Genomic DNA, 520,526 nt, shown 5'->3' with positions numbered 1-520,526 from the left:
CTGAGTGTAGGTGAGTGCTTTGTATGCATTTTTGTGTGTATGTGTATGTGCTTGTGTGTAGGTGTGCACATGTATATGTGTATTATGTTCATGTGTGTACTGTGTATGTGAGCTTTCTATATATGCATTTGTGTGCATGTGTGTGTATGGTATGCATGTGTGTACTTTGGTATCTGGATATTGTGCCTGTGTATTTGTACTCCCGTGTGTGGTGTGCCTGTGTGTGTATTTGTACTCCTCTAGGTGTGTGCATGTGTGTGTATTCGTACTCCTGTGTATGTGTATTTGTGTATTTGTGTGTGTATTTCTACACCTGTGTATGTGTCCATGCGTGCGTGCACAGTGCAGAGGCCTCAGGCCCTAGGGTGAGCCCTCCTTGACCCACAGCTGCCGAGATAGACTGACTGCAGCGCCCTGAACTGGCGTGAGGGGTGGTAGTGGAGGGGAGGGGGTGACACCAGCATTTTCTCCCCAGGAACCCCCCAGCCTTCGGTGCAAACGTGCTGGGGACCTATCCCTTGGAGCAGAATGTGGAAATTCGCATCTCTGTGGGGCTAGTGGGGACCATCATCTCTGAAAGCCTGTGTGTGGCTGCGTCTCAGCAAAGTCATGAGGTCAGGCTGGAGGCAGGGGCTTCGCGGTGGGCACTGACTGACGAGCGCAGCAAGACTGGGACCCTGCGCAGGGGCGAAGGAGCCTTCCAGGCTGAGCTTTCCAGGTGTGGCGACTCAAGGTCCCTGAGAGGATGTGAGTGGACAGTCCCCTTCCCCCTGCCCCCATGCCCCATTCTTTCAGCTCTGCTTCGCTTCTGCACCTGGTTTCTTTGAAATGTATCTATTTTATTTATTTGTATTACTGTGAGACACGCAGTTACAGAGTTGCCCAGGATCGGGCATGAGCCGTAACAATGTTCCAGCACCCATCCCTTCACCAGGGTTCTCTGAAATCTGGCGCTTTTTCTCACTTAAAAAGAAAAGTTTGCAAAGCAGCCCCAGCAGGAATCGAGGTTGGTGGCAGACAGCTGTGCCTGGGGGCTGGGTGCCAGGCGCGGTGCCCCTGGCCCCTCCTGCGGGATGGGGGAGGGGATCCCCAGGAGAAGCTGTTTCTGAGAGCCTCCAGAGTACGGTGGTGGGGTGAAGCCCCGACAAACCCTTCTCCCGCTGCTCTTTCTTGGGGTGCCAGACTCAAAGCAGCCTTTCTAGAACATTCTGTACCCACCCCAAAACCCGCTTTCCACCAGCAAGTGCTGAGACAGGCTGCTTAGACCTGGTCCCCCTGACAGAGCCCGGCTGCCTGCTGCTGGTCCCGGGGGACACCCCTGCCCACCCTGGAGCCCCCCTTCTGCCTTCTCTTGAGATGAGCCCACTTCCCTGTGCAGGGGCCCTGGGGGAGAGGTCATGCAGACCGCCCCCCCAAACACACACAGGAGGTCTCAGCTGTTTCCTCCTGCCCCGTGGGCCCCATCTGTCACCCCAGGCGCAGATGGCCAGGCCAGAGCGGCGGGCGGGCGGCGGGCTCCCGTCCAGGGCAGCCTCTGCATGCGGCCACCCACGTGGCTGGCCCCGTCCCATCCGCTTGTCTGCAGGTGAGGCCCTGCGTCTGGACGTCCGCCCTGTGCAACCTGTCCTGTCCCCTGTGTCCTGTGGCAGAGGCAGGACCCTAGCTCAGACCCGGCATACACACTGTCCCTCACTGCCCTTGACCCGGTCACTTACAGGGCCAAGTGAGTTAAGGGCAGCTGCCCGCGCTCTTCCCCGGCCCTCACTCCTTGTGGCCGGCCATGCTGGGGCCCTCAAGGAACACTGGCCTTGCCGGGAGCAGAGCCGGGGTGGGGGCCAGGGCCAGGTCTGGGATAGGGTGACTGGGTCACCCTTTGGGGGAGGCTGATCCCCCCCTCCCCCGGTCAGCAGCCGCATCCTCAACTCCCCACTCACTCTGGAGGTGGCCGCCTGCCTCGGGCCTGGCCTGGCCTGGGCAGGTGTGTGGGGGATGACCCCTGAAGCCCCCACGAGGAATGGGCCCAGAGTGGGAGCACGGGCAGCCAGGATCTGAGCCGGCTCTGTGGGCTGGGCTTGTCCGGGTAGGGGAGGAGGGTGACCTTAAGTCTAGGTGGCCCTGCTCCCTGAGAAACTCCTGGGGGCGTCTCCACACCCTCCTCAGGGTCAGGCAGGGCAGGGCTGGGCCGGGGTCATGGAGGGAGGACAGACCCTCCCTCCTGGGTTGGGCTGGAGACCCCAGTGCAGGTTTGGGGCATCCAGGGTCACAACCTGTCCCACCCTCTGCTCCCTCCTGCACCCGGGTGGGTCAACAGGCCCAGAGCAGCACCCCCCCCCCAGCCTGTACCCCTCAGGGATCCCTGTGGCTCTCGCAGCTCATGGAGGGCTGAGGGTGCTGCCCCCCACCCCCACCTCCATGTCCAGTGGCAAGCGGGACGTGGGAGCTCAGCTCTGGGACCCGACAGCCGTGAGTCTGAATCCTAAACCGCCCCCTCAGCATCCCAGGAACCAGTGCAGTAGACCCCTCCCTGGTCACTGTCCACCACAAGCTCTGTTCGTGACATCCATGCTTGGGGCGCCCCTTGACCTTTCTGCCCCTGGTCCCCCGCGATCATCCCCTTCCTAAGGCGCTCAGGGTCCCAGGGACCTGAGCTTTGTGGGACTTGGGGGCCATGACACGGTGGTCCAGCTGTGACTGCCCAGGACAGGGGTGGTCCAGCCCAAAGACTGCATGGAGTCCCAAGGGGTCGGAGCCTGGTTCCAAATCGCTGTGCTGAAACAGACCAGCCAGCAGGACCTGGGAGGTGGGTCACACACTTGCCCTCCACTGCCCAGGTGCATAGGGGCGGCCAGCCTGTCCCCAGAGAGCGGAAGGGGGGACCCAGGCCCAAGGGCAGCTGTCAGGGAGAGGCTTGCCCCCATCCTGCAGGGACACCCCCCACCTGCCACCAGCCTCCTTCTGGGGGCCATGCTCACGACCTCGGGCTCCCACACCCGGGAGAGGTGCCTCCCAGCCATGGTGCCGGGCCCTGGGCTGGTGGCCTCACAGTGCTCAGAGAGTCCCACGTGCTGGGAACCATGGGGATGCCAAGAGGGGCAGATCCCAGGGTCCCCCCACCTCCCGTGCCCCTGCTGGGCGCCTGCTGTCTGCACCCAACTTTCCGGGGTCTAGGCGGGGAACTTCCGTGTTCTCACCCCCTCGTTGGCGAATGGCAATCTCCTCACAAGTACTTCTTCCAGATCCTGGGCGTCCCCCCAAGGCCGCCCAGATGGCCCCTCCCCCGTCACTCACCTGTCCTAGTTCAGCAGCAAAAGGCAGAGGCGGCCAGTCCGGCCCTCCCCCACCTCAGCTCCTCAGGGCAGGAAAAGGGCGGAGCAGGGAAGGGTGTGGACTGAGGCTTTGGGGTTGGGGGGTTGGGGCTCCCTTCCCCCACTCTGATTGCTCCACTAGCCCAGGGACTTCCTGGGAGGCAGGAGGCGGCGGCTCACAAACCGACTGAATCCAGTTCCCACCCAGAGGGAGCCCTAAGGCCTGTCAGCTGGGGGGTGGGGATGCAGGATCACCCACTGAGGAGAGGGGAGCCCCCTCTCTGCTTCGCTGGGGTGCACTGGGGGGGTGGGACACAGAATCCTGTGCTTCCAGACCCCCAGGGCTCTGTGTTTGCTGCCCCCTGCAAACCAGCCCAGGCTCCAGCCCTTTCCTACCCACTGCCGATGAGCTGACCAGGGCACCCCCCCAAGAATGCCTGCACTGAAGCTCCTGCCTCCGTGGGCTGGGCTGGGGGCGGGCCAGGCCTTACAGAGGGAGTCAAGAGGGTGTGATGGGCAGGAGGGGACCTGGGGGGGGGGGCGCGGGGGACACAGCAGAGGCCACAGTGGGCACATGGAGGAGAGCGCTCTGTCCAGAGATCAGCACCCCAACAACTCAACAACTCATGTGGCGTCCCCAGGTGTGTCCCAGCAGGGGGGCAAACACCTGTCCGTGTTCAATGCTGGTTTGTGTTGAATTTAGGGTCTCTTTGATCCAATCACCAGGAGTTACAAAGTTATTCATGACTGAGTTTCAGGGGTATACAAAGTTGCGATACCACCCGCGTCCCCCCCCTCAGCCCGCCTGGAGGGCTGCTTGCTTTCCCTTGATTGCTCTCAGGCACTGAGGTTTGCAACATTGTCACTGAGAGGGCACTCTGCCCTCAGCACCCAGTCCTGTTCCAGGACGGCCACGTCCCTGCATCCGGGCAGCTGTGGGTGTGGGTCCTTCCCTGACCCGTTCCCACGGAGGAGTACTGTTTCTGCTGCTCCTCCTTCCTCCTGCTTTGGGGCCCCGTTCTTCAGCCCTCCTGGGTTTCTTTCCATCGCCCGGTCTGACTCATTTCTCTCCGCAATGGCCTCTCCAGACCCACCCTCAGAGCATCAAAATGCCTGAGTTTTTTGTTTATTATTATTTTTTTCGGTATCCCAGTACAGAGCTGCGGGGTCCCGTCTGCTCGAGGACACCTGGGCTGTTTCCAGGCTCTGGCTCTCGTGCATAGTGTTGCAGGCGCCTTTTCCACGTTGCGTATTTGCCCCCTTGGGGTACGCTGCCTCAGGTGGGGGCTCCGTTCTTCCCACCGCCCACCTCTAGAACCTGCAGTCGTCACAGACCCGACGGCAGACCCTGTCAGCGATGCTCGCTATTCACCGCAGTGCCCTGCCCCCTCTGACCGTGTGGCCGCTGCGTGTGGGCGTATTTCAGCACACGCGTGTTTCTGCGACTCCTCCGTGTGGCAGCCGGGCTGGAATGTCACTCCCTGTCAGCTGTCCAGATGGGCCATGCTGTCCTGATACTTTATTTCACTGTGGCTCGGGGCCCACTCGTGGCTCTGTGCTCCAGGACTCCTGGTGGGCTCGGGGCAATGGGGGGGGGGGTGTGGGGGAGGGGGGTGGACTACACGGAGTGCTAAGGATTATTATACCCAGCTGGCGGCATCTGGCCCCCTATTTTTTTTTAAAAAAAAATCATTTCTAGAAATGAGAGTGAGGAGAGAGAAAGGAAGGAAACTCGTAAAGCAAGCAGTGACATGTCCCAGTTTGGAACTCCTGGGAGAAGCTGTGTGTGTGTGTGTGTGTGTGTGTGTGTGTGTGTGTGTGTGTCCATCCGTATCTGTCTGTACATCCATCCATCACTGTCTTTCCCTTCCTGAGATGTGGGGAGTCAGCCCCCTAGACCCTGCCCTGTGGCTCTGTCCCTCTTGGGGCCCCTGTTGCAGTGGCCGCTATAGCCAGGGCTCCTGCTGTCCCAGCTATTCGTGGCACTGTCCCCGCCGGACAGCCTCCCGGGGCTTCGCCTGCTTTACTGCCGTGTCTGTGTCTGAGAGCGTCCGTGTGTCTGCAGCACCCCCCATCCCTAAAGCCTCCAGAAATCCACCTTCAGCAGTGACGTGCTCAGAGAAACCAGGCCAGGTGACCTCCTGGCTCAGCCGACTGTCCCATGTGGCTCGTCCACTCCTGGTGCACTGGGAAGCCGCTGTCCCGGCAAGACGCCTGGGCTTCTCTGGGTGGCCACCAGAAGCCGCTCGGAGCCGGAGGCCTTCTGGTCAGCCAGCATGAGCCCAGCGCCTCAGCCTGGGGGCTGTGTCCAGTCCTGATGCCAGGCCCGAGGGAGCCCCTGGCCTCACCCAAGGGTGAAGGGCCGCATGTGATAAGCTCCACCTTCAGACCCGCAAGCTCATTTGAGTTCCCTGCGGTGGTCCCCCTCCACCGCCCACAGAGACGCCTTCTGTGATGGTGGGACCCCGTCCAGCCCCAACTGCCTTGTGCCTGGGCACCGAGGGTCACCCCTACCTGCTTCCGTCCAGAGAGTGTCCACAGCTGCTTTCCTGGCGAGAAACGCAGTTCTGACAGGCCCAGTCCGAGGGCAGAGGGGGACGTGCACCCCCACTGTCCCCGGGGGAGGGGGGATTCCTCCCGTGGTCTCGGGTTCACTCCCGTGGGCTGGTTTCCGCGGGTCCCATCAGTCACTTGGACAGCATGGCGCAGGTTGTGCGCATGGGGGTGCCCACGCAGGGCAGGAGGGCTGGGGGCAGTAGCCTCGGGATGGACGCAGGGAGAGGACAGGCAGGCAGGGGGGCAGCGGCCACCCCCAGGCCGTGCGGGGCTACTTCTGGGCAGCCAGAGCGGAGAGGGACTGGTTGAGCTTGACCATGGCGATGACCAACAGGCCGCCCGTGAGCAGGCAGCTGGGCCAGAGCAGCGCCTCCAGCAGGGCCTGGGGCCCGTAGCGCCGCCGGTACAGCACCCCGCGGGGGTCCCCGCTGCCGTTGGGCGCCGAGAAGCAGTAGAAGGCCTGGTGCTCCCGGAACCGCCGCTGCGCCACCTCCACCTCCTCCCGCGCTGCCCGGTAGCTGTCCCGGCTGTGGGGGATGTAGGAGCACTGGGGGGGGGGCAGGAGAGTGTCGGGGCGGCAGGGAGCACCGCCCACCCGCACCCGGGGCACCCACCCTGCTAGCCCAGAGACCCCGTCACTCACCTGCAAACAGCTAGTCTCCCCCGAGACACACACCGACACATACGCTGACACACGTGCCGACACACGTGCCGACACACGTGCCGACACACGTGCCGACACACGTGCCAACACACGTGCCAACACACGTGCCAACACACGTGCCAACACACGTGCCAACACACGTGCCAACACACAGGCGCAGACACACACACAGACACACACACAGACACACACACAGACATACACACAGACACACACAGACACACTCGCAGTACGGCACACGCAAGTACAGGCACACTCACAGAGATACCCACAGAGGCACACACAGACACACACACAGGCACAGAGACAGACACACACACACAGGCACAGAGACAGACACACACACACAGGCACAGAGACAGACACACACACACAGGCACAGAGACAGACACACACACACAGGCACAGAGACAGACACACACACAGGCACAGAGACAGACACACACACAGGCACAGAGACAGACACAAACAGACACACAGGCACACACCAAGGCAGAGGTACAGAGGCAGAGGCACACACACACAGGCACACACAGGCATAGAGACAAACGCACACATAGAGACAGACACACAGGCACACACAGAGGCACAGACACACACACACACACACACACACACACACACACACCCTATGCTATTCTAGGAGAACTGCTCCTGTCCTAGGCCCCCCGTGAGTGTCGTGCGCGCAAGGTGCAGGCTGCGGTCATGGTTCCCAGGGCCTCTAGAGGCTTCCCAGCATCCCAGGAGCAGACAGGCTGGCGGATCTGGCCCGGATGCTGCCAGGGTGTCCGGAGACAGGCGGGCCCCTCGGGCGCGTCCAGCCCCCACAGTATAGTCCACCTAGCAGCCGCCCACCAGAGGGACGCTCCGGGGGCCCCCGCGGTGACACCTGCCAGTCTGCCCAGCCCAGAGCCTCTTGGTGGGGGTCACAGGGGTCCCGCGGTCCCTGCCCTGGCCCCTTGGGTCCCGACACAGTTTGCAGAAAGGAGCGACCCCCCCCCTCATGCCCACGTGCCCCCGGCCCAAGCACGAGCTCAGGGCCCGGCCAGCCGGGGTGTCCACCTGTGCCCAGCTCCGGCCCAGGCGCTGGCTGCAGGATCCCGCCCATACCTGATCGTTCTGGTCCAGCGTATCCTCCATGTGGTACAGCATGGCCCACTCGCCTGCCACTGACACGTTCACCCACAGGCACGGGTACCGGGGCACCATCTTGCCCTGCAGCTCCTCCTGGTCGTGGATGTGGGTCTCGATCAGGTGACACGTGGATTTCAGGGTCCACACGCTGGGGGGTCACACACACACACGGACACTCAGGCCCGGGTCACCCGGGGCTCCGGTGGAATGCGGCAGAGCCCAGACCGGGCCTCAACGTCCCTTCAGCAGCCACCACCAAAGGGCATGACCAACCCCCGAGCCCCAGAACATGGAGCTGGCCTGTCCTCCACGCTGGTCACCCGAAACATAGGGTGGGGGGTGCAAGTCAGAGGACCCCCAGGACGTGTGAACCAGAATTCTTGGGGTGGGGAAGCTCAGGCTTAGCATGATTTGGTTTGATTTATTTTGAGAAATTTGGAGCCATATCCAGCGATGTTCAGGGCTGGCTTCTGGCCCTGTGCTCAGGGCTGACTCCCGGTTCTGTGCTCAGGGATGGCTCCTGGCGGTGCTCAGGGATGACTCCTGACCCTGTGCTCAGGGATCACTCCTGCTCTGTGCTCAGAGCTGACTCCTGGCAGTGCTCAGGGGACCCTAAGGGAGCTGGGGGTTGAACGGCGGTTGCCCACATGGAAAGCAAATTGCCAAGGCCCCGCAGGCAGTGGTGGCCCATGTCCTCACCCGTAGTGACCAGGGGGAGCCCAGAAGTGAGGGTCAGAGACGCAGCCGGGCACACCCGGGGGCCAGGACGGGACAGCTGAGACTTCGGGCAAGGCCTAGATGGAAGCAGCTGTGGTGGGGGAGTAGGTGTCCGTCCCCTCTCATGCTGACCCTGGACCCAAGTGCCCCAGCGCCCGGGCACTGCAGGGACGGGCCTCCTGCACCTCCCACTGAGCCACCCAGCCCGGGCCCCGGGGGTGCAGGCCGGTACCTTCGGAGATGGAGGGGCAGCAGGGTGGTGCCCAGCACGTAGTAGGTGATGGCCGCGCTCACCACCATGGCCACACCCAGGCAGAGTGCCCGCGTCTCGCCACGCTTCTGCGCTGTCACCAGTTTCTTCCCCATGTCCCCGGGGGCCTGCGGTCATGTCTGGGGGGGGGGCGGTCACAGAGGCGAAGGGCCGTGAGGGGTGGGGTGGCAGGGGGTGGCACCTGTCCCCCTGACTTGGCCCTTGGTGAGTGTCACCCTGGCGTGAGTGTCAGTGAGAGGGCACGCTGGACTGTCCACTCTCACTGACGGGGAGCAGGTGGAGGAAGGAGGGGACAGGACTTCGATTCTGGGTGGCCTCCCAGGCGGTGGCGTCCACCCCCGGCCGGCCCCACCGCTTCCCCATGCCTCTTAGCTGAGGCCTCACCAAGGAACCCCCAAAGGTGCTCAGCGGACGTGTCCAGTCCAGGGACCGAGCTGCGCTTTCCCAGTGTCCCCAGGGGCCAGCCCAGGACTTGTCAGGGGCCCAGCTGGCCAGAGCCCTGAGCCCCCGCGGGCCCCATCCCAAGGCCCAGCCAGCACCCCCAGGGGGAGCCAAGCTCCAGCCCCGGCCCCGCCCGCCCAGGCCGTCCCCTGCCCTGTCCACCCCCCCGCCCCCGCCCAGCCTCCTTGGCCCCCACTGCCCCCACCAGAGGCCTCCAGTCACGGTACTCACAGTCTCCCCGCACCCTGTGCTCCAGCCGCTGGACACTCCCTGCCCGGCCCAAGCCCACCCAAAGAGGCGGCCACAGGAAGTGGAGCGAGCCCAGTACCCGGCAGCCTCATGCCCAAACATGGGCACGTCTGTGTCCCCGGCCGGCACGGCCGCGGGGGGCGGGAGGCCCCCCCCCCACCTGCAGTGTGTGGCCAGTCACCCCAGGAAAGCTGGCGGCCACCCGAGAGGACACCCAGAGGCACCTCTCTCCCTTTCTCTCCCCTTCTCTCTTCCTCTCTCCCTCTCTCCTTCTCTCCCTCTCTCTCTCTCTCTCTTCTCTCCCTCCTCTCTCTCCTCTCTCTCTCTCCCTCTCTCCTCTCTTCTCTCCCTTTCTCTCTCCCTCTCTTTCTCCTCTCTCTCTCTCTCTCTCTCTCTCTCTCTCTCTCTCTCTCTCCCTCTCTCCTCTTTCTCTCTCTCTCAATCTCTCCCTCCCTCTCTCCACTGCCCACCCGCCCAAGCAGGGCTGGGCGGCGGCTTCCCGGGCTGACTACGGGCCAGGGGAGGAGTTGCCGGCCAGGCTGGGCCGTTTATCCGCCCCGGGCAGCTGGCCAGGCCCCGCGGCCAAGCCCGCACGCAGGGGCATTTGGGCTGCGTGACCCTCGCAGGCCCCAGGGCCTCTCTGGCGCTCGTGGGGTCCGAGGTGCTCCTCATTCCCAGCCCGGCCATACTCAGGGTGGGGGGAACCCGGGACGGCCCCCCTCCTGGCTGCTTCAGGGGGCTGGGCTCAGGGGCTCCCAGCAGACTGTCAGCGCCGCCCTCCAAGGCCAGGGGGCAGCGGGCAGCCCTCGCCCTCACCTCTCCAGGCCCTGTGTCTGAGGGTCCATCCTGCGCCGATGTGGAGGCTGCAAGCAGGGCCCGTGGGGGTCTCGAGGATGGCCGGGCCCTGGGCGCCCTTTCCTGGGCATGGGCTGTGGTCACTTGCGTTCGGCAGCTGCAGTGTGGACAGACGGTGTCCAGGCTCTGGCCACTGGCCACTTGGCACCACCTCCCTGTGGCCTCCACAGACACCCAGTAGTGATATTGGGGGTCAGGCGGGGTGGCCAGAGGCTCCCCCAGGAGGGTGGTGGACAGGGGCCCTGCCCGGGGCAGTCCCTGGGCCTCCACTTAGGGAATGTCAGAGGCCAGTTCTGGGGGGCCCGGGATCACCCAGTACCCCTCTGTGCATCCATGGCCTGTCCCTGGGCCCCAATGCCCTCCTTGGACAGACAGGGATGCCTGCTCCTCAGTGGGGTCCAAGCCGAGGGGTCAGTGTCCAGGAGCGTGCCCCAAGGCAGGGAGGGAGCACAGACCCACTTGGGACACCCATGTGGACCCACATCACCCCGTGTGCCCTGCCCACCCCCATGCACCCCTGAACCTGAACCCTGAGCAATCCCCCGAAGGCCTGTGAGCCCGGCCCCTCCCCTGTACACACGCAGCGGGCAAGACCCCCCTCACAGTGCTCCTTCCCAGGGTCAAGCACCCGTGTGTGTCCCTGAAATGAAGCGTGGCCCAGCCCCCCACCCTTCCCCACCCCACAGCTGCACTGAGCCACTTAGCACTTAGCGGCTGGCCTGGTGTGTGGAAGGCGGGAGTGGGGGTGGGGGGGTGGGGCCGGAGGCTCCCGTGGGCTCTGTGGAAGCCTGGAAGACTTTCTAGACATCCTCATGTTTCTCTGGAGGCAAAATGCAACCCCCCCACCTCACACACACACCCCTCCCCCACAGGCAGGCGGGCTTCTGTTCCCACTGGACCGATCGGATGCCGAGGAGGAAAAGAGGGAGGACGCGGGCACCCAAGTCCCACCACCATGGCCAGCAGAGATGGGCAGTCCTGGAGGGCATCCCGGGGAGAGGGGGGCGGGTGTCGGCAGCATCCAGAAGGAAAAGCCTGGCATAAGCGTGCCGAGGAATCGGGATTTCACCCAGCGTTTGCGCAGAAGGCATGAGATACAGTCGCTTTCCTCAAAAAAAAAAAAAAATCAGCAGGACCGGGAGGTGGCCGTGGTCCCCGAGCCTAGCCGTGCTGTCCACTGGGCTGGGAGAGGGGTGGGAAAGGGTTCTAGGTCACCCGCGGGAGGGAGGGGCAAGGGAGGTCAGGGGAGGGAGGCCCACAGGTCACGGGGACTCTAGGAAGTCTCTTGGGGGTGGGGGGCGGCACCCAAGTCCTCGGCTCGGGGTCCTGCAGGTGGACAGGCCACTTCGCAGGGGGCTCCTCTGACTCTGGAAGCCAGAGTGGGGCTGGGAGGGAGAGTGCCCGGAAGCAGCCACCTCCCAAGCTGTGCCAGTCCTTCCTTTGATCCACATACAGCCCTCACCCATCCCTGCCCACCCCCCTGGGAAGCTCCCAGGAGACAGCGCCGGGAGAGAAGCAGGGTGCAGCGCCCCCTAGTGGCAGGGCATGTTCCTGCATCGCCCCCTACTCCCCACCCCACCCCACCCCACCCCTTAGGCCTCTGAGCCCTGCACCTCCCCTGCTCGTCCCTCCCGGACCACCAATGCCTTTCCCTCCTCCTTCCCGTCTTGGTGACGCCCCTTCTCAGCCACACCTTCCCCGAGCACCACACCCCTCCCCATGCCCCCAGCAGGCGCCCAGTTCAGGAAGCAGGGGGTCCTATGCGTGCGGCTTGGGGGAGGGGAGAGTGAGTGTGTGAGGGCGCTGGCCGGGGTCAGCGGGGCGGGGCGGACGCTGAGAAATTACTCACGGCCCGCTTGGGCTCTCGGGGGTCATTTCCTGCCGTAATGAAGCCTTTCCAAAGATAGCCGCCCCAATTAGGATGCCTGGCGCCCAGGCGCAGCTGGAGGGCACCCCACCCCCCCAAAGCCCCTTCAAACCCCCGCCCCCACCCCCTCCGTCCCTCTCAGGGCCCACACCCCCGCCCCCCCCCACTGCAGAGCCTCAGTCTCCCTGTCTGCAGGGGGGGGCTTGCCTTGTTCCTGGGAGTGGTGGTGGGTCACAGTGCAGGACAGCAAACAGGGCCCTGGAGTCCAGTTTCTCCCTCTCCGGTGGCCCCGGCTGACCGGGCCCGTGCCTGCAGGCGGGTGAGAGGCCCCCCCCCCACCCCAGGACGCCCGCCTGGCCCGCGCAGCCTCCATGCTCTCCTTCCCCACCCTTCCTCATCTGTGCCCACGTCTCCTCTGGGTGCTGTTCTGTGGGTCCCTGTGCTCACACCCTTCCCTGTAGCCCCCAAGCTGCAAGGCCTCCTTCCCGGGGACCCCTCCCAGTCTACCCAGGGCCACATGTCCTGGTGAGACCAGGCCAGGCCAGGTTGGTGACTGCAGCCTGGGGTCCCCTGACCTCAGTGCCCCCGGGGGACAGGTCCCTGACTGAAGGGACCCCTGGCTTCACTGTCCCCTGCACGGCTGGGCTAAGGGGGGGAACTGGTGGAGAGGGGTGAGCTGCAGAGGCAGCGAGTCTCCTGCAGGGGGCGCTGGAGGTGTCCGCAAAGAGGGTGCAAGCTCAGGGCAGGGGGGCGACTGGCCGGGGGTGGGGGGGGGTAATGGGTGTCAGAATGGGGCAGGGAGAGTAAGGGATGGCCAGTGTCCCCCTCCCCATGCACACCCCAGTCCCCTGGCACCCGGGGAGGCAGGAAGACTCTGAAATGCCCAGAGATGGGGCCCTGGGCTCCATCGTGCACCACAGCGGGGTTGGGACCCTTCAGAGTGAGGTGGAGGGGCCCCACGCCTGCCCCAGGGAGTGGGGACTTAGGGGGACGAACCCTCTGGTGACGGATGGAGTCCAACCCCAGAGAACCCTTTGCCAGGGCCTCCCCGTGCCCACCCTCCCCTGCTCTGCCAGCAAAAATCAAGGACACAGGCTAAAGGGGAACAGGGGCTGCCCCCAGCTGTGTCCAGGGGACCCTCACACAGCTAGACCTTGGCCTGTGGGGGCTCCCGGCCATGGAGCCCGGCCATGGAGCCCGACCTCCCTCTGCTCGCGTTAAAGCCAGCGTATCCATCCGCGCATCATTGGAGCCGACGTTCCTGGGACATTGCACTCCCGTCTCCCCTCCCCCTGGGAAATCCATGGGCGACCCCCCTGCCCCATGTCTGCTGAGGGGTCAGGCCCTGCGACTCTGCCAGGGCCGCACATTGCCCTCTAGTGGACAGAGCCTGCCTGCAGCCTCGCTCCCCAGAAAAGGAGATTTGCAGGGGGGTGGGGTGGAGTCTGATGTCTGGGGGGCTGGTCCTGTGCCAACTCGGGCACCGGGCAGGGGTCCTGGCGGCTCTGTCCTCCAGCTCCGCTCCGTGGCCCTGCCCTGCTCACTGTGGGCCCATGAAGAGGCAGCCCCAGTGGTTCAGGGTTTTGCATTGGTGTGTGTGTGTGTGTGTGTGTGTGTGTGTGCGCGCGCGCGCGCGCTCGCAGGCAGGTGGGGTTGGCTGACTGGGATGGAGTGTTTTTGATTTTGATTTTGTTTTCTTTAAAGATTAAAAAAGACTTAAAAAAAAAGACTTATAAAAGACTAATATCCACAGCCAGGCTAAACAAGGACAAGGACGACTGGTCAGTGGTTGGAATCAACCACAAGTGTGTGTGTGTGTGTGGGGGGGGGGATAGAGAAGGGACCAGTATGGCAATAATAGCTGGGAATGATCACGTGGGGCAAGAACTGAGTGCTAAAAGTAAGTAAAGGGATATACCTGATAAACTTTCAGCATCTGGATTGCACAATAGCAGAGAGAGACAGAGAGGGAGGGAGGGAAACAGGACTCCAGTGATGGGAACTGTGCACCAGTGGAGGGGATGGGTGTTGGAGCACTGTAGGACTGAAACCCAATCACGAACAGCTTTGTAAGGGTCTAGTTCACAGTGGGCTGGAGCGATAGCACAGCGGTAGGGTGTTTGCCTTGCACGCAGGTGGCCTGGCCGAGCAGGGTTCGATTCCTCCGCCCCTCTCGGAGAGCCCGGCAAGCTACTGAGAGTATCTCTCCCGCACGGCAAAGCCTGGCAAGCTCCCTGTGAGGTATGCGATATGCCAAACACAGTAACAACAAGTCTCAATGAAGACTTGCCCGACAACGGGAGGACAGTGCTACAGTGTTACAGTTCACAGTGATTCAAAACAAAAATACTTTTGGGGGCTGGAGCGGTAGCACAGCGGGTAGGGTGTTTGCCTTGCACACGGCCGACCCAGGTTCGATTCCCAGCATCCCATATGGTCCCCTGAGCACTGCCAGGAGTGATTCCTCAGTGCATGAGCCAGGATTAACCCCTGTGCATCGTCGGGTGTGACCCAAAAAGCAAAAAAAAAAAAAATCTTTTTAAAAATAACTTTTTAAAGGAATTTAAAAGAATTTTTTTAAAGATGCAAGAAAATGTTTTTCACCTCCATGCACCCTTGGGGCTGGGGGCGTGGTGGGGGGGCATGGTATTCTGTGCAGACCGAGAGGTCACTTCCGCCCTGGAGGAGCCCAGGCCTCTGAGTTGGGTGCGTGTGCCCCTCTCCCCGAGCTAGAGAGAGCATGCGCCCTTGAGCAGGGCCCAGAGCAGGGGGAACGCTCAGCCCAGCATCTGCGACCCTGAGCCAGGAAATTACATCTCGCCTCAGTCCCGCCTCCCCTGGCCAGGATGAGTGTGACCTGGCCTCAGTCTCCCTCTTGGCTTGTGGGCTGCCGGGCAGTTGATATGTCTGGGGCAGGCAGACCCCCCTCACCCCCTCACCCTCCGGCCCAGCTCTGGGGGAGGTTTCCAGGTCTGGGCTCCGGTCAGGGAGCTGGGGGGGGGGGGAGTGGTCCAAGGGCTGACGAGGAGCTGGGCTGGTCATCCCATCTCTCCCGAATGTCCTTCCAGGTGCAGGGAGCTGACCCCAGCTGTTGGCTTCATCCCTCTTCATTTTGTTTGGGGGGGTCACCTTGGGCGGTGCTCAGGGGCTGTTCTGTGTTTGGGGGGTCACACCTGCTGGTTCCAGGGGACCCTGCACTCTCTCTCCAGCCCTTAGGCCGTCGATTTTAGAACCTACAGTTGGCATCTCAGAGAAAATCCAGAATGACAGGTTGCAAAATGACTGTACAGAATACTGGTGTCTCGCGAGGGCAATAGATTCCAAGAAAACAGCGTGTTTTGTTTGGTGTTTGGAGACTGTGCTGGGGAAGGGAGCCAGGGCCCCACCCGCGCAAGGCAAATGCTCGACTGCCGGGCTGCGCCCCCGGCCCCTTGCACGACTGGGCCGTCCCTTCTGTGTTCCACTGTTGCCGCTTCCAAGAGAACCGGGGACATTTCCCCAGCCTCGGGCACCCAGAGAGGCTTTCGTTTTCAGGGGCCCCGGCCTGAGGGCGTTGCAGGGTGCATGCTTGGAGGAACTTGCGGCGTTCCTGTTTCTGCAGTGGCCCCTGCCCGCCTTTGCAGAGACCGGGAGACCCAGAGGCGAGCCCCAGGCCCCCTGGAGCATGGAGCCGGCCCCAGGGCTGAGTCTGGGGGTTCAGACTCGCAGGTTTCTTGTTCTCCTTCCTTCCCCGTGGGTCTGGCTCACTGGCGGACAAGCAGTTATGCAGAATCAGCCAGAATAGCCGTGTGCCCCTCAGCTCAAGGGAAAAAGCAATCTCTACCTCCCCCTAGTGACCCTCCCTGCTCTTCCCGGAGGGACTCCACCCCAGCTTCGGGGTGGACCACATCTGCAGGGCTCACATCCTCCCCCTGTTTTTTTTGCTTTTTGGGTCACACCCCCAGATGCACAGGGGTTACTCCTGGCTCATGCACTCAGGAGTTACTCCTGGCGGTGCTCAGGGAACCCTATGGGATGCTGGGAATCGAACATGGGTCGGCCGTGTGCAAGGCAAACGCCCTCCCTGCTGTGCTATCACTCCAGCCCCTCACATCCCCTTTGGAGCCGCCTCTGAGCGCCCGGCTGTGGTCTGGATATGTCAGTGCTCTGGGAACGAAAGCCAAGACCGCCCCCAAGTGGGCCAGAAGCGGGGGGCTTAGGGGGACCCCTCAGGCCCTCTCGTTCTGGGCTTCTCATGTGTAACCGTGGGGTGGTATATGTGTGTGGGAGAGTGTGAGTGTGTGTGTGTGTGTGTGTGTGTGTGTGTGTGTGTGTGTGTGTGTGGTGTTGGAGGGGTTCTCCTGGCTCCATCTCCCACAGACCTAGGCGGGCCGGTTTGGCTGCGTGCCCCCCCCCCACACACACACCCCCATCTGCAGGCCAGATGGGGTTCCGAGTGCCGCGTCAATGTTTCATGGTGGCGAAGTGAAAATATTTGCGCTGGGTAGCTGGAAGCCACGGGGCGGAGGTAGGGCCGTCCGCGCGGACTGCCAGGCCTCCTCCTAATGAGAACAGAAAGAAAAGCTGATTAAATCAAATTCCCCGGCGTGTCAAACCGCTTAAATGTTTCATATTGTTTGCGTGATGCCGTTGCAGCCTGGCGGCCGCTTATGCAACCCCAACAGGAATCACCCAGGCGCTCCGACCAGGTTCCCGCACTGAGTGGGGATGGGGGGTGGGGGGCTTGCCCACCTCCGAGCCGCCCCTCCCCGCCTGGCCCCGTACCCAGGTGTGCTGACAGGCTGCTGGGGAGCCAAGGACTGTGCTGGGTGCATGGGTGGCCCACGGGCACCTCAGAGGCTGCCCACCTGCCCGCTTCCTGTCCCAGGCCAAGGGCGCAGCTAAGGCCGGAAGGCAGACAGGCACCCAGGCTGTGGCCATGACTGGACTGGGCTGGGACTCAAACTCCCTGCAGTCTCTCCACCCTGGGGGACCCTCAGGCCCCGCCCGGGGCGCCTGTCCCCTGTCCTTTCCTCAATTTGTCCTATTGTCTCTAAACATCTAAAGATGTTTCATTTTTGTTCTTTAAGACCCATAGTGGCCGCTGTCATCAAGGCTGCCGGGGCAGGGGTCACACACTCGGAACCCACACACGCCTGGCTGGACCAGAGAGCTGCAGCCTGGGGGTCCCTGTTTGTGCTCATGAATGCAGGTGCCACGGGGCTGGGACTCAGTCCCTCACAGCAGTGCCCTGGATCAACTTGGAAAGGAAGACAGGCCTCACCATCCCCCATGCAGTGGCCTTAGGGCGGTCCTCCCCTCCTCCGGGCTGTGCCGTCCCCATCCTCGGGTGCTTGTGGGGCTTTTTCCTTTGTGTCCACTCTTCTGTGAGGACTCTTCTGAAATGCGTGCTGCCGCAGGGCCTTTGCACATACAGCAGCCATCCCAGCCCCTGCAACTTCCCCTGGGGCCTCCACCCTGCACTCAAGACATGGTTCGGGCCCTGGCAGCTGCTCGCTAGATTCAGCACGGCAGAGTCTGGGCCTCGCCCATCCACCTGGGCTGGAAGGTGTGTCCAGGGCCCAGCAGCTGGTCACTCTGCAGATGCAGGACTCACAGCTCATTCCCCAGGCTGGAGTCTGTGAAGAGTGGTCGGAGCAGGGGCCTCACCTCCTCTGGGCAGTGAGGACGGGAGCCAGAGGCCCCTGAGTCTTTAATCCAGGCAAGGCTAACGAGGAAAGGGAGCTGGTGCCAGCGCCATGCTCCAGTCCTGGCCCGGCCCAGCCCAGACTGAGGGCCTGTTCTGCAGGGCTGCCCGCGGACCTGCAGCTCTGAGTCGCTCCTGCCCGGCCTAAGGTGGGCGCTGAGACCCGGTGGCTACTTCCTGTGGAGGGGCCCGTGCTCCCTGTGACAGAACAAGAGGGCATGGCCTGGGTGGGCACCCGGGACCCCTCCCCGGCCTCCCTGTGTCGCAAGTGCGGGCACTCCTCACCCCCTCCCTCCGCCCCAGAGCTCCTCCTGGGCACTCTCTTCTCACGGCAGGAGAGTGTGCCGGCTCTGATGGGGACCCAGCACACACGTGTTCACCCAGTCAGCACTCACCCCCTGCACCGGACCACTCACCTACCCACCTACCCATTCACCCATCCACTCACCCACCCGCCCATCACCCACCAATCACCCACCCACTCACCCAACCATCACCCACCAATCACCCACCCACTCACCCATCCATCCACCCACTGATCCATCCATCCACCCACCCATACTCCCTCCCTTCATGAATCCACCCACCCTTCCATCATCCATCCATCCATCCATCTACCCATCCATCCATCTACCCATCCATCCATCTACCCATCCATCCATCTACCCATCCATCCATCTATCCATCCACCCATCTACCCATCCATCCATCCATCCATCTACCATCCATCCATCTACCCATCCATCCATCTACCCATCCATCCATCCATCCATCTACCCATCCATCCATCCATCCATCCATCCACCCATCCATCCATCTACCCATCCATCCATCTACCATCCATCCATCTACCCATCCATCCATCCATCCATCCATCTACCCATCCATCCATCCATCCATCCATCTACCCATCCATCCATCTACCCATCCATCCATCTACCCATCCATCCATCCATCCATCCATCCATCCATCCACTCTCCCACCATGTACCCATTGACTCATCCATCTACCTAGCGTTTGTCTGTCCATCCCTCCACCCGTCTCCAGGCATGTGACCTCCATGATGTGGCTTCTGGTTAAGGTTGACCCACCCCCCCTGGCGCCCAGGGTGGCCCACCCCCCCCAGCTCCCGTTTTACTCAGACTCCATCCACTGTGCCTCTGCCCAGCAGCAGACCTGCCCCCCCACCCCGCCATGGATGTCAGGCCAGGGGCATCTTCCCCCTGGTTCTGTGGACTCAGGACCCTGGAACGCACTGCCTGAGCCCGACGGGAGGGGCCTGGGTCTGGGCAGCCCCCAGTGGTCCCAGGAGCAGGAGGGTGGCCATTGGCATTGTGGGGGCCACTGAGCAGGCTGGGGTGCATCTCTGCCAGCCTCTCATCCTGGCCCTGATGCCCACGCCTTCCCCCAGAGGGCTGGACTGGACGTGGCGTGGTCCTCGTGAACCCCATCGGGGAGGCCCCAGTGTCTGCAGGATAAGATCTTGTCCCCGAGCAGGGTATGGGCGGTAGGTCCCACCCCAGGCTTCCTCTGAGTCCTTCTTCATTACCCTAATAGTGCCCCCCTCACTATTAATCCCCCCTCACTCTGCGCTCATTCTCTTGGACCTCCATTCCCTTCTGCCATTGCCGGACGATACACTCCTACACATCCTTCAAAACCCTGCTGATTTGCCCCCTCCCCATCCCCACCACATCTTCTTCCTACGGAAGATTACATTCGTTACTTCTTCGGACAGCCCTGAAAGGCAGCACCTCCATAGTCTATACCCACCGCTGCATGCCTTGCATGTTTGCTGGCCCCCGCAACCCCTGTGAGGAGCCAGTGAAAGATACATCGGGGGAGCCCACAGGTGGGGTGGGACAGTGATGGGTGGTTTCTGGTCCCTCAGGTGCAGATCTGCAGAACATGTGAGGGGCAGGGGACTGGGGCTGGGGCCAGGTGGCTTCCAGAGAGTCATGGGTGCTGTGTTTTCAGCAGCAGCAAAAGGCCCTTGGGTGAGCTCGGTGGGTTGGGCTGGGCCCGGAGGCGACTGCAGTGTGGTCTGTGCTGTGGGCAGTGGTGGCCTCAGCGCCCGGCTGGGCGCAGTCCTGAGCATATCCCCAGGGCCTGCACCGTTTTCTCTGCCCCTCCTTTGAGGCCAGCAGGGACCCAAGGGTCATTTCACGACTTCGTTGTTTGCACCGGAAGCCAGGACAGCCAGGGCAAGGCGCCCACTCCAGCCCCCACCCCCCCCCCCGCGTCCCCCCAGCAACATGCTCGCCGCACATGCCTAGAAATCTGCCTTCGGGAACACGCCACCAGGAAGCCTCCCATTCTGCTGCCTCTAGCACGCTCCGGTGTGTGTGGGGGGTCCTTCTTGCCCACTTTGGGGAGGAGTTCTGTGGGTGCATATGCTAGGGGCACTCAGGGATGGAGGCAGGAGGCCCCTGAGCCAGCCCAGACACCGCCCCCGCGAAATGGGAGAGGAGGGGGCATCCCACTGTCCAGTTCATCAGTGGGGGGCACCCAGGGCTCCAGCCCTGGCACCAAGCCTGGCAGCTGCAGCCAGTACCGCCTGTGACCAGCAGAGGGCAGCACAGGCCACCGGCTCCTGGGTCCCACTCAAACACTTAAACTTCCTGATTCCCTGGGGGGGGGGGGGGGGGCAGGGAGATTGTGGGAGCACAAGCCCCCCCCTTCTGCTCCCCCCATGTCCCCTCCCAATGCCCTGGAGCCCGGGCTCTCCCCTGCTGTGGGCAGCACAGACAAACCCGCGAGGGCCTTGGAGCCAAGAACTCCAGCAGAGTCCAGCCCACAGCTCCTCTGTAAGCCCAGTTGGCCAGGGCCCCTCTCCCCTGTCCCTCCCCTGACCTCTCTCCCCTCACCCCTCCCTACTTCCTCTAACCCCTCCCCTCCCCCTCTCCTCTCCCCTCTCCTATCTCCTCCCCCAACCTCTTCCCATCTCTCTCCTCCCCTCCCCTTCCCTCCCCTCCCCCCTCCTCTCTTCTCCTCTCTCTCCCCTTCTCCATCTCCTCCCTTCCCTTCCCCTCCACCCCTGTACTTGGCCTCTGCACACAGCTGCCCAGCTGCTGGGCATTGGGCGGGGGGAGGGAGGACGGCGTGCAGCTGGGGTCCCCAACCTCTGACCGCAGCTCCTGCAGGAAGTGTCAGGGCAGCCTGCGACTGACCCCTTAGCTCTGCCCGCCCACCGCCCCCCCCCCAGGTCAGGAGGAGCCCGGGAGCCTGAGGGCACGAGCAGGGAAGTGTCCACTCTGTCTGGAGGAGGGGCCCTCCAGGCCAGCCCTCCCATCCCTCGTCAGCCCTCCCTGCCCTCTCCTTCCCTTCCTGTCCTCTGGAGCTCCCTGCCCATCACCCTGCTGTGGCCCGTGTCCACCCCAAACTCACCGCTGAGGCTGGAAGGGAGTGCCCGTCTCCCTCCGTCGGGCCATCGCCACCCCTTGGCATCAGGATGGGCCCATCTCGGCCACATCACAGCCAGAGACCAGCAGCCTGGCCAGGGCGGGGGGCCGAGTCCTACAGCTGGCTGGGCACCGGGCAGCTCACCTCCACCCCAGCCTCAGTGAGCCCAGTTCTGTCTGGGGGAGCCTGCAGTCGTCACAGGTCACGTGGTCACTCTTGGCACCCTGTCGGAGTCACCAGCAGGCCCACGGGCCACACGCTCCTCTGGGTTTGTTCCCCGGGGGGGACCCGGGGCAGAGGGGACAGGAGCTCAGGCCCAGCCCCCGGCAGCGTCTCCTGGGCTCCAGGAAGGACTCGGAAGTCCTGCAGGGTACCGTGAGAAATGCAGGGGCTGGGGCCAGGTGCAAGTGACCGTGGGGGTTGGGGGTGCCGTCGGTACCTCCAGGAGGAGCTTGGCGCAAGCCGGGACGCTGGGGCCTCTAGTTCTCTGGGAGCAGTTTGCTGAAACTTAATAGACAAGGAGAGTGTAGCCTCTGTTCTAGAACCGTCTGTAAGTGAGCATACCATGAGAGACAGTTCCGGTGGTCTTGCGTTTCATCCTGGGGTAGCTGGGTGCCTTGGACGCCTGCTGGCTGGCCATCTCCCAAAGGCTCAGATCCGTGCGTGGTTGACCTCCCCCAGAGAAGTGCTCAGGGCCAGGGCAATGGGCCAGTCCAGTGTGGACGTTGTCACTCTCCTGTTTCCGTCCCCCTGGAAACCCCCACAGGGTGTGGAGAGCGGAGGGGGCCTTGGCACACATCAACGCCGCCCCCCCCCGTGGCCCCTGACCCTCCATGGTGGTGGCCACAAAGGGCTAAGAGCTGGACTTCGAGGCCCAGGCAAGGCCTGACGGCTGGAGAGCAGCCCAGCGGGAAACTCTGGCGGGCAGGGGGCTTTGCTTTTCTCCCCATATGGGGTCCGGGGTGTTAGTGACCGCTCCAGAGAGAGCCCAGAGGCCCGGGCTGATGCCTGCAGCCAAGGACACCGCCCCTGGGCGACCTCTGACCCCAGGGTGCTGTCCAAAGTCCCTCACCTCTGACTGTGGTGCTGTCCATCCACTGGACATGGCCACCGACCGACCCCACTCCCACCCGCATGCACACGCGCACACATACACACACACACACACACACACAAACACACACACATACACACAGAGTGGGCCAGTAAGCAAGCTGTGACTCGATCAGTTATTTATCTGCGTAATTTCCTGATGGAATTGCGAATCTAATCGGATTTGCGGGGAAACCAGGACTTGCAATGAGGCCGCGGCGGGCGCCGGGAGGGGGTGGTGGCGCGGGGCGCTCGGGGGTCCCCTGCCAGCCCGGCAGTGATTATATTTTAGGCAACGAAAGGGGACAAATGTGATGTGGCAATAAAGCAAAGGAACAGCCTTCACAGGGTGGCAGGCGAGTTAGGGATGAAGGATATTTGGCACCGGGGCCCGGCCTGTGCTCCTGACGACGACTTCCGTCATCTGTCCTGGGCCGGGCGCTGCCGTGGGTCTTGGCTTCTCTGTTGTTTCAGTCTCCTAATTGCATCCCCCTCACCCTCCAGATGGACCATCTGGAAGCACCTTCAGAACAATCCTCTGTGCTCAGGGTTGACTCCCAATTCTGTGCTCAAGGTTGACTCCCAGCTCTGTGCTCAGGGATCACGCCTGGCTCTGTGCTCAGGGCTGACCACTGGCATGGCTCGGGGGTCCATAGGCAGTGTTGGGGATCAAAGAAAGGTCAGTTGCATGCAGAGCCAGAACCCTGAACCCCTCTAATCTATCTCTTGAGTCCCTTGCGTCAATTTTTAAACTGTCTCGTGAGGAATCCAGAGGGTGGCGCGTGAAGGGGGCCGGCCATCCATCGCTCACGGAGAGAGGGTCCTGTGCGGGCTGTTGGGGACAGGGGCTCCCAAGTTACCGGTCAGCGCCGGTTTGACTTCTTAGATGAACTGGCTAGAAGTCTTAAGTTTTCTCAGTCTTGTTAACATAAGAACTGGCAAAAGGCCCCAGAATATGATGGAGCCTTTGTTTGTCGGGGAAGAGGTTGTGCAGGAATGTACATAGCTCTGGGCCCCTCCTTACTGGCTCCTGGGGTGGGGGTGGGAGGGGGGACTCTCCCGCTGCCCTGCCTCACTGCAAAGGAGGCTGGGAAATGTAGTCCTGTCTGGACAATCCAGCCAGGATCGGGTGTGGAGCTCTGTGCAGGCAGAGAAGAATCAGAATCACAGAGAGAAATGCAGGAAAGAATCACACCTCGGCCCCTCGAATGTTTGAGCCTTGCAGTGTTTCGAAGCTTACGCGGCTGTAACGTTTACGAAAACGTGGCCTTTTAAGGCGTCTCTCGGATGAAATTTTCCATCTGACTGTAAACTTTGTAGCTGAGCAGTTGGCCCGGGAAGGCTTTGGTTTAAAATCTTAAGCACTGGAACCCGTAAAGGATGATCAGCCTGGCTGTATTTATAAGTTGGGTGCATTAGATAAAAAGTAGTTAAAGACTTGAGAAGGTTTGTGAGGCCCTAGAAGTACTTAAAAAGAGATTCAGATATATGAAACCGGGTACGTGCAGTTTTACAATGTTTGGAGTCATTTAATTAAACACATTTGTAAATGAGGAGAAACATTTCTCAAAGGTCCCCTTAAAACCCGATTGTTAAAATTGCGAGACTTATAAATAAGTAATGGCGTATCTGAACCAAACTTTAAAGCGTGTGAAAGAACTTGGGTCTGCGTGAATTTGTAACTTTAATCAATGGAATATTAATTTTAGAAGCCAAAGAACCCTTTGGGTAAAACTTGTGGTGCCGAGAGCTTTGCTGGGAGACAACTGATCAGTCTTTTTTTTTTTTTTGCCTCTGCCCCTCTCGGAGAGCCCGGCAAGTTACCGAGAGTATCTCACCTGCATGGCAAAGCCTGGCAAGCTCCGCGTGGTGTATTTGATATGCCAAACATAATAATAAGTCTCACGATGGAGACGTTACTGGGCTTGCTCGAGCAAATCGATGAACAATGGGAGGACAGTGCTACAGTGACTTTTTTTTTCTTTTTGGGTCACACCTGGCAATGCACAGGGGTCACTCCTGGCTCTGTGCTCAGGAATTACCCCTGGCAGTGCTCAGGGGACCATATGGGATGCTGGGAATTGAACCTGGGTTGGCCGCATGCAAGGCAAACGCCCTACCCGCTGTGCTATCGCTCCAGCCCCAGTGACTTTTTTTTTTTTTAATTTCCGTTTAAAGAAAACTGTGACAGGCCTGCAGGGGTGGCGAAGTGCCCGGGCCTCCCCCTCCGCTGACTGACCCCTCAGTCCCCCAGAAAGCCTGCCCGCACCCGGCCCCTCTGGCACCACACCCGCATTTGTTCTAAGAGCCTGTGCTGCCTTCTTTTCTGTCCCGTCTTCTTTCTGCTTAAAAGATGTTTTAGAGCAAATGCCTGAGAGCCTCCAAGAGCAGGTGACACAGGCTTGGTGGAATATATGGGGTGCGCCTGACCTGGGCCCACAGCCGCCCACACACCCCCTCACTCCCTTGGGGGCTGTGGCTTTGTTGTTGTTGTTGTTTAAATTTTTATTTTATAAGGTAGTTCACAATATTTGATTACATTTAATATTCAAACGCCCATCCCACCACCAGATTTGGGATGTTTCCATCTCAAGCCCCGATCCCTGTCCCAAAGCACAACCGAAATCGTATATTTTGTTTTGTGTGGTCTGTTATGAAAAACCGCTGAAAATGCTCCCACAACGTATCCAGAGGGGAAACAGTGTGAAGAGTGTCCTATTTTGGTAGGAGCCATTAAGACTTTTTTTTTTTTTTTTTGCTTTTTGGGTCACACCCGGCAAAGCTCAGGGGTTCCTCCTGGCTCTGCACTCAGGAATCGCTCCTGACGGTGCCCGGGGGACCATATGGGTTGCTGGGAATCAAACCCGGGTTGGCTGCGTGGAAGTCAAACGCCCTACCTGCTGTGCTATTGCTCCAGCCCTATTAAGACATTCTTTAGGCTAGCACTAGCATGTTGTTAAAGGTTGAGTGATGTGAGCTTTTGTGTATGTATCTGAAAAAAAAATATATATGTATGTATATATATATATATATATATATATATAGTGTCACAATGGAGATGTTACTGGGCCCGCTTGAGCAAATTGATGAACAATGGGAGGACAGTGACGATGACAGTGACAGTGAGATATATATATATATATGTATATATGTATCTGAAAATATGAACTGAAAATATGTTCACTCATGCATGCGGCTCGGGCCGAGTGTGTGGGGAACGGCCTTGAGCGTGGCAGTGGTTGGGTTGTGGGGGTTTTCGGCTGCCGGAGCTGGGTCCCTTGGGGCAGGGAGGGCTCCCACCCGCCCCCCCCCTGGGGTGCCCTGCTTGAAACAGCTTGGCATGGGGTCCGGTAGCATGGCTATGGAGGGCATCATGTTGCTCCCTCCCGGGAGAAAAAGTCGTGTTGGGGGGGGGCCCGTGGTTTTGAGGTGGGTTTTCGGACGACCGTGGGAGTACAGCCCAGCTCCCGTCCTCCCCTCGGCTGTGGCCAGCGTGTGTGCGTGTTGTGTGTACGTGTGTGTGTATGTGGGAGGGGGGAGGCCGCCGGGTGGTGGGACCGGGACTGGGCTGTCCATCTCCCCTGGCCAGCCACCAGGCCTGGTGGTCTCCCTGCTATACTGCAAGCCAGTGAGGGGCCCGTATGCCCGTGAGCGAGCGTGGACAGCCCAGTTCTCTCTGGCCTTGCAGCCCTCTGGCCCCTCCTCTACCCCCTAGGGGCACCGTTGGTGCCATCCCAGCGGGGGCCCGGCAGGGGCTGGGCTCTCCCTGTCCCCAGGGGAGCGGGGCAGGCAGCGGGGACCCTGCCCAAGCTGCTCCCCACTTGGTCTGAAGCCTGAACTGGCCCTTGTCTCCCGCTGCCCTGCCACTGAGCCACCAGGAAGTCACAGCTCACACAGACAGACAGACAGACACACAAACACATGGGCTGAGCCTCCAGGAAGACACCTCACACCTCACACCGCCTCTCGTCCCCCACGGGCTCAGTTTACCCTCCACCTGGCCTCAGAATCCATGTGTGTGTGAGTGTATGTGTGCATGTGTGTGTGTGTGTCTCTGTGTGTTGCTGTGTTCGTGTGTGTGCATCTGTGTGCATATGCATGTGTGTGGGTGCATTGTGAGTGTATGCGCATGTGCGTGTGTGAGCATGTGTGCATGGGTATGGGTGCATGTATGCTTGTGCACGTGTGTGCATATGTGAACATGCATGTGTGTGTGCTCAGCATGCTTTGGTTTCCTGCTTTAAAGCGGCTTATGGGGGTGGGGAACAGCCCCAGGACTGGGCGATGGGAGTCTGGTTGCTTGGACTATGGGGCTCAGCGCCCTGCGGGGCCTCTCTGAGGGTGGCCCATGAGGGAGGCTTGGGGTGTGCAACAGGGGCACTTCTCGGGCACATTCAGCACCGCCTTCTGGGGACAGAAAGAATGGCAAGTGGGAGACAGTTGAGAATATCCCCCCACAGCGCAGACATGCAGAGACAGACAGACAGACACACAGACAGACATGGAGAGATAGACACGCAGATGCAGAGACAGACAATGCAGAGACAGACATGAGAGATGCAAACAGACACAAAGGCACATAGACACACAATGCAGAGACACACATGCAGACACAGAGACAGACACGCAGAGACACAGACACGCAGAGACACAGACACGCAGAGACACAGACACGCAGAGACACAGACACGCAGAGACACAGACACGCAGAGACAGACAGACACGCAGAGACAGACAGTCACGCAAAGACAGACAGACACGCAGAGACAGACACGCAGAGACAGACACGCAGAGACAGACAGACACGCAGAGACAGACAGTCACGCAAAGACAGACAGACACGCAGAGACAGACACGCAGAGACAGACACGCAGAGACAGACACGCAGAGACAGACACGCAGAGACAGACACGCAGAGACAGACAAGCAGACAGACACACAGACACAAACATCCCCCCCACCCCGCCCAGTGTCCTTCCCAGAAGGACCTACTGTGCGGCAGGGCTCAGAACAGGCCGTCACATGGGATCAGCCAGATTTCCTCCCCCACATGGTTTGGGGTCCCTGGCCCGACTGGGCGTCATTGGTGCTGTGGGGGCTGTGCCCAGGCGACCCCAGCCCCGCCCATCAGGCGGGACAGGGAGGAACGGACAGAGGCAGCAAGGCCGGGTGCCCCCCTCGGGCCTCCCCTGCCCTGTGCTCCCGTCCAGCCCGCCCGCCCCGGAACCCACTCATTCATCACCCCTGACGAGCTCCGCCAGGCACGCCGTGTCAGGAAATTTCTCGGTGTTCGTTTTAATAAAACTTAATTATTAAGACAGCCTCACAAGTCATAATACATTTAGTGGCTCATTTTTCACTCCTCCGTTGGAGGCCTCCTGGCAGCCAGGTGGGAGAGGCAGGGGACGTGAGGGGGCGGGCGGGGGCAGGGCACGCGCTGTCCCCCCAAAGGGTCCCCGTCCCACCTCTGGGACCCCCTGCTCCCACCCAGACCCACCCTGCACTGTGCCTTGCCCGGCTAGGGATGGGGGGGATCTTCCAGCCCCCCAGAGCTGCTGGATCAGGGTCCCCCCCCACTCACCAGAGGCTCCCCAACGCTCATTGGCCCCCGGCGTCCACAGCGACTCCCCGCATGCTGGTCGTGCCCACGTGCAGGGCAGAGTCGGACTCGGCTGGGTTTGCAGTGAGAACACAGTGAGGGGTGGGGCGGGGAGGGTGGGGGGGTGAGGCCACCGTGGGCCGGCTCAGAGCCCTGGGGTCTGAACCCCATGCCACCCACACTCAGCTTCTCCCAGAGGAGGTGGCGGAGGAATCCCCGGTGTGTGGGGGTGGACGCTCACCTTGAAGGAGGGAGCAGCCACGGGGTCCCCCGAGCCGGCAGGGGTCAGCATCCCTGATCTCCCGCCTGCCGCAGGAGCGGGGCCAGGCCACCGGGCAGGTGCTGCTGACCAGGCTTGCAGGGACGCGGGGGGAGAAAGATGCCGTCCACCCCTCTCCCATTCCCTCGTCCTGTTTTTCCAGCGATGCAGGGGAGGCTGGGGCTGAGGCCTGCGGGCTGGCATGCTACACACCAGTCTCCTGCTCCGTGTGGCCTTGAGCCTCAGCCCCAGGGGAAGAAACCGAGGCACAGACTTGCCGGTGGCCGTAGGGGAGCTGCAGGACTTGCTGTGGGCTGAGGACCCTCATGGCGGGAGAACACAGGGCCACGCAGAGAAATGACCCAGCAAAGGGGATGGAGCACTTATAGGAGAGCCTCCGGGGCCTCCCAGCACCTGACTTCTCCCTCCTCCAGCTGTGGGCTGGCCCCCTCCACCATGCAGGGGGTTCTGAGATGTAGGGTCTCGGGGGGCCCAGGGAGGATGGGCAGATGGGGGGGTGGTCTACGCATATATGCACCCAAGGGTCTCGAGTCTCGCGGCCACTGGGCGCCCGACGCCTGTGCTGGGACTTGCTCCCGCCTCAAAGGGCTGCCCAGACCCCTGCCCGCTCCTCCCTCCCCACCCCCGCCTCTGCAGCAGGCCTCGGCTGCTCCTGGACGGACGGTCAGACGGACAGACAGCATCCGGGTGTTTGAATCTGGGTGTCGCCTGCCCTACCCCAGGGGAGCAGCACCCGCCATCCCTGCTGGCCGGGCTGTGCTGCCCACGCCCAGGGTGGTGGGGACAAGCCTTGGGCATGGCTTCTTCCCTGCTGGCTCTGCAGCGGGGGTCACAGGAGCTGGGCAGTGCCCGCGGGGGTCGGGCCAACACTGGGGTACCCCCGCAGCCCCCCAGCAGGGCAGGGATAGGCCAACTCCTCAGACTTCACGGTCTGACCCACCGCTACCTCCTGGTCGTGTGGTTGTGGGGGGACCGGGACCTCCCTGCGCTCTGGGCCCCTAGATCTGAATTGGGGTGGGGGGCGTTGGCGAGTCCCCCACCCCGTGTGTGTGTGGGGGGGTTATTGAAGTGATTCAGTGGTAAGTGTGCCCTGGACTCGGGACCCTACTGAGGGTGTCGTTGTTTGAGTTCTGGGGAGTGGGGTGCGTTGTGGGGATGGACCCTGCTTCCTCCCGGGTTTGTGCTGAGACGAGTGATTCCAGCAGCCTCAGTGTTAGGGGGGGCCCTCGTCTAGGCCCCCCCGACTCCCGCCTCTGGCCCCTTCCTCCCTTCCCAGGTGTCCTGGACCCAGGCAGCCCCGTTTGCTCCAAGCAGCAAGCGGCAGGGACACCCGTGCCCACGGCAGGGACGGGGCCCAGGCTGGCCTGCAGGTGGCACCCTTGCCGGGCCCTGGTTCTGGCCAACTGGATCCGCGGGGGACAGGCCAGGGAGGGGGGCGTTCTGCTGGCTCCTCTTTATTCGGGGGCCACCCCTGACAGTGCTCAGGGCGAACTCCTGGCTCTTTGCTCCGGGGGGGGGGGTGTCACTCCTGGCTGGACTCCTGTGTGGGGTCGGGGATGGAACCCAGCTCGGCCGCAGAAGGCAAGCGCCCGCCCCCCTGTCCTGTCTCTCCGTCTGCCCCCGCCAGGCTGGGCTGCAGCCTGTGACTACAGGACCCCCACACTGTTCCCGCAAGCCAGGCGAGCAAACAGGGCGGGGACCCAGGCTGGCACCCTACCCGCACACGCCCCATCCCCTCACCCCTGCCTCCAGGAGGGGCGGGGGGGGGGGGTTCCAGAATTTCAGAGCTGGTACTCATGTTGGAGGCAGGGGTGAGGGAGCTGATCCTCTAGAACCTTCTGAGGGCCCAGAGGGCAGCTGAGCTGGCCCCACCTGCAGACTCACTCCGGGGGGTCTGTGGCCTCGGGCTGGGGGGCTGCAGGCCCCGCGTCAGGGTTGGTCGGGGTGTCTGACGAGCAGCCCCTTGGCGGGGTTGGCGTGTTGTTGTCCCCACACTGCGGCCAAGGGGCCTCTCCTGTGTGTCTGTGTGCACCCGTGTGCCTCTGTGTGTGTGTGTATGTGTGTCTGATGCCTGTGTGGGTCGGTGTATGTCAGTGTGATTCTGTCTGTGTGTGTCTATATGTCTGTGTCTACATGTCTGTGTCTGTGCGTGTGTGTCTGTGTGCCTACGTGTGTGTGCCCACGTATGTCTATGTGTCTGTATGTGCCCGTGTGTGTCTATATGTCTGTATGTGTGTCTTGTGTGTGTCTGTGTGCCTACGTGTGTGTGTCTGTGTATCTGTGTGTCTATGTGTCTGTGTGTGTCCATGTGTGTCTATGTCTGTGTGTGTCTGTGTGCCCGTGTGTGTCTGTATTTGTGTGTCTGTGTGCGTACGTGTGTGTGCGCCTGTGTATCTGTGTATCTATGTGTCTGTGTGTGCCCATGTGTGTCTATGTCTTTGTGTGTCTGTGTGCCTATGTGTGTGTGCTTGTGTGTCTTTGCGTCTGTGTGTGCCTGTGTGTCTGCATGTCTGTATGTCTGTATGTCTCTGTGTGTGTGCCTAGATGTGTGTGCCCGTGTGTCTGTTTGTGTGTCTGTTTGTGTCTGTGTGCCCGTGAGTCTGTGAGTCTGTCTGTGTGTATGTGCGTCTGTGTGTCCGTGTGGGGGGCTCTGGGCTGTCTCACTGGGGTATCGGTTGGGGCTGGGCCCTCGTGTGTCCTGCGTCCCTCCCCGCTTCCCCATGGGGAAGCCCAGCCCTCACCTCCCAGAACTCTGGCAGGAGGGGCCAGAGGCCCTGGGTGGGCCTGTGTACCAACAGATAGTGTGGACGTCCCCACGCGCTGCTCTGTCAGGGGCCAGTGGCACCTTCCTCACAGCCCAGGCCGTTCCTGTGCGCTGTGGGCTGTGCCGTGCCCGGCATCTGCGTCTCAGGCCCCCCCCCCCCCCCCCAGGCTCCTGGTGCAGGGCAGGGCTGGTCACTGTCAGCAAATTCTGTCCCTTTGCTGAGCCCCCTCCCTATGTCTGGTGGCCGTTGGGCACACTTACCCAGGCACAGAGCACGGGGCCAGGCAGAGACATGAGAGGCCTTGGCGTGTGGGGGTTACTCACATGACAGACGTTGGCATGTGGCGGTTACTTCATGTGACAGATGTTGACGTGTACGAGTTACTCACGTGACAGGTATTGGCATGTGGGGGTTCCGTGACAGGCGTTGACGTGTGGAGTTACATGACAGGCGTTGGTGTGTGTGGGTTACTCAAGTGACATGTTAGTGTGTGTGGGTTACTCATGTGACATGTTCTGGCTTGTGGGGGCTACTCATGTGACGTGTTGGCGTGTGTAGGTTACTCACGTGATGGGCATTGGTGTGTGCGGGTTACTCTCCCGACAGGCGTTGGCGTGTAAATATGCTCCTTACTTGGTTCCGGGCCATCCGTGGGGGTCCTGGGTTCTGCGTCCATGTGCAGGAGGGGCCGGGCTTCTGGGAGCGTTCGCTGGGCCTTTGCAGACACAAACCCTGTTAGTTCCAGCCACCCCAGCTGAGGCGCTGGGACCAGCCCGTTCTCTGTGGCCTGAGTGGGGAGTCCCAGGGGGTCTGCAGAGAGACCCCACTGCCCCTTCATCCTGCCGTCAGACCCCCTACAGAGCCAGAGGGGAGGGGAAGAGCAGCAGAAGAGAAAGTGGGGAGCCCCCAGGGGCTGGGGGGGCTTTTCCTGACCCCCAACTTTCTTGCCCCTAGAAGTTGGCCCTGGCCGGAAGTTGAGGTTCTTTGGTTCATTTTATTTGCCTGGGTGGGGCTCCCTCTCCCCCCCCCACACACACACACCCTCCCGCGTGCACACACGCATACACACGCCTGCATTCTGGGGTCGGGAGGCACTGGAGGGTCCCGGCCCGCCCCCTGCGGGGACTGGGGGCACCCACCACCGCCGGCACCCCGCCCCTGCGGCCCCTCCCTCCCTCCCGTCCCCGCAGCGGGGCTGGCAGGGGCGCAGGCAGCCAGCCGGCAGCTCCGCTCCGCCTCGCGTTCATTCATGCTCGGCTCGGGCCCCCGAGACCCGGCGGCGGCGCAGCGGGCGGAGCGGGGCGGGCGGGCGGCGGGCGGCGGGCCTGGGGAGGCTGGCGGGAGCGGCGGGGCCCCGCGAGGTGCCTGAGCCGGGCTGCGGGCGCAGACCCCGGGCTCCCCGCGCCCCAGCCCCTCGCCGCCGCCCGCTGAAGCCCAGCCCCGCCGGCCGGGACTGCTGCCCCCCTGCAAGTGGCCATGGGGGCGGTCATGGGCACCTTCTCCTCTCTGCAGACCAAACAAAGGCGCCCCTCCAAAGGTAAGCCACCTCTGCCTTTGTTCCCCCAGCTACCTGCACGCTGCCCTGCCTGCAGTCCCTCGCCCCTGCCGCCCGCTCCCCGCACCCCTGCGCAGGAGACCTGAGAGCCCGGCCTGGGGGTGGGGGGATCGCCCAAGGGGGCCCGGGGAGACCCAGAGGGGGAGCCGGACGGGCTGCCGGCTCCTGCGGGGTGCAGGACCCCCCTGGTCTCCCGCGCCAGGACCCACCCCCTGGGCTGGGCTCCAGGAGCCAATTCACAGGTGGTGGGGGTGGGGGCTGGCAGTGGGGGGGGGGGGTCTTCTGTTCCCGAGGCTGGCGCGGGTGCAGCCCCGAGCCCCAGGGGAGAAGGTGGTGCCCCTCAGTGACCCTCTGCAAGCCAACAGGAATCACCACTGCGGGGGCAACAGGGGAGGGCACGTGTCTGCGGATCTTCTCCGTCTGCAGGGGTCTGCAGGGGTCTCCGTGGTCGTCGCAGGGGGCTGGGGGTTCTGGGTCAGGGTGGAGAGGGGAGGGGTATGGGCCAGAGGACCAGGAAACCTGAGTGTGTCCCCCCTCCCTCCCCCGAGTCCCCCTTTAGAACTGCCTCCTCCCGGCTTCTCCCCGCCACCCCTCCTGGCTCCCCCCCACCTTGGCCCTGGCCGGGGGAGCTTCTCCGGACTGCAGCCCCCTGCCCAACCCCCCCCCCCCATGCCCGCTCTCTCCTCTGCCATCTAAGAAGTTGCTCGGTGTAGTAATGAGGCCGGATGCAGTTGGGGACAGGGAATCCGCAGGGGGCGCAGGCTTGCTTTTGGGGTGTGCCCAAGAGTGCTGGGGACAGGTGGGAGGGCTTGGTGTCGCCTGTCACTCAGGCCCAGCCCAGGGCCCGCAGGGAGGTCTGGCCGCATCCCAGGTGGGGCCCCACAGGTGCTGCTATCTGCACAGTGGGGGCCCTAGCACGAAGGGCTCCTGCCCCAGGATGGGGGGGCCAGCAGGGGTTTAGGGGTGAGGCCTGGCTCCACCCCACCCAGACTGCTCACAGCCAGGCCACTGACAGTCTCACCCTCCCCCAACCCCCCCTTCCCACAGCCAGGCCTGGGGGCGTGGTTTCTTGGGGTCAGGGTTCATCCCCCCAATCCTGCAGACCTCCCCCCTCTCATGCCCTACCCCCCCACCTGGCTGACCGCCAGGCCCCCCCTGAGGTTAGGGGCCACAGCCAGGCCTGGGGGGAACAAGCATTCTGAGGTCTTTTGTCATGTTTGTTGGGGTTCCAGGGTCCTATCTGCCTGTTGGACTCTCATGAGTCTCGGGAAATAACCCCCAGAAGGAAAACACCCAGCGAGGCAGGGGATGCGTGAGGCGGACGGATGGTGCTGGCGTGACCCAGGCTCCGTGGCCAGGGCTGAGGTGTTTGAACCTCTACCCCCTCCTGACGCCCTGCAGGAAACGGGGAGGGGATTCCCTCACCTCTGCAAACCTGCATCCCGGGTGATGCCCTGCAGAGTGAGGGGTGGGGAGAGAAGGAAGGTGGGTGCGCGCGCGCGTGTGTGTGTGTGTGTGTGTGTGTGTGTGTGGAGGAGAAGGGGGTGTGCTGCAGCTGTCGGGCCCCAGCCCCTCCATTTCCTCGCCCTTCCCCTGGCCACGCCACGGGCCGGCCCACGGGGTGTCCAGAACCCTGTGCATCTCCTCAATAGGGCGCTAAGAAGGCAAAGTGGGTGGGGAGGGGGCACCCAGGGGCCCCGTCTCCTACCTGGCAGACACAGGGGTGCACTTACTCGTTTCAAACTCCCAGTGTTTGGGGGGGGGGCACAGGCCAGTGACCGCTTCCTGCGTGCCCAGCCTTGCCAAGGGGGCCTCAGGGCCCTGCCAGGCTTTTGCTGCGGAGTCAGGAATACAGAGGTGAGGCTGGGGACTGGTGGTCCTGGGGGCCAGCTCTGGGTGGATGCCATCTCCCCGGAGGTCAGACAGGCCCTGCCTCCTCCTCGCTGTGTGACTAAGCCTGTCCCCCCCCCCCCCTTGTGAGCAAAGCAGGAACAGTAGTAGTTAGTTACATCCCAAAATAGCCCCGGCGGGCCGCGTGCATGAGTGCGTGTGTGCGTGCGTGCGTGCATGTGTGTGTATGCCTTGGGCATGCAGCCCTCGCCGTGACCGGACCCTCCCCTCCTCCTGCAGCCCTGAGGGGTTCCCAGACAGCTCGGCACCCCCGTCCAGCCCTAGTTGGGGTCTGGGACACCCTGTGTGACCCATAGATGACTGGGAGCCGTCCATGCACGTGGTCACTCCCCCCCCACCCCATCGGCTGGGAGAGGCCGCGGCCAGGTGGACTTGGAAGAACCACATGCCATCAGCACGTGTGCCCTCCCCATCCGGGTCTTTGGGATTAAGAAAGTGCCCTCCCCCGCCACCCCCCTCTGGCCCCGGTACCCAGCTGGAGGGGGCGTCCACTCCGCGGTGGCCTGGGCATCTCTGAGTAAGTGATGCCGTGCCTGTCCCCCAACCCAGCTGTGCTCTCCAGAGCAGCAGAATGAAGCACCCCCGGAGCCAGCCCATGGTTTTCCCTCCAGCCACTTGGCCATGGGTCCCCCGGGCACAGCATGTCCAGCTGTTGCCCAGTGCCCGCCGGGGCTGCAGTCCTCGACCCGTGATCCTTGCTGGAGTCTGGGACGCCCTGTGTGACCCGCCGTCTGTCGTGGCATCCGGGTTCTTAAGCTGCAGTGTGGGGTGGGTGGACAGGGCGTGGCGTGACGTGGGGGGGTCTCAGAAGAGAGAGAGGGTCTGAGGGACTCCAACCACCCCCCTCCCGTGACTGTCCAGTCACCTCCTGGGTCACGTGGCTGCCGTGGACTCTCCTGGCAGGGGGTTGAGCGTGCATTCACTGGGGTGTCCTCTGCCACCTTGGGGTTTTGCCCACCTAGAAGCCCCCCAGCCTGGCCCGGCCCAGCGTTTCTCACCCCAATGCCTCCGTGGTTGAAGGGTGGAGGTCTGTCCCCCCACGTAGCCCCCTGTGGCAGGACAGAGGGAGCTCTCTAGTCGGGCAGGACGGGTGTGGTGTGGCTGTGTTTGGGGTGGGGGGAGGCTGGGGACAGGCATGGCCGGTCCTTGTGTGGGGCGCAGACGCCTGCTGAAAGGGCCGGAGCCGTGGCAGCCCCAGCTCTGTGGCATGGCACAAGGCAGGGTGCTGGGTTTGTCCCACTCAGGGTCAATTGCCACCATGTGGACACGGCCTCTTCTCTGGGGGACCCACCAGGCCGTGAGGGGAGGGGCAGGCCTGACCCATCCACCCGCCCACCTTGGGAAGACCAGTCGGTTCCCTGCTCTGCCGGGGGAGGGGTGCCATCTCGCTGGGGGCCACTGCGCCTCGGGGTGGTGCCCTGTTGGGGGAGTGCCCCCCCACACAGTGCTCCCTCCCCGGCCAAGTTCCCTGGCCCTGCTCCTTGTCATTCTACTCACACACGCCAGGCTGCTGGCACCTTCTGGAACGCTCACAAAGGCTGTACCCGGCCCCTCCCCCTGTGGCTCCATCTCGCCCAGGCACGTGCTCTGACTTAGCAGAGGCCGAAGGTGTTTGCACCACGGCAGGGTGGCTTGGGGTGGGGAGGGGGCTGCCCTGCGCTGCACCCTATCCTCCGCGTCCTCCCCCCCCCCCGGCATCCTCCACGCACATAGCAGCGAGCGGTGGGGAGGGGGTGCGCTCTCGTTCCTGGCAGGCGCTATCCATCACGGGACGCTCCGCTGCCCTCTATTATCTCCAAAAATTGCAGAGCCGGCAGGAAAATAAAGTTAGCTTCCCGCTGGAGCCGCGCTCTCTCGGCGTGGGGTGGATTCTGCGTGGGGGTCTGTTGGCTCGAGTCGGCTGGGCCGAGCCGTGCGCGCTCTGCGGGTTTCCCGAGGGGCGGGGAAGGGGCTTCATGCTCACGGCCTCTCCCGGAACCCCGCTACCCCTGCCAGCGCCTGGGGAGCACTTGGTGGGACAGGACAGGAAAGGGCACCCCCCCCACCACACACACCCCTCTTCTTCCTCTGCCTGTTGGCTCACCCAAGGGGGCTTTGCCCAGCGATGCCTCGTCATTGCCGCGGGTGTGAATGTGGCGGTCGGGGCAGCGGGCGTGAGTAAGGAGGGATCCCGGGAGCAGAAACCGGGCACTGGTGGTATAAAGCAGGGCTGCGCCCACACCCAGCCCTGATTGACAGCTCACAGAAGGGCCCCTAAGAAGGTCGGAGCTCCCTCCAGCGAGGTGAGTTGCAGTGTCCTCCAGGGACGTGGGAGGAAGCCCAGGCGTCTCACTTCGATTCCTTCCTGACGGGTATGCAGGCACTGACTGTGGGTTCCCCGGTCTGGGCAAGGCCATCCGTGGAATGAGCTTCTCCCCAGACCCGCAGTGTGGGGGTCAGACTGAGGCCAGGACCTCTCGACTTGTCCCCCGCCTGCCTTCCCTTCCTGTGGCCCCTGGCCTCTTGCTCCGGCGAACTCCTATGCATCTTTCAAGACCTGTCCTGTGTTAACCCTCACCCCCCCCCCCCCGCCCCCAGCAGGCAGAGTGCTTCCCTGCGTCCTCCTTCCTGCCCCCTGACAGTGGGTCTGCATGTTCCGCAGGGCACACATCTGAGCGTCGTCTCTTCACACGGTCCTGCTGGTGTGGGTGGGCAGTGGGCAAGCCCATCCCACCAAGTCCTGCAGAGACACGGGGCATTCATCCGAGTGCCCACTGCCTTCTTGGGCTCCCTCCCACCCAGCAACACCGGGAGAGACTGACTCCGAGTCAAGGTCGTTCCCGGCTGAGCTGGACACACCCAGCCTGGGCCCTGAATGGGTCTCTGGGCGTCCAGCGGCACGAAGCCCAGGTGACGGGAAGTTTGGGGCCAGACTGCGGCTTGGCAGCGGGGCCTTTGGTCCGGGCAGGGGTGAGCCCCAGGCGCACACACGCGTGGTCTTGGGGGTCGGGGGCCACGGGTGTTATTGCTTCTGGGGGATCTTGGCACTCGGGGTGGCCCCTCTGCCAGCCACCCCGGTCACTCAGACAGCGGCCTCTGGTCCGCCCGTCTGGAGCCAGTGTCACCAGGCCTCCTGGGACCTCCAGCAGTTGCTGAGTGACCCCGTTGGGAATGCGGCTGGTGAGAGGGAAGAAGGCAGCTCCCGGAGGTGGGGCGGGAGGGGACCCAGGGACATGGACTCCTGCTGACCCTGCAGGGGGCTGTCAGCCCCCGCCCACTCCTTCCGTCCACACCCTGGAGCCCAAGGGCCAGAACTATCTGGCACATGGCCCAGTGGGGGGCGGGGTGCACGCTAGCCCCCGCCTGACCTCCAAGCCTTGAGCGAAACGCTGTTGGCCCTCTCCTCGCCCACGCCCACCCCTGCCTGTCTCCAGCCTGACGCAGAAAGTGCTCCCCTCTTCCTGCCCCCCAAACCTGCCTCCACTTGGTCTAGCTCGGCAGAAGCCAGTGATGAAATGACGACGGGGGCAGGAGGGCAGTTAGCCGCCTCGAGCAGCCTTGAGCATCCATCGGGCTGGATGCCGTGGCCTTTGTCACGGCGTGTCCTCCTCTTCCTCCTCCTCCTCCTCCTCCTCCTCCTCCTCCTCCTCCTCGACCCTCTTCCTTCTCCTCCTCTTTCTTTTTTCCTTCAACTCCTAATTCTCCTCTTTTTTCCTCTCCTCTTCCCTCCTCCTCCTCCTCCTGCTCCCACCCTCCTCCACCTCCTCTTCCTCCTCCATCCTCTTCCTTCTCCTTTTACTTTTTTCCTTCAATTTCTAATTCTCCTTCTCTTTTTTTCCCTCCTCCTCCTCCTCCGCCTCCTCCTCCGCCTCCTCCTCCTCTTTCCTCTTCCTCTTCCTCACAGTGTCCTGAACACCCCCAGAACTGGCCCGTGGCTGCATCCTCCTCGCAGCCCAGGAGACAGAACTCACTGGTGTGTTCGTCCAAGGCTCTCGCGCTCCGTCTGTGTTCCCTAGCCACACGTGGCCAGATCCATAATACACACAATGCTGTCTCACAGGTGCACAGACACACGTGCATGGACCCTAAACGGTGCGGGCCGGCAGTGCCGAAAGCCGGATCCCGAGCACGGACAGTCGTGCAGGGCAGAGGTGGCTGTGCAGAGATGGGGCTGGGGTGGGGGTGGGTGGGGGGTCATCTGTGAGTGCGTTCTATGTCTGTGATATGCACACGCTGAGGCAGTCACGAGAGGGAGCCGTGAGCGTCCGGGTCTGGCTCCCCTGAAGACGCCGGGCTCCTGTCTGCACTGCAGGAGCCCCGAGCAGTGAGTCCCACGGGTTCCTGTCCCTCGCTCAGGCTGGGGAACATCACTGAACCCTGCTCATCTTCGACGACAAAACAACAGCAGACGCCGGGCGCATCCTTGAAATGTTCACGGAGCATGTCGGGCTGTATACTACCGACAGGTACCCTACTGCTTTACCCGGTCACGTGAGACCTGGGTCCCCGCACCCATGTCTAGTCTGTGCCATGGGCGGGCCGAGGGGATTCTGGGTCTCCGTGTCGGCTGTTCCCACCTGGAGGTGCAGGACAGAGGCCTGGGATGGGTGGGTGGGGGCATCTCTGCCACCCACCCCAGCTTTGCAGGGACTGTCCGGGTGACGGTCGGCCCTGTGGCACAGCCTTGGCAGCTGGCTTTGGGGTGAGAGTTGAAGGCCTGAAGCTCTGGGTGTCAGCGGGAGAGTGTGGCTGTCACCTGGGGGCCACCGAGTGTGGGCGGGAGAGCAGGGAGAAGCTAGCAGGTTCGCGGGGGACTCCCAGGCATGGGCTGGGTGTGGACAGATGGGGATGAGAGGTGAGTGGGAGCATTGCCCGGGCACCTGGGGGGAGGGGGAGCATTGTGCCCCCAACGGCAGACCCACAGCATCCGAATGGCAGAGCTTACAGCTTTGTGCAGATGGGGCTGGTCCTCAGCCCCTCGCCAATCCCCAGAGGGCCTCTGCTCTGCACGTCCATGTGAGTGGACGTGGCTTGTCAGACCCAGGCTGCCCACAGGCATCAGAGTGATGGCAGCGGGGGGGCGGGGGGACACGACACGTGTCACAGCAGGGAGGGCTCTGCAGACAGATGCAGCAGGGACACTCGTTGCTGGTGGCACAGAATGACCCTCCCGGGGTCCGGCTGACGGTGACAGTGCTGGTGGGGGAGCCAGTGCCGGGCTAGGTGGGGGTCCTGGCTTGGTTGGCACCAGTACTGGAGGAGATGGCAATGCCGATGGGACAATTCTGGTGGGAAAGACGGTGCAGGAGGGGGTAGGAGGGAGCGCTGTGGACTGTGGCCAGGGCACATGGATGATGCTGGTGACCCCGGGGCGCTGGTGGCTGCCATTCCCTTGCTCTGACTTGTCACCTTCCACGGCGGGTCAGTGCTCAGTGTCCTGCTGTTCTGTCCCCTCTCCCTGAGCTGTCTCTCCGCCCTGTCCCCAGCTTCCTGGCTGGCACCCGACTTCTTGCCGTGGCGTGGTGCCCTCACCGGTGCGTGCCCAGTCTGTCCATCTGCCTGTGTCTACCTGGGGAGCCCAGAGCTCACTGGGCTGTACTTGCTCTGCATGGAGCAGAGATCAGTGACCCATCTCAGCGGGCACAGGCATATGCCAGCGTGGCCCGTTCTCACCCACGGAGACACGCAGCTGGGGTCGCTGGGGCCCAGAGAGCAGCGGGGATGGCTGAGACCCCCTGACTGCGCACTGTGGAGTTGCTGTCCCGAGTCCTGGCCATCCCACGTTCGTGTCTGGGCATCGTTGTTTGGAAGTCAGCGCCGGGGAGGGAGCACCCTTGAGATGGTCAGTGGCCACGAGGCTATGTGTGCAATGACACCAGTACAGTGTTTGCCTGGTCCGTCCTTCCCCGCTGCTGGCCACAGGTCCCTGGGTCGACCGCGTGCATGTGGAGGGCCAGTGGGGTGCGGCAGGCATCTGGGCAGCACCCCTGGACACAGCCAGCAGCAGCCTCACCCTCATGCCTCTCTCCTCCGGGGGTCGTGACAGACAGACAGACAACAGGACTCTCCCCCTTCTCTCTCGACCTTCCCTGGGTCTCTTCCAGAACCCGGGGCAGCCAGAGAGCAATGAGGAGCGCAGTGGAGGAAGTGGGACACCCCACTGAGACCAGAGCAGTTTTCCTGTGACTTACCTCAGAGTTTAACCTGCCCCCGGCCCCCTGCCCGGGCTGTGGGGTCTTGAACCAGAGCCTCGGCATGTGTGAAACCCCCACCCCCCTCCCTGTCTGCCCCGAGGGGCCAGGGCCCTCCTGGCAGGGTGTCTGTTCTGTGACCACCCCCAGTGGCGTGGCCTCTGGGGTGACTGTGCCCAACAGCTCAGGGGTGGCCAGTCACAGCCAGTGTGCGTGCACACTCGGTCCATTACCTGTGACTTTTTTTTTTTTTTTTGCTTTTTAGGTCACACCTGGTGATGCTCAGGGGTTACTCCTGGCTCATGCACTCAGGAATTACTCCTGGCAGTGCTTGGGGGACAATATGAGATGCTGGGACTCGAACCTGGGTCAGCCGTATGCAAGGCAAACACCCTCCCCGCTGTGCTATCGCTCCAGCCCCTTGCCTGTGACTCCTTCCAAACGGGAATGTGACCCAGAATGTTTCTTGCCCGGTGCTCTAGCACCCAATTGCAGTTCCCAGGGGATATATATCAAGTCAAGTTGCTCTCTCCCCTCGCATCCCTGCAAACCTCACGCTGGTATCTCATCCCCCGGACTCGCTCCACCCGTCTCTGGGGGGCTGCAGTATGTGAGCGCGTGTGTGCGTGCGTGCGTGTGTGTGTGTGTCCATGTGCACTCAGAATCCCCTTGGGCCGAGATTCTTCGCAGCCACGTGTGGACTTCCGTGCCTTCTCTCCATCCACCCCGAGGCCCATGTCTGGGCCGGCGGGCGCAGGGGTGCCGAACACCCCAGGTCGTGGCTGTCCTGCCCAGGGGTGGTGGGGAGAGGGGCCGAGAGTGGAACCTGCATGGGGGGGAGGGGCGCTGGCTGCTTGGCAGATGGCCTTGGGACTCTGTGAGCCCCTGGCCTTAGTGGGCAGACATGGGCCCTCTAGCCGGGCAGACCCTGTTCTCCCGGGGAGCTGGGTGGGTGGGATGGGCCGAACCCCACTCAGAGGCAGGTCAGCTGGGGGTGCATCCCCACACGCCTGCCCCCGAGAACCGTCCTCTCACATCCCCCCTCCCCGGCCCCAGAGTGGGTGGACGGCACAGCATGTCCCTGAAAAGCTCCGGATCCTTCAGGTTTTTTTTTTGCCTGAGCTCCAACCCCTGGCCCGGGGCACCCTGGCACCTGGCAGCTCTCTGACTGCGCCCTCCCCATCCGAGTGTCTTCCCTGACAGATGGGCCTCTCGGCTGAGCCAGCGTGGCTGGGAAGCTCTGCCAGGAATTCGCCAGGTGCCCGTCACCTGGAGCGTGTCTGGGTCGCCTCCCCCGGGGCACCTTCCTGGCCCATCTGCCAGCAAGGGGCGGGAGCCCTGCACACGGTGCTGTGCTACCTGCTCCCTGGGTACCGGGAAGGAGGGGGAGGAGGGAGAGGGGGTAGGTGATTGGCTACAGTTTCCTTTCCGCTCCAGAGCCTGCCCTGGGCACCCCGTCTGGGCAGGGTCTGGAACCAAGGGGTCCTGGAGCTCTGATGGTCCTGCTCGGTGCTGCCCCAGGAGCAATTAGAAGGACACGGGAGACCTGGGGCCGCCCAGTGAACTGGTTAGCTGCTTGTTCTGACTCGATAGCTTCCCTCGCCTCGGGGTCCTGGACGGGGGTCCTGGGAGAGGAGAGCGGGAGCTGTGGGCTTCCTGGAGACCGGCCGGGCACACACGCACACACACACACATGCACACACACGCACATGCACACACACATGCACACACATACACACACACGCACACGCACACGCACATACACACACACTGGCAGAGCACCAGGGCGTCTCTGCTACCTGGCCCCCGGGACGGTGCCGTGAGCTCTCGGTGGCTGGGGAAGGAGCCAGATCACTGGAGCGCGGTCCGGAGCTGGCTGTGGGGCCCAGCCCAGGGCCGCCTCCCGGGGAGCCTGGAGCCTCTCCCAGGGTGATGATTGTGGGGATAATCGCAGGACACGAAGCCTGCTGGAGCCTGGGCCGTGCCAGAGCCGGGCGGGGAGCCGCGCAAAGAGTGTGCAGGGGAGACGGCCAGAGAGCCGCCAGGCAGGGTGTGGGAGGTCCAGACAGCCCCCAGCCCCCGCCGCTCACAGGGCCCAGAGACTGGCTGGGCAGGCGCCCTCGGGAGGCATCCAGGCAGGAGACCCAGCCTCCGTCAGTCCTGTCTCCGGGTCCTCTCGCGGGTCCCCTGCAGCTCTGAGCTGGGGGGAGTCCCCCTTGGTGTCCAGGTGTCCAGAACAGTGCCCAGGCCTGGCCCTGACTCCCACGTGCAGAAAGGGTGGCCTGGAGCTCGGCTGGCCCTTTTAAGGGGCCCTGGTCATGCCTACCCCGTCGGGGTGCCCTGAGGACAAGGCGCACCACGTGTCCACAGCCCGAGCTGGAGGCTGGTCGCGAGCCAAGGCTGTGTCTGCAGGGCCCGCCGTTCCCAAGTGTGTGTGTGTGTGCGTGTTGGAGCACAGGTGTATGTGTAGGCGTGTGTGAGTACAGGTGGGTATGTGTATGTATGTGAGCACATGTGTGTATTTATGTGAGTGCATTTATATGTGTGTGAGTGCATGAATGTATGAGTGCAGGTGTGTATGTGAGTGTGTGCGGAGCATATATGTATTGTCGGGGTGCATGTTGTATCACAGTGCGGTTCTCTATATTGTATGTAGTGCTATGTGATAATCCATGCACGTGTGCAGTATATGTATGTGTGTGGTAGTGTGGTATGTGTCTATGCATGTGTGTATTTGTAGTATGGTGTGTGAATAAGTGAATACACAAATACACATGTGTATGTTGTGTGGGAGCATGTGTGGTTTGTGTAGGTACAACGTTGCAGTGTATATGTGTGATATGTGTATGTTGTGTGGGAATTTGTGGTGGAAGTAGTTTATGGAGTGTGTGTGGATATTGTGTGGCATTGTGTAAGTGTGATATGTGGATGTTTGTGGGAGTGTGTGTGGTGTATGTTGCATGTAGTGTGTGCATGTTGTGTCTGTGTATGGTGTATGTTGTGTGTCTTAGTGTATGTTGTGTGTGGTGTGTATGTTGTATGTGGTGTGTGTATGTTCTGAGTGTATATAATGTGTGTTGTGTGTCTGCCTATATAGTATGTGTGTTGTGTGTCTGAATGTGTGTGTATGATGTGTGGGTATTGTGTGTCTGTGAGTGTATATATGACGTGTGTGTTGTGTGTTTGAGTGCATGTCTTTGGCGTGTGGATGTTGTGTGTCTGTGTGTAGATGGCATGTGTGTGTTGTGTCTGAGTGTGTATATGGCATGTGGGTGTTGTGTGTCTGGGAGTGTGTATATGGTGTGTGTTGTGTGTCTGTGTGTGTACATGGTGTGTGGATGTTGTATGTCTGTGAGTGTTTATATGGCATGTGTTGTGTGTGTGAGAATGTGTGTGGTGTGTGTGTTGTGTGTCCATGAGTGTGTCTATGGTGTGTGTATTGTGTGTCTGTGAGTATGTATATGGCATGTGGATGTTGTGTGTCTGAGTGTGTCTATGGCGTGTGGATGTTGTGTGCCTGAGTGTATACGAGGCATGTGCATGTTGTGTGTCTGTGAGTGCATGCATGAGGGGCCTGCTTCGTCCCTCGAGTCTCCTGGAGTCATTTGGGACCGTACCCTTTCCCACCTGTGCCTCTGACCCGCACCCCAGGAGCCCCTTTCACAGCTGGTAGAGGGTGGGTGGGTGGTGTTCTAGAAGCTTCTGTCGTGGTGAGGGTGCCCAGAGACTCCCCAGGCCCACCTGGTCCACGGGGAAATCTGTGCTACCCTGGTGTCCCCCGCTGGGGGTGAGTTCAGGGAGCCCCCACATAGCCCCCTCAGATGCAGCCCCCGCCCTGCCCGGCTCTGGAGGGAACCTGGGAACCGGCTGCGGGGGAAGAGGCCAAGGCCCCTCTGTGCCCCGGCCACGTCCACATGCCGGGAGGCGCCAGCGGGTGCCCAGGCCCTGCCATGCCACCTGCCTCCTGCTTGGCCAGGCGCAGCTTCTAAATTGTTCTGGTTTGGGGGCTGCACCCGGGGGTGCCCGGGCTTCTCCTCGCCTGTGCGGGCAGGGCCTTGTTCCGCCCTGCCTGCCGGGAGGCTCTGAGCTGGCAGAGCCGGGCAGGTGACTGATAGAGCTGGCGCGGGCACACTTGCTGCTGACTCCTGCCGTGTGACTGGAGGGGTTGGAGCAAGGGAATGCTTGCTCTGTGTGTGTGTGTGTGTGTGTGTGTGTGTGTCTGTGCGTGTTGGGGGGCAGAGGGGTGCCCCGGAAGAAGCAGCATGGGCCTGGTGTCAGGAATCAGGCTTCGGCTCGGAGCTCCCCGCAGACGGACCTCAGTGTGTGGGGTCCTTGTGGGAGGGGGCACCAGGCCGGGGCCGTGGTGGGTTTCCCCCAGAAGGGTCTCCCGCCGGCCTTCCACCCCTCGCAGTGCCTGCAGGAGGGACAGGTGGCCTCAGGCTCACACCTCTGGACGGGGAGACACCGCACCCTCCTCTCCCTGCCCATGGCTTCCCAAATCCTGGCTGCCACGTTCTCGACAGCGGGGACAGCTGGACACTGGTGCAGAGCCCCTGATGGGGGGTCTGCAGTGAGGGGTAGTCTCAGGGCTCAGAGCCGACAGCCGGTGTCCCACAATATCTGCAGGAGCCAGCGCCCTGGGCTGGACCCCTCATTCTGTTGGGGCCCCACAAGACTCCCCCCAGTGCTCAAAATTCCCACCTCCCAAGATTCTCACCCCTACCCCCAAAATCGAGCGAATGAAAAAGACTTTCTGGGTTCAGGCAACCCTCACGACTGACCAACTCTGGTCCCTGTCCACCTTGGCTATCCTGGCACAGCTCATCTGGGGGTTCCCATTTGCAGGTGGCTCTGCATGGGGGGGCACATGTCCCCCTTTCTTGCACCCCTGACATCACCTGTCTCCCCAAGTGAGCAGAGAGGCTCCTTGCTGGGATCCAGGGAGGAGGAAGTGTGGGGGGGTTTCTCTTTCTCCCAGCCCAGAGCATAGGCCTGCCCTCCTCCGCCCCCCCCCCCCACCGCGTCCCTGTTCCCTCGGGGTTTGGCAGCTGGCCCCGCATCTCCCCAGGAGCCTCCCAGCCTGGCGCCCCCGTCAGCACCGCGTGTGACACCTGACAGGCAGCTCAGGAGCCAGGCTCCCCGGAAAGGAAGCGACAGACAGGATTCACACCCGCTGCCGTGCAGACTCCTGGTCATGAGGCTGGAGACCCCACAAGGCGGCCGGGGGGATGCTGAAGGTGGCAGGGCGGGAAGGGAAGGCAGTGGCAATGCCGGCCGGGGTGGCAGGTCTCCCTGAACAAACACATCAGGACCAAGGGCTGCGTTCTCGGGGGTCTCGGAAGCCCTTGGCCTGGTCTCGGCTGGCACCCTGCACAGTTTCCTGCTGTGATGCTGGGGTCTCTCGACCGGCTCCCCACATCCCTCCACTGCTGTGGTGGCCCTGTGCTGGGCAGTGGCCCGTCCTCCCCGTGGCGGTGCTGGGGTCACATACAGGTGTTGTGGGTGCGTGTGTTTGGTGGCAGCACCCAGGAACAGTCTTCTCTCGTCCCCTCCCTGTGCTCCTCTGATGCTCTTCTCTGAGGTGGATGAAAGGTAGGGGCTGCCCCGCAGCTCCGGGGTGGGGTGGACTGGCCTCCCACCAAGACCATCTCATCTCATGGAGCCTCTGATCCAGCGTCCAGGCACCCACGTGCGTGGAGCCCGTGTCACCCGGTCAGCCTGCACGGGGGGTCTCACTGTGCTCTCAGACTGCCCGTGGCCCGTCTTCTCCTGGCATCCTTCCAGTGTGGGACTTTAGGGCCCCAAGCCGCACCCTGGGCCCTTGTCACCTCCCCCCGAACCCACCAGATCTGCAGCCTTTGACCTCAGCCTGAGTTTGGGGGTGCAGGAGAGGACATGCGTGTCACGGAGACCTGGAAAGGCTCATCTGTCATTATGTGCAGTGAACCCCAGAGCGGCTGATTGAGCTCCAAAGACAAGAGGGTCCCCCATCCCGTGCCTGCAGAGGTGATGTAGTCTTGGCAGATCTCAGCCCCCCACCACACATGTGCACACACACATGCACTGCACACACATACACATGTGCACACACATGGACACACATGCACAAACATGTGCACACACATGCACACACATGTATACACAAACATGCACGCACATATATGCACACATGCACACACATACATGTGCACACACATGGACACACATGCACAAACATGTGCACACATGCACGCACATGTATACACAAACATGCATGCACATACATGCACACATGCACACACGTGCACACACATACATGTGCACACACAAACACATGCACGCATTTGCACACACGTACACACAAACAGATGTGTACACACACATGCGCGCGCGGACACACACACACACACACGCACCACCCAAGCTTCCCAGGCCTCTGGTCTCTCCCTTACACCACCCCTAAATCCTAGGCTTGCCCCCACCGCACTGCGATTATTTGAGCGCTGGGAATTCTCAGCATTGGCCACCTAATACTTCAGCATCGTTAAGATGGTAAATGTTCCTTTGAAACCAAAAAATACCTCCTCATTCATCACAGACCAAATAAGGATGATTCTGAGCTCCCCTGGCGAAGAAGTTGGTCAAGAGCCGTCAAGCCTGTGATTCTGGCCTCTCAGTGTGGTCACCCTCTTAGCCTCAGTTTCCCCATCTGCGCATGGGTTCTTTCCCTGTATAGGCTGTCCGGACCCCCCATCTCCCAAAAATTGGTTTGTTGGCTTTTTTCAGTGGTGGGGGGCAACACCTGGTGATGCTCAGAGGTTCCTCCCGGCTCTGCACTCTGGAATCACCCCTGGAGTCGCTTGGGAGACCATCGAGGATGCCGGGATCAAACCTGGGCTGCCTGCGTGCAAGGTGGACGCCCTCCCGGCTGTACTACCTCTCCAGTCCCCTCTCCCTGTGTTGCCTTGTGAAGATGGAGGCGGGCAGGAGAATGACCCAGGGACTGCGGGGGTGGGAGGACACTCTGTCCGTCTCAGGCACCTTCCCCCAGGGGGTGACAGTGGGCCTCTGTCTCTCCAGGCCTAACTTGCTGTCCCCTGCTGGGGGGCCACTGATCTCCCCGCTTTGCAGCCTGTCTGCTACACGGGAGCCCACTGAACCCGAGGTCCACTGCCTGCTGGGCCCCACTGCAGGAGACCCTGGCTGGGACTGAGGCCCAGAGAGAGTGGTCGGTCCACTGAGTCATCCCCATGCACTCAGCACTGGCCAGTCCGGGCAGTCAGATGCGCCTGGGTTGGTCCATGGACACTCCCCACCTGCCCAGGTTCGTACTGGGCAGTTTCACCCGTGAAAGTTCCCAGACAGAAAGCGTTGCGGAGTGCTGCTCACGTGCATATGTCCAGCTAGCCTGTAGTCACTGCTGGATGGCATGTGGTCAGGAGGGCTGCGGGGCTGGAGATGAGGGCAGGTGGGGAGTGGCTTCTTGGTGGGGGAAGGCGACAGGAAGTGGCGGGCTTGCTTCTCCCTGGGTACCCCACAAAGTCGAGACATCTTCCTGAAGCCAGGGGCGAAAGCATCCTTCTTCCTCGCGAAGGAAAACACCAGCATCCCAGACGCTGTAACCTTGGGGATCCGAAAGCATGAAATGAGTCTTTCATCTTCCAGGAAGGTAATTAGCTTATCTCGCCCGGTGCTAAGTGGTTTTTTTTTTTCTTTTTCTTTTAATCAGAAATAGGAGTTAGGGAGCTGGAACAGGAAATGCAACAAGGAAGACACTTGCCTTTCATGTGGTCAGCTTGGTTGGGTCCCCATCAATGCATGTGGTCCCCGAGCACAGCCCAGAGTTACCCCTGCACACAGGAGTGAACCCCCTCAAGTAGGGGGTGAGGGTAGGAGAGACAAGGACCAGCAGCTACGGCGGAAATACAAGTGACCACGTGCTGTTCTGAGGGGCTTGGAAATGTTCAGATAGAATTGTGTCTTACACAATTGAAACTTCATCTAGTGTTTGCCCTTCCCGCCCAGTGCTGTAGAGGGTTCTTTTGTGCAAACATTTCAGAGGTTTATCAGACTTTGAAAGGGCATCTCCCAATCCTCGGATGATAACATTACTCTTGTGTAGCTCTGGTGCCTTGGTAGAGTTCCCCCCCCCCCTTCTTTGGTGGCTGACTGGTTTGTGCAAAGCCTCTGAACTCTCATCCCCGGCATGAGTGAGTGCAGTATCCATTCCGTGTCCCTTCTGCTCAGTAAAGGGATTCCTCGTGGCTTGTGATATTTGCATGTCTCTATCCCCTCTTCCCTCCCCCCATACACACACACACACACACACACACACACACACACACACACACAGAGTTTTCCTTGAATTTCCACTCTGATCTTGAGGCACTTGCAAGGGATGACGATTGGTGAGCGACCCTGTGTAATGGCGACCCCGGGGGATTACCGCCTGAGTGTAAACTAAATGTCGGGCAGCCACGCAGCAAACATCTTGGCATGGAGAGACCCCTTAATCCCCTCCTAGGCCGCAGCGCTGCCTCCACACGCAAGCCCATTTCTAAACAATCTGAGTCACGCAGCCTCGCATGCTGCTTCTAAGAGAGCCCCTTGAGTGCCATCCCCGTTGGTGCTTCTTGGGCCCCCTCCTGGCGAAAGGGGCGCTGGGACCACCCATACGATGGCAGGCAGGGGATGCAGAGCCTGGCGTGTGCTTGGCCTGTGCTGGCCACTCGATCCCTCTCCCTGCCCACCCTGATGCTCTAACACACACACGGAACACGTCTGACTTCAATGCCCCCTGCACTGGCCAAGTGGCCGAGGCTGCTCAGCTCAGATGACACCTGCTGTGGTTCCGACTTGAGTTCTGCCGGGTCCCTTACCCCTTCCCGACGTGGCCGGGTCCAGCTCCTCCACCTGCCCGCCTCTCTGCTGCTTCTCAGCTTCCTTGGATTTATTTGTTCTCTTTCCACTCCCAAGTCAGTGATTTTTATCCCTGACATCTTTTCAGATTTCAAATCCTAAGGTTGGGTTTGGTTTTTAGGCTCCGTGGTTGCCCTGGAAGCTGGATGTGTGTAGTCAGTTGGCTCCCTTCACCCTGCGGGGCACCTGTCCTGCCCTGTTCTGCTCCTCCGGGCCCTTGGCACAGTGGCCGGAGCCATCGGCACGCCCGGCGGCTGGCTGTCCCACGAGGGGGATCAATACTCTCATCAGCACAAGATGTTCTTCCTCTCCCCGCCAGCCCTTGGCTCCTGTCGGATTCTGTGTCCTTGGGGCGACATGTTTCTGCCCAGGACTTCCTGCGTCCACCTCCTCCTGCCTTCTGCCCTGCTCCGTCTCTGCTGACCTCTGGCCACCCCACACCCCTGCATCCTGCTCGGCCCCACCCAAGCAGGGTCTTTGCTGCAGGCTGCACCCAGCTCTGGGGGCTTCTAGGCACACTGACGGTTTCCCTGGGGCTGGGGGCACACACCACATCAGCTGGGCACTTCCGCTCTAGACTTTACCTGCCACTTCGAAGGTGCGATTCCTGTGTTCGCTCTTTCGAGGGTGTTAGACCCAGATCGGGTGGTGTTCAGGTACTGCCCTGGGCTCTGGTGCCTGAGGGTCACTCCTGGTGGTCTCAGGGGACCATGATGGCACCCTTGAGTTGAGCTGTCCCTCTTACTTGAAAACAGAGACTTTCATCCTAATCGTGGACCCGGGTGAGGTTCTGGGGGGGGGTGCGGGGGGGGGGGGGAAAGAATACCTGGTCTGATTTAAGGAGCAGACGGCATGCATGCTAATCAATTGAATTGGTTCATTGATTATCTGTCTCCTGAGTGTATGAGGAATAGAGCTAAGGAAAACTAGGCTGGCCACGGCTGGGTCACTGCATCTGTCTCCCCACTGCTTAGTGGCACTGCGGCATTTATGACATCGAGTCCCCTGGAACCTCGGACCACACACAAAGTCTTTGCATTTAATAAGCTTAAGAAATGCGGTGCGGCAGGGACTTGCCTTGGGCCGGCCCAGCAAGCATTAGAATAGGGGCTACACAGAGGAATGGATTTAAAAAGAGGAAAAAAAAAGTCTGTTTGATTCTCTCTCTCTCTCTTTTTTTTTTCCCAAATCACATTCAACCATAGAAATAAAAGGAATTTAGAACAGTGGTAATTCACTTTTCCAATAGAATTTGCTCCCGTTACGGAAATTCGTATGTCATCAGTGAGCATTTAGAAAGTGGGTTAGAAAGGTAAATACCACTTATTGAACAAACGTTTGAATTCGCACAATTGTCTACTACTGAGGGGCATCGCAGGACGTGGATGGGTGGGGGCAGGACGGGGGAGCCGTGACTGCACGGATCCCTGACTGGGCCGACTACAGCGTGGACAGGCCCGTCATCTGAGCTTTCAGCCATACTCTGGACCGCACCCTCCAGTCTAAAGACTGCAGTCCTCTCGGGCCTCGGTGTCCCCCTCGAGAGCAGACACACGCATGGAGGAATGAATTTATCTGGGAAAGGAAAGTTTGGGAAGGACGGTGACACAAAGCAGGTGGTTCTTAAGGCTTAGAGCATCTCTACATGGACCTGGGCATCCTTTCCAAAATAAACCCTGCACCGCCGGGAGGGCACTTGCCTTGTGCGCGCTGACCCGGGTTCGATCCCTGGCATCCCCTCGGGTGCCCTGAGCCCCACCAGGAGTGATTCCTGAGTGCAGACGCCAGGCAAGAGTGAACCCTGAGCACTGCGGGGCGGGTGGGGCCCAAAAGCAAACCAAAAAATCATGTGGTGGTGATGATGTCACTCTCGTGATGGCGTTGATGGTGATGAGAGCGAGGCGGTGGCAGTGCAGGGGGAGGCAGCAGGGGGGCTGCGGGGGTGGTGGTGGCCTGGCAGTGATGCCGAGAGCAGTCTGAGTGGGCCACGATGGGGTGGTAAGGATGCCGGGGGGGCTGATGAGGCTGACAGTGAGGGTGACAGTGATGAAGATGAGGGCCACAAAGGCAACACGGATGTCGAGTACCGACCCATACCTCCTATTTCCCCCTCTCTGTGATGTCCGGTCAGGAACAGTACCCCCCCTCCCTCGTCTCTCTCTGAACTTGTTTCCTTGAAGCACCGCCTAACGGATGGATTGATAGTCACAGGGACGGGCCCCCAACCCAGCCCTGGCTCGTGCAGAGGCCGCACCCAGTCACCTCCCAGGGACGCGTCTGATTCGTGGTGGCGGTGTGTGTGTGTGTGTGTGTGTGTGTGTGTGTGTGTGTGTGTGTGTGTGAGGGGGTGCGGTGCCGGGGGTGGAAGTGTCCTCACCAGGAGCCAGGCCTCCCTGAAGGCCGCTGGGTGACCTGGCAGCACTGGGCAGCACTGGCCAGCTCCCCCAAGCCCCACATGCCCGTCCATCTCAAGCCCCCGCCTACGTGGGTACCCCTTACGGCACTTCTCTGCCACACACAGTGCGTGCCTTCATTTTTTTTTTTTTTTTTGCTTTTTGGGTCACACCCGGCGAAGCACAGGGTTACTCCTGGCTCATGCACTCAGCAATTACTCCTGGCGGTGCTCGGGGGACCCAATGGGATGCTGGGAATCGAACCCGGGTCAGCCTCGTGCAAGGCAAACGCCCTCCCCGCTATGCTATCACTCTGGCCCCAGTGTGTGCCTTTTTCCTGTCTTCTCTCTCACCTCCTCCTTCAGGGCCCCTGCACCAGCCGTGGGCCGCCCTGGAGGGGACACAGCATGCCTGGGCCGTTCCCCCCCCCCCCCCCCGCTTTCTGCCTTCATCCCCTACGACAGCCCTGGGGCGTGCGGGCGCCTACGTGGTTGAGTCATGGCACCAGACCCCCGCTGTGCGGACCCCCAGATCTGTCGTGAGAGGCCTGCTGGGCCCCCCGGGGTGGTGCGCGGGCAGAGCCAGGCCCCCCAGCTGCAGGCCCCCACGTGTCGCCCGTCTTGGCAGTCCTTGGTTGGGCACGGGACAGGCTTAAATTCTAGAGATATGTCTGGGGCTAAATTCTCTTTTTCCATCACCTGCAGGGCATCACTCATTCTCACAAAGAAGGGTGTGTGTGTGTCTATGTGTTTGTGTGTCTGTATCTGTGTGCATATGTTCATATTCAGGCATGTGCAGGTGTGCAGGTGTGTGTACCTGCATGTGTGGGCAGGTGTGTGTGCATGCATGTGTGAGCGTGTGTGCGCACGCATGCGTACATGTGCATTGAAGCCCATGGGGGAACTGGGGTGGGCTGGAGGGGGAGCCAGCCCTCTGCTCCGTGTTCAAGGACACTGCATCCCCCCAGCCTTCGGGAACTGATTCTGACGAGAGCATTTGTCACAGGAGGTTTTCAGGGCATTCTCTGTCCCCACGCCAAGGGCCAGGAGACAGCCCTTGGCCTCCGCAGCGCAGGAAGTCCCGCACAAACCCTGGGGTCCGCAGATACTCACCCTGTGTCCGCGCGGCGTGTCCTTGCGCCAGGTGGGGGAGGGGCGGGGGTCTGGAGTTGGAAGGGGAGTGAAGAGAACCTCGCACTCGCTGTCCTGGGGCTTACGGTGGCCACAGCGCGAGTGTGCCAGGTGGAGGCTGACAGCCATCGGGGACTCGCGCCAGAAAGATAATGAGAGTCACTGACGGCCGCCGTAAGGCTTCACGGCGGGAATCTGCAGAGGGGCTGCCGCGGGGAGAGTGGCCTGGGCCATGGGGCATGAGTATCATCCAGAACATTGCCCCCACCCCCCAATGCTCTTCAGTCCTGTGAGAAGATAGATAAAAGTTTATAAAACACATATAAAAGTTTAAATATAGGGGCTGGAGCAAAAGCACAGCGGGGAGGGTGTTTGCCTTGTATGCGGCCGACCCGGGTTCGATTCCCAGCATCCCATAGGGTCCCCCGAGCACCGCCAGGAGTAATTTCTCAGTGCAGAGCCAGGAGGAACCCCTGAGCATCGCTGGGTATGACCCAAAAGGCAAAATAAATGTTGAAATATAAACTCGGTCCTGGGGCAGCACTGTCACTGGGGATGGGGTCTGCGGGGGGAGGGGGGAGGTCTGCTTCAGGCTACTGAGCAGGAGGATCCGGCCACAGGGTGGGGTGGCCTGGCCGTCCCTCAGGATCAAGTGTGCCCCTAGCTGGAGAGGTCTAGATGCAGCCAGAACCCGGGCACTGGGCGTGAGACTGTCTTGGCCCCAGCCACCGAGACAAGGGGGCACTGCCGGGATCCCCGTGGCGTCCCCCTGGGGTGGGCAGTGTGTCCCTGGGGCCTCTGCTACTGGAGGAGTTTCTGGGTACGCTGATGTCGGCCAGGCTGCACTGTGTCCCTGCATGTGGGGACTTGTCCCCCTTGGGCCCGGGAGTAAAGGAGAAGGGGACCCCAGCTTGGGGTGGGTACCATCTCCCCGGGGACTGCCCTGGAATTCGGGCAAAGCCTCGTTTAGTGCTGTGGCCCAGTTCCAGGACTCGAGGGGGTGCCCCAGTGCCAAACTGGGTTGGGGTGGCGGGGAGGGAGGTGAGAGCCAGAAGGCTGGGCCAGGGCTGACCGTGGACAGAGCGGACAGAGCCCAGGCAGTATTTGGAGCGCTGCCCCTCCCCGCACTTTGTTTGTGTCATTCTGATTTAGTGCCACGGCGCACCACCCTTCTCTGCGTGGATGTGATTCCCAGTAAAGCAGGAACTTGGTTTTTGTTGGTTTGTTTGTTTCTTTGATTGTTTTTTCATGGTGTGTTTCTTCTGCAGCTTAGCAGCAAAAGTGTCAGCTCAGCTGCAGGGCCAAGGGTCCCCTTCTGAGGCTGCCCCCTCCATCTGCTGCCTCTTGGGCTTCTCAGCTCCTCCAAGGAAGAGCTCCCTGGAAAGTGGCCTCTGGCACCAGGCGGGCAGTGACACCCTGGCTCACGCCCTCGCAGGGCAGAGCTGGTGTGTGTAGAGCAGAGATGGTGTGGGGCACCCAGCTGTCTGCCGGGGAGCCTGGTCCCACCCAGGGCGTGGGGCTGCCCGGGGGTGGGGGGTGGGGTGGGCAGGGGGCCACCTGCAGGGACCTGGGGCACGGTCGCCCTGCCCGCTGCTTGGTACCCTCAAGTTTATTATTACATCTTAACAAGCTGCAAATGCACACACAGAGGCCTGGGGGCATCGACCGTGACACACAAATCGAATCAGCAAAGTGCTGGTGAGTCCAGCCGGGCTTGGAGAAGCCACTGGCGGCTGCAGGTGGGCAGGATCTGCCGGGCCCGGGTGCGAGGCCTCAAACACGCCCCCCCCCCCCCAGAACTCCCTTCCCCTGTCTGTGAGCAACAGCCCGCCCCCCCCCCCCCCCCGCTTCTGCTGGGTCTCCAGAGGCCCTGGTCAGAGGCACACTCGAGGGCAGGGCACCCTGTGCCACCCCCCACCTGGCCTCTCCTGGACCCCGTTGTCTGATCTAGAGCACCCGCTTTCGTGCTCTGCCCGGGATCCCCACACACACATCACTCTCCAGAGCCACTTCCTCCCTCCTATCACTCACAGTTCCCTGACACGAGTGACAGAGGCAGTGACAAGTGCATCACTCTAAACCGTCGGCGGCTGGCGACCCGCGCTTTGTGTCATTCTGATTTAGTGCCACCACCCACCACCCTTCTTTGCGTGGATGTGATTCCCAGCAAAGCAGGAACTTGGTTTTTGTTGGTTTGTTTGTTTCTTTGATTGTTTTTTCATGGTGTGTTTCTCCTGCAGCTTAGCAGCGAAAGTGTCTCAACCCTGACCTGGCCCCTCAGGCTGTGGATCTTGGCCCCTTCTCTATCTGTGACTTGAGACAACCCCTCTTGTCCCCTTGCTCTAGAGGCGAACTCCTATGCATCCTTCAAAGCCCCGCCTGGAATCTCCATCTCTGTTGAATTAGCTTCCTCGGGGCTGAGTGAACCCTGGCTTTGGAGTGCTCTCTAATACCCAGCCTTTCTGTGAGGGGCATTTCATCCTCCGGGATCACTCACCTCTCAGCCACTGTGTAGATAGCTCCTCACAGAAGACCCCTAGGACCTTTCCCTCAAGTACCTAACACTCTAGACCCAACTCGTGCAAGCCTGGGCCCTGGGCCTCATCTGCTGACAGTGGGGAAATGATCAGATGTGCTGGTGTCTGACTAAAGCCCTCCAGAGGGGCCAGGATCCACCAGACCCCAGAGCCACCACCTTCTCAGCCCAAGTCCTGTGCAAATTCCCGGGGGCGACTCACTCCAGAGCTCCCCAGGCCCCTGTCCCTCCTCCTCCACCCCTGCTCTGGGCCCCTCCTCTGTCACTGCATTGGTGGGGGGGGGGGCGTGTCCATAGGCTGGCTCAGCTCAGCCACTGAGTTGGGTATTACATAAGCCTGCCGTGTGTGTGTGTGTGTGTGTGTGTGTGTGTGTGTGTGTGTGTGTGTGTGTGTGAGAGAGTGTGAGTGGGTGAATGTGGGTGAGTGTATGAGTGGGTGAGTGTGCGTGTGTGTGAGCATGAGTGTGAATGTAAATGGGGGTGAGTGTATTGAGTGTGTGTATGTGAGTAGTGGGTGAGTGTGAGTGTGTATGTGTGTGTTTCAACTGTGCAGTCACGGAGCCATAAAGTGCCCTGGGGCTGGACTCGGTGACTGAAACTACTGGCCAGCAGGTCCCGGACCCTACCCAGCTCCTGGGTTGTGGCCGTGAGCACCAGCAGGCTGAGTCTCCCCATGACCCCCACAGCGTGGACCTTCCAGAAGGTGCGGAGGCCTCGGGCCAGGCTTCAGCTGGGAAAGGACAGGGAGGGGCGTGTGCAGAGGCCACTCCAGCCGCCGCTGCCCGTGACCTTCATCAGCACGTGTGGCTCCTTGTTGACCCCCGGAGCCCCGTGTTCCCCTCCCCCACCAGACTCCCTGCTCCTCCCTCTGCATCCCCCAGCCTGCAGGGGTGGGGGGTGGGGCGGGACGACCCCACAGAGGGCGTGTGCGTGGCCCTCACATGGCGGCGTGTGTACGCTCCTCTCTGAGCTGCCAGGAGGCTCCCAGCATGTTTAATGCAGTGCAGTGACATTTAAATGTCAATTAAAAAGTCCCCGTCCTGCTGGGCGGGCCCCTCCCGGTGGCCCTGCCCACACCACCACTGGGCAGCCATGGGGCTGACCGAGAGCCCAGGGTGGACCGGGACAGGGAGAGGCAGAAGCGAAGGAGAATGAAGACCCGAGGGTGGATCCACTGGATGCTGGGGGGACACTAGAGATGAGACCCCCCAGGTCCTGGGGCCAGGCCCGGGGAGGGACGAACACGCCCCATGTGTGGGTCAGGAGCAGCCCATGAGGGTGTCCAGAACTCTGCTGTGGGCGGGCTTCCCAGAACCAGAACCAGGTTCCTTGCCCCCTTGCCCCCCACAGCTGTGAACCCCAAAGCACGAACTCGCAGGAAAGGGAGCACACAGGGGCCAACAGCAGGCTCTCCCCTGGGCACGGCCCCCGCGGGCATCTCTCCCCCACCCTTTCCATCTTGGTCTTGCCGGGTGCAGCTGGTGGTGGGCGGTGCCCCGCCAAGCCCCCACCCCTAGCCTTCTCACCCCGCACCCCCGTCCCTCACCCCTGTGCGTACAGCTCTTGGTCACTCTATTCTGCTCCCACCTTGCAGGGGTGCCCCAGTGAGGGTGGCCAGGCCATGGCAGGGGGCTTCCCCTCTGTGCCCACTTGCCTGCTGTCCCGTGGCTGCAGGTGTGGGCCCACTGGGACTGAGCCCTCTGCTCGTGTTTGTTTGGGGTCACACCCGGCAGTACTCAGGGCTCACTCTCACAGTGCTCCGGAGAACCTGGTGGTGCTGGCAGTGGAGTGCAGGCTGGTCACACGCGAGGCAGGCGGCCTCCCGGCTGTGCTGTGGCTCTGGCTTCCATGAGTCCTAGTTCAGGACCTGGGCCCGTGTGGTGTGGACGCCACTTGCACACCCGCTGGGGCTCATGGGGCTTGGGGCGCCATTTCACGCTGTCGTCTGGGGTCCACCCCGCCGTGTTCTCTGGGGGGCTCTGGGCCCCACTCTCCGCTCTCCTCACACCTCGCACCCCACTTGGGCCGGAGACATGGGAGGCAACGAGCCTGGTGCCACTGGCCGTAAAGGGGGCAGGAAAGCCTAGCACTGCCTCCCGGGAGGGTGTGGGGAGGGTGCGGGAAGGTTCGCACACTACACAAATCCGCTGTTCACACTGCCTACACTCACCATCCATGCACTACACACTCACTGTTGACACACTACACACTCGTCACTCATGCACTACACACTCACCGTTCACACACACACCGTTCATACACTGCACACCCACCATCCACATACTACACACTCACTGTTGACACACACTATACACTCACTGCTCATGCACTACACACTCATCATTCACACGCTACACACACTCGCTGGTCACACATTGCACACTCACTGTTCACACACTACACACTATTTACACACTACACACTCACCGTTCACGCATTACACACTCACTGTTCACACACTACACACTCACCATTCACACGCATTATACACACTTCATGTACACTATACACACACCGTTGAGACACTACGTACACTCACCATTCACAGACTTTACACACTCACTGTTCACACACTGTACGCTCTCACTGTTCACACGCTGTACACACACTGTACATAGTTTACAGACTGTACACATGACACAAACTCACTGTTCACACTTTACACACTCATTCACACACTATAAACACTGTTCACACACTACACACACTCGCTTTTCACACTCTGTCCACATTGTTCATTACACTACACACACTCACTGTTCAACTATATACTCACTGTTCACACACTACATACTCACTGTTCACACACTTTACACACACACACTTCTCCTCTCTCTCTCACACACACACGCACACACACACACTCCAAGACCCTTGTCCAGGGCCATACCCAGCCCACGGGGGACGCAGTCAGTACATGCTGAATCAGCCATCAGCTCAACGAGTAGCTCTCACGCCAGGCATCCACGATGCTCACCACAGAGGCTGAAGGAAACCACCATTCTTCTGTGAACGTTTATTTATCATTCTTAATTTCTCTAATTGCACTGTTTTATAAGACGCATGGTACATTATTAGCACACTAGCCGATGCTAATAAGGTATTTAAAACTACGTGTCTGGGGCTGTCCAAAGATGATGGCTCTGTACTTTAAAAAAAAATCATTATTATCTGATTATTATCCTTGTCTCCAATAGGCTTAAAAATGGCTCTAAGGATGTTGGAGGGTGAAGTGGGGACAAGAACACTTATTTATTTAAACAGCCTCTTTCCTAATAACCTGTAGCCTTTGTTTTTCCTGGTGGTCAAGGGGGGGGGGTGCAAGGGATGGGGGGAGGGTGATCAGGGGGTGTGTCACTGCCCATGGTCCTGAACCAGCACCCAGTGTCAAAGGTACATGTAGTAGAAAGTTGGGGGCGTGTGAAAGGAGGGATGCCGCTGTCCTTGGTGCTGAACCAGCACCCATGGTCAGTGGATGCTGCTGTCCGTGGTCCTGAGTCAGTGCTCACCGGTCAAAGGTGCGTGCGGTGCAGGGGACTGGGGATGCTGTCCATCGTCCTGTGTAACCAGGAGCATCTCATTTGGTTCCCTCCAAATATGTGGGTGCCCTGGGGCTAGGAGTGGGGCTGCTCCGGGTGCCCTGGGGAGGCGCCTGGTTCTCACCCAGCCCTGTCCAAAAGCTTCTGTGGGCTCATCGCTGGTTTGAGTTTTGCTTGAGGTCACCTCAAATGTTGCTTTGAGAGTACTCTCAACTCAGTGCTTGCGGGTCATGCCCAGAAGTACTCAGGGGACCACACAGGGGCTGGGTCCCAAACCCGGGACTCCTGCAGGCAAAGCACTGGGCACCAGCCCTCCCTCCCAGATCGCTCCCTGGCCCTAATATATAATATTTTTTATTGAGGCTCTTTTCCTATTAATGCTCTAGCAGGCACTGTATATTGCTGATGTCTCCGCACTGTGAAAAATCCATCCGGTCTCATTCATTCCATAATTTTTCTTTCTTTTCAAAACCAGCTCCACTTGTTACCGTTCCATTTTTATTTGGCGGGGACAGAAACTGGGCCTTGGGGGACCTCTCGGAGCCTGAGCTCGGGCTGGTGGCGGAGTCCAAGTCGTACCCTGCTCGCCTGACGTGGCGTTTGAGCTCGCTGTTACCCTGCAGTGCCAGCTGAGGGCCTGGCATGGGGCACGCCTTCCCCGATTACCCGCCCCAGCACAGCCCGCCGAGGGCTTTGGTGTTCTGGGCACGTCTCTCCCCCCCGGCTCCTGACGAGCACCGCTGTCTCCGCCTGCCACTTAGGCCCACGCTGGCGTCTTTATTAGCGCCTGGTGGGGACAGCATGTCCCAGGTGTGCACGCGCCTATGTCTCAGGACGGGCAGCACCCCCTCTTCCCCAGGAGTCTGCAGGGGCCCTGGGGACTGCTGTAAGCAACACTCCATCCGTGGCTGTTGGAGAATCTCTCTCCAAGCACATGCGGGAAGCCCCTGGGGTGCGGGGGGAGATGGGGGAGCTTAGAGGGGTCCCTGCTCTTTGGAAGGCTCCCTGGCTTTCTCTTCTCCACCTGCCCGCCCATCCGTGGTGAGAAAGGAGAGGCACGGACACTCACGGAGATGCGTGTGCGTGCGTGTGTGTGTGTGTGTGTGTGTGTGTGTGTGTGTGTGTGAGAGAGAGAGTCTGGTTCTTTTCTCTTGTGTGGGTGTGGGACCATGCCTGGTGATTCTTGGGGGCTTGGCTCGGGGGGTGCTGGGGCTCCTTCACAGGCAAAGCCGGCCCCCGGCGCCACGTCTCTCCAGCCCACAGATGCACGCGTTTGAAATGAGAAACTTTTTTTTTTAAGCCACATGTGTGATAAATAGGAAAATCAGAGCCGTAACTCCCTCCCCAGCCAGCCCCCCGGGAGATCTTCTGGGTGCAATTTTCTTCCTATCAAGGTCACCTTGGCTTACAAGCATCTCAAGGTTTATCTGCGGGGGCTCCAGTGTCCCCACATCCATCCTCCAAGGGCCCGTGCCCCCTGCCCCCGTCCACGGGGCCTTTGCCCTTCGCCCCTGTGGGCTTGTTTCCATCAGAACCGGGGCGCTGCTGGCTCTCGGTTCTTCACCTGTCCCATGGGGCCGCCCAGCCCCCGCAGCCGAGGCGGAGGAAGGAGGGTTCAATGGTGAGCTGCCAGCTCCGGGCCACGGCAAGGCGCGAGGGTGGGCACGGGCCGGGCCTGATGCTGGCGGCCACCATCCGTGCAACGGGCGGAGTCTGCGGGAACGCGCAGCCTGTCCTAATTTCTCAGCCCTGTCCTGCTGCGCCTCTGCCTTGATGCTTTCAGCGGGGAAAGATTTGTGCTAGGCTGAGCCGGAGACAGTCATCCCGGTGAGGGGGAGGGGAGGAGTCTGCAGCCTCCTCCCCTCACTCCCCCTTCCCCCTCCCCCTTCCAGCTCCCCTCACTTCCTCAACTCCCTCCCCCTCCCCTCCCTCCCCCTCCCTCCTGTCTCTCCTCCCTCCTCCCCTCCCTCCTCCCCACCGCCCCTCCCCTTCTTCTTTACCTCTCTCTTCCCTTCCCTCCCCTCCTCACCTCAGTTCCACCCCTCCGGTCTCCCCCTCCTCCTCTCCCTCCTCCCCCCTGCCTCCTCTCCTTCCTCCCCTCCCTTCTCCCCCTTAGCCTCCCTCCTCCCCTCCCCTTCCCTCCTGCCTCTCCCTTTCCTCTTCCTCCCCTCGCTTGCTCTCTCTCTGGGATGTCAGCCGACAGCTCGCAGCCTGGCTCTCTCTCGTCCCTCTCTCCCAAATCTTATCAAATATTAAAAGCTGTGAAAGAGGAGACAGCTTTTTAATCATTTTAATCACAGCATTCCTCAGCCTTCTCAAAAGGGCTCGGAGGAATCGATTCACAAGTGGTAATTATCAGCACGGCCCCGCGCCAGGCTCCCGGGCAGCCGGGCACGGGGACAGATGGCAGGGCGCGGGGAGAACTCCTCCCGTGGGGACCCTGGCAGCCAGGCCCGGCCCCGCCCTCCCCCGCGGCCCCAGAGGGCTCAGCCGCAGTTACCCGGGACCCCCCTTGGCCACAGCTGCTCGGCTCTGGAGTTTGGGCATCACGAGTAGGGTTCCCCAAGACCCGGCCTCAGCTCCCCGGCTGTCTGTGTGCCCTGCGGGGTTCCTCACGCTGTCAGTAAGACTCTGGGGTCTGCCGAGAGCCTTATGTCCATTGCCCTGGCAAGATTGGGAGCCCTCTGGCTGGCCCTCGGACCCCAGATGTGGTTCTGCACCCGCCCACCCCTGTCTGACCCACTGCCTCCGTCCTGGGACCTCCGAGAGCCCCAGCCCCGAGGGGGAGTATTTATTTATTTATTTACTTATTTATTTATTTTGATTTCAGTGCATCACCGTGAGATACAGTTACAGGCTTACAAACTTTTGTGATTACCTTTCAGTCAGACAGTGTTTGAGTACACATCCTGCCACCAGTGCCCATTCTCCACCACCAATGTCCCCAGTATCCCTCCTGCCACCCCCACCCCTTCCCACCCCCCGCCTCTGTGGCAGACACAGTCCCTCTTACTCTCTCTCTCCCATTTGGGTGTGTTATAGTTTGCAATACAGGCACTAAGCAGCCATCATGTTTGGTTCATAGTCTACTTCCAGCTCGCCTCTCCCATCCCGAGTGAGACCCCCACCCCCAAGCATCATTCACTTAGTGGTCTCTTCTCCCTCCCACCTGCCTTTTCGCGAGGGGGAGTATTTTTTTTTTGTTTTTTTTTCTTTTGGGGTCACACCCGGTGATGCATAGGGGTTACTCCTGGCTCTGCACTCAGGAATTACCCCTGGTGGTGCTCAGGGTACCATATGGGATGCTGGGAATCGAACCCAGGTCAGCCATGTGCAAGGCAAATGCCCTACCCACTGTGCTATCTCTCCAGCCCCGCGAAGGGGAGCATTTTTAACCCATCCGGGCGTGTGTATAGTGCTGGCACGGCTGTCACTTGGCTTCTGTCCCCTCTGGGCTGTGGGATCAAACCCTTCCAGTGCTTCATGGGCTCTGCCACGGCTGACCGGAACTGACCTTCTCACTTTGGGGATGCTAGTCCTGGCCACACGTGAGCCCCCCCTCCCCTGTTCCCAGGTTCACCATGCTCCCCCATACACACGCCTCCTTGTCCCCACGGTTTCAGGGTGCAGCTCTGGTCCTGGCTGTGGCTGGCTGAGACAGGGACGGTGGTTCTGGGGGCTGCTGACCTGTACTGTCCTTGCTGGGGGAGACTGACCACTCGGCAGCCCGGCCCCAGCCCCCGCTTCAGGCTGGATCACGCTGAACGCGCAGACCGGCGGTGCCAGGACCGGGGGGACACACATTCCCACTTCCCGGGGACTCCTGGGGCTGGACTGCAGCACCCCAACCCCTGCCCCACGCTGTGTGCCAACAAGGGCCGCTGGACAGCCCCACAGGTACTCGGGGACAGCCAGGGACAGTCTGGCCTCTCACGTCCCACCCCCGCTCACATTCCTCGCCAAGGCCTGAGAATTCTCCAGGACACTGTCGGGTTTAAAACAATCTGTTTAAGTAGTCATAACTCTGAGATCCATTCAATTTGCAGTGCCTCTGTTTTAATTAATTGGGGGAGAGGGGAGCCTCAGCCCAGCGCCCGTTAAGAGCTTTGGAGGTCATTCTGCTTGGCCCAGGCTCGGGGACCAGGCGATGCTGGGTCATTCCCAGCCGGCACCAGAGATGGGACCCCGAGCCTCCCTCCTCCAGAGCCCAGCTCTGCCCCCAGACAGCCCCCGAGCCGAGCTCGGTTCTGTGAACTTCTCTCTGTGTCTGTCTCCTGTTTTGTGACATCCCACGCAGGATTGTATTTGCTTGGGTGGGTCGCACCCAGCGGTGCTCAGGTAGGGCTGATTCCTGCCTCTGTGCTCAGGATCACTGCTGGTGGGTTCAGGGGACCGTCTGGGATGCTGGGGATGGAACCCAGGTTGGTCCCTTGCATGGCCAGCGCCTCCTTGCCACGCCTGTTCTCTCCGGCCCTGGCCCTCACTGACACCCTCCCAGGCTGCTCTCTGCTTCTGTACTCCCTCCTTGCCTTGTCTCATCTTGTCTGGCGGCTGTGGTAGTATACCGTTGTGGAGCGCCATGACGGGCACTGGAGCAGAGAAGACCCGACCTTGCCAAGTGGCTCAGAAGCGAAGCCTCGCAAGCTGGAAAGAACAGGGTGTCAGCACCGGGTGTCCGGTCTTGAACCTCACTTAGCCTCCTAGTCACATGTGCCCAAGACACAGAAACTGTCCCCTATGCTTTTTTTTATTTTATTTTATTGAATCACCGTGAGAGCAGTTACAAAACTTTCGGGTTTAAGTCTCGGTCATACAATGAAACACCCATCCCGTCACCAGTGCCCATTCTCCACCCCCAACAACCCCAATATACCCCCATTCCACACCCTCCCCCTACCTGTAGGGCAGATGATTTCCACATTACTCTCTCTCTACTTTGATTACATTCAATATTTTGATACCAGACCCACCATTATTTTTTTAAATTTTTTGGGGGGTCATACCTGGCAATGCACAGGAGTTGCTCCTGGCTCCACACTCAGGAATTACCCCTGGCGGTGCTCAGGAGACCATATGGGATGCTGGGAATAGAACCTGGGTTGGCTGTGTGCAAGGCAAACGCCCTACCCGCTGTGCTATTGCTCCAGCCCCCAAGACCCACCATTATTATTTGGAATCTTACCCCAACATTCAGATCTGCTGAAAAGGCAACAGTAGACAATTTGTTTTCTATTGCTGGTTATGAATAACATATGATGTTGCGTGGCTGCAGTAGTGGCCGCACGATTTTGAAATTCCGAAATTTTAACACTTAAATCTGGAGGGATTTCTGCCAAAACCTGCTGGGTTCCGAGATTTGTTCCTGAGTCTCTTGGATCATGGCCCTTAAGCAGCTTGATCAGGAACCAGAAAGGCTGTTCATGGGTGGCAACTCGGGGTTTTGTTGGGACAGGGAGGAAAGGGCCAGCACCACCCCCATCCCGTGAGGCCCTGCATGTCTCGTCACTGAGGGCCCAAACCTGACTGTCCGATGGCCTCTGGAGGATGGTGGCCATTGAGCCGCCTAGGATGTCCCCTATGCTTAGCAGACCATACTACCACAGCATCTAGCCTTGAATGGGATTGGACCTGGGCAAAGCTGAGTAGAAGAGCCGATAAGCCAATAATGCTGAACTTCTTGTGATTGGACCTTCTTGTAAGCTGAGACCCTCTGTAAAATATGCATGTATTTGGCAGTGGAGTGAACAGCTGTCAGCTGTTCCCAGTGGGGGTTTCTCCGCACAACTGTCATCCTTTGCCTCACATCTGCCTGGACCCGGTGCACAACGTGTCTGGGCCCATTGCGGGGGGAAAACTGTTCTCCAACATACCATGACCTCACAAAATCTGTCTGTTGTGGGACACTCGGTGTGTCCCCGGGTCCTGACTGCTGTGAGTGGCGGCAGGGCATGGGGGGGGGGGGGGCAGGGGGCGTGTCTCTGTGGTGGAAGCACAGGAGTGTAATTGTGCGGCTGTGCCTCTTTTAACCCTCAGTTCCTGGTCTTACACCCAGAAGCTGCAGACTCAGGCTGTGGGCATGAGCCGGCACTGCCCTATTGGCATCTGGGCTCAGGAGCCAGGAAGAATTTTCCACTTTGAAATCACTGGCAGAGGGTGCAGGATGCTGCATGGTACTTGGAACCGTTTGGAAAATCCGGTTTCCGTGATCCTGAGATACGAGGCGGTGAGGGGCTCCCCGTGGACACAGGGGACCAGAGCATCCTGCTGGAGGTGTGGCACGACCAGCTGGTTCTGGCGGTGACTTGACTGGCCTGAGCTAATGAAAGAAAGCAGTAGCCGGGCACCTGTGGTTCTGGGGGTGGCAGCGCCTCCACAAAGGGAGTTTTCCCACAGTTCGGGGAGTGAGTCGAACTTGAGGGGGAATGGAGGCAAGCCCACCGCCTGTCGCAGCACCCCACGCCACGCTCCCCACTCACGGAATGTGGGCAATTTCCGCCGTATTGACCCCGAAGCCGCGTCTGTGTTTGGTTTGGAAATCTGTTTCCGTTTTACAGCTCCCAGAGAACCGTGAGCCCCCAGGTTTCATGCCTAGGTTGAGGTGTGTGTTTAGTAACGTGGGGAGCAGAGGACAGAAAGTCAGTGCTTAGGATGTCCACTCGAGGGGTTGGGGGCTGTGGGGCCTCCCCCCACCCCCAACCACACACACTCTGGCACTCTGGCTCTCGGCCCTCTCTGGCCAGCGCCCCCGATGGGGAGAGACCCAGCCCAGCCCAGGAGAGACTGGGGACAGCCCGTCTCATTCTAGGGCAGAACGGCCCCTGAAGTGGGCACTCGGGCTCCCCTGAAGCCCCTTCCTGGGCCTGCTGCTCTGGCCTGCTTACCTCTCCCCGCCTCTCCTTGGAACTGAGGCTTTGCTGTTTGTCTCTTCGTGTCCAGCCCTGGCTGTCTCTAGAGAGTTCTCATAGCCACCTGCCTGCCTGCCTGCCCTCGGGCCCTGGCCGTGAGTTGGGGGACCCAGCATCCGTGGCTCTCTGCATCCATGGCTCTCCGTATTCATGGCTCTCCGCATCTGCGGCTGTCTGTGGCTATGGCTGTCAGTATCGGTCTCTCTGCATCTGTGGCCCTTCAGATTCGTGGCACTTCAGATCTTGGCTCTTCATATTCATGGCTCTCTGTATCTATGACTCCCTGCATCTGAGGCTCTTCATATCTCTAGATCTCTGTATCCATGGCTCTTCATGTCAGTGACTCTGTGTTCGTGACTCTTCATATCCGTGGCTCTCTGTATCTGTGGCTCTCTGTATCTGTGGCTCCCTGCATCCGTGGCTCTTCATATCCATAGCTCTCTGTATCCGTGGCTCTCTGTATCTGTGGCTCTCTGCATCCATGGCTCTTCATGTCCGTGACTCTTCATGTCCATGACTCTTCATATCTGCGGCTCTCTGTGTCCATGGCTCTTCCTGTCTGTGGCTGTTCATATTCGTGGCTCTCTGTGTCTCTGGCTCTCCACACCCAGGGCTCTCTGCATCTGAAGCTCTCTGTACCTGGGGCTCTCTGTATCTGTGTCTCTCTGCATTCATGTCTCACTGCATCGGGGCTCTATGCATCCAGGGCTCTTGGCCACCAGGACACCCTGAAAAAGTTTTTTTTATTAAATCACCAGGGATACAAAGTGAGCTACAATGTTGAACACCCGTCAGCCCACCCGTGCCCACTCTCCCCATCAGTGCCCCCCCACCTAGTGTTTCCCTCCCACCCCCGAAGCTGCCTCTGTGGAGACACTTTTCTTCCTTCTTGGCACTGTGTTTGCAGTACTCTCCTGGCAGTGTTCCATGCATGTCACTCTCCCTCCTCTCAGCACCCGTCCCTTGTTCCAGCGATCACTGCTCTCCACCATTGTCATCATGGTCCCTTCTCCAACCTCACCACCCTCCCCCCATGGGGCCAGTTTCCTGGCATGGGCCATCTTCCCCGCCTTCATTTCTGCTTGTCTTTGGTATTATTCTCCCAATCTGCTTCTTTACCCCCCTGTTCCCTCTTTATACTTTATACCTTTAAACTATGGGCTGGAGCGATAGCACAGCGGGTAAGGCGTTTGCCTTGCAAGCGGCCAACATGGCCGACCCGAGTTCGATTCCTCCACCCCTCTCGAAGTGCCCAGCAAGCTACCGAGAGTATCTTGCCTGCACAGCAAAGCCTGGCAAGCTACCCGTGACATATTCGATATGCCAAACACAGTAACAATTGTCACAATGGAGACGTTACTGGGCCCGCTCGATCAAATCAATGAACAACGGGAGGATGGTGACAGTGACCTTTAAACTATGTCCCTCTCCCTCTGACTCATTCATTTTGCATAACACTCTCCATGTCCATTCCAATAGTGGCAAATTTCACAAACCGCTTTTCCCCCTAACGTCTGCGTAGTATTCCCTGACGTCCACGTTCCATAGCTGCTTTCCCTGACTTGTCTGTTCTCTGGCACTTGGGTGTGTCCCAGATTTTGGGCAGGGGTGAAGAGCTGCCCTCCCCATTCTGGCCTCCACACACACTGCAGAGGGCGGGGGACTGTACTTCCCAGCCTGGCGCCCGGGGTCCCACAGGTGCGGGTTGCAGTGGCGACTCACCTTGGCCCAGGACCCCTGGCATGGCGACTTGCGTGTCTCTGCTGCGGGTGGAGTTGGCTCAAAGAACCCAGTGGCCCACCCAGCATGTGACGTGGGCAGCCACGGACAGGGGGCTTGGTGTCACAGTTCCGGAAGCAGTGCCTGAGGCCTCGGCATGGGAGGGAGCTGTAGGTACGGGTATGGAGCAAGGCACCACGCAGCTCCATCTCACCACGGATGTGCCACGTGCCATGGCTTCAGGGAAGCGGCGGTCCCCACAGGAACAAGACAGGCGACCCCCCTAGGGTTCCGGACTCAGGCGGAGGATGCCCGTGTTTGCTCTTCATGCTGTAGGCAGCAGAGGGACCCCAGGGCATCCCCTTTCAGAAAGGGGAGAGGGACCCCTCTGCCATGTGGCCTGCCATGTGGTTTTCCTGTTGTGGAAACACCCCCTCCCCAGTATATCTTTCCCGGCGCGGTATTCCCCCGCCCCCGCCTCCCCCGAGACGCCTCTGAGGGCCTTTCCGTCTGTGCCCGCGGCGGGCCTGGCACCTCCGCGGCCGGCTGAGCGGGGAGTGTAAGCACTGAGCCGCCTCCCGTGGCGCGCGGAGCCGGGCAGATTGCTCCCAGCAGACGCCGCGCGCCTCAATCTGTCCTCTCGGGTTTGAAGGGGCTGAAGAACAACATGGCAAAAGAAAGCCAACAGCACATTTATTGGTTGATGAAATGCCGCTTTAGCCTACCCTGGCATTAGGCGGTGATTGCTATGCGGGGAACATCTGTTATTAGCCCCAGACTGCTGTTGCCTGGATACCTCGGGTCAGGAGCGGGCGCTGACGAGGAATCCGTCGACGGGGCGGCGGCGGTGTGCCCCGAGCCTTTTGTCTCCCCACGCTCAGCATCCTAGGACGCCAAGGGGTGCGTGGGCTTACGTTGGAGAGAAACGGGTCAGACAGGCAGAGAGACTGCAGGCCCGCGGGCACCTTGGGTCATGGCTGGGGGCCCACACGGGGCATCTGGATAGAGCGGGTCTTTCCCCGAAGGGAAGCTTGTGTGCAGAGATCCGGCCCCTCGGGCTCCTGGGCACCTGCTGGGCCAGCAGAGCAGGGGGCAGCACCTCTAAACCCAGGCATGCCAGGTTCCAGGCTTGTTTGCTTCTGCGTCCTTCTGATTCCCTCACTCTCCTCCAGGGAGACTTGGACCCACATGCAGTTCATGTATCCCCAAAGGAACATGAATGTTTCTGCAGACGGCTCTGGACGTGACCGATTCCTCTTTGGTTGACGTTATTTTATTTTGGGGTGGTGCGTGCCACACCAGGCAGTGCTCAAGGGTTACTCCTGGCTCTGTGCTCAGGGATCACTCCTGGCGGTGCTCAGGGGACCTTATGGGATGCCGGGGATGGGAAGTGGGTTGGCCATGTGCAAGGCAAGAGCCCTGCCTGCTGAACTATCGCTCCGGCCCCTGGATTCCTCTCGAGGGCAGGTTTTTCTGGATCTGGCATGGGGATCCTCCTCTTCACTCTGCCAGGGAAACGGGCCTGGGGGACACCCAGAGATAGAAAGAGCTGGTGGAGGAGGAGGAGGAAGAGGAGGAGGAGCAGGAGCAGAAGCAGGAGACAAGGCTGGAGGGATTTTTTTTTTTTCTGCTCTTTGGGTCACACCCTGTGATGCTCAGGGGTTACTCCTGGCTCTGCAATCAGGAGTTACTCCTGGAGGTGCTCGAAGGACCATACGGGATGCCGGGAATCAAAAATGGGTCGGCTGCGTGCAAGGCAAACACCGCCCCCCCCCCCCCCCCGCTCTGCTATTGCTCTAGCTCCAGGCTGGAGGGATCTTTCTGGAGTCTTGCAGGGGTCCAAATACGTGTCACACTGCCCGGTGCTCAGGCAGCGAGAAACCCACGTGACAAACACATTTCAACACAGATGCCAGAGCCACTAGGAAGAAACGGGGTTTCTGGGGAAAGGGGGGAATCCCACTCAGATGGCTGACGTCAGCATTCTCTCCGGAGGTGGGGGACTGTCCAGGCAGGCAGAGCTCAGCCAGCACCCTCAGTGAGGGGGGAGGCACCAGGAGGCCTGGGAGTGGCTGCGGCTGCCCACAGTGGCTCAGGACGGGGACAGCCGTGCTTGGACTCCAGGGGGAGTGAGGGAAACGAATGCCCTGGGCGCTGCCTTGGGGGTCTGTCATTGCCTGGGCCTTACCCCAGACTGCAGGAGGGACTCACAAACCTGGACCAGGCCTGTCCTCCACGTGTTCGCTCTCCCAGGTAGCTGCTGGGCTGTGTCCTCCCTGCCCCAGGCCCTGCCCACGATCACTTCTCCCTCCCACGCTAGCCTGGACGCCGCCATGCCTGGGGCCACGCATGGGCTGGCCTCTGCCGCCTTTGCACAGTTTCCGTCTCAACCACCGTCAGAGTCCAGATGTCCTTCCGGACCTCAGCCCTGCTCCCCGAAGCAGCAAACAGGGCAGGGCCCCCCGAGCCCTCGGCTATTGGGCTCCCCCGGCCAGCGAATGTCCTTGTCCTACGTGGGCCTTTGTGAGGCCTTTGCTGCATCGGGGGTGTGTGGGGTGACTGCTGGGGGTGGACTATGGGGGAGCCCCCCTGGGCTGCCCGAGGAACAGCCTGGAGAATCCCAAGGCTTGGCCGGTGCCGTGCCAAGCACAGGGTCGCCGGGATCCGTTGCTCTGGTCTACACCCGGCCCCAAGCCACGTGGGCATCTCCCGGTTTCCACCTGCTGGCTGGCAGCGCTGCCAAGCTGCTTCCTGTGCCCGCAGGGGGCACGGGGGGTGGGGGAGAGGTGAGGGCGTGTGGGTGCGGGTGAGCATGGCAGGCAGACAGGCTGCTTCCCACCCCCCAACCCCCGGCCTGGTAGCGAGGGGCAGAGTCTGGCCCTGGGGGATTGTGTGGGGGCCGGGAGGGGGTAGGGCCAGGGAGGGGCGGTGGCGAGGGCCCCCTTTCCCAGTGACTCACTGGCTCTTTCCTTTCTCGCTGAATTTCAGTTTTATTTTCAGCCCCAATCAGTGGGAATAGACCAACGCAGGTGCCGCGTCCCTCCCTCCGCGCGGCTCCCCCTACATGGCCGCTCGGTCCCCAGAAGGGCGCAGCCTGGAGCACAGCCCCCACCCTGGAGCCCCCAGCAACCCCCCCTAGCAGCCCGGGGAGCGGGGAGCTTGGGGACAGAGCCCCGGAAAGGTGACCGCATGAGTGTGAGGTCAGCCCCAATGCAGGCATCCTGCTTCCAAGCCAGAGTCATTCCCCCCCACCTCCCGGGGATGGGGGGGGGAGGGGGGACTCGTCCTCTGAGCAGAAACTGGCCCGGGGCCCCAAGAGGGGACGGGCTTGGTTGGAGGCTATCAGTGAGCTGGTCAAACGGCAGAAGGGGGTCCCCGCATTCCATCACATCTGATGACACCCCACTGCTCCACAGCGCTGTCCGGACATGCACCAATGCACACGTGAACATGCGTGCACCCAGATGCATGTATACGGTCATACACAGTCACAGAGGTTCACACATGTGCATGTCCACAGACGCACACGTACATGTACACACTCAGGATGTACACGTGTACACACCCACATGTTCAGTGCACAGGTTTACACATGTGTATGCATACAGATACACATATGTATGCACACATGGAGTACACGTGTGCACACATGAGCATGTAGGCAGAGGTTTACACATGTGCATGCACACAGATGCACACATGTGTGTACACACACAGGAACACACATGCACACATGTACATACAGTCACAGAGGTGCACACACATGAAACACATACACCAAGCTGAACACACGTGCACACAGAGCCAGACGGTGTCACAGTGACGGGGCGAGCTCAGGTGGGCAGCCGGGGATGGGCCAGGGACGGAAATGGGCTCATTTGCCCATTTCACAGCATCTTCGCTGCAGCCTTTTGTTCCATCCAAAAATTGTCTTTTATTTTTTTCTTTTTGGGTCCAGAAATTGTCTTTGACGGGGACCAGAGCGATAGGACAGTGGGGAGGGTGTTGGCCTCGCACACCGCCAGTCCGGCTTCGATCCCCGGCATCCCATAGGTTCCTTCGAGCACCACCAGGAGTAATTCCTGAGTGCAGAGCCTGGAGTAAGCCCAGAGCATCTCTCGGTGTGACTCAAAAAGCCAAAAAAGAAGGGGGTGGGGAAATTGTCTCAGAACCTTTTCAAGAAACCTGCCCGTGATGGGCGCACCCGTGGGGGCGGGTTTGGACGAAACCTGCCGCCTTCCTGTGGGAGGTGCCGGTGAAGACCCCCGTGACCCGCCTCTCAGGAACATCCCTGGGGTGGTTGCAATCCACACACAGGTTTCCGGCGATAGGACGGGCCCCTCAGTAGTCATGACCGTGGGCAGGGCCACCCCTTCTGAGTCCCCAGGGCATGGGCCTCTGTGCCCGCGTGCCTCCCCTCCCCCACGGCCTGGGCACGGGAGGCCCGCCCCATGGCAGCCCTGGGCCCACGGCGAGGGCACGGCCCGCTCCACCTTCCTTCCCTCTTGCTGACAACAAACTCATGCTTCACTGTAATTAAAATGTCACTTTGATAAATAATTCCATCAGCCCCCTTCCACCTAGGGATAGCCTCCCACTCTAATTGTTCACATTCTACGAGTCACACGTACGCAAGGCAGGGTGGAAGAGGTATTTAGGCAACAAAGATAAATCGGCCGTGTTCCGCCTCCCACAGCCTGTCCCCCTCCCCCTGCCCCAGCCGCGGGCGGGCCCCTCTCCCAGGGTGCACCGCGCTCTGTGGTAGCTCTCGGGAGAGACTGCGCCTCCCTTTGCCACTGTGCTTTGGGGGCGGGAGAGGTGACCAGGCCTGCAGGGCATCCCTGGCCCCACCCGCGTGTCTGTCTTGAGCCCCTTCTCTAGAACAGCCCTGGGCCCCTGTCCTAGGTGGGCGGTTTGGCTGGCTCCCCACTGGAGGGGGCCAGGGCACCCCCTGGGGGGCTTTTCTGACCGGACAAGGCCGGTATCGTCTTTGGCAGGTTTCCAGCTCCAGGGGGGAAGCCCTTGGGGGTCCGTGGGCCTGCCTCTTCTTCGTAGAACTGGGTCCTGTGGAGCTATGTGGGTGCAGACCTGCCCCCTAGTGGTGGTGGGTGAGGAGGCCGCTCAGGGCTCCCCAAGCTGTGGAGGGATGTGGCCACCCAGCTGGAACACGGCGTGGTGCTGCCTGTCTACAGCTGGCCACGGCACGGCCCTGCCTGTCCAACGCCGGCCACGGCACGGCCCTGCCTGTCCAATGCCGGCCACAGCATGGCCCTGCCTGTCCAACATCGGCCACGGCGTGGCCCTGCCTGTCTACAGCTGGCCATGGCACCGCCCTGCCTGTCCAACGCCGGCCACGGCACCGCCCTGCCTGTCCAATGCCGGCCACAGCATGGCCCTGCCTGTCCACAGCTGCCATGGTCTCGCTCTCCCTGCCCACGGCTTCCTCCCCTGAGCCTCCCCAGCCCACAAACCCAGGAAGCTGGGTCAAGCACAGCACACATGTGTATGTGTGTCTGTGAGTCCAGCTGTGCATGTATGTATGCACACGTGTCCAGCCCGCCACAGCCCTTCCCGCCTTCTGTGTGCGCCCCGTGGGTGCCACATGCCATCCTGGCTGGGACTCACTCCCATCTAGCTGGGTTACCCCCCTGAGTCCCACAGCAGGTTGGGGGTGCCCCCGTGGGCTCTGGGGCAGCAGGAAGTGAGTGCAGCCCCGGGCCCTGGCAGATGCCGGGGTGGGCCGTTCTGTGGAAGACACATTGAGTGGGGAGCCGCCCACAGGCCCCACGCCGGCCATGAGTTCCGGTCTGTGGGGGCCTCTCCCAAGGCCCCGGTGGCGGTTCCTGGCCCAGAGTTGGTGGCTTGAGTCTGCAACCAGCTAAGCCCCTTGGGGTGATGCCCAGGCATCCCCAGTGGCTTCTCTGCCCTGCCCCCAGCTCACCCTTTCCCTGACAGAGTGGACAGTCCAGGCACGGGGCGCAGATCAATCTGCAGGGTGGAGATATGCGTGTGTCCACTGTGGGGTCGGGCCCCCGTTATCACCGTCAGCACAGTGGGGGCGTCCATGCCCCGATTTCTCCTGACAGATGGAGTGTTGGGGATAGGGGGACCCCTCAGCCCACTCCCACTGGCCACGTCGGTCCCCGAGGCCTGTGAATAAGAAATGGAGATTACACAAAGAGAGGAAACCAAATACACTCAGTCCCATGGAACAGAGGCAGGATAAACTTGCTGAGTCAGCCCCCCCCCCCCCCCCCCCCGCCGGCAGCCCTCCTGGGGAGGGGTCTTGTCCTCTGGGACTCCGGGCACTGGCTTTTAAACCCACTGCAGCTGGGCACAAATCATGGCCAGTAGTAAACACAGACCTGGTGGCCAGGCCCCCTCCGGAGGGCTGTGCCCTTGGGCGCCCCCAAGCTTGGCCTCTGCCGGGGCGGGGGGCCGGGCGCTATGCCCTTACAGTGGCCCCGGGTGCGTGGCGGGCTGGCTGGCAGCCGCCGTGCGCAGAGGGGAGAATATGGCTCTGTGAAAATAACATTTGGAAGTAATTACGGGAGCAATGGATCAGAACCGCGCTCAGCTGCCAGCTCTCCCCGGGGCCAGCGTGCGGGCACGCGGCAGATCCAGCTGGGGAGGGGCTTCCTCTGCTCAGCCCCCAGCACTCGGGAGGTGGGTGGGGGGGACGACGTGGCTGTCAGTCGGGCTCCTTGGGGCCTCGCCGGGCTTTCAGCTGCATTAAACCTCCACACGCGGAAGGAAGGAAATGGAGTGACCGCTAAGGGCATCTAGGGCGGAAGCAATAAACACAGGGAGAAGGATGGTGCTTCTGCCGCCGCTGGATGGTGCCCCCGGGACTGCCCTGTAGAGGCCGCGCGGGGGCGGGTGGTCTGGGTCTTGGCTGCGCGTGAGGAGTGTCCACGCGTGCTCCTGGGGGGAGTGTCCACGCTGCAGCCAGGCCAGCTCCCGTCCTCTCCGTGGAGAACTCATGACTCCGTCCCCTGTGCTCTCGGCCACCCCCAGCAGTGTCCGGCCTGCAGGGCTGAGGGTTTAGAGAGCGGGCCAGCGGGGCTACACCAAGGCCGTGTCACAGGGTTCAAACTCGGGGTCTGGCATATGTGAAGTGCGTGTCCTGGTCTGGCCTCCGAGACTAGCATGACTCGAGCAGGGCAGAGAAGTGTTCTTCCTTCAGTGCTCAAGTTCATCCCCAGCTCACGCCCTGTCCCCTCTCTGCCTCTCGCCCCTGGTCCAGACACCCCCTTTCACCCCGCTGAGCCTCAGTGCCGGAACGTGTCAGGAGGGGAGGACCAGATGGTGTGGGGGTTCGGGCCCCCCAGAACCAGCCTTGGAAGGACAGTGAGTGGTGGAATGGTAGAAGCCCCCCACACATGCCTGTGTGTCCACTCGGGTGGTCAGGCACTTGTGGGGCTCCCGCCGGCCACATCCTGCAGCCCAGGCGGGTGGGCAGGCAGCAGGCTTCAGCACCACGGACAGCGCCGCCCACCCCTCCTTCCAGAACTCTGCCTGCCCCAGGCCAGGCAGGACCATTTTTGGTTTTGTGGCCACACCGGGTGGCCGTCAGGGCTCACTCCTGGTGGGGACCAACAGGGGCTCTGGGGATTGAACCCTGGTAGGCCGTGTGGGACGCATCCTCCCCGCTGTGCTGTGGCCCCAGCCCTGCCGGCCAAGGGGACCATGTGATTGGTCCTGGTTGGGTCAGGACGTGGTGGGGGGAGGGGGTGTGCAGGGCTGCAGACCCCAAACTCCTGAACCCACTGGCAGAGTCTTCAAGAAAGATGTGGGTCCAGGCACTGCAATGTGACTCGCTCCTGTCAGGCACACCTCCAGCTGCACGGGGGCTGCGGACAGGGGCACCCCCCCACCCCACCCAGTCCCTCCAAGTATTCGCACAAGGCCCCTCTGATAAGCCCCAAATCCTGGAACTTGGATTACAGGTCCAAGCACAGCACATGCATGGGGGCTCCAGACCCACCAGGGGCCTGCCTGAAGAGTGTCTACTGCACGGGGGTCAGTAGGGGACCAGTGGCCACTAGTGCCTCCCTGGGTGCCCAGAGACCTGGGGCCAGGCTCGCCGCTGGTGTCCAGTCACTGGGAGACAGGTGCAGGTCGGTCTCTGAGAGTTTCCACAGGAAATGTGTGGGCACGCGGGACTCAAGCATTTGGTGGCCAAGAGCCACCTCCCCTGGCCAACCCACGGTGATGGACGGATGAAGGACAGGGGAACAGAAAAATTGGGCCCAGGCCCCAGGCTGGTCCGTCACTGTCACTGTCCTCCCGTTGTTCATCGATTTGCTTGAGCAGGCCCAGTAACATCTCCATTGTGAGACTTGTTACTGTGTTTGGCATATCGAATACATCACAGGTAGCTTTCTAGGCTTTGCTGTGCAGGCGAGATACTCTCAGTAGCTTGCCAGGCTCTCCGAGAGGGGCGGAGGAATCAAACTTGTGTCAGCCATGTTGGCTGCGTGCAAGGCAAACACCCTACCCACTGTGCTATCGCTCCAGCCCCAAGCTGGTCCGTATACAGTTTATTTCTCTCTCTTTTGCCAAGTCATCCGATCTCTCCCCTTGTGGTGCAGTCATGGTCGTAGTTTTGGTGGTAATCCCCATTGTCACAGTTCCATCATCCTAGTCTCCTCACAGACCTCAAAGTCTTCTCTTCCATTATAATCCTCTTCCTCGTCTCGTCAGAGTCTCCGAGTCCTCCACTTCCAGTCACCGTCATCTAGTCCCAAAGTCTCAGTTCTCATCCTCTCTCTTTCCCCTTACAGTAGAGTTGTATAGAAACCGTGAAGGGTCGGGTGCACATAGGTGGGGTTGATCATTATCATGACAACAACCAGAGGTAAAGCCACACTTTCAGGAGATTATTAACACAAGGACAAAAACCTCACCTGAGGGTTCAGCACTCCAGATTATTAGGAGGTCCGCTCGAGGGCGGGATTCCATCCAGGGTGCGTTGCTTTCTCCTTTCCTCTGCTAGTAATCCATTTAAACAATCACAGTGAATTTACTTCTTTTAATATGGACACAGTAAGAGAGATATTAAGCTTAAAGGTTGGCTTTTCCTGGGGACATCTCGCTGTGTGTCCCAGACCACAGTCCTCAGGCCAGGTCAGTCTTTCCTAACCCTAACAGGGTCCTTATTCGGTTACTTCTCTTTTGAGTCATGACAGAGTTTGTCTCGGGACTGTGCTCTTAACTTACTATACTTATGGCACTTAGCTTGTCCCCTTTTGATGCCAGGGTAGCTTCCAGCTTGCTCTGGGTCCATCTAGTCCCTTCGTCGGGACCCTGCTCTTGGAGTGCTGGGAACTAAGGGCAACTGAGGCTTAAGCCAAGTAAATATGGATGCCCAGGAGTGAATATGGTTCTTGGAGTCAGTTAACTCCCATGTTACAAAGCATAGCATGAACTGTCTTCCTGTGTCTATACAGAAAGGACATTGCTAAGCCATGCAAGTGATGTAAAGGAAAGAGAAAAGTAATATAGGGTTATTAGAGCTTGATGGAATTGGGCATGCCTCAGGAGCACTGTTGTGGGAGTAACTCAGTGAACCTAAACTCCCTGCGGGAGGAGCAAGGACAACCCAGTGTTATCCAAGGGAGCTCTGCTCTTCTGAGACAGGGTCGGGTCTGTGCCAGGGTCAGAGTGTCCTGAGGAGGTGCCCACGCCTGTGAGACAGGGCCCTTGCAGGGGGCAGTCAAGCAGAATGGAGGACAGCCATGGCTGACGGGAGGGGACTTGACCACTGGGTGATGGACGTGTTGGTATGTCCTGGCGGTGGGCAGTTGCGACTGACTCCCACCCTCAGGGCTTGTGTGCAGATCCCAGCTGTTGGGGGTGTCCATGCTGTGGACAACTCACATGCTGTGGACATTCATGTACCATGGACACTCAGGCTCCGTGGACACTCAGGCATTTTGGGTTCTCATGGGCCGTGGACATGCAGACACCATCTCTCTGGAATGAGTGACATGCAGCTTGTGTGGCCATTCTGAACTGGCCTCTCGGAGGTCTTGTAGGAGGTGTTTACGTGACACCTGACAGAGCAGGCTGCAGGCTTGGCCACCTGACCACCAGGTCTCAGGTCGATCTGCCAGATTTTCGGGGAGAGAAGCAAGGCTCAAAGGAATAAGTGTGCTTTGCCTCCTGATGCCTCCTCCAGGAAGCCCTCCGTCCACCTTGAAGCCAGGCAGTGTTCACGTGGCTCTTCCACTGCACTTGCTGGCTGTGCTCCTGGTGGGGGGTGGGGTGGTCTGAGCTCCTGACACAGGGTCAGAGCTTGGCCCTCACAGAGAGCCCCCTTTCCTTGGGGTGGGGGTACCTCAGCTCCACTGAGGCAGTAGTGCCTGGGAAGAGGCTGTAAATTGGCCGAGTCTGATGCGCCATTACTCCCGTAAGTCCCCGTGTGGCGGAGCTGACATGCCCATTAATAAGCTGACGGATGGTCTGTTCCAGAGGAACCCACGGCCATGGGGTTCTCTGCGGGGTCCCTGCAGGCTCGGGGGTGCCCCAGAGGGAAGCTGGCGCCAGCCAGAGGAGCTTCTGATGGGGTGGGGTGTGGAGGGGGCTCTCGGCCCCTCCACATTCACTCGGGTCTCAGCCCTGGCACCTCCGGACAGGGTCCAGGCATCACGTGCACCTGGCTGTGAGTGGGCGGAGAATGTCCCTCTGCCACAGGCCCTACGGTGGGGGTGGGGGTCAGCGCTGACCTCTCTGACTCTTCTCGGAGAGCTCACATGTGCCCAGTGTGTCGCTTTGTTCTCAGTATAGCACTGTAGCACTGTCCTCCCATTGTTCATCGGTTTGCTCAAGCGGGCACCAGTAACGTCTCCATTGTGAGACTTGTTACTGTTTTTGGCATATCGAATATGCCACGGGGATCTTGCCAGGCTTTGCCGTGCAGGCGGGATACTCTCGGTAGTTTGCCGGGCTCTCTGAGAGGGGCGGAGGAATTGAACCCAGGCTGACCCAGTGCCAGGAAAATGCCCTACCCACTGTGCTACCGCTCCAGCCAGTGTATGCACGTGCTTTGAGCAACTGCCCATGGTGGTGGGTCCCACCTGACCCTGCAGTGGGCAGCCGCCCACCCATGGTGGGCCCCAGCCTGGAGTTGCTTGTGTGTCACAAAGCAGGTGGGGGCTCGCCTCAGCCCCCCTCAGGAGCCTCTCCCTGGTGCCCCTCTGCAGGCGGGGTCCCCTCTGTGCAGGAAATGAGGGCACAGGGGGGCGTGGAGGGGGGTGTCTGCACTGAGCTGGGAGCACATGAGTCCCTCTCGGGGGGGACGTTGACCCAGGGGGGTGGGTTTGGAAATTTGCAGGACAGCAGCAGCCCCAGGGAGTGAGAGGGGTAGGGGATGGGGGGAGGGGGAGCCCGGGCTGGAGCCTGGGGGGGGCGGGGCGGAGCCTTCCTGCTCTCCCCATTTACATAAGCGTCCTTACAGTGTGTCCCAATTTGTCTCATTACAAAATACCCACATCCAGCACCGTCAGGACAGAATGGGATGTCTTGCTGCCGCAGGGCCCTGGGTGGGGTCGCGGCTCTGCCATACCTTCCTTCTGGGGGGCTGGGGGGCAGGGAGGTGGCTGTGTGTGGCCTGGAGAGAGGCCCCTCCTGCTCCAGGCCAGAACTCCAGGCAGGAGTCTGGCACAGGCCTGAGCACTGCGGCTGCAGGCACTGACACTCCTGGGAGCAGCCGGGCAGGAGCTCGCTTGTGGCCCCCTGGCCCTGGGGAGGGGCGTGGGGGTGGTCGGAACCCCAGGGTGTCTGGGTCAGACGGCTGGGGCCTGGGTCGCTCGGACCCTCTGGCACCTTTGCTCTCTTCTGAAAGAAAGCCAGTCTAAAAGCAGAGTCAAGTGAACGCCTTGAGGAAAGCAGGAGAGGCCGAGCCTCATCCTCTGCCCGCCCAAGCCCACCGGCTCCCAGGGGGCCTCACAGCTATGGTGCTGCCCCAGTTTAGACTCCCCCCACCCCCGACTGGCATGGATTGGCTCTCCCAGGAATGTGTGCGCTAACACCCCTCAGAGCCCTGCATCGGGGGCTTCCTGTGGGAACCCCCACCAGACGAGAAGCCTGGCTCCTGCGCCTGGGTCCACCCTTCCCTGGGGAAACCCCCAGAGGAGAGGGACCCCCGAGCTGGGAGGCACCAGACAGAGCCCCCAGAAGACGTGGCTCATAGGCAGGCTCTGCCTCAGTTTCCCCCTCCGTGCCTTGGGGGTGTCGGCAGTGAGTCCCGAGGCAAGGGCTTATGAGAGATAGGGCAGGGTCTGTGTGGAAACCACTTTCCCTGGTGGTCCCTCCTCCCAGGGGCGTGGGGGGCCTACTTCTGGTCCTAGAACCCTCAGCCGGCCTGGAGACACCCACACTGGTGGCGGACACAGCTCCCCTCCTCCGTCCTCGTCCATGGGGGCTGCAGGTGGGTGGGCTCTGGGCACTGCAGAGCGGGTTTGGGGGGTCGGCAAAGCTGGGCCCAGCTGCTGACCCCTACCCCACCCGGTCTTTTTATTTCTTTGTTTTTTGGGTCACACCCAGTGATACTCAGGGGTTCCTCCTGGCTCATGCACTCAGGAATTACTCCTGGTGGTGCTCAGGGGGACCATATGGGATGCCGGGGATCGAACCCGGGTCAGCCACGTGCAAGGCCTTACCCTCTGTGCTGTCACTCCAGCCCCTGCCATACCCAGTCTTGGCCATAGTTGAGGGTCCCTGGTTCTCGTCGGCTTGGGGGGCTGTGGGTGGGCATGGCATCCAGCAGGAGGATGGAGGAGATGGGAGGGGGTGCAGGCAGAGCACCCATGCCCCACGGACCAGCCCGTCGGGGCTGCACAGAGGGCCAGCAGGAGAGTCCACCAGCAGCCCCACCCGGCCTCACCTGCAGCTCAGCATGTGACCCTGCAGTGGACGGGGCTGGTCTCGGCTGCCTGGACTCCAGACTGGGGTGGGGGGTGCAGATAGCCCATGACTGGGTGCACAGAGCAGGGGCTTGGGCTGCAGGTGGGGGCAGCTGCAGGCGTCATTCAAGGCTGGAGTGGGGGGCTTCTCCCTTCTGTCCTCCTCAGGGGACCCCTGATTCCACACTTGGGGCTCTCAGGGTGGGCACCAGCGCAGGCAGCCAGCAAGGTTCTGAGAGGGGAGCGGCAGCGCCCTCTGCTGGCCAGCGCTGGGATGAGCCTGACCCCTTCGGGCCCCATAGTAGCTGGCCCTGGAGGGGGTCTCTGCCCAGTGGTCTGCATGCCCCGTGCTGGAGGCAAGGCCCAGCCCTGCACCCGGGATCCTGTGCTAGGATGAAGGGTGCAGCCAGGCCTCTGAGAAGAGCCCCTGGCAACCATGTCCTGGCCAGATCATGCTGCCCCCTGCCCTGTCCCCCGGGGCATCCCCAGGCCAGTGTCCTTCCCCCTTCCCAGACGGGGCTTGTGTGGTCTGTGGGGGACAGTAGTTCCCAGGCCTCCTGGATGACGATGCCAAGTGGGGTGGGCAAGGCCGGGCCAGGTGAGGGGGCTGGGAGCGGCCCCTTTGCACCAAAGAGCCCCCCAGTGGAGTTTGCTTGTAAGGCTGAGTGGGGGGCAGGCACCCCACCGCCCTCCCGTGCACCCCTTCTCGGCCTTGCTGAGCCCAGGAGGTGGAGCGAGCCCGCCCTCTGCTGGGCACAGGGAGCAGTGCAGCCTCACCACCGCCTCCCAAGAGGTGCTGCTAGGGACATGTGCCCGCGGGGACGTAGCCTGACCTCTCTGGTCCCCAGCACCTTCCTGCAGAAGGGCGCCTGGCCCTGTACGCATGCCCTGGCTCTACCTTTGCCGCCTCCTGTGTGTGTGTGTGGGGGGGGGGGGGGGCCGGGAAACCTCTGCTTTATGGGTTCCTGAGCTGAGCCCGACGTGGTGTGGGGCGCCCTCTGGCGTCCACAGGGGGAGACGCGGGCCAGAGGGGAATGTGCTGACTCGTGCCTTTTCGGGCGCGGTTGGTGGGGGGGATAAGCCCCTGCAGAAAGACCAACCAGGAATAGAGGCGGCTGTGGCTGCGTGCTGGGGGGACCTCCAGGACGCAAGGGCCCTGGGGAGCGGCGGGAGGGGCCACGGACAAGTGGGCGGGCCCTGGGCTCTAAGCTCTGGAAGGAGGCGGGTCCCCAGGTCCCCTCCCCCACCTGCCTCCTTCTGGGGCTTGTGAGGGGCTGGGCGGGAGGGGGAGGCCCTGTGCAGGGGGAGAGTGGAGAAGGTGCTGGACACTTGCTTTGTGACTTAGATGACGATGGAACTGGGTGAGCCTTGCAGGATCCCGGAATTCAGGGTGCCCCCCCTGCAGGTATAGTTGAAAATCCTCACGGAACCCTTGAGTCCCCCACCCCAGCTCCTCCCACCCCTAGCTGAGCCCCCATCCTCCTAGTCCTCAGTGCCTTTGTGGCCTCCCCCCACCCCCCCCCTCTGCCCAGCTCACATCTGAGGTCCATCTGCTCTGTGCGCCCTGTCTGGTGGGGCTGGGTAGGACACCTCCTCTCCATGGGGATCCAGGGTGTCTGAGCACCCTGTGGGGGTGGGTCTGGGCCTCCCCCACATGCGCGCGCGCGCGCGCACACACACACACACACACACACACACACACACACACACCCTCAGCTCAGGGTGGGGAGTGTGTGCCCCCCGGCCCAGCCAGCAGGGCGCTCGTCATCTGGGGCAGAACCCCATGACTGTGTAAGAGGCAGGTGCGCCCAGGAACTCACCCCAGGCCACAGCCAAGCGCCCTCTGCCTGCAGCCATCATCTTTGGGTGGGGGGTAGTCTGCTAGCCGCTCCCCTGGGAGAAATCGGGCAGCCCTGGAGGCCTGGGCACTTGCTAGCTGTCATGTGGAGTCAGACCCCAGTCCGGCAGTTTGCCCCATAGCAGATGGGAAGGACTTCACTGGTCTGAGCAGTGCACAGGCAAACACGTGTGCGCACTCACACACACGCGCACACACACACCTTCTCCTCTGTGCTTCCAGGACCCCAGCCCTGGTCTAAGCAGAACACACACACAGACACACACACAGACACACCCCTTCCCATCTGTACACACACACACACACACACACACACACCCTTCCCCTCCATACTTCCAGCACCCCAGCCCTGGTCTAAGCAGAACACACACAGACACACCCCTTCCCATTAGTACACACATACACACACACACACACACACACACACACACCCTTCCCCTCCATGCTTCCAGCACCCCAGCCCTGGTCTAAGCAGAACACACACAGACACACCCCTTCCCGTCTGTACACACATACACACACACACACACACACACACACACACACACACACACACCCTTCCCCTCCATGCTTCCAGGACCCAGCAGCTGCCTGCAATGCAATTCCTGCAGTGGGCAGCAGAGGGCAGCAGCGGCCTGGGGAAGGGAGGCGCAGTTGGGTTGGTTCTGCTGCCCTGAGCTCTGGGCTGTGTCGCCCACGGAGTCCCCCACTATGGGCTGGGAAGGGAGGTTCTGCAGGCGGGGGCGGTTTGCCAGTGACTCAGCATGGCCTTCTGCGTGAGCTGGGGCGCAGCACGTTGTCCCTGGGAGGGACCTCAGGAGGGGGCGGGGCTGGGGCCCCGAGGTTCTCCCTGGTGCCCCCTTCCTCTCTCTGCACCAGACAGCCCTGCCCTGCACCCTCCACAGGCCCCTGGGCTCCACAGAGCTGGGTGACAAGTCACCCTGGGGAAGGCCCAGGGTGGCCTCTGAGTGGCTGTTCCAGGAGCCGTCCGGGAGATGGGACTGTATGCTCTGGAGAGTGGCGTGAGGAAGGCAGCCCTTGGCAGGGTGGGGTCTCCCCACATGAGCCCCGGGGTGCAGGGAGGGCAGAGGGGAGAAGGGCAGTGAGAGGGTTAGAGCCCCAGGCATGAGCTTCCAGGCCAGGAGCTCATCAGAATCAGGGTGTGACGGGGTAAACCAGTGTTCTGATCCTTGTATGAGGGTTGCTCCCCTTCCACCTCCCCCTTGGAGTATTCTGCTCCCTCCTCTTCCCCTTGCAGTGCTCCTCCCTCCTCCCCTAGGAGTGCTCCCATCCCTCCTCCCCTAGGAGTGCTCCTCCCTCCTCTTCTAGGAGTGCTCCCATCCCTCCTCCCCTAGGAGTGCTCCTCCCTCCCCATGGAGTGCTCCCCTCCTCCCCCTTGGAGTGCTCCTCCCTCCTCTTCTAGGAGTGCTCTCATCCCTCCTCCCCTAGGAGTGCTCCCATCCTTCCTCCCCTTGGAGTGCTCCTCCTTCCTCCCGTCCCACAGGGTGCTCCCTCCATCCTCCTTTCCTGCAGGGTGCTCCCCTCCGTCCTCCCCACATGGTGTTCCCTCTCTCCGCCACTCCCTCATTGGGAGGAGCCTCGGGATGTCCCACTCTCAGCCCACCTGCCCTTCCGCGCCCCCCACCTCCTCCCCAGCCCACAGAATCCTGAGACTGGGCACAGGTTGGGCTAGGCAAGAAGGGCTCTGCTGGGGTGAGGGGCAGTCTTTCTGGGGATGCCCCCCCCCCAGAGCCGTGCATTCCTTTTGGCTTGCAGAGAAGCCCCCAGCCCCTGGATCCCCGTGGGCCGAGCCGGGTCCGTCCCTGTCCCAGCTTGCCCTGCGCCCCCCCCCCCCGCGGGGACAGTCACGTGGGCATCTGCCACCCCCACCCTGTTCTCTCTTGCAGGTAAGTCCACGCGGCAGCCCCCCGGGCTGTGACGCCTCTCCATGGCGCTGCGTCTGGGAGGCAAAGCAGCCACAGTAAGACACGCTCGCGGGGTGGGGGTGGGGTGGGGAGAGGGGGCGGCCAGGGGGCTGCTCTGTCCCAAGGGGGGGGCCATGCCTCAGTCCCGCTGCATGCGGCTTGCGGGACAGAGGCCTGAGGAACCGTCTCTCATGGCTCCCGGGGGTGGGAGCCACCAGGACGGGGCCGGGCCAGGGGCCATCCACAGCCATGTCACCCCATCTCCCGCCATCACTCACCTCTGGGCCCCCGATAGCCCCCGCACAACGTGGGGGCTCAGGCGGCCTCGGAAACCGCACTGACTGTCGTCCCTGGCTCCTGTCCCCGGAGTGGGGGACTGACTCCCCCTCTGGCCCTGCCCTTCCGTGGAGGGCCACAGGGACCCCACCCCGGGCCCAGCAGCCGGCGCCCAGGGCCCAGGGACACAGCTCACCTGTGCCTGGTGAGGACAGGGGGGTCACTTGGGCTCCTGGGCCTGGGCTTGGTGCGAGGGTCCAAGACCAGAGCAGGAGGGGCACGTTCAGGGGCTGACCTGGGCTTGGCCACGTCCCTGCGGGTCACCCAACTGCCATGTTCCCTCAAGCCCCAGGGACACAGAGGCCCAAGGCGGGGTAGGGGCCACGGAAACACCCGGCATCCCCCTGTGGACACCGGGTGTGGGGTGGGGGCCACAGAAAGACCCAGGGCCTCCCTGTGAGCACCAGGTGTGGGGAGGGGGCCATGGAAATGCCCAGCGTCCCCCTGTGGACACCGGGAGTCCCCACCACCTTTGCTGTTGGGCTCCCACATAGCCCAGGGGGTGATGGACATGTACCCCAGGCCTCGTGGTAACGCAAGGTGGTCGCTGCCTGGGGCTGGATGTCAGGTGGGATCCCACATGAGATGGAGTGAGACTGTCCACTTGGCCTATGTGGGCTCTCGCTGACCCATACTCGGGTTACCCCCAGGCCGGCCTGTGCCCAGCGGGTGGGGACCCATGTACTGACTGTGGCTTGGTGTGGGGTGCGCCTTCCCCTGGGCTCTTGGCAGTGTCTGATGGGGTGGCCGGGGGGCCAGTGGTCAGCAGTGGGGCCGACCCTTCCTGCCCGGCTCTCCACAGCAGCTTAGGGCAATGCAGAAGCTCCTGTCTGTGTGCCGTCTCATGGCCGCCCAGGAAGCCATCAGGAAGCTCGTGGCAGTGCTCGGCTGAGCACCCCATCTCCACAGTGCTCACCTGGCCCCAGCCTGGGGGGGCCCAAGGCTCCTTCTCCCCCTTCCACTCTCGGCCGTCCATGTGTCTGGGGTTCTGTTTCTGGCTTCTCGCATCTTGTCCCCTTGACCTGTGTGGGCTCTCGCTCTGGCCCCGCTGCCTAGTGGCGGCAGCCATGACCCTTGGGAGGGTTTCGGGTTTGGTTCCGTTTGGATTTCAGAAGGACTTCTGTGTCCTGGAAGGCCGCTGGCACCCTGCTAGGGATGGCACCGTGTCCACATGCTGCTTTGGGTGGGACGCTTACTTCATTTTATTTTATTGCATTTAAATTTTTTTTCATTTATTTTTTGCTTTTTGGGTCACACCCAGTGATGCTCAGGGGTTCCTCCTGGCTCTGCACTCAGGAATTACCCCTGGCGGTGCTCAGGGGACCATATGGGATGCTGGGGATCGAACCTGGGTTGGCCACATGCCAGGCAAACGCCCTACCCGCTGTGCTATCGCTCCAGCCCCTCACTGCATTTTTATTTTTGGCTTTTGCAGTGCTCAGGGCTGGCTCCTGGCTCTGTGCTCAGGGCTTGGCCTTGAAGTGGCCACGTGCAAGGCAAGCACCCTCGCTGCCACGCTCGCTCTCTTCCCGGCCCCAGAACGTTTGTGTCCTGTGTCTTTCCGCGGTGAGCTCATTCTCTATGTGAGTTTTCACCTCTGTTGATTCCTGGGTCCTCAGTTTCCCCACCGCCACCCCGCCCGCGAGTGTGAGATCGCTCCTCAAAATCTATCATCCTGAAAATCAGAGGAGAAAGATATTCAGGTTCATCTAGGTCCTCAGGTCAACTCAAAGGGTCCCTCTGCTTCCCAACAAAGGCACTAGCTAATACTGAGGACAGTGGACAAAACTGGGAGTTGAACTGATACTGAAAATCTGAAACTCATGTGTACGACCATGGGGTCTGATTTTCAGCTGTATCTACCCCATGACTACCAGAGAGAGGAGAGCACTATGTGTTCCTTACGGGAAATCCTATTCTGGCAATCTTTCAGATGATAATTAAAAATCTCAAGACTGGACTCACAGATGAATCTCGGAACCAAGCTCCTTGCTGCAGGAATGGCTCCGGACCCCAATTATTTAAATTTTTAGAATCCCAGGAGTGCACAGCCGCTTTTTTCTTCTTTCTTGTTGAATCCCTGTGAGACAGATAGACCCTTACAGACTTCTTATACTATTCATAACTAGCAATACAAAATAAATTATCTAGCATCTGCCTGTGGTGCAGGCTTGAGTGGTAGACTTCGAAACAATGGTGGTGGAAAGGTATGATCACCCGGTCTCCATCTTCTGTGGTGGCGACTCAGGGAGACTGGTTGGTTTCCTTAGAGCCGCCCTTGAGTCTCTGGGGGGTAAACCCCCGTGGGTTGTGAGGTGCGGTTCCCTCCAAGTACCGCTGAAACCTCTTCTCTAAGGTTTTGTTGAGGGCGTGTGCATCTTCTGTGTTCATCTAGGAGGCTAGTCTGTAAATGTTCTTGGTGGGGTTTGGGCCACAGCCGTGTGCCAGGCTTACTCCTTAATCTGTGCTCAGGGATTACTCCTTAATCAGTGCTCAGGCGCTGGGATTCGACCAGGACTGTCTGTACAAGGCGAGCACCTTAACTGACCCCTCTAATATCTCTCAGGCCGAGGAATTTTGTTGTTGTTGTGTCTCGGTCTGCTTTTGGTACCTTTATCGCGTCTTCATAGAAACTGGGAGAATTCCTATTTCTTTGGGTTTATGAGGAGTGCGATGTTAAGTTCTCTCCCAAGGCTGGTGGAGAATATTAGCACATTTGCAGCCTGGGCTTTTATTTCTGGGTTGTGGGTGTGTGGAGGGCGATTCCTCGTTACTGTTTTGTTTACTGTAATTGCCCTATCCAGACTTTCTACTTCTTGGGGCTGGAGCGATAGCACAGCGGGGAGGGCATTTGCCTTGGAAGTGGTCAACCCAGGGTTCGATCCCCGGCATCCCATAGGGTCCCCTGAGCCCCACCAGGAGTAATTCCTGAGTGCAGAGCTGGGAGTAACCCTCCCCCTCCCCCAAGTAAAACAAAGCAAAACAAAACAAAACCAAAAAACAAAAACCATCGGACTTCTATTTCTTCCCTCCTGATTCATTCTAGGGAGGCTTCCAGAGAACAGCGGTCCATCCCAGTCTCTCCTCTCGGATGTTTTGTTGGTTTTCTCACCACGCTGTTTTCTCTCCCTCCCTGCCTTCTGCCGACTGACTTGGGGTCGTCTGTCCCTTCTCTGGCCCCCGTACTGAGGCTGGGTGGCAGCGGACGGCGCTTTCCTGATTTCCTGGCAAGTCTCCTCGGCCCCTCTGCCTCAGTTTAGCTGTGCCCGTGTGTTCAGAGGACTCTTGGCATTCTCATTGGTTCCCAGAGCTCCGACTCCCCCCTGGCCCAGGAGTTACCTGATGGTCCGCTGTTCCGTTCTCAGGCGTCTGTCTCCCTGCATTTGTTTTCCGGCTGATTCCTGGCTTTGGGCTGTGGAGATGTTCAGGTTTCGTCCCTGACGTGGGCCCCCGGCATGGCCGCGTGCATGGAAGAACATGGCCGCGTGCTTGGTTTGGGGGAGCCCTGGGAGGGTCCGTCACATGCGCTCTCCTGCTCCCCCCAGCTCTGCTGTGTTGGGGACCACACCCCAGGGGTGCTCAGGGCTCTCCCAGTGGCTGTGCAGGGAGCAAGCCGGAGCCCTCGCTGAGAAAATGTGGTGAGAAGCAGTGAAGGAGGCAGCCCTGGATGTGACCGGCGTGGGACAGTGACCAGCATGAGACAGTGGCCATGAGACAGTGGCCATGAGACAGTGGCCATGAGACAGTGACCATGAGACAGTGACCATGAGACTAGTCATAAGACAGTGGCCATAAGAAAGTGGCCATGAGAGTGGCCGTGAGAGGGTGACCATGAGAGGGTGACCATGGGAGAGGGACCATGAGACAGGGGCCGTGAGACAGGGGCCAACATGAGACAGTGACTGTGAGACAGTGGCCATGAGACGGTGACGAACATGAGAGAGTGACCAGCATGAGACAGTGACCGTGAGACAGTGACCAACATAAGACAGTGACCGTGAGACAGTGGCCAACATGACAGTGACCATGAGACAGTAACCGTGAGACAGTGGCCATGAGACAGTGACCATGAGACAGTGGCCGTGAGACAATGACCAACATGAGACAGTGACCGTGAGACAGTGACTGAGAAATAGTGACCAACATGAGACAGTGGCCAAGAGACAGTGACCGTGAGACAGTAGCCAACATGACAGTGACTGTGAGACAGTGGCCGTGAGACAGTGACTGTGAGATAGTGGCCATGAGACAGTGACTGTGAGACAGTGACCAACATGAGACAGTGACCAACATGAGACAGTGGCCGTGAGACAGTGACCATGAGACAATGACCGTGAGACAGTGGCCAACATGACAGTGACTGTGAGACAGTGGCCGTGAGACAGTGGCCGTGAGACAGTGGCCATGAGACAGTGACCAACATGAGACAGTGGCCATGAGACAGTGACCGTGAGACAGTGGCCAACATGACAGTGGCTGTGAGACAGTGGCCGTGAGACAGTGACCAACATAAGACAGTGACTGTGAGACAGTGGCCAACATGACAGTGACCATAAGACAGTTATGTGAGACAGTGGCCGCGAGACAGTGACCAACATGAGACAGTGGCCGCGAGACAGTGACCAACATGAGACAGTGACCGTGAGACAGTGATTGAGAAATAGTGACCAACATGAGACAGTGGCCACAAGACAGTGGCCGTGAGACAGTGGCCGTGAGACAGTGGCCGTGAGACAGTGGCCATGAGACAGTGACCAACATGAGACAGTGGCCGTGAGACAGTGGCCAACATGACAGTGGCCGTGAGACAGTGGCCGTGAGACAGTGACCGTGAGACAGTGGCCAACATGACAGTGGCTGTGAGACAGTGACCGTGAGACAGTGGCCATGAGACAGTGACCGTGAGACAGTGGCCGTGAGACAGTGACTGTGAGACAGTGGCCATGAGACAGTGGCCGTGAGACAGTGACCAACATGAGACAGTGTGTGACAGTGACCGTGAGACAGTGGCCAGCGTGCGACTCCACCTCCAGGAGTTCCTCTCCCCCCACCCATTTTCTGCCCAGCATGGGGTGCCGGCCAGCACTCAGCGTGAGTACGTCCTCCTGGCCTTGACCCGACTGTCCCCTGGGGGTTTGCCGGCTCTCCCCATGCCTATGTCTGTCCTCTTCCGCCCGTGTGCTGCTGCGGGCCCCTGCATGTATGGGGATGTGGCCCTCAGCCTTTCTTCCCTGTCTCTGGGGACAGACTCGGAGCCTCAAGACACAAGTCCCCCCATAGCCACTGGCACTTAGGAGGTGACTGATAGGGAGAATCTTCTTTTCTGTTCTGGGGGTGGGGGTGCACCCGGCGGTGCTCAGGGTTGACTCCTGGCTCCGTGCTCGCTCCTGGCAGGATCTCGCCACACCAAGACCATTTCGGTTTATTTTTTTTCCCCTTCCGTAGGAGTTTAGAGAGCGAGGGACCTGTGGGTTCTGTTCACTGTTCGTCAGAGAGAAACTAGAAAGTTCTGCCACTGTTTCCTACCTGCGCTTGGGGCCTGCTGCCCTCCCTGGGGTCAGCCAGTGGCCAGCTGAGGGTACAGGGCGGGGCCCACTTGGACTGCGGCCTTCAAGGCCCCAAGACCCTGCACATCCCGGGTCCGGGTGTCTGTCTGTCTCCCATGGCTCAGTTCCGGCTCCCGTTCCTCCTCCGACCACCCCCTCCCCTCCCACTCTTGCCCCTCCCCCTCCCCCCAGGCCCCCACCAGGGCACGAGCCTTGGTTCAACCTCTTGGTGCCATCAAATTTCACTCTTTTCTCCACTTGGCAAATTGTTGTTTGGTTTTAGGTTTTATTTGGGGCGGGGCAGGGGCAGGGGCAGACTTGGCAAGGCTCAGGGCCGACTCCAGACTCTGCACTCAGATATCTCTCCCAGCAGTGCTCAGGGAGCCCTAGGGGATGCTGGGGATCGAATCTGGAATCTGGGGTTGCCTCCTGGGAGACAAAGACCCTCCCTGCTGTGCTGTTGCTCCGGGCCCCAGTGTCATTTTGTTGTTGTTGTTCTTTTCTGCTGGTGTCCACTGTGCCTCCTCGGTCTCTCGGGCCCCTGCTGGTCAGGGTTTTCCGCGTGGCTCTTTCTCGGCCTTTCCCTGTCCTTATTAGAGATCTAAAGCTCTCCCGTCTCTTCCCGTCCCGGCTCTGCTGCTGTCCGGTCAGTCCCCGGGCAGTCTGGGCAGTGGGTGGCTGGTCCCTCCCGGTGCTGAGTGATGGGCTGGGGCAGGGCGCCTTGCCACAGACTCTACCCAAGGACCGTGAGTGTGCTCCCGCCTGGACTATCCCCAGGACTCGTTCACTGACTGTGTCCCAGGAGTCATAGGGCACTGGACTCCAGTGGGTGGGGTTCTGTGTGGGGTGGGGGAGGTCGCTGCTATCCCCCACGGGCAGCCACGTCCCTCTGAGTCACACAGACCCCCACACATGGAGAGACACGCTCACGCGGGCCAGGAAAGTGGAGTCCCAGTGGTTCAGAGGCAGGTCTGTGCCAAGCTGGAGCAGTCCTGGAGGACAGCCTGGAGGTGGTGAGCCTGGGACTGCTCCGTGGCAGGGTCCTGAGGCCTGCTCTTGGCCCGCCTGTTCTACGGGTACCCTCTGAGCACCTGCCTTCATGCTTACTGCTTCCTACTTACTGCTCAGGGCTTTGGGGCATCTGCCAAGCAGGAATGCAACCCTGGATCCGGAACACTGCGGTGAGAGGGGCTGAGAGTGGACACGGGCCCAGTGGGGGCCCACAAGAGCCATCCAGCAGGGTTGGGGCCCTTCAGTGCCCTGCCTGGACTTGAGTCTTGGCGATCCCACCAGCCTGTGGGAAGGTAGGAAGAGGAGTTCTAGAACTTTCTGACTGTACCCCTCCCTGCAGGGCTTCCTGGTGCAGCCCCCCACCCAAGGCAGGGCCCCGGGTTCCTCGGCGGAGCTGCGTGTGCCTCAGTCTCCCTGGGGACGTTCCTTATTCTTTAAGTATTTGTCTCTGCCCCAGCCGACCTAGGAAGGCAAGCGGGGGCGGATTTATGGAGCGGCTCTGGGGATCAGTTACTCAGCACGCCCCGGGAGCCCGCCTTTACGGCCCCGTCCTGCCGAGACATAATTTCCAGGGCCCGACGCGCACGCGGGGCGCGTCCCTGCGTAATTGCGTTCATGTTTGTAAATGTGAAAAATAATCAAATGCAACTGGCGGGAGATGGCGCCGTAATTCACGGGGATATTGAAGCGCGGGGAGTTAGCAGCAAATAAATAGACGCTTGTGGCTGTCGGGGTGAGCGATGGGGCGCCCGGGGCTGGGAGTGCCCACCCCCTCCCGGGTGGGGGCCATGCCTGGGGGGCTCCCGCCCTGTGGGGTCTGTGACACCCTGGGAGTCGCCAAGGGGGGGTGCCAGTGTGGGGGTAATAAAGTTTCTGCCGGCATCGCACAGAGGACACTGCCCAGGTGAGTCCCCTCCCCGCTGGCCACTCCTCACTGCCCTGTCCCCTCTCTGCCCGCCCCTGCCCTTCCCTGTCCAGCCCCCCTCCCCTCTCCCCTGCCCAGTCCCATCTCTCCCTCTCCCCTCCCTCCCCTGCCCTCTCTCCCACTCCCCCCAGCCTCCTTTCCTCTCCCGTCCAGTCGTCCAGTCCCTGCTCTTTGGCCTCCTGGTGTCCTGGCTCTGCCCTGTCCCTTGCTCTCCTCCCTCCCTCCCTGTGTGCCCCCCCAGCTCCCCACCCCTTGCCCCCTCCTCCCTGCGGTCCTCCTGGGTCTTGGCTGGCAGGTGAGTCACCAGGTGAGTGTCCAGATTGGTGGTGCCCACTCTTGTCTGTCTCTGCCCCAGCCTCAGGGTCCCGGGACCTGGGTCCTTCCTGCCACCCTTCCTGTCTCCCCCTGCCCCTCTTCTAGCTTTCCTTCACCATCGGCCTGTGTCTCCCCCTGCTCTACCCTCAAGCTTCCTCCCCCCTCCCACCCCCCTGCCCTCCTGCTGTGGCCCCTCTGTCCAGTGCTCGCCCCTCCTGGCTTGCTCCTCTCTCGGCCTCTGTCCGGCTCTGGGGGGCCTCCCCACTGCCCCTCCCTTCTCCTCTCCCCCCCACCTCTACTCTCGCCTCTGCCTGTGTCCCCTCTCCCCTGAATTGTTCTCTCTGCAGCCCATCTAGCCCCCCAGTGCTCCCCTTCCTCCCTCCACACTCCTCCCCGGCCCCCTCCCCTTCACTTCTGCCACTTCCTGTGCTTGCTCCCACCCCTCGTCCCTAGCTCACTCCCCTTCTCCACATTGCTTTTTCCTCCTCCCTCCTGTCAGCAGACCCCTCTCCTCTCTCTCTCTCTCTCTCTCTCTCTCTCTCTCTCTCTCGCTCTCTCCTTCCTTCTCTCTGTTCTGCTGCTCTGCACACTCCCTAATTTTTGCATTCTCCCTCTCTCCCCCACCTGCCTCCCTCTCCCTCACTCTGCCCCTCCCCCTGTATCCCCTCCCCCTCTTCAGAGCTGGGCCTGCTGACTTCAGGGCCCACAGCAGGGGTGCATGAGGCCTTACCGTCTCTGCTTCTCCTCCCCTCTGCTCTCCTGGTGCTCCTCATCCTTCTCCTGGTTCCCTCCCGCTCCCTCCCTTCCCGCTCGCTCTCCCCCCTCGGGGGTCTCCCCTGGCCCACCTCCTCCCTTCTCTGCCCTCCTGCCCCTCCCCCTGCTCCTCCTCCCTCCCCTCCCACCTCTGTCCTACCTAATCGCCCTCCTTCCTCTTCTCCACTACCTCCCCGCCTTGCTCTGTCCTCTGGCTTCTCCCTCCACTCCTCCTCCCTGCTTGTTCCCCTCCTTGGGTCACTGTCTCTCCTCCCTTCCTCCCTGCTCTTCTCTTGGCCCCTTTCCCTCTTGGCTCCCCTCCCGTGTCCTCCCCGTCCTACCATCCCTCCCTCCCCACCCCTCCAAGTCTCAGCATCTCTCTCCCTCCCCCCTCCTTCCTGTCCCCAGTCCCCCGGGCCCCTTTGCTACCCCCACCAGGACTCAGAGACAGAGACAGTGTATTGAAGCGGAGTTTACTGAGGCCACCTGAGCTTGGTCATGGCTAGTTTCCACGTGGAGTTTCCCGGGGCACACCCCTTTCCCAGCCGCCCCACCCCCACCGGCAAGGTCAGCACTGTGGCCCCGGAGTCCCTCCCGACTAGGCCACTGACACCCAACACCCTCCGACCCTCTGTTTCTGCTTCTGTCCACTTCTTTCCCAAGTTCCCCCCTAATCTGCCATTTGTTTACAGCAGTAGGACCCTCCCCCTGTTCTGGCCCTCACCCCTTCCTTCTCCCCATATCTCCTCTCCTCTCCTCTCCTCTCCACCTTCTCCCTCTCTTCTCTCTCGATCCCCCTCTCCCTACTTTCCTTTCCACCCTCTCCCTCTTGTCTCTCTTCTTCTCCCTCTTCTCTTTCCCTCCCCTCCTTCTTCCTCTCATTTCTCACTCCCTCTCCTCTCTTGCTCTGCTCTCTCCCTCTCTTCCTCTCCCTTTCCCTCTTTCTGCATCCTCTCCTCCCCCTCTTCTCCCTGTCCTCTGTACCTCCTCTCTTCCCTCTCCCTTGTCTCTCTACTCCCTCTCCTCTCTTTTCACTCTCTACTTCTCCTCTCCTCTCCTCTCTCTGTCCCTCTCCTCTTCTTTCCTGTCTTTTCCCTCTAGTGCTCTCCTGCTTCTCCATCTTCTCTCCTTCCTGCCTTTCTTTCCTCCCCCTCTGCAGAGCGCGCTCCCCTCCCTCTCCCCCTGCCTGCCCGGCATCTCTCCCCCTTCCCCTCTCCTCCACCGGGTTTTCTTTCTCTCCATCCTTTCCTCTCCCTGTTCTGGCTCCTTCCCTCAAGCCGCCCCTCCTGCTGCCCCCAGACACAGCTTTCCCCTGCCTCCTCCCGCCTCTCCCCCTGCCTCTCCGCCCCACTCCCTCCCCCTGCTGTGCCCCCAGCTCCCTGGGTTCCCCCCACATCTGTCTTCCTTTCCTTCTTGCTTTTCCCTCCTCTCTGCACCCGGCCAGTCCCACCCATTCCCTTCTCCCACCTCCCTTCCCCCTCTGTCATCCCCTTCCCTCTCAGGCTCCTCCTGCTGCCACTGTCCCCCCCCCTCCCAGTCTGTCCCAGCAGCGCCCCTGAACTTCCCCTGGAGGGGACAGGAAAGGAGGCTCCTCCCAAGAGGCCACCTTCTCCCTCCCGACTAAGCTCTGCCCCCTGGCTCTCTCCACCCGTTTTGGTCTCTGAGTCTTTCACCTTTCCGTCTCTCCTGTCGCCTGGCCCTGTCCCGTCCTCGCCCTCTTTCTCAGGACCAACAGCCACCTTCTCTGTCCTGTTTCTCCAGCTCTCCCTCCCCCCTCCCTGGCCTCCCTCCCTTCTTCTGGCTGTTCCTTTCCAGCTGTTCTCCCTCCCTCACCCCTGCCTGCTCTCCCTCTCTCTTCTCTCTCCTCTCCCATCATCCTCCCTCTCCCTCCTCATCTCTCCACTCAGTCCTGTGCTCCCTTCCCTCTTTCCTTATCTTTCTGCTCCTTGTCCTCCCCCTGCACTCTTCTTCTTCTCTCTCCCTCCAATCGTCTCTCATCTCCTTCTCCCACTCTCCCCCTTTCTTCTCTCCCTGCTCTGTCTCACGCCTCTCCCTCTCGCTCTCCTCTTTTCTCTCCCTCTTTCTTATCCTCCTCTCTTTTATTCCTCTCTCCTCTCCTGTCCTTTCTCCTTTATTCTTTTTCTCTCTTCTGTCCCTTTCTCTTCTCTCTTGCTCCTTTTTCCTCTCCCTTACTCTCTTCTCTCCTGCCTCTCTCTCCCCCTATCTTTTTCTCCTATCCCTCTCTCCCTCCCTCTCTCGCTGTCCTTCCTCTCCATCCTCTCTCCCATCTATTCTCTGTCCCTCTCTCATTTCTCATCTCCTTGCACTCCTCTCTCTTCCTGCCTTCTCATCTGTGTCACTCTGCTCTTTCTCTCCCTCACCTCTTTCTTCTCTCAATTCTCTTCTCTTTCCTCTGTCTCCTCCTCCCCCTCTTTCCTCTCCGATCTGTCACTCCCCTCTCTGTCCTGTCTTTTCTCTCTCTCCTCTGCAGCTCCCTGGTCCTTCCTTATTCCTGCCGCCTTCTCCTCCCCTCCCCCTCCTCTCTTTCCTGGCTCTGAGCTTCTCTCTCACTCTCCTCGCACTCTCTCCTTTCTCTACTCTCTTCCTTCTTTCTCCAGCTCTTTCCTCACTCCTCTCTCTTCCATCTTTCACCTACTCCTCTCTCCTTGCTTTCCTGTCTTCTCTTTATCCTCCTCACCTTTTCTTTCTCCTCTCTATCTCCTCCACTCCCTCTGTCCACTCTCCTCTTTCTCCCTCTCTCCTATCTCCCTCTTCCTTCTCTCTTCTGTCTTCCTCTCTAGCTCTCTCCTACCTCTCCCTTCCCCTGTCTCTTCCCTCTCTCCATCTCTCTTCTTTCTCTCCCGCTCTCCTCTTCTCCATTTTCTCTCTATCCCTCTCTCTTCTCTCATTCTACTCTACCTTTATCTCCTCTCCCTCTCTTCTCCCTCTCCAGCTCTCTATCCCTCCTCTCCTTCTCATCTCTTCTCTCTTCCTCTGTCTTCTCCCTTGCTCTCCTCTTTCCCCCTCTCATCTGACACTCTCCCCCCTCTCCTTGTTCCCTTTCTTCTCCCTCTTACTCTGTCTCTCTCTTCTCTCCCCATCTCTCTCCTCCTTTATCTCGTCTCTCCCTTGCCTTCCTCTTCCCCTCCCATTCTTCTCTCCTATCCCTGTAACTCTCCTCTGTCTCCCCTCTCTTCTCTATCCCCTCCTTTCTTGGCTCCCTCATCTGTCGCCCTCTCTCTCTCCTCACTCTGTCTTTGCTCTCTCCCTCCTCCTCTCACCCTCTCCCTCCTCTCCTATCTCTCTCCTTCCCCCTCTCTTCTCTGCTTTCTTCTCCCTCTCCACTCCCTCCATCTCACTGCTCTCTCTCCCCCTCATCTGTCGCTGTCTTCTCTTTGCCTCTCGCTCCTTCTCTTCTTTTTTCTTACTCCTCATCTTGGCTCTCCCACCTCTTTCCTCGCTCCTGTAGCTATTCTCTCTCCTCTCATCTCTCTCCCTCTCGCTCCTCTCCTCACTCTCATCTTGGTCAGTCTCTTTCTCTCTTCTCTTTCTTCTCTTCCTCCCTATGCTACCCCTCTCTCATCTCCTTGCTCTCCCTCACTTTCCTCCGTCACTCTCTTCTCTTCCTCCCTCTCCCTCTCCTGTTTCCTCTTTGCTTGCTTCTCCCCCCCCCCCATCTCTCTCAGCCTTTCTTCTCTTTCCTCTCCCTCAATCTCCCTGTTTATTCTCTCCTCCATTCCTCTCTTGCGGTCTTCCTTGACTCCTCCCTCTGCTCTCCGCCTTCCTCTCCCCCCACCCCTTCCTGGAGGCAGCCCTGTCACCTGCTAGCCTAGCTCCTCTCTCCCGGACATCCCCCCCTCCTCCCTGGCCCTCTCTCTCCTCTCCTGGCTCTTCTGTTTCCCTCCGCTCCTCCCTTTCCTCTCTTCGCTGGCCCTCCTGTCTCCCTTCTTCCCATCTTCCTCCTCTGTCTGCTCCCCCCTTCCCTCTGCCCCTTCCTGGTTGGGGTCCTGATGCTCTCAGGCTTCTGCCTCCCCCTCTCCTACCTGGTGGTCTTCGCTCTTGGCGCTGTCTTCCTCCCTCACTGTTCTGTGTCATCTCTCCCTGTCCCCTGATGCCTCCTTCCTGCCTCTCTCTCCGCCCACCCAGTTTCCCTCTTCCAGTGACCCTCACCCCTCCACTCTCCTGCTCTTTGCCCCGATTCTTGTCTCTCCAACCCCCTTCTCAGCCTTAAGGTTCCCCCCTCACCTCTTCCTTCCTATTTGGGATGCGGGTCTGCCCACAGAGGGGCACTGAGTCTGTCTCGGGTGTCCTCTCCACTCTGGTCACTCTGCAGCCACCCTGCAGCCAGCTGCTCTCTCCCTCTCTGCTCTCCTCTCCTTTCTTCTCCCCCTTTCCTTTTCCTCCTCGTACTATTCTCCCCTCACCCTCCTCTTTCCCTACACTCCCTGTCCTGTCTGCCCAATCTTCTCCCTTGCCCCCCACCTTTGCCTCCTTCTATCTTTCTTGCTGTATACTATTCCCCTCTCTTTAACCCCGTCCTGGGCAGATTTCTTCCTTCCGCTCCTGGTTCCTCTCTCCTGTGCTCTGCCCATCTCCAACCCCCGTGGGGGGTTTTACCTACCTGGTGCTTCTCTCAGCAGGCTGGGGTGCTCCCAGGGTCCCTGGAGGCAGGCTCTGTGTGTGGGTGAGGCTGTGTGTGTTGGAGCGCACCTACCTGGCATCGGCTGTCCGAGCTTTGCCTCCCTGTCCGTGTGTGGGCAGCGGTGTGGCCACGTGACCGTCCCCCGTAAACTCTGTCCAGTGTTGAAGGAGCAGCCAAGCGATGCACCCCGGACCCCCCAGCGTCACCGGACCCCGCCCAGTAGCAAGCATGTGATGTCAGCTGGACACTGCCCTGAGGGCTTGCGGGGTGGGGGGGAACCAGCCCACCAGCTCCTTAATAAACGTGCTCTGCTCTCGCCAACACTGAGTACTGGACTCTGAGGTGGGGTGGGAAGACTCCAACCCATGGGTGACCCGCAGGTGTGTGGGAGGGTGTCTCCTCTCCCCTGCAGCCCAGAGTGGCTGTCTGGTCTGTGCACAGCCTGGGGTCCCAGTGCTCGCCGAGCAGAGGGGAAACAGAGGCAGCTCAATGCACTGTCCCCCAGGGGCGTCCTGGCTGGCACCTGTATGGGCACACTTGGGGCTCTGCCCGGCCAGGCCCTGGGCTGACCTTCATGGGCCGGGGTGGGGACCGGTGCAGTAGAGGCACAGACAGCCCCGGTGTGGAGCTCAAAGGCATGACCAGTGTCTGAGCAGTCCAGCAGTGGCCTCTTCCTGGGGGGGCACAGGAGTGTCCCTGCCCCCGGCCCAGCTCCAGGGAAGCCCCCTCCGCCTCATCCAGGGCCACACCCCGTGCTAGGCTCTTACTGTGACTTACCTTCGTGGTCAGGCCAGGCCACGAGACATCAGGGCTCCATGAGACAGATCCCGCCACAGTGCAGGGCCCAGGTCTACACTGGACACCCCCACCTTCCTGACTCACGCAGGGGGGGGTGCAGCGCCTTCAGACACCACACGGGGGCGCCAGTGAGCCACCAGGAGCCCAGCCCACCTCCACCATCCCCAGAACCCATGGGGGGTGGGGGGAGTATGAGGAGGGGGCTCCGAGATCGGAGTGACCAGGGGCTGGACCTTACCCCGGCCCAGGCCTGTCCCACCACTGCCCAATGGCCAGGCCTCCGGGCCCAGTGCCTCGTGAGCTGTGGGGTCGTTCCCTGCGGCCTCCCGGGACAGCCACCCCTACAGGTAGGGCAGCGCTGGGCCTGTGTTAGGCTGAAGCGCACCCTGGGAGCCCAGCCCACCAGGTGGGGGCACCAAGCCCCCTGGGCAGGACTGAAAGCGGAGGGAGGGGGGGTCTGGGGTGGCTAGCATCCAACAGAGCCTCACAAAGCAGGAATGGGGGGAGAGGGTCTGGGACAGCCCCAGGCAGGGCTCATCCCACCATCCCTCCCACCTAGGGAGCGGGGGGGGGGGGGCAGCAGGACAGGACAGGCCGGTGCCCACCCGGAACCCGCCAAGGGTCTCCTTCCTGCAGACCTGCCCCACTTGCCTGGTCACCCACTGTCAGGGAAACCCTGGGGCCTCTGGCCACCGCCCCCTGGCGATGCAAACAGGCTGCCTGGAGACCTGCTGACAAGGGTGTGACCTGGCCTGGCGGGGGCCTGAGCTGAGGTCATGTGTTGCCCCCCCCACCATGTCCCCTCTCCCCTACTTGTCCTCCTGTGTGGCTCCTCCCCCGGCCCGAGTCAGGGCTAAGGCCAGTGGTATCTGCGGGTCCCTGGCCTCGGGAGGGACCACTTTGCCAGGCTGGCGGGGACCCAGCCGGGCACCAGCAGAGAAGCTTCCGGCGCTCTGGGAGAAGGGGCTGTTCGGGGTGGCCCATGTGTGATGTAGCCCCTGCACAGTGCACATCTCTCTCCCCCCCCTGCTGTGTGTGTGGTGGGGGAGCTTCAGTCTGGGGGTTCAGAACGCTCCCCAGATTCCTCGAGAGCCAATTCCAGCACCCGCACACACCCCCACCCCGTGTTCCCACACGCAGGCCCCCAGTCACATGTCCTGCCCATGCCCATCCCCCCGGCCACACCTCGGCCGCCTCCCTCCGGCACTGCGTTAGGGGGTCAGAGCAAAATCCCACAGCAGGTGCTGGGGTCTCAGCCACAGGCAGAGGGGCCTCTCCTGGAGGGTGCCCAGGCGGACCCTGGCCCCTCTCTCTGGCTGTGCTGGGGGCTCAGGCATGGGGGCCCTCAGCGACCCTTTCTGGCCTCACTGGGGGTTCAGCATGGGGGAACCCCGGCTCTTCTCTCCAGCCGCAGCATGAGCTTAGGGGTCCGGCGGGTGCTGTGATGCGCCCGCCCAGCCCAGAGGCGGCCCTGGTCAGTAGCCAGGGCTCTCTGCAGAGACAGAGCCCACAGGTTAAGTGCTCTCTCTACAGCGCTTGGTGCTCATCCCCTGTGAATGGGGAAGTCAGCAGGTGCCAACCTGGGTGCCCACCCACCTGCCGGCCACACAGACTTCATCAGAGGGATCCAGATTCTCCCACAGCACCCAAGGGCCAAATGGGAGTCACTGGGCGCCTCCCAGCCTCTCATGTTGGAGAAGCACCCGTCGTGGCCCTAAGGGGCAGAGACGCTGACCTTGGGCTCCGCTGTCCTTCCCAGGGGCCGGGCACAGGCGTTCCTGCGAGCACAGAGTGGCGCCATCCAGTGGCCCCAGAACCATGACAGGATGCCCCCCCCCCAGCCCTGTCTCCTGGGACCGTCATGACAGCCACCTTTACAGGCCTCCTAGCAATCCTTTCTAGGATCACAAATCACAAATCATCCTGTTAATTGTCGATTGCCTCGAGCAGGCCCCAGTAACGTCTCCTTCATCCTAGCCCTGAGATTATATTCAAGGCTCTTTAGGAGAATGAGACCCATCATTGTTACTGGTATTTGGCATATTTGATACGCCACTGAGAGTTTGCCAGACTTTCTAGGATGTTCCGATTTAAAGTGGCACTCAGTGGTACTTAAACACATCTTTTCTTCCCTCTCACTATACTTCAGTGTAAAAATCAAGTCAACTTCTGCAGAAGGTGTCTGGGTGGATGGGCAGACGAACGGGTGGGCAGCCCCCTGCCAGCAGGGCTGGGCGGAGGGCATCCAGGGCTCAGCAGAAGTCTCTGTCCTCCTGGACTTCAGAGAGCTTCCAGTTTGGTCCAGGTCGGAAGGCTCCAGAAGGCTCCGGAAGGTGCCATGTTAAATGCCATGTTCGCTGCGTCCGTAACCAACGCTAATGATGGCACGCGCTCAGGGGTCATGAGAAACAGCAGCAACCTTCTCCCCCTTGCACCCTCAGTTCAAATAAAAGTTTTCAAGAAATGCACCTACACTCCCCGTCTTTATGGTAACGGAGCGGATCCGTGGGAATGTGATGAATACAGTATTCCACTTTTTCTTCCCTGACATACCAAAATTTGAAATAAAGAGCCAACTAAAGCAGTCGAGAAGTCAGAGCTTACCCAGGGATCCAGTTCAACAACCACAGATCCGAAAGAATGTTCTGAGACCCTGGCTGGGCCACGCCCCAGAGCAGAGACACTCACCTGGACAGACAGACAGACCCTCCTGTCTGCCGGGCGGGTGGGAGGATGCAGGGACGGCCAGACAGACCCTCCTCACTGCTCCCTGTCTCGGCAGGGTGGGTGGAGGGATGGAGGGAGGGGCGGGCAGGTAGGTGGAGAGATGGGAGGTGGATGGATGGATGCAGACAGATGAATGGATGAACAAGTGGGATAGACAGACGGATAGAAGGAGGGACAGCAGGTAAACGTAGGACAAAACAGTCCTACAGGCAGATGGACTGGGTGACACGCCAAGGCCCGGCCCCCCCAAGGTAGCCCATGAAAGCTAAGGAGAGAGCTGGGGCAGGGGTGGGGCTGGTCAGAGCGGGGGGGGGGGGGGCACTTCCCCTGGGGGGGCCTTTAATTCGATTTTATTTTACTGGGTTTGGGGCCATACCTGGAGAAACCCACGACTCCTTCCCTGCGGTGCTCGGGCTCTGGGGACCTTCTGGGGTTCCTAGCTGGGTCAGCTACTCCATGACTCCATGTGGGGCCCCCCAGAGCTGCTTCCGGGGACCCTGAGGGCTGTGTCCCCTCCCCATCCAGGCCACACCCTGTGGTGGGGGCTCAGTAGGGCTGACCTTTGCTAATTCGGTGCAGGGAGAATTCATTTCAGGGCAGGGAATTGTAAGAAGATACACACACATGAAACAATGTAACCCGGCGAAGGCTGGGAGAGGAGTGAGTGATGTGGGACCAAGCCTGTCGCGTCACTCAGCCCCCGCTGCTGAGAGCTGATGTAAAACATGTCATAACGGGCACATGCTGGCCTTTGCCTCACTGCCGGCCCTGGAGACTGCTGTGTCCCTGGGAGGAGGGGGAAGGGCTTTGCCGGCTCCTGTGGCTCCCCCAGCCCTTCATGGAGGCAGTGGCTGTGGCCGGCGGGACCCCAGGACAGACAAGTCCACGGTCTCCAATGGTCCGGGTGGCAGCTGTGCTCGGCAGGAGAGGCCATTGTGCCCACACTCCTGGCCACCCCTCGGACCCGTCGGCCGTTCCCAGTCCCGCCCCCCATGCCGGACCCCCAGTCAGGCCTTTTTTCAGCCAGCCTCATGCACACTCAGGAGCCCCCCCCTCCATACTGGAGAGTTAGTGATGAGTGTGACCAGCCACTCATGTGGCCCGCAGCCCTGCTCCCTGGGACCCCCCAGAGAAGGCCCGATGAGTGGACGGTGCTGGCACTCTCTCCTGCAAGGCCACAGTGAGTGGAATATTGGGGTTGAGCCTGGCATTCCCCTCCCTGCTGGGTCGCCCGGGCCCCGTCAGGAGTCAGCCCTGAGCACCACCATCTGTGGCCCCAAGTCAGAAAGGAAGGAGATGGCCAGTTTGGCTGAAGCTGGCAGGGGGTCTGTGACACCGCCTCCCCAGGGCCACGCCCCCTTCTCCTCCCTGTGCTCCTGTCTCCCAGAGGTGGACAGTGGTGGCGGGCAGGACCCCTGAGCGGGTCTGTGCTGGCTGGGTGGACACGGCACGTTCTGAGACGGGGAGACGGCAGGAGCGAGGGGAAGTGGGGGGCCCACGCCGCTCCCCAGTGGAGGGTCATTAGAAAACTCATTAGATGGGCCCAGCCAGTGCCCCCCCCCCCCACCGCAAAGGGGCAGAGAACACGGGAGCAGCCCCTGCCCGCCCACCCGGCCAGCGAGGGGAATCATGATTTTCCCTCCGAACCAGTCGGCCTCGCCATCATTCGCTTTCTGCAGGAATCCGGAGTGCCGGGATGGGGCCCCGAGGACTCACTTCATTTCTTTCTCACCTTTTAGAGGAAACCCTGAGTGCAATTACCGGCATTATCTCTATGCCAACTGCAGAACCTTCTGGAAGAGGAGGTGCTGGCTGGATCTGCCTGCCCGGCTGATGCTCAAGGCTGGGCGGTATCAGGAGGGCCCTTGAGGCCAGCAGCTGCCCTGCAGGTGGTGGGGGGAGCCATGGGGAGCACTGTTGGGAGAACCGGGGTGGGGGGGCTGTAGGGGCCGGCTCGCGCCACCTCCTTGCCCTGCGGGGATAGGTTTGGGACAGCAGTGTCCTGTGTCGAGAAGACTTGAGGACCCAAGGTTCAGGCACCCAGGCCATCCAGGCCCCTGCGGGCCTCCTCACCGTACCTGCCCATCCAGGACTTCCTGGGGGCTTCAGCCGTCCCTCCCACAGCCAGAGGCAGTGACAGGAATGCGGGTGGGTCCCTCTGGGAGCATGGTCTGCTTCAGGGGTGCAGCCACATGCAGGCCCCCCCCAGGCTATGCCCTGAGTCATGGTGCCACTTGTCCTTCTGGGGACACTGGGTGGGGCTGTTTGCTCACTGACTGTCTGGGGCCCAGCAGGCAGAGCTGGGCACCGGCAGGAAGGTGTGCCCTGCCCCGGACGTGGCTCCCTCCCAGGGCCCCCATGGCATGCGGTGGCATTCAGGGGTGGTGCAGCACCAGGAGCCCAGAAATCTCTCCACATGAGGACACGGCCGGGAAGGTAGCAAGCTCTGCGGGCAGAAGACACCCATCACCCAGCCCCGTGTGGTGCCCCCAGTACAGGAGGGAGAAAAAGCGCCCGGCGGCTGACACCCAGGCCTGGCCGGCACCCCAAGGCTGGCAAATGCAGGGTCCTGGCCCCGAGCCCTGGCCAGCACTCATGTGTGCAGTGTCTGTAGAGGATGTGGGGCCAGGCGGGCTCCTGTCCACCATGCAAACCCAACCCCTCACAATCTAGACGGAAGTAAGGTGATCTGCAAAACAGATTCTGTGACTCTGTGAGGGCAAATACCTCCTTGGGCAGGTGGGGTTGGAGCTTGAATCAAACTGTAGGGAAGGGAAGGGGGGGGGGAGGCGGAAGGTGGCAAGAGCCCTAGTGGGCTCTCCCAGTCTCCCAGGCTGCAAGACTTCAGTTTCCCTGATCTGCCCCGCGTCTGCCAGGCAGGATTGGCCTGCCAGAGGCCCCTGAGGAAACTCACGGGCTTACAGACCCGGGCAAGGGCAGTTTGGACGGAGAGAGGCTTCCATCCTGCCTGCCCCTCCTTCCATGCCTTCCTCCTTCCTTTTTCCCTTCCTCCCTTCTTCCTTCATCCTTCCTTCCCTCCCTCCCTGGGAGCTGGGCGGAGCCACACCTGCTCTGCAGTGGCTTAAGCAAAAGCCTTCCAGAAAGCAACAGGGTCCAGACAACTTTCTGCAGCTGCCTGGCATCTCAGGGATGCCCAATTCCTGCTGCTGGAGCTCAGGAATTTTGTATGTGCGTGGGGGGCGGGGGGAGTGTATGCTGGACAGTGGGGTGCGTGTGCTGGGCAGTGTGCTGGAAGTGTGCTGGACAGTGGGGCATGTGTGGAGAGTGGAGTGAGAGATGGACAGTTCAGTGAGTGCCGGACAGTGGGGGGTGTTGGAGTACAGTGTGTTTATGGGAACAGTGTTGAGTGTGTATGTTTGTGTGTGTGCTGTGGGCGAACGGTGTTGTGTGTGTGTGCATGCTATATGTGAGAACAGTGTTGAGTATGTGGGAATAGTGTGGAGTGTGTGTGTGGGGGGGGCAAGAACAGTGTTGAGTGTGTGTGTGCTGTGGGGGGGGAGTGTTGAGTGTGAGTGTGTTCAGGATTAGTGTTGAGTGTGAGCGTGTGTGCTGTGTGTGCAGGAATAGTGTTGAATGCGAGTGTGTGTGCTGTGTGCATGGGAATAGTGTTGAGTGTGTGTGCGCTGTGTGTAGGAAGTGTTGAGTGTGTGTATGTGCTGTGTGTGCGGGAACAATGTTGAGTATGAGTGTGTGTGAGGGAACAGTGTAGAGTGTGTGTGTATATGTGTATGTGGGAACAATGTGGATTGTGTGTGTGCGTGTGCGTGCTGCATGTGTGGAAATGGTGTGCAGTGTGTGTATGGTATGTGCTGTGTGTGCGGGAACAGTGTGGATTGTGTGTGTGCATGTGTCTGTGTGCTGTGTGTGGGACAGTATGGATTGTGTGTGTGCGTGTGCATTCTGTGTGTGCGGGAACAGTGTGGTGTGTGTGCATATGTGTGCGGGAACAGTGTGAGTGCGTGCAAGTGTGTGCTGTGTGTGTGGAAACACTGTGGAGTGTGTGTTTTGTGTGTGAGAACAGCGTAGAGTGGGTGTGCGCACAAGTGTATGTGTGTATGGGAACAGTGTGGAAGGTGTGTGCGCATGCGTGTGTGCTGTATGTGGGGGAACAGTGTATGTGTGATTGTGTGTGCGTGCATGTACTGCGTGCATGAACAGTGTAGAGTGTGTGTCTGTGTGTGCATGCAGTGTGTGCAGAACCAGTGTGGAGTGTGTGTGCATGTGTGTGCTTTATGTGCGGGAACAGTGTGGAGTATGTGTGCTGTGTGTGCAGAAACAGTGTTGAGTGTGTGTGCATGTGTGTATTGTGTGCGGGAACAGTGTGGAGTGTGTGTGCATGTGTATGTATGCAGGAACAATGTGGAGTGTGTGGGCGTGTGTGGGAACAGTGTGGAGTGTGCTGTGTGTGCAGAACAATGTGGAGTGTGTGTGCATCTGCGTGTTGTGTTTGCGGGAACATGGTGGCGTGTGCGTGGAGGGTGTAAGTAGGAAGTACCGCGCGCCCACCGGTGCGGTTCCCCAGTGCTCTGGGGACAGTCCTGTGGGACGGCGGGGGCGGGAAGGGGCAGGGGGAGGGCGGCAGCGAGAGCGAGTGTCGAGTATTGGGATGAGACCCCGCTTCCCCGGGCTGATCTGCGGATGCACAGGGCCTGACAGCCCACAGGCTGACTCCCGGTGGTGTCGGGAGCCAGATGGGAGCAAACGGGTGCCATCCCTGTGCCACATCGGCCCAGGAGGGGCAGAGCAGTGCCTGGCCAGCCCAGGCTGCTGAGGAGGGGGCTGCTCGCCCGCCGGCCTTGCAGACCAGCACCCACCTGACAGCCACCTTGTGGGCTCTGAGAAGGCCCTGCCCACACACACCCACGGCCACCGTCCTGGGGTCACCATCATGCGCGGGTCAAAGTGCCAAGCAGGGCTGCCTTGGCGCCCCCCAACCAGGCCACCCAAGTCCCCAGAGTCCTGTCTCCTGAAAACAGCACGGTGGGTGCGGGGGTCTCATGTGTGGGCTCAGGGACCAGTACCGGCTTGGATCGGGGTTGGCTGCATGCATGGCCAGCGCTGACCCCCCAGCACGCTCTCATTCCTCTCCCCGAGTTCTGCTCCCGCTACGTCTCGGTTGGTGATCCAGTTTCTGGGGCCACTGGGGGCCAGCCAGCGCGGTAGGCGGGGGGACCCTCCCTGCCAGAATGAGTCCTGCTCTGCCCCCTAGGGGAGTGGCCGTCCCCCACGCGGGCAGGGGTGGGTGTGGCCCCTAGATGGGCGCTGTTTCCACCTCTGCCGGCAGCCTGGGGAGCAGAGGAAGGCAGAAGGCAGGCGCGGTTATGATGAGCCCTCACGGACTGCCGGCCAAGGAGGAGAGCGGGGAGGGAGAGGCGGGTGGAAGGAGGCAGAGAGGGCTGGAAGTATAGGCTGCTGGGGCAGTGTCCAGCCGGGCAGGATGTGGGCCGAGGGCGAGTGGGAGGGGCTGCAGACCCTCGGGATAGTCCTGGCCGTGTGCTCCTCTCTCAAACTGCTGCACTACCTTGGGCTCATCGACTTCTCGGGGGGTAAGAATGCGTGTCCGTCCGTCCGTCTGTCCGTCTGTGCTGCTTGTCTTCGGTTGCCCGGGGAAGGTCTGGGAGAGCTCGGGAACAACAGGGTGGGCACCCCAGAGAAGGGAAAACAGGGACCCTCCTGCCTGCCGCCCGCTGTCCGCGGTGCTGAAATGTCCCTGGTGTGTGGTGGCCGCCGGCTTGGGGTGGGGGAAATCTCTCTGCTCACTGCATGAGTCTAGCCCTGTGCATCACGGTCCACATGCAGTGTTGGGTAGAAGTCAGGGAGCTTGGCCGTCCTGCGGGGTAGCTTACAGGGCTGGGGAACTCACGGTGGTGGGGACATCTCTCAGAAGCTAACCACAGTGGCCAATCCTCAGACCTCCTAAGAACGCTCTCTCGGGCCCCAAGCTGTAATAGTACGTGGGTAGGACACTTGCCTGGCATGCGGCCGGCCCGGGTTCAAGCCCTGGCACCCCCGAGGGGATCAGACGGTCCCCTGAGCCACACCAGGAGTGATCCCTGAATGCAAAGCTGGGAGTGAGCCCTGGGAACCCGCTGGGTGTGGCCAACACCCAAGCCCAAATGCTTTATCTAAGGCCTTGTCCTGACCAATTCTGACTTGATTTCTATTTCTTAATGAGAAGAGGGCAACGTTTCAGGCTAAGCATGCTTTTCTCTAACTGGAAAGTTCAGTGTTTCGTTTTCAAAGTTAAAGGACCTTAAAAAAAATAGTTTTCTCCTTTTTATGATATTGCTTCAAAGCCCAGCGTGTCTGTATTGTCTTTGCTGCATAAACTTCTGAAAGGGGACACTTTGTGGGGCCTGAAACGTCTCTTGGGAGGTGGCCATGGTCGCGCATGTGTGAAGCTCTAGGCTGGGTCCCTGAGGGTGCAGGAAAGAAAGAAAACTGCTCAAAACTATGCTGGGCCAGGGAGACAGCGCAGGGGGTGGCGCTCGCCCTCCCGGCCCATCGGGACCCTTCCAACTTAGCTCCCTTCCCGGGGCCCTGGCTGAGCAATGCTGGTCTGGATGGAATTCCCCTTCCAAGGGGCCTGGCCTGCCTCGTCTGCAGGTAACACTGCAACACAAAACCTGGGACTAAAGGCTGAGAAGGGGACTGGCTGGTTCCCAGACTTGTCTCTGAGGACACGGGTCCAGCTCTTCCCCTGAGGACACGGGTCCAGCTCTTCCCCTGAGGACACGGGTCCAGCTCTTCCCCTGAGGACACGGGTCCAGCTCTTCCCCTGAGGACACGGGTCCAGCTCTTCCCCTGAGGACACGGGTCCAGCTCTGTTCCTAGTGAGATGGGTCCAGCCCTGTCCCTGAGGACATGGTCCAGCTCTGTTCCTAGTGACATGGGTGCATCTTGATCCCTGAGGACGTGGGTCCACTCTGTCCCTAGCGACGTGACATGGGTTCAGCTCTGGTTGGCCGTGGCCAACCTTGCACTTGCTGGTCACTTTCTCCTTGTTTCATGGAGTCCGGGGTGCCCCGCCCCGAGGTTTCCTATATTCTGTGTGTGGTGGTGGTGGGGGGTCCCCAGCCAGGCTGGGCCCCCTCTGCTCCTTTGCTTCATAGGCACCATCTGCCCTAGGAGATCAGTGGGTGTTGGGGCTGGTCTCCCCAGCTGCCCCCATCTGGGGGATCGCTCCTGAGTCGCCCCTGAGCCAGTGGCTCTCCTGAAGCTGATGACTCCAGGCTGGGGCGCGGGGGGCAGCCGTGTCCTGTCCTGTGCCGCCTGCCCGGGCCAGCTCCCTGACATGCTGTCCCTTCACGCACGCTCCACAATCAGAGGGAGGAGGAGGGGCCACCACTCAGACATCCTGGGTGCCCTCAGTCCCATGAACCCTGGGTCAGAAGTGCCTTTCCCAGAGGGCATGTCACACAGGGGCCGGGTTTGGGGTCCCCATGACAGACACAGCCAGTGACCACTCGGGTCCAAAAGGACCAGAACCACCATCAAGCCAGTGAGGCCGGTGGGTTTCTGCGATGGCAGGTTTCCAGGACGGCATGTTTGAGAGACCCCCCCCCCCAACTCCCACATAGCATGGACACCACACCACCGTGCGGATGCCACATGGCATAGGTGCCACATCACGTGGGTGCCACACAGCGCAAGTGCCACACAGACTGGGTGCCACGTCACCCAGTGGCTGCCACACCGCATAGGTCTAGTGCAGGCTGGGCGTCATGTCACGTGAGAGCTACACAGCATAGGTGCCACGTCACATGGGTGCCACATAGACAGGGCATGCCGTGTGGGAGTTCCACTGCACATGCTTCATGTTTCCTAGGGTGGGGTCAGGCGAACACCAGTAGGTCGAAAGTTAGGGGCCCTGGGAAGGACAGGAAGGGGGTGGACAGACAGAGGCAGGTGCTTGCTGAGGGCGCAGGCAGGAAGCTCTGTTGGAAGCACCCCCTTTCCTTCCTGGGGAGTCCCTCGGGCACCCAGGGGAGTCCCGCACGGGCCCCGTAGGGTGACACGTACAGAGACTCAAGAGGGGGGAGCAGCCAGGGCGCTGGCAGGCGGGAGACCTCAATTTATCTTCAGGACAGTTTTAATTGGAAGCCGTGCCTTGCTGCAAACCCACTTTTTTCTGAAGTAATTAGAATGCTCATCCATAAGAAAGATGTCTATTAAAAATAAATTAATAATAGATAATACGTCCTGGCTTACAATTTTGAGTAATACGGACCTCCTGTCTTAAGGTTAAAAAAAATTCATATATTTTTAATAAGTCGGAGATATGTTTCCCAACGAGCCCACGAAGGGCTCATTTTTATCGTCCTGTGAGGAGACATTGTGGGCTAAATGTGGGTTTGGTTGGTTGGTTGGTTGGCTTAAAAGGGGCCAGGCTGCACCCCTGAGGCAAGGCTGTCGAGGCCCCTCCGAGGATAGGGTCCTGTCTCCAGGAGAGGGACGTGGGGGGCTGCCCCCACTGTACCCCCCAACCATTCCCCATCAGGGGCACCAAAGCAAAAGTAAACCCAGCCCCCCCTCCCACCTCCATCCCATTACACACCTGTCCACGGCTGTGTCTGCGGCTCTCTGGGGCCACTAGATGCCCACTTCCTGCTGGTGAGTAGTGTGTGTGTGTGTGTGTGTGTGTGTGTGTGTGTGTGTGTGTCCACAGTAAAGCTTGGCTTTACTTCTTGCACAGAGGGCAGGCTCTGTCCTGGGGGCCAGGACCCTGGAGAGTGTACCACTTCTGGGGGTCCCGGGATGGGGTGGAAGGGGCCCCCCAGGACAACCCCCGGCTGCCAGCCCCCCGCAGAGCCTGCTAGCTGCTCACGCCCCCACGCCTGTGCCCACTCGGGTTGACCCCTAGCAACCCGTGTGCAGCCTTACGCCTGTCGACGTGTACCCTATTTTTGCGAGGAGAGGGTGGGTTTTGGGCGACACCTCGCAGTGCTCAGCACTTACTCCCGACTCAGTGCTCTCTCAGGGGTCACCCTGGCAGGACTCAGGGAACCCTCTGCGGTGCGGGGGGGCTCTACCGGGGGTCCACGGCACTCCTACCAACACCTGACACAACACAACCTAAGCTCCATTTTGCTTCTCTTGGCTTTGGGTCCACACGCAGGCGTGCCCCATTCCAAGCGGGGGGACACCTCTCTCAGCGTCCCCCTCTCGGGAGTGCCCCGGGCTCATGCCTTCTAATGAGTAGGGGGATCAGGCCAGCCCCATCCCCCCCTACCCCCACCCCGGGAGCCCAGAGCCGCCCCCACGTTAGGCCCAGCCCCGAGCGCCTCTAGCAGACTCAGAACTGACCCGTTTTACAAATTATCAACATCTCCCCATTAGCTGCTGCAATATTAAACTGCGGCTGGAAATGAATGAATAATCCCACGGGCGAGTGACGGCGCCGGGGAGCGGGGCCTTAATAACGAGCCCGGCCTCGCTCCATGCGGGAGGCCCCCGATGAAATATTCAGAACCAGCCACGCGGCCACGGTGGGAAATTGCTTTTTCAGCAGCCAAGGGCTTGAGGGGCGGCGCCCTGGGGCCCTGGGTACTGTGGGAACACCGTCCCGTGACCCCCACGGTCTGCGGGTGGCAGGGCAGGAGCCTGTCCCGGAGAGAGAGCACCAGCAGGGCAAATGGGGGCTCCTCTTTGCCATGACGTGGCCGACACGGAAGCAGAGAAGGGCAGAGCGGAGAGACCTGGCCCTCCCTGTCTGTGGGAGGGTCACACCGCGTCCTCACGCTGCTCAGTGGGAAAGAGTGAGTCAGAACTGCACTGGGACTTTGCCTCACTCTGGACAGAGGGGCCAGGACCCCGGGGAGAGAACAGGAATCGGTCACTGTGTTGGGGATGGGGGTCCAGGCACGGAGGGACAGGGACAATGATTCATGGACAAACAGCATCCAGAGGCTGGACCATAGCATGCATTGCGGGTGCAGCCAGGCACGGGCTTGACTCATGGCCGGCCCCAATTCAATCCTGGACACCACCCAGGGTCATTCCCTGCCCCCTGCACTGCCAGCAGTGAGCCCTGAGCACAGAGCCTGCAGGAGTGAGCCCTGAGCAGTGCCAGATGTGTGAAGGAAGGAAAGAAGAGCAAAAGTATCCTTAAAAAAATTAATAAAGTAGGACTGCCCGCGGTCCAGCAATTCTGCACCCACTGGCGGGCACCCCCACAGAGGGCACAGCAGCACGACAGCACAGATGCGCGGGTTTGAGGCTCCCAGGACGGCCTGGGGACAGTCCAGTCCCAGCTGGTGGGTGAGGGGTTGAGAGAGTGTGAGTTCCACATACAATGGAGCATTACTCGACTTTGTGGAGGGATGAAATGAGTAAAATCGGGAGAAAGACAAACAGGTGACTGGGGCCAGTGGGAGGGCTTTGCCCTGTGCGTGGCGGGCCTAGGTTCAATCCCCAGCATCCCCCCAACATCCCACAGAGTCCTACAGTTCTGCCAAGAGTGACCCTTAGCACGAAGCCAGAAGTAAATCCTGATCATCGCCAGGAGTGATCCTGAGCATAGAGCCAGGAGTAAACCCTGCGCACTGCCAGGAGTGATCTCAAGCACAGAGCCAGGAGTAAATCCTGAGCACCACGAGGAATGATCAGAAGTGGTCCCGAGCACAGAGCCAGGAGTCAGCCCTGGCCCCCAGACCATCGCCTAGAGTTTCTGCCTTGGTCAACATAGCCCGTGACCTGACGCTCCCAGCTGAGCCCCCCAGCTGAGCGGGAGTAAGGTGCGGCCATGGACAGGGGCAGGGGCATGGACAGTGGGGACTCGAGGGTGAGGGCCCCTCAGGGCCGCGGCCTTCTCCTGGCCCTGAAACATGCTTTGGGGACTCCTCCTTCCTGTCTGCTAGGACGGCCTGAGAGGCTTGGTGTCCCTGGCACCCTCCGTTCCTGTCACAGCCCCACAATCAGCTCAGGACATCGCCTGCTGGTGACACTGGCTACTTGTATTACTCATCTGACAGTTACTGTTGGGCACTCTGGGGTCACCGGCCAATCAGCCTGGTGCTCAGGCTTAGTGACATGTGCTGGGGGCTGTCAGGGCTGGGGAGCCCCGGGGCCCCTCTCAGCAGTGCTCAGGCTGACCCTGATGGTGTTGGGGGCCCAAGGTGTGCAGGACAGAACTATACCCCTGCCGATGCACTCCTCTGACCACTGAGCCATCTCCCTGGCCCCTGACAGTTCCAGGGGGTGCCCTCCCAGCAGTGCTCAGGGGCCAGGGACTCACCCAAGCTGGGCCCAGCTGGGCTGGCCATATGGTCACGAGGGTGCTGGTGTGCTGCTCGGACCCGTGGCAAGAGAGTGGGATGATGGGCCGGGCTTTGTGCGTGTAGGTGTGTGCTTGGCCCTGACCCCCCATACACACACACACACACACACACCCTGCAGTATGCTGATATGAAGCCATGCTCCAACACACCTTTGTGTGGAGAGGCTGGCAAGGGTCCCAAAGGCCTGGCTCCCTCCGACAGAAGCAGCGCTGCTCAGAGACAGAATGGGGGTCCCTCCGGACTGAGAGAGGGGTGGACCCGAGCGCTTGAAAGGGGCTGGAGGGCTTCAGGAGGACGAGGTCCATCCCTGGAAGCGGAACATGAGCGGAGTTTTCTGCCCTGAGACAGTGGGGCTGGGGAGAGGGGCTGGACGGGGGGGGAGGGAGGGAATGTGCGGAGCGTCGGGGAAGCCTTCATCATCAGGTCAGGCTCATGGGAGTCCACGCTGGACTCGGCTCATGACTCGCTGCCCAGCCCCGCTTCTAAGAACTGGGGCCTCCCACGGAGAACTTAGGGGAGCAGACAGGTCTGCCCTCCCCGCCTCCAAGAAGAATCTTCACTCCGGAGGGATCAGAAAGGGGAGAGGGAAAAAAATGACTTCCCCTGGACTCAGGCCCCAAGTGCCCACCAACGCCCCGTCTCCCGCCCCACACCTGGCTCGTGTCCATGCCTTCCTACGTGGGCCTCGGGCAGACCCGGCCTGCCCACTGCCGGCTGGCACAGCCCCGAGCCCTCTCCCGTGTCCTGCCCCGCTGCCTGGCCCTGTCTGAGACCAGTCTCGTTTCTGGGTGGGGGAAGAGGACTGGGTGGGCAGGGGCTGCGCCAGCACTGGCTGGGATAAGGAGGAACGGGCACTTCCGCTCTAGCCACGGGTCCTGGGAGGGGTCTGCCGTTGGGGGGGGGGATGGGGGCGCTTCATCCCGGGCCATGGCACCGTGCATCCTCTTCCACGCCATCCCATCTTGGCTGCATGGCTGCATGGCTACGGGCCTGCTCGGGGCGCCCACTGCTGGGAGCCATGGGCACTGCCGGCTCTGGCCTGTTCTCACCTGGAAGGGGGAGCCTCCCCCCCGGCTGGGCTGCACTGGGCGCTCGCTGGACAGGACCCGGTCACCCCCACCCACACCCCCCACCCAGCACGCGGTCCCCACAGAGAATGAGAGTGTGCTCCTGTTTGCCTGCTGGATGGATCTGGTTCAACGTCTTCTTACTCTCTCCTAGACATCGCCTGGTGGTATTACCAGTATCAGAGAGGTAAAAGCCCCCAGGAGCGCGACGTGTCCCCAGGGCCGGCCTCCCCGAGCAGCGAGGGACGCCAGGGCGCGCAGGCGGCCGCTGTCTCCCCGGGCTGGGCTCCTCCCCTCCTGCTCCGAACCTTGGCATTTTATGGTGCTTTCCTGTGTCTCAGCCCCCAGTGCTCGGGCTGGGGCCAAATCGTGTGAGGCAGGCGGTGGGAGAGTGGACGGACGCCGGGGGCTGGGAGGGCACTGCCAACAAACACACACACGCACATGCACACACACGCATGCATACACACACAACCCTTTCCCTCTGTGCTTACACACAGAAACATGCACACGCCCACGCACGCACACACACATGCACACACACATACACCACTTTCTCTCTGCTTACACACACGCACAAGCATACACACACAGACACGCACACACACAACTTCCCCTCTGCTTATACACACACATGTGCACACACAGACACATACACACCCCCTCCCCTCTGTGCTTACACACACACACACACACACACACACACACACACACAGAGGTGCCCAGTGAGAACGAGAGAAGGCAGCGGCCCTGGCCTGCATGGGCTTCCCTGCAGTGTCGCCAGTGAAGTTTCAGGAACCTGCAGGCACGGTTCAGAGCCCACAAAGACCCGCCCTGCCCTTGAGGGGGCTTCGGAGGCCGTTGGGTATCAGGTGTTGGCCTTGGGCTGTTGGCTGTGGATGTTCTAACGGGAGACACCTCCAGCACTCAGACTCCATCTGCCCACGTCAGCTGTCCCGGGGCCCCGGGCAGCAGGGAGCCCGGCCCATGGACAATACCTGGACCGGCCTCAGACAGGGCTGTGTGGGGCATTTCCGGTGCTGGACACCCCGATGGGTGGGTGGCATGTGGCATGACTGGGGCTCTGGAGAGGATGGACACCGCCGCTCGCCCCTGGGCTGTGCTGAGTCCTCCCATCCCCCGTCCCTGACTCAGAGTGAGCAGCCACATGGAGCGTGCACCCATCAGGACTGCTCTGGTCACAGCCGCCTCCAGACCCAAAGCCTGTGAATACGAGAAGCATCTAATTCAGCCCCCTTGTACCCGGCCCCCCAAGAGCGCCCCGCCACCGCTCACCTTTGGCCTCTGACTCCCGAACGCACCCTGAAGTATCATTGATAACAAAAATAACCACAAGCAGTGTTCTGGCCGCGGGGGGGAGGGGGACCCTGCTCCCCGCATGGGTGGGTGGAAGTCGGGGTGCAGGCACGGAGAGCCCCTGCACTGGCCCCGAGCTGGGCTTGGGGGAGGTTCCTCCTCGGGGAGCCGGGCCCTCCCCCCTTTCCTGGAACCCAGGCAAGCTGCGGGGGCTGGGTGGGCACTGGAGGGGCGTGGTGCCCACTGTGGGTGTCCCCTGGCCACTGTCCCCTGACTTCCGGCTGGCACGCAGAGATGGAAGGGAGGGAAGGTTGGGAGAAAGGACGCCCCCGAGTGAGATGGACAGAGGGATGCATGCCTTTGCGGGGGGGTGGGGCTCACAGAGAAACCAGGAGAAGGATAGGGCTCGCCCACATACACAGGACAGGCCCCCTCCCCGCCCACCGGTGGCTTTGGAACCTTCCATACAGCTGCTCTCAGGCTGACTGAGCCTGGGCTCACACGACACAAGGACAGACTCGGCATCAAGACGCCCCTGGGTTCCTGCCTCCGGAAGGCTGCTCGGACCCCCTGTTCTGGGACCCTCTCCCGCGGCCATGCAGCCTGGTGGTTAGAGGGGATGAGAAAGCCCGACCTGGGGCGGCCTCACGGGCCCCCCTGCTGAGGGTCTCGGCTCCCAGTTGTGAGGGCGCCTTCCAGCCAGGGAGTGAGTGAGGCGTCCCCGATGCCCTCACTCGGCACCCCTCACCAGGGTGAGATCTGACGGGGTTCCTGCCCAGGCATCCGGGGGCCATGCACCTGGACACGGCCGGCAGAGCCAACAGGAGGAGCTTCCAGGCAAGGTCACTCTCCCTTCTCCAAGGCGTGTTTGGGGGGCCGGAGCGATAGCACAGTGGGGTGGGCATTAGCCTTGCACGTGGCTGACCCGGATTCGATTCCCAGCATCCCATCTGGGGTGGGTGTTGGGGGAGACACGACACCTCTTTTCTCCTGACCCCACATGGAGGGAACAGGGGCCCCGCCACCCTGCACTGAGGCAGTGACCTCTGGGGCTTGTCGCCAAGTGCTCCAACCTCTCTGGGGTCCTTCCCCGATGCCCATGACCTTAGGGGAGGCAGAGCACAGCCCCCCGCACCCACCAAACAGACCCTAACGGTTCCAAGTCTCTGAAGGCAGAGTGACCATGGTGGGGGGACCTGAGGACAGAGAGGGCCCTGACCAGAGCCACACCAGCCAGGAGCCCGCTCGCTCCCCCTCACAACACAGAGCCCCACCTCTGCCTACACACACGGTCCCACGGGCCACCACTGCCAGGCAGCCTGCCTGGATGCCCCTCCCCTGGGCGCCATTTCCGGTCATGCAGTCTTTAGGTTGGCCAATGCCCTGCTGCCCATCGTGTGTCCCCAGGTCGAGTCCCGGCAAACACTCTGTTGGGCCCCCAGAAGCGGCTCTTGGAAACCCCCGCGTCCCACTGAGTGGATCTGGGTGGGGCCTTACGGCTGGACTAATCTGTGTAAAATGGCAATGTCAAGGGGGGGTCAATGCCCAGGGCTTGAATGACCCCCCACGACACCCCAGCGGGAGTGGCCCCCAGGGGAACTGTGCCCTGCGTGGTCTGGCGTGATGTGTCCTCAATGATGCATCCGGCTCACGGTTCAGCTGTGCCACGTCTCCCCAGGGGCCGTTGGGGGGGGGGGGGAGCTTGTCCCTCCGCTCGGGAAATCTGGGGCTGTCCCCGGGGGCTGGGGGACCCCGAAACCCAGAGAGCCGCTGTCGAGGGGCCCCGTCTCCGCCCGCAGATAAGACGGAGGACGAACTGGAGATGGCGGTGGTCTGCCACCGGCCCGAGGGTCTGGAGCAGCTGGAGGCGCAGACCAACTTCACCAAGCGGGAGCTGCAGGTCCTCTACCGCGGCTTCAAGAATGTGAGTCCCCGCTGGCCCCTGAGAGTCCGCCCCCTGCCCCCCCCACGAGACCCCCACACCCCTTCCATCCAGGCTGCTCTCCCCCCCCCCCCCCACAGCTCTGAATGGGAAGCAACTGTTTCCAAAAAGTATCAATCCCTAGAGGTGTGGCCAGCGCCAGCCACGTGGAGGGGTTGGAGGTTCCCCTCCTGGACGGGCTGAGCCGGGACCCCCTCCCCCCTAGATGCGTCCAGCCTTGCAGGGCCCGTTCTCGGGAGGTGCCCTCCAGGACTGGGAATCTTTGGGAGCCCCCGTGGCCCCCACTGACAGCCCCTTCCCACAGGAGTGCCCCAGTGGGGCGGTGAATGAGGAGACCTTCAAGCAGATCTACGCGCAGTTCTTCCCTCACGGAGGTGAGCCGGGCGCCCGCGCTGTCCTGGGCAGGGAGGCACCTGACCTGGCACCCAGCGCTGCCTGCCCTGCCCCAAGAGGCCTCACTGCCCCCCATGTCCAGGGCAGATGCGGTGTGAGGTGCCCGTGGTCACACCTGAGGGTTACAGGCTGAGAGCCGGCCAGGCTCGGGGGTGGCCTTGGATGTGACTCCCCCGGGCAGAGTCCGGGACCCCGGGGCCAGGCAGCCTGGTGCCCCCACGGGCCAGCCCTCCCTCTAGCCCGTGGGTGAGGCACCCGGGGACCCACCTCCCTCTTTGCCTCGCAGACGCCAGCACGTACGCCCACTATCTCTTCCATGCCTTCGACACCACCCAGACGGGCTCCGTCAAGTTTGAGGTATGCCAGCGGGGCGGGGCAGGGCGGGGCAGGATGAGCAGGAGCCCCCCAGCAGTGCCCCTGGAAGCAGCCAGCCCACCTCAAGCTCAGGGACTGTTGCAGAGCTCACAGGCCCCCTGGTCACCCCGTGGCCGGCGGGCTCCATGCTCAGTGGTCGGCAGGACTCACTTCCCAGCATCCCCCCGACAGCCCTCATGGGATGGTGGGGGAGGGTCCTTGTTTCCTCAGGGCCGGACAGCGGGGGGCCAGGGGGCAGTGACCTGACCCAGGGGTGCCAGCAGGAGAGTGGGGGGGGAGACAGGGCGGAGCCTTCCCCGACTTTGTCTGTCCCTGGCAGGACTTCGTGACGGCCCTGTCCACTCTCCTGCGTGGCTCCGTGCATGAGAAGCTCAGGTGGACATTCAACCTGTACGACATCAACAAGGACGGCTACATAAACAAGGAGGTCGGCAGGCAGGGGTGGGCGGGTCAGCCCTGGGGGGGTGCAAGTGTCAGGGTGTACCGGAGCAGTCTGTTTCCGAGTTTCCTTTCACTTACTCCCAGCACAGTGCTCTGTGACCCCAGCCCTGACGCAGCCGTTTCCCATCAGGCCCTGGGACCGGGCTGGGACAGGCTGACACATGCCGGCATCACGCCCCACCCCAGTACCCCAGTGACCCACACGTCCCTGTGCCAGTAGGCCCTCACGCACTGACCATCCCATGGGCCAAGAAGCCCCGAGCTCAGACCCTAGGACAGACCTCACGGCACAGACAGGAGCCCGAGCAGGAGGCCGGGACAAGAGCAGGAAGGGGCCGGGGCCACTCATGGCCCCGCAGGGCAACGGGACACCAGCTCAGGGCTGTGAGCGCCCCGACATGGCACCTCCTGCAAATCCAAACTGACTCCATGAGGCGTCGGACTCTGGCGGTCACACACAGTGGACCCGGAGAGCCGCCAGCATGGGCCTGTTGGGCAGGGGAGGGGCCTGCCCTTTACTACACTCCCCTGCTGGTCTTCTCGGGGGGCAGTGCCGTGGGCAGGGGGCACAAGAGATGGAACCTAGAACCTCAGACAGTGAGGCCGGCCTTCTCGCCCGCAGCTGCGTCCTGGCCTCAAGTGGATTTTAAGTCCCTGCTCTTAGGAAAGGAATGGAGAGGACAGGGAAGGGCTGGGGAGAGGAGGAGAGTAGGCAGGGGGGAGGGGAGGAGAAGAGAAAGGAGAAAGGCGGGAGAGGGACAGAGAGGGTCGGGGAGAGAGGATGGAGTGGGGAGGGCAGAGGAGAGGAGAGAGGAGAGAGAGAAGAAGGGGGGAGGAGAGGAGAGAGCATGGGGGGAGAGGGCGGGGAAGGCCCCAGCCCGAGGAAGTAGAGTCCCGGGCACTGTCCTCGCTGGTCTCCGAGGGGAAGGACCTCAGGGACAGATCCTGGAACAGACTGGTGAGTACCAGGGGCTCAGGGTCAGGCGTGGCCACTGAGTCTGGATCTCGGGTGCGTCTAAAACTCTTAACTGGCCCCCAGGCGACGGGGCGGGAACAGGCAAGCCCCCCAGGCCCCGGGGTGTGTGCGGAGAGAGGGACAGCGGGAGGCTGGCCCGGGGACCCCCCCTGTAGGCACCCCCTAAGCAGGGGTCCAGAGGGAACTGTGGGGTGGGTGGGGTTGGGGGGGTCACACAGTGGGGTCGCAAGCAGAAAGGCCCCTGAGCTGCCCCTCTGGTGCAGTGGCTGGGGTTGGGGGGGGTCCTGGCGGAGCCCCGGTGGGTGGTGGCCACTCAGAGGCGTGCTGTCCCCGCGCAGGAGATGATGGACATCGTCAAGGCCATCTACGACATGATGGGCAAGTACACGTACCCTGTGCTCAGGGAGGACACGCCCCGGCAGCACGTGGACGTCTTCTTCCAGGTACAGCCCAGCCAGGCCACGGGGGCGGGGGGGGGGGCTTGTTCGGCAGACAAGGTCTGGATGAGACAGTCAGTGGGCGGCAGGGGACACTGGGGACAGACCCAGGGGGTGGCACAGAGGTGTCCTGAGGCACGTGGCTGGGAAGTGGGGTCGCTCTGACTCGTGGTCGGGGACAGTCATCTGGGCACACTGCCAGCCTGGCACGGGGAGCTCCTTCTAGGCCGGACACTCAGAGGCAGGCGGAAAAGCAGGGGCTCCTCCAGGCTGTCCCAGCCAGGTCACAAGGCACCTGAGATAGCGGGACAGCTCGCAGCTGCACGGTGCGGGGGAGGGGGGTGTCCCCACAGGGCGGGAGAGTAAAGTGTCCCCATGGGGCAGGATACGGGTGTCCACAGTGTACCCGAGATGGGTGTGTCCCTTGGGAGTTTCCGGTGCCTCACTGTGGGTACCGTACTGCCCAGTGGTCAGGGTCCAGCAGGACGGGGCTGGGACTTGGGGCCCAGACACTGGTTCTGACTCAGGTTCTGCCAGGACGAGGCCACAGGTGTTCACGGGCGGCGGAGAGTCCGGGGCATAGCTCAGGGCCAGCATACGCCTGACCGGCTACCTCCCAGCCCCTGTGCCTCTGATCCCCGACACAGCAGGGTGCGGGCCTGGCCCCCCTGGGCTCGCCTGGGCTGGTCCCCACATCCCTGCCGGGGACCCCCGAGAAAAGCTGCTCAGAGGACAGCGGTTTTTCAGACACACGTCACCAGACTGTTCAGAGCGTCTCCTGGTTTCTCTTTCAGAAAATGGACAAAAACAAAGACGGCATCGTGACGCTGGATGAGTTTCTCGAGTCCTGCCAGGAGGTAAGTTGTCCTGCAGGCAACTCGGGGTGCAGGATCTCTATTTTGGGGGTCTGAGGGAGATAGACAGGGAGGCTGGGCTGACCCTCAGTCACTGGGGATGGGGATTGTGGAATTCTCCCTGGCAGCAGAGCCGCAAAGCAGCTCCAGAAGGTCTCGGTGAAACAGGGATTCCTTACTGGGGGGGATGGGGCCACACAGGTGGTGCCCAGGGGTCTCTCCTGAAGGGCTCGGGGGCCACGGGGGGGGACTCCCCCCACGTGGCTGCTGCAGGCCTGCCCCCAGGGGCTCAGAGCACCTGCAATGAATGACTGAGAGCCTGGGGGCAGCACAGAGGGCGGGAGCCCCTGCTGGACCCTGGACTCCAAAGAGCTACCTCCGCGGCCAAGGTCCCTTCTCCCCGTGTCCTCACAGAGGCCACGCACACACTCAACACCAGGAAGGACAGACACTGGGGCGTCAGGGAGCTTCTGGGGCACCCGCAGGCAGGGCGGGTAACTGCCCAGCAGCTGGGCACCTGGGGGGGGGGGTGACCAAGGCCCATGGGCAGCGTCACAGGCTGACGGAAAGAACAAGAACAAGAACCACCCAGACGTGGCATCTGAACCCTGGGGGGGTGTGAAAAGGCAACCCACGGAGCCTCGGGTCAGTGGGAGGAGATAGAAGCAGCAAAGGAGCCATGAGACCAACATGAACAGAGCCCTCGGGGGGTTCTCTAAGGAAGCGGAAGGGGGGTCGCGGTGGGGCTGACACCCCAGAGGGCCAGGCGTGCTGGGGGCCCGCAGGGACGGCAGCAAAGCGGGTCGGAGCCAGGAGCCGAAAACCAGCCACGATAAACAAAACCTCCCCCACAGGCAAAAGCCCAGAACCTGATGGGGTCAGAGCTGGCCCCCCTTTGGAGAATGTCCCCCACCCCCACCCCCGTCCTTCCCAAGAGACAAGGGCCAGGGCTGCGGCCGGGGGTCTCGTCTGCTGGAGGTTGGGCTTAGTCCTGGCACCAGCAAGACGAGGAGGGGACCCTCCACACACTCCATGGCCAGCATTATCGTGTGGCCAGCAGGTGGACGGCTGTGGCTAGACAGTGTACAGTGAGGGGAGGCGCCAGGCTGGCAGACGGCCAATGCAGGTCCCCTCCCCTCCCCCCATATGGTCCCAGGAGCCCCGCCAGGGGTATTCCATTAGCATAGAACCAGGAGTAAGCCCTGAGCACCACCCGGTGTGGTGGCCCAAAAACACAAAATCCAGCAGCGGATGTCAGTGGTGTGAACGGATAGCCCGGTCCCCAGCGGAGACAGCTCAGGGCCTCGACAGGAGGGTGGAAATGCACATGGAATAATGCATTCCCCAAGGGCAAGTGGGGTTCATTCCCATGTTTGCAAACCAAAGGCCAGAGGCACAGTCCTGGCTCATAGCTCACCCTGCTTCAATCCTCAGCACTGCATGGCCCCCTGACAGCACCCAAGAAGGGTCCCCAGGCCTCCAGGCAATGCCTGGGAGACCCTCCAAAATGCACATACATATACATATGTTGAATCTCCTGCCCCCGCGCCAGACTGCCTTCACCAGGGCCCCTTGGAGGGGGGTGGATTGAGTTTCCCTCCCCGCCCTGAGCAGAGCCCCGGCAGCCGAAAACCTCCAGAACCCAGCCACAGCCATGCCCAAGGCCACTCTCCACACGCTCAGATAAGCCTCACACATGAAGGAACCAACAGAAGAGCGGGGCCTGTGGCTGAGATGCTCAAGCCTGCTCAGATCGGAACTGGGCCTCCTCCACCCAGGTCCCCCGTTTTCTAATTGCTTGGTACTCACACCCACAAACTGCCCCAGGTGCCATGTAATCTCATCAACGGCCAAGATCCAGAGACTATAAAATAAAGCTCCAGGAAGAGAGTGACGCAGAATCTCCTGCCTCCGTCCGTCTCGGGGAGCCCGGCAACCTGCCGAGGGTATCCTGCCCACACGGCAGAGCCTGGCAAGCTCTCCGTGACGTATATTTGATATGCCAAAAACAGTAACAATAACAGGTCTCATTCCCCTGACCCTGAAAGAGCCCCCGATAAGCTGCGGAAATCTCAGGGCTGGGATGAATGGAGACATTACTGGTGCCCGCTCAAGCAACTCAGTGAACAACGGGAGGGCAAGTGATACATGTTATTTGCTCTGTGTAAGCAAATGAATCGATGCAATATATCACATCAACAGAAGAAACTTCCTATCAATAAACAGAGAAAGCTTGATGGATTCAACACCTGATTACTTACACCTCAATTAGTAAAAGCGTAGGTGACAAATCCACAGCTCACATCGTACTAAACAGCGGAAACTAGCAAGGCTCCCTCGAACACAAGGACACCCACTTACTGCTGTTGTTCAGTCGAGCACTGAAGACCAGGGGCTGGAGTGGTAGTGCAGGGGGAAGGGCAGTTGCCTTGTAGGCGGCCAATTGGGGGTCAATCCCGGGCATCTTATATGGTACCCTGAGTACTGCCAGGAGCTCTTCCTGAATGCAGAGCCAGGAGTAACCCCTGAATACAGTCAGGTGTGTCCCCAAAACCAACAACAACAAAAAAGTTTTGAGAGTCTGAACTAGGCACAAAAATCAGGGATCCAAAGTGAAAAAGAAATAGAAGTATCACTGTTGGCATATGCTATGATGACCCCCAATAATCCACTAAGAATCAACTAGAAACAACCGATGTAGAAAAGGTGGACTGTATAACCACAAATTTGCTGCATTTCTATATGCAAGCAATGAAGTAGGAAAGAAAGAAAAAACGGATATGGTGCCGCCAGCAGGTCAACCTGTACCTGCAGGGTGAGTGCACCAGTAGCCTGATGGTGCCTTCAGACTTCCAGATACCCCAAAATTGCTGCCGTGCCTTTGATCAGAACCCAACAACTTGGAGCCAAGTTTGCCAAAAAATTAAACAGCCAAAAGTTAGGTATGTGGGAGACACACCCACAAACCACCTCTGGTTCAGCTATATAAGGTAAAGGTAAAGGTAAAGGCCCTCCCGTTGATTGTCGATTTGCTCGAGTGGGCCCAGTAACGTCTCCATTGGAGACTTTGTTGTTACTGTGTCTGGCATATCGAATACTCTCGGTAGCTTGCTGGGCTCTCCGAGAGGGGCGGAGGAATCGAACTCGGGTCGGCCATGTTGGCCACGTGTAAGGCAAACGCCCTACCCACTGTGCTATCAGCTATATAAGCTCATTTATTGGCCTTATTTCAGAGACCCATAAATCTCGAAAGAGATCAAAAGACACAGTTAGGGTCTGTAACATGGATGTAGGTGGGAACCCATGATTGAGAGCTCCAGGCCCGTTTGGATTGAAACTGGGCCTCCTCCACCCAGACCCTCAGTTTTCCAGTTGCTTGGCAGTCACACCCACAAACTGCCCTTGGCACCATGTAACCTCATCAATGGCAAATACCCAGAGACTATAAACTAAAGCTCCCAGAAGAGAGCACCACAGAATGTCCTGACCCCGAGCCAGGCTGTCTTCACCAGGGCACCTCGGAGGGGAGCGGGTTGAGTTTCCCTTCCCACCCCAAGCAGAATCCCTGCCGCCCAAAACCTCCAGAACCCAACTGCTTCCATGCCCAAGGCCACTCTCCACACACTCGGATGAGCCTTACCCAAGAGGGGACGAGCCTCAATCAAGACTTGATGAACCTCACCCAAGAGTGGACCAGCAGGAAAACCCAGCTATGTGGGAACCTGTGACTGAGATCTCCAAGCCCGCTCAGATCGGGACTGGGCCTCCTCCCCCCAGGTCCCCAATTTTCCAGAAGCTTAGCAGTCACACCCACAAACTGTCCCTGGCGCCATGTAATTTCATCAATGGCCAAGACCCAGAGACTATAAACTAAAGCTCCCGGAAGAGAATGACGCAGAATTTCCTGGACATTATATTCTATCCATAACAAGCGATACAAACAAATTTTCTAGCATTGCCTTTTCGGCAGGTTTGAGAGGTGGTGGGACTGTGGTGGTGGTGTCGAAATATCGAATGTAACCAAAGTAGAGAGAGAGTGTGGGGGAAATTGTCTGCCATGCAGGCAGGGGAGGGGTTGGCCTGGGGTGAGGTGGCGAGAATACTGGGGATATCGGTGGTGGAAAACGTGCACTGGTGAAGGGATGGGTGTTTGATGATTATATGACCAAAGCTCAAACATGGAAGCATTGTAACTATCTCATGGTGAATAAAAAAAAAGGGGGGGATAACAATAATAAAATTAAATTAAATGCAGAGTTCATGCCCAATTCAATCAATCAGCTTAATCAATGGCTGAATAAATAGCAGTACTCCTGCATTATTAAAAAAAAAATAAAAAGCAAACCCATTTACAACTGCACCTAAGAGAATTAAGCACCTTGAGAAAAACTTAATGAAGGAAATAAAAGTCCTGCACATCCAAAAATGGTAAAAGCAAAAATGATAGAACCTTGTGCAGCCTGCAAGAGACACATCAGAACAGTCAGAGCAAACACAGGCTCAAAGTGAAATGGTGGAAAACAGGATTTCAAGGAAATAACTCCCTTCAAAAGGCTGGTGTGGCCATTCATAAATCCGATAACACAGATGTCAAAGTTTTTTTAAAAAAAAGTTATAAGGGACAGGGGCGGGCGTTTCTAAGCAATCAAGAGACATGAGCCCTCGACCTACTAACCAGACCAAATCAACATGGTTTTAAAGGAAGGGATGGAAGAGATGGACTTAGTGGAAAAACCGAATACACATTCTCCTCCAGTGCACCTGGGACATTCTCCAAGCCAGACCCATGCATCCGTCAAATCAAGAGGATAGAACCAATATCAACTGTTCTCTCTGGCCAAGATCTGCTGAAAATGGAAGTTCGTCACAAACAGAAACAGGCGTGGGGCAAGTGGGAGATGCAGAATTCAAACACTTGGAAATTAAACAACTCACGACTGAACAACTTGTGGGTCAAAGAGGAAGTCACAGGGGCTGGAACGATAGCACAGCGGGTAGGGCGTTTGCCTTGCACACAGCCAACATGGCCGACCCTAGTTCGATTCCCAGCATCCCATATGGTCCCCCGAGCACCGCCAGGAGTAATTCCTGAGTGCATGAGCCAGGAGTAACCCCTGAGCATCGCCGGGTGTGACCCAAAAAGCAAAAAAGAAAAAAAAAAGAGGAAGTCAGATTTTTCCTCCCCAAAACCAAACAAGTTAGTCCCTTGAATCATCCCAGTTCCTGTCACTCTTCCTTGACATGGATTCAAAGCTATAATTTTCTACATGCTCTCTCTCTCTCTCTTTCTCTCTCTCTCTCTCTCTCTCTCTCTCTCTCTCTCTCTCAGAGTGTGTGACCTTTGGCTTCTTTGTTTTGTCTACATTCTCTGTGATGTCTCTTCTGAGGCAGTGTTTCATAGACTGTATTATTTTACTAATCAAGTGGGGGAGGAGGAGGACATTAATGCAATCAGAAGTATGTATGTGCTCACCTGTGTATCGTTATACATCTAAGCAAGCCTGAGTTTTTAAGCAGGATCTATTAATTGATACAATAAAAATTAAATCCAAAAAAAAAAAAACAAAGAGAGAGAAAGTCAGAGAAGAAATCAAACGATTCCTTGAACGTATCGGACACAGCAAAATCAAAGGTAAGGGACAGTTCACAGCACGGCAGGCGTCCACTCCTTTCAGAGCCCGCACTTGGACAAACTGGCTGACCTCTACCTCATGGGGGTGTCCAGGGCCCAGTCACTGGTCTTACACTCTCGCCAGCTGCCCCTCAGGGTATCCCCCTCCCTGGCATGTTCATTCCTGTAGCCCAGGCCCAAGGGTCAGCCGCTGACCCTCCTGGCCCCGCCATCGTCCAGCCTCCAACTCACTCCGTCCCCTGTCTGGGCTGCAGGACTGCCTCCTCCCCTCACCACCCCTCCTTTCTGTGTGGCGACCCCCAGGGCGGCCTCTGACCCTCCTCTCTCTCCCCTCTGCCCTGCAGGACGACAACATCATGAGGTCCCTACAGCTGTTCCAGAACGTCATGTGACGGCGGCCCCCCCCACGGCTCTCAGAGCCCCCTGGACCCCCTGCGGGGTCCCCCTCTGCCTCCTCCTGAGGCCACGCCCGCCGACTCAGAGCCTGCCGGGTCTGGAAGCATGCCCCTCCGCCCGCCCGCTCTCACCATCACGCTCCATCTGCTGCCAACCCGCCCGGCCGACCTCGGTGGGCCTGAACCAGGGACCGCTCGCCTGGGACCTGGCCCTGGGCCTCGGGCCGGGGGGCACCCTGCACTGCACCCCACAGCTGGACTCTGCCATCACCATGGGGGGGAGCCAGCCTCCCACCCTCATACAGACCCCAACGGAGGGGGTCTCGGCCGAAGGGGAAGGCTGGCGGGGCCCTGCTTGTGCCCGTCTCCTCTCCCGAGCCAGCCACCTGCATGCCCGCGCCCCTCACAACACCTGCACTTCATGTACTTTTCTACCACGTTCCACTCAATAAAAGGAACCGTTTCTTACGTGCTTTTTGTTTCCTGTGGACCCCCCGGGGTGGGAGAGGGGTGGAGTGTCCACTCCTGCAGTCCCTGGGTCAACCCTGGCCCGAGGCAGCCGGTTCCCGCGGTTCCTGCAGCCTGAGACCCCCCCCCCCCCACGCATCGTCCACTCCTGACAATCTGAGGCCGGACCCTGGGTCTCGGTTTCCCCTCAAGCTGCCCGGGAGAAAGACAAAGTGCTAGCAGGGCCCCTCTCAGAACCCCCACGGAGCCTGGGGGGCTGCGGAACCTTCCGGAAGGGGGAGCTCCTGCTTCTTGGTGAGGCAACATGCTTGGCAAGCCGTCGACTGAGATCTGGCCCAGTGAGAGGCCTCCTCTGACTGTCACCCAGATCCCCAGAGTGGCCCCAGGCACTTGTGACAGGACAGGGCTCCGGGGATGGGGGTTCTGGGGGGGGACGGGAGGACAGGGTGGGTCCCACAAAAGGAGGCAGCTGGGGGGTGGGGTGAGGTGCCCTGCCCAGGTGGGTGCTGCATGTCTTGCCGCCACTAGATGGCGCAGGCGCCCCGCCGAATCAGCGGGGGGGGGGGGGGGGGGGGGGGGGGAGGAGGGCGCGTCCGGGAGACTGTCCTGGGGAGCTGGGCCCCCCGGCGTGCCCAGTGCACCAGCACCTGCTGCCAGCTCTGCAGCCAGGCTCAGAACCCTTCACCGCTTCAGAGCCAAAAGACTGGCCCCTGCACACTGGTCCCTCTGCGGGCCCACTAGGGTCATCCTCTCACGGCCTGTTCCATAGCCACGGGACAGGCGAGGCCAGGGAGGTCATGCACTACAGTGAGGACAGCAGTGGACAGGCCCTCGCCCTGCACACCAGCTGCTGTGGGCCCCTGCCCTGGCCACGTGCCCTGCCCACCGTGCTGGCTGTTTCTGTTTTCAGAGGACAGACAGGCCCCAGGCAGCAAGGGGGCGTGTCCCAGCAGGGCCAGGGAAGACGGGCTCTGCGGGGGACAGGGCTGGGGGTTAGGGGGGACGTGCCCCAGTGTGGAAGCAGGGGGACAGGGTTGGGGTCTGGGGGTGTGTGTTTAATGTGGGCATAGGGGGACAGGGTCTGTAGTTGGGAGGGGACGTGTGGGGGCAGAGGGACAGTGTCTGGGGGGCATGTGTCCAGACTGGACATACGGGGGACAGGGCTGGGGTCTGCGGGGGATGTGCCAAGTGTGGGTATAGGGGGAGGTGGTGGGGTCTGTGTGGGGGGGAGGGGCCGTGTCCAGTGTGGGGGCAGGGGAGAGTGTGGGGTCTGCCCCGAGCTGGCTCCCTGCCCCCGTCACCCAGAGCCCAGGGCAGGGGGTGCTGGTGCCGGCCCCAGAGCGCCTGACACAGCACAGATCCCACCATCCTGTCACAGGGCCCAGCTGGCTCTGGAATCCCTCCAGAGGGCCTGACCTCCCCTGGGGTGGGGGCAGGAGGCAAGGATCAGGGCGGGGCTGGGGCTGGAGGAGGGGGGAGGGGGGAGCCCTGGGGGCAGCAGCGGGCTCGGCCCATGCCCCCCTCCTGCATGCTGCTATGGGAGGCTGTCACTGCGGCCAGAACAGAGGGGAGACAGCTCCTGAACTCGGACCCAGGCTTGGGGTCCCAGACACAGGATTCTGAGGTGTGGGGGGACCAGACCTGCCCATGGCTCATCCGTCTTCCAGTGGGGCGGGGGTGTGCGCTCCCACTGGAGTCCAGGCCATGTCAGACACACAGGTGGGGCGGGGGGTCCTGAAACTTCTGGGCTGCAGCTCCCCCACCTGGGAGCCTGCTGTGTGACCTTGGGGGAGTGATGTGCCTCTCTGAACCTTCCCCCTCATCGTGGACGCCAGTTTAGAGGGGAGCCGGGGGGCTGGCCAGGCAGTGCCCCCACCCCTCCAAAGTGGGAGACGCAGCAGCATTCGCACCCGGGATGCGCAGCCCAGCACAGCCAGGATCATCCGCCCCAGCTCAAGTGTTGCGGAAAGAAGCAGTGTGCGGGGCGCGGGGGTCTGACTCTGACACAACTCAGGGGGCTAGGGGCAAACCCGGCACTTCAGCCACCACACAGCCCCTGGCACTCTCCGTCATGGCCGTGGCCCTGGGGCCACTCCAGAGACCAGCCCACAATGGGGCCGTGTGGGGCAGGACGAGAAGGGCTGAAATCCACCAAAATCCCAGCGCCCCACCCCTGCCCCCTCACCAGTCAATAGGCCCCAGAGGGCAGAGGAGAGGTGGGCGAGGTGGGGGCTCCCACAGCCCCTCCTGCAGGTGGGCTTCCCGGCTCAGGGGGTGCACCTCCGCGTTACCCCCCAGGCCGGCAGCTCACGTCGCTGGCACAGACCAATGGAAGCTTGGGCCAGCCCAGTGGCCATGAGCCCACCCACAGGCAACCCCGCTTCTCTGGGCCTCGGTTTCCTTCTCGCGCCTGCGGTGGGCCTGAGTGTGTTGCAGAGGCTCAGAGGAAGGCAGCCCCCCCCACCCCACCCCAGGAGAAGCAGCCACGGCCCTGCTCTCCTCTGACAGTTGCTCCGGGACCCCCGTGGCCTGCCACTCGCCTGGGCAGAGCCCCTGGATTGTGCCAGGCCGCGCCCCTCAGTACCCCGATGTTCCGCGCCCTTAACCCCCACTCTGGGCAGCAACAAGGGAAGTCCTCGGGGTGCCCACTCCCTGGGCCTCGCGCCCACAGAGACCCCCCACTACATGTCTCTGGCCACGCGCCGTGCGGGCCGGAGGGTGGGGTTCCGAGAGGCTGGGTTTCCCAGGCTACATTTCCCCCCAACTTCCTTCCCTGTCCCCTGCTCCCCTGAAAGCTTGGGGGTCTCCTCAGTGACACCCCCCTTTTGGGGGAGCCCGGGGGCTACCTCGGGCAGCCGTGCGGCCTGTGTGTGTGTGTGTGTGTGTGTGTGTGTGTGTGTGTGTGTGTGTGTACATGCTTGAGCATACACAGGCACAAGTTCACAGCCCCTCCCACAAGCACGGGTGGGTGGAGAGTTCACGGAGGGGGGGGCCGGGGGCTGGCCAGGCAGTGCCCCCACCCCTCCAAAGTGGGAGACGCAGCAGCATTCGCACCCGGGATGCGCAGCCCAGCACAGCCAGGATCATCCGCCCCAGCTCAAGTGTTGCAGAAAGAAGCAGCGCAGAGAGTGGGCCCTCCCCCCTGGAGCCCCCCGCCCACCCTCCTCTCTGCACCCACACAGGGGCATGCCCCTCCTGCAGCCCCCAGAGATGCTGACCTGAGATTCTGAGTTCAGGCCAGATGTCCCGGGCCCCCCTATGTGGGGATCTGACTGGGGGCCTCACACGCACGTGTGCCCCAGCCCTCCGAGCTCTCTCCCTGGCCACCAGCCTGCCCCCCCCCCCCCCCCAGTTAAACCCACAGCCTTTGAATATCCCACATCGACTCTCCATCCTCCGGTGCCCAGGGAATCACAGCTGCAACTGCACTGATCCTGGAGACGCTGTGCCCCAGAAAGCCCCAGAAGGTTCTAGACGGCTTATCGTGTGAAGGGAAAGACATCTTTTTTTTTTTTGCTTTTGCTTTTTGGGTCATACCCAGCAATGCACAAGGGTTACTCCTGGCTCTGCGCTCAGGAATTACCCCTGGTAGTGCTCAGGGGACCATATGGGATGCTGGGACTTGAACCCAGGTCGGCAGCATGCAAGGCAAACGCCCTACCCACTGTGCTATGGCTCCAGTCCCGAAATACTTCTTTTTATCAGGAGAAGGGACCGCTCTTCAGAGACAGGAAGCCAGCACCCATCGCTCAGTGCCCTGGGGCCAGCCACACAGCTGGCCAGGCCTGGAGTGTGGGAGTGACCAGGCTCAGGTATGGAGGGCAGGTGCCTGTCAGATCAAGCACGGCTGTTTCATCAGTGTCAAGCACAGCAGGGCTGCCACCCAGGAGCCAGATCCAGGCAGACACACAACGACTACAGAGGCCTAAAGTCACGGCCCCCTCCCGCGAGGAGAAGCCGACGGCCCACGGAGCCATGGAGCGGGGTGCAGGAATGTGCCTCCCGGGCAGACCCTGCGCTGAACCCTGACTCATCTGCATCGCGGCTGACACCAGCCTCCCAGGCTGCCGGGCTGAGGGACAGGCGTGGGCGGCACCTGGGGGAGACTGACACACAGCCCGATGAGAGGCAGAGCCACCCCGCCCTGCCCCCCACACAGGGAATGCACCAGACCCCAGACCCCGGGGGCTTCCAGACACAGGTGGAGCCATGAATTTTCCCCACACAAAGCTCCTCCGCCACGCCCAGTCCCGAGTGGTCTTGTGTGTGTGTGTGTATACCAGTGTGTGTCTGAGTGTGTGAGTGTGCCCATATGAGTGTGAGTGTGTAAAAGCGTGTACATGTGAGTGTATGTGTGCATGGATGGGTGTGTACGTGCGCGTGTGAATGTGCAAACAAGTGTGGGTGTGTGTACTGCACGCATAGAGGGCGTGAGTTGTGCCTGTGTGCGTATGTGTGTGCTCGTGCTCACGCTGGAGTGTGTGGTTGTGTGCACGAGCGTACATGGGTGTGTGTGGGAGGTGTGAGTGTGTGCACATAGGAGTACGTGTGTGTGTGCGTGTACGCATGTGTAAGCAGATGCGGGCCTGAGTTCACTGGCACTGCCTGACCCCGCAGCACCCCACCCCTGCAAAGGGGATACGTGGTGGTGTCTCAGCCCGGCCTCCTGGCTGGACAGATGGGGGGATTATCCGCTCGAGGTCAAGGGTTGCAGAGAAGTGTGCAGAGCTGATGGGGCCCAGGGGTGGCCCAGGGCTGACACTGCAGGCTTGGTGGTCTGGCGCCACCCACACATGCTGAGCGCTGCTCTGGGCCTCTGGGCTGACTGGGACCCCCCTGCCCGCCCCCACATGGTCTCCGGTGCCCACCCCAAGGGAAGGGCGAGACCCCTGGTAAGCACAGCGATGAAAGGAAAGTGAGCAGGGCAGGGAGAGCAAGCTCCCTTTCCCCCGCACTTCTATGCACAGGGGGCGGGGGGGAGGTGAGGCCCACCCTCCAAAGACAAGTCTGGGGGCCATCTGGAGCGGTATGGGGGCTGAGGGCGGGGGAGAGACCTGAGAAAGGCCCCGAGCAGGCCAGGGCTCGGGGACGCATGTCCCCTCCTGCTCTCAGGCCTCCCTGCCTGCCTCCGCCAACATCCCCAGGCGTCCCCCCCCAAACCCTGAGTGTCCGCGCGAGGGGGGCCACCCCCAGCTGTGGCCCCTTCACTCCCATCACCCTCCAGGCACTGAGGCTATTGGGCACCCTGTGACCGGTTTTCCCTGGGGTCACACTCCTGCAAACTCCCTCCCAGGCAGGCAGCTGGGGGTCCTCTGCAGCCAAGTGTCTGGCAGGAGGACCCCCACCCCAGTTCGTTCATTTGGGGAGGCAGGTGGGGGGCAGCCTCACCCCAAACCTACCCTCTAAGGGCCTCGGGCACCCAATGGGGGCGGGGTCGGGGGGGGGAAGGGAGTAGGGGGCAGCCAACAGCACTCCCCTCCCCCACCCGCACCTTCTCAAGGTCTAGGTGCAAAGGAGCACGAAGGGGCAGCAGTGACCCCCACCCTTGCGCCCGGCCACCACACCTCAGGGTTCCTGGCAGAGGAACAAAAGTCTTCACAGCTGGGCGACGGCCCAGTGCCTCCCTCCCAGCTCGGCCCTGCAGTGCTCCCCACCCCGGGGACGTGACACCCCCTCTGCCAACTTCCTGTTGTTCTCAACCTCTCGAGTGCGGGCTCTCTGCATTCCTTCCCTCGGTGTGTTGGGTTTCCTTTGTGTGGTCCTGAGCCACACCCAGGGGTGCCAGGGCTACTCCCAGCTCGGCATGGGGGGGGACCCTGCTAGGGGGAGCAGTTGGGTGTGAAGAACCAGAAGCCAGGCAGGTCCCACGTGCCCCCTGCCCCATCAGCACCGGAGGGGGGGCTCTCCTCCTGCCCGTCTCTGGGTTCAGCTCCTCAGACGCACATACCCAGGATGCTTCCCCTACACACACACACACACACACATAGGATTCCTGTGCTGCACACACACACAAATACACACACAGAGGATGCCTGCTCTGCGTGCGTACACACACATACATACACACAGACACACACAGAGGATGCCTGCCCTGCACGCACGCACGCACACACACACACACACAATTTCTGCCCTGCACACACACACACGATGCCTGCCCTGCACACACACATACACACACACACACGATGCCTGTCCTGCACACACACACGATGCCTGCCCTGCGCGCGCACACACACACACACACACGAAGGATGCCTGCCCTGCGTGCGTACACACACATACATACACACACAGACACACACAGAGGATGCCTGCCCTGCACGCACACACACACACACAAACACACCCAGGATGCCTGCCCTGCATGCACGCACACACACACACAAATTTCTGCCCTGCACACACACACACACACACACACACACACACACACACACACGGAGGATGCCTGCCCTGCGGCCCCCGCCCAGAGCCCCCTCTGCCCCCTGGGCTCTGCAGGCCTGCGGCGGGGGGGTCACACAGCCCAGGGCCTGGGGCTGCTGGAGAGGACCATGGCATGCCCCCTCCCCCGCCCCCCAGGCCCCAGCGTCTGCTTCCAGCAAGGACCACATTCCAGAACTTGATGGCGGGGCCGGCCGCTCAGGCGAGCACTGAACCAAAGACTGAGGTCGTGGAATCGGATCCGCACCCACGGGAGCGAAGGCAAACAGAGAGGGAACAGGAAGGGGCGCGTCTGCCACGCGGGAGGGGACAGCTGCACGCACACACACGTGGCCCTGAGTGGGACGTGGTCACTGCGAGCGTCATGGGGGTGGGGGACGACACAGAGCCCCTCTCAGGCCCCACCCCGCCCCCGCCGGATGCCCACTCACCAGTTCCAGGGTGGCTGCACCCCCGGAGCGAGTCCTGCCAGGGGTGATCCGGGTTTGCGCTGGGCCCACGCCTTCCTGCAGTCACTCATTCCAGGCCGTTCCACGTGCTGCGCTCCAGAGAAAATAGAGAGGTCAGTGCCTGGACAGGCCTGTGCCCGGTCCCCACATGCCCTGGGACCCCGCTTGGGCTGGGGGCCTTGCACCCCACAAACCCTCCCCCGTCTCTCCTGACAGAGGGGGTCCTTCCCCACCCTGAGAGAGGGGTCCCCTCCCTCCCTGCCGCAGGTGGCGTCAGAGGCCACACACCCCATGGAAGACACCCAGTGGGGCTCTGAGGAGTCAGCAAGCATCTCCCCCACCAGCCCCCAGGCTGCGGGCAGGCGGGTAGCACGTGTCTCCCAGAGAGCAGACAGGAACATGGGTGTGTCCCGAGGAGATGAACACGCGTGCGGACGCGTGGACAGAGCATGGCGGGGGTAGGCATGAAGGAGAATGGCGTGTATGGACACATGACAGAGGGTGACATGAGTCAGAGACCAGGCTCTGAACATCAAGCGCGTCCTGAGGAGAATGAACACGTTTGTCGATGTGTGGATGGAGGGTGGCCTGCGTGTGTCTCCCAGGGCCCAGGCGCTGGGCATCAGCGTGTCCTAAGGTGAGTGAACACATGTGGGTATGTAGACAGAAGGTGGCATGTGTGTGTCTCTCAGAGACCAGACAGAGAGCATAGGTGTGTTCTGAGGAGAATGCACACACGTGTGGATGTGTGGACAGACTCTGGGTGGTACAATGTCTCCCAGAGACCAGACACTGAACATCTGCGTGTCCTGAGGAGAATGAACACGTTTGCAGATGTGTAGACGGAGGGTGGCATGTGTGTGTGTGTGTGTGTGTCACTCAGAGACCAGGCACTGAGCATCAGCGTGTCCTGAGGAGAATGAACGAGTGTGGGGATGTGTGCACAGAGGGTGGTGTGTGTCTCTGAGAGACCAGGCCCTGAACATTAGTGTCCTGAGGAGAATGAACACGCGTGTGTCTCTCAGAGAGCAGGCGCTGAACATCAGCGTGTCCTGAGGAGAATGAACACTTTTGCAGATGTGTAGACGGAGGGGGGCATGTGTGTGTCTCTCTGAGACCAGACACTGAGCATAGGTGTGTTGTGAGGAGAATGCACACATGTGTGGATGTGTGGACAGAGGTTGGCGCATGTGTCTCTCAAGAGACCAGGGGGGCTGGAGCAATAGCACAGCGGGGAGGGCATTTGCCTTGCACGCGGCCAACATGGGTTCGATTCCCAGCATCCCATATGGTCCTCCCGAGCACCGCCATGAGTAATTCCTGAGTGCATGAGCCAGGAGGAACCTCTGAGCATCACTGTGTGTGACCCCCCCCCCCAAAAAAAAAGACCAGGCCCTGAACGTTAGCATGTCCTGAGGAGAATGAAAACATGTGTGGATGTGTGGACAGAGGGTGGCACATCTGTCTCCCAGAGACCAGACCCTGAACATCCACGTGTCCTGAGGAGAATGAACATGTTCGTAGATGTGTAGACGGAGGGTGGCGCGTGTGTGTGTCTCTCAGAGAGCGGGCGCTGAGCATCAGCGTGTCCTGAGGAGAACACACGAGTGCCTGTTCAAGGGTGGCGCGTGTCCCTGGCCGGCTCACTCCATCAAGCCCCCTCCGGTGGCTTTGCTGCTTCCTGTCACCACGTCCAGTGTTGTAAAGACGCCTTCCCTGCTGGCCTCGGCGGGGACTGCCCCGGCCCTTGCTGACAGGCCCCTGGGCGCTGCCTGTGCCCGTTCCGACCAGCCCTGCCTCCCCGCCAGGTCCTCCTTGCCCTGCCCTGTGACTCTCCCTCACCACCTCTCAGCAACCCACAGACACGATAAAACCTCAGTGTGGGCCACTGGACATTCAGAGCGGCTGCCCAGATAGCGGCACCCTGGGTTCCTTCCTTCTCCTCTGAAAGGACCATAGAGCGCAGGGGGGTGGGGGGGATGGCACACCGTGGGACCCACTGTGGCATATGCTGTGACAAGCAACTGGGCCTCTCCGGAGCTGCCGGGCTCTGGCTCACACAGGGCAGCCGCCACTCCCAGGAGGACAAGCCCCGGGATCTCCTGAAGCTGCCCAGAGCAGACGGGCAGCCGGCGGCCCTGCAGCCCAGAAGGGAGCAGCCACTATTCCATGGAAACGCCTCCCAGGTGTGGGAAGGGAATAGGACCAGGCGGGGGTGGCGGACAGTCTGCAAGCCCCCCCCCCCTCTGGAACAGGAGAGCACTTTCCAAGGAACACTGCCTCGGGCATGGCCCAGAGATGCAGCATTACTCTGGGGGGTGTGCCCGGGCCGTCCAAGGACCATGACAGGGCCCGGAAAGGCAGGACAGAGGGCGAGACACAAGCCGGCAGGAGCAGCGCTGTGGTCTCCGGCTCCTGCAGTGGCCGGGAGGGGCCCAGGTCTCAGAGCACACTTGGCAGCTCACCCCCTGTCCCCCGCCCAGAAAAATAAGTCACCAATAAGGTAAAAAGGGCTCTTGGGATTGTGTCACAGGAGGACAGCGGTTGGCCTGTCAGCACGGGGAGTCACAGTTCAGAAACCCCAAACAGGGCAGCTTGGTTCTGGTAAACCTCATCAGCCCCACACCCACCCACCCACCCGTGTACTCCTGTACTGAGGAAGGGGCCCGGGAGGGGGGAGGGTGATGAAGGGCTGAAAAGTGAACCCGAAGGTTCTGAACGCTTCTGGAATATTCCAGCCTGGCTGCCTAGCAGATCCCATTCTCGTACTGTGAGGCTGAGGTCCCTCGCCAAAGCCGCCACTGAGACTGACCACATGGCTCAACCCCCATCCCGGCCACCATGCGGGATCCCCCTTGCTTGCCCCAAATAGGTCTCTCCCCCTCTTGTATCCCCCCCCCATGGGTGCATCCTCTCATCCAGACATGGTGGTGGGGGGTGGGCATCCTGCAACCCTGCAACTCTAAGGGCTGCCTTGGTCTCCATTTATTTAGTTTTGGGGCTGCAGCGATAGCACAACGGGTAGGGCGTTTGCCTTGCACACAGCCAGCATGGCCGACCCAGGTCCAGTTCCTTCACCCCTCTCGGAGAGCCTGGCAAGATGCCGAGAGCATCTCACCCGCACGGCAGAGACTGGCAAGCTACCCGTAACGTATTCAATATGCCAAACACAGTAACAAGTCTCACAATGGAGACGTTACTGGGCCCGCTCGAGCAAATCAATGAACAACGGGAGGGCAGTGACAGAGACAGTTTTGGGGGCCACACCCTGTGGTGACTCCTGGTGGAGCCCAGGGGGACCAGCTGGCTATGTGTCTGGCCGGCGCCACAACCCCTGGGCTGTTTCCAAGCACTTGGCTATTAACTGGGGGGGGGGGGGGGGGGGGGCTGTTGGGTCATTAGCGAGATGTGCTGCAGCTGCTGTGTGGAATAGCCCACAGGTGTGCCTGGTGGTCTCCTCGCCTGGCTCCAGCCCCGCCCCGCCCCGCCACACCTGAGCCCACCATGCATGGACCGCACGTGCGGGGTGTGCCCCTCACCCACCCTGCTCTAGCCAAATAGCAGAGGCACCAATGCTGCTGGCGGCCTGCAACGTCCATGTTGGGGCCCAAAGTCCCACACTCTTCTAGAAATGCCCGCATGGGAGCCCTGGGCCGGACCCCATGGCTACTGGGCACCAGTCCATCCCTCCCACCCCCTCCCCACTCACAGGGCTGCTTCCTCTGGGGTGCAGGTCCTGAGCCAGTGGGGGAAGCCCCGGAGGCCGCCTGGCCTGGGGCACACAGGGCCCATGGCTCAGGCATGAGCTTTACCCAAAAAAGTCCAGCTCCGCCCTAGCCACTCTTAGGGCGCACGTTGGTGCTCCGTCCTGGGAGAGCTGTACCTTTAGGGGCGAGGCGCGCGGACAGTGGCCACGGCGGGCAGAAGGGCCACCAGGTAAGGTCCCAGGAGACGCAGCCGCTCACCAGGCTGCCAGGGCCAGGGCTGGGGTATTTATGGGGCCAGCCTGGAGGCCCCGCCCCCCTGCTCCTGCCTTCACATCCCACCAGCCCTTCCAGCTGTGCCCAGACTAGAGTGAAGTGGAGGGAAGGTCGTTTGGCGCGGTGCCTGCGTCCAGGGGAGGGGATCCGTGGGGACCACAGAGAAAAAACTGCAACCACAAAACCTCCCCTGGGCAGGCTCACCTCTGCGCAAAGGCTCTGCCTTTTCCTTTTCCTTTTTTTTTCTTTTTTGGGTCATACCCAGTGATGCACAGGGGTTCCTCCTGGCTCTACACACAGGAATTGCCCCTGGCGGTGCTCGGGGGACCATGTGGGACATCCGGGATTGAACCCGGGTTGGCCGCGTGCAAGGCAAATGCCCTACCCGCTGGAGTATTGCTCCGGCCCCAGGCTCTGCCTTTTCATTCTCAGAAAGACCCTCCTTCCCCTCCTGGGTGAGGGGGCCCACCAGATGCTCAGGCAGGGTCTGGGGCAGTTGGCTAACGTCGCGGTGTCTCGCCACCTTTCAGAGAAAGCACAACAGGAAGGGCATTTGCTGTGCACATCCCAGCCCTGCCCAGGGTCTCCTGAGCCCAGCCGGGAGGGATCCCGGGGTACAGAGCCAGGAGTCAGCCCCGAGCACTGCCAAGGCTGGCACAACGACCCGACACGAGAGGGAAAGTAAGAGAAAGGGAAGGAGCCCTTAGTCCCAGAGACTTCTGGGGAAGATCACATCCTAAAGGAGGGTGTGACGAGAAAGAAAAGGCGTCCGCACAGGTATGTGCGTTGTGGCACTGCTCACGGAACACCTGAGCGCCAGCAACACCCTAAGGGAGAGTGCGTGAATAAACTACGGTACTTCTACACAGTGCTACACTACGCAGTCCTCAGGGGGAAACAGAGTCATGGAATTTGATTCTACCTGGATGGACAAGGAGAGTGAAACCAGTCAGAGTTGGATAAGCACTGCAGGATATTAAAAAGAAAAAAAAATAGGATGAGCGTAACACCCAAAGACAATAGAAATGAGAGCCCGAGCACTTGACAAGGGTGCATGATTGGTTTGCCGCAAGTTGTGGGGAAGGGCGGCTGGGAGAGAGAAGGGACCACTGTGACAATGGGAGTCGGAAAGGACCACTCTGGACAAGAACTAGGTACTGAAAGAAGGTAGCACTGTAGCACTGTCCTCCCGCTGTTCATCGATTTGCTCGAGCTGGCACCAGTAACGTCTCCATTGTGAGACTTGTTGTTACTGTGTCTGGCATATCGAATATGCCATGGGGAGCTTGCCAGGCTCTGTCGTGCAGGTGGGATACTCGGTAGCTTGCCAGGCTCTCCGAGAGGGATGGAGGAATTGAACCCGGGTCAGCCGAGTGCAAGGCAAAAGCCCTACCAGCTGTGCTACTAAACAAACAAAAAAAAAGCAGGGTGGGGGGATGGGGGGGCAGGAGGGAAACGGGATATTTCTTGGTGGTGGGAAAAGTATGCTGAAGGTTTGGGTGTTGCAACATTGTATGACTGAAAACCCAATTGTGAACAACTTAGCAACTGTATCTCTTGCAATTCATTTAAAAAAAAAGAAAAGAAAATACAAGGTAGGCGGGTGGGGGTGGGGAATCAAAAAATAAATAATTAGGGGCTGGTGCAATAGCACAGAGGGTATGGCGTTGGCCTTGCAGGCGGCCGACCCGGGTTCGATTCCCAGCAACTCATATGGTCCCCCAAGCACCACCAGGGGTAATTCCTGAGTACAGGGCCAGGAGTAAACCCTGAGCATCACTGGGTGTGCCCCAAAAAGCAATAAATAAAGAAAATAAAAGCTGGCGTGAGCCCTCCTGCTGGGGTCCCGACCACCTGCGTTTCCACCCTCCGGGGGCTAGCATGTGCCCAGGCTGGGGGCTGCTCCACCGAGAAGCTGAGGGGGGCTTCCCAGGGGGCCCCAAACACAGCTGGAGGGAGGTGGGACGTGCAGGAGTCCTGATTCCCTAAGCAACAGCAAAGCTCCGGCACCTGGCAGGCTGGTGAGTGGGGACAGGTGAGGGGGCGCAGGCTGGCCTAAGGAGTGGGGGGTGGGGGGGCAGTTGAGGCAGAGCAGGCTGGGCGGCTGCGTCTGGTTTTGGGGGAGCCCCGCTCAGCGGGGGAGATGCATCCCCCCACACCGATTAGATTATCTTGCCTGGGTCTCTCCAGGCCTGGTTTCTCGGGCAGCAGATTAGGAGCTCGGCCTCCGGCTCCCACTGAAAGGCCCCTTACAGCAGTGGTGGCCCTGGACCCTGTCAGAGCCACAGGACAGCTTTGAGGCAGGCGCACAGCCAGCCCTGGGTCCCATCAGGGGCGGGCTCCGAGGAGGGGCGTGCTGAGGAATCCTGGGGTCAGTGACCTGCGGCGGATGGACCAGCGAGGAGGCACGTGTGACCGGCCCAGGCTGCACAGTGTCCAGCCCCCTGCCCACTCCAGGGGCCCCCTGCCACTTACAGGGCGCACTGCCCATCGGGGCAGCCCCCCTCCTCATGGGTGGTGCCAGGGATGGTGTGGGGGAGGGGCACCCTTCCTGTACCAGCTCCCTCCTGTCCCCTGGGGTCCTCCAGGTTGCTGAGGCCACAGTGTTTATCCTCCCTGGCACGGGACGGGACAAGGGTCTGGAGCGATAGCACAGTGGTAGGGCGTTTGCCTTGCATGCGGCCAGCCCGGCCGAGCTGGGATCGATTCCTCCGCCCCTCTCGGAGAGCCCGGCAAGCCACCGAGAGTATCTCGCCCACACGGCAAAGCCTGGCAAGTTCCCCGTGACGTAGTCGATATGCCAAACACAGTGGAGACATTACTGGGCCCGCTTGAGCAAATCAATGAAGAAGGGGAGGACAGTGCTACAGTGCACGGGATGAGTGCTCCTCACAGCACGGCCCAGGGCACTGTGTGGGCGGAGAAGGGCGTCCAGGGGGAGCAGCTGGAGATACATCAGGACAGCGGGGGAGGCAAACCCGGGTTCCAGCCCCACACAGGGTTCCCCCAACCTGGGTAGCACATGACCCCGAGCTCAGAGCCAGGAGTGAGCCTTGAACGCTGCCAAACACACAAAGATTAATTTAAAAAGTAAAAATAAATGGGAAGGGAGCCCAGAAGCGATAGCACAGGGGTTAATTAAGGCACCCGCCTTGCAAACAGCTGACCTGACCCTGGTTCCATCCCCGGCACCACGTGGTCCCTTGAGCACCCCCCTCGGCCCACTGGGTGGTCTCAGACTTGGCCTGGTCCAGCTGTCAGGGGCGCACCATGCAGAACCCGGCACTGGTGTGGGTTCCTGACCCCAGAGCCACCTCCCGGCCTCTCAGCAGGCATCTACGGGGGCCCCCAAGCAGTGCCCAGGGGCTCAGGAAATGCCCCCTGACACTCTTGCCGTCAGGGAGGCCCAAGTTCTGACCCAAGAGGCAACTGCACTGCTCAGACCCTTCAGTGTCGGTGGAACTCGCCCAGGGGCCCCCGGGGCTATGCTGATGGTGTTCAGGGACAGGATGGGGTCCTGTGGCACCAAGCACAGCCCGGCCCCCGTGGTGGGCACTCCAGGGACCCACATGTGGGCACGGCCCGGGCTCAGTACTCGGGTGCACCAGCTCCAAGGCCGTCTGGTCTCTGGGGGCCAGCGAGGGGTGAGGGCAGGGAAACGGGGAACAGCGCCCAGCACAGGTGGGCTGACCACGGGGACGGACAAGGGCAAGTGGGGTTCAGCAGTGACCATGGTCAGTCTGGAAGCAGCCAGACACTGGCCACAGGAAGGACAGCGGTTTCCCAGGCAACAGGGCCAGCCGGGACCCTTCAGGGATGGTGGTATCCAACAGCCAACCCCCTCCCCACACACACCACACTCAGCACACACACACACACTGAACACACACACAGCACACAATAAACACACTCAAGCACACACACACTAAGCACACACACTCAGCACATGCACACTCAACACACACTCAGCACACACACACTCAGCACATACATATATACACACACTCAGCATACACACACTCAGCACAACACATACACACTCAGCACACACACCTCAGCACACTCAGCATACACACATAATACACACTCAGCACACACACATCTCAGCCACACTCAGAACACACATACACTTAGCACACACTCAGCACACACAGCACACACAGCACACACAGCACAAACACATCTCAGCACACACTCAGCACACAGACACTCAAACACACTCATCACACACATACACACACTCAGCACACATACTCAGCACACACATATCTCAGCACACTCAGCACACACACAAACACACTCAGCACACACACATACACACACTTAGCACACAGAGCACACACATATACAAGCATACACACACTAGCACACACATATATACACATAAACTCAGCACACACTCACTCAGCACACACACATACACACTCAGCACACACATACACACACTCGGCACACACATACACACTCGGCACACACATACACACACTCAGCACACACATACACACTCAGCACACACATTCAGCACAAATACACTAGCATACACATATAAACTCAGCACACACACCTCAGCACACACATATACACACACTCAGCACACACACACATACTAGCACACACACATATATATACACACACAAACTCAGCACACACACCTCAGCACACACACATACACACACTCAGCACACACACATACACACAGCACACACACACTCAGCATACATATACACACACATGCACACACGCACGCAGGGTTCTGTGGCCTGTCCAGGGTTTCCCCATGACTGACCCCCCGTGCCTCTCCCATGTCTGAGGCAGGAAGGGCCCCTCTATGGAGAGTGGGGCTCAGGCTCAGTGGGGGCTGGAGTGGGAGTGGCCATCTGAGCCCCTCTGGGTTTCTGTGACAGTCTGCGATCTGGAGATGCAGACAGTGGTGCTGGCGTTGCCCACACATGGTACCAGACGCCAAAGAACTACCAAGACTTTCCTCAGGGGCGCGGCCCAGACGCACTGAACCCTCAGCACACGCCCATGTCTACACGGACGCCAGAACACACAGCCTTCCGCCCCAAGGCACCGCACTGGTTCCAACACTCTGCGTCCCCCCAACACCCCAGGCTGGTCCTGACACCAGCAGGGTACCCTGTGATTCCACTCAAGGACGCCTACGTTTATGTTCTTCTGTAGGACTGTCTTCACATTGTTCATCAATCTGCTCGAGCAGGCACCAGTAACATCTCCATTGTTAGACTTGTTGTTACTGTTTTTGGCATATGAATACGCCACGGGGAGGTTGCCAGTCTCTGCCGTGCGGGCAGGATACTCTTGGTAGCTTGCCGGGCTCTTTGAGAGGGGCGGAGGAATCGAACCCTGGCTGGCTGTGTATAAGGCAAACGCCCTACCCGCTGTTCTTCTGTAACCAGTCAAAAAGCCTTTTTCCTAAAACGGAGGTTAACAATTAGCTTCCGAACGTTAAAACAACAGCAGACCCCAAAGGGAGTCGCTTGTGCTAAGCCCACTGGCACACAGAACCTCACCTAACGAAGCCATCCCCTCTTCATGCAGGTCAGCAATCTCAGGGATCAGCAAGGTGGCCACCTTTGCTGTTCCCAAGATGGAGAACCTGCCACATGGACTTTTCTTATGCCCAAGACTGTGTTGTTCCCTCCCACTGGCCAGTGGCGCCTAGAAGCATTCCCTCTTCCCTCTCTTGCCCTCTTTCTGCCAAGTATCAGGGCTCTCTTAGCCAGACGGGGTGCTGCCCAAGACACAAACCCCAAGTCACGACCCATCGGATCGTTTGGCTTCAGTTCGATTTTTGTCATTTAGCAATGGTCTCTGTTCGCAGCTCAGTATTTTGAAGATCCGGCTTTAAGTTCAAAGTATTTTAATGCTCGGTTCTAATGAAATTGTTAAAAAAAAAAAAGACACCTGACTAAGGTACATACTAAATTACTCATCTGTGAGTCTGGCTGTATTCTGTCTAAGGGGGGGCCGTCCAGTGCCTGCTCTTCTGCCGTCAGCCAATTGTTCTCACGGGCCCATCCGTGTCCTCATCACAGTTTTAAGGGAAACCTCCGAGAACCATTAGCATCTCTTCCCCGGATGCCCGCTTCTGTTTGTATTATTCATGCTCTCTTGGTCACTTCCTTTCTGACAGGACTGGTTTCGAAGCCACAAGTTCATTTCTTTAAGGTTAATTTAGTGGAAACAAACCATAAATCCATTTAGCCTGGCCTGCTGCACTCTGGAAGGGCAGGAAGGCCTGATGTCCAATTGCTCCCGTTCCACGCTGCACCCGGGGCTCCCGGGTCTGGCCTGCCCCTGCCCTCAGCTTGTGACCTGGGACAGCGCGAGACCAGTGAGCAGAGAGCCCCCCACCCACCCCAAGCCCCCCTTACCATCCATCGAGGAGCTGCTGGCAAGGCCTGCGGTCTCCCGTGTTTGAACATTGCCATTCTAGTACGTTCTGTGTTTGGACCAGAGCATGGTCCTGAACAGAACCACGAGCCTGCAGACCCCCATTTCTGAGGGGAAGGCGATGCAGATCCTGGCACAGGCAGATGAGATGAAACAAGACAGTGTGGGGGCAGGCAGGGTGCAGACCACGGGGAGCTGGGGGGATGGGCACCCAGTTTTCAGCTGGGACAGCAGGTGGCGGTCAGTCCCTCACAGGCAGCATATCCCAGGAGCTCCATGCTGGGAAGCCAGACGCCTCCAGGGCCTCCTCAGACCCTGGCCTCCCCAGGTACCCCGGGACCTCGGTCCTGGGACAGTTCCAGGCCTTGAGGCTCTCTCTTGCCACCACGTGGCCCTGGAGGTTTCCCGGCCTGCCATGGGAGTGCTGTCCACACCCCAGAGACCAGGCTCGACAGAGGCCGTGCGGAGGCGGGAGGCGGCGAGGGACTTGTGGCCAGCAATGACCTGTGTGACTGTTCCCGATCGGGCCTGCGTGTGCCAAGCTTTGGGGGACACATGCCAGCGGGGCATGAGGCCGGGATGGACTCTGGGTGGAATAACCGCCGTCGGAAACGTCCCTGACACCTGGCATCCAGAGCCCCAAGCCCTGCCTGGAGATGGGGGTGCTGAGACGAGCAGAGGCTTTGGGGGCCTGGGGGGTGACCAGCACCCCCCATAGAGAACTGCCCCCCTCCATGAATTCCTTCCTGAGAAGAGCGTGCTGCTGGCCGAAGTGTGCGGAGCTGGGGAACAAGCCCCTTGGCTTGCCCGTTGCTGAGCCTTCTCGGGGGAGGGGGCTGGGCCGGCCCCATTGTCATTCTTCTTCTGGGAAGAGATACACGCGGGGGGAGGAGGGGGGAGGATAGAGGAATAGATAAGCACCGACCCCTTACCCTTGGGTGCACAGAGACCCCAAGAGGCCCCAAGGAGACAGAAGGAAGGGCGCAGGTGTGGGGCTGAGGCGGACAGCGGGAGCAGCCCAGACTCGCAGCACGAGGAGATGTTCATGACACAGGGTAAGAGACCGAGGCCACGGGGAAGGCACTTGCCAGGCCAGACCCTGGCACCACACGACCCCAAGCACTGCCCAGGGCCACTCTGGAGAACAGAGCTAGAAATAAGCCCTGCCTGGTGTGGCTCCAATACTGCCCACCCCAGAGCAACGAGTGGTGTCCCCACAGCACGCAGGACGGCTGGCCACACACCTGTCTTTGCTGAGCCACTGCAGTGTGACCAGTCAGAGGAGTAAGCGGGGGGGGGGGGGTCCAGAGCCCCAAGGGGTCACCACCAGCCACCCTGAGTCCTTCCCCGCTGTCTCCCAGCTCCCGGCGGCCCATCCACTGTGACTTCCCAGCATTCGTTTTGTGTGAGAAAGTCTTAGAAGCTCCAAGGAAAGTCCCAAACCACTTCCCATTCTGGGGCAAGCAGAGCCTCGCAGGCTGCTTGGGTCTGGGGGAGGGGGGGTGCACACAGGACGGTGGGGGGGCGGGATCTGCTTGGCAGTGATCAAAGGACTGCTGCCCCCTCCAGACTGCCAGCCTGCCCTGGCGTGTTTGCCGCTCTGGCCAGGCTCCAGGGACACCCAAAGAAGCTGGTTGGTGGCCAAAGGCATCTCCGGAGAGGTGTGTGTATGTGTGTGTGTGTGTGTGTGCGCGACGAGCACCCCCCACCCCCACCCTGTGCCTGTCCCCTCCCCGGCCCTGCCTGCCCCCTGCCCACCGCCAGGACAGCTGGTGAGCTCAGCGCCCACGCTGCCTTTTCCCGGGTCTCTCTGACCGCTCCCCTCCCTGCTTTCCAGCCTCCAGGGAATTCCTGGGGCTTCCCACGGGGCTGGAGCCCAGAGTGAGTTTCGGGGCCACTGGCGATGGGGCTGGGCGGGCTGTGAGGCGGCTCTGTTAGAGGCTCCCGGCGTGGGAGGAGGCAGGAGAGGGTTTGCAAGCGGGATGCAGGGAGAAGGGGTGTGTGTGTGTGTGTGTGTGTGTGTGTGTGTGTGTGTGTGTGTGTGTGTGTGTGTGTAGAGGTGGGGCAGCTAACATGGGGGGCGTGTTCTTCCAGAGCCCCCACCTGCCCCTGGGCGCATCTGCTCAGCCCTCCCCTTCCATGCCCAGGTCGCGGCCACTGGGCTCTCCCAGGCGGAGGACTGGAACCCTCTGTGCCCCCCACAGCCGTCTGAGCACACCCGAGCCAGGGCTGAGCGCCGGCAACAGCGAAAACGCACAAGCCCTGCATGCAGGTGACCAGAGTTCAGTCCTGGCACCGCACGGTCCCCAGAGCACTGCAAGAGGGAGCAGAACCAGGGAGTACCCGACCCAGCAGCACTGGGCGGGGAAGGGGGGGGCATCTCCCCAGAACAAAAGGCCCCAGCGGGGATCTGAATGGGAGGCATGTCCCTGCGGTGTGGCTCCTGCCCCGCCCTCACCCAGACTTGTGTGTGGTGGGCGGGTCACCCTCAGGCCCTCAGAGCTTTTCTGGTTCAGCACCAGCAGGGTTTGGCTGCAAGGAAGAGGGTGGGGGAGGTTGGAGGGGCTCAGCTTACACCCCCACTGGGGTCCAGACTCCCGCTGCTGGCCTGGCCTGGGTCAGGCCCCGCCCAGGGGAGGGGCTCCGGGAGGCCCCGCCCACCGCCCGGCTAGCTGGCCTGTCTAGCTGGCCCCGCCAGTCCTCCCTGCAGACCAGACGGTCCAGAGGCAGAGAGAGCATGGGGGTAGGCTGGGGACCCAGGGGAGCAGGCCTTGTGTGAGAGCTCCCCCCACAGCCCTCAAGAACCTGTTCTAACTCATCCCCCGCTGGGCGCCTGCCAGGTAAGGGAGGGGCCTGGGGTTCTCTGAGCACCCTCTTGGTGGGGGCAGGGGGCGGTCTCTCCATCGTCCTGGGGGGCACCTAGCCGGCAGTGGAGGAATCCAGGGCTGGGGACGCAGAACCTCTGCAGAGGTGCTAGAGCAGGTGGGGGGCGGGGGTCTCTGTTCATCACCATTGCCCCATGATCCTGTCCTCATCACCGGGACGCCCAGGTGGGGGCTTCGCAGTGCCTGTGGGATGGATCCATCCCATCCTGTGAGTCCAGGGACATCTGTCCGTCCCACGGCGAGGCAGAGCGGCACCCCATTCCCCCCCCCCCCCCGTGACACGCAGGGCTGCGGGAGAGGCTCCAGTGGTGGGTCCCCCAGGACCCTCCCCAAGACACGGAGGGAAGAGAAGACAGAATGGGTGGGTGTCGGCTGGACGCGGCCTGCTCCCTTCTGTGGGAAGGGGGTCATGACCAGGGCAAGCCCGAACACGACGTTCAAGCTCTGTGTGCAGAGGGAGGAGGGGGTGCTGGTGAGAGCCCCCCTCCATGCGTGCCCATGCAGCCCTCAGGCCAGCAGGCGGCCCTCTCGGCCCCACTCCCCAGGGCGAACCTGCCCGGGAGCTGGCTCAGAACTGGGGGCCCAGCCCCCCCAAACCCCCTGACTCACCAGGGCTGCTCTGCCGCGTGGGGCGAGGCCACAGCTGCCTTCCCCCCTTAGACATGCGGGGCCCTGGGGATGCGCCCATGGCTCACAGCGTTCCTTCCCTTTGGTCCTGTTTGGGGGACATGCCTGACGGGGCTTGGGGCTTACTCCTGGGTAGGCGAGAATCAAAGCCGGGACCGCCCTGTGCCAAGCAAGGACCAGCGATCCTGCTGTCGTGGTAACTCTGTACATATGTCTGGTTTGCGTTTCTGCAAGGTCCATGTGAGTGTGTCTAAGGGTGCCACTTGCCCAACCAAACCCCAAGCCCCTGGACAGGCTCACAGAGTGGCCCGGCTCACAGAGGCTACCCGCCCCCCCCCCCCCCCCGTCAGCCTGCGGGATGTGCCTGACCCCCTCCCGGCCTGACTCTGCCGTGTCCAGCCCCGGGAAGGTGGGGGCAGGGCTACCCAGGGCTGGACACTGAGGCTAAGTCAGCACAGGACAGTCCCTGGGGCCATGACCTTTCCTGCTAACGTGGGGACCGTCCGTACCCCAAGGCCACTGCGAGCTGGGAGGGGTTGGTGGGAACGGCAGAGCCAGTCCCCACTGCTGGAAGGTGCTGGAAGCTTTAATCTCCAGTCTATGCAGCCCCCTGGCTCACCGGCACAGAAATGTTAGGGGGGAGGGCACAGGTGTGTGTCCACCCTGCAGAGTCAGGGCAGGGTGGGGCATGGACAGTCGGGGGGTCCAAGCTGGGTGCTGGGGAGTCCCTGGAGTCTATCACGTGCTCCCCGGGGCCGCGGGGGTGAGGGCGCAGGTCCTGCGGTGGCTGACCCTGCTGCAGTGGCCCCCCAGAAGCCCCCAGGGCGCCGTGGCCAGTCCTGGGGATGGCTGGGCCTGAGCTCCTCCCTGCCCTGCGGGCTGCGGTTCTAGGGAGGAGACGCCGGGGAGTACTGAGCACTGTTTGGGAGTCAGGTAGAAAGCAGGAAATTCAATCAGGAAGACGTGAGAGGCTCGAAGGCCGGTGGGGAGCGGAGGCTGGTGACACAGAGTCCTCCGTGCCCCCCAGCACAGAAGCACGCACGGAGCCCTGGGGCGGGAGGGGAACCGGGCCGTCTCAGCGTCTCTCTGACCCACAGGGCCTCGTGTTCAGGATGACGGCTGCCCTGCAGTGCTGGCTGCTGTGTCTGAGCCTCCTTGCGGCTGGGTGAGCTGGGGTGGGGCACCCAGGGAGGGGGGGACCAGCCCGCATCTGGCCTTACTGCAGGCCCGTGGCATCTGGGGTGTCCCTTGAAGGGCTCCCCAAGGATTGGGGTTCCTGGAGCAAGACCACGGGGCAGTAAGGTGGTGGAGGGCGGGGCACGAGGCGTGGGCACGGTGCCCCTGGGAGCGGGTTCAGGCAGCCCCGTGTGTGTGTGTGTGTGTGTGTGTGTGTGTGTGTGTGTGTGCATGCGTGTGTGGGTGTGTGTGTGTGGTTGCGGCTAGGGCTCCCTCCAGACCAGCCCGTCTCCGTTCCAGGATGTGCGCCCGGGGCGGCCACCTCGGGAGCGAGGTCGGCAGGCGGGACAAGCTCTCCCTGCCGGGCTTCGAGAACCTCACGGCGGGGTACAACAAGTTTCTCAGGCCCAACTTTGGCGGTAGGTCACCCTGTTCTGTGGGAGACCCCGGCCCCGGGCGAGCCAGGGGGCAGCGGTGGTGGGGGTGGGGGAGTGAGGAGGGCCCCCACTTACACACGCACTGAGGAAGCTCCGCCTCCCGGTGTGGGACAAGGACACGTCTAGGGTGGGGTCAGGGGTCCGACATCTGAGCTGTCTGGGGGGAACCCGCAGTCGGGGGGTGGGCGGGTTCTGATGCACACACAGGAGAGCAGTAGCTTCCAGCCCTGGGAGCCTGGGAGTGAGTCAGCACCCAAACCTCCCCCCACTACCCCCCAAGGCATTCCCGGGGACGGGGGCCCCCTGCTCTCCTGACAACCAGTTCCCCTTCCTGCGTTGTTCTCTGTCACCTTCCTGGGCCATGCTCCCCCAGTCTGCTCAGAGTACCTGCTTACGCCGACACCCCATGCCCTGGCCACATACTTCCAGACCCTTCCCCATTTGGAACTCCTCTCTCCGACTCCCACCCCTCCCGCCACACACCCCGCGGGAGGCCCATCCCCCCTCCCGTCTCAGAGCCAAGAGGTCCTCTTGAGGCCCCCCGGAACTCAGTGCCCAGAGACGATGCCTCTGCCAGGGCCCCGGGCTCAGGCAAGGCACCGGGGGCTGGAGCTGTGCAGTCTCCCAGGGTCGAGGGTAAGCATCCCCCCCCTCAGCCAGTGCATCGGGGACCCTCCACCTTGGGCAGGGCATGTGAGACCCAGGCCCCTGGGACAAGACAGGATGCCTCAGTGAAAATGAGGCAAAGGGGCTGGAGCAATAGCACAGCGGGTAGGGTGTTTGCCTTGCACACCGCTGACCCAGGTTCTATTCCCAGCATCCTATATGGTCCCCTGGAGCACTGCCAGGAGTAGTTCCTGAGTGCAGAGACAGGAGTGACCCCTGTGCAACACCGGGAGTGACTCAAAAATTAAATTAAAATAAATAAATTCTAAAAAAGAAAGAAAGAAAAAGAAAATGAGGTGAATCCAGGTCCTCTGGGGACTCCTCTGCTCCTAAAGGAACCAGCAGTGTGGGCCACCCTGTGGGCTTTGCTGCAATGCCTGCCCCCACCCTCCCACGCCAGCCAGACAGCGTGAGGCCGCCAGCAGCTCTTTCCTGGGTGGAAGCTGCCCTCTGCTGGCGCGGCTGGTCCCGACCACACACCAAAGAAAGCAAGACGTGGCCACGGAGGAGAAGGTGGGAGGCCTGGCGGGATCGCAGCACGGCCAGGAATGAGCCCCCATCCATCCCCATCCTCCCAGTAAAAGATGAGCCCCCTGAGGCCCGGCCTACAGCGACGGAGTGACCCCTGAAGAGCGGACGGGGGCTAAAGCTGTCTCCTCCCTGCCGCCAGCTGCCCTCCGGCCCAGGCCAGACCCCAACACACCCACAGCGCCCTCACCCGGCCTTGATGGAGGCACAGGGAGGCCAAGCCACTGGCTCAGGACACACAGCTTCCGAGACAGCTAGGCGCACTGGTCACCCCCACCGCCTTAGCACTTCCCGTGGGGCTGTGATGTTCTCCCCCCCTTTGCACACCAGAGAACTGCAGCTTTCTCAGGGTGTAAAGGCAGCCTTGGGGAGCCGAGATCGCCGGACATCAAGACCTTGGTGTCCACAGCTGATGGGCATGGCCAGAGGCTCACCAGACGGGAGCCCGCAGGCCTGCGGCGAGGCGGTCAGTGCTGAGGAGGGAGGGGTTTCCGGCCGGTAACGCATTAAGAGGCGCACAGGGGCTCACCATGGGGGTCTCCAACGGCACCTGGTGCGCTGACCCCACGGACCCCCAGGTCTCCAGCTTCCGGACAGTGAGTGGACAGGCAGAGCCTCCGGGTAAGATGCGGTGACCACGTGGATGGCCAGGGCATGGTCTCGTCCACAGGACGCTGAGCACGAGTCCCGTGGCTGCGTGCTGCCCGCCAGCCACGACCCCCTGGCCACTTTGTCTGAAGCCCCCTGGTTTCCTTTCCCCTCCCAGGGGAGGCCGTGAAGATCGCCCTGAACCTGGACATCGCGAGTATCTCCAGCATCTCAGAGAGCAACATGGTAAGCGCAGCCATGGCCACCCCGTCCCCGAGCACAGACCCGGGGTCCTCCTGGGGTGGGAGGGGGTGTGGGGGACCAACCCCAGGAAAATGGCGGGTGGGGGGGACGTACCTTCCCCTAAACCAGCCCTGCGGAGGGCCCAGGGAAAATGTAGAGATTCAGAGGTGGGGCCCGTGGACACCGGGAGTGGGGGGAGGGGAGGCAGGTCGACCAGAGCCCAAGTCATGCCACTGCGTCCCCGGTGTCAGAGACAAGCCCACCCATACTCTGGCCTTCCTGAGGGCCCCGGAGAAGGGGCCACATGCTTCTGTTTGACCCAAGGCCCCGGACCCAAGCCTCTGGGTCCCGGGGTCTCTGAGGGTCAGAGAGAGAGGGATGGTCCATCCAGCCCAGCCCCGCCGCCACCCCACTGGCTCTCCCTCTCGTGCCGCAGGACTACACGGCCACCATCTATCTCCGGCAGCGCTGGACAGACGAGCGGCTGGTGTTTGAGGGCAACCAGAGCTTCACGCTGGACGCGCGCCTGGTGGAGTTCCTGTGGGTGCCAGACACCTACATTGTGGAGTCCAAGACGTCCTTCCTGCACGACGTTACCGTGGGCAACAGGCTCATCCGCCTCTTCGCCAATGGCACCGTCCTGTACGCGCTCCGGTAAGGGCCGAGAGCCCCACTCCCGGGGCTGAGCGCCGGGCGGAGGGCACAGACAGACAGACAGACGGACAGACAGACAGATGAGAGAGCAAAGGCAGGCCCGCGTCTGGGGGATGCTCTGGAGACACCCAGTTACAAGAGGAACGAGTGAGCTACTCAGGGAGGAGGTTGGGGCGGGGGTCCTGCCTCCAGCGCTGGGGGGCGTCTCTTGGTGGTGTGGGCTGGTGATGGGCGCTGGCCTGCAGCCAGGGGCTCACCAGGGCCCGTCCCTGAGCCTGGCAGCTGCTCCCAGCTTGTGGTCAGACAGCGGGACAGGACAGGGGCCACCCAGGCAAAGCGTCGAGGACAGGCAGGGTCCAGGCAGGGGGGACACTTCTCCGGTCCCAGATGGGGTGGCCACTGCGAGACAGAGACCATGCAAGCCAGAAACTGGGTCTGGGTGCTGACCCGGCCCCTCCCGTGACCCACCTGGCCCAACTCCAGGCTCTATGAGTACCACCCCCTTCTCCGGGATGCCCCCAGCCCCTGTGTGTCCACTGAACGGCTGCCTGTGTCCATGTGCTGGCCCATACACTGCCATACGTAGGCAGGCCCCTGTGCCTTGCCAGGCTCCCCTCAGGCCCTGCGAACCTACCTCCTTTCAGGGAACCAAGTCCCCAGGCCGCTACTTCCCCCATATCGGTGGCCCCAGAGCCATGAGGGCGTGGGAGGAGGTGTTGCCCACCCCGGGGACTCTGTGGCTCACAGGTCAAGGGTCTGTGAACAAGTCCTGCTCTGTCCCACGCGCTGACCCTCAACTCGCCTCACAGCCTGAACCTCGGGCACTCGTCAGGGAAGGGGACACCGGCAGGGGTGAGAGAAGGGATAATGACGCCCGGGCACCTGGCCTGGGGTCTCCCCTTCCCAAAGGAGCCGGGGGCAGCCTCCAAGCAGGCCTGTCCTGTCCACTGCCCCAAGCAACCCGCCCCATGCCCACATGGAGGCGGGGCCTTGCCTGGGACAGCCTGCTCTGAGTCTAACTAAGCAAGCCCCCAGGTCTGGCCCAAAGGGGACGCGGGGACGGTGGGGACAGAAGGGTGGACGCGGCCTCAGCTCTAGTGCCCACCAAGACCGCGGAGGCGCCTCTTTGTAGCGCCTGCCCTCTACGGAGCCCCTGGCTTCCCGTGTTCCCTTGTCCCCCACTACTCAGGGGCCCCGCTGCTGTCACCGAGTCTCAGGGGCTGGCTGAGTGCAGCAGAATTCAGGGACTCTCTCAGGCAGGCTCCAGGCCACCCCTGCATTGCAGGACTTGGGTGCAGTGCTCCCGGCATGGCCGCTTTTTCTGGTTTCTCGTTTGGGCTCCCCTTAGAGCTCAGGGGACCCCTCTCCGTGCAGTCCAGTGGACTTGAGGGTACCCAGGACACCCGGTGGTGCTCAGGGGCCTCCAGGCCGTGCCCGGTACAGCTCCGGGGCCCGTATGGCGCCGTCCCATCTCCCCCACCCCTGCTGTGGCCCTTTAAAGCAGAGCAGTACCAGATCTGGGCATCTACCCCCTCCAAAATACAAGAGCCCCCAGTCGAAGACGCAGCCCGTGGTCCACTGCACACCCAGTACGACAGCCGGGATGAAACTGCCCCGACGCCCAGCTGCGGCTGTGCCCTGTCTGCACGACGGGACCTTTGCAGCCTTGAGACTCACCCGAGCGGGCGGGAGGTGGTCGTGCCAGGCACGGTCAGCTGGAAGGAGGGGGACGGGCACGGAACGAGCTCTTGTGCATAGCAGGGGTCTGAGGGAGGGGCCCCGGGGAGGGCCAGAACCATGAGTGAGAAGCAGCTAACGGTACTGGCGTGAACTTCCTCAAATGAAACACGAAGGCCAGGGAACTCTTCATGCCACTCGGCCTGACCCTCGCACCGACCCTTCCTCCCCTCCCCAGAATCACGACGACTGTGGCCTGCAACATGGACCTGTCCAAGTACCCCATGGACACGCAGACCTGCAAGCTGCAGCTGGAGAGCTGTGAGTACCCACCCCAGGCCCCAGGGGGCTTCCGGGCACGCAGCCGAGTGGTCCCTCACGGTGCCCACATGGGTGGCCTTCTCCTGTTCACTCTGCCGAGCCCGGACATGGCTCAGAGACAAGCCTGCGCCCAAGAGCTGCCTGCAAGCGTGGACAAGGCGGCCAAGCAAATAGGCCAAGGCACAGTGACCAGAGAGAACAATGAGGTAGGGTCAGCAGAGGCACTGGCCAGTGGTGACCATCCCTCGCAGAGTTTCCAGCTCCGAAAGCAAACATCCAGTTCTCTACCTAGCCAAGGCGCCAAGTGTCCAGAAATGCATGTAGATGTCACAGAGCAGGGCAGTTCCAGCAGTGCCCCAAGGCGGCACAGAGGCCAAGGCGCTCGCCGGGCCCGCAGCTGACCTGTCTGAGTCCCCAGCAATGCTGACCACTACTAGGTGTGATCCCTGAGCACCACTGAGGCTCAACCCTCCCCCAGCCCTGCAAATTAAAAAAAAAATACCACAATAATGCCAGGAAGTGAGTAACAAAGACTGGGCTCTTGCTCTGTGCTCACGTGTCCCGATCAAATCCCGGCACGGAGGCGTCCAGGCCCCCGCTCCTTAGTCCCCTCCTCCTTAGTCCCATGTACCCTCAAACCCTTTTTATTTTTTTTTTGCTTTTTGGGTCACACTTGACAATGCACAGGGGTTCCTCCTTGCTCATGCACTCAGGAATTACTCCTGGCAGTGCTCAGGGGACCATATGGGATGCTGGGAATCGAACCTGGGTCGGCCACATGCAAGGCAAATGTCCTACCCGCTGTGCTATCGCCCCAGCCCCGCCCTCAAACCCTTGGCTGGGGACTATTTGGTAGCCAGGGCACAGGGGCCCTCCCCAAGGTGTCATGTGAGAAAGCTTGTCCTGGGGTTGCCTGCCTGAGTCGTTCCCAGCAGGCCTGCCCCCTGGAGAGCTGGGCCTGGTGACAGGGGCCTTGGGAAGACCACCCCTGAGGCAGGAACTGGGAGGAGGAGAACCCTAGCGGGGCCGCCAGAGGCAGTGGCCCCATCCGAGCCATGTGACCGTTGCCAGGCAGGAAAGACCGGGCCAGGCAAATGAACCGAGCGCAGAACCCCCGTGAGGTGATGCAGGGGCCTTGGCTCCTCGACAGTGCTTCAGGGAACGAGTGATTGCTCTCCGGGCTGTGCTAAGCTCAGCCCCATGGGCCTGGTACTCCTGGAAACCGCAGGGCCCCAACTGCACGGCCCACTCCCCAGGGGAGCAAGAGCCACTTACAATGTTTATTGGTGGTTATTTTGGGTCCTGAAACCTCAGCAAGGTTTCGCTCTTCCCGCCCGCCACCGCTAGAAAAGAACGGGCACTGTCCGCAAGCTGCCGGGGCCAACGGTGTCTAGTGGCCAAAGCGGGGGCTTGGGGCCTGCGGGGACAGGCGGCAGGTCTGAGTTTAGTTGCCGGCACCTCGGGGGGGACCACAGGCTCCACCAGGAGGGGTCCCTGAGTGCAGAGCCAGGAGGACGCCCTGAGCGCTGCCGGGCGTGGCCCCCAGACCCAAGTACTAAGTCGGGGCTTTTATGACTCGACTTTGCACACGTGTGTGTTACTTCTGGGGGATGCTCTGCCCGTGTCGAGAGCTCCAGTATATTCCGGGCGCTTCCAAAGGTGACCATGTTCTCCAGGAACCTTCGGGAAGACTGTTCCCTCCCTCAGCTCCCCGGCCTGGCCTGAGCAGCGGGTGGCACCAGAGTCGGGCCTGATCTCAGGGGGACACGCTGGACTCTGTGTGTGAGAGCACAGGCCCACCCCGGGCCTCAGTTTCTTCCCAGTAAAGTGGGGAGAGGGATGCTGGCCCCGCAGTTCTGTGAGATGCGGTCATCAGCCACCCCAGAGGCAGACTTCCCGGCCAGCGGGCCACAGCGCCCAGCCGGCACCCAGCGGGCAGGCAGTGCCTGAGAGCCCCTCGTCCCTGTTCACAATCGCTCGCCACCCCCTGACCCTGGGGAACCCACTGCCTGCTCTGTCCCCCGGCCCTGCCGGACATTCCTTGGAAAGGGGATGCAAAGACACGGGCGGCAGACTCTTTCCCTGAGGGGTCTTTTCCCAAGCAGGACGTGTCCGTCAGTCCCCCGGTCCCCCTGGGTCGGGGCTTAACTCCCGGCCCTGCACCCAGGGAGGTCTGGGACACGGCACTTACATGCGTTGCGGGAGAGCCGGGAAGGGCCTGGTCCCAGCTTGGCGCCAGCGAGGGCAGAATGGGAGTGGGAGCGGGCGGGTGGCTGCTTTGGGTTTTGAGGGCGCGTAGACGGGAGTTAGCACAGATCCCGGGTGTATACACGTGAGTTCCACACAACATGGGGTGAGCACGGGGCAGGGTCTCAGCCGACAGCCCGAGGGGGACAGAGCATGGTTGAGGGTCTCAGCGGACAGCCCTAGGGGGGCAGAGCACGGGGCCGGGCCTCAGTGGACAGCCCAGGGTCTGCTGGACTGGCCGGAGCCTGCAATACCTGGGGAGGCGTGCCTTCGTGCTGGGACTCTCGGGGCGGGTTCCCAGGCCCCCACAGCTGTCCCACGGGGCAGGCGCAGTGCTGACCCGAGGGGCGCCCCCTGCAGGGGGCTACGACGGGAAGGACGTGGAGCTGAGCTGGCTGCGAGGCAACGACTCAGTGCGCGGACTGGAGGACCTGCGGCTGGCGCAGTACACGGTCCAGCAGTACTTCACGCTGGTCACCGCATCCCCGCAGGAGACAGGTGACGGGCGCACCCAGGGGGCCTCTTGCGCTTCTCCCTTGGGGACCCTCTTCGGGGGGGTGCACGCTGGTGGGGGCAGGGTTCAGCCTTGGTGCTTCCACCTGACCCGCGCCTAGGACCGGAACGGGCCCCCACAAGGCTGGCGGCCTCTGCAGGGACCGGCCGCTGTCCCAAGGCAGGCCGCGTCCCCCGCCGGCAGACACTCTCTCCCCTCCAGGCGTCTACACGCGCCTCGTCCTGCAGTTCGAGCTCCGCAGGAACGTCCTGTACTTCATACTGGAGACCTACGTCCCCTCCACGTTCCTGGTGGTGCTGTCCTGGATCTCCTTCTGGATCTCCCTGGACTCGGTCCCCGCGAGAACCTGCATTGGTACACGGCCACAAGGGCGGGGCGGGGGTGGTCTTCTAAGATAGGGGTTATGGGGGGAAGAGAGAGAGAGAGAGAGAGAGAGAGAGAGAGAGAGAGAGAGAGAGAGAGAGAGAGAGAGAGAGAGGCCGGCCACTTAGGATAGTGATTATTTATTTCCTGACTTACTTGTTCTGGCCATATACCTGGCGGTGCCCGGGGCCACCCCTGGCTCTCTGCTCAGGGGACCACAGGCCATGAACACTGAGCAAGAGCTGGGGACGCACAGGCAACACCCTCACCCCCCACCCTCTCTGCAACACTGGTTTTCGCTGGGTTGTTTTGTTTATTTTTTCATTGAAGGGGAAAATGCCAGGGATTGAGTTCATACATGCAAAAACGTCCACATTCCAGGGCCGGAGCGATAGCACAGTGGGGAGGGCGTTTGCCTTGCATGCGGCTGACCCGGGTTCAATCCCTGGTATCCCCTATGGTCCCCTGAGCACCGCCAGGAATAATTCCTGAGTGCAGAGCCAGCAGTAACCCCTGAGCATCACCAGTTGTGACCCAAAAAGAAAAAAGGTAAAGGTAAAGGTAAAGGTAAAGGCCCTCCCGTTGATCGTCGATTTGCTCGAGCGGGCCCAGTAACGTCTCCATTGGAGACTTTGTTGTTACTGTGTCTGGCATATCCAATACTCTCGGTAGCTTGCCGGGCTCTCCGAGAGGGGCGGAGGAATCGAACTCGGGTCGGCCATGTTGGCCGCTTGTAAGGCGAACGCCCTACCCGCTGTGCTATTGCATTCCACAGCTGATCTCTCCTCCAGGCCCCTATGAAGACTGAATTTGTTGTTTGGGGACCAGCCTGGCAGTGCTCAGGGCTGACTCCTGGCGCCACGCTCAGGCATCACTCCTGATGGGGCTGGGGGCCTTCGGGGGCTCTGGGGACTGGCCCGGCTAGTCGGTATCGAGGTGTGAACCCTGCCTGCTGTGCTACCTGCCCCGAGTGCGTTTTCAAGTTTCTGCTTTTGCACACAGTCCAAAAGCTTAGTCCAGCGGGCTGTGGGTACTCATGTTGTCCCTTCAAATCACTGCGGCCACCATGTTGGGGACTTAGGCCATACCCCCTCCCAACCCGGCTACTTCTGGGGGAATCAGCCCTGTCCCCGCCAGCGCAGCCTGCTCCTCTGACCCCACCCCCCCAGGCGTGACCACGGTGCTGTCCATGACCACACTGATGATCGGGTCCCGGGCCTCCCTGCCCAACACCAATTGCTTCATCAAGGCCATCGACGTGTACTTGGGCATCTGCTTCAGCTTCGTGTTCGGGGCCCTGCTGGAGTACGCCGTGGCCCACTACAGCTCGCTGCAGCAGATGGCAGCCAAAGAGCGGGTGAGAGCCGAAGACCTACCCGCACCCCCGGGGAGGGCGTTTGCCTTGCATGCAGCCGGCCCAGGTTCAATCCCCAGCATCCCGGAGGGTCCCTCAAGCACTGCCAGGAGTAATTCCTGCATGCAGAGCCAGGAGTAACCCCTGAGCATTGCCGGGTGTGAAACCAACACCCCCAAAAAAGCCAAAAATATCCCCAAACAGAATCCCCACCATGTAGGTCACTTAACTCTCCCTCCTGTCCTCCGCTGCTCCCACCCCCATTCTGGGGGAGGGGGGCAGCTTCACATCACGAGGCCGCTCCGTGAGGAGATCTCAAGAGATAGAATTTTCTAGCAGAAATAGTTGTTACTTGTCTGCCACGTAAAACCCCAACCATGAGGGCAAACCGCCATGAGGACACTGACATCAAACTAAACAGGACCGGGTCGCTGACACGCGTCAGGATAATTATGACTTTGCTCCTTGGTTCTCGCGGGGCGATCCTGCCTTCCCTGGGCGTGCGGTAGGCTGGCCGTGGACAGTGGGCACAGGAGGAGGGACAGAGCTTCCTGCTGAGACTCTGTCCAACTGAGCAAGGGGTGAGAGCAGGCAGGGCGCTTGGCTCGCACAGACAGGGCTGACACACACAGTGCCCTGAGCCCCACCACGAGTGAGTCCTGAGCAGAGAGCCAGGAGTCAGCCCCGAGCACCCCTGGGGTGGTCAAAGAAACCCAAACCAGGAATCGTTATTATCCATGGATACGCTCATGTCCCAGAGACGGATACAGACTCTTGGCAAATATTATGTCTTTCAAAATGCTCTATGAACCCAGGAAGGCTATCCCCACTTTACTTTTGGAATGGGCAAAGAGAAGCATATGCCTGGGGATGCCCCGGGGTTCCTCCTAGCTCTGCACTCAGGAATAACTCCTGGCGGTGCTCGGAGGACCATACAGGATGCCAAGAATAGCATCGGGGGGAGCCACAGTCAAGGCGGGTGCCCTCCCTGCTTTATCCTGGCCCCTCTGGCCCCTTCACTTAATTTTTTAACAGGTACCACCGCCAGTGTAAACCTCATTCATGCCTCTTTTTCAATTTATTTTTTCTTTTTGGGTCACACGCCGAGATGCACAGGGGTTCCTCCTGGCTCTGCACTCAGGAATTACTCCTGGTGGTGCTTGGGGGACCCTATGGGATGGATGCTGGGAATCGAGCCCGGGTCGGCCGCGTGCAAGGCAAACGCCCTCCCCGCTGTGCTATCATTCCAGCCCCTCGGTCATGCCTCTGTCCCTTCCCAGTCCCATCCATGGGTACTGCTGTGACTCACAGGTACAGAGAGGGAAAGGGAGTGATCCGGGAACATTTGAGCCCAGGCCCACCTGATCTTTCTCTGCTTCTCCCCCTTGCCATGGACAATCAGCTGTGCTCTTTTTTTAAAAAAAAATTTTTTTTTAAATATTTTAATTGAATAGCTGTGTGATAGCCCATTACAAAGCTGTCCATAATTGAGTTTCAGTCATACAATGATCCAGCACCCATCCCTCCACCAGTGCACATCTCCCACCACCAATGTCCCCCGTTTCCCTACCACCACCCCCCAACAACCCCCCACCCCCAGCCTCCCAGCTGTGCTCTGAACTCTCAGTCTCCCCCGAACCAATTCAGTCCTCTGCCCTTCGGAATTCCATGATCCCGTGGAACTCCGGGATTCTTTGGAAGTCCAGTACGATAGACATTTGCTTACCAAAGTGCAGGATAATGAGCAAAATGATAGAGAAGAGGGTGCCCGGCCCTCCCAGGGTCTAGTGGTGAGGAAACGAGAGACTGGAGCCATCCGGGGACCTACTGCCCTCTCCTCGTGTCCCCATGGACACAGTCTCACATGCTCACGCGGGCCAGGAACCAAGCACAATGGGCTCAGTCTACCTGCTAGGAAGATGAGTCACGTGCCTTCCTCTCACTAGAGTTAGCAAAGCCCTGGAACCAGCTGTGTGGTCCCTGGCTGGAGCTGTGCCTCCATGTGGGATGACCACACCCCCTGGTCACACTCAGGAGCCCTAACCTTGCAGTACCCGTGCCTCTGACTCTAAGCTTGCTGCCCTCCCCCGCGACATGGAGGCTTCCGGCACTCGGCCACCGCCCGCATATCTGGCCGGGTCTCTCAGGCTCACGGCGCTGTCTGTCTCCCAGGGGGCGGCCAAGGAGGAGGAGGAGGTACATATCAGCAACATCATCAGCAGCTCCATCTCCAGCCTCAAGCGCAAGATCAGCCTGGCCAGCATCGAGATCTCGGGGACCAACAGCGACTACCGCGATCTCACCATGAAGACCAGCGACAAGTTCAAGTTCGTCTTCCGGGACAAGGTGGGCAGGATCGCGGATTACTTCACCATTCAAAACCCCAGCAACGCCGACCGCTACTCCAAGCTGCTCTTCCCGCTGATGTTTATGCTGACCAATGTCTTCTACTGGGCCTACTACCTGCATTTCTGAGTGGGGCTCGCGTGGCGGCAGAACGGCGGCCCACGGCCCTGATGTCTCCCAGGCCTCGGCCATGCACGCGCCCGGGCTGATGGGCAGCTGGGCGTCGCTCCCCAGAGAAGGGACCTCCCACCACGAGCAAAGCTGCCAGGAAGCCTTCAGCATCGCGGCCTTCTCACAGAAAAATCAGCCCCTTCCTTTTTTCGACTTTACCAAAGATATGCCAGGAACCCCAAGAGCACAGACCAACCCACCTGGCCTGCCTTTCCCTGCAGTGAGAATTGAGGAGACCCCCGCCCCGACTGGCTGGCAGGGCTTCCCTCTGGAAGAATCCCGCATGCAAGCCTCCCCCTGGAGAGAGGGGATTCAGCCCACGGGGTGCCTGGGTGCTGCCACTGTGCAGGGTGCCTGTTTAGGGGACTGTGGCTGCCAGGCGGAAGGCGGGCTGGACTCTACTCACTGGCTGCCACTGCGCCAATGATGCCCAGAGAAGTTCCTGCTAGATTCTTTAACCATAGCAGGACTGTCCCCAAATTCTAGTCAGTGCATCCCCCTGGGAAATGAAATAGAGAAACGAGCAGATGAGTGATGCCAAACCCCAACCTCATCTTTCTCGGATGCAGAGGGCCCTCCAGGTGGGAAGGACCCTGGAACTGGGCCCTGCCCCTGATCAGGCCTATGGGCATGCCTCTTAGCAGATGCTGGGGCTTGTCCCCACGTGGGGGGGGAGTCAGGGAGCATCTTTAAAGGATCCCCATGTCACCAGTGCTGGCAGCCCCGAGTCCACCACTGGGCGCTGCCCCGAGCAGCAGATCCCGGCCTCTGCTGAGAAGAGCTTCTGTGGCCAGACCCTCCTGGCCAGGAGAGTAGCTTTCCACATGAGCAGCAGGACCGGCTGCAGTGAGGACTGCCGGGGAGCGGTCATTCCCCAGCCCCAGCCCCGGCCCCCACGTCCACCCAGATGCAGGAGACCCAGCGCACGCTCTCCCCAGGTATGTGTCACTCTCAGCCGTGGAGTGACCACCAGCAGCTAGAGTGACCACCAGCAATGCGCCCCAAAACTGGTCCCATTGGGTCTAGCATCAGGAACGCTCTGGACCCCTGTCCTGGTGACCGGAGCAGTCGGCCATGCCTATGGAAAGTCACGTCCCTTCTCTCTCGCCCCTCACTCTCGGTTCTCATTCTCCCTCCCATCATGTGGATGTGGTCAGCTGGGCTTTTAACGGACTGCTCCTAAGGGGGACGGCGGAATTAAAAGATCTTGGCTGTGGCCGGTGGGTCAGTCGGAGTTGTGATTTTATTTGTGATGACTCCCAAGGTGCCAGCCTGTTCTGCTTGCCCGTGGCCGGGGCCCCCACCCCTCACCCGTGGTCGATGTCCGGCGGAGACCCGCCCTTCTCAGTTCTCCAGTGGATTTTCAGCCTTCCCTCCCCACCTGAGAATCCCCCCTTCTTCGTGAGTGGGGGGTTTCCTTGTTTCCTTGTCCACCTTTCTGCTCATGGGATGCTGCCTTTTCTAGCCTCGCCGTGAGCTTCTCTGCTAATATTCGTAGCAGGGAGGAGCCCAGCCCGGGGTCCGGGTGACTGCGGGCAGGCTCAGTCATCAGGTGCCTATGGCAGGAGCGCCGGAAGCCTCGACCTCCCACCCACAGGGCACATACACAGGCATGGGTGCCCACACGGCACCCCGGACTGCTTCTTCCCTGGGGTGGGGGGTGGGGGGGGCACAATGCATCCACTTGGAAGGAGAGAGAGAAGCAAGAAATAGTCCAGGCAAAATCTACAGAAAAGAGCCAAGTCTTGGGGGAAGAGGGAGGCTAAGGAGGAGGTTTTGCGCCTTGGAAAGTGAGGCTGGCTGATGAAGGCGTCAGGATTTCAGAGTCTCCGTGAGGGTCTTACACTGACCAGGCTGCTCCAGCCTCAGTGCCACCCTGAGCAGACACAAACACTCTCACAGGAAGTCCGACTGTTGGAAGGAAGCAAATGCCAAGCCGAATAACAAAGTGCTCCGCTAAGGCTTCTAGTCCCTGTCTAGAAAGTTCCCATGGAAGCAAGCCTCTGCCCCTTTCATACAGGGGGCCCCGCTGACCCAAGCAGGGACATGCCCCTGACTGGGCGAATGAAAGCCCCACCCCTGAGTACCAGTCACGGAGAATATGGTGGCGCCCAGGGATGCTCCGAAATGGGGCAGCTGGGAGGCTCCCGGCTCTCACCACTCCGGCTCCTCTCGCAGACTCTGAGAGGAGCAGCAACTCCTTGGGGGTCGGGAAAGAGCAGGGGGGACCCGTGGGGGTCACTGCAGCTTGAAACCACCAGCTCAGCGTGAGGATGGAGCAGAAATGACGCCCACGATGGCCGGCTATGGGGAGAGGGGACAGTGACCAGTTAGGTTCCTGGCATCCCACCGTCCACCCTGAGCAACGCCAGGAACAGCCCAAGAGGCCGGTGGACACTGCTGAGTGTGGACACCCACAGGATGGCCTGGGCGCCCCTGGCAGGGTACTGGCACGCTGGCCCAGTCACTCAAGCATGTCCGGGAGCGGGCTTGGGCAGGGTCCCACAGGAAGCAGTAATAACCTGCACCGCAGACAGGAAGTGGCGCCTTTCAGGTCTTACAGACCCTTCTAAAGGTGCCCAGTGATAAATAGGGGTGAAGCAGGGGTTTGGGGGGCTAGTTATTCACTGCAACTCCCAGACTCTGTGTCACTTAATCTTACCAGTCACACCAATAAACTGCACACCTGCCCCGGGGACCCAGCAGGCTGGTGTGAGCAAAATAGAGTTTGGTGTGTGTGTGCGTGCGTGTGTGTGTGTGTGTGTGTGTGTGTGTATGTGTGTGTGTGGAGGGGGGAGCAAGGGGGGTGGCTGGCAGAGGGATGCCATGGAGCTGGCTCTCTAGAAGGTTAGCAGAGTGACCGCAGAGTCTCATTCCGAGCTCCCAGGGGGACAAAGGGAAAGGAACTCCGTCAGAAATATGAGGTCGCCCAGTCTGTGACCTCCAAGGGCACCTCCAGACTCTAATTCCTTTCTCATTTCTGGGGCCTCCTTCAGCCTGACCTGCCAGCTCATTTCCTGAGCCCGGCCCAGCGTCCTGCGGGGGCCTCTGGGCTCCCGAGTCCAGGCCTGGCCGGCGTTCCTCGCAGCAGGCCGGGGCTGGCTCTGGAGGGGGGAAACTTCCACAGACGTTCTCAGGGAAACGGTTTCCCTGGCCCCTCGCGTGCCAGAACACGGCGGGGCAGCCCCCGAGGAGGGCCTTCTCTTCAGGGGAGTCGGCAAAGTCGTCCCGGAGGGAGTCTGCTTTTCAATAACAAGTCACTGGACCGATTCACCAAAAGGCATCTTGAAGAACCAAAGAGCCCCTCACTCATAAATCAAACAGCGGCCGTGGAGGAAGACAAAGGAGAAGGAAGGGAGAGGTTGTCGGGGAAAGTGACAAGCACGAATGTCACCCACGGAAAGTCAGGCAGATGCCGTGGCCTTTAAAGCCACGGACGCCGGGATGTGATAATAAAGTGCATTTCCAGAGTGTAAAGAAGTCCCGGAAGAAATCGTTCAACTTAAAAGAATACGAGGTAGACCTTTGCTGGGAATGCACGTCTCTTAAAGCCTAACAAAAATATTCTCATGATTCTAAGATTTCACGGAGGAATTCAAAGGCAAATAGTCACCAGAGGAAAAAGAACTTTGTTGCGTCTACCCCGGCATAAATTTAACATCCCTTATTCTTATTTTTTCTCCATAAGGAATCCAGCTGCAAACCCTTTTTCACACAGAGCCCAGAGGACTGATCCAGTTTCACTTAGGGCAGGAGACGGGGGGGGGGGGGGGGGGGGGGGGGGGTGAGTGGAGGGCCGGGCCCGGGAATCAGCATATAGGCTCCCCATGCCCAAGTTTATTCATGTCACACTGGGCAAAAATACGTTGCCTTCCTCTGTGATAACGGTGAGATTTGAAATGGGAAAGTATTTTACATGTGTGTGAGAGAAGAGGGTCCCAGGTGGGTTTGCTACCCGATTACACACGTACCTCTCTTTTCCCCTAGAAACATCAGAAGTAGCTGCGGCTTCCTGAACGCCAGCCAGCTCTAAGGGGCAACGTGAACAAAAGAGGGTCAAAGATGGGAGAGAGAGACACAGAGAGATAGACAAGAGAGAGGGAGAGAAGAGAGAAAAGAGGAAAAAGGAGAGATGGGAGGCCGAGAGAGCAAGAGAGGGAGAGAGAGGAAGAGGAAGAAGGAGAGAGGGGAGGGAGAGGGAGGTAGGGAGAGAGAGAGGGAGGAGAAAGAGAGGAGAGGTGGGGGAGACAGAAGGGAGAGAGGTGGGGGGTGAGAGAGGGAGAGGGAGAGGAAGGGGGATGAAGGACCTCACGGAACCCGCTAGAAGAATGTCGGGCCCAGGACGTGACTGCCTGGCCTGGCTGTGTCCCCAGTGTCTCATCTCAAATGCACACTCATTCTGCCTTTGATCCTTTGCTTGTTGGTTTTGGGGCCATACCTGGGGGTCCGCCGGGGTTGCTCCTGGCTCTGTGCTCACAGATACCGGGCATGCAGCAACAGAACTCAGGACTCACGGGCAAAGCCTGTCTCCCCCAATCCAAGGGTGCCCCAATGGCACGGACCCTTCCACCAGCAACCCCTGCCTCCTGCTGAGCACTGCTACCCGCCCTGGTGCCCCCCAGCCCCAGACCCACAACCCTCAGGTCCCCAAACACATAAGCCCCACAGACGCAGGGCCAAGCAGGAGTCCCTGGGGGTCAGGGATGTGCCTTGCATGCCGCTGACCCTGGTTTGAGCCCCGGCACCTCAGACGATGGCCCTACCAGAAGGGATCCCTGAGCACAGAGCCAGGAGTAAGGCCTGAGCACTGCTGGACGTGGTCTCCAAAGCCAATCAAGCAACTAAGTAAAAATCCACAGACTCTAAGGGCTGTGTCCCGGGGGTGAAGCTGAGGACGCTGGGGCCGGGACTGGAGGGGGGCCTGGACTTGCTGTCACCTCGTCACCTCGGCGCTTGGCTGGCTGGAGGGCATGCAGGCCACCAGCTTCATAATGGAGGGCAGGCGACTTTTTCTCTTTTTAATTACCCTGTGATGTGACAGGAGTCAGAAGGTGCAGGGAAAGTATGAAAAGTTGCTTTTGTGTGTGTGTGACTGACCTCCTGCTCGCCCCTGTGTTTTAGGGACAGATAACTTCCTAATGAGACTTTTCATAATAAAGCTTTCATTGCTTGGGAAAAAATATTAACTTCCCCGGTTCTTCCGGGTCCCAACCGGGCGGACGACGCAGTTAGAGTCACAATATCCTAAAGATTTAGCTGTTCGGTAATAATGGCGACGCGTCTTAGCATTGCCATGGGCCAAAACGATATTATTTGAAATGAAACCTCTCATAAATATCCAACGATGAAGTCACTACCCATCAACTGCTGTTATATAAACAGGACAGGGCTGCACCTGCCGGCTGCCAATATCGCAGGGGCCACAAAGGGTGACGTGTGCGGCCAGAAAACTCGCAAGTGAAGCCGTCTCTTGCTCCGTCAGCCAATTCTGGGGAGGCAAGTCAGGTCTGGAGAGCCCCAGGGATGGAGGGTCGGAGGGAGGAGGCCTAAGGGGGGAGGGGGGTCTTGATTCTTCCCGCATTTCCTTTCTCCTGGAGCTCAGCCCACCCCACTGGCCAGCTCCAGAGATCTCTCCTGGTCGGGGTCCTTAGCAGGCAGCCCACGCTCCCAGGGTCCCACTGCTATTTCCCCCCACACCTTCCTGCATCCCCTTGTGACTTGGCAGGGCCAAGTGGGAGCCCCTCTGCTCCTGAGAAGGGCCCCTCTCGCCCCTGTGACCCTCACTCTGCTCAGGGCACCAACGCACAGGGCTCCCCCTCCTTCCGGGAGGCGCTCCAAGGGCTGACAGGGCTCTGGAGACTTTGCTTCCGGCTGTCAGCCCACGTCTCCTCTCGTCTCTCCGTTCCAGAGATGGGGCGTGACTGTGACATAACCCACACCGTGAGCTGAGTGAGCTTAAGTCAAGATTCCTCAAAACGGGGTTGGAGCGATAGCACAGCGGGTAGGGCGTTTGCCTTGCACGCGGATGATTCAGGTTTGACTCCCAGCATCCCATATGGTCCCCCGAGCACCGCCAGGCCAGGAGTAATTCCTGAGTGCATAAGGCAGGAGGGCATAAGCCCTGAGCACCACCAGTGTGACCCAAAAAGAAAAAAATAAAAGATTCCTCAAACCCAATCATCAGAATCAGACTGGCTGAGAGATTCAGCACAAACCGAGCACAGGCTCGAAGAACGACGGTCCTGGAAGGGGGCAGCATGCCACTCACCACCGTCCTGGCCCTGGTGTCACAATGGACATCAGTTATCGACTCGCCATATGGTACCCAATACTTCCCCAGTGCCGTGTGTCAGACGCGGTTCAGTTAGAAGCAGGAAGCAGGGGCAGCTCAGAAGCCGGGGGCCGGGAACGGGCAGAGGGCAGCAGTGAGGGACCAATCTGCCTCCACTAATTAAAATTTTAGAAGCACGTTAGAATCATCGCAGCCAAGACTGGCGTCCCTCCTCCGAGGTGCCAGACTTTTCCCTGTGAACTGGCCGGAGCCTCGCCACCACCTCCAGCGCAGGAACTGGATAACCAGGGGCCCTGGGGAGCGGGCGGGGAGGATGTGTGATTCCCGCAGCTCCACGACCCACCGTGCAAGTCACTTCCGCAGAACACGGTGCCCAGAAGTGTGGCGGGGGCCAGGGCGCTGGCCAACCTCACCCAGCTCCGGCCTCCACCCCCTGTCACTACCCGAACCTTCCTACCCTTGATCTTCCCCAGGGCTCCAGGCGGCTTATTGTTTTTGGGAGCCTCACAGGAACTTCATGCCGGCAGCACTCTCTCACGGGCACCTGCTGTATCCTCTGGCGGGTCCTCTGGGTCTGCCGAGTAAAGGGCAAACCCACGGCACGACTCTGCAGGCCTTCCCAGGTTGGCCTCGTGCCCAGCCTCAGACCCAATACACTGCGAACCCTTCTCACCTCACAGTTATACTACGAGCTGCCTCCAGCCCTGCCCACTTTGATCTTAGGCTTCCATCCTCCAGAATTATGAAAATAAGTAAGTAAGTAAATAAATAAATAAAATTCATGTCTGTTGCTTAACCCAGCCAGCCGAAGCAAACGGCGCCGTGAGCATCCAGGGTCAACCTCAATGCCATCCTTGCTATCTGGTCCAGACTCAAGAAGCCTCCCCGGCACAGCCTCGTGGCAACCCTGGGCTCACACTCAGGACTGGACACAGGGTGGAGTGGCCGTAAGCGTCACGGCATCCATCGAGGAGGGCACGGACCGGCTGACCACTCACTGCCTGCGCTAGGGCAGCTTCCAAGGACATTCCCTCTGGAAACTGGAAGGAGGAGGTGTCATGGGGCCACAGGGCGCAACTGGCCCACTCCGGTGGGGAGCAAGGAGCCAACTTCCGCCGTCCCTGTGGCGAGTGGATTAGCAGGGAGGGTGCCGGGGGAAACGGGACAGAGACGACCCCCTCCCCCAACCCCCGTGGCCCTGATCAGTAATATTTCCCAGGTCTAAATGCACACAAGGAAAAAAAATGGCATCATTATTTAATCCAAAAGACACTAACAGCAGCAAATTGCTCACAGAGTCACAGGGCCCCCACCGAGAGGCTGATGTGCACGGCCCGTTCCCCGCACACACAGGCCAGGCTGGGGAACTGGGGGCGCCCGCTCTCATGGCCCGGAACACACACCGAGCACACCCGTGGCCATTGCCACAGCCCAGGGGGGGCGGAAAACAAAAGCCAGCCCAAGGGTGCAGTTGTGATTCCACTTAAGACGAATGCGCGGTTCCCTCTTCGTCTCCGGCAATAACCCAAAGAAATATCTGATCCGCTGAAAGACTGCTGTCATCCGTGCAGCCCCTCATCGATTATTATTAAGTATTGCACGGTTCAGGTCAAGATATAATATGTCTGAGAAAAACCATGGCACCTCCTTTTAATCTTGCGTAGAAAACAATTAAAGTATATAAAGCACATTATTAAAATATGTAAAATTTATAATTTAATTATAAGATTGCATGGCTTTATGATCTAATAGTTCTGCTGTATTTTGCATATTAGTGAACAATTGCTTTCTTAAAGCACACAGTAGAATCATTTACTTGATGCCGGAGAATAAGTTAATTATGGATTCCCTGTATATGACTAATGGATTTAATAATCACTTTACTGTAGAATTAACTTATACTTCCCTGTGCTTATAGCGCTAATGATGATATTCATAAAAGTTATATTTTTTAAAAAATGTAAGATTGGCACAAAAAGAGGAAGCCACGGACAAGTTGGTTTTCCAGCCGTTACAGACAGAGTCCGGGCGTCAAGGGCGTCTCTGCACCCGCAATAAATCACACGCGCCCTCCCTCCCCCCCCCACCCGCCCACCCCACCACCACCACCCTGCCTCCGTTGGCTTTATTAAGGGAATTTATTTTATTTAAGGGAAGACGAAACGCTTGCCAGATGCACTTAGGGAAGCTCCTGATTTTTTTCACCTCGGTTGTGGGTTACAGTGAGGATTATTCACTAACATCCACTTTGTGGAGCTCTGGGAAGCCCCCGACATGCTGGGATCACCTTGGGACGCCCAAACCCCTCTCTTGGACCCCGGCTCCAGGCCCTGTGAGCCACTCATTTTTCTCCTTCAGCCAGAGCAAAGAACCCGGGTAGAAAGAGCAGCAGAAAGGTCCTTTGTCTAAAGCTGAGGCCCCTGGCACACTGGGCTCACCCCCTCCTCGCCTCCCCACCGACCTCATCCCCAACACTCCAGTGCCCACCAGACTGTCCCTGCCGCCGTCAGAGCACCAGCAGCCTTGCCTAGACTATCGCTTCTTGAGAAAAGAAGAAACGGAGAACTGGATTTTCTTTCAGGTGGTGCAGTTTCTGAGCGGGGATGACCTAGGACAGGTCACTGCACCTCTCCGGGTCAGTTTCAATAAACTGGTTTGCCTGGTCCACTGTCAAATTCCAAATATGGGTTGTGCATGACTAGAGTGTGATCTGCGTGGACGTCGCTTACTCCTTCATGAATTACTCTCACACTACAAGTCCAGAGATTGTGTGTGTGTGTGCGTGTGTGTGCGTGAGTGCGTGCGTGCGTGCATGCGCGTATGTGTGTGTGTGAGTGTGTGCGTGCGTGAATGCGTGTGTGTGTGTGTGTGTGTGTGTGTGTGTGTGTGTGTGTACTATATATTCCAGAGAGAAAGAAGTAGGGCTCACACTTTGATCTGCTGCATGAAACTATACACAGATGAACTAAAGTCCTGTCAATAAACTGAACGAAAGAGAATTCCACTGTTTTTTGTTTGTTTGTTTTTGTTTGAGGTTGGTCTTTGTTTGCAGGCTACACCTGGTGGTGCTCAGGGCTTACTCCTGGCTCTGTGCTCAGAGATCACTCCTCAAGGATCCTGGGTACCCTATCTGGTGCTGGGGATGGAATCCAGGTTGGCAGCAAGTAAGGCCAGCACCCGACCGGATGTACTATTGAGGCAGGCAGGTAGACAGGAGAGGGCTCATGGCAATGGAATTTCTGAGAAGCAATGAATCCGAGAACGCTGAAGCTGCCAGACCTAAGGCCTAGGCCTGATAAGATCTTCCTGGCTCCAGTGATGACCCTGAGGAGGCTGGACCCCATAGAGACACAACTTTAGCAGAGACAGAGACAGGACCTGAAGGAGATTTACGATACCTGACTGGCCCCTACCTCTGCAGGAGAAACTCCAGACCAAGGCAGCCCCCTCTTGGCAACCACCCTAGCAACGAACTCTTACCTCGCTAGAAAGCCCCACATGGGGGGCAGGTTGAAGAAATCCTATAAACGCCACCTGGAACAAAGGAAGGGCGTGCTTATGCTGCCCGGGTCCATGTGCTGCCTGTGCCCACATGGCCAGGCAGACGTGGTACCCGAGCACATGTGTCACCCGCATCTCCCCTCTTGAGATGTGCACTGAGCAAAGGCCCTGCTTCTTCCTTGGAGCGCATTACTCTCTCACGTCCTCTCCCTCCATCCCCTTCCGAAACACACCTCCAAATAAAATCTGTTTTTATTCCACCACTGCTCATCTACTCCTGAAATTCCTTTTTGTGGGGAGCATAAGAGCCACCAAACCCTGGGTGAGGTTGGGGGACTGACCGTCCTGCAAAGAGCAAATCCCTGCTCCATCCCCAGTCCTCATCTTCCCAGCCGGTCCCCAGGCTGCAGACGTGACTCGGGAGAGAGTGACCGTCTCTCTCCTGGTCCTTCCGCCCTTCAGCTCCTGCTCTCAGGTGCTGGCGAAGCACCATCCAGTGACCAGACGTGGCAGCCAGACACCTCCCGGGAAACGACACAGGCCCTTCCAGGGAGACCCGGACCCTCCCAGCCCAGCCCCCGTCCCCACGCCTCCTTCCCGGAGGGCCCCCGAGACCCCAGTTCTCTCCTCTCTCATGCTTCGACAGGGATCCCGTGGAAATTATTGTTTCTCAGGCCAAGGGAGAGAGCATGGTGCTGCTTGACTGTTCTGAAAGGCCTTCTTCCGGCCACGGTTGCTACTGATCACCCTGAGCTAATCAAGGGAAACAAAAAAAGAAAGCAAGGCTGCTCTTCATCCAGAACCTGCGGTCCCCAGGAGGCTGACCCCACCTTCCCGCAGCCCCCTTAGGGTGTCCTGTTCGAAGGAACGCCTGCCCACTCAAGGGTCGGCAGGGGCAGCTGCTGAAGGCACGGCCCTCAGGCAGGAGGTGCTGCTCACTGGAGGCGCCTCTGCTCTGGGTTAAAGGCGGGGCTGGGAGCGGGCTGGCTTCACGCTGGGCGCCCGCCCTGGTGTGCTCTCGGCACCACAAAAACAAATACAAACAAATAAACAAAATAAATGTGGAACCCAGCATGTCAAGCAGAGCGTGGCGCCCCTCAGGAGACCCCCGTGGGTGCTGGCTCAGCTGCTGCGCTGACACGCTCCTTCACACACGCTAGCGCTCTGCGGCCTGAGCTCCGCTTCGCTCTGCATGTGGAGGCCCGGCCCAAGCCCGGTACACCATGGAGCACAGCCAGAAACAGCCCTGAGTACCGTGTGCGTATGTGTGTGTGTGTGAGTGTGTTGTGTGTGTTTTGTTGTGTATAGTGTGGTGTGTGTGTGATGTGTGATGTATGTGGTGTTGTGTGTGGTGTGTGGATATGTGTGAATGTGTGTATGTATATGTGGTGTGTATGTGTGTGATGTGTCTATATGTGTGTGTGTATGGTGTGTATGGTGTGTGTGTGTGTGGTGTATATGTGTGTGGTGTGTGTGTATGTGCATGTGTGTGTGGTATGTGTATGTGTGTATGGTGTATGTGCGGTGTGTATGGTGTGTGTATGTATGTGCGGTGTGTGTGGTGTGTGTGTGTGGTGTGTGGTGTATGTGTGTGTAGTGTATGTGTATATGTGTGTGGTGTGTGTGCATCTATATGCCTGTGTGTGTATGTTTGTGTTTGTGTTTGGTATGTGTAGTGTATGTGTGTGTGGTGTATGTGTGTGTATGTGTGTGTGGTGTGTATATGGTGTGTGAGAGTGTGTGTGCGTGTGCGTGTGTGTGCATGTGCATGTGTGTGTAGGGAGCCGGGGAGCACTGGGCTTGGCGATTCCTGGCTCTGTGCTCGGGAGTGACCCCTGGTGGTGCCGCAGAGGACCACAGGTGGTGCTGGGGGCCCCCGGCATAGGTGAGCACAGGACCAGGCGAGCTGCCTGGCTCTACCTTTCTGGCTCTTACAACCAAGATGCTTTAAACATTTAGTCCAACCATTGCGACTTTCACAAGTGGAACGGAAGGGAGGAGGGAGGAGCGGGGGTGGGGGCGGGGAGAATGCAAAGTCTCTCCCTAACTGCTTTGTTTAAATCACATCTGATAATAAATCTATCTTTGACATAAGTTCTCTTCATTAATCCTCTGGGCTCACTGCGAGGTGGTATAAAGCAATTCTATTTCTATGTTATGACTGTCTTGGGATTTGGCGCCTAGGACCAAAAAGAGACCCAAACGACATTTCGGTGCCAAGAATGCAGTGTGTCTGAAACTCAGGCGCTGTCCTTAGGAAAACTGCATCCCAGAGGAGAATTTGCAGCTTTTTAAATCTCCCACTTATCTTCTCTAAACTTGGAACCTGATGTCAACACTGGCTTGCATATCAACTACAGCAGATTTGCGACTTTGGTGGGGGGGAGGGGCTGGGGGGAGAGGAGGGAAGGGAAAAAGAAAAGGAAAAAGGGACTTCCCTCTCCCTCAGGTTTTAAGCCGAAAGATAGCCCCACCTGATGTGGAGGGAACCCTCCCACGCCCCCGCAGGACACACTTGAGTGCCCCAGGAAGTGGCTTTGGACCCGCGGGGTCACGGAAAATGCAGTGGCTACCCGGAGCACAAAGGCTGCTCAGACTAGGGTGGACACTGACGCCCCTGGTCCTGCCCACAGGACAGGGCTCCTCACCATGTTCCTGCTTTGACACTTGCCCAGTGGACAGACATGTAACCCCTGGCAGCTGTCTGTGTTTGTATTATCCGACCTCTAGTACATCCACAACACAGACTTGGGAATAATTCGGGATTATCTGTCCGGGGCTTGGCCTGATGCAACATTGGCAAAATTAAACAAGAATTAGAAAAGGTAACCAATAAAGCCACTGCACACAAGAGGTCAGAAGGTCTGGCAGGCATCGGGAGCCTGTAGATTTTGCCCGAGCCGGGGTGAGTCCTGAACATCGCTGGCCGTGGCCCAAACACCAAACCAATAAATAAAATTCAACCATGCAACTTCACCAAGTAACAGCAAATGTTTCTGTTAATGTATTTTCTAACAATAATAAGGATATTTTCTTTATTTCTTCTGTAGTTATGCAAAAATCGACATTTTCACTTAGTAATATGTATAGGGAATTTAAAATGAATCAGAATCGGTAAAAGACAAGTGTCTGATAAATATGAATTAGGGCTGGAGTGATAGCACAGCGGGTAGGGTGTTCGCCTTACAAGCGGCCAACATGGCCGATCCGAGTTCGATTCCTCCGCCCCTCCCGGAGAGCCCGGCAAGCTACCGAGAGTATTCGATATGCCAGACACAGTAACAACAAAGTCTCCAATGGAGACGTTACTGGGCCCGCTCGAGCAAATCGACGATTAACGGGAGGGCCTTTACCTTTACCTTTACCTGGACTCAAGACTTTTTCAGAAGTGTAGACGTGGCATATAATCAGTTGGATGAAATTCGGTTTTGTGTGAGAGTTGAAACTTAAATCATTTGGAAAACCAGACACAGATTATAAATTTACATTACTCCATAAGAGGCCAGAAATCCTCTTCCGCCACTGGGAAATCATTCGCATTACTTTGGTGCACTTTGGAGCCATAACCAGACAGAATAAAGTTCTTCGAGGTGGCACTTTCCTTGAGAGGCCAGAAAAGCTGTGCGGTAGCTGTGAACTGCCACGCTCACGGGGAAAAGTGAAGAAAAATAAAGCAGCGGCCACAGCGACTGCCACAGAGATAGTTTTACCCCGCATTAATATCACCCATTCTTCCAAAACGAGCGGCTCCAGTTTCTCGTGTCCGAGCGCAGGCTCTCCAGAGCGCCCGGCCTCTCTTAAACGCTTCGAGGCTGAGGTCTGGAGGCAGCTGGTCACGGCCACGGCAAGTGCCAAGACTCCGTGCCACTGAATCACCTGCTCGCATCAGCGCGTAAACACACGCACTTCCCAACAGGAACCACCCCACGTAGTTTGCACAGGTCCAGAGGTGCCTGCCCCAGCGCCAACATTTCTGATAACACGGGCAAGGTCAAGGAGCCGACTGGCAGGGTGAAAGAAGCTTGGCCCACAGTGCCCGCTGGGAGTGCCCGAGAGCCTGTGTCCAAATGCTGTGCCCGACGTTGTAGGATAACATGTACTGAAATGCAACACTCCTGGGAATCACAGTTTATCAAAAACGGTCTTTTTTTCCCTCAGATCAAAATAATATTTTTGGGCAGAGCAATAGCACAGTGGTAAGGCGCTTGCTTGCCTCGCATGCAGCTGACCAGGGGTCGACCCCGGTTCGATTCCTCCACCCCTCTCGGAGAGCCTGGCAAGCTACCAAGAGTATTGCGCCGGCGCGGTAAAAGCCTGGCAAGCTGTGACATTTTTGATATGCCAAAAACAGTAACAAGACTCACAGTGGAGACGTTACTGGTGCCCACTCGAGCACATCGATGAACAGCGGGAGGACAGTGCTACACAGGATCAGCCCTAGCCTCTGATTTTGAAGCTATTCCTCGTGATGGGAAGTAAGAGTCCTTCTCTCCAAGTCATCGGAACATGGCTACACTAGAAGTCCAGGGACCCTGCTTTCACAGCAAATTTTTCTTTTTTTCTTTTTGGGTCACACCCGGCGATGCACAGGGGTTCCTCCTAGCTCTGCACTCAGGAATTACTCCTGGCGGTACTCAGGGGACCCTATGGGATGCTGGGAATCAAACCCGGGTCGGCCATGTGCAAGGCAAATGCCCTCCCCTCTGTGCTATCGCTCCCAACCCCAGCGAATTTATTTTTAATGAGCATTCCTAAGACTTGGTTTTCCAGAGTCCCCTTTACAGAACATCTCAAACTAGCGAGGCAGCTCCTCTCCTGCCACTGGTGAGGCCATCAAAACTAGTCTTGAGACATTGTTTTTGCCCTTTGGACTCACTGCTCCACAATTTCCTGGTGTCACTTGTGAGTCTCAGAGCCCAGAAGAAGCCGCTGTGAACATGTTTGCCCTCTCCCCACTCTAATTCCACTCTCAGAAAAGGAATTCAGCAAGGAAAAGCCTTTCAGAACCTTGGGACAGGTCTTAAAAAGTTCACCACATTTACCAAAACATTGTGAACCGTTACTCTGTTAATAGCACAGTGGATAGGGCGTTTGCCTTGCACGTGGCGGACCCAGGTTCAATTCCTCCATCCCTCTCGAAGAGCCCGGCAAGCTACCAAGAGTATCCTGCCCACACGGCAGAGCCTGGCAAGCTCCCCATGGCGTATTCGATATGCCAAAAATAGTAACGACAAGTCTCACAATGGAGAAGTTACTGGTGCCCGCTCAAGCAAATCGATGAAAAACGGGAGGACAGTGTTACAGTGCTACCTTCCCGTCATGCTTCTGAATTCTGGTCATGGCAAAGTAACCAATTTTCTAAGATATAATAGAATGCCTACACTGGTCATTTTAACATTTAGACATATGCACATAGACACGCGTGTATATATGTGAACAACACCATGTATGCCTGAAAGACTTTGAAGATGGCATTTTATTTAGCAGACTCCATGCTCTGGAGCCAAACCCAATGTGGTTTAACCGTCCATTTGAGCATGGTTTGCTTTGTGATTTGGGCAGATAATATGAGGAATCGAGTTTGAACTTCGAGCACGCGAGGGCTGTAGAAAGTCTGTAAGACCTTTTGCGGGCAAGACAGGTAAATTTTTCACGTGTGATAATAGCATAGGTTACTGCGAGTATACGAAGTTTGTAATATGCAGCAAGATGAAAGGGCCCGATTCCCTGACTAACCAGAGGCTGTAGCTCGAATGTAGTCTCCCTGTTTCCTTTCGTCACTGACATAGTGACCTGTAGGATTAAAACTAAATGCGTTTGATTCATCTAAGTCCGAGGAAAGGTCGCTATTGTTAGCTATCGAGAGAGACTCCCCAAAGAGAGAAAACAAAAAGAAAAGTATTACAAAACACCAGGGGCTTTCAGCACAAGCCAGGACAAAAAAACTTGGTGGGTAGGAAAGCTAAACTAAATCATCTATTCTTTATGAGTTTCTTGATATAAAATGTATTCCCTGATGCTGAAGAGCGGCAATTTAACACCGGTCCACTTTTTGTTTTATTTCTTATCCCATTTATTTTTGATTGGATGTTCACAACCTAATACTTCCAAGGGCCACGTAGAGTAGTTTTGCCCTTGAAAAGGGGATTTATGTGATTTCTGGGTTTTTTATTTCGTGCCCCTGGCATCACTTCTCTCTTTCCCGGGACCAAAAAAAAAAAAAAAGAAAAATTACTTTAATGTTAAACTGACTGATGGCCCATTCTTATTTCCTGAGATTACTACTAATGAAAAAATACTTAATATTAAAAAATGGAAGCTATAGAATATAAAATTTAGAAGAAGCTATGTACCCTGAAAGAACCCTCTCCGCAATTAAGGAACCATGCGGTGCCGGCTTACATCAGCTACTCTGTGAACCTCGACAAATAGTTAAATAACCGGGCACGGAAATTTACATAGCTGGGTTAAAGACGCCTTGGTTTTCCTTTCACCCTGGGCTATAGCAAAGTTAATTTCCAAGATGTTGTATCACTTAAGATAAAAACGAGCCATGCAACAATGATATTGCATTAGTTTTTCAGAAAGAATTTTTAGTGTACATAATTAAATATTAATTAAATATATGCATATGCATACATCTTGAATTTTATCCTCTAAATGAATAAAAATGTCCTCTGAGGCAACTCATACAAGTTTAGAATATTTTTATGTGAGTTTTACAAATAAAAACAACACCAAAATAGAATTTACCATATTCTCAGTCGCGATATTTCATTTCGGAATAAAAGGTCTATTTTAGATGTAGCTCCATTATTGAACAAAACTATAAACCTAGTGATAGTATAATGAGGGAGAGGGTGTAATGGGGAAAATATTTACTTGGTAGGGAGATAAATCGTAGCTGAATCTGGGCTCTGCTACTTAATGGTGCGACTGTCCTGGGCTGAGGTGCTGAACTTCTCCTCAGACACCTGGCAAATACAAAACTCCTCCCTTGCCAGTGCGTTGTGTCCGGGGAGACTTGTACTTGTTTTTTATCCTTTGTATTATAAAGAACATATTTTTTTTTCTTTTTGGGGTCACACCTGGCGATGCCCAGGGTTTCCTCCTGGCTCTGCACTCAGGAGTCACTCCTGGCGGTGCTCAGGGGACCATATGGGATGCTGGGAATCGAACCTGGGTCGGCCGCGTGCAAGGCAAACGCCCTACCCACTGTGCTATATCTCCAACCCCATGAAGAACATATTTTATCATGTCTAGTTTGAAAAAGCCAAACTTTCTCGATCTATAAATTACAGACCGCACAGCCCACCCCTGTGAAGGAAAGGACATACGCCAGGGAAGGACGCAGTCCTGGCACGCTCCTTGGGTTGATTCCCAGCTTTGCCGGCAAGTATCAATGCCCACCCTGTCCAGAACCTGTCGGGGTGGTCCTGGCGGCCCCCGATACTCACACAAGTGCCCCCAAATCAATCGATAAACAAAATGGACCAGGGACTAGCTTGTCCATCACTGGCCCGTCAACACCGTCAGGCTTAGAGCATCTTCGATCTCCCCAAAGGAACCCGCCTCACTGAAGCCATCACCCTCTAATCCCACCCAGTCCGGCCGATGTCTTCTCATCCTCTGCAGCTTTCTCTCTGGCTGTGTCGCAGGAGGATCCCACAAGCAGTCCCGAATCCTTGGGGACTTCCGGTGGCAGGGCAGGGCCTCCTGCAACGTGGCCAATCCCCTGAGCCCGTGTCGTGTCGTGAGGGTGCTGAGTGTGGGCTCATGCTGACACAAGGTTTCTTTGTCAAAGTCCTTCTCTTCTCACTCCTCCTAAACACCACACATACTATTGTAGCAACTTGGCTCCAGTCTACTGATTATTTTTGTGAGTACTTCGGCAAGCTACCGAGAGTATTCGATATGCCAAACACAGTAACAACAAAGTCTCCAATGGAGACGTTACTGGGCCCGCTCGAGCAAATCGATGATCAATGGGAGGGCCTTTACTTTACTTTTACTTAGAAAAAATAACCCTGGGGCTGAAGCGATAACACAAGTGGGTAGGGTGTTTGCCTTGCACGCGGCTGATCTGGGTTCGATTCCCAGCATCCCTTATTGTCCCCCAAGCAATGCCAGGAGTTAATTCCTGAGTGCAAAGCCAGGAGTAACCCCTGTGCATTACTGGGAAAGCAATGACCCAAAAAGCAAATAAATAAATAACCCCAAACCCACCAAACCCTCAATTAGTTATGTCAATCAAATGTAAACATGGGTGCAATATTTCCAAAGCCATTTCTTCACACGCTAGAGCCATTTTCCACAAAAAAAAAAAAGTTTCCTCATTAATTTTCTTATAGCTCCTTCCGTTCCCTTTGGAGGCAGTTTTTTATTTTTTTTTTTTCACACTTCAAAATCCAAAGACCCTCACTAGAGATTCCTCCATCTTTTCGCTAGAAATTCTGAAGTTTCGGCTTACTCTAAATCACGCCCGATGGGAGAGTAGGGTGGAAGGGAAGGCAAAGAAAGAACACAGCCGGGTGACGGTGGGTGCACTTCCCTGCGGGCATGCAAATTATTTGCACAGAACACACCGAAAATCAATATATTGGTTGACGGCACTAATGAAGGCTCTCCTCCAGGTCACGCTTTTATTTCAGCCCTTTGACCTGACTCTCTGGCACCCCCCAGAACACATTTTCAGGGTGCAAGTTTGAGATATTAAAATGCTTTTGTGTCGGGCTGGAGCGATAGCACAGCGGGTAGGGCGTTTGCCTTTGCACGCAGCCAACATGGCCAACCCGGGTTCGATTCCCAGCATCCCATATGGTCCCCCGAGCACCGCCAGGAATAATTTCTGAGTGCACAAGCCAGGAGGAACCCCTGAGCATCGTCGGGTGTGACCCAAAAAAAGCAAAATAAATAAATAAATAAAAATGCTTTTGTGATATGCACATGAGGAAATATAACATCGTCCTACACTGGTGGTTAAAAGAGCTGTGGAACTGTTCAGAGAACCATGACCCGGGCCTTCCTGAGATCACAGGAGGGGAGACGGTGACTGCTCGCCAAAGGTGCCTCCCTCCCAAGTCGCCACAGACTCTCCCGCGCAGCCCTGAGGAGTGGCCACCTGCAGGACCCGTCACGGGTGGAATGGGCCGGAGGCCATAAATCTTTATTTCACCATAATTGTTCCACACGACCCCAATTCACTCCAAAGTTTAACAACCGCTGGGAGAGTTAAATAAATCGCATAATATGCTTCCGAGTAAAAAAGACTGAACAAATTACCTCATCTCTTGGATCGTGTTGCCTCACCTTCCAGGAATCTCCCAGGATTGGGGAATAATGAATCTATGTCAATCACCCTGCACATTGCCTGGCTGGGAATAGGGACTCAATAAATAGCAGTTATTATTATTCATTTTTAAGCGCCTCTCTGGGGCTCTCTCTCAGAACGGCGGGTCGGGACGCCTCTGAGTGGAGGGGATGAGGCAGGCAGAGTGGCGAGGACGAGAGCCACAACCCTGCACACACCTGTACCGAGCACTGCCGCAGGAGGGCCCTTGGGACTTCGGGAAGGTGGGAAGGCGCACAGGGACTCTGAGCTCAGCTAGCAGGATGACCCTAAACTTGGGGACCACAGGGGGTGGGGGCTTTCACAGTAGGCCACGACATTATTCAAGGGTTATTGTTGTTTTGTTTTGCTTCTGATCATTACAAGTTTCCAAGCATTCTTAAAAATAGAAGGGTATACAGCACCCAAAAGGAGAGAGAGAACAAAAGGGAATGCCCTGCCACAGAGGCAGGGTGGGATGGGTGGATGGGGGTGGGAGGGATACTGGGATCCGTGGTGGTGGGAAATGGGCACTGGTGGAGGGATGGGAATTTGATCATTGTATAATTGAAACCCAAGCACAAAAATGTGTAAGTCCATTACTGTACCTCATGGTGTTTCACTAATAAAAATTTTAAAAATAAAATAAAATGATAATGCATAAAAAAATAGAAGGGTATAATCAGACTCTCTCAATACGCCACCAAGATGCAGTGACTGCCAACACTTTGTCCATATCTGCTCTTGTGATTTCCCCCGAGCCCTGTGTGACCAAACTACAGCTGACATCGTATTCAAAGCGAGAAGAGCTTTTCCCCTTTTCCCCTCGGATCAGGAGGAAGACAAGGGGACTTACTCTGACCTTTGTCCAGCGCAGAGCTGGGGGGAGTCCTGGTCAAAACCATGAGGCAAGACCAAGAAGAAAAACGGGTCCAACTCAGAAGGAAGATTTGAAACTGCTGCTCTTGAAGTCAACCTGATACACAGGAAACTCCTGTGGGCCTTACAAGGAAACAGCCGCAAAGCTGCAGGATTCAAAATAAATAACACAAAAATCCATTGATTTCCATATGTTAATTGCAAATGTTGGGAAAACTATGAAAAGTTAAGGAAACAATTTCATTTATAATAGCATCAGAAGGGAGAAGCGCTCAGTAGCGTCACTGCAGGGTTATGCTAACAACAAAAGACAAGCAAAAATTTAAACCCAGGGGCTGGAGCAATAGCACAACGGGTAGGGAGTTTGCCTTGCACGCAGCCAACATGGCCGACACAGGTTCGATTCCCAGCATCCCATATGGTCCCCCGAGCACTGCCAGGAGCAATTCCTGAGTGCATGAGCCAGGAGTAACCCCTGAGCATCGCCGGGTGGGACCCAAAAAGCAAAAAATAAATAAATAAATTAAACCCAACAAACTCCTCTGGGCACTAACCGCTGAGCAATCTCATTAGATTACCACTGTTAACCTAGCATGGGAACTTGTTCCATTTTCCCTTATCTTGTCCTCCCCCTGTAGTGTAACCAAGGGAAATGACATGGAGGCAGACCCCTAACTGGACTCAGTCAGCCTGAGAGGACAGACCTGTCAGAGAGAGCAGCGGAGGACCCGTCCACGACACAACATTTCACCCGCCTGCCTCCACCAGCCTGCAACACTCCCTGTCTGCAAAGAAATTCCCTGTTCTCTCCCAGAAGAAGCTCTAAGCGCTTCTTGTGACAGTCCGGCCAGATGCCCTGCTGGGACTTGAGCCTGCTGTTTTCTAACTTGCTGGCTTTTTGTTGGTAAAGTCTTTCTCCACCCGTTTCTCTGTGTCTCTGTTGATTCATCCCACGGATCAGCAGTGGATCCAGGCATTCAACCCCCAAAGGTCCCGGGCTGCCAAGGAAAGCGTCAGCAAAATACAGGGCGGGCAGAAAACATCCACGTCATGTCAGGTATCTGCTAAGGGGTGCGTAATACATGAAGAAGCAACAGACTTCAACGGCAAAGAATGACGTGTAATCCAGCTGAAAACGGGAAAAGGAACCGCACAGACGTTTCCCCAAAGCAGACCAGGCACACGGATAGGCGCTCAACTCCACACACCAAATCGGGCATGTGCAAATCTAAAACCCAAATTAGATCCCAACTCACCTCTGTGTGAGTGGCTGTCATTGAAAGGTTTCTCCTGTGTTGGCGGGGTCACAGGGGAAGCTTGTGCGCCGTTGGTGAGAGTGAGTCAACGCGGCCATGACAGAGAGGAGTGAGGGTCTTCCTCGAATGATCAGAGACGGAACATCTCTATGTGGCAGCACCCCTCCACGGGGTACAGACCTGAGGACAGAGATCTTGAGGCTGTGAAGAGGTCCCTGCCAGCCATGCTCGCTCTGGCTTAGTCCAGCAGCGTCGAGGGACACAGCTGAGTGTCCACCAGCATCAGCCCCGAGCACAGACCCTCCCAATGGTATAAGCCCGACAGAAAAGGACACACATGCACGGGATTACTTCTATGTGGAGTCCGGGGGTACAAAAACCAAAGGGTGGAAAGTGTTTGCAGGGAAGGGCTGAGGGTAGAGAAATGGGTGGAGGTCGGTCAAACGACATGAACAACCAACCATAAGGTGAATAAAGTCTTGAGGAGATTCTAAATTTGAAAAGCGAGGGCAATACTTGGCCACTTACGAACAAATTGGTCAGACTTTAGGTTCTTTGTATGTTAACTAGGGCTGGAGTGATAGCACAGCGGTAGGGCTGTTGCCTTGCACGCAGCCAACATGGCCGACCCGAGTTCGATTCCTCCGCCCCTCTCGGAGAGCCTGGCAAGCTACTGAGAATATCTCGCCCGCACGGCAAAGCCTGGCAAGCTCTCCGTGGCGTATTGGATATGCCAAACACAGTAACAACAAGTCTCACGATGGAGACGTTACTGGGCCCGCTCGAGCAAATCGATGAACAATGGGAGGACAGTGACAGTATGTTAACTAGAGATAAATTGGGGTATACTGAATTCAAATACTTTACAATAGCGTCTCTTAAATTTTCTTCGTTGGTGATCCCTTTCCCACTGAAGAACTTCATGAACAAATTTGCTAGACTTTAGTTTCTTTGTATGTCAACTGGGCTGGAGTGATAGCACAGCGGTTAGGGCGTTTGCTTTGCACATGGCCGTCCCGGGTTTGATTGCTCCGTCCCTCTCGGAGAGCCTGGCAAGCTACTGAGAGAATCCCACCAGCACGGCAGAGCCTGACAAGCTCCCCGTGGCATTTTCGATATGCCAAAAACAGTAACCACAAATCTCACAATGGAGATGTTACTGGTGCCCACTCGAGCAAATCGACGAACAATGGGAGGACAGTGCTACAGTGCTCCGGTTAACTAGAGATAACCTGGGATATACTGAATTCAAATACTTTACGATAGCGTTTCTTAAATTTTCTTCATTGGTGATCCCTTTTCCATCGAAGAATATTTTGTGTGACCCCGGGTATAGGAAACAGGAATACAAATCTAACATCTACCTATAATAAATCTCAAAGAATTTTACTTTAAAACATAATACCTCTGGGGTCCATCACCCAGAGCATGGGAACTCAGCTGTATGAGATGTCACAGCCAAGGGAGAAGGAATTCAAGCAAAGGTCTCGTTGCACTGACCGTTACGGAGGGGAGCATGGGCTGGGTGCGGGCAGCCGGGCCTGGATAGCAGGACTCTGTCTACTCACAGTTCTGGAGGCTGGACAGGCTGAGGTGGGGCTGGGGCGTGGGCTCTGGGTTCTCATCCCAGTTTGCAGGTGGCGTCTGTCTTCCTGAGTGGGAGGAAGAGCCCTCTGGGATTTGTGCTTTTTCCTGGAAGGGGACGCCCACACCCCCACCATCCTTGTGAGCTCCTGCTCAGGTGACCGTTCTCACCTGCTTCATGGCTCGCTCTGCAAATACAGATATATGGGCACAAAAGCCTCAACACAGGAAGGAGGGAGGGGACACATGCTCCGTCCCCAACGAGGGTAGGGCATGCGGACAGGGGCGCGTGCAGGACACTGGGGACTCGATCCAGGGCCTTTCCATCTGTAGCTTCGGGCTGTCTCGAGGGGCCCTTTGCTCTCATACCAAATAAAGCAGACAACTGACTCACAAAGAGAAAGACAGGCTGCAGAGATGAAAAGGAAGGACGAGAAGAAGCCAGTGACGAAACAAAGATGACAGGCCAGCCACTCTGCTGAACGACCCATCACTGGAATCTGACGAATGCTTCCTCGCGATTAGACTCGGGACATGCACGTCTGGGTCCCTTCTGTCCAATGGCATGTGATCTCCATGGCATCAATACAGGCCCTGTCAGGACGGGAAAGACTTTGGCACTGGCAAGTCACCCTTTGGCTTCGCAATTCATAAATATTTCGTAGGACTCTAGTGTGAGATTATGCCAAGATTCCATCTGCCTCCAACCCTTCTCTCTGCCCACTTACCTCTGTTTCTATTGATGTTAGAGTAAGGGCTCCTATCTGTTACTAGATACAATCTGTTCCTAGCATCACCCATTTCACCCCTGAAGCCTCCCGAGATTTGGCAGGCAAGGGTCCTTCAAGCTGGTTCCAGGGTCCTTTTGCCCTTGGAATGTTCGCAGGGGGCTTCCTGGTTCTCCGGTACCCTGAGATGTTCCACATTCAGCTAGTCCCTCTGTGCCCCAACCTGGCTCCTCTAAGGAGCACTAGAGAAAAACAGCCAAGAAGTCACGTCCCGGCTGACGGGGGCACTGCCAGCTCTCGGGGGTGCCACTGAGCTCAGACACTCAATAAGAGAACTCACACCACTCCATTCATTTTTTTTTTTTGCTTTTTGGGTTACACCTGGTGATGCACAGGGGTTATCCCAGCTCATGCACTCAGGAATTACTCCTGGCAGTGCTTGGGGGACCATATAGGATGCTGGGAATCGAACCCGGGTCGGCCACATGCAAGGCAAATGCCCTACTCGCTGTACTATTGTTCCAGCCCCACCCTTCATTTTTGTACCTGAAAACCATGCATTTCCCTCCACATGGACCCCCCACTCCAACCCCGTCCCACAGCCTTTATTCTGGATTTCTGCATGATCCCATACTGGAACGTCCTTCTCCCTCACTGAGAAAGCTGGCCTCCATTATCCAAACACCTTCGTTTCTTTCATATATAAGTAAATTTCCAACGCCTTCCCTGCATGGGTCTCCTCTGGCCCGTGTCTGGCTCTGGGCGCCTCGTCAGGGAACTCCGCCGAGTGTTCCCTGGCTCCGGCTCTGGCTCCCGCGTCACCAGCCCCCGCCTTAGCCCTTGCAAACGACCCGAAGAGGCCCTGAGCTCCAGAATCCTGCACTGGGCCTTCCTTGGTGCTGTGGCCCTCGGTAAACCAGCTGCACTTCAGAACTTTACAAGAGGCAGGGAGCTTCTCCTCCCTGGCTTGTCCCCAGCACACTGAAGGATCCTCCTCACGGCGGCTCTCCTCACTCCGTGAGGGGCCTGGCAACTTTGCCAAGAAGCCCAGAAGTCCTTTTCCTCCACTTTCTCCACAGCAGGCCTGGCCCCGCCCTGCCCTCTGGGATGGCCTTCAGACTGGCCACTGGAGCCTCTCAGGTCCCCATTTCATGCTAAAATAGGGCTGAAAGTAGACTATAGACCAAACATGATTGCCACCCATTGCCTCTTTTGCAAACCACAACACCCAAAAGGAGAGAGAGAACAAAAGGGAATGCCCTGCCACAGAGGCAGGGTGGGATGGGGGGGATGGGGGGTGGGAGGGATACTGGGATCCCTGGTGGTGGGAAATGGGCACTGGTGGAGGGATGGGTATTTGATCATTGTATAATTGAAACCCAAGCACAAAAAATTGTAAGTCTACAACTGTACCTCATGGTGTCTCATTAATAAAAATTTAAAAAATAAAAAATAAAAAAATAAAACAGGGCTGGTCAAGTAGACAGAGAGTATGAGGGAAACTGTCTGCCACACAGGCAAGGGGAGGATTGGCATGGGGAGGATACTGGGAATTTTGGTGGTGGAGAATGTGCACTGGTGGAGGGATGGGTATTTGATCACTGTATGACCGAAACTCAAACATGAAAGTTTTGTAACTGTATCTGATGGTGATTCAATTTAAAAAAAAAAACAAAAACGAAACAGGGTTAGTTAGCCTATGTGTGGGTCTGTCTGGGAAAATGTTTCTAGGGGCAGGTTTTAATTTTTAAATTTTTTTGGTTTTGGGGCCACAAACCAGCAGTGCTCAGGGCTTACTTCTGGCTCTGAGCTCAGGAATCACTCCTGGTGGGGTGCGGGTTACCAAGAGGGGTACTGGGGATTGATCCCGCGTGTAGGCAACCCTCCCTGCGGAACTATTGCTCCAGCCCCAGGGAGGTTTCTAAAGAATGCCCAAGGGCACAGAATTGGTCTTTTCTGCCTTTCCAGCTTATAGTCAATATGGACAGTCCACTTAGCATTACTCCTGTATATTTTAGTTATAATAGTGAAATGAATGAGAAACAGTGATACCGTCCTCAACAAAAGGTGGATTGAATACATTTGAGGAAATGCAGAGAGCGGGACAGGAGGCAGGCCCATCAGACTGACGGGCAAGGCACTTCGTCCTGTCAATTAGAACGGGCCTGGTACCAAACAGCACTGATGTGGAAGAAAACACTGCTGCCGACGTACGGCTGGTGTAGATAGCTTGGGTGCTCTGGTTGGCTGGGTGCACCAGGCCAAGCCATTCTAGTGACGCTTCCTTTTGGTTTTTAAGTAATTCTGCACTATTAAATCAACACCCAGATCACGGGGCTCCTCAGAACGCAGGAGACAAACAGCAGAAACACTCTCTGTGGAAACAAGTCACTGTGATGGGGAAGGACTCCGGTGCTTGCCCTTCCAGGTCCCCTCCCCCGAAGTCCTCCAGGGGAGGCCCAATCTTGGGGCCAGTGTGAGGGCAGCCGAGAATTCCCTGGTGAGTCGGGTTCCCTCCCTGTAAATTGAAACCTCTCAGTGAGAGGAAGACTTGGAGCCTCAGGAGAAGGACGAAGGACGTCCAGCTGCAGCGATGGCCTGCCGAGAGGACCACCAGCACGCGGGGACTGTCCAGCCCAATTCATCTCACTCTCAAGGGAACGGGCAGTGTTGCTCTCCTCGAGATGGCCTCGAAGTACTGTATTAGGATTTTTCCAAGAAGGCACTCACCTTTTTGGGGCCGCGGGGGAGAAAGGACCTGGGCGGGTGTGGGCTCACTGCTCGGCCCGCCCCCAGCGCGTAGGCCTCTTCTACTCCCCATTTCAACTGACCAACACCCCCCTGCCCAACATTACAGCTTGTCTAACTGTTCCTCTCCCCCACAGAGCAATCATTAGTACTTCCTTAATAAATACCACTTTGCGGGGGGCCGAAGAGATAATACAATGAACAGGGCACTTGCCTTGCCTGGGACCAATTCGGGTTTAATTCCCAGCACCCCACAGGGTCCCCTGATCTCCACCAGAAGTGAGCACAAAGCCAAGAGTGTCCGCCTGGTGTGAGCCCCAAATAAATAAATACCACTTATGAAGGAGCCTTAAAAATAATCTGCTTAGCTCTATTTTCATCCTTATAATCGTAAGTTTTTCTGGTTACAAAAACAAAGAATGTGTATTTTAGAAAATCCTGTAAAGAACCGAAGTGTCGTGGAGAAAAATGAGCAGCTGTCCATTTCCTTCCTCCTAAAGCAGTCCTGTTAGCATAAGGAGTCTGCTCCGTGTAGCCCCTCCTAAGCCTTTTCTCCATTAGACTGAATTGATATACTGATTTATTTCCTGCCGGCACTTAATCTCATAACATAGCATTCTCCCATGTTCTTACAAAACTCTCCATAAATGGAATTCTTCATGACTATGTAGGATTCTTCTGCCAGTTCTTATTTACTTAGCCTTTTCAGTGTTTTCCCATTATCCATCATGCTTTAAAGCCATCTCCTCATACCAAACTTTTGCTTTTTGCACCTTAAGTTATTTTTTTAGTGCCTCTTTCTAGAAATTGGGTAAAGATGATGAACATTTCACAGAGCCTGATATAAAGGAGTTAAGAGTTGTTTTTTTCAGAAAGTTTGTGCTGCCTTATTTATCAAGTAGCATTATAGCACGTCAGGCTATCTCTGGTCAAAGTCCTCCTGCTTAGAGTAGGCACTAAATGTGCAAATGATGTAAGTAAAAAAAGGATGAGAGGGGGCTGGAGTGATAGCACAGTGGGTAGGGCATTTGCCTTGCACGCGGCCCACCCTGGGTTCAATTCCCAGCATCTCAGATGGTCCCCCGAGCATGACCAGGAGTAATTCCTGAGTGCATGAACCAGGAGTAACTCCTGTGCATCGCTGGGTGTGACCCCCCCACAAAAAAAGCAAAAAAAATTTTTTAAAAAAAGAATGAGAAATGTTATTTAATTTTTATATGTCAAAATGCTAGCATACCCACTGATAGCAGTATCATTGTTAGGGAACGTGTGCTAAATGTGTTGAGATCATCTGGAGAGGGCCAGAGAGATTGTGTAGAGGGTTAGGGCTCTGGCCTTGCATGCGCACATTGATCCCTGGTATCACACGTTTCTCCAAGGACCGCCAGGAATGAGCACCGCCAGCTCTGGCCAAACACCAAACCAAACCAAACCAAAAGCGCAATAAAAAACTAAAACCAAAACAAAACCTCCAAGCCAGCTAAAGAAACAGAATGCATACTTTTCAGTATTATGCAGTCATCAAGATTGTGAAATAACTCATATTCGTACGAACCATGGGAAGCAATAAATAATTTTTTGTCACTCTATTTTCACATGCAACATTTAATTAAGTGACTAGACCTTAATCTTATTGCTATGACCAGAGAGAAATATAGGTGAAATCAACTTTCTGGGATTGTTGTGCTTCAGAAGGACTTTATGTCAAATTGAATTTGGGGATGTGTTTCCCTATTTTCCTGTTCTCAGATGGAGTCCCCAAACTCACGAAGGTGTTCAGTAATCTCCCAGCATGTATGTAATAAACCACATTTATGGAGTAAGCTAAGGGGCATGTGTCCTAATGTTTCCTGTGCCCTGTTTATATGTTCTACTAAAGTAAATGGTTGATCATGGCTTTCACATCCTAAATATTGAAAAAGTGGAGATTTAAGATATTTTGATATTAAGTATCACCATTTTTAAAAAAACGTTTTGGGGCCACACCCTGTGGTGGTCCGGGCTGACTTCTGGCTGGCTTCGCACCCAGACATCACCCCTGGCAGTGTCCGGGGGGATGTGGAAAGATAGGGATTGAAATTGGGTTGGGTGCGTACTGCCCGACCCCCCCCCCCCCATTTATTTTTCTAAATGAAGCAGAAATACTGTGAATGGAGGAAACTGCACAGCCCTCCAAAACTCGCCAGAACTGAGGTGGATCAGGAAGGACAATGAGGAAATAAAAGCTTAACAGTAAGTTTACGAAACAGGGAAGCTTACACTCATTTTCTATGTTTGGTTAAAGTTGTCATACCATTCCATTAAAATATCATTTTAAATACGCGATTCAGAGAATGATATAGGCCTGATTAGTCTAGCTAATATTTATGGAGAATTGACTCGTAAGACACTTTATTAGTACTCCAGACACTATGCATGGCCGGGTTTGTACTGTACTTGCCTTACAAGTGTGAGGCCTTGAGTTTAATACACACACACACACACACACACACATGACCACTCGACTTATATATTATGTACAAATGATATCACAGCAACTATGAAACTGTTATGATTCGTCTCCATTTTACAGATGAAGAAACTGAGGCATGCAGAGGCTGAGAGACGCCAGTTTGCCAGCTGACACGGGCACAGGGACTGTGTGTCTGCCCACGTGTTTCTAGAATACTGGGCTTACGACCCGAGCTGGTGTCACTTCTTATAAATCCCTCCTGCCATCCTCACTGCCATCCTGATTTCAGAAACAACAAATCAAGGCTCAGAGATGTGAGGAGGATTTCCCGAGGTTCCGGAATGACAAATGCTAATTGAATCTCTTGGAAGGGTACGAAGACCCAGGACGCGCCTGTCCTTCTCAGAAGGCTAGCTGCCATCAAGGAAGATCATCTTGCAGCTCCTAAGGCTTTAAATGTCCCTCCTTTAATTGAGTTTCACGATAGAAATGAATTATTTGACATCCTGGAGCATCTTCGGTGCTAATGTTAATAGCTGTAGTGACACAATTCTGTCTTAAATTTTATTAATTGGCAAAAAAAGAAGATATGGAGTCGTATGCATATTTTCTTGAGAGAAAATCATGGAAGGGAAAGTTAACTGAAGTGGATTGGCTGGGGCTTGGGGCCCACACCAGGGCTCACTCCAGGCTCTGTGCTCAGGGGTTGCTGCGAGCCAGCTCAGGGGACCACATGAGGTGTTAGGACCAGGTTCAAATCGATGCGGGTGAGGCAGATGCCCTACCCTCTCTACTCTCTGGTCCCTGAACAGAACTCTGAAGTGATAAGCTTATTTATTTTGATCATCAAATTTAAATGGAAATTAAAATGGCCCAGAATGTCTAGAACTATCCCCAGACTAGCTTTGGTTCTTCTCACAGCCTTGTTTTCATGACAAAGATACGCTGGAGTTGGGGGTGAGGGGCGGGGAGCCCAATAATGAGATGACAATCACTGAGCTAAGTTCTGAGGTGACAAATACTGTTTTCTAAAGCTGAATCAATAGCTTTCCGTTATGGTTGGGATCTAGAAATTGGGCCAAACGTAAGGGACGTCCAGGTGATGGGGCCTCGTGTGGCCGGCAGGGCTGAGAGGTGAGAAGCCAGTTCTGCTCCTTGAATGGGGGGCGGGGTCAGAAACCGAGGTGTGACTGGGGGGGGGCAGTCCTGGGATGTGGAAACAGGGGTTAGACTAGTGCAGCAAGAGACTTTGGGATGCAAGAATTCAGACTGGCAGGAAGCGCTTAGGAGTTAAGCTGGGGGGCTGGGGTTGAGCTATGAAAACAAAGGGGCAAACAGACGATAGAAACGCTCATGTGGGATTAGAGCACCCTCCAGTTACATGACAGGACACACATATAACATATGAACATATGTATGTTATATGCATAGCAACTACAAATAGATAGAGTAGTTTGACATATATGAACTACATACTGGGCTGGAGCAATAGCACAGAGGTAGGGCGTTTGCCTTGCGCGCGGCCAGCCCAGCCGAGCCAGGTTCGATTCCTCCGCCCCTCTTGGAGAGCCGGGCAAGTTACTGAGAGTATCTCACCCACACGGCAAAGCCTGGCAAGCTACCCGTGACGTATTCGGTATGCCAAACACAGTAACAATGGAGACGTTACCGGGCCTGCTCGAGCAAAATCGATGAACAACAGGAGGACAGTGTTTGTTTTGTGTGTTTGTACTATATATGTTAACTTTGGGGGAAAGCGCGGATTTGGGGCCACGCCCTGCAGTGCTCAGGTGTTCTCCCTACCCCGACTCAGGGATCACTCCTGGTGGGCTTGGGGGACCATATATGGTGCCGGGGATGGAACCCAGGTGGGCAGTATGCAAGGCCAGTGCCCTCCCCCTGGTGCTCTCACTCCGGCCTCTGGATGTTAACTTAAAGGCACGCACTCAGAGCAACGAACCAAGCAGGACGTCATTGGTGTTGGTCCTTAGGACTCGAAAGTCCCCAGGGTCAGACCATATCCCCGCAGCTCCTCTCACTACCCGGTCATCCCCCAACTGACCGTGAGTGGCCACAGACTGCAGGACATGGAGGCAGTGTCAGCAGGCCGGGAGCAGGGACGGAGACGGGGGCCTGGGAAGGCAAGTGGCTGGGGTACGGGGACACCAGGGACGAGTGGGTCCCCATGTTTGTGCTGGTAGCACCTGCCCCCACTCCCAGCACCACCTGCAGGGCCGCCCCTCACCCCCAAATCTGTGGACAAATTCCCCTTGGACCACCTGTCCGTTTTTGAAAACGGACCTGTACAGGAGGAAATTCTAAGAAACAGAACAGCACCTAAATTGTCGTTTTTAGAAACTCCACGTTGCTGGGGAGACAGGGATTCTAGTTCAGCCCGACAAGCTGGGGTCTCAGTTAACTAAAGAACTGAAACTCTGGAGATTTATTTGGGGGCGGGGCAAGGGGAGGTGTTGGGTGTGTGTGTGGGGGGGCGGGGGCAGACTCAGTGGTGCCCAGGCTCTGTGCTCAGGAGTGACCTCTGGTGGTGCTCAGGGGAACCACATGTAGCGCGGGGCATTCAAACCCCAGCTGAGTGGCGAAGCTGGAAGTATAGGGTCCCACCTCTTGTACCATCTCTCGGGCCCCCAAGCCTCTCGTTTTAAGATTTACTAGTAACAACCACCTAGGAATAATGTCTAAACCGAAACAAAGTGGGAGCAGGCCTAAAAGCAAGCCACAATCAAGGTTGGAGGAACTACTGGCATTCTGCCTGCCCCATACAATAAGCACAGAGAACGCTCTTTCGAGCTAAGCTGTGATCTACTCAGAGCCTCTGCAGTTTTTCTTCCACACTGGCTGACACTCAATAAGACATCAGGCACTCTTGGAAATACAGGGCCAGGGAGAAACAGCTCCAAGAGCTAGTAAGCATGTTCTGTTCTATCTCTGGCATGCGTGGTCCCCTGAGCACTGCCAGGAGCAACCCGGGAGTCCTGAGTGGGGAGTGCCTGAGCACCACTGGGTAGGGACCCCTAATTTTTTTTTAAATGGACCTACTGCGAAAATCTAGAAAAATTGACAGGTGATTCAGATATTGGAGTCTCATATAGGATTTTAAAATAATTTAACTTAGATATTCAGGAAAGAGGAATTTTAGGGGGTGGTGGAGTGATAGTACAGCAAGGTGTTTGCCTTGCATGCAGCCGACCCAGGTTTGATCCCCCAGTATCCCATATGGTCCCCCAAGAATTATTCAGATCCTTTGTGGTTCATAAGTAATCATAAGTTCAGTAGTAATTCCTGAGTGCAGAGTCAGGAGCAACCCCTGAGCATCACTGGGTGTGACTCAAAAAAAAAGCTAAATAAATAAATAAAGATGAATGAGGAATTTTAGGTAAAATATTTCATCAGAACCCTGGAATCTGTTTAAAGAATGGAAAAGTTAGGGTATCTGAAGATTCTGGAGCTGGAAATATTCTAACTAAAACGAAGAAATTACTGACTGGGGTTGTGTCTCAATGGTGGAGCACATGCCTTCTATGTGTAAGGTCCTGGGTTCAATCTCTGTGAAATAAAGAATTATTCAGAGCCTTTGTGGTTCATAAGCATGCAGACTAGGCGGTCACACACTCCTGAGACGTGTGCCTCCCTCAAGACTTGTTATCAGATCAACACTCTACTCATCTGATATAAAAATAAAATAAAATTCAATAGAGGGATTAGATAACAGCCCAGACATCGCAGAATGGGATTTCTATTGGATGGGCCTCAGCAACAAACTGTCTAAGGTCTCTGCAGCTGCAGTCACCCATGGAGAACAGAGGAGAGGCTGACAGAAATAATCCAACATAGAAAACAGAGTTTTCACATGCTGGGGCTGGAGCGATAGCACAGCAGGTAGGGTGTTTGCCTTGCACGCAGCTGTCCCAGGTTTGATTCCCAACATCCCATATGGTACGTGAGCACCGCCAGGAGTAATTCCTGAGTGCAGAGCCAGGAATAACCCCTGTGCATCGCCAGGTGTGACCCTCCCCCCCAAAAAAAGAATTTTCACATCCTGCTGAAAAGTACCAGATTCATATTGTCCCCTACCCCACAGCAGTGGTGGGTCTCCTGAGTTCCAAGCCACACACATAGACATATTTAGTTACTCAAATTAACTAATATATTTTATAGTATTTGATAGTATCCACTAGAGGGAACAGACACATACCCCTCAACCAAGCAACATTCAGACTGATGAGTCCTTCCCAATGGCAATAATCCTAACCAGAAATCAAGGCAGGACTATTTTTCAAATGCTGGGGCTGGAGGTGGGGCAAAAAAGTGACTCTACACCCACAAAAACTATCATCATAAAAACGCAGGGAGACCTGGGAGATGGCACTGGGGCCAAGGGGGTGTGATTTGCAAGTGGAGGGCCCCGGATTGCACCCTGGGATTGCATGGCCCCCTGAGCATTGCCACCTGTGGCCTTGGCGACCTCGGAGAACTGTTGTGTGGGAGAAAGAGGGTGCCCTGGTGGCCCCAGGCAACACTGGGCCACAGGCCAGAGCAGAATGAAACACTCAAGCCCAGCGATGAACTGTACAGCCCAGTTAGCCACAGATCCTGGGGAGGCATGAGCACTTGTTGGGAAGCCCCTCCACAAACGCATGTCAAACAAAGGTGTTTTTCTGCTGGCAAAGGTGGAGCGAGGCGGGTCTGGAGAGACAGTACAGTGGTTCGGGTCTTGCATGACATACGTACATATGGTTGGTTCCTTAAGACTGAAGCCTGAGTGCAGAGCCAGGAGTGGGCCCTGAGTACAGCTGGGTACAGCCCCCAAACTGGAAAACAAAACACAAAAACAAAACAAACTGGTGGAGAGTTTGCGCCTCGCAGGCCAGAACTTGAACAACTATCCGAGGAATCTTTCTCCCCAGAGCAGATGAGCCCAAGCAGAAGAACAAACTGTCCATGGGACATGAGGAGCCCCTGAAAGCAGGGGCCCTGGTTCCAGGGGTCATCTGGGCAAAGTGCAAGTCGCTATCAAGATACCTGAGAGCGGAAGCTAGAATGTGGGTATGTACCGGCACATACGCAGCTGTCAGCTTAACTAGAGCCAAATAAAGTTTAAAGCAAACGGTCCTGGGGGCGTGGGGGTATACGGGTGTAGCACGGGACCTGCGTGTTTGGATTCTCCCCATCCCCAGCGTGGCCCTGGTGGCCCCCAAACACCCGGAGTGGTCACCCTGGTCCCCAGGACAGCTCAGGCTGCCCGTGGCACTCAGAACTGTGGGGGACTGTCCCTGGACCCCGGAACACCACGAGGCGCGGTTCTGAGCCCCAGAACACAGCTGGGATGCGCGGTGACACGGCGGGGAGGGGTGTTGGCCCCCACACCAGCAACGCTGCCCACCACTGCTGACCCAAACGGAGGCTGGGTTCTGGGGGTCAGACAGGGACTGGAGGAAGCGACGAGGCCTAGAGGGCCAGTTGTGCTAGGGGGCGGGAGAGTGGAGAAACTGGGGCCCAGAGGGTGGTCCCTGCTGCGGTGGGGGGCAGGGAGACACCGCGTGACTGTTGGGGTGGAAGGAAGAAAGCAGGGGTCAGAAGTCGAGGCACACCGGGGGTCAGCGGGCACAGAGGTTGGAACTCGGGGCAGCAGGGCGGCTGGGAGGCCCCGCCCCCGAGAGCAGGCCACGCCCAGGCGCCTCGTGGCCACGCCTTTCATCCCGTTCCCTGCCCCATAAGAGCCCGCCTTTCCCCCAGTTCCCGCCCCTCCTGCCAGGCCCCGCCCCTACAGCAGGGCCCCGCCCCCTAGGACCCGCCTCTTCCCCGAGGCCCCGCCCCGTTGGGGGCCGCCCGCCCCGTTCCCCCTTGTCGCCCCGCCCCTCCGCTCCAGGCCCCGCCCATGGAGAGAGCCTCTTCCTCCGTTCGGGGCCCCGCCCCGTTGGGGGTCGCCCCTCCCCATCGCTTATGTCGCCCTGCCCCTCCACCTCAGGCCCCGCCCATGGATCCCGCCCCTCCCCGCCCCTTCCCCAGGCCCCGCCAGGTTGGGGCTGTTCCACTGAATCACCTATGTTGCCCCGCCCCTCCGTTTCAGGCCACGCCCCTTCACTCCAGGCCCCGCCCATAAAGAGCCTGCCCCTCTGTTCGGGCCCCGCCCCACTCCTTCCCCAGGCCCCGCCCCGTTGGGGGCCGCCCCTCCCGATCTCCCATGTCGCCCCGCCCCCCACTCCAGGCCCCGCCCGTGGAGCCCGCTCCTCCATTCGGGCCCCGCCCCGCCCCTTCTCCAGGCCCCGCCAGGTTGGGGCCGTCCCTCGGAATCGCCTATGTTGCTCCGCCCCTCCGCCCCAGGCCCCGCCCCTCTTGGCCCCGCCCACTCACTAGGCCCCGCCCCTCCGCCCCTCCGTCGGGCCCCGCCCCGCCGAGCGCTGGGGACGCCGGGGCCGCGCGGGCGCCAGTGGCCGGGAACGATCGAGGGCGCGAGGCGGCAGCCAGCGGCGCCGGGACCCCGAGATCGGCCGGGGCTTCCCCGACCGCCGCCTCCGCCGCCCCCAGCCCCGCCGCTCCAGCTCGCGGCCCGGGAAGATGGCGCTGCACTTCCAGGTCGGTGCGCGGCGGGGCGCGGGGGCGCGGGAGGCCGGGCGGGGGCGGGGGCGGGGGCGGGGGCGGCGCCCCTTCCCTCTCGCGGCTCTGGGGGTCCCCGGGGCGGGCCGGCGGGGGCGGGCGGGGCGCGCTCGCGCTCGGGACGGCGCGGACGGGGTGGGGGGACCAGAGGGGACCCGCGAGGGCTGGGCGGGGAGCCGGCGCGGGGACGGGTCGCAGGGATGGGGCGTCGGCTGCGTCCACGGTATGTCCTGCACCGCACCGGCATGGACATCCGGCTGGTCACTGCACGGACATTTCTGGAGCCCCCTCCCCCTCCTCGTCGCCCCGGCCCTGCGGGGTCTCCAGCCCTGTGCAAAGTTCTGGGATAAAGGATGACATCATCCGACTCCCCCCCAGCCCTCCCGGGATTCGCAGATAATTGCACAGTGCACGTGAAAACGGATAGAACAGGAGCAATCGCAGGATACAGCCACGGCAGGCAGCCAAGTGCGTGTGCATGCGTGAGTGCGCGAGGGTGTGTGTGTGTGTGTGCGTGCACGCGCGTGTATGTGTGTGTGCATGGGTGCCTGCATGCTGGGAGGCGGACAAGCCGGACTCCCAGGCTTTCTCACACTGGCACTGCTGTGGGCTGCCTTGGTCTTTATAGAGCCCTTGGACTGCCCGGCACCGAAGACACAGTCCCTGCCTCCCCACCCCCCTGCAGAACTTTGCAGTGATGTCTTCTCGCAGGGAGTGTGCAGTCTCCCAAGGCTCTCCAGGGAGCTGGAGGAGTTGGCCGGGTGGAGCTCGCCATGGGCACGTGTTTCCGGGCAAAAGGACAGTGTGAGCCTAGGCCAAGAATTGTGGAAGGACAACTTAAGGGCCCCAAGCTTGGGCTGGACCAGAGGGAAGGGGACAGGGGAGGCTGTGAGGGCAGGGACTGTGGTTTCCTAGTTTGGTGACGTGTGCTCTAGTGTCCCACCCTCTCTGGAGACTCTCTGGTCCCCCAATACCTCAGAACTCATTGCTGCCTTATCCGGCTCCCCAGAAGCTTTCCCAACTGCCCTGACCTCTCCTTGCTGTTTCTAAGAGTCCCCTGGGACACTCTTACCGGAAAGAGTAGCATAGGTACAGAGTCCAGGTGTAAATCTTCACTTGGGGACCACACTGAGCAGAGCTCAGGGATTCCTCCTGGTTGTGCTGGGGACCCTGTGCAGTTCTGGGATGATGGATTTGGGGTTCGCCAGGTGCAAGGCAGGCAACCCAACCCCCGGAGGGATGCTCCAGCACCCTGTGTGAATCTTAGGAGTCAGTTTACTCTTTAAGAGTCATTGCAAATGAAAGCAAAACAAAACTCCCCTTCTTGGTAGGAACGCTTGTCACAGCAGTGGTGGACAGCCTAAGTTAGGTTGGTCTGATGAAAGACCCACTGGAGACCAGGCAGACCAGATCTGTGGGCCGAGGGGTGCACACGGCTTTCAGGGGCCCACCATCTCCCTCCTCCTGCCCAACATAGAAAAGGGCTCTCCGGGGCTCCCTGACACGTGCTGCCCGCAGCCTAAGCCTGCCTGCTGGTGGGGCGGGGTGGGTGGACTTTCGAGAGAGCCACGGGCAGTCTGACTGGGAGTCTGAGCTCAGGTTCTCCGTCCCACTGGAGTCAGGGTCTGTGTTATCTGGGCGGAAGTAGGGCAAGAGTGGGGAAGACAAGGAGCTGGGACCAGGTGAGCTGAAGGCTGTTTGGGCAGAAAAGATGAGAAATGGGGAGAAATATCAGGAGCATGGCAGAGGCCCCGGTCGGCCTGTGACTTGCTCTCAGGCTTCCTTTGGTTCCCAAAGCCAGGCCACTCTTTACTGCCCCTCCAGGGCGCCTGGTGTGATCTGGCAGTGGTTGGTGCGTTGGAAGGCGCTGGTGGTGGAGAGAGGGTTTGGGGAGGGATCACCCAGGCCATGTTTGCTGAGTGGGAGGAAGGAGGGAAGCAGGATGAACCCGGGCAGAAGAGGCTGTGCTCGCCTGCCTGTGGCGGGTCCCAGACTGCCTCCTCCCCCCCCCCCCCCCCGTCTTCACAGTGCTCCCCGCGGGAGGATTTTACCCCCTGAAGTTTCAAAAGCGAGACGGAGAATGAGCCGTGCTCAGGGCTGTTCCTCCTGGCTCTGCACGTAGGAAGGACCCAGGGGCGGTAGGTACATGGGGGACTGTACCAGCTACACGGGCCGGCCACGTGAAAGGCAGGCGCCCTGCCCCTGGGCCATCTCTCTAGCCTGGATTCCAGTGCTCTTGCTCTCACTGCCCAGTAAACTCTGAAGAAAACTAAAGCCCTGGGGGTGCAGGGGTCACTGCTTGGAAACACTTCGGAGCTGCTCCGCTGTCCTGGGCCGCCGGGGAGAGGCGTGAGTCTAGGCCTTTACAGAGTACCGGTGGCCCTTCAGGATACATAGCAGGTGTGTCTGGATTTAGCACGGCAGAACTCGGACACTCTGAAGGCCCACCCTCTGTTTGGGCAAAGCCAAACAGTAGAGGCAGGACTAAGGACAGGAGCCAGAGGAACTATCTCAAGATTCAAGGCCCGGACTGTGGCGTGGACCCCGAGACAACGAGAGCAGAGAGCGGGGAATCCGTGGGAAAGATGTGGAATTTCTAGCACTCAGAGATGGTTTTCAGCATCTTTCTGAATTTCCAAGAGGAATTTGTAGATGAAGAGAAAAGGGGTGCAGAGAGGAGGCTGAAAGTAGGGGTGAGGCTGACGGGGCTGGAGTAAAGGCTGCCTGGGTGGCCGGATGGCGAGCGAGAGGGGATGGAGTGCGCTCGGGGCAAACGGATACGGTTCGACATGTTGTTTTCCTGCCTCCACCTCATATGGGGGTTCTGTAAAATGGGTATGCTGGACTTAAGGCTTTGTAGGAGTCAGGGTTTTGGTGACGTGGAAGGCTCTTGAGCAAACCCTGTCTAGTTCACAGTGGAAGGTGGTGTTCCCGGGAGCCCAGGAGAGAGCCTGAGGCACGCAGAGGAGACGAGGAAACGGTGGGAAAGGGAGGAAGAAGAAGGGTTTGTGGGAAACGAAGTGCTTCATGGTGAGGATATATTTCCTTTTCCTATCAACATTTTGCTCCTGGCCTTCATTTGCTCGAGCGGGCCCAGTAACGTCTCCATTGGAGACTTTGTTGTTACTGTGTCTGGCATATCGAATACTCTCGGTAGCTTGCCGGGCTCTCCGAGAGGGGCGGAGGAATCGAACTCGGGTCGGCCATGTTGGCCGCTTGTAAGGCGAACGCCCTACCCGCTGTGCTATCACTCCAGCCTCAGTGATACGAGACGAGACGAGAACAGTGCAGTCTCTGCCCCCGCGCCTGGGTGTTCCTTCCCGGAGTCCCTTGGAGGGGAGCGGGTTGAGCTTTCCTCCCCGCCCCGACCAGGACTACGGCAGCCGAAGACCTCCAGGACCAGCCACCACCATGCTGAGACCACTCTCCGCACACCTGAAGGTACTGGCAGAGGGACAAAGCCACGCGGGTTCCGGGGCCGAGACCTCCAAGCCTACTCGAATTGGAGTCGAGCATCTTCCACCCAGATCCGCGCGACATCTTAACAGAACTTTTTTTTATGACATCTTATTGTCTTATTCCTACTTTGGACAAACCTGCAGGCTATCGAATGTAGCCTGCCCACAGGGCAGAGTCTGGCAAACTCCCCGTGGCGTACCAAATATGCCAAATACCAGTAACAATGATGGGTCTCATTCTCCTAAAGAGCCGTGAATATAATCTCAGGGCTAGGATGAAAGAGACGTTACTGGGGCCTGCTCGAAGCAATCGATGAATAACAGGATGATGAAATGAAAAATGAAATCAACATTGAAATTGGCTGAATTCCAGAAGGCAGGAAGGTAGAGGGAACATTTGCAACGGAGGGGGATTCCTTGGGGTTCATCTGTTTTTGTTGTTTTTAGGGGACCTTTCCCCTAGGATGGAAGCCTCCACTCTGAAGAAGACTTGGAACTTACCTGCAATGGACAAGCTGGAATGGGGTGTGTGTGTGTGTGTGTGTGTGTGTGTGTGTGTGTGTGTGACTCACCTGCAGTAAATGAGCTGGTGTGTGTGTGTGTGTATGTCTGTGTGTGTGTGTGAGAGAGAGAGAGAGAGAGAGCACACAAGTGCACACATGCTCGTAAAACTTCCCAGAACCAAGAAAATGCAAGTTTCCTCATGTCCGCTTACCCCCACCCCCCGCTGGTGCTGCCCAGCCTGAGCAGACACCCCTGTGCTGGGCCCGCCGACTGCCCTCTCGCCCCCAACTTCTGTCCCTTTTACCTTCTGAGACGTGCGGGTGGATGGACGCCGTGTGGGAAGAATCCCAGCAGCTCTTGTCACTGCCGAGACCAGCAAGCTGTCCAGAAACGCTGGGATGCGCTCTCAGACCCGAGGGTTTGCTCCGTCTGGTTCCTTCTGTTGAGGGCCTGGGTCTCCGAGGGGGGCAGCAGGCCTGGGGGAGAGGTGCCCTGGCACTCGACCCTGGGTTGTGGGCAGACCCGGGAGGAATCCGTTGCTCTGGGACGTTTCCTTCGACGTCAGCACCTGCAGAAACGAGAGTGCGTGCGTTTGGGGTCACTGGGGCAGATGGAAAGTCAAGTGCGAGTCAGCAGAGGGCTGGCCGGTCGGCGGTCACCCCCTGTGAGTCTGACTCGTTCAGCTCCGACCTGGATCAGGAAGTAGAAAAAATGACATAAAGGAGCTCAGAAGGAGAGAGAAGTGAGAAGAGTTAAGCTGCCTTTAGTGTTTCTTGACGATTTCAAGAGGATATTTGGTCTCATGCAAAAAAGGCAGCCACAAGTCTGAGAGGACAGACACTCACATTTCGTTAGAAACAGCCCTTCCCTTCAGATACGCTCGCCTGCAACTGAAGTCTGTGCCAATTTTCCTGTCCTCTAAGTAGTGATTATCTAATTCAAGTTCTGACCACGTGAAATTTTCGATACAATGCCCTGCACAAAAACTCTTCCCAGCTGAAATTCTGCACTCACTTTGCAGGATTCCTTTAGATGATGTCCACATGTCCACTCTCTTGAGACGAGATTGTTAGAAATGGAATGATTGTGTGTGTGTGTGTGTGTGTGTGTGTGTGTGTGTGTGTGTGGCGTCAAAATAGGACCCTGCTACATGTTGGGTAGCTGGAGCACTGGGTCAGGCAGAGTTCCTGAGAAGTCTGGCAGCATCCACCCACAGCGGTTAAAAAAAAAAATGGTCAGTTTAGAAGCCCCAAACCAGCACGTATTTATATATTCCAGACTGGTTGTGTTTTTCCTTTTTTTTTTTTTTTTTTAATAGATTGAGCTATTGAAGTCCTAACGCTTCTTGAGACAGCTGTGAGGTAGTGGAGTGGCTTGTTCTGCATCCAGCTCTCTGAGCTCGCCGGCACGTCCTCGCTGACCTGTGCAGAGACGTATCTCACCCAGACCCTGGAAACGCTCTTTCTTGCCTCGCCTGCTGGCTAATCCTTTTCTCTTCCCATTCTCCCTTGGAGATTGGAATGAGCGTCACAACTTCAAGCGAGCCTGGGCTGACCCCCTACCTCTTGTTCATGCTGACTTGTTTTCGCTGTAGTTCAGGGAGCATGGTCGGAATAGTCTTCCTCTTGCTAAACTCTGGCTTCCCATCCTGGACCCATCCCCTTATTCCTGAACCATCGGGAGGCCAGGGAACGCGCGTTGCAGTGACCCAGAGTCCGCCGAGGCCTCGACTGAATCTCTGGAGAACAGTCTCCGGCCCCGCCACCCCGAACGTGCCCGATCTCGTCTGACTCGATGGGGACAGGCTTGGTGTTCGTGTCCCGCGTCCCGTTCATGGATCGGCCTTGTCTGCGTTCATGCCGGTCACACGCACGTCTCTTGCTGCTTCTCCCGCAGAGTCTGACGGAGCTGGAGGCACTGTGCACTCACCTCTACATCGGGACTGATCCGACGCAGAGAGTCGGGGCGGAGAAAGCGCTCCTGGAACTCATCGATAGCCCAGAATGTCTCAGCAAGTGCCAGCTGCTGTTAGAGCAAGGGACAGTAAGTGTCGGGCCGGCGGGCTCGCCGTGGGTGGTCGACGGGTGCTGCTAGCGCACGAGCCCACCCTGGGCCTGGGTGAAAGCCCCGGGTCCTGCCACCGCCCCCTACTGTAGTTCATTTCTTTCTTCTTCTTCTTTTTTTTTTCTTTTTGGGCCACACCCGGCGATGCTCAGGGGTTACTCCTGGCTTTGCACTCAGGCATCACTCCTGGTGGTGCTCAGGGGACCATATGGGATGCTGGGAATCGAACCCGGGTCGGTGGCATGCAAGGCAAACGCCCTCCTCGCTATGCTATCATTCTGGCCCCGTAGTTCACTGCACTGGCAAAGAGATTCCAGGAGAGATGGGAAAAGCCCCAGTAGCCGATGTGGGGAGGGGCCCCCAGTGGGGAACAGGGGCAAATGAAATCCTTTCTGGATTCCTCTCTATGTCTGTGGGTGGGCAGATGTTTCATGTTGGTTTTATAGGGCCACACTCAGTGGTGGGACCTGGGCGGGGGGTCACAGACCTGAAGGTAGGGTCGGGTGGGGGGTGTGCTCAGGCCTTTCAGTACTTGGGGTTACATGTGGCCCTATGTGGTGGCCACGCAGTACCAGGACTCAAGATCAGGACCTCAGTCACGTGTCAACTTGTGCCATTTCCCTGACTCCAAAAATGGTGCATTTTTAGAAAGTTGATTCAGAGCTTTAAAAAAAAAACACAACTCGGGGTTCAGGGTTGTAGCTTGGAGGCGGTGAGTTCAATCCCAGCGCTGCCCCACATTGCTGAGTGAGACCCTGGAGTCACGCTACGTGTGTAGGCACTCAGTGTGGTGCCTACATCGTGATGACAAAAACAGAAGGACATGGAAGTGGAGGGGAACGGTGAGGAGGGAGAGGCAGGTGGCGGTCAGCTCGGAAGCAGAGAGGGACTGCGAGGAGTCCTGGCTGGCTAGGAGATGCACACACAACCTTGCACCCTCAGCCGGGAGACCGGGCTCGGCCCGCCCGCCCTGTCCATTCTCGCATGCGCCTCCCGGCGTCGCTGGGAAGGCAGGGACGGTTAAGCGCCACGGAGATGTTCGCGTAAGGTTGCTTTGAGGGCTCTGGTGGGCACACTTGGAAAACAGCTGCACCATGAGGCAGAATCGGGGCGGTTCTGTAACTACAGTCACAAGAGAGAGGACAAGTCGTGATGAGGTTTTATTGATGGAATTCAAATTCTAAGGTCTGAATACAGTTTTCTGTAATGCAGGTCTGCTAGTGAAGGGATGACATTTTTCTTTGGGGGAATGACATTTTGCTTGATTGGGGTTCACGTTTAGTCTTTCCCGTCATCGACAGTGATTGCGAACGTTCATATGTTAATCCTGATCCGTAATGAGATTTTGCGTGTTTCACCTTTGAAAGCGTCTTCTCACGCAGGTACTGCCAAATATTGATATCATCCACGAGCATCTGATTTTAATTAAGCATATTCATCACTTGGAAGGCAGTTATAGAATTCTGTTAAAACTTCTCTTGGTATTTGCCTTTTAGAATGCCATTACGTAGCTGATTAATCACTCCAGTTGGAGGTTAGGTAGAAGATCGTCAACTGCTCCGTTAAGTGGATTCTGAAATATGGAAAAGTGCTTTGCTCTGGCATTTTGGTTTGAGAAATGCTGCTGGAGTGAATGGTTTTGAACCAGAAAAGATACTCTGGAATAGAGATCTTGCCACTTGCTTCAACTTTTGGTGGTAGCAGAAATGTCGGAAGCAGCTTGGTGCTATCTGCCATCCTGACGATAGTTGTTATTAAAATGCTTTACTGAGGTTTGTATGTAAGTGCAAAGCATTGTTTGCTTTTTAGACAACTTGGTTACTTGAGGTTGAATTCATTTAGGGTTTTTTCTGTTTTGTTTTGATCTCATTTGTAGAAAGCTAATTTCCAGAGCTCCCAAGTGTTCAACAGTGTTTCAGAGTGGCTCTTCACCTATGAAAAAGATTTCAGTCTTGGCCTTGAGCTTTAAAAATTGCACTAACGGGCCAGAAAGATATAGTACAGGGCGTAAGGTACTTGCCTTGCACACAAACGACCTGGTTCCGTATCCAGCACTACCTGTGGGCTCCCAGTACTAAACTCTGTGTGTGTCCGCGTGGGTGATGTGTGTGTGTGGGGGCTGCGGGGCAAGCCAGGATCCTCACATTTCATTCACGTAGAAATTTGCAAGGACCGAAACTCAGTCACCGAGAGAATGAAGTCCCTAGTTGGTGCTGACTCCTCAATGCAGACAGAGGCAAAGGTTCAGTCACAAATCAACGACGCCTTAGCCTAGAGACTTTCACGATCGATCATTTGCAAGTGCATCCAACTAAGACTTTTTATGCTCCGTTTTTTTTTTTTAATTTTTCGGTGGCGTTGGAAGGGGCCCCTTCCCGAGCAGTGCTCAGAGGACCTGGGGCCACTGCTGTGTGGGCCCGAAGCGCGAGGTTTCACCGTGCTGTGAAGTGCGTGTCCTGGTTTGCCAGAGGCTACCTCAGCCACCTCTGAGGTTTCAGGGGACTGGATGGTACCAGCGAGCAAACCTGGGACGGGCCGGCCCACGCTCTAGCCTCGGACCCTCCTCCTGACCTCTGCTGCTGCAGTTTTACCACCAATTGTGACCCATTTTAGCAGATACTACTTATAGGATTCGTTTTCTCGGTTTCTCTGGGAATATCCTGGCGTGTGTGTGTGTGAGTGTGTGTGTGTGGCTCCACCCAACTTTTCATGTGGTGAGTTCTTTAGTCATTTCAGATTCACTGTGGCCTTCTGGAATACACAGTATCAGTGTCCATCTGAGCAGCACTAAATAACGTCTCAGCTCGGGCTAGAGTGATAGCACAGCGGGTAGGGCATTTGCCTTGCATGTAGCCGACCCAGGTTCGATTCCCAACATCCCATATGGTCCCCCGAGCACTGCCAGGAGAAATTCCTGTGTATTGCTGGGTGTGACCCAAAAAGCAAAAATAAATAAATTTTAAAAATTTGAAAAAGTAACAGCTCATCAAAAATGAAGCAGACACTCTCCAAATATCTGCCTGCTCCAAATTATTACTATGAGTATTACTACTACTACTATTATTATTATTATTTATGGGATAGCGCAGTGGGTAGGGCGTTTGCCTTTCACACAGCCAACATGGCCAACGCGAGTTCGATTCCTCCGCCCCTCTCAGAGAGCCCAGCAAGCTACCGAGAGGATCTCGCCCTCACGGCAGAGCCTGGCAAGCTACCTGTGATGTATTCAATATGCCAAACACAGTAACAACAAGTCTCATGATAGAGACGTTACTGGGCCCGCTCGAGCAAATCTATGAACAATGGGAGGACCGTGACTGTGACCGTGATTTATGGGCCACACCCGGTGGTGCTCAGGGCTTACTCCTGGCTCTGTGCTCAGGGGTCACACCTGGTGGGCTCGGGACATCCTATGGGATGCTGGGGATTGATGCTGGGTCAGCCGCATGTGAGGCAAACACCTGACCTGGCTGTGTTATCATCACTCTGGACTCTGGCCACCAAGTTATTTTTTTATATTGCTTTGACACTATCAGCTCTTTGAACACTTTTCGGGACTCTGAAGTTTGTTTGTTTGTTTTTTTTTTTCTTGCCTATACTACTTAGACTCCTGCAAGGAAATAATGGTTAAAGAACTCTCTTGGTTTAAGAAGCTTTCTTAAAAAGAAATTAAAACAATAATCAAATTTCAAAATAGTTATTATAAAATGGGCTGGAGCGATAGCACAGCAGTAGGGCGTTTGCCTTGTGTGCAGCCAGCCCGGCTGAGCCGGGTTTGATTCCTTCATCCCTCTCAGAGAGCCCGGCAAGCTACCGAGAGTATCTCTCGCCTGCACGGCAAAGCCTGGCAAGGTACCTGTGACGTATTCAATATGCCAAACACAGTAACAAGAAGTCTCAAAGAAATGGAGACGTTACTGGGCCCGCTCGAGCAAATCGATAAACAACAGGAGGACAGTATTTGTTTTTGTGTTTTCATTATAAAATATTTTATGATTTTATTTCATCTTTTTTTCCCCTCATGTTGTGGCTAAGAAATGAGGCACTTTGTTGAAATTATGTGTGCAGCCTTATGGGTGTGTGTGTGTGTGTGTGTGTGTGTGTGTGTGTGTAAAAATTCTGCTGTGATGAGATTTTCTGGGTGATGCCTTTGACATACTCTGTTGATTTCCATCCTCTTTGTTGATTTCCTGTCGATGTGAATTGTATTTTTTTTAGCGCCGCTGTGACTCCATGCTACTGAAAGCGCTGGTTACACACTGGAAGGTCTCTTCTCTCCTGTGTTGGCCCGATGTTCTAATGACTGTATGAGCCTCAGATCATGACCCAGAGGTGGTGTTGCTGCCCGGGTGCTAGGGGGTCACTCACTGCCATTTCTGAGCAGACAGTCCGCTGTGCCCTTGGATGTATGGCCGTGAGCCTGTGGCCAGTTCAGCGCTATTAACGGATGCCGCTATTGGAACTTGATATCCTGGGGTTTGTTTTTTGGTTCTTTTCAACCGTTTAGAGCAGTACAAACTATCCATGTGATCTGGGATCGAAGGCAGGTGGTGGTCTGTTTGCTGGCCTGTCATCGTGAGGCAGAGAAAAGGGGGGCTGTGCTCACGGCAAGTGGGCAGAGCGTACGAGGGGATGACCTGGAAGGATCGAGTCTGTGGTGAAGGGAAGCCTGTGGGTGGCCAGAGGCCGGGACTGAAGGCATGGGGAAGGCCTGGAATGGCAATTGCCCTGGCCAGAGGAGTGTCCAGGTGGAGCGGGGTGCGTGGGGTGGTCACGGAGGCAGAACACTCTAGGGCTGTGTAGGGACGGGGCCGTGTTTCATCAGGGCTCGCTGGGGCGGCTTCTTCCCTCTCGCTCTCCTTCCTGTTGCTCGAGGAGACGGCTTCTCCCTCCCTCGCTCCGTGGCCGCGTGTGCGTTTGGCGTGGTCTCACGGCGGGTCTCCTTCTTCTCCCCAGACCTCCTATGCGCAGCTGCTCGCTGCCACCTGCCTCTCAAAGCTTGTCGGTCGACTCAGCCCTTTGCCCGTCGAACAGAGGATCGATATCAGTAAGTGGCTTATTATACTTCAAAAAAAAAAATCAAATTGCACTTGGAAAAAGATTGCTCCCTTTTTGATGGAGAAAGGAACACAAAGTAAATGATGCTTGGAGGGCTCGCTCGGGATGGAAGATGCGAGCTGGAAGTAGACTATGGACCAAACCTGATGGCCGCTTAGTACCTGTATTGCAAACCATAACACCCAAAAGGAGAGAGTAAGAGGGAATGTGCCGGCCACAGAGGCAGCAGGTGGGAAGGGCTTGCGGTAGGGGTACAGATACTGGGAACATTGGTGGTGGAGAATGGGCACTGATGGGTACTTGAACACTGACTGGAACACAATCATGAAAGTTTGTAAGTCTGTAACTGCACCTCACGGTAATTCATTAAAGTAAAAAAAAAATTAAAAAAAAAGAAAAAAACAAAAGATTGCTCCCTTTTAAATATGTTAAACCAAAACAAAAGAGAATTATTTGATTCTGTAGTTGGTGGTGGGTTTTTTTTGGGGGGGGCGGGGTGGAGGGTGTGTGTATCGAGTAAACTTTGGGCCCCACTCAGCAGGATTCAGGGGCTGAGTCCCAGCCTCTTACACTAACACATCCCCGGGGCCACCTGTGTTTCCCCTGAGTGCTGCCGGGCAGAGTGTGACTGCATTCCAAACAAGTGCAGAGTGGCTCATCACCCCACGCCATCAGCTCTGCTGCCGTTTCTGCCTCCACCTCCCGACCGTCCACTTCACTTTGTATCGTCAACCACGGCGTCCTGCCGGCAAGCAGCCGGGTAACTGCTTCCTCCCGTAAGCTCGTCCTGGATGGACCTTCATGCCCTCCCTCTTCAGCAGTACCACTGTGCGCTCTGCCCAGGAGTGTTTTCCTGCTGCCTTGCCGTTTCAGCCGTGGGCCTCTCTCTTGGTTTGCCCAGGCAGTGCTTTTTGTCTAAGATGAACAGGAAAGTGTCGCTTAAGTTGGGCTACCTCCGATAACCTCTTCTGTCCGACTCACAGTTCTGCCAATATAATTCTTCCAGTGATAGCACAGCGATAGGGCGTTTGCCTTGCGTGCAGCCAGCCCGGCTGAGCCGGGTTCGATTCCTCTGCCCCTCTCGGAGAGCCCGGCAAGCTACCGAGAGTATCTCGCCCGCACGGCAGAGCCTGGCAAGCTCCCCGTGGCGTGTTCAATATGCCAAACACAGTAACAACAAGTCTCACGATGGAGACGTTACTGGGCCCGCTTGAGCAAATCGATGAACAACGGGAGGACAGTGTTTGTTTTGTTATGTTATTTGCATACCAAAACTTTCACTTGTTTTGGGTATGAGCTTTTTTTAACCATTTTTACAGAATTGCACCAACTTCCTCACATTTCCATCACTCCCTGCCACTGTCCTGCTATCAGCTCCATCCCTGTTCGCCTTTCGTGGGTAGCTGATAGCATAGCGCCACACCCTGTGTCATTTTTGGCATCGGGCTTCTGAGCGTGACGTTTCTGAGGCTCATCCTCTCTGCGTGTTCATCCTTATTTTGCCCCTTTTTAAATGAGAGAAGAAACGCCCTGGCCTCGATAGGACGTTTGGAAACTGCTTGCCACTTGTTGGACATGTGATGTTTGGGGGCAATTGGTGTGTTTGGTATTTTTGATGGCTCCGAGTGATATTGCTGTGACTTTGTCAGGCACATCCTTAGGTGGGTGTGGTTTCCTGGGAGTGGGACTCCGGTCGTAAGGGAAGACGGCTTTCCTGGGAAGGAGACTCCTACAGCATGTTCCCGACCCATTACTTTTCTTAGCATATTTTATCCTATTTTCATTTGCCGAACTCCAGTTCATGAGAAGCTGCAGTGCATTCGTTACGAGAACTTCCCTTCCCAGGTGTCACAGCAGTCTCACTGGATGTCGTCACAAACGACTGTTCAGCGTGTGTTCGGATTTTTTTTTTTTTGTGTGTGTGTGTGTGCTCGGATTTTCACATTTTTCACTTGTTAAGTTGTGAGGCATTTACCTTTTCTTACTCTTTCCCCAAATGTCATGCTGTCCTTTGAGGCCAAAGCGGAAGTGTAATCCTTTCCCTTTACATTTTTTGTTTCTTACGTTTTTTTTTTTCCTGGTAGATTTTGTGGCATATTTGTCAGCTGACCTCATTTTCTCAGTCTGTAGGGAAGTTGGCGGCTAAGTTTGCTTTGAACCCACTTTTAATGATTCTGGTACATTAACTTCAGTCCCAGCTTTTCTTTGTGATCTGGTTCCTGTTTCCTTTACCGCACATGCTTTGTTATGTGTTTCTGTACACACTTCCGCCACTGAAACAGGGTACAGACCTGCCCCCTGGGACGTGCGATTCTGACAGTGCTGCAGATTGTTAGGCAGCCACACTGCGGCACTTGGGAGAGGAGGAATAATCCAAAACAAGAAATTCAGAGGCTTTGTCGGTGACACGTTAAAAAAGAGACAGGTTTCTAACAGAAGACTGAGTAGAGGTTTGCATGCACCGATTAAATGGCCAAGAGATGCGTACATGGCTTAGTTGATGAGGCATTTTATCCTGAAAAATATCTGAGGTTTGACTGTCGACGTGGGGTCCAGAAGGGCTGCAGCTTGTCCGTTATCATGGAATGGGTGAAGGAGGAGGGTCTGAGACAGTAGAAAGGGCTGCGTCTGGTCGGGGCTGGCGAGGCCACAGAGTTTTGCACGTCCCTTGACATGATGACAGTTTCCTGCATCTGCCTTGCTTGCTTTTCAGCGTGAAGCCTTGCAGAAACACTCGCATTATATTCGGGTGATCTCAGTTGCTCCGGAACGGATTTGTTTTTCAGAAGTCTGGTATGGTCCTGCATCACCACTTCCGGGAGAAAGAGGCTGATGTTCTATCATCAAGCACGCCTGCCTGCCTCCACGCCCCTCTCCTTTACGTGACTCACTCCGTACCACTCGATAGCCCCAGTGATCTCGGACTGTCTTCTTTGCAGGGAACTACATCCTCAACTACCTGGCCTCGCAGCCCAAGCTGGCTCCCTTTGTTATCCAAGCTCTAACTCAAACCATCGCGAAAATCACGAAGCTGGGCTGGTTTGAGGTTCAGAAAGACCAGTTTGTCTTCAGAGAGCTTATTGCTGATGTGAAGAAGTTTCTTCAGGTAAGAAGGAGTTATGAGGAAAATATCGTGGTATTTTTTTTTTTGAAATGTTTGTTCGTTTAGAATGCTGCTTTCCTTAAAGCTGTAATACAGCGGGTAGGGCCCTTGCCTGGCACGTTGACAACCCGGGATTTGATCCCCGGCACCGCGATGGTCCGAGCTCCATCAGGAGGGACACCTGAGCACAGAGCCCTGAATAAGCCCTGCGTGTGGCCCCCCATCCCCAAATAGTGAAAGTCAGTGTCAGACAGAAGTGGCTTCACTTAGCCTACAGTCATCGGGAGGGACGCCTGACTTGACCCAGGGACGTGTAGTTCCTTTGGGGAGGCAGCTGCCACCCCTTCCGTCCCGGGAGAGCCGGCCTTCTCGTCCAGGGCAGTGCAGTTAGAGTGCTGGGCCCAGAAGCCGTGCACAGCTCTGACAGATGGTGAATCTTCTCCGTGTTTCGCAGGATGTGGAGAAGAGGCCACCTGGACTCCACAGCGTAGTTGCTTCCCGGCTGTTTCCGAGGCTTACAAAAATGCCCTTATTTTTGTCTTGGGATGAAAATGGGCTCAGCAGTCCCCATTCCCTGGATGTGGTGGCCACAGCGTGAGCCTGGTGGCCTCAGAGCAAGGATGCTCGGCCACAGGAAACCAGGAGCTCAGCTCACACACTCCAGATGGTCCATGCGAGCCAGAGGAATTAAAATGCAGACTTTCTTCGTGGTCTCTTTGGCTTGTTTTGAGACTATCTGAACTTCATTACATGTACGGATCCGATAGTAGTATTAGTGATAGGCAGGAATGACCAATGGTAAAATCAAGACTTGAAAAGAATGTTTCGGGGCCAGTACTATCACTATAGTACAGTGGGGGAAGGGTTTGCCTTGCACACGGCTGACCTGAGTTTGATCCCCAGCATCCCATATGGTTCACTGTGCACCACGAGGAGTAATTCCTGAGTGCAGAGTCAGGAGTAAGCCCTGAGCATTGCTGGGTGTGACACAGAAAAAAAGAAAAGAAAAGAAAAGAATGTCTCATGTATCCATGCCTTTCTAAAGTGAACACATCATAACTGAATGTGACATTTAGTATATTCATGCTTTTCACGCGATTTGGGAATAGGGTATAATTTGTTAGTAATGTGCTAATAAAATCTGGATTTTTATTCGAAGGGAGTTTTTGAGATTAAATTGGAAGCAGATTAAAGCTTAAGTGTGAGGGGCTGGAGCGCTCGCACAGTGAGTAGGGCGTTTGCCTTGCACGTGGCCAAGCCGGGTTCGATTCCCAGCATCCCATATGGTCCCCTGAGATACCACCAGGATTAATTCCTGAGTGCAGAGCCAGGAGTAACCCCTGTGCATCGCCAGGTGTGACCCAAAAAGCCAGAAAAAGAAACCTTAAGTGTGATGGGGTATGAACTGTTCCCGCCGATGGTCACATTCCCCCACTCCACTGGGCACTCTAGGTTACATCAGAGCACATGTCCCGGCACTGTTACATAATTTTGAAAGGTCCTGAGTGATCTCTGATCTGGGTTGAGCATGGTTCATGAATCTAGTTTCTTGACTTCAGCTCTCTTAATAGCTCTGAAATTTCTGAAGTCGAAAAGTGCTTCTTCAGTTTACGCTGACACTTGTTCTATGAAGAGTAGCAAATTCAGCCCTTGGACTTCCGGGCTGGTGAGTGCCGTGCGGTTTCAAGGTAGGTGGGCTCTTTGCCCACCTAACCTTCACACCGAAATTTATCCTTCAAGACGTGTCGAAATTCTTATTTGTCGATCTCAGTGGGGATTTTCTCCACCTTTTAACATGCGATCGGGAGAATGTGATGCTTCAGCATTTCGTGACTATATCATTGTGGCTTACACGTTAAGCACCAGTCTCGTGTCTGCACGTGCTAAACTTGGTTCTTTTCTCCAAAGGGGACCGTGGAACACTGCGTTATAGGCGTGATCATCCTTTCAGAACTGACTCAGGAAATGAATCTGGTGAGTCCTTCCACCTCACAGGACCTGCTGCTCCATAAATCATGCCGTTCCCTTGATAGAAAATCTTTGTGAGACCCGAAACTCTGAAGATGCAAGTCTTTTATTTATTTATTTTGTCTGTTGGTGTAAGTATTGGGACGCTTGCGCTTTTATCGAAAATAACATTCTGATAGACTACACAAAACAAGGAATTGTTGATGACCCTGGCTTCTTAGCAAAGGGAGCATTGCCTTTAATTCTCTGTCTGTGTAGTAATATATTGTAGCACTGTAGCACTGTCCTTTCTTTGGTCATCAATTTGCTAGAGCGGCACCAGTAATGTCTCCATTGTGAGACTTGTTGTTACTGTTTTTGGCATATCGAATATGTCATGGGGAGCTTGCCAGGCTTTTCCGTGCAGGTTAGATACTCTGGGTAGCTTGCTGGGCTCTCTGAGAGGGTGGAGGAATTGAACCTGGGTCAGCCATGTCGGCCGCGTGCAAAGCAAACGCCTTACCCACTGTGCTATATACTAAGCCTAAGAAATAAATTATATGCAAAAAACAAAAGAGCCTAGCACTTCTGTAACTTGGTTCTCCTGGCGGACACAGTCCCACAGGACACCACAGCACAGGGCCCTGGGCGCTTGGCACCCGCTGGCATGGGGTTCCCCTGCTAGGGCCATGCCTCTGCCCCAGTGCTGACACGGACCCATATCTCCTACTCTTGCTCTCTTCTGAGCTTAACCACGGGTCAGCACAGCACAAGTGCAGAGCTGGGCTTTTGGTGGAATGACTTGATAACACAGCAGCCCTCCGGGACCCCACTTCTACAGTCAGACCTCAGGTATTTTTCAGGATAAAATGCCTCATCAACTATACTACGTACACATTTCTTGACCACCTAACTGGTGCAGACCTCGGCCGTGTCTTCCGCTAGATGCCTCTCTGAAAGCATCTGAACTTTTCATTCTGGATTACTCCTTCCCCGCTGAGCTCCACGGTGTGGTTGCCTCATAAGGTGCAGCACATCACAGAGGGCGGAGCTGTCCCCAGCCCTGATTAGGTGGTACCTATGTCCAGGTACACGGCAGCACCTAACGTGCACACCCAGGGCTACTTGCTGGCCAGAGGGCCACTCTGCAGCGGCATTTTATAGTTTCTTTGCATAAAAATAGCATCGAAACCATGATTTTCATTTTGTGTTTAATTGGGATGTAGAAAATATTTCTACCTGTACTGGACGGATTCCTAAAATTTAAGGTGACTTTTAATCGACTGACCCTGAGTTCCCTGGCGCCTCTGCCCCTGAGTATGCATTGCTTCTGTTTGTAGTTTTGCTGCTGCTCATTGATAAATGGAAATATTGTGGTATTCATAGCACTAAGTTCCTAATATGTGCCATAATGTATTCTAGAAGCTTAAGAACTATCTTAGTAAATTATTCTTTGCTGCTGCTCATTGATAAATGGAAATATTGTGGTATTCGTAGCACTAAAATCCTAATATATGCCATAATCTATTCTAGAAGCTTAAGAACTATCTTAGTAAATTATTCTTTACAATTATTTATCATTAGTAAAATACTGAGAGCAGACTGTAGCTTTTACAGAAAAGCAGACTTCTGATTATTACTTATCGCTTGGCTTTTTTTAGGATAGCAAGTGTGTATTAACCCCTGGCATATTTGATATATACCTAAAAATCACTTTCATTTGAAAGAATTTTCCTGTTACTGGTTCAATTTGCTGATTCACAGAAAGTTAGACGCTAAAATTTATCTTAAGAGATATCTCATTTTACACATGGAGTTCTGGGACAGGGAATTGTTGCTTTCCTGGTGTGTGGTTCAGGAGTTAAAAATGTGTTTCTGTTGCCTCCGGAAGTACATCAGTTCTGATTTATAATTTGGGATCAATATGGTCTATAGAAAGAGCTCTGAATGGAAACATTCCTGAAACTCTTTTTAACTGTGACTCTGCCATGAACTCTTCAAGTAACCTTAAATAAGTCGATTCTCCCACTAGGATTTTTTTTTTAATTGTTCAATTTTTGTTTGTTTTGTGGCCACATCCGGCAGTGCTCAGGGCTTACTCCTGGTCTTGTGCTCAGGAATCTCTCCTGGCGGGCTCTGGGCACCAAAAGGGATGCCAGGGATCAAATCCAAGTTGCCGTGAGCCAGGCAAACACCCTACCTGCTGTACTATCGCGCTGGCCCCATCCTGGTAGATTTTTTTTTTTAAAAACTTTATTTTTGCTCTATATTTATTTATTTATTTTTCTTTTTGGGTCACACCCAGCGATGCACAGGGGTTATTCCTGGCTCTGCACTCAGGAGTTACTCCTGGCGGTGCTCAGGGGACCATATGGGATGCTGGGAATCAAACCCGGGTTGGCCGCGTGCAAGGTAAACGCCCTACCCGCTGTGCTATCGCTCCAGCCCCAATGCTCTATACTTTATGATCCTTAAATTATTTCCATTTCTTTTCTTACTCAGGAAATTTGGTTCTGGTTAGATGAATTTATTCTTTTGTAGGTTGACTACTCAAGACCTTCAGCAAAACACAGGAAAGTAGCTGCCTCATTTCGTGACTCTTCTCTCAGAGACATTTTCGTGCTCACATGCTCTCTCCTCAAAGAGGTAACTTAGTTCAGAAATGGCACAGTTCTCCTCTTCACGCCCTTTTTATTGTAACTGAGCATGGTAGGTTTGCGCAGTTACCTTAGAAGTCCAGAAACTCAGCTTTCTGGTGCCTGCGAGGTGAGTGGGAATGAGCCCTTGTCTCTGAGGCCCTGGGTCACCGTCTCCGCCTGCCCGGATGCACTCCAGAAGCTGACCGACACTCCTGTGTCTGCCTGGCCCCTGTTGGCTGGCTTGCCGGTGAACGGCGAGGCGACGGCGAACCTCCTTTGTGTCTCTGCCCTCCATGTTATCCTTCCTAGTGGCGCCTGGACACTTGACTCTCTCAGTCCCTAGGGAGCAGGGGCCCCTGGAGCCCCGTGAGTGACAGAGGTGGCAGCGTTTCTGCCTCACTGCACGGTTTCTCTGCTGCCAGAACGTTCCCTTTCTCTGGGTGTGTCCCTCGGGGCTCTGGGCCCCCGGGGTTTCTGTTCAGGGGAAGAGGAGTGTGAGGACTCCCATTCCACGTGAGTCTGGGACGCCCTCTCTCAGTTCACATTTTTTTCTTTGAGGATGGAAAATACAGGAGAATAGGGGCAAGAAAGTGTCCTGCCAAGGGGAAAGAGGGGTGCTGGCACCTGCGTGCTACCTGCAGGGTGGGGGGACATTTTGGCCCTAATACACACACACAGACACAGACACAGACAAACACACAGACACATACACACACAGACACACAGACACACACATAGACACATATACACACACACACATACACAGACACAGACACACAGACACATACACACACAAGACACACAGACACATACACACACACACAGTTACGCTCTTGGGGATCAGGGCATCACTGACAGCTTATAACAGATCCTCATTCTCCAGCTCCTGCCCAAGTTTTTCACAGCGTGTCACTGAGAGTTTTCTGGTTGGCCCGAAGGGACCTTTCGGGGTGGTATGTATGTTTAGGATTGTCCTTCAGAAGCCGGGGCGTCCTTGGTGGTCCACAGAGCTCTGAACCCCAAGACAGTTGTGTGCACGTCTTTCTATATGGCATGACCCCGCTGGTAAGATTTCTGCCTTCTCAGCTTAGCCAACGTCACTTGGTCCCAAAGAGACTCATACCTTGAAGTGTCTGTGTTGTATGTCCTAAGTTACAGCTTTAGAACAGAGGTGCCCAAACCTATCTGGCCTGCTTCCCCTTTCTCAGGAAAAAAAATCCCGCAGTACCCCACCGGAAATCTCCTTTCTTTAAAAGAACAAAACAGAAAACGCCCCAGTTGTAGCCAGGCTATTGCTGCCCTCCCCTGAACCTTTCCCGTGCCCCCAGGGCTGGGGAGGTGTCACCCTCTTTGGCAAATGCTGCTCTAGAAGGCGACCTGTGATTTGCAGCTAAGGGTAAAGAAACCATTTTACAAAAAGAATTTGAAAATAATCTATTTTTATATGCTTTTGCCGACGGTGATTTTACAGTTTCAAAATCTAGACCGCATGATATATAACGTTGCAACCTCGTTTTTAGGTTTATTATCTTTCTGCTAGTACTAGTCACGTGGGTAACTGCCATGCTCAGAGACCACCAGCCCATCCCCCATGGTGATGAAGGGGCCACGTGGCTCTGGGGATGGAACCCAGGGCCTGGCACCCCAGGCGCTCACTGGAGCCATACCCCCAGCACTGGGCTGACGTGGAGAAATGTCTCGATTAGTGAAGTGAGAGTTTGTTGACTGACTTACCGCACAATGCTCCATCCGGCTTTGGATATCTTTCAGGTGCTGGCTAAACCTTTGAATCTGCAGGACGAAGGTCAGCAAAATCTAGTCATGCAGGTCCTGAAGCTGGTCCTCCACTGCCTGAGTTTTGACTTCATAGGCAGTTCAGCAGACGAATCTGCTGATGAGCTTTGCACGGTGCAGATCCCGACAACCTGGAAAACAAGTAAGAAACGCTTTGCAGAGAGCAGGGGCATGCATCCTCCTGCAGGGTGGAGCGGGGGCCTTTGCTTCTGTGTCACCTCGCGTTCTTGCTGGGCTGTCGGAAGTCCCAAGGGTTTGCACAGGGTTTTCTGGGACAGGAAAGACGAGGAGAGAACAGGTCTGAGAGGGAAAGGAAGGGTTGTGTTCTGAGACCTCGAAGGACAAGAGTGAGAGAAGCTACAACTCCGGCAGGAAGTCTGAGCATCTTCTCACGGCTCTCCAGAGAATGACCGAGCGGAGTAGAACAACTTCCTCTTGCAGAGAGGGATGCTGAGGGGTGTGAACCCTTCCCGGAAGAGGGCGGCTGGCAGGTTTGGTGAAGCATCTGCGTCCTCTACAGATGCTCAGGACTATCAGCTGTCTTTGCCGGACCCGCCCTACCCTCGAGACCGGGGGACTCAAGCCGGAGAGGTTTCACAGTCCAGGGTACCACATGCAGCACTAGAGGAAAACAGATTTTGCAGAAATGTAGCGTATAGGAACCGGAGCAAGGAGCACACTGACAAGGGGCTTAGGGGACAAGGGGACTGTGGGAACTGGACTGTGTAATGGTTATCACAGGCACCAATCCACGTAATAGAACCTGACCAGATTAAACATAATACCTGTGTGTGCATGCATGTATGAGCCTACACGCATACACACACATGCACACATGTTTGTGCCTATTGGGAAATCTGAGTGAAAGGTTGGTGGGCTGTTTCAGCATGGTTTGCCAACTGTGAGGGGGCGCTGGGGTGGGGCCCAAAGTCAGGGCTTTCCTGCATGAGGCCTGTGGTGCCTCCTGAGCCCGACCCAGCGTGGGTGCTGGAGTTTGGTAGGGGCTTGGTGCAAGGAAACTGGGCTCGGGGTTCGTGGGGTTTCTCTGGCCTTCCTGGTCACTGCAGGTGAATAAAATGCCCTCCAGTTTCAGGGAAAGGGAAAGCTAGTAGACTCAGAAAGAAAGGGAGGGACTGGAGAGATAACACAGCAGGTAGGGCGTTTGCCTTGTACGTGGCCAACCCAGGTTCGATTCCCAGCATCCCATATGGTCCCCTGAGCACCGCCAGGAGTAATTCCTGAGTGCAGAGCCAGGAGTAACGCCAGTGCATCACCAGGTGTGACCCAAAAAGCAAAAAAAAAAAAAAAAAAAAAGCCAGAACTACAAATTCTAAAAAAAGTGTGATTAATATCCCAGAGAGATTTTTTAAAAAGGCGATGCATATTTAAGGCAAGAATAGGGTATTGTTTTTAAAAAAGGAAAAGGCTGGAGTGATAGGACAGCAGGGAGGACACTTGCTGTGCATGTGACTGGCCCAGTGTTCTGTCCTCAGCATCCCACACTATTCCCTGAGCCCTATCAGGAGTAATTCCCGAGTGCAGAGCCAGGAGTAACCCCTGAACATTGCCGAGTGTGGTCCCAAAACAAAATAAGTAAATTAAAAAGGAAGTTTGAAGACCGTCCCTGATACAAAAGCTAACGTTTGCCAAAGTAAAGCCACTCAGTAGAGAGCTGGAAGATAAAGCTAGGGAAATATCCCAGAACATAGAAGAGAAAAGCAAGGCAAGGTTTGGCAGGTGGAAAGTGCAAGGATATTGAAGAAAGGAACAGGGTATCAGACGCGTGTCTGCCCGGGGCGGGGAGCAGCAGGGACCAGGGAGATGCAGGCAAGTAACACCAGTGAGGCAGCGTCCCCGCATGAAGTAATTCTCCTGGTGGTGTGCCCCGTGCCCAGCAGAAGGAGTGAAAAGATGCTTACTGAGCTCCCCAGCTCTGACCGTCCCCTAAGGACGAGGATGGAAAGAAGATGTTAGAATCTGCCAGAAAGAAAAACAAGACACTTCCTCGGGACTGGTACCCGGAGTGAGGCTCGTTTCTCCACGGCTGCATGAGCAGCGGGAAGGTGATGGAGTGACAGCTCAGGGGTCTGCTGGGGAGAGGGAGATTGGGGTCACTCCCAGCCCGTGCTCAGGGGCCACTCCTGGTGTGCATGTGGGGTGCTCAGGGTTTGCTCCCTGCAGTGCGGTGCTTAAGGACCCGTGCCTGCGGGGGTATTTCCAACCCTCTGAGCCATCTCTCTGGCCCCCTTGCCCCAGAGGGGGTTTGTTTGCCCAACTGAGACAGGAGAAAGACATTTGCATGAGGACCGGCAAATCCTCCTGAAGTGTTGCCCCCGTGGACTTGGTATGTACGAAAGGGGGGTGTACATGGTCTACTTGCAAATCTGGCAAGTAGATCGAGGGATCCGGAAGAGCAAGTTTCAATACAAGAAAGGCACACCGTGGCATTCAAACCTAGAGACAGACAGACGGGTTGAAGGCTCCCGGAGGGAGGGGTGGGAGAAGGAACGCGGGTTATTTGCCACTGCTGACCGCTGGAGAAGGGCAAGAGGAGCGACCCGCGGGACCGCCAGGGCACGGGAAAGAGTCTGCAATGGAGAGAAGCACAGCACCACGCGGGCGTCGGAACTGCCAGGCGCCTGGCTGTCTGGCCGGGGTGAAGGGAAGTACTTCGACTTCATCCCAGTGTGCTAGAGCGGTGGGTGGAATTTAAAAGGATGGGACTGTGCAGAAGGGTGGGGTTGGGGTGAGTGAGTGCCGAGCTGAAAGCCTCTGAAAGCATCCGCCAGTGAAACAGTCCAATGTGGAAAGCAGACCCGGGGTGTTTGGAAGTAGGTTTGAAGCTAAGCCCAGAGCTGAACGGGGTCGGTCCACACGCTCCGCTCCGTTCGCCTGCTTGCTTTGGGATGCTCTTGGAGCCTTTTAAACATACGACTTCAGTAGGAATGGGAGTCGGGACGAGAGTCTCCTAGGGAGACCTAGACGAGTAAGGGACATCCGAGTTAGCTAAGTTCTAGCATGATTTCATCTTTCGAGGGGAATCGGCTAGGAATCTGAAAGGAGTTTAGTCCTCCCGGGCAGGTGCGGGAAGGCAGCCGCGGACGTCTTGGTGTGGCACAGCCTGGCTGTGTGAAGATTGTGGAAATGAAAGTAATGGTATTAGAAAATGATTTTTTCCCCCAGTTTTCCTGGAGCCCGAAACATTGGACCTTTTCTTCAATTTGTATCATTCACTACCTCCACTACTATCTCAATTAGTAAGTAAAAAAAAAAAAAGAAATTGTTATTCTTTTATTGGAAGCCAGCGGGGATCTGAATCTGAGGGCAGACTCTGTATTTCCTTAAAAAGCCCAGTGGATGGACGCTCGGGTCCCCCTTTCCCAAGACGCGCGTTCTCCTTCTTTCCTCTGGCCCGGGCTCTTGGCCAGCTGTCCCTGCCCGCGGCGTGCGCTGTTCCGCAGGGCATCTCCCCTCGACCCGGCTCCCTACCTGCTGCCCGGGGGTTCTCGGGTCTGACTGCTCTCGCTCGCTCTCACCCCCTGTGTGGGCTCTCTGTGTCAGCTTTGCCGGGCTGTGCGGTCAGGTGTCTGGGGGTGGAGGACAGGAATCCGGCTCGGCCGATCCAGGCTTGTTACCCCAGTTACCCACAAGGTCTTTCCTGGCCTGCATTCTGCTGGGTGCATCATACATTAAAAACAAAAAAAAAACAAAAAAAACAAACAAAAAACCCTGTGAGGCTCTGTAGAACTTAAACACGGTTGAGCCTCTCTTTGCAGAATCCAGAACAGACCAGGCAAGATCAAAAGAAGGGAAGGGGGTGGGGGGGGGGTTGCAAATAGTTGTCTGTTTAATATATAAGCTTACAGAAGTAAAGTTGGGGGATTCTAACGTTGCCGTTTTTCTGGAGGTGGCGGGGATGGAGGGGAGATGCTGGGATTTAAAGTACGGATCGGAGGTGTGTTGGTTTAAACACACTAACGGCTGTTAAAGGGAGGAATGAGCCATGGGAATTGCTTCCCTGAGGTTTGAATCTCAGGCTTAAAGGTGGCTCTGATGAAATGGGCTCACGGCGGCATCACGGGGCACCAGCCTGCCAGTCTTGCACCCAGTCTTCACTTCCGCTGCTTCCGTTTCCCATGCAGTTACGGTCTGGGGTGTGAAGGAGAAGAGCTCCTGGACCCTGGGGAGCCAAGGGGAACGCACAGGCCTTAGGGCAGAGTCAGTGGCGGGTGCTGGGCCTGCCCTGTGCAAGGTGCGCACCCCCTCGCCTCGTCCTCAAAGAGGTCTGCAAAGCAGTACCCCGATGCCTACACTGTGGGCCAGAGCGCGCCCAGGGCCGGGGGGAGGCCTCTCAGTTTGGAGAGCCAGCACCCCGCATCGCTGACCTGCACACCCTATAGCATCAGAACTCCGGTGCATCCACACCCTCGCTGCAGAACTGCATGAGATGGGTTTTGCTTGTGGGTTGCGCTTCTTGGTTGGTTTGGGGGCTGTACCCAGCTGTGCTCAGGGCTCACGCCTGTGTGTGCTCAGGGGACCCTATTCAAAGCAGGGGTGGAACCCGGGTGGGCTGTGTGCGAGGCAAGCTCCTCACCCACTGTCCTATCCCTTTGGCCCGGTTTTGGTTTTCGGCAGTAAGAACGCTGGCACACTGGAGAATATCTTAAAGGGCATCTTCTGATTTGGGGTCCTGTTCTCACCCTTGCCAAGAGAGCTGACATCTTCATAGTGAAATACTGTAAATGTTGGCAGTTCAGTCTAAAAGTGTCTTTCCTCCGTGCTTTCTAAAGGGCAAATAAAACATGTGCCCCCACCCCCCCAACAAAACTTCTGTGGGCCAGTTTGATGGGAAAGTTGCCAGCTCAGGGCTTCTGCCTCCATGAGCAAACAGACTTCGGCAGGACCGTTGAGTTCAGTAGTGGAATTTTGAGCCAAAGTCGTGAAATGGTCCGGTAAGATATTTCAAACACTAGCAGGAGAACCAGGCCGCAAAGAAGCCCGGGGACTTTTTTTTGCACGGAGTGGATACGGTACCCAGGCTTGCCTTGGCATACTTAATAAACGGACAGATATCCGAGAAGGCACACCAGTGGAATTTCAGTGATGGAGTCGAAGGGCTGTGGAGAGTGGTGATGGTTTAGGATGTTTCGCTTTAATTATTCTTGGATGCTAGAATGCTTTCTTTAAAAACAAAACTTTAAACTTTAAAATAAATTGTGAAGGTAAAGAATAATTGTTCCTTATGTGTGGCCACTGTCACTTTTAACACTGAGATGAATTTTGTTGTTCCTGCTTTCAGGCGCTCTCATGTCTAGTTCAGTTTGCTTCCACGAGAAGGTCCTTATTTAGCAGTCTCGAACGTGCCAAGTACCTTGGGAATTTAATTAAGGGAGTAAAAAGGATTCTTGAAAACCCTCAGGTATTTATGAAGCAATCTCATTACTAATTAGCATATAGAAATACAGTTTGTTTGCCTAGAGTTGTTTTATATCTTGTGTTTTTTATTTTTAACCATTGTTCTGCCTTTTTTTTTTTGCTTGTTTTTCCTGAATTTCTGAAGTGATTTGGTTGTAAGCTGCATGCTGAACTACGAGACAGATTTGAACGTGGCTGAATTATGAGATAATGTGATTTTGCCCTCTTGTGGACATATAAGAGTTTGTTCGTTTTAAAATAAACTCCGAATTAACTGCAAAGCTTCGATGGCAGTGTTTATGTTTGTGAGCTGCAAGGACATTAATAGTGATTTCCGGTGCTGGGATGAATTTTTGGTTTTATTCTTATCTTGGGCTGGAGCGATAGCACAGCGGTAGGGCGTTTGCCTTGCACGCAGCCAACATGGCCGACCCGAGTTCGATTCCTCCGCCCCTCTCGGAGAGCCCGGCAAGCTACCGAGAGTATTCGATATGCCAGACACAGTAACAACAAAGTCTCCAATGGAGACATTACTGGGCCCGCTCGAGCAAATCGACGATCAACGGGAGGGCCTTTACCTTTACCTTTACCTTTATTTTTATCTTGATTTAAAATACATATCATGAAAGTATCGATTTTGGGAAGGTGAATGAACTAATGATTAAAGGTTTACTGAAAACTCTAGTTATTAATAACTTTTATGTTGGGAGGGGGGTCGTAGGTCTGTAAGTAAAGAGAATTTTCCTGAAGGTCATTCTAGAAGAGTTTATATGTTTTTGTTTCAAATTTTTTCATTGTTAGCATAACTGAACGGAGGGTTTTCTGTTAAATGGGGTTTTACCAACATATTTTAAAAGTTTTTGTTGTTTTTTTGATAGACAAGATGGTAACATCATACCGCCAGTAGACTATATGGTAATGTCAGATTGTTCCTCAAATTAATTTCCTCACATTCTCATGTTGCAGTTTCCTAATTATATAAAAGTTAGTCTGAATTTTGTATTATTTTGAGACATATTATTGAAAACTCTATAGATACTAAGTATTTTTTTGTAATTTGTCCTGAATACTTGGATGCTATTTTTCATTCTTTCGTGGAACTTTCATGGAAAGTCTTAGCACAGTGGGTAGGGCGTTTGCCTTGCACGCGGCCAACCCGGGTTCGATTCCCAGCATCCCATATGGTTCCCTGAGCACCGCCAGGAGTAACTCTTTAGTGGAGAGCCAGGAGTAACCTCTCTACATCACTGGGTGTGACCCAAAAGAGCAAAAAAAAAAAAAAAAAAAGAAAAGAAAAGAAAAAAGAAAGTCTTTCGGATGACGCCTAGTTTTGGAATTCCGTTCCATGCCCCTCTAGTGCAGACTGCTCGAACACTGGATGTCCGCCGCAGGCCCTGCCCACAGGGAGCTCGAGCCCCAGGGGGCCTCTGCAGCTGCCCTGCACGAAGGTGGCCGACCCCAGTAACTGCCCTCAGTGACGTGGGCTTATTTGAGACTTGCTGCTGGAGCTGAATTAGGAAAAGCTGCCATTACTTCCAGGAGTAATTCCTGAGTATAGAACCAAGAGACCAAGAGTCACCCCTGAGCATCACTGGGTACGACCCAGAGAGCAAAAAAAAAAAAAAAAAAGAAAAAAAACAAAGTGCCTTTTTCTGAGGCCTTGGGCTTCGGAGCTCAAGTCCTGTTCCTACTGCTCTCTTTAAGGGCTTCCGGAACTTTCCCCTCATCTTCACATTGTCCAAATCCTCTGTTGACGCAAGGCAGACACTTGTGCACAGAGAAATGCACAATGATGTGAGGGGCTGCCCACCTGGTCACCAGTCAGGGCGCCGAGCCTCCCCGGCCTGGCTTGGCTGAAGTTGGTTTATTAGTCATGACGAGCACTGGGAGTGGAGTCCAGCGGCCGTGGTGCATCACTCATCATTGGTGGTTGCCCCGGGGAGCACCATCGGCAGGGGCACATGGGGGCTGGGGGACACTCTGAGTACTGGATCGATCAGATAACAGGTCATTGAACTGATTGGTTTTCTGGCATTTAAAAAAAAAAAGACAAACCAACCTTTCTTTTTTGTCTCATAATTAGGGTTTGTCTGATCCGGGAAATTATCATGAATTTTGTCGACTTTTGGCTCGTTTAAAGACAAACTATCAGCTGGGAGAATTAGTTATGGTGGAGGAGTATCCTGAGGTCATCAGGTTGATCGCTAACTTTACCATCACTAGCCTGCAGGTAAATAAAAAAATAATGTATTCAATGCTAAACAATGTAAAAACTATATCTTGATAGGATTTGCTGGGAATTTTTTTTAAAAAACAAGCACGTGTGTGTGTGTGTGTGTGTGTGTGTGTGGTGTGGTGCTGTGCCGGGAATTCAGCTCAGGGCCTCAAGCATGTGACCTGCATTCTGCTACTGAGTCACATCACCTAATTTTTTACACGTGTTTAGAACTCTCCATTTAAAATGTTCATTGCAAGATTTTACATAAGTTTTGTTTTATCACACTTAACGTGCGTGGGTGTGGGGTGTGGGGGGAGGCAGGCCCTGTACTGCTCGAGTGCTTCTCCTGGGAATGTGCTCAGGAGTTGCTTGCATCGGGGTTTGGGGTCCCATGCAGTGCCGCAGGGCGCGTGCTGCAACCCTTGGGACCTCGCCCGGACCCTTCACTGCATTTTCTCACTGAAAGCTGGATGCCTCCGTCTCCGAGAGTGAACAGACGCACTCAGAGGTTGTAGTAACATCTGAAGAAGGAAGGACTATTTTTGCAGACTGGTTTATGGGAAGATTCTTTCCCTGAGTTTGGGAGGAAAGCCTAAAACCATACTGTCCACAGGATAATCAACTCTGGAAATACAGTCACAGACAGTTCACAGGGAGGTACACAGCTCTGCTAACAGTAGAATAATGAGGTTGTTGATTTCTTCTTTATACTTTTTGGGGTTTACCCCGCCCCCACCCTGCACCAAAAGTCATCTTAAACATTCATTGGTTATATAGTCAGAATCCAAGTTAACTTAGAAATGCAATTTTAAAAATTAATTTGTAAAATTGCAAAATGTAAAAAATTTTTCCCATGTAACTCTTATCCCGGGCAGGAGTGATAGCACAGCGGGTAGGGCGTTTGCCTTACACACAGCCAACATGGCCGACCCGAGTTCGATTCCTCCGCCCCTCTCGGAGAGCCTGGCAAGCTACCGAGAGTATCTCGCCCGCACGGCAGAGCCTGGCAAGCTCCCCGTGACGTATTCGATATGCCAAACACAGTAACAACAAAGTCTCCAATGGAGATGTTACTGGGCCCGCTTGAGCAAATCGATGAACAACGGGAGGACCGTGACCATGAACTCTTATCCTAAGTAGAGCTCATGTTGTTGAAATAACTTCTCTTCCTTTTCTTTCTTTGCAGCACTGGGAATTTGCCCCCAACAGCGTCCATTACTTACTGACCCTTTGGCAAAGGATGGTGGCGTCGGTGCCCTTCATGAAATCCACGGAACCACACTTACTAGACACTTACGCACCAGAAATCACCAAGGCCTTTATCACCTCTCGGTTGGAGTCTGTTGCCATCGTTGTGAGGTATCGGAAGACTTAAGTGCTTCTCTTTGATTCTCGTCTTCTCATTTGGGGAGCTAAAAAAAATCGAGGTACCATTTAGTTACTCTGAAATTCACCCCTTCTTCATGTACAGTTCTGCCCGTTGAATTCTGCCGAGTGGATACTTGGCAAAATTACTATCACAGTCGAGACCTAGAATAGTTCCTTTACCCCGAGAAGTTTTGTGGGTCCCTCTGCCAGCTCTTCTCCCTGGCACTTACAGCTACTTAAAAAAAAATCGATTTGCTCGAGCGGGCCCAGTAACGTCTCCATTGGAGACTTTGTTGTTACTGTGTCTGGCATATCGAATACTCTCGGTAGCTTGCCGGGCTCTCCGAGAGGGGCGGAGGAATCGAACTCGGGTCGGCCATGTTGGCCGCTTGTAAGGCGAATGCCCTACCGCTGTGCTATAGCTCCAAAAAAAAAAAAAAATAAGTGGCGCTTTTCCCAGAATGTCAGTGAACAGTCTGGAGCCGTTCGCAGGCTCCCTTCACTGCTCCCCGCCCTTCCCCTCTTCCCTCCTGCCTGCCCAGGAGTTCCCGATTCTGTGCATGGCTGCGTGCAGCTTACTGACCCGCTGGTAGACGTGTGGGTGGTTTGCGTTTGTGTCCCGTGTGAGTAAAGCAACGGCACGTATTCCCGAGCGCAGGTCACAAGGATGTGGCTTTTATTTCTCCTGGGCAGTAAATGCCGAAGTGTGGGGCTTCTGGGTCACACGAGAAGCTGCTGCCCTCCATGGGGGTGGCCAGGTCACCTCCCAGTGTGACCGTCACTTGGCCTGCAGTGGGGCCCCTTGCCCTGCGTCCTCCTCAGCACTTGCTGGTGCCAGTTGGAGACACCTTCGTCGCCCACTGTGGCTTTGTTCTGCATTGTCCAGGAGACTACTGACGCCGCGTGTCTCTGCACGCCCCGATGAACTGTCCCTCTGGGATCCTTAGCAGAGTGCCTGTCCCATCTGCCACCCCGCACTTCATAGCTTGCCTTCCCAGTACCGAGGGCTTTGAATCAGAGCGGCCGGGGTGATGCTTCGATGAAGCCCAGTTTACCCGTTATCTTTTTTTTCTTGTCGTTTTTTTTCCCTTAAATTTTTATTAGTGAAACACCATGAGGTACAGTTGTAGACTTACAAATTTTTGTGCTTGGGTTTCAGTTATACAATGATCGAATACCCATCCCTCCACCAGTGCCCATTCTCCACCACCACCAGTCCCAGTATCCCTCCCACCCCCCTTCCCTCCATCCCACCCTACCTCTGTGGCAGGACGTTCCCTTTTGTTATCTCTCTCCTTTTGAGTGCTGTGGTTTGCAAAAGAGACATTGAGTGGCAGTCTTGTTCGGTCTATAGTCTACTCTCATCACGTGTTTCCCATCCTGAGAGGAACCTCCCAACACCCTTTATTTGGTGCTCCCTTCTCTATCTGAGCTGCCTTTTTCCCTAGTGTGTGCGGCTGTCCTCAAAGCCATGGAGTAATCCTCCTGGTACTTATCTCGGCTATTCTTGGGTGTTAGTCTCCTATTTTGTTACTTTATGTTCCCCAGATGAATGCAATCTTTCTATGTCTATCCCTCTCTTTCTGACTCATTTCACTTAGCACGATACTTTCCATGTAGTACCACTTGTATGTAAATTTCATGACTTCATCTTTTCTGACAGCTACATAGTATTCCATTGTGTAGATGTACCAAAGCTTCTTTAACCAGTCATCTGTTCTTGGGCACTCAGGTTTTTTCCAGATTCTAGCTATTGTAAACAGTGCTGCAATGAACAGACAACTGCAGATGTCGCTTTGACTATACTTTTTTGTCTCTCCGGGGTTTATTACCCGTTATCTTTTTTCCTCTCTGGGTTTCCTGGTTCTGGAGACTCCCAGGGTGGTGAGGCCAGGCTCTGTGGGCAGGCCATTTGGACAGGGTCTGAGTTAACAAGGTAGACTTCCCCCCCCCCCGAAACACACATAATCATTTTCCCCCCAAACCATTTGTCCCAACTCTCCTCCACGGAATGGCCTTTCTTCTGTTTCTAAAATTAATCGGCCCGCAGACACAAGGTTCCTTTTCCGAACTTCATTCTCAGTCTGCGTTTCTCTGTCAGTGCCTTGTCCTGCTCCGGCGTCTTACGATCCGCACCGCAGGGAGCACTGCCAGTCGCCACCCTGGGCTTCCTCTCAAGGGTCACCGGGCTCTTACCCTTCCCCGTCACTGTGGAATCAGCATGTCATCCTCACGTTCCAGGAGGCAGCAGCCACAACAGCGCGCTTGTTTGGACTTGGACGGGGATTGTGCTGGCGGTGCGGATTGTCCAGGAGCGCTGTGATCCGTCTGTTTTTCCTTCACGCATCCAGGGTCTTTCCCCACAGCCTTCCAGAACATTCACACCGTCCACCTTGCCCATGCTCAGCGGCCCCTCACTGTCTCACGGTTTTTCCTGTGCCTTTTGAGATGGGGCGTTTGTGCCTCATTGTCACCCACAGCCGTGTGCGTTGGCCTTTGCTGGGGCCCGTTAGCGGGGCGCAGGGCATTCTCCGGCGTTGCTGACGTCTGGAATCACGCTGTTGGCAGGCGTGCGTGTTTCATTTCTCACCTTCCCGTCTCTCTCTCATTTCTCTCTTCATCACGGAAGTTTTCTCCAAGGTAGGGGGCGTCAGCGTTACCCAGCAGGTGCAGGGACCCTGACTGGGGCTCTCGGCCAACCCGGCTGTTCTACCGATATCGGAGTCTGAGAACTCCGATGGTGAGGGGCCTCGGGGCTACACCCGGCCGTGCTGGGAAGGGAGTGGAGGGGAGGGCATGTGGTGCCAGGGATGAACCAGGTTCAGGCACCTACAAGGCCTGTCCCCTGGCCCACCCCAGACCATCTCCCCGACCCTCCTGCTGGGAATTGTCTTGACCCTGGAACTCGGGTGCCCACGTGCTGAGCCCGACCCCGCCCAACGTTGCCTGTTCTTCTCCATGTGCAGAGACCACCTGGATGACCCCCTGGATGACACGGCCACCGTGTTCCAGCAGCTGGAGCAGCTGTGCACCGTCAGCCGGTGTGAGTACGAGAAGACTTGCGCCCTACTGGTGCGGCTCTTCGACCAGAATGCACAGAACTACCAGGAGCTGCTGGGCGCCCCATCACAGAGCCAGGCCGGCCTGGCCGTGCAGGAAGGTGGGTGCCTGCTCCCTGCCTCTCCCGGGAGGCGCGGGGCTCGGGGCAGCGTCCCGACCCCGGCCGGACCCTCTCTCTGCAAATTAGTTTTGTTCCATCCCCCAGTCCCCGGTCCCCCAACCTGCCGTTGATCGTGTGAACCCTCCGCGTGTTCTGCAGGTTGGAGGCTTCATTGTTCAGTTCTTGGGGTCCGCAGGAAACGGTTCCCCCTAGAACCCCACCAGGAGGAGCCGGTCTCTGGGTGGGAAGCTCGTCAGCGTGACTCTGCTCTGTTCCCCTCTGCGCTGGCTCCAACCAGAGCCCGTGAGCGGCGACTCTGGGCCCTGCCTCCCCGCGGACGGCGCCCTCGCCAACATTTCCTTTTGCTGTTCTTTCTGTTTCGCTTCCTCACTTTCCTAGGTATTTTGCTCTGAGCCTTTAGTGAAAGATTTGTTTCTGTACGTTCCTGTAGATCCCTTCAGGAACACAGGCGTGAAAATGAATATTTCTCGGATATCCAGAATGAGATCACTTAAGACAGCGGCACTGGCCTCCTGCACTGGTCATAGCTGCAGATGGGTCACTTTTCCACCTTGAGTCACAGCCCAAAATGTTTCGCTTTTCATCCTTCTCTGGCATTGCCGCCGGCCACAGAAAAAAAAAGAAATACTCCTGGCAGTGCTCGGGATACCATATGGGATGCTGGCAATTGAACCTGGGTCGCCCACATGCAAAGCAAACGCCCTACCCGTTGTGCTATCGCTCCAGCCCCCAACAAAAAATTTCTTTGGCAGCTTTAAATGGAGCTGGAGAGGAAGAGTGGGGGCTAAAGCGCTTGCCTGGTATGTGGCCAACTCTGGTTTGACCCCTGGAAGCATGTGGTCTCATGGGCGCTTCTGGGAGTGACCCTGAGCACAGCCTCAAACCCCAAAAATAAATGAATTTTTTTAATGTTTTGCTTATCTATTTTATATTTAAGTGCATACTACAGCGGATGATCTGGGTAGTGTAGTGGTTAACCTTTATCATCTTAAGGGTTTTCTTAGATTAGAATCTCATTATTTGTAAATTAAGAGGGAGAACTAATGTGTTTGTCGCATTTGGTTCTTTCATGATTGGTTTCTTTAGAGTTTTGAAACAAACATTACATACACAGAGCAGGAAATATATAAATATATAGAGAGAGACAGTGACTAGCCATGACACGCCCCGTCACAGAGCTCCAAGGACAGGACAATAATAATAATAATAATAATAATAATATCTTTGCTGGTTTCACCTTTCCTCTGTCCAAATCTAGTCTTATTCTTTGCATTTATCATTGGGTGCTTTTGGTTCAGTTTTACCTTCTGAAAAGAATGCCTGATTTTGTATACTTCTGAACTTAGTGCAAATATGCTTGCCCAACTGCAGTTGACTGTTGGCAACTGTTCTCGGGTTGGCATATGTGAGTGTTCGCAATGGTGCCGTTACAGTTCTTTCATTTGCTCTTGGCTGTGTGGTTGTCTGAACATGCCGCGACTTCACTCGAGCAATTTCCTCTCTCTGGGCACGTGTTTTCTCTGGTTTCCCTAACACGGTCAATCATGGTGTAAAAGCGTTGGTATCATCATTGCACAGTCCGTTGTAGGTGATGATGCCAAACTAGTGCCTAACCGGTCAGTTAATTTTCAGCAAGGGAGCCAAGAAAATACAGTGAGGGGAAGGACCATCTCCTCACTCGCTGCCGTGAGAATGCTGGACAGCCCAGAGCCCAGGAGGGAGACTGCACACATCATCTTTTTTTTTTTTTTGCTTTTTGGGTCACACCCAGTGATGCTCAGGGGTTACTCCTGGCGGTGCTCAGGGGACCATATGGATGCTGGGAATTGAACCCTGGTCGGCAGCGTGCAAGGCAAATGCCCTACCCGCTGTGGTATGACTCCCGCCCCTGCACACACTATCTAACACCATGCACAAACAGTTACTCAAAATGGACAGAAAACTCGAACTTACGACAGGAAACCATAAGCCTAAGAGAAAACGTAGGTGCTAAAGGCTCTAACATTGAGCTGGGTGATAATGTTTTTAGATTTGCTGCCCAAAGGAGAGTTAACAAAAGCCAGAGTAAACAAGTGGAACAGCATGAAACCAAAAAAAAGTTTTTCTACAGTAAAGAACCCCCCCCCCCCCCACTCAGGGTGAAAAAGCAACCTTCAGAACAGGAAAACAATATTTGCAAAAACATATCTCTGACAGTTAATTTGAAAAATACACAGAGAACTCATACAACTCAACAACAGAAAAACCCAAAACAAAGAAAAACCAACCAAAATGGACAGAAGTTCTGAATGGCTATTTTTTTTTCCCAAAGAAGACAGATTCCCATAGGTTCATGAGAAGGCACTCAATATCACTTATCATTAGGGAAATACAAGTTAAAACCCTGGTGAAATATCACCTCCGTGTTAGAAAGGGCATTGTCCGAAAGACTTAACGCGGGTCCAGCGAGGGCTCCTTGTTGACCGTTGGTGAAAAGGACCAGTTGGTGCAGCCAATGGAAACCAGGCTCAAGGTCTCTCAGATTTCAAACAGAACTCTCAGGTGATCCTGAAGTCTCAGTTCTGGTCTTCACATGAAGGAAATGAAAACACTCCGAAGATCCACGCACCCCATATTCACAGGCAGTGCTGTTTACAGATCCCAGGCATGACTGCACTCGAGTCTCTGGACGGACAGAGAGACACAGACAGACAGAACCACGGTGTTTATCCACACGGTGGGATATTATTCCTAAAGATGGAAGGAGTCTTGCCATTTGCAACATCATGGATGGACCTTAGGGACATCGAGCTCAGTGAAACGAGGGAGGCAGGGAAAGACAAGACCCATGCCATCCCATTCACAGGGGCATCTGAAAAAACTCTCTGAACTCTGAATTCATAGCGGTAGAGAATGTGTTCAGGTTGGAGCTGGGGGTGGGGGAGGGTGGGGGAGTAGATAAGGGGGTGAAAAAGATGAGAAGTATGTGCAGAGTTAGGAATATGCCATGGGGAGAGGACGCACATGGCACATCAGGACTAGAGTTTGCAGTCCTGTAGCGTGAAATTGAGAGGTTCCACGGAGCAGATCTTACCAATTCTCACCACGAGGAAAGAAATGACAGCGGTGGCAATGGGGTATTAACTGGACTTATCAGAGTCCTCTCACAGTCTCAGTGTCGTGTTTTTATTTTTATTTATTTTATTTGCTTTTTTGTCCCCCCACCCCCAGGCGTTGCATGGGGTTACTCCTGGCTCAAGCGCTCAGGAATTACTCCTGGCGGTGCTTGGGGGACCATATGGGATGCTGGGAATCGAATCCGAGTCGGCTGCATACAAGGCAAATGCCCTACCCGCTGTGCTATCGCTTCAGCCCCTATGTTGTATTTTTATAACCTGACATGTTGCAGTCACGTTAGAAAGAGCCGAAATACTGTTTTTTTTCCTTTCCGGGTCACACCTGGTGATGCACAGGTGTTACTCCTGGCTCTGCACTCAGGAGATACTCCTGGCGGTGCTCGGGGACCATATGGGATGCCGGGAATCGAACCTAGGTTGGCTGCATCCAAGGCAAACGCTTTCTCCACTGTGCTATCACTCCAGCCCCAGAAAGCGCCAATATATTGTCGTTGGGATTGTTTCCCTGAGGTTCAGGTAGTCCCATGATTCTAATATTGTTCCTCTTGGAATCATCTGCTAGGACTCTGATTCTCTGTAGAGCCATTTTGAGGTCCCTTGCCACTGTTTGTTGTTGCGTGTTGGCTTGTTGCAGCTGATCTTCCAGCTCACTGATTTTCTCTTCAGCTGTGGTCATTCTATTTTTAAGAGAAGAAACTGAGTTTCTCATTTCATCTATGGAATCTTTTAATCGTGACATTTCTGCCCTCATTTCTTCTCGTAATTTGTCGATTTTTTCTGTGGTGTTACTGGCTGTCTGTCTGACTATTTCATTGAGTTGATTGAACATCTTCATGACTTCGTATCTGAATTCTGTGTCAGAGAGGTCCCTTAGGTGAGCTGTATTGACAGAATGGTCTAGATTGTTTTCGTTGTTCTCCCCTTGTGTTGGAGATTTTCTTTGTTTCTTCATATTGCTGAGTAGGTTGGGAACTAGATTCCTTGGGGACTAGGTTCCTTAGTATGGGAAAACAACCTGCGGCCGCGTGAGCGTTGACCCGCCGGAAATTAAGCCACGCCCACTTTGAGGCCACGCCCACTTTTGAGGAGGCCACGCCCCTACAGAACCCTGGGTTTGGGATGAGATGGGCGCCTCGGTCAGGAGTGAAGAGGGCAGGGCAGACGCTCAAAACTGCTTCTCTTCAGGCATCTCCACGAGCAACTTATTTGTAGTCCAATTCTCTGGTCCTGCTGCCTTTGGTTATTTCTTATTTTCTTATTCTGTTTCTTTATGTCCTGGATCAGCAGTTTACCAAAGGAGTCTACAGTTTCTTGAGGTTCAGTGACTTTGGCTGATAGGAATATTCACCTGAATGCAGGCAGGATAAGGAAGGCCCCCTTCCAAGGCAATGCACAGGAAAAACAGGAGCGCCAATATATTGTGACATAATCAAGTTTAGCATTCTTTGTCAATTATATCTCAATCAAAAATCGACTAGGTATTAAATGACAACGAGTTTTAATGACCGTGCCAGAGACTGTGCTGCGTCTTACCGGTTTGCGATTAAATTAAAACTCTGTTCTTGGGAATTTAAAAAAACATGTAGTTATAAAGCAAAAGATGATTTCTTTTGTTGTTGTTGTTGCTGGGGGGTATTTGGGCCACACACCTGGCTGTGCTCAGGGCTTACTCTTGGTGGGGTTGGGGGAACCCTCTGTGGTAAGTGGGACTGAACCCAGGTCACCTGTGTGCAAGGCCAGGGTCCTGCCCAACTCTCCAACCAAGAGTGTTGGAGAGTTGGCCGCTCTCCAACCCAAGCAAAAGTAAGTAAAGTAAAGTAAAGGCCCTCCCGTTGATCATCGATTTGCTCGAGCGGGCCCAGTAACGTCTGTCTCCATTGGAGACTTTGTTGTTACTGTGTCTGGCATATTGAATACGTCAGGGGAACTTGCCAGGCTCTGCCGTGCAGGCGAGATACTCTTGGTAGCTTGCTGGGCTCTCCGAGAGGGGCGGAGGAATCAAGCAAAAGAAGAATTCTATTTTTTTTTTTTGATGTAGGAGTACTGCTATTTATTCAGCCACTGATTAGGCTGATTGAATTGGGCATGAACTCCACAAAAAAAGACTTCTTGAGAAGAATTAGAACTAGTGGTACAATAGAGAAATTACATTTTTGGAATGTATTAAGAAACGCATCACATGAAATGCTTATATTAAAAATTATGAGTAAAGACTGAAATGTGATTTACCTCCAGCCTGAGAAGTTAGAAAGAAAGGAACAGAGGCAAGCCATAAATGAAGACACCAATGAGCAGATATTTGATGATGCAAAAGAAAAAATTCAGTAGAATCAAAATCGGAAGTCCTTAAAATGTTATAAAATTGAACATACTTTTCATGAGATAAGAAAAGAGAATTCACAGATAGTGTGAACAAAGCCCTGAGTTTTGGGGGTGCAGGAAAGTGGGGGGACAGGTGGGGTGCCTCTGGAGGCTGCCGGTGGCCAGTACTAGGGACGGCCCGGGTCACAGTTCAGCTGGACCAGACACAGCCATTTTATCACGCTTCACAAACCTATATATCAAGTATTACATTGCAATGTAAAAAGATTCCATTATAGAATGAAAAAACAATTTTTACAAAAAGGCCACCAGAAATGTAGCCTTTTTACACTTCATAGCAACATATTAACTAAAATGTAACAATTTGTTGGTATTAGATACTAATACAATAATTGAGTAAGTCTTACCTTACTCTTAGGTTAATAACTAGGAGTTGGGTATGCTGCGTAGTTTTGAAATGGCATTTCAACGTCTTTAAATCAGGCCAGAGAGCTAGCACAGTGGGAAAGCGCTTGCCTTGCGTGGGGCTGCCCTGGTTCAGTCCCCGACACCCCACGGGGCCCCCCAAGTGAGCCCTGAGAATTGCTGGATGTGCCAAAAAACAATAACAACAAAGACCCAAAATACAAATAAAAGGCAGTGTCTTTAATACACTGAAAAATTTAATATCCGTTTCCTTCGAGTCAAAAGGTCAGTGAGAAGTAATGTGTCTGCCTATTGAAGCTATCTGTTCTACTCAGTAATTATTATTTTTTAATTATGGAAAAGCCTAAAGTTGTAGTTTGTACTACAGTGTGTCGAAGTATTCCATTTCTTTTGTGCAAGCTAAACACTTCAGCTAGTGTTGAACAAAGAAAATTATATGCTCTTGTTATGTGTGCTTTAATTTAGATGCTTAATGGCTTTTAATGTTACAGAATAAGTTTATTATTATATTATGATCTCATTTGTATTATATTGTCTTGCTCTTCCATATTTGTGGTGATATGGTCATGGTTTACAAAAACAATAATCCCTAAGAAATAGGTCATTAACAGTAGTTAACGATTACTTGTGATCTATGGTAATGACTGATTTCTTTGGGATTATTGCAGTTATAAACCATAATTACAGATTATTACAGCAATAATTATTTTGTTAAAGGAAAAAATGTTCTTGCTTGAACAGCTGCTAAAACTAGTGCACTGAACACTTCAGAATAAATAGAAAAAATGGGAAATTATAGTGAAAGTTCAATCTTACTATAAGAAGAGATTTTAAAGAAATTTATAAAGATGACACACATGTATTGGATATTTAAATTCTAAACACGATTTTGATTTATAGATTTATATAGTTCTTTAAATTTTGCGGGTACAGTCTGTAACCAGGGTAACTTTTTAACTTTTATTCTTTTGAACTCCTCAGTCTAAAATTGTTAGAAGTTTAGGGGACGGTTTAAAGTTTGTGAAAATACTGTTCATTTGGTTAAGTATAAAAATTGTACTTGAGGAGTCAGAGTAATAGTATAGTGAGTAGGGCATTTGCCTTGCATGCTGCCAACCCAGATTCGAGCCCAGGCATCCCATATGCTCCCCTGAGCCCTGCCAGGAGTAATTTCTGAGTGCAGAGCCAAGAATGACCCCTGAGCATCATCAAGTGTTACCCCAAAAGCAATAAATATGTAAATAAATAAACATCATGTTTGATGATTTAGTAACACCTTTAAAGCTCATTTGCAACACTAACAGGACTCCACTCAATTCTTGCTTAGTTGGCAAGGTTGTGCACCACCTGTTTTTTCTTCTTTCTTACATTCTGGCAACTACTACTTCTTAAAAGGCCAGAGTAAATGCGCCCTTTTATTTTTCTTTCAAATATACTTCCACTCGAAATTTACCCAGAATTCAGGAAAAGGTGATACATTTATCACACGCTCTCTTTAAAGGCCTGTGATTCTTTTTTTTTTTTATTAGTGAAACACCATGAGATACAGTTGTAGATTTACAATTTTTTGTGCTTGGGTTTCGATTATACAATGATCAGATACCCATCCCTCCACCAGTGCCCATTTTCCACCACCATGGATAATATCCCCCCACCCCCATCCCCCCATCCCCCCCTGCCTCTGTGGCAGGGCAATCCCCTGTGTTCTCTCTCTCCTTTTGGGTGTTGTGGTCTGCAAAAGAGGCATTGAGTGGCAAACATGTTCAGTCCATAGTCTACTTTCGACATGCATCTCCCCTCCTGGGAGGATCCTCCCAACACCCTTTATTTGGTGCTCCCTTCTCTATCTGAACTGCCCTTTCCTCTAGGATACCCGGCTGAAAGGCCTGTGATTCTTTAAGTAAGAAAAACCTTAATTTCCAGACCACAGAATAAAGTGACTCAAAGAGTGAAAAAAAATTTTAACTTGAGAAACTCTTGCCCCATACTTATTTCCCGTAGTCTTTCTGTTACACTGTACACACCGCGTTGAAAAGAAATCATTTGCTCCTTTCCCTGTTTCTCTCAGGTTCGGCCCCTTGGATGTGGGGTCTGTCTGCCTTCTCAGTCTACGTGCAGAGACTCAGTCACACCCTGTGGCACACGTGACATCACGGGAGTGTTTGAGAGGGAGGTCGCCCCCAGCTGTGCTCAGGCTCTGCACTCAGGGGTCACTCTGGGGTCTTGGGGGACCATATGGGGTGCAGGAGATTGAAACTGGGCCAGCCAAGTGCAAGGCAAGCACCTTAATATTTCTGTCTCTCTAACTCCTCAGCATACTTAAAAAAAAAAATATATATATATATATATATAGGGGCTGGAGCAGTAGCATAGCGGGGAGGGTGTTTGCCTTGCACGCGGCCGACTCGGGTTCTATTCCTAGCATCCCATGTGGTCCCGAGCACCGCCAGGAGTAGTTCCTGAATGCTTGAGCCAGGAGTAAACCCTGTGCATCGTCGGGTGTGACCAAATATATATATATATATATATATATATATAGAACATGGGAGTTTTTTTTTCTGTTTAGGGTTTTTTGTTTGTTTTACACACAGCATGAAAAGAAAGAATACTTTCTAGTACTGTGAGTTGGCTGTATATGGCTCAGTTATATTATGTAACTAGATTTATTTGCAACACGCCTCTTTGGGAAGGCAGAGAGAACTTAAACATCCTTAAAAATTGAGTGCTGTGATTTCATTGAGCAACTTACAAAATAAGTCTTGGAATAAATATATAAATGTTACGTATTGAGATGTTTTGTGGTTTTTGTAGGGATAGCATAGCAGAGCGGGTAGGGCGTTTGATTTGCACGCGGCCGACCTGGGTTCGATTCCTCTGTTCCTCTCAGAGAGCCTGGCAAGCTACTGAGAGTGTCCCGCCCACACGGCAGAGCCTGGCAAGCTCCCCGTGGCATATTCGATATGCCAAAAACAGTAACAACAAGTTTCACAATGGAGACGTTACTGGTGCCCGCTTGAGCAAATCGATGAACAACGGGACGGGACTACAGTGCTATAGCAGTTAGTTCTGTATGGGGTGGTCATTTAATAATTACAATAATCATTTGCATTTTAAGCTCTTAGTGTAGACTTTTTCCTTATTCACTTCATTACAGAAATGAACTGGTTAGGAAATCCTTACACAATTTTCATCTTAAACTTTGATGCTTTTTTCATCGTTTCGGTATTTTATCATGTAATCTATTTTGTGAATCAATTAACAAAATTACCTTTATACTACCCCTGCCCACATCCTAAGACAAGGATTTAAAAATTGTCAAGTCACTGTCACGATAGTAATAAAAGTTTTTTTTTAAATCTGATACTCCTAAATGAAATTCTATGGAAAGACAAATGGTAAGAATCCTACCTACACAACAGTAGGATTTATGAGTGAGCGCTTAATGTGCAGAGCAGTTCTCAGTGACTGTCACAACCTGTCTGCACTGAGTGTGATTTTCATCCTCATATTTATGAATGAGGAAATTAAAGTCAAGAGAGTAAATAACTCTCACGGTAAGTAGTAGAAGCAAATTTGAATCGAGGCTGAATTGTACTGCCTCCCGCTTTTAAAATACTGATTTTCCAATAGAGCAATATAAAATTTACTTGCATGATGCATTTCCACATCCTCCCCCTCCCCTCCCTGCCTTATTTTCAAATAGGCTTGTTTTCTCAAGAGCCAGTAGGCAAATATTTCTGTATGTACGTGAAGGCTGCACCTCTAAGTAAGTTTTCATGCTTTAAATTCAACTATAGGACACAGATTCATTTCATTTGTCACATTAGTTGATTTTCTACTGAGTGGATGGACAGAAATCCGAAATGTGAAACTCCCTAGAATCACCTCAAAGGCATTTTCCGTGTTATCTATCTACGGGCCTGAGTGATAGCATAGTAGGTGGGGCCTTTGCCTTGCATGCGGCCGTCCTGGGTTTGATCCCTCCCTCCCTCCTGGAGAGTCCGGCAAGCTACCGAGAGTATCCCGCCTGCACAGCAGAGTCTGGCAAGCTCCCCGTGGCATATTCGATATGCCAAACACAGTAACAACAAGTCTCACAGTGAAGACGTTAGTAGTGCCCGCTCGAGCAAATCGATGAACAGCGGGAGGACAGTGCTACAGTGCTGTCTATGGTCTAGACTGAGGACACAGCAGGGGACAGTAAAGGGTTAGGAGCTGGGACAGGCTCATGGAAACATAGGCGGGGTAGCTGGAGTCTTGCTTTGTTGACAGTCTGCCCCTCGCCCCGAGAGGCGCTGTATTGTAGTGCTTGGTGATGGGATGTGCAGGCACCTTAGCCGTCTTTGTATTTGAATCCCATCTCTGCTTTCCCTTGCACCTGCGACCTTCAGTGCATAGGTGCTCAGTTTGGTTTGTGCCTGGAAGGTACAGTATAGACTTTAGCCTTTTCTTTCCGTGGAGCCAGATCTCCATACTGGTGCTCAGGAAGCCGGGAACCCTCCTGGCAGTAGGGGGCCAGCTGGGCAGCAGTTCAAGGCGAGGGCTTGGGGGCACGTTGCTACCGGGGCTCGTGGTACTGGGCACCAGGACCAGCCCAGCAGTGCTAAGGGGCCCCAGGGCTATACCCACGGTGCTCAGGAGACCATCGGGTGCTGGGCATTGAGCCGATACACCCCTGACCACTCTAAATCACAGCCCCAAGCATTCCTTTTTTTTTTAATTTTCAATTTTATTTTTTTTAAATTTTATAAAGTAGCTCACAATATTTCATTCCATTTAATATTCAAACACCAATCCCACCACCATTACATCTTCCCCCCAACCGTATTTCAGGTGTTTCCATCCCAAACCCCAATCCCTGCCCCAAAGCAGAACTGAAATAATGTATTTTGCATTGTCTGTTATGAAAAAACATTGAAAATGCTACCAAAAAAAAGTATCTTTAGAGGAAAGAGGGTGAAGATTGTTGTATTTCACCCAGGGTCCATTAAGCCCTTCTATAAGAGAACACTAACATGTGGTTAGAGGTTAGCTTTGTGAAGCAGTCCTATTTTAAAGCCTGTTTTGTTAAAAAAAAATTCTAAACTGACACAAGGTATAAATATAAGGTCAATTTAATATTTGAATATTTTTAAAACAATGACTCCTATAAAGCAGATAGTTTTAAAATTTTTTACCCAAAAAAATGGGGGCTGGCAAAATCTGGAAACAACCCAGGTGCCCTAGAACAGATGATTGGTTAAAGAAACTTTGGTACATCTACACTATGCAGCTGTCAGGAGAGATGAAGTCATGAACTTCGCTTATAAATGGATAGACATGGAGAGTATCATGCTAAGTGAAATGAGTCAGAAAGAGAGGGACAGACATAGAAGGACTGCACACATTTGTGAAGGATAAAAACAACATAACATGAGGCTGACACCTAAGGATAGTAGGTACACGGGACAGATAGATTGCCCCATAGCTGGAAGCCTGCCTCATGAGCTGGGGGAGAAGGCAGCTGGGATAGAGAAGGGATCACTAAGAAAATGATGGCTGGAGGAATCAATTGGGATGAGAGATGTGTGCCGGAAGTAGATAATGGACCAAACATGATGACCTCTCAGGGTCTGTATTGCAAGCCATAATGCCCAAAAGTAGAGAGAGATTGTGGGGAATCATGTCTGCCATGGAGGCAGGGGGAGGGTGGGAAAGGTGGGGGGTATATTGGGGCTATTAGTGGTGGGGAATGTGCACTGGTGGAGGGATGGGTGTTTGATCATTGTATGATTGTAACCCAAACATGAAAGCTTGTAACTGCCTCACAGTGATTCAACAAATTTTTTTTTTAAATGTGGGCTGGGTTGGGGCTGGAGCGATGGTACAGTAGGTAGGGCGTTTGCCTTACATGCGGCCCACCTGGGTTTGACCCCCAGCCTCCCATATGGTCTCCAGAGCACTGCCAGGAGTAAGCCCTGAGCATCACCGGGCATTGGGCACAAAACAAAAACAAACCAAAAACTGTGGGTTGGTTTGGATTTTTGATTTTTGGACCACACCTGGCCGTGCTCAGGGATTACTCCTGGCTCTGTGCTCAGGGATCACTCCTGGTGGTCCCAGGGACCAAATTCTGGGCAGCTGTGTATAGGAAGGTTATCTACTGTACACTATATTGTTTCTAGCCCCCTAAAATGATGCCCCTGATGTTTCAAGTCCATTGTATGGACGTGTGAATCCAATACAACGTGAACGCACAGTCTTAATGAAAACCTCCGTAAGCGTTTGGGAATATAGTAGATTCTCATATGGTTGTTAGAACGCAAGTATTAAACTATTGCTGCTGGGGAAAATCTGGGCTAGATTCCTTGACGATTCTGGTCATTTTATTTTTATTTTTTTGCTTTGGTGTTTTTACTTGATCTTGGTTTTGGGTGATGTTCAGAGGTTACTCCTGGCTCTGCACTCAGGAATTATTCCTGATGATGCTCGGGGGGACCATGTGGGATGCCAGGGATCGAAACCGGGGTGGTTATGTGCGAGGCAAGCACCCTACCCATTGTTCTGTCACTCCATCCCGTACATGAACCTTGTTTTTTTTTGTTTGTTTCTGTTTAAAGATACCTAATTTTTTTGGTTTGGTTTTGTTTTGGGGTCACACCCGGCGATGCGCAAGGGTTACTCCTGGCTCTGCATTCAGGAGTTACTCCAGGCGGTGCTCAGGGATGGGATCCCATATGGGATGCTGGGAATCGAACCCGGGTCGGCCGTGTGCAAGGTAAACGCCCTACCCGCTGTGCTATCTCTCCAGCCCCAAGATACCTAATTTAATAACTTGTTGTTGATGTGCTAACACTGAACTCACAGCCAACCGCAGCATTTCTGCTCATGTTTGGATGAAAGCTTGTCTGTGTGTCTGTTTTCTTCTGAAGGTGCAGTGACTTCTTTTTCACTTAGCACCACCAGCAGCACTTTATGACTCTGGGAAACAGTTCCAACAGTAACAGTAACCACACAAAGCAGAAAAAATGCAAAAAAGAAAATGTGACAAAAAAACCCACGAGAAAACGTTCAAATTCATTTGACAGTTTGGCCTCGAAGCACCTCAATGATATTTTCTCCCAAGCCTGGGATCAGAATTGACAAGGATCCCAGGAACAGAGAAAGAACGTGTTCTTTTCTATATGTCCTTCCTAAGTTTTCTTTAACTACTCATGGTTTCCTGCATGACTGTCTGATTGTAAAAAAAAAAAAAAAACACTTGAGTTCACACTTGCAGAGACTCCTCGGCGAAGAAGAATAATTGCTTTCCTACTATGAAAGAACCTGCTCATCTTTGGAAAATCAGCCCCCAAAAGGAACACAACATTTCTTTTTTTAGCAAGGTAATTGGTGTGTTTGTTATTCAAAGAGGTCTCAAAAGAATCTTACATTTTTGAGTATAAGAGGAAAATCTGATGTTTCAGTTGATGAAGATTTCCAGATCCACATCGAGAAATGGAGAAGAATAGACCTAAAGAATAGACCGAAAGCGGAAGCACTCACGGATGAGCACACGAAGAGCTGGGAGGAACGATACCACTCAGCGAGAAGGAGAAAGGCAGTCCCGCAGCTGAGCGATGTGGATCGAGGAGAGGGTTCCTGCATCTCTGGTCCAGCGACGCCAGCCAGAGGGAAGGGCAGACACAGAAGGGTCTTCCCCCTTCACAGATTAGAGGAGACCAGCCCAGAGCAGCCCAGAGACTCAGCCAGCAGGACTGAATGTGCTGAAGGGGTGAGGCGGAGAGAATGGGTGACGATTCACGCACCGGTGGAGCAATGCTGATGGGGAGTGAGCTCTTGGAAGGGGAGTGAGCTCTTGGAACACTGTATACTATTTTCTTTTAAATCTTTTGGTTTGGGAGTCAAACCCTGAGTACCAAACCCTGAGTACCAATGGTACTGAGGGCTGACTTCCTGGCTCTCTGTTGGGGCTCAGGGGACCCTTGGGGGTGCAAGGGATCGGGTCAGTCACGTTTAAGGAATGCATCGTCCCTGCTGTCCAGGCCGGTTCTCGAGCCCCATGCTTGCAACACCGTCATCGGTATTCTAAGTCACAGTGTCTAAATTTTTAAAGTATGTAGGGAAATGAAATAGAAACAAAACCCAAAGACGTTCAGTAGATACCTGCATTTCTTTTTTTTTTTTTTTTTTTTTTTTTTTGCTTTTTGGGTCACACCCGGCGATGCTTAGGGGTTACTCCTGGCTCATGTACTCAGGAATTACTCCTGGCGGTGCTCGGGGAACCATATGGGATGCTGGGAATAGAACCCGGGTAGGCCATGTTGGCTGCGTGCAAGGCAAACGCCCCACCCGCTGTGCTATCGCTCCAGCCCCCAATACCTGCATTTCTAGACTCATCCATGCTGCTGACCCAAAGCAAATTCTTACCATAAATACTCACAGTAGGTATCATTTTCTCCATTTTCTAAGTGAAAAGCCTTAGCTTTAGACTGTAGCACTGTGACACTGTCCTCCCATTGTTCATCCATTTGCTCAAGCGGGCCCGGTAACGTCTCCGTTGTGAGACTTATTGTTAGTGTGTTTGGCATATCGAATACGTCACGGGGAGCTTGCCAGGCTTTGCCATGCGGGCGAGGTACTCTCGGTAGCTTGCTGGGCTCTCCAAGAGGGCTGGAGGAATCGAACTCAGGTCAGCCAAGTTGGCTGTGTGCAAGGCAAACGCCCTACTCTGTCGCTCCAGCTCATCTTAGGGAGTCAAGTAATTTTGGTTTTGCTTTTGGGCCACCCCAGCGGTGCCTGGGTTTGTTCCTGGCTTTCTGTGCTCAGGGATCACTCGTGGCGGGGGCTCTGAGTGCAGGGGATGGAACCCAGGTGGGGCCTGTGGAAGGCACGCACCGGCCTGCTACCGGCCCAGGAGCTAAGTGATTTGCGTGATAGGACACGGCACGCTGATGGAGTTGGGACTTGGGCATAGTTCCCAGGCTCTAAAGTCTGTCGTTTTCATGCCTGCTACCCTGGTAAATCCAAAATCCACTCTGTTCTGCCAGGAAGGGATTCCATGCTATTTTATCATGTGTTTGGGAGAATAGATCCTTTTTTCACTAATCTGGGACTTTTCTGAAAGGAAAAAATAATATTTGAACTCTTGCTAGCAGTGCTTCCTAAGTGTTTTTTTTTTCTTGTTCATGTCAGGACGTCTCGCGTGGCTGGTCTACTTGGTTGGAACAGTTGTTGGAGGAAGATTAACTTACACTAGCACAGACGAACATGACGCGATGGATGGAGAATTGTCCTGCCGGTAAGGATTGGGCGGACAATTCAGAGGGTCACGAAGGAGTCAGGGAATTTTGTCACTGGGGCCAGAGTGATAACTCAGTGGCTTGGAATACATACTTAGCACGCAGGGGGCCTGGGGTTGATCTCTGGGCACCTCCATTGTGGCCCCAAAATTTAAAAAAAGAAGAAAAAGAAAAAGAAATGTGTCACTGAGATGATACTATGACATCAAGTATTTTGTACTTTTTTTTTTTTTGCTTTTTGCTTTTTTGGGGTCACACCCAGAAAAAGTGCACAGGGGTTACTCCTGGCTCATACACACAGGAGTTACTCCTGGCAGTGCTCAGGTGACCCTATGAGATGCTGGGAATCGAAATCGGGTCAGCTGCGTACCAGGCAAATGCCCTACCCACTGTGCTATTACTCCAGCCCTGTATTTTGTACTTTTGGGGAAGGTTTGTTATTTTTTATTTCACTGATGAGAAAAACCACAGGTCTACAGGTTAAGTGATTTCTATAAGCCCGTTTGATAGACGGCACATTTCTGTTTTAAACTCTGGTTTGAGAGTATGGTGAGGTAAGGTTTGAGTTGCGGTTTAACTCCCAAGACCTGGTAAAGGAAGTAAAATTGACACTGGGTTGCTGGCAAAACTGGGACGGCATATATCTATTCAAAAAGCAATGGGTAGACAGTTTCCCAATACAGGCCTTAATTAGAAACAAGTAATTATTTGCTTGTTTTATTCAAAACATAGTACAAAACGATGACGTGCGAGTTGGTTCTCCACATGCTGAAATTTTTTGCAGCATCTTTTTTTATAACAAAGTAATAAGTTGTTTCATGGAGCACATCAAAGCTCAAATGAGGGCCCGAGCCAGCCGAGCGGCCGAGCACCTGCTGTGTGTGGGGAAGGCCCAGATGTCAGCCCTGGAGCCAGGAGCGACCCCCGAGCACCACCCGATATGACCCCCAAAAGCAATTTTTTTTAAAAAAAGCCTCAAATAAAAAGCTTATATTAATTTGAAGGTAACTACTACTGTCATTTTGCTGAAGACATCTGAGTTCCCTAAATTCCCGCTTGAAGGTATGGATTCGTAGCTTACATTTAAAAAAAAAAATCTTCTTAAAGCGAAAGGTAAACTGTATTGTTATGTTTTATAAACTAAAATAATAAATTACAAGATGTGTAATCACAAAATAAAATGAGTGAGTGGCGGCAGCGTGGTCCCTCTCGCCCGCCACATGTGTTCAGAGGCCATGCGCCGCTTCCGCATCCCGGCTCGCAACGGCTGCCAGCAGACACATGAAGGGAACAGGGCCACGAGGCGGGTTGGTGATCAGCTGCCATTTATTCCATTCGCCCCATGTGCCTGTTCCAGTCTCACCGAGCTCCCCATCCCCTGTTCCTCATTCCCGTCTCCTCCTGTCCCCCATGCTGGTCTCTCCATGCTCAGTCTTGGGGCAGCCTTGGTCTAGCTCCCAACCTCCAAGCATCCCCAGTAGCAAACACCCAGGTGAGGTGGCACAGTCAACATATGAAAGCCCTTTCTTCTGAGGGAGGCTCTTCTAAAATAGGACAGAGATCTCCTATAGCTATACCACTCTACCACTTTACCACCAACTCAGGGCGTTTGCCTTGCGCATGACCTGCCGACCCGGGTTCAATTCCTTTGCCCCTCTTGGAGAACCCCGCAAGCTACTGAGAGAATCTTGCCCGCATGGCAAAGCCTGGCAAGCTACCCATGATGTATTCAATATGTCAAGCATGGTAACAACAAGTCTCACAATGGAGATGTTACTGGGCCCACTTGAGCAAATTGATGAACAACTGGAGGACAGTGACAGTGACAGTAACTCCTGTAGCTAGGTCTGATCAAGGGCGAAATACCATCTAGGGGTATGTTTCTCCTTTCCTTAGTCCAACAACCATTTAAACATTCATCTTAATTCTACTTCTTAATCACTTGATCACTTGATATCCCGTTACTCATCGATTTGCTCGAGCGGGCGCCAGTAACATCTCCATTCATCCCTGTTGCGTGCTAGCATAGCCCAATGGCATCTGCTCGTTCTACGAACATGAGGAGCCTCAAACCGATCATTCAGGGTCTTGACAAAGAAGTCTAACCATCTCGTAGGTGGGCGTCCACGCGATCTTTTGACATCCCATAGAATCCAGTCGGTAATGGCTCTAGTCCAGCGGTCATCTCTAAATCTCATTACGTGTCCAGCCCATCTGATTTTTGATGCCTTGGCAAATGAGACAGCGTCCCTGATTCTTGAGCGTTGATGGAGGTCGGAACTCCAGATTCTTTCTCTCATTTGAGTGAAGCATGATACTCCAAGCATAGCTCTTTTGATTCCACTTTGAGAGACCCCAATAGCGTTCTCATCCTGTTTTCGTAGGGCCCAGGTCTCTGAGGCATATATTAATGCAGGAAGAACAGTGGAATCGAAGAGATGTGCTCGGAGCTGGAAGTTCTTCATCCTCTTAGTTATTTCTTCGACGCTCTTGAATATTAATATGCTACTTCTTAATATTAGTCATTTTGTATGGACACAGTAAAAGGTAAGGTAAAGGTAAAGGCCCTCCCGTTGATCATCGATTTGCTCGGGCGGGCCCAGTAACGCCTCCATTGGAGACTTTGTTGTTACTGTGTCTGGCATGTCGAATACGTCACGGGGAGCTTGCCAGGCTCTGCCGTGCGGGCGAGATACTCTCGGTAACTTGCCGGGCTCTCCGAGAGGGGCGGAGGAATCGAACTCGGGTCGGCCATAAGAGATGCATTAAGCTTGTAGGGTGGCTCTCCTGGGGACATCTCACTATAGATCCCAGACTACAGTGCTCAGGCCAGATTAGTCTTTCCTAACCCTAAACAGGGTCCTTGTCCAGTTGTTTTCTTTGGATCATGACAGAATTTGTCCATGACCATGCTCTTAACTTATAGTTAAATATTATGGTGCTTTGTTCGATGCCAGGGTAACTCACAGCTTGTCCTGGGTCCATCCAGTCCCTCACTGGAACCCTGCTTTTGGGGTGCTAGGAACTAAGGGCAACTGAGGCTTAACTCGGGTAAACAGATGCCCAGGAGTGAATATTACTTGGAATCATTTAACTCCCTCTCAGAGAGCCCGGCAAGCTACCGAGAGTATCTCGCCCGCATGGCAGAGCCTGGCAAGCTCACCGTGAAGTATTCGATATGCCAAACACAGTAACAACAGAGTCTCCAATGGAGACGTTACTGGGCCCGCTCGAGCAAATCGATGAACAACGGGAGGACAGTGACAGTGACAGTGACATTTAAATCCCAAGTTACAAAAGCACAGCATTAAACTGTCTTCCTGTGTCTATACAAAAAAGACATTGCTCTAAAATAAACTATGCAAAAGGACATAAGGGAAGGAGAAAAGCAATATTTCAAATACAAAATCAGAGATTTCTGAGGAATTTAACTTTACAAGTCACGAGTACTGCTTAGGGGAAATGAGTGATTAACTGGTAGAGAAAGCAGAGTACAGAAAGTTAAAGATGAATACTGAGGAAATGGGAGTGTTTCCTGAGCATTGTTCTGGGTATTACTCAGTAAACCTAAGCTTCTTGTGGCAGAGAGAAAAGACTAGCTAGACAAGCCAGTGTTATCCTACAATAAGAGATGATAGAAAGGATTAAATGAGTTAATGTTTTAAATTCCTGACCGTAAATGTATTACCAAAAATAAAGTCCCAAACCCCACATTTTATCTAAACACGAAATAGTATAAGATGTACTTAAGGCTGATCCTTGTTTTGGAATTTTTGGGGTCGTTTCTCAGCGTTTTCCTTTATGTGACCTACTGTGAGGGTGGGGATTCCTTCCATTCACTGAGCAGAAACCTCCCTCCGAGAGGGTCCACTGTTGCTGTTGAAGGCTTTCAGTATCCAGTGTGCTTCTGGCAAGGCTGATGGGCCAGTTTGTCCACCAGACCCAGTGGGCTACGAGCATCCCCCTGTTTGGTGCCTTTGAGCACCTGATAATATCATTTTGTAGTTTCCAGTGAGAGATAACAAGTGCCTTCATTTGTGTTTCTTGAAGTTCTCAGGGACGGCGGACTTTCTTTTCTATTCCTGACTTTTGCCGCTTTCATTTCACAATGAATCTTGTGTTTACCTACATTTTCTTCCACTTAGAAACGCATCCAACAAGGTTCGGCCTTGATTGGTCGCTGAACGTAGAGCGAGGGGCTTCTGCAGGAGCCCAGTTCTGCGGTCCCTCCAGCACTGCTTTCCTTCTGCATGGGGCTCTCCTGCACGGAACTCCTGGCGGCCAGTCACACCTGCTCCTGGGCTGCTTCGCTTGCCCCTACTCCTTGGTTGTGCTCCTTGGCCGGGCCAGGGTCCTTCATGGAGGAGCTTCTCGGATCTTCCATGGGCTGCAAGGGCAGGGTGGGTGAGCCACGGTGGGGCCGGTGGGTGCGTGAATAGAACCGGGCACATCCACAGTGCCCGTGTGTATACGGCACTCAGGCATTTCATTTCGAAACAGCAGTGTTTTGTTTGTTTGTTTGGTTGGTTGGTTGGTTTTGTGACCTTTGGGGCCACCCCCAGTGGTGCTCAGAGCTTTCTCCTGACTCTGCACTCAAGAGTTATTTATGGTGGTGCTCAAGGGACCATGTGGGATGCTGGGGATTGAACCAGGTCGGCTGCATCTGAGGCAAACGTCCTCCCCGCTGGACTGTCTCTCCAGCCCTGCTTTGACGCGTTGAGGCTTTCAATGATAATGTTTTGGGTAAAATTCCAAACCATCAGTTTCCCATGAAGAAGCCACATACACCGGTGGGGGCTCCAGGCACGCCGCGTTCCGTGGCTCGCTGCTCTGACGATACCTTTCCAACTCCTGGGAGAACACAACCCAATTAGAAAATCGTGAGGTTCCTGCCAAAAAAAAAAAAAAAAACCTCTGCTGTTTTATCAGAAACAGGTTAATATCACAAAAAGCTCCCAGTCTTGTGATAGTGATAATTAAAACGTGTTCTTTAACGTAATTAAAGTCTGCCTTTAACTTAAATACCAGCAAATAAGTACCTTTGTGCTCAGGCCACATGAATTCTAATTCGATGATGAAAATTTATCGTCACTCCCGCTTTGCTCCTCGTGACCAGAATGGGATGCTCTGGAGAAACTCGGGGAGGTGGTCATCCCTGTCCCGTGCCCCCCTCGACTGCGCCTGCCCCAAGGGGCTGCCCCTCTGTCCCCTCATGCCGTCTCTGCTCAGGGTCCTTCTCTCTCCCAAGTCCTGGCCCGTCTTTCCCCGTCCACACTCTTCCCCACCAGCGTCCGGCGGCCCTGCCATTGCCCAGAACACCCCAGCCCCTTCTCCAGCCCCCCTGCCTTGGCCCACCGGCACCCCTGGGTATCACTCGGGGACTCGGCACTTCCCTCTGGTGGCATGTGCTTCCCCCTAGATGTTCGTGCACTTCCCTCCTGTCTCCTGGTCTTCCCCTGCCTTTGTCCTCTCTCCTAGGGGTGGCTCTCAGCTGTGCTTCCAGAGACCCTGTGCTAAGGATGCACCCATGCAACTCAGCACACGAACTATCTTTTCACCTTTGAGTGAGCTCTGTACTCAAATGTGTCTTCCTTTGACCCCCACCCCCCATTCAGATAGCATTCGGGGGTTGGGGGGAGGGTTCTCCCAAGCTTGGCAGACCCAACTGGTAGTTTAATGCAAGTACCCAAGGGTCAGGTGCTGCCCCAGGGCCATGCCCAGTGGTGCTCAGGAACCTCCAGGGTTGACTTGGGGAGGGTTAGGGGGGACCCTGAGCTGCACAGGATGGGACCAGGCTAACCCCTGTACCCTCTCTCCAGCCCAGTATAATATTTTCATCTGAAGTTAGTTTTCTTCAAGGGATTAGTGCTTCTTGTTAAATTCACTGGAAAAAGCAGAAATAAGTTTTATCTGCCACTTCACTGCTGTGTTTGTAGCATAATTTGCCTGTTTGTTTTTGAAACACATCCCGCGATGCTCAGGGGTTACTCCTGGCTCTGCACTCAGGAATTTCTCCTTGTGGTGCATGGGGGACCATATGGGATGCCAGGAATTGAACCCAGGTCTGCATGCAAGGCAAATGCCCTACCCGCTGTGCTATTGCTCCGGCCCCCTGCCTGGCAGAATCTTAACCCTAATAGAATTCAGGAGTTCCTCTAATTTCTTGAATGATATAAAAAGAAATCGCACCTCTCTGTTTATAGGTAGGTACTATTACCAGCTAAAAACAATTCTTTGTTCAATCTCAGCTGATCCCTCCGTATTGCTCAGAGATTGCAAGCTGTCTTGCTGATTTTTGCCTCTGGCTTCGTGCCCCTAAGTGACTGTCCCCTGTCCCCTCTGCCTGCCTTTTTTTTTTTTTTTTTTTTTTTTTTTTTGCTTTTTGGGTCACACCCGGTGATGCACAGGGCTTACTCCTGGCTCATGCACTCAGGAATTACTCCTGGCGGTGCTCAGGGGACCATATGGGATGCTGGGAATTGAACCCATGTCGGCTGCGTGCAAAGCAAACATCCTTCCCGCTGTGCTATCGCTCCAGCCCCACCTCTGCCTGCTTTGCGCTGTTGCGTCCATGTGGGTCAGTGAAAAATTTGAATCTAAACTCCTCATTACAGTAATTTTTTTTGTCTAGGTATCTTTACTTAGCATCTAGGTTATCGTGTACTTTTCTGATCAGAATATTCACGTGCTTGAATCAAAAGTACTTGTTTTTTAAGATCATCTTGTGGTTATTTCGAGTAAGAATTTTATGAATTTATATTGCTAAAAGTAGTCTATAGACCAAACATGATTGCCACTCAATGCCTCTCTGGCAAAACACAGTACCCAAAAGAAGAGAGAGAGAACAAGGGGGAATGCCCTGCCACAGCGGCAGGGTGGGACGGGGGGGGGGGGGAATGGGGGGTGGGAGGGATGCTAGGACCCGTGGTGGGGGAGGATGGGCACTGGTGGAGGGATGGGTACTTGATCATTGTATAACTGAAACCCAAGCACAAAAATTTATAAGTCTATAAGTGTACTTCATGGTGTTTCACTAATAAAAAAAATGATAAAAAAAATTTAAAAAAAAGAATTTTATGAATTTATAGAAGGTGCTATGTAATTTTATAGTTGTGCCTCTTGGCTCCTTTTGTATTTTGAATCATGTGACCCCCCCCCCCCGCCCCAGATACTGAATAACATAAAAATACAGTTGAGGGGCTGGAGCGATAGCACAGCGGGTAGGGCGTTTGCCTTGCACGCAGCCAACATGGCTGACACAGGTTTGATTCCCAGCATCCCATATGGTGCCCCGAGCACCGCCAGGAGTGATTCCTGAGTGCATGAGCCAGGAGTAACCCCTGAGCATCGCCGGGTGTGACCCAAAAAGCAAAAAAATAAAATACAATTGAATGACAATCAGGAGATGTAGTTCAACTGTAGAGCAGTGCCTTGGATTTGTGTGGCCCTTCGTTGATCCCCACCCACTCCCAAATTATATGTGCGTATACATGTATATATAAACGGAAAGTAAAATTAAAATTGTGCATCAGTATCCTCCTTTTACTAAAACGTTGTATCTGCATAGATATATCTGTGTGTGCATATGACTAGATTTTATTCTACATATTTTAATCAAACTAAATCATGCACAATTATGTACACATTTAATCTGTGTAGATATATGATTATATGTTATGTTATGCTTTTTTATACCAACTCGGAGTAAAATAATAAGTCTGTGCACGTATGCAGGCTTATATGTAATGTGAATGTCTCAAGAAGAAACTGCGGAGAAACTTAAGCCAGATGGTAGTATCTCTTCCTGATGGTGGAATTTCAGATGATTGGGAAAATACTGCATTTATTGGCTTTCATATCTTTCCCACATTTTACAGTGATTATATATTGCATTTATATTACATTATATATTACAGTTGTGCGGGACCCGGGGCTGAGATCTCCAGGCCTGCTCGGTTTGGGTCTGGGCCTCCTCCACCAGCTCCCCCACCTGCCAGTAGCTAGACAGTTACACCCACCAACTGCTGTGTAACCCCATCAACGGCCATCCAGAGACTATAAAACCAAGGTCCCGGAAGCTTATACTCTATTATTCTTATTCTTAGACCTCTTATTCTCTAGTTCTCACTCTCAGAGAACTCGGCAGGCTACTGAGAATATCATACCCGCCTATATGCCTGACTAGGAACATCTGTAAAGGTGATTAGAGGCTGCCCCAAAAGCCTCCCTCCATCTCGGAGAGCCTGGCAAGCTACTGAGAGTATCCCGCCCACACGGCAGAGCCTGACAAGCTATCCGTGGCGTGCTCGATATGTCAAATACAGTAACAATGAATGGTCCTCATTCCCCCGACCCTGAAGGAGTCCCCAATATGTCATCGGGCTACACTTGCACTTGACAGGGACGAATGGAGACATTACTGGGCCCGCTCAAGCGAATTGAAGAACAATGGGGTGATAGTGATAGTGATATATTACATTAACAATAAACGCTTATAAATATTATCAGAAAACCATAAATAACCTAAATATTGAGCTAAATTTCCCAAGGCAAAAAAGAAAAGAAAAGGAAAGAAAGAAAGGCCCTCCCGTTGATCATCGATTTGCTCGAGCGGGCCCAGTAACGTCTCCATTGGAGACTTTGTTGTTACTGTGTCTGGCATATTGAATACTCTCGGTAGCTTGCCGGGCTCTCCGAGAGGGGCGGAGGAATCGAACTCGGGTCGGCCAGGTTGGCTGCATGCAAGGCAAACGCCCTACCGCCGTGCTATCGCTCCAGCCAGGCAAAAAAGAAAAGAAGCAGTCCTATATGAGAAGCTTACCCTGTGTATGATAAAATTTAGAGAAATTTTACTGAAATTGTATCTTTTTCCTTCATGAATAGAGTTTTTCAGCTGATCTCGTTAATGGATACCGGGTTACCCCGATGCTCTAACGAGAAGATAGAGTTGGCAGTTCTGTGGTTCCTGGACCAGTTTCGTAAAACGTATGTTGGGGATCAACTTCAAAGAACCTCAAAGGTAGGTTTTCACTGGAGACTTTTAGAAAGGTTATTAAAGATGAAGATATTCATTTATTTATGTAAACTGATTGACATAGTGGACAAATTTCTACGTAAGAAATTTAATTCGTCAATTGAAGTGAATTGATTGATACTGAAGTCAATGTAAGATCAATATGCTTGCTTTATGTCTAGATTCACCATTATTTGAAGACTGACTAGCCGAACTAAGGAATGAATGTTTTATACAACTCGTCATTTAGTCACAATTGTTTTACCTTAATGTTTTTTTCGTCTTATTGTTTTGTATTTTAAAGTGGAAACAGAAGATTTACTCTGTTAGTAACTTTGGGCTTTTAAAAAATTGAAATTTATTTACATGTTTTTCAGTATGTTCCTTCACATACTTTCTGGCACATTTTACATTTTTCATGGTAGGATGAGGATGAGGAGCCAGGAGAGTTATAAATGTCTTTGAGAGATCACAGTGTAGCTTTGATGAGGGTTCAGTCATACCTTCATCTTTGAAAGTTTAGCATCCGTAAGTTTAAATGATTTGAAGGCTGGATGATCAATTTTGGGGGACATTTATGCAAATTCTACTCAGATAATTTGTAAGTACTACAACTCAGTAAGTTTATAAGAATATTTTCTTTTATCTGGAATAGTAGCTCTTTAAACTTAAGAATTTCCAAGAGCATTCGTATCTTCTTTGGATTTATAGTTTGTATTCTCAATAATAAAGAATTTCATAATTCTTGAAAATTCCAGAATAAACTTTTTTTCTTTGCTTTTTGGGTCACACCCGGCAGTGCACAGGGGTTACTCCTGGCTTTGCACTCAAGAATTACTCCTGGCAGGGCCATATGGGATGCTGGAAATCGAACCCGGGTTGGCCGCGTGCAAGGCAAATGCCCTACCCACTGTACTATCACTCCAGCCCCCAGAATAAGCTTTTTATATAGAATTGCATTTCTTTTTTGCCCCTGGGAAATTTACCTCAATATTTAGGTTATTTATGGTTTCCTGATGATGATGATAATAATTATATACTAATGTGAAAAATATTTGATTTTGTTATGGTCACCCTTTAGGTAGAATTTTCTGTTTTTTATAAAAAGGCTATAGCTTGATGCTTCCTTTGTCAAGTGTACTATGATATTTTACTATGTAGGATTACTATAAATATTTTTAGTATTAGTTTTTATTAAATAAGACTACAGGGAAGTCTTAGGGCTGGAGCAATAGCACAGCGGTAGGGCGTTTGCCTTGCACGCAGCCAACATGGCCGACCCCAGTTCGATTCTTCCGCCCCTCTCGGAGAGCCCGGCAAGCTACCGAGAGTATCTCGCCCACACGGCAGAGCCTGGCAAGCTCCCCATGACGTATTCAATATGCCAAACACAGTAACAACAAAGTCTCCAATGGAGACGTTACTGGGCCCGCTCGAGCAAATTGATGATCAACGGAAGGGCCTTTACCTTTTACCTTTACCTTTACAGGGAAGAAAAAAGGAATAGCTAGAAATAAATGGTTCAAGTTGACAATAAGACAAATAAAATTAGGAAATAATTACACGGCACCAAATGTATACGAGGTGCCTCTTTTTATATCTCAAATGTGTTACTCTAAGTTGGGTATCAATCAAATTATGATGAGTTGTTCTATCTTAAATGTAGCCAAATCTTATTTTTTTTGCTTTTACAAAAGTGAATACCTTTGCATCATAATTAACCCAGCATTCGTTTGATCCAAGTGAGGTCAAAACTGTAAAATGGAATAGAAATGCCTTCACACTATCCTGTTGAAAATATTTGGAGAGAAATCTATAAAGCGAGACTAGTTATTTTAGAATGATGGGATTTGGAATTTTTCCTCCAAAATTTAAGACCAGCTTTTCTTTTTTTTGAAAAGTTTACATGCTGGGGGGGTAGGGGGAGGGGAATCACATCACCAGCTAACTTGGTTCTTTTGTTACTATTTTCACATTGTTGCTGTATACATTGTACCCTGGGCCACTGTCTTCCGCCTCAGCAGCATTTGGTGATGTCACTGGTTAATGCCAGTCTGCTATGTGTATAGTGCTAACTTTTGATTTTAATTTGTATTTCGTTAACTGATGATGGACTGGAGCGATAGCACAGCGGTAGGGCATTTGCCTTGCACTCGGCTGACCCGGCCGACCCTAGTTTGAATCCTCCACCCATCTCAGAGAGCCCGGCAAGCTACCGAGAGTACCTTGCCTGCAAGGCAAAGCCTGGCAAGCTCCCTGTGATGTATTCGATATGCCAAACACAGTAACAACAAGTGTCACATTGAAGACATTACTGGACCCGCTCAAGCAAATCAATGAACAGCGGGAGAACAGTACAGTGCAGTGCTACATTGTACCCCGTTTGGAAGCCTGCATTCCTAAAGTCATTTCATTTCTCAAGCATTCCTACCACACAATCCCAGAGTGGAACCCGGTTTTTCCATGTTCCTTTTTCTCTGGCATCTCTGCTGTACAGAAGCAGTTTGGGGTGTCCTTAATGTGTCCCCTGGCACTCGCTGGGAAGCCCACAGACTCCCTGGTCTGCACAGTGAGTCTGAACACTCGGGTTATTGTTCCCATTTTACAAATGAAACAACCCGCTCGCAAACATTAGTAAGTTCCCCTTACGCTCTCTTTCTGGCAACCACCTAAAGACTAGACGGAAACTCGACTTCCGGTGAGGGCGTGCGTCGTTGCATTCCAAACTAGGGCCAAGGGGAGGTGTGCTAGCTGGTCGAGGTCGCTCACACTCAACTTCATTTCTTTAGTGCAGAAGCGGGAGTGGGCTGGCCCCTCACTCTCTCTCTCTCCCCTGTGGGTGCCACATTCCACTCGACCCCCGTGCCCCGTGACCCCTGCGCCCTAACTCCTTGACCAGGCTCAGTTCTGAACCTTGGAACAGGATGTCGCCTCTGCCTGGAGCTCTGTGACTGAGAAATGCCATGTCTCAGCCCCTCGCCTCCTTGGCTGTTCCTCCCGAGCTTCCGTGTGAGCACCCCGTCCTTGTCACACTGGGATCACACTTGCCGATGCTCAGGGATTATTACACCTGGATCACTCCGGGCTAGGCTTAGGGGACCAGGTGGGGTGCCAGGGATCGAATCCAAGTCAGCCTCATCCAAGGCAGTCATCTTACCCACTGCCCCATCCTTCCGGTCCGAGATCTTCTAAACTCTTTAAAAAAAGCCTGTTTCTTTTATTATATATATATGTATGTATATATATATATATGTATGTTATGGTTCCTAGTTCAGCAATCATATTGCCTTGTGAATATCTGTTAATAGAACATTACAGGTTTCTGGCCCGTCATCCTCCTAAATCGGTACCACCCTCGGGGGCCTGGCATATAGCTTGTGAGCTTTCGGGAGTTTCTCTGTGCTGAGTAACTGCCATGAACATGGGCATTCAGTAGATAGCTATTAAGTTCCCCAGCATATATGATGGGCGACATATATGATGGGCAGGGCAGGACTGGAGAAGAGACACAGAAAGGAACAGAAGAAAACATCCCGGCATCAGTGGATTAAAACACACCACACGCGATAAAAAGTATCACACACCAAAGAAATGCAAGAAAAGGGATCTACAGTAAAAGGCCATCGTGGTCAAAGCGATCAGACAAGAGAAACATTTGAAATGAACAAGCAAAAACCACTCGGCACAAGCACGAAGGCAGTTCCAGAAAGGTGGAAGGTTGGTTTCTCTTCCAAACCTGGAGGCCAGAAGGCAGCCGAATGCCATGTTCACAGTGTGGACAGAGCCGGTCACGGGGATTCCCAGAGCCACAAACTGCCCTTCGGAAAGAAAGGAAGCCTTTCAAAATTCCCAGTGTGAACTTGAACAAGTTTGCAACATAATTGGGTGTTTGGGACAACGACTGTGTAAAGAAACAACTTCTTCATGCCTGCACCAATCGCCACCAACATCCTCCTGGTGGAAGAGATTACGCAAGCTGGACTGTCTTCTCTCAAGGGTTAAACCGAAGCTCATCTGAATTATGAAGCCTGCAGAATTATTCTAAGAATAGAGCTGTGGAGTTTTGTCCAAACTTCAAGTGATTATCACAGGAATTTTTTCCCATATGAAACAGAATGCTGGCACCTATCAAACCGAAGTTCTGAAATATAATTACAGTATTTTTAATTGCACTGATATATTCATACAGCAGGCCCTTTTACTCAGAAGGATGTTTTATCTTCAGTGATTAAAAAATACACATGTCCCAAAAAAAATCGTTTCCAGACAGACAGAAACAGGGAGAATACATAGCTAGCCAAGCTACCCAGAGTACTTGAGGATTAAAGGAAGTGACTTCTGACAAAACCGATTCTACTGAAAATTGGAAAATAAGGGACTTGGAATGATAATACAGCGGGGCGAGGCTTGCCTTGCATATGACCTACCTGAGTTTGATCCCCAGCATCCTATATTGTCCCCCAACCCCCCAGTAGGAGTAAATTCCTGAGTGCAGAGCCCGGAGTAAGCCCTGATCACTGCAAGGGTGGCCCACGAACCAAACCAAACCAAAACCTAAAACCCAGAAACATGAATCAACACGTAAGAACGAAAAAGATTTTAACTAGTAATCAACTATCCACAAAGAAGGGTCTAGATAAATTTCCCAAGTGAATTCTTCCAAACATTCCAGTAATATCAGTCGTCCACTAGTGCTTCCGAAAGTCTAAGGGGAGGGAACACTTCCTTCCCCCTGGTTCTGTGAGGCCCGTTTACCCTGCTGGCAGAACCAGGCTGGCAGAGCCGTCACAACTAAAGGCAACTGCATGCCACGCTCGCATGGAGATGGACGGAAAATGCTTCGTTGAGCAAACGGAATCTAGTGACCTACAGATGCTCTCCCTGGTGGTCAGTAGTAGGACAGAGATGTCTTTTGACTTGTATTAAACATTGTACTATTAGAGAGATTAGGCAACACAATGAAATAAAAGGTACCTGAATTGGAAAGGAAAAGGTAAACCGTTTCTGTTGGCGGATGACATGACCTTGTAAACGGAAAATACTAAGAAGATGGTCTTAAAAAAAAAAAGGAAAAAGAAAAACCTACTAACACCAATAATAATAATAAAAGTGCATTCACGGGACAGACGCTCAATATAAAGGCCAATTGGATTTCTATAAATACTTTCAGGAAGCAACCTGAAAATGAAATGAACGAAACCTTCTGTTTATAATAGCATCAGGAAAGAACATCATGGATAGAAGTATAGACATTAAATACCAGAAACTACAAAACATCCATGGAACAAATTTAAAGGGGAAAAAAAGAATCTAACAAATGAAAAGATGATGAAAACGGTGCTGAGCTGGCAGTACTGCCTCCTCACCCGCCTCCCCCCAGCCCGCCACTGACCTGCAGATTCATCGTCCTCCATCAAAGCAGCAGCCATCTCCTTTGCAGGAATTGGCAAGCTTATCCTAAAGTTCACGTGGAAATTTCAGGGAACCGGGTATTCCTCCTTTCTCCTCACTGCCTCCCTGCATCCACGGGACACACACACACACACACACACACACACACACACACACTTTCCAAGTGCTCTGACTTCGCAGATACCCTGCGTCTGTCCGCATTTGGAGCACGCGTGTCCCAGCGAAGGTCCAAGGTGCCTGAGTGAATTCTGGAAAAGACTCCTTTCTCCCGAGAAGATACCCACTAGGCCAGAGGCCTGCCTGTTTGACTGGTTGTTGCTTTGGGGTTGGGGCCCACACCCAGAGGTGCTTGCGGGGGACCCTGTGATATTTGGGAATGGAATCCAGCATGCCCAGGAAGTGTGGCGGCAGCCCAGATGTTCAGGCAGTGGGGAGGGGGCAGCTTGGTGCGGCGTCTGGGCTAGGAGCCCTCCGCCCCACCCCGTTCCTCACTCTTTTGGTCCTGTTCTTCCATTCGGCTCCTAAAAGTTTCCCGATTGCTATGCAGGGAGGGCCATGGGGCACTGTTTGATGGGTCAGGGGGGAAGCTTGCAGCTTCGTGCTTATAGTTCCAGCCCCCTCCCCTTGCATCCTCAGAACTGCCCCTGTGTGGTTGGCCAGCCAGAGCCACATGTGTTGAGGGATGCGTGTTAGGTGTGAGCTTGAGACACCTGCAGAGTGGCCGCTGACGGAGTCCCCCGGGGTCCGGAACAGAAATGGGGATGGGGTCAGCCCACCGGCTCCACGTCGGCCTGTGGAGCTCGGGCTGCGGCTCGTGCCCTGGCTTCCCTGTCCGTGCCGAGTACACTCAGAGAGCAGCAGATGGCATTCTCTCCCTGCACTTCCGCGCCCTCCTGCTCCAGGCTCTCACACTTCCCTGGCAACCCGAGCAGGAGAGCGCGCGCTTGGATAATGAAACCGGAAAACGTGGCCGCGCGGTCACTGGAGTGGATTCTGCGACGGTGTGTGCCGTCCACGGGGGCCTGCCGCGTCTCTGGGACGCTGGCTCTCTTCTCATTGTGGGCAATGTATACCGTTAGCCTCGACAACACATGCAAGGAAAGGCACTTCAGGGAATGCAGTAACAAGAAAACTATCTAGAATATACACTCTGTTGTTTACGTTAGGCCTCGGCTTTAAAACATTAAAAAAGAAAACAAATAAACATTAAAAAACACTAGGGGCTGGAGAGACAGTGCAGCAGGAAGGTCGTTTGCCTTGCGAGCCGCCCACCTGGGTCTGATTCCCGGCATCCACGCACTGCCAGGAGTGATTCCTGAGTGCAGCGCCAGAAGTAACCCCTGAGCATTGCCAGGTGTGGCCCCCCAATAAATAAATAAATAAATAAAACAAAAACACTTAAGTAATCCACTGAAACTATTCTACTATAAAATTATTTTAAAATACTCTACTGGGAAAAGTGTCTCTTGCAGGCTGTAGGGGAAAAGTACTTGTGACAGTTAAAAATTAGCTTTTAAAGTTGGATTGTTAGAGAATGTGATAGTGTTTTGGAATTTTCACTGCTAAGTGTTTTTCAACTTTGCAAACTTAAGTTCTGGGCTCCTTTCACCTTTAATGCATAGATATGTCATAGTCTGTTGCTATGGTAGTATTGTTAGAAATTGTTAGGTTTTTATTATTAAAGAATGGTTAACGCTTTTATTCTAATTCTTCTACTGTTGGGATGTGTCCCTACCCAGAGATGCATTCTTTCAATTCCCATATGTACATTTATAATGTATATGTTTCATATATCAGTGTTCAGATGATATAAGTCGATCTGCCAAGTTATACTTTCCAGTATTAACTCTCTAAGTGTATTAAGTGTTGATTCAGGATCAGATCCCAGACAAGGCAGTGTGGAACAGAGAAACCTAAATTTACGCACTTAGTAGTGAAGATTTTGATGTTAGTTGCAGATGTAAAGGGCTTAAACTGGAAAAATGAGCGCTTCTCTGTGTATGCACGGACTTCAGATCAAATATGCTGTTATTTGGCATCAGATGTCCTGTGGGTCTGGGGCCAGGGATGTAGCTCAGATGTCCTGTGGGTCTGGGGCCAGGAATGTAGCTCAATGGTTGCTCACTTGTCCTGCAGGATGAGGCCCCGGCTCTGATACATAGCACTGCAAAAGATGCAGATCTTTGAGATGTAATGATGCCATTCCTGGAGGGGTGGGGGTTAGGCCACGCCCCGGGTACTCGGTGACTGCTCCTTGTCCCGGGGTCACTGCAGGTGGTATTTACTATGCGGTCCCGGGGATCAAAGTGGGGTTAGCCGTTGAGCCGTGGGTCCAGGCCTTCACCCGGTACTGCATTATTCTTGATGTTGCATTAATTAATCTGGTACCTCTCCCTTGTGCCTGCACTGAATTCAGCCGGGAGAATACAGAGATGAAAGTCCTTATGAGTCCTTGGAAAAGCATGTGCTTCCGCAGAGTATTTTTGATGTGCATCATTTTTTCATTTATTTTTAATGGTTGTAAATTTTAAAGTGATACAGAAGTCACTTGTGCACTTTGATATCCGTTCACAAAACATGCGCAGTCAAGCTCCATGTGTGGATTATAAATGTCGTTTGGGGAGCCTTTCTCTTGATTCATTTTTTTAAAAGATGGAAAGTCATTGTTTCTTTCCGTGATGATTATTTGTATCCCAACTTCTGGCCTTTGAAGTTTTTCTGATTCCGAAAAACTGCTGTGCAAGAGTAATATAGTGCTACGGTAAGGAACTGAGCTTTATCTTTGAAGAGCCTTCACTATTAGAGAACTCGATTGTAAAGAGTTCCTAGTTATTAAATTTTCAGGTTTCTTTTCTGTAGACCCTCACTGGCCTGTGGCCTCCATAGTCACCGTCGGCGCCAGGCATAGATGGTCTTCTCACAAACGGAACTGGAGCCTTACGTATACATCTCTGCAATAAAGAGCACTTGGGGGGCCGGAGCGATAGTACAGCGGGTAGGGCGTTTGCCTTGTGGCCGACCCAGGTTCAATTCCCAGCATCCTATATGGTTCCCCGAGCACCACCAGGAGTAATTCTTGAGTGCAGAGCCAGGAGAGACCCCTGAGCATCGCCAGGTGTGACCCAAAAAGCAAAAAAACAAACAAGAAAAGAAAGCCCATAGTGTCATTATGCCCAGGTCTGTGATGTTGTGCACACGTGCACACCTGTGTGCTGATAAAGATATGGATATAGGTGGGGTGGGGGGGGGTGGCGTATGTGTGCATTCTGCCTGACTCTGATAGTCTGTGCTTCTGGGACCATGATGGATGCCTCCACAGATGTCACAAAACCTGCCAAACCTGTACTGAGGCCTTTCTGTGATGGAGAGGCGAACTCCAATCATGGCAGCCCTAGGGTGGGGTCTGCTCTCTTCGAAAGATGTGAGGTGGAGCTGGAGAGATTGGACAGTGGGCAGGGCGCTTGCCTTGCATGCGGTTGATCTGGGTTCGATCTCTGACACCCCATGGGGTCCCCAGCCCTGAGAGCAGAGCCAGGAATAAGCTCTGAGCACTTCAGGGTGTGGCCCCAAATCAGAAGAAACAAAAGCAAAGAAAGAAAATTGCATGAGTTGCAGCACAAAGACCAGAGGGGCAGGCCAGTGTGGTCCTGAGGCAACAAGGTTGGCGTTTCGGGGCAGGCCAGTGCGGTCCTGAGAGTCAAGGTCGGGGTTTCGGGGTAGTCCGGTCCCAGTTTGGAGCTTCCTGTGGAGTCTTCTCAGTTTCCTGCGTTTACTTGTGATGCTGGTGCTAAAACGGGTTATCTTATTATTTAGTGTCAAAGCAGTTATCAAAGAGAATCCCTGAAAGTTTTTTCTCTCTCTGCTCGTAATTGCTTTAAGTGGCTTGCATGAAGGGAATCCAGATGAGAGGCTGCAGCCTCTGGCTGGGGCTGCAGAAACCCTGGGGCCACTCGCTGTTTGTAAAGAAGCCACTAGCTATCTCTGTCTCCTTTCCCTTCCGGGAATGCTCAGCATCTATTATGTATTAGGGTGACTTGGTGATCAGCCGAAGTAATGAAAACCGGGTAGCTACAAGTTTGTAAATAAATTCGGTGAAATATCTCCAAAAGATTTTTTAGATTCCCAAGACAGTGACTGTAGGTCAAATTTTTTCTTAGAAAATATAATGAGGAATATTGTGGATCATTCTATTTGTAATAATTTTTTTAAATTCTTCTACTGCTGCCGAAGTGATAGTACAGTGGGAGGGCATTTGCCTTGCACGCAGCCAACCCGGGTTCGATTCCCAGCACCCCATATGGTCCCCTGAGCACCGCCAGGAGTAATTCCTGAGTGCAGAGCCAGGAGTAACCCCTGAGAATCTCCGGGTGTGACCTCCCCCCCAAATAAAAGTCTAAAAAAAAACAAAGTTCTCCCATTAATAACTTATGTACTGATACAGTAGCTATTTTTTAGAGTAAATACAAGAAATAATCATAGACTATTACTTCCCGGGCACATGAGTATTTAAAGAAAAGATACATCAAACCTGAGAACGAGTCTGGTACTAATTATTTACATATTAGGTGTATGTGGGTGTTCTCAAATATATAGTGTTCATTACTGACTCATGTTCTTCTCTCATAACTGGGAAGACAAATTAACAAGATAAACTAATTGATAAATATGTACAGACAGCAAACCTGAATTTCAGGCGGTGAGCTTATGTGTATTATTGGAATGATGCAAAACAAGTTAAAAACTGAAATGTCAGAAAAATAATAAAATTAAATTAGGACGAAGAGGCAGTTAAAGCGGCGAAGGCACTTGCCTTGCTCATAGATGAGTCTCGTTCAATCCCCGCACTGCATGAGATTCCCAAAGCCCCGCAGGCGTGAACCCTGAGCACAGACCCAGGAGTAAGCCCTGAGCACCTCCATGTGTGAGCCCCCCCAAACAAACAAAACAAAAAGATGCAGCGATCCTTGGGGCTGAGACGGCAGTGCAAGAGTTCAGGCGCTGACCCTGCGCTGGGTCCCCTAAGCACGTCCAGGAGTTCCCCCGAGCACAGAGCCAGGACTAAACTCTGAGCACCACCAGATGTGGACCCAGCAACCCTCAAATATAGTCATTAAGTGAAATAAGCATATCGGATCCTAGTAAAACACCAGAGTTTTCCGTTATTATGACAGACAGCATTCTCTTCATAATTACTATTTCCAGGTCCTCCCTGCTGGTGATGTTACGGATACTGGGGAAGTCCATTCCGCTCCAGCTAAGAGCACTGGGCTTGGTCTCGATCCGAATGCCACTGCCTTTATTCAGAGCCCGCCTTTCCACAGCCGTTTCACGGGCAGGGCGCAGTTGGCAGTTCACTGACTGCATTTGTTTCCAAATGGATAGGCACAAATCTTTCTCCCACTGGATCCCAGCCTGAGTCCTAGGGATTTCGGTCCCGGGACGCCTCGATGGACCGTGTGCGTGTATGAGAGTACTGCTGATTCCAGCGAGGAGAGTGTGCAGAAAGCTGCTGATTTTTCCCAAACTAGCTGCCTCTCCTTCACGCAACGTGAAACCGCCGGAGGAAGGGAGCGTTCGGTCATGTGGATGGTAATAGCTGATGTTTATATTCTAGTCGGTATAGTTATTTATTTTTTTTTCTCGCCCGTGAAAGGCCAAAAAAAATTTTTTTTTTAGCTCAAACAAAGGATAAATGAGCATTCTCAGTAAGGCTCCTTTACTGTCCTAATGATTAATGATCACTGAGCACTTTTGAAAGATTAGCATTTTTCAGAGCTGCTAAAAAATATACTGTTTTATTTAATTACAAGAAAGTAAAGGCTCTTCACACTGACAGGTGGTGGAAATTAGCAGGCAGTTTTGAAATTGTGCTGTGCACGAGAAATTAGATCTCATTTTAATTCTGCTTTTCCCAACTAGCAAATGAGGTTAATGCCATACATATTCAGCTGATATGGATGAAGAAATTGATATAAAGTAGATCAACATAGCTACGGGGCTGGATTAATTTATAGGTAAAGAGGCAGTGATGAATGAAAGTAATGTAGTGGTGGTCACTAAACTCCCCTGCCATAAGGGATTCAATAGCGTTAGCTGCTCATTAAAGGCATTGTCGGGTGCACCGAATAGAAATTTGAAAAGGAATAGCCAACTAACCCCTAATTATCAAAATACAGAAAATACTAATTATCCCTTAATTAGCTTTTCTTTTAATGTACTGAAATTTGTTACTTTTTGTCTGGCGCAAATGGATAGTTATATCAACAATAAATAGGTTGTTTTAATAACTTTCTTTTACCTCTGGGAAAACTACACTCCAATTTTTAATATGCAATAATGCTTCTCTCTAGCCTGTAGGAGATGAAAATTATTAAGTAGCTTTATTTTTTTGATGATTTTACAGCAGCTTTGGGAAGAATTATTTCACCATGCATCAATTACTTTTAATTGAACTGAATATTTTTCAGATTGTACCAAATGCCTCTCATTTAAGTTCAGCACTTAGAGTTTAAGAAAGCATCCTAATGAGATCTGCATGTAACCTCTGTCACGTGTTATAATAAAGTAAGGATGATGATTTATTTCGAATTTTTGAAAGGCGACCCGAGGCAGACATTGTAAAGGTGCCCCCCTTACTCAGTTCCTGCTTGGACAGTGCTGGAGGAAAAAAAGGAAAAAAAAAAGCCAGATATTTTAGAAAGTTGGCTTGTGGGGTTTTATTCTTCCAAATTAGGTAGGTGTCAGAGATTCCAGAGAAGAAATGATTTGTCCGTTTAGAATCAAGACCCAGAGTGCCCTGGGGAGTAGCGTGGGCTCAAGTGAAAACCCCGCCCCCCCATGCCCACCCTGCCCTCTTCCTCCTCCTCCTCTCTTCCTACCCTTTGGCATAAACCCTGCATATTTTTCTGCTTTGATCAGTTTTCTACCTAATAACAAGAGCAACTTTTATAGAGAGTTAAGAGGTTTAAGTACCAAGAATGACAGGCCCCAGCAGGAAAAAAGTCCAAGTAATCGGCTGTCACCAATGAGAAGACAGAACGAATTTTTTAAAAATTCTTTATACATTTAAATAGGAAAATTCCGCTTGAAACCGTTCTTTTTTTTTTTTAATGTCATCTCTGTAATTCCTGATCTATATTGGAAAAACGAGTTGGTTGCAGGTTCTGTCTTAGGGGTGTTTGTGGGGAATTTGGAAACGGCTCCCCTTGACGTGAACAGCCCATGTTCCCACCGTGTCTGGAGCCAGGTAGAGCCGTTGGCTGAGAACAGTCTGTCCTGGACACGCTCCTGAGAGAGACACGAGCGTGACTGCTGGCCTCCTCAAATCTAGAATTCATTCAGAATATTAATTTTTTCTTCTCTTGCTTTCAGTGCAGATGCGGGACTTGTGTTTTCTCCCTCTGTTTCTTCTCCTCGACTTTTCTTTCCGGGGCTCATAGACTTACTATCGCACATCTGCCTTTTACCTGAGGGTTGGCACCAAACCTCTCCAAGTTCCTTTTCCTTATTTGGTCAAAAAGAAACAAAAAAAAAGTGATTTTGGTGCTGAATTTTATCAGCATATTACGCCAGCATCCCTCATCCATCCGTGTTGTTTCTTCTATCAGAAAACATCAGATCTACAGTTCACAAGTGGGTGAGGAAGGAGGAGGGGAAGAGTTTCCGGTTCACCAAGATCCACAGTCTAGCACTGCCATGAAACATAAGCCTTGCACAAGGGGCTGGGGAAAAAGCTCGGGGGGGTCCCAGGGCCAAGTTCCATCCGCACCGGGAACACCACTGGGCAGGCCCTGGTGACCACCGAGCCTGCGGGGCAGCCCGAGAGGTCCCAGCATTGTTGAGTTTGAGCCACAGTGGCCCTCACTGGGGCCCCTCTTTGAATAGCCTGCCGGGGGTGGCCCCGGGGCCTCGGAGCACTGCCTGGATGGAGAGCACCTCTCCAGACGGGAGCACCCAGCGGCCTACTCATTGTTGGTTACGCGTGCCAATGGAATAAGCTTGTGAAAAAATGACTTAAGATGCTTGCTTCCTTTCTCCGCGTTCCATGAGCGAGTCCCCCTGCGCATGCTGCCCCCAGAGAATCGTTCTAGCAGTGACCCTGGAGAGCCCCAGCAGGGAGCCCTTCCCGCGGGCTCAGAGGGACTCTCACGGGCGGGGCCTTAGAAAGGTTTGGGTGCTGAGCTGGGGCCGGGCCCCGCCTGTCACACTCGGATGCTCTGCCTCCCGATGGGATCATTCCCCTTCTGAGCTTCTGGCCTGGGTGGCGGGAAGGGAAGCGGTGACACTGTCCCCTCTGTGCCCAGTGGCATGTGACCTCTCGTGACCCCCAAGCCTCTGTGTTTCCTGCCCAGATGCAGTTCCAGGGGTCTCGCTCACGAGCCCCCGTTTCCACCTTTCAGGCTCACATTACAGGTAATGAGAAGGTGAACACTTTGGAAGATGTTTTTCTGGCCTGCCTGCCTTCTCTCCTGCCCCCAGACCCCTTCCTTCCTCCTTTCTCTCCTTTAAAAAAAATTTTTTTTTCGCTTTAAGCACCCTGATTTAATGGCAGGTTTCGTGCATAAAACATTCCAGCCCCACCTGCTCACCCAGATTGGGCAGTGGAGAAATGTGTTATTTTAAGGATGAAAATGTTTTTTTTTGACTTTTTGGGTCATACCTGGCAATGGGGTTATCAGGAATTACTCCTGGCAGTACTCAGGGGACCATATGGGATGCTGGGGAATTGAACCCGGGTCGGCCATATGCAAGGCAAACACCCTATTGCTGTGCTATCACTCCAACCCCAAGGATGAAATGTTTTTAAGTCAAACATCTTGTTATGTCAGGGTGTGGGGGGTAGTTTTGTTTTAAAGGAAAACCATAATGTGGACTAAATGCCCTGACTGTAGTTTTCAAAGGACCCCTGTTCCTGATGTTTGTTATACAGCTGGTGATCAAGGAACCCGTTAGCTCTTTCAAATTAATATTTTTTAAGAAACGTTAACATCGGATGCTAGGAAGACTGAGGTAGAAGCCACATTTTTTTTTTTAAATCTGTTTCTAGAAAGAGATTGTTGGGTTTAGTTCCCTGTTTTGTCTCCTTAGTGCCTTGTGATTTTAGGCAAATGAGTGATCCCTCTAAGTCGTTTCTCTCTTTGTCTGGAAAATGAGGATAGTAGGGAAGTTACTATCCTAAGAAAATCATGAGACCCGTGTCCCTTCACCAGCGCCGGCTCTGGGCCTGCTCACTCACCAGTAGCTGCCGGGCCGGCAACGTTGACAGCCATGAGGTCGAGGACACGGAAGGTCATGGGTGACCCTCGATACTCCCCGTCGGCCCCACCAGAATGGCTTTGGGGTGGCAAACTCCTCGACCTGAAATGTGAGAGGCCGCAACTGTAATACACCTGAGCATTTTCTAAGCTCTTTTCTCTAGCAAACCGAGCTTCTGAAAGGAGAATTTAGCACTCTTAAGTTGGTAGCACTTTTTAATAAATTATTTTCCCCCCCCAATAAATGTGGGAAAAGCCCCCCCACACACACAGTATGGAAACAGACACACTCCCTCACTGTCCGGCAGCCTGTGGGGTGAGCCCCCTTGGTTCGGGAAACGTAGGAGCTTGGCGGGTTCAGGGTGTGAGGACGGCCCTGCCCTCAGTGCTCCGAGCACTGATCAGAGTACTTAGAGGAAACCAACTTGGGCCGTACAGGACATACCCCGAGATGCTCGGACAGTTCCGAATCTGAGGACTGACTCAGCCAAACTCACAGGACCACCGCCCCCCCCCCCCCCCCGTCACGCCTGCCTCCCTCTCGAGTCCGCAGGCAGGAGGAAGCGGCTGGACTGTGCAGGGCAGCGGGGAGAGGGGTGGGGGCCGAGGCCGGAGCCGGGTCTGGTCTCTAGAGGACTGTCCGTCAGAGTTCTCACACAGGGACAGAGCCTTCCGCACAGGGGACCCTTCCAGAGTTATAAAAGCGTGTGACGCTAAGCGGCTCGACCCGGTTACGTGGAAGAAGGATGATATTAAAAATCGGCTGGCTGAGAAATGCAGATGAAGGCCCTCCGCCTGCAGTCGCGTCCCCACGCCAGGTGTGTGCGAGTCTCGTATTGACTTATTTGCTCTCCGCCAGCCGCCGCCTGAAGCGGTCACAGAAAGCTGTCTATTAAGGGGACTGCACGTCGTTGAGAGCAGTATATTTTAATCAGCGTAATAGGTTATCAGAAAGCTATATTGTTAGCTTTTTGACTAATTAAGTTCAGTTCTAACTTTTTTTTTTGTCACAGCTCTGTTGGATTCACCTCAAAGGGACAAGATGTCTATGGATTAAACCGAGATTACGAATTTGTACATGACCCAAGGACAGTAGAGGCAAGGGCTAGCAATATTGCTTTATGGTTGGCAGCCTGCCTCCATGAGCTGGGGCAGAAGGCGGCTGGGATAGAGAAGGGATCACTCAGTCAGTTATGGTTGGAGGGATCGCTCGGGATGGGAGATGTGTGCTGAAAGTAGATAAGGGACCAGATGTGATGACCTCTCAGTATCTGTATTGTAAACCATAATGCCCCAAAGTAGAGAGTATGGGGGAAATTGTCTGCCATGGAGGAAGGAGGAGAGTTAGAAATGGGGGTTATAATGGGGACATTGGTGGTGGAGAGAATGTGCACTGGTGGGGGGATGGGTGTTTGATCATGTATGATTGAAACTCAAACATGGAAGTTTGAGTTTGTAACTGTATCTCACAGTGATTCAATTCAAGAAAAAAAAATTTTTAAATGAATTTGTACATGGACAGTTTAGGGGAAGCACCTGGAGTGATGGATAACTCAGCCTTTGCCCGATCCCTTTCAAGCCTATACCGACAAAATACTCCACGAGAATTCATTCTAGTACATAGTAAATATCTGCTTTCCAATAAACATAGCTCATCAGCCGTTTGGGCAAGTCATATACATTAATACTGTCCTCCCATTGTTCATCGATTTGCTCGAGCGGACACCAGTAATGTCTCACAACAAATTGTGAGACTTGTTGTTACTGTTTTTGGCATATCAAATACGTCATGGGTAGCTTGCCAGGCTTTGCCGTGCGGGCGAGATACTCTCGGTAGCTTGCCGGGCTCTCCGAGAGGGGCGGAGGAATCGAACCTGGCTCGGCCATGTCGGCCGTGTGCAAGGCAAATGTCTTACCCACTGTGCTGTTGCTCCAGCCCGTCATATACATTAACTTCATTTGTGTAAACAATCCTTTTTATGATCTCATGTGGAATTTTACAGAACAACTGAAATTTTGTACATCTCTGTTTTCATTAGGGCCTTGCAATTTATGTCCAAGCCAAATACATAGACAGTTTTGCATTTAGCCTTTTTGAAAACAAGTTGTCATAGAATCTATTCTCTAGGTTGGACTGAAGAAGACTATGAAATTTTGACTCTCAAAGTAATGATACCGTTATTTTCTCCCAGGTTATTTTGTATAATCTGTTTCTCCCTCATTTTTTTTTGCTTAAGATTAACCAAATCAAATAAACATACGTCATTCAACTCCTTAAAAATATTTATTTTCAAGAGCCAGGGACTTGGCTCAGCAGTAGAGCATTTGCCTTGTATGGAGGAGGCCCTGGGTTTGATCCACAGCATGAAAGATGAGAAAAAGAGAGAGGGAAAGAGGGGGAGAGGGAGAGAGAGGGAGAAGAGAGAGAGAGAGAGGAAGAGGAAGAGAGGCGACTGGTGATAAACAAAAAATGTCGACTTCCAGTTTGGAAGTGTAGTTAGTGTAAGTAATTTGAAGAGCAGACAGAACTTTGTTTATAAGGCGTTTAACTCCAGGGATATATTTCAGAGTGATCGCTTGATATCCCGTTATCGATTTGCTCAAGTGGGCGCCAGTAATGTCTCCATTCATCCCTGTTGCGTGCTAGCATAGCCCAATGGCATCTGCTCGTTCTAGGAACATGAAGAGCCTCAAACCGATTGTTCAGGGTCTTGATGAAGAAGTCTGACCATCTCGTAGGTGGGCATCCACGCGATCTTTTGACATCCCATGGAATCCAGTCGGTAATGGCTCTCTCTAATCCAGCGGTCCTCTCTAAACCGCATTACGTGTCCAGCCCATCTGATTTTCGACGCCTTGGCAAACGAGACAGCATCCCTGATTCTTGAGCATTGACGGAGGTCGGAACTCCGGATTCTTTCTCTTACTTGAGTGAAGCATGATACTCCAAGCATAGCTCTTTCGATTCCTCTTTGGGAGACCCTAATAGCGTTCTCATCCTGTTTTCGTAGGACCCAGGTCTCTGAGGCGTATGTTAATGCAGGAAGAACAGTGGAATCAAAGAGATGTGCTCAGAGCTGGAGGTTCTTCATCCTCTTAGTTATTTCTTCGATGCTCTTGAAAGCTTTCCAAGCCGCTCTCTTTCTTCTGCGCCTCTCAGGTGCCAGGTCATTCGTCATGTTGACTTCTCGACCTAGGTACACATGTAGCTGTTGCATTCGGAGATGGTCGTTCCATTGAGAGCGAATGGGGCATCAGGAACAAGACTGTTTCTCATGAACATTGTCTTTGTGAGATTCAGCTGTAATCCGACCTTTCCACACTCACGGTCAAAGTCGGTCAGCATTTGTGCCGCTTGGTTGATGTTTGGTGTTATTAGAACGATGTCATCAGCAAAGCGGAGGTGGTGTAGTTGCCAACCATCTATCTTCACTCCCATTCCTTCCCATTCCAGTTGTATTTTAGAGTATAAGATTAATTAAACAAGTTATGATGCTACTGTGTGGTAACTTGTAGTAAACTATCAGTAAAATTTCTTATTCTTCCCCTATTATTATTTTTTCTTCCCCCTTTTTTTCCCCTTATTCTAGGCATAACCACTGTTATGACACATAACGTTTTATTTTAAGACAATTTTTCTTGGCTTAGTTTGAGTTTTTTTGATAGAATGATTCTTTTTAGGATAGCAAATTATAAGTGGCCATGGGGACACTGCCAGAGGTAAGGGCCTCCCATACAACTGCTTCTGATTCAAACTCCTGCACTGCATGGCCTCCCGAGCACGGCCAGCAAATAAATAGCAAATTATAAATATATAAGGTCCCCCAAAGATCGAAGGAGACAAATTAAAATGTGAACGGCGCTTATCTCTGCAACATCCTCAACTAGCCTCCTCTCCTGAAAAGCTCCCATCGCGCTGTAGCACTGTCCTGCCGTTGTTCATCGATTTGCTCGAGCAGGCACCAGGAACGTCTCCATTGTGAGACTTGTGACTGTTTTTGGCATATCGAATAAGCCATGGGGAGCTTGCCCGGCTCTGCCGCGTGGGCAGAATATTCTCGGTAGCTTGCCGGGCTCTCCGAGAGGGATGGAAGAATTGAACCCGGGTCGACCGCGTGGCTAACACCCTACCTGCTGTGCTGTCTATCCCCAAAAGCTCCCATCTAAAGGTAATTTCTCTACATCTGAAGTGCATGGCAGGTAACTGCGTGGACGGGAGGGAAGGCGCTGGCAGGGCCCCTTCTTTCTCACTGCTGAGTTTGAGTTGACTGAAGCTCTTTCCCATGGAAATCAGGGCAGCGCTTGAGAATCCCGTGGCGGGGGATTAAGTGCAGATTCCCAAACCCTCAGAAGTTCTCACACAGGAGACCCGGGGAAGGAGCCAGTAAGAGGTTTTTTAGGAAGTGCTCCAAGTCATAGAGTTTTGTTGCTGGTGATCATTTAAGTTGACTGTGAGGAACCAGGAGGTTCTCCCTTCAACCTGTGCCCTGGAGGGCCTACAGCGGTGGAGAGGGCCTTCTCGGGAAGCCCTCTGCCCTGCAGCTGGGAAATCACACTCAGTACCCCTCCGCCATACTCTTGTCTTTGCAGTACAAGTTAGGAAGTACCCTGGGGGTGGCTGCCCTGCGATCCAGTGACCCATGGATACCTGCTCCTGGGAAGGCAGCCGTCCTTCTGACTCTCTTGTTGCACTGTCCCACTGTCCTATTTTTCATCGATTTGCTCGAGCGGGCCCAGTAACGTCTCCATTGTAAGACTTGTTTCTGTGTTTGGCAAATCGAACACATCACGGGGAGCTTGCCAGGCTTTGTCCTGCGGGCGAGACACTCTCAGTAGCTTCTCACACAGCTTGCTGGGCTCTCCGAGAGGGGCTGAGGAATCGAACCCGGGTCGGCCGCGTGCAAGGCAAACACCCTACCCGCTGTGCTATGGCTCCAGCCTCTTGTTGACCGATGGAAAATTCAGTACAAGCACTCGCCTTCATCACTATGAAATTTGAAGCCGCATGAAAAAGTGCTTCTTTGGTGATGTTAGTAGAAGACCTATACGCAATATTTAATACTGAGTAAGGACTCGACTGTGAAAAGGGGCTATGAGAAAATTAACCAGGATGTTCATTTTCTTTCTCTTAACAGCTAAGAAACCTTTTAAATTCTCCTCTGGTTTTGTGTACTTTGCAGTGTTATTTCTTATCAAAGGAAACACTTTAAAAAACCACCTCTGTTACACAGCTTCACTCTTAACCTGATGATAGATGAAAGTCTAAAGATTTTCACATTATTTTCTGCCGTATTTTTTGCATGTGACAGAGTCTGCTAAATGCATAGACATTTACCGTTTTGAGTCTTAGAGTTTTTCATTTCTTAGGTCCTCGTTGAGTTTTAAGAACTTTAGTGTCATGCATATCTTTTTTGGGTATGGTATTTTGAGCAGAATTGTCAATCTGGAGGGATTGTTCGTCTCTAATAAATTACAAACATTCAGGCCATTCTGAAGACTCGGGAGGTTGTTTATATAAATCTTGGGCCCGAAATATCATTTTATTTTCAGGCATAGCCATATAAAATTCCCAGACGACTGGGTTAGACTTATCTTCATCATAGTAGGTGAATGGTGTGTGTGTTCGTGGATTCTGAAGAATATCTGTACACAGGAAGATGGCATCACTGTTGAAAGCAGCAGAGGACTTTGGTAATGATAATAACTCCTTGGGTCAAGCCTTTCTTGTTCAACCAATTTGGCATCTTGTTGAAGTCCTTGAGGTGTTTTGTTGTTGTCGTTGTTGTATTGTTTCAGCCACACCTGGCTGTGCTCGGGGCTTACTCATGTCTCTGCACTCAGGGATCCCTCCTGGCAGGGCTCTGGGGACCAGGTAGGGTACGGGGATAAATCCAGGTTAGCCAGATGCAAGGCAAGTATACTGTCTTTCCAGGCCCGCATGAGGCTTTCCAAACACTGCTCAGCAACTCTGCCCCCCTTCTCTCTTCTGTTTTCATGTGCTTTTCGTTTTGACCTGGTCTCAATCCAAGACAGATGCTTTTGCTGGTGGAAAATGAAAACATCTGTTACAGTTATTGTCGGGGCCGGGGGGGGGGGGGGGAATGAGGGCCATAGACCTTAGACCGTGGCTCTACTTGGTGTGAAAAAATTTCTGTTTGGAATTTGAATTTCCAGGGTTCACTTTATAGTATTTTTCCTAGATATTTAACTGAGATGCATCATTTGAAAAATACTTTCAAGTTTTTATTTTATATTTATCTTCTATAGTAGAATAAAGTTCAGAACTAGAATAAATCTTGACAGATCTTTTGCTACCTTGAGGTAGCTTCCAAATATTTTTCACCCCATTTTATTAGGAGGTTCTGTGAAAGTCAGTGAGTGGCCCAAGGTCTCCTGGCTGGTGTTGCAGAGAAAATGAAAATGCAGTCTTTGGTTTTCCTAATATAATGATTTTATCGAGCCACTTTTGTGAATTCCTGCATTGGTACTTTTTTCGCAAATACAGTTTATGGCACAGCTCACCATAATTAAGCTTTGGAGTATATTTCAGTAATTGTAAATAAAATGCTGGTATTTGTTACAGGTTTTCTTTTTACCGTTTGATAATATTTTTACAATAAAAATTAAGCAATTATAAAAATAAATAGCTTGTTTTTTCAATTGCTATAAGCTGGCTTTATTTTACACTGCTAATAAAGGCACATTATATTCAAGCATTGCAATTATCACTGAAATGCTCGTCCATTAACTGAAGCATTAGGCTGAGTGTATAATTACTGTCTAGAGCCAACATCTTTGTGAAGCCCCATCTACAGTGCTATTAAGCTATAAGCAATATTTGTAAACTAATATTTAAATGATTCAGAATTGACACCATCTTTTACAAACTTAAAAATGAAGAGCATATACATCCAATTTAATGGTTTCTTATCTGCTTAGAAAAATGGCATGTGAATTCTCAAAGATGAAATACGTGACTTGAGATGGATGTATTTGAACACTGCTGCTGCAGCCTGATACTCATTTTCCCAAAGTCTAACTGTAAAGTCTACACACAACACTTTCTGTCTTAGCCAATCTTTCGGAGATTGGCGAGTTTCAAAAGTTTTATTTTTTCGACCCAGAATACATTTATTCTGGTCTCGTGGCCATATTATGACAAGAAGCGTGGGGGACGGGGACTTGAGATTTTCGGTGGAATTGTCACTACCATTCATCCTAGCAAAACGTTTTCCTGCTTGCAAAACTGAAATGCTGTTTCCACTAGGAAGTGAAAAACAAAATGGACTTTTCTTACCCCTTAGCCCCGGCAGCCACCGCTCTAAACGCAATGATCCTGGCTGCTCCGAGCAGCCCATAGAAATGGAATCAGACAGCTTAGGGCTTTGTGCGGACTTGCTTCTCTTAGCTTCACCTCCTGAGGCTCCCCTAATGGTGTGGCAGGTCAGAATTTCCTTCCTCTTGAAGGCTGAGTAGTATTTCATTGTGTGGGAGACTCATCCTTAAATCTGCGAGCAGCATCCCCACAGTTCAGCTGCTGTGAAGTTAACGCTATGCATGTGGGTGTACAAATTATCTTCCAGGTCCCGCTTCGGTTCTTTTGGGTCGATGCACAGAAGTTCAATCGCTGAATCGCGCTAGTTCTATTTTTGATTTTCTGAGGAGCTGCCGTAGTGTTTCCTGTCAGGACTATAATAGCACCCCACATCCCTACCAACAGCACGCCCGGGTTTCAACTTCTAACTTCACCGGCACTTTTTTTTTTTTTTGGTAATTGACATTTTAAAGATCCATTCAAAATGTAAAAATTGCAAATTCTGTTTGCAGTGAAACTGAAGTGGCTTCCTTGGTGTCAACAGTGACCATTGTGGTTGTGTGGTTTACTAAGTCATTACCTCTCCCTTCCCGCCTCTCCCCTCTCTGCCCAGCACAGTGCAGGGCTGACTCCTACCTCTGCTACTCTGGCTAGTGGTGCTCAGGGGACTGTATGTGTGGCGCTGGGGACTGAACCCAGGCCGGCCGCATGCAGGGACAGCACCTTACCCACTGGGGACTCACTGCTTCTTAAGGGAAGAAGCAGGGCTGACTGAGCCCTTTTGTACCTGGCTTCTCTCAGAGAGAACCTCACAGATTTATGCAGTGCGCAGGAACATAGCTCATAAAGAAAGCAGTGTTTGTATGAATTTGGGGGTTAAAGGGGCTTTTTAGAGGAACTGAAAATTGAGAAGGGCTGTGAGAAGAAGGCACAAATTGTATGCAGGCTTTATAGGTCCTCTTTCTCCTCCTCCTCCTCCTCCTGTTCACCCTCCTCCTCCCCCCTTCCCCTTCCCCATCTTTCTCTTCTTCCTCCTCCCCCTCCCTTCCTCTTCCTCCTCCTCCATCTCTGGGAAGATATCTGACTCTTTCTCGTGTCATTTTCATTTCTCTCAGAATGAAAGTATTTAGTGGTTGAATAGGAGAGTGAGATAACAGTTCTTTCGAAATGGTTGCACTATTTTTTTAATACATTTTTTAATTGGGCTGGAGCGATAGCACGGCGGGTAGGGCGTTTGCCTTGCAAGCGGCCAACATGGCCGACCCGAGTTCGATTCCTCCGTCCCTCTCGGAGACCCTGGCAAGCTACCGAGAGCATCTCGTCCGCACGGCAAAGCCTGGCAAGCTCCCCGTGACGCATTTGATATGCCAAACACAGTAACAGATGTCTCACAATGGAGACGTTACTGGGCACGCTCAAGCAAATCGATGAACAATGGAAGGACAGTGACAGTGACTTTTTAATTGAATAACCGTGAGATACAGTTACAAAGCTGTTTACTATTGGGTTTTAGTCCTATAATGTATCAACACCCATCCCTCCACCTGTGTCCCCAGTTTCCCTTCCATTCCCCACCCCAGCCTGCATCTAGGACAGACACCTCTCTCTCTCTCTCTCTCTCTCTCTCTCTCACTCTCTCTCTTTCTCTCATCATGGTTTGCAGTATAGGTTATCATTTATCATGTTGGTTCCTTTGCCTATTTGCAGCAAACAATTCTTATCCAGAGTGATCATTTCCAGCTATCACTGTCATAGTGGTCCCTTCTCTATCCCCACTGCCTCCCCCACAGCCCTTGAGGCAGGCTTCCAATCATGGACCAGTCCTCCTGGCCCTTGTTTCTACTGTCCTTGGATATTAGTCTCATACTCTGTTTCTTTTTTTATATCCCACAAATGAGTGCAGTCCATTCTGTGTCTTCTATGTCTGTCCCTCTCCTTATGATTCCGTTTTCTCGGCATGATACTTTCCACGTCCATCTGTTTATAAGCAAATTTCATGACTTCATTTTCCCTGGCGGCTGTGTAGTGTTCCATTGCGTAGGTATGTCATAGCTCCTTTATCCAGTCGTCTGTTCTCGGACACTCGGGTTGTTTCCAGATTCTGGTGAATAGTCCTGCAATGAACACAAAAGCGCAGATGGTGTTTCTGCGGTGTCTTTGGACCCCGAGGGTATTTTTCCAGGAGTGGTATTGCTGGGTCGTATGGAAGCTCAATTTCTAGTTTTTTGAGGAATGTCCATATTGTTTTCCAAAAAGGCTGGACCAGTTGGCATTCCCACCAACAATGTTTGAGAGTCCCTTTTTCTCCCCACATCCGCGCCAACACTGGTTGTGTCTTTGCCTTCGGGAGTGATCCCGACTTCACCAAGCCTCTACCTTTCCTCACAGACCATTGTGCTCGCTCTAATGTCTTGAAAATCGTTGTTCCATTTGTTTACATTGTCTGGATTTTTGGGTTATTTCAGGCAAGAAATAACCCTTTGAGAATCCCTTTGATTCTGCAGGAGCGAAACCCGTGGATTTTGTTTTTTCCTTTCCTTCCTTTCCTTTATATTTAAAATATCTGCTTTAAATGATAAAATATTTGTGTCTTCTTAGGGGCAGTGTCTCATCTCTCACTGTGTCATAATTGAAGACAGTTAAAACTAGTCACAATTTACTCAGAGGTGTAGAAACGTAGACATTGAACCAGACCTCGGTGGTTCAGTGGAAGCATTTCCGGTCCTGTGGGCTGTCCAGCACCCGTGACATTGCTCCATCCTCTTAGTGCAGAAGTAGCCCTGTACAGTATGTCCGTGATCTGCTCTGCCTTGTTTTCCAGTCAGATGATATTTATAGGTACTGAAAGTAGAAATTCATATAATTTTCATATGCCATAAAATATTAAAAATGCCTTCCAACCGTTTATAGCTATAGCTCCCAAACTCAGCTCTCAGGCCACAAAGCAGTGGGTGACAGGCCAGCGGGGCCTCTTCTGCAAAGCTGGCCTTTAGTTGAGACCAGCTTCCTGTTCTGAGATTACTGACAGTTCCCTTGCTTTTTGTTTTCCGTTTGTCCCGTCTGTCCGTGGCGTCCTCTCCCCCACTCCCACATGGCCTATGAACTTCAGATTCACTGAGCGTGGTTTTTTTAATTTATATTTTTATTCATTTAATTTTTATTAATGACACACCATGAGGTACAGTTGTACACTTACAAATTTTTGTGCTTGGGTTTCAGTTAGACAATGTCACTGGGCGTGTTTTAATTTAAACTCTCCCACGTTATCTTTCCTGCCGGCTCATTAGTTCCATCGCTTTTATGCGCTGACCATTTTCCTGTGCGTCTTTATTTTATGATCAACCCCGCTAGCTCCCCTGACCTCAAACGAGTTGGGACCCCACGCAGAATGTCAGACCGCTGTGGCTGCCTGCTTCCGCCGCCCCCTTCCAGACTTCGTTTTACTTCTCATTGATTTTACGTCTACGTTTCTACACCTCTTGAGTAAATTGTTACTAGTTTTAACTGTCTATGAATATTTAAAGACTTTGGAGAGTGGAGGGGAGAGTTTTGCGGAAATCGTAGCACGCCCCACCCCGGGGCACTGCACCATTGGCTACAGGGTTCCAGTCGGACGTTCTCTTTGCCTTTATCTCGTTAAAGAGGTGCCTCGTTGTTTTTCGTGTTTCCTTCGTTTCTAGGAGGGGGTTCAGAACATTCTGGAACTCTGTCCTGAGAGCTCAGATTGCCTCCGCACCTGTGCTCTTGTGCGTTCTCCCTGCATCCTTCCTGTGTGCGCCTGCCAGCCGGCTTGTCCCCCTTTTACCCTCTGGGGGATGGGCGGGTGGGCGGGTGCAGTCCTGCTCTGCTGAGGGTCTGGCGGATGTGACCGTATCACTCCACTTAACCCAGCTGCTGGTTGCTCGGTGCAGGAGAGAGTGTGAGTCTGGAGCCTTGAACTGCACCCTGTCCCGGAGCGCGTCTGGCACAGACACGGGAAGGGCAGGCGCAGTCTGAGGATGGAATTTTCCAGAGAAAGCCAAGAGAAACTGTCGGAACTAACCATGGAACCACTGAAGGTGACACTAAGTGCGGTACAGAGAGGAACTCAGGCTGGCCCGAGAGGATGAGCGGAAGAAGAGGATTTATAAGGGAAGGGCAGGAAAGGCCTTTGCTCCCAGACTTAGGGAATCTCCAAACCATCTCTGAGAGTCCGTGAGTGACCATTTTACAAATAAAGTTTTATTGGAAAACAGCCACACTCATTCCTTTCAGATGACACCGTTGGGACAAAAATGACCATAAAAATGAGTGTTTGGCCCGTAAGCTCACAATGTTTGTCATCTCACCTTTTAAGGAAAAGTTTCTTAACCCCTGACATAAAAGAACCACTTGACGACAGTAGTTCTAAGCCGCTTTGCTTTTTCTGTATTTATGCCAGTGTTAATTTTTTTGTGACGGCAGTCTGAAAAACTCTCCCCTACCGATGCAATTTCTCATTTTTTTCCTTCACATCTGAGTCCACACACTCTTGTTCTTTTTTTTTTTTTTTTTTTTTTGCTTTTTGTGTCACACCCGGCGATGCTCAGGGGTTACTCCTGGCTCATGCACTCAGGAATTGCTCCTGGCAGTGCTCAGGGGACCATATGGGATGCTGGGAATTGAACCTGTGTTGGCCATGTTGGCTGCGTGCAAGGCAAACGCCCTACCCGCTGTGCTATCGCTCCAGCCCCTCTTGTTCTTTTCTAGCAGTTCTCTTCCGATAGGTCTCTCTCAGCTCTTTTTTACACTAAGTTTCCTAAATATCGTCTTTAAATGTTGGTATTTCTTATAGCTGGGTTTGGTCATTTTATCTCCCTTTTCTCCTGGTCCTACACTTTCCTGTCTTCAGGTTTTCCTTCATTTCCTGATGATGCCAGGTCCGCCTGGCTCTCACAGGCCCGTCTTCTGAACTTAAGACGCGTATCCGTCTGTAATACGATTACCAGCTTCCCTTAAAGAGGCTCAGCAGAATTCATTACATCTGCTGCCGAAACTGGGTCACCTGTCTCAGTGAGGGACATCCGGTGCTCATGTCAACAACGAGGACCCAGCACTGTCGCCAGTGAGACAGTCCAGTCCTCACTCCTAAGTATGATTCTTTATACTGTGACTCTGTTAACACCTCCCAGGCCCGGGCGACCCCTGCATGACTTCTGCGATGGCTTCCTAGGTACCCAGCGTCAGAGTGGTGTTAGGCTCTGCATCCAGAGAGATGGTTTTAAATAGAAGATCAGGGCCAGAGTGAGTGCGGGGAGGATTGGAGCGCGCGCTTTGCCCGTGGCGGCCTGTCCTCGGTTTCATGCATCATGTGGTTCCCTGACCACTGCCAGAAGTGACCGCAGAGTATGGAAGGAGCCCCTAAGCACCACCAAGTATGTCCCCCTCCACCTGCCCCGCCCCACGAAAAGAGAAGAAATCAGGTCGGTAGGGTCCATTGCTTTGGAGTTACAGACTAAAACCTGTCGCAAGACTCACAGACTCACCAAAGCAGCCGTTCCTCTCCACCACTGCTCTCATTCCTGGTCCTTGGGGTCTCTGCTCTCCTAGGTCCACGGCTGTTCTTTCAGAACCGCCTTCCCCGTGGTTGCCCGGCGAATTCCTGTGCTCTTTCCCCTGAGAGCGGGTCTTCCTGTCGGGGGTCTCCAGCCATGCCACACAGCGTTGGCCTTTCACCTTACAGCATTTCACTACAGTGTCATCACTTCTGACTGTTCTTAGTGTCATTCCTGTCTCTGTCTCACAAAACTATGAACTCTGTGAGAGAGGGACCTGTGGATCTGTGTCTGTCTTATCACCGCTACATCCTCACACCAAAATTGTTGTTATTATTGTTATTGTTATTATTATTAGTGTTTGGGGCCACTCCTTACTCCTGGCTCTGCACTCAGGGATCACCCCTGGCAGGCTTGGAGGGTCACATGGGATCCAACCCAGTCGAGCCGTGTGCAAGGCAAACACCCTTTGTACCATCTCTTTGCCCTCCCCCAACTTATTTTTTTTTTCTGTCAGTAAATACTCATGAAATACAATAACCAATGACCATGTTACATATTTTCATCACAAAGACCCCCCTCACCTCCCACCCATGATTTCTTCGTTTTTTCCTTGGAGACTTTCCAGTTCTTTGGGAGGGAAGTTCAGTGCAGAGTAATAATGGTCACTGCCGTTTATAGAGCAGTTCCGGCCGCTTCCTCTCAAAGGGGCCCGTGCTCCTGACTCAGTTTCCCCTCCTCCTCGGCAGGTACTCAGTCTTCTCCTCATCTCTGTTGGGGAGTGAAGGTCACTCACTGGCCATCGTCGCACAGTAGGTAGAGGGGCTGTGGTCAACCCCAGTTGTTCTACCCCCAGGGGCCAGCTGCTGACCCTGTCCTGTGCTCCCCCATGGGCCATGCGGTCCCTGTGTATCCCGAGTCACAGAGGCCCTGGGGGCCATCACCCTAAGCCGTGGCACCACACCCCTGTGCTCCGATCAGGGGAGCCATGAACTGCATCCACCTGTTTTGTGCCATTGGAAACCAGACCTAGAAGAGCCAGGCAGAACCCTACCCAGGTATGAAGAGCCGGTGCCCTTGGATAGTCTTTTCTTGGTCATCATTTCCACGGTTTTGACCCTCCGTCACAAAATGACTTGGCACTCAGTCGTCTGCATTTTCCCGATGTCTGAACACGTAGTCAACCTAGAAGGCATCACTGCTTCGGCTGTTTGCCATGTGAGGCGAGGGGTAGCTTGGAGACCCCCTTGCCTGGGCCCTTCCCGTCAGCATGGCGAGGCTGAGTCTCCAAATAAGATTCAGTTATGTGCTGAGGAATTTGGAATTGTCTTTTCTTTCGGCTGACACACTGGTGTACCCGGACCACGGGGCCGTCTGCGCTGCCCCAGGGCGGGGGGAGGGGGAAGGGGGTAACAGGTTCCCCGGGTGCCCCAGGGGCATCACGGACCTCACCCGTTTGCCACTTCTCCTTGGCAAAGCTCTGCACAGACAGCACAGGAACTCTTTTGATGGAATTTTATATTTGACGACTCCCTTTCATAAAGGCTTCGTCTGCTTGTAGATGCAAGATGAGTTCTGTGAAGCAGTGGAACTAACCCCAGTAGCATCATATTATAATTGATATTAATAATAATATTACTGTCATCAAGCCTTGCTTCATAATAATTTCCCTTCACACTTAATTTACTCCCTAAACTTTGTGGCCGTACGTGGTGAATTCATTATGCACTTCAACTTCAATATTTGCCTCTTGACCTATATAGGTGAGAGACTGCTAGACCTATTAGTTCCTGGTTATTTTGTAGTCTAGGGGAGGTGAGAATTAAAATTGAAGAAAGAATTTGGATTTTATATGAATTTGTCATCTATTAATTAGTTGGCTTATTAGGATTTGATAGTAGCTATTGAACTTTTGCTACCAATTTTATTTGATACTTTATTAAAGTATCATTTATTAAGCTTCCATATTATCTCATTTATGTGAAATAAGATTTTTTATTGATTTTTCTAAGAAAAAAATAAAAACTGTCTACGCATTCCTGCAGAATGTTGAAATTACAGAATTGCCCATGAAGAGAAGAGTTAACTATTAGATTTATGATGTTTTGCAAACCAAGCTAAATAAACAAAATTAGTTTGTTTTCAGTTGAGTGCAAAGTAGATACTGTAAAATCCTGGTGTTTGTTAATTCTTTAAAATGGAGCACATGTATAAGAACCACATAGTATTTTTACTCTAGAATTAAAGAAAGGAAATCAGTTTTTGAGAAGAACCATATTTTTAAATTCCTTTTTTTTTGGAAGTTTCAATAAGGATGCACAGCAGAACCTGGCAAGCTCCCTGTGGTGTATTCCGTATGCCAAAAACAGTAACAACAAGTCTCACAATGGAGACGTCACTGGTGCCCGCTCGAGCAAATCGATGAACAACGGGAGGACAGTGCTACAGCGCTAATAAGGATAATTTATACCTATGGAAAATCTTGTTGTAACATGTTAAAGACATATCAAGTCTTGACCTTTGGAATGTGAGAAAATGTGTGCCATGGAAAGATTTATTTTTTAAAATCACCACTAGGGTAGGTATACTTTCTGAAAATAGCTCCATTTGGATTTCGGGTTGGTAGATGACTGTCTTCTCTACCGAAACTTAAGCATTTTTTAAGAAACTTTCTAGGACTAATTACTTTCTCCATGAAAGCATTGGATATTAATCTTCTCAACATAAAATTCTAGGGGGCCTTGAAAACTGTCCATTATACTCGGCGTCATTCCTATGGTGATCTCCAGTCCAACATGGTTTCGGACTTCTGATGCCTTGTCTCGCCCACTTCTGCAGAGACTTTCTCCCCTGGCACAGAGGAGAGAGAGCCGATGGGGAATGTGCTCCCGACCTTTTTCCTCTCCTGAAAAGGAGGCCACGTCCACTGCCACTCCACTTTTTTTCCCTTCTTTTTTTTGTCTTGCACAGAAGACTGACATCTTCCCATGAAGGGCTTGTGGTGTGTCTGGCTTGGGTTTCTTCCTCCTTGAGAGAGAGCAGTCTGGCCAGTCCCTCCCTGACAGGCTCCACCCGCAGGGCCAGGTGAGGGCATCTCAGTCTATCCATTAAGCCACTTTCTTTTCTGGCCAGGTAAGTCACACTCAGGCATGGTCATTCAGTCACCAGCCGTCAACCCGACGGGTGTTTTTTTTTTCTTTTCCTTTCTTTTTTTCTTTTCTATTTTTAAGTTTCCCAGCTCTCAGAGCAAAGCACAAGCCACCTGTCCATTAATTTTGGTCCCACCGACACTGTTAATGATGAACAATAGCACTGTAGCACTGTCCTCCCGTTGTTCATCGGTTTGCTCGAGCAGGCCCAGTAACGCCTCCATTGTGAGACTTGTTATTACCGTGTTTGGCATATCGAATACGCCACGGGGAGCTTGCCAGGCTTTACCGTGCGGGTGAGATACTCTCGGTAGCTTGCCGGACTCTCCGAGAGGGTCGGAGGAATCGAATTCAGGTCGGCCAAGTCGGCCTCGTGCAAGGCAAAAATTCTGGATGCTGTATAATGTCATCATTTCCAGGGTATTTACTGTTCCAGAAATCTGAGAGAGACAGAGGGAAACAGAGAGAGAGAGAGAGAGAGAGAGAGAGAGAAAGAGAAAAGAGAGAGAAGTATTTCTAGCTATAGTTTTAGCCCTGATCCTTGATTTCAATTTTAGTGAGTTTGTAAGAGTTTAGAACAAGTTAAGATTAAATTAAGATGTAGGTGCGGGTAGGGCGTTTGTCTTGCACACAGCCGACCTGGGTTCAATCCCCGGCATCCCATCTGGTCCCCCAAGCACTGCTAGGAGTGATTCCTGAGTGCAGAGCCAGGAATGACCCCTGAGCATTGCTGGGTGTGACCCAAAAAGCAAAAAAAAAAAAAAAAAAATTAAAAAAAAAGATGTAGGTTCCTGTACCCTGGTGATTAACACCTTCTAACTGTACTTGTGGTCGTCTTGAACCCAGAGGTAGACTTGGACCCCAGCAGAGCTAAAATTTCTACCCACACTCTTGTGACAGTCTTTGGTAGCTGGCCCTGGATTCTCTCATCTAATGGCAAATGATTAAGGACAGAGAGAGGATTTCCCTGCTCTGATTCCAGCTTCTATAATGATATTTTTAGAAAGAAATTTATGATGCTTCCTCAGGCAAGTGGTTTTTAGTTAAGTGAAGTCTGAATTTGCACCTTGAATGTTGTAAGTCAGGAGGTGAATTAGGACTATGGGTATGGTGGTATTTTCAGGAAATGATAGCACAGCGGGTAGGGCGTTTGCCTTGGACGTGGTTGAGCTGGGTTCAAATCCTCCACCTCTCTCAGAGAGCCCGGCAAGCTACCGAGAATATCCTGCCTGCACTGCAGAACCTGGCAAATTCCCTGTGGCGTATTCGATATGCCAAAAACAGTAACAACAAGTCTCACAATGGAGACGTTACTGGTGCCCGCTCGAGCAAATTGACGAACAACGGGAGGACAGTGCTACAGTGCTACTTTTTAGGAGCTTTCTTTAAACAGGAGAACTTTTGCCTTACAATCTGATATTTGTTGTCTGTCCTTCAAAATGAATTTTTACATTAGTTTGTCGTCCGTTGGATAGGTCACCTTTCCTATGCCATAGTAAATTTGTTGTCAGTCGTATATTATCTGTGCCATTGTGACAGGAGCACTGTGCATTTGAGTATGAGAAAAGAACACATAGTTCTACACTGCTAGGTCTTTGTCATTCATCAACACCAAAAGGAATAAATTGGACTTGAATGTTCTGCTGGGCTGGAGCGATAGCACAGCGGGTAGGGCGTTCGCCTTACAAGCGGCCAACATGGCCGACCCGAGTTCGATTCCTCCGCCCATCTCAGAGAGCCCGGCAAGCTACCGAGAGGATTCGATATGCCAGACACAGTAACAACAAAGTCTCCAATGGAGACGTTACTGGGCCCGCTCGAGCAAATCGACGATCAACGGGAGGGCCTTTACCTTTACCTGTTCTGCTATTGGTTAATTCTCCCAAAGACTCACGAGTTAGGACCTGCAGTTCACATACTCATTGGGTTTGCTGCAGGCCAGAACAGTACCTTGACTCTGGTAAGATTGGACCGTCTTTTTGAAATTCTGCTGGCCATACAGATGAATGGTTGCCTTTTCCCTTTACCATTGCCTTCCTGAAATGTGCTGTTTTCTGCTTGGTATTTTAAAATGTTGGTGCTGGTTTCAAGCTCAAGGATTTTTCACTCTCTGAAACAGCTTTTCCAACCCCGCGGTAATCGGAACTGCTTGGTATTTCACCATTGGAACCCGTTCTATGCCAATACAATTAAATTAATATGCAATTAGACACAGAATCTGTGGGATCCAAGCTCCTGTTTTTCATCCTCTTATGTTTAGTGTACCTGCATGTGCAAAGGACAGAAAATACTTCTTGGGTTCGGAAAGATATTTTCATTGGTATCTCTTATGGAGGAAAGGCATTCAACTCTGCGTCAGATTCTAATACAGAGTTATTTCCCACTAGATCCTAATTGTTTTAAGGTAATTACATTCCTATATGTGCGTTGTATGAATATGCGAACAGATCCTAACCCAATTACAGAAATATATGAAATAACTTAAATATTTAGAAATCTGAATTAAATTACTCGGCCAGGAGTGTCTACACATTGGAACGTTTATTAAATGTTAGACTCTGCTCTGTAAGGGACTCGGTGGGCATGTTCCAGGCGCCGAACGAACGTGGCCCTGGTTCCCCCGGTTGCTCTTGTGCTTGGCGACTCGGCCGGGTAATTGGAGGACTGGAGTTCCGAAGACTTTAGCAACTCATGCATGAACTTGAGGGTTGGGTCGGGTTGGCCCGCTCAGTACCTGCCTATCTCAGAAGTCTCCGAGACTTCAAATGACTTTTCCCACTTTCCTCTGTCTCGTATTCCTTCGTGTTTGTCCTTGGCAGTGTTTGTGCAGCTGCCTGTCCCATAACCACGTGGCCCACAGACATTTCCCCTCGGTGGAACAATGAAATTGTCGCAGCAGGTTGGAGTGAGCAAGTGGCGGACGGAAGTTTAGAGACATAAAGGATTATTTCTGGGCCCTTACAGCGTAAGAGTAGAATTGGCAGTTCTGGATTGCATGCAGTTGTCTGTATTGTGCATAGGTGTGATAGCATTTCTAGGCTATTCCAGTTAACTTCTCTCAGATGCCTCAGATGTGTAATAAGGGACGGTCTAGCTACATGTACCTCAAACACAAATAGGAAGGAACATTTTCTATGAAAGTTAAGGAATTAAAGAGGTCCAGAATTAGACGTGTGACCTGGGAACTTCCCCATCTGTCTCCAGGGCTCGGCTGCCCCTTTGGCGCTAATGCTGCCCTCTGCTGGCTGCCATCAGCTTCCTGAGAGCTTCTGAGTCAAAGAACTGAGCATGGGGTGAAGCGGGGCTCAGACCGGACCCTGCACACGCCACCTGCAGCCCAGGGCTCCTTCCCTCATCCTCCCTCCCAGCCAGGATGGGACTGCATTCGTCTGAGAAACTTCAACATTAAAAATCTTGGTGTGTGTTTCCCCGTATCCATTTCCTATGTTCTCTGTCTGCATGTCGCCGACAACAAAATTTAAACCGAGGAACATCATTCTTCCCAGAGCATCTTTTAATGAATACAGGATGCCGGAAAGCGTCCCTCCCACCGTTCTGAAAAAGTGCCGCTTGCAGCTGGATGGCCCTTGCTCCGCCAAGCCTTTCTTGGGTGGTATCTTGCCATTAACTCAGGGAAATGTGGAGTCTATGGTTATCTTCGCCATACCTTCAAGCCATTGATTAAACTGCCAGACAGCTACTGGTGTGTCTCGAGTTAATAACCATCGACTCTTTCAAAAAGATGGTGCCGGGCTTCATAAAGCGTAGCTGTGGTTGCTAAGATCTTATTTGGCCCGAAACAACTAAATTTAGTAGACTCTAAAATTGTATATTATTTGAATATTATACTTAAAACAAACAAACTATGATTTACTTGCAGTTCTGGAAATATTCAGAAGGATTTGTTATCTCTTGCAGACCTTTCTGCAAACTCCTAATGGGATGAACACAATATATCACTTTTATAATAGTGAGCTATTAAAGGCAAGCATAAAGCAGTCTGAAGCCCATAAGTGCTGCCAACAGCTCCTGCTTTAATGAATTCCCTTTTAGATGTCCATTAAATGCTCGTGGCAAATGTACTCATAATGGAAATGGCAAATCTAAATGGGTAGATATGAATAATCCATGGAGTTTAAATTCTGTTTATGATCATCTTCACATTTAGTTTTCAAGACAACGCAGTTTAGTTTTCATTACAGTTTGGAATAAAGAGGACAGGGAGTAATTGATTGCTTCAAGCAGATTAAAATCAATGGTTTTCTTTTCAAAGAACCAGTTCAATGCAGTAATTCCAACTTTAAACATTGATTTAGGGGACTCAACACAAAATGTTTTGTGCTGTGTGAACTTTTATATAGAGAGACTAATATTAATTTTATTTCCCTATATATCTATATGGTGAAATATAGAGGCGGTTAGTAGCGTGTGCATGACTTAATAGTGATCTATATTAAGTCATTTTGATATTATTGCAGTCATAGAATGAATCAATGAGATTCCCGTCATCACTGTAATACTGTTTGTAACCCATTAGCACAGAGAAATTACAACCCATCATACATCATTACTGTGATTGAAGCTTTATTGCCATATTCTCAAATTGCTTGCTTGCTCGCTATAAAACTAAATAGACACAAGACAACTATAGGTGGATATAGACTGTGCATTATTGTGCTTCAGTAATGAGGGATTGTTGTACCGTAATGGGGGGGAACTTATGAGGAAAATAAACTTGGCAGTAATAGAAAACCAGAGACTCTACATTGGTTTTTATTACTTTAGAGGTCAAATATATTTGTTATGCTCAGGTTATTGTTTATGTATTACATGAATCATGGCCTCTTAATATTTGTAAAGATTTTTTTCCCCCCGAATATAGACTTCCCTTCGAAGTCTATACTCGGATGCACTTTGGAGTGCTCAGTGCTGGACTTGGAATCCACGTTTTGCCACTTAAGAGCTCAGTTATTTTGCCTATTTTCCTATGGCGAGTTTTTGTGGCCGGGTCAGGCCTTTACACTTTGGGCTGATTTTCACTACTCGCTATATCTTATTAATCGTGTGGCTAGGCCGGTCGCCTTCTGGCTCTCCAGTTGAAATAATAAATGTATGAATACAACAATATTCTAGGAACAAATGCCGGGGGCCTGATTATTGTAAAGAGACTTTTTATATTTCAAAGGGAGAAAGGGAAGAAATATATTGCCTCCATATTAAAGGGGCGGGGGGGAATCCCACGACAAACTTGGGCACTAAGCTCATCGCCGCATCAAAGTCGTGCCTTGTGTAGAAGGGCTTCCTGTCTCGCTCTCATCATGACTTGGCATCGTGACAATTCAAATAGCAAATCATACGAGATAAAGAACAGAAGTCGGCGAAAAGCATATTTTTGAATCTAAAGCATTTCACGTAGAAATCCTTCGCCAAAGCAATCGATAAAGTCAAGAATAGCAACATGAGTTGGAAAAAAAACACTATGATTTCAAATCTGGCATCCAAGAGAAGTTCTTGATAAAAGTTCAGCTTGGAGAGTCAGGAGTGCTGAGGAAGAGAGTATAGAGGATAGATAAGGTACTGGCCTTGGATGTGGCCGCCCTCAGTTTGATTCCCTTGGCACTGCATTTGGTCTTTGTTTTTGTTTTGTGTTTTTTGTGTTTTTTTTTTTGGCTTTTTGGCGTTTTGGGTCACACCCAGCGATGCACAGGGGTTACCACTGGCTCTGCGCTCAGGAATTACCTCTGGCGGTGCTCCGGGAACCATATGACATGCTGGTTATCGAACCCAGGGGGGTCACGTGCAAGATAGATGCCCTACCCACTGTGCCATCGCTTCAGCCCCCTGCATTTGGTCTTTGGAGTGACCCCTGATCATAGAGCCAGTGGGGAGCACTGCTGGGTGTGGCCCAAGCTTCCTCCCACAAAAAAAAAAAAAGAACCATAATCTTCAGTGCTCGGGGCTGGGGAGATGAGTTAGATCATACCTTTAATTTTTTTCTACTGGATTAATAAAATTGTTTTATGTTTTGAAAAGCAAGCTAGAAATGGCAACATCTTATTTTAAAAAAAAAAAAGGCAATCTGTTCTTAGGTTATAACACCGCACAGACTCCTCGGACGTGGCTCTCAGGCAGACCACCCTCCCTTCGTAAAAATTCTTATCCATAGAGTACACAGCGCCTGTCATGCCTGTCATGGCAGGTCCTGGGGCATCGGGAAGTGCGGCTTCCAGGAGGGCTGGGGCTGACCGCCCCCCCCACTCTGCTCCTCCCCTCCGATTCACGAGTGGGAGCACTTTCCAGCATGCTGGCTGACTCGTGAACGCTCTCGTCTGTCCAGGGAGCACTTTCCATGTTAACAACACACAAGGGCAATGCAAAGAAAAAGCAGCAGGAAGAGCAGAGGCAGGTGAGAGACACATTTTTAAGTCATTGAAGCCATATCCGACATCTTGTAGACATGATAAAACCACTAGCAGAAATTGAAGGTTTTTTGGTTTGTTTGTTTTTTTTTTAACTTGTCTCAAAATCATTTGGCCAAACCAAGGAGAACATGAATAAGATAGAATATTTTTGTTCTTCTTGAATGGCTAGTGGCAGAGCTATTAGTAAACAAATAACCGAAAGTAAAATGAGCCAAAATGAAACGAGGTATGGAGGTGGTGGGGGGGGCGCGATCGGGGAGGTACGTCCATCTGGAAGGAACCTTAGGCTTAATAGAAGACTTTGAAACTACTGTGTGGCCCAGCCTATGTTACTAGGACTTTTGTGGGGATGTATTTATTACTGAAGGGGTACTATCATTCGGCATGCACTGTGCATGATCTTCCTGTGAGCCTTGTAATCATGGTGCTGGTCAGTTTGGACACTTAGGAGTGCTCCTAACCAGTGCCATAAGCATACCATTGCTTAAATAAATAAATAAATAAATAAATAAATAAATAAATAAAATCTAAGGGTTGGATGAGAGGAATGGCAAGATCTGTAATAAAGCAGCAAAACTTTAAATTCTAAAGTCAAAACAGACATCAGGCTGGAGAGAACCCTCAGAGGGCTGGATGCGTGCTTGACATGTGGGAGACTTGGGTTCAGTCCCTGACACGCTGCAGGGGTGACCCCTGGGCACAGAGTATCCCCACTATGCCAGTCATAGCTCCCTTAGCCCTCAACAAAACAGATAGCTAGATGGCTATTCGCCGTAATTATTGCAACCTTCTTTCTGAGCTCTGGAAAGTCTCATTGGGAAAATCAGATTGACAATGTCACTCGTAGCTGCTGTTCTTCCAAATAAATGCCGATACATTGATTGTGAGTTTTTGGTTTGGTTTGGTTTGGTTGCCAACTGAACAACACAAGTTACTGGTAACAGTTTGCATCTGAAACACTGGGCAGACATCTAGCTCTTTTTGTCCCTGCAGTGTGTTCACAGAATGGGAAAGCATCATTGCCAGTCCAGCCCCCTGCTGTGGGCCCCAGGGGCCCTTTTAGGAGGATGCCGTGGTCTCAGGGTTGGCTGTGACGTGGGGACTTCTGCTACCTCCGACTCCAGTTCTATGCCCCAAACCGAGGAAGAGACTCTATCATCATGCCTGCGTCTCAGTGCAGGTCCTTGGTACACCATGAGAGCGGCCTGGTGTGTGCTGCCCCTCAGCAGGGTCCATGCAGGATGCTGTGATACTGGCCTTGGCTCCCCTGCAGGGGCGCAGGATTTCCCAGGGCTCAGGACAGAGTCCAGCGATAAAGACATCTGTATCTCCCGCGAACATCTCATAAGACCCTCAAGGCCAGGGCTGGAGCAGTAGCACACGTGGCCAACCCGGGTTCGATCCCCAGCATCCCATATGGTCCCCCGAGCACTGCCAGGAGTAATTCCTGAGTGCAAAGCCAGGAGGAACCCCTGTGCATCGCCGGGTGTGACCCAAAAAGCAAAAAAAAAAAAAAAGTGTCAAGGCCATATCAGTAGTATGAGGGAGGATAGGTGTGACTTTCGGGGTTCGCTCTCTTTGCGTCTGTTTGGTAGTTTGAGATTATTTAATAAGGTTTAAAAGTAGAAAGTAGGGGTTGCTCGGTCGTGAGGCACCCGTTTGGCATGTTTGCGGGCTCCCTTGGGTTCTGGCACCTCTCCATGCCCTCTGTGGTGCATAGGAACGGCCAGACGCTGCTGGTTGGGGCCTTCGTCCCCCAGCACCTCACAGCCAAGCGTCCGCAGGCACCGAAACGAAGGGGCGTGACTCCTGGTCATCACCACCGCCACCAGGGGACACGAGGGGGAGACACAGAAGAGAGGAAAGAAACAGTCTAGCCGGGGTGCCTCTGGCCAGGGACGGGAGGAGAGGGGCCGAGAGCGGAGATGGGCATGTGGCGGCTGCCTCCCACGGACTCAAGGCGCAGGGGCCGGCTCAGGGACCAAGTGCCACCACAACCCCTGGTTGAGACCCCATGAGCACTGCGGCCAGAGTCTGAGCGAGCCCCGCCACTCACGCTGGCCCTGCCCCACAGGAAGCACACTGGGGACAGATGTGCGACCACCACAGCCCGCTGTGTGTTGCTGTATGTGCGTGTCCCCCCCCCCCACCCACCCAAGACACGACACTCAGCCCCCAGCCCTAAGTCCCTCCAAGCTTCCCTTCCCTGCAGCGGCCGGAAACGGGCACAGGGGCGCCCCCTGGTGGCAGCTGGCTGTTGCCTGGAGGCTGCTGCGGACTTTCAGGGTCCTGTAGGTGACATTCATGAAGCAGCGAGCCTTGGCGGTCATCGCTCCACCCTTCCCTGTGTTTGTATCTTGTGAATCCTTTCATTAAAATATTTTATATATATATTTATTATATATATTTATTTATTGCGGGGGGCCATCACAGACCACCAGGCAACAGACCTCCCGAGCCAGCCAGCCCGACCGCCGCCCTCCCCTGTCTCCCCGGGACCGGGTCCAGCAGGAGGACAGGTTCCGAGGGGCAGGAACGGCCGTGGGCACGGCACCCTGGGAATCACCGGGACCCTGCGCGGCTGCTAGACTTCAGCTTGTTTCTTGCTTCTCGTGTTGCTATTCGTGGTGAAGAAGAGGATTCATTCATGCCGCTGGGTTGGGACCGTGGAGGAGTCCCCGCTCTAACCCAGGGTGTGGCCGGGAATGTGGGAACGTCTTGTCAGGTCACCCTACCCCACTCCTACACCCCCCCCCCACGATCATCTCTGGACTAAAAGGCCGTAACTCGTGTCCTTTTGGGGGCCACTGTTTTCTTCTTCTCTTCATTGTCGCTATAAATCGAAACCAGGTGAAAAGACAGACGGAGTGCTGAAGTGTCTGCTGATGGCAGCAGGCGGCGGGAGCCACAGACTCGGCTCCTGGGATGCGCCTCAGAGAACACTGTGGGGCTGGAGCGATAGCACAGCAGGGAGGGCTTTTGCCTTGCACGTGGCCGACCCGAGTTCGATTCCCCGCATCCCATAGGGTCCCCCAAGCACCGCCAGGAGTAATTCTTGAGTGCAGAGCCAGGAGGAACCCCTGTACATCGCCGGGTGTGAACCAAAAAGCAAAAAAAATGGTGTCTGCGGCGCCCACTGCAACACTCAAGGGGACCACGGGGTCAGCTGGTCGGCACGTATTAACAAGGGGCAGTTGCTGACAGAGCCACCCTTGGCTTCCCTGTGCCCCCTGGTGGGCCAGATCGGACCTTGTGTGTGCCAGCCACCACCAGGTCCTGTGCAGATAGCCCTGTGGTCACTTCTGCAAGATGTCACACTTTTAAGGTGATCTATCTATAGTGAGTTATTATTATTATTATTATTTAATTATTTTGAAGCCTGAGATGACGCAGACTGTTTTTCTTGCCCGGCCGGGGAGCCAGCTCAAGATCTGGACCAGCACATGCTTTTTGCAAGCTGGCATGCGGGCGGGCTTGATCCCTCACCCTCCCTGAACACCATGCATATGCCACGTCCCAAACTGGAAAATAACGTGTCCTGGCTATGATTGACACTTTCGTGACCCTTGACACAGACTCGCGGCCTGGCTCCGCCACCCACACCTCTGAGGACTGCGTTGAGACCTGCCCGCACGTATGGGGGAACCGGCCATTCACAGGCCACTGGAGGTGTCTGACCTGACCGCGGGTACTGGACGCACAATCGCGTCTGTCCAGGCAGCACTGAGAATCAGGTCGGGACACCCCATTGGCGAGCACCGAGAAAGTTGGGTTAGGTCCGACCTGACCAGCTTGCAGGGGTCTGCCGTGCTGTCTTTTGTCAAGGTCTAGGACTTTCTCTTCATGAGGCAGAGAAAAATACCTTAGCCCTCATCCTTAATCCGGCGTGATCTGCACTCAGTTTGGTACCGTGAAGCTGTAGCACTGTCCTCCCGTTGTTCGTCGATTTGCTCGAGCGGGCCCAGTAACGTCTCCATCGTGAGACTTGTTGTTACTGTGTTTGGCATATCGAATTCGCCACGGGGAGCTTGCTAGGCTTTGCTGTGCGGGCGAGATACTCTCAGTAGCTTGCCGGGCTCTCCAAGAGGGGCGGAGGAATCAAACCTGGCTCGGCCAGGCCAGCCGCGCACAAGGCAAACGCCCTACCGCTGTACTAACCCTCCCGCCCAACCGTGAATCTAATCAGCAGAAAGTAGAAAGGTACAAATTGTTAGCAACTTATTAATAATTGCTTTTTAAGGCAGCTCGGATAGAGAAGGAACCACCAAGTAAAAGGTGCTTGGAGGGCCCGCTCGGGATGGGAGATGCATGCTGAAAGTAGACTATAGACCGAATGATGGCCACTCAGTATCTCTGTTGCAAACCACAACACCCAAAAGGAGAGAGACAGAGCCAAGGGGAATGCCCTGCCACAGAGGCGGGGTGGTGGGAGGTGATACTGGGATCACTGGTGGTGAATGGGCACTGGTGAAGGGATGGGCACTCGATCCTTGTATGACTGAAACATAAACACTAAAGTTTGTAAGGGGCTGGAGCAATAGTACAGCGGGTAGGGCCTTGCACGCAGCCCAATTCCCAGCATCCCAAATGGTCCCCTGAGCACCGCCAAGAGTAATTCCTGAGTGCAGAGCCAGGAATAACCCCTGTGCATCGCGGGGTCTGACCCAAAAGGCAAAAAAAAAAAGAAAGAAAGAAAATTTGCAACTCTGTAACTGTACCTAACGGTGATTCATAATCAAAAAATAATGATTTTTTCATAAAAAAATAATAATTGCTTTTTACTGTATTACAGGAATTATTTTTATGTTGAAATTTTGTTTTAATTTACTCTCCCAAATGATAAATAAGCGTACGGAGAAATTATTTATTTTTTAAACTCCGATTCAGAAAGATCCCTGTGTAAGAGTGATCTAATTTAGGTAAACTAGCAAACATCTATGAATTTCCTATTAAGAAGGTGAAGTCAGTTCTATTGCTATATTGTGATTTTAAATAATGGCCTCTGAGGAGGGTAGTAGTTATATGTTTTTCATGCCGTCTATAAGTAAATACAAATAATGTGATATTTTAACTCTGATACTTCCTGGGAGATCTATTGTCTGGAAATCTAGCGGGTCAAACTATGGTTTATCAATGCACATGAATTCGATGGGAATATATGACTCAGATACAAGTGACATAATTTCCCTAATTGTTCAAGAATACAAATACACAGTTTGATATTTTACTAAATTCATTCCAAAATTAATTTTAATATAAACTTAAGGTTACATTTTGGTATATGAAAGAAACAGTTTAGACATTTTTTAAGTTGAAATTTTGTTTCAACTTACTAGCATTTCATTGTAGTAATTTTAATCCCTTTAGGCTTATTTTTATAACGGTGTTTTTCTAAAGCACTGTAAAATTTGTGGGGAATTTTATATTTCATTTTATATTTGACTGTAATACATATTTCTTTTTAGCTTTGCTCACAAAGGTAAAGAGAAATCCAAATTTACTCATAATAAAAGTATTAGAGAAACTGTCAATAAATTTACGGTTATAATTGAATCATCTGATATCTAAATTGTTGATAATATGATCTGCTCGTTAAACAATAGTGTCTGGAGAAAATGATGGATTAATTGACTGATGGCTAAAGTTTCCCTCAAATATAATGGTTTACCCAGTTTGATTTGATTTGTGTAAAATAACTTTCTCTAATAAACAATTTGCTCAGAGGCAATAGAAGAAATGAATGGTTATCAAACCAAACTTAATTAGTCTATCCTAGATTGATATTACTTGGGGAGTCTTCGTTTTAATTGTGAAGGGCTGAATACAAAGGGTTTGGTTCATTATTTTTTCCTGTATAAACACTATTGTGTAACTACCTATGGAATAATAACATGTGAATTCATTTTAATAAATGCTTGTAAAGTGAATTAGCTAATTATGCCAGGCTAAAAATGATTCCTTTAATTATTTTGGATATTTAACTGGTACTTCAATTTTATTATTGTTAGTCTGTAAATGTGATTTGTATTAGCTCTGCCAAACTAATTATAATATATAACTTAACAAACAATTTGAACAGTTTTGCAGTGCTCATAATGTTCTCTTGTGCAGGAGAAAACATTATTTCTAGTTCACAGGAAGATGAAGGTTTGCCACAAATTCAGATCCAAAGAATTTATGTGTAAATAGAGAACAAAACCCCCCTCCGTACCTAATGCGGTAACTGACATAGTTATGATATATATAAACATACAGATGTGGGAATGGCGATGATAAAACTAGTGACTCATTAGTTTGCTGTAAGATGATATCTGTTGGCATATGAAGGTGTGGTTCGACACCAGAGATTTCATTAATCCTGATTTTACAAACTCGAAGCATTTCCTTTATGCCCTCACTTTAGATAGCAGGAAGACGTCAATCTGCGCTGTCAAACAGGGATATTTATATGAATAACTCATGTGGATGTCAAAAACAATATTCCGTGAAATCACTTTCACTTAGTAGATATTCTAATTTTCTTTGAATGAAAAAAACAAGCACTAAGCCTTTACTTGAAAAATACATAGCACTCTCACAGTCATTCTGGGGGAAAAAAAAAAAGCAAAATAACTTGCAGACCATGTCACCTTTTTTTTTTTTAATTACCGAGTAGTGAAATTCACTTTATGATTTTTGTGCAAGGGGTATTGCTAGGAATTTAACTCAGTTATATGCACATAACTCCCACCATCAGGATATGAAATAATCCCATCACCTGAAAACAAAGCCCCCTCCCTTCTGCTTCTCTTCCCCCTCGCCCCAGCCCCTGGTCACCACGGGTCTGTTCTCTCGCTGTAAATTTGCCTCTCTCCAGACCGTCATGTAAATGCAATCATAAAGTATTTCACTTTTAAAACTGCATCCTTCCACTTCGCATAATACCTCTGAGATTCATCCATGCCTTTGTAATATTGATAATGCCTCCTCCCCAGCCCTCTTCAAACCGAATATAGCCCTGCTAATAGCAGTTTGTCAAGTTAACGTAAATGGTCTGTCCATAAAGGAACTTAGCTCCCTCTTCAAAGCGAGCGTCCCCACACTAGTGACAACTCGGTCTCGCACCAATTCACACCTCTCTCTGCCTGCTACCATCTAAGGTGCTGGTTTTATGGATGCACCCTAAAACCAGTTGTTTTCCCTGTTTTCCCTGCCTTCCCACGGGTGCTGGGTTCTCATAAACACCACACCCCCACGCGCACATGTACGATCTGGGGGTATTTCATTAAGTCATCTCGGGTCGTGTCTTTTTTGCAAACACATCTGCCAGAAATCCTTACAAAAGAAATTGCAGAATTAAAAAAAAAATAGATGCAAAAATATTCGTGTAATGCAGCCTGCCTCCAAATCAACTCATCCTTCACACTCTTGCTTTGACATCGTTATTCTTCTTTGTAATCCTCACAAGTGCAGGAATGGGAAATGTTTCATTTTTGTTTGAAATTATGTTTCCCTAAGTGTTACTACAGTGGAATGTAGTTGTTGTTACGGTGTCAGTCTCGTCTCTACTTGGGCCCACGAATACAGCACAATTCTAATTTCTAAATAATCCCAGTCTGTTTGTTTTGGTTGGGTTTGTTGGGTTTGTTTTGGGTTTCCCGTTGTAATAGGAGTGCAGTGATATCTTGTTGTAGTTTGAGTTTGCACTTTCTTAATGGGTTATGATGTCGAAAGTTGTTTCTTCCACTTAATCGTCATCCAGAAATCCTCTTGGGAAAATTGTTCAGTATCCCTTTTAAAATTAGGTTCTTTGGTTTCACGCTGCTTTGGAGTTTTAAGAATACTTGATGAAGTTTGAACGGAAGTCTTCTGTCAGATACGTGATTGACAGGCGTTTTCTCTAGTCATGCAGCTCTTGTCGTTATTTTCTTAACACCAGTGAGAAAAAAAAAGCTGGGGGCGAGGACGGCCCAGAGGGAGAATACTTAGCCTGCCCATGTAAGGCCCAGGGTTTGATTCCTGCCACTACCATCATCATCATCATGTAATTAAAAAGTTTTGAACTTTGGTGTAACCATAATTTACCGTTTATTTTCTCCTATGGATCATATTTTTAGTGACCTGCTCAGTGACATGAGCAGTCTAAGAACTCTGCCTAATTACGGGACATAAAAATATTCCCCTAGAAATTGTCTGCCATAGAGGCAGGGTGAGGACCGGAATGGGGGTGGAGGATACTGGAGACATTGGTGATGGAGAATGTTGCACTGGTGGAGGAATGAGTGTTCGGTCATTATGTGGCTGGATTTCAAACATGAAAGCTTTGTAACTGTATCTCACGGTGATTCAGTAAAATTTAAAAAAAAATTCCCTAAAGGTTGTATAGTTTTTTGGATGTCTTTGAGAAACTTTCCTCCTCACCATCACCTCTCTTGAAATGCATCTTATATTCACACTTTGCTTCTGACAGTATATCTATCTTGATTTTATTTTAATCCATTCTCATGATCTCCCTCAGTAGTATTGAAACCTTTTCATTTAATTACCATTGATACCGGTTTTTGTTTTTTTTTTAATCTTTATTCCTGTTTGCTCCTTCAGCGTTTGATTTGTTTCTTCTTCCTTGTCTCCTTTCGAATGCGGTGGTCCATCTTCTCTGTCTCTTATTGAGTTTTTAGCTCCATCTCTTCCGATTGTGTTTTGGCTGGTAGTCCTAGGGAGCATAGTGTTCACGCTTCACTTTTTGCAGCTCATTTAAAATAAATGCCTTACCGCTTAAAGTTTCGCGTGGTCCCTTGACCACCTGCCCGTTGTTTGCATGAAGTCTTTATTTATTTATTAATTTTAATCACCGAGAGACACAGTTACAAAGCTTTCATGTTTGAGTTTCAGTCATACAATGATCAAACGCCCATCCCTCCATCAGGGCACATTCTCCACCACCAGTGTCCCCAGTATACCCCCCCCCCTTTCCTACCTTCCTCTCTGCCTCCATGGCAGACAATATTCCCCATACTCTCTCTACTTTGGGGCATTAGTTTGCAATACAGACACTGAGAGGTTATCACGTTTGGTCCCTCATCTATTTTCAGCACACACCACCCATCCCGAGCGATCCCTCCAACCATCACTGACTGAGTGATCCCTTCTCTATTCCAGCTGCCTTCTCCCCCAGTGCATGAGGCAGGCCTCCAGCTATGGGGCAATATTCCTGGTCAATATTTCTGCATCTACTGTCCTTGGGTGTCCGTCTCATTTTATACATAGCATTGAAGTCTGAATCCATGCGCAGCTAAAACCTTCCAGACACTGCAGCCTTGTTCTGAGCTGTCAGACTCTAAGTAAGAGGAAAATGGCACCTGGGACCTCAGGTATCTTCTCTCTCTGTTCATCCCAGGTGCCTCCTCTGGACTCCCTCCTCCTGAGGAGCATCCTTGGACCGTTTTTTGGCGGCAGGTTTTCCTGCCAATGAATTCTCTTCTTCCCATCCTCTTGGCCCTGGGAAGCTCCTTCCGCCAGGCCCCAGGGTTGTCGGCTTTTGTTTCTCTGGGGTGCGTGGGCTGGGCGGGTTTTCTGAGGAGAGCCCCCGGTGTCTGGCTGCTGCTCCCCCTGAGCCCTGCTCTGACACGTCACGATGAACGTCTTCCAAGGGTATGAAACCAGGCCCACGCCACGGTGCCTCTCGTGTGCAGCCGGTGGCCCGGGGCCCACGCCCGGGAGCTCTGCCCCACGACAAGGCTGCCACTGGCTGTCACTCTCGTGTCCTGCAGCCATACCACGTCCACTGCTTCTGTCCACAACGGACTCTCTCCCGAGGAAGAGGCGCCTTCTCCATTTCCTGCCCCGCTCCCCGCCGCCCTGCCCGCCTCCCTGGCAGTCACGCTTCAGGAAGGGCCCCCTCCGCCCTGCAGGGCTTCACTCCGCCCCCCACACTCCGTCCCGGGTGGGCTCTGCGGCGTCTCTGGCCTCGGCCTTCCTTCCTGCACTGCCTCCTTCTCAGGCGAGCGCCTGTCTCCGAGGAGTGAGGGGGCTTCCTCTGCCTCGCAGACTGTGTGTCCTGGTCATTTGCAGGTAGAAGCGATTGTATCGGCTGTTTCAGACTTGCTTGATGTATAAACGGCACTAAAAATACAATCAGTTGGGGCTGGTGCGATAGCACAGCGGGGAGAGCATTATGCCTTGCACACGGCCGACCCGGGTTCGATTCCCAGCATCCCATATGGTTCCGCCCCGAGCACCGCCAGGAGTCGTTCCTGAGTGCAAAGCCAGGAGTAACCCCGGTGCATCATCGGGTGTGACCCCAAAACAAAACAACAACAAAAAATACAATCAGTGAATACTGGGCAGTATTTATTTAGCGAAATGTGCCCCCCAGTTTCCTTTCTTGGCAGCATCCACTTTCTTCCCTCAGTGATGGGGGACGGAGGAGGAGGGGTTGGTCCCAGGGAGCACTTTCAGCTCAGTGCCAGGGGCCACTCCATCCTCCCCCCTGCAAGGTGCGGCTCCTACCCTTGGGCCATCTCCCCACCCATCTTCTGGGATTTTTTGTCTCTGGATGACGCTTCCCTGAAAGACTTGCTCGACAGAAGGGATGTTGGGTGTCTCTTCGTGTCTGTGCGTGAGGGGGCAGTGTCCAAGCTTTCAATCCAGAACCATGTTTTCGTGTGTCAGGACACCGACATCCTTCCCCGTGGCACCCACAGTCATTCTCGTCGCACTGCTGGGCCCTCACGCTCATCTCTGTGGGTGTCGTCCTTGGCAGGGCACTGGCCCCAGGTCATTGGAATGGCGATGCGAGTTTCAGAATTGGCAAAAAAAAAGGTTCAGCCACCAAAGTGCGCAGGTAGACACTTCTGCTTCTTCTGATACGTGGAAGATACTAAAGTGAGATCAATACTTCATTTTCTTCCCTCAAATCTTGCCTGAGCACGGTGAAAGTCAGAAACTGGGCGATTTTGCAGGTGAGCGCTCGGGTGAGGACAGGGGGACGCGTGGGTTGGCTCATCTCCGCGTCTCCTCTCTGAGGAAAGCCAGCACCCAACGTCAGGCAAGAAAGCTGCTCCCTCCCGGCCAGGTACCTCCTCCCCCGCTTTCAGAGACAAAGCATCCCGGGTGCCAAGAAGAAAGCCATTTTCTCAGTGACAACCTGGTGACGCCTGAGTCTCCCTGAACCCCGTCAGAGAGTGAGCAGGTTGGCGGTTCCAGGAAAACAGGTCTCTGTGACGGGACAGCCCCACGCAGTGTCTCGTGGCCGGTCAGCCCCATTTCCCTGTCCCGCTGGCCACCAGGATGGGTGTCGTGAGCACAGAGAGGGACCAGATGGGGTCTGGCTCCCGGAGGGTGACATTGAGACCCGTCTGCAAAGAGACACTCTCTTTCTACCAGAATGGCAGCAGGGGGAGTCTTGAAGGACACAGGGCCATCCTGACCCCAGGGCCGTCTCAAGAGGGAAGGAGCGGCTCTGAGGGCAGGCCAGGGCTTGGTGACGTGCCTTCAGCTCCTGGGTGGGCCTGCCAGGGTGCTGGAGTAGTGGGACCCCACAGCTTCCCTGTCCCCTGGTCGGAGAGGAAAGGCCTGCTAGACACGCAGGGCCCACTGGCTGCCCAAGACAACGTGATGCTGTTCGCTCTCTCGCTCTTGCTCTGTCTCTGTGTCTGTCTGTCTGTCTGTCTGTCTGTCTGTCTCGTCCACCGCAGCCACTCATTCCAGAGCAGGAAACGGAGGGGAAGCGCTCTGACCAGTGGCCCTCGCTTTCCTCCCCTCCCCTCGGTAAGGGTCACTGCAACCCTTTCTCCTGTGAACTGTTTACATGTCTGACTTCTTGTTTGGATTTTACTTGGTGATTTGATATGAATTTTTAATGCGAAAGCACTTAGCATTAGGAGTTTGACATTTTGTCTGACCTTAATCACCAGGAGGACCATGAGAGGTTTATTCAGTGGGAAGAGAACTGTTACCGCCCTGACAGAAATGATGGGAAATAAGTAAACAGCCTTTTAAATCTTCACCAGAAATCAATAGGGTTTAAAGATGATGGACGTTGGTGTTTTTTGCTGCTTAAGGACTTCAACCTTTTACGGGAAAATATCTTCTCAACGTGTCAGCAGTTTTTCCCATGCACGCCATGAATCACTGCTGCAAATAGAACATTCTGCATAGAACACTCTTCATCATTATTATAAGGAAGAGATGCCGGTGACTGCCCATGGTAATATAGAGCCTTTTGGGGCATTTTTGTATGAAAAAAAAGGGCCATTTCTCACAGTTTTGTTTGGGTCTTCTGTGTAATTCATACACCAAACTTTTCCCTCTGCACAGTTAAGAGCCGTCGATACTTACGAAGCACCTCAGTGTCCTGGCATTGGCTGGATGGTGTTAGCGAAGGCCGGTAGTATGGCCCCATTGCACAGATGAGGAAGTTGAGGCCCAGAGACCAGCGTCGGGGGTCTTGCTCCCCCACCCCCCCGCCAGCTGCTTCTCCAGGCGCCCCCAAGCCGCCCTCACCTTTGACTCGTTCTTGGTCCCCTACACATGTTCCTCTTCCCTCCTCCCCCAGTCAGGAAGACTCACTGAAGTGACAGATGTCTGCATCATTTAATCAGGGGAGCAGAGCTCCGCCGTGGTCACCGAATAAAGGGCTCTGGCTGGAGACGCTTCCCAGGGCGCTCTGCGCATCCGTTCCTCATGCATGATTTATAAGATATTAGATGGATATAACATTTAGCAGGATATTCACAATAAGCTGAGTCTGGTGCAAGTGTTCAAAGAGTAACTAAACATGTCATGCCTTGTCCTTCTGGGTTTCGTTGTAAAAGAAACGCTTTAAAACCTAGTCAACTTGCCGCGACAGAACAGCCAACTTTCCAGGTATCCCACTGATCTGTGTTTATCATTGTGCAGCTGTTAGCCTGGAACAAGTCAGATTTATTCTGCCATTTGGAAAATATTCTTTCTAATTCAAACTAAGAATACCAGCTCAGTTTTAAAATAATAAATATACATGAAGGGTAGTCCGGTAGATAAAAATTTCACATACATCTCTCCCGAATCTACATAAATTGAGATCTAGAGAACATATTACATCAGTCATTAATTGAAGTTTTTGAAATAAAAGATGAGAGCTTGATACAAACTGAATCACAATACATGTTAGCTAGGCTGAACGCAAACATTATCAGAGGAAAGATACATTCCCTGCTCTTTTATTTATTTCTGTTGGGGCCGTAGCTTAATTTTTCCTTATATGATCAATGAAATATTGCTGAAGAGATGGATGGCACAGGGGTCGAAAGGCTTTCCTGGCCTCAGAGACTCCGGGAAGCCAGTGAGCGACCCCAGCCACAGGGCCTGGAGTAAGCCAAGCTTCACAAGACACAGCCCCAGAGCAACACCCCACCTGCACCCACCACCTCCCCTCAGCAAACAAAAATAAACGGACCACATCTGCAGACGTCCCTTCTAACTGAACTCTAAAGCTCTGAGACTTCTTCGATTCAGAATTTTGGTTTAACGTCTTTTTTTCCCCCCATCACATTGTTGGAAGTACAACACAGTCTTAAAAGTCATGTTTTGCTGTAGGATGTATAAACGTCCCTCCCCTCGCCCCCAGACCTGGGTTTTATAAGTCTTCTCTGAATTGGCAACACCTGTCCATCTTGCTGGACATATCGCCGACCTGTCCTGTGTCCGGCCCGAATGCAGTGACTTACCTTGTTTCCCAGGTGACACTGACATGGATCCTGGTTCCTGCCACCCGTCCAGGGCACGGGGAACTCTGCCCCAAGGGGAGTACCCGCAGTCTGAGGACTCCCGTTCGCCAGGATTGAGTCTGTATGCGAGCACAGGGAACACAGATGAATTTGATTGGCTGGTAAACAACTGAAAATGTGGGAGATAATTAGGCACCTGATGAAGGGATGGTTCTCAGACAGGCTCCTTGTAGGGGAGATGCTGTCGGGAACACGGGGGCCCACGGGGTCCAGCCGGGGCCCAGTCTGGCCTGTGATCTGGTTTCCAGGACCACGGGGTGAGGGAGTCGAGATAGAAGCCAGGATCGCCACATTCCGGTCAGCTTCTTCCCCGAATTTCCTGCCCGCCCCCATGAAGGGCCCCCGTTTCCCTCCCCTGCAGAGTGGGGCCATGTTACAGTGACCGAGTCGGATTGTGGTATGCCTCGCCGACACGGCAGAATGGGATTCTGCAATCACTCTGCCGAGCCCGGCCAGAATTTAACAGGGAAAGCCAGATAGGACAAGCTCACCTTAGCTGCGTTTGCCGGACACAGTTCTTATACAGCAAGCTTGCGGATAAGCCGGATGCAATTTCTTAATTGAAAAGAAAATTCTGCAGAGTTTATTTGCATACTGTTTCGCCACTTTGTCTCACCTAAATTATCAAATTAATATATCCATGTATAAAAGAAGAGTAATCGGAGCTGGAGAGACGGCACAGCGGGTAGGGTGTTTGCCTTGCACGCGGCCGACCTGGGTTCGATTCCCAGCATCCCATATGGTCCCCTGAGCACCGCCAGGAGTAACTTCTGAGTGCAGAGCCAGGAGTAACCCCTGTGCATCGCCGGGTGTGACCCAAAAATAAAGAAGAGGAATCAAAACCATAACCATTAACACTGATTAACATGTGACCTGAACTATATTTAAAGAGAATTTTAGACAACTTTTTTTTTTTTAAGAAAGAGAACTTCCCGGGGACTGGAGCAATATCACAGTGGGTAGGGCATTTGCCTTGCACGCAGCCGACCCGGGTTCGATTCCCAGGATCCCATATGGTCCCCTAAGCACAGCCAGGGGTAATTCCTGAGTGCAGAGCCAGGAGTAGCAACCCCTGTGCATGGCTGGGTGTGACCCAAAAAGCAAAAAAAAAAGAAAAGAAAAGAAAGACAGAAAGAACTTCCCAATGTGACAGGGATTACGAAACAAAGAACTGAAAATAAAAAGTGAGATTTGTAGTTTAGAGAGTTTTAGTCTTTTTCAACTGGTTCCTACTCTTGCTTGTCTGAGCATTTAATCCTTGTTCAGTATAAAATCATTTCCTACTTCCTTTGTGTTTATATTTTGCAGAGGTTACCATTTAAGTTTTATATAAAAATATTTTACTTGGAAGTCTGGAGAGATAGCACAACAGGTAAGGTGCCTGCTTTGCATGCAGCCAACCTGGGTTTGATCCCTGGCACCAAATACGGCCCCTCAAGCCAAGCCAGGAGTAAGCCCGGAGCACTGCTGGGTGTGGTCCCAAAACCAAAAATATATATACGTATTTTTAAATTTTTTGTTTAAATATTTAATGGTCCACTTTATTCATCTCTGTTTTGGAGACCAAAATTTTCGCCAAAAAAATATGCTTTAAATTTAGCAAAATCAGTGGGAAACTGATTCGATACCTAAAAATTTACAGTAATGCAAGCATTTCCTTTTGCTCAAAAATCTTTCTGAATTTTGTATTAGTTAAGTCGGAATCAGCTCTGATTATATCTGTGTGATTCTCCTTCTCTTGAGGAGTGCAGGGCTTGGGACATGGTTCAAGCTGAGAACTTGCCTTGCACGTTTGAAGCCTGGGTTCAACTCCCAGTACCACGCGGTTCCCTGAGAACCGCCAGGAGTAGACCCCCAAGAAGTGAGCTGGGAATAGCCACTGCTGGTGTGGCCCAAACTCTCCTCCCCCCCCCAAAAAATCATCGACAACAAAGAAGAATATGTATGTTTCCTCTTGGCAGATTCTACATTTCAGTAGTTCCTTCAGTTATGTAGAATAGTTTCCATGCCACATCGACTTCATAGAAGTCATCAGTTCTACCAGAACGATTTATTTTCCCCCAAACTGGCATAACCGTTCTTCTGTTTTCATAGCCCCTTACCCGTTATTTGATCGCGGCAGTTACGCTGCACTTTGACGTACTCGGCCCGCACACCAAGTGTCAGGGCTTTCTTCATTTCCCCTTCATCCCCTCTAGTCTTTCAGCTCCGACTTGGCATTTAGATAATAATATATGGGATGAGCCCTCAAATTATGTTGGCGACCAAAAAACTTCACCCAATTGATCAGTGGCATCATAGACAAACTCTGCCGGAGCGGCTCAGAGCACAGTTGTCCCCAGCTTGTGTCTGACGTCACATGTAATGTCCTATTTACTTTAGCAGACCTAATTAGAGTGTCATCGTAGTAAACTGAGGTTAGAGACACTCACCGAGACTCTTCCTGACCATTTGAAAATACCACCGGCTCGATTTGTTTGTTTTCATGCCCATATCGGTTTGCTATAGAATACTCGCGAACAGAATTTTATTTTTTTTTAAGTTTTTGGGCCACACCCAGCAATGGTCAGGGGTCACTCCTGGCTCTGTGCTCAGGAATCACTCCTGGCGGTGCTTGGGGGACCATATGGGATGCCGGGGATCGAACCCAGGTCAGTTGTGTACAAGGCAAACGCCCTCCCCCTTGTGCTATCTCTTTGGCCCCCAGAATTTTTTTATGTTGGGACTGTGGGGTACAGATGACAAAAGACTGGGGAAACACTGCTGACTGCTGAACCTCGGTCAGGTTATGGTGATATGGTAATAATACTCCATGGCTTGGAGGCCAGACACACACGCTAGGGGAAAAGGCAGCTCAGATAGAGAAGGGAGCACCAAATAAAGGGTTTGGGGAGGATCCGCCCAGGATTGGACATGCATGCTGAAAGTAGACTATAGACCGAATATGATTGCCACTCAATGCCTCTTTTGCAGACCACAGCACCCCAAAGGAGAGAGAGAACAGAAGGAAATGCCCTGCCACAGAGGCAGGGTGGGATGGGGGGGGGGGGGTGATACTGGGATCAGTGGTGGTGGAGAATGGGCACTGGTAGAGGGATGGGTAGTCTATCATTGTATAACTGAAACCCAAGCACAAAAAATTGTAAGTCTACAACTGTACCTCATGGTATTTCACTAATAAAATTTTTTTTAAATAAAAATAGGGGCTGGAGTGATAGCACAGCGGGTAGCGCATTTGCCTTGCACACGGCCAACCCGGGTTCGATTCCCAGCATCCCATATGGTTCCCCAAGCACTGCCAGGAGTAATTCCTGAGTGAAGAGCCAGGAGTAACTCCTGTGCATCGCCGGGTGTGACCCAAAAAGCAAAAAATAAAAAAATAAAAATAATAATACCTATGGTCCTACTGTATCACCATACCTGTACTCGAATACTTCCACAGAAGAAAGATTACAAAGGAGAAGTTTCTCCGAATGATGATACTGATGTCTGGGTGCCCCCACCCTAAGCAGATTAAATCAGAATTTCTTGGGGGGGGGGGCACACGTGTGCTGCTGTCGTGAGTGCTGAAGGCAGCGTTTGGGAGTGAGCAGAGGCTTCCTCGCCTTTCGGAGATGAAGCGGGCAGGTACCAGTGTCCCCAGGCCAGCAGAGAGTCAGCGTCTGAGGCTGAGGAGCAGCCCCCACGGGCCCCCTGCAGCCCACCTCTCTGCTACCCCGAGACCCTGTTGCAGGGAGGGGTGCCACTCCTTGTCGTTGCCATCGGAGGTTCAAAAAAAAAAAAACAACGTTCAAGCATCTTGGTTCAACTCTCGCTTGGCCCGCACTCGGCCCCATCCTCCCTCGAACCAGCCTTGCCCCAGAAGCCGAGAGCCCGGTTTGACTTATGAGTCGGCGCGCATCTCTCAGCCTGCTTTTGCCTTATCCTGACCTGTAACTAAGGCGCCGCCGAAGTACCCCTGGAAAGAAGAGTTGCTGAGACTTCTCTAATACCCTGGGCACGGGGGCCGTAAATCTACATGCCGATTAAAGATTTTGGCGACAGATGGTAACGCTCATCATCACTCTCATCCCTTCTTGACGTCCCTGGGTATTGTTAATTCATAACATAGTTTGGATTGACTCGCCATTATTGATTCCCGTATTCATTAGAATGAGACAGGAAATCTTGCTTTTGCAGAGGGCCTGGGTCTCTACAGGCTCCCTTTCTCAGAGAAGAGGACGAGGACCGGGTGGGGCATAAACCGTGAGCACGACAGTTCTATTGACCTGGAGGAGGTTAATGCGTCCTTGTTGCGTGGACGTCGGAGGTTCTGATCACTTGTCAGTATGCTCCGATAATACATGCCGTACGTCTTCATTAGGAAGGCAGAGAGCAGCCGTTTCGGGCTTCCGGAGAGCCTGTGGCCAGGCCATAATTAACCTTTTGAACCTGGAATTGTAAAAGAATGTTCTATTGGCATAGGTTATCAATTATGGTCAGGGCCAATTGATACTTCTTCAAAGAAGCTTATTGGTGATGGATATCACCATTTACTTGTCCTTCCACTGTGTGATTGAAAAATAAAACTGACGTTTTATTTTCCCACTCATGGAGAGACACCTGGGTTGGAGCCTAGCCTCTAAGTTTAACTTCGCTAATAAGAAAATCCTGTTTTTACAGCGAAATGGAAATTACTGGGCTGGAGCGATAGCACAGCGGTAGGGCGTTTGCCTTGCAAGCCGCCGGTCCGGCCGAGCTGGGTTCGATTCCTCCACCCCTCTCAGAGAGCCCACCAAGCTACCAAGAGTGCCTTGCCCACACGGCAGAGCCTGGCAAGCTCCCCATGGCGTATTCGATATGCCAAACACAGTAACAACAAGTCTCACGATGGAGACGTTACTGGGCCCGCTCGAGCAAATCGATGAACAACGGGAGGACAGTGCCACAGTGGAAATTACTGAGATCTCATACAATGCAAAAAGTATTTTTTTAAGAAAACAATAAGTCAGTGTTCTTTATCTAATCTTCCCCAAGATAAAATGAGATAATGGTGTCTATGTACTGAATGAGGAACGTGTTTGCTGGAAGACAAAATGTGTCTGCCAGAATCGGTTGAGCTGGACATTGCTCATCAGGTAGGGCTAAAATTGTTTCGTAAATTTTCTGTACAGTTGAAGACCATAGAAATGTAAGTTTTGCATCTCCTCCTAGTCTGGTGAATACCCCACTCATGGCGTTGGAAGTGGCTCTGGGCTTCGCTTTTGTCGCTGGGCGTGTTCCCTCTTCTTACTGGGAGCCCGGGTGTGTTCCAGCCAACAGGACGAGCTCACAGTCCCAGGAACTTGGTGCTGGGCGCGTACCATCAGCCTGGAACTCGGGTGACAGTTTGCCCAGGAGCGAGATTTAAATATTTAAGTCCAGCTGGCTTATACTATTACAAAGTGTGTTCTGAAGAAGGAGCTGAACAGCTGGTAGGGTGTTTGCCTTGCACGTGACCAACCCGGGTACGAAAGCTAGCATCCCATATGGTACCCCTGAGCACCGCCAGGAGTGATTCCTGAGTGCAGAGCCAGGAGTAACCCCTGTGCATCGCCGGGTGAGACCCAAAAAGCAAATGAAAGAAAGAAGGAAGGAAGGAAGGAAGGAAGGAAGGAAGGAAGGAAGGTAGGTCGGGCCAGGAGACCCTGATTCTAGCTGCCACCTTAGAGGTTCAGTGTCAGGTTTGTCTCAGAGAGCATATATTTTTTTTCTTTTCCTTTTTTAAAAAATTTTTATTAGTGAAACTCCATGAGGTACAGTTGTAGACTTACAAATTTTGTGCTTGGGTTTCAATTATACAATGATCAAACACCCATCCCTCCACCAGTGCCCATTCTCCATCAACAATGATCCCAGTATCCCTCCCACCCTCCATCCTCCCCACCCCACCCTTCCTCTGTGGCAGGGCATTCCCTTTTGTTCTCTCTTTCCTTTTGGGTGCTGTGGTTTGCAAAAGAGGCATTGAGTGCCAATCATGTTTGGTCTATAGTCTACTTTCAGCATGCATTGCCCATCCTGGGAGGATCCTCTCAGAGAGTATATCTTTAAGCTGTGTTGGTGTTGCTGGGGACCAGTAGAAAATGAGTAGGGACATCATGGAACTTTGAAATGGGGGGCCGGGGGGATTTCAGGCCACACCACTTGTGCCCCAGGGTGCGGAGCCCACAGGCCAAGCACACACACTTGCCCCTGGAGCCGTCTCCCGGGCCCAGCCAGGTTGTTCTTGATGCAGTTGTGGGTTTAATGTGAACCTGTCAGTGTCGGGTGGGTTGGTTAACTGGCCATCTCCAGACAGAGACGATTCAAGGCAAGAACGGTGAGCTTTTACCGGCATGGCGCTACTATCTGTTAGAGGAGGAAGAAAGCAGAGTTAGAAAAATACTCAGCGTGATGCCAAATTTGGGGGAATGAAATCAGAGGACACTTGTGCTGCTGCTTCAGGTGGGAACAAAGCCTTGACTGAAGCAGGTTTTTCCCCCTTCTGTAGGTAGGAAAAGCCCCTTCCTCTCCAGCTGGGCTACTTCTCAGATGTCTAGAGTCACTGTGTTGACCGGGATGATGACGGGGAGTTTAGCCTCTTTCAAAGTCACGAGGTTTCTCTACGAGTGGATGATGTCCGCAGAAGCTGGACACTGCCTCCGTCTCTCCCTGTGTCATAGAGGTTTTAAAAAATCATTGCCCATATGATTGGGGTGAAGCAGAGAAGGAATGGGTAGAGAAAGTTGGGTTTTGTTTGTTTGTTTAAATAAACAACTTTATTTTTTTGCTTTTGTCAGAAATATATGTGTAGCCACGACAGCGCCATAGATCGTGCCGTGGTGGCCTAGCAGGCCTTGTTTCTGAAAATCAATCAAAATGAAATGCAGTTCTATCAATATCACCTCTGAAATTGCGATGTAGGTCAATAGGATCCAATTCTATTGCCACACATTAGTTGCAGAAATGAAATACAGCTGTGCTTGTGCGTGACTCCGACGATATTACAGAGAGACGGGTCACCCCGCGTGGGCTTTTAACATACGGGGCGTCTCTCAGCCTCCCGCCCCCCCAGCTCTGGTCCGGCACTTGGGCCCAGAGCGCCATCTAGGGGCCCGGGGGTGCAGAGCGGTGTGCCCGGAGGCTCTGCCCTGAGCTTCCCCTGCTGGAAGCCTGGCCTGGGACGCCGAGGCAGAGGGGGCCACACAGAGGGCCACACAGCTACCCGTTCCAGCTCACCAGTCGGGAAATTCATGCCGAGGAAATAAATGAGGCTAAAGTTGGCACAATTTTCTTCCCATGTTAACCCTTTTATTTTGCTTCTTTTAGTATGTGTGTGTGTGCTTGTGTGTGCATGTGTTTTTGTGTGTTTGTATGTGTGTCTGTGCATGTGTGTTTGTATGTGTGTATTTTGTGTGTAGTTGTGCTTTTGTGTGTGTGCATGTGTGTGCATGTGTGTTTGTGTTTGTATGTGTGTCTGTGCATGTGTGTTTGTGTGTGTATTTTGTGTGTATTTGTGTGTTTGTGTGTTTTGTGTGTGTGTTTGTGCATGTGTTTGTACGTGTGTGTTTGTGTGTGTTTTTGTGTGTATGTGTGCATGTGTGCTTGTACGTGTATTTGTGTGTTTGTGTATGTGTCTGTGTTGTTTGTGTGTGTTGGTGCCCGTGTGTGCGTGTTTATGTGCGTGTGTTTGTGTGTGTGTATGTGTGGCCGGTGGGGACGGGGAGAGGATCACTCCTGCTGATGCTTGGGGGCTATTCCTAACTCTGTGCTTGGGGGTCACACCTGCCAGTGTCGGGTACCGCGTGGTGTGATCCGGCCCCGGCCATCCTGCGCACGGAGCTTGCGCCCAGCCTTTTGAGCTCAAACTGACCTGGGTACAAATCCCAGCTCTGCCCCTCGGCGTCTTGTAGGATTTTCCCCCTTAATGTGTAAAGTGCTGGGTGCATCGTTTTCCCTTCGGAGTGATTCCTGTTATTTGTGTTTCTGAAGCATGAGTAGCACTCCCTACCGTCTGATGGGGGTCAGATTCTACAAAAAGAATGAAGCTCTTTTTTATGCAACAGGAAGGAAAAAGCGGACAATGACAAGAAATCTCCTTGGTGTCAGGGCTCTCTGCTTTTTAAAAGAACCACAGGTGAACCCGGGGAGACTTAACTTCACGTTAGTTAGTATTCCGGCTATACACAGTGCAACCATGGAATCATCAAAGTGAACGTGAGAGGTTTCAATGTGCAGCTAAGCTGCACATCGTATAAAAGCACTAACACAATCCTGCGTGTCACATCCTCCCCCGCCCCCGAGGGGAGCCTGTGAGGACCACCTCCCCTCCCTCGCACAGAGATACTTTCAGGTGCCTCTTACTACTTCCATGTTCTCTGTAAATTATGCTTTTCCCAGAAAATAGAATTTTTGGCTTCCTTGCATGATTGTGCCCAATTAAAATACTTTCAAGTGTACTTTACCTATAAAAGCATTGTGTTTACTACTTAAGCAGGTCTTGTGCTTCTGAGATAAGAATCAACTCGGGAATGCAGATCCATCATCCTTAACAGTGGTTACGTTGGCATCACATAACAAAATAGGGTTGTGAGGAAGAAAAGGATATTCTACCTTCTGTTTTCATTAGCGAGTGGGGATGAGCAACTTGATACTTTATTTATATTGAAGGGATAATGTACGCATTTTCATTCCTATAACTTTGGGAAGAAATCTGTCCTGTTTCATGTATTCGTATACTTCAAAACCTTCTTTACCGTCTCTCCCGGTGACTGAGACATGTGCCTGGGAGTTCTACAGGTGTAGGTTTAAGTCTGGTTCTACCAGATGACCGTTGGATGAATTTCTCCACGTATAGATCCTTAAATTGTCTGTTCTGGGACAAGAGCGGATAGCACAGCGGGGAGGGTGTTTGCCTTGCACAAGGCTGACCGGGGTTCGATCCCCAGCATCCTCTGTGGTCCCGTGAGCACCGCCAGGGGTAATCCCTGAGTGCAGAGCCAGGAGTAGCCCCTGAGCATCACCAGGTGTGACCCAAAAAGCCAAAACATTAAAAAATATTAATACATTGTCCAGTTGGAATCATGCATAACTTGCATGACTACTGTGAGGATGAAAGGAGGTGACGTCTAACACATTTGGGGGGGGGTGTTTGGGCCACACCTGGCAGTGTTCAGGGCTTCCTCCTGGCTCTGCGTTCAGGGCTCAGTCCTGGTGGGGTTTGAGGGTTCACATGGGGTCTCCTACCACTGTACAGTCTCTCCATTTGTTTCCATTGAAAATGTTAAGATTATGTCTCTTTCTGTCACTCACCGCACCCCCCCACCCCGCACCCCATGTACACTGCCCCTGGCCCGTCCTGGTCAGTTCTCTGTAGCAGTGACATCCGGGGCCTCTGTCTCCTTCCGACTCCACGTCCAGTGCGGTCACTCGGCAGGTCCCGCTGACTCCTCCCAGTACGCACGTCGCCCCCCAGTGGGCTTCGCCGTCCCCCACGGCAGGGCTTCCTGTCTGGTCCCGCCGGGGTGCTCAGCTCCTGGACTCCCGTGGGCAAGGCCGCTCTCTCTCTCCCCCGACGGCCACGATCTGGATCGCGCAGAGGGCGCTTCCGTTGTGGACACGGGGAACCGCGTTCCAGGTGAGCACACCCCAGGACAGGAGTTGCTTCCCTTCCTTGCTCCGCCTCCTCGCAAGCACTGTACTTCCTTGCTAGCAGCCATTCTAACACTTGGGAGGCCACAGTCTCCGTGGTCTTGGTTGGCCTTTCCCAGGCGGTGTCAACTGGGCACGCTTTCATGCCATCTCTGCCTTTCGGCGGCGGGGCCGGGGGAATGTCTGTTCAGGTCTCCTACCATTTTTTTTAAATTTTTTAAAATCAGATTGTTTTGAGATTTGTGTGTGTGTGTTTGTTTTTATTCTTTTGCTGTTGAGTTACGTGAATCGTTTATATATTCGGGAAATAGTGACCCCCTGCCCAGGCATTTGACATGCAGCTATCTTCTCCCGTTTATAGGTTGCCATTTCGTTTGGTGGATGGGCTTTCGCGCGCGGTACTGGGCATCGGACGGGGTCCCAGTTTGCATCCGAGTTCCTTGTTTTCCCTCTCCGGGAAGAGTTTCCAAACACTGACGTTTCTTGAAACGGAATAATGTTCATCTATCTCGCTCACTGCCACGGTATCCTCCAGCTTGGGAGAACGTGCTGCTTTTGCAGTCTGTTCATTCAGTGGGTTTATGAATTAAAAGCAGAGGCCTCTCCCGTTCCGAGATCCTGTAGTTCATTATTGCAGAAATCAAGTCTCCATTTATTAGGGAGGGACCGTCGACAGCGTCTGCCCGAGTAAACAGCCCCACTCCCAAGAATAAGTGTTGCCTTCAAACCGGTCCTGAAGTATGCTGGAACGCGCGCGCGCCGTGGCGGGGCTAATGAGCGGCACAGTAGAGCGGGGTGATTTATGACGGCCGCCGCTGACAGCTCGGGCGCGGAGACTCCCAGGGTGTCTGATCGCGGCATTAGCATGCTGACAGCTCAGCATTTAGGACATTATGGTAATTTATCCTGCCTGGGCTGTCACCTGCACTGTCAGTTTCTTTTTAATGATGGTATAACTATTTTGTTTGTTTGTACTGCATTCTTTTCATTTGGCTAATGCTTTCTCATTAGATTCAACCTAGTAAATGAGAGTAATTAAGTGCTTCCTATAGCTCAGATGCAATGATTAAGTTGCAGAGCTGCTACTGATTATGTTTTATCATTTATCTCTATTAATCTGAGAATAATCCAGATGATAAACACATGTAATTTTTTGCTAATGTTCAATAGATGAAATTTATAGTTTCTCAATGGAGCCAAGCAGTGAGTGTGTATTCATATATAAATAGTAAGTTGTTATGTGTGAGTCTGCTTTAAATAAGCATACAAGTTACAACCACAGTTAACGAAAAGGGAAAGATGCTTTTGTTACGCTGAATCTCCTCTCCCTGAAATGACCTCCTTTATTCTCCCCCGAAAGCGAAAGAAAAAGAGGCGGAAATTCGTGTTGGAATTTTCTAACAAGAGCAAGTTCTCGCTCTTTTTTTTAAAATTTTTTTTTGAGTGACATACAAGGATAAGACTGTGATTTATTTTAATAGATGGATTTGAAGTTTTTTCAGTCATTCCCACAGTCAGTTCTTTGCATATCTTAATTTGTCAGTTCTTTCATTTTCTTGGCTGAGATGACATGATTCTAGACGAAAACATGTTTCAGCTAAATTGTTTATTAAATAACTCGTGCCTTTTGATAAAGTAGTCTAACATGTGGAGATAATAATGTTACGTGAAGATATCTGAAAAATAACAGGCTGTTGACATATGTGTCTAACCTGTGCCTGGCAGTATATGCCACAGAGTATTTCCCTGACTCTGATGATTGTGAATACTATCATTAATGCCGCTGGCCTCTTGAAGATTCTGTAGTGCCAAACCAATTTGTTTGCTTTGTTTGTATTCAAGACTCCATGGACCAAATCCATGCACACTTTGGGGTTTGTTTTTTTGTTTTCTTGGCTACACGGGGCGGTGCTAAGGGGACAGTATGGGATGCCAGGGCTTGAACCCAGGCTGGCCGCCACATGCGAGGCAAACACACGCTTTACCCACTGTACTCTCGTTCTGGCCCCCACGCATTTTAATCCACTTTCAAAAAAGATGTGTTCCCATCTCTGTCCAGTTTATTTACAAAACGATAGGTCTAACAAGCTTTTACTTTATACTAAGAGGGGGAAATAAAGGAATTTTTTTTTTTTTAAGAAATAACATTGTGTGACACTGTTTCCATAAAGACTTGACAAGGTCCTAAAATTGCTCGGTGTGTGAGGGTGTGTGCGTGGACCCCCCGCCCCCCGCCCAGTGTCCTCTCAGGAAAATGGACAGAACACCACCGAGTTGCAGTCACTCGTCTGCATGCCAGCACCTGACCCCAGAGCCTGGCGACTCTTCAGACGGCATTTTGGAAAGGAGCAGGGTGTGATGGGCTGTCTCCGCTTCTTTCGCGCACCACGGTACACCGGGAATTGCTCTTGCTGTTTTGTTTCAGGGAAAGGTCTTTTCAGCCTCTCGCGGGTAAAGCTTTTGCACAGCGAGATCAGTTGCAGCGTTCTGCTCTGTGTACAGATGGCGGTCTCCTGGATTCTTCTTGGAATCTCTAAAATGAAATGCCTACACCACTGATCCAGGCCTACTTCTGTCAGTTCATTCTCATGGAATTTCATTTTTTGAAAATGAAGATACTGCATAAACTTGGAATGGACTTTGAACTTTTAAGAATTATTCATGTATTCTGGGGCTGGAGCGATAGCACAGCGGGGCGGACATTTGCCTTTCACACAGCCGACTGGGGTTCGATTCCCAGCATCCCATATGGTTCCCTGAGCACCACCGGTAGAAACTCCTGAGTGAAGAGCCAGGAGTAACCCTTGTGCATCGCCTGGTGGGACCCAAAAAGCAAATAAATAAATATTCATGTATTCTTTAGAGCCATTACAAAAAAAACCACTTATTTTAAAGCATTAATTTCCTCACCATATAACCTAGATGTCCTTTAAAAATCACTTTGGTGGGGGAGGGGAGCAGAGAGATAGAACAGCAGGTAGGTACTTGTCCCATATACCCCTTTTGATCCCCTGAGCTCTGCCAGGAATGATCCCTGAGCACCGCCAGGTGTGGGCACCCCCCAAAAAAAATTAAAAATAAAATTAGAATTTCTTACCTAGGCTGGAGCAATATCACAGCGGGTAGGGCGTTTGCCTTGCATGCAGCCAACCCGGGTTCGATTCCCAGCATCCCATATGGTCCCCTGAGCACTGCCAGGGGTAATTCCTGAGTACAGAGCCAGGAGTAACCCCTGTGCATCACCGGATGTGACCCAAAAAGCAAATAAAATAAAATAAAATAACTTACCTTTTAAGAGTCAATCCAGCCTCGCAGCAAACTTCTGGTTCTCTGGTTGGTGCAGAAATTCTTCCACTCAGGTGCATGAGAATCTGGGGCTGTCACAAGCTTCTGTCTTCTACTGAAGTTCTCCTTCCTGCCATCAGAAGATGAATATTTTTAGTCTGATTTGCCACTTTTTTTGCATTGTAGCACTGTCACACTGTCCTCCCGTTGTTCAACGATTTGCTCCAGCGGGCACCAGTAACGTCTCCATTGTGAGACTTGTTCCTGTTTTTGGCATCTCGAATACGCCACGGGGAGCTTGCCAGGCTCTGCCATGAGGGCGGGATACTCTCGGTAGCTTGCCGGGCTCTCCGAGAGGGGTGGAGGAATCGAACTCGGGTCGGCGGCGTGCAAGGCAAGTGCCCTACCCACTGTGCTATCGCTCCAGCCACTTGTCTTAGGGATAAAAATTTTTCATCGTTGATAAAGCAGGGTTACAGAAATGTTTTGTGGAAATAATCAGATTATATTGGAATTGATGGTTTGTTAGTGCGAGTAGATGTAAGGACCTGTGGCTTTAGCACTGTGGGGACTGTCTACTGATAGGAGTTGCCAGTTATAGGAAGGACCCAACGCACCGCATCCCAAGTCCTAACTCATTGTTCCCTATCAGATATCAGATCAATCTTCTCTTTCTTCTACCAAGATGCGAGGATGAGTAATGGTGAGTGATAAGCCAACGTGATGCTCTTTGAATTCTAAACTATAAAATAAGAAGCACCCAAAGGAATAAACTTGTAAACTCCTGACAGGTTGCCTATCATCCCATACTGTTGTGTTTTTTTTTAATGCAAAAGCTGAATAATACTTTAAGATGAGATGTTTACTAATCTAGAAGATAAACTTTTCTCGGTAAATACAGGTCTGATGGTTTGGGCACAAAAAAATTATTTTTTTCAGTATTGACTATTTGGTGATTCAGTATCAGTATTACTGGGTAGGTTTCTAAATATCCTTCCTCATGATTCCATTTAAAAAATATAATTCTCCTGGGTTTTTTTTGTTTTGTTTGGGGGCCACACCGGGCAATGCTCAGGGGTAACTCCTGGCTCTGCTCTCAGGAATCACTCCTGGCAGTGCTTAAGCAAGCAGGTGGGATTCAGGGATGGAACCTGGGTCCGCCTCCTGCAAGACAAGCTCCCTGCCCACTATTCTATCTCTCCGGTCCCCTAAATTGTGATTCTTAATTACCACCAACCCCTGCTATCCCTTTCTCCCACAACAAATAAAGAAACAACTATTTGAGTTGCTAAAAACTGAGAACCACAAGTTAGAGCCCGTCCTTTGTCATTGGTTAAAAAGTAATTATGAAAAAAAAACAGAATAAAAATAGAATAAGAGAAATTCTCCCCACCCCTCCTTGCTGGTCAGTCCTATGGAAGTAATTTAAAATGCCGTATATTGAATTCTTTGATCATTTCTCCTGGGTGGATCGGGAGGGAAGTCAAGGCGAGGCAATTGCTTCTGGGCTCTCTGTGTGCCTGGCAAATGCGACACAGGAACCTCACCGAACTACATGACTAATGGCAACCTCCAGTGCCGCCTGCAATCAAAGATTAATTTGCTTTATCAAGTTTAAAGAATACCGGGTGATAAATCATGTCAAAAGGAAATAATCAGTCACAGGCTGGTATTCCTTCCTACATGTGAGGAGGACAGGTGCGATGAGGCAAGCACTTGCCACATACGGTTCATTCTGTTTTTATGTATTTGTGTTCGTCGATTCTCAGAATCAGATAATTCCTCATTAAGAAGACCAGCTTCCCGCCCAACCGGGGGACCATGAGCTGGGGGCCCCATAGTCAGGTTCTTTCCCTCCGGTTGTAGAAGCATATTCTCGTATGAGTATCATTAATAAAGGTTTGCTTTTTTTGTTTAAACATAAGTTAACTTATACCAAATGGGAAGTGATTTTGGGGGGGGGGGGGGGGAGCAGGATGCCAAAGCATTTTAATTGGGTATTCCCATTTTTAGTAGACCTCAAGTATAATATAACTACACATTCATATAAACTTTTCATTTTACTCATCTCTCCATTTTTGAGAGAGAGAGAGAGAGAGAGAGAGAGAGAGAGAGAGAGCGCTGGACCTCCCCCAGGTCCCTTCACAGACTCTTTTGTCGGTAAGAGCATGTTACAAAGCGGGATCCTTCCCCACTTTCTCAGCAGACGCGTCCCGAGCAGCATCCAAAATCCAACCTTGAGTCTCTTTCCGAAGCGACCAGAACACGTAGCTTTTGGTTTCTCGTCAGAGTTGTGTCCAGCTAGAATCTCTGTCCGGGCTTCAGTGCACGTAGATGTGTGTCACCTCTTAGCCCGGTGACACACTTTCTAGCTCACGCTACCTTCAGTGGCTCGACGGAAATTTAGAAATTAGTGAATTTTCAGATTTTGGTGTACCAAATTAAGTGAAAACTACATCCTCATCTCTGTGGTTGGAGGAAATCTCCCTTGAGCGGACTCTTCGTTTTCTTTTCCTTCAGTTCCTCCTAGTCGTATGTCAAGATGCTGACTTGTTTTATTCCAGTCAGTTGGTAGCAGTCTAGGAGAGCTTATTGATGACTTGAATTTGTTATCTTTTGGCTCTGTTTCTGATTCCAAGGAATTTCTAATTTCAAGGAATTCTTAAAATATATATATATACATATATGTGTGTGTGTATATATATATATATATATATATATATGTTGGTGTGTAGACAACAAAGATAGAAACTGCCGGCAGTGAGCCACATCTATTCAAATGTAAATGCTCTATTTGGGTTGTTAGGCATTTGAATGAATCAATGCTCATGGCCAAGTTCGTGTTGACAAGGACACCGAGAGACCTCCGACGCCTCTTTTATCGCATGTTCTGAGGAACAGTTCTCCAGTGTCGAAAACGGCGTGATGTGATTGGTGTCTTCTTGTCTCGGTCAGACCAATGATGTCGTACTTGATCTTTCGTGCTTGTACCGTCAGGTCCTCGATGGATGCATCCGATGCTAGCGTACGTGCATTGAAAATACAGACAATCATTTTTTGTCTTCCTTCGTTTTGGCAGCCTAGATCGGCCTTGAGATTTTATCAGCCTCTCCTTTCTCATCCTTCTCAATGCTGCTATATTGGTGACGCCTTCAGGGTCAGGGGAATGAGACATATATATATATGTATATATATATATATATATATATATATATATATATGCGCTAGTCATGGTCACGGTTCTCCTGTTGTTCATCGATTTGCTCCAGCGGGCCCAGTAACATCTCCATTGTGAGACTTAATTGTTACTGTGTTTGGCATATCGAATACATCACGGGTAGCTTGCCGGGCTTTGCCGTGCAGGCGAGATACTCTCGGTAGTTTGCCAGGCTCTCCGAGAGGGGCGGAGGAATCAAACTCAGGTTGGCCATGTTGGCTGCATGCAAGGCAAATGCCTTACCCGCTGTGCTATCGCTCCAGCCCATATATACTAGTACCAGTATATACATATATATGTATATACCAGTATATACATATATATATGTATATACTGGTACTAGTGGTCTCCTGTCCATTAGTTTTTAAATGGTTCCTTTAGGGCCAGAGCCATAGGTTGGGTGGGTTCAGTGGGTTGGGACTTGCCTTGCACAGGGCCAACCCAGGGCCAACCCAGTCCTCAGCACCCCATATGGTTCCCCAAGCACCACTAGGAGTAACCCCTTGAGCACCGCTGGGTGTGGCCCCCCTTCCCCACACCCTCCAAAAAGAGTCACAATAAAACAGTTCCTTCTAAGGTGAATATGAATTTAATTTGTCGTAATTTCGATTTTTCCGAGTAAAGTACAGAGCATGATCCATCGCCCTCGTTGCTAAAATGAAATGATGGCAAGTTAAGGTTGACGCTGCCATCCGAAAGAGGTCCGTGCCCCAAGACAGGAGCACAAACCAGGAGCTGGATCTCTCATGCCCTTGACTTGTTCGTGGACCAACAGGCTCTCCCAGTGAGCTGCTCTGGTTTCGCTGCGAAGAGTGAACGCTTCCGTGCAAGGCCTAACTCCGCCAGTGATATCCCACCTGACAGTGGGGTGTGTTGCTGGGATGCAGGTGACAGCCCTGACCCAGTGCAGCTCTGAGCGGCCCCCACTGAAGCCCCACAAGGGGAACTTCCAGCCTCGGGCTGGAGAGAGAGTCCAGGGGCTAAGGTGCTGGCCCTGCACACAGCCGACGCAGTTCCTTCCCGTACTGCTTAGTCGTGCCCTGAGCACAGAACCAGGAGTGAGCCCTGAGTAAAGCTAGGTGCGGCCCCAAAGCCAAAATATAAGGTGAAAGTACAACTTAGCACTCGGATATGCTTCTGTTTACTTAAGAAATGCAAATGCTTCTTAGTATATGGACCAGAAGAGCATAATTTCACTTGAAACAACAGGAATGTGGTAGCAAATTAAGACTGAATTGTTTGAAACCTTGTAATCAGCTTTAATTAATTTTTATTGGTCTCTTACCACACTTTGTATTGTACCTAGTCACTGGGTCGCTTTCAGTCATTTAATTGTCCACTGTCCACTGTCCCCCTCTTTGTTCATTGATTTGCTCGAGCGGGCACCAGTAACATCTCCATTGTGAGACTTGTTACTGTGTTTTGCATATCGAATACACCATTGGGGAGCTTGCCAGGCTCTGCTGTGCGGGCGGGATACTCTCAGTAGCTTGCCAGGCTCTCCAAGAGGGGAGGAGAAAATGAACCTGGGTCAGCCGTGTGCAAGGCAAATACCCTACCCGCTGTAGTCATTTAATGAGTCATTTTAATTCCTCTTTTACTTTTTGCTTTTGGGGTCACACCCGGCGATGCACAGGGGTTCCTCCTGGCTTATGCACTCAGGAATTACTCCTGGTGGTGCTCGGGGAACTATAGGGGATGCTGGGAATCGAACCTGGGTTGGCCGCATACAAGGCAAACGCCCTCCCCCGCTGTGCTATCGCTCCAGCCCCTCCTCTTTTACTTTTTCAATGTCCAAGTTTCCTGCATGTCGCCCCAACAGCGAGTCGTGTGAGTCCAAATTGGTAGCATTGCCCTGGCTGAGCCGCCGAATAACCAGAGGGAGTCACTTCTTGTCCTTTAGAGTTTTGGTGTCCCTGTTCATCCACTCGAGAAGCGGGCTCGGCTACACCTGAGACCTTTGGGCTCAAACTGCAGCAGGAAAGGACGGGGCACTTGCTGCGGTGCTAGGGAGAGTGCCACGTCCAGCTGCCCGGCGAGCCTGGGTCACTGCGAGGCTGGCTTTGTCTTGGGGAGGGAAGGAGCTGTCTCGAGGGACAGGCAGGCCCCCTGGGACCCCAGCTCGTCCATCCATCCTGGCACAGAAGCAGGGAGCAGTGCGCGGCTGTGGGCTCCTCTGTAGGGTTCCACGGGGACGCCTCAGCCTAACGCCTCCCAGAGGGTCCTACAGGAGCGACGAGCAAGGAGCGCTTCCCGTCTGCAGCGAGGGTGGGCGGGCTGAGCCAGGCCAGAGGGGCACCGGCCAGGTGGACACTAGGCCTTCTCGTCAGCTCTGTCCACACCCCACCCAAGGCTGTCACTCCTGCCCCTAAAAACACTGGCTGACAGGGAAGCGTCGTCAGGTGTGGGCCCATGTGATGGGCACAGAGGGGCCCACACAGAGCTCCCCCAGAGCCCCCTGCCCACCTGGACAAAAGCATCTATGCCCAGCTGAGCCCCCTGAGCTGAGGAAAGGGGCGGTGGGGGAGCAGGAAGCTGAGTGGGGCGCGGGTGCCGAGGCCAGGAGCCCCGAGCCCCGGGGGAGACCCAGCGCCTAAGGCCTTGCTATGATCGGACACTGCCCCTGAGCTCCAACACTGGACCCACCAGGGCCAGCTAACGGGCGCCGAGAGAAACCGGCTCCCCCGAGGCTCTGCACGGCTGTCACAAACTCGGGGTGACTATACATTGCACTGACAAACAGAACAGCCAAGGGCCAGAATCAGGGCTCGGCCGGCTGAAGGCCCAGCCTCCATCTCCTCTGGAGCCCCTGAGTACTGCCAGGGGTGCCCCAAACCAAAACTCTCAGCCGTCACCCCAGCTCCCAGGGATTAATTCAGAACACCGCCCCCCGCCGACACAGCCGGACAGAACAGACGCCACCAGACCACTTGCCTGTCTCCAGGACCAAAGGCCACCAGAAGCCGGGGTTTCACCAGTCAATTCAAGGGAGGTGAAAAAAGTGAAGCACCCGGCTGCCAAAAGACACAGCGGTGACACGGGGCTAGCCCCGCGTGGGCAGGGCCTTCAGAGAGCTGACTAATGCGTGAAGATGGTGACAGCCATTCTGACAGACACAGCGCGGGAGCAGAGACGCTGTCACCAAGCAGAGGCGAGAACTGTGGGGAGAGAACTTAGGTTTATTCCATCTAAATGTGAAAAATGCTAAAAACTTGAGGCATCCTCTCAAAGCCTTCACCAGCACTCTTGGCACAGTGAAGGGAAGAATCCGGGAGCTCCGGAGTGTATCATCTCCTTCCTGGAGGCTGGACAGGATGCAGCTCGGGGCTGGCCTTTCACACGAGCCTAAGAAAACCCTGAGCACTTGCTAGGCATGTCCCTCAAACAAGGTTATTTCCTAAAAGGAACAACGAGAAAACAAAAAGAATAGCACTGTCTGTCCACTGTCCTCCCATTGTTCATTGATTTGCTCGAGCGGGCACCAGTAACGTCTCCACTGTGAGACTTGTTGTTACTGTGTTTGGCATATCGAATACACCACAGGGAGCTTGCCAGGCTTTGCCGTGCAGGCGGGATACTCTCGGTAGCTTGCCGGGCTCTCCGAGAGGGATGGAGGAATCGAACCTGGGTCGGCCGTGTGCGAGGCAAACACCCTACCCGCTGTGCTACTGTATATATAAACTTTAGTATAAAGTTTTGCATGCAAGGCAAACGCCCTGCCCATACAAACACTAAAAGAACAGATCTTCCGAAACCGGTTGGTCGCTGCAACACAGGCAACATATAATTTTGGGAATTTTTACCTAATATAGAACCCACCCTGGAGAAAGAGGGTTTCAGATAGCACTTCTTTTCTTTTCTTTTTCTTTTTTTTTTTTCTTTTTGGGTCACTCCGGGCAGTGCTCAGGGGTTACTCCTGTGTGGTGCTCAGAGAACCATATGGAATGCCGGGGATCAAACCTGGGTCAGCCCCGTACAAGGCAAACGCCCTCCCCACCGTACTATCACTCCAGCCCCGCAGATGGGACTTTCTGGGCCTCAAAGACAACAGAACAATGGGATTTATCTGCCCAGTCCCTGTACAGGGTGCTTCAAACCTGTAGAATCGTAGATTATAAAATGTGCAGTTTCCTCGGCCTCTTTGGAAAACAATGTGGACATTTCTCCAAAAAACTAAGACTTGAGCTTCCATATAGCCCAACAATTCCACTTTTTTTTTTGGGGGGGGATCACACCCAGCAATGCACAGGGTTTCTCCTGGCTCTACACTCAGGAATTACTCCTGGCAGTGCTCAAGGAACCATATGGGATGCTGGGAATCGAACCCGGGTTAGCCAATTGCAAGGCAAACTCCCTACCCGCTATGCTATCGCTGCAGCCCCAACAGTTCCACTTTTTGGCCCCAAAACACTATTTCGAGGAGACATAAGCACTCGTGGTGCTTGTTCGTGGTAGCCCTCGTCATCTGAACCAATGCAGGTACCTAAGAACAGACGAGAGGATAGAGAAACTGTGGTCTACATACGCAGAGGAGCATTACTCAGCATAAGTCAGCTGTAGGAAGTATTAATAGTAGCAATAATATATTAATAGTAGTAATAATAGCAATAATAGTAGTAATAATAGTAGTAATAGTAGTAATAATATATCCTCCCGTTGATCATCGATTTGCTCGAGCAGGCCCAGTAACGTCTCCATTGGAGACTTTGTTGTTACTGTGTTTGGCATATCGAATACGTCACGGGGAGCTTGCCAGGCTCTGCCCTGCGGGCGAGATACTCTCGGTAGCTTGCCGGGCTCTCCGAGAGGGGTGGAGGAATCTAGTTCGGGTCGGCCGTGTCGGCTGTGTGCAAGGCAAACGCCTTATCCGCTGTGCTATCGCTCCAGCCCCAGTAGTAATAATAGTAGTAGTAATAGTAGTAGTAATAATAATAGTAGTAATGCTGCAGTATTACTCAGCTTGCAGCAAGTGAAACCAGCATTGGCTGCTCTGTGGGTGAAACTAGCAGAGGTCATCCTAGACGGGGAGGGACAGACAGGACGGTCTCTGTCACGAACCACAGCCAGGGGACAACGAACGGCCACAGGCAGTGGAACCTGGTTGCTAATGCAGGCCCCAGGACACTGGTGGAAGCTTCAAGGGTGGCACCTTGCCTGCGCGAATCCCTGTCATGAGCAGGTCGTAAATCTTGGTCCCTCGGGTGACCGTTTCAAAACAGATCCGGAGTTCAGCCATTTTTCGCTGGTTCCGTGGGTTTGGGCCATGGCGGAGAGGCGGGTAAGCTTGAAAGGCCACTATGGGACAGAAGGCTGCCGTCACGCTGACTCTCGTGTCATGCATCTAGCCAGGAGCTTCCTTGCAGAAACAGCTCCAGGCCTTTAATTTTCCCCGTCTCCCGGCTGAACAGGCGGCCCCGGAAGGTCCCAGAAGCAGGCCGCCTCCCCAGGTCCTGTCCCCGGCTAGACCAGGGCATCCTGTGCTCTGGAGTCCTCGGTGCTATCAGCCTGGATTGATTAAATGCCACGTGCCAGCCACTGCCCTGAGAGGCCACGGACCAGCGGCCCAGACAGACGGACGGACACGTAACTGACAGCACTGCACGGCCAGGGAAGTTTACCAAGAAGAAAAACATTCCATGAGAGATGACATGGGCACAGGGTCTGGGAGCTGGAAGAGATTCGGAGGGGGTCGGGGGTGGGCGACAGTGACTGCCCCTCCTTCCCCCGTGAGGGGTGTGGGCCAGTACATAGCAGCGAGGCAGGTAAAGTCCAAGGCGTATTCGGCAGAAGCCAGAACGGTCGTCACTTGCGGGTCACTCAGCCTCGGGTGCGAAGGAGACATGCTAATGAGAACAACATCTTCTTCCCACACCCCCTTCCCTTAGGGGGTTGGGGACCACACCAGCTATGCTCCAGCCTTACTCCTGGCTCTGTGCTCAGGGAACCGTAAGGGATGCTGGTGATCGAAGCCGGCCCGCTGGACTCTCTCTGTCCCCGACAGCCTCTTTTCCAAGCTGGTGCCAAGGAGACTTTGGGTGAGGTGAGGGGGTGATGGACCTGTGGCTGTGGCTATTCCCGCAGACCCGAGCTGCCCCTGCGGCCCCCCCTCAGCCAGACCTCCGCCCTGGGGGCCCCAGGACCTTCCCCGCGGCCGCGGGCACTCACGAGCTGGTCGGCCCCGCGCCGCAGAGATCCGATTTGCCAGATCTCCTGAAACCCCAGTGTGTGACTCGCTGCGAAATCCCTTTTTGTGTTTGGCTTCACTTGAGATGACATTTTGACTTACTGTGAGACAGGGTAATTCGTAGTTTCCTTTGTCATCATCATCTTTGGATGTCACAGACGATGGCGTGCTCGACACCGGCTCCGAGACCCGGGGACGGAAGGACACATGATTTTTATATGATGATTTCTCCCGAGGATTCTCGCCCGTGATGGCTTTTGGCTGCAGGCGTCGGGGCGGATGGAGAAGCTGCCTGCTGGGAGAGGGTTTTATGTTTCACTTGGCTTGTCGGTGACTAAATACAGTATTAAATGATTTGTGTGCCGCCTGCATGCGGGCGAATTGAAAGGGCTATTGTTTTATCAAGAGGGGCTTTAGCATAAACTAGGAACGCTCGGCGTTAAATACGGGGTCTCCGTCTACAGGACAGAGAAGTCCAGCTAGATGTCTTAGCCGGGATAGAGCTGGAGTCGGCCTCCCGCAGACCAAGTGCCTACGTCTCCTGTGCTGTCTCTCTGTGGCCCTGGAATTTACTTAATGGTGGCTCTAGCACCAGCCGAAGGCCACTGTCTTACCACCTGTCTCCCTGGCCGTGTCCCCTCACTCTACCTGTTCTGCAGACAAAGCCTCTCTCTGCCTCACCTTGTCCTGAGAAGGAGCTCTTTGACAGTCCCGAGTGAAACCCGGAAGGGCAGAGACTCTTTGGGGTATGAATCTCTAGTGACGGGGCCAGAGAGAGTGTGTGGGGGTGAAGGTGCCACTTTGCATAGGGCCGATCCCAGTTCAGTCTCCGCAGCACAGCCGGGTGTGGTCTGCAATCCACTGTCTCTAAGTACTGTCCTCCAGTTGTTCGTCGATTAGCTCAAGCGGGCCCAGTGACGTCTCCATTGTGAGACTTGTTGTTACAGTGTGTTGGCATATCGAATGTGTCGCGGGGAGCTTGCCAGGCTTTGCCGTGCGGGCGAGATGCTCTTGGTAGCTTGCCGGGCTCTCCGAGAGGGACGGAGGAATCGAACCTGAGCCGACCAGGTCGGCTGCGTGCAAGGCAAACGCCCTACCAGCTGTGCTATCGCTCCAGCCCATAAGTGAATAGATATGTAAACAAATTCCCAGTGACATTTCCAGCCTAAAGGGCCCCGGGTACCCTTGTCTCAGCACTGAGGGTCAGGGTTGCTTTGGTCCCTGGCCATTCAGAGTTTTAACCCGATAGTCTTTTTAGGGATTTCGAAATGTTTAGAAGTACCAGAATTAAAGAAACCCCCATTTTTTTTTTTATCAAGACAAGTCGGGGGGAAAGTGAGCGAAATAAAAAGCAAAAAACGAAACACACAGCTTCAGGCAGGATCCCTGGCCAGAGTTGCCAGTGGCAGCAGTGAATGGGTCAGTGGGGGTCATCCAGACCATCTCCGGGCAGGCAGCAGACAGCTCATTCCATGAGCTTGTGGCATGTCTCGCTCTCCTTACAACCTAGCGGGCGCGTGGCAGAAAGCCGGACTCTGATCCTGAGGTGAGCTTTGAGGGCCAGTGGGATCCGAACAGGGGTTAAGATGCCTGCCTTGCCTAGGAATAGCCCGGCTGGGTCCCCAGCACCACCAGGAGGGGTCCCTGAGCACAGGGCGAGGAGGAAAGCCCTGAGCACTGCCAGGCGTGGCCCCCAAACCAAACCAAACCCAAAAGACTGAAAAGCATTGCCGCAGAGAGAGTATTCTTTTTTTTTTTCTTTTTGGGTCACACCCAGCAATGCACAGGGGTTACTCCTGGTTCATGCACTCAGGAATTACTCCTGGCCATGCTCAGGGGACCATATGGGATGCTGGGAATCGAACCTGGGTCAGGCCGTGTGCAAGGCAAATGCCCTTCCCGCTGTACTATCACTCCAGCCCCGAGAGGGAGTATTCTTTCCCGCATGTTACAGCGGGTGCAGCCTCTCCCTCAAGGGTGGATTGCTAGCACGGGCCAGGTGGGGGGGGGGGGGGGTCCGCTCAGGCTCTGCATCCGAGGGCCCGTGAGCGTCCGAAAACCAGTGCAGAATACCCTACATGCACGTTTTTCTGGGGGGAAGAGTCGATACCTCTCAAAGATCCCCTGCCAAGTCCCCCTCGGAAGGAACGGGCTCCACACCGTGCCCCGGGAATCAGAACCGTCAGTGAGCCTGCTTCCTCGTCTCCTCTCCAGTGTCCCCCTGGTCACCAGGAGCAGGTCAGACCAGGAGGGAAGTGCCCATTCCGGTTCCTTAAGGCGGAGAGACCTGATGCCCAACACGCACGGAGCACTTGGCACGGCTGAATTGAAGCCTGGCCCTGCCACCCACCTGTCATCCCAGCGGCGCTGGCTGTGAAGCTGGACGAGGACCAGCACCTGCGCACGGTGGTCCAGCAGCGCAGAGAATGGGGTGGCAGCCTGGACAGTGCTCCCTTCGCCATGCCCAGCCATCACCTGTCCAAGGTTTTGAGCTGCCACAGTTTGAGGGAGGGGGTGACTGCCACCTAGTGGCTGGAGGTCAAGAAGGCAGCTAAACATTTCACAAATGCAGTTTCCCACAAGACACGAACTTCCTTCCTAAAACGTCATATATATATATATATATATATATATATATATATATATATACACTTGTACATATAGTATATATCCTAAGATAAAAAGATCGGAGAACAGACAAAACCGTGATAGACTCAGCTTTTCTGAGCAACTAAGTAAAAGTAAAAAAATTTAATCTCTGTTAATTAAACTACTCTCTTTGTTCTGTTTGCTTTTTGCACCACACCGGGTGATGCACAGGGGTTACCCCTGGCTCTGCACTCAGGAATTACTCTTGGCGGGGCTCAGAGAACCATATGGGATGCCGGGGATCGAACCCAGGTCTGCCACATGCAAGGCAGACAGACGTCCTCCCTGCTGTGCTATCTATCTAGTCCCTAAACAACTTGATCGAAGCTACAGTCAGACCTTCAGTATTATCTGGGGGGAAACAAGAGGCCTTTTTTGATCAGACCGATGGCCATGAGCCCACCTGAGGCCCCACCCCCACCCCATCCGCTCTGCGGAAGGGCCCACAGCTCAATTCCTCGGCACGCCAGGCACTCCGACATTGGGACCGTCTGTGATCGGAGATTGGAAAGCTGCTGGTTCGTCTTGGGCACGATTTGACTTGGGCTGAAAACCCTTCTGGCTCACCCATGTGACTCGGCCACTGCACCTGCTCCCTTTTCTCAGCCTCGGTTTCCTGGGTGGTGAAGTTGTGAGGTTCGTATCTGCCGCCTCTTTGGGGCTGCCCTGTCGACGCAGGAAGAGAAGGCGTGTCCGTGGGTAAAGTCCTACGAGCCGGTTGCTGGTGCGGGGGAGGGGGAAAGTGGTCTGTGACGGGACGCTGTCCATCGCTGTCCCTGCCAGTGCCCGGAAGGTGGCATGAGAACTAAAGAGGCAGCTGAGGATGAGGACGGCCCGCCAGACCCGAGCGTGTGTGCCGTGCGGCTGCCGAGTCTGGCATCTGACTTGGCGCGAGCCCTGAGTAATCCCAGAGGTCACCGTTCTCTCCCCGGCCCTCCCGGGGTCCCCGCCCAGCCCCCACAGCCCCGCAGCTGATGAAATGGGCAGAAAGGGAAGAACCCAAGCCCGGTTCTTCCCCGGCCCTCTCACTGCAGGACTGACTCTGACTCAACTACCTGCGCCTTCTGGATTTCTGGCATCGCGTTTTCCCGGCTGACAGTCCTGGCACGGTTTGTTTAGACGCGAAAGCAAAGTGAACCGTTTGGTGGCGGTGTGACTTGGTGCTGTCCCATCAGACGCTGCGTGCTGGCTGATCCCTGGAGTGGATCTGTGACTCCTTGTTCTCTCCTTGTTATCTCCAGGCCTGGCCTCAGCTTTGCGCTGTCCATCGGGCCTGTCCAGGCTGGTGCACTCTATTAGACAGGCTTTATGTCCTGTTAGGATGCGACTGTCTTAGAAGCTAAGGGGTGTGTCCTCAGGCTGGAGAAAGATGCTGTCTCCACCTGCCATTAGAACTTTGAGAGAAATCTGCAACAGAAAGGAGATTCGGTTTTAAGCGACAGACCTCAGCAGGCTGTTGGTTTGCAGGTGTCGAGTCCTTCCTTCCTCTGAGTCCACTGAACGTGTCGTCTGGGCAGGGACGAGCAGATGTAGGGGGCACACGAGTGGGATGTGAGAGCAGGAACAAGCCACGTTGGCAAAGTGGCAAATGCTTGTGTTTTGTGAAACACCTGCTTTTTTTTTTTTTTTGTATTCAGACTGTCCGAACCATCTGCGTTTATATTTTTTTTCTTTTTGGGTCACACCCTGCAATGCACAGGGATTACTACTGGCTCTTCACTCAGGAGTTACTCCTGGCGGTGCTCAGGGGACCATATGGGATGCTGGAATCGAACCCGGGTCGGCCGCGTGCAAGGCAAACACCCTACCCACTGTGCTATCTCTCCAGCCCCGTGCTTTTATATTCTTAACCTACTGTCAGCCATTGGAGAGGTTGATTTTTGTGTTGTTGTTGTTATTTTGTTTTGTTTTAAGCTTTAAAAGTGGTTGGGAGGGAAGGCTTTACAGTAAACTAGAAACCCAGGCCCCATCTTAGAAACCTTCTCCTTTTAGGATATCCCCATTTAATCCTCACGAGAATAGTTACTTTTTAATTTAAGTGCAGGGTTTTTTTTTATGTATTATGTAATTAAGATCACATGACTTATTCTCAGGCATCAAAATTTTAATTCCCTGAATAGATGCTTGACCAGTCTGTGATACGTGAACAGTCGATGCGTGAGGGTTAGATGTAGGTGACGCTTCACTCATCCTTTCTCATTAAAAAATTTGAAGTGCATTGCACAGTTTCAAGAAAATCTTCATTATTTTCTAGCTAGTCAACTGATGATTCTGATAGAAATAGTTTCTCATTAAAATTTTTGAAGTGCGAAAAAAACCAAATTTTGATATGCGGGGGTTGGAGCGATAGTACAGCAGGTAGGGCATTTGCCTTGCATGCGGCCTACCTGGGTTCGATACCCACCATCCCATATGCTCCCCTGAGTACAGCCAGGAGCGATTTCTGAGTGCAGAGCCAGGAGTAACCCCTGTCCATCACCAGGTGTGACCCAAAAAAACACATATTTGAAATGCATTGCAGTTTCAAGAAAAGCTTCATTATTTTCTAGATAGTTAACTGATGATCCTCTTCACTTGACCACTTGACATCCCGTTACTCATCAATTTACTCAAGCAGGCACCAGTAACGTCTCCATTTGTCCCTGTTGCGTGCTAGTGTAGCCCAAGGACGTCTGCTCGCTCTAGGAACACGAACAGCCTCAAACCGATCGTTCACGGTCTTGACGAAGAAGTCTGACCATCTCGTAGGTGGGCGGCCACGCGGTCTTTTGACGTCCGGTGGAATCCAGTCGGTAATGGCTCTAGTCCAGCGGTCATCTCCAAATCTCTACGTGTCCAGCCCATCTGATTTTCGACGCCTTGGCAAAAGAGACAGCATCTCTGATTCTTGATCATCGCTGGAGGTCGGAACTCCAGATTCTTTCTCTCACTTGAGTGAAGCATGATACTCCAAGCATAGCTCTTTCGATTCCTCTTTGGGAGACCCGAATAGCATTCTCATCCTGTTTTCGTAGGGCCCAGGTCTCTGAGGCGTATGTTAATGCAGGAAGAACAGTGGAATCGAAGAGATGTGCCCGGAGTCAGAGGTTCTTCGTCCTCTTGGCTATTTCTTTGGCGCTCATGAAGATCCTGATAGAAATAGTATTTACGGGGCCAGCAAGATAGTACAGGGCTAAAGGCACTTGCCGTGCACTTAGCCAACCCTGGTTCCTTCCCCAGCACTGCACAGAGTTCCCCAAGCACTGCCAGGAGTAAGACCCTGGACCCTGCCAGTGTGCCCCCCCACTCCAACTTCAACTTCAAAAACAGTATTTTTGATATACATCAGCTACCGTGCTAGGTATTTTTTGTGGACCGTTGCTGAAACTCTCTACGGCCACCGAAAGCAGCTGAACTGTCTGTTCCTTGATCATGTGGTCTCAACATTAAGGGTTCCTCCAGTATCCTATTTCACCACGTAATCAGCACAGATGCTGATAAACTACCCACCCACCCACCCACCCCCCAAAATGGGGTGCAGCCATTCTGGTGAAGCTTTTTATTAAATTGTGCTGTATAGCTGGGGAAACAGTGCACCGATTACGTGATGACAGACGGGTGTTCTGTCAGGATGGTGACCACAGCTGAAAGGCTGTTTTGTTCCCTGTTTTCTAACCTCTGACACTGCCCCTCCACACGTGCCCGTGCAAAAGAGAGGCCCCAGAGATGCAGTAATCGAAACGATGTAAAAAAAGAACCGCATGGGTCTGCGTTGACATGTCACACTCAGTTTCAACGATGTGTGGAGAAGTTAAAGGATTTTTTTTTAAGATGAAGTCATGAAACTTACATACATACATGGAAAGTATCATGCTAAGTGAAATGAGTCAGAAAGAGAGGGACAGACATAGAAAGATTGCATTCATCTGGGGAACATAAAGTAACAAAATAGGAGACTAACACCCAAGAATAGCCGAGATAAGTACCAAAACGTTCACTCCATGACTTGGAGGCCAGCTGCACATTCTAGGGGAAAAGGCAGCTCAGATAGAGAAGGGAACACCAAATAAAAGGTGTTGGGAGGATCTTCCCAGGATGGGAGAAGCATGCTGAAAGTAGACTATAGACCAAACATGATTGCCACTCAATGCCTCTTTTGCACCCAAAAGGAGAGAGAGAACAAAAGGGAATGCCCTGCCACAGAGGCAGGGTGGGATGGGGGGGAGGAGGTGGGGAGGAATACTGGGATTAGTGGTGGTGGAGAATGGGCACTGGTGGAGGGATGGGTACTCGATCATTGTATGACTGAAACCCAAGCACAAAAAATTTGTAAGTCTACAACTGTACTTCATGGTGTTTCACTAATAAAAATGTAAACAAAAAAATTTTTTAATGGAAGAATCCAAGAGTCGTTTGGCCACAAAGGTCAGAACCTCAAGGAGGGGGAGCACAGCCCGGGATACAGCTCACCCCGGCGAGAGGAAGCTGACCTCCGCAGGGCCCCTCACGGGCTCTGTGCTCGGACAGCTGTTCCCGTCACGTCCATCTCTGCTCTTGCTGCCACCCCTGAAGTCCTTCGTGAGACATGCTCACTCCTTGCCAACTGTCTTGTTCCCTGCCGCTCCTCCAGACCCGTCAGGATTCTGCAGTGTTTGTGTTGGTGCAACACTAACGTCACGACAGAACTTACGCTGTCTGCCCCAGACCAGGCGCTGTAGCGATAAGGCCCTTGTGTGAATCTTCTCTGGCGTTGGGGGACTGGCCTTGGAAACTGGGCGTGTGGGAGCACCATACTCTGGCAGCTGACCCTGTAAAGCGGGGGCGCCAAGGGAAGGCTGCACCTGATCCGCCTTGGCCGGGCCAGGAGCCACGTTCTCATTCCTGAGAGAGTGCAAGGAACTGCCCGCATACGCAGCTGCAAAGCAGAATAACAGATCACGTAGCCCGCTCGACTTGTAACCCTTGGCTTTCCCACCAAGTGTTCACTCCGTACTATAAAGGAAAATGAGCGTTGGAATAAAGTCGCTGTATGTTTCATCCGGTCCTCCCTCCCCGTCTTCAGCTCTCATTCCCTCTCTCCGGCCGAAGTTCAAGTTGGCTGCGTGGGACACAGCACTCTGGCAGGCTTTGAAATAGCCTTACGTGTTCTTAGCCCGTAGCAGAGCGACTAGACTCCATGCAAGAGCTGCTCCATCTGGGCACAAGCTTCGGCCTTCGGGTTCCTCCGGCTCTTACTCCTGGATGCTGAATCGGCTTCCCAACTTAGCTCCGTCAGTGTTTTCATTCTCAGCGTCGCTGTTTTCTCAGCAAAATTTGAGAGTCTCGTGGGACTGGGTCACTTACAGATGTACCTGTTAAATACAGCTCGTGTTTAAATAGTGCCAGAGCGACACGGTTTCCTCACTGACTTACTGACTGGATGTGGATCAGGTGGGGTGAGATGATCCCGTTTCAGGTGGGAAAAGCTGAGAAACTTTCTTCCTTGTTCCCGTCATTTTTTTCTGAGGGAGCTGTCGTTAATGAGGCCAGCGTTTCATTAGGCAGCATCAGGTTGAAACCAGCCGATGTTCAGATTTTTAAGGATCGTAAATTAGAAAAGGATCTTTATGAGAGTTGAACCGTGTTATTTGGGCCTGGATCAATCCCACTGTTTTATTCTTTCATTCATTATTCAGATACTTAAAATTACTGTGATAATATGATTTATTAGAAGACTATATATTTGGTCTTCGTTCCCTCTCCTAGAACAGGACTCGGAGCTTTTGGAATTTCCCAAATTCTCGGGGCCAAGAAAGGTGTCTTTGAGTATTCTTTTTAGTTTGGGGCGGGGAGAAGCTTTGGATGCTGGGCAGGGCTCCACAGTCCCACTGAGTGCTCAGGGGTCATCCCAGAGGTGCCAGGGCCATGGGGAGACCATGCAGGGCCAGGAACCCCACAATGGCTGCAGCGTGCAAACACGTACTGTAGCTGTTGGAGCTGTCTCCCAGGCCCCAGAATATTCTTTCCAAGCCCCTTTCAGCCATACATGGGCTTCCATGAAGAGGTGACTTTTAGGGGCTGGAGCGACAGCACAGGGGGTAGGGCGTTTGCCTTGCACGCGGCCAACCCGGGTTTGATTCCCAGCATCCCATATGGTCCCCCGAGCACCGTCAGGAGAAATTCCTGAGTGCAGAGCCAGGAGTGACACCAAAAAAGGTAAAGGTAAAGGTAAAGGCCCTCCCGTTGATCGTCGATTTGCTCGAGCGGGCCCAGTAACGTCTCCATTGGAGACTTTGTTGTTACTGTGTCTGGCATATCGAATACTCTCGGTAGCTTGCCGGGCTCTCCGAGAGGGGCGGAGGAATCGAACTCAGGTTGGCCATGTTGGCCGCTTATAAGGCGAACGCCCTACCGCTGTGCTATCGCTCCAGCCCTGACACCAAAAAGCCAAAAAAAAAAAAAAAAGGTGACTTCTAGAAAACACCCACAGAGGGCGCTCCTCATGCCAGGGAGCCAAGCATTTGGTCACAGGTGGGCACTCCCCATGGAGCAGAGAGGACCGAGAGCCTGAGCTCCCTCGGCAGTGGCCAGTGATTTCATCGGCCATCCCTGGACCTTGGCACCTCCATCTGAGGGCAGGCGGAGAGACGCTGGGGAGCACAGAGCCAGCCTGGCCCCGAGAGCTTCCCATTCTCTGCCCAGTGCCTCGCTCCCATCTCACCGTTCCCAGGTCACAGACCGTCAGAGTCAGCCAGCAATCCGCAAGTAAAACGTGCTCTTGGTTCAGCAAGACCCGCTGGAGCGAATTCATCAGAGCCTCCCTCCCTCCGCAGCCCCTCCCAGCAGCACAGGGGACAGCCTGGACTTGGGACTGGGGTTGGACGGGGCCCTGGGTGGAACTTAGCCCTTTACCTGTAATTCATCCCGTAATTGGGTTAAGTGTGTGTGGGACACCCTATCGCTGTCCCCTGACAAGTGGGCTTTTAGTCTCTGGTGGTCTTGGGGCACGGGGGGGGGGGGGAGACACTCTGGAAGTGTAAATGCATCTACTTCTTAACTGTGTGATCAGTGATGGGACGCACATCACCACCAGGCCCACAGGCCTCACCTTCCAGTGTGACCGATGGCTCTGCAAGAGAACAGGGCAAGGGTTAGAGCCGCAGCACAGTGGGTAGGGCTTTTCTACCCAGGTTCGATTCCCAGCATCCCATAGGGTCCCCCGAGTACCACCAGGAGTAATTCCTGAGTGCAGAGCCTGGAGGAACCCCTGGGCATCGTTGGGTGTGACCCAAAAAGAAAAGTAAAAAGAGAACAGGGTGGAAGCACATGGCGGTACGCCTCAGTAACCTCAGGAAGCACTTGGGCTGACCCGACTACAGGCACGGAAAGGGGCACTCCGGGTCCCTCATCATGCCAGCTGGCACCAGACACCCCCCACTTCTGCCAGTCTGCCACACCGGTGCCAGAGAGAGGCCAAGATGATTCAGATAAGGGAGGCGGGGCCGTGGGAGGAGAGAGAGTCAGGCGGAAAGGGACATGGGGGCCGGGCCGGGGGTCAGGCACGTGGGCGGGGGTGGGGGGTGGGGGGGGGAGGATGGTGACTTGAGCACAGAAGTAATCCCATCATGTGAACTAGAGCTTGAAAGGAAACGAGATAGAGGATGCCAAGATTATTTCCCATGGATCATGTGAAGTAGCACACAGTAGCGAGTTTAATTTGGATTTACTAGAATAAATGTCAGTGACTATGTTTCTCTCTTCGTGCCTGGGAAGCAGTTCTGACAAATAGTACAGAGGCTGGGAGCTGGGGTGGCCATTTTACAGGTGGCGGGGAGCAGTCTCCTAACTGTTTTATTTTCCCCGTTTAAAAAAGAATTGGGTCAATAAGACCTGTCCTACCTAAGGAACATTTTTAGTAATCTAAGAAATGATGAAATGCATGAGCCTTCCTCTCCCAGGGGCAGTCATCCTGATCATGAACGGTTTAAAACGTACGTTTTTCTCAGTGAGATATGGGAGGGGAAGAAAGGGCTATCAAAAGAGAAAAGGGAGTTTATATTTTGCCAACTATGTTTGTTGATTGCTAATTGAGAATTTGGCCATCTTTAAAGTCAGTCACAGAGTGGGGAAAGGCTGCGATTTAATACGTGTCAGAATTCACTAAAAAGGAATTTCCAAATCAGCATTCACCAAAAAAAAAAAAAAGAAATTAGGAAAAATGCCAGGACACTCTATATACATTCGGTATGTGGTCTATAGAATTTTATTTTTTATGACAGTAATGACTTCTCTCTTTTTAAAAAAAAGTGTGAAGATGAAATAACCTAGCTTCGTGTCGTCTTGGAAAAAAGATCATCTCTCCTGATTCCTGTTAATCGTGATAGTGAAGCCGGTTTCTCAAAAGGAGAAACGCTCTGTCTAGGTAGAGGGTGGAGAGCCCTAGCATGTGGAATTTTTGTTCATTTGTTGAGTGGCTGTGGTCTTAAAGTGGAGATAGGATGGAACGTTGTTTGTGTCTTGGAAACGGATGCCTTTTCATCATGCGTAATTGAGCAAAGTTGAAATTCTGTAGGTATGAAAGAGACAAACAAACAAAGCCACAGCTATGATAGCTGTTCCAGGAAATGGAGGAAATTAATAATAAAAGACAACACACTACCTCATAAATACCTCATAAATGCTCATCATGAGATTAGACCATGAGAGCATTAAGCAAATACCCTGATTAATTTAACAATTTAATCCGAGAGTGGGAATGTAGAGATTTCAGAATTCATTCGTACATAGGCAAACCAGAGACAAAAATAAATCGCTTAATTCATAAAGTGAAGTTTACAGCCAGTTCTTGTGGAGATCTAGAGATAATATTTTTTAAAAAAAAATTATAACTAAGCAAGACGTTCTTATGTGAATGGCACTTTAAATAACCAAGTTTCTATGTCTTTTTAAAAATACAACATATCTTATGGGACAGATCTGGGCATTTTTGCTTTATATCCAGAGATCTTTTATAATTGGTTCTAAGTCACAGCTAGGAGCAATGGTTTTTTTAAAAGACTGCCTGATTCCAGACACAGAATTTCGGAGGGTGGGGGGAATACTTTCTTCAGCTTCTCTGTTAACTGAGTCAAGTTTAAATTAATCCTGAGGAGGATGTGTTTGGCTACCCTGTCTGTGGATAAAATGATTTATTAAAGCATATTGTCGAACATGTTTTGAAGAATTTTTAGCAAGTGTGAATAGCATAAGAGCATCTGAACAGAAACGCTTTTATATTTCTATCATGTTGATCTGGTAAATTTTTTTTTCCTATCAGTTAGTTGGTAAAAATCCACAATTTAGCAAAACAGCTAATAGGACTCAAATGGAGACATTTCACATAGTGTACCATGTAAATGTAAACCTTTGTAGTTACATGTTTTTGTAGCAAGAGAATTGTTTTAAAAGGCATGTAATTTATTAGCTTTCGGTAGTTTCTTTATTGCCTTGCCACACTGCAGTAATAAATAAAAGAAAGTGAACTGATTTTACAAATGGCACACAAGGTGCACATTTTGTGGGGGGAAAAGTCTTTTTTTAAAGAATTGGCATTAAATCCTTTTTTTGCGATGACAAAGAGGCTAAGAGTGCAAACTGTATTTTCTGTTTATCGAGAACAGTCTTTTTTTCTTGGGGGCATTTTTTCCTATGATCATCAAGGGATTTCAAAAGCAATAAAGTGTGGAATCATTGTTCGACTTGAACAGTATTAAAACTTAGGTTTTAATTTCAGTGAAGTAATAAGATTTGAACCTGTCTCACATTACAGCACTGTAAGGCATTTAGCAATTGTATTTTAAAAGAGGTTTTTAAGATGCAGCTCACTTGTAAGCTAACTGTCTGTCAGTAATTAATAGTTTTTCTTCAGCTTAGGCTGTTGTGATCAGACCAAGAAATATCTGGGTTTTTAGTAACACATTAGGATAATTATGAGTGTTTATTCCTAATTAGTCTAAATGTCTAATAACGTTCAGCTTGCTTCTCTGCTTAAAATGAAAAAGAGACATTAAAAAAAACTACAGCAGGTCTTTGGACCTTCAGAAATATGGATGCATGTGCATTTAGATATTTCAGTAATTTTTAGCCCAGCAAGATTTTACACCAGTTGACTCATCCATTAACTAGGTTGTTTTTTTTTTTTAATCATTGCTTCATTTTCGACGTCAGATCATTCGTTTATGTAAAAAAATGCTACCAGTTCTGGGACTATAATTGCAGCTGAACACGAGCTGACAATCTGAATTCTTCAGTACTCAACCCTGAAACTCACCTTTCCTTCTCAAAAAAGGGCTTTAAAATATGGGCATTTCTATCAGATCAGCGTGGCAACATACTTGCTGATGAAAGATTGTATTTACCATTTTGAATTGCTATTGAAAATAATTGCCTCGACAAAAGGAAACATCTGTATGAGAGCACCCGGCTCAGGCTGCCATCAATTTTTAACATTTGAGGGTTGAGCTATGACCTTTTCTGATGGCTGTGACCAGTAACTGCTTCCATTAGCCATAAGTTTTGTTTCTTTATTTTAGTAGATGGCCCGGACTGTAAATATTAGAGAATCTAAAATAAATCAACATATTATCCTAAGGATACAAAATGTAAGAGCTATTTGCGGTGGGGAACCTTTGACAGATAGTTTGGATGGCGCAGGAGATTGCCTGGCTGAGGCTCTGGTCTGCGCCGCCTGCCCGAGGCGGTTTCGTGCGATGGTTGTGTATTGATGTCAGGGTTAGCACTGAGTGGCGAGCAGTGACAGATGTCTATAATTACAGGCAGTGCTTCCAGGATTTCTGAAAAGCCGGCCTATGTTGAACAATTATCTTATTTCTGCCTTGCCAAAGAGCATGTTCCAATTGCGAGTATTAGCAATGGTGAATACAGCCGCTTCGTCTGCTGCCTTGGGACAAATGTGGGAAAAAAAGCACTTGGTTATGAAACAGAAATGCAAAAAAAAAAAAAATCTTTTTTTTTTTTGAGCATTCTGAATTAGTTAAGTTCAGTGCTTTCCTAATTTGTATCTCCCCAGAACGTTTCTGTTGACGGCGTTTTGAAATATAAAAGCCCATTCGGCAGACTTATTGGGATTTTGTTTTCCCCCTAGGCCTGCGTGGCGCACCCCCCGCCAGTGTCCCTGGCTTTCCGAATAGATGTGTTTAAGCAAAGTTGGCTTTAGAACAAGTTTCTCCTGCGTGGCTCCCATGTCCACGGTGGGGGGTGGGTTTCCCTGGACAGGCTCCTTTTTCCACGGGGCGGCGGAGGGGGGCGCTGTCAGGTGACGGAGCAGGAACTTCCCGTCTGCTGAGAACTGCGTCTCAGTCTCTCTCGGGTGCCCGCTCCCCCCACCCCCCTTGCTTCTTCACCTCCACCCCTCCTCGTCCTCTCGACTCTCCCGAGAATATCCATGGCCACGTCCTTCCACACTCCCTCCCGGTCCACGCTCTTGGTTCATCAGAGATGCTTACACACTCGATGGTCCCCGTCTCCACTGTCCTCCGTCTGTGATGGTTTGCATCGATGAGGCCACGGCTGTCGTCTTCCCAGTGTCTGTCTCTCTCCCACACACCCACCCCTCCCCGTGCAGCCTCCTGCCCCACAAGACACCAGCCGTACCATCACCGTGTCCCTCAGGTCGAGGGCACTAAGTACTCAAGCTTTGCCCCAGTTGCAAAGTTGGCATTTTCAGGTAACAGAATAAGGAAAAAATAGCTAGAAATGTCATTTGAGTTTTTTTTTTCTTTGCCGGCCACCTTTCATCGACATTTTCTCGCTTAGTTGGTCTGGTTGTCTTCGTTTCAAAGAACACGGAATAGATTTCAAGAAGGGCAGAGCCTTGGCTCGGCGTCAGAACCTCGTGTGGGTTTTTGGGCCCCGTCTTCCTTCTCCGAGCCCGAACTTGCTCTTCCGGTGTCACGTGGGCTATGTATGTGTTTTTCGGCGCGAGTCCAGAAGTGATGGATAAGACCAGCGTCCCAGATTCCTACCATATTTGCAGTTTTATTTCCCAAGGGAAGAACTTATCTCGACCAGCCAGCCATCAGTCACAGGGGAGTGAAGCCTGGTCCTCATCCTCCCTACCATTCATCTGAGCACAGAGAGAGAGCAGCTCGGCCCAGACAGGGTCACTGATCAATTCCATATTTGTGCCGAAAAGGCGGCACCTCTCTGTTTGTGTCGGGCACCTGGCATAAAAGCTCTAGCAACGGCGTACGGAACTCCTTATCCCTGAGCACTGGTTGTCGGCGAGGAAAACGTGAAGTCAGTGGGGCCATTTGTCTGACTTGGGGAGACTTTGCATTCTGGGACACAGGGCCGGAACTTGGCAGCGAGGGGGAGAACTCACCTTGTTAGCAGGAAACAGGAACGTGCATCCGAGAAGGAGTGGGGGGCGCTGTGCACTGTGCGGTCTGGAGAGGGGGCTGAGCCGCTGGCACGGAGCATTCTGGTTTCCTCCTGTCTCCTCTGCCATCACTCTTCCTGCTCCTTCTAGAAGATGCAAGTGCTAAGGCAGGAGAGAGACAATCAGGAGGGCGGCTGTTTGCATGGGGGCGCTCTGTCTCTCGCTCGCTCGCTCTCTCCTCTCTCTTCTCCTCTCCTCTCTCCTCTCTCATCTCTCTCGTAATCGTACAAGCGCGACAGCTACTTGCCTGCCAACTTCAAACACAGCTCTTTCCCCCAGAGCCACAGTACCGTGGGACGGGGCAGGGGCGGTCCCCGGCACCACATAGGATCCCCCCGCCCCACGCATTTCTGGGAGTGCCCAACTCCTGGAACGAAACAAAACCAAACCGTAGATATTTCACACACACACACACACACACACACACACACACACACACACACACAATGCTAGTCCAGATCAAGCAGAAAGAAAAAAGGACTCTCGTCTCGGTACCGACCTCAGAATCTTTACGTTTGTCCTATACTACTTGGTACAGCGATGTGCTACCCACCTACTCGTACTGAGTAGCAAATGTTTCTTTGGTGCTTACCAAGACTCAGAACTTTTTAAGAACTCCCAGGGCTGTAGAAGAGACAGCACACCATGACAATAATGACGATAAAGGAGCAGCAAACACATGATAATTTTATTAATGTGCCAGGATGGCTCTAAGTACTTTACATAAATTAACTGTTAACCTCCTCAAAATTCTGTAAATTAGGTGCTGGAGAGAGACCCTCTGGAGCAGGGAAAGCAGTTGCCTTGTGCACAGCTGACCCCGGTTCGATCCCCGGCACCTCACATGGTCCCCAGAGCCCCACTAGGAGTGACCGCCGCGTGCAGAGACAGTGGTCAGCCCTGCGCCTGCCAGGTGTGACCAAATTTTTTTTGAAGTCTGTAGATTAGACCCTATAATCATCTCATGTTGTTTTTGCGGAATCCGAGGTTAGAGGCTTAGTAACTGGTTTTAGATCACTAAGTGGCAGACCCCAGCCAACGCCGAGCTGTGGGGGGTTCTCGCTGGTGAGGTCACGAGACGGAGCTTCTTGAAATGTTTTCCACTCAGGACCCCTTTTTCATCCAAAAAATTTTGTAGACAACCCGGGTAGAATATAAAGATACACAATCACAATCAATCACAACCATCCTGTTATTCGTCGATTGCCTCGAGCAGGCCCCAGTAACGTCTCCTTCGTCCTAGCCCTGAGACTTTTTTTAAAAAAAGTGCCATATTCAAGGTTCTTTCAGAGTTAGGAGAATGAGACCCTTCATTGTTACTGGTATTTGGCATATTGGGTACGCCACGGGGAGTTTGCCAGACTCTGCCCTGAAAGATACACGAATAAAAAAAGATACACAAATTTAAAAACTTGGTTGACAGCAGGCCATGAATTTATCTTAAAACAAGTACTTTGCAATCCCCACATTCAGTCCGGGGTCTCAGCCCCCAGTTGAAGAAGCCAGGGACCAGTCCAGCCTGAAAGAAACGGAAAGCGATGGAGGGGTCTGGAGCAGCATTCTGGGGAAACATCGAGAAGGGGATGGACGCTCAGAGCCCCCGGTGCCGCTGGTGCTGATCTCTCAGGGCACTGCTGTCGGGTGTGTTGGAGGGACTTCCCTGACTTGCTAGATTCTTCAGTGTGTCGGTCCTTGGGAGCAATGCCAGGGTGCTCACAGAGCCACCTGCTCTGCACCAGGCTCTGCTCCGGCCTCCGGAGTAACTCAAAGGGCCCCCAGAGCACTGTCGGCCAAGTCCCCAGCCACATTCCCTCGGCTCCCGAGGGAGGAGAGTCCAGAAACCCAGAGAAGGAGTGGAAAGTGTTCGGGTGAGAGGGGTGTTGTGGGGGCTCGCCAGTCTTGAAGCCCACCTTGCCACAGCCCCAGGTTCTCATCACTGAATGGGCGCCTGCTCGCTGCTGAGTACGGAGCTGCACTGCCTGGGTGCCTTTTCTGTATCACCCTGCTGGGTGTGCGTATCATGACCAAATGCCCGGTGGTCACCTGAGAAGCAGTGGAAACTGCGGAGGGTCTGCAGGCAGCCTCCATTTCCTGCTGAACTGAGAGGAGGCTGTTTCACCCGGCTATTCCAAACTGCATCTGTGATTGAACAGTATTTACAGCACGTGCGTTTCTCGTGCCAGAATCCCAGAATCTCTCTCTCTCTCTCTCTCTCTCTCTCTCTCTCTCTCTCTCTCTCTCTCTCTCTCTCTCTCTCTCATTGTTGGGAAATAGGGGAGATTTTTTTTATTTTTTGCCTCACGCCCGGTGATGCACAAGGGTTATCCTGGCTCATGCACTCAGGAATTACTCCTGGAGGTGCTCAGGGGAACCCTGTGGGATGCTGGGAACTGAACCCGGGTTGGCTGCGTGCAAGGTAGACGCCCTACCCGCTGTGCTATCGCTCCAGCCCCAACAGGGGAGATTTTCACATCTCGTGTTTCCCAGTGTCCCCGCGTCCTCCATCGCCCTCTCGCCGGCTGCATCCGGCCTTGACATTTTTTGCTCCGGAATCTAATCTTGTCGCCTTGCGATATGCTGTTTGTTGCAAAGAATGGTGGATAAAATGCCTCGAGTGCTCCTTCCCGCCATGGTGTCCCAAGACCTCGCAGTGAGGCCTGCTGAGCCTTCCCCCGAGAGCCTGTGTGTGCGGCGGCCTGACAACGCGAAGGGCCAAGGAAGGTTGTGTCTTTGCCCGGGACTTCGCCACGGCCCCCGCCGCAGAAGACTCGGGCAGCAGAAGCTCGGCCCAGACATGGCGTGAGTTGGCAGCACACGCAGGGGAAAGCTGTATGGGGACAAACTGAGCGCTCCCCGTCTCCTCTGGCTGCCTCTCAGCTGGCCGCACCGCGGGGGCCCTGCGAGGGGCTCCGTGTCCCGTGAGCAACAGCGGCTCTGCGCAGCCCGGGTCCCTGTTGGCCGGGGCAGCCTGTCGGGAGGCATTAGGCTCACGCTGGTGCAGATCCTGAGTCAGGGGCTCCCTGAAGGCACCCGGGGCACCCGGCCAGCTTCTGCTGAACAGGTGGCAGTTAGCCCCTGGAAGCGGGCAGGGCAGGGCCGGGCCGAGAACGCGCCTCCGACACGGCCCACGTCGCTGGCCTTCGCTCTACCTGTCCTCACGCTTTCCCAGGGCGTGTGCAGAAACGAATCCAAAACCCTCCCCGGCAGCATCTGGGGCCGTCCCCCGGCCCCCTGGACGCGGGCCCGACGACGGGAGCGGAAGCCCCACTGGGCGTGAGCTAAAGAGGAAGCATGTTCTTAGCCATGCTTCAGCGAGGCCCCCGCCGGGAGAGGGGATTAGCCGGAGGCAGCAGGCAGCCCCGCGCCCGACCCGCTGAGTTCCTGCTCCGTGCCACGGGATGTGGAGCGAAGGAAATGCGAGGCCGCCCTGTGCCCGCTCCAAGTTTTCTGGTCCGACAGCCGAGCCGAGCAGATTGGGAATGAAACCCGGTGGAGGCCCGGTAGGTGTGTCCCCTCGGCGAGATGGCCACCACAGATGGTGGCTTCAGAGACTGTCACTGGGAGGAATCCTTAACGTCCGTGCTCGTCTCGGTGCCCGCCTCCCGCCTCCCCGGCTGGTCTTGCTTTATCGGGGACTGTCCCGTAGGCCAGGGAAACCGCGCAAACAAATTCCTGACTTATAACGCGGCTGCTGGCGCAAATCCGGGCCCGACAATTAAATTCTGGCTAAATAAATAAATAAGGATTTTTTTTAATGTACTTTGTATTTTAACCACGTTGTGGTTTTCTATTTATTTATTTGTTTATTTATTTTTGGTGGTGGTTTTTATTTTAACGGAGGGGTCAGCGCGGGCAGCCCTGATCGCCTTGGGTCCCGTTGGTGTCGCTCAGTTTGCGGGTGTCACATGCCACGGGGAGGTCTGTGCTGTTCTCCCGACGTGGCTGATCGCGACGGCTGCGTCTGGTCCAACACTCACAAACGCACGCACTCAGCCCACCCCCCCGCCGTTTGCACCCACACCAGCTCCCCCTCCTCCGTCCTCACCTTCCTCTGACGCGTCTCATCGACGAGGCGCTTGCCGGCATCAGGGCACCTGCAGGGTGAAACAAAATACTGAAGTTTAGTTTCTTTCTACTAAGAAGTGAGTTCACGCTCCGTTCCAGCATGCTGGTTCCAAGGCACACGTTCCTCAGAAAGAATTCCCTGTGATGCTTCCGTTGGATCCTTTCTGGGGACAGGATTTATTTGGTCCAGTTACGGCCCATTTAAAACCGTGATTGGTTTGTCATTTCAGTAGCCTGAAATAATACTCCGAGTCCACAATTGTGTTGTTTGTTTTTTTAATTTGTTTCCTGATAACTGTTTTTATACTAATGAATGTGTATTTTTTCCGGGAAGGAAAAAAAAAACAGCTCAGGAATAGTATATCATCTGATGACAGAATATTTGTTGTTGATTTTCACAGCACTGCTAATTTTCTGCATCAAGCCAGCTCACAATGTACGAAAGCTCTTTGAGAAGTTATAATGTCTTAAACATTTATAGGAGGCCTAAGGGTATTAACTTACTGTAATTTTCTGAAGATTCATTATCCAAAATCTTAATTCATTATAGCAACTCTTATGAAAAACCTATAGAACCAGTGTTTTCTCTTATTTTCTTATTTGCACAGAATGAGGGATTTATTGTTCTTTTTAATTTGTTTCATGTGGTGCTTTTGAGTACATTTCATAGAGGGCTGTTATTGAATTTCTGTGACTGTCATTATATATCCATACAACCTTTCGGAACTAATATTCTGGGTTTCCCAGTTCTGTAATCTACTTCAAATTTAAGGATTGACATAATTAGTTTCTTCAAAGTTATAACCAGAACGCGTGCGACAACACTGCAGATACCCACCAAGACCAAGGATTAGGATGGGAAACAGAAAACAGTTTTAAAAATGATGGCAGCACATGCTTTTATTCTTTATTAAGTTAGATTTACCACTCGGAATCTTATTGCTCTTTGTATGTTTATTGCCTTGTCTGGTTTTCTTATCTGCCTTTCCCTTTTAAAACCAGATATAAGATCCTTTAGACTACCTGCATATGGACAGTTGCTTGGTAGATAAGAAGACGGAGGGTGTATTGGGTCATCGGAGCATTTATGTACATCACCAAATGCTCTTCTCTAAAAGAGAAGAGCGTCATCGCAGTAAAATAAGGAGAGAAAAAACAAATTATTGTTTCAAAACAAACCGATTAAAGCAGGTTTTTAGGAGCATGCCTATGAAGTCTGTCTACTGCAGCCATTTTATACACTTCTGACAACTTCCTGCATTTCAGGAGTTAGATGGATGGTTAAAAATAATTAACTGAGGGAAGGGGGGTCTTGAGCCACACCCAGTGATGCTCAGGGCTTGCTTACTCCTAGATCTGTGCGCAGGGGTCCCTCCTGACAGGGCTCGGGGGACCATATGCGGTGCTCGGGATTGAACTGGAGTCGGTCACCTGCAAAGCAAGTGCCTTCCTCTCTTTCTGGATTTAAAAACAGGTCAACTTCTCAGTTAACACTATTTAATAGAAATGGAGAGAATTTGCTTTTGTACCGAGAAGTTTTGAATCCTCGTGCCTTTAACGAATGCCTTGTCTGACCATGTTCAGGGTGTATTGATTGAATAATTAGGCAAAGATTTAAAAGTAGATACAGATTCCAAGGTTATACTTCCTTACTTCCTTTGAACTGTCACGGATGAACTAGAATTAACGACAAATGTGCTTTTTTGCTTTCCTCTTTATTCATGGAACAAAGATGGCTGGAAGTCGGGCAGGGGAGAGGAAGCTGAGGGAGTTTGAAGTCCAGTGGAAGAGAAGAAAAAGAAAACTGGCTTCCAGCGTGCGACCTCCAGTCTGGAGAGATGCTGATGCAAGCCCCAAGCATCCATTCCGTTTCTTTGTCCCCTTTGGAGAAGGGCCTGATACTTCTTACACTTCAGCTTATTTTTCACTATGATCAGTTATTTTAATTGACTGTAAACTAAAGGATTAGGGATCTAAGAAGTGAAAAGGAGTTTCATCTCTTCTTGCCTTTGCCTGGGGAGCTGGGGCGGTGGGCGGGGCTGACACGTGGAGGCCTGAGAACAGAACGGGGGCCCTCTGCCCCATCCCCTGCCCGCACCCATTCACGAATGCCTGAGATCCTCCTTAAAACAGGGGGCTGTGCTGTCATTTCTTCTTTCTACCATAAATATGGCTTCCGGCACAATGATTGTTTTAGAGAATATTGAAAACCCCTCAATAGTGTTAGTTTTTCCTCCTTCGGTAGGAGACATTCATGGACCTTTATTTTACGATAAACAATGTGGTAAATACTTCCTCTCCGAACAGACTGTCTCTCTCCTCTCCCCACCCCACCTCCAATTAGGTATGTCTTTGCGATCATTAAATTGCAAATAATTGAAGACATTTTCATATGATCTGCATATTCTCTGAATGATAAGGGTGGCGTGGAAAATGTGAGACTTTTTTTTTTAAATGCAGTAATCATACGTTGATTTTAAATAACCCTGTCACTTGTGAAAACAAATCAGATTGTTGCTCTTAATGAGCTTTTCAATTTACTATTCAGTAGATCAGATAAGTGGATTTAAGAGGTAATGATCCTGTTTAGTACTCAAGCTTGACAGTCCGGATCCTAGTCCGGAGAGAAATCCCTGGGGACAGGCGCGTTGACACAGCCTTGGATGGGATAATGGGAATCAGAGCTAATGGATGATAAAAGGAACGGGGCGAGTTACAAGGCTAAGTGTGGATTAGCGGCCTTCCGTGTGTCCATGTTGACTGTCTCTGCCTGTGCCTTAGTGGCTCAGCGCTGAGGCGCCCAGACACTGTTTTGACAGCCGAGCACAACACTTGGCTTCCTCTTCCCTGGATGTCAGGGACACGGCAGAAAACTTCCTGTCAGAACTGTCACTTGAAATAGAGCAAAATAAGATAATTTTTTTAAATGTTCAAGTGTCTTAAATAAGTTAAAGTCGTGTTTGAGGGGCGGGTGGAATTCTATTTTGAGAACTCCACGTGGTGGGAGTAAGAATCAGATGAATTCTGAGCAGCTCTGCCATTCGAAATACAGTCCCCGTGAAGCCATGAAAGGGGAGAATCCGATCTTACAGGACACCAGCATAAGCAGGGGACGGGACTCCCCCAAGAAATGCAAAGTGAGGGGCTGAAGCGATAGCACAATGGGGAGGGCGTTTGCCTTGCATGCGGTCAACCGGGGTTTGATTCCCAGCATCCCATAGGGTCCCCTGAGCACTGCCAGGAGTAACTCCTGAGTGCATGAGCCAGGAGTAACCCCTGTGCATCACCGGGTGTGACCCAAAAAGCAAAAGAAAAGGAAGGAAGGAAGGAAGGAAGGAAGGAAGGAAGGAAGGAAGGAAGGAAGGAGAAACAGCAGCATCAGGAAGGAAGGAAGGAAGGAAGGAAGGAAGGAAGGAAGGAAGGAAGGAAGGAAGGAAGGAAGGAGAAACAAGAGAAAGAAAGAAAGAAAGAAAGAAAGAAAGAAAGAAAGAAAGAAAGAAAAGAAAGACAGACAGACAACAGCGTCAGCCCGCATTGTTGTCGGGGGGGGGGGGTCTCTCAGGCCCCTTGTGTGAGCCCAGTGAAGGGACAGGTGGACGCAGGGTGGGGCTGGGGTGCCCTGAACCACCCCAGTAGCAGGGAGGAGAGAGGAGAGAGCCATTCCTACCTCCCTCATCCTCCAATGTGGCCTGGGAGACCGGATCCTGGGGGGGCACCTTCCGGAAGATTCTCTCTCCCCAGACGTAGTCGAGATGGGCTCCGAGACCGCGCCGGAAGGGGCAGCTCTCTGGGTTGCTCCAACTCGGCCTTCCTTTCCCTTGCCCTGTCGGCCTGTTCCCTTCCAGCTTCTGTTTCACTTCCCCAGCAGGAGGAGCAAACTGGGATCCTCCAACACACGCTTCTAGTTTTAAGAATTTTTTAAAGAAAAAAAAAGAATTTTTGTTTTTGTTTAGTCCGAATATAAGGCCTCTGGAAGAAGTCGCTTTCTCCCCCTGACCAACCCTCCGACCCCGGGTCTGCCTTTGCCACCTGAACGTCCGCACACCCGTGTCTGTGTGTGACGGGCACGAGGCAGGCAGAGAGCCTCGGGCACGGTCCCAGGGGACGTGGTGGCACAAGAGAAACCCCGGACAGCTGGCGCCTGGCAGGAGAGCCTGGCCCCGCACCAGGGCGTCGGGAGTGTAGTGGTGTCACCTCCCAGCCCCGCCAGGCTACCGGGGAAGAGTCCATTGGCTGCCCGGGCCACTGTCCCACTCCAGTGCGTGTTTATAAGCTCACCGTGGCGGGGGCCAGGCTGAAGCATCGCGCCCCAAACTTTGCGGCCAGCGCTCACCCACTGGAAGCCTGGCGGGCCCCGGGCCGCTGTGTTCAGCACAGGCTCTCCAGGGCCGGGATTTCAGCAGGAAAAGTAAGATTAACCGCTTACTTGAGGTACTCGGGGATCATTTTGAAACATTCTGAACTTCCTTTTAAAAAAAATTTTTTTTTAAATAACTGCCTAATACAACCAGAAATTCTTGGGCGGTGCACCAGAAAGATGGGGCATTTTTAAAATGGAGACTCCCATCTTTGAGGAAGGGATAGTTGACCACTTGGAGGAAAAGGGAAAAACTAACAGCAAAAGATGAGTGTCGGATGTGAGTATATGAGTGTGTCTCTGGGGTGTGGGGGTGCGTGTATTTCAAAATAATAGGTGTTCCTGGGAAGACAGAGAGGGGAGATATTTTTAATTACCATTCAAAATTTAAATTCCCCCCACCACTTAAATTCTTCCTTTACTCGCCCACTCTGTTCTTCATTGTGGAAATAACCGTGCATTTAATCTTACTTTGTTTAATTTGAATGGTGTTTTGAGAATATATGTTCATGGCAAAGGCCTTAACAACTAAATGTTTTCATGCAGGTATATGCCCGTATGTCAGAAGTCTTAGGAATAACAGATGACAACCATGTTCTAGAAACATTCATGACAAAAATGTGAGTTTTTGCTTTAGTTCTCTAGTTTTTCTTCTATTGTCGCTTTAAATCGTAGAGAGCTTTTCTTACTGGCTTGAAATCTCTCCGTGACATCCAATTTAATAAGGGAGCTAAAATCATGCTTTAATTCTCAGAGTAGCGACACTGTTCTTAACTAAAACTTAAACCTGCTTAAAAGCCCCGGCCCCAAAGACATGGGGACTTGAATCTGTACAGCTCCGGTGTGCAGCCCCAAAACACAATTTAAAGAAGTCACTGAATAGTCCCTCAGCTGGGCAGCATTTTCTTAAACCGAACAGAAACTAACTCATTTCAAAAGCCAACTGAAGGGACTATTGCGAACCGAGATCCCTGGGAGAGTTTGGGGTGCCTTTCGGAACCCACATCTGCCTGGAAGGCAGCAAACTGCCCTTCCATCGATTATCCTATGCCGTTTCAGCAGAATCGGCTTGTTTCTGGCTGAAGACCTAAGTTTGCACACAGATTAATGCGCGTGTGTCCCCCTGGCCGCCCACTCCATCTGCCCAAGAAAAGACCACCGTGTCCTGCTCGCAGAGAGCAATGTGGGATAAATAATCAGGCCCCTCAGAAGCAGGCCGGGCAGCTCACATTGGCAGTTCCTGCCTGGGCATGGACCGTGAGCCCGCTCTGACGCCCGGACTCCCGTTGGTGTGCCCTCATCATCCGTTCGCTCCAGCCGCACGCTTGGCAGCTTCTTATTTTCTAAGACGGGATTTATAGGGTTCGATGCCATTGGGAGGGAAGCCTTTCATTGTCCATCGATTGTTTATGATTTGGGAGGTGCCGTGAAAGCAACAGAATGGAAAATATTCTCTTTAAGTTGAACTTACTTTCCACGTCAGGAGGTGTTTGTGATTTGAATCGTCTCTCACACAGATGTGTGTGTATTAACATTCTCCCTACATAAACAGACACTCACGAGAACTTTTTGCTTTTATACGTAGCGTTACAAACCTCAAGTACGGGGCAAGATGTGAGCCTATAATTTCAAGAACTCTGCAGTTCCTAAATGACCTTTCTGTCGGATATCCTTTTAACGATACATCTGACCGTGCATATCAGTAACGTAACCAACACATTCTTTTGGCAGGGTATTTCCTGTATTTATAATTTTTGCAAGTTTTTTTTAAGTCTTTCATTTAGGTCTATCCACAATTGTGTGTTTTTGAAAGACGTATCGCTCCATTCGACGAAGCTCTTATTCACGGTCACAGTTTAATTTATACATCTATCTAAATTCCTAACTAGTTAAAGTTATATTTACGCCCACCCTGGTTAATAAGTGCTTACATAAGAAATGGTGCGACCATGTATTTTTTCCAGTCCATGAGTTTGGGTAACTGTCAGTGAGTTCTTAAAAAAACAAACTTGTAACTAATTTTAAGAGAGGTTCTTAATACCTTAAAGGTGAATCACAAGAATAAATCTCTCCTCCATATTCTTCAGTTGTAGAGAGTATCATTTTCATTCATTAGGAAGCACCGTGCCCCGGTAATAGGAAGAAAACTATACATTTTTTTGACCATTCCATTTGGCTCCACCAAGTCAACATCTATCCTAATTGAAGATTTCCCACATCTATTACATATGTAATGATTGCATCCTTTCGAAGATTCTCCTAAAATCTAAAATGAGGAACCCTATCTTTTGTTAGATTCTATTTGATAACATTCCTACAAGTGAGAGAGAAATATGTATATTATTTTTAAAATGCTAGCCATCAGATACATCGGAGCCAGTGAAAAATAAGTGTTGGCCACATTACCCGTGGGGCTGCGTCATTTCTTTCCAAATGAGGAGACCCTCCCCTGGAAACGGCAGTACCAAATGGCCACCTCCAATGTAGGTTCACTCCAAGAATATGCTTGTATTAGTTAAGTTTAAAATTGTGTTCCTGGGCAAACCATAAAAGATTTCCAAAGTATTAGACACCCACTTTTGTGCTGGAATTTAATATGCAACTTTTTATTGGAAAATAATCGTCCTTGTCTGGCAAAATCCACCATGCAATATTTCTGTTAGTGGGTATAATGCAATAAAGACAGGGAGGGCTATTTATCACTACAAATTTTGAGGATTTCAGGATTCTTTTTATTATTTTAATATATTTCTTTGATATTAAATCAGAAAAATGATAAATTACACCTGTCTAGGCTGTTTTTCCTTTTTACTGGAAAGTGATGTACAACCCAATTCCAGTGGTCATTTTGGCTCTTTAAGATATGTATTTTTTCTTATTAAAAAAAAACCCTCAACCTGTATTTTTTTAATAATAATGCTGAAATACTCTTTATTTCTAACATATGAAGTGGTTTATAAGTACTTCCTAGTATGGCAAACTCTGGCCTTTTCACAAAGAATTACTCCGAGAGCGTTTTACCTGGAAAGAAGCTTATGTTATCTTATAGCACATAGCTATTGTTTAGATTTACCCTATATTTTAGGTTGAAATTGAAACCTAATGTAAGATTAATTTGATCTTTATTCTTTTTGTATAATTTGCATAATGCCTAATTTATTTGTATCTGCTATTTAAGACCCTTTTCCTGTCACCTCATCTCTTTTATATTTTCTTTAATCCTGAAATGGTAATCTTTTATTTTAAGGACTGTTTATTCCTTTTGAGCGCATCCTCTTGAAGTTAATAAGAAAATCATATTTTTAGAAAACTTATTAGATAAAAGTTTTAAAGCTATAATATTTTAAACCGAGGGATACAAATGGTTTCAACTTGAACACATTGATTTATATTTTTTAACAATTATTTCAGGTTTGCATATTTAGAAATATATATTAGCTCAATTTGATTTCAGTGCTCAGTTATTTGAATTATAAATCATTATGTCCCTTCTAGCTGATCAGTCATGAAATATCCTTGAATTCATTTACATAATGGAATATTTGAGTAGTGTATCTATTTTAGTTACCTAATGCATGTTTTGTTGTTTCCAATCGATTTCTTCATTATAATGTTTTTAAATGCTGATTTTAAAGCAATACATTATTTCGACGTTAAAAAATAACATGATACTCTTCAGCAGCATAAACTGTTGTGCAAGATTAAAAGCTAGTATCTGTTGACCCCTAATAATTCACCAGAAGCTCGGGTCCTTACTGAGTGCCACTGTCTTTCTGTAATTAGAAAGTACAAAAATTAAAAAAAAAACATATATTTTTTAAATATATGAGACCCTGCATTTGATTTTTTTTAAGCATGAAAAGGAAAACAGAGCAGATGCCTTGGGCAGCAAAGGCAGGTGCTTCTTGCATGCACCGAGATCTCTCCCCAAGACTATCTCTGTGCAGAGATGTGTCTCTGCGTCGTCCCCTCTGTACGCGTTCGAGGGGAAGGCTGCCTTCGGAGGCCCCGGGTTCTACTCGAGGCCTGTTGCATTTTACTCCCCGATTCCTGTTTGTCAAATTTAGAAGCTTTTTCATCAGGAAGACTATTGTAATTCTAACAGCCAGTGCTGGGAGAAAGTTTCCTTTCCCATCAGGCCCGTTACACAGGACGTTTAGCAAAGACGTCGCAGTAACATTTTAATATACTGTTTAATTTCCAAGGCTGAATCTCAAGGATCCCAGATCCTAAGGAGCCCTTCCTGTCTCACACGCACTCCCGGCCCACTCCCACACACCCCGCATCGTGCTTGGCCATCCTTCCTCCTCCTCTTTGAAATGTTTTCATCAGAAATTGTGGTTTCTCCCTAACTGGGGGAAACGGGGACAGAAGGAAATTGCTGGAAAGATGGGAAAGAGAAGGGAGTGGGGGGGCGGGGGTGGGTGGGCAGGGGACGTTCAGCTAATGACGCAAGCTGGGACGGCACAAGCAAGGGGCGTGTCACCCGGACTTTGTCCTGGGACAGATCATCAGTGGCTTTTCCTGCTGCCTTTTGCTCCTGGGTCAGATCTACAGCAGTGGCCTGCGTCTCCGATACAGGAATGTGAAGGCAGGTCTTACTTCCTGTTATGGAGGTTGCCCTCATCGCAAGATTTTGAGCACCCCCCAAATTCCCTTCTCTTCTAAATTAACTGGACGCCAGGAGAGAGTTCTGTGTTGATCCGTGCATATACCCAAACTCATCTTGCCCTGTGAATGCCGTTAGCATCGGCAATGCTTAGGACCGTTGGGCCCTCTGGTCCCTGGTCTTGCCGACCAGTACATTCACTTCCTCTCGTATTCATCCATTTCTCGGATTGCAGGGACTCGGGCCAGCATGATGGCTCCCAGGGCTGGACATCCTCCAGGCATGCTGTGGCCCCGTCCCCAGGCCCCAGGGGCACTGTTTGAGGAAGGCTGCGTTGCTGATTTTTTAAGCCTAACCCCATGCTCATCTCCCAGGGGTGGAGCTTATCCTCCTCCTGACCTCTTCCAGCCCACCAAATATTAACTGAGCATTTGCTCCATCCGGGGCGAAAGGATGAGCACCTAGTCCCAGACCTGGGTTCTAGACTTCCCTTCCCTCCCAGCTCACTCCTAAAGCATCAGGCCTGGGCCCGTGGCTTCACATGGGAACTCTTGGCTGCAAGTGTGGGGCCCTGGGTTGGCCCCTGGCAACCAAAACCGGTTGGTTAAAAAGGAGGCCGGGTCTAGTGTGTTATTTTCCGTCTCTTTCTGTTTTTGTTTTGTTTTTTGTTTGCTTTTTGGGTCACTCCTGGCGATGCACAGGGGTTACTCCTGACTCTGCACTCAGGAATTACTCCTGGAAGTGCTCAGGGGACCCTATGGGATGCTGGGAATCGAACCCGGGTTGGCCGCATGCAAGCCAAGCGCCCTACCCGCTGTGCTATTGCTCCAGCCTTTCTAACTCCAATGACATATTAATTTTCGGAAATTTGACACATTCACGTGACCAAGGGCGGGTGACACTTGACGTGACGACTGTACGGGTCTCTTCGCTCTGCGTCACTGAGACCCGGCCTAAATACAGACCTGGAAAGGCCATTTTCGACACGACCAAATACGGCGCGACCCAGAGCCCACCCCCCCACCCCCGCCTGGCACCCCGCTTCCCGCCCACTCGGGCTGCGGGTGGTCAGGGACCGGGAGCAACTGAGGGAGGACACAAAGGGAATTAGGGGTGAAGGATGGAAGGGAAATGGGGGATGTCTGTTACAGGAAATACTTAGTAATAAACGCAGTAATTCTGCTTTGGTGAAGCAGTATTAAAACATATTGCTTTATTCCAGGGACTACCGCCATCTCCAGATGGTTTGGAGAATGTTAAATAAAACGAGCTTCAGCACACATCCCTCAGGCGTGCTTCCATTAACATTTCTCATCAGAATATATGTTGATTTATTTCTTTGTTTTCGGTCTTTATCACCCATGGAAAAAGTCGTGCCATAATTTATCTGCTCTGTTTGCTTGTTTTCGTGCTGCAGTCACGTGTGTGAGGATCCTCACGCCAACCCCTCCTGTCTCCTGTTTCTTCAGACCCTCCCCATATTCTTTCTAGAATCTTGTCTGGTGGGGTCACCTACCCAGAGGACGGATCGTTTCTCTCTTTTTTTTCTTTCTCTTTTTTATTTTATTTTTTGGGGGGCGGGGGGGGGGCCTCGCCCAGCAGTGTTCAGGGCTTGCTTCTGGCTCTGTGCTCAGGGATCATTCCTGGTGGGGCTCAGGGCACCACGCGTGGTGCTGGGGATCCAACCCAGGCCAGCCACCTGCAAGGCAAGTGCCCTCCCTGCTGTCCCGTCACCCCGGCCTTCCCTCGTCTGACCGTTTCTGCTTGTCTTCCCTGCAAAGCCAGCCCTGCTCCTCGCTCCTGAGCTCGGAGTCAGATTCCTGGTGGGATCCCGAGTCCCGTAGCAGGACCAAACTTGCTGAGTTGCTGTAACTAATTTCCCGCCCCCCCAGGCGAGCACGGCCCACACCACACACTTGGGCGAGGGGACTCTAGTCCCTGTCCCCCGTTATCTCTCGCGGTTCCACCTCGGCTCTGGTCCCTGGCTCACGTTCCCTCTGGCCCGTAGTTACATCCCTCTCTCAGCCTCAATCTCTTTTGTCGGGAGGGCGGGTCACCTAGCAGGTAGGTCGACCAGGATACCGGGTAAATAGCCACAGCCCTAGCCACGGGCCTCTGCCATCTGGCAGGAGCAGACGAGGCCCCCGCCCACAGCACCTGTTCTCCTTCCTGTTCTGGAACCTTCTTCCTGAGTCCCGCGGCCTGCGTGCCCTCCTGTCCAGTGAGTGTGGCTCTGCCCTACACTTAGCTAAGAAATTACTAGAAGGCTGGAGCGATAGCCCAGCGGGTAGGGCGTTTGCCCTGCTTGCAGTGGTCTTGGGTTCAATTCCCCATATCCCGTATGGTCCCCTGAGCACTAAGGGGTAATTCCTAAGTGCAGAGCCAGGAGTAACCCTGAGCATCGCCGGGTGTGACCCAAAAAACGAAAAAAAAAAAGAAAGAAATTACTAAAGACTAGGACACCTTCCTTCCTTCCTCAACTGAATTTTTGTCGGGGTGACTCTTTGAAACGAGACCGTCGTAATACACTCGCCTGCGTGACTGAATCTTAACAGCTAACCCTCAGTGACCCAGTGTCTCACGCTTGCTGAGATGTGGCACAGGGTAAGGCTAGTGACTGCCAATCGGTGCCAGGCTTGGTGCGTCTGTGCTTCCCGCTGCCAGGCGGGGCTTAACCGCAGAAGCCGGACCATTCTCCCTCAGTCTCCCTCCTCTGCCAGAATCACTGTCCAGAGGACTCGGTGGCCCTCGGGTACAGCGCCTCCCGCTCTGCCCGCGGTCCTGTCAGGCCAGCACCACCACCGCGCTTACAGAGCAGATTACTGGCCCAGGAATTTCGCCCAGAGAACGGAGTTGGGAAAACTCCTCAATGGGTCCCTCCTAAGAGAACGGTTTCCCTGACGCCCAGTTCCCAAGCACCTAGAGCACTGCTGAACCTGCAGGTCTGGGCTGAGCTGGCAGAGGCTTCCTGGCAGTGACCCCACATCAGCCCCCAGCACCCACAGTCCCCAGAGCACTGCCCTGAGCTGCCCCTGGGCACCACTGGGAACGGTCCCCAAACCCGGTAGAACACATACATACATACAATCGATCACTCGCCCTCTGTATCCTCTTAAAGACAGATGGAGGGGCCAGGATTGTACAGCAGGGAGGGCATTTGCCTGGCATGCAGCTGGCCCAGGCTCAACTCCCCGACATCTCGTCACATCCCCCATGCACCGCCAGGAGTGATTCCTGAGCGCAGAGCCAGAAGTGACCCCTGAGCATCGCCAGGTGTAGCCCCCAAACCAAAAAAACTTCTTTAAATTTAAAAAACCAAGTAGCTGTGAGGCAACCTAGTGAAAAGCAGCTCGAGGAACCATTTTCAGGTCCCACGCGCCCCCTGCTAGATTCTCTTCCTCGCTGGGGTAGGCGTCGCCCCGCCAGTGGACCGACGTTACTGCATTGACCGGCGTGCATGGCGCAAGTTGGGTTGGCCTCAGGACTTTAGCGGCGCGGCCTACATAAAGCGCTCACACCCCGGTAAAATGGTGTGACTGATGACGGCCCTCATCTTAGGAAAGAATAAGATGGCAGGACAAAGAGCACAAATACATTTTCCTACCAACCCCCCCAAAAAAATCTCAGACCCTCTCAAGAGCCAAAGCTTGCTTTGGATTGAATTCCTATAAGGGAATATAAATATTCAAATTAAGGCTCATTCGTTTTCCTTATTGAAAAAGAGCAAAATTTCATCCATAATCGCCTTTTTTTTCTCGCTCTCTCTCTCTCTTTAGAATGTAATTAAAAGGCAGAGGACTGGCCTCAATACAAAGTGCACAGATGCACTTCTGCAGAAAATGTGTCTTTGGCAGAAGAGTCTTCCTGCGAATGTTGTGTTTATTGCTGCCATAAATATTCTCTTGTCAACACAGGACTTGCTGTTTATTAGCGGTACTGACAGGAAGGTCCCTATTAATGACAGCATTCTTATCACCCATAGACCCTGTCACTTTTGACATCGCAATTCTAAGAGACGGTCTGTGATAATCACTCAAGGTCCTCCTTCATTTATGGGTCCCCGTCCAACGGGTGGGCGGTGGGTCTGAGCAGGGGCTCCGCTCCCGCCCAGGGATTCCCACTGGCAAAAAGTAAAACAAATGAATGAACGAATCGCCAGATCTGCATCTCTAGGCCAGGGAAGACCAGCCGCCTCCCCACGAGCCCTGCCCAAAGCTCGCGGAGCCCTGGGCGACCGCGTGAGCCAGGGCCCAGGCCCACTACTGGGTGAGTCACGCAGACACCGCCTGGCATGTCGTGGCCGCTCGAGTCCCGGGAGTTCAGTCCGGAGCTGTGGACTGTCTCCCGAAAAGTTGTATTTCCTTCCTTCCTTCCTTCCTTCCTTCCTTCCTCCTTCCTTCCTCCTTCCTCCTTCCTTCCTTCCTTCCTTCATTCCTTCGTCCTTCCTTCCTTCCTTCCTTCCTTCCTCCTTCCTTCCTCTTTCCTCCTTCCTTCCTTTCTTCCTTCCTTCATTCCTTCATCCTTCCTTCCTTCCTTTTTTCCTTCACTCCATCGGTCCCTCCTTCAATCTTCCCTTTCTTTCTTCCTTCTTTCTTTCTCTCCTTATAACCCTTCCTACTTTCTCTCCTTCCTTTCTTCCATCTTTCTCTCCTTTCCTTCCTTCCTGCTCTCCTTCCTTCCTTCCCGTCCCTTTCTCTTCCTTCTTTCCTTCCTTCTTGTCTTTCTTCCATCTTTCTCTCCTTTCCTTCCTTCCTGCTCTCCTTCCTTCCTTCCATCCTTCCTACCTTCCTTTCCTTGCTTTTCCTTCTTCCTTCTTTCTTTCCTCCCTTCCTTCCTTCCTTCCTGTTTTCTTCTCTCCTTCCATTGGTCCTTCTTTCAATCTTCCCTTTCCTTTTTCCTTCTTTCTCTCATTATACCCATATTTCTCTCCTTATATTCTTCCTTCTTTCTCTCCTTCCTTTCTTCCATCATTCTCTCCTTCTTTCCTTCCTTCCTGCTCTCCTTCCTTCCTTCTTTCCTTCCCTTTCTCTTCCTTCTTTCCTTCCTTCCCTTCCCTTTCTCTTCCTTCTTTCCTTCCTTCCTTCTTTCCTCCTTTCCTTCCTTCCTTCCTTCCATTTTTCTTACCTTCCTTTCCTTTCTTTTCCTTCTTTCTTCCTTCCTCCCTCCATCCCTTCCTTCCTTCATTCCTTCCTCCTTCCTCCCTCCCTCCCTTCCTATTCCCCTCCCTCCCTCCCTTCCTTCCTTCCACAATCCTTCCCATATTGTGGGAATGTGAGAATTGTACCTTGCAGAAGGCAAACATTCTGCACATTTTCATCTTCTGCGTCTTTGTGTCCTTCCTTGCTTTTGGGCAGAGCCATTTTCCGTATCTGATCCCCACAGCCCAGCCTGTAGGGTCACTTGGTTTGTGATGTCAGCCTCCGTGGTCAGTAGGGGAGGCCAGGGCTTGGCGTGGCTGACAAGATAACACACTGATGCCTGCGGCTCGTTGCCACGGGCTCTGGTGCATTTTCTACGCTTTTACACTCATACCTGAGTGACTAAAGTTTTAGAATTGAAATTAAGTGCCTCTCTCTTGAGGCCATGTGCAGTCTTAGTTCTCTGGATGATGGGAAGGAAAGGATTTTTTTTTTTTCACAAAAACATGAATAGAACCAGAGATGATTGGGGTGGGGAGGAGGGCTCCCAAACACTTCAGAGACGTTACCCTGGGCCATGCTCAGGGAACCGTGCCGAGCCAGGAACCGAGCTCAGGGTCTCCACATGCATGGGGGAACCTCACTGCAGCCCTCTGAGCTGTCTCGCCACACCACGGGGGAGCAGGACGGCCGGGAGGGAAGGCCTGAGGCGGCTGGTGGGGAGTGGCCGATGAGAGCACGCCCCGGCTCAGGGAGGCCAGCCAGCGGCCAGCCTGGTCTGGTCTCCAGCACCCCACACTGTCCCCCAGTTCCCTCAGGAGTGAGCCCCGAGCACCCGAGCACTGGGTGTGGCCCCCAAACACGCTGACCCCAAATGGGAAGAGATGTCTGCAACAACACAGCTCCCACGGCTGTCTGCGGAGTCCCATCAGCCCCCTCGGGTCTCAGGGGTACCCAGCTCTTCTCCGTCCCCGCAAGTGTCCCCAGGAGCCCTCCCCGTCGTTCCCACACAGCGGGTCGTCAGAGGAACGTAGCCTTCGCCCCGAGCCTCAGTTCCCATCTCAGCTCTGTCAGTCCGTAGTTGCGGACTCCCGGGCCAGTCAGTCCGTTTCTCCAGACTATGAGTGAGTGATGTCTGGTTGCGCATGGGGAGGAGGGGCGGGCTGGCGGTACTGGGCTGTGCGAGCTGCCCTGGACCACGGTGTCTGCAAGCCTGCTGCGCTGTGCATGTCCAGATGCAGTTTTTGTCTTAAAGTTTGCACCGAGCTCACTACTCCTTTAGAGTTGGGATCCTTTCCTCTCTTCCGATCGCCCATTATGGGTCTTTTATAATTATTTTATTATGAAATGATATTAAGTGAAAAGAAGTTCTCCAGTTACACCCCAAAATATAAAAAGGGTCAGTTTTAATTTTCCGCTATCAAGGCTTCAATCGTCAAGAAGTTTTGTCTTAATTATAAGATTCATTCTTCCTTCCCATCACTGGAATATGTAAAAGAGTGGAGAAGTAATTGCATTGGTTAATAATAGATTATCATTCCTTTTTTTTTTGTCTCTTTCTCTCTCTCTTCGTTTTTTGGGCCACACCTGGTGGTGCTCAGGGGCTACTTCCCCGCTGAGGTGTGGGGTTCCCTGGGCCCCTCCCTGGCCTTGATGGCTCTTGTCGGTGGAGTGGGCGCCCTCGGTGCAGAAGCGGTGCGCTGTGTTGGGGACAGCCCACCTCAGACCGCCCCGTGTCCCAAGGTTCCTTAACGCCATCACTTATATCCTCTTAAAAAAGCTGGCCAAGATAGACGCCGCCAAGTTCATGCTGAGAAACCACACAGTAAGTCTCCGCTCCCCCGACCTCAGGGCTGGCGTGCGGGGGCGGGGCGGGGCCGTGACCCAGCTGCTCTTCCCTCCTGTCAGAGCGAACACTTCCCTTTCCTGGGCATCGGTGACAGGGACGGTCTGAGCGACCTGAGATGCCGAACCACCTTCTACACGGCCCTCACCCGCCTCCTGATGGTGGACCTAGGTAAGGAGCCTGAGGGCGGGTCCGGGTACCGCCCGAGGAGAGAGGGTCGGCGAGCACTGTGCCGCGAGCAGCTGCTGCTGCCCGAGTAACAGTGTCCGCACGGATCTGCCGGCAGTTTTCTCGGGCTTCGATTTGCCTTCTCTGTGCGTCTCAGCACCACCCGATATATCTTTGTGTGCAAGGGGGCTGTCTTTCATTTTTAAACAGTAGCAGCACTAATTCCTGGTTTCATTCATTAAGAACTTTACTCCAAAAATATTTTTAAAAAAAAATTTTTTTTTTTGGTCCACACCTGGCAGTGCCCAGGACTGACTCCTGACTGCACTCAGAGATCACTCCTGGGGGGGCCTGGAGGGAGCCTTATGGGGTGCTAGTGATTGAACCCAGGTCAGCGGCGGGCACGGCAAGCAGCCTACCCGCTACACTATCTCTCCAGACCCTCAAGTTTTATTGTCTGGCTGTCCTACAAGCCACTCATTTTACTGCTATGAACCTAAGAAGGATCTTTGATAACTCCGAAACACACAGGTTTCCTTTGGTGTGGCGTTGTAGTCTAGAGAAGGAAAATTAGAAATGGTGGAAATGCCCACCAAAAAGGAATTAATGGGGGCTGGAGTGATAGCACAGTGGGTAGGGCATTTGCCTCGCATGTGGCCGACCCGAGTTCGATTCCCAGCATCCCGTATGGTCCCCTGAGCACTGCCAAGGGTAATTCCTGAGTGCAGAGCCAGGAGTAACCCCTGAGCATCACCAGTTCAACTTAAAAAAAAAAATAGGAAATTAATGGTCTTGTGGTGTCTCTCCTCACCAGGCGGAATAGTCCACAGTCATTAAAAACTGAGACGTGAAGACGATAAGAGGTGTGAGATTTCATGTTGTGTTGTCTGGTGAAATGGCACGGCGTTGAACTGTGCGGGTGGCGGGGACACCGTGCCAGGAGTGGGACGGAGAATGTATCAACAGAGGACTCACCTGAGGGAGTCTGGAGGTGACTTGGTTGTAGGCCACATACCTGGCATGCGTGAGGCCATGGATTCAGTTCTCAGCACTGACTCCCCTTGCCCCTCCTCCCCCAAAAAATAAAGTGTCCAAGGTGTTTTAAATGAAATCCTTCAGAACGTGGGATGTTGCTTTCAGGTAGCGCCTGTAGGCATCGCTCCTGGCTTCTGAGCACCCGTCATTTCATGCCTCACCTCTGCGCAGGGACAGTAACTTCCTCTGACAGGTCACTGAAACGGTGACATCCCCCTCCCCCCACCCCCGCCGCCCCGGACCTCTCCAGGAAGCACGTCCCACAGAAGGGGCCCCGCCACTGCCCCGTGGTGACCGCAACACTCAGAGAAGGGGCCCTGCACCGCCCTGCGGTGACAGTGGCCCTCTAGAGCCTCCCCGTACCCGCAGCGTCTGGATGCTGCGGGCTGAGCTCTCGGCTCACAGACCAGGCCGGGGCCCGCTTGGAGGATTGATCCTCCTCGCAGGGACACGCAGGACCCTGAATCCTCTCGCCCTTTCTCTTACAACGTACCGGCTGATCCACCACCTTAAAAACGCGAAGCTTTTCGACATGATCCTCCAAAAGGGGTGAGGATGATTCTATTTGGCATGTTAGCAGCCTGGCGCCGGGGCGTGGAAAGGGGGACGGAGACCCCTCTTTGCTCCCGACCCCTCCCTCGTTTTCCTCCATTTCCACGGAATACATGATCAGAAAGACAAACCACCGAAAGGAGAGAGCTGTGCAGGTAGAATGATTAAGGAGCTTTGCGGGATTGATTTCTAAGGAAAGATTAAAAGAACCGTGTATGTATAACTTGGCTAAGTGACAACGGGAGCCGGAGGCAAAGAGAACTGTCTATAAATATTTGAAGAGTGTAAACCAGGCATGCAAAGCCCAATCATCTGCTACCTTAGGCGAGTGGGAGATGGCGCGGAGTGACAGCTCGGCGTCACTGGAGAGAGGAGCAGCCGCCGAGCCTGTGTCACGGTCTCACCGCCCGCCAGGAGCATGGCCTCTCCCTCGGCCAGCCAAGAAGACCTAGCTTTGGAGAGCGCCATCAGTGACTGACCCCGTCAGACTCAGTGAAGGAAACGGGGGCAACCAGAGGGTTCGAGAAGGAGCCAGGAAGAGACTTTCATAGGGGAAAAAAGGTCCGTGTCATGCTCGCCTTCAGCCTGGAACAGAATGAACAGGGCAAGATCTTTTCCCGTTCGGCCACTTCGACAGAAGCACCCCGAGCCCAGGATACATTCGGCCACTTGCAAACAGGACCACGCATGCCCTCAGTGCCCAGTGCCTTGCACACGGCCGACCCGGGTTCGATTCCCAGCATCCCGTATGGTTCCTTGAGCACCGCCAGGAGTAATTCCTGAGTGCAAAGCCAGGAGGAATCCCCATGCATCATCGGGTGTGACCCCAAAAAGCAAAAAAAAAAAAGCCGGGTTCGATTCCTCCGCCCCTCTCAAAGAGCCCGGCAAGCTACCGAGAGTATCTCGCCCGCATGGCAAAGCCTGGCAAGCTCCCCGTGACGTATTCGATATGCCAAACATAGTAACAACAAGTCTCACGATGGAGACGTTACTGGGCCCGCTCGAGCAAATCGATGAACGAAGGGAGGACAGTGACATACATATATATATATACATATATTATATATATGATATAAATTATGGGAGTTTCTGGGGGGGCGGTGAGAGGGCCACACCCGGCAGTGCTCAGGACTTCCACCTGGTTCTGCCCTCAGGGGTCACTCCTGGTGGGACCCAGGAGGTCCTCTGTGGAGCTGGGGGCTGAAGGGGTCGGCCGCACGTGAAGCAAATACCCTGCCAGCTGCACTACCACTCCAGCCCTCAATGGGTATAATTTCAGTTCGGAAATTACATTAGCTTTGTTTGAAAAAAAAAGTGGGGGAGGGGGCGGGGAGAAAAGTCCGTACCGGGGGAGACTGCCCAACTAGAAGAGAAGATGGAACCGTGCCAATCGCAGTAGCCTGGGTGGGGTAGGAGAGGGGCACGCAGAGCATAGCCAGTCAGAAGGGGAGAGACAAATACCAGAGCGACGCAGAGGGAGGATGCAGAGGATGGGCTAGCCAGACGCAAACAAAACCCTTGGTCACTGAACGCAGAGACGGGGTCACTCGGAGGACAGAGGTTCAGTGGACGGCGGTGGAGGGACGCTGGTCCCTGGCGGAGGGGAGGGCGTGCTAACACACGTTTGCACCTGTTCTCCTAAAGCGCCTACAGTCTTACAAAACACTCTTAGCTCAGTGAATGACTGGGGGGACGCGGTCAGGTATCTGCGTACTCCCGGGGAAACTGAGGCTTAGGCGGACCTGCCCCGCTCTGTGAGATGCTGCTGCGGTTGTAGAGGGAGACTGGACACAACCCGGGGACAGCCCTGAAGGTGCTCGCCGAGCGCGGGGGTCACGTGTGGACGGCGGACAGAGACCACCACCCAAGCTGGCACCCTCACGGCGCCTGGGGGTCAGCTCTGCCGGCCAGGGTCTCCCTGGGAGCAGCACCGACACTCGGCCTCCCCCAGGCAGAACGCACCAAGTGGCCGGCTGCTTCCAGCAGGGCTCAGGCCAGCCCGACAGCTCCTGGGGTCTCAGTCCCTGGCCGCCTTCACTCCAAGGCCTTACAGCTCTGCGGGGGATGGCTTGTGGCTGGCCGGACTCAGCTCTGTCACCTGAAGCCCGTCTCACAGACCAGAGTGACCGAGACGTGACTCGGATTTCCCTAGAGAGAGTTCAGGCCTCCCAGGGTCCTGGTGTGGGTCCACCGTTGTGGAAACAAGGGAATGAGAGAGAGTGGTACTCTACGCAAGAGCAGGTCCCTATATGACATGGGGGCGGACAGGGGCGGACGGGGGCAGGGGGTTAGAATATTCGTTAACGAGGCTCCTTCTCATTTAACAAACACCAGTTTGACAGGGAAATTTTTGTAGTGCTGCGGGGGAAGGAGGTTGCTCTTTTGTTTTGGGGTTTGTTTGGTTTGGTTTTTGTAAAGACTCAGAAGAAGAGTACACCTGACCAGCTTGCTTGCCGAAGGAAGCACTGGATGGGATTCTTGGATTGAAATATACAGCGTGTTCTAATTGAATCCTACAAAATAAATTGAATATGTTTTGTATATAAGCCATGCACATTGGAATGATTAGAAAAGGGGAAAGAAATTGGGTGTCACATTAATTGGTATTTACTTTGAAAAGCCTTTTGGTCTCTATTCAATAATCTGTACTTTGTATGAATTTAATTAGATGCTCTGTGCCTCAGGTTGTATTCCAGATGAAAATGGGGCCTTTTTTTTGGCAATAAGCAGTTGTACCATTTTATCAAATTGCTCCTTGGCTAAACTAGACACAGCGTTCACTGCAGAAAGAACCGAAGTGGAAGCATTTCCTCATCAGGGCGGTGACTGCTTCCTGCTGGCTGGGGCAGTTCTGTGTCTGAGTCGCAATCGGGCGCACGGCCCCTCACTCTGCGCGGTGGAGACCGCCCCGTCTGTGCGCGCGCCTGGCCTGCTTGTCGGCCCTCCCAAGAATCACTTAAAGTTCCCTACGATAGTTGTAAATTAGCTTTAGTCAATCTAATAAACTAAAGGAAAGATAGCATTACCCTAGCCCGTAAGTCGAGACCCTCCAGGGAGCTGTTCAGTAGGAAATACTTGAATAATATTTTTTAAGCCTTTTTGTTTTATTTTGTTTTGTTTTGTTTAATTTGAGCGGAGAGGCATGCAGTTGGCAAATCTTGGAGAGGGGATGCATGGGACAGAACTAAACATCTTTAGCAGCAAACTCAGTCTTGACCGGCCACAAGGTCGGGATCGTTTGCTCTGCGAGGGCTCTTTCTTGGAGCCGTTGGCCAGCGCCCCTCACACCGGACTCAGGCCAGGGGCATGTGGGCGGCACCGGAGGCCAGGCGGGGCCTTCCTCAGCCGCTCAGACCCTAAGAAGCCATTGTGTCACCTGCCGCTGCCGCCCCTCCCGGGTCACTGCACCCGAGCAGGTCCAGCTGACCTGTGAGGAAGTTCCACAGCAGGTGAACGGCGTGAGCAGAGGGGAGGGTGGAATGGTAACTGCAGTAGGAAGGAGGTTTTCCTTCCCCTTATTAATTCCATCACTGGCTTGCGGACGGACCCTTTGCAGACTGGCTTCTCATTCATCGTCCCCCCAGTGGTCACAAGGGCCCACGCGCCTGTGGTCTCAGGAACCCGGGGATCAGCCTTCCGGGGTCAGCCACGCGCCACGCGTGCTCAGCTCAGGGCTCGCCTTTCACTTCCTCAGCCAGTTGGGAAATGGAACTTTGTGGTCTTCCGTTTTATTTGCACCCAGTGATTTATTTAAGGCTTAGGGGCAGTGAGAAGGAGACAGAAGAAGAAATTACTTTCCAACTGTCTGTGAAATAAACAGATTCACTATTTATCAGGTTTATTACCTGCCCCCTATATGTATATTACGGCTCTCTGGCCAGGGAATCCGGTGTCGTTTTTAAAATCTGTCCTTATGTCTAATCGTTGGCCAGAGCATTTTTTTTTTCTCCTCGTGGATAAGGGAGCCCAGAGTGAAGGTCTCGGGGAGGGTGGGCGAGAGGGAACCTCGGGCAGAGACGGCTAAGGTTCTGGTAGCAGAGAGCACCAATAGATCACCGTGTCCGGGACTTGGCAGAGACGGTCTGGAAAAGAGACATCTGGGGGTGGGGGTGGGCAGGGAGTGGGCAACGGGGGCTTAAGAAGCAGCTGGAAATACTTAGAATCTGTAATGAGATAATTAAGACTAATTAGGCTGGCCCTGTAGGCAGAAAGCAGCCCATTAAGTCCAGATCCAGTTTTTTAATAACTTACCTGGTTTTTTGAGGGTGGAGAGCCGGGCGTACCCCAGGGAAGGAGCCGGCTTTGGGGGTGGAACTCGCGGGGCAGGGTTCCCTGGGGAGGGCGCACGCCCGTCCACCGTGAGCAGGCCAGGGCCTGTTTGTCTTCGCTTTCTGGCAACTAAACTCAATATTCTGGGCCCCTGGGGAGAGGCGTCAAAGGGCTCCTCAATTTTTCGATTAAGTGGAAATATCCCCCCTATCGCTGGAGCGATAGCACAGCGGGCAGGGCGTTCGCCTTACACGCGGCCAACATGGCCGACCCGAGTTCGATTCCTCCGCCCCTCTCAGAGAGCCCGGCAAGCTACCGAGAGTATTGGATATGCCAGACACAGTAACAACAAAGTCTCCAATGGAGACGTTACTGGGCCCGCTCGAGCAAATCGACGATCAACGGGAGGGCCTTTACCTTTTACCTTTACCTTATCCCCCCTTGAAGAGTGGCAGTGTGCTCTGACTCGCGACGTGGATAGGAAAGGGCCTGGAACAAGGCCTCACTCGACAGAGTGACCGAACGAGGACCTAGTAGGTCTCGCGCAAGGCCGGTACAATGCTCCGGCAGATATGAACCCCCCTGCTCCGCCCGGGCCAGGAGTCGCTTCACAGCCGGCCAGAGCCCTGGACAGTCTGGAGGGGACTTTGGAAGCCCCATGCATGGAGGGCCCAGGGAACAAGTGACACGGGCTGAGCCTGCACCGAGCTCCGACTGGAAACCCAGTTTCTGCTGCAGTTCCTGCACCCACAGCCCGGAGCCTCGTGCCTGCCGGCCTGCCTGCCTGTGTGTCCATCTGTCCGTCCATTCGTCTACCTGCACTCCCCAGGGTCCTCTGGAGGAGCAGCACTGCCCCCATCCGACCCCTCTTTTGCTCAGTCTCCCATGACAGCTCTCACCAACCCTGCCACAGTGACACCTGACCTTGCATTTCTAGAGGACACAGTTCCCGAGCCCTACATCCCAGGGGTCGCAGGCACGATACTCTTCCCGGGGAATCTCTGAGCAGAACCTGGTACTTCCCCGGCTCTGGCTGGCCACACCGGCTTTCCCTGCCGCTGGCCCTTCTGGTCCCTGCAGTGGCTCCCCTGGACAACGGGATCGTCGTCTACTTTCAAGATCAGCGGCCTTCACTCCTGCCATAAAGCCTGACGATGTTCATTCTCAGGCCCCCAGATCAGGGCCAAAGCCCTCGCGGGTAGGGGCTTTCTCTGCTACCCACCCTGGTGCTGGCACCGAGGCACGCACGCACAGCCAGCCGCACAGCACAGCCTCAAGACCGCCAACTCTTATCACCATCATCGTTTCTTCTACTTCAGGACCACTCTTCCAAGCCCCCCAAATCCCACCTGCTCTTCGCATTTCATTTTGAGGAAATGAGGGTTACCTTACATGTCAAGAACGAGGGGAGCAAACCCAGGTTTTTGTTTGGGGTGGTGTTTGGGTTTTACTTGAGCTCTGTGTAACATAAAATTTGCCCTTATCGGGATCAGAGACGCAGCTCGGTGGGCTGGAGCGTCTGCTTTGCACGCAGGAGGCCCCAGTCAACCCCCCAGCACTGAATTCCCCCACCAAGAACCACCAGGAGTCACCCTCCCTCCCCCAGCATCGCAGGGGATGGCCCCGACACGGACAAATGCTCCCTTTTGCTGTATTTAGAATATTCACACAGGGGCCAGAGCAATGATACTGCAGGTAGAGCATTTGCCCTGCACATGGCCGACCCGGGTTCAATTCCCTGCATCCCATAGGGTCCCCCGAGCACCGCCAGGAGTAATTCCTGAGTGCAGAGCCAGGAGGAACCCCTGTGCATCGCTGGGTGTGAGTGACCCCAAAAGAAAAAAAATACAACATTCGCATGGTTGTACAATCTCTACCACTAATCCCCAGATATTTCCAACTGGGAAAGAGAGTCTGTGCCCTAAAGTACGTTCCCTCCTTAGATCCCCTCCTACCAGTCCTTGGAAGCCACTAGATCTTCACCCTATCTCTGAATTTCCCTGTTGCTGAGGTCTCGTGGGAAGGGAGTAATATACAGGGCCAGAAAGATAGTACAGTGAGTAGGGCACATGCCTTGCACACTGCCAGCCCAGGTTCCATTCCTAGTGTCCCATGTGGTCCCCTGGGCATCACCAGGAGTCACCCCTGAGCACTAAAGGGTGTAGCCCCCAAACCACAAAAAATGAAAAGGAAAGAAAAGGGGAGGGGGGTGGCTGGTGCGACAATACAGTGGGGAGCGTGTTTGCCTTGCACTTGGCCGACCTGGGTTCAATCCCCAGAATCCCATAGGGTCCCCCAAGCACCGCCAGAGGTAATTCTTGAGTGCAGAGCCAGGAGGAGCCCCTGAGCATCGCCACATGTGACCCGAAAAGAAAAAAAGGGCACTGTGCTCTTTCACATTCACCGCTGGCTGGAGGCGGCCACGGGGCCAGGTACCGAGTGACACGGCCTGTGATGACACGTGAAGGCCCGGTTTCTGACTTTACTATTTGTATCTTCTCCAAAACGGGGGTGCGGGTGGCGCCAAAAAAACCCGGAAACTTCTACCACGAGTCCCCTTCTGTTGAGTCAGCTTCTGAGAAATCCCGTCCCCATAATTAGCTTTGGGTTTTCTCCAAAAGCTGAAGAATTTATCATCCCATCTACACATGACTAAGAACTCACAGTGTTATGTTAATATTTACATTTCCCGATGCCAGCAAAAAGATATTAAAAATATAAATTGGCACTTTGCATTGTTTCGGGGCCTTTATCTTTTTTTTTTTTTACAAAAAAAAAAAAGCCCTGAATTAGCATTTTCCGTTATCTCTACTCAAGTGATCACATGTGTGCTGGCATACAGAATCACTGCTGCCTCCTTGAATACGAAATTGTAGGGAGGGGGAAAGATGTTTTCTCGTGCCTTGCCATTCCTGACTGCCACAGGGGCCCTCCGGGTGGGGGCACGTGTCACAACTGCCGTGTGCCGCTATGGGCAAGGTCTAAAGGGGCTTTGCCGCTCCCTGCTCCCTGGGAATTCCGCACCAGAGCGTCCCTCAGCCTCAAACCCCAGAGGCTGCCGAGGAATCCCTTCCCATGGATGCTTCCTTATTTTACTTTCTGTCGGTTTGGGGGCCACCCCCTGCAGAATGCGGGGGTTACTCCCAGCTCTGTCTGGGCGTCGGGATCACTGCTGCTGATGGCACACTCCAGATTCTGCCCCAGATGACTCGCGCCACAGAGCCTCCGGCAGACCCTAACTGCGGGTCCCAGCCACCGCGGACGTTATCAGCAGGAAGACTCAGTGCAAGCCCCTGAGGTCCTTCCAGCCCCTCTGAAGCTGTCTTCCAACTCCTCAGAGTTGCGGGGGGCCGAGAGTAGCTGTGGCAGCTCCGCAAGACCACCGTCTGCACCCAATCTACCAACATGCATCGGATTCCTTCCCAGAACCAAACCTGGCCCATTGGGTCACAGGGACCCACCAAGTTCCTCCCATCGCTGGAAACTCGAACGGCACCATGTGGGCGGGGCAAATGCACGGCCCCTCACCCGGCCTGCGGGACTCCTCTCTGATGCCCTCCTCACCTGCCCACGCCATGGACCACCAAAGCAGCAAGAACGTGGGCACCGCTGACAGACACTTCAAGTTCACAACCGCCCCAACTCACTTGACCAAGGGAGTCCGGCTCAGATCAGAGATTCCCCAGGCTTACACAGCCCCCTTTTCAGAAAGTTACTCGGCAAGTCCCCCTTCCCTGGAAATCTACCTTGTTTAAGAGAACGGACGAGAGCACCTTCCGGCTGCACCATCAAAGCCCAGGCTGGGGCAGGACCACGCACTCTGGGAAGCACTGGCTTAGGAAACGCGACGACCCGACCCCAAGCACGCAGATTAGAGAAACCGAGCTCAGATCCGACGTAGCACTCTGAAAGCACCCACTCTCGGAGCGACCATCTCCACTGTGGCCGTTCTCGCCGTTTTGAGAACCATCCCACCCCCGGGGAAACGCCTGGTCGTATCTTCCCCCAAAGAGGAGTGTGTCATTTAGGCACGTTCATGCTATTCTGCTCTAGGATTGAGTAGTGTTTTACTTCAGCTGTCCACTGTGTTCATTTCTACAGGAGGGGAGGAGAGGTTAAGAAACAAGCCCTGTACCCGAGGACAGTAGGGCCAGGGCCAGGAAGATTGCTTCACAGTTGGAAGCTGTCTCATGAGTGCGGGGAGAAAGTCGCTAGAAGAGAGAAGGGGTCAGGGAGTCAGTTGGAGGGATCGCTCAGAACGGGAGGTGTGTGCTGAAAGTAGATAAAGGACCAAACAGGATGGCCTCTCAATATATGTATTGCAAACCATAATGCCCAAAAGTAGTGAGAGTGTGTGGGGGGGGGGGGGGGAACTGTCTGACATAGAGGCAGGGGGAGGGGTATGGATACTGGGGACATTGGTGGTTGGAAAGTGTGCACTGGTGGAGGGATGGGTGTTCGATCGTTGTATGACTGAAACTCAATCATGAAAGCTTTGTAAGTGTAGCTCACGGTGATTCCATTTTAAAAAGTAAGATGAATTTAAAAAGAAAAGGGGGAAAAGCCATGTTTAAGATTCACTTTCATGAAGCAAGTGCCTATCATCCAAATGTACTGTCCACTTGCCACTCAATGCAAACCACAGCACCCAAAAGGAGAGAGAGAACAAAGGGGAATGCCCTGCCACAGAGGTGGGATGGGATGGGGGGGTGGAGGGGTGGGAGGGATGCTGGGACCCGTGGTGGTGGAAAATGGGCACTGGTGGAGGGATGGGTACTTGATCATTGTATAATTGAAACCCAAGCACAAAAATTTGTAAGTCTACAACTGTACCTCATGGTGTTTCACTAATAAAAATTATATATAATTTATACACACAGTGTGTATATATACACACTGTCCACCAGGATACCCCGTCCACTATTCCCTACTATCCACCAGGCCCGACCCACAATGCTAGCGCCAGAACCACCACTAGTATTTACTGATTGAGAAGTTTCTGGTCTCTGCATCCTGTAATACCTGGTGTTCGCAGAAACCCTCAAGGAACATTTTCATCTTAGTGGCTTGTAAGTCCCATAGCGAAGCAGTGTGGGAGGCAGACCCACCCGGGCCGGGGGTCTCAACTCGTCCAGGCAAAGCTGGATAGCGGGGGCTAGAGCAATAACACAGTGGATAGGGTTTGTGCCTTGCACACGGCTGACCCGGGTTCGATTCTCAGCATCCCATATGGTCCCCTGAGCACCGCCAGGAGGAATTCCTGAGTGCAGAGCCAGAAGTATCCCCTCTGCATCACTGGATGTGACCCAAAAAGGGGGAAAAAAAGCTGGATAGTGGTGGTATGGGCTGGCGGGGAGGACAAGAGTGAGCCACGCTGGTGCCCCTGCATTCGTGACTGCCAGCCGTGGAATGATGTTGGCGGGGTCCACGGTCCCGTGCCTGCCTCTGCCACTTGTGGCGGCCTGACAGGTGCTTGTTTGTTGCTGAGAGGGAGTTGCTGCCGTGGAGTCCAGAGGAAGACGGAGGCCCCTCCGGATCCCTGGCCAGGATCCCTTGCAGATGGCAGGAGAGCCGTGGGTCGGCCTGGACTCGCAGGAGCAAGAAGGGCTTCTGGTGCCTGCGGGGGACCACGTCACTGGACCCTGACTCCTGTCCACAGCAGGAGACCCCCTGTGGACTCAGGCAGCCCCGGTTCCATTACGTGGGACTCCAGAGACGATGCTGGGGAGGGCGGGAGGCAGAGACGCCTGGCCAGCACTGACCTCGCTGCACAGAGGAGCCCTGAGTCGCTCCTGCTCGGCCCTGGCTGTGTTTTTGGACCCGCCTCCTTTCCTGCTCCGCAGACACCGGTGTGCGTGGGATTTCAGGGCCCCCGTCTCGGCCCCAACTTCCTGTCCCCATGGGTCTGCGGTGCGGCGGGGGTTTGTCTCCAGGAGTTACTAGAAGACACGGATACTCGAGCTCCAGGTCCAGCCGTGGCCAGCCACGGGTCTCTCCTCTGAGATCTTTTCCCTTCCTGTAGCTCTTTTGACAAATAGGCAGCAGAAAAATCAGTCTGAACTGACCCATTCCGCTTCAACGGCCCGTACTCCTTCGAGCAAGCTGCTGACCTGTCCACACCTGTCCCTTAAGTAACAAGGAGCTTCCCAGAGCACAGGCTGGACAAGAGACGCACGTCTCTCATTCTGTGAAGTCCCCTTGGAAACAGAGTATGACACTGTCGCTTTCTCCGCATCCAGGTGTGATGTGACGGATCTGACTGGGACAGAATCCCCAAAGGAAACCACAGTCCGCTTGTGAAAAGGGGGAAAAAAGGGAGAACAGAATGTGTCTTTTCCTGCCTCGTTGTAAAGAAAGGGAAGCGTGTGGTGCCCGAGGAAGTGGACCCATGGAGAATGGACTTACAATCCCAGTGACCCATGAGGGACCCCATTCCCATTTGTAAGATAAAAGATTCCCTGCCAGCTCTTCAACAAATTAATATCAAATAAAGGACATAAATAAAAGAGAGCCACAATTTAGAGCTATCTGAGCACCTGAGTCTGCGAGTCCACTGGTGCCTCCGCACCCAGAGACTGGGGGAAAGCCTCGTCTCTGCAGCTTGGGACCGTCTTTCCCGAGGCGTCGTCGTCGGGGAAGTGATCGCGGCCCCCAGAGCTGAAGGGCTGAGGTGCCCGGGGCGAGAGTCTGTTTGCGCCAATAAAGAGGCAGGGGGAGGAAGAAGGGTGGTGAGTAATTTGGCTATTTCATTTGGTGCGAAAGAGAGGACGGAAGCGCCAGCATATTCAATGAGCCAGGAAATTCTGACCCGGCCCTGGACCGTTTGGAAGGCTGAATGCAGCCCTCGCGGCCACGCTAGTCGGCCGTGGCTTGCTTGCTCAACCATGCTGACCCTTTTGTCTCTCTGATAGGCGAAGACGAGGACGAATTTGAGAACTTCATGCTGCCCCTCACGGTCTGTTTTGAGACCGTATTACAGATATTCAACAACAACTTTAAGCAAGATGATGTAAAGGTGGGTTTGCAAGCAAGCACCAAGGAAGAGGGTTTCGTGTCTCCCACCCTGGAGCGCCAGAACCCGGGAAAGGTGCTGCTGGGGTGTGAGCCCTGGGTGTCTCCTCGGCGGGTTTTTCTGATCACAAACGTGTCTTTTGAGTATTTTTTTTTTCATCTGAGCATTCTTTTGAGTCTTCCTTGAGTGCTTCATACAAGTAGTTCTTTGAGTACTTTTCATATGAGTATTTCTCCTAGTATCTTATTAAAAAAAAAAAAAAAGGCTTTGGAGTCTGCGGAGGGTTCTGGTAGTCAGTTTATGGTGAGGTGGCCCAGACGTCTCTTGTAGCAGTCAAGTCTCTTTAAAAGAAAGTTTCTCGTGGGTTCTCCACTTTCCTCATCCTCCACCCTGCCCCGGATGCCTCGACATCTTTATACAGAAGATTGCACAAACATACAGATGCTAAAATGCAACATCGCTAAATATTTTTTTAAACAAGAATTTATATAAATCAAGACTTTATTAAATGGCTCGGCATATATGTATAAATAGGCACTGGTCTTGAAGTATTGCATTCTTAAACTGAACAAAGTGATTAGGATAACTGATAGCTAAATAAGGTTTTTATGTGCCTGTGGGAGCCATATTAGGATTGATTTGACAAGTCAGTTCAGCTGTGGCAACAGTCATAATATCTAAGACAACATTATGTTTTATTAGTAAAATCCTTAAGTGTAGCAAGCTGTTTGCGACAAAGCAGCCCCATATTTTAATGTGGGGGGCTGGGAGCAGGAGGTCTGCTAAATAGGAATAGCATTCTTCTGAAATTATACTGTTTCGGGGCTATATTAAATAGATTGACACCGATGATTATTTTTAAAAGACTGATAAATGGACTCCAGAGAATGGCTACCTTTGCTAGATGCCCAAGCTGTGTTTTATTGTGATTTGGAGTATGCTTTAAAAAAAAAAAAGTTAACCATCCTTTTGCACAACTCCTCTTCCATAAACAAATAAAGAAGAAAAAATATATATATATAGGATTTAAAAAACAAAAGGAACTTAAGAGTATCTTGGTATTTGTCGTCTTGCTGAAATTCTTCACCAGAATTCTATCTTGTTTCTTCTCAGGTCAGTTATATTTTTCAGCTCTCTTTGCCATGTTTTTTCCCCCATGTCTGGCAAAATCTCTGCAGCCTTCCTGTGGCTACTGGTGCGTTGGAAGCCAACAAGGAGCAGCGAGATTTTAAAACACCATCTTTATAAAAATTGCATTTGTCTCATTCGAAGATTTCATTATGCACCGAGCCCGTTTTGATGGGAGCCCATCTCGTTTGATAGAAACCATCTTCCTAGAGCCATTTTTAATGGAGTTCCAGTGATATATCCCGAAACCAGCAAGTTCTTAACGACCCTGGAAAGTGACTGCTTGATTACACTTTAACGGTATTTGCAAATAAAATCACAAGTAATTAAGGGGAAATCTCCAGGCTTTTGAGCAAGTTTGATGCATGATAACTGCCTGATTCAGCTTCATCTAGAGTAATGCTGTGTAGGCAGCAGCTACGGAGATCGATAGCAACGTAATGATAGTGGCAGAATTAAGTGAGTAACCTGAGAACTGTGCCTCAGAACGCATGCAGCTGCCACGAAGCAAGGCCACACAGTGCACTCCGTGCTTCCGTCCTAAATGTTCATCAAAAGACGCCCTGCAGGAAAATGGAGTTAGATGCTCTTTATTGCAGATCGTGTCTCTTGCCACATTTATCAGGGAAATTGGATTAGCAGTTGGCAGCTGCAGGTAGACAAGATTCTGCAGTGATTAAATATGCAGCTTGGCTGCATTTGTTGTGACAGACCTTTAGTAAATTCTACTGTAAGCACCATCTGTCTAATTTGTATGAAGAAAACTTGGTGCTTTAAGCTACCGATAAAGAACTAAATCTGTTGCTTTATCATAAACAAAACTTTTGCACTAAATGCTTTTAAATGTAATTTATTAGGTTAAGGCTATTTTTCTATCACAATGAATAAATAATACATGCAAAAGTGCTTTCAGGTACTTCATTTTGCAAGTACCAGAGATAAAAACAGTTCTGTTTTGTTCTTCAATAAAGTATTTAGTATTCCAATCCACAGGAGGTGATGCTGTTAAAATATCTCCATGAAAATGCCGCAGGACTGCCAAATTCATTTAATTTGCAGCCCTTACCAGCATTTTCTAACTCCCTGTTTATAGATATTTTTCAAATGCAGATTTCGGGATGAACATAAACATTAAGGACCTGTGTTGCCAAATTGAAATACGGTGGCGAGGAGAGGAAGTGCCGCAAAACTCTTAAATTTATAGCTTTGTTTTCTTACTCAGGCCCAATAAAATTGAAGGGAACATTGAATTTTGCCTCCGTTTTTCCGCTTCCAAGTACAGGGAGGAAGGAAGGAAGGAAGGAAGGAAGGAAGGAAGGAAGGAAGGAAGGAAGGAAGGAAATGCTTGACAAATCCTTGCTCGAAAGCCTCCCATCGGAATCTGTGTTTTTCCCCTGTCCTTGCAGCGATGGTAAAAGAGTCCAATTCTCCCCCCCAACACATGCATCATTTTTGATTTGGCCATGACGTCACCGGCTTTAAGGAAAATGAATGAAAACTTCTCGGAGGAAGAGGAGCAGTTAAATAGGAACCTGCTATCTTTAGTCCCTTCGTAAAAACTCCACGATGTTAAATTATTTAAAATCCTTGATTTTCAGCATGCGCACATTAAAAGTTTTCGCACTAAGTGCCAAATGTTGCAAACAGCACTTTAACAGAATGATTTTGCTTTGATCCCTGTAGCAGTTCCTGAATAATTTATCACAGGTTATTGCCTTAATTCTGGAGAGGGATAGAGCAATAAAGGCAGATGAAAACACTCCAGTTGAAACACCTTGGGGCCTGCTCATTCCTCTGACACGGCTCTTTTGTTGGAACTATTTAGAGGTTATTAAGATGTGTCTCCAGAATTAAGAGTATGCTGTAAGGATGAAGACAGCCATCTTAATTCTAAAGACAAAGCACAATGACCCTTCACCTCCTTTTTCTTTGTTGTTATTATATCGTAGAATTATGAGGATAATATTATAGCTGCCCCCAGTAGTGCCACTACAGGAAAGGGTCTGTCAGACTTTCCATTAGAAACCCCGTTTTGGGGGGTCAGGGTGGAAGGAGCCGCGTTTCAGCTGCCTCCCGGCCCATCCGTCTCACACTTGGCACCCAGACAACCGTTCTCCCGGGCAGCGAGCCGGAGCGCCCGCGCACTTTCTCCGCCAACTCTCCAAAGAGGGGGACCCTCCTTCCGCTCGGGGGACCCCAGACCTGCCCCACGCCCCAGCCCCGACGACGGGGAGCCCCTCGCTTTCCCCGCGGGCTTGCCAGCGGCAGGGAGAGGGGCGACTTGGGAAATCGACCTCTCCGTGCTATTTTTAAGTGAGACTTCCAACTGTGGCTCCTTGCCCCTCAATTTTTTAACCAGAATCACCCCCCCAATCTCTTGGAAACAGCTGGATGGAGGGTTGAGCTCCTGGAGGAACTGAGCATGTTTCGGTTCTGAGCTGGGGGGGGGGGGGGGGGGAGGCCATCTCAGTGTTGTCTGTGTATCCTCAGAGTATCTCAGAAATCTGGCAGCTCTGAGGGGGAGACAGGTCTGAAGAGAAGCCTGTTCCCCCCATCCGCGACAGCTTTCCCGCCCCATCTCATGTATTAAAAGCATGCATGCTAGTTCTACGTAGAATTACATTTTGGTTACTGTACATCGGGTTACGTACGAACTCTTCGTCTCTGAAACCAAACCCTGCCATCATTTTATGCCTGCGAGTCCATTAGAGTAACTTGTCATCTTTTAAGGAAGAAAAAAGCTGTGATAAATAGGAGCCTTTCTGTGTAATGAGAACAGTCTGAGATATTTTACGAGCGCTTTGCAGTAGGCATCAAAGAACTTGGGGTTCTCGTGCTGACTAATTCAGAGTTGGCTAGTGAGGGGCCCGTAGTTCTACATAGCAGAACCTCAGCGCCTGCGAGCTGCTAAATGTGCCTGATTAAGAATAGACCCAAACGGCCACCGTAATGGAGAGACTGCAGAGCTAAGTAATCCAACTAGAACTGCACTTCTTAGAGGAAAGATGTGTTTTGTTCTGGCTGCTTGGGGGAATGTGGAGAGGTAAAAAGAGAAGAACCAGCACCTGGTGGTGAAAATAGGTTACATAAAAGGCAAAATGCAAGGCACAGAAGAAAACCACCAGCAAAGCTCGCCGATTATAGAAAGACAAAAGACGCACCATTACGAAAGGCAGAAGAAATGATTTAAAGAAGCAGCAACAGATACTCGGGCTTTGGAGGTACAGAATTCAGAGAACCTTCACCCCAAACCGTGAGGCAGTATAGAAGCCAACGATTCTAAAAAATCAGTTCCCCTTTCCGGTGTGGGCTTTGAGGAGTGGGAGGCCCAGAAAGTACAAGAAAGTTCCGACAGATTGTTCCGTTTGGAGAGAGCTTCGCTTCCAAGTCCTTAATGATAATTTAAAGGCCTTCCCAAAGAGGTTTTCATTTATCAAATTGTAGGAAAGGAAATCTGGTGAAAAGAAAGTGCAGAGACCACACATTTCCAGGGAAACAGTTTCTCCTAGAAATCACAGTTGCATGTCTCAATTATCCCACCCCTTGTTCTGCAATTATGTTTATTTGTACTCTTTGTTCTGACATTCCGGCATCTGTTCTTGGGTTTTCTTTTGCTCCTCTCAAGCATCATCCTAAGGACAGCTTAATTAAGAGTCCAGATTACAAGTCAGACCATGTGTTTTGTTGTTGTTGTTGTTTTCAGTCGAGTTTTCTGTCTCCCTCTGGTAGAACTACGTACAGAACATGCAAGATAGGCGTCAGGCTCTTGTTAGGCGTTTTCACACGAATTCATGAAACGTATGCCGCACAACCCCTCTATGAACGAAGCCTCACTAGCCCATTTTACAGATGAGAATGCCGAGGCTGACACAGGGTCTTGCCTGAAGTCCTCCAGGTCAGAAGTCAAACTGGATTGCCACTCAGGTCTCCTGAGATCAAATCCAGAACCCTCTTCCTCGCCTGGAGAACGTGAGCGCCGTCACGTGTGTCATGGTTCCGAGAGAGCACCTGCTCGGTTTTGTTTGGTCCTGAGCTGCTGAGGATTTTCCTGCGGGGTCTTCAGGAGCCCACCCGCTGCCAGGACGCTCGCCAGACCGTTCAGGGGGACTGACGTCGTGCGAGCCAAACGGTGGAGATGTGCTTATTGTCAAATAACATCTCTACCCTGTGCGTTTCTCTTCTGTGAAATTATCGGCCCCTTGTCTTTTTTTTTTTCTTCCCCCTACTTTGACATTATTCGGAAGCAAACCGTGTGAAGAATCGAAATGTTCCTGAGTTCTTGGAAACAGGACTTGGTTTCGTTTCTAAGGGCAGAGCGGAGCTGGTCAGCCGACCGGCTTGTTTAAGGAGCCTCTTCCATTGAAAGGGGTCTGAGCGAGACGCGTGAGCTAATGAATCAAAATCAGATACGTGGTCATTATTGCCTGATTATTACCCCATCTGCTCCGCGCTCACGTGAAAATCAATTACTGTGTCTCTTTCCCACTGACAGCGTATGCTGATCGGGCTGGCAAGAGATCTTCGAGGGATTGCCTCTGCGCTGAACACAAAGACCAGCTACACCATGCTGTTCGACTGGATGTATCCTTATTACACTGTGACAACACCAGCTCTGCGCACAGAGGGATGCCGGGCCCCCTCGCTTTGGCTTAATAGTACGGCACAGTAGGGAAGAGGAAACAGAGCTAAATGAACTAATGTGTAATCAGCTAAAAATTACAGCACAGTGGCAGACAGCGTGCAGATAACTGAGCACAGCATTTGGAGACCGGCTCCGAGAGGTCACTTTTCCGGTGCCTTGGACTGGTGACGGCTTCAAAACACCACAGCCCCACCTTGTTCGCGTCTGTCGGGGTGGCAGGGGTGGTCTGTCTGCGCCTTTCACGCCTGTCACGCCCCAGCTCAGTGAGACCCCACTGTTGGGCTTTTTTTTTTTTTAGGAGATCTGAATTTCTACCCTGTCTCAGTTAGCAGGGCAGAAACGGTCCTTTTCCCTCTCTGAGAATTCATCCACTCATCACGCCAGCTTTTCACCATCCTGAAAATATAAATGGGGGAGGGGGCCTGGGGGTGCAGCAGGGAGGACGCTTGCCCTGCACGTGGCCAAGCTGGGTTCAATTCCCAGCATCCCCAGTGGTCCCCAGAGCATCAACAGGACGGATCCCTGAGTGCAGAGCCGGGAGTGAGCCCTGAGTGCTGCCTGGTGTGGGGAAAAAAAAAAAACCCAGAGAAGAAAATATCAGTGGGCATGAAGAGAGAGAAATAAAAGGTCAGGGTTTTTATTTGGAACAGAATTTGAATTTACCTTTCCCAAGGCTTAATACCAACAGCAAGCTAGATAGCGAACATACACGTATGTACACATCCCAATCACCCACGCCCCAAAGAAGAGTAGGAAGAACACGGACTTTGGGGTCAGGAGAGAGCTGGCTTGCAGCCCTGCTTTCCACTTGCAGTGGACGCCCTGGAAGGCCATTTCACCTGGTCCCAATTTTCCTCATCCTGAAAAAGAGAGCGACGTCTCTTTCCCCGGCCCGTGGTACTCGGTGAGGAGGGGGTGTGCGCTGTCTAATGCCTGCCTCTTACCTGGCAACATAAATGGTCACCGTTAGTATTATCTAGGTAATATTGTCTGAAACCTCCTCGATCTAAACAGGGAGTCCTCATTTATGAGATCGCGCACGTGAAATAGCATGTTTTCATGCCTTCTGATTGGGAAATTATCAGAGGACCTGAGGAAATTCTGCGAAGCTGGCTTGCTTCCTTATTTGTTTCATGGTTACACCACTTTTTAGCCGTCTAGCCTTTCTAATAAATGACAGAAAACTTCTAAGGCCGTCTTCACCTACTCATTCCACACTTAGAGCCAAAGCCGTAACGAACAAGAGATCTGGACACGTCTTAAAAAAATAAAACACGAATTTGAATGCCCACATACACTTTCAGTTACTGTTAAAATTAACTATATGTCCATCAGAGGGTTAGAGATAAGAATTTTCCATAGAGAGCTGGGAAATGAGCACAGGCAGTAAGACCTCCCCCCAAAAAAGATGAATTTTACCTATCATTGAGAAAATTATGTCTTTCCATCATTATATAAAATATGTATGTAGATATATATTGTTTTGGTTTGGGGATTTGGGGGAGCCATACCTGGCAATGTTTGAGGGTTACTCCCGGCTCTGCACTCAGGGATCACTCCAACGGTGCTCGGGGGACCCTATGGGATGCCAGGGATCAAACGCGGGTCAGCCACATGCACGGCAAGCACCCTACCAACTGTGCTATTACTCGGGCGCAGATAATCATCGTTTTAAATGGAAATGTAAGTTTGATTATAAAGGATAAACTGGGATTACGACATGATCCTTTTCCTACCCTAAGCGTAAACAGAGGCTTACAAAGTAAAAACTTGAGCTTCTTTGAAACACTGACCGTCATCCTGAAACTAGGGTCCCGTGCGTGGAGGCCGCTGCATTCTCGGCAACAGTCTTTAGGCAGGGCCCGGGTCAGAGCCTTTCCCTCGGGCTCAAATACGGGGATACCTGCCCTCACCGGTACCGCCGGAGCCCACAGGACACGCTGCGATGTAAGTTTTTTTTTTAATGACATGTTCTCCTTTCCCTACTCAGCTCCGTCTTCTTGTCACCTGTCTGAAGTGAAACATTTGTCCAGCAGATGGCAGAAAATAGCAGATGGAAAGCCCTGGAACTTTAATGTTTGTTTTGAACTAGAAACCATTGTCTTCTCCGTTTGACCAAAGACATTGGCGTTATTAGGGGTCAGGGAAGGAGGTCAAAATGTCACTTCTACAGGAAGCTGTGTTAGATTGCCAAACGGGGCGGCTAGGTACCAGCCTTGCTTATAATAATTGAGTTTCAGCAGCAAATCCGCTTCCTTGGGAAAAGGCCAAAGGCTTTTCATAATTGTATTGACAACAAAATGAATATGATAAATGGTGTTCATTCAGTTGAGACAAGATTTATAGTTTTCCTCTGGGCAAGGGATGAAGAGCAAATATTTATAATAATAGTAAAATTTGTTTAAAAGTTGCATTATTTGATAATTCAAAAAGGTTTATTAAAATATTTTGAAATACTTTAAGCAGTTCCAGGTGATAAAGTACAGATTCTTTCCAAAATATTCTAGTAATGTAAAAATGAATAACTTTATGATTTTTTTAAAAAATACAGATATGAAAGTCATTTATTCTCTCTGAAATATTGATCTGTCAAAACCGTCAGTGATGATTCCCACATTATTGCCAGGGAAAGTTTATTTGCCTTTTATTCACATAAATGTGTGTTCTTTAATTTGTTATACAGTCCTTAGCATGCAGAAGAAGCATCCTGTAAGAACACATGTCATCTTAAAGTCAAAATGCATTTTATTTATGGGGGTTATTTGATAAAATGCTATTTTAGTGGTTAGCTATTTAATTCAAAAACATTTCTATAAACACTGACTGCATTAGCTGCTACATGAACTGTACTACTCATCACTCTGGCCTTCCCAAACTATAAACTGCCTGAAACTACATGGCAGCCATGCTCACAAGCTGTTCCAACCACTGGCAAAGGCAAGAATCACTGGTGTTCTTTTTTGTGCACCTGTTGTGAAAACATAGGAACATAAAAAGTAAAATTTTAAAAAAATCTCACCTTGCAGTGCATTCAGTCACTCGTGTAAACTTTTCCTACATCATACTTTGGCCAAAATAGTCAGAATCCAGAGGAACATTTTTAAAATGAAGGAGTGTGTGTGTGTGTGTGTGTGTGTGTGTGTGTGTTGCTCTTCCCAGCCACGATCTGATGGTTCAATCCGCTGTTCTCTAACGGGCTGTGTATCAGTATGCACGAACACGTCATACAAAGCAAGGTGGGACCGTGAGATGCGACAGAGCACAAATCTGGACATAGTACAGCCTCGGTGCCTCCGTTTCAGCCCCAGCCTCATCCCTCAACAGCCCGTGGGGTCTGGGGCAAGTTACTTCCTGTCCCAGGATCATCGTTTCCTCTTCCGCAGAACAGGGCCTACAACACCTAGCACAGGTGTGTGGGGAGAAGTGAGTGAATGGACATCAAGGGCCTCCCTTGTGGCTACAACAAAGTAAATCCTCCACCATTCATCAGTTCCTTTCCCTGATAGGGAATGAGGCGAAGGAATCCTACCTGCTTGATAACTGTTGTGCTAGGTTTCATAAGGGATCGAGACCGCTGAGGCTGAAACCCTGCCCCGGCTAAGAGGAGTCGGTTAGGTCACTACAGAAATAGATTCCAAGAAAGTGACTGTTTAGCTGGGGGTAGGGAAAAGCACCGGAAAGGGGATGGCGTTTCTCTAGGTCTTACCACATGGGGAGCATCGGACACTAGAAATACTATGTCAGTAGCTTTCTGATGGCCTAAGTTCAGGTGTATTATCGGGCTGAAAATAGTAAAGGGCAGTTGGTACTTTTGACTCCCAGCATTGTATTTCATAAAAAGAAATTACCGGGGCTGGAGCGATAGTACAGCGGGTAGGGCGTTTGCCTTGCACGTGACCGACCCGGGTTCGATTCCCAGCATCCCACACTGTCCCCTGAGTACTGCCAGGAGTAATTCCTGAGTGCATGAGCCAGGACTAACCCCTGTGCATCGCCAGGTGTGACCCAAAAAGCAAAAAAAAAAAAAAAAATTACCAGCGGTGTGCCAGACAAACTGAAATACGAAAGAAAGCAACCTATAAAACATTTAGCAAATTCTTTCTTGAGTTCTCGGTGCCAGGCAGTAAGAGGGCATGAAAGGGCTACCCCGTAGAAGCTCGTAATCTACTGGAGATAACAAATGGCTAATGAGTGGGTGACGTGTGCGCCAAGGGCTGTCTGAACACAGAGAAGGAAGAGGCTGCCAAGAGAAGTGGAAGTTGGGCGAAGTGTTTAAAGACGGAGGGGGCATTTGGTAGACAGCAGAAAAGGGGCCACTTCCAGCCGACTGTGCCTTCATGAATGAAGGGACAGATGTCTTGCTCACGCCAAAAGCTTTTAAAAAATAGCTCAGGGGGCTGGAGCGATAGCACAGCGGGTAGGGCGTTTGCCTTGCATGCGGCCGACCGGGTTCAATTCCCAGCATCCCATATGGTCCCCTGAGCACCGCCAGGAGTAGCTCCTAAGTGCAGAGCCAGGAGTAATCCCTGTGCATCGCCAGGTGTGACCCCCCAAAAAACATAGCTCTGACCAGCAAGGTTTTTCTGCTCAGAAACCACATCTTCACAGCCTCATCTGCTAACAACTTCACAAGAACTCTTCTGTTGCCTCCTGAGATGGAACAGGGCTAGCTCTGCTGTGAAATCCCGGAGGGCAAGAACTGTGTTTTCATTCGTTTTTTTTTTTTTGTTTTCCTGATATTCAGCACTTAGAAAGGACCACTCACTACAGGATGCGTGAGTGGATGCGGCGGGTGGATGGATGGATGTGAGGATGATGGACGGGTAGGATGTGTGGATGTATGGAGGGACCCATGGATGGACGTGAGCATGAATGGATGGGTGCCTGGTTCATGTTATCAACCAAGCTCTGAGCTGGAGAGAGTTCGACGGAGACAGGCATAGTCCCTGAGCACTGCTGGGTATGGCTTGTTTTTTCTTTTGTTTTGTTTTGTTTTGTTTTAAGAAGCAGCGGCAAACTCTATGTGTTTTCACATTTTCATGTTTGCTTCTTCCAATACAACACACCACTGTGTTTGGCTTTCTGCGTATCTGATGGCGAGCACAGCCATCCGTGCAGACCGAGGGGGGAGACGCCGCGGGTGCCTCCTCTCCTACCCAAAGCCCCCGCTGTCTCCTTTGATCCATCTGAGGGGAGTCCTCACAAGGCCCCTGAAAAATTACACTCCGGGAGTAGGCGCTCATTCTCACCCTGCAATCTGCGTGGGGCGCCCGCGCTCCGTGGCCCTTTTCACCCCGCTGCTTGGTAGACCTCTACTGTGCTTTCCAATAATCGCTCATTTTCTCGGTGGCAGTCACCTCTGTCAGCAGCATATTAGAAGTGGCCTGCTCTCATTCCACGCAGAACACCGGCAGCCCCGCATGTCCCCCGGCCCTGTCCCGGACCCAGCGCCATGTGCGCTGAGATATAGGGACACTCCCAATACCATGCAGAGGGGTGAGTGTGTGCCACTGCTCATCCTGGACTCTGAGGTGTGTCTTCTCCGTGACCCGATGTGCCTTCCAGATGCTTCGCCGTGCCCCCCCCACCCCCGACCCCCACTCATGACCGAGTCTGTGCTTGGGAGATCTGGCAGCGTTATCTCTCACCTGTGCCCTTCTGGCGCCGCTTCTGAGAGACGGTCCTCAGAGCACGCCCCATCTGTGTCCACTACCCTCACGTGAGCCCGGGAGTCCCCCCGAAGAAGAAAAACCCTCCTGACTCTGGATTCCTCCAGCCCTCGCGTGGCAGAGAGCACACAGACAGGGCTGGCCTTCTCGGAAAAGCAACGAATTCTCTAGCCCATAAAACAAAACTAAGTTGTCGGGGAAGAACCAAAAGTTGGTCATTGTTTACCGATTCGCTTATTTTTATCCAGTTGAAACGTCACTCATATGTATATTCCCACTATCTTAACTTCCTTTCTCAGCTTTATTTTTCTTGGCGGTGCTTTTTATTTTATGAATTACTGTGGGGGCGGTGCGTTCGTGTGTGTGTGTGTGTGTGTGTGTGTGGTGTGCCAAGAATTGAACCCAGGGCCATATACACATGTAGTACATGCAAGGCATATTCTGCCACATTCCTGGCCCTCTTTGCAGTCTTTTTTTTTAACATCCTGTGTATTTATTTGGTCTGTTTTCTATCTTGTTAGAATATGAATTCCATGACGGCAGGAACTGTTTAATGTTTGGTTCCCTGGTGTCTCCAAAGACCTAAAAACATTAAACAGAGTTATAGCATGGGCTGTCAGCAAGTACTTCGGCAGATTGTTTCCCTGACTATAAAGCTTTAAATGGTAGGTGTCGGGCACAAGAGGATGGCCTCTTGCACTTCTCGTTAGCTTCCCATTTGAAAGGGCTTCGAGGGCCGGCTGGCATGGAATGTCATGTGAGTTGCTTCCTCTGCGGCTGCAGCGTGAAATGCACATTTTGGAAGAATCCAGGGGGCAGTTCCAGTCCCATACGCTTTACCTCCTTTTCAGGCCACAGGTTGTCGATGACAGACATTTACTACCATCTGCTTTGTAGATCTACGCTTACAGTAAGTGCCGAGGCCCTGCTCCCAAAAAGCGTCAATAGAATCGGAGAGATAGAATGCCATGATAGCAGAGGGCAGGGAACCGCAGCCTGAGCAGCCCGCCGCGCCTCGCCCAGACCCCCAGGCCAGGGGTGAGGGTGGGGAGCCAGGCGGTGTCGGGGGCGTTTCTGGGAATAAGGGACGCCCGTGTGGGAACCTTGGGGACCAATAGGCATCACAAGGGACCCCGTGGGGACACAGGCCACCGCCCTGCTGCCACTGGACATCACAGGGAACAGACAGAACACGGCTGCCCACCCGGCCACACTGCTGAGGGAAAGATGCAGAACACAGGTGAAGGTGAGGGTGATGCCGTTTGTCCAGCCAGAGGAGGGGTCGCCTTGAGACAGGAGTGGACAGGCACGAGTGAGCGGGGGGCGCCAGGAGCAGATGGAGAGGCGAGGAGACATGAGGGGTGGGGGCTGGGCCGGAGACAGGGCCACTTCTCATAGGGACCAGGATGCCTCGCTTGCCTGAGAGCAGCGAAGGCCACTGGGGTCTGTCCCCCACACCACCACCACACAGACATACACACCACCGAACTGTAGGTACCCAGGGAAGCACGGGAGAGCACAGCTCTGGGAGGAAGGCAACAGGTCGGCGGCTCTGTGTCTGCTGCTGGGACCGTCAGCCTTTGTCCGCTCTGCACCCGTGTGTGCGCGCAGCGAGGAGGGGGCCAAACGCGGGGCCCCTGACGGCTCAGAGCGCACTTCGGACTAGGGACAAGGTCTTCCTGGGGGAACACGGAACTAGACTCTGAGCAAGTCGGATCTGGACTCATCCAATGCCGCTCAGAGCTTTCCACCAAACCCTAACCCTCCCACCCTGTGTCTTCCTTAGAGGCCAGTGGGACCAAGGGCAATAATTTCTAACCTGGGAGATGAATACGTGGGGTTCGTTATCACTATCTCCTCAGCCTTTAGGATTTTGTGGGGGAGCGAGGGGAGGCCCATCCCTCCTGGTTTTCCTCAGCCATCCTGGCCCACAGTTGCATGCGGGGAGGTGGGGGGGCTGAGGATGCGGAGCCACCAGGGATGACCCGCAGGGCCCCCTGGGTGATGCTCAGAGGCCCACAGTTCCTCTGAAGTAGCGTGATGCCCCCGAAACCCCGGCACTAGCAGTCCACTGGCCGTTCTTGAGCCTCGTTAACGAAACTTATCTCCCTTTCTGCAGTATTAAGCATCATTCTTGGCGAAGGACGGGTCGCTCATCTGGCACGTGGGAAGGGGGTCTCTTAGGTGTGGAGCGTAGGCCAGGAGGGAAACACCACGATGAGTGTGACAGGTTACAAACCGAGCTGAGCGTTTGCAGCCAGCCCCAGCGAGCTCAGCCGCTGCGCAGGTGACGAGACGGCGTCTCCGAAGGCGCCACTGTGGGCCACACGAGCAAAAGCAAGCTGCTTCCTCTCTTTCTGGATGGGGTGCCTGGCGTCCAGGAATGTCGCTAAATTCTTTAACAGACTTTATCAAAGGTACCCGGTGTACCTCCCGCTCCTTCAGAGAGCTGTCAAGCAGTGGCACGGAGAGCCAGCGTGTACCACGCCCATCCTAAAACTCATGGCAGAGATGCTGCAGAACAGGTGAGTGGCGTGGCAGGGAGGGGGCCGAGGGGCCCCCCACTTCGGGGCTGCCTGTCCTGTGGCCAGGGCCTCTCCTGCACCACCTGGGTCTATTCCGGGCTTGGCAGCAGAGCTAACAGGCAGCGTTGTGGGGAGGAGGAGGAGAGAACTAAGGCTTAGGTGCCTGCAGGGACTGACTGGGGCAGATCAGAGCCACCTTTCCTCAGAATATTCAAAGACACAAAATGGAGGAAGGGCCGCTGCCTTAACCCTTTCACTGCCTCGCTGCCGTGCTGCCGAGTCCTGAAGCCGGGCTGAAGTTTTAGAGGCTTCTGAATTGAGCTGCTTTATTTGTTTCTTGGACAAGAAAATGAATTCCCAGAGCAGTTCACGGTTCACACAGTTTATCTCGGGGACCCCAGGGGGGACCGTCCCTGCTCCGACTTCTAAGCCATCTCTCCTCCTTCATGCCAAGATATTTGTATGCCTTTTTTTTTTTTTGCCCCTCCGGTTTCCATTTAAACCGCCACAACAAACGCTGCTCAGAAATTGCTCGGTTGACCTTATAATTTGCAGAGACTAGCAGATTCAAAAGCCCAGCATGTCATTTTTAAAACAAAAAACAAACCAAAGAGGTCGCTAAAAAGAGCAAAACAGAAAGAAGCTAATTGGTCTTGCCACTTTAAAACATGTCACCGGGAGTATGGCTTCGCACCAAATTACCTGTCACTGAGCCATCCCGTTTCACGGGTCTCTGGGAAAGCGTGTTACTGCGAGTGGCAGACCCAGACCGGGAAGGAGCAGGCATCGCAGCTCCTGGGCGAGCTCTGGGCTGAGTCTCACCGCGGTCCCTTAAAAATGTTCAGGCAAGAGGTGGGGAACAGCCTGACAAGTAAGCAAATGTGAGTATTATTCTTTCAGAAGGCTGTTAGGGTTGGTTTTTTTCCCCTTCAGTGTTCTCTTAGACGCCTTAAATATGAAAGGGTGGCTGTGTGTGTTATATTAGAAATTAATTTATTAAATTATGAGGTTTTTTTTCATCCAGATAACTCATTTCTGATACAACTTTTAGTGCTAAGGGGGAAGAAAATTCTTGTATTTTATATTGTAAAGTGTTTTTTTATCTGCTGTTAGGCAGATAAATGCCTGTCTAGCCCAGTAGCCTCTGAGAATGGTATTCTCCTATTGCTCTAGAATCTACTGTGAGTTTTTGAACAGACATTTCCTTAATCGGGAATTGTATGCCAGCAATCAAATGTTCACAATAGCAATCATTAATTAGAAACCATAATTTCTAATTAGTTATAATTGCCCTGAATCCTCAGCACTTGCTCAAGCATGGTGGCGCAATAATTCATTCCTGGAAAACGAGACTTCAGCACGGTCTTTGTTTTGGGGTATTTCTTGGCAATGACCTGCCTGCTTCTTTTTTTTTCTTTTTTCTTTTTTTCCTAATCCTTTGAAAAATATACCAGTATTTCTTGAGTGCACATCACCAAAACCAGGAGGAAGGCAGCTGTGTGTCAGGGCGGGATGTCAACCTCCTACCTTGGCGCAGGCGGGCCCCCTCTGCTCTGATCCAGGGAGGCGTACTGTTCTCATCCAGAACTTTCGAGGTTGGTTTCTCTTGCCTTGTGCCCTGTGCGTGCCGGATGCAACCTGCATGGGATTCTGTGCGTCTGAAATACGCCCGAAGAACCCTTTTCCTCTCTGTCCCTTTAGAATTTGCTTTCCAAAACTGAGCTCTGGTACATATGTGTCTACTTCTCTCATCTGTGTAAACTTAGATGCACCTGAGTTGCTTAGGGTTTTTTTTTTTCTTTTTTAATCTGCCGACCACTTTGCGTGAAAGGAGAAACAGGTAAGAAGTCTGTGATAGAAGACGTCAGGGTATTGTTTTGACAACAAGCGAATTCCTTGAACCAGTAAATAAATGAAAATAGCTCTTCTCAATGTCCTGATATCTTTATAGTTAGAGAAGATTAGCATACATATTTTATAAACACTTGTTGAATGGAATGGCACTTTTTTGAAAAAGGTATAATTGTACTGCTTCTATTTCTAATATGTGAAAAGATGCAAGGCATTTTGAAACCTACAGCTGGGTTCTTTATCAGCACACATAGTCTAATTTTTTGCTATCTTTCTTAGATCCCAGCGTTTGAATTTTGATGTATCATCTCCTAATGGAATTCTTCTCTTCAGAGAAGCTAGTAAAATGATTTGCACTTATGGTGAGTATCTTTTTCCATATTTGTCTCTGCAATATAACTTTATCTCTTTGGAGGAAAGAAAGATGTTTGTTATTTTGTTCTTTTGAACCTTCATATCTGTATGAATTTGTGGGCTGGGTAATAGGAGTGTAGAAAGCCAGGTAGCGATCAGATTGCATCAGCAGAAGTCAGCAGCATGCCTTTGCCTACAAATCATGCCTGGCCAGTTTGATGAATCTCTTCATGATGAAGCTGCAGTGTCAGTAGGCAAAGCAAATGCACTCGGTCGAAGACTGAAAAGTTCACACCTGTTCAAAATTGCTTAAACCTACAGCGGGGGGTTGTGGTGTTGGCTTAGGAGAGCTGAAAGCAGTTTGTCCCTCTCTGACTCTGGGGGAAATGACCTGGTCCAGGGTAGTAAATACTTCAAGTGGGGAGTAGGGGCCACTGCATCCCTAGAATCTGAATCTAGACTTAAAATTGGCCGCTTTGGGGTTGGAGCGATAACACAGCAGGTAGGGCATTCGCCTTGCATGCAGCCGACCCGAGTTGATTCCCAGCATCCCATATGGTCCCCCAAGCACCGCCAGGAGTAATTCCTGAGTGCAGAGCCAGGAGTAACCCCTGTGCATCGCCAGGTGTGACCCAAAAAGAAAAACATACAAACAAAAGACTAGCTGCTTTAGTTTGAGTCTAGAAGTTTGGTTACTAGTTAGAACTGGGCCTTAAAAGTACCATTAACCCTAAAATTTGCCAGTTCTGACAGCTCCGTCAATGAAATTCTCGACTCTTTGAGATCTTTAAGCGCCCAGGAATGGGGATCAAAGGGATAAAAACCCTCTGTGATTTGTGTCACCATGCACAGACCAAATCCAGACTGCCAGCTGGGCCCTGCCATACCTTGCTGCCGGAAGCTACTGCCTGGCTTCCGTTTTATTTCTCTTCTTCTTTGTTGTGTATCTGTTTTCACTTTCCCAAGTCATTAGTCAGCTTTAAGTTCCTTCGGCCCTCAAAATTGCCTCTGTGGGCCAGAGAAGTAGCCCAGCCAGTAGGGTGCTTGCCTTTCATGCAGCAAATGCCCGTTCGATTCCCGGCTCTCCATATGATCCCCTGAACCCGCCAGGAGTGAGCCCTGAGCACTGGGTGTGGCCCCAACTGCAACCCCCCCAAAAAAAAAATTTTTCCCTCTGATCCTCATTTCTTTCTGAGTAACTAAAAACGGTTTACCAAGTGTATGATGACTTTTCTGAAACAACCGACTATGCTGGATATCTGTATCTTTCATTCATCAGGGTCCAGTTTCTTTCTCTGGGTCATTTTTCCTTTGGGGTTTAGTCACTGTCACCAGGGTGCCAATAAGATTAGGGACCCCGCCCTCCTCCAGCTTCGCCAAGTGTCTAGGACAAAAGAGGATGGCCAGCAGCTAGCAACAAAGGGGATCCCAGGAAGAACCATCCAGATTAGTGTCAGATCAGTGCAGGTCACAAGACCTCAGAACGCCTGTGTCCCCATCACGGCCAACAGCTGGGCAACAACAGTTGAGAAAGACACCAGGTGAGGATTAGAGCAGGGGAAGAGAGGGGGGAGAGAGAGACAGGGAGAGAAAAGGAGGTGCCACGAAGAGAGAAAGAACCATCAACACTTAAGAAGAAAAATGGATCAGGAGAGATGAAGTCATGAACTTTGCTTATAAATGGATAGACATGGAGAGTATCATGCTAAGTGAAATGGGTCAGAAAGAGAGGGACAGACATAGAAGGACTGCACTCATTTGTGGAGTATAAAACAACATAACATGAGGCTGACACCCAAGGATAGTAGATACCCGGGACAGGAAGATCGCTCCATAGCTGGAAGCCTGCCTCATGAGCGGAGGGGAGAAGGCAGCTGGAATAGAGAAGGGATCGCTAAGAAAAAGATGGCTGGAGGAATCGGTCGTGATGGGAGATGTGTGCCGGAAGTAGATAATGGACCAAACATGATGACCTCTCAGTGTCTGTATTGCAAACCATACTGCCCAAAAGTAGAGAGAGAGTATGGGGGAAATTGTCTGCCGTGGAGGCGGGGGGAGGGGGGTATACCGGGGAGATTGGTGGTGGGGAATGTGCACTGGTGGAGGGATGGGTGTTTGATCATTGTGTGATTGTTACCCAAACATATGAAAGCTTATAACGGTGATTCAGTAAATTTTTTTAAAAAGGGGCTGGAGCGATAGCACAGCGGGTAGGGCGTTTGCCTTGCACGTAGCCAACATGGCCAACCTGGGTTCGATTCCCAGCATCCCATATGGTCCCCCGAGCACCGCCAGGAGTAATTCCTGAGTGCATGAGTCAGGAGGAACCCCTGAGCATCGCTGGGTGTGACCCAAAAAAAGCAAAAAAAAAAAAAAAAATTAAAAAAAATAAGAAGAAAAATGACCCAGGAGCCAGACAAGGAGACCCTGCCTCAGTTTAGACTTCTAATCGGCTCATTTCCATTCCAGCTCTCGCTGCACCAAAGAGTCTAACCCGACCACTTAGCATATATTAGTCTTCTGAACCCTTGAGATAGACTTATTATCGGCCACTTGGTCACTTGGCCTCAGCTGGTTGCTGAGTCTCTCCTGCTCTGTTTCCTGTGGAACAGAGGAGACCATCCCGATGGTGGTTGTGAAGCCGCGACCAGGGGCGACACTGAAAGCCCTCGGACCCTGAGCCGTTCGGGTCCCTGCTGTGAGGAGATCCTTGCGGGGCGGCGAGATTGGCTAGATACTGCGTCGCTGAGCTGGCACCGGTCTTCAAAGCCCGTGGGTCTTTGCCCCTTCTGTCTTGAAGTCAGGAGTTGGCACAGCCCTCGTGGGCCATCGACACACAGGACAAGGCACTGTCCGTCAGAACAGGGTGACCTTCATCCACCCGAATTCAAAGACTCAGTGGGAAAATGACCTTCCACCTTGTCGGCAGGACGTGTGCTACGAGGGAGGGGGAAGAAACACCGCCCCCTTCTCTGGGCCCATTCACAGCCCCGCCAGCCAAGCCACACCTGGGGTCACCCACTGTAATCTCCCATGATGTCTGCTCCTCCAGTGCTCCGTGAAGGGATGGAGGGAGAGCGAGTGGACAGTGGCCATCCATGGGTCCGGAGACAAGGCAGTAGGGCCCTCAAGCGGCAGCATTATTTATTTCCGTGTTGGGCCGGGGCAAAGAAAGGGGAGGTCCAGGGAGGAACGAGGCCAGAACATTCTGTGACCCCAGCGGTCACCCCCACTCAGGGAGCTTCCTGGCTGCTCACCTCTCACGGGCATGGGGGACCTGGCTTGCCAGCGCTGGGGCCACACAGAGGGGTCGGGCACCTGTCCGGAAGCCCCCAGTTGGGTCCATCTTTGGTGGTATGCCTCCCGGCTCCCTGCTCAGTGAGACTGGCAGGAAAATAATACTTCTGATATGCTGTTTTATTTATCTACATTCTGTCATGATATACTTTGATGTAAGTTTTTAATTTCGCTCCAGCTCTCAGCTGCTCTCGCAGTTACAGCTCAGGGTCAGCTGCGAGGCCAGCCACAGTAGCACAAAACAATTTCCTGTTTGTACAGCCCAGGTAACATTTGGATGAGGATTAAATTTTACCACATTTTCTAGTAGCCCAAGCCTATTATTTCTAATGAGTTTTAAATTGCTTCAAGAGCATGTATTTCAAAACTTCGCGCTAGGATCCATTCAGCCTGAGCAACTTAATAAAAGAAATTTCCTTCTTAAATTTTTTGGTTTAAAATGTTGTATGTGGTGTAATAAATGTTATTACTTTGGAAACCTACTTCTTCTCGGTTTTAAGAACTGCATGTTTTTTTATGCTCAATTTCCATTTGTCTCATCTTTCCTTCCCTTTGCCTCTGGGTACCGGTATCTTTAGTGACATCTGTTGGTTGAAGTAGAGCACGATGGGAGAGAAATAGCGGCCACAGTGGAGCTGCCTTTCATCCGTTCTAAGAAAGCTTGGTGTGGGGAAAGAGAAACCTTAAAATTGAATAGGATGAGCGCTGATTATTTACTTGACGTTCAAAAAATTGTATCGGGATTCCGGTGTCCATTGGTATCTGGGTTGTGGAGTTCTGTCATTTTGTTTGAGGGTGTGTGTGTGTGTGTGTGTGTGTGTGAGCTGCTCCCAGCTCAGGGCTTCAGGGCTCCTGGGGTCACTCCCAGTGGTGCTCAGGGCCTGGGCCTCCCCCGTGCTCCCCCTCTGTCTGCTCTCCAGTTCCCCATCAGCGTCCTCTGAGGCAGTGTGTGCTCCGGTGCCCTGACTCGATGACCCACTTGCGTTGAGTTTGGGAAACGAGAGTCAAGTCACTCATCGTGACGAGAAGTCTGTGTGAGTGCTGTCACACCACCCTCGGTTCCTGGTTCGTGTCTGTAAGCCACGGTCGTTCGTTCATGTTAACGCAGGCGCATCTGCCGCCATCCTTTCTCTCCTCAGGAAAGCAGGAGCTTTTTTGCTGTGTATTCCTGCCGAGTACCACGACCCCGTGTCTTTGGAGACAGCAGCAGAGCATCCCACTTCCGGGTCATAACTATAATTCTCTTCATTCTGGCCCTCCCTTGGAGAAATGGCATGTCCAGAAGCACGCGATCTCCGTGGCCACACAGTTTCAGAAGGCAGCTCAGCCAGTGCCCACTCAGAGCAGCGTGAGCGGCCCAGACTTCTGGGGTAGGTCAACCTACCAGCAGACAGACCTTCAAGTAAGCGCTGTGAGCCACGAAGGGGGCGCACCATTAGCGGCTCCCAGAGAACCCTGCGCGGGACCCCGTGAGGCCATGGAGTCATGGCTCACTAAGACTTAGGTGGCGTTGGATCCCAGGCAGTCTCGGGGGGAGGGACCCACAAACATCTAGGGAGCAGGATAGTCCGGACGGAGCTGGAGGGTCCCAAGGCAGGTCTGCAGAGCGGCCAGCAGTGTGCCCAGGCTCTGGCGCCGAGGAAGCGACCAGGATGGGGCCCCAGGGTGACTGACTTCAAGCCAGAACAGGACAGACAGGAGCTGCAGGTGAGATGGAGACCTGAGGCTGCCGTGAGCGGGGACGGCATGGTGTGGGGCTGGCCTGGGTTCCGTGAGAGCAGTGGGTGTGCTGAGTGGTCGGACCCCAGTGAGGTCAGGCGCTGTGCTCGCAGCCTCACACGGGCCTGGCAGCTGTGAGGGGCTCAAGCACGGGACTGCATCCCCAAGCTGACATATGTCGAACGGGCAGGGGGCAAGATAAACCTCTCTCGGTGGACACTGTACACGGCTTGGGAGAATGGAGCTGTCGAGGGAGTGAGCAGGCACCGATGGGAGAACGAGGTCACCCCAACTCAGCCACCAGGGAAGGCCGGAGGGAGCCACAGTTCCTTCTGGATCACATGCGTTCTGGGCTAGTCGACCCACATCCACGAGGAGACGGTGGCCACGTGTTGGGAGCGAGGGAACAGGGGCTTCCTGCGCCCCGTCCCCAATACCCCCCACAGGTCAGGTGAGAACTGTGCTCTTAACCTTTCTACACCCAGGGGCCAGCAAGGGTCTACGGGCCGGTGGCTGGAGGGCAGGTTTCTAGAGGAACAACAGCGGGACCCTCTCTCTGACTCCTGTAGACTGGAAGCTCAGAGCCTCCAGGCAGATCACAGTGCTGAAGGAAAGCATAGCATACTTGCTCGTCCTAGCTGGATGGATGATTCGAAGCTTGTCTGGGAATCCGGCGGTCCTCTGGGGCAGGAGTGAGCCCGGAAGGTAAACCCGAGGAGCACACATCAGGAGAGGCCGGGAAGAAGAGGTCTCCACCAGCGGGTCCAGGACGATGCAGACTGGACGCCGGCCATCGCGTCCGGTGACAAGGAGGTCCCTGGCAAGCTTGGACAAAGCATCTTCAGGGAAGTGGCACGAAAGAGGATCAGGAGTAAAGGGAAGACAATGAAGGCAGCTCGAGCCCTGAGGAGCTCTGTGGGGATGGGAGTGATAACTCCGAGGGAAACTGGGGCCAAGAGGAGGAAGAGACAATGCCGCATGACTTAAATTTCAATAGATGATGCAGTGGCCTAAGAGGCAACGGACTGCAGGGGAGACAGAGGGGGAAATTGCTGTGCTTTATCCTTAATTACACAGGGGGGAAATTTTAGCTGAACATCCTGAGGCGGTGGCTTTTCCGAGAGGCGGGAGTGAGTATTTAGAATCAATCTATTTCTCCAATTAAGTAAAAGTAAAGGCCCTCCCGTTGATCATCGATTTGCTCGAGCGGGCCCAGTAACGTCTCCATTGGAGACTTTGTTGTTACTGTGTCTGGCATATCGAATACTCTCAGTAGCTTGCCGGGCTCTCCGAGAGGGGCGGAGGAATTGAACTCGGGACGGCCATGTTGGCTGCGTGCAAGGTAAACACCCAACCGCTGGGGGCTGGAGCGATAGCACAGCGGTTGGGTGTTTACCTTGCACGCAGCCAACATGGCCGACCCAAGTTCAATTCCTCCGCCCCTCTCGGAGAGCTCAGCAAGCTACCAAGAGTATCTCGCCCGCACGGCAGAGCCTGGCAAGCTCCCCGTGACGTATGGATATGCCAGACACAGTAACAACAAAGTCTCCAATGGAGACGTTACTGGGCCCGCTCGAGCAAATCGACGAACAACGGGAGGGCCTTTACCTTTACCTTTTACCTATTTCTCCAACTGGAGAGATACTTGGATGGTGCCGGAGAGGTAGGACAGTGTGTTGGGAGCTTGTCTCATACATAGCCAACTGGGTATGATCCCCGACACCCCATAAGGTCCCCCGAAGCCGACCAGAAGTGACCTCTGAGCACAGAGCCAAGAGTCAGCCCTGAGGACTACTGGGTGTGGCCCCCAACGATAAAATAAAATTTAAACTAGGATGTTTCTAAATTGCCAAAGAGCCCTCGGCTAGGGTTATACTGATGCGCGCTTCCCACGTTTGCCCGTGTACCCCGTTCTCATCAGCACCACGCGTGCGTCTTCCCCGGCCTGAAATGACGCGCCACGCTCCTTTCCCGTCCTTGCCACCTGAATCCGTCCCTGACCCCCTGTGCCCCGAGAGTCAGGCTGGGGTGGCTGCCCGGAGTCGGCGGCCAGTTCGTGAGCCTGCGGTTCTCCTGCGACCGTTGTGATGATGAATGGAGACGCTCGAGCTACAGAGCTGTCAGCGAAATAGCAAATTCACTTTCAGTTTTTAGAGATTAAAAGAAAAAGGGAAATCAATGTAATGGATTGCTCTCTCGGCCAGGAAATGGCATTGTTCATGGTGCCGTTTCTTCCGCCATGGCCCTGTCGTATCCCTGGCACCATTGTTTTCCATTAATTTAAATAGTCTCTCTGCGGGAACAAAGAGCTGGTAGTGCGTGAGGCGCAGAACTAGTGTGGACCAGCCACACACTCACACACATACATACACACTCTCACACATACATAACACACACTCACACATTCATAACACACACTCACACATACATAACACACACACATACATACACACTCACACATACATACACACACTCACACATACATAACACACACTCACACATACATAACACACACACATACATACACACTCTCACATACATACACACACTCACACATACACACATACATAACACACAATTCACAGACACACATACACACACACATACACACACATACATACACTCACAAACTCACACTCACACATACTTACACTCACACTCACACACACACACACACACACTCATACACATACAGCACCACTTCTCTATTGAAAGAACAGAGAGGGTCAACGACCGAGTAAAGACCTAATTCTAACTCTGAATTACGGCATAGACGAAAATGACGGGGTCTGTCCGTTAGCACCCCCACCTCCACCTCCTCTTCTCTGGACATTCGGACCCCACGTGTGAACATCCGAGGCTTGCAGACGGGAGGAAGCCAAGCCCACAGCCCCCCACCCCAGTCCCCCACCCCCAGGGGCCGTGTATTGCTATCCGTCACTGTGGCTGGCGACCCAGAGATTCCCTGGAGGACCCTCGGTCCTGGCTGCATGGCAGGGGAGACTCCCTCACCAGCTGCTGGGAAGGAAGCAGAGTGCAGGATTGAGGGCTGGGGCCAGAGCACCACGGAGAGGGCACTTGTCTTGCACGCGGCCCACCCGGCTTTGTGTCCCAGCACCCAGTAAGGTCCCCTGAGCCCACCAGGAGTGATCCCTGAGTGCAGAGCCCAGAATAAGCCCTGAGCACTGCCAGGGGTGGGCCGAAAAGATGCAAAAGATGCAGGGATGAGCCAGCTCCTGGGCTCGGGCACCCAGCGCTGTGTCCTGTGGTCCCCACTGACATTCTGTCACTCGGAGATGCGGCCCCCAGAAGGAAGTAAGTTCTTTTTTATAAAATAAAATTTTAAAAAAAAAAGACCTAAAGGTTATCTCAGATAAGTAGAAGGAAGGTTTTGCACATAGATGTGCTACATCCTGGGAGTTGTTTACAAGGGCTCTTTTGAGTGCTAGCATCTAATTTAAAATGATTAACAATGACTGGGCTGGAGCAACAGCACAGTGGGTAGGGCGTTTGCCTTGCATGCAGCCGACCTGGATTAGATTCCTTAGTCCCTCTCTGAGAGCCCGGCAAGCTACTGAGAGTATCCCGCCCCCACGGCAGAGCCGGGCAAGCTGTCCATGGCGTATCTGATATGCCAAAAACAGTCACAAGTCTCACAATGGAGACCTTTTTTGCCCGCTGGAGCAAATCGATGAACAATGGGAGGACAGTACTACAGTGCTAACAGTGACTGTGACAGCGGGGACAGGAGTGATAGGACCATGGGTGGGGTGCTTGTCTTGTGGCCAACCTGGGTTCCATCCCCAGCACTTAAGTCCGAGCACTGCCTGATGCAGTGCAAAAATAAACAAACAAGGAAAATACAGCCTGTGAGGGAAGGACTGAGAGCAGAAGTTAAGAAAAAAGAAACCCAAGCTGTTAAAACCCACTAATATCGAGGAAGCGACTTCTAATAAACCAAAATTTCTCTATCAGGAGCTTACTACCCCTTCCTGTTGAGGGAGGCCGGCAGCTCACTGCCATGGCAGGTACCAGCATGGAAACATGATCCCAGAACACTGCACCTGGCCCCTTCCTGCCTTTTGGCTGTGCCAGACCCCCCGCCCTGGCACACAGCTGCTGTTCCCCGGGTCCCGCAGTGGCCTCCACGTCCACGTAGGATCTCGGAAGGCTCAGGACATGGGTTTGCCGGCCTCATGGCCCCAGCCCCGGTCACGGCGGGTGTCCTGAGAAGGCCTCCCCTTGCTCTGAGGGTATTGGTGTCCCTGACCCCGAGAAACGCAGGTGCTGGGGGGAGGTGGGCCCGTGGCAGTTGAGGCAAGTGCTGGGACTATGCAGGTGTGTGTGCAGACATGGGGGAGAGTGGGTTAGGCTGGCACATCACACTCATCAGCCCTACTGCAACAGTGGCACGCATGGGCGCTCTGGAATCCTGGAGCTAGACATACCCAGCTGTGATGTTGGCAGGACAAGAGAGTCTGGGTGGTAGCCGCGGAGTCAGCAGGGGGCTCCGCAGAGCTGCCACACACTTAGGGTGGTTGGTCAGCGTGGCTGGGAGCTCTGGACACATGATGGGGAAGGACAGGACCAGTGGGAACAGAGTCAGTCTCTCTCTGTCTCTCTCTCTCTGTCCTTCCCTCCCTCCCTCCCGCCCTCCCTCTTTTTTCTCTCTCCCTTCCTTTTCTCTCTCTCCCTCTCTCTCCCTCCCTCCTCTCTCTCACCCTCTCTCCTTCCTTCCCTCCCTACTCTCTCTCCATCTCTTTCTCCCTCCCTCCCTACTCTCTCTCCCTCTCTCTCCTTTCTCTCTCTCTCTCTCTCTCTCTCTCTCTCTCTCTGCATCATTCCTGCCTCCCCTAGTGTGGACAGGTCTCTGCCCAATGCCAGTCCGATGCCAGGCAGAGAGGCAGAGACACAGGCAGGTGCTGGGCAAGTGAGTCTTGTCTCTCCCGGTCACCACAACACAGAGCCGCCGCCATACACCTCTGAATTTTGTGAACCAAGTATGAATTCAGCTCAACTTCAGCTTTAGAAGCGACTCACTTGAACTGGAAGAAGCCACGTTAAGAACCTTATGTGTCCCTGGGGCTGGAGCAGTCGTAAAGAGGGAGGGCGTTGGCCTTGCACACAGCTGACCCAGTTCCGATCCTGGCATCCCATGTTAGCAGTCAACTCCCCTGAGCACCACCAGGAATAACCCTTGAGCATCACCAGGTGTGACCCTCAAAACAAAACAAAACAAAAAAACTTCTATATAGTCTCATTTTTTTTTTACGTATTCTTGGGTATTACCTAGTCACAGGCATTACTAACACACATTTCAGAAACAAATTGATTGTAAATGCTGACAAGGACCCCAAAATCTAAGGTGATTTATAAACTTTTTTTTCTTATTGATAACAGACTTTTGAGTTTTTAAAACAGTCATCTCTTGAGAGGTAAGGAGAAAAAGGAAAGAATATTGATGCATTTCTAATTTTATTTCATTCATCCGCCAAGCCTATGAGACTTCTGAAAATGAAAAAATAACTCAAAAATCAAAGTTTATGTAAAGGGACTCGAGATTCATCCCCGGGTTCAGAATAATTCACCTCACAGTAAAGGCCTTTTCTCTTGACTTGGTCATTCCCCATTCACTTCTGCTTTGAGTTTGGGCCACGCCCAGTGATGCTCAGGGGAGACTCCAAGGCTCTTGTGCCCCGGGGGGCTCTAGGCAGTGCTCCGGGTGTGGGGACCAGACCTCCTGCATGCACAGCATGTGGTCCAGCCCCTGAGTCATCTCTCTGGCTCCGTGTTTACTCCTACTTTTTGAAAAACTTTTTATCAAAGAAGGATAACGCATACCCATCAACATAAAGTAAGCTCATCCAAATGATACACCAGTGGCTTTATTTTTTGTGCTGATTTTACGGGCACATTTGTATAATCAACATCCAGATAAAAGTAGATTTTTTGCGGTGCCCTTGACTGGTTTTCCTCCGACCGTCCGTGCTTCCCAGTTCTGCCCCCTGCACCTTCGTGTGTTTCCTTCTGTGTCCAGAGAGTCTCTCTGGGCTCCCACCGGAGGAGGTGAGCGTTGGCAGTCAACTCCAGATGTTTGCCCCCATCGCCCGCGACCCGCTGCTGCGTTCACTCACGTTCCCTTTCTCTTTCCTTTTTTGGCTCTTCCCCTGAAACAGGTAATCAGATCCTGTCTCTCGGGACTCTCTCGAAAGCTCAGATTTACCCGATGAAACTCAAGGGCATCTCCATCTGCTGTTCGGCTCTCAAGTCGGCCCTGTGCGGGAATTATGTCAGCTTTGGCGTCTTCAAGTTGTACGGGGACGACCACTTTGACAACGTCCTTCAGGCCTTTGTCAAAATGCTGCTGTCGGTGTCCCATAGCGACCTGCTGGTAAGCGGCCTGGCACGGCGCGGGAGTGCTTGTGTGCGACGACGTGGAGTGACACGGCCGTCCTGGGACTCCGAGAGAGTGTCGCGGCAGAGTGAGCATGGGGGAGCTGGCGTCGCGGCGGTAACAGCGGCGGCGGCTGTGGCGTCTTGGATGTCACGTGCCACCACGGTGGCTGCATTTCTCATGTTCCCTGTGGCAGGTCTGGAAACGGCAGCTGCCACCTGCCGACACGTGGGTCATGTGCCTTGTGAAACCGCGGTGCAGGGTTCACTACCGACTGCTTCCGGGTACACGCGACAAGTCGGAGCAGGGCTGCGTGTCCCTGGGCTGAGAAGAGGCGGCCGGAGCTCGGCTTCCTTCCGTGCCAAGGGCCGGGCTGGACCAAACGCCGAGCGAGCAGCCTGTAGCACCCTTCACATAAATCAGCATCTATTTCTCCAGGCTTCAATTGCCTCACCTTTTCAGACGAATAAATTAAACCAAGTGATCTCCAGGCCCCTTTCTTCCTCTGCCACCTCGTTTCCCTGATTGATGTCAGCGGTTTTCCAACTCGGAAGCCCAGCAGAAAGCGCCCAGAGGTGCTGGCAGAACCTTCCCGTCCCCAGACTGCTCCGCAGGGTCGGGTCATAGCCAGACGTCCTCAGGCGCCCCTGCCTGGTGACACAGAACCCCCGATGCCTGCCTTGGCGGCTGCGGCCACTGCCTCAGTAACGCCGCCCAGTTCATGGCCAGGCCTAGGTGAGGCTATCCCTCCCGCTTCCACCCCTCGGTTACTAGAAAGATCCGGGGCCCCTGTGCATGAGTCCATTTCGTGCAGGAAGTGCTCCTTGATGGGTTAATGGACTCGTGGTGCCTGGTCGGCCTCTCCAAACCCACCTACGTCCAGCATCTCCCGTCCAAGGAAGTAGCCACTGCAGGGGAACCTAAAAGTAACCCTGGGGACAGATGATAGAGACAGACAGACAGAGAGAGAGAGAGAGAGAGAGAGAGAGAGAGAGAGAGAGAGAGAGCCTGAACAGCCCGGGTCCACCAGAGCTCCCGTGTGCTTCCAGAAATCCCTCTCATCTTATTTTCCTAACAAGTATAACTTCTAATTCAGTCATTGTCTGAGTCAAGACCAGGACGGCCTTTGTGTCTGTGTTTTTTAAAAAATACCACATTTCCGGAGCTGAGCAGCTTTTCGTTGGGTCAGGGTGGAGTGGGAATGGGGGACGGTGTCCTTGGCTGGCAGGCGGACTTCATCTCACTCTGCAGAACGCCACTGCTGGAGCTCAGGGTTTGCAGGCGGGAGCCCCCGGCTGAGCCCCCGGCACCCGGTGGTCTCCCCACAGTCACGCTGGGGTAGCTCCGCGTGCATCTTCCTGCTCTTACTTACACTTGTTCTTCTTCTTTAATATTGGTTCGCCTTTCACTTGAGGCCTTTGAAGGTATGTCTCTCATGCATTGAACTGTTGCCTAGTGTGTGTGGTAAAATAAATACGAATCCATTTACCGAACTGCAATTTAGTTACGTGGCGCTTAGTTGGCATTATATGAAGCCAACATGCTCTGATGCTAAATCCTATTATAACAGAAAATGTCTTTGCATTTTTTTTTCCAAAGGTGCAGAGCCACTCTTTAGCATTGCTGTAGTCCTGAAAAAGAATTCCATCTTCTAAATTCTGTATTCTGCAGAGACAGTAGTTGCATTTAAGTGTTAAATCATCTAAGGGAAAAAAAAAAACAGAAGCGACCTATTACACTGCAGCTCAAATTGGGATTTCTAGAGCTCGAGATTGCTTTCAGAACCTCTGAGTGCCAAGTTGAGACTCGCTGTGTGGTCCGCTGCCCATCTTTGTCCTCTGTATTTATGTTTAAGTAAGTCTACAACCAGGCACAGTTGCCCAGACCGCAATTTCCGCTGCGCTGTAACAATGTCCTCTGCTTCCCGGTGTCCTGACACTTAGTATCTCTGTGTTGTAGCAATATCGGAAACTGAGCCGCTCTTATTATCCTCTCCTGGAATGTCTCGCTCAGGACCACATGAGCTTCATCACCAGCTTAGAGCCGCCAGCGCTGCTGTTCGTCCTCACATCCATCTCCGAGGGACTCGCGGCGCTCGGTAAGGATGGCGCAGGGCGTTGCTTCCCCAGAGCCGCTCAGTGGTGCCCTCCTGGCGCTGGTCCGGCCGAGCATCCGAGGGAAGGCGGTTTTTCTGCCTCCTCTGTACGGCTGGGTCATGACTGTTGCTCCCATGTAGGCAATCGGTTTCTCCTATTTTCCTGGCTTATTTTGAAGTGAACGAAGAGGAAGAGGCTCAGGGCTGCTTTTGTCCCAGGGTTCTAGAGGACGCCTGAGGCTTTGCACGGCGAAAGCCAAATCCCGGGTTCGAATACTGGCGGGCAAACTGACAGTGCTGGAGCGATACCACAGCGGGTAGGGCGTTAGCCTTGCAAGTGGCCAACATGGCCAACCCGAGTTCGATTCCTCCGCCCCTCTCGGAGAGCCCGGCAAGCTACCGAGAGTATCTCGCCTGCATGGCAAAGCCTGGCAAGCTCCCCGTGACGGATTCGATATGCCAAAAACAGTAACAACAAGTGTCACAATTTGTTGTGAGATGTTACTGGTGCCCACTCGAGCAAATCGATGAATAACGGGAGGACAGCACTTCAGTACTACATTTTGAAGTGAGCCTCATGGCAGTCTATCTTCCCTAGAGTTGAGTCCTTTGATTTTAAGTGGGCAAGCTCGAGGCGCCCTAATCCAATGGAATTAAGCATAGGAACACTTAGTATGCTTACACCCCTCGCTGCATCTTCCCCGTCTATCATTCTGAAGTGGCCCTCTCTCGCTACGGCACTACTCTTTCTTCTGAAATCTACTTCGATTGTTACTCTCCTTTCTTAGCTTTTTTTTTTTTTTGGTGTAGCCCTCTTTTTTCATCACGATCACGACCATCCTGTTGTTCGTCGATTGCCTCGAGCAGGCCCCAGTAACGTCTCCTTCGTCCTAGCCCTGAGATTTTTTAAAAAGTGCCATATTCAAGGCTCTTTCAGGGTTGGAGAATGAGACCCATCATTGTTACTGGTATTTGGCATATTGGGTACGCCACGGGGAGTTTGCCAGACTCTGCCGTGTGGGCAGGTTACATTCGGTAGCCTGCCAGTTTGTCCAAAGTAGGAATGAGATAATAAGATGTCACAATAAGATGTCGCACGGCCACATTTGTGAGCTGGGCGCTGGGTTTTATAGTCTCTGAGTCTTGGCCGTTGATGGGATTACACAGCACCAGGGGGGCAGTTGGTGGGTGTGACCCCTGCCTACTGGAATATGGAGGATCTTGGAGAGCTCAGCCCCGGGACCCGCATGCCTTTGTTCCTCGGCCGGTAACTTCATGCGTGCGGAGAGTGGTCTCAGCATGGTGGCTGGTTCTGGAGGTCTTCGGCTGCCGGAACCCTGGTCGGGACGGGGAGGGAAACTCAACCCGCTCCCCTCCAAGGGGCCCCGGCGAGGACAGCCAGGCACGGGGACAGGAGACTCTGCGCTGTTCTCTTCACACCCTTTTTTCATCATTTCACTTTTATTTTATTTTGTTCTTATGAAGTGGTTTACAGTATTTGATTACATTTAATATTCGAACACCAATCCCACCCCATTACACCTTCTCACCACCATATTTCAAATGTTTCCATCCCGAACCCCAAACCTTGCCCCGAATGCAGAATCAAAATGATTTATTTTGTATTGCTTGTTATGAATAATCGGCTAAAAAATGATCCAAAAAAGGTTTATCAGAGGAAAGAGTGTAAAGATTGTTGTATTTCACCCAGGAGCCATTAAGCCCTTCTATAAAAGATTAGTAACATGTTGTTGAAGGTTGAGACTTGTGTGCTTATATCTATCACTGTATCACTGTCATCCTGTTGTTCATCGATTTCCTTGAGCAGGCACCAGTAACGTCTCCTTCGTCCTAGCCCTGAGATTTTCAAAAGTGCCACATTTGAGGCTCCTTCAGGGTCAGGGGAATGGGACCCATCATTGTTACTGGGTTTTGGCATATTGAATATGCCACAGGGAGTTTGCCAGACTCTGCTGTGCTTATATCTATAGCTGAATACATATATTTCCTCCCAAGATTGGTTGCCTTCTACTTTAAATCCCATCAAATGTGGTGTGCTACTCTTGGTATATCAGTGGTATAAAATACGAGATGTCACAAATACATTCACTCATAGGTGAGGCTCATCCAAGTATGTGGAGAGCAGCCGTGAACATGGCGGCGTTTGAGTTCTGGGGGTTTTGGGCTGCCAGGTCTGGCTCCGTTGGGGCAGGGAAGGGACCTCACCTACCTGCCTCTGACTTTGCCCCAGATGAAGCAGCCTGGCGTGGGGTCTGTAGGCATATCTATGGCGTATCATCATTTCACTTTTTTTTTCTTTTTTGGGGGTCACACCCAGCAATGCTCAGGGGTTACTCCTGGCTCTGCACTTAGGAATTACTCCTGACGGTGCTCTGGGGACCCTATGGGATGGAAATTGAACCTGGGTCAGCGCATGCAAGGCAAACACCCTACCCGCTGTGCTATTGCTCCAGCCCTCCTACCTTTAATCTTTCTATATTCTCTGGTGTCGTTGATTGTGTGTGTGTGTGTGTGTGTGTGTGTGTGTGTGTGTGGTGTATGTGTGTTAGGTTTTTTTTTATTTTTGCTGTTGTAGTAAATTTTTACTATCTTGGTGGCTTAAAGCAATCTGCATTTATTATCTTAGTGTTCTTTTAGGTCACAAATCTGAGCTGGGTCTCCAAGAATCAGTGGGCTGCATTCCTTCTAGGAAGGGGTCAGGGGATCCTTGTCTTCCCCGGCTGCTACCGACCACCTCAGCCCCTTGGCTTTGCCCCCCATGCCCCATCTGCCAAGCCAGCAGCAGCGTGCCTGTCCAACCTTCCATCCTCAGATGCAGTACCCTCTGCTCCTTCCCTTTGAAGGACTCTTGAGACTATGTAAGACATAGCCAGGTCATCCTGGATGACCTATTTTTGTTTGTTCGTTTGTTTGTGGGTTGGGGACACACCCAGTAAAGCTCAGAAGCTACTCCAGCTCATTGCTCTAGGGTCACTTCCAGTGGTGGTGGGATTGAACCTCAGCTTCCTGCCTGCAAACCATGTGCTCTACCTCTGAGCTGTCTCCCAGTCCAATCTCCCTATTTCTGTCCAGCTGGTTTGCACCTTCTGTTCTCAGCCGTGCAGCCAAACACATCCACAGACTGAGGGAATGTCTACAGACGTAGCTGCCTGACATTAGAGCTTGCAGTGGGGGCCCACATTCCCATCAGGGCTGACTGCTCTGCCTTCTCATTTATGTTTTGATCATTTACGTATAATATACCACCTGTAGATTTGAGTTTAGATACACAGCATTGCTAATTATCTCCTCTTCATACTTTCTGTTCGTTTTTTTTTTCCTTCCTTCTCCTCACCCTTTTTCTGTCATTCATTTGGTTTGAATTTAATTGAACGAGCTCAGGTATCTCCCCCTACAAATGGACCGGCCGTGCTTCTTTTTAACATTACGCCAGGTTTTTCCAATCTGCATCTTCACACAGACTTAGCACAGTTTGCCCTCGTGTAGATCCTCCCCCTCCCTCTGTCTCAACTCCTGGCCCTCCACTGCACGGGGCCTGTGTCTACCACAAAGAGAGAGGACAGGACGGCGTCCGCTGTTTGCAGGACACTTTCAAACAGCTCCGGCCTGCTGTCGCAGAGTTCTAGCTGCCTCAGTTTCCCCCCTCATCCCAGTGTGCTGCTCCTCAGCTCCACGAGATCTCGAAACTTGCTCAGACTCCCCGCTCCCGGACCGTAGCCTTAGAAAGCGCTTCGGGCAGGAAGCCTGAGCGACCGCGGGCACCATCACCCGCTGTTTAACCCCACCTCCCCGGCTTAACGGCCCTGTACCGCTTGTTGTGCGGTAATTGAAAAACATCATTTCATCTATTTTTGTCCTGTTTTCTAGTTGTTTATGGCAGAAGGGAAAATTCTCACAGCCGTTAATCCTTCACGGACAGAAACGGAAGCCTTGTCTTTTATTATTACGGTTTGCCTTGACATTCCTTTTTTTTTTTTTTTAAATCTCACATCTTAGTAATAAAGAGTTGGGATTAGTTATAGATATCTCCGCGGTCTTTGGCCTGGGATCCACATTTAAACAAGCGGCATTTGCGAAGGGAAGGCTGACGGGGGGTAGAAGGCCCGGGCCAGCCACAGGCTGAGTGGATGGCCCTGTGCACATGCTCCGTCAGCGCCCACTGCTGCCCTGGGTGTTTTCCTGTGAGCACTTGACGCGTCTCATTCCCCGAGCCTAGACTGCAGAGCGAGACTGAGCTGGGTATCAGGAGCACTGCTTCTCTTCGCTTCCTGATCCATGGGAAGCTTCTGAGGCGACATGTTTTGCTCACTACCTTATTCCCAGTGCCTACCATATAGTAAGTGCTCAGTGAATATGTATTGAATGAGTTGGCCAGGTAATGTGATTTTCATTATACAGATGAGTAAATTATGACTCGGAGAGGGCAAACAGCTGCCTGGGGTCATACGACTAATAAATTCCTGATCTAGGAGCCTCTCAACTGAACGCGCACCTCTCTCCGGCAGGCCACTGGCTATGTGTCCCTGCTCCCTGGCCTCTGGCCTGGTGGAGATGGGCTGTCTTCTTCTGATGACTTTATCTGGAGAGAAAGTCTTCCATTTCCAGTCTTTCGTATAGATATAAATTGGCATTATAGTTTAAACTGTTAAAAAAAAAAAAACCCTGCAGGATAAAATTAACTATTTGGAATTTTACTTAGGAAAAATTACTTAGAACATTGAGAGCCCGCCAAGCTACCAAGAGTAACCCGCACACACGGCAGAGCCTGGCAAGCTGCCCATGGCGTATACAAAATGCCAAAAACAATAACAACAAGTCTCACAACGGAGACGTTACTGGTGCCTGCGGGAGCAAATCGATGAACAACGGGAGGACAGTGCTACGGTGCTATTGAGAGTTACCACTTGGGTTTCTCTTTGCTGCAACGATAAAGTTGCAAAGAGGCATGTATAAGTTTTCCTTGGGTTATAAGCAGATTTCAGTGTGTGTGTGTTGGGGCGGGGTGGGGGAGATACAAAAGTACAAGAAAAAACTTTCATTGGTAATAGAGTCATGACTAAATCACTATTTATCAGGATTCTTTTGTTGTTGTTCTGGGCCAACTTTAATGTAGGAAAAGAAATATCAATGACTGTTTTCCATTTTCTGGTCACTATCCACCACCCATCCGCTTGAATAGGAGCAAAGCTTACAAAACTCTGCTCTTAATTTTATTCTCAATCATCCCATGAACAACCATTGAACGCATACTCTGCACCAAGTTTCATATCAAACCGTGGCAGGGCTGAAAGCAACAGAACAGACAAGACCGATGCTGGGAACCACAGTGACAGTGGAGCAAACAGGCACTTGCCTGGCCTGCAGCTGACCCCCAGCACTCCCTAGGGCCCCCTGAGCATGCCAGAAGTCACCTCTGAGCACAGAGCTGGGAGCAAGCCCGGAGCACAGCTGGGTGTGACCCCGAAACAAATAAGCAAAAAAAGACCAATGCTGGTGGGAAGTTTATCTTCTGGTGGGGATAAAGAAGCAATGAATAATCCCACACAGGCCTATGAAAATGTCAAGATCTGATAAGTGCTGAATAAGGAATTAAAAAGGGATAATGAAAAGGAAGTGCTTAAGTGTGGCTTTTAAGGAAGTGATCAGGGGGAGACCCTCTGAGCTGAGCTGGGGCAGGGATGAGGGCGGATTCCGGAGCGAAAGCAAGTGTGAAGTCCAAACAGCGGGAGGGGAGTGAAAAGTAGGATCCTCTGGAAACCCTCCCATCTTTTTCCCTGAAGTTCATTTGTAACGTTCCTGATTAATAGACTGTGTTGCTGTTTTGAACGGAGTTTTGCACTGGATGGAACAGTGAGAAGATGAAAACATTTGAGAATTATTTTTTAAAAAACTTAAGGGGCCAGGGTTGGAGCAATAGCACAGCGGGTAGGGCGTTTGCCTTGCACGCGGCCGACCCGGGTTCGATTCCCAGCATCCCTGAGCACTGCCAGGAGTAATTCCTGAGTGCAGGGCCAGGAGTAACCCCTGTGCATTGCCGGGTGTGACCCAAAAAGCAAAAAAAAAAAATAAATAAAGCAGGCCATTGTTTAAAAAAAATGAAACAAAAATAAAAACTTAAGGGGCCACTTTCTCCCACAAAAATACGCTAAAGATACAGGAAATCAGGGCGTTCATTAATTAGAGTGACGGGCTTGATGTTGGAGGGTGGAAATGGCCAAGAAATCACAAAACAAAATCACAAAGCATCCTGTTAATCGTCGATTGCCTCGAGCAGGCCCCAGTAACGTCTCCTTCATCCTAGCCCTGAGATTATATTCAAGGCTCTTTAGGAGAATGAGACCCATCATTGTTATTGGTATTTGGCATATTGGGTACGCCACAGGGAGTTTGCCAGACTCTGCCGGGCGTCTTGGAAAGCGTCTTTCCGGCAGCATCTGGTGAGCTCTCGCTGGCCCTTGAAAATCCGGGGGAGAGGGTATAAATCTCGCACCAGGCCATACCCATATCTGCAACAGGTCTCCAAGGTGAACAGCCTCTGGCATGTTGGAACAATGTAGGCCAAGAAAGCCAACGGGAAAAAAAAAATTTTTAAGTGGGAGGAACCCTACGTGCCAGGCACTGGGTCTCTTCGGACAACCCCTGCGGTGTAGATGGTCAGAGTGAATGAGTGCAGAGGTCGAACCAGAAGTCAGGTCAGAGTTCACCCCTAGACCTGCCTATGTCCCAAGCCACTGTCCCACCAAGAGAGTTCTTTGGTTTCCAGGACCGCCTTTCACACTGGCTTTTCCCAAGTCCCTCGGCCTCCCTTCTGCCACAAGGAGAGATCCTGAGTGGGCGTTAACTTTTAGCTCTGCCTGATCTTGCAGAAGTGCAAGCAAGCCAGTCTGCCCACGGCACTGACTCTGCAGGGCAGGCCCAGGACGGCCGTGAGCGAGGCAGGTGCCTCTGAGGGACTATAGTACCAGAGCCTAGGCGCCTCTGGTGGGTCTGGGTGTGAAACAGCAAACCGCCAGAGAAGACCGGAATGCTACTAGGTTTAAAAAATTCTACCCAGGTTCTGGAGCAATAGCATAGCTGGTAGGGCGTTTGCCTTGCACGCGGTGGACCCGGGTGCGATTCCCAGCATCCCATATGGTCCCCTGAGCACAGCCAGGGGTGATTCCTGAGTGCAGAACCAGGAGTAACCCCTGTGCATCACCAGGTATGACCCAAAAAGCCAAAAAAAAAATTATACCCAAATTTGTCTAGACTGCAAGTCCATCTTTTTTTTTAAAGTTCCTAACTAGCAAGAACGCAAACAGGATTTGAAAATCCCTCCCTCCTGCCTGTCCTCTCTAGGTGAAGACCTTCCCTCTTCGAAACTCACGCCCACGCGAGCTGCACATAAAGAGAGCCGGTCGCGATGCAGAGTCCGCGGCACGATTCCTTCTGTTTCTGACCCAGTGCCCCGGATCCTCAGGATCCCACTCTTGCCACTTATCCTGCCTGGAGCCCCCGACCGTAAATCAGCCGTAATGGAAGCTCCTCTCCTGGCTTTTATTGCGAGGATAGATGCTCTAACCTTTGTGTCTAAAGTGTTTACCTGGCTTTTCCATAGCTGACTCAGTAGAGTGGAACCTTTTAATGCAAACCTGCATGGCGTGCGGTCCCCGAGTCTATGTGAGGTCTTTATCATTCTTTCTGTGATTGATGGCATGTCACTCTTCTCTGGGGAGGAAGCCATATCTATTTCCTGTTTGCTTCCTTAGGTAGATGTTAAGCCGCTTCATCCAATGCTTTTTTTTTATTTTTAACCTCTTTTTTTTTTTTGATTGGGACTTTGAAGGTAGTAAGTAACGTGAAGGGAAAACGCAAAGCCCTCCGGTGGCCTGGGCCACTTGCTTGCCACCATATTAGACTTCCTCCCTGGGTCATAACCAGAGTTGACTTTTCTACACAGTAGCCAGTTTGCAGAGCAAGGTAATAGTTCATCCATCAATCAAATGCCACAACGTCAGGAGGGAAGACTGCCCCCTCCCTTCCTTTTTTGGTGGTACAGAGGACTGAGCTTAGCCTTGCAGGGTCCCTACAGCTGAGCCACATTCCAGGCCCCCGGGAAATCCCTTACTGAAAAGCCTTTAGCTCGGGTCAGGAGTGCGGTCTTGGTACCACATGCCTCACCCCCATCCCCAGCACTGATGGGTGTGACACCCTCACCCCCCCCCACACACACACACACAAGACAAAACATTAAAAATCTGTTTGTTTGGGAGTGGGCAGTGGTGGAGGGTCAAAGGCACTTTGGTGGAAGAGGTGGGGTCGAAATTTTACATGCCGATGCCGTAAACTCTTAACACTGTCCTAACTATGCCTAAGTGAAAATAATGCTTTCTTTTTAAAGACCAAAAATTTAAATTTTTAAAGATCTACAGTTCCATGGGCTGGAGCTATAGCACAGCAGGTAAGGCATTTGCCTTGCAAGCGGCCAACATGGCCGACCCGAGTTCGATTCCTCCACCCCTCTCGGAGAGCCTGGCAAGCTACCGAGAGTATCTCGCCCGCAGAGCAGAGCCTGGCAAGCTACCGGTGATGTATTCGATATGCCAGACACAGTAACAGTTGTCACAATGGAGACGTCACTGGGCCCGCTCGAGCAAATCGATGGACAACAGGAGGACAGTGACAGTGACATTGTCTGTGCCCTGCTTTCTCGGGCCCTCACTCAACCCCCTCGGCCCCCAGTCAGCTCCTGTGTCCCCCGGTCGGCACACACACTTCCCTGCAGTCCAGCTCACCGCCCGTGTCCCGTCATCTTTCCACTAGAACAACATGCGTGAAAGGTCTTTTTGGCGCTATCAGGGCATCAGTTCTAGGTATTGCCACCAGACACAACTCAGGACCTCTGCAAAGGGAGCTCAGCCATCACCTCTGAGCTGGGGAGGCGTGTACGGGGGTCTCAGGCCCCGTCCGTCCCGCAGGAGCCTTGTGCTGCCCCCTGGCCCCCCTGCCCTGCCCCTCCTAGCCCACACCTATTCTACAGGCTCGAGTTTGCAGGGCCGCTGTGTCCTTGATCCTTTCTTCTATTGTTTCTGTTAGATGTATCAATTCCTGGAATTGTGTCCAAAATGGTCAAAAATCTGGGCTTTTGTGTTATGAATCAAAGCTCTAGTTTAAAAAAAGAAATCGGGGCTAGAGTGATAGCACAGTGGGTAGGGCATTTGCCTTGCACGCGGGCAAACCTGGGTTCGATTCCCAGCATCCCATATGGTCGGTCCCCTGAGCACCGCCAGGAGTAATTCCTGAGTGCGTGGGCCAGGAGTAACCCCTGTGCACCACCGGGTGTGACCCAAAAAGCAATAAATAAATAAATAAATAAATAATCCCTTCAGCCACACCACTGGTTGCCTCTGGGGTTTGATGCAGTGGGTAGGGCACTTGGCTTTGAACACTGAGACCCGGGTTCAAGCCCCCAGCACCACATATGGGTCCCCCAAGTCCCACCAGGAGTGACCCCTGAGCACAGAGCCAGGAGTAAGTCCTGAGCACCACCGGGTTTATGTATGGCCTAAGAAACAGGGACGGCAAGGCTGAGAGTCCAGCGTAGTAGCAAAGCTGCCCGGAATTCCCGCCATCCCCCTTCTCCCTGGAAAACTTCTCAGAGCCCCTCTCCCTGCCTTTCCTGGTCTCCATCGCACACCAGGATGAACTCAGGGGCTCTGACCACAGGCATCCGGGGCTGGTGGGCACAGGCTCAGCATGCAGGGGACCAGGGCCAATCCTGGCCACCACACTGCCCCCTGAGCACTGCCAGTGGCCACCAGAAGCCAGGAGGGGACCCAGAGCGTCACTGGGTTTGTGATCCATAAACAATAAATAAATAAATAAATAAATTTTTTTTTTAACTTGCTGAAGAGATGAGGAATTCTCCTCCGTTCAGTCCCGGAATCCTTTCCTTCCTAGTCTGTCTCTGTGCCAGGCCCTGTAGCAGACACTGTGATATTGAAAGAGATTAAGGAGAGCAAAATGCTTGCTTTCAGGTATTTACAAGTTGGATGGGGAAAAAAAAACAGTTCCCTGGGAGCAGAGCGTAACGTCCACGGGGCTGGTCCAGTGCCCGGGACCCTTGAGTGACGCCGCCACTCTCGTCTGCTCTGTCCCCAGACACGCTTGTGTCTTCCAGCTGCTGCACCAGCCTGGACCTCATCCTCACCTGCCTCTTCAAGCACATCGCCAAAGAAGGCAAGCCAGGCCCGTGGGGCAGCGAGAGGCCCCGGGACGGCCAGAGGCTACTGCAGTTCCTACAGCAGCACCCCGACGTCCTACCACAGGTAACTACCTCACGGAGAAGGTTTCCCTGAAGCCGGCCAGGGTCCCCCTCGACAGCTCGCCAAGCAGTTAGATCTCTGGGGGTGAATTATTTTCTGGGACTATTTTTTTCCTGCAGGTAGAGTAGTCTGTTGGCCTGGGAATTTTACAGCCCTGTTCATCTCACCCCAACTAGGCTAGAATCCAAAAAAAAGAAAAAAGTGGGACCAGGATAGACACCCCCACAGGGCACAGACCTTCTGGAGGCCCACAAGCGATGGTGCCTTTCCTGGGTGCCCACCGCCTTGTGAGTGCAGCCACGTGTTGGGACTCTACCATTTTCCGGAGTCCTCGTCTCAGAAATAAAGGTTCCACGGGGCTGCACCGTCCTGCTTTGGGAACGTTCTCCCTGCACGTCATGGCAGCAACGTGCAGAAAGACACAGACATGTGGGGGAAGGGTGGTGGGCAGGGGGGCACCCGTCTTCCCAAGGAGACATCCAGTCCCACTGAGCTCGCAGGGCAATAGCTTTCTGTCGAGTCAGTCGTTTTGTTTGGCCCCGCACGACAGTCTGTGTTTTACCAATGCAAACACTTTCACACGGTCACTCGCCAGCCAGCCAGCTCCTGGAGTCAGCAGAAAAACATCACCACGAGGAAAGATGTGAGGGAAATGGAAGGAGACAGCACAAAAGACGCGTGCTTCTCGGCCGCCATCGTTGGCGGGTATTCAAGCACAGTCCCGTTAGGCTTGTGGAGGGGGACGCCTCAGCCGACCGCTCCCGGGTCATTCTGCTGGGGAGGGAATGACCGGGCAGACAGGGTGGGACCCGGCAGGAGGCCGCCGGCCTTGCACTCCTGGCGGTGGCCCTGGAGCTGTTCCACCGTGATGAGTCAGCAGAGAGAGGAGGGGAAAAGAACTCCCGCTTACGGAGGTTTTCAGCGGACGGGGCGCCAGAGCCGACAGAATCGTAAGATGCAGTTGCTCCCCTTAAAAGCTGGGCTTTGAGAGAAAGTTTCCTCTCCCTGGGGACAGTGAGACTGGAAGTTGCGCCACCGGACGGTCAGTGGCTGCAGAGAAAACGAGAGGGACGTGCGAGGAGAGGCCGTGGCCCGGAGGGCACCAGCAGTGCTTACGTCTTCGACGCCTCACGGGTGCACCCGTCGGGCCACAGAGACCTGCTCAGTCACACCGATCCTTGCACCACTCAGAGTCCCATGCACGCCCACTCCATCCCTCCTGCGCCCCGCTGAGCCTCTGCAGGGACGAATGATGTCCAGGCAGTCGGCTGTAGCCCTCAGTGGTTACAGGGAGAAGGTGGAGAGCCAGTGGCTGAAAACTTGTAACTGAGGGAGAAAAAACAATGACCTGGATGGGGCCAGACGCAGGCCAGCCCCAGCCCACTGTGGAACATGCAACGTGACCACCCCCAAACCTGCCCGCCAGCCCCCAGCCAGGATCACAGTATTATCCCATAAACTCTGGCAGGAGCTTGAAGTTGGGAGAATATTTTAGTAAAAATCAATAGGACGCAGCCCTCACTGAGCATGGGGCGGCCAGGCCAGGCAAGATTGGCCAGGGCAGGGGACAGGCCAGAGCGTCTCTCCCAGAATGACCATGCACTGGTTGGTTTAAGTAATTTCCGTGTTAATCGTACTTGGTAATCCTTTACTTTATAACACATGACTAAGTAGTGATATATCTTTATTAACAGTGGAATACATTCTATTTATTTGGAATGTAGGCTTTCAGATAGCATTTTAAATATTAATGCCCGGGCTCTGACAGTCAGCATAAATATGATTTGCATTAGCACCGGGTTATATCATCTTGAGTGCCTCTGATGTCAACTATTGGGTCTAGTAATATCTGACATCATCTCCTTAGGTCACTGACAACTTTGACCTCTATTCTTATGCACAGTTTCTGTAGTCTCCAAAGCTCTTTTGAATTGATTTGAAATTTTGACTCTTCCCTTTATGAGGCAGTAAAATTGATAATTATTCAGATGGGAACTGAGCGCTGAGTGAAAAATCAATTCCACCCGCTCTCTGCTGCGTATAAAATTACTTCTGAGTCGGCTGGACGGAGTGGATGGCCAGAGTAAAAGCAGCAGGCAGGAACAGTGGGAAGAATTAGCTGGACAGAGCTAATAGCCTGGAGGGATGGACTTGGAAAAGAGGGAGTGGGCCAGTTGGGGGTTATTATGAGCAAGGATGAGCCCATTGATCATCTGTTTACATCAGCTTTCCAAGACCTTATAAATCAGCCCTGAAGAGCAGCAGAACCCAAGATCTGGCCTCAGACCAGAGGGAGTTGGTATTAGATTATTCTCGTTTTCACACTCAGATGAAAAGTGAGCCATTGATTATTCATTGGTCGCCCATTAAATGCTGTTTTTATAGATGATTTGCCTATCACGGAAGGTAATGAACAGGGTTGCTGCTTCGGTTTCGGTTTTCAGAGCATCTGTGTCGGTTAAGTAATGCCTAACCCTATTAAAAGGAATGGGTTACAAATTGCTTAACAGTGCTGAAAAACTAGACCCTGATGACTAATTGTGCTCAGAGTTTAGGGAGGGGTTGTCAGCTCTTTAAACTTAACTGATGCAATGATCCTGCGATTATTTACTCGTTTGAACTCTCCTCCCCAAACCTGGACCTAACCGGCTCGAAGCTTCATTGCGGGAAGAGTCTCGGCTCCAAATTCTGAACGTTGATTTCTGCGAGCCAAGGAAACTGGAGGCTAGCCGGGGCCTCGCTTGCGGACAGGGCCGCCTGGGAGACGCGCGTCCTGGTGCCTCTCACCTGGAAACGTGCGGGTGGTGACCTGTTCTGCGGCTGGGGAGCCTTACGTGTCGCTGTCGTTCTAGTTTAGGTAGCATGCATAGAGTGGCGTGGAGGCTTAGAGTTTGGGCGAACCGAGTCACAACCCGCCCCCCCAGCCCCCCCCCCCACCAGCAAAACTCACTGTCCGCCACTGTTCCTGCACTGCAGATCTTTAATTAAAAAATCAGCCTACTTCAAATAAGCCACCATCCATCTCTGGCAAATAAATCTAACTCTGCAAGCATTATATTAAGTCCATTTGAAGGTCCATTATAGTGAAGTGAATCTATATTTCAAATAAGAATCGTTGTCTAGTCAGCACTACCTAGACTTAACAATTGGGAGGAACCCGGTCCACACCCAGGGGACACAAACATCACTGCCTCCCCCCCCCATATAACAAACAGATGATCCCGTACTGTGTGGCCTGCCTGGGTCAAACCTCAATTTTAAAAACAGACCAGAGCAGGAGTGATGGTGATTAGACAGTGATCTGCCTAAGTCATTCAGCAGTTATTATTTCTGCGATATATTTTTTTATAGTTTTGTCATTTGTTTCATATTTGCATCTGTAACCCATAGTCCGGCATTCACTTAGTTACGCCACCGAAGGAAACATTTGCCCAAATTAGGTCGAGGAAGGGCGTGTGTTTTTCTAGAATTGGAGGCCATTTCAGAGATAGAGCTGTTTTCCAGATAAGACTAGGACAGTGCTACCAACTGCATCTCTACATCAGGATTTCAATTAAGCTAATTGGTCTAGAAAGAGTAATACCCTCCGCAGAAGTGGAACAGGGACTGCGTGATTGTCAGTGTAACTGATTAGATTTTGCAATTAGCGAGGTATTTTTAGCAGTTCTCTACAATCTAAATATATTGAATAGGGAGGAATTAGAATATGTAGGTTTGAATTTACCTTACCCTCACTTATTTATGATTTCACTGACGGCGACTTTTCAGAAACCTGAAAAAAAGTTTTGCCTCTCGCTCTTTCCCCCCGTTCTTCCCTCACCCTCACCCTCACCCCCGTCCGTCCTCCACCCCAATAACCTGGCATTTAACTACAGATTGTGAAGAGCTGTCAGGAGCTATAAGAATCATACTTCAGTAGGGACGTAAGCTGAAAGAACATTCACCCTTTTCCTCTATCAGTCAGTCAATCAATGGAAATTGCTTTTGTATAGTGCTCTCCATGACATGCATCCCAGAGTGAATTACAGCAGGAGGGAAATCATCTGCGCTTTTTTTCATTTTTGTATTTAGATTGAAACGATATTGCGCAACATTTTGACATACGAGACATCTTTCATAGTTAAGATCCCATTCCCTACTACTAAACAGGAGAAAGCTCCGGCTCACGTTTATCGGAGGCTGAGCTCCTGAACCCTGCAGCCTCGGCGAGCCCCTCACGGTGGGAGACGCTTAAGCAAATGACATACCTTCACATCTCTTATCCTCTTTAAAAATAATTAGCCAGGCTTCCTGACGTTATTAAAGACTCTTCCAGTGAACCCTAAATACAACCGTGTTTCCTCCCTCTGACCCAGTCGCTCAGTCTGGCTGATTTGCATCGGGCTCCTTGAGAATCCGGCAGTTAGAGGGGTCGGAGCAATAGTACAGCAGGTCGGGCATTTACCTCGCACGTGGCTGATGCGGGTTTGACCCCCCAGTGGCCCACATGGTCCCCTGCGCCCGCCAGGAGTGATCCCTGAGCACAGAGCCAGGAGTCAAGCCTGAGCACTGCCAGCTATGACCCCACCCCCACCCCGCCAAAAAAAAAAAAAAAAGGAAGAAGAAGAATCTGGCAGTTAAATTAATAGAGCTAAAAGAATGTTCACAACCAGATCTGAGGATGATTGGACTAACAGGGCCTGAAGGAAGTCAGGAGTCGGACCCCACACTGCATGACAAGTACAGGTGTTTAGGGGGCTGGAGCGATAGCACAGCGGGGAGGGCGATTGCCTTGCACGTGGCCGACCCGGGTTGGATTCCCAGAAGAGGAAAAAAAAAATCAGTATTTGCACTGCTGCGCCCACACCCGTGGTCTTCCTCACAGCAGTCAACGCGTGGACTGCGTATTTGATTCTAGGAAAGACCTAATGCCAAAAACAAACACTGTCCTCCCGTTGTTCATCGATTTGCACGAGCGGGCAGTAACGTCTCCATTTTGAGACTTGTTGTTACTGTGTTTGGCATATTGAATACGTCACGGGTAGCTTGCCAGGCTTTGCCATGTGGGCGAGATACTCTCAGTAGCTTGCCGGGCTCTCCGAGAGGGGCAGAGGAATCGAACCCAGTTCGGCCGGGCTGGCTGCGTGCAAGGCAAACGCCCTACCACTGTGCTATCCTTCCAGCGTCTGCATCATCTGACTTATTATCGCCGTGTCTCTGTGCAGCTATGGTATCGTGATCACTGTCCTACAGACATAGAGGCTCCCGGGGGGGTGGGGGGCACACAAAAAAGGATTCGGTGGTAACTTTCTCAGAGCCACAGACAGAGTCAGAAAGGAAGCTGCCGTTCTCACCTAGGCCTGTCAAGCCCCCCAAGTCCACACGCTAACTTGTCCTCTGGGCTGTCCCTAGTCTAAAGTAGCATGTATGTTTTGAGAACTTTCAACGAGACGAGTCGAACTTCCATTAAGTCCCACTGGGGCCGTCCTTAAGGAGAAGGGCCGGGAACAGTTATCCAATTCCCCCAGCTCTGCCGCAGCCAGGACAAAACAGATGGGCCGCGGCCCTGGGAGGCAACAGGCGAGGAGACGGAGGTCATGCTGCCAGCTGGCGTGGGACAGGCCCGAGGGCTGTGCTCATGGAGCCGCCTCTCCACCCCCTCACCGCCGTGTGCCCGCCCAGTGCCCTGGCAGGACGCGGAGTCCCGAGGAGGTTAGAGTCTCATCAGGAAGAGCCTCTGCCCAGGGCTCCCCGGGGCTAGCTCGGGGGTCCACCCAGGTCTGCCTTTGCCCAGGGCTGTGTCCCTATGGCAGCTGGGAAGGGCTCTGCCTCTGGCCCTCCCCTGGTTCTCCCATCGGAGAGCTGCCCAGCCCTTTCTGCTGCAGAGAACAGCGCCCCCTACAGAAGCCTCTGCTTCCCTGGAAAAAGCCCCCCATCCCCCCACCCCATCCTACTGGGTCCCACAGCTGAGGTCCCCCAGAGCCCAGCCAAGGATGAGTTCATCAGACACAGCCTAAAGGGGGCCCCATCTCCTCCACACAGCCCTGAGGCACTTCTGGCTGCCCTGGGGGACGGTGAGACCACCCCCCACCTGGGGCTGCCAGACAGGCTAAGAGAAGTCAGAAACCCCGCATTCTCAACGTTGGTCACTGATTAAAAATTAACACCAAAAAATTAAAACCACTCTTCAAGCGAGCAACCTGGTAGACTCTCAGGACTAGCACGATAGTCCCCGATAGTCCTCCCAGCCTTCCTGGGTGTGGACTCTCCCTCCCTCTCCTCGCGTGAGCAGCTTCAAAACAGTGTCGTCCGTTAGCTTTGACGTGTGACGGGGACACCTCGCTATCTCCTGGAACTTAAAATGTCTCTCTGCCCTTCTGACAGGAGGGATGCCGTAAGCAGACGGTGAAATTCAGTGAGCAAAACCTTTGCCTTGTTTTGTTTCCCCCAAATCGGCGTGGTTACGTGTGGTGTGGTACGGCGGTGTGTATCCACGCACGCTCACCCTGACACGCTAAGTTCCTAAGGATCGGGTCAGAATGTCTTAGAGGACCAGGACAGGACAGCAGGAGCCAGGTGCCAACCTGGTAGTAAAACTCCAAGAGGGGGGCAAACTAATACGAGCGATGCATGCGTGACCGCCGCCACCCCCGTCTTGAAGTTAAAGTTTCTCATTTTAAAAGTAGGGAAAAAAAACACTAGCGTTCACGGAAAATGGTATCCATGAAGCTGCAAGAGCGTTCGCCTACCCGCCTCCCGCAGGGGGCCTCTGGCCCAGTGGTCCTTTGTTATCTGCAACCCCGTTATCTTTGTTAGACTTTCTTGTACTTTGTTATCTACAATCCTGATTTCATTTAGGAATGTTACAGAAATACTTGCCGAGTACCTCTTTCAACTGTAACCAAAAATTTTCTTGTACTTTCAAAGAAAAGCCAGTTAAATGGGAACCTGTTGTTGGCTTCTCTATCACCAGATTAGTGTTCTAAGTACAGTACCTGTCTTTACGTAGTAATTTCCCACCCAGAGATGGTCTCTACCTGCAGTCTTGTCCCAGTGCCTCACGAAGCCTGATCTGTCACGATGACCAAAGAATGTCTGAAAAACAAAACCCCAGAGTTCATTTTTAGGAGAACGGTCCACAGGAATTGGCAGCAGGTCCATACCTGGATATAGGATGAGTACACAATATGACTGGCAAAATCAGGATGATTTGTAACCTGCTGTATCTAATAACGCAGCGGAAACTCCACGAGGATTTTTTATTTAAACCTAGAGGAGGAAAGAAATAATAAGCCCTCCCAATTTTATCCTAAACGGTGCAGGCAGCAGAGGTGTTTTGTTGTTCTTCTGTGCCAGGACATACAGAAGTCTTTCTACCTCTAAGCGCAGTTTAAGGATGTAATCCATTGATAGCATAACTTGCCTTATTAATTGAAAGGGATGGAATCCACCAGATGTAGCCCAAACCAGCAGAGAGTTGGGTGACTAAGCAACAGTGAAGACACCATATTGAGTGAGCCAGAATTCAGTCTCCAAGTCATTTATTTCAACCGATGACAATACATTTAAACTCCTGTGCCTCAGCAGTGATTGATGGTTTAATATCATATATAATTTTTTTAATGAAGGAAAACCATTTAAATATGTTACCATTTGCACTGGTATTCTCCTATGTACATAACTGCATTTAATCATTTTGGGGATTGTTTTTATACTTGTGTAATTTGTATCCAAGAAATAACTGTCAAAGCCATCTCATGCTGTTGCTGGAAATGGCAGTGTGCTTCAGCCTGAATAGATTCATTCTTCCCTGCACATAATTAAGAGTGTTGGAGTTTTCACTGCCACCACATAGGAATTCCGTGTTTACATTTCTGGGAATGAGAAACCAGCACAGTGTGCTTTTTTTTTTTTTCTCACTTTCTGGGGCCATGATATTTTAAGTCCCTCAGTTCTGTACCCGTGTGTGATTTGAAGAGTTTGATTTTAGGACTTTTAATATTAAAATACAATAATAAAATTTTATTATCTAATTATAGGCGGGTTTAGCCTCTTATTAAAGTTGCTAAATCAGGCCTCGATTAGCATCATAATGGCACAGTTTGACACGGAATACTCAAAAGTCAAGTTCGATGGAGGGGATGGGTTTGTTTGGGCTTTGGGTTTTCCTGGGGTTTTGTGTGTGTGTGTGTGTGTGTGTGTGTGTGTGTGTGTGTGTGTGGTTAATGGCTGGGGGGTGGGGAAGGCCTCTAATACCTACCCCTCGCACAAAGTAAGCGGGAGGACATGCATGTGTGGAAACAAACAAGGGGCGATTTGGGACGCCGGAGAAGGAGTGGAGGTGTCCTCCGAGGACGGTCCCCTTAGGCAAGGCAGCTGGTATATGTAGCCTTTTGTTTATCTGCTACTGGTTTATGTAGCCTTTAGGCCGGCACCAGAAACAATCACTCCTCCAGGGTCAGCTGCTGGTCAGAAGCAAAGCAAGAAAAGATTTTGTGTTCAGATGCACAACCACGATTTCTGTGCAGCTGGTACCTGCTAGGCTGCACAGCGTGAAGGTGAAGGGTCAAAGAGGCAGTTGTTCAAGACTCAAGCATGGCTTAAAGGGACTTGTAGATTAATCTGCTTTATTAACTTCTGTATATTAGATAACTATTGCTGTGAATGACAGTACATCTTTTTGAATAAGTCGCATCTCTTTCTCTTTTAAATTAGCTTTTGAGTAATGAATATTAAATAGAAAGCATTTCAGGGGTAATTAAATGAAAACAGAATGATGTCATTTTACAATTATATTTGTATGTTTATAGAATAGGGGGATCGTAATGTTTTCCACAGAGCTTTAAAAAAAAGCCAGCTCTTCATAAAGAATTTGAAATGAGTAAGTCACATGTCCATCAGCCTTTGTCTTCGAGCGAAGACCGTCCTGTTGTTGATGACTTAGCACGAAGTCATTGGGTGCCTGGCTTGATGTGGCGTTCCCAGGGGCTCCAAGTGTTTTCTTTATAAATTAAAGTGACTGCAATCTGTCATCATTCTTTTATCCACAGTTTAGCACGGCCCATTCGGCTATTAGTCTAGGGCAAATGTTCTCAGAATAGCAGAGGCTTTGTAAACAACCAACAGGGGCCGGCTCTCCGTACTCGGGGAAAGCAGATAGAACATCTCCTAGGAGGAGGAAAAGCTCTGCTCCAGACGGGGTTAGCCCCGTAAGAATCAGAGGTTCTTTCTCACAGTCTCACCCAGTATGGCGACGTTTGGCAAGCAAGCAGGTTTTCAACTTCTTGGTAAATTGTGACTGGCACAACTGGCCATTGTTGTAAAATAAGTTTTACTAAATGTATCCCTTGAAAAAAAAAACTCTGTAAGGAGAATCTCTAATCCATGGAGTAAATACTGACTGGAAAAGTATTTTTCAGTCTGTGTTCTGAAGGAGTGTTTTTGCCTGCTGATTCCCAGTGGTCTTTGTTTTTCGTTTACAAAGTCTCAGTACAAGGAAGCACAGGACCGTTGCCCTCTGTTTTTGCATGCTCTCCCCCACCCCAACCCCTCTCTCCATCTCCCACTCTATCCTTCTGTCTCTCTGTCTCTGTCTGTCTGTCTCTGTCTGTTTGTCTCTCACTCTGTCTCTCTGTCTCTCACTCTATCTCTGTCTCTCTGTCCCTGACTGTCTCTCTGTCTCTTACTTTCACTCTCTCACTCTCTATCTCTCTGTCTCTCTGTCTCTGTCTGTCTGTCTCTGTCTGTTTGTCTCTCACTCTCTGTCTCTCTGTCTCTCACTCTCTATCTCTGTCTCTCTGTCCCTGACTGTCTCTCTGTCTCTCTCTGTCTCTCTCTTTCACTCTCACTCTCTATCTCTCTGTCTCTGTCTCTCTGTCTCTGTCTCTCTTTTACTCTCTGTCTCTCTGTCTCTCACTCTCTATCTCTGTCTCTCTGTCTCTGTCTCTCTGTCTCTTTCACTCTCTCACTCTCTATCTCTCTGTCTCTGTCTCTATGTCTCTCTCTCTCTCTCTCTCTCTCACACACACACACACACCCCACACTCCTGATTTGGGGTCTCTTTTGCACTCCCTACTTCTAGCATAAGCATAGCTGTTCTGCTCCAATCTCTGTCTCTGCGGACACAGGAAATCACCTTCCTCCGTCGCACCCAGGCCAGCCCAGGACTCCCGAGGAGGGTGTTCCGCTTGTCTGGGTAACACAGACAGGCCATCTCGCTTGCCCAGAATAGACGGGGCTAGGAGCGATTCCTCCCCTGCCACTCCCAGATGGAAGAGCCTTTACCCTGCTCCTCGGAAGGGGCTAGGCCTTTTCTTCAGGAAACCGCCTGCTTATTGCCCGCAAGTCTGAGGGGACAAAAGAGTCACTCAAAAAGAAGGGCGGCCTCAGACTCAGAATTGAGATAATGAAGGACTGTGATGAAATAGGAGGAAGAGATGATTAACATGTATGAGGTTTGCCCTGAATTCTAGACACCGTACTCAGCACTGCGCGAGGTAGTTACTTGTAATCTTCACTTTCTATCCAGAATACGAGAGCTCCGGAGTTCTGGGCATTGAGCACCCTGCCCGCCGTCACACAGTAGTCGAACCTCTGGGTACTGATGACAGCTCACCTCTGAAATGGCGAAGGGACAGGACTGGCGGGGGTGCTAGGTGCCCATGGAAGGAAGAGGCCCCCTGGCCTTTGTCCTCGCCCATCCTTCCCTTTCCGAGGCCGACAGGACAAATGGCGGGCCAGCGTCTGCCTTCTCTTCCTGAGTGAAGGGTATGAGACCGTCTCGGTTTCTTGGGGAAATGGCAGGGTCTAAAGTGAGGGTTGGCTTAATGAATGACGCATGATTTGTTCATTTTACCATTATTACGGGGGGGGGGGGTTCACGTGCTGGAAAGGAAGTCTCGTGCAATGTTCCCCAAGTAGATTAGCGGGCTTAGCCACATGACTCAGCATTCCTGATTCATTTCTCCCCTAACTCCTGGGAAGAACCTAGGCAGCGGCACCCACAGGTGCTGGCTGAGCTTACAGAGTAGAGTCGGGAGCTAAGGCAGACTTGCCTTTGAAGGACCAGGTGAAGCTCCCTAAGCCGGGGACCTTTGGTGAGTTGTTGCTGCTTCGTGGGCTCTCCAGAGCTACCCCGGGGCCCTCAGTGCCTGCAGACTCCCCGCTCTCAGGCTCCTGACATCCCACACTCCTTTTTCAAAGCCGAGTCTTCGACACTCTCTGTGTGTGTCGAGGGTCCTACTGGGCAACAGTCAGAGCAGACAAGTTTCTCAGCCGACGGGGCGGCTTTGCCCACCGGTCAGACCTCTCCCTAACCGTTTCCTTGGCAGAGTCGCTTCACCTCTTTGGGGACAGTAGCACCCACCTCAGCCAGAAGAAAGAATTCTGAAGCTTACCCGGCACCCGGGGGCTGAGCCACTTCCTCCTGTGGCCTCCCACCACCTCGCCAAGGTTTTTAGTCCAGACTCACTGTCTTAGCCCCACCCCCCCATTCCATCTCTCCCTTAGCCTCCCCTGGAAAAGGTCAGGGGCACGTTTCACTGAGGCCGTGTGAACAAGGAATTGGAAACAAGCTGCCAGTAAGGACGGCGATGACCACAACAACGACAAGGGAAGGGCAAGGTTGGAACCAGAAGAGAAGTCTCCTCGGCGCCCAAGAGAACCACCAGAAAGAAAACTCGAAGCCAGAGCTCTGTGCTAATGCCCGCACTTAAAAGTGGCATCTCGCTTTCGAGGGACAGAGCAGCTCCACCAGGGAACTGAGAGCGTCAATTAGTGCTAAGTGCATTTAGGGATGATTTCTCTGAGACCCTTCAGGAGGGAGGGAAGCGAGTGGATGGGTGGGCAGTAAGAGAACGACGGATACCCGGCCTCGGCTTTCAGACCTCAGGGAGCCATGTTTCGTTGCATCCAGTACCACAGTGCCCGGCGCATAGTAGGGATTCTCATAACTCTCTGAGCCATGAGGAAGTGTGAGAAGTGAGACCGAGGAAGGGAAGGAAGGGAGGGAGGGAGGGAGGGAGGGAGGATGGAAGGATGGAAGGAAGGAGGGAAGGAAGAGGGAGGAAGGATGGAGAGAGGGAGGGAGGAAGGGAGAGGGAGGGAGGGAGGAAGGAAGAGGGAGGGAGGAAAGGAGGGAGGGAGTGAAGAAAGGGAGGGAGGGAAGGCAGGAAGGAGGGAAGGAAGGGAGGGAAGGCAGGAGGGAGGGAAGGAAGGAAGGAAGGAAGGAAGGAAGGAAGGAGGGAGGGAGGGAGGAAGGAAGGGAGGGAGGATGGAAGGATGGAAGGAAGGAGGAGGAAGGATGGAAGGAAGGAGGGAAGGAAGAGGGAGGAAGGATGAAGAGAGGGAGGGAGGAAGGAAGAGGGAGTAAAGGAAGGGAGGGAGGGAAGGCAGGAGGGAGGGAAGGAAGGAAGGAACGAAGGAAGGAGGGAGGGAGGGAGGGAAGGAGGAAGGAAGCAAGGAAGGGAGGGAGGAAGGAAGGAAGGATGGGAGGAAGGAAGCAAGGAAGGGATGGAGGAGGGATGGAGGGAGGAAGGATGGAAGGCAGGAGGGAGGAAGAAGAGAAGGAAGGGGGAGGGAGGGAAGGCAGGAAGGAAGGCAGGAGGGAGGGAGGGAAGGAAGGGAGGGAGCGAGGAAGGAGGGAGGGAGGAAGAGAGGGAGGGAGAATGGAGGGAGGGAGGAAGGGAGAGAGAAAGGAAGGGAGGGAGGAGGGAAGGAAGGGAGGAAGGAAGGAAGGAAGGAAGGAAGGAAGGAAGGAAGGAAGGAAGGGAAGGAAGGAGGAAAGAAAGGAGTAAAGAAAGGAGGGAAGGTAGGAAGAAGGGAAGGAGGAAAGGAAGGAGGGTGGGGGAAGGAGGGAGGGAAGAAAGGAGGGAAGGAAGAAATAAAGGACAGAGGGGAGGGAGGGAGGGAAGGAGGGAGGGAGGAGGAAAGGAAGGAAGGAAGGAAGGAAGGAAGGAAGGAAGGAAGGAAGGCAGGCAGGCAGGCAGGCAGGCAGGCACTGTCAGAACACACAGTACTCTGTACACAAGTGGAGGTGCACCTTCCACACAAGAAGATGGACCATAACGCGGTCGACCGGGCGGGTAGGAGCCTGGAAGGGCCGGCCTGTGGGGCGTCTGCTCCCCCGGAGAAGTTGCTCGCTCCCTGGGAGAGGGAGCAGTGCTCTCGGCCCGGCCCGGCCTTGTGGGGCTGGAAGGCAGCTGACAGAAACCTGGAGGAGAGTGACTCGAGTGATTTAGGAGAATGGAAGGGCTGGCTTATGGGGCCAGAGGAGAGAAGCTAAATATGTTTAGCCTGCCTAAGTGACAACTAAATGGGGCATTTGATAAGTCTATAAATACTTGGAAGAGGTAAATGCCAAGGAGGAAAGGGAATTACTTAGCAGGGCACAATGGAGTATTGGCATAATGGGATGATATTAAGAAAGGGAAAATGAAGGTTGAACATCAATAAAAAGCTTCCTGACGAAGAGAACCGTTCCTGACAAGGGGACACTATTAAGTGAGGTGCTGTGAGCCAGGGGCAGTAATGGCGGTGCCATCCCTCAGGCTCCTGGCAGTGCAGCCAGCCGGGCCGGAGCTGGGTCGAGTCCTGAGCGAGGAGCCAGGTGGGCACCTGTGTCCGTGACCGCCTCCTCCCCGTCGTCTGAGGGGAATGGGGGGCAGCCCAGGCTCCCTCTCTCTCTGGAGCTCATCCACATCAGCATCTCACTGCCAAGAGGGACCCTGCAAGGCAAATGGGACCTCGTTTCCCACCAGATCGCGGATCTGTTCTGCACAACCCACCACATTTGACCCCCATCCGACCCCGTCTGCCACCGTCCCTCCCACACTGCCTCTGGTCCCTGGGAACCTCTGGTCAGCCCCCAGATGACATTGGTCAGACCCTCTCGCCTGCCTGGCCCGCTGCCTGTGGGGGTTAGCGGCTTCTCAACAACAGGCAGGAATGTCACCAGTGTCCCCCGCCCCGGGCAGAGGGATCTGCCCTTCTCTGGTCTCTTCGCCCGTGGCACTGCTGTGTATCGCCCTTGGTTGCGTCCTTACGTGTGAGAGTTTGTGGAGGGCTCAGCCTGCGACTCGCTCAAGGGACCCGACTGCCCGCGGGGTCCAGGCACCAAAAGCGCTTGAAGCCCAGCGCACGGGGCTGTGTTCTCAGCCTCCCTGGCTCCCTCCCGGTGTCACGGAGGGGACCGGAGGCCTCCCGAGTCCCATCTGATCGCTGCCAGGCCTCTCTCTGCCCATCTAGACAACTATAAATAAAAGCCCCGGGCCTGAGAGTCAGAGCGCTGCCCTCTGCGGTCAGACGTGCCCGTCTGTAATGGGAGCTGCCTGCGAGGGCCCCGTGCACGTCCTGCAGAAATGCTTCTTCTTGCTTTTTATTTTTTCTTTCCTCCCCCACACTCCCACCTCGTTTGGGGCCTGCCGATATAACCCTGCACATGCTGGTCCCAGAGATGTCTCTGCCCCCACCGCCACCGCCCCAGGAAATCAGGGCCCGCGCAGAGCAGAGGCCACAAGACGTGGCCCAGGCGCTAACCAGGAGGCCCTGCAGACACGGGGCCGGCCCGGGCAGGCCACTGGCCTTCTGCTGCTCTGCCGTGAGCTGCGCTCCTTCCCGGCCACACTGCCAGCCCGCCGCCTCGTGCCCTCCCCGGACTCCCAGCGGACATGAGTGCCGCCATCATGTCGCATGCAGTGCCCGGGGTCCTCTCTCTGGCCTCTGCCCCTCCCCCTCTCCCTGCCACGCCGCGGCCTCCTCTGTCTGTGCCGAGGGCCCAGAGCCTGTCTGCAGCTCAGCTCCCTTTTCTTTGTCTGGGAAGGATTTCACTGGGCTCGGGGGTTCTAACCTCCTCGCCCCATCCCTGCTCCCAGGGCCGGTCAGTCGGGAATGGTCAGGATCACCAGACGCCCCTGCCCGCGTCAGGCGGGAAACCCTCCGAGGCCGCCCCGAGCAGACTGGCCCAGGCTCACTCACACATGTCCATGCTGCAGAGTCCCGCCTGGCACCCAGACTCTGGCCAGTCTTCGGGCACCCGGCCTCCGACAGCCTCTCCAAGGTCCCCTCGGACATGTCACCCACTGTCTCCCATGCTGCTTCTCATTGCGCGTCCTCCCCCGCCCCACCCCACCCCGGCCACTTCTTCCGGGCACTCCCCGTCCTTCAGCCTCCAGCTGAAATGGCCTGTGCTTGGGAGATGGGCAAAGCTCCCAAGGCTGTGAGTGGACCTTGGCCCAGGCCCACTCAGCCCGTTTGTCCACTTTTGCTAAGCCGAGGATTTCCCGCACCCACCAAGGCTAGACACCCATTAGGGGCTGCAGAGCCCACCGGGGGGTGGGGGTGGGGAAACTCGGCAGCACCCAGGATTAGAAAGAACACTGACCCTTGGATAAAAACCGGTGGGAAATGGCTTCGGAGTGGACAGCAGCGAGCCCTCTTCAGCCCACGTCCCCCAGGACTCCTACCCTGGGAAACACAGGGGCTGCATCTCCATTAGGAGGACTTGACTTGCACACCTCACTGCAGGGGAAGAAAAAGTAGTTGGATATGGGTGAGAGGAAAAAGGAAGAGTTTCCCAGTAGCGCTGGGCGGCAGCCCCATGCGGCCTCCCGTGTCCCCGCCCCCGCCTTCCCGGTTTTCGGGTTTTATCCTCCTGCAGCTCCCCGAGGTGTGCGGCCACTTGGAATATGATTTACTGTGCGTGGAAAGTTCCAGGCGGCTAATGAAGATTCAGGATAGAGGCTGACGGTGTAGTGCCGTCAATTTTGCGGCTGCCGCTCTCCAGCACGTCCCCGCCACTGGGCTGAAGTATTTATTATCATTTCTTTCATCCACGGGAAATAAAACCATCTTCCCGGTGACGCGCGCTGTCACATCCGGAGGAGACGCGCGGCACGCAGCACTCTCAATTAATTAATCCTGAAGTTTCCCGCCCAACTCCGTCTTCTGCCCCCCTGCGTGCTAGGAGGTTGCCAGGTAATTCTTTGCCCAATAAACTCTGGTTGCAGCCACTGTCTCAGGAACTGGGGGTAACGGGAGCAGGAATGGAGGACACTGAAGCAACGGCAGAACTCGGTGGCCTCTCCGTAGAGTTTGCAATGGATGGGAGGGCTTGTAAATACCCCCAGGCGGCTCTTCACTTGAAGAAAACGCAAGGCGTCACTTTCCGGAAATGGGGAGGAGGGTGGGGGGGTAGGCTGAAGGTGCGGTCAGTTTAGAGGTGGACAAGCACGGCTTCTCTGTCCAGAGCAGCCGATTTCATCCGTCCTTTGGTTACCTTTGCTGTGAAGAACCTTTCATTTATTCGCTTTATTTCCTGTCTTCATTTCATTCTGTCTTAGTGAGGCTGGCTCCCAGATGATGTTCTCAAGGGCAGATAGGTTCCCCCCTAATTGATTGTGTGGCCTTCTTCGAAGAGGAGCGCCACTTCATCTTGTATTGTCTTGGGTTTGGGGGCTGCTATTTTTTTCATGGAAGGTGCTCGGAGCTTTCTTGACGAGCCCGAAAAGAAGCTCCAAGACCACCGGGCGTGTACCTAATACCGGAGTTAAAAGAGTCGTTGTCATTTAGGTAGTGGAGATTACTTAATCCAGGCTGGAAAAATGCATGCTTATTTGCCCATTACGTTCTTTTTTTTTTTTCATAGCATTTTATTCTGCTAATACCACATCTGTAGAGAGCAGACCAGGGGAAACAATTGATTCCTTTTCCCTCGAGATGAGAGTATCTAATTTGAGGAGGATGGCCTTTCCGTATCTGCCGTGCACGCAGGGCTCCGTCCAAGCAGGGCTCCACACTCCCTCTTCTCTCTCCCGCAGTGCGGGGAGCCTGCAAGCTTTCCCTCCTTGGGTAGTTTTGGCGTCTCCCCGTGGTACTGGCTCTCCCACCAGGGCCCAAGGCTTTGGAGAAACCAGGGTGGGGCCAAGGAGAAGGTTCCTCTGCCTTTGCACTATTCCAGTAGTAACCCCGCCCCTGCCACCTGCCTCTGTGTGACTGACCCTTTGAAAGACCAGTCACATGTGTCCACGGGTCCTGAGACATAAAAGCAGCAACTCAAGAGCCAGGTACGCTTGTTACTACTAGTTATTCCTCAAGACATTGCCAACTTGGGCCAAGAGATAAGGAGTTAAGGCACTTGCCTTGCACTCAGCTGACCTGGCCTGGGTCCTCAGCATCACAGAAGGTCTCCCTCCAGGCCCTCTCCCCTGCCACTGCCACCCATCAGCACCTCCTGCAGTGACCCCTAAGCCCATAAGCAGGGGTAGGCCCTGACCACCGCCAAGCATGGCCCAAAAACCAGAAAGATTTTTTTTTTTGCTTTTTGGGTCACTTCTGGCGATGCTCAGGGGTTCCTCCTGGTTCTGCACTGCAGGAATTACTCCTGGCAGGGCTCACGGGACCATATGGGATGCTGGGAATCGAACCCGGGTCGACCACGTGCAAGGCAAACACCCTACCTGCTGTGTTATCACTCCAGCCTCCAGAAAGAAATTTTAACTTAAAAAAAAATATATATATATATATAATCAAAATCAAGGATCTTCTGGCTTGGTCAGAGGAACAGATAATTTTCTGTCCTTCCCCTCTGCCTGTTAGCATCATCCTCACCCCATTCTTCCGACACCCTTGGGCCAGGCCTGACTGTCCTTGCTTTCCCCTGCTGCCCCCGGCCCATGCTCTCTCTTGGTCCAGACACAGAAAAGCTCCTGCCTTGGGCCCCTTCCCTTCTTTCGGCCTAAAGCCTCCTCCCCACAGCACCCTCCTGCCACACCCCTGGAGCCCCTCGGTTTGCTCTTGCCTCATTCCCCTTCTCTATCAGGCCAGCGAGTGGCCAAGTGACTTAGACATTCAGCCGCCCTAGTGGACGAGGCTGGGTCATGGGAAGAGCCGGGACTCCCTACCCAGGTTTTGGGTTCCTCTCGCCCCTTTTCTGCCCACCGACAGTGGAGGAGTAAGAGAAAGCCGCTTGATTTTTTTCCCCATCAACTATAACAACCCCAGCACCACACAGGGTACCCCACACACCAGTGGGTTTGGCCGCAAACCCTCCCACCCACCACCAAAAGCCTCAAAGTCAGCAAGTCCCAGCTTTCACCGCCATCTCCCCTCTGCTATTCAGCTACCCGTGCTCCAGCTCCTGGGGCCTTCTCGTGGCCTTCCCGCTCATTGTCACATCCTGCCCTTCCTTCTGTAACTCCTCCCTCGACTCAGTAGCTGCACACGCCTTGCTAGACACGCAGGCTTCCCCTGGGGCTCCGGGCGTGTGGCCATGGGGATGCCCAGCCCAGCCTCCACACCCTCCACGCGGGCTCCCACTGCATCCCTGTCACCCAGAGCCCCAGCTCCTTAAAGCACGTCCTCTCGCTCCCTACACACTACGGCCTTGCCTCCTCACATCAGCAGCACCCTGGAAGGCAGGAGAGACCCCGCACCTGGCTTGGAGCATCCCCTCTGCTCTGCTCTGCTCCGCCCCGCCTGTCCTGCCCCGGCACAGCCAAAGGACCAGCCAGGGCGCAGGTGACCCAGGGCGCAGGTGAGCCACTTCCATTTTCCCAGGGTAGAGTGGCTGTGTGTCTTCTTTTGGGAGCTCACATGTTTTCAGAGTGACAAAAAACTCCGCCAAATACATACTCCTTAATACCTGTGCCAGACCCCAATGGGATTATTGAAGGTAATCCCCCCCCCCATGCATGCCTCCCCCACACACACACACATACTGCGACGTCCATGGACATGAGATGGTTGTGAAGAGATTATTATCTCAATTGCAGCACACAGTGGCAGGAAGTGGCTATCCCTGGAGCCTCCACCAGGTCAGGGCAACCACCGTGGGCAAACCAACACTAACATTACTGAGAGTCGTTGACCTGACCCCGCCCCTCCCCCCAAGGGCTGGCACATACTTTGAATGCTGGAAGCATAATCCAATCCCTGATATACTACTTGGGGCCCAGAGCATAGCCAAGAGTATCCCCTGAGCACAGAGTTGGGAGTTGCACACACACACACACACACACACACACACACACAGAGCCAAGTAGGGTCCAAAGGCAAAGCTAGAATGAATAAATGAATGAATGAAACCATCCTCGTGGCTCTTTGTGGTTCCATGGCTGGGCCAGGCTGATACAGGGCTGCCAGGGTGCCTCTCCTTCCTGTCAGCTTGTGACAGGGTCATCTGCCAGGGAGCCTGGAACAAGGGTGTGGGCTTGAGCCTGTCACCCAATATTCCCCCACGAGGAGGGCCATCCCTCCCCAAGGGCATTTGCCACTCCGGCTGTTCAGTTTTGTTCAGACCCCTTAGGATTCTTAGAAAAGAAGATTCTGGAAATGAGCTGCCACGTCGATACCATCCGAGCAGATCTGCTCACTAATTTCCACTTTTCCGGAAGAGTGAAAAAAGAGGCGGGGAGGGGGGGGGTTGGTGGAAAACCACCCATTTTAGCCAACTTTATTTTTAGAAAAGCATCTTTTCAGACAGACATCTCCTTACTTATTACAGACATAAATACATGCGTTCAGACAAATGAATCCACGGGAGAACCGTAGAGAATAATTGGCACATCACTTCAGGATGCTTTGTCAGTTACTGGAGGAGTTTGGTGTCTCTAACTTTCATCTTTTCCATTAAAATACTCAGGCAGCCTTGAGTACGTGAAGCCCGTAATATTTCAAACCATCTCCGTGGATCTGTTAGTTTTGCTTGTCAATTTAATTGGTGGCTTTAGGACACTGGGTGGCTTGTTAGGCTGCACACGGAAAATGTGGGACTGGCAGAGGGTCCCACGTGCCAGGCAGTGGGCACAGAGACCGGGCGGACCCCGGGCGGGCTCCATCCACACCAACCTCACCCCGCCATGCCATCGCGGCTTGGCATGGCAGCTGCTGGGAGCTACAGAGCGGCTTGTTCTCTGCCGTTGTTTTCCTTCCACGTCCACAGAAGTGGACTTCCACGCTGCACTTTCCACTCTGCGACGTTTTTTCCAGCCACCTTCTCATTCGATTCTCAGAGCTTCCTTGTGCCAACTGATTATTCCCCCTCTTTAGAGCAAGTGGAAGGAGAGAAACAGAGACAGAGGGAGAGAAAGAGAGAGAGAGAGAGAGAGAGAGAGAGAGAGAGAGGATAGAGAAGAGAGAGAGAGAAGAGAGACGATGGGTTTGTGAACTGGCCCGAGATCACCGGGAAAATCGACCTGCCGAGAAGCAGAGGACCAAGCCTGCATATTCCAAAGCAAACCAAGTCCCCAAAGCCAGATGGGGGTGGCGTGAGGAAGCCTTGGGCCCCTCGTTTCCACCTCCCCTACCTGCCTTTGGGGAAAGGAGCCCTAGGGCTTTATAGAGCACTAGAGGCCAGAAGCAGAGAGTGTCAGAAGCAGGACCTGTCCCCGCTGCCCCTAAAGACCAGAGCTGGCCATCTGCTCAGAGCGCATTCTCTATGTCCTCGAGGCCCAGCTAAGCACATGTCCCACGTCCACCCCCGGCCCAGCCCCTCTCTGTCTTCTGGCTCTCTCCGCTCGGAACACAGAGGCGGTGAACTCCTGACTTCCCAGCTCCGTGGATCTGCCGGGACCACTTGCCCTCAGCTGCTGGGAGGTGCGCATCCCAACGGCCTGTGCGTCCCGAAGGCCACTGAGTCCCCGCCTGGGTCTCTTTCAGATGATGTCGGTCCTCATGAGCTCCGTTGTCTTTGAAGACTGCCGAAACCAGTGGTCAGTCTCCAGGCCTCTCCTGGGGCTCATCTTGCTCAATGAGAAGGTGAGTGTGGCAGGAGGTCCCTGGCACAGGGTCGCTGGTAGAGAGTCAGTGGCAGATGGTCATCGGCAGAGGGTCGCTGGTAGGGTCATTGGCAGAAGGTCACAGACGAGGATCACTGGCCGGAGGTTGCTGTCCACCAGACCGCTGACTGCAGCTGGCCCCGCACGGCCCTTCCCCATCACCTCATCTCTCTGTCCTCACGCTCCTTGACCCAAAGCCCATGCCCTGGCCGGTGGCTCCTCCCAACTGCTGCCAGCCGTGCCCCGCCCCAGGGCACCCATGGGCCCTGTGCCGAACCTGTTTTCTCCCTGAAATCCCCAGTGCCTGGGACGGTGGCGGCAGCCCCTCAGGACCCCCCGGGACGGCACCCAGGGCCCGGTCCCGAGACGTGCCATGCACCCGGCCCCCTGGCCGTCCCCCCAGGACCGCCGCCGCCTCCTCCTCGGCACCCGGCCCGTCTCCACGGCAGTCGGCGGGAACAGTGCATTACTGCTCGGGAGAATGAATTGTCTATACAATAAGATAGTACTGGGAGAAAGACAGTGAGATTAGAGGCAGCCGCATACATTAAAATTCAAACTGAAATCCCAGCCTTGGAAGGAAACTAATAGAAGAAGAAAATATATCAAAAAGAGAAGAGCTGTCTCATCATTCACCTGTGCTGAAGTATCCAATTTTAGCCACATTCAATAGCACTGTCATTCATCTTCCCGCGGTGTTATTGTGATTTAAATCCAAGCTCTATAAAAGAGAGCAGTTCTTTTAAAATGATTGAGAGGGAATAAGGGCAAATTCAGTGTTTAGAAAAAGCTTATGACATCACAATATTATACTTTACTGATGGAGGCAATATTTCATGGTTTGGGATGAAAAACTAATAATTTTCTATTTGGTGTGAGTCACTGCATCATTATAAAAGGGAAAAATAAGTCGTTTTGTGCATTCCCAATCTTGTTCGGGAAGACACTGGTTTAAGTGTAATGCCGCTGATATATAGTATTTAAGTATTAGTCTGACTACATATTAATTATGTGTGTTTTTGATGTGAGCTGTTTTAATGTATGATAGAAATTAAATATCATGCTGTTTGAGCTTGGAAGGATAAACACATGACAGGCAAAATGCTGTCTTGGTGCTGAAATTACACCGTGTGCAGTGATTAGGGCTGTGTTTATCGGGAGAATTTGTGTGTGTTTAGCAGGCCACAGACATGGAGGAGGAGGCAGGGACGAGAGATACCCTCCTTAGCACCCAAAAGCTCTCCCGGAGCTCAGCAGGTGGACAGGCCAGAGCCGTGTGAGGGGTGACTGGCTGAGCCCACAGAGGCCCCAGGGAGCTCCCTCCTGCCTTGGGTCACCTGCAGGAGTGGTCTCCTTGCACGCTTACGGTCAGTCCCTCCCACAGCCCGGGAGGCCCTTCCTCTCTCTGCCTTCCTGGGACCAGTGGAGATGTGGGTTAGGAAGACCCGGGTGTGCTGCGTCCCCCACGGAACTGGATAGGGACTCTACGAGCAACAGTAGAACAATGATACCAAGTGGTGTGTGTGTGTGTGTGTGTGTGTGTGTGAGAGAGAGAGAGAGAGAGAGAGAGAGAGAGAGAGAGAGAGCGCGGCAGATACTGTAGTCTGTACCTAGGAATGTATCTCTCCGAAGCTCTTCCCCAAAGTCTGAGTAGGGCTTGCCGGCCGGGCCCCTGGGCCTGGGTCTGCGGGCTGAACCTGACACTGACGCTGGCTGTCATCTCCCTGCAGTACTTCAGTGAGCTCAGGGCCAGCCTGATAGGCGCCCAGCCGCCCCCCAAGCAGGAGCTGCTCGCACAGTGCTTCCGAAACCTGATGGCGGGAGTGGAGCAAAGTCTCTCGGTCAAGAACAGAGACAGGTGAGCCAGGACCCATCACTTAGCATCCGGGGGCGGGGGGGTGGGGCAGGCTGTGTCTGTGGAGAACGAGGCTATGGACTGTACATGCTGTGTCACGGCCGTCGGGGGTCCCGGAGCCCCAGATCCGGCAACCGTGACTTGCTTCGAAGCAGATGCTAGGCTCAGGGCAGGGACTCCAAGAGGAAGAGGATGATGAAGCCCGCGCCTTTGAGCAGCCTAGAATCCACAGGAGGGGGGAAGCAGAGCGACGGAACGAAAAGTCAGGAGGAGGAAAGCTCAGATCTGCTCGGAGGGACTAGGGGCTTCATGGCACAGCGTGGCAGGAGGATTTCACCTTACACCCACAACCTGGGCTCTCCGGGCTACCGTGCAGGAACTAAGGCAGTCAACACCTCTGTTTTCTCCATGTATTATTTTCTATCTCTGCCAAAAATGGAGATGGGTGTTTGTATTGTTTAAATGGCCGGACATAAGTGCTGGAGAAATAGGATGGTGGGGAAGGCTGGCCTTGCACACACCCGACCCAGGTTCCCCAGCACCCCATATGTCCCCTCAACCCCACAGGAAGTGATCTCTGAGTGCAAGAGCCAAGAGTAGGCCCTGAGCACTGCCAAGTATGGCCCCCCCAAAGCAAAATATTACATTAAATTAAAATAAACGACCAGATGTAATAGGCATGGTGCTTAAGGAGACGTAAGGGGGAGAAACCCAAGCTCACTAGCTGGTCCTGCTTTCTTTCATTCATTCATTCATTCATTCATGTCACAGAGTAAGTAGACTATGAGGTACAGTTGGGAACTCACCTGGAAGGGCTTTGCCCTCACAGAGATTCAGTGAAGTAAGCGGGCAGCCACATGGAAGAAGAAGACGGTCTCTGGGGAGAACCCTGCCTGCATCTGGCTAAGACAAGCATGGTGACGCTGGCCTGGGCATGTCATAGCATGTCCCTTGTCCACTTGCTCCATGCCAGACCCCCCCCCCCCACACACACACACACACACCTAAGACAGAGAGCAAAACCTCTACAGCCAGTCATGGAAGAGACTTAGTGACTGGGACCTCCCGGTGCCCTGGGGATCTGAGTCCCACACCCCAGCCACTCCGCGGAAAGACATTAGATTGCCCCCAAGTCCCTGCGTCACCCACACAGACATTTCACAGCAACACAGCCGGCAGGCTCACGGTCTGGGTCTGACTATACCACTGGCGCTATCCCCGCAGTCTCAATAGTAATTCCCAGGCCTGGAGCCCCAGGAACCCAGACAAGAGGCTGAAGTTCATGAGAGAGACCCCCAGATGCAAGCAGGACTCGAACTCACTGCCTTCGCTTTCATACAATGAAAATACTACTCTGACAAAGGTATATGATAATTAATACGTCAGTCTGACCCAGAGCCTGGCACATAGCTCCAGCCCCTTTCTTTACACTTGGTCTTAGTCCAAACGCTGAGAGCCATGCTTAAGCCCCTTCCTTATATTTCTTACCATCAACTGTAATTTGACTTTAAAAGTGCTTTAATGGGGCTGGAGCGATAGCACAGCGGGTAGGGCGTTTGCCTTACACGCAGCCAACATGGCCGATCCAGGTTCGATTCCCAGCATCCCATATGGTCCCCCGAGCACCGCCAGGAGTAATTCCTGAGTGCATGAGCCAGGAGTAACCCCTGAGCATCGCCGGGTGTGACCCAAAAAATTTTTTTAAAAAAGTGCTTTAAAAGGCTGGAGAAATAATACAGTGCTAACCGTGCACGCACCCAACTTGGATCCAATTGCCAGTATCCCATAATGATCCCCCAAGCACCGCCGAGGGTCATCCCTGAACACAGAGCCGGGAGTAAGCCCTGAGCACAGCCAGGTTTAAATGGAATAACTACACAGCTGGAGAGAAAGTATACCAGGGAGGGACCTTGTCTTGCACGCAGCTGACCCGGGTTTGATCCGCCAGGGGTAATTCCCTAGTGCAGAGCTAGGAATAAACCCTGAGCATTGCCGGAAGAGGCCCCAAAACAAACAAAAATGTACAATTTTAAAAACTCACCCTTGGAACTGGAGCAATAGTACAGAGGGCAGGGCGTCTGCCTTGCACGTGGCCAACCCAAGTTTAACCTCTGGCATCCCATATGGTCCCCTGAGCAGAGCCAGAAGTAATTCCCGAGTACAGAGCCAGGAGTAACCCCTGAGCAGCATCACCGGTGTGACCAAAACACACACACACACACACACACACACACACACACACACACACACTTAAAAAGAGTGTACTTGGTGGTAATCCTTGTTCTCCAGGATGCAGAAAGGAGAGAGGGTGCTAGTGATAGAAAGTAGCAAGGAAGGAGGGACTGAAAGAATGAAGGAGAAGGGATATAGGCAAGCATCTTGGCGCTCTCCCGAGTCTGAGTCCCACACAGGCATAATCCTCCAGGGGCTCCTGCAGACCAGCCCTCGCCTCTGCCCCAGGCCCTCCCTCTCCTCTTCTCTCTACAGGTTCACCCAGAATCTCTCCGTGTTCAGGAGGGACGTGGCCGAGGCCCTGCGCAGTGACGGCACTTCAGAGGCCTGCAACCTGGACATGATGAGCTGACCGGCCTGGGCGGGCTGCGTGGTCCAGCAGCCAAGCAAGAGACTCTTGGGGGCTGGAGCGATAGCACAGCGGGGAGGGCGTTTGCCTTGCACGCGGCTGACCCGAGTTCGATTCCCAGCATCCTGTATGTTCCCCCGAGCACCGCCAGGAGTAATTCCTGAGTGCTTAACCAGGAGTAACCCCTGTGCATCACCGGGTGTGACCCCAAAAGCAAAAAAAAAAAAAGGAGACTCTTGTTGGTCTAAGTTCCAGGAAACGGGTTGGTTCAGTGCACCCGGAGAGATATATTTTTCAAGACAACAACCACCACAAAAAAAAAAAAAGAAAGAAAGAAAAGAGAGCCCTACCCTTTTTTTTTTTTATTTTATTTTTTATATCACTCTGGCCTATTTCTCCAGATTTATATTGGTGTACAAACAATGTAAATTCAGTCTTTGCTGGGAGAGGTAGAAAAAAAAAAGCAAAGGACGTTTTCAGTCTTCCTACAGATTTTCATTATCTTTGCTCTCATGATGATGAGAGGGTGTAAAAGCAGCGTTTAACCAAAGAACTCAATAAAGCAGGTTTGTGCCTCCGTGTGTCTTGCTAGCTCCACGCAGTCTTCACCGTGGGTCCCGGACCGAGTGCCCCGCATTTGGCAGCGTGAAGCTGCTCACGTGTTCCCCGTGAGTCTGGAGGCAGCCGCCCTGGGGGGCGGGAGGGCCGCAGGTTGGTGCTGAGCTGTGGGGCCTGCGACGCGCGCCTGGGAACGGCAGCCTCCCACAGGGCTGCACACGGCCCCGGCCCTGCACCAGCAGCATCTGATAAAGTTGAGAGACAGTAACGCAATTAAATGACTTACAAACGACGTTTGCTTTCTCACTGGCATAAATCTGAAGTGGTTCGGTCTAGAAGAATTAAGCTGTGCAATTACTGCCTGCAGAGATATTTCTTCGGGAGGAGCTGGGTAGGGCCCGGCCAGAAGTTCTGTGTGGTGCCAGCAGCCAGGCCTTCCGCCTCCCTTTCATTTCCATGTCATGCAAAAAGGGGCCTCATTAAAGCAAGTCCAGGAAGCGACTCTGCCTTCTCTGGGGTCCCCAGCACCATTCGAGGCGCCAGAGTGCCGGTCTGCAGGGGGGGAGAATGCGCTGGTTCCTATCCCTCCACCAGGACTCTTATTACTGTTGGGACTGCAACTTAACCCGAGCCCAGGCCATGAAGGAGGCCCTTACCGCGTGTGAGAGCCTGTAACTAGGCTATTAATTTGAGGTTGCCACCATCAAACGCCTTTTGGAGCTCACTGCTCTGTCTTCCTGGTTCAGGCTCGTGATAAATATCGTGCCCTTTATTTCTGATTAGACATGAAAGGTTGGCCTGACTGTTGAAGAAGCAGCCCCGTCTGCAGGCTCCCGTTATAATCTTGTTTCCCAGACTGCTGTTTGTGGAAACCTTTCTTGATGGTTGCATTTCGCAACGGTCTTGTCACATAAAAGCAGAGTCACCCAGCTTTATGTGGGCATGTTTGTCTTCCAGGAGCAAGCCCAAGACAGCAGGAAAAGGTGTGTTCTAGGTAGGACTCTCGCCAGAGAAGTAAGCCTCGGCCACACTCAGTGGCAGTGGGGAAATAACATTTTCCACAAGAAAGACAAATCCTGGACTTTATATAACTGCGGCCAGGAAAAATCTGTGCCAGGAACCGTTTTTGCTCTTCGGGGCTCATCACTGCACACACACCCAAGAACACTCCCGGCTCGCCTGTCCTCTTGGGTCCTGCCAGCCAGGCTGTTGATACTGCACTCTCCTGACATGCGTTCACTTCCCGTTGTCACACGGCCTGGGGTGGGTGGCCGGGGAAGGGCCTGGAGACTTCACCTTGCATAACACTTCTCAGAGGAGGCCATGGCAGGTCACCTCCATCTGCTGCTACGGGAGCGAGGGGAGGGGGAGGGCAGTGGGAAGACACATACCCCATACCCTGGCCCGGGTGCCCCCCACCCATCGTCCCCTCAGCAGCCTCGGGAAGGGAAGCAAGGCCACGAAAGCTCAGCAGTGGGACCCGGCTCGTGTGGACAGGACGGAAGCCCAGTTGTGTCTCTCCTCAAGACAGAGACCCGGGATGGTCCCAGGAAGACCTCGGGCCAGAGAGAGTCACTGCTGACATTCGTGCCACGAGTCTGTTGCTGTGTGACAGTCCCCCTGTGGCGTGGCTTCCATGACACTATATCCCCCACCCCCCCACACATACATTGACTGTTCCCAGGGACAGGGACCCAGAGCTAGGCCTGTGCTCCAGGCCACTCCCAGGCTGCCAGCGGGCTTTCGCTGGCAGGAGCCAGGTCGTCGTGGACAGGTAGGTAGACCGGGAGCTTCGGGAGGGCAGCACACGGCCTGGCTTCTAGGTGCAACTAAGCCATGAAAGCACGGGGCCAGGGGTCTCCAGGGGCCTCGGCAGCAGCCACCCTCTGAGGGCCGGCCCGTCACCCCCACATTGCAGGAGTCGTGGATGCCACAAACCAGGGACTCCAGGACCACCTGCAGAGCTGCCTGCCACCACCCTCTGCTCCGGTCTGCTCCAAAGAGGTTGAGTACCACCGCCAACCCCCATCCCCGCCGGAAACTGAGACTGGAATCCAGATTTTCCTCGGAGGGGCCAGGCGCCCACAGAGGGAAACAGCAGCAAGGGAGCGGGAGGAGCCCCCCCCCCCCCCACTGCTGAGTCACCGCCAGATACCACCGGGACACCCATCAGCCTGGTAAAGTCTGTCTGGGTGTAAGGGAGACTGAGGGCTCTGGGAAGAACTGGAAGGCCAGGATGAAGCCCACATGCCCGGAGCAATGGAGGGTACATAAAGGAGATGGGGGGGGGGGGGATCTACCTTCCACCCCATCACCAGTCTCTTAGCTTCCATTCAGCTGCAGGAAAAGGGGCAGGTGGTCCCACGGGGCCACGTCAACCAGCATGTGCTGAGTGAAAATCCCCACGGGAGGGCGGGGCAGGCACCCCTGGGACACACATGTGGCTCGCGCAGTGAGCACGCGGCCGTGGCTGACAGAGCAGACTGCTGCTGGGTATCCCCCTGCCTGAGCACAATTTCTGCCTTTGACGCCGACCTCGGCACCTGTCCTGCCCATGTTCTAGATGCTTCTGCTGTTCTATGCTTCCCCACCAGTCCTTTCTAGGGCCTATCTGGAAGAGCTCCCAGCCCCTGCTGTGGATGATGAAGGGGGCCGGGGGGAGGCCTCTGGAGCCCACATTCCCTTCCCCTGGCACACATGTTCCCAGGGGCCCCCTCACAAATGCCAAGTTGAGGTCCTTGGGCCAGAGCAATAGGACCGCAGGGAGGGCGCTTGCCTGGCACTCGGCTGACCAGTGTTCAGTCCCTCAAGCCCCACCAGGTGTGCTCCCCCAAGCACAGAGCCAGGAGTAAGCCCTGAGCACCACCGGGTGTAGTCCAAACCCCAAAAATGGCTGAGTGGCTCAGCTGACTCGAGGAGAACCCTACAGTCCAGAGCTGAGTGTGAGAACCAAGTAGGAACTGTGTGCGGGGAGGGATGGGTGGAAAGAACTGTGTGCAGGGAAGGATGGGTGAAAAGCGAGGCTGTAGTACCTGGGACCAGCAGCAGGACGAGAGCTCAGCTCCCTGTGGTGAGGAAGAGGGGAGCAAAGGAGAGAGAGTCGTTGATGGCCTAAGTCCAGGTCCTTTACTTTATTCCCACCAGGTATGTCAGATGCTCTCTGGTTTAATGTGCCCCCATAAGAACCCCCTCTGTTAAGTCGCATCCCCATTTTAGAGATACAACAAGGCAGGCAAACGCAACACCAGTGAGCTGGGACGACTCAAAGTCGGCAGATCTACAAAGAAACTCACGTCTTTCCCACTCTGTCCCCTCAAGCAAGGTCTCTCTCCGCTGGGCTCCAGGGAAAGTTGGACAGGGAGGTGCCGGTGGAACCGTCTAGAACCCCCAGGGGCGGTGGGCAGGGGCAGAGAAGACTGTGCTGGACTGTGCCTGCGGGCTCTGATTCATCCTCCTCCTCCCTGAACTTTATAAAATCATTCGAGAGACTTTTTAATGTTTTATTGAGGTGCAAGTTTACGATGACAGCAAACCTTTTCAAACTACAGCAAGAGTAACCTGCCTCCTTGGCATATTAAAAAATAATGTTAGTGTCGGTTTTTACGTGCCCTAGTTTGGATTGCTGATAAGAGCGCTTCCTTGACAAGATTCTTTTTGAGGTTTACAGAAAGCGTAATAAAATATGTAAGTTACATTTCCACAAACAAAAGCTATAACATAAGTTATTTATAAGCGTGAGATACAAACAGTATCACGATAAATAAACCATAAAGGGTACCTGCAGCATTCATCTTAATGTAATTTGCCCAACAACAACAACAACCAAAAAAAAAAAAGGTGTTTGAAACGAAGTCAAATTTAGTAGCGAAATCTGTCAGGAAGAGAGGAAAGTCACCAGAACACAAAATGGGAAAAATGGCTGGCGAGTGGCCGAGGAAAGGTAGGGTGTGAGGTGGGATCTGGAGGTGCCCAAGAAGGTGTGTGTGTGTGTGTGTGTGTGTGTGTGTGTGTGCACGCATGGCCTTGGTGCTCACAGGCATCAGTCAAGCCCTGCCACCCTGGCCGCGTGACCCCGGCCTCCTCACCTCTGCCCCTGCCCATGGGGAATGGGGTCTCCACCCTTCCTTGTTACACCCACCATCCTCCCCCCACCCCAGAGCCAGCTTCCTCGTGCTCCTGGCCTCCTAGCTAGGCTGCAGCCTCCTCAAGGCCAGAACCTGGACCTGAACCCCCACCCCCACCCCCACACACACACATACACACGCACCAAGGAAGCTTTCAGTCCTTCACTCACCCACCCACCTCTGCCACCCAGAGGCTGGCGAGCAGAAAAAAATGTGACAGAGTCTGGAGGCAAAGCACACAATGGGGCACACAGATGGCAGGGGATGGCAGGGACAGGGAACCCGTGGGGTCACAGACACAGGCAGTGACGAGGTGGCAGACACGGGCAGAGCTGGGGCGTCCATGCCACATGGATGACGTCAAATTCCTCAGTGGACCCACTCCGTCTCCCACATCCGCTCCTGCCCATGCAGAGACGGGGAATGCCCCCCACCCCCACCCCCGCCGCCCCCGGTGAAATCAAACGCCGCCAACACCACTGCTCCCAGGCGCCTCCAGACAGAACCTCCACTCATCTTCCTTCCCCCTCTAGAAGCCTGGCCTGACACCCTGCCTACCCAGGGTCCCTGCAGAGCAGAGCTGGAGGGGGTGTCTTCCGTGTGACAGGGGTGCAGACAACCCGGGGTTCAAATTCCAGCTGCAGGGCTTCCCCGCCACAGGCTCCTGACAAGTGGCCTGGCTGCCTGAGCCATCTGTCCTTCCGGCCTCCTGCCCTGGGGGGCTCTGGGCCTGAGCAGAAGCTCCCGAAGACTCCACTGGGGCAGGCAGGCAGGCAGTGATGAGCTGTCCAGCAGCCCGCCCGGCTCTGCCACTAGACGAGGGGACCGAGGTCAGGGCTGGAGCGTGGCGGCAGAACATCCGAAGGAGAACGCAGCCAACGGGCGGCATGGGAATCCGGTTCCGATCTTTGGGGCCTTTGACAGCCTGACAACATGCTGCAGAGAGAGGCCCCACCTGGGCGAGGAGAGGTGGGGACGAGGATGACAACGATGGCGGGCGTGGAGGGAATGCAGGCAGGCCGCCTGTGCCGTGGCATCCAAGCCCGATCGTGTGCCTGTCTCTTCTTCCCAACGCTTTCGATCACTGCGTTATTGAGGCAAACGTGGGTACCAGCCTGGCTTCTTCCATCTTCTTCCATCCCGTTTTACAGGGGGGAAACTGAGTCCTGGCTCATGCTGGAGGTTGTGGCCGGCACATGGGTGGCTGGAAATGCCAGTGTCCACCTGGCACCTCTGGCCCCAGCTCCTGAAAGTCCCGGCCAGGCCCCCACCAGCTCTGCCCTTGTGACTTCTCCAGCTGGGAGAACGGAATCCATTGCCACCCCCTGGGACCCCTCTCGGCCCGGATCCCCTGCTCTCACTCTCCTGTCCCTCTCCACCTCCCCTTTTCATTTTTCAGTTGATGACGGATAAGTACAGGGAGATTATACACACACACACACACACACACACACACACACACACACACACACAGAGTATCAGGAACACCACACACACAGCAAAACTTATTTGGCCAAAAAAAAAAAAAACATGTTGTGAGGAAAACGTATGGCCCATAATGTGAAAATAGACAAATAAATAAAAGATCTAAGTTGCCCACGCATCATTTCAATATTCACCTCAACAAAGAACTTAATAAAAATTGCATGTTCTGAGGAGGAATGATCTCAAGAAGAACCATAAAATTAAAGTCTGGCCTTTGACCCAGTGACGCAGTCGAGACCTGCACAGCGGTGCTCCAGCCCAGGCACGAGACGAGAACCACAGAGAAGGCAGCCGGGCGCCGCACGCAGGTTCACAGGCTTCTACCCGCCAGCCAGGGCATCTTCCCACCATGTTCCGACAGTGAATCAGGAAAAAACTTGGGAGGAAGTCGACAGTCTTCTGGAGTCAGTATGAGACTCACCTGTTTTGGGGGGGCTGCCTAAGCCCAGATCACGGAGCTCTACCCCAGAGGTGCCCAGGACGTAGCTGGGCCAGGCTCCAAGAAGACCCAATTCTAACCCATCCCCAGGGGGCGCCGATGCGGCCAATCTCCCTCACAGAGCAGGGGCCTGAGGATGCCTACCAGAATCACTTATTTTTCTTCCTGAGCTGCCTGACAAGCTCTGTTCTTTCCCGAGTGGGAAAGACCCCGGCGTCTGTGATCCGTGGCCCCAAAGCTCTTGTTTCTGGGAACTTGGGAAGCAGGCCCTGGCATGGGCACTGCCCTTCCACACCCACAGTACTGAGCCCTCTCCCCGGATGTGCTTGCAGAGGAAACTGAGACCCAGAGTGGATGCATGACCCCGAGCCCACAGCTACCTAAAGGGGCAGGAACCACACACCACGCCCTGAGCAGGTGGGGGCGGGGAAACATGCTTCCATTCTCACCCCAAACCCTCTCCCTAGTTCCGTGCTCACCTACCTGTGTGCCTTGGGCCTTGGTTCCTAATTGGACAGCTGGGAAGTGCAAAGACAGGCCTGAAATCCGTGGTTCCTGGATCCTGTATGTGTGTGAGGGGGCATGGGGGTCCCTGCTGGGAGACTTCGATTGATGAGTCACTGAGCCCAGCTCCCTCCTCCTCCTCCTCCTCCTCCTCCTTCTCCTCCTCCTCCTCCTCCTGTGATGGTCCCCCCCATCACTTCCCTCAAAGATTATTGTGAGACCCCCTCTTAGAGCAGAGGGTTGACTGTGGTATTGCATAACCTTCAGGAACTTCCCCAGAAGCTTCAAGCTCCCCCCCACCCCACCCCCACCAGCTCTTACTCTTCTGTTTTACAAAAAAAGGAATGTGAGTTTCCAGAGGGGGCCAGGAGGGACCCCACAGCCCTAAGTCTAGCAGAAACAGAGTCTGAGTCAGGGACAGGTGTTACCCCGACACACAGACCTTACCCAGAGCTCCACAGAGGGGCCCTCTCCATCTCTATCTGCTTCCCGGTGGGGGTGAGGGAAGGGAGGGTTTGCCCAGCCCAGCCCAGTCCCCTCCTCAAAGGGCCTGAGACGTGCCCAGTGTCATCGGGTAATGACCTGAACTCCGGGACTCAGGCCTTAAGATAGGGACTCCGGAGGTTTCTCCAAATGCTGGGGGCAGATAACCATAAGAACCCCCAGCCTGCACTTCCTGTACTTGAGACTGGTCGGGCATTAGCAAATCCACCTTCCTCTCCAAGGTCCTGAACCTCAGCAAAATCCAACCAAACGAAAAGCCAGCCAACAAGAATCCCAAGAACAACACAACTGCCTTGCGGGGAGGGGGTAACTTGGGGGTCGAGCTGCAGACAGAGCCAAGTGTCAGCTTGGAACAGGCCCGAACCGCCCTGGGGGGGCTCCAGACATCCCAGCCACGATGCACACATCACCCAGTTGGCAAACAAGGGAAACCAAAGCCGCGGAAGTCTGGACACAAGATCAAGTCCCAGTGACCCGCCCGCCCGAGTGGGGACAGACACACATGCATGCAGGGAGCATGGAGAGCAAGGGAAGAACCAGGGTGCGGTTCCCGTCCCTGAGTTTAGAATCAGCCTGGCAGAAAACGATTGTCTGTCTCCCCTCGGCCTTCTGAAGCAGCCGAGGCTGGGCGGTGTGGTGGGGGGATGAGCTTTCCACCGGCAGTCCTGCCCACAGTGCCCCTACCCCCCATCCCCAGGATAGGCCCCTGACTAGAGCGAAGCTGAGTAGGGTCCCGTGCCCCTTCCACTGACCGACCGGGAGTCCCAGGGGTTCGCTGAGCCCAATAACGAAAAGAAACCCGATGTTTCCTAAATGTAAGCCATCCCCTGTCCTTGTCCCGGGGACCAGCCTCCTCCCCGGTCCCCACCCCGTTGCACCCCTGAACGGATCCCCACTAACGATAACAGTCCCGTCCATCCTACAACGAGTTTCCAGTTTCCAAGGGCTGAATAGCCCCGATCCCCGCTGGGTGACCCCGGGTCCCTAGTCCTAGCTCCGCGGAGCCGCCAGCACGCGTGGGCACCTGCGAGTCACGCCGCGGTCAGCCTGGCGGGAGCCAGGGAGCGTCTCCAAAGTGGCTGCGACGCGCCGGGCTAATGGCCGGGCAGGGGCGAATTCTCCCCACCCGGGTCAAGAGTCCTCGAGAGCACCGAGCCCGCCCTGGGGTTCCCCTCACCCCGCGCGCAGGGAGCGCGGAGCCTGCGCCCCGTGGTGCGCCCCTTTCGTTGCTCCCGCGGCCGTGGCGTGTCCAAGACGCTTCCGCGGATTCTGTAGGCTGGTTCCGGGATCGCAACTCCATTGTAAGTGAACGGATTCATACGGTTTGGTTTTTGCGCGGATGAAAAAAAAAAATTTTTTTTTGGGAAGAAAACGAAAAAAAAAAAACACAACAGCAACAACAACAACAACAAAAAACCCCTCTGCAAAAGACAATTTCCCGAGCAGAGCGCCCCGGCCGCCCCGCGCGCTCGGCGGCTGGGAAGCGCCGGGCCGGAGGAGAGGGGAGCGTCTGATAATTGCAGCTTCGTTAGATTTCGGGTTTGGGAGGCTGCGGTTCGGTCGCTAATATCCGCCGCCCATTATCCCGGCTAATAAATTTGACCTATTGTTCGTTTGTTAAAATGATGTCACCTTGGAACAGTCCCTAAGCTCCTATTTCCATGAATTAGGCCTTTATTGAAAGCCGGGAGCCAATGGGAGGAGAGAGGCTTGTTGATCGCAGCCAATGGCTGCGGCGGGAGAGGAATTAGCAGCGGAAACTCCAGGTTCGGTTCAAGAAAGATGACACAGAGCCTGTCGGGCCCGCGCACTCTTGGCAAAGTTTCAGTGCGACGAGAGGCGCCGGGCGCTCCATGGCCGCGCCGTAACGGGGACCCAGCCGCCTCCCCGCCCAGCCCAGCCCAGCCCTTCCGCCCGCCCAGGATGGAGGCGCCCGCCAGCGCGCAGACCCCGCACCCGCACGAGCCCATCAGCTTCGGCATCGACCAGATCCTCAACAGCCCGGACCAGGACAGCGCGCCCGCCCCGCGGGGCCCCGACGGCGCCAGCTACCTGGGAGGGCCCCCCGGGGGCCGTCCGGGCGCCACGTACCCGTCCCTGCCCGCCTCCTTCGCCGGCCTCGGCGCGCCCTTCGAGGACGCGGGATCTTACAGTGTCAACCTGAGCCTGGCGCCCGCCGGCGTGATCCGGGTGCCCGCGCACAGGCCGCTGCCCGGGGCCGTGCCGCCGCCTCTCCCGAGCGCGCTGCCCGCCATGCCCTCCGTGCCCACCGTCTCCAGCCTGGGCGGCCTCAATTTCCCCTGGATGGAGAGCAGCCGCCGCTTCGTGAAGGACCGCTTCACAGGTGAGCCGGGCGGGCCATCGCGCGCCGGGCCTCGGCCTCCCGGGGGGGCCCTGGGTGCTGCGCCCCGTAAGTCCTCCACTCCGGGGGACGGTTCTCGGGTCTCCACGCCGCGGAGGCCTCGGCGCCGCAAGGCTCCGGGCAGCGGGTGGGCTGGGGATGGGAGTGGGAGCGGGAAATCAGGCAGTTTTTGGGGGGGGAGGGGAGAGGGACAACGAGCCCTTACCCAGGGCGGGCAGGGAGGGGGGCTCTCTGGGGACGCGCGGGATCCACGAAATAGCGGAGCGCCCTGGACCCCCGCGGGGCGCGGAAAGCTCCGCGGAGCCGCCCGACTGGGCTTCAGGGGGGGTCTCGCTTGTGTCCCCGCAGCGGCGGCCGCGCTCACGCCCTTCACCGTGACCCGGCGCATCGGCCACCCCTACCAGAACCGGACGCCGCCCAAGCGCAAGAAGCCGCGCACGTCCTTCTCTCGCGTGCAGATCTGCGAGCTGGAAAAGCGCTTCCATCGCCAGAAATACCTGGCCTCGGCCGAGAGGGCGGCGCTCGCCAAGTCCCTCAAAATGACGGACGCGCAGGTCAAAACCTGGTTCCAGAACCGGAGGACCAAGTGGAGGTGAGCGCGGCGCGGCCCGGCCCGGCCGACCCGGAGAACCGCCCTTCCCGCGCTGCCGTGGGACTCGCCCTCCCCCCCACCCCGGCCCACCGCGCCGCCGCCTCTTTTTCCCGAGTCCAACTTCTTCCCCTCCTCCCCGCGCCTCGGCTTCTCCTCCACCCCCACCCCAGGGTCCCTCTCCGGGAAGCTCCACAACTCGGCCGGCGTTTTTGTCGGTCCCGGGTTGGGCTCACCTGCTCCACCCCCATAAGCCTCACCCCCACCCCCTTCTCCCTCGGGCCATCCCGCCCGCGCGCCTCCCCATCGCCCACCCCCGGTGGCGAGCGGGTTCTGGGTCTTCCAACTCCAGCCCTTCACCCACCCCCGCTTTTTTTTTTTTGTCTTGTTTTGTTTTGTTTTTATCCGATGCTCGTTTCGCTACAACCCGCCAACGACGAAACCATCTTGTCCCGGAAGACCGGGATTGAGGCGAGGGGCCTGGGAGAGCGGGAGGAGGTTGGCGAGAGGACACCGTGGAGGTGGCGCGGGATACACACACACACACACACACACACACACACACACACACACACACCACAAACACACACACACAAACACACACGCGCACCCGCGCGCACACACACGCGCGCGTCCACACACGGCTGCCCGCAGGGCCAGGCATTCACGCGGACGCGCTAACCCTTGTTATCCCGCAAAAGAAAACGATCTTTGTTGTCGCCGGGCGTGCAGGTGGACGGCGGGTGGCGCGTCCCCCACTCGGCGACCGCCCGGCTCCCAACAACAAAAACAAAACGCTCCCAGCCCAGTCCCCACCCCCCAAACCATCCCCCAGCCCAGGCGCGCGCGCCGAGCCCCCGGCGCACCGCGAGGCAGCCGCGCCCCGCGCCTCCAAGGCCACGGCCGGTCTGGGCTCCTGGCAGGGCCCGGGGCCTGACGGGGCTGTCCCCTCTCCCTCCCCCCGGTGCAGGCGGCAGACGGCGGAGGAGCGGGAGGCGGAGCGGCAGCAGGCGAGCCGGCTCATGCTGCAGCTGCAACACGACGCCTTCCAAAAGAGCCTCAACGACTCCATCCAGCCCGACCCGCTCTGTCTGCACAACTCGTCGCTCTTTGCGCTGCAGAATCTGCAGCCCTGGGAGGAGGATAGCTCCAAGGTCCCCGCCGTCACCTCTCTGGTGTAAGCCACCAGCGCGCACTGTCGCCTAGGATCGCCGTCCCTCCCCCCACCCCCACCTGGCGGGGGCGCCTCGGACCCCCAGCCGGGCTGGGGAGGGGGAAACCGAGGCCAGGAGGGGAACGGGCCGCCCAGCTCGAGGGGGTCGCCGGGGCGCGGCCGCATCCCCGCGGGTCACCGAGGGGGACTGGGCCCGGGCTCCGCGCGGCTGCACAATCCGAGCCCCCGCCCCGCGCCCCGTCCCGCCCCAGGCCTGGACCTGACAAAGAAAGCGCCTTACGTTACTCCGCCCCTCGCCCGCACCCCCCGGGCCGGGCGACTGTATTATACTTTGTACTTTTGCCCAAACGTGTAAATAACAATAATAAAAAAGTTTTGGCTTTTTTTTTTTCTTTAGAAACTGGCCACCTGCTTCCCCGCGGGGGCCGCTGGAGGAGGGTTGGCCGGCCGAGCAGTTGGGGGAAGCGCCAGGGGCCGGGGCAAGCCCGCGTTTAGGCTGGGCTCACTCCGCTCCTTTTCCGTTTCTTTTATTTAAGTGGTTTTATTTAATAAAAAAAGAAGTTAGCTATTTCACTTAACGCCGCTTTTATTTCGTTTTCGTTCCACTAACGCTCGCGAAACCCGGGCCCCGCGCCCCACCCCAGCCGCGGTGCGCGCCAGGGCGCGTCCACCTCGCCAAGCCTCCTCGGTCTCCGCCTCCAGTCGAAGCCCGCGGCCCCGCGGAGGATCCGCGGAGCAGGTCAGTGCGTGCCGGCCGCGCGCAGGCTGGGTGCCCGCGGGATAGGGGGGCCGGGAGGGCCCGGTAGGCCCGGAGAACGCCGACCAAAGTCAGGGAGAGCCGGCATGAAGGCCGCAGCCGCCAGGTCAAACCCACTGGGGAGCTGAGAGGTGCAGCGACCTCCAACTTTCGCAGCGCGGGGGGCCACTCCTGCACCCTCCCCAACACCCGCGCTCAAGTTCCCCGTCCCCAGTGGTGCGCCGATGTGGGCGCTGCGTGCGCGGGCTGAGCGGCGGCGCCGGGGCCCCAGTGTCTCCAAATGCTAGGCGTTGCGGGAGTAAGGGGGAAGCACAGCCCCCAGACGCCCCGGAAGGGTTACAGGGGACCCACCACAGGTGGGACGTGACGTCATGGGACGTCACTGAAGTCACCGACGTGGACAGGAGAAGGGCGGGGCGCCCAGACCCCCAAGTCCAGGTGTGAAGGTGGTGTGGCCTGGCCCACCTCCGCAGCTCCAAAGCTGCAAGTTTTCGAGGGATCGTGGCTTGGGCCGCGGGCCACCCCCTAACAAGAAAAATATCCCCTGAATATATCTCGCTGAATATCCCCTCCTGCTCCTGGATGTAACCCCTGTCCCCTTTTTCGCTCTCTCTGGGTCTTCTGGCACCGAGTGCCGGGGAAGACGGCTCTCTGCTTTCCCGTGGGTGCGGTGCCCTCCCTCGGCCCCTGCGTGATTCTCTCTCCTTGCCTTCAATTTTGTTTCTCGGCACCCCTTGCTCACTGGTGCTTTTAGCCTCTCCGCTTTGTCTCCTCTACGCCCGCCCCTTCCTCTTTCCGCACCAGCCTTCAGGTCTCTCCTACATCTTCTCTGTCCGGGAAGGTGGTTTTGGTCTCACCTCTCAGAATCTCTTTGTCTGCCTCCCGCTTGCTCCTTTTCTCCCTCCGTCCCTCCTGCACGTGGGTCCCAGGGATCAATCGATCAGAAGCTGTCCCGGGAGGCCCTGTTGGGCTCAGGGGCCCGCCACCCTGCAGTTTGGGTGTTTTGGTTCGCTGGAAGCGGGCTGCCGGGGTTGTCTGGGCTGGCTGGGGTGCCGCCCGGGGAGGGAGTCTGGGGAAGATAGACAGTCCCTGTGTTCCCCTGCGCCTCCACCTCCCAGCCTGACCGGGCCCTGAGCTGCAGAGGACTCAGGCACCCCAGAGAGGGTGACTCAAAGCGTGCAGTTTCTCCCCTGCCTGTTTCCCCAAAATGTTTCTATGTTCTCTGCTAAAAGCTTCTCTGAAGGTTGGCAGCAGGGACGGAGGGAGCAACACAGCCCGTCCGCACCCGCGGCCTCTTCTTCCGGGTTTCTGATTATTCCTCCACTTCCCAGTTATGCTGTTTCTTTATAATAAGGGATCGTGGATTTTGTTCCTCTCAGTCAGGACTGTTGTTTGGCCAGGGTGATGCTTGATTTCCTGGGCTTTTGGAATGGCGGTGGGGGTTGGGGTGGGGGTCGGGGGAATCCATGCCGCTTTTCTCTCTTGCTCCCTGGTGGAGCACTTTGCAAGATCTCTGAGTGGGAGGCCAGCTGGGTCCCCTCTCGGGCAAGCCCAGGATGGGGACCAAGAGGAAGTGCACTGGGGCTCCGGTACCCGTCCCCCAACACACACCAGCCTGTCAAGGAGGCATTCGCCCTGAGCAACTGCTTTGTCTCAACCAAGCCTGACCCAGCCAGAGATCTAAGCCTCTGGGAGGGCAGGGGGTAGGGAGGTGCTGAGCTTACTTTTGTGGGGTCCCAGTGTGACCTCTACCCCAAGCCCACCCGGAAATTATGGGAGCGGACTGCTGCAAGGCAGGAGGGGGCCTGACCTCCCCTTCCTGAATGCCAAGTCCGGACTCTCCATTTTCAGTGTGGCCGTGCAGTTGTACAGCCAAGGGAACAAGGGGACGGTCCTGTGAGGAGACACAGCTCCCAAGTCATGAGTTGGGGTCTGCCGGAACTGCGGGATTAGGGGTCCAAACTTGGGGGAAAGAGGCTGGAGTCATCGGGGAGGACCACAGGTCACCCAACTCTTGCAAATGCCCCGACAGCTGACCTTGCATCGGCCCACCAGCACAGCCAGTCTGACTGGGAGGCCAATTGTGGGCTGAGGGCAGGAGATCAGGGCATGGTCAGTGGCCTGGCAGTCTGTTCTGGGGAGGCCTTGCTCTCCAACCCATTTTGCAGATGCAGGCCAGGAAGGCAAGAGGCAGGTTCTCCTCATGAGCCAATTTGAAGAGCCGGCTGGGAAGTGCACAGCGGCCCAGAAGGCCAGTTCAGAGGCAGACTGAAGGGACCCGGGTAGCGGGGGACGCTAATGCAGTCTCGCCTCTCCCTTCCAGAAAGGTCCCGCTGCCAGCCCCAGAGTGCCGAGATGGCGAAGAGCAGGGTCCAGAGACGGGAGTCTTTAGGGAGAGCTGCTCATTGCCCACAAACAGGCCAGTCCTGCCTCACACCCGACAGAGCAGCAAATGCAGTGGGAGGAGGAGGACGCTGGTTAGGGCACCGGGCAGAGCAACCCTGAAGGTCGCGGCGCCCCCCACCCCACTCTGCAGTTGGAAAAGAGCAAAACTCCAAAAGAAGTTCCAACATTAGTTCTGGGTCCAGCGCCTGAGTGGCTGTGGCGGCGGCAGACGCGAGTCCTATCCCTCTCGAGAACCTAGCACTCTCTCTAGCATCCAGAATGTAGCCGGGTGCGCGCGGCGGCCTGGGGCGCACCTGGAAGTCCCTCCACCCCCCACTAGGCCCAGTCTCTGCAGCCTAGGGGTGTCCCTGCTCCAGCATGGGCGGCGCGCTCGTTTTCAGATTCTCTAAGGCGCGGGCCTCCTGCCTCCCTGCACGTTGACCCGCCCTTGCCTTGACTGGCGCGCGGAGACCGGGCGTCTGCTGTCTCCGAACCGGGCCATGAGCGCTCCAGGGAGCCGTTGCGGCCCTGTCCCCGGCGGCGCGCTGCGCTCGCGCGCCCTCGGCTTCGCGGCGGACTGCGGGGGGACTGCGCGCGTCTCCTGTCCCAGGGCCCTAAGGTGCAGTTTGCAGCCGACCTTCAAGCCCCCGGCCTGGAATCCGGCGGGCGGTGCGTGTCTTTATCGCGGTCGTGGTCGGACCACGGGAGGAGAGTGGCTTCGGACTTCCCGCGCGGGGCAAGCCACGCTCCTAGGCTTGCGACCAACGTGCAGGGTACCCGGGACCCCGTGCCTAAAACCCTCCACCCACCTTCTGCTCCTCGGTTCCGTAAAAAAGGCTCGCGGGCCGCGCCGGCTAAAGCCAGCGGTGACAGGACTCTGAACCCCTAAAGGCGCTTTTCCCTCCGTGGAACTGGCCGGCTTTGCTCCCCGGCTGGCTCTGGAGCGCCCGGCGAGGCCTCCGCGTTTGCAACCGTCGGGAGCAGCTCCGCTCAGCCACGCCTAGATCCAGCCTTGCACAAGATATCGGGGGCTGAGACCATCCCCCTATATCTTGGTCCCGTCCTAGCGGGAGGCCATCGAGCGCGGTCGCCTTTCCTCTCGTCTGGCCCGCCCGGCTCCGGCCTGCGGCCCGCGCCCTGCATCCAGCGACGCCGGGTTCCCGGTTCAGCTCGGAGGCTCCCCTGGCTGTGCGGCTCCGCGCCTGACATTCGGCTGGGCTACGGAGCCCTGAAGGAGGGACCCTGGACCCTGGGAAGAGGCACCTTCGGGTCCAGCCGATTCGCAATGAATGGAAAAAAAAAAAACGGATGCGTGTTTTTAAAATAGAGAACTCTGAATAAGAAAAGCAAGCTCAACGCCTTCTGAAAAGGGAAGGGCTGGGTACGGGGCACTGCTGCTCGAATGGGCAGTGCCCACCCCCTACTTGAGCCCTAAGGTGGGGGCGCAGCAGGCCTCTCTGACTGGACCTGGCTGCCTCTGACCTCAGCGGGGAGTGTCTACCTCTCTTCCCTTGGAACCGGTCAGCCGTCAGCCGGCGCTCTTGTAAGTATCAGGCCCTGAGACCAATTAATAAGCTCGTTATTAGATCCTGTGATAAACTCCCAAGGTGTGGACACTGGTGGGCGGGGAAGAACAGGCACCTGGAGAGAAGCAGGTGGGAAGTCTCTCCGCCTCGTCATTCCACTGTACCCCACCCCCATGCATCCCTGTCTTTTGCATTCCCATTCTACAAAGGAGGAAACTGAGGTACAGAGAACATAGAGAACCTGTGAGGGGGATTAAGCCTTGCCCTGTGGCAACTGGGGAGCTCAAAGGTGGAAAGCCTAAAGCCTGGGGGACCGTGAGGTCCGGAGAGGACAGAGCCTCATCCCCACCGGACCACAGCTTCAAGCACCACCGGCCAAGGGGTCATTAAGGAGGTTCACGCTGACGCGGGTGTCCCTGATTTTGAAGAAGCCAAGTGTTCCGAGGCCGTGAAAATCTAAGACTGACATTAAAAGCCTCTGAACCCCTCACCAAAGCCCTGGCACTGGCCACTACCTGGTATGCATTCAATGACTTGGCTCTCAAACCCTATTGATCGATGGATTTATCAATCAGAAACTCATTGAAACTCCTTCTCTCTCTGTCTCCCTCTCAAGCCTGGGGCCTGGAATGGGCAGCATCCCCTTGGCTTCCTTCATTGCCCAGCCAGGAGCAATCAACTCCCTCCTCCTCCTCTTCCTCCTCCTCCTCCTCCTTTTCCTCCTCCTCCCTTTCCTCCTCCTCCTCCTCCTCCTCCTCCTCCTCCTCCTCCTCCTCCTGCCAGCCTAGAGGCTGCCAGCAGGCAGGACACCCTCTCCGGCACTAATGGGCGAGGACCCTGGGGCTGGAGAGGTGGTTCTGGGCTCCTCCGAGGGGCGCCCACGCAGTCTCCCTATCCCTTATGCTAAGCAGCAGCAGATTCGCATCTGCTGTCTGGGCGGGCACAGCTGGGACACTTTTGTTCCTCCAAGTAGTGAGACTAAAGAGGGGGGTGGGGGGTGGCAGGAGAGGAAACCCTACCCGGGACTCAGCAGGAACAGGCCCTGGGGGCAAGGGCCTTGCCTGTATCAGCAAGCACCATTTCTGGTTGGGACGCTGCAAGGGCCCCTCCTCGCAGCCCAGCTCCTGGCGAGGACCCATGCGGGAGCACAGGCGCTGGGTGACAGCCGTGGGTGATGGCAGCACCAGCTCCCGCCATCCTCAGACCACCCTAGGAGATGGGTACTATGCCATTCCTATCTTACCAAGGGGATACTGAGGCTATCAAGAGGGGCCCAGCATCCAAGAGGGCTGATTCCAGCTCATCGGCTTTTTAGTTTTCTTTTTTCTATCCTTTTTTTTTTTGCTTGTTTGTTTTGAGCATTGGACGCCCACCAGCGCTCAAGAACTACTCCCTGGGTTTTTGCTGGAGTGGGGGTCATTCTGGCGGTGCTGAGGGTGGGTCACGGAACCAGGCAGTACTGGGGATCAAACCCAGGGCCTCTGGCATGCACTCCGTCGGCCACTGAGCTCTCTTCAGCCCAGCTTGTTGGCTCTTCATCCGAGGACCCACAAACCTTCTTGTTATTGAGTCCGGCGTCCTTATGTGTCTGCCTGCCCAGTTCAGACCAGCCTGGCTGGGATTCCCCTGCAACCAGCTCAGATACTCAGATCCAAAGCCAAACACCCTGGGTTGGGCAGACAGGGTTGCCCAACCCTGCCACCATTTTCCTCCTTTGAGGCCACCAAAGGTGAGGGGATTACACCTTAAGTTGGGGGTCTTCTACTGCCTGCTCCCCAGGCCCACATGAGCTCCTGCGAGTGGATGGTGAGGAATGTGTGTGTGTGGGAGGGAATCTGCCAGGCCCTAAGGACCCCCACCTCCCCCCCCAGCTCAGGAAGGGAAGGCTGCATGTGCTGTGCTTGGTTGCCCACCCTCAGAGCTTTAAGGTGCCCGAGCTAAAACCCCAGCTCTCTGCCTCGCCGGCTGGATGGCCCAAGTCATGTCACTTTGCCTCTGCGCCTCAGTGTCCTCACCCTGTGGGATGGCTGTGCCCCGTGGGGTGGTCTGAGGACTGGATGGCATGATCCATTAGGCACTTCACCAGGAGCTCGATGCTCAAGAAACACTATGATGCACGCACTATTTTTATCGTTAGTGGTAGCTGCGCTTTCATAAGATATTTATCACTCTGGTTCTCCTTGTAGAGAGAAGGACGCGAGCACAGAGAAGATGAGTAACTTGTACCAGGTCAGACGCCCCAGGGGCAGAGCTAATTTCAACCCGGCTAGGTTAGAGACCCAGGTTAGAGACCCGACTCACCTGGTCCTAGGCAGCCTCTCCCCGGAAAGAGCCTGGTGGAAACAGTTGTCGGTGGTTGGTGGTTGTAAGGATCCAGATTGTTCAAAGCACAAGGGCGGTGCTCTGCAGCTTGGAGGTGGTGGTGGGGGGTGTTCCTGTGTGCCTTAGTTTATTGTTCACCTTGGTACCTGTGTATGACATAATAACAACAGTAACACTTCTGGACTATCAACTACGGACCAGGCAGTGACAAGAACATTTTACACAAGTGACTGCAAGAAAATCCCAAAACAAGCCCCGTGAGTAGACTCATGTTTGTGTCTTTTTGGTTGTTTATTTTATTTTGGGGAGTCACACCTGGCACCGCTTGAGGGAACCCACATATGTGGTGCCGGGATTGAAACCAGCATCACAGGCACTGCTGCATGCTAGGCACGGTCTTAACCTTTGTACCATCTCTCTCACCCAGGTAAATCCGATTTTGAAGATGAGCAATTTGATGTTTTTAGGGGAGCGTGAGCTAATTTACAAAGAACAGTTACACCAGATAACGGGCTGTGTGAGGTTCTGACTCCAGAGAAGGAAAAAACCAAGACAACCTACTGTGTGAGACCCCCGGGGCTGGTGTTCAGCCCTGGGCGAGTCTGGAATACTCTCACCCAGCTGTGCTCAGGCTTCCTCCTGGCTCTGCACTCAGGAACCCCTCCTGGTGTCCACTGCATGCGAGGCAAGCGCCTTACTCGCTCTATTATCTCTCCAGCCCCTCTAGAAACAGTTCTGACACTCCGCCCTGCAGCTGAGGAAAGAAAGGTGGCTGGCTGCCTGCGGGTGCTGTCTGCCCCAGTTCTCTGACCCACCCAGGAGGCTCCAGTCTGTTTTGAAAGCTGAGGTGCTCTAGGCAAATGGCTACAGATCCAGTGGTGGTAGGTAAAACTCTCCCTCAAAAATGTGGCTTCTCGGGGCTGGAGCGATAGCACGGCGGGTAGGGCGTTTGCCTTGCACGCAGCCAACATGGCCGACCCAGGTTCGATTCCCAGCATCCCATGTGGTCCCCCGAGCACCACCATAAGTGACTCCTGAGTGCATGAGCCAGGAGTAACCCCTGAGCATCGCTGGGTGTGACCCCCCCCCAAAAAAAAGCAAAAAAAAAAGTGGCTTCTCAGGGGCCAGGAGCCTGGCAAACTTGGCCTGGGCTCTCTATGAGGGAGGGGGCGAGGGTGAGTGGAAGGGCAGTGAGGTCCTCTCTGGAGTAAGAGGAACTGGAATGGCCACACCCTCTGCCTCCAAGCACCTGGTGCAAAGGGCCAGGCTGATTGCTGCTCCCCTTCCTTCTCCTCTCTCCCTGGTGCATTTTTTGGGTCCACCTCCATTTACCTTTATTTATTTCATGCGGTGCCAAGGACGGAAATCAGGGTCTCACACATGCGAGGCAAAGGCTCTGTCACTGAGCCCCAGCCCCATCGGCCTTTAGAACAAGTTGCTGGGGCAGGAGTGATAGTATAGCGGGTAGGGCGTTTGCCTTGCACGTGGCTGACCTGGGTTCGATTCCCAGCATACCATATGGTTCCCCGAGCACCGCCGGGAGTCATTCCTGAGTGCAGAGTCAGGAGTAACCCCTGAGCATCGCCGGGTGTGACTCAAAAAGCAAAACACAAACAAACAAACAAAGAACAAGTTGCTTTGGGATGACGACCCCAAATTTTGACCTTCGTGTTCAAAATCAGGGAAGTAGGGACATCTGTGTCCCTCAACCACGTTGGAGTTCAGCTTCGATAAGGGGATTGTTGTGTTTCTCTTCCAGCTCATGGGGCGAAAGGCACAAGAGACCAGAGCATCTAAATCCTGAAGGGAAGGTCTGGGCTGGAGTCTTGGATGTGCCCCTTCCCCATGAGCCCAAAGACCATGCGTACACCAGACAAGCTTCCCCTGGGAAGCCTCTGCCCTGCGCACTGGGCATTCAGTGGCGGGTTCAGTGAGTGCTGGCAGCTGGCCCAGGCGTACAAGGCTTCTGCGTAGCTACAAGCAGCCTCACCCTGGTGGTCTGTACCTAGAGAATCGGGGGTTACAGTCTGAGGCCTCCCCGCAGGAAGGTGGCTAGGGTATTCGGAGGAGTAAGTTGAACCTGTACTTGATAGAGTTTAAAAATGACTTGTCAATGGTTCACAGTTTACAAAAACAGATTTCTGCTGGGGCACCTTCCAATGGCTCAGATTTATGGCTTCATCTCGTGGGCTGGAAAGCGTACCCTGCCTGATCTAACAAATGGGGAAAATGCATGAACAATTTGTTGGCTTTTTTTTTTATCAAGTTTCCCCAAATATGTAAACTCCAAGAGCGCCTTCTCCTCTTTAAATGATCATTCATTTGTCTCCAGACTCTATCTTTTGGCACAATTTATTATTCTCTATTTCAAAAAACTTAAATGCATTTTGCATATTAGCGCGTAACTCTTGTTCCTGTCTCCTCCGTTGTGGAAAGGGCTGGATTGCTTTTATAAAGAAAAAAATGGCTAATAAAATTGGCCTCAGCACCATTGCTCTGCAATTCTTATGAACAGTAAAGTGGTACTTACCGTCATTGATGTTAAAAGCTATTTCTAAATTATGGTGCCATTTATTATCTCTAGTGTCCAAAGTAAGTTTAAATGATGCTTATAATTCATGTTTTACCAAATTTCCTTTTCCCCCCGAGGATACCTCTGATTAACTTATGCACATTAAAGCGCTTTTTAAATTCTTCTTTTATTGCCATTATGCTCTGAAAATCTCAGCGATTCTCAAAAATGGGTAATAAACTTGAGATAAAATGCTGCAGTTTTAGATCAATGCTGACATATCACTGTGGTGATTTCTACAGAGCTAAAGTGATAATGCTTCATATTTACGGAATATATACTAGGTTATTACTACAGTATTACCATTTTGTTCTAAGATGAAATGAGTAATTTACCAATTTATTAAACAGTTACATTTAAGTATTGCTTAGGACATTACCACCCCAATCTGTTTACTTAGCTTGAAGAGTTACCATTAAGATACCCTGTTTATTTAGGTAAAATTTGTAATCATCATGCCTTCCATTAACCAACTTATTTTTCTGCAAGGCTAATTGTCTGGAAATGAGTTTCTTCTTATTTACTGTGCTGCATTCTGCTTAGCTGGCTAAAAATGTCACCCCAGCAAGAAGTGCTAGGGAAATTAATAATACATACAGAGAACAGTTTTAATTAGTATAATACCAAATGTTAATAAAAGATTTATGACACCGTTAAAAAGTTCTAACAGAAGAGATCTTAACGGCTTCGGGCTCAGTTTGCCAGGGGAGGACGGACTCATGGCTGCAGCTTTTGTGGGTGGTCAGATCTGGGTCATTCTCAGGAGCTGCAGGGGCTCTGGGGAGAAGGACGTGGGGGTGGGAGACTGCCCCCAAGGAGGTTTGCCGGGAGAGGAATAGAGTTCTTACTGAGAAAGGGGCATTTGGACCTGGAGGCAAAAGGTTAATTCTACCCAAGTCTTCCTGGTTAGAGGGTCACAGGCCAGGCTAAGCGCCGTCCTGCCAACCTCAGACCCCCGACATTTCCCGGGGGCCACTGGTCTCTAATCAGATTTGGGAACGAGGCTTTCAAGAACTGGGCTACTTTGAGGCTCAAAACCAATGGGGAAAACGGACTGACACTGGGATTGGTGGCTGCCGGGCACCTTTGGCCCACTCTGCACCTTCAGCCACCTGCATCTGTCTTAATCTTCATAACTCCACCCTCACTGTGCCAGTTGGGGATAAGCCCCAGGAAGGGTCTGGTCCTGGCCCAAGGGGACCCCGCAAGGGCATGGAGCAGAATCTGGGCACAGCTTTGTGCAAACTCTGCCCTGTAGCAGGCGACCCTGAGACCCACCCACACCTCTCCTCCCTGAGGCCCACTGAATCAGTGACATTCTGAGGTGCAGCCAGATGCTTCCGTTTTCATTGGGATGGGCCGGCACTCTTCCCCGTCCTCCCTGTCTCCCGCTTGCCCCAAAGACACAACGATCTTTCTTGTGTCATGGCACTGCTGTACTACGACACGAGCTTAAGAGGGACCATTTTTTTCTTAATGTCTCAGGGCTGGCAGGCACACAGTGGGTCTTTTAGAAAAGCTTTAAGTGCTCAAGGAGGCCAGGAAACCAAAAGAAGGGGCAAGCTCATTTTCCACGTGCATGCACACTGGAGAGAAACACTGACCTGAGATTTACCTTATTGGATAGTAAGAAGTCATCCCTCCCTACTGACCTCACACAGCTTTGACTCAAGTATAAGGCATTATTTTTAATTTATTTATTTATTTATTTATTTATTTTGGGGTCACACCCTGCGATGCTCAGGAATTACCCCTGGCGGTGCTCAGGGGACCCTATGGGATGCTGGGAATAGAACCCGGGTCAGCCGCGTGCAAGGCAAACGCCCTACCCGCTGTGCTATCACTCCAGCCCCTCAAGTATAAGGCATCATTATTGTTGCCATTTTTCCAATCCCCAAGGGCCAGGTCTGGGGGCCACTGGGAACCCTCTACATGGTGAGCTGACAAGTAATAAAACTGACTGCCAACTTTCCCAAACTTCTCTCCCACTTGAGAAACTCCACATCGTATCATGCGAAACTCCGTGTTATGAGAAGGGTAATGACTCGATCCGCCAGGCCTTGATTTAAAGAGAGAGGGGACAGAACTCAAACCAACAAAAGCCCTCAAACAGAAGTTCTCCAGGAGAGATGGCAAGATGGCCTGAACCGCTTCTCAGAAGAGATAATGTTTGGGACTGGGAAGAGATTCACCGGAACACCACACTCTTCCCGGCTGTTGCCCTAAGAAGGATCCGGAGTCCTGCAAAGGATGATGGATAAATAAATGGAGGAAGAAAAGCAATGAAACCCTCATGTGCACAACAGCTTGGGTGAAGCGTGAAAACATCAGAGAGTCAAACACAAAAGACGGTGTCTTACATGATTTCATTTATAATAATTTTGCAGGAGGGGTAAATCCCTGGAGACGAACGGGGGCCAGGGAGAGGTCTCAACGGGAGGAGTGCAGGCTTTGCATGTGGGAGGCCAGGATCTCATCCACAGCTGCTCCAGAGGGAGCAGTTCCCTGAGCACCACCGGGTATGACCCAAAAAACAGACAGTGAAGTGCTTGGTGGTTGCCAGGATACAGGGGGAAGGAGGCACTAGGGGTTCTTATTTGAGGTACCGGGTGTTTTTCTGGGGTGATGAAAAAGTTCTGAAGCAAGACAGAGAAAGAGAAGAGAGCAAGAGGGGGCCACACAATGTTGTAGACACACAAAAAGCCAGAGAATTGCACATAGGACAAAGTTAGCTGTGTGTTATAGGAATTTCACCTCCAGGTTTTTAAAGTTGTTTCCACAATAGGAGTCAAAGCATCCATGGTCCCCTGTCCCTAGGCTCATCACAGCAGTGGTCTTGAGAGAGGGACCACGTGTCCATCATTTACAGATGGGTCTAAATAAGCTAACATTGCCCTTCTCTGGAATGAAAGGCACCTGTCAAAAAAGGATGGGGAGGGGAACTGACAGTTACTTACATGGAAAGGGGTCCGTGTAGCATGATGAAGTGGAACCATTTTGTGTGAAATACTATGAACATTATGTCCCTCTAAAAAATATATACATGGAGGACCAGAGTGATAGCACTGCCGTTAGGGCACCTGCCTTGCATGTGGATCATGGGGTTCTATCCCCCGACCCCAGATGGCCCCCCAAGCACTTCCAGGAGTAACCCCTGGGCCCAGAGCCAGGAGGAAGCCCTGAGTACATCTGGATGTGCCCAAAAACAAATTTTAAAAAATGTTACTGTGGGGGCTGGAGCAGTAGCACAGCGGGGAGGGCGTTTGCCTTGCATGCGGCCGAGCCGGGTTTGATTCCCAGCATCCCATAGGGTCCCTCGAGCACTGCCAGGAGGAATTCCTGAGTGCATAAACCAGGAGTAACCCCTGTGCATCACCGAGTGTGATGCAAATAATAATAATAATAATAATAATAATAATAATAATAATAATGTTACTGGGGCCAGAGAGATAGTAGAGCCAATAAGGCAAGCTTGCCGTACATACATCTGACCTAGGTTTGACCTTTGGTACCCCATATAATCTCCTGAGCTCTCCAGGAGTGATCCCTGAGCACAGAGCCAGGAGTAAGTCGTGAGCAAAAACTAAAATATAATAATAAATAAAAATAAAAGACAGACATAGAGGTCTATACTTTGTACAGGCACAGGGTGGATGCCAAATGGATGATTTTCTCGACTGAGGAAGAAAGAGTGAGAGGGGCAGGCACATTTGATGGATCACATCATTTGGCACCCACTGGGGGGGAAAAAAAGATTTTAGGGGAACTAAATGAGCATGTTTGGAATTAAGTCAAAAGTTAAAATAATACTTAAGATGCAGGGCCCTTCATAGTTTATACAGTTCAAGATTTGGGTTTTTTTTTAAAACATATAAACATTCAGATCAAACAAACAAAAGTCAAACTGCGTGAGACATCAAAGGATGAAAGGTCAGACTCAGGAGGAGAAGGAGAGGGGCCCAGTAAGCGTCCAGCTCCCAAGTCTAAAATATATTTCACATTTGCACACACTCCCTTATAATTTTCAGAATCCAATACGGAGACTATTGAATCTGGTACGTTTATGACTGTCACATGTGCAAAACATGTGCGCACTTCTTAGCTAAGCAGCCCCTGGGATGAAGGACCGGCAAAACCTCTTTATTCCCATTATTGGGATGCTTCAGATGGTATTTTTACATGGAACAATTTGGATGACTGTCTCAGTGTTTCGCTTTGTTTTGACTAACTCTGTAGGCCTCTCTGAGTTCGGCAGGGCTCTCAGTTACTTCAACTAAATATTCTTTCAAGATGATAACGCAAAGTCATGAGACTTTCCTTTTGGTTCATCAGCGACTTTTCTCCAGCAAAGGCCATGTTTCACTTTCTGCTCCTTGACCCCCTTTGCAAAAGGTGGACCCCTTAAAATCTAGAAGGAGGGTCTGGAGAACTAACGCAGGAGTTAAGGCACTTGTCCCGCACATGGATGACCTGGATTTGGTCACCAACGCGACATATGGTCCCCCAAGCCCCTCTAGGCGAAATCCTGATCATAGAGCCAGGAGTAAGCCCTGAGCACCACTTTTTTGGGGACCACATCCTCCCCCCAAAACGTAATCTAGAATAATAGGATCCAAACATAATGACAAGTGGGCCCAAGCATGTGTTTCTGTGAGGGGCTGTGTGAATGTGTGCATCACTCTGTGTGTGTGTGTGTGTGTGTGTGTGTGTGAAATTTTCAAGGCAGAAGACAGAGCTAATTTTTCTCTCTTATTTGCAGTATATTATTTTCTGTAGGTCCTAAATAATTGATGAAGAGGTTCCTTTCCATAATTAAAATGGATGTCCCTACATGTCAACACCGATAGCTTTCCCAGTAATGAGTGGATTTAGATATACATTAAGTGTGGGTCCCAGTCACTCACGCCAGACGGCCGTGGTGCGGTGTTTGGGGTGGGGGAGACTGGAGAGCTAGTGGCAGACACAGGCCAGTGTCAGCAAAAAGACAGACGCCTCAGACATTGTCTGGCCGAATGCCCTGCTGACCACCCCAGGTGCCCCTCCCGCAAGCAGGTGAGCCAGATACAAAGAGGCAGCTGTGGAGGCGGGAAGCCCAACAGCCTTCCGGGTGCCAAGCAGAGTCTGTGGCTTCTGCTCACCTTTCCTCGCATGTCATTCCAGCCTCTGCCCCTTCGGGACATTGTCCAGTCATCCCTGAACTCAATCCAGACCTGCTCCCACCACCTTTCCCGGCAAAGGGTCTGGGAAGGTGGGGTAGAGGCAAGGGAACCCTTTCAGATGTACTGGAAGTCTTAAAAATCTCTGGGATTGGGCTTTGCATGGGTGAGGTCCTAGGAAAATTTATATTAAAATTTATTAAAAATATAGAATCTTGTAGCTAAGAGGACGAAGAACCTCCGGCTCCGGGCACATCTCTTTGATTCCACTGTTCTTCCTGCATTAACATATGCCTCAGAGACCTGGGCCCTACGCAAACAAGATGAGAACGCCATTCAGGTCTCCCAAAGAAGAATAGAAAGAGCTATGCTTGGAATATCACGTTTCACTCAAATGAGAGAACGAATCCGGAGTTCTGACATCCGTCGACGATCAAGAATCAGGGACGCTGTCTCATTTGCCAAGGTGTCGAAAATCAGATGGGCTGGTCACGTAATGAGATTTAAAGACGACCGTTGGACTAGAGCTGTTACTGACTGGATTCCACGGGATGTCAAGAGACCGCGTGGCCGCCCACCTACCAGATGGTCAGACTTCTTTGTCAAGGTCATGAACGATCGGTTTGAGGCCCTCCATGTTCCCGGAGCGAAGAGATGCCATTGGGCTACACTAGCACGCGACAGGGACAAATGGAGACGTTACTGGCGCCCGCTCGAGCAAATCGACGACTAACGGGAAGTTAAGTGATTAAGTGATTAAGTGATTATTAAAAATATATATATGTATATATATAATAGCACAGCGGGTAGGGCGTTCGCCTTACAAGCGGCCAACATGGCCGACCCGAGTTCGATTCCTCCGCCCCTCTCGGAGAGCCCAGCAAGCTACCGAGAGTATTCGATATGCCAGACACAGTAACAACAAAGTCTCCAATGGAGACGGTACTGGGCCCGCTCGAGCAAATCGACGATCAACGGGAGGGCCTTTATTATTATTATTATTATTATTATTATTATTATTATTATATATAGTAGCACAGTGGGTAGGGTGTTTGCCTTGCACGTGGCCGACCCAGGTTCGATTTCTCCATCCCTCTCGGAGAGCTCGGCAAGCTACCGAGAGTATCCTGCCCACACAGCAGAGCCTGGCAAGCTCCCCGTGGCGTATTCGATATGCCAAACACAGTAACAACAAGTATCACAGTGGAGACGGTACTGGTGCCCGCTCGAGCAAATTGGAGGACAGTGCTACATATCTATAAATTCACCTTCCACAAACACTCCCCTGCCTATGGACACAAGACAAAGAGAAGCCCCCTGTCCTGGAGGAGATCAGCTATAGGGCGTCTGACTCTGGCTCAATTCCTGGCACCGCACGGAGGCCCCAGCGGCACAGGGTGTGGCCCTGGAGGTCTGGCCCTGCAGGTCTTGGATGGCACAGCATCCCTGGGGCCTCCCACTGAGCCACACAGCTGCTTCAAAGTTCACATCTGAGGAGCTGGAGGGAGAGGACACAAGGTAAGGTGCTTGCCTTGCATGCGCCCGACCTGGGTTTGATCCCCGGCACCCCGTTTTGTCCCCTGAGCACCACCAGGAGTGATCCCTGAGTGCAGAGCCAGGAGTAAGCCGTAAGTACTGCTGGGTGTGACCAAAAAAAATAAATAAATAGATAAAAAAATTAAATTAAAAAACCCAACACAAGCAAACCAACCCATCCACCCACCCACCAACCAACCAACAAAAAATCAACAACCCAGTCTGCCCTGCACATCCCGGGGAGCTGAGGACTGGGCCATCACCAAGAGTGGCCCCCTCCTGAGCGTTCAGGCGCCTGTCGCCTCTTTGGAGTCAGCTGGTGGCAGCAACGCCAAGACTGTAAAGGAGGAGGCCAGAGGGAGAGGCAGCCAGAGCAAACAGCGGGGGCAGGCGGGCAGTCGCATCTGCGGTCCCGGCCACCCCTGCCAGGGCCAGTGCTGCTGCACACCGCCCGCCCCCTTCAACAACAGGCTGCCTGGAAACCATCGCACACAGACTGGCCCTTGGCGCCCTCCTTGGTCCCCCTGCTGGGCCTGACCCTCTCTCTCAGGGCGCGGCTGGGGGCCTTCCTCCACTAGTGCGCTGCCGCCGGCACGCCAGCCTCATCCTTCCGTTTCTAGGAGTGACCCCAGCTGCTGGGGCCACTGAGGGGTGTAGGGTGGACGCTCACCCAACAGGCCAGATGCTCAAGGCATGGGGAGGGCACTGCAGCCCCCAGATCCCAGGGGCCGGGGAGGAGGGGGAACAGAGGGGGGGCAGGCACTCAGGGCTCCCCTCTACCTCTGTCTGCCACACACACCCCTGCCGGGCAACCCCATCCTCGCCCTTTCAAGCTGCTGGCTTCGGGAGTTGGGCACCGTCTTCCCGCACTCTACCCTCACCCCCTCTCTTAGCCAGCAGCTTTAGCCCTGCTTCCTGTCTCATCTCCTGATTGTCTTGCCCTGAGCCCCAGAGTCCCTCCCGCAAACCCTTCACCACACACGCCCTGTTTTGGAGTCCTTGGGGACCTTGGTACCCTTGGCGTCGTGGGGACAGAAATTCAGCCCCGACTTCAGCTCCCTAAGGGCCATGATCCAGAGACACACAAAAGATTCTCCAAACTGAGCAGCTCACTGCAGAGATTTCTCCAGACCCTAATTACCTGGAACTTTGGAGTTCCAGGAGGACATGGCCGCTCTCGTGGTCATGGACATTGTATGCTACTCATAACAAGCAATACAGAAGAAAGTATGGGGGAGATTGTCTGCCATAGAGGCAGGGGGAGGGGTGGAATGGGGGGGATTCTGGGGTTCTTGGTGGTGGAAGAGGTTCACTGGTGGAGGGTTGGGTGATTGATCGCTGTATGACTGAAACTCAAACAGGAAAGCTTGGTAAGTGTATCTCATGGTGATTAAAATAATAATAATAATAAATAATAAAATAAAATTAACATTCTGAATAATTTTTAAAAAGTAATGTGGAGTTAATGCCCAATTCTATCAGCTTAATCAATGACTGAATAAACAGCAGTACTCTTATATTTAAAACAACAACAACAACAAAAACCAGAAATTCAGCCCCAGGGGATTGAGTTCCTTGCCACCACATGAGGTGGAAGTAGAGAATCAAGTCCAGAGGAAAGTAGGGCGTTTACACTGCTGTGCCAGGACTGTGCCAGGGTGTTTGGTCTCTGAGTTTCATGGCAGCAAAGGAGAGAAACAGCTAAAGGATGTATTGCCACTTGACACAGTTGCCTGCTGGCCTGCCTGCCTTCCTTCCTTCCTTCCTTCCTTCCTTCCTTCCTTCCTTCCTTCCTCCCTCCCTCCCTCGCTTCTTTCCTTCCTTCCTTCCTTCCTTCCTTCCTTCTTCCTTCTCTCTCTCCCTCGCTCCTTCCCTCCCTTCCTCCCTTCTCTCCCTGGGGGAGAGTACACCAGATAAAACGGCTTTGCTTTAATCTTATCCCTCTTAGTGATGTCCCTTGTGAGTGTCCATCCTTGCAACAGCTCCTTTCTGGGAAATGTGTCTTCTCGTGGCCCGTGACCCCAGCCCTACTTGCATGGTCACCCCTGAGAAGAATGTCCTTTTATCCCCTCTCTGTGCCCCTAAATCCTGTGCTATCTCCCTATCCCTTCCCTTCCTGACTGTGTCTTGAGTGTTCTGAGTGGTGCTGGGCAGGGAGGAGGGGAAGAACTGGGGATGGGGTGAGGGTTTCCTGGTTACTCTTGGCCATCCAGGCCTCCCAAGCATCACTCTGGGATGTGTGGGGCACCATGTGGTGCCAGGGATCAAACTGGGATTGGCCACATGCTAGGCATGTGCCTTAGCCCCTGGACTAGCTCCCCAGCCTCTCTATCTGTATTCTTTATATGAAATCAAGGCATTTATTACCTTAAAATGGAGGACGCGGAAGGAATCAGATCGGGGAAACGGTTCAAAGGGCTTCATGTAAGAGCTGCACAGTACCCTGAGCATCCCTGGGCACTCCAACACACACACACACACGCACACACACACACAGAACTAGAAGGCACAAGCAAGCTCTCTAGCAGGCTGCCGAGCTCGCAAGACCCACCCCAGAGCCTGTGTCTGGAGAATCTTGACTTTCCCTCTCTCCCCTGCAGCTGCTGTGGGAAGCCCCTCATGTGACAAATCTTTTGCAATCTACAACCAAAGGACATCTCGACATCTTTGTGCATGGACATGTTTTCTCTGCTTTGAAAATAAAAATGTGGGGCTGGAGCGATAGCACAGGAGGTAGGGCGTTTGCCTTGCATGCGGCTGACCCAGGTTTGATTCTCAGCATCCCTATGGTCCCCCAAGCACCGTCAGGAGTGATTCCTGAGTGCATGAGCTAGGAGTAACCCCTGAGCATCGCCGGGTGTGACTCAAAAAGAAAAAAAAAAAGAAAAAAAATGGGAGGGGGCTGGAATGATAACACATCCAGTAGGGCATTTGCCTTGCATGCATCCAACCCAGGTTCAATTCCCAGCATCCCATATGGTCTCCCAAGCACCACCAGGACTAACTCCTGAGTGCAGAGCCAGGAGTAACCCCTGAGCATCATCGGGTGTGACCCAAAAAAAGAAAACAAAAGAAAAATGTGGTGCCAGAGAGACAGGATAGCAGGTAAGGTGCTTGCCTACGACTCAGTGACCTGGGTTCGACCCCTGGCACCACACATGGGCCCCCAACCCTCCCCTCAGGAGTTATCCCTCAGCACCAGAAAGGAAGAAAGGGAGGGAGGAAGGGAGAAAGGAGGGAGGGAGGGAGGGAGGGAGGGAGGGAGGAAGGAAGGAAGGAAGGAAGGAAGGAAGGAAGGAAGGAGACTGTGAAGTGGCAATACTTCCTTTAGCTGTTTCTTTCCTTTGCTGCCAGGAAGCTCGGAGACCAACCACCACACCCTGGCACATGCCCTACTTCCCTCTGGACTCCCTCTACTTCCACCCCATGTTCTTTGTCTGCTCCCCGCCCCCGCCCTCCACCACCACCACCACCTTCCTGACTCTCTACTGCAACTGACAATGGCTTTCGTTGCAGACAGAGCTGAGATCAGTTTAGATTTCCGATGGATGCTTTTCTCCCTCCCCAGGTCTCTCCGCACCCCTGCCCTGCCTCCCCCACCTCGCCTGATCAGTCAACAAGACCAGGTGGCATCCTTGCCTCCGGGAAGAGATGTCACAGTAGAAGGAGGAGAAAGATCTTTCAAAGCCTGCGAGCTCTGAGGGACTCCAGGGCCTGAGCAGAACAAAGCTGGCTGTAGCTTCTCAGGCTGGAGGAGAAGGACGTGCATGCTGAGATGAAGAGAACAGCAGGGAAGAAGAAGCAGGAAAAAAAAAAACCAGATTGCTGGGAGAAATCTGTCCCCCGGGGCCCAGGGAGCTGGGGATGGGGGCAAAGCTGGGTGCTGCTTTCCACTGCAAAACATAAAGTACAAGCCCCGTGGCAGAAGTGGCTTTGTCGCCCGACAGATGGGCCTGAGAGGGTGTCCCAGAGTGCCTGGCACCCAGAGGGCACAGCCGCAGTGTAAAACGACTCCCACAACCCCCGGGAGTGGGGGTTGTGCGGGGGGTGGAGGGGGATAGAGGACTGAAATGGTTCAGAGGTACCTGGAGGGGCTGTGCGGTGGGAGTGACACAGCAAAAGCATCCTACAGGGATGTGGGACTGTTATGAGAAATGGCCACCACATGCACTGTGGCTGAGGATACGTCTCTGGGCTCGCCTCCATGCCCTGTGGCACTCCCCACGCCCCCAGAACGGAGAGCAACCCTCAGGAAGCTGAGACTTGACTAAGATGAACTCTCAGCCATATGGCAGGACGGACGGGGCGCATAGAAGAAATGGAGCTGGCTCTCCGACGAACAGTTTTTATATCCTATACACCCAGGTTGGCAAAGATGTCACGTCCCCCACCAAGCCCTTGGGCTGAATGCAAGGGAGGAACCAATGAAGTTCCTCTTATCCTAAAGAGTCTTATCCCAAAACCAGCCTCTCCCAGGCCCTCCAGTGAGGGGTGTCTCCCCAGAACAGGACCCCCATCTGGAGCCTGAAGAGATCCCCTCCCCCTCCAAGAATTCCCATGCTTGGGATACAACGTGATCCCTCTGCCACACTGTGTTGCGGGGAGAGAGAGCTACCTGACTCCTGTCCTCTCCTGTCGTGGAACAGAACGGCTTTCTGTATCAGCCCCTGTTCACAGGAAATGGCGTGGAAGGTTCCGGGGGGCTTCAGGAAAGAGGCTGCTTTTGGGCCGTGATTCTTAGCCTTAAATGCTGCTTGGAATAACAAACGGACGCCCTTCTGACGCGGAGAGCCTCCGCCCCTGCTCCCGGGCCTGCCGGTTTCGCTGACGGAGCAGGGTTTTGTCATCTCTGCCGTCTGACCCGTTGTTCCTTTACCTGTCTTTCAAATGAGCCCAAGACTAATTTCCTGGTGGGGGACTGATGCTGAACAGATGTTCAACGAAGCCCCCGAGGATCGCGGGGACGGGGGCCCTCGGTAGGATTGAGGTGGTTGTTATGTAATAACTTTTGCCTTCTCGTTTTGATTAAAAAAGTGATGCATGTGCATCTATGTACACAGAGCGTGTTGGTGCTAATGGGGACATGCGTGGTGATGCCACCTGCACACGGAGCTTCTGAGTCGCGGGAGCCTTGAGTCAGGCATCCCTACCCTCAAAAATGCACAAAACACATGGGGGTGGGGGAAAATGTCTTTTTTCCCTCTGATACATATGCATATATTTTATTATTATTATTATTATTACTATTATTATTATTTATTATTATTATTTTAATGAAAATGTATCCTGACCTTTGAACGCCACACTCTGTCAGGCCCGCAGTCCAGGAGGCTGGGCTCAGGCGTGTGGCAGACTCTAGTGCCCTCTGCTGTCACGGGGGAGACAAACGCCTCTTTAGGGAGGACTTGCCTTGTCTACTAGGCAAGTCCTCTCCCAGGCTCCAAGTTCACCCCGGTGGGCCTTGTCTTCTAGCTGCTGCTGCTATTCTGTTTTGCTTTGCTGGGGGACCAGGACTCCCCTGTGGAACTCGGGGATGTTCCTGATACATCAGTCTCAGTGTTCTCCCGCAGATGGAACCTGGCATCTGAGAACAGGAAGCAAAATGTCCCGACACCAGGCAGGAGCTTCCCCCAGTGGAGACCGAGTGCTGACCTCTAGGAAGGTGGTCGTGTCCATACTGGTACACAGCCCCTAAGCTCTGATTTTTGGTTTTTTTTTGGGGGGGTCACACCCGATGCTCAGGTGTTACTTCTGACTCTGCACTCAGGAATTACTCCTGGCAGTGCTCGGGGGACCAAATGGGATGCTGGGAATTGAACCCTGGTTGGTCTCATGCAAAGCAAATGCCCTCCCCACTGTGCTATCGCTCCAGCCCCGAGAGCTCTGATATTCTGAGGGCTGTTGTTTCTTTGTTTTTACTTGTTGTTTGCCTGTGTGTCGTTTCGTGGGGGAGGGGGAGCGGGTCAGACCCCGTCGTGCTCAGGGTTTCCCCCTGGCTCTGTGCTCAGGGATCACTCCTGGCAGGGCTCAGGATACCAAATATGGTACTAGGAGATCAACCCAGCACCTTTCCTGGTGCACTATCTTTCAGACCCTGCTGATTCTTGGGGGGGAGGGGGCTGGGGAGGGCACACCCGGCGATGCTCAGGACTTACTCCTGGCTCTGCACTCAGGAACCACTCCCGGCGGTGCTCAGGAGATCGTATGGGATGACGGGGATCGAGCCAGGGCAGCTGCATGTAAGGCAAGCCCCTCACCGGCTGTACAATGGCTCCAGCCTGTTGATTTCTTTATAAACCCGGCGGAACGTTCTCTTTTGATCTGTCCAGTGAGGGTAGGCTCCAGTCTGGCTTCTCCTACTCTTCGTGTCTCTCCAACACCTGGGTAGGGCCCCAAGATCGACTGTTCATTTACTCGGTAAGTGAAACGGATATTTGCCCATTAATTTTCACTCGGGCATTCCAAGCCCCCCGTACACAGCACAGTTAATATAATCTCACTTTGGATGGCACTCCGAGGAGCAAGAGGACAATTTGTGGGGGGAAAGGAATAACAGGCAGTGCACATTGAGCAGGAATGTTAATATTTGCCCGTTGCAGCGCCTGCTATCTCCTGCTCAGCCACTAAGTGGGGATTACATCTTCAATTAAGTAGTGGTAGCGGGGGACCCAGTGATGTTTCACAGAGGGAAACCGCCGAAATCATACTTTAAGGAGAATGATTTTTTTTAAAAGCTACCCAAAAATTGAAATAAAAGCCCGGGGGAAAAAAAGAGAGGGAACATTTCTGTTTGGGGAATCCTAACATTTTGGCTGCACACATTATGTAAAATTAAATACTATTTTAAACCAAGGAGATATAATATCTAATTAAGTTTTTGTGGTTGATGGGCTGAAGGAGGATTGTGGATGTTGCAGTCCATTGAACGCAAAGAAGGAGAAAAATTAAATAGCCCGGTTCTATAGTGACTTTCACCCAGATACACAAGCAGCCTTCCAGAGTCGGCCTTTCTCTGCCCACAACCTAGAACTCGCTGAAGACATGAGCGAGAAAATGAGAATGTGGCAATGAGCTCAATTAAGCCTTACAAGGACCCCAAGGAGGAAGGATCCGGAGTTGTTAGCCTCATTTCCGAGCTGTGACCGCCGGTCAGGAGAGAGGCCCAGGGTGCTCTCACCCAGGGTCAGCTCCAGGATGCCAAGGTGGGGAAAGACAAGCCCAGACAGTGCTTCAAACCACCTTTCCGTCCACTGCTGAAACTGGGGCCCCACCACCTTCCTGCAGTACAGGATCAAGCCGGATCAACCCTGGGGTGGAGAGGTTTCTGTCATGGATCACAATTACCAGGAAGAACTAAGATTTAAACATTACTTCCGACTTTCAGGAGAATTTCCACGAAAGGTGTCTAGAAATCAGGGAAGGGAGATATATTTGAAAAGGATGCTGGGGGGGGGGGGGGGTCAGGGATATAGTACAGCAGGGAGGGCGCTTGCCCTGCACACAGTCAACCCAGGTTGAATCCCCAGCATCCCATATGGTCCTCCAAGCCTGTGATCCCTGAGAAAAAATCCAGGAGTAATCCTTGTGCATCACCGGCTGGAACGATAGCACAGCGGTAGGGCGTTTGCCTTGCACGCAGCCAACATGGCCGACCCGAGTTCGATTCCTCCGCCCCTCTCGGAGAGCCCGGCAAGCTACCGAGAGTCCCTCGCCCGCACGGCAGAGCCTGGCAAGCTCCCCGTGACGTATTCGATATGCCAGACACAGTAACAACAAAGTCTCCAATGGAGACGTTACTGGGCCCGCTCGAGCAAATCGATGAACAACGGGAGGGCCTTTACCTCGAGCATCACCGGCTATGACCCCAAAATAAAACAAACAAACAAACAAACAACATATAAAAAGGATGCTGACTTTGAGGCTGGAGAGATAGGACAGTGGGTAGGGTGCCTGCCTTGCACATGCCTGACCTGGCTTTGATCCCTGGTACCACACGTGGTACCAGGGATCCTAGCCCTGCCAGGAGTGATCCCTAAGCAGAGAGCCAGGAGGAGACCCTGCATACCGCAATTGTGGCCCAATTGCCAGCCCCCCATCCCGTGCCAAGAAAAGAAAATGACACTAAAAAGGATGCTGACTTTTAAGACAAATTATCGTATGAAGTTCTTTCCAAGTTAGTCTGCAAAATAATTTTTTTAAGATAGGAAATGAAGAGATTGGTATGTGATTCTCAATGGGCAATTAAAAAAAAGAAAAAAGAAACTTAGCCTGAATAGTACACAGAGACTGAGTAAAATCAAAATACCTATGTGCATAATCTAGACAAAGAAATCCTCCGAGTACTAGGAGTGAATCTTTCAGTCATTTCACTGGATTTCCCCTTAAATATACTACCCAAGGTCTACAACAAAATAACTAATGCACCATTTAAAAAAAAAACATACTTTAAAAAAATATCGTTTTTGTTTCAGTCGCCACAAGCAAGAAGTCAGCTTTAAAAATAGATCGCCAGGGCCCAGAGAGTGCACATGGCAGGCACTTGCAGGCAGGTTCTAGAAATTTCAATCATCTAACAAATTGTACCATTAAAAGTCATTATGGGGGGGATAAAAGGGGAAAAAAGGGCTGGAGAGATAGTACAGTGGGTACAGTGGGTAGGGCATTTGCCTTGCACATGGCTGACCCAGGTTCAATCCCCAGCATCCCATATGGTCCCCTGAGCACTGCTAGGAGTAATTCCTGAGCACAAAACCAGGAGTTACCCCTGAGCATCACCGGGTATGACCCAAAAAGCTAAAAAAAAAAAAAAGTCACAACAGGTCTAAAAGCCATTCTTAAACGTCTTTATGTAACATCTTTTTTTTATATTTATTTTATTTTTTTGAGTTATTTTTGGGGGGTGGGGAAGGGGTGCAGGCACACCTGGTGATGCTCAGATCTTACTCCTGGCTCTGCACTCAGAAATCATTCCTGGTGGTGCTCGGGAAACCATATGGGATGCCGGGGATTAAACTCTGGCCACCCGCATGCAAGGGAAATGCCCTGGACGAAGAGCTGGACTATCTCTCTGGCCCCTTTTCCAACATGTCTTAAGATTTAATATTTGGGTAAGCGTGGGGAAAACTCTCAGGACCTCTTCCTATTGACTGGGAGGTGGGAGAAATCTGGTCAGAAGGCTGCTGGAAAGCGGAATATTCGAGTTGTAATTTGGCAATTTGGAAGTGGTTTAAATAATTGAAAATGAGGAATGAGCTCCCAGAAGTTGCTCTTCGGTGGTCGTTTTTTGTTTCAATCGCCACAAGCAAGAAGTCAGCCTTTAAAAATAGATCACCAGGGCCCAGAGAGTGCCCATGGCAGGCACTTGCAGGCAGGGTTCTAGAAATTCCAATCATTTAACAAATTGCACCATTAAAAGTCATAATAGGTCTAAAAGCCATTCTTAAAAGAACTTACTAAGTAATTTGACCTACATAATCATCTTGTTAAATTCATTGGATATCATGAGACAGTTAGTGAAATATGCATAGTACATTATATTAAAGAGAAAAGTACCCTTCAATTGGTATCTGATGTGCACTTTGCAATGGCAGCTATTAGTTGTCTATAAAACTCCTAGACATGATTTGATTTGATTTTATTACTGTTATATCATTTTACTTTGTAACATATAGGGGTGGAGATTACAGGTCTGCTATTGCTTACTAGGAAATATTTAACGAAGGATGTTTTATTTATTAGCATAAAGAGACACAGTGGATTGTGGGGTGATTAACGTGATGATATGGCTGCCATACTTGTCAAAAATATAGCTCTAATTCAATAGCAAGGCGACAGTCAGTCTGAGTTGATCCATGCCAGAGCAAACCGGCTCTGAGAGCAGGACGCGCCCACTTCAAAGGACGGATCTTTGTAACTTTCTGTAATTGCACATTATCGAAAACAAACAGCAACAACAACCAACCCACAGAGTGATTTCTTGATTGTAGGTTTGCTTTCTATCAGCTGTGCGCCCCTGTGTTTTTCATCTTTTGCATTCCTGACGTCCCAAATCAATAAGAGAAAATGATATTTAATGTGACCGATCTAATGTGGGAAACACACTATTTTTGCAAGAAGCAAATTGAGAAGAGGATTCAATAAAGGAAGAAAACAAAGGGCGGGGGGGGGGGGGGGGGGGGGGGCGGAGCGAGTGTTTACAGAGGGCTGCCGTGTGCCCGGCTCTGTGCCGAGGCCTTCCTAGAGACTAGCAGGCTGTCTCGTTTAATCCGACAAAACCCTGCAAACCGAATGAAGGAACATATTTTGCTTTAAGATTTTAATTGCACACATTTACATTGTTTCCCTTTGGCTTGGTATCATTTAAGGCCTATTGTAAATTTCATCATCAGAAGGAACAAAACATTGTTAATATCACTTGTCAGTGAGTTCCACATATTATAACTGCTGCCCAAATTTCATATATTTGAAGCTCTTTTGTTTTGCTTTGGGGCCATAGCCAGTGGAGCTCAGGGCTTACTCCTTGCTCTGTGCTCAGAGATCACTCCTGGCAGGGTTTGGGGGACCATGTGGGGGTCTGCGGATCGAAAGCACAGGTTGGACATGTGCAAGGCAAACACCCTACACACTGTGCTCTCTCTCTGGTCCTATATTTGAAGGTTTTTCTCAAAGAATTCTTTATCAGAATTTTACTCCCCATATAATTAGTCATAGAATATGGCCTTCCCTAAACACCAGCTCCTTGCTAGTCACTTTGAATTGTCACAGTCCTCCCGTTGTTCATCGATTTGCTCGAGCGGGCCCAGTAACGTCTCCATCATGAGACTTGTTGTTACTGAGTTTGGCATATCGAATACGTCACAGGTAGCTTGCCAGGCTTTGCCGTGCGGGCGAGCTACTCTTGGTAGCTTGCCGGGCTCTCCGAGAGGGGCGGAGGAATCGAACTCGGGTCGACCATATTGGCCGCTTGCAAGGCAAACGCCTTACCCGCTGTGCTATCACTCCAGCCCACTGTGAATTGTTTTTATTACTATTACTATTATTATTATTATTATTACTATGGTTTGGAGGTTCTAGCAGGGGAGCGCAGCTACTCTATACCCTCAACCAAAGGCCGGTCCATCTCTATTCGGGGAAGGCCGCCCTCTTCGACCGGGCGCACAGCTCGGGAGGGACGCGCATGGAGCGGTGAGGGAGGAAGGGCACACCCGCCTAGCCAGCCAGATCAGCTGAATTAACCCTGGCGATCAGTGGGGTGACACATGTCGCAGCCAGATTGCCCTCACATCCACAGCAGGTAGGGCGTTTGCCTTGCACGCGGCCAACCCGGGTTCGATTCCTCCGTCCCTCTTGGAGAGTCCAACAAGCTACCGAGAGTATCCCGCCCACATGGCAGAGCCTGGCAAGCTCCCCGTGGCAAATTTGATGTGCCAGAAACAGTAACAACTACTCTCACAATGGAGATGCTACTGGTGCCTGCTCGAGCAAATCAATGAACAACGGGAGGACAGTGCTACAGTGCTATTATTATGGTTTGGGGAGTCATACCTGGAAGTCCTCAGGGCTTTCTCTTGGCTCTGTGCTCAGCGATCACTCTTGGTAGAGTTCGGGGACCCTGTGTCATGCTAGAGATTAAACCCAAGTTGACAATATGCAAGGCAAACACCCTACTTTCTGTACTATTGCTCCAGCCCTCGCTGTGAATTTTCAAGAATTTTTATTAAAAGACCAAACATAAACTATATCGTGTTAATCACCCATTAGTTAACTGTATTGCTTGCACATCAGGCCAAATTTACTGATATTCCAAGATAAACCTTCACAGGAACTGGCATTTTTGAGGTTGCAACCCAAAATATGCTTTGAACCCTTTCTTTAGAGTGTGCTATTTAGTTCAAACGGGCCTAGTACATCAGAAACTTCGACTTCTGGAGCAGCTAAAGTTTCACAGCGCCCTCTGCTGCTCCTCAGTATGTTGATCACTCTGAACTCCAGCCAAAATGTGGAAAACAGCCCCAAATCCTCCTGTCTCCCCAGGTTGGGGGCAGCCTTTGGAGGTCAGAACTTGATGTGAATGCAATTCTGAGCAAGCTCAGGAAATCCACGTGCCCTAACCAAGCTCCCAGGAGTTCTCTCTCCATCCCTGTCTTCCACAAGACCTAAGGGGCCTTTTATATTTTACACTTCGCGGGGCCCTTTCTGAGCTCTAATATGACTTACCGCCAGGTCTCTCAGCGCAGTGCCTGGTCCACCACCTAACTCAGCTGCTCAGCCACCAAACCTAGGAGTTGCCCATGTTCTCTCTTTCCTTCTGCTGGCTCCTACTGTTCCCTTCCTAAGCTTCTACTGAATGAATCACTCAAACAAGGCAGATCTAGGAAGCAGCATTGCAGTGCATCAATTCATTATGAAATACAGAAAAGCGGGGCCAGAGCAATAGCACAGCGGGTAGGGCGTTTGCCGTGCACGCGGCCAATCTGGGTTCGATCCCCGGCATCCCATACGGTTCCCCAACCACCGCCAGGAGTAATTCCTGAGTGCAGAGCCAGGAGTAACCCCTGAGCATCACTGGGTGTGACCTAAAAAACAGAAAATACAGAAAAGCATCAATGAAAACAGAGGTAATAGTTTACCTAGTTTCAGGGAGGGAGGCAGGCCCCAGCTTATCTGATTGGGGCAAGAGAGAATAACTGGAGAGAAAGGGCCCCAGGAGGCCAGCTGGAAAAAAGATCTGGTTTTTGGTTTCTAGAATCCCATTGCTTCCTTGATCTCTCAGATGAATCACAGTCTCTATGGCTGACCTTACAACAACAGAGATCTCCACTGCTCAGACCAGCTTCTGTGTGGATGTATTTTCCACCTGTAGATTCTGCACCCATGACTTCCACCCACTTACTGGAGATGGTTAGTTGAACCTGGGCCTGAGGAATGCGAGGATACCCAGGGCAGATGAAAAGGGACTTGGGCATCTGCAGATCTGAGTATGGACACGGGGGGTGGGGCGGTCCCTGAAATCAAACCCCTCGGGATACCAAGGGACAATGGCAGTTAAGTGCTGAAGGAGCCAACACCCCCACAACTTTTTGCCAGAAATTCTGATCATCTGTAGCTCCTTGGAGAGAAGTCGGACCAGTGCTAATCCCACCACTATTCACAGTCCACCTTGCAATTTACTTCTCATCTTTATTCGTTTGTTCACTTGCTGAGAACAAATTGTCTCTTCTTTCTGGAGACACTTTTGGGGTCCTCTTAAGTGTCCATCTTTATCAGCTAAACTCATTCATCAAAATTTTGTATTCTTTTTGGTTTGGGTTGGGTTTGGGGATGAGTCACACCTGGTTCTATTACTTCTGGTTCTGTGTACAGGGACTACTCCTGGTGGGGCTTGGAAATTTTTAATATTGTAGCACTGTAGCACTGTCCTCCCATTGTTCATCGATTTGCTCGAGTGGGCACCAGTAACATCTGCATTGTGAGACTTGTTATTACTGTTTTTGGCATATCAAATACGCCACGGGGAGCTTGCCAGGCTCTGCTGTGCGGGCGGGATACTCTCAGTAGGTTGCTGGGCTCTCTGAGAGGGACGGAGGAATTGAACCCAGGTCGGGTGCGTGCAAGACAAATGCCCTCCCTGCTGTGCTATCGCTCCTACCATTTAATATTGTATTCTTAATAATTTGTATTCTTTCTCGATTTTCTCGAGCGGGCCCAGTAATGTCTCTATTGGAGACTTTGTTGTTACTGTGTTTGGCATATCGAATACGTCACGGGGAGCTTGCCAGGCTCTGCCTGTGCAGGCGAGATACGTTCTTTCTAAGTTATTTGGTTTGATTTAAACAGATATTCTTGTTTGTGTTATATTAATTTTTATTTCCTAAGGATTTGCTTAGTGGTGCTACAGGGCTCCTTCTGGCTTATGTATATTGATGTTATTATTTTTAAAAAAGGGGGGGTTGGAATGATACCACAGTGGGTAAGGTGTTGCCTTGCACATGGCCAATCCAGGTTTGATTCCTGGTACCACAGATGGTCCTCCAAGCTCACCAGGAGTAATCCCTGATCAGCACCAGGCATGCCCCCATGTCCCCCCCAAAAATAATAATTTGCACACATTTTATCATTTTAAGCCTAAAACATTTGGTATTTTGAAAATTCTCAAGCATATATAAAAAGAAAAGAGGGCCAAGGCAAGAGAGATAGTATAGCAAGTAAGAAGTTGTTCGTGCACACTTCCCTTGCATACTTCCAAACTGAGTTCAATTTTCTGGTACCCCTTATGATATGTAGGAGTAAGCCCTGAGCACTGCCAGGAGTGGTCCCCAAAAATCAGGAGGAGGAGAGAGGAGGAGGAGGAAAAAGAGAAAGAGGGGGAGGAGAAAAAGAGAAGCTATGTGGTTAGAACTACAGGCTTGCATGTGTGAAGCCCTGAGTTCCAGACTCAGCAAGAGAGAAAGGAGGAGAAAGAGAGAGAGAGAGAGAGAGAGAGAGAGAGAGAGAGAGAGAGAGAGAACACCCATGATTCCGTATGTCCCCAGCCCTTAGCTTTGATAATTATCAACATTTTGCCAATTATATTTCATCATTTCATATATCTCTACTATGGGGTGTTATTTTGATTGATTGATTGATTTTGCAAAAATATCTTGAAACAAATTCAAAACACAATGTCATTCATCCATAACAGTGAAATATGTTTCATGTCGACTGCTTCGTCTAATGTGACATTATATTTTTCCATATCATTCACTACGGGTTGGAACATCCTTTTTATTTTTTAATTTAATTTCTTTTCTGAAGCAAGATAGCTTTTATTGAAACCTACTTACTTAGAAAGATGTAACAGGCAAGGAAGAGAAAGAATATGTGTTCGAGAGAGAACACAGGCTTCTCCAGAGTTGGGGGGGAAAAAAGCAAAGAGATATAGAGACAAGCAAGCAAGATACGTATTCAAGGGAGAACACAGGCTTGAAGAGTGAAGTGAACTAAAACATCATTTTAAACAACTATCAAATACTGTCATCGCTGGTGTGTCCTGCAGAGCTTTGAGTGTCTCTTTTATTATTTCCTTAGGAGAAAAATAAGCTATGAAATTGGAGGGCATGTCTTCTGTAGACACAGAAATATCATAATGATGGGCCAGAGAAAGTATAGCAGATAGGGCCTCTGAGCCCCGCCAGGAGTGATCCCTGAGCACAGAGCCAAGAGTAAGCCCTGAGCGCAGACAGGTGGGACTCGAAATGATAAACAAGATCAAATGATGAAAAGAAACTGGCCCATCATTTGGACAGGGTATCTTAAGATGGACCACTGGATGTCTAGAAATTCTACTCAGGCAGCAGACTTCTAGAATTCTGGGGCATTTCTGCCTTGTGCTTTGGTATGCCCGTGTCTGGCTAAGATAGGCGGAAAAGCTGAGTCCCTGCTCACCAGGTGCAAGCAGGAGGGTTCTCTGAGCATAATCACCCACTGAAAGTCATGCAGGAAGTCAACCACCAAGGTCTGTCCAGACGAGATAGTGACCAAGTCTCAGGTAGGGCAGTGGAGAGCAGAGCCTGCCCCCCCAGCTAAAAGTAACTGTCTTGATTAACTGTCTTCACTGACAGCTAGAATGGGAGAGAAAGCACTGTCTGTCTGTCCTCCCGTTGTTCATCGATTGCTCGAGCGGGCCCAGTAACATCTCCATTGTGAGACTTGTTAATGTGCTTGGCATATCGAATACTTCACGGGTAGCTTGCCAGGCTTTGCCGTGTGCGCGAGATACTCTCGGTAGCTTGCCGGGCTCTCGGAGAGGGGCGGGGGAATCGCGGAGGAATCGAACCCAGCTCGGCCAGTTGGCCACACACAAGGCAAACGCCCTACCGCTGTGCTATCGCTCCAGCCCAGGGGAGAAAGCATTCTCCATATATATATATATTATATCTGAGGGAGGAGGGTATACTCCCCGAAACAAACCATTTCAAATAAGCTCAAAATCACTCTAGGTAAAATTCTAGGAATGCACCATTACTCTCCAAAACACCGCACCTGTCTTAGGTATAGGTCAGAATACGGTGTCTAGCCTCCCTCCCCACCACCACCACTACTGTGTATATCCCATGGGACCCAAATTACTTCTGGGTGTAGCCCTAGTGACCCCAAGTACTGCTGGGATTGAGCTCAAGACTTCTTGAGGAGCCTAGAGAAATAGTACAGTGGATAGGGAACTTGTCTTGGACACAGTCAACCTGACTTCAATACCGGATATCCCATCTTGTCCCCTGAAGAGCTAGGAGTAAACTTTGAGCACCATCAGGTGTGGCTAAAGACAAAAGACCACTTGAGGCCTCTGCACGCATGGCACGTACTCCAGTTCTTTGAGCTCTCTCCCCAAGCACCCAGGATGGTCGTTCTTAACTGCTGAAGGCAAGGTGGGAGGCATTCCCTACCCAGTGGCAAGGTATTAACAGGAGGCCTTGCCTCCAGTGAAACTATAATGGCACATAGGATGTAGTGCTCCAGGGATAAGAGAGATGGGGCAGCCAAAAAGAAATAGCAAGTGCATGTTTAGAGGCCCTTGGACAATAATGTGCTTTAGAGGGTAAGAAGTTAACCCCTACAAAGACACAGAATTCGGCAATACGAGTGATGCGTTCAAGAGACCAGTGGGAATGCAGAGAGTCGTCCTCTGAGGTCAAGGACAAGCTCTGCACCAGGAATCTCTTAGCACTGCCAGAGGCACAGAGTGTGATAAGCCTCTGTGGCATGTTCCACGGGAGAGTGGGGACGGTTTGAACCTTTTAGCAGATGACTTGAAAGGATGACAGTTCTGGGGGTCAAAGAGTACACCAAGCAAGGTGCTTCCCTCGCATGTGGTTGACTTGGGATCAGTCACTGCCCTGTCAGGAATGATCCCTGAGATCAGGGACGGGAGTAAGTCCTGAGCAACACCTCAGGGTGTGCACCCCCCAAAAAAAAACAATAGTGCAGGGTTTATGGCACTTACCTTGCTTGCAGCCAACCCCAGTTGAATTCCTGGACACCCAGTTGAATTCCAAGCACACCAGGAGTGATCCCTGAGCACAGAGTCAGGAGTAATCCTGAGTGCTGCCAGACAGGTCCCTCGAAAAACTCCATTAATTACATAGTGGAGCCAGATAAATAGTACAACAGGTAAGGTTTGGCTGACCTGGGTTTGATTGATTCCCAGCACCATCCCTGGTGTTCCTCCAGGAGCAACCCCTGAATGCAGAGTCAGGAGTAAATCCTGAGCAGAGCTGGGTATGCCTTCCCCACCCACAACCAAAACTAACTAAATAAATAAAAAGTGATCAGCCCTATAGACAACAGCAGTGAGGATTAAATGAGCTAGCACATAGTACCAGAGCTAGCCTAGCCAGGTGGCCAGGGAGGGGGCTGCCAGAACTCCCCAGGCAAGAAGCTGAGGATGCAGCCCAGGCTCTGGGGGGTGAAGGGGAGGCCCATGTCCGCCCTCCCCTGCCCTTCCCCCCTCCGCACCCCAGTGCAGCCTGAATAAAGACAAGAACCACTGTCTGGGTGCTTGCGCCCCCTGTGGGCCCGGCACAGTCATTTGGTCATTAAATCCCTTTGTGATCACTTGATCTCCCATTATTCATCGATTTACTCGAGCGGGTGCCAGTAACGTCTCCATTCATCCCTGTTGCGTGCTAGCGTAGCCCAATGGCATCTGTTCATTCTAGGAACATGCAGAGCCTCAAACCGATCATTCAGGGTCTTGACGAAGAAGTCAAGACCCTTTGTGACACACCTAAAAAAAAAAGAAAAAGAGCTAGCACATAGAAAGGGTTTCGTACCAGCAAAGGACACATAGAAAGCACTTTTTAAAAAGTTCCTTAGTCTGGAGAGGTGGTTGAAACGACTGGAACACATGCTTTGCCGCAGGAGACCTGGGTTTCATCCCAGGCACTGCAAAGTTCCCTAAGCAACCCCTGATCACTGAACCAATTGTGGCTCTGAGCACTGCAGTGTGTGGTCCCAAAACCACAGAGAGGGAAACTACTGCAAACAGTGGCTAAGACTCTTGTTTAGAGTAGATGAACAGATTGGACCAATATTGATAGAGAAATAACAGAGAAAACTTGGACAGAACATTATTCAGCGGTTGCCTTTCTACAGCCACTCTAAGGCCCATAGAGTCTTGGGGATCACTGATGGTTTTCTCAATTTCAGGATGTTCCCTGAGCAGCCTAATCTGTGCACTCTGATCCCTTTCCTATCCCACTGGCTCTGGGTGACCAATGAACAGGAAATCATCACAGAGCACTTCTCAGTACAGAGAGGGAGTTGAGGAGACCCTGTAACCTGATACAATTCAAGCAGGGAGATCCCTTTCCTTTTCTTTGAGTTTGACAAGTAGGTATGTTCATGCCACACCTCAATGCCACCATATCTGACCAGAGAGTGTGCCAGTCTTGGTCCTGGGAGGAAATTTAGACTAGGAGAAGAGAGGGCCGGCGGGGCGGGGATGGGGGGGCTAGGAAGGAGAATTTCAGAGTCCTGCTCCCAGTACTCTCCATCAAACTCCATACAAAACTTGTCATCTTGGGGCTGGAACGATAGCACAGCGGGTAGGGCATTTGCCTTGCATGTGGCCGACCCAGATTCGATTCCCAGTATCCCATATGAGCACTGCCAGGGGTAATTCCTGAGTGCAGAGCCGGGAGTAATCCCTGTGCATCGCTGGGTGTGACCCAAAAAGCAAATAGCACAGCAGTAGGGCGTTTGCCTTGCACGCAGCCAACATGGCCGACCAGAGTTCGATTCCTCCGCCCCTCTTAGAGAGCCCAGCAAGCTACCAGCTACCGAGAGTATCTCGCCCGCATGGCAGAGCCTGGCAAGCTACCCGTGATGTATTCGATATGCCAAACACAGTAACAACAAAGTCTCCAATGGAGATGTTACTGGGCCCGCTCGAGAAAATCGATGAAAGGGAGGACAGTGACAGTGAACTTTTAATTAAAAAAAAGTTGTCATCTTACCTCATTTTCCCCACTGGCAGGCTGGTGTTTGAACGGATTCTCCTGGGACTGCATTCCACAGGTGGAACTTAGAAGAGAAAAGCAGGAAAGAGCTTTCTTTTGTCTCATCACTGCTCTCTGGGACTATTCCCAGTGGATTCTCCCTGCTCCCTCAAGGCAGATGAGCAGACCATTCCAATTTCCTGTTGTTCCTTGCAGGAATGATAACTGTCCATTCTCAGGTGCCAGGGTTGCAGGTCCATTTGGGTTAGAGAGGAGCTTCAGTTTCTGGGCGTGTTGACAGCTTCTCCAGCTCACCCAGGCTTAAAAACCTGCAGGAGCAAAGAAGTGAGATCTATTTCAGAACCCCACAGCCTCTGGGAGTCCTAAGGTCGGGATGGAAGGAGTGGGGGCGGGGAGGGGGAGGGTGCGTGTGGAGGGAAGAAATGCAGGGTGTGATGTGGTGGTGGTGTGATCCAGGATTAAACATGTAGCAGATGACCAGATTTTGGCCTTTGGTCTCATGAGAGTTTCCAAGACTTCCATCACATACATGCCTCTACTGGGACACACTTGCTGGCCTGGGAATTATGCCCTCTGACTAACCTGATGGAGGTCGTTACCACCACCCTCCATTACCATCATCTCTGAATCTATGAATCAATGCAAAGGAATAATCCTGGCACGTCAATTTTGTGCCACAGAGAAGGAGAAAATAAGAATTACCCATGTGTCTGCTAAGCTACTTCCTGTGACCCACAGTGATTAGATGAAAAGAAAAAAATATGCACCTTATATCTAATAGAAGCTTATTTCACAAATAACATTTTCAAAAGTTACATCTTTGCTTTCATATTTTCAATTGAGAGAATCTATGATTAGTAATTTCTTTTGACCAAATACTCAACTTAAATTTTGCTGAGTGGGGAGGGGGTGAGGGGTGGGGGTTGGGCCATATCTGACTGTGCTCAGGGATTACACCTGGCATCGCTCAAGAGACCATATGTGGTGCCAAAAATTGAACCTGGAACCAGCCATGTGCAAAGCAAGCGCCCTATCTGGTGTACCATCTCTCCAGCCTTAATTATATTTCTCTCTTGCATATTGATGAGCAAGTTTGAAACCGCTTTATGTGTAACAGAGCAAAGAGGTAAATATGTTTTTAAAAATCTTTTTATTTGGGGGCTGGAGCGATAGCACAGCAGGTAGGGCGTTTGCCTTGCACACGGCTGACCCGGGTTCGATTCCCAGCATCCGATATGGTCCCCCAAGCACTGCCAGGAGTAATTCCTGAGTGCATGAGCCAGGAATAATCCCTGTGTATAGCAAGGTGTGACAAAAAAAAAACCTTTTTATTTTGTTTTTATCTATTTATTTATTTAGGCTTTTTGGGCTAGTCAGTGGCTCTGCACTCAGGAATTACTCCTGACAGTGCTCTGGGAACCATATGGAATGCCGGGGATTGAATCCGGGTCGGCCATGTGCAAGGCAAACGCCCTCCCCACTGTTCTATCACTCCAGACCCAGAAGTAAATATCTTAAGGATAGCAAAAGCCAGGTTTCTTGTTTTCAGAGAGAAAGGCTGCGTGAAACAAGAGATGAAATGGCGAAATGGCAAAGATGAACTAATGGCGTGTGTATCTACTGTGTGTGTGACTGGGAGTATGTGTACACTTACATGGACCTCACATAAAAGTAAATGCGTCCTATTAGTAAAGAGAACATCTATCTCACTCTTGATTTCTAGGTACCATTACCCAATAAAAAAAATTAGGGTTCTTGGAGGAAGGATCACTCTGGGACCGGGCCAGGGGGAGGACAAGATAAGTGTGAAACCCAAACCAGGAATGACACACACACAAAGACATGGGTGGGAATGTGGGAAGTGCCCAGGATCCCACTTGTAGCCACTCCCAAGGCTACGTGTGGGGCAATCTAGCAAAGAGAGTCAATGCCAAGTAATGAATTTTAACCCAGAGAATAAAATGAGAACTATGGGTCCACGCTAATATGCAGACAAAAAGCATCAACAGAGATTAAAAGGAAAAGTCTTCTTTTTTCCTTAAATTTTTTTAGTGAAACACCATGGGGTACAGTTGTAGACTTAGAAATTTTTGTGCTTGGGTTTCAGTTATACAATGATCGAATACCCATCCCTCCACCAGTGCCCATTCTCCACCACCACCAGTCCCAGTATCCCTCCCACCTCCCATCCCCCCATCCTACCCTACCTCTGTGGCAGGGAATTCCCTTTTGTTATCTCTCTCCTTTTGAGTGCTGTGGTTTGCAAAAGAGACATTGAGTGGCAATCTTGTTTGGTCTATAGTCTACTCTCATCACACATTTCCCATCCTGAGAGGAACCTCCCAACACCCTTTATTTGGTGCTCCCTTCTCTATCTGAGCTGCCTGGAAAAGTCTTCTTTATTGTCTCATTCCAACAAACCAGTGGAAATAGCAAACCAAATACTGATGTGACAAACACTTTGGTGATAATTTTCCAGGAATCACAAATGCAAAAACCGAAGTAAGTTCGATAGGTAAAGAGAAGTGGGGAATCCCCCTGGTCTCAAAAGGTCTTTCCACAAGCGTTTATTGATTACACAGGGAGAGTGGTGGATAAAGCCGCTTGACAGCTCAGCTCAACAAAGAAGCCAAGGCAACATCCATGACCAGAAAGAGGACAGATGTCCCAGTCCTCCAGGTATGGGATACTCACGAGGACACAGAATTGCTTCAGTGTTCTGCTTCCCACAGAAAGATGCTTCAAGGCCACCAAGAATTCAGCCCAAACCCCAACCAAAGCTGTCTTATAAGCTCACAGACCTGTCCCCCTTCCCGGGGGCCAAGGTCACAGGAGAACAGGGCTGAGGGGCTGGCAGCTACCCCTGGTTCTAATCCTTAGTGCCCATATGGTACTCTGAGAACCTCCAGGGGTCACTCCTGAGCTCAGAGCCAGGAATAGCCCCTGAGCTCTACAAGGTGTGGCCCAAATCCCCTCCCTACCCATCTCCCACAAAAGCAGAATTTTTGTTAGGAAAAAAAATGCAAACCAAAGTCACAGAGATAGTACAGCATAAGGAGCTTGCCTTGATGTGGCCAACCCAAGTTCAATTTCCAGCACCACCCCTCCCCCCCCAACCCCAGCTAGGAGTGATGCCTGAGCACAGATCCAGGAGTAAGCCCTGAACATAACTGGGTGTGACCCAAAAGCAAAACAAAACAAAAATGAGAGCCAGGAGACATATTGAAAGGTTTTTGTCCCTGGCATTCACAAGCCTGAGAAGTACTGCCAGGAGTGACTCACAAGCACCAAGCTGAGAGTACTGCTTGAATACTGTTGGATATGCCCCCCACACGCACATCAAAAAGGCTTTGTTTTGTTTTGTTTTGTTTTTTTAAAACAAAAGTCTTCTGCCCCTGCGCCTGGCTGTTCCTCGCCGGGGCCCCTTGGAGGGGAGCGGGTTGAGCTTTCCTCCCCGCCCTGACCAGGGCTCCAGCAGCCGAAGGCCTCCAGGACCAGCCACCACCATGCTGAGACCACTCTCCGCACACATGAAGGTACTGGCAGAGGGACAAATCCACGCGGGTTCCGGGGCCGAGACCTCCAAGCCTACTCGAATTGGAGTCGAGCATCTTCCACCCAGATCCTCCAAATTCCAGTAGGCGGGGGTCACACCCACCACCTGGCCCCCTGGCGCCGTGTAATCCCATCAGCGGCCAAGACTCAGAGACTATAAAATCCAGATCCCGGACGAGAACAGTGCAGTCTCTGCCCCCGCGCCTGGGTGTTCCTTCCCGGAGTCCCTTGGAGGGGAGCGGGTTGAGCTTTCCTCCCCGCCCCGACCAGGGCTACGGCAGCCGAAGACCTCCAGGACCAGCCACCACCATGCTGAGACCACTCTCCGCACACATGAAGGTACTGGCAGAGGGACAAATCCACGCGGGTTCCGGGGCCGAGATCTCCAAGCCTACTCGGATTGGAGTCGAGCATCCTCCACCCAGATCCTCCAAATTCCAGTAGGCGGGGGTCACACCCACCACCTGGCCCCCTGGCGCCGTGTAATCCCATCAGCGGCCAAGACTCAGAGACTATAAAATCCAGCTCCCAGACGAGAACAGTGCAGTCTTCTGCCCCCAAGCCTGGCTGACATCTTATCAGGACATCTTTTTATGACATCTTATTATCTCATTCCTACTTTGGACAAACTTGCAGGCTATCCAATGTGCCTGCCCACAGGGCAGAGTCTGGCAAACTCCCCGTGGAGTACCAAATATGCCAAATACCAGTAACAATGATGGGTCTCATTCTCCTAAAGAGCCTTGAATATAATCTCAGGGCTAGGATGAAAGAGACGTTACTGGGGCCTGCTCGAGGCAATCGACGAATAACAGGATGATGAAATGAAATGAAATGAATGTTTTTTTAAATAAAACTTTCTAGAGGGGCTGGAGCAATAGCACAGTAGGTAGGTAAGGCATTTGTCTTGCATGCGGCTGACCTGGGTTCGATTCCCAGCATCCCATAATGGTCCTCTGAGCACCGCCAGGGATAATTGTTGAGTGCAGAGCCAGGAGTAACCCCTGTGCATTTCCAGGTGTGACCCAAAAAGCAAAAAAAAAACAAAAACCAAAAAAACAAAAAAATCTTTTAGAATAAAATCTTGTGTGTCCTTTGGTAAATTTTATATTTCTGAGGCAACATTGGTTTATAAGCGTCTAAATGCCTATGTCTTTAGGCTAGAACGTTGTAAGATCACATTCCCCATCAGAATTTCATCCCTCTCCACCACTGTGCGTGGGTCACCCCGTCCATCACCCCCTCCCTTGGTAACCTCAGTTTTGTCATTAGAGCCTAAGGGTTTAAGCAAAGTCTTTCAGACATGAAGCCAAACGCATGAACCATCCAAGAAAAAAGACTGGGAGCCAGAGAGAGAGAGAGTAGAGGGGTAAAGCACTTGTTTTCATGTGGCTGACTCAGCTTCTACTTCCACCACCCCAGCCTTGCCAGGAATGATCCCTAAGCAGAGCCCAGAATCAGCCCTAAGTACCACTGGGTATGATCCAGAAAGAGAAAAGAAAAGGTCTTAAACAAAACTCTATCAAAATTAACTACTCTGCTCTTCCAAAGACACTACAAAGATAGTGAAAAAACAAGTCATAGACTGGGTAAAAATAAAAATAGTGTAGATAATAAAGGTCTTCAATCCAGATACACAAAGACCTCTCAAAACTCACTAACACTCTGTTGACGGGTATGGCACTGGAATGATTTATGTAGGAAAAGTATAATGAACAGTATTGTAAATCCCAGTACTTCAATAAAAATGCGTTTTTTTTTAAAAAAAAAAAAACACCTCAATAACAAAAATGAAAAAAATCCATTGGGAGGAGTTGAGGTCGTCAAGACAGACTGTGCGCAGGGCAGGGCTTATTCCTGGTTCCATGTTCAGTGATCTCTCCTGGTAGTGCTTAGGGGCGCTGGAGCTCATACTGAGGTTGGCTGCATGCAAAACAAGCACCTTAACCTCTGTACTATCTCTCTGGACCCCAAAACATCCATTTTTAATGGGCAAAAGATTTAAACAGACACTTCACCAAAGGCAATATATAGATAGAACGTGAACACATAGAAAAATGCTCAGCATCTGAGGATGTTCCTCGGGAAAATTTAAGGAAATGCAAGTTACAACAACAACGCGATGCCTCTATACTGTTACTAAAACGACTAAAATTAAAAAGCGTTGGCGAGGAAGTGTAGGAACATCTCCCATTCACAGTTGGTGGCAATGTGAAGTGATACAACTCTAAGAAACAATTTGGCAGTTTCTTAGAAAGCTAAACTTAGACCCACCAGATGAACTCGCATCTCTACTCCTACATATTTATCCAAGAGAAATGAAAGCATATGTCTATATGAGACCTGTCTGCAATTCTGCAGTTCTTTAAAATAAAAATAATCAAGTGTCCATCACAAGCAGAAGAGAAGCAAGCAAACTGTTCTAGCCATACAGTGGCTCCATAGCTTACAGCAAAGATGAGGGCTGGCGAGATCAGTACCAGGAGGATTACTCCATGGCTTAGAGGCCAGCCACACTAGGGGAAAAGGGAGCTCAGATAGAGAAGGGAGCACCAAATAAAGGGTATTGGGAGAATCCTCCCAGGATGGGAGAAGCATGATGAAAGTAGACTATAGACCAAACATGATTGCCACCCATTGCCTCTTTTGCAAACCACAACACCCAATAGGAGAGAGAGAACAAAAGGGAATGCTCTGCCACAGAGGTAGGGTGAGATGGGGGGATGGGGGGTGGGAGGGATACTGGGATTAGTGGTGGTGGAGAATGGGCACTAGTGGAGGGATGGGTATTTGATCATTGTATAATCGAAACCCAAGCACAAAAATTTGTAAGTCTACAACTGTACCTCATGGTGTTTCACTAATAAAAATATTTTTAAAAAATGAGGGCTGGGGGAAGCGTTCAGCATAAGAGAAAAAACACATGGAGGGTGCGGGATCCCGGAGGAAAAAGAAAAAAGAAAAAACAGGTTCCAAAAAGATCACCCGCAAGTTCCAGATGGAGTAGGTGCCGCATCCCACCTCCCCCAGATGGAACCCCGGTGAACAGAAGCCTCTACAAACACAGCTCGAGTATGCGGGAACGAGGACTTTTTCTCAAATCTGCCGGACTACACCTCCCAGGTAACCTCTGATTCCGGAAGTCATGCCCACAGCCCGCCCCCCAGCACCATCTTTGAAGCGTTCAGCATAAGAGAAAAAACACATGGAGGGTGCGGGATCCCGGAGGAAAAAGAAAAAAGAAAAAACAGGTTCCAAAAAGATCACCCGCAAGTTCCAGATGGAGTAGGTGCCGCATCCCACCTCCCCCAGATGGAACCCCGGTGACCAGAAGCCTCTACAAACACAGCTCGAGTATGCGGGAACGAGGACTTTTTCTCAAAACCGCGACATCTATATACAAAGTGATCAATAAGAAGTAAACCACCCAATCTTTCTCCCTGAAAGTCAGAGTTAAGTTTGGAGCACGGCCACAGCCCCAGAAACACAAGGACTTAATGCAGAACCCAGCAGCTTAGAGCAGAAAAGTGAAAGGACTATGCATTAATCCAGGCCATCAAGTCTGCCGGAGGGGAAAGGGTGTTGCCCCATTCGCCCTCTCTTCTCTGGAAAGAAGGATGGCGGCCACATGGGAGCCTTGTGGACAGCAAGTATGAGCCAGGGGTGTGGGGGCGACTAAAACCTCATGGGAAGGGGGGCGTTCCGGTCCGTCCTTCACGCCCTACCGAGGTCACCAGCTGCCCCCCACGAGCGGCTCTCCAGCACGGCCACAGCCCCAGAAGCACAAGGGCTTAATGCAGAACCCAGCAGCTTGGAGCAGAAAAGTGAAAGGACTATGCGTTAATCCAGGCCATCAAGTCTGCCCAGAGGGGAAAGGGTGTTGCTCCCTTCCGCCCTCCTCCCTCTGGAAAGAAAGATGGCGGCCACATGGGAGCCTTGCGGACAGCAGGTATGAGCCGGGGGTGTGGGGGCGACTAAAACCTCATGGGAAGGGGGGCGTTCCGGTCCGTCCTTCACGCCCTACCAAGGTCACCAGTCACCCCCCACAAGCGGCTCTCCAGCACAGCCATGGCCCCAGAAGCACAAGGACTTAATGCAGAACCCAGCAGCTTGGAGCAGAAAAGTGAACGGACTATGCATTGACCCAGGCCATCAAGTCTGCCGGAGGGGAAAGGGTGTTGCCCCATTCGCCCTCTCCTCTCTGGAAAGAAAGATGGCGGCCACATGGGAGCCTTGTGGACAGCAGGTATGAGCCGGGAGTGTGGGGGCGACTAAAACCTCATGGGAAGGGGGGCGTTCCAGTCCGTCCTTCACGCCCTACCGAGGTCACCAGTTGCCCCCCACGAGCGGCTCTCCAGCACGGCCACAGCCCCAGAAGCACAAGGGCTTAATGCAGAACCCAGCAGCTTGGAGCAGAAAAGTGAAAGGACTATGCGTTAATCCAGGCAATCATTTCTGCCCAGAGGGGAAAGGGTGTTGCTCCCTTCCGCCCTCCTCCCTCTGGAAAGAAAGATGGCGGCCACATGGGAGCCTTGTGGACAGCAGGTATGAGCCGGGAGTGTGGGGGCGACTAAAACCTCATGGGAAGGGGGGCGTTCCGGTCCGTCCTTCACGCCCTACCGAGGTCACCAGTCACCCCCCACGAGCGGCTCTCCAGCACAGCCACGGCCCCAGAAGCACAAGGACTTAATGCAGAACCCAGCAGCTTGGAGCAGAAAAGTGAATGGACTATGCGTTGACCCAGGCCATCAAGTCTGCCGGAGGGGAAAGGGTGTTGCCCCATTCGCCCTCTCCTCTCTGGAAAGAAAGATGGCGGCCACATGGGAGCCTTGTGGACAGCAGGTATGAGCCGGGAGTGTGGGGGCGACTAAAACCTCATGGGAAGGGGGGCGTTCCGGTCTGGCCTTCACGCCCTACCGAGGTCACCAGTTGCCCCCCACGAGCGGCTCTCCAGCACAGCCATGGCCCCAGAAGCACAAGGACTTAATGCAGAACCCAGCAGCTTGGAGCAGAAAAGTGAACGGACTATGCGTTGACCCAGGCCATCAAGTCTGCCGGAGGGGAAAGGGTGTTGCCCCATTCGCCCTCTCCTCTCTGGAAAGAAAGATGGCGGCCACATGGGAGCCTTGTGGACAGCAGGTATGAGCCGGGGGAGTGGGGGTGACTAAAACCTCATGGGTCGGGGGGCGTTCTGGTCCGTCCTTCACGCCCTACCGAGGCCACAAGTCGCCCCCCGCGAGCGGCTCTCCAGCACGGCCATGGCCCCAGAAGCACAAGGACTTAATGCAGAACCCAGCAGCTTGGAGCAGAAAAGTGAACGGACTATGCGGACTATGTGTTGATCCAGCCCATCAAGTCTGCCGGAGGGGAAAGGGTGTTGCCCCATTCGCCCTCTCCTCTCTGGAAAGAAAGATGGCGGCCACATGGGTGCCTTGTGGACAGCAGGTATGAGCCGGGAGTGTGGGGGCGACTAAACCTCATGGGAAGGGGGGCGTTTCGCTCCGCCCTTCACGCCCTACCGAGGCCACCGGTTGCCCCCCGCGAGCGGCTCTCCAGCACGGCCACGACTCCAGAACACAGAAACCAGTTTCTTAACTATCTGACTTTCAGTAGAAATACTTCCAGGGTCAATAGGTAAAATAGCAGAAATCCAAAACCAACATTTAATTCTTGAACCCAGCTGTAGAAAGCAAATCACTTCACAATGCTTTTTTCAGCATGTCTGATTTGGGGGGGGGGGGGGTAAACTCTAAATAATAGTGGTGAATCTTTTATTGAAACAATGAATCTAATCAAAGCAGGTAGAGTGTTAACTAGAATTCATCTGCCTCACAGGGACGGGGAGGGGTGGGGGGTGGGGTTTTATTGGGGTTCTTCATGGTAAAAAATAAGTATTGGTAAAGGGAAATGTGTTTGATATTTGCATTACTGAGACATAAACCTGAAAGCTTTGTAACCTTTCCCACAGTGATTCAATAAATAAAAAAAAAAACAAAAAAAAAAAAAATGAGGGCTGGGGTTGGAGAGATAGTACAGAAGGTAGGGTGTGTGCCTTGCACACGGCTGACCCCGGTTCCATCCTCAGAAACCCATGTAGGTCCCCAGCACTACTAGGAGTGCAGAGTCAGGGGTGGCAATAAATTAAAAAATAAATAAATAAAAGGTGGTAAACAAGTCACTAAAAAAAAAAAAAAAGAGGGCTGGAGAGACAGTACAGGGGTTAAGGAACTTGCAGCCAGTCCCATTTCCATCCCTGGCATTATATGTTTCCCCTGAGAACTTTCAGGACTCCTGAGCAGAGAGTTGGGAGTACTCCCTAAGTACCACCATACTCTACTTCCAAAAAAAAAAAGGCAATACAAAGGAATAAAGTATTGATATATGAATGACACTAACAAGAACCAAAAAAACTATGTTGCATGAAAGGAGAAAAGTTGTGTTGTGATTCCAGTTATATAAACCCTAGAAAAATCTGTGCTAGGTGACGAGTCACATACAGTGAGAGAAACAACATTTGTTGTCTGAAGACCTGGAAGAGGGATGAGGCAGGGGCATTAAAAAGGTAGAACAACGGGACACAAGAAAGCTCTTGTTGGGGGCCAGGGAGAGAGTACAGTGGGTAGGGCACCTGCCTACTCCCAAGTACTGCCAGGAGTAATCCCTGAGTGCAGAGCCAGGAGTAAGCCCTGAGCATCACCATATGAGGAAGGAAGGAAGGAAGGAAGGAAGGAAGGAAGGAAGGAAGGAAGGAAGGAAGGAAGGGAGGGAAGAAGGAAGGAAAGAAGCAAGCTCTGTGGCAAAGGGGCTAACTGGGATAAGAGACTCAAGGTATCTACGTATGTTAAGATTTATCAACGTGTACACTAATTTTTGCTTGGGAGCCATATCCAGCTGTGTACAGGGCTTATTCCTGACTTACTGCTGAGGGATCACTCCTGGCAGTGCTTGGGGGACCATATATGATGCCAGGGGTCAAGCCCAGATTGTCCACATGCAAGGCCTTGGCCACTGTACTATTTCTCTGGCCCCAATTTGTAGACTTTAACACACGGTTTAAAACTAGAAACAAGTCACATATCCTTGATCTGATGATAAAACAAGTAAACTACAGGCACACAGAGTAGAGTACCCCTTAGCAGTAAAAATAATAAATTACTGGCACATTGTAGTTTAAAGATCGAACTTATTATGCCAAGTAAAAGCAATCAGCCCTAAAAGCACATACTATATGATTCCATTTATGTGACCAGCTTGGTTGAGGTACAACTATAGGGACAGAAAAACAGTTTATGGATTGTTTGGGAGTAAAGCCATACGTTCTTGCCTGGAGCCATAGCACATCGGTAGGGCGTTTGCCTTGCACGCGGCTGACCTGGCCAACCCAGGTTCGATTCCTCTGCCCCTCTCAGAGAGCCCGGCAAGCTACGAGAGTATCTTGCCCGCACGGCAGAGCCTGGCAAGCTACCCGTGACGTATTTGATATGCCAAACACAGTAACAAGTGTCACATTGGAGACGTTACTGGGCCTGCTCGAGCAAATCGATGAACAACGGGAGGACAGTGACAGTGACAGTGATTGGGAGTGAAAGTTAGGGGAGAGGTCTGGACGATCAGAGTGTGTGTCATGGAAGTAGAGAATAGTCATGGAACTATCCTCTATCTCGAATACAACTGCATGCATTCATCAAAGCTTATATTACTCTCAGAATTTGACTATCTCATTTGTTATTTACTTATTTTGGTTTTGGGGTCCCACTCAGCGATGCACAGGGGTTACCCCTGGTTCTGCACTCAGGAATTACTCCTGGTGGTGCTCAGGGGATTAAACCCAGGTTGGCCATGTGCAAGGCAAACGCCATACCCACCTACAATCTGGGGTCACCTTTGTGGCCCTAGTGGCCCCTGAGCACTCTGGGTCCAGCCATCCCACTATCACCTGAACCAAACCCCAGCAGGCCACAGGAGTGACCCTGAACCCGCAACTCTATTTTTTTTAAAGAAATGGGGGGCCGCTGGGTTTGACATCTATCACCACTCTGAGTGGCCCTTTCCTTCCATCCCCCACAGCAAAAGGAAGAACCCAAAGCTATAATGCAAAGTCATGATGTTGAGTTGGAGTTTTAAATTTTATTTAGGGGGAGTTGGGTCTCCTAAGCAGAGCCATTAGGGCCCATGGGTCATTCCCAGGTTGAGGGTTCAATGTTCTGTGGGGTGATTTGAGCTGCTAGGGCCCAGTGGTACTTAGGTGCCTCCGGGGCTAGGTGGGGAAGAGCTTTGGAGGGGTCTGTGGTGCTGAAGGCTGAACTCAGATCTTTCCATAAGCAAGGCCCTGAGCTTATCTCCCTGGCCCTTGGGCTAGATATTTAAATTTCAACTGTATCACTGTATCACTGTCATCCCTTGTTCATGGATTGCCTCAAGCAGGCACCAGTAATGTCTCCTTGTCCTAGCCCTGATATTTTAGAAAGTGCCACATTCGAGGCGCTTTCAGGGTCAGGAGAATGAGACCCATCATTGTTACTGGTTTTTGGCATATTGAATACGCCACAGGGAGTTTGCCAGACTCTGCCGGGTGGGCAGGATACCCCCAGTAGCCCACCAGGTTCTCCAGAGTAAGAACTAGATAATAAGATGTCGCGTGGCCGCAACAAATACATATTTGAAAATGACTGTCTTTTTTATAGTTCATGTCATTGAGAAATCAAAAAGAACCCAAATGTGTAGTGCCTTAACCTCTGTACTATTTCTCTGGCCCAAATGCAAATTAAATTTACAGTCACTGTCACTGTCCTCCCGTTTTTCATCGATTTGCTCGAGCGGGCAGAGTAACATCTCCATCATGAGACTTTGTTGTTACTGTGTTTGGCATATCGAATACCTCACAGGGAGCTTGCCAGGCTTTGCCGTGCAGGCGGGATACTCTCAGTAGCGGTAGCGGTAGCTTGCTGGGCTCTCCGAGAGGGGCGGAGGAATCGAACTCAGGTCGGCCATGTTGGCTGCATGCAAGGCAAACGCCCTACCCACTGTGCTATCGCTCCAGGCCAACAAAGGGAAGTGCAACAACTTCACTTTTTAAGTAAGTTAAGAAGAAAAATTAAAAGATGCAAAATTTGGGGGCTGGAGTGATAGCACAGCAGGTAGGGCATTTGCCTTGCATGCGGCCGACCCAGGTTCGATTCCCAGCATCCCATATGGTCCCCTGAGCACTGCCATGGGTAATTCCTGAGTGCAGGTAAAGGTAAAGGTAAAGGCCCTCCCGTTGATCGTCGATTTGCTCGAGCGGGCCCAGTAACGTCTCCATTGGAGACTTTGTTGTTACTGTGTCTGGCATATCGAATACTCTCGGTAGCTTGCCGGGCTCTCCGAGAGGGGCGGAGGAATCGAACTTAGGTCGGCCATGTTGGCCGCGTGTAAGGCGAACGCCCTACCCGCTGTGCTATCGCTCCAGCCCACATGAGTGCAGAGCCAGAAGTAAACCCTGCGCATTGCCGGGTGTGACCCCCTCCCAAAAAAAAAGATGCAAAATTTCACTTGAATCAAGGGGGAATGGGAACCCTCTAGCAAAAATGAATTGTGGCAGCAAGGGGAAAAGCCTGTAAGCTATTTTCACATCTATTACTGTAGCTTGAAATTTGTAGGGCTGCACCGATGGATATAACACAAGAGTGCTAGGACAAACTAATACCCACAAGCATAAAGACAGACCACAGCTCAGGCCAGTTCTCCTGGACTCCCCACTAGATGAAGGGGGTATGTCACAGAAGGTGGTGTTCTTGTCATTGAGCTAGATGCCCACAAGGCCACTGAGGGCTGGAAGCTGACAGTAGCAACTGGGGGTGAGGATGAGGAGCAACTGATGCTCTCAAACACTGGTGGTGCCATGCTGTGTGTAGCCACCAAAGAACCTGCTCCAACTTTACGGGCATAAAAAAAAAAAAAAAGACTGGATTCTTTCTCCTCTGCCTGCCAAATTTCATGTGACACGAGCACTTGCTACTGATGCGAACTATAGATCCCGAGATTTTAAATGTTTTGTTTTGTTTTTTAAAAAATCATGGGCCAGAGAGCTAAAATAGGAGGAGTTAAGGCACTTGCCTTGCATATGGTTGCATCACTTATGACCCTGGTTTGACTCTCCAGCACCAAACATGGACCCCTGAACACTGCCAGGAGTCTTTCCTCTGAGCATAGAGCCGGGAATAGCCCCTGTGTACCACCAGGTACACCCCCCCATCCCAATAAATACATTTTTTCAAAAGATAAAGGGCATACGTCACCACTGTGCTAATTGTAATAGCTCACAACTTGAAACAGCTCAAATGTCCACAAATTGGTTAAGTAAACTAAGGTACATGCGCATTCAAAGCCAAAATGAGGGCTGAGAGGGAGAGAGAACAGCAGAGAGGGCCTTGCTTAGCATATGCCCGATACAGGTTTGATTCCTGGCACCAGAGAGTCCCTAAGCAGGATCCCTGAGCATCACTGGATGTGACCTTAGAGACCCCCAGTACTATGGGCTGGTCTGAGTCATCCCTAGCATCACTAGCGCCTTAACAGCACCACATCTTCAGATGCTTACATGGAATCACCAGCCTGGCTATTCCAAACATGGTGGGGTCTCATGAGCACCAATTCAGGGGCACCAAATGTACATATGTATGTGCATATATATATATGTATACTTAGTCTTTTGGGCCATCCTCAGTGGGTCTCAGGGCTTACTCCTAGCTCTGCACTTAGGGAATCTGTCCTGGTGTGGCTCAGGAACCATACAGGGTTACAGGGATGAAACCCAGGTTGGTTACATGCAAGACAGGGCTATACCATCACCCTGGCCCAGGAGGGGCTCCAACACAAAGAAATAAAAATATATAAAATGGGATGGAGAAAAGAAATCTTTATATCCTGCTGAGTGGAGGGAGATAGAAAAAGGAAGGGACTGTGGAAAAGGCTTAAAGTGCTGGAGCACATACCTGGCATGACCTGGATCCGAATTCCATCTCTAACAGGCCACGCTTCCCCTCACCAGTACTGAGGCTCCTAATGGGGCCAGGTCCAGCCAGAAAACCTGACCAATTATCACAGGAGTAGCTCTCAGTTCCATGCTTTGGAACCCAACTCCCCCCCCCAAAAAAAGAAAAGGGTCAAAAAAAAATAGTATAGGAGATAAAGCACTGGCCTTACAGATAGCTGACCTGGGTTTGATCCACGGCACCATATATGGTCCCAAGTGCTGCCAGGAGTGACCCCCGAACAAACAGGAGTGAGATCTGAGTACCACCAGGTATGGACCCAAACCAAAAGATGTGACACAAATAAGGCAATACTTTAACTTTCAGCAAAGAATTTCCAAGCTCTGTCCATTGAAGAGCTCAGAAAAACTACCGACTCATAAGCAACGGGCACCTTTTGCAACCAGACTCTGATCTCCAGTGCTGCTTTCCATGGAGGAGCAAGAGCCCTCAAAGGACAGAGAATGAAAAAGGGACATCTAGAATATTCTATGAGAGCAGACAAAACAAGAAAGCTAGCATGGTTGCAACCTCAGAACCATCCAGCCAAGAAAGGGAACACAGCCTAGGAACACTGTTACTGTCACTGTCCTCCCATTGTTCATCGATTTGCTCAAGCGGGCCCAGTAACATCTCCATTGGAGACTTTGTTGTTACTGTGTTTGGCATATCAAATACATCACAGGTAGCTTGCCAGGCTCTGCCGTGCGGGCGAGATACTCTTGGTAGCTTGCCAGGCTCTCCGAGAGGGGCGGAGAATCGAACTCAGGTCGGCCATGTTGGCTGTGCGCAAGGATAACGCCCTACCACTGTGCTATCGCTCCAGCCCCAGCCTAGGAACACAATCACAGCAATTAACAGTGAATGACCTTGAGAAATAAGAAGTATCAAGAAGTTATTTTATGAAGGTCTCACTGCCAACTTGAAGAGGACTTTTACCATCAAAACAACCTTCATGAGGGGCCTGAGCAATAGTACAGCGAGTAGGGTGTTTGCTTGCCTTGCACGTGGCCAACCTCTGTTCGAACCCTTGCATCCCGCATAGTCCCCCAACCACTGCCAGGAATAACTCCTGAGTGCAGAGCCAGAAGGAACCCCTAGGCATCACTGGGTGTGACCCAAAAAGCAAAACAAACAAACAAACAAACTTTGTGAGCAGAAAAAATGAGAAAAGAATGAAAACTCTAATTGTTGTATTAAAATCATACGCATATAAAGATACTAAAAATGGGCCAGAGTGATACACAGTTGATCTGGGTTGGATCCTTGGCATCCTATATGGTCCCCTGCGCATGGTCAGGAGTAATTCAAGTGCAGAACCAGGAGTCACTTGCTGGGTGTGGCCCAAAACAAAACAAAAAACAAAGAAAACCCCCCTTAATGAGAGTTTTTTTTCTGTCCATTCTTCTGAAAAAAAGAAACTAAAAAAAAAACCAAAAGGAATTATTACAATTATTTATGAACTATTTTTCTGAACTGATAAGGAAACCAAAAAAATTCTGTTAGAATTGTAGGTAACTGGGATAACAATCATTAAAACTTAAATGAATGGAAAACTTCATGGGAAAACCTGGGGACTGTAACACACACTAGGAGAGGAAACCAGACATAACTGGTTGTTTTTTTTTTGTCTGTTTTTTTGCTTTTTGGGTCAGACCCGGTGATACACAGGGGTTACTCCTGGTTCATGCACTCAGAAATTACTCCTGGGACCATATGGGAATCGAACCTGAGTTGGCCACATGCAAGGCAAAAGTCCTACCTGCTGTGCTGTAACTGTGTATCTTTTGACACAACAGGAGGTGACTGTTGCCACTTCAGAAATGTACTGAGAGCAAAATCACAGCCATAACAGTAATAGTGATCAACCCTGGAATACTGGGCTAGGCTGCAGAAAAGGGACACTTTCACTTTGTCATTTCCTCTAGGCGAATGTTATACTAGTTTCCTTCTTGTTTATTTTATTCTGAGGATCACACCCTTTGGTACTCAGAAGTTTCTAGGGATCTAACCCTGGCCCTGTGCGTTCCAGGCACTTGCTCCACAGGCCATAATTTTCATTTAAAAGGTTAGGAGGGGCTGGTGTGATAGTACAGTGGGGAGGATGCTTGTTTCACATGGGACAGATCTGGGTTTGATATCTGCATCCCATATTGTCTCCCGAGTCCCACCAGGAGTGAATGATCCCTGAGTGCAGAGCCAGGAGCATTGCTGGGTGTGGCTCAAACACCAAAAACCAAAACCAACCAACCAACAAACAAAAAACCCAAACTTTTTAAATTTATTTAAAAATAAAAACGGTTACAAGCATTCATTAACTTCTGGACTTTGCTGCACCTATTTTTTTTGCTTAGAGTACTTCCTAACTTTGAAGGTCCGGGTGTTGAACTGAGGTGTTGGGGCGCCTCCTGTACCTGGACACCTGAGCCCCATTCATCCACCCCTTGAAGTTGACCTGCTGATGTCATAGCCAGGGGCTCTACAAAAGGGGTCCTGCGATTGTGGGATGTAGTTTGTCAAGGGGTCATTCCAACTTCTTCTACTTCACTTCCATGGAGAGCCCACAGAAGGGGTACTAATTCTTTCTCTCTTTTTTTGTGGTGGGTGTGGTGTGAGTTTGGGGGATTTGGTCAGGGCCTCTCCCTGAGTTACGCCCAAATGGGCTAATGCATTGCAGGGGAAGGTGTCACAGCAGGCATGGGAGGGCTTTTGGGGGATCCTTGACCCTGACCTTTGGTTTTTCCAGGGATGCCCACCCTGGACCAAGGACTGTCCCTTCACATCTTGTGGAGGTCCAGCTCCAGTGGCCTCCAGGGTGCTTTCCAAGGGAAGTCCGCTCCTGAACTTCAGTTGTCCCTTCACGTCCTGTGGGGGTCCATCCCCCCTTGGCCTCTTTCCAGGAGTGCCTGCCCCGAACAGTGACTGTCCCTTCATGTCCTGTGGAGGTCCAGCCCCTGTGGCCTGCAGGGCACTTTCCAGGGATGCCTGCCCCAGAGTGGCGACTGTCCTTTCACATCCTGTGAGGTCTAGCCCTGTGGCCTCCAGGGTATCTTCCAGAGATGCCTGCTCTGGAGTGGCAACTGTCCTTTCAGGTCCTGTGGGGGTCTGTCCTCCCTTGGCCGCTGGGCTCTTTCTGGGGATGCCCACCCTGGAGCAGCGACTGTCCCTTCACATCCTGTGAGGGTCCAGCCCCATGGCCTCCAGGGAGCCTTCCAGGGATGCGCACCCTGGAGTGGCGACTGTCTCTTCACATCCTGTGGAGGTCCAGCCAGTGGCCTGCAAGACGCTTTCCAGGAATGTGCGCCCCTGAGCGGTGACTGTCCCTTCACGTCCTCTGAGGTCCAGCCCCGTGGCCTGCAGGGCACCTTCCAGGGATGCCCACCCCGGAGTCCCTTCACATCCCATGGGGGGGAGGGGGTCCATGCCCCCTTGGCCGCTGGGGCTCTGTCCGGGGATGCCCCTGCCCTGGAGCAGCGACTTGTCTCTTCACATCCTGTGGAGGTCCAGCCACAGTGTCCTGCAAGGCGCTTTCCAGGGATGCGCGCCCCGGAGCGACGACGGTCCCTTCACATTGTGTGAGGGTCTAGCCCCGTGGCCTGCAGGGCACCTTCCAGGGATGCCTGCCCTGGAGCAGCGACTGTCTCTTCACATCCTGTGGGGGTCCAGTCACAGTGTCCTGCAAGGCGCTTTCCAGGGATGCACACCCCGGAGGGACGACCGTCCCTTCACATCCTGTGAGGGTCTAGCCCCGTGGCCTGCAGGGCACCTTCCAGGGATGCCCCTGCCCTGGAGCAGCGACTGTCTCTTCACATCCTGTGGAGGTCCAGCCACAGTGTCCTGCAAGGCGCTTTCCAGGGATGCGCGCCCCGGAGCGACGACCGTCCCTTCACATCCTGTGAGGGTCTAGCCCCGTGGCCTGCAGGGCACCTTCCGGGGATGCCTGCCCTGGAGCAACAACTGTCTCTTCACATCCTGTGGAGGTCCAGTCACAGTGTCCTGCAAGGCGCTTTCCAGGGATGCACACCCCGGAGCGACGACCGTCCCTTCACACCCTGTGAGGGTCTAGCCCCATGGTCTGCAGGGCACCTTCCGGGGATGCCTGCCCTGGAGCAACAACTGTCTCTTCACATCCTGTGGCGGTCCAGTCACAGTGTCCTGCAAGGCGCTTTCCAGGGATGCACACCCCGGAGCGACGACCATCCCTTCACATCCTGTGAGGGTCTAGCCCCGTGGCCTGCAGGGCACCTCCGAGGGATGCGCGCCCCGGAGAGCGACCGTCCGGTCCCGTCACGTCCTGTGGGGTCCGGCCCCGGCCTCAGGCTGCCCGCCTGAGAGCCCCCACGGCGCTGAGGAGGAGCCGGCTCCATCATGCCCCTGACAAAGGGCCCGGGCGCGCGCGCGTGTCTGTGTGCGCGAGTGTGTGTGTGTGTGTGTGTGTGTGTGTGTGTGCGGTTTCAACGGTGCGCTCGGAGCCGCGAGGCCCGGGACGCGCGTGGGCGCAGCCGCGGCGAGTCGGGGGGCGGCCAGCCCGGCTGACTTCCAAGCGGTCCGCCGGCTGCGGCCGCCATTTTGTAGGGTGGGCTGCGCCGACGACGCCGGCCGCGAGCCCCGCGCGCCTCAGCGGGACGACGTGGACGGCGCCGAGAGGAGGCGGCGGGGGAGCCGCGCGCACGCGCGCGCGCGCCGGTGCGTGTCTGTGTGCGCGCGCGCGCGCGCGCGCCTCGCTCCCGGGGCCCGGCGCGCATGCGCACCCGCGCGGCCGCGGGAGGCGGGGGTGGGGCCGGGCTCCCGAGTGCGCATGCCCGGCGGGAGGGCGCCCGCGCGGTACCTGGAGGCGGCGGCGGGGGCGAGGGAGCCGGGCGGCGGGCGCCAGGGCGCGTGCGCGAGGGAGCGAGGGGGCCCGCCGCGGAGGGGAGGGGGCGCCCGAGCACGCGCGCGGGAGCCGGGGCCTCGGGGGAAGTCTCGCGAGATCTGCGCGCCGCTATATAGGTGCGCAGGGAACCCGCGTCCTTTCCCTGGTGCGATTCCGTCCTGCGCGCCGCTCCTCCGCCGCAGCGGCCGCGTGTCTCCGCTCGCCCCCTCCGCCGCGCCCGTGCGTGCCCCCGCCCCATGGAAGATTCGATGGACATGGACATGAGCCCCCTGAGGCCCCAGAACTACCTTTTCGGTAACGGCCGGCCGGGGTGGGCGCGCCGGAGCCAGGCCGCGCGGGGCCTGCCGCCCGCCGGGGATGCGGCGGTGCTGGCCGGCCGGCCGGGCGGGCGGGTGGGTGGGTGGGAGGGAGGGTGGGAGTCGTTGGTGCCGGCCAGGGCGGCTGCAGCCCCCCGGGGAGTGGCCGGCGGGGCCCCTGCAGGGCCGGCGATGCTGGGGCGTGCGCGCTGCAAGACCCCGGGCCTGCGGAAGGGGTCCGGAGCGTCCGCCCGGGGGACGCGATCGGGAGGCCCCCCGCGCTGCTCGCCGGCCTGATTCTGAAACTCCCCACGCCCCCCTGGGTGGGGGTGCCGGTCAAATTGCATTCCGAGCCTCGGATGCCGGGGCCAGGCTGGGTGGTGCTGCAGAGCAGGAGGCGGGTTCGTGGGGTGCGGCCCGGGCCCCCCTCTGCTGCGGGTGCCGGGATAACCAGCCCCCCCCCCCGTGCGTGGGCGCCCCCGGGGGTCTTCGGGCTCCGGGTGGAGACCGAGCGCCCCTCCGAGGCTTCGTCCGCTTGCTGGGGGAGGGGCGGCGCGGCGGGGTGTGTGGAGGCCGCAACCGCTGGGAGCACGTGGTTGCCACGTGGTTGGGGGGAGGAGCGGGGGTGTGGGCGCTCCAGCATCCGGGTCTCCGGGGGTACCCCGGCCCCCCGCCTCCGAAGGTCGAGGTGGGGCGCCGTGGGAGGTGGTCGCGCCCGCGATTCCTGAGGTCTTTGTTCAGGGCTTTCCCCCGTGGTGGGGGATTGCTTCCCTCCCCCTCGCCCGGTGCCGCTGCGGTACCTGGGATTTTCGTGTCCCCCCAGCCCCCACCCCTTGGCCGGAGGTGGTCCTCTTGGAGAAAGTGCCCTTAAGGGGGAGGGTGCTCGGTCTTAAACGTGAGACCCGCTACCGGTAGTGAATAAATGAGGCCTTGGAGCCGGGAGGTGGCGGGTGTAGGTTGCAAAAGCTTTTGTTTAAAAGCAAATAAAAAAAAGACGGGGGAGGGGCTGCTGGTTAGTCCATAAAGCCCTGGGGCTGTTGGATTCCTCCTTTAGGGCAGGGAAGCCTCGGGCCCCGCGGGCAGGCAGGGTTTCCCTGCTAGTGGGCCTGCCTGCTCCGGTGTTGACTTTTTGTTTCCAGGGTGGTGGTAAGCGGGCGCCTCTAGGCCCCGAGTTGGTTTTCTTTCTATGCAATATCGAGGCCTTTAGATGGGGCCGCTTTGCTCCTGGCCGGGTTTGGGTTTTGCGGAACCGGGGAACAGGTACGGCTTGTGCTGCTACAGCTCCTGCTGCCACCTGTAACCCTTCGCCACATCCTTGCCTTGACATAATTAATTGGAGGGCGGGGCGCGGGTGCATTTCCATTACTTGCAGGAGGCGAGAAGAGCTGATGCCTGCAACAAGTCTTCAATTTTAACATTGTATGTCGGGGTGGAGCGTCCCCCTGTGCAATATTTCCCCTTCAATTTTTTACCGACTCTCCTAGCCTGTTCCCACAGTGCAGTCTCTTAAGTTACTGGTTGCTTTTTCTCCCGTACAGGTTGTGAGCTAAAGGCAGACAAAGATTATCATTTTAAAGTGGATAACGATGAAAATGAGCACCAGCTGTCTTTGAGAACGGTAGGGGCACTTTCAAAATTGCCTCTTGGATCTCTCTTGATTTCAACTTTAGTTCGTTCCTATTCGTGCGCCCTATCTGCATCCTTTCTACAATTGTGATTTTGTTGCTGCATGTAGACCTGTGTCCGTGTGGCATCTTTACCTCTCAATTTTGTTTCCAGGTAAAGTCCAGTTAAACTTTTGTTAGCCCCTGGAGTGTAGTGAGACCTTCCCTCTGGGTTCTAAGCCCATCTTAGCTTAACACATACTAGGTGTTCTCTCTGAGGTGGCATAAATCGAGGGACCAGCAAGATGATCAGGATACAGGAGTTTGGTGCTTCTCTTGCACGTGACTGAGTTCACTTCAATCCCTGGCATCCCATGGGGTCCTCTGAGCACAGCTGGGTATGGCCCCCAAACAAGTGATGGCAAATACTCCAAGTAAGAGCATCTGCTGAGGTCCTGTTAAGCGTGAAAACACTGGCACAAATGCCATTGGTGAGAGCAGTGGAAGGTCGTGGACTGCTTCACCGGTTCTGAGCCCAGAGCCTGAAGTGCTGTTCTTTCTGTTTGCAGGTCAGTTTGGGGGCTGGTGCCAAGGATGAGCTGCACATTGTCGAAGCGGAAGCCATGAATTACGAAGGCAGTCCCATTAAAGTGACACTGGCAACTTTGAAAATGTCGGTGCAGCCAACGGTGAGCAGCGCCCACCTTAAGATTCCATGTCGGTTAAATCCAGTCGTTTCCCAAGAGGGCTGGGAATATGGGACGGGGAGTGAGGAGCTTTGAGTGCATATGGGGGGGACACTTAACTGTTGCTTCCCTTAAGAGATTAGGGGGCACTTGTTCTAAGGGGGCGTGACCCACATTCGTTTGGGAACCTCTGGTTTGATCCCATCCCATGTAAGTTCTCCAAGGGGATAGGATAGGGTGTTTGGACACTGCTGTATCTGGCTGTGGGGCTGGGTGAGAAGAGTGATATTGGAGCATGGTATCAGAGGTTCTTGGGCTGTATCTTGTGTTTGCCCATCACACCTGGAATGCACACGTGGTCAATAGGATTTATGGCACGCGTTTCCCCATTCTGGCCACAAAATTCAGTGATTTTGCAATCTGCTCCAGGTTTCCCTCGGGGGCTTTGAGATCACCCCGCCGGTGGTTCTGCGGTTGAAGTGCGGTTCCGGGCCTGTGCACATCTCCGGGCAGCACTTGGTTGGTACGTGACTGCTCTGGGGGAGCCTCGCTGCCTTGCCCAAGCTTGGGGCCGGGGATGGGGGCACCCTGGGAAGGCTTCTCGCCGAGTTCCTTATTTGAGTGACTGATAAGGATCTGTTTTCAGCCGTGGAGGAAGATGCAGAGTCAGAAGATGAAGAGGATGACGACGTGAAGCTCTTGAGCATATCTGGGAAGCGTTCTGCTCCTGGGGGCGGCAGCAAGGTGCCACAGGTAGGTGTGGCCTTTGTTCGGGGACCTCCGTGGGGGGGTTGGGGTGCCCGGGCTCGAATCTGAACACCAGGCATGCATTCAGCTCTTTCGGAGAAGTCTGGTCCTTTAATTCTGGTCTTTGGGTGGTTGGGATCACTGCTTGCTCCTGGGATTGTTGACTTGTGGGTTTTTTTTCTTTTAATAAAGAAAAAAGTAAAGCTTGCTGCAGATGAGGATGAAGACGATGACGACGATGATGACGACGACGATGAGGAGTGAGTATGATTTTGGACACTTTGCAGTTGTATGGCGCAGTTCAAGAAAACCATTCGCCGAGGTCATCCTATGGGATTAACTAAGTGGTCGTCTGTTGGAAGTGGTCAGCTGTTGGTGTGGGGAAAATAAACAGGATATTGGCGGGCTTGTGAGCCTTTTTGGTCATATATTTCATCATCATTTTTAGACAATCCTGATGCAACATTTCCTTAAAAATGCAAGTCTGGAGCCAGGGTGTATTTTTACATGACAAGGAGAGTAAGTTGAATAATCCCAGATGTTTTCATTCATTCCTAAAAGGTGTATTGGCGTGTTGGAAATGAGATTTGATGGGATGAGTTTGATCACGCTCAGGTGAACATGTACAGGACATAAATAACTTCTTGTAAGTTGTCCTTTGTACATGATGTGGCATCTGGAACTCAGACCAGTACGAGGCCTCTTGAGTTCGTGGTGTTCAGGGTTAGTGAATGTCCAGCTTATTCACTAAGATGTTGTGTTCTTGGAGAAGGACCGCACTGGTATTTGTGGGGTGTCTGCTGTGGAAACAGTGCAGCACGCTGGTAACCTTGGCTGTTTCCACCTTCGTGTCTCTGGAGTTGTCTTTGTTTAGGTAGCAAAGAATAGATGTTACCAAACAAGTTTTCAGAAAGCGGAAAAATTTCTTGCATAATAAGCAGGAAGAGTTCATGCCTCAGGGTGAAGATTTGGTGGCATTTTGGTCTTGCAGCAACCTTGGGAAAAGATGACTTAAGTTGAAATGGTGTGGAGGCTGGAGGCCAGGGAACGCACTAGGCGGATCTAGTTGCTCAGGGCCTGCAGTGGCCCCGAAGGACATTTTAGCCAGTGCAGCAGGTAGGGTGTTGGCCTTGACCTTGGACTGGGTTCAGTCCTCAGTGTCCCAGCTGGTCACCTGGGCACTACTGGGTGTGGGTCCAAAACAAATGCATCATTTCAGTGGGGGGGGGATATCCTAGTCAGTTGCTTATAAAAAATTTGGTATTTTATTCTTAATGGGAGTGGAAGAAGAGATGAAATTCTTCGGCCAGAATTAACCCAAAGACCCTTAGGAAATCACCTGAACTGCGCCTCAGTCTTGGTAGTATCCAAGTCTCACCCTCCCTGTCATACTGGAACAATGGCTGTTGGTTCCTATGCTGTCAGAAAAAATAGAACAGTAACAACACCCCCCACCCTCCCATCTGGTCAGCCACTAACTTCTTTAGATGTTACCTATAAATACGGTAGAAATGTTCTTATGTACTATTACCACTTCAGAAGATTGTTGCTTTTTCTTTTTCTTTTCTTTTTTTTTTTTGCTTTTTGGGTCACATCCAGAGATGCACAGGAGTTACTCCTGATTCCATGCACTCAGGAATTACTCCTGGCGGTGTTCAGGGGACCATATGGGATGCTGGGAATCGAACCTAGGTTGGCTGCGTGCAAGGCAAACGCCCTACCCGCTGTGCTACTGCTCCAGCCCCGGATTTTTTTTTTTTTTTTTTTTTGCTTTTTCTTTTTGGGTCACACCCGGCGATGCACAGGGGTTATTCCTGGCTCTGCACTCAGGAATTACCCCTGACGGTGCTCAGGGGACCTTATGGGATGCTGGGAATCGAACCCAGGTCGGCTGCATGCAAGGCAAACACCCTACCCTCTGTGCTATCGCTCCAGCCCGTTTTGTGTTTTTATTTTATTTATTTATTTACTTATTTATTTTTTGCTTTTTGGGTCACACCCGGCGATGCACAGGGGTTACTCCTGGCTCTGCACTCAGGAATTACCCCTGACGGTGCTCAGGGGACCTTATGGGATGCTGGGAATCGAACCTAAGTTGGCTGCGTGCAAGGCAAACGCCCTACCCGCTGTGCTACTGCTCCAGCCCCGGATTGTTTCTTTTTTTTTTTTTTTTTCTCTTTTTCTTTTTGGGTCACACCCGGCGATGCACAGGGGTTATTCCTGGCTTGTGCACTCAGGTATTACTCCTGGCAGTGCTCCGGGGAACCATATGGGATGCTGGGAATCGAACCTGGGTTAGCCACATGCAAGGCAAACGCCCTCCCCGCTGTGCTATCACTCCAGCCCCAGATTGTTTCCATTTTTGAAAACAAATGTTAGAACACATAATTTACCTCTTAACACAGGTGAATTTTTTTTTTTCATCTTTAAAGAGGACCTATTTTTTTCCTGTAAAGCATTTCACCACGTTGGATGCCAAATTCGCAGAATATACTTTTAACACAGAGTTGAATGAAGTACGTAATAAGGTGGGGTTTTTTTGTTTTTTTGCTTTTTGGGTCACACCCAGCGATACTCAGGGGTTCCTCCTGGCTCATGCACTGAGGAATTACTTCTGGCGGTGCTCAGGAGACCATATGGGATGCTGGGGATCAAACCTGTGTTGGCTGTGTGCAAGGCAAAGGCCCTGCCCACTGTGCTATTGCTCCAACCCCAAGGTTTTTTTTTCCCCCCATTTAATTTAATATGTTTCTGTTCTTGCTTAATCTTGTTACTGTGATGGTGCGACATGGTGTGACATGTCTAATGCACTGTGTGGAGTGAGCCCTGAGGCATGTGTGCCTGCCCCTCCCCCAATATTTCTGTATGCAAATTCTGTACCTGGAGCCCTGTGGACTGTGCGGCCACCTTTGGAGCCATCCCATTTCACCGAGTGTCTCCAGACTTCATCCACACACAGCAGGATTTCTTTGGGACCCAGGATCACTCAGTACAGCAGTTTGTCTCAGATATGTGACCAAAACTTGGCTCTGCCCCTCCCCCCCAAAAAAAAGACTTGAACTTTTTTTTATTTTTTTAATCAGTTTTTTTTTCTTTTTGGTTTACACCCAGCGATGCTCAAGGGTTACTCCTGGCTTTGCACTCGGAGTTACTCCTGGTGGTGCTTGGGACCATATGGGATGCCAGGGATCCAGCCCAGGTTCGATAGCCCCACTTGAACATTTTTTATGCGTCACAGTTTGGTCTTCCTTTAGCCAGTGCTGGATATTGGGTTTTCTTCCATCTCCTACCATACTGCCACACGGGAACTTGGATGCATAGAATCTCCCCAAACGTGCCGGCTCACCCCCAGATTGTGACATTTTTCACAGGTCTCAGTGCTAGGCCTTGAGGCTTGTGCTCTTTGCAGGTGTGGGATTGCAGTAACCTCTAATAATAGAGGTTAATAATAATAATAGAGTCAGTAACCTCTATTCTCTCCCTAGTGATGATGAGGATGACTTCGATGATGAGGAAGCAGAAGAAAAAGCTCCAGTCAAGAAAGTAAGTGCGAGCCAGATTGCCAGAAACAGCGAGCAGTAAGAGGTTTTAGTGCCTTATCACTGAAGTTTGTAGTCTGTGAACTCTGTTTTGGGGCTGTGATTTACTTAATAATCAGCCTTGAGTGGTTGCAGGGTAAGCTCTGCAGGCAGTGGGGTGGGATAAGGTCTCTCCCTGTTGTCTTCTGTCAGCCCTTCCAGAGGCCTTTTGTCTTCTGAATTGTTGCCCCTTTCAACCTTGGTGATTTTCTTACCTGCTTTAAGCAGTTTTTATTTATACCAATGTCTGTTCTGTAGACATTGATTTCAGATCAATTTCTTGTTGCAGTCTATACGAGATACTCCAACCAAAAATGCACAAAAGTCAAACCAGAATGGAAAAGACTCAAAACCATCAACACCAAGATCAAAAGTAAGTGGCAAAACCCCAGCCCCCCATTGAAGCAGTTGGGGAACTCCAGCTCTGATGCTGGCAGCCTGGGTTGTCTGCTTGAAACTTGGTGGAACTGGAAAGGAGGCCAGAGCAAGGATGAGCCGGGCCTGCTTTAAAGGACAGCTTGCACTTTATTCAGTGAGCAGCGGTCCTTTAAAGATGAGACAAAAAAAAAACACAGGGAATTGAACCTAACTTTACCCCCTAGGGTCAAGAATCTTTCAAAAAACATGAGAAAACTCCTAAAACACCGAAAGGACCCACTTCTGTAGAAGACATTAAGGCAAAAATGCAAGCAAGTATAGAAAAAGTGAGTATGCGCATGTTTCCTTAAAGTGAATCCAGTGGGAGGGTCTCTTCCTAGTTAGATGGCTCCAAGTAGCTTAACTCAAACATGGGCTTACTTGTGCTTTGTCAGAAGTGGACAGATAACACGAAAACCTTGTCCTGGTGTGAGGTGCTGTCAGCCAGCAGGGGGCATGAGAGTCTCATCTGTGCACAGCTGGACTCGGGCAGCTTGCTCTCTGCAACTGCTGACTCCTAGTTGGGTCCTCTTTCTTGGACTGTCTGGGCTTTTGGATCCAGTGAAACTTGACACACAGCTTTCCCATTGGTATGTTTGCCTCACCTGGTACTCCATAGCTGTTCGGTCCAGAGTTGAGTCTCAAAGAATGATGGTCATTATGGGGTGAAAATTGGAGTGAGGTTCATTTTCTCCTTGAGAGAGAAAATGTGAAATCGTACTAATAGTTTGAAAATAATTGGGAGTTCATTCTGTTGTTTCCTGCAAATTTCCTATTGAAGGCAGTACCTACTTTTGATGAAAGATGGGACAAGCGTAAAGGGATTTCCTCGTCGATTTCATAAACCCTTTAGACTCAAGATTACACTGGAGTCTAGTTAATGACCATTTGGGTCTCTAGCCTTTAAAGTGTTGAAAAGAGGAAGGTGTCTCAAATTTGATACCGGGGGCAAAGTGGTTGAATAGAATAGGCAGTCCAGCGGACATCTGAGTGACCACAGTCGCGGACTCATTCTCTTTTGGGTCATGTTCACAGTGCCTGGGTCTGTACCCAGGAACCATGTGTGCCGGGCTTCCAGGTGTATAAGACTTCAAACACTTACTGAAGCACGCATGTATTTTTAAAATAGATGGGGGGAGCTTGGGCAGAACATTAATGTGGGTATATTAAACCTGGGTGCTGTAGAGGTGTCTTTCTGGGCCTAAATCAGACTCACCGAAATGAAAGCCTTGGGAGGAGAGGTGTGGACCATCTAGCATGTGATAATGAGAGACCCCTGTCTGTACCTGAACGCTGCTTTTGTCTTCATAGGGTGGTTCTCTTCCCAAAGTGGAAGCCAAGTTCATCAATTACGTGAAGAATTGCTTCCGGATGACCGACCAGGAGGTAATGATTTCTGGAGATTTGATCAAACTTAGGATTCTTAAATCTTTTCAATGGAGTGCTTGAAAATTCTTCCGAATTTATTTGGCAGCCGCGAGAAGATAACTTTGAGTATATTTTTCCAAGCTTTGTACAGTGGGCAAATTGCTTGGTTGCTGGATTTGGCTTGATTTTTTTTTTTCATCCTTGATTTTTGGTTAAGGAAATGAGCTGTGGTTTTCCTTGCTGCTTCGTTTGGCTACCTGGGGCCGTCTGGCCCTCAGTTTGTGAGAGTTGGTAAAAAAGCATTTTCTCCATTGATTTGAAAGGAAGTGAGCGTGCTGTGCTTCTGCAGACCTTACTGTAAGCGCTGGAAGCTGCACAGTCAGCAGTCTGAGAAGGAAGCTGAGGCAGTAAACACGTACTGGGGCGCCTAGTGCAGGAGACACAATGCCTGCGACCCACAACACAGCAGTGTTTAAGAAACAAGGTGCAGGTGGAAGATGCGGCCATAGAGCAGGGCTGGGTATGTTGCAGCTAGTCCGGGCTGAGCCACTTAGGGATGGAGGAGGAGGCTCAGAAAGGCTTGATGGTGGCCTGCGCTCCAGCGTGAGCCCCAGGGCTTGGGAATGGGAAAAGGCTTTGATAAAGCTGCTTCGTTAAAGAGCAACTCAGAATATTCTTATGATCTGAGTATATGAATATAGAGCCAAGATCATGCATAAATGTAGCTAAGGATAGCTTGGTATTTACTTGTAGTCTGCTGACATGAGCATGTTTTCTTAGCACACAGAAGGATGTAGGAAATGTAAAAACACCTTGGTTTGTGTCAGCCATTTCTATAAAATGGGGAATTGAGGAATTTATACTGTATCAAGGAATTTTCTGTTGGCTTTTTTTTTTTTCAGTATTCCATGTACACATGCATTTGTAGGCTTAGAAACCAGCTTAGCTGCTGTTTTTCTTCCAGTCCTAAAGCTGAATTAAGGTTTGCCAAATTGGTCTCAATCCTTCCTCTTGATTTCCTGAACTGAGCTGTTCAGTGAATTGGTACAATTGGCTTTGCTTACAAAGAATCCCATGATTTTATGTCTGAATCGAAATATTCGAAGTTAAATTATTCTGAGTATAAATTGCTTTGAAGTAAGTTCTTAATTATGTAGCACGGACCTTTCTGGCGGTAGGATGAAAAATAGATCTGTTGGGCTGTATGGAGAGACAGGGTTTAATTTATTGGTGTCTGTGAAGTGTTGTGGTTCCCTAACCACATTGCTTTTTTTTTTTCCAGGCTATTCAAGATCTCTGGCAGTGGAGGAAGTCTCTTTAAGAAAATAGTTTAAACAGTTTGTTAAAAAATTTTCCGTCTTATTTCATTTCTGTAACAGTTGATATCTGGCTGTCCTTTTTATAATGCAGAGTGAGAACTTTCCCTGCCGTGTCTGATAAATGTTGTCCCGGTTCCATTGCCAAGAATGTGTTGTCCAAAATGCCTGTTTAGTTTTTAAAGATGGAACTCCACCCTCTCGCTTGGTTTTAAGTATGTATGGAATGTTATGATAGGACATAGTAGTAGAGGTGGTCAGACAGATGGGAATGGTGGGGAGACGAAAATATACATGTGAAATAAACTCAGTATTTTAATAAAGTAGCACTGCTTCTCTGTTATTTCCCGCCAAGCTTCATCCGAAAAGGAAGTGCCCCTAGCTGAGTGGCACGCTCTCAATTCCGGTGATAAATTGTTTGCCTTAGCCCCCTGCAAAGGGGTTAGCCCCCAGCTGACATTTTTTTTTTTGCCACTGAAGGTTTAGACTTTACATCTCCTGACGCTTTTTTCCGCCAGTCTGATCAGACCTTTCCACCTGGCCTAGCCTCTTTCCACTGCCAAAAAAACCTGGCAGCTGTCCTCAACCCAGTTCTTAATCAGAACAAACTGACTTGTCATTATTTTCTTGATTTGCCCAAAATAATAGACTGTATCAATCCACTTGGGATGTGTGGGAGGGATGCTTATAGGCCCTAATGCCAGATGTCCTACCAACTGCCTGCTGGTTGAGTCAGGATCCTGGCTGGGGCATCCTCAGTACCCAAATAAGTGAGTAGTTTTGCTGAGAGTTAATGGGGAAGCAGTGGTCAGGCTCGTGAATAATCCTGAACATCCTCTAGGATATTCCTCCTCAGTCCTCCTTTAAACTTGAGGAAGGAGAGCGAATTGTATTGAGTTTTGTGTGCTTGGTTTTTTGGGGGTGGAGGCAGACCTGACAAGTAGCTCCTCATCCGTCCCATTGCTTTTCTCACTTTGCTTCTTAGCCTACTGAAAGGTCATCCGGTGTATCAGCAGCTCACTCCATGCTGACCAAGCTAGAAGACACGCCAGGAAGCTTTGGGCACTGGCTGTCCCTGGGGGTAATTTTCCTAGTGATAGGAGAGACAAGTGGTCATTTAGATATATTTTGTTTGGGCCACACGTGGCGATGCTCAGGTGTTACTCCTGGTGGTGCTCGGGAACCATGGATGCCAGGGGTCCCAGTGGGCTGCTGCAAGGCACACACACACACCGTGCTGGCTATGCTCTCCAGCCCCCTAGACCTTTTCCTGGGCTGGTGTTAACGCTGCTGATTATCTACTTTTCCTCTCAGGACGTGTCTCCCTGGAGTAGTTCTGCATTTTAATGGAGGTTCTATAGGAGAGTGTAAGTACATCAACTTGATTTAAAATATATGCAAGGCTTGCATGCCCACAAACCAAGTGCTGTGTGTTTGGATTTGGAACCAGACTCGGCAGTGCACAGAGCTTGCTCCTGGTGGTGCTGTGTGTCAGCCACATGCAAGGCCAGTAACTACACTGTTCTCTGAGGTCCCTTACCTCACAGGGGCCACACCTGTCATTGCCCAGTCTCCCAGTAGGGCTGGGGTTGGCAAGGCCAGCGCCCTCCCTACTTTATACTATCGCTCAAGTCCCCTTCCTTCAATTTGGACATTTCAATTCAGGCAATTTCTTCTCTGGATTTTCGAGCCACACTTTTGCTATTGGCTTTGGTTTTATTTTCGGGAATCACTCGAGGGTGCTCTGCGGGCTAGCTGTGGTGCTGAAAGTAGAACTGGGCTTGCTACAAGCAAGGCCAGTGCCGTAACCAAAACTAGCCATCTAGAAATTGGTGTCTGCACATTTGCCCCAAACCATCCGTACCTCGGGTGGCCCTCCCAGGCCCAGAGGTATGCTTCTTAGTATTGGGGTTAATTAAACTTCACTGTTAAGCAATGGATTGGCCTTGTTACTTGGTCTTGCTACTCACCTCTGACAGCTAATCGGATTCAATAACTTTCCGCTCAGTGTCAGATATTGTGCTATATCGCTTGCTGTCCTGTCCTGCCCTTCTAGTTAATGGTGCTAGTTAATAGATAATAACCAAGTATGGTGATGATCTGAACAGTTATTCCCGGATTTGTAAATAAGGGGAATGTAAGGGGTTGCCGTTTTGAATGATTGAAGTACCTATTGCAGAACACAAATGTATGTTCATGACCCTTGCCATCCTAAAGCATTTTTGAATTTTTAAAAGAACAATAATAAAAGATGATTGCTTTTCCTTTGTCTCGAGTAGTTTTTCTGTGTTAGAAGGATCTGTGAGAGAAACTGGGCTTGTTCTTAGTGCGGGAAATTTATAGTACATCCACAAGGAACAGTATTGGAGTTTCTCAGTGCCTTTTGTTGGCTGCAAGCTGGTAGAGTAACTTGCATTTCTGTCCGCCTTTCTCTGAATGTGATTATAAATCACTTAAGTCTTGTGCCCGGAGCCCCATTTACTCTGTAGGCATTTTCTTGGGTCTTTGTTTTCAAATTCTAGCACACAGAAGTGTTGATCACCTTGTAACCTCTAAAAGGAGGAACTAGTGAGTTGACTTCAGTTTTGTCCATTTTCTTTTTCATCCACAAAACTCCTTCCGGACATCCCTGCCATCAAGCTGCAGTGATCTTCGACAGCTTCCCTACCTTTTTAATTGGACAGAACGTTTCTAGTCCTTGCAGACCCATTTTCCTAAGGATCATTGATCCTTCTCAAAAAGGGCACGTATTAGGGACAGCATTGATCTAAGAGCCACGCTAGGTTGTCAACACTGAATGCTGGCATTCTTTCACATTGGGCTGGGTTTTTTGGGTTTTGTTTTTCTTTTTGGGTCACACCCAGCGATGCTCAGGGATCACTCTTGGTTCTGCACACAGGAATTACTCCTGGCAGTGTTCGGTGGACGACCATATAGGATGCTGGGAATCAACCCGGGTCATCCACGTTCAATGCAGTCGCCCTACCAGCTGTGCTATAGCTCTGGCCCTGAATTAGGCTGTTATTTCTTAGACTTTGTGGGTGATCAGGTAAGACTGGAAAAGCAAGGGTGGGGGGCGGGGGACCTACTAGCGCAGTTGGGCAGTAAATGACCTACTGTCAAGAGTTCCCATTTGATGGCTTTAATCGTGTCATTGTGAGAAGGCTGCGACCTACACCTTCCAATTATTCATTTGTCATAGCCGCTGGCACCGTCCAAACTGGAGCCTGCAGGTGACACGCAGTTTAGATGATTGTTCGATACCTTTGGGCTGGTTCCTGACCTGCGTACAGGCCTGCTGTTTCTGGCACGCACAGCAAGTGGTTTTCAATCTGAACCTACAGATCCATGGGCCAGTGGCTGAAGACCCAAAGGTCTAAGATACAACTAACCACATGGTTAGTGAGGGGGAAGATCTGAGGATGAGGATGAGGGATAGTTTGGTTGTCCAAGAGAAAAGGGGTCACAAATACTGAATAGCAGTCAAGGGGGTGTGGGTTCTGGGGTGAACGGGGTCCAAGTTTTACTTCATTGCAGAAAGCCCAGGCTTCCCAGTGCCAAAGATCCAGTTGTTCCCTGACTCATGAACTTGGCATCAGAGATTCTGTTTGAAGCTGCGCTGGTTTTGGAAAACACTTCGGGAGTCTGAAGTGCTTTTGTTCAAACGTCTCGGTTCTACTGGAGCTGTGAGTCCCCCTTTCCGAGCTGGGGAATGCTCCCGTCCAAGACAATCTGCCCTCCAGATGATCCTGAACTTTACCGGCTGGGCCTGGAGAGGTGGGACGGTGTCTTGTTCATCATTTCACACTGGGCTGGGAGGAGTCAGCTAGAATGCAGGACAGCTGCCCCAAGGCTCTGCAGAGAACCATCCTGGAGGGCCACCTCCCACCTGGCTAACAGGACATCCTCACCCAGCAGTCCCAGGGCCTGCTCCCAGGAGGCCTGGCTGGGGAAGTGTTTTTCTCTCTGGAGCCAGGAATAGCACACAGGTGCGGCCACCTCTTAGGGGACTGGAGTCCAGAGGTCCCGCCTGCACCTCCAGCCCTTTGAGCCCCCCATCTGCAAACACCTGGTCGGAACTTACAAACTGGATTTGGAGCCTCAGTCTCAAAGCCCTTGGGTAAACCTCCAGACAAATGGGTAGATAACGCAGGGTCGGAAGCAAATGCTTAAAAACAGCAACAGAGGCAGCTTAAGCTAAAGGCCTGTGGGGGAGGTGAGGGGTACAGGGGTGAGGTGCTGGCCTTGCATGCAGCCCCTTGCATGTGGTCCCCGAGTGTAGAGTCAGGAGTCAGCCCT

The 520,526-nt window shown here is 53.4% G+C and overlaps 6 protein-coding genes and 1 non-coding gene across 8 annotated transcripts; 6 read left to right on the top strand and 1 right to left on the bottom strand.

The window, feature by feature from the left end:
- Positions 1-6,126: 6,126 nt before the first annotated feature.
- On the bottom strand, positions 6,127-9,371 carry KCNMB1 (potassium calcium-activated channel subfamily M regulatory beta subunit 1). Its single transcript, XM_056133097.1, has 4 exons — positions 9,320-9,371; positions 8,609-8,766; positions 7,636-7,807; positions 6,127-6,408 (listed from the first exon to the last, which is right to left on the bottom strand). The coding sequence occupies exons 2-4, from the start codon at positions 8,740-8,742 to the stop codon at positions 6,133-6,135; spliced, it is 582 nt and encodes a 193-aa protein (XP_055989072.1). The 5' UTR covers positions 8,743-8,766; positions 9,320-9,371; the 3' UTR covers positions 6,127-6,132.
- A 22,930-nt stretch (positions 9,372-32,301) lies between these two features.
- On the top strand, positions 32,302-126,556 carry KCNIP1 (potassium voltage-gated channel interacting protein 1). Of its 2 annotated transcripts, XM_056133095.1 has the most exons (9): positions 32,302-32,421; positions 113,906-113,938; positions 116,868-116,992; positions 117,315-117,384; positions 117,690-117,760; positions 118,098-118,205; positions 119,534-119,638; positions 120,427-120,489; positions 126,463-126,556. In XM_056133095.1, the coding sequence occupies exons 1-9, from the start codon at positions 32,361-32,363 to the stop codon at positions 126,508-126,510; spliced, it is 684 nt and encodes a 227-aa protein (XP_055989070.1). In that variant the 5' UTR covers positions 32,302-32,360; the 3' UTR covers positions 126,511-126,556. The 2 variants fall into 2 exon arrangements, with proteins under 2 accessions (XP_055989070.1, XP_055989071.1); XM_056133096.1 differs by lacking the exon at positions 113,906-113,938 and having other exon boundaries at positions 126,463-126,555.
- Positions 126,557-148,895: 22,339 nt separating this feature from the next.
- Positions 148,896-161,051, top strand: GABRP (gamma-aminobutyric acid type A receptor subunit pi). The gene is made up of 9 exons (XM_056133107.1): positions 148,896-148,948; positions 149,260-149,378; positions 151,357-151,424; positions 151,858-152,075; positions 153,991-154,073; positions 156,681-156,818; positions 157,036-157,188; positions 158,367-158,554; positions 160,724-161,051. Exons 1-9 carry the CDS (start codon positions 148,896-148,898, stop codon positions 161,024-161,026), a joined length of 1,323 nt encoding a protein of 440 aa, XP_055989082.1. The 3' UTR covers positions 161,027-161,051.
- A 32,372-nt stretch (positions 161,052-193,423) lies between these two features.
- LOC130041110 (small nucleolar RNA U13) lies at positions 193,424-193,526 on the top strand. Its single transcript, XR_008795057.1, has one exon. It is a non-coding gene; the product is annotated as a small nucleolar RNA U13 (small nucleolar RNA).
- Positions 193,527-196,273: 2,747 nt separating this feature from the next.
- On the top strand, positions 196,274-439,805 carry RANBP17 (RAN binding protein 17). The gene is made up of 28 exons (XM_056133105.1): positions 196,274-196,430; positions 202,310-202,456; positions 207,434-207,524; positions 210,475-210,641; positions 212,547-212,612; positions 215,127-215,231; positions 216,995-217,160; positions 220,202-220,275; positions 222,318-222,437; positions 224,517-224,663; positions 225,838-226,010; positions 228,986-229,179; positions 244,239-244,344; positions 253,229-253,364; positions 350,520-350,593; positions 351,559-351,639; positions 361,482-361,545; positions 361,629-361,737; positions 374,502-374,605; positions 380,223-380,311; positions 388,459-388,566; positions 390,697-390,779; positions 401,964-402,178; positions 404,141-404,279; positions 414,438-414,604; positions 435,233-435,331; positions 437,082-437,209; positions 439,694-439,805. Exons 1-28 carry the CDS (start codon positions 196,413-196,415, stop codon positions 439,788-439,790), a joined length of 3,267 nt encoding a protein of 1,088 aa, XP_055989080.1. The 5' UTR covers positions 196,274-196,412; the 3' UTR covers positions 439,791-439,805.
- Positions 439,806-449,272: 9,467 nt separating this feature from the next.
- TLX3 (T cell leukemia homeobox 3) lies at positions 449,273-451,975 on the top strand. The gene is made up of 3 exons (XM_056133117.1): positions 449,273-449,745; positions 450,112-450,355; positions 451,323-451,975. Exons 1-3 carry the CDS (start codon positions 449,325-449,327, stop codon positions 451,531-451,533), a joined length of 876 nt encoding a protein of 291 aa, XP_055989092.1. The 5' UTR covers positions 449,273-449,324; the 3' UTR covers positions 451,534-451,975.
- Positions 451,976-506,283: 54,308 nt separating this feature from the next.
- On the top strand, positions 506,284-516,553 carry NPM1 (nucleophosmin 1). Its single transcript, XM_056133085.1, has 11 exons — positions 506,284-506,509; positions 508,050-508,129; positions 508,685-508,804; positions 509,231-509,324; positions 509,448-509,554; positions 509,741-509,808; positions 513,034-513,091; positions 513,416-513,499; positions 513,729-513,830; positions 514,855-514,929; positions 516,194-516,553. Exons 1-11 carry the CDS (start codon positions 506,452-506,454, stop codon positions 516,230-516,232), a joined length of 885 nt encoding a protein of 294 aa, XP_055989060.1. The 5' UTR covers positions 506,284-506,451; the 3' UTR covers positions 516,233-516,553.
- The last annotated feature ends 3,973 nt before the right edge of the window (positions 516,554-520,526 follow it).

Source organism: Sorex fumeus, unplaced genomic scaffold (assembly GCF_029834395.1).
Source record: "Sorex fumeus unplaced genomic scaffold, SorFum_2.1 ptg000097l, whole genome shotgun sequence".
NCBI lineage: Eukaryota > Metazoa > Chordata > Mammalia > Eulipotyphla > Soricidae > Sorex > Sorex fumeus.
This window is presented reverse-complemented; position numbering and strand designations above follow the sequence as displayed.

What these genes read in the sequence shown, in the direction of transcription:
- RANBP17 (XM_056133105.1), top strand. An exon ending in CGGCCTGGCCGTGCAGGAAG is followed by an intron (nt 229,180 to 244,238) that starts GTGGGTGCCTGC and finishes TGTTCATGTCAG; the next exon opens with GACGTCTCGCGTGGCTGGTC. An exon ending in AACTTCAAAGAACCTCAAAG is followed by an intron (nt 253,365 to 350,519) that starts GTAGGTTTTCAC and finishes GTTTTCATGCAG; the next exon opens with GTATATGCCCGTATGTCAGA.
- KCNIP1 (XM_056133095.1), top strand. Translation starts at nt 32,361, where the DNA reads ATGGGGGCGGTCATGGGCACCTTCTCCTCTCTGCAGACCAAACAAAGG. An exon ending in GTATTACCAGTATCAGAGAG is followed by an intron (nt 113,939 to 116,867) that starts GTAAAAGCCCCC and finishes CTCCGCCCGCAG; the next exon opens with ATAAGACGGAGGACGAACTG. An exon ending in TTCTCGAGTCCTGCCAGGAG is followed by an intron (nt 120,490 to 126,462) that starts GTAAGTTGTCCT and finishes TCTGCCCTGCAG; the next exon opens with GACGACAACATCATGAGGTC.
- GABRP (XM_056133107.1), top strand. Translation starts at nt 148,896, where the DNA reads ATGACGGCTGCCCTGCAGTGCTGGCTGCTGTGTCTGAGCCTCCTTGCG. An exon ending in CTGAGCCTCCTTGCGGCTGG is followed by an intron (nt 148,949 to 149,259) that starts GTGAGCTGGGGT and finishes TCTCCGTTCCAG; the next exon opens with GATGTGCGCCCGGGGCGGCC. An exon ending in CGCATCCCCGCAGGAGACAG is followed by an intron (nt 156,819 to 157,035) that starts GTGACGGGCGCA and finishes TCTCCCCTCCAG; the next exon opens with GCGTCTACACGCGCCTCGTC.
- TLX3 (XM_056133117.1), top strand. Translation starts at nt 449,325, where the DNA reads ATGGAGGCGCCCGCCAGCGCGCAGACCCCGCACCCGCACGAGCCCATC. An exon ending in CGTGAAGGACCGCTTCACAG is followed by an intron (nt 449,746 to 450,111) that starts GTGAGCCGGGCG and finishes GTGTCCCCGCAG; the next exon opens with CGGCGGCCGCGCTCACGCCC. An exon ending in AACCGGAGGACCAAGTGGAG is followed by an intron (nt 450,356 to 451,322) that starts GTGAGCGCGGCG and finishes CCCCCGGTGCAG; the next exon opens with GCGGCAGACGGCGGAGGAGC.
- KCNMB1 (XM_056133097.1), bottom strand. Translation starts at nt 8,742, where the DNA reads ATGGGGAAGAAACTGGTGACAGCGCAGAAGCGTGGCGAGACGCGGGCA. An exon ending in CTGCCCCTCCATCTCCGAAG is followed by an intron (nt 7,808 to 8,608) that starts GTACCGGCCTGC and finishes GTGACCCCCCAG; the next exon opens with CGTGTGGACCCTGAAATCCA. An exon ending in CGCTGGACCAGAACGATCAG is followed by an intron (nt 6,409 to 7,635) that starts GTATGGGCGGGA and finishes CCCCCCCCCCAG; the next exon opens with TGCTCCTACATCCCCCACAG.
- NPM1 (XM_056133085.1), top strand. Translation starts at nt 506,452, where the DNA reads ATGGAAGATTCGATGGACATGGACATGAGCCCCCTGAGGCCCCAGAAC. An exon ending in GCGGCAGCAAGGTGCCACAG is followed by an intron (nt 509,555 to 509,740) that starts GTAGGTGTGGCC and finishes CTTTTAATAAAG; the next exon opens with AAAAAAGTAAAGCTTGCTGC. An exon ending in TCCGGATGACCGACCAGGAG is followed by an intron (nt 514,930 to 516,193) that starts GTAATGATTTCT and finishes TTTTTTTTCCAG; the next exon opens with GCTATTCAAGATCTCTGGCA.